Source organism: Rhopalosiphum padi, chromosome 1 (genome assembly GCF_020882245.1).
Source record: "Rhopalosiphum padi isolate XX-2018 chromosome 1, ASM2088224v1, whole genome shotgun sequence".
NCBI lineage: Eukaryota > Metazoa > Arthropoda > Insecta > Hemiptera > Aphididae > Rhopalosiphum > Rhopalosiphum padi.
In genome coordinates this window covers 55,359,019-55,795,768 of record NC_083597.1, presented here as the reverse complement: position 1 = coordinate 55,795,768, position 436,750 = coordinate 55,359,019, and the positions used below count along the sequence as shown (strand labels likewise).

The 436,750-nt window shown below is 26.7% G+C and overlaps 29 protein-coding genes and 1 long non-coding RNA gene across 37 annotated transcripts; 18 read left to right on the top strand and 12 right to left on the bottom strand.

Moving 5' to 3' along the window:
- Positions 1-8,733: 8,733 nt before the first annotated feature.
- On the top strand, positions 8,734-11,918 carry LOC132918274 (uncharacterized). The gene is made up of 4 exons (XM_060979426.1): positions 8,734-9,062; positions 9,163-9,295; positions 10,538-10,637; positions 11,717-11,918. Exons 1-4 carry the CDS (start codon positions 9,059-9,061, stop codon positions 11,780-11,782), a joined length of 303 nt encoding a protein of 100 aa, XP_060835409.1. The 5' UTR covers positions 8,734-9,058; the 3' UTR covers positions 11,783-11,918.
- A 2,436-nt stretch (positions 11,919-14,354) lies between these two features.
- On the top strand, positions 14,355-21,668 carry LOC132932114 (tyrosine-protein kinase Src64B). Its single transcript, XM_060998333.1, has 8 exons — positions 14,355-14,535; positions 14,611-14,705; positions 14,784-14,936; positions 15,002-15,212; positions 15,285-15,538; positions 15,608-16,079; positions 16,143-16,381; positions 16,472-21,668. Exons 2-8 carry the CDS (start codon positions 14,657-14,659, stop codon positions 16,681-16,683), a joined length of 1,590 nt encoding a protein of 529 aa, XP_060854316.1. The 5' UTR covers positions 14,355-14,535; positions 14,611-14,656; the 3' UTR covers positions 16,684-21,668.
- A 13,058-nt stretch (positions 21,669-34,726) lies between these two features.
- On the top strand, positions 34,727-36,686 carry LOC132931932 (GEL complex subunit OPTI). The gene is made up of 4 exons (XM_060998039.1): positions 34,727-35,091; positions 35,173-35,276; positions 35,354-35,483; positions 36,518-36,686. The coding sequence occupies exons 1-4, from the start codon at positions 34,996-34,998 to the stop codon at positions 36,557-36,559; spliced, it is 372 nt and encodes a 123-aa protein (XP_060854022.1). The 5' UTR covers positions 34,727-34,995; the 3' UTR covers positions 36,560-36,686.
- On the bottom strand, positions 36,580-38,400 carry LOC132931933 (large ribosomal subunit protein mL52). Its single transcript, XM_060998040.1, has 3 exons — positions 38,150-38,400; positions 36,896-37,028; positions 36,580-36,833 (listed from the first exon to the last, which is right to left on the bottom strand). Exons 1-3 carry the CDS (start codon positions 38,230-38,232, stop codon positions 36,699-36,701), a joined length of 351 nt encoding a protein of 116 aa, XP_060854023.1. The 5' UTR covers positions 38,233-38,400; the 3' UTR covers positions 36,580-36,698.
- Positions 38,401-38,534: 134 nt separating this feature from the next.
- On the top strand, positions 38,535-42,683 carry LOC132931931 (DNA replication factor Cdt1-like). Its single transcript, XM_060998036.1, has 9 exons — positions 38,535-39,078; positions 39,986-40,159; positions 40,453-41,000; positions 41,086-41,207; positions 41,273-41,373; positions 41,438-41,600; positions 41,681-41,844; positions 41,900-42,101; positions 42,184-42,683. Exons 1-9 carry the CDS (start codon positions 38,911-38,913, stop codon positions 42,324-42,326), a joined length of 1,785 nt encoding a protein of 594 aa, XP_060854019.1. The 5' UTR covers positions 38,535-38,910; the 3' UTR covers positions 42,327-42,683.
- Positions 42,684-45,141: 2,458 nt separating this feature from the next.
- Positions 45,142-48,929, top strand: LOC132930780 (uncharacterized). The gene is made up of 4 exons (XM_060996829.1): positions 45,142-45,496; positions 45,561-45,676; positions 48,268-48,359; positions 48,437-48,929. Exons 1-4 carry the CDS (start codon positions 45,404-45,406, stop codon positions 48,751-48,753), a joined length of 618 nt encoding a protein of 205 aa, XP_060852812.1. The 5' UTR covers positions 45,142-45,403; the 3' UTR covers positions 48,754-48,929.
- A 114-nt stretch (positions 48,930-49,043) lies between these two features.
- LOC132930763 (axotactin) lies at positions 49,044-60,578 on the top strand. 3 transcript variants are annotated; one of them, XM_060996812.1, is made up of 29 exons: positions 49,044-49,252; positions 49,317-49,478; positions 49,542-49,743; positions 49,814-49,998; positions 52,025-52,192; positions 52,821-52,989; positions 53,084-53,199; positions 53,278-53,700; positions 53,776-54,086; positions 54,152-54,407; positions 54,470-54,700; positions 54,762-54,934; positions 54,999-55,233; positions 55,289-55,489; positions 55,552-55,725; positions 55,805-56,030; positions 56,092-56,339; positions 56,471-56,749; positions 56,819-56,968; positions 57,080-57,298; positions 57,362-57,511; positions 57,575-57,725; positions 57,924-58,095; positions 58,178-58,337; positions 59,222-59,400; positions 59,464-59,560; positions 59,778-59,950; positions 60,036-60,198; positions 60,252-60,578. In XM_060996812.1, exons 1-29 carry the CDS (start codon positions 49,180-49,182, stop codon positions 60,335-60,337), a joined length of 5,532 nt encoding a protein of 1,843 aa, XP_060852795.1. In that variant the 5' UTR covers positions 49,044-49,179; the 3' UTR covers positions 60,338-60,578. The 3 variants fall into 3 exon arrangements, with proteins under 3 accessions (XP_060852795.1, XP_060852803.1, XP_060852786.1); XM_060996820.1 differs by having other exon boundaries at positions 49,317-49,484; positions 60,270-60,578; XM_060996803.1 differs by having other exon boundaries at positions 49,317-49,484.
- A 3,983-nt stretch (positions 60,579-64,561) lies between these two features.
- Positions 64,562-70,074, top strand: LOC132932310 (actin nucleation-promoting factor WASL-like). Its single transcript, XM_060998622.1, has 9 exons — positions 64,562-64,807; positions 64,881-65,108; positions 65,938-66,037; positions 67,659-67,748; positions 67,814-67,983; positions 68,163-68,412; positions 69,087-69,244; positions 69,323-69,424; positions 69,487-70,074. Exons 1-9 carry the CDS (start codon positions 64,712-64,714, stop codon positions 69,640-69,642), a joined length of 1,350 nt encoding a protein of 449 aa, XP_060854605.1. The 5' UTR covers positions 64,562-64,711; the 3' UTR covers positions 69,643-70,074.
- Positions 70,075-70,572: 498 nt separating this feature from the next.
- LOC132932311 (probable deoxyhypusine synthase) lies at positions 70,573-72,503 on the bottom strand. The gene is made up of 7 exons (XM_060998623.1): positions 72,214-72,503; positions 72,046-72,155; positions 71,627-71,992; positions 71,362-71,554; positions 71,188-71,291; positions 70,759-70,884; positions 70,573-70,692 (listed from the first exon to the last, which is right to left on the bottom strand). Exons 1-7 carry the CDS (start codon positions 72,287-72,289, stop codon positions 70,612-70,614), a joined length of 1,056 nt encoding a protein of 351 aa, XP_060854606.1. The 5' UTR covers positions 72,290-72,503; the 3' UTR covers positions 70,573-70,611.
- A 9,606-nt stretch (positions 72,504-82,109) lies between these two features.
- LOC132917851 (uncharacterized) lies at positions 82,110-83,261 on the top strand. Its single transcript, XR_009660347.1, has 3 exons — positions 82,110-82,356; positions 82,437-82,552; positions 82,633-83,261. It is a non-coding gene; the product is annotated as an uncharacterized LOC132917851 (long non-coding RNA).
- Positions 83,262-88,106: 4,845 nt separating this feature from the next.
- Positions 88,107-89,372, bottom strand: LOC132917828 (small nuclear ribonucleoprotein Sm D2-like). Its single transcript, XM_060978766.1, has 3 exons — positions 89,184-89,372; positions 88,461-88,719; positions 88,107-88,390 (listed from the first exon to the last, which is right to left on the bottom strand). Coding segments are annotated over exons 1-3 (378 nt in total). The 5' UTR covers positions 89,186-89,372; the 3' UTR covers positions 88,107-88,273.
- Positions 89,373-91,850: 2,478 nt separating this feature from the next.
- On the top strand, positions 91,851-94,872 carry LOC132918589 (bifunctional methylenetetrahydrofolate dehydrogenase/cyclohydrolase, mitochondrial). The gene is made up of 8 exons (XM_060979920.1): positions 91,851-92,115; positions 92,184-92,285; positions 92,648-92,832; positions 92,911-93,020; positions 93,568-93,733; positions 93,804-93,896; positions 94,314-94,421; positions 94,493-94,872. The coding sequence occupies exons 2-8, from the start codon at positions 92,221-92,223 to the stop codon at positions 94,786-94,788; spliced, it is 1,023 nt and encodes a 340-aa protein (XP_060835903.1). The 5' UTR covers positions 91,851-92,115; positions 92,184-92,220; the 3' UTR covers positions 94,789-94,872.
- Positions 94,873-95,010: 138 nt separating this feature from the next.
- Positions 95,011-100,816, top strand: LOC132918580 (zinc finger MYM-type protein 1-like). Its single transcript, XM_060979893.1, has 8 exons — positions 95,011-96,062; positions 96,163-96,312; positions 96,833-96,958; positions 97,023-97,148; positions 97,212-97,337; positions 97,401-97,488; positions 97,814-97,963; positions 98,038-100,816. The coding sequence occupies exons 2-8, from the start codon at positions 96,183-96,185 to the stop codon at positions 100,064-100,066; spliced, it is 2,775 nt and encodes a 924-aa protein (XP_060835876.1). The 5' UTR covers positions 95,011-96,062; positions 96,163-96,182; the 3' UTR covers positions 100,067-100,816.
- A 1,402-nt stretch (positions 100,817-102,218) lies between these two features.
- On the bottom strand, positions 102,219-111,817 carry LOC132918587 (tubulin beta chain-like). The gene is made up of 8 exons (XM_060979905.1): positions 111,631-111,817; positions 104,730-104,841; positions 104,545-104,670; positions 104,082-104,479; positions 103,808-103,993; positions 103,592-103,731; positions 103,223-103,484; positions 102,219-102,488 (listed from the first exon to the last, which is right to left on the bottom strand). Exons 1-8 carry the CDS (start codon positions 111,685-111,687, stop codon positions 102,414-102,416), a joined length of 1,356 nt encoding a protein of 451 aa, XP_060835888.1. The 5' UTR covers positions 111,688-111,817; the 3' UTR covers positions 102,219-102,413.
- A 5,145-nt stretch (positions 111,818-116,962) lies between these two features.
- LOC132916925 (dnaJ homolog subfamily C member 21) lies at positions 116,963-120,014 on the bottom strand. The gene is made up of 2 exons (XM_060977381.1): positions 119,790-120,014; positions 116,963-119,626 (listed from the first exon to the last, which is right to left on the bottom strand). Exon 2 carries the CDS (start codon positions 119,602-119,604, stop codon positions 117,859-117,861), a length of 1,746 nt encoding a protein of 581 aa, XP_060833364.1. The 5' UTR covers positions 119,605-119,626; positions 119,790-120,014; the 3' UTR covers positions 116,963-117,858.
- Positions 120,015-120,150: 136 nt separating this feature from the next.
- Positions 120,151-123,006, top strand: LOC132916931 (large ribosomal subunit protein mL63). Its single transcript, XM_060977388.1, has 3 exons — positions 120,151-120,412; positions 122,407-122,518; positions 122,726-123,006. Exons 1-3 carry the CDS (start codon positions 120,357-120,359, stop codon positions 122,876-122,878), a joined length of 321 nt encoding a protein of 106 aa, XP_060833371.1. The 5' UTR covers positions 120,151-120,356; the 3' UTR covers positions 122,879-123,006.
- On the bottom strand, positions 122,910-131,679 carry LOC132916926 (apoptosis-inducing factor 3-like). Of its 2 annotated transcripts, XM_060977382.1 has the most exons (11): positions 130,912-131,679; positions 126,453-126,560; positions 126,212-126,272; positions 125,963-126,141; positions 125,710-125,883; positions 125,466-125,632; positions 124,277-124,401; positions 124,087-124,217; positions 123,678-124,009; positions 123,391-123,604; positions 122,910-123,326 (listed from the first exon to the last, which is right to left on the bottom strand). In XM_060977382.1, the coding sequence occupies exons 2-11, from the start codon at positions 126,526-126,528 to the stop codon at positions 123,091-123,093; spliced, it is 1,695 nt and encodes a 564-aa protein (XP_060833365.1). In that variant the 5' UTR covers positions 126,529-126,560; positions 130,912-131,679; the 3' UTR covers positions 122,910-123,090. The 2 variants fall into 2 exon arrangements, with proteins under 2 accessions (XP_060833365.1, XP_060833366.1); XM_060977383.1 differs by lacking the exon at positions 126,453-126,560 and having other exon boundaries at positions 130,912-131,677.
- A 2,844-nt stretch (positions 131,680-134,523) lies between these two features.
- LOC132916928 (DNA repair protein XRCC3) lies at positions 134,524-138,353 on the top strand. Of its 2 annotated transcripts, none has more exons than XM_060977385.1 (6): positions 134,524-134,655; positions 134,841-135,042; positions 137,048-137,177; positions 137,257-137,447; positions 137,519-137,952; positions 138,027-138,353. In XM_060977385.1, exons 2-6 carry the CDS (start codon positions 134,967-134,969, stop codon positions 138,222-138,224), a joined length of 1,029 nt encoding a protein of 342 aa, XP_060833368.1. In that variant the 5' UTR covers positions 134,524-134,655; positions 134,841-134,966; the 3' UTR covers positions 138,225-138,353. The 2 variants fall into 2 exon arrangements, with proteins under 2 accessions (XP_060833368.1, XP_060833369.1); XM_060977386.1 differs by having other exon boundaries at positions 134,540-135,042; positions 137,519-137,682; positions 137,740-137,952.
- LOC132916930 (protein MEMO1) lies at positions 136,782-140,221 on the bottom strand. The gene is made up of 8 exons (XM_060977387.1): positions 139,969-140,221; positions 139,827-139,908; positions 139,666-139,734; positions 139,501-139,613; positions 139,333-139,444; positions 139,039-139,258; positions 138,783-138,887; positions 136,782-138,665 (listed from the first exon to the last, which is right to left on the bottom strand). Exons 1-8 carry the CDS (start codon positions 140,015-140,017, stop codon positions 138,540-138,542), a joined length of 876 nt encoding a protein of 291 aa, XP_060833370.1. The 5' UTR covers positions 140,018-140,221; the 3' UTR covers positions 136,782-138,539.
- A 263-nt stretch (positions 140,222-140,484) lies between these two features.
- On the top strand, positions 140,485-142,592 carry LOC132916927 (AP-1 complex subunit mu-1). The gene is made up of 2 exons (XM_060977384.1): positions 140,485-141,599; positions 141,666-142,592. The coding sequence occupies exons 1-2, from the start codon at positions 140,800-140,802 to the stop codon at positions 142,132-142,134; spliced, it is 1,269 nt and encodes a 422-aa protein (XP_060833367.1). The 5' UTR covers positions 140,485-140,799; the 3' UTR covers positions 142,135-142,592.
- Positions 142,593-147,163: 4,571 nt separating this feature from the next.
- Positions 147,164-148,954, top strand: LOC132926260 (piggyBac transposable element-derived protein 3-like). Its single transcript, XM_060990595.1, has 2 exons — positions 147,164-147,338; positions 147,765-148,954. The coding sequence occupies exons 1-2, from the start codon at positions 147,164-147,166 to the stop codon at positions 148,952-148,954; spliced, it is 1,365 nt and encodes a 454-aa protein (XP_060846578.1).
- Positions 148,955-151,244: 2,290 nt separating this feature from the next.
- Positions 151,245-155,907, bottom strand: LOC132918321 (zinc finger MYM-type protein 1-like). Of its 2 annotated transcripts, XM_060979500.1 has the most exons (8): positions 155,321-155,907; positions 155,071-155,220; positions 154,425-154,550; positions 154,235-154,360; positions 154,046-154,171; positions 153,895-153,982; positions 153,420-153,569; positions 151,245-153,345 (listed from the first exon to the last, which is right to left on the bottom strand). In XM_060979500.1, exons 2-8 carry the CDS (start codon positions 155,198-155,200, stop codon positions 151,317-151,319), a joined length of 2,775 nt encoding a protein of 924 aa, XP_060835483.1. In that variant the 5' UTR covers positions 155,201-155,220; positions 155,321-155,907; the 3' UTR covers positions 151,245-151,316. The 2 variants fall into 2 exon arrangements, with proteins under 2 accessions (XP_060835483.1, XP_060835482.1); XM_060979499.1 differs by having other exon boundaries at positions 155,071-155,907.
- An 18,371-nt stretch (positions 155,908-174,278) lies between these two features.
- Positions 174,279-399,950, top strand: LOC132917474 (neurobeachin). 3 transcript variants are annotated; one of them, XM_060978225.1, is made up of 55 exons: positions 191,589-193,004; positions 210,974-211,593; positions 263,031-263,135; positions 297,623-297,749; positions 304,339-304,439; positions 312,411-312,506; positions 312,602-312,723; positions 312,794-312,920; positions 313,018-313,137; positions 313,263-313,409; positions 314,067-314,123; positions 315,854-315,994; positions 316,082-316,215; positions 316,612-316,825; positions 316,895-317,117; positions 317,191-317,325; positions 317,396-317,594; positions 318,238-318,346; positions 320,926-321,007; positions 321,105-321,256; positions 321,321-321,485; positions 321,575-321,751; positions 321,811-323,275; positions 323,837-323,917; positions 324,011-324,221; positions 324,287-324,440; positions 324,504-324,818; positions 324,871-324,969; positions 325,037-325,202; positions 325,347-325,502; positions 326,382-326,464; positions 327,339-327,519; positions 328,176-328,472; positions 329,059-329,185; positions 329,254-329,362; positions 329,435-329,613; positions 329,694-329,841; positions 329,909-330,041; positions 330,295-330,431; positions 381,901-382,018; positions 391,005-391,107; positions 391,844-391,959; positions 393,233-393,345; positions 393,515-393,655; positions 393,726-393,845; positions 393,943-394,095; positions 394,205-394,277; positions 395,255-395,439; positions 395,651-395,828; positions 395,915-395,995; positions 396,159-396,326; positions 396,394-396,657; positions 396,731-396,927; positions 397,304-397,455; positions 397,516-399,950. In XM_060978225.1, exons 2-55 carry the CDS (start codon positions 211,324-211,326, stop codon positions 397,604-397,606), a joined length of 9,297 nt encoding a protein of 3,098 aa, XP_060834208.1. In that variant the 5' UTR covers positions 191,589-193,004; positions 210,974-211,323; the 3' UTR covers positions 397,607-399,950. The 3 variants fall into 3 exon arrangements, with proteins under 3 accessions (XP_060834209.1, XP_060834208.1, XP_060834207.1); XM_060978224.1 differs by having other exon boundaries at positions 314,067-314,201; XM_060978226.1 differs by lacking the exons at positions 191,589-193,004; positions 210,974-211,593 and adding an exon at positions 174,279-174,685 and having other exon boundaries at positions 314,067-314,201.
- LOC132917475 (troponin C, isoallergen Bla g 6.0101) lies at positions 178,932-186,855 on the bottom strand. The gene is made up of 6 exons (XM_060978227.1): positions 186,697-186,855; positions 186,571-186,598; positions 186,336-186,476; positions 182,788-182,916; positions 182,593-182,724; positions 178,932-179,260 (listed from the first exon to the last, which is right to left on the bottom strand). The coding sequence occupies exons 1-6, from the start codon at positions 186,706-186,708 to the stop codon at positions 179,226-179,228; spliced, it is 477 nt and encodes a 158-aa protein (XP_060834210.1). The 5' UTR covers positions 186,709-186,855; the 3' UTR covers positions 178,932-179,225.
- On the bottom strand, positions 362,661-366,288 carry LOC132931885 (protein mab-21-like). The gene has a single exon (XM_060997956.1). The coding sequence runs from the start codon at positions 365,827-365,829 to the stop codon at positions 364,693-364,695; it is 1,137 nt and encodes a 378-aa protein (XP_060853939.1). The 5' UTR covers positions 365,830-366,288; the 3' UTR covers positions 362,661-364,692.
- On the bottom strand, positions 370,382-372,681 carry LOC132917329 (protein mab-21-like). Its single transcript, XM_060978030.1, has one exon. It carries the CDS (start codon positions 372,400-372,402, stop codon positions 371,305-371,307), a length of 1,098 nt encoding a protein of 365 aa, XP_060834013.1. The 5' UTR covers positions 372,403-372,681; the 3' UTR covers positions 370,382-371,304.
- A 3,422-nt stretch (positions 399,951-403,372) lies between the features above and the next one.
- LOC132917976 (uncharacterized) lies at positions 403,373-407,121 on the bottom strand. Its single transcript, XM_060979001.1, has 4 exons — positions 406,959-407,121; positions 406,301-406,462; positions 404,666-404,713; positions 403,373-404,006 (listed from the first exon to the last, which is right to left on the bottom strand). The coding sequence occupies exons 1-4, from the start codon at positions 407,010-407,012 to the stop codon at positions 403,749-403,751; spliced, it is 522 nt and encodes a 173-aa protein (XP_060834984.1). The 5' UTR covers positions 407,013-407,121; the 3' UTR covers positions 403,373-403,748.
- Positions 407,122-412,937: 5,816 nt separating this feature from the next.
- On the top strand, positions 412,938-415,640 carry LOC132931606 (uncharacterized). The gene is made up of 3 exons (XM_060997484.1): positions 412,938-413,097; positions 414,319-414,444; positions 415,247-415,640. The coding sequence occupies exons 1-3, from the start codon at positions 413,044-413,046 to the stop codon at positions 415,463-415,465; spliced, it is 399 nt and encodes a 132-aa protein (XP_060853467.1). The 5' UTR covers positions 412,938-413,043; the 3' UTR covers positions 415,466-415,640.
- A 3,049-nt stretch (positions 415,641-418,689) lies between these two features.
- On the top strand, positions 418,690-425,079 carry LOC132926250 (uncharacterized). Its single transcript, XM_060990589.1, has 6 exons — positions 418,690-418,949; positions 419,560-419,652; positions 419,942-420,154; positions 423,803-423,898; positions 424,477-424,572; positions 424,843-425,079. Exons 1-6 carry the CDS (start codon positions 418,896-418,898, stop codon positions 425,032-425,034), a joined length of 744 nt encoding a protein of 247 aa, XP_060846572.1. The 5' UTR covers positions 418,690-418,895; the 3' UTR covers positions 425,035-425,079.
- A 1,165-nt stretch (positions 425,080-426,244) lies between these two features.
- LOC132918015 (uncharacterized) lies at positions 426,245-429,976 on the top strand. Its single transcript, XM_060979067.1, has 3 exons — positions 426,245-426,543; positions 427,457-427,576; positions 428,074-429,976. The coding sequence occupies exons 1-3, from the start codon at positions 426,481-426,483 to the stop codon at positions 428,287-428,289; spliced, it is 399 nt and encodes a 132-aa protein (XP_060835050.1). The 5' UTR covers positions 426,245-426,480; the 3' UTR covers positions 428,290-429,976.
- Positions 429,977-436,750: the final 6,774 nt, after the last annotated feature.

The following is a 436,750-nucleotide window of genomic DNA, read 5'->3' as shown; positions in this document are numbered from 1 at the left end:
TAGGAACAAATTCAATTTGGTTGCCACGCTTCAAAGGACCGTGTAAATCATTAATTTTTAAATGTTTTAATCAAATTCAGCTTTCTGAAACTTACGATTTTCCTTTTTTTTTTTTGTGTATGATTACTACTATAGCGTATTAAATTTATTTTTATTTTTACTATTATTATGTATGTTTCTTCAATTATTTTTATACTACAATAAAGATTTTTACATATTGAAATATATTGAAAATTGTGAACTCGGAAAGCCTCTGAAGGACGAACTTTGCCAACATAGTACCTAATTGTAAAGTGTATAAAAAAATTTTGTGATAAAAAATGTTTGATATATTTTATTAGTATAAATAAACAACTAGTGAAGAACCTTGAATACATGTCAAGCACTTTTTCTCAGTTATACATTTTTCATCGACATTTATATAGAAACTAAATAAATAAACTAAAATTGTTAGTTTTTGTTTAAACATCTATTTTTGAATTTACAATAACCGCAAAATAAAAATTGTGATATATTTTCTTAGATATATTTTGATTTCAGTATTAACTTACTTGTAAGAAGCATAATTTTATAACCAATTTTAACTCGTAAATATAAAAATTTTAAAAAGATTTTTATTGGCAAATAATGATTGAGAAAAAAATTGAAAATTTCAATTTTTATAAATATTCTAAAAGTACCAACTAGATTCAATTTCCTATACCAGAAACCACCTTCAAAAGTTGAAAATCGAAACATTTTTATTGCTTCAAAAGGTGATGAAAGACAGAAATAAACATCGATCGTTGGAAAATAAATAAACTCATTATCGCTCGGATCAGAATGTAAAATTAAGTTATCTTTAATATAAGTTAAGTTTTTTGATTAAACTATGCCACAATAATATTTTTGTAAATTTGAAATGTAAAATATGTCATATACATCACCGAATTTAATAGTTGGCAAGCCTAAACAGTGTCTTACTGCCTACCTATTCAATAAAATGTTAGCAGTAAATAATTAAGTTAAACCGTATCCCATATAGCCCCGTATGGCCGTATGATTCGTGTTCAGAACTTTTTTGAGAACAAATCTAGTTTAGCGGCCACGCGAATTTTTGAATTTTTTCAATCAACGTCTTAAGAATGATGGTGCAAAAAAAAATTGGCAGAAATTAATAGTTTTTAAGTTATACAGCTGATCAAAATTTTCGGTTTACATTATAATATACCCTGCAGTATGTTTATTATCGAGATATCTACTTCAAGTGTGGTGCAGTGTGCAGTTCATACTTTACGATTCTTGATGAGCAGGGTCATTTACTTCATACAAAAATTGGTTTATTTTGCACTTTTTTTTATAACTTAGCACTTCCGCGAATTTTTCATTTTTTTTGCGCTCGCTCGTACATTTAAAAACGAAAATATCCCTCGATTTGCTATGCAACACCACCCCAAGTAAGCCTAGTGAACTTAGGTAAATCAACTTTTTAAGAATGATGGTCCAAAAACAAGTTGGCGAAAATCATTTGTTTTTAAATTACTGCCTCATGAAGTTCGCGATTAATGATTATACGTGTTTTACGCATTCACACAATGCTTTATTTACCTATTATACACGGAATATAATATTTAAAAATTAAAAATAATAAATAATAAATATCAAGATAACAGTGCTCTATTGAGTTATTTAAAAAATTTACAACATCAAAGTGTTATAACTCAAAAACTAAATTTCACCACTCAATTCTGATTGCACCATCGTTCTCAGCGTAAAAAACCCCATCAATGTGGTAGAAAAAATTTAGAAAACTGCGTATGCGCTAAACTAGGTTTATACCAAAAATACATTTATACTAGTAATATTATACCTAATTAGTAATTTATAGAAGATGCTTTAAGACTTTAAGTCAAATATCAACAAGACTTAAATAAACTATTGTCAAAAGTCTTCTGTTTTTTTTTTAACATATCTGTTGTATAGTTTAACAGATAATTATCTTATATAGTCATATAGGTATTAGCCATTATAGGTACTCCACTACAGGTTTTGCCGTTTGGTATAAGGTCAGTATTCAGTAGATCTTGGTAGGTGAATTTGATTTTTCCATGAATTTAATAATAAAAGGTAGTGATCCTATTTAAATTTCTAATATTTGTCAGTACTCACTATACTCACTACTACACAGTGTATCTAAATTAAAATATCAAACAACAATTTATAAAAAATCAAATTTAAAACCTCGACTATATAATCTATAATTCATTATTATTATTACTAATTGTACCTATTGTTCATTCAAGATTTAACTATGTTGAATTTGAATAAATACAGGCATAATAAACAAAAACCCTATGGCAATAATGTTCGTCTACCATTACGTATGGTGATATATAAAACGGTTTCTCGTGCCGAATTAAGTCAGTATTCCAAACATGATACAAACAAAGTACACAACCAGTAAGTATTTTTTTTTTTACTGTAACATGTAGAACGTAGGTATTACTATCAAAATATATTATATTTGGAATTTAAATATCTATTTAGCTGAAAAGTGATGGTAAGTATTCAAAATATAAGTAATGTTTGTGGGGTAGAGTGGAGAGGAGAGAAAACCCCTCCCCACAGGTCTGTGTTAAGTAATTATACATTTGGAATGCAGTTTTTAAATCGTTTGATTGAGCTCCTCTACTAAATTTTTCCAAATTCGAACACTAGGTTAGGTATACCTAAGAGCCAAGAGGTAGATATATATGTCTATTTATAGACATTTTTATAGGTTTGTGTTTACTGTTTTCTAACAACTTATCATTTTATCAACTATACTCTATCCCATCGTTGTATCCGTGTATGATAAACAATTATTGTCGATTGTTGTTAAACAAAATATTAAACCTATATTATGTGGCCTCCAGTTGTTTATAATATATACCTGTACTATACAGTTATACATATAGAAAAATGAGCTTTTTAAAATATACAACCCGGCAAGTCTTAGATTAGTTATTAGATATTTTTAGGACACGCTACCTCTACTCATGCTCATGCAACTAGTATGTGTATTTATACGTAGGTTTTATATAATAGAATATACAAAACATATATAGATCTTAGGTTTATATTATTATTAAAATGGCGAGCCTAGGGCACACGTTTACTAAATTTAAATGACATATCGCATGCTAAAATATTTTTATTTCATTGTTTAATTACACAAAAAATAGAAGAAAAATAGTTATCATCACAAAAATTGGAAATTAAACGGTATTTCCAAACAATATTATGTACTTTGAAAAAAATAACTGAAGCTAATGCTAGTGTTTAATTAAAATATCTAAGACTAACAAAATACTGATATTAAAAAAATGTGGTGAATTTTTGTAAGAGCCCTGTCAATCATTATTAGGTAAGAAAAATCGTTTAAACTGGCATATGAATCTTTTAAAAAAAACTGCAGATTACAAAATGTTGGCACACAAACAGAAAAAGATTCGTCATCCCTGCTATACGTATATACAGGGTTATTCAAAATAATTCATCTGATTTCAAATGCTTATATCTTTTAAGTTAGAAAATTTTAGTTTTTTTTGGGTTTATAGTAACATACATGTGATGTGATACATTAATAAAAGTATCATATTTTTAATTTATGTATAATGGCACCAAAAATATGTTTTACGTGGTTTCTATTGGTCTCGTGGATAACATCTAATTTAAATTCTAATTTATTCCATACATATCTGTTTAAAATATTGTATAGGTTAGAGTCTAACCGTTAGACATATGTATCCCATGGTGTATTGGCGTAAGTCTTACGCCATACGATGAAGTGGCCCAGAAAACTAGGTGAAAAGCATAGGATGATACATTTTAAATAGGTAACTTTGTATAAAAATATATAGTATATTATATATTTATATCCAATAGTTACTTTATGACTAATATGTTGACTATACTAGAATTATAAGCTATACGCAATGGGTTATACTGATTATTAATGAAAATATTGAAAATAGTTCAATTTAATCTAATATGATAACATTATTATTGATAATTTATTTGTTTTTAAATTGTCAATGTTATAACTTAATATAAACTTTTAATATCGTTATACGCAATATAGATACATAAAATATTCAGATGTTTATAATGAAGTATATACAGTCAAGAATGTTCAAGATAATAATCATAGTGTGCAGACAAATATAAATGTCGAATCTTCAAAATTATCTGGAGTCCAATATATTGTGAAAAAGAAAGTTAAAAATATAGTAAATTTACAGTTTGAAAAAGTAATTTCCAAAAATCATTCATTAAAATTGGATGAAAATCAAAACATTCAAGATATTAATGTATACAACGCAGTAGAGCTTTTAAAAATCAACAATGACGATTTATATCACAAAACTAAATCTGAAATAAATTATTTTTTATTTAATTTAGATAAAATAAATTCAGAAAACGTAGGTATTCTATTTTAAATTATATATATTATAATTTATAAATGTAAAATGTATTTATTAATATACGCCCTTTAAAAGTTACAGGATAAAAATATAAATTATTTTAAGTACCTACTTAAAATGTTAGCTAATAAAATAAATAAAAATAAATAAATAAAATATCTATAAATCTAATATCCTCATCATGTTCCATGTTATGTCGTTATGATATCCATATTTGTATAGATATGTTGTAGCCTGTAGGTACATAATTTCTGACAACACTATTGCAATTTTGTTATTGAAAATAGTATCTTGAATTTCCTATATTATGATGCTTTTTTTTTTTTCATTTTTGGACAATGAAAGGTAGGAACACAGATTATATTTCAATTTCAATATGTATCAATTTTTAATTTGGTAAGCTATTTATTAACAAAATTATTTATTTATTTTTTTTATTATTGTAATATAAATGAAAAGTTGTTTGCTGGGTTGAAAATGTTTGAAAATCAAATACAAAACTCTTCATAAGTTGTTAATTTCACAATTAAAAATGATCAAAAATCTATAGTTGCAACATTCTTTTAAAAGTGTTTAAATTTGACAAAATTTTCATAAAAACTCTAAAATTAGCAAATTATTTTGGTGTTAGAAATTTAGTATTTTTTTTGTTTTTGTACCTAAGATTTGAAAATTAAACACATTTTCCCACCGGTTCAAATTTTGGAAAATCAAGATCATGGACTTCAAATTATCCCACGTAACTTTCTTCCTCCATGGTTAAGTTAGGTTAAGGCAAACAGTTACCTCATATTACGTACGCCTACACTCCATTACTCCAATATGAAACACTATTCAAACACCATCATCGCTCAACCTCATTTAAATACTCTTCCGGACAATTTAGACAGACGCCTGAAACAAGAATAACCCTGCAGAGATCTTCTCAATACCTACCATACATTAATACTTAACATGTATATTATTATTTCTCCTTAAAATTAACACTCATGCTTACAGGCATGTAATTTAGGGGTTGATTGGAGGGATCCCCCCCGCCCAAAAAAGCACCTTTTTACGTGTCTTCATTTTTAGGAGTGTCTATAATTGTTTCCAATTCAATGTCTTATTTTCCACCGCCTCACGTGGTATTATTACTAAATTTCTTATTGTACCTTGTATAGATTGTAAATTTTCTTTAAAAAAAAAGAATTTAAAATTTTAATAATTTTTCCAGCCTATAAAAAAAATATTCTAATAGAAAGTCAAATTAATTTTTTATTAGCATTTAAAATTCAAATATCTACGACTAGATATTCGCCGTTAAAATAATTATTTTTCTTCAAACAATTTTTGATATTTTGTAATATTTTAAACAAAAATAGTAGATACTACTTACTCATTTTCATTACATGATAAAATGTTCAACATTTTTTTTAACTTTATTTGACATTTTATGCTATTTATTTATTTTAATGATAAATTTTGATTTTAGTTTTTTTCCATAAATATCTATAATAAAATACCTATTGATTATTATATTCCATACGGGATCGAAAAACTTTTACGTATAATATTATATTATTATTAATTTTACTATACAGAGGCAATGAAATTGTTGATATATTTAAATAAATTGTTTACACTATGAATTTTTTTTTATTATTTTACGGTATTTACTATTTACAGAAAAATGTTATTAAACTTAGAGTTATTTAAGTTGATATATTACTACGAATAAGGTATAAATATACATTATTATAATGATATAATAAATGCAATATTTTTGGAAAAAATATATCAACCCAATTTTGACCAAATTTGTAAAAAAATGTTTTATATCTAAGATTTAAAAATATTATACAAGATTCTATACAATTTTTTTTATCTGTAGTAAAAGATGTCTTAAAAGGTGAGGGAACGTAGCTCATCTCAAATTAGTGACTACATGGTAAATTAATATTCCCCAAGAATATGATAAAAATCTGAATACGTCACTTTAGTACTGAACTATTGTATAATTTATTTTATTAATAGTGATTTTACGTTAAAATACATTTTAAAAATTTAACTTTTCAATTATGAATACATTTTATAGAATACATCAAAACAGAATAATGATTTCAATACATCGGAAGAAAATAATACTGGTATTACATATACATTACAACATGATAAATTGTTTAATGATAACAACTTAATGAATGGATTGCATTTACTTGGGATTTTTAATACAACTGATATCCAGGTAACAAAAATATAAATTAAAAAGATATAATAATTTATAAGTAGGTACATCTATGACAATTTGTAAAATAAAAAATGTATACCTAACAAGACTTTTAAACAAAAAAAATCAATTATCAAAATATTTTTAGAATTTATAAATTATATACATAGTTTGTCCTGAAAACCCCCACAAAAAAATATAACAATAAAAATAAAAAATAAAAAAAATAAATAATCTTTGTAGCAAATTAATAATATATTGTTTTTGGGTTATTTTTACAACAATTAGTCAGAAAATTCCAATTTAATGGCACAAATTAAAAACTTTTTTATAAATTCAAAAATGTTATAAAATTTACCTTTTAAATTTTCATTGTTATATACTTTGAAACCATAAATTACGTTACATTATAATACAAAATTTTAAGTCTCACTTCAACAATTTTTTTTTTTTTAGAAAATTAGCTTTATTTTTAAAATTATAATCTATACATTTTGTAATTTGTATAATAACTAATAATGTTTTAATGTTTATTTTATTTAAACATTAAAACATTCAATGAGCATATATACAAGCACATGAAGAGGAATTCACATATTTGTGACACCTCTTAATATTATTAAATACTTAAGCTTTAAGTTAGAAAGTCACGGCACCAGTTCCTTTTGAGGCGTCTGGTAAAAACGTAGTTAGCAGAAATTGTGAGTAATGGTTGGGAAATATTTTCCAGTTTGGCGTAGAAGCGTTTGTAATAGAGAGCAGTTGTTTCGTTGATAGAGGTAATTTGAGGTAGGAATTTAAAGACTCATTAGAAACGAATCTGGAGGGTACGCCAGTGATTACATGCAGATAGATGTTTTGAAAAACTTGTATAGTTCTTTTACTTGAATTCTTAGCAGAGCCTCGATTGCTATGTCATACGCCCATATAGTGGTTGTCGGTTGAAGAAGTGTCTTACAAAGAATGATTTTGATAGGTATAAGGTAAGGTAATAGGTTAGAACAAAGGAGAAGCCTTAACAAATGAAATCTGGAATTTAGCTTATTTCGCTTGTCTTTAAGATGAAAAGATCAGGTTAAGTGCCCGTCAAATGTGAACCCAAGGTATTAACATCAGTTAAATGAGGAATAAATAATGATGATGTTGTTGATTAATACGGGTGGTTAGTTATGACTTTATGAGTTATGACGTCTGAGTGAGGAAGTGACGAGGACTTGGATTTATTAAATTTTATTTTCCAGTTTATGAACCATTGTGAGAGGGTATTTAAAATGTTAATAAGTTTGTAATTATAGAGATGCTGATATAGGTAACAATCTAAATTTTGTATAAAAAACATCATATGCATAAATTCGTAATTTTATCACTCAAAAAATGTAGAGCCCTCAACCAGTAGGTTAAACATATATTTTATAGTATAAGAATTTATTTTAAAAATCTAAAATAAATGTATTATATTTGATATAATATTATTATTATATAATGTAGTATTCACACAATCACACAGACGCACAGTTAGGGCCTTATAAAGATCTCTACAGACTACAGTGCCTTAGTACAGTTTACTTGCATCCACAGCTATAGATAAGGATTAAAGTATTTACACAGAATAGATTAAATTTTAATCTATTCTGTGGTATTTATACTCTATAATTCTATTAAGCCTAATAAGCCTAATATGCCTATGTCCTAAGCCGTGCTCGCAGGCCCGTATTTATGGGGGTAATATTAAAATTAGGTTTAGGGGCCGAAAAATATTGAAATATTTTTTTCCTTTTATTGGGTGGCAAATTGTATGTTGCCCCTGGCGGCAATTTTTATTTATATGGGCCTGCGTGGCTCGCTAATCGCTATCTTCTAAAACTAGTTTATGGTCGAAGCTCACAACGCTATTTTCGCTATTACGCTAATTGATCGAGGCGCTACCAGTGGCAGTTTAATCGTTTGGAACGTGGCCGGTACGTTTTTCGAAAACGAAGTGTGGGATGGCGTACATTGATTAAAGAATACTGATATCATGGCTAAATATATATTATTACTGATATTATTGATGGGATCCTTATCTCAACAGTGTTTATAAAAAATATAAAACAAAAAATATTATTATATAGTTATTACAGAATTCTGTGTTATTATGCTCTATTTAAATTATTCAAAATTCAATTTCATAACCAGACTTTAACTAGTTTAACCATAAATTAGGAATTTAATTTATTGATTATTATTCGTAAAAAATTATATAATATGTGCTTTAACGTTAAAATTTAAAATAAGTGTCGAATTAATATATTTGATATCTGTAATACTCTATAGTGTTATTAATAGTTAATACCTACATTAATTGATATAATTAATTAATTGTTATTTTCCATTTCAAATTGTAATTAATTTCAAAATATTCAAAATGGGTCAGTATATAATATCCTTAAATATTTAATTTTTAGTTATGGTATCTACCTACCTTTATATTTATTTTATTTAGTTAATTCCGTTATTCAATATTTTCAGTTGAAAATGTAGGGGATTTACATAATTTTATACAATTCAAGTTACTTGCTTCAGACGGAATAAAGAAATGTCAAAATATTAATAATGAAGAAAAAAATGGACAAATTATTATTTTAGATAAATATAATTCAAGGTAATCATATTATATTAAATGTATTTATTGTAGGTTTTCTAACTCATTGATATAAATTTACTTATTCCATACAAAAATCTTAGAAATAGTAAAATAAAAATGAACATTTTAAATTTATATTACTTTATTATTTCATATATTCTTAAATCAATGCTAATATATAATTTTTTTTTTAAAATGTCCAAATTTTTATTTTTTTTAATTTTTTTAGTTTAAGATACAAATAAAAAAATATAAAAATATATCTTTCCTGTTATTGTAATTTTGAAATTTGTTGTGTAATTGTCTTTCCTATTTATATGTATGTATAAATGTGATTCTTTTTTTTTTTTTTTTTGGACATTAATATTTGATATAAATTAAAAACTATATTTAAAAATGATGAATATTTGTCTTCCAATCAAACTTACTTAGTATATACATTGTGATTCTTTTATCATTAAACACGCGTTTTAAAAAGTGTTAACTTTTTCAAAATTTTTAGTTTCATGCTTTTCTAAAACTGATATTTTTAATTTTTTTCACCCTTATATTTAATAGTGAAATCACTATCAACTTTTGATTTTCAAATGGCAACCAATATTTAAAATGTCATGAAATAGTTGGGTTATTTATTTTTATGAATTTTAACGTTAAAATTATTATTTTTAATTTAACCATTAGTGAGTTATAGCTCCTCAAAGTTGGATGTTTTGAGGTTTTTAGGTGTTATTACGGTTGTGAGGCGTTGGTAACTACAGGTACAAAGTTTATCACTGTGTCGATAGTCTTCAGTCGATAAAAATTTTATTACATATGATTAAATGAAACAAGCAGTATTATAAAAACAGAAAACCACCCAACTTTTTAATGCTATATCTCGCTAAAAAATTAACAAAAAATATTAATTTGAATCTTAAACTTCATAAAAAAAATAGCCATATTAATTTAGTACATTTTAAATATAAGCTGAAAATTAATATTGATAGTGGTTTCACTATTAAATAAAGGAGTGAAAAAAATGAAAATTTCACAGTTAAAAAAAGGCACAAAACAAAATATTTTGAAAAAAAAAAATGAAAATAAGTCAATATTTGACAAAATAATGAGTATTTAATGTTAATAAAATTACCCTGTATTTATCTATCTTACAAATCCACTATTATTTTTCAATAAGTTAATTATTATGGACATGATGGGTATATAAATTATCAATAGATTATATTTTGACTAAATATCAATTATTAACCTGTACAATTTCAGAGATGTTTCAATAATAATGAACAGTTTGAAGACATTCAACTATTTGAGAATGAACAACAAAGAAAATTTAAATAACCTTAATATTTTTTTCAAAAATATTGTAAGTTATTAATTTGATAATTGTATTTACTTTAATGGTAAATTATATATATTATATATTAATTAAGCAATATTTATAAAGAGCAGTTTTAGCATAGGTATTATCATCATTTTAATTTAGTTTATTGAAATAGCCAGGATGATGATTTTTAATAAATTTAGTTGCCTAATTAATATAATTACTTTTATGGTGAGAAAAATAAAAATAATTTTTTTTTTATATTTATATTTTGTGGCTTCTATAAAAATATGTTATATTTTGAAATATTTTTTTCAATTTTAATGACATACCTAGATTATACATTTTTTTTTGAGAATCATGTCACAATATCTTGACCAAATTCAAACTTCAGTTTTTTTTGTTATCCCATCAACTCTGTGTAATTAAATGAACATAAAGGAAATAACTTGTATACAAAAGGATATTTTTGCAGTTTTATATTGAAACTAAAGTTATAACTTATAATTAATAATTTTTGTTGTTGTGCTGACTGCTGACAGACTATATTGTTAGCAATAAACACGAGATAAACCATATTGCATAGTGTAATAATTATAAACCTACATAATTGTCATTCTTTCCAACAATACACTATATGTATTTACGTTGTTTTCCCATCCTATGCTTACCCCTCTTGAATGTGATCAAACACAGTAACGTCTAACGGTTGAATGCAATTAGTCGCTCCCACTATTAACAATAGAATAGCTTATCTGTATTATTTCCAACATATCTTTAAAACATAAGAATAATTAAACAATTTTACAGTTTTTTTTAGAACTAAGCAAAATTGTTTGTCCAGTTTTTAAGTTTAAATATGGTCATCCTAATTAATAGTTTGTAATATACATAGCATTTATTGTATTCATTTGTTTAAATATTTATATATATTTAGTAAGGAAAACTGTTCAAGATGAAATACATTAACAGTTGAGTGTCCTGGACTCCTGGGCTCTAATACATACTAAATTTTTCAAATATTTAATTCACTCATTTTTTATAAAATTATATAAAATCTAAAATTTTGAACTAAATATTTGTACATACTTATATAGTTATATATTGTATTTGTTTTATAGAAGAACAACAAAGAAGTCCACAATAAAGCACTTGCGATGTTTAATTCAAGATTAAATAATAAGTAATTTTAATGCTTAAAAATAATAATATATTCTTTCAATCTTTTTTTTTTTTTAAAAAAACTGTGAATAGTGAATATAATAATAACATTTATACCTATTATCTTATCACTGTATGTTAATATACGTTTTTAAAAATAAATTTGTTACTTTATTATAATTATTTCAAAATAAAATATGTAAAATCTAAAAACAATCAGTCTATTTTTTTATTGCCAATAATCGTGAATAATCACAATGGACAATGGACTGATCACTGATCTAAAATAATAATTGAATATTGAATATTGAAACGAGTAAGCATAATTCTCGCTATTCGCTAAAGTATTAAATAACGCTGTCAAAACCGGGAATGGAATAGTGATTTTTCTAATAGTTTTAAACTAAAATCGTATAATTCACAAAAAACTCAATTTTCAGTAAAACAACTAAAACAAGGATGGAGTTACCGGTGTTAAAAACACCGGTTGACCATCATATTTCAAAGCATTATGTATTAAACGAACTTCTTTTATATCATAATATGGGTTCTTCTAAGTTCTAGTAAGAAAAGTTTGTGAGATTTTACTTTTAATGTCTAAGAATGGATTATGATTTATGGATAAGAAAATTGAAAATATTACGCTTAATTTCGAGAATTGTCTAAATGTTAAACAAAGTTCAGCTAAATCTTTAATATATCTTTGGAAATTACCAGAAAATCCGTGGACTACAGTGCATTGCAATTTTGAATTTTCTTGGGTCATTTAAAAATAAATATTTTTTTATTATTGAAATGATCACAAAGTGGTTAGAAGTATTTCCAGACATTCCAGTAAATAATTTGACAGTAGAAATTGTTATAAACGAATTTTTGGAAATAATAGTACGATTTGGCTTTTCAAAAACAATTACATCAGATGGCGCAAAATGTTTCACAGGTTTTGAATTTCAATTATATTGCAAAAATCTAGGTATAAGTCACATGGCAGTATGATGGCACTATGGCAGTGCATTATTTCATTTGGAGTCGAACGGTTGTGCTGAATCAGAAGTCAAAATAATTAAAAATTTCTTTAAAAAATGTTCAACAGCACAATCTCAATTAAATTGAATTTTTTTAATGTATTGTAATACACCACGATCGACAATACGAGAAACATCAGTTCAGTTAATATTATGCCACTCATTTACAATTTGACACGCTACTACCAACTATAGGACAAGTGTAAAAATAATTATTGGACGACAATCTTAAATATACAATGGTGGTAATAGGATAATATCATTAAATGTAGGTGATAATGTTTTAGTTAAATACACGATTACCTAAAGTATATCTTACCTAAGTTGTGGCCATAGGCGTGCCGAGCGTGCCCAGACATAACCTGTGATTTTTTATGGGTCTTTGCCCTATGCCTCAATCTATTTATATAATTAAATTCATTCAATTTTTTAAAGCGAATTAAAAAAAATTTGAATAATTCATTATGATTAATTTTAGAAGGATAAATTTGTCTTGGTTGATGCTATATGGCATGCATGACGCATGTTAAATATGAATATAGGTAGTTAAAATTAAATATAGTACTTAGTACTATTCGAACGTAACTAACTAAACATTTTTTTAGTAGGCGGGTTTAACACCAGCATTTTTTTCCCCACAACATGAAATATAGATCAGGGGGCCACTGCCTGTAACTAGCTGTACATGTGAACGCGTTTTTTCAAAATTAACTATAATAAAAAACAAATTATACTTATACAGTACAATGATTGTTCATACAAGATACAACCGATGTTATATTATGTACATATACTGACTGTAGTACTACACTGTCTACACTCCATGACAAAATAGATCTATTTTGTCAATTGTCATGCTAGTACTAGTATGCTACACTCACTAAGGTCTAAGAGGATGCCGGCGTAGTATTTGTTATCTCTTTTTAACCCCCGCGCAACATAACAAATTTTACGTTCACAAAGATTACTATAACCAGTATAACTATATTAATTTCTCAAATTAGAGTGAAATGACCTATTATAGAATTTTAAGTTGAGAACATTATCTAGGGTATCTCTCAAGTGTTTTATTATATTTTTATTTTAAAGCGAGTTATGAGTTTTTAAGATGTATAAACAATTTACAATTTTAAAATACTCATAACTCGCTTATGAGGTGCCCTAGATAATGTTCTTTAAATTCTATAATAGGTTATTTCACTCTAATTTGAGATATTAATATGGTTATGTTATAGACTATAACTTATAGTCATTTTTGTGAACGTAAAATTTGTTATGTTGCGCGTGGGTTAGAAAGAGATAACAAATACTACGCTGGCATCCTCGCCATCCTCTTAATTAATGTATTAATTTAAGTTTATAAGACTATCTTAGTCCATGGCACGGATATAGATACTAGCACAGAATAGAATACTATAATATTAGTATCTTTAATCGTGGTCCATGGCAAGGTCCGTGGTGTATAATGATCTTATCTTATCATAAAGGCCATTGTTGTGTTGTTATCTTTAACCACGAGAGTGAGCTAAAGACTTTATTTTTATCAATAATCAACTTCATGAAAATAATATGAAATATGAATTGTATTTGTATTTACTATTTTGTATACAATATAATATATAGAGATACAGAAGAAGAAAATCTTTTAGAAAGTGTTATAATTAATGTGAGTTCAATGTATTAAAATTATTTAGTTTAAAAATAAATCAGAATATTGCGTTATACTGTTTATAATAAAAAAAAAGATAAGTTTAGTAAGTAATAATTTGTATCAAATTGAATGTACTTGTGTAATTTTAATAATTTATATAAATGTTTTATATATTAAGCTATAAATATTAACAAACATGATGAAGACTAATCATTGTACTTAAAATGGGTACTTGTTGCAGTCGTCATTCACCAGATCCCACCCATCATCTGGGTAAATATCTATTATTTGAGATTAATTTTCAAATAGGTAACCTATATCATTTTATGTTGCTTAATATTAACTTTCTAGTTTTACATCATGGTTTCAAAATACAAGATACGATAGATGTCTTGAATAAAGGATCCAGTGAAGTGCGTTATGTGGCTGATTTGAATCGTCAACATGGAACAGCAAGTATTAAACGCCATGGTGTTGACATTATACGAACTCCAACATCAACACGTATTAATTAAATTAATTAAATTAATTTTTTAATTTTCTCGTACTTATATAAAATAATATTTTAGTTCATTCATCTTTACATGGACGAATTGTGGTTGCTGTTTATAATTACCAGTCCAGGGAGATGTCTGATGTCTCATTTGTTAAAGGAGATCGCATGGAGCTATTAGATGATAGTGAACCAGATTGGTGGCGTGTTAGACATTTGAGAACAAATGAAGAAGGATTAATTCCTTGGAATTTTGTTGCTGAAGAAAAATCAGTTGAGAGTGAAGAGTAAGAAACATTATTGAATATTGATACATTTACATTAATAACATTTAAAACATATTTAATAATTATTTGCAGTTGGTTTTTTGGAAAAATATCTCGTAAAGAAGCGGAAAAACTATTATTATCTGAAGAAAATCAAAGAGGAACATACTTAGTACGCGACTCAGAACACAATCCAAATGGCTTCTCTCTAAGCGTTAAAGATTGGGAAGGAGGTCGAGGATACCATGTGAAACACTATAAAATAAAATCTCTAGATAATGGTGGTTATTACATTGCTACTAATCAGACTTTTTCTAGTCTTCCTGAACTCATATCTGCCTATTCAAGTAAGAAATTATTATTATAATTAGTATTTATTTATTGTATTGTAATTATCTCATTTGTATTATTTTAAGAAAATTCATTGGGATTATGCCATGTTTTGGCTCGTTCATGTTGTAAGCCACAACCACAGATTTGGGATCTAGGTCCTAATTTACGTGATCAGTGGGAAATAGATCGTAGTGAAATCCAATTAATTAGAAAACTTGGCCATGGTAATTTTGGTGAAGTTTGGTATGGTAAATGGCGAAATAATATTGAAGTAGCTGTAAAAACACTTAAACAAGGCTCAATGTCTACTCAAGCATTTTTACAAGAAGCTTCTATAATGAAAAAGTTTCGACATGATCGACTTGTTGCCCTTTATGCTGTTTGTTCAAAAGATGAACCTGTACTAATAATACAAGAATATATGTGTAATGGAAGTTTATTGGATTTTTTGCGAAATTGTGATAGTAAATATTTGCAATTTGGTGATTTAATCTATATTGCTGCTCAAGTTGCTAGTGGAATGGCATATTTGGAATTAAAGCAATTAATTCATCGGTAAAATGATTAAACATAAAATAATTAATGAACACAGTTATATTTATTAATAATTTTTTTTAGGGATTTGGCTGCAAGAAATGTATTGATCGGAGAAAATAATATGGCTAAAATTTGCGACTTTGGTTTAGCTAGAATTATAGAAGATGATGAATATTGTCCTAGACAAGGTACTCGATTTCCTGTAAAGTGGACTGCACCTGAAGCTATTGTCTATGGACGTTTTTCAATTAAATCAGATGTATGGTCTTTTGGAATATTACTTATGGAATTATTTACATATGGACAAGTCCCATACCCAGGTAATAAAATCATTTTTTTTTTCATATAAAAATTATTTTAAAATAGATTGAAAATAATTTATTAAATTGCTTTAATCTATTATGTTGCAGGTATGCATGGCCGCGAAGTCATTGAACAAGTGGAACATGGATATCGTATGCCAAAGCCAGTTTCTCATTTTATCCCTGATGATATTTACAGACTTATGTTACTGTGTTGGGATTCTGATCCAGACAAACGACCAACATTTGAGTTCCTGAATCATTATTTTGAAGACTTCACTATTACCTCAGAAATACCGTACAGGGAAGTAAGTGATTAAATGATCAATTCTAACACCAATACCCAAATGTGCCATACTGGGTTGCTGCAAGTTCTTAATATTGTCAAATTAGGAAAAATGTGTTTCATGTTTAAATGGCTCACTAAATTAAACAATATTAATTTTAAAGAAAATCATATATCTTTAACTATACTTACTACTTTGGTTTATCATTATTTAACTAACTAACAATTATTTTATTTTTCTTAATTTTTTAGATCTCATTTTGTTTTGTTTTGTTTTATTTTATTTATTGTACTTATTGATTGTTGTTATTATTTTTTCATTAAATTTTGAATCTTAAAAACTTCACATTTTGCCAAATTTAACAATTTAAGAAATTATTTTAATTTTGAACCTTGAGAATATTACCACTTATATAATATATTCATAAATAATTTAAATTGAATGAATTTATATAATATACAAGTATTAAAACATATTTTATCTGATGATTTCCAGTAAATAATTTTATTCTGATTTTTTGTTAGACAAAAAAATTTATAAAAAAGATGCATCAAACTTGTAATTTAATAAATTTATTCATTTTAAAATTCATCTTGTATATAATACTTACTATACTTAATTATAAATTAAAAATAGTTTATTTTATACTGTGTCATAAACAACTTATGTTTATAAATGTATTTAAGTAAAAAGGAAAGAGTAATATAATAATATAATATAATCCTAATGTATTGAAAAAAAAAATGTATTTACGTACACTGGCAAACAAAATTTTAAAGTAACATGTATAATATTAATAAATAATGCATTTAATTTTTTAATTTAATCATTGCATTTATAATTTAGATTGAAAAATTATCTTCTAAAACATAAAATTATAGGTTATTTTATATATCAATGGTGTTCATGTGCAATTATATGAAAGAATTTTTAACCACTGTGTAAAAATTCTAAAAAAAAAAATTTACCATTTTTTTATAAATATATTTAATATTCTTAATTGTACTATTTTATATCATCAGTATTATTAAATAAAATAACCATTAATTTATACCAGCTTATTATCACAAATTCACAGCATATATACAAGTTTTTAATAATTTATGAAGGTTTAGTTAAGTTAGGTTCAAGTCTCACTTATGTATTTTAAGTTCTTTATTTTTTATCTTTAAACATACAATGACAGTATTACTGTATTCAGTTAAATTTTACATAAGTAACATTCAATTTTAAAATTAAACATATATCATTTTTGTATACATTTTATTGTACAAATAATATAAAATTAAATATTGAATGTACCAATAAACTTTAGTTATGAAAAGTAACTTAAGTTTTGGAATTATTAGACTACAAATTCTTGAATATATCTATACACAAAAACTGTAATGCACAATTTGCAATTTAAATAATGAAATTATGCAACTAATTATATTTTTTCATTAATAATTATTAAATATAAATAAATAAATAAATAAGTAACCAACAATTATAACATTTTATATTTATTATTAAAAATGGCTTTTGTTGCTATAAAGAAAACTGTTGATTTTAAATTCTTATTAATAACTTTTTCTTCATTTTTGTATTTGAGTTACATTAAAAAAATAATTCTGTAGAATATTTTCTAACTACTAGTCTTCTACATGACACACAAAACCTTAATATACAGTTATAAATTTATAACAAGACAAAATTTTTATTAATTAAAGTTCTAGGGTATGTTTTAATCTGTGAATTATTTTTTTTAAATGTGGACATATGAATACATTAAATAAGCATAATTTAACTCTAAAAATAAATGTATCATAGTAACATAATTAAGGTTTTTTTAAATAACATTAAAATAAATAATTTGTTATTTTTCCTGGCTTCAAAAATTTTAACTTTGTTCAAATACGAATCCGTCCTATAATACATCTATAAAAAATAATTAACCTAACCTGCAGGCTTTAAGCACACTTATAATATGATATATTTTGTCCTATATGTAACAGAATCTTGTTTATGGCCTACCGGTATTAGCAAGTTTAATATGTGACCTACTAAGATGATTGATATGTATTACGTAGCAATAACTATATCCATTACATAATATATTAATATATTCTGGTATTTGTTATTTTAATGTAATATCAGATGAATAGAGCTTTGTTTAATAGATGATGATCATCATAAAACAATCAATTGTATGAAAAAAAGTTGTGTATCCAACAATAGGCTCATACAAAAGTTATTAAAAGTATGAATTGTATAGACTATAGGACACCAAATTTATATAAAAAAACATGAACTACTATGTTGCATGGGCATTTAATTGAGGGATGGTACAGAAAAAAGAGTACTTCTTAAACTATATCTTTTAATTTTATTAATAGTAATAATTGTAAACCCAGTTATATGATTTTTTTTAACTGTGACTTTTTACACTAATAGTAATTTTAAATAATATACAAAAATAATGTGGTACAAACATATTTGGTATACATTTTTATTTTGTTTTATGTCTAAAATTGTTTTTTTTTTTTTTTTATAAAAAATACATAATTAATATTGGTAAAATTTGTGTGGTGTTGTTAAATATATTATTTATAATTATTAAAAAGAATGTTTTGATAGGTCACTATTTCACATACAGATGAAAATAACACTGTCTGGTAGGTCACATATAAAATTAATATTTATATAATTTTTATATTTTTATTGTTAAGGTAATCTTTCTCTAAAAAATATTAATTATTAAAAAAAATATATTTCAGGTTGAAAATGATTATATGTATAAATAAATATTTTTTTTTTAAATTTTAAATTAACAGTTATCATTCTAATACAAAAAAAATATTATGTATAAGAAGTATATCCAGAAATTAAGTTCTGTCTCTACTACAACTTCTTGTGGATTTTGCATGGGACCAGTTTGATCCTATAGCCTAGACCTGGCACCTAGTTATTTTTATCTTTTTTATATATGAAATTATTTTCTTAGTGACCAAAACTTGCATGTGAAAGGTGTTATTCACACATGGTTGCAATCATAGGCATCATATTTATGTTGAAGGTATACAAAAACTAGTGCTCCGTTATAATAAGTGCTTAAAGAATGATGGCAATTATGATGAAAAAAAAAGCTTATAATAAGCTTATTTATACTCAACGTTCCAATAATTTATTTTTAAATATATATTTTATTTTTTTTTTCCCTACAAAACTTACTTTCTGGACATACATATTATACAATATGTTAGCATAAAAATTAACAAATCATATTTTTTATACTTGACCATCTGTCAATTAAGACATTTTAATAAGATAAATGATTATACTATTATATAAATATTTATATGAGGCTATATTAAGAATATTATATCTTTTAAAATCAATAACGAGACAATTAATAACAAAATAAATAATTTATTAAGTACATAAAAAATAATTATAATTATTTATTAATTTTTATTATTTTTTTTTTAATTTAATATTTTGCTATTTACCCAGTAAACAAATTATAATATTAATGTCAACATCATTGTTTTCTTAGAAAGCTTTAAATATTCACAACATTTTTACTTAAATTCTTCAGGAATGATATAATTATCTAATTTCTAAAATCTAATATTTTTTTTTTGTACACTAACGTAAATGAACAATTATGGAACAAATAATACAATTAACTTTCCTGTACAAATGTCTACTGATTATTCTTGTGTATCAATTTATAACAGTTTCACCTATTCCCTTGAATTTTGTGTTGAACAAATCAACTACTGTCTTTGTCATCAACTTTTATTAGCTAATAAATATTTGTTTGAAAGGTCTCTCACTAATTATTATAATGATATTTTAATATTTAAATAAACACAGTTTTATGTCAGTTCAATGAAATCATCATCGTATATATATATAAGTTATTAATTTCATTATTTGTTGTAAATTGAACATTTTTTTCATAAAGTTTAAATTAGTTTATTAATATGATAAAATATTAATTATCATATAATCATTAAAATGTTTTTACTTTATTTATAAAGTACTCTGTATGTGTGTAGATATATAAATATTGGAGTAAAGTTCTCTAAATAATATATTATGTATAATCTATTTAGTAAATTACCCATGACTGTATTGACATTGAATGTTTGTATAAAATATTGTACTGAACACTTTTTTTATTCTACAGAATACTGAGTTTTTATTATTTTATTACTCTACTAGTCATCTTACATTTAATTAAGGCAAATATTAAGAATTAAAATAATATTTATTTATTTTTATATAAAAACAGTTAATACAGTTAATGATCTTAAAATTAGAATCAACAATATCATAACAATCTTAGATCAGTATTTTTAATATCATAGAATTGTGTAAAAATTATTTTAAACTGGTACATTTTGTAAAATAAAATGTAAAAATATTCTGAATAAGTTGGTTTTTGGTTATTAACTTTTAGTGATGTACATGGTATAAGACTAAATATTTGTGCATGTGGAATAGTTTTATTATTAATTAATAATAATATTTTTAGTAAAATTTTATTTATTACCAAATTTTAATTATTATATTAGAAATTATGAAATATTTTTTTTAATCTAAATTAAAATGTATTAGTTGTTAAGTTTAAACTAATTAATTATTAATTTTTGGATGGTTAAAAAAATGATAACTATACTGAATACATCACTAAAGGTTAATAATTAAATTTATTCAATAATATTTCTTATGATTCTTATTTTATTCCTAAAATAATTATACTTAATGTCTGTATTTATATGATTATTTATGTATCACATTAATAATAATAGATGCATTTTTTATTTAATAAATTTTGTCAGTACTCATTTATAAACATGTTTATTTTTACCAAATATTTTACTTATACAATGTACCTACTACCTATATACTAATTAATTATTTTAATATAAACAATAATTTTGTGTGCATTTTTAAAATAACTTGTTTGAATATATTGTGAATTTTCACACACTATAAAGCAATATTTGTATTTTTATACATTTTAATATCTGTGTTAATATCTTTTTAATAAACTGTAAATGTTAATTAAACCTAAAGGATAATGACTAAAGTGAAATAGCTAAATCAAAAAAATAAGTTGATTATTCTTTTTTCTTATTTTTGTATTTTATTGGTTTATTTAAATTGTTTAAGTTTAGTTATTGAAAAAGAAGAAGAAAAGTTATAATAAATAAAAGACCAAAAAGTTGAGAACTAAGAAAAAATGCTGATACAAATATAAATTTATTTTCTTGTATATATATATATATATATATATATAATCTCCATTTTCCATATATAATCTATTTCACAACTTTTAATCAATGAGTTATGAATGTTGAAAACATGCTAATGTACACATTTCCTGATTAAGTACATGTTAGTTAAATCTATGTAAATTATGATTATTATTATTGTATTGCTATTTGCTTCTTTGATATATATATTGTGTTAATACAAAAGTATAGTGTTTTTTGCGGTACTATTAGGTATTATACTACTTATGATAATTACATTATTATTGTAATTATTTTGTTTATTATTTATAAATTAAACTATTAAGAATTTTTGTACCTTAAGAGGATTTTAGCGCACTATTTGTTTTCTCTCTCTAATCCACGCACAACATAACAAATTTTAGGTTCACAATAATAACTAATAGTATAACCATATTAATTTCTCAAATTAGAGTGAAATGACCTTTTATAAAATTTAAAGTTAAGAACATTATCTAGGGCATCTCATAAGCGTTTTATTATTGTATTTTAATTTTAAAGCGAGTCATGAGTATTTTAAAATTGTAAATTGTTTATACACCTTAAAAAACTTGCTTATGAGATGCTCTAAATAATGTTTTTAACTTAAAATTGTGTAAGAGGTCATTTCACTCTAATTTAAAAAGTGAATATGGTTATACTAATAGTTATTATTGTGAACCAAAATTTGTTATGTTGTGCGTGGGTCAGAGAAAGAAAACAAATATAGTGCGCTGACATCATCTTAAACACTGCGTTTTATATAATAGTACATAGTGCTTATATCTATGTAAAGGCAAACAGTTAAAAAATATTAATTTAGACCATTATTTTATAATTTAAGTATTTCAGACAATTGTTTATTTAATTAAAATATTTTTAAAAAATCCTTTAGTTAAGGACATGATACAATTTGTAACTTTTATGTATTTTAGACCATTCGATAAAATGTTAAAACACTGGAAGGTGCAGTTGATAGTAATGATACAACTATTACAAGTAGGCTGGGCAAGTTAACGAATTTTATTTTAAAATTAAATTAAATTAAGTTAAATTAAGTTATTAAATAATAAAGTTAAGTTAAGTTAAAAGTTACTCATATTTTTTCCGTTAACTCGCCTAGTTAAAATTTTGTAATTTGCAAAAATAAAAAATTCCACTCACATAATATTCTTTATTAGATAGTTTTTCTTTACGCTCAAAAAAATTACCAGGGAAATTTAAAATGATACATCAAAGTACCAGCTAACTAGGTATCAAAAAACGTACTTTTTTAAAATAAATCCTAAAATTCTGAATTATTCTTACATTATTCTTCGGAGGAAAATTAATTTAATTTAGATAATTTTGAATAAAATTAACTTGAAGTTTGGTGCTGCCAGCTACGTGAAGTTAGCGGAGAAAGGTAATCTCCCGTGTAACTTTAAATTGGGTATAGCACTAATTTCGAAAACGTTACGGTTGATCGGTTGAATAGCACTATAATTGAGCACTAAATAATGGTGTTATAGCAAAAATTAGTGCAACCTGCGGACAACGTAATAAACATACTGTGCAGTTGCACACACGGATGTATAAAAATAATTTGGTGTTCGACAGTAGGTATTTCGACGATTTTTGTGACGGACTTTTCGCATAAATGTATAGTACAGGTAATGCTACACCAGCAATCGGAGACGTACGCACACATTATATATAGCACCGGCCGGCATCATCCTAAGTGTAAATGATGGTATTTTGCGATAACACAAACAGCGTGAAATTATAAAATGATACAATGTTGCCGTCGACGATACAGTAGTTGACCGCGAACCGACGACGTACGTAAAATTGTGGTTCTTAGGTGAAGTCTGTGGTGCGAAAAAGAGAAGGCACCGAAGGCGATAAATCACCAACGCGTACATTCTCCGGCACCCATTCGTGTGACGAGTTCACGGGTGTCGCACGATCGGTTATATAGACGCGTTAGACCCCCCCCCCTTTGCATGGTGACAAGCCGAACAACACCCACCTTTTACAATCGTGCGGCCCGTCGGCGATGGCGACACGGTGGCTAGCGGTACCGGAGCAGACAACCATACTGCCGTAACGACACCAATAGCAGTTATGGCAATTGTTACTAATTTACGAGAGCTCGACAATTAATCGTTACGGAACAATGCGACTGCGACTGCTTGATGGACACGAAACGTCATGTATAACGGTATAGTTAGAGCGAGACTGCATGTACTGCATTGCACATACAAAGGTAACGACATACGGTAGAGAAGTTGGCGTGCGGCGATGGAATTAGTGTTTTCTTGAGCGATAACTGTTTCGGCATCCCGTCTTACGATTCGTGTAGTTTCAGAGTTGAAAAATAAATCCTTCACCTCGAAAACTTGCATAAGAATATTTTTCAAAAATGTGGTTTTTGCAGTACTTAGGTGGGCAATACTTGCATTTTCCCGATTTTTTAGATGTAGAAAGAAAGTCCGACGGTGCCTCATGCACGCTACAACGTTTTTAAACGTGTCGCATGTACGATTCCAACTTAAAAATACAAATATTTAGTTTTTTAGGTGAAAAACAGCAAAAAACTAACAGGTGCCGTGGCCGGCCGTAATGTAAATTAAAAAGCACAATTATTTAGTGTTTTTTTGCGCGCAAACTGTTTCGGCAACCCGTCTTACGATTCGTATAAAGTTTCAGAGTTGAAAAATAAATCCTTCACCGCGAAAACTTGCATACGAGTTTTTATCAAAAAAGTGGTTTATGCGTACTTATGTGCTTGATATTTTAATTTTCGAAATTTTTTTGATGTAGAAAGAAATTCCGACGGTCTGTTATGCGCGCTACAACTTTTACTCTCGAGTAAGCTTCCATCTTAATAATATACGCATATTTATTATTTTAGGTGAAAAACGGCGAAAAACGACCAGGGACCGCGCTCGGGCGTAAATTAACTTCATACGTTATTCGGCCACTCAAAGACTGTCGGCAATAGTACTATATATTATACTACGGTATTAGTGGCATATTAGTCGGCGGCGGTAATTTTTCTCAGGTCAGTGTTGCGGTGGTTAACGGGAATCCCAATTAATTTTCCGTCCAGTGAGACAAGCGCCTGGTGGTTGATTTGTATAATGTGTATTATACAGCATTCCGAGCGCATAACGATGCCGATGCAAATTAATGTGCCTCGTTTTTTCTGTGACACGATGTCAGTGATGTAATTTTATGTCACTACAATATTTTGATATATAATAAATAAATATATATCGTCATCACTGCCACAGTTATGATGTATATTTATAATATACATGGATTTCGTTTTGTACCGTCATGTCACTGCAATTATACGTCGTCACTGCGCAACACTCAAAAACATGCTGACCATTGGTAGGTACCCTGATATTTGATTTATTTTTATTTTTTTACTTAATACCATTTGAGATTTTGATCGGTTTCTTTATCGGTCGCCGTATTATATGCGTCCCCGATTGCGTTCGACCATTCGTCAGCGGTATACGTCGTATACCATCCCGTTTGTATATATTATTATGACGTGCGTTCGAGTGTGTCACCACTTCATGGCACCTACTTGGTGTTAAACGTATTTTTATCATTGTTGTTTGGCTTCTTCGCCGGTTTTCCATCACCGCATGCCAACTTCTCTACCGTTTGTCGTTAACAATGTACGCGCAATGCAGTCTCGCTCTTACTATACCGTTGTATATGACGTTTAGTGACCATCATAAGCAGTCGGTCGTATTATTGTTCCGTAACAGATTAATTTTCTAATTCTCGTAATTAATTAAAAATTGCCATAACTGGTATTGGTGTCGTTGCGGCAGTATCCTCGTCCGCTCCGGTACGGCTCGCTGCCGTGCCATGCGATTGTAGACGGCGGGTGTCGTTCTGCTGGCCGCCATGCAGTGGGAGGAGGGTGGAAGGCGTCCATAATCGAAGATTGTACGTTGATGTTTTATCTCCAAACTCCGTAGTGCCTCCTCTTTTTCGTCAACAGCGACTATTGCGTCTTTGTAAAAAAAAAAATACCATAATTTACACTTCGGATGATGCCGGCCGGTGCTATATCTCAGTCACCACATAAACTGACACTAACTGATTATACGTATATTGTGTGCGTACGTCTCCGATAGCTGGTGTAGCACAGGTTGTTGTTCCGTTGCCTCCCGCAAACGCAAACCGAATTTAGATATATAATATATATTATACTCGTCTACACCTTTGTATACATGCAATGTGTCTACGGTCTCGAATTCATTAAGCCATCATCTAGAGCCGTAGTGATGTTTTCTGTATTAGCAATTACCATTTGATTGAGATTGCTGTTGGCTGTCGTCCGCGTTAATACACGAAACATCGCCAATAAATGTGCGGAAATTATTTGTAATCATATTCCGTTCCTGCTGTTTCTCATATACAGTGTCAGTGTGGTGTCTCGAAAACTAATCATTTTATAGTCATGAGTCAATATATCGAGAATAATAATTTTTTTCTGTACATGAAACAATTTTTAATGTTCAACAACACAACTTACTAACTACACAATATTGGCTTATTTCAATATAATAACGTATAATTGTTGTTTAATAATAAATAATACTACTAAATTGACTTGTGGGTAAACAATTAATCATATATAATGGTCGTTAATATAATTACGTCGGGACCGTCGGGTGGTTGTTCTCTTTGCGGTAATGAAATGACCAACTAGTAGGTATGATTTTTTCATATTTTTTTTTTGATCGAGGACACGATTAAACGGAAATAACAAATTATAGTTCTGTAGCTGAATTTATTCCTTTTTGGCTAAATTAGTAGCTCATTCTATACGATTAAAAAAGGTATTTTAATTAAGGTTATTTACGGGCAAACCAAGAAGTGCACAATGCCCAATTTTCAAGGGCAAAGTTGGAATAATTTAACATTGTCCGGGTATTGTATATAGTGCCCAATTCGATTTGAGCACTGTAGGTTAAATATTGAATATATTAAAAATATGTAAAAAATCTTACAGGGTACTTAAAGAATCATAAAAAAATCTAAAATAGATGCTATATAAAATATTTTCATGACAGTTTAATTAAAACTATTACGATTATTATATTCTACGATTATTATGTACTATAACAAACGAAATTGCCGTTGTCTAGTCTAGGCACACGCTCCCCATATTGGACAGGAACGACGGGTGGTGAAGGTGATGGGCTCGAGCGTTAACTATCGCATCGTACACTGACGTGTGACTACTATGTCAATCGAGGACAGACGGCGGTGATCACGTGGATGGATGAAATATATACAATGTGAGCTTTAACGGAAACTGTCACAAATATTCACGAACAAACTCATCTCGAGCTCAACGAATTCGAGCACAGCGACAACTGCAGCCACGACCACTGCCGAGGAAGGATCTTCACTGATCTCATCGTAACGGCTGCGTCGCGTTCCGTAGTCGTCCACCCCGCTTCAGAGCGGAAACCACACATTTGCGCCGGAAATACCAGACAATCCGGAATACAGCCGGCGATTAGAACTGCAGCGATTACGATTGGGCTGTTCTACGCGCCGCTGAGCAGTTCGGACATATATTATTGACTATTGGCTCGATGACCTTTCTCGTCGATATATACCGATTGCCGTCTGGATCCTGTTTCTCCGGCGACAGCGTATGTACTATGTTTACATCCACCGTATAACTGAATTATATATATAGGTAACATCGTGGTTGAAATCAATGATGGTTCGTACAGTTTTTCTACTCAGTACACCGAGTTTGGTACCAGGTTTATGTTTTGATGTTTAATAATTTATAACTGTTTCTTTTTAAAAATACAAATTATTTTTCATGAATTTTTATATAATTATTTTTTTATTTTACCATTTAAAACTATTATTCCAACCTATTTCTAATACATTCTGTATAATGAATGTAATGTTTTGACAACTGAAAATATGTCGGCCTTTTAATCAGCTGGTTTTATAGTTTGCAATGGTTTACCTTATCTAGTATTATAATATAGAAGTCTGTGAAAATATTTTATAAAAATGCACAATTTTTATTTTGGTAAAATATAAAAAAAAAATATTGCTCATAATCATACAATAAAACTTCAATTTAACGAAATTTAATGTTTAACGATTTATTTTTGAGAACCACGACTTGCATTATTAATTATGAATAAAAAAAAAAGACCTCAAAAATAACATGATTACGTACGATTGCCAATTGGCAATGTTGCCATTTAATATTTATTGTCAATTCGATTAATTTTCCTAAATAATAACATTAAAAACAAATTGTAAAAACTAAAAATGTGAAAATAAAATAAAGTTATAATAAAGTATAAAAATAATTACAATTTATACCTTGGTATTTGTTACAAATGCTTGAAATACTTAACAAATATTTTATTATATTTTTATGAATAAAATATTCGTTATATTTCTAGATTGTGTGATCTAAACGATGTTTATCGGCTAAGGTAATTTTATTGAAACACCCTTTAGATGCTGATCTTATTTTTGTGAAGGTCTCAACACTTTTACAAAATGTGTAGGCATACCCAAATTATCGATGTGCGGTGGGTGTGTGTAAAACAAAGTTTAGTACACAACATACAAATTTGGAAGATAGACACCGCCAGTGCACTGTTGATACCTTAACAAATTTACGTAAATTACTTTTATTTGTAATACTGGTTTACTCATTGCTCCCCGACACGCGGTTTTGTTTTGTATTTACTAATTAATTCTAAATACCGCCGTTAAACATAATTTTTCGTTATTATTACTTTATTTTATTCAACGAATTGAAAGTTATTAATTTAGTTATTGATTTATATCATTTATATTAATTATCTACAACATGGTCAACTATACTATATTAGTTATTTGTTTTACGATTTATTATATCATATCTGTTATGAAAGTAAAATGTGAGTAAATTTTTTTTATTTCATAATATGCTAATACACAGATTAATATTTAAGAATAATCATTGCTAACAAGAACTATATAAAAAAATCATTTTTACAAATTTGAAACTACAATATAACTTTGTTATGATTATAATATTAATGACTTATACAAAAATATCATGAATATATATTTTTGATAAATTATAATTAGTATATGAATTATCTATGTGGTTTATTGTATTTCATATTTATGCTTTATGACCCGACGAAAATGTTTTTTGACACTCATAAAAAAGCATTAATCTAAAAAGAATTAAATTAGTTGTGTGTAAAATTTTACTGTATGTAGAAATTTTTAACTTAAGCATTTAGTTAAATATTTTTCGGGTTTGTAAAATAATATTTTTTTTATTGACTGTTAAATTATTTATATCCAGTTTTGGCAGCAAAACGTGAGTAATTATACACTATTTAAAATGTATATATTACCTGCGTGTAAATACATGCTTATTATGGTGACCTAATATAATACTACTATATAAATTTTAATATAGATAATAATATATTATATTAAATAGTTAAATCGAACGCAAATGCACGAATGCAAATCATATAAGTATAAATGTAATGACATTTAAACTGACTTCGCGGTACCGATTTGGCCGACTATATATATTAAATATATTTGATTTATCTCGGTGATGGTTGTCGTGGATCTGCATCCATACATTTATTGTTGTACGTCAATGAATAGCGCAACATTTTCTCACTCTCTTTTCACCGTCGGTAACATTTTTCTATACTGCAGTCGATTTTTCATCATACTTAAATTATATTTTAACCACTTATGTAAGATTTGACTATATTGTGTAATTATTTTCATAGTTCCACTTCGATATAGCCAATAAGTGTGTATGACAGATTATTATTAATTTAATTCGTTGTATGATTAATATTATTATAGTTTTGTTAGTTATGATTGGATTTAGTGTCGCAAATAGATACATATATATATGTACATAAATGTGACACAGCATTATTTTTATTTGAAAATTACTCTTATTAGTTATTATATTTATATGTAAATGTTATTTATTAGTTTGTTACCATATTGGTGTACAACATTTGTTCGGAAACAATTCAACACGTTTCTAAATTTTGGTTTATCTTACTGTTGATCTAGCTGTTTCGGTATATAGTCAGAAACTACCGTCCAACGAATATATTATCAAGTTCAAATAACATTGTATTGTGTTCCTAAAGATCAGGCTATAGTTGACAGAGTGTTTACAATTCTATATTCTTGCGAATAGAGAATTGCGTGGTTTCCAACCTAATTTTAAGAATTGTACTTCACTCCTTCCATTACAAAATTAAAATAACATGTAACCTGCAAGGCCGCAAATTATACTATTATCAAGATTGCAAGTTGTAAGTTCGTAATTTTCGGTACCTACATATTATAACGGATTTATCGAATGTATAATTAGAACACTATATAATGATATACCGTTAAAATCATAGACTTATATAATAGTCTATAGTTAACTTGGACCGTTATTATAGTCACGTGCAAAATATTTTAAATGCATTCCTGCAAGGTCTATGAAAAATGAACTTGTGATGTAAATACACGTATACTTTTTATACTTATTTTTTTTATATTGGGAGCAATAAGTTGTAATTTTTATTAAAATATTATATTATATTGTCACAGGAGAATCCAAAAATATTACATTATATTATTATAATGTATAATATTACAACGCCACGAACACCGATGAGATTTTGTTCAAATGGTTCCACTGGTCACATCGATATATATATATATATATTTATATATGTCTCATCCACTTAGTGTAATCGTATTTTTCATTAAATGGATATCCATTTCATGAACTAGCCACGAGCACGCTCAATTATACGTACGTTATTTTGACCTTAATGTATGGGTACGGCGAACGGCTGATGCATATAGTTTTCGACGACAGAGAATGTACGTGTAAATTACTGCGGACAGGACTCTGTAGTATGCGGACAGCCACCGCACAGGTCCTGATACTGAGTAATCATTGTCCTGTTGGCTGTCGGCAATACTGTCTGTATCCGGTACCCGTCGATCTCGCGCACCTGCACCGGCTCCACCGTACGCGGAAACAGCAGCTGAGTCGACACTGCTGACATTTTTATTCCAAGCAACTCAACCCGTACCGTCATGGCCATCAATACGTCGTCGCTATCGTAGTCATCACTATTGGGTCTGAGTCGTGATCCGCGTGTTTATCAATAGCCGCTGTATGGTCCGTCACGCTTCGATAGCGATAGCCACTGTGTAGCATCATGGTAATCCAAACGGCTTCAAGTGTACATCGCCAACGTTCTTCTAATGTCCTTAAGTGTTACCAATAAAATAATAATCATAACGATTATTACGACTGCATATCACACATGTGCGTTGTTACATTCCAAACGTCAATAACGATTGTTAACCGCGTGTCATACTTTATAGTAATCTTTAGTTTATCATATTGATTCATTTTTGTTGTATATTTGCAGATTTCACTATCGGCGGTGACAGATCTATTATGTACGCGAATTGTTGAAGTGCATCACGAGGTCATAAAACTATTTCGGGTCTGTTTTCTGTAGAATTTGGAACCGTTGTTAATTTAAAAATCTTAAAGTTAAAAAGAGTCATGGAAAACTTTTAGAATTTATAAATAAGAATAGTAATCAAAGCAAAATAAATATTATTTATGAAAATAAAAACTAAAAATGTTTGAGAAATATTATTGAACGAAATAAAAAAATATAATAATGAACGCTCGTTCATCCAACATCCACTGAGTCCCCCTTCTAGTTTTTTTCCAAATCGAGCACTGCGTTCAAAGACGCAGCACACATAGACTTAAACGATCTAATGCCATATAGAGTATCAGAACCACAGTAGGAGGCATTGGTCAGCAGCAATCACAATCAATTGTTAGTGTGTAATTAAAAAGTGTGTTATTGCTGGTGACGGCAGCCAGTTGATTTGTATATAGGTATTACACAACTATAAATAATTACAAAAAAAAAAAAAAATTGTAACCCACGCGACGTAACACTGTAGGATGGTGGTATCAAAACCGTACGTACATACACTACAAACAGTGGTTCTTAACAGGTTTTCCGTGGACTTGATATAAGTGTTCCGCGAAAATTTTAAAATCAGTCAGTAAAAATACTAGTATTTACGTATAATCAATGGTATTATTCATTCACCTTTATTTTGCAAATAAAAGTTTACCTATGTTAGTATATTACTTATAAGTACTAATATAAACAACATATTATATAATAAGTTTCATGTAGTTCATTTTTTACTTTTAAATTTAAATACATGTTATAATCAACATAGGTACACGACATATTTATTTTAACAATTAATATTATCATTATTATTATAAAATGTAATAATCATTATATATTTTTAAATTGTTATACTATCAATTATCTTCTATAATCATTCAACAACTATTTTGTATAATATGATCCATTATACGTATCAGTATACGTATATATGGCGACTGATATAGCAACAGCTGGCATCCGAAGTGTAAAACATTACCATCTTAGCAGCGTGGAATAACACAAAGATACAATTTCGCCGTTGACGAACCGACGACGTACGTAAAATTGTGGTACTCGAGTGAAACCATCGCATATGCCTACTGCAGCGATGCAGGATCGGGAGTACGAAAAAGAGGAGGCACTACGGAGTTTGGCGACAAATCATCAGCATACGTTCTCCGACACCCCGTCGTGTGACGAGTTCACGGGTGTCGCATGCTCGGATATAGACGCGGACCCCTTCTGCATGGCGGACAGCCGAACGACACCCGCCTTTTACATTCGCGCGGCCCGGCAGTGACGGCGACACGGTGGCCAGCGGTACCCGAGTGGACAGCGATGCTGCCTCGATGACATCAATACAGCAGTTATTGCAATCGTTACTGATTTACGACAGCTCGACAATTAATCATTACGGAACAATGTGGCCGACTGCTCGATGGAGACGAAACGTCGCATTGCGCGTTCAAAGGTAACGACAAGCGGTAGAGAATTTGGCGTGCGGCGATGGAACAACCGGAGAAAAAGCCGGACAATAACGATAAAAATATTAAAAACGTACTGAAGCGTTTAACACCGAGTAGGTTGCCGCGAAGTGGTGGCAAACTCAGACACACGTCAATAAAAAAATGGCCCGGTGGTGTACGACGTTTACGTGTCGCAACGCGAGCAGAGGCTGACGAACTGCCGAATGCAATCGGGGACGCATAAAAATAATACGACTAGTCGGCGACCGAAAAAGAAGCCGATCCAAATCAAAAAAAGATATTTTGCAATCGTACAAAAATACTATTTCGGTGTAGGAAACGTCTCATCAAGATATATTGTAAAAGTAAAAACAATAGAAATAAATCAAATATCGTGTAATATTACGGAAACTCACGACCAATGGTCGGCAGGTTTTTTTGCTACGATGCGTGCAAAGTATCAGAGTCGAAAAATAAATCCTTCACCGCGAAAACTTGCATTCGAGTTTTTTTTCAAAAAAGTGGTTTTAGCATACTTAGGTGTTTAATATTTGGATTTTCCAGATTTTTTTTGGTATAGAATGAAAGTCTGATGGTCCCTTATGCACGCTAAAACGTTTTTAAAGGCATTGGCAGTACGGTTCCGTACTACCGTCTTAAAAATACGTATATTTAGTTTTTTTGGTGAAAAACGTCAAAAACAACCAGGGGCCGTTGCCAGCCGTAATATAAAATAAAATTCTTGATTACATTATGTTTTTTTGCGCGCAAACGGTTTCTGCAACCTGTCCTACGATGCGTGCAAAGTATCATAGTCGAAAAATAAATCCTTCACCGCGAAAACTTGTATTCGAGTTTTTTTAAAAAAGTGGTTTTAGCGTACTTAGGTGCTTAATATTTGGATATTCGGGATTTTTTTGATATATAATGAAAGTCTGGTGGTCCCTTATGCACGCTAAAACGTTTTTAGAGGCATTGGCAGTACGGTTCTGTCTTAAAAATACGTATATTTAGTGTTTTTTGTGAAAAATGTCAAATTACGCCTGGGGTATGCATGATTATAAATTAAATATGTATTTTATAATAATTTTTTGGGTCCCTATTTTTGATAGAGTCGTACTACCCATTTTTTAAGGTTCAATTACATGATAGGGAGCCCTGGTGTGTAATTGCTCCCCGGCTCTTTTATAGTCTACACTCTACACCACTTCTTTATGATTATACTTTTTAGTATAATTTCAATCTTTTTTATTAATCGAATTGCACTTTATTATTATTTATTGGATAACTATCAATCTGTTATTATTTTATAAACTAAAAGTATACTTATCTATGGCTGGTTGAAATTTTGAATGTTGTGTTGGTTCTAGCTACTACCTATCTAGTTAGTGCCTATAAGTCTTATTTTTAGTATTTAGTAGGTTGACACTTCTTGAATCGGTAGTACACACTTACAATTTCGGACTACACAGTTTGTGTCGGGGTTTACTAAAAAATAGGAGGCTGACTTTTCCCATGACTTTTTTTATATTATTTAAAAATCATTGTCAACCTTATTTTTAAAGGACTAAAGTGGCTTTAGTCGAAACGGGTATCTTGCCGAAATGGGAAAAATTGATTTTGGATGAAACGGTCTGCGCCGTATATACTATCATGGCTGAAAAACATTATATATGTTCAACATGGAATAAATAAAAAATCATATTATCATTGCTAAATTAAATTTAAAAGATGATTTGTCTTGATTCGTCATCATTATTATCTAGAAGTTGATAAGTTGATTAGATAATGATAATGCTAAAATTTTATTTCTAAAATAATTTTGCAATTTGCTATCTGCACATTTTAAATATTTGATATTTTGATACCGGTTTTCTCTCTTCATTGACCATTGGGATTTGATGATTTCAATTGAGTTAGTGTATTTAATTAATTATAATTAATAATTACCGAAAATTAAATAATAAAATTCATTATTGAATATCGAGGTATTAAATTTTGATATTCAAACGAATAATTTTAAAAGAACGGTCTGATTACTGTTGACCATTTATGTACATCAAGTAAAACATGTCAAAAGTACTTGAAAAGAAAACTTCGTGTCAAAATTCTATTTGGGATATATTAAAAAAAGCTACCACAAAAAATTCAGAATGGCCTGATAAAGTAAATATAAACAGTTGAGATTATTATCTTTATTTGTCCTAAAACATAATATTTATTTTAATTATTAAATGGTTTATTAAGGATGAATTTTTGGATGTGATATATTGGGCTAGGCAAATTATTGGACTCATTGCTGGTCTATTATGGGGTCTATTACCACTAAAAGGTCTATTTGGATTAGGATTGTAAGAATTAAAACTATGAGCTTGTATACTTTTTTAATTGTATCATAGTAATTATAAGTTACTTGTTTATTGTTTAGATTTTTAGTGCTTAATGCTGTTATATTATATGCATATTTTACTAATTTTCAACAAATTGATGAAGAAGAATTTGGTGGAGCTTGGGAGTTAACAAAAGAAGGATTTGTTACTTCATTAGCAGGATTTTTGGTATGAATAATATTTAATCAATTGAACCTTATAAATGTAGTTATCTTGTCCATATCATAAAACCTAGTATCTACTTAGTCAGTTCCAGAAATAGTGCTGAACTTTAATATAGTTATATTGTTGATAGATTTTTTATTCTGATATATTTTGTTCTATATTATACAAGTTCTTTCTCATATAGTCATATTATAATAGGTTAATGTATGATATTTTTACAAATTATGGTGAAGTGTACAATGTATAAAAGAGAGGTAAATTTCTTAAATTTATATAATTTTCAATAGACTAATAGTATTCTGGTGTCATTTTAATAATTATAGACTGTTTATCCAATATATCTCACATGTTTTCCTAAGAGAATGCACACCGTTAAGTGCTATAATCTTGTCTCTGTTTTACAAATGGATAACAATTTGTGTTCAGCAGTTCAAATTTTGTGTTATAAGCTTTAATATTATAGTGGATTTACCTATTATTTAACTTGAAGGTAAATTTTTTTTCTGTGTTCTCTGGTTGGTTTTTTTCATTATTATCTTTTTAAATCAGTTAAAATTATTATTATATAATAATATTTTATGTACTCATTACTTTTCTTTAAAATTAAAATTTTAAGTCAAATCACACTATTTAAATCGACCACACAAAAGTGCTGAATACTAATTTTGAAATGTTATGTATTAATAAAATAGAGACAATACATTCAAGTTGCATCCTCTAATATCTTTATATTGTATGTATTATATGTTAACTTTTTATTAGTAAATATTGACCAACAACCATCATGATATTATCACCAATTGGTTTATTCAATTTTATAGTAAATTTGTATAAATCCATCAAAATAATACTAAAAATACAATCGATACACCTCACACTTCATTTAAATTATATTATCAAATTATATATTGTATACAAATAACTGATATTTCAATGTTTATGAAAAATTTATTTTAATATGTTTTGAAATATATTAAGTTAATACTTATTTTAAATGATTTATATTTCAATTAATTTAAATTATATTTTTATTTCAGGTAATGTGGATAATTGTGTATTCCGGAATGCACTTTGATTAAATACAAAAAAAGTTCTACAGTTAAAAATTTTATGTAATTTTTTTATTACAATTAATTAAATTATAATTTTTTGTACAAAATGAGTGTTCTACCTAAATTTTTATAAATTATAAGAAAAGTACAAAGATTTCTTTTTGTCCTAAATATTTTTATTTCCTTTTGGCTTAAGTTTTCTTTCCAATACATGTTTTATCTGTTCCTCTGTTTCTCCAACTTTCTTCGCATATCGTTCCTTTGCAATGTCTAAACTTTCACTAAGTTCAACAATTTTTTTCTAAAAATGAATAAATTAAATTAAATTATTATTTATATTTATAATACTGTTAATAAACTTACAGCATATTCTCTTTGAAGCAAAATTTTTCTTTTTTGTTTCATACCAAATGGGGTAGGACGTCCGTCCAAAAAAATGTAATCAGCACCATCCGTAAGAATACCTCTATCCATTGGGTTTAAAGGTAGCTTTTTTCTGTAAATTAAATTTTAACTTTTGTTTGAATAAAAATAATCTATACAATAATATACATTTTGTAAACGATAAGATGGAATAGTAAATCTATAATGCAAGAAAATTATGTTATAATAAATTTAAATTTCCAAGGGTATGATTAAAAAGAATACTTCTATTATTATTTATTTAAACTTTGTACAACAATAAACTGTCTGAAAATAAAAATAGCATTTTATATACAAGGTTAAAGCTTATAACTTTACAAGTTATAACATTAATTTGGACAATATAAATAATATACAAATGAAAGACAGGTACATAATATAATCTAAATAATATAGTCTACATGGTTGAAAAATATAAAACATTGAGCAGGAGAATTCATTACAGAAAAGTATAAAAAAAAATAAAAGAGGAAGAAGCTAATGGATTGGACATGTATTAATACATGATGGGTTGCTTTAATGAGTTTAATGTGTTTTTTTGTGTAAGGCAGGAGAGTGTTATAAGAAAATACCAAAACTTAGATATATAAGACAAAATCTATTGAATCTTTATATAATTCAATTATTAGATATTATATTTATTAATTGTTAAATGTAAAATTATTTTCTTTCTGTTTAACATCACCTTTTTCTTATGCTTATTTAAAACTGTTTTTGGGCTTTAACCTGTTTAAATAAATAGTGAAAGGTGAATAAAAGGTTGTAATTTGTACAACAAATTAAGAAGACAACCAATAAGGAAGTGTGCAGGGTGGAAAATTGTTATAAACCAATTGTAGAGTTGATTACAAGAAGAAAAATATATTTTAAAGGGATATTAAAATATCTAAAGAGACAAAAAAGGGTGCTTTGTGGTAACAATTTGAAACTGTTGAAAAGGAGTTGGGGAGTATCAGAATGTAACAGATTGCAAGATTGTAGAAGATTCTGTAAAGAAGGAAACATTCAATGAGTTAAAATTTTAATTATAAAAAAGATACTTAAAATACAGAAAATATAATCAATTATTTAACAATTTTCTTATTAATTCAAATTGTGTTATGGGATTAGTATATTGCATAAATGTTATTGTGAAACAGCCAGTATAAAATGAAAATATATAAATACATAAATATTTAGAATTTAGATACTTACGAAGACCTCCAAGACAGATCTAATCTTAAACCGTAACTGGTTGAAAAATATCTAATATTTTTAACTAAATTAATGCCCAACATTTTAAATATTTTAAAGTACCACAAATTCTTTAATATTCTTATATAATAAACTAAACAACAAAAGTTTTCTCGAGTAAAAAGTAAAGTTAACTAAGTGAACGAGTGAAGAACAATCATAGAATATAGAAATTAGTTATTGAAAAGATCTGATCTTTAATCATGGTTATCAGTATTGTTTTATCTACGGAATCAGCGGCATATATCGCTATTATCAAAATCGGGAACTCTTTACCAGTCGTCCAACTTGGCCAGTCGGTAGCACTGAATACAATACTATTTTGTTTTGAGTCCGGTACCCTCTATAAATTAATAATTTATCATTTATGCTAGAGAATAAAGATAATTCCGCGAAGATTTTTGATTATTTCCTTCACCAGCAACAAGCTATGTACTTTATAAACAGTAAACACTCCGCTGTAAATAAACTCTAGAATTCTTATACAATATACATGAATAAACTTGTTAAACGTTTACAGTTTACATGGGTTATCATCGTTAATATAATATGCTATTAGATAGGTAATAGGTAGTTATTGGAAATTCCATTATTGATGTTAAATCATTATTCATTAATCACCATACTGATTACTGATTAATGATTAGTGAGTTGTGACTATTAACATAGTTCAATTTTCATTCTGTGATTCAATCGAAAATCGAATTGTTATTGAACTAAACATGGATACTCAAAAAACATTGGATACTTTCATTAAAAGTAGAAAAAGGCCAACCAACGAAGATGGTTTGCATAAAAAGGAACTATTGAACAATACCATTGGAATAAATAAACCAACTAGAAAATTGTCATTTGATTGTACTGAGCAGCAAACGGTTAAAAAACAAAAGGTTAGTTAACTAATTAGTACTTAATTATATTAGAATTATACTGATATTATTATTATGTTTTTTTATTTTAATGGTGATCGTAATACAATGAATTCCGCTTAATGCAATCAATGGTTTATTGGAATAAAAAAAGAAAAACCTGAACCAAAAATTATGTTACAAATGTTAAATTTACCTTTATTAGAATCACCAAGTACCAGATAATTGAGTCACTTTTATGAACATTATTTTATCGATTTTGTGGCCTTTCAAACTGATTTAAGTTATAAAATCTAAAATATTTTTAATCTAATCAATGTATTATTGTACGTTGCATCTAGTGGCAGATTTAAAGGTTCAAATAAAATGTTTTATAGAATAATATTTTTTACTATTGTTTGTAATAATTTATTATTTTTATAAAAAAAATACCAAAACCTTTCTATGATAAATACTTTTGATAGTTCTGTGTCTGTTATAGATAGGCATCATTTTAATATAATATGATATGATCTATTTTAATCATTTAACAAGCAGTATATTTGTTACTAATTGATGTGATTTTATTAAGTCGAAAAAAAAAATTAATTTATAGAACATACTCATCATCTTTAACTTAATAAGTTTTGGTTAGTTTTTAGTTATTGAGATTTTGTAAGCATTTTGTGTATACAAAATTAAAATAACCTGTGTAATACAAACAACGGATCAACTTTGAAACTTGTATTCATTGCAAGATAAAACAATTGTAAATGTTAACTTGATTTAAAATAAAATAACAATATAAAACCCATGGATTTTTTATACTTAAATTTTATATAATATTGTACTTAACAGAATAATTTTATTCTGTAAAATGCATATGATGTATATTAATGCATAACTTTACCTATCAATTTTATTTTATTTATTTAATATTTATTTTTAGGTTGATTCTGGTATAATACAAATAATTGGTCAAGATAATCAAAATGCTTCTGTTAATAATTTGGTCGCTGAAAATATTTTGGAGAAAAAAGAGACTGAAAATAAGAATGAAGTTCATTCTGAAAGAGCTACAACTCCGGAACAATCACCATCAACTAAGGCTAAATTACGTAAAGTATGTTTATCAATAGTTGTATATCCATATGCCATTAATAACCAAATAAAAAATTTAATTCACATCAATTGTATTTGTTTTAAAAATATCAGTTATTTCTATAAGTTAAAGAAGTATTTCTTTCATTATTATGATACAATTATATATAATGAAGATTATAAAGTTAATCTTGGTAACCTTTACCAAAATTGTTCATACTTGATTAAAATAATTCTAACAAAACAATAAAAATAATAAATTTTGTTTTTTAACTAAAAAATTCATAAAAGCTAATATCTGTTTAATTAATTTAGGAATTGGATTTGGGTGAATTTCGTAAAATTGTTCGTCGTAAACACAACCTTAAGAAATTACAAGAAAAATTAAGCTCAGTAGAACAATCACAAGTTGAACTTAAGTCTGCTGAATCTAAAGTTGAAGCTGCTAAAAGTCATTACTTATCTTCATTTAAATCAGTTGATCTCTTGGTTGATACTAGCCCAGTAAAAGTTGGATCAAGTCCTATAAAACGATCTCAACTCAAACCTACAGCTTTATTTCTCACCCCAGCACAGTCTATGCTTAGTCCAAGGAAAGTTATGATGACCACTCAAATAACACAGCCCAAAGAATATGTTTCGCCTAGAAAGTTATTAGATGAAGTTGGATCTCTTTTAGCTATGTCACCATCAAAACGCTATTCTGCATTAGTTGATTCTAAGACATTGCCTTTGCCTTTGAAATACCGTGTTTTAGACGAATTATTCAAAGCTTTGGAAACTGTATCGTCTATGATGTTTACTAGAAAAGAAAAAATAACATTTAATAAACTCAAACGTGGTATTCAGCAAATGACTAGAAAGTAATTAGTTAAATTTAATAATATATCTTAATTAATTTTATTAAGTATGTAAATGTGAAACTTATAATTTAATTATTTTGTTTAGAAATTTTACTGAATTACACTTGGCACAAATCAAAACTGTAGTACCAGATTTTTTTAAGTATGCATTAGTAAAATCACCAAAAGAAAAATCTAGTTATGAATTAGTGATAACTCCAAATTATGGTAAATAATATTATAATAGTTATTAATTTTATTGTGTTAGATTATTCAATTTTTTTATCAATTAGGCTCAGTAAATGAAGATAACATTGACTTGATTGAACTAACTACTCAGAGAAAAAAAACATTTTCTAATGCATTACTTGACATTTTGAAGGAGCATCATAAAGTATAATTTAATAGTAATTTAAATAATTGAATTCAATTAAAATAACTATTTTTGTTATTTCTAGGAATATTTGAGTAAGCTTATTCCACCTATTGTGATTGACAAAGATAAAATAACCAGATGGCATCCTGAATTTGATGTAGAAACAGTAGAAGATATCATTCCTTCAACGTTACCCAAAATTGAAATTAACAAACCAAAAATAGTAACTGCAAAAGATTTATTGGGTATTTAACATTTAACTTTATAAAAGTATTTAAATTTAATTAATTAAGTAATGCACTAATTACTGCTTAATTTGTTCTAGATAAATCTCATGCATTGTTTGTTTACAATAATCGCTTAAACAGGACTCTTGCAACAATGAATAATGGAAATAAAAATTTAACTGAAAAAAAATTTCCAACAACAGACGCAAAAAATGCTTTAAAAGGAGCACTTAAAGGGATTCCTAATTCATTTTTACTAAGGGTATTATTTTTTTATTACTTTTAGTTTAAAATATATACTCAATATTTTTGTAAAGATTCAGGAAAAGCAAGCAGAAAAAGCTAAAGAATTGATGACACGGTCGGTTGGTCAATTAGATGAAGATAGAATGATGAATAGATTACCAGATATTGCAAGAAGGATTCGTACCTATTTTGTACAACTTCAAAGAAATGTTATGCCATTCAAAAAAGTCATTGGTCAGTTAAAGCAGAGTTATCCTGAAGCTATGACAGACCGTAATTAAATATTCCTTTCATTATTTTATAACTTTTCTACTAGTAATAGAAATAATAATATTAATAACTGTTATTATTTTAGAGGAATGGAAAGCGCATTTAAATCTTCTCCAAGAAAAAGTACCTCATTGGATTTTATTAAAAAGCTTGGATGGAATTGAACACATTCGAATTGATAAGAAAGTTGAATTTGAAGAAACTGTAATTAAAATATTAACAAAATAATATTGTTATAACAGACATTAATTTGTCTAAAATTTGCTTTAGTTTTATTTATTTACATTATATACTTTTATTTCCAGCCATTTATTTTGAAAAAAAATTTTTTTTTTATCATGTAACCACCTGTTTGCCAAATGTTTAAATACTTTTTTTCAAAATTATTAGTAGAAATAAGTAATATCAAAGTAATTATACTTTTTAAATAATCTTCTTATATTATTTTTTTAGTAACAGTTTTACTTTGCTCCAAAATGTTTTAATTTGTATATTATATTTATATTTGTAGTTATATATTTATATTATGTCATATAAAAACATAGTTACTATATTCACTTATCAAAATAATATGATTTGAATAATTTTATTGGTTATTTATTTAATAATCTCTTTATATTAAACATTACAATTCTTGCATATTTTTAATTAAATTCAATAAAAAATAAGCAAACAGCGAGGACGTGATTTAAAAAAAATTGAATAACATTTTAATTTAAGCAGAAAATATTTAAATTTCTTTACTATGTATCTAAAGATATTTATATTTTAACATGTCTTTAACTTACAATTATTATGTTATAGTTATTAAATTATTACTTATTTTATTGAATATCATATTTCAAATAATACAAAATTGAAAGTATTATTATTTTATTAATTTGCTTTTAAGAACTTTATGTTAGAATAATAATTTTTAATTTCAACTTTCATAATAAAAAAGTATAAGATAATAATATTATATTTTATTGTTGTAATAATTTATAACATTATTGTTTTGTTTGATATCTAGAAATTCTTATCATCAAATATTTGTTCAAAACTAGTAATTTAGTATGGATGAGTTTTTAATTATAATAATATAATTTACTATTTTAATGTATTTAATAGATATGCTAGTTATTATAACTTGTTATACAAAATGAATAATCTGCAATGTCTAATTTCTATGTACATTTCAAAATATTATTATAGCTAGATTTTATTTGAAAATTTCTGAAATGAACAATATTAAGTCAGGTATTTTCTCAAATGAGAAAATTGAATGATAATTATTAGTTATAACTTATAAGTCAACAGTACTCCTACTAGTCCTATTTTTATCTAATGCTGATAAATAATTACTAATGACACTGATCAGTTTTATAATGATAATTTTTTGAAATATAGTTAAATTTCTAGGTCGGATTATGAATCTGTTATTTGACCATATAAACTAAGTTATTTAGCCAATTAATTTTATTTGGATGGTTGAAGAATCTGTTCATCTGGACTAATTAACAAGCTAGGTTTATACTTCAGTAGTAAATATATTATATTATTTTCTAATATTAATTAGAACCATAAGCATGCACAGAGGTATTTGGCAGTTATAAAAATATTGCTAAATCATCAAAAGGGCACTAGTTCATTTTTTAAAGATATTTTTCTTATTATTATCAGGCCCGTCCCTAGGGGCACAGCATTAAGATTTCGGTCCGCAGGTCGTGCATAAGTATGATCCATTCGCACGCCTATGATTAGAACAGTTCAATTTGTTTAAATTTTTGATATACGCATAGAGAGTAATACTTGCATTTTTTTGAAATAATCAAATAAACATTAATAATCAAATAATTTGTTGTATTGTATGATAATATACTACAATATGATTATAGTTAATTTTACATGAAAAATATTTATGTTTAATCATTCATATTTTACTTTTGAATAATATTACAAACACAATAGTTATATCACTGAAATCAATATTACCAAAGATGAACCTAATATTAAATTTTCAAGCTTTTTACTCAAACACGAAAATAAGTGGTAAAAATAAAAACATTTTTAATGTCTCAATATAAGTAAAAAAGTCAAAATAGTTAAAAAATTATGAGAGTAAATGCTTAGTAAAATTTCAAGTGCTTATAGCTCTTAATTTTCGAATTAAACAGAAAACCAAATTCGATTTTGTCAGAAACTAAAAATTCCTGTTTTTTTATGGTATTGGGAATTTTTTACTGTTAAACCTCTGATCAACTACTACAGCTAAATCACTAAATTTCTCAGTACCCAGTGATTAAATTATTGGTATCTTGTCACTTAAGTTTTCCATTTAATTGAAAGCAATTTGATTTACTTTAAAAGTAAATAAGCATCTAATAGTTAATAGAATAATTTTAAATTTTAATACCTATTATCTAGCCACCTAGGCAGGGACGTACGCCCAAAAAAGTTTTGGGGGGTGTTTTTGAAAATCAGTTATTAATAAGTATAGAACTTTATTAAATATACAAAAAAAAATGACGAAAATATTAAAATTAGTTTTACTTAAAATACTTTTTGAAAATATAAACATTGATAAAACAAAATTAACATTAAAATTGAATAAGTAAATCACCATGCAAAAACCCAAGTATATTTCTGGGGATGTTTGAACACCCAAAATACCCCCCTGTGTACGTCTCTGCACCTAGGTATCAACTAACTAAATTCTAAATCAAACTAGTTATAGTCATAAACGCCGGGTTTTATAATTTTCATGGGGTGCCATAAATCCCAAAATTATTTAACTTATAAGCAAAATGAAAAAAAAAATTCATCAAAGCATTACATAAAAATTATCATTTATATTTCTATTTCTATATTCTTTACATGTATATAAAATTAACGTATTGAATATGTGTATGTTTTATTTATTTCATAGTCGGTGCCCACTGCCCATGGTTATCGTTGTATAAGTTACAACTAGTCTTTATATTCCCGCTCGTTTATTATCAATACGATATTACAATACCACAGAACAATGATTATTGTTAAATTTCTGATATCAAATTTTATAATTTTAAGAATAGTTGTTAAAAAATACAATGATAAGTGATAACTTCTAAAACTAACTAAAACTATGTAATAAATAAATATTAATGAGTCATGACAACTGACGAGTTAGATCTAATTTGTCGTGTAATAAGTAATTACTACCGAATTCCATAAATTATAATTAATTATACACTTACATAGTTAACTTCATATTTTTTGATCTTTTATAAACTTGATTCATTTATTATTATTTTAAATCGTTGATTGGATGACACAATAATATTATGTCCAGTATAGAATCAAAAATTAAAAATCGCTCTGCGAATTACAAACGTGGTAAAAATCGAGATGTAAATTTTCGAGATATCATGAGACATGTAAGTATAAGTGCTAATAATATGTTTTTATGATTTAATTAAATATATTTATTTTTATTTTTAGAGGTACAAAAATATTATTAAGAACAAACGAGAGTCTCTTTTAGAACAAGTGCGCAATGTTGCGTTTGAAATGCGAGAAAATGAGGTCACTTCATTTATTGACAAGACATGCATAAAGTAAAATTATTTCTTAAACTATATTTCTGATATGTCTTAATGTATATGATATGTGCAGTAATATTTTATAGTACATTTATGTTTAAAATTTTAAACAATGTAAAGATGAAAAATAAAATGTAAGTAGATTTAGTTAACATGTAATTAGGCACTGTTGATAGTTAGTCTTAACAACTTTATAGTCACATGTTATTATGGTAAATCTTTAATATTTAAAACTATTTTGGTAGATAGTGGATAGCTAAAAGAAAACGACTATTTGATAAATTAGTTATGGAAAAGGTTTTCTAACCATTTGACACCATAAAGTATTTCATAATTCATTATCATCTATTCGAGATTCACTAATATATATATATTGCTACAAACAAATGACGCACTTAGGATTAAGCCAGAGGGTACATGGATAGTAGGTCGGGGGACACAGACTATATAAGGGGGCCCTGGAGAAGACTCCTGCAGACGTGATTTACCAGAGTTAGCGCAAGCACCTTCACATCAGTCTACATCAGAAATCTATTATTTGGACTTAGAATATTTTCAATTAATTAAATAAACGACACTTAGAAATATTTCGACACAACCTGTAATTTCGACGACCAGTTGCTGGCCCACTGCAATATATTGATGTATGTTTGTATGTAGTTTATTGACTTGGAAACTACTAAATCAATTGACACTACATTTTTCACAAATATTTCTTCAGACCTGTAAAGTATTTTTGATTAATTTGTCTACCCATATAATTTGCTATAAAGTGGCTTTCACACAAATTTAATTTTGACATACAAAAAATGAATACTTTTTTATTTTTATTTAAGATTGGTTACAGAAATAATATAAAAAATATAAAAATTGGTTAATAATATAGACTAGTGAATCACTAAACAGTTTGTCCCAAAAGTCCCGTATCACCCTTAGTACCTCTGTGGAAAATCAATATAAATTAAATAGTGGTTTTTTTTTTTACAATATTAAGTATAGAAATTCTGATTGACTGACATAAAATCAATTTTTTTTTTCAAAAATAATTGATTATAAAATATCTATTTCAACCTGACAATATTTATACTTGTTTAATTAAAGTTTTTATTCCCATTTATTAATTTTAGGTTCACTTCACAATAAATGAAGTACTTAAAAATAGATAACCAGATTTGCTGTTCATTTAACAATAAAACACATCCACTGTTATTTCTATTTAAATAAAGACTTTAATTAGGTGCATAAGGGAATGTTAGGCTGAAATAGAAATTTTATTATTGAAATGTGAAACGATTAATTTTTTTTTGAATTGTTATGAATTGACATACAAAATACCAGTTATTAAAAATTGAAATTGTTTAATTTTAACTGTAAACTTTATTAATAATTCAATATTTACAGATTGTCATAAAAAAAAAATCAGCGTTTCAATCGAAATTGATCAAATCATAAATTCATGGTTTCTTAAGCAACATAATTGTTCTTAGAAATTCGAAAACATAATTGGCTCTAACTTGGTTGATTTTCATTCAATTTCAATTTTTTTTTTAACTGTTAAAAATCTGATCAAAAAAATGACTATCTTGAAAATTTAAAAAACTTAATTGCATAAACAAATTTTTTAACAATTTTTGAATTTTTGAAAAAAAATAATAACTAATTTTATGCCATTCATCAGAATTTTCATACTTATTAACGTTAAAAAACACATTTAAATATATTGATTTGCCATGGAGAATTAATTAAGGGTGATATGAGACTATTGAGACTTTTGGAATAGACTGTATATTGCTATAGGATTTAAAAAAAAAAAAAAAAAAAAAAAAAAAAATAGAATAATATTTAACTTACTAATTGTTTGTTATCTAAAAAAGAACAACAAAAAACTCAAAAACTGTTTGATTTATTTGACAAACGTTACACTCATTTCACAGATTAATCTTAGATATATTAGGAACATTTAGAGAGTATTTTAAATCTAAACCTAACTTGATGTTTAAAAATATATCAGTTCTGTATCATAATCAGGTGGATTGTCTATCTTGGTCAAATTAGCAACAAATCAAGATACACTGTTACTGATTTACTTGTGAACTAAGATACACCAATAAAACACTGTATTTTATGTTAGTTCATTTTTTTTCTGGGTCAGTTTATATTGATAGTACAGTTATGAGTAGAAGCCAGATTTTTTTATGGATCCAATATATATTTTTTGAGTATGTAATTTAAGTATTTTGTGGTGGTAAAAAACGTGGACAATTTTGGACGTCAAAAAATTATAACATATTTTAGGGTTTAAGTCTTAAGAACTATTTCAAGTAGCTACATATGTATTGAGAATATTTTTAGTATAATTTTAAAATACAGTAAAACTTCTATTCAACAGATTATAAGATTTTCTGTTTAACAACATTTTAGTGAAAGGCATTACTAAATAATAAATAAATGCATGTAATTCTATTTAACAAATTTCACTAAAACAATGTTTCACTTTACTTAAATAATTTTAAAATAAATCTTTTCTATAATTTTATAAAATCTAGTATTAAATAATATTAAAAATGATTAAAAGTGTAATAAAAAAACTTTTTTTTTTTAACAAGAATGGATGTAGAGGAAGATGATGGATTTCATTCTCTGGATGAAGAAGATAAAATTTTTGATGAAATTAAACAGGAAATCTTAGATGAAGAGAGTATGTATTAATAATTTTAAAATTATATTTTCTTTAAATTGTGTTTTATTTTATAAATGTATGTATTTATATTATAGTGAAATGGATATGTGAACAAGATATCGATTATAATATATATTTACAACATTTACAAAATAATTCTATTGAATGTCCTGTCTGCCACATTGGCAATCTCATAAAAACAACTGTCAATACAATTTCTTGTGATGTATGTCATACATCCATTCAGACATTTCTTGAAATTGATGCGTTAAAAAATAATATGGAAAATACTGCTGCTGAACATTCATGTGTTTGTCAGTCACCAATTGAATGCATTGTTTTTCCGACACCTTATGATAATTCTATGTTTATGTTATGTAACATCTGTCAGTTCCTTTTTCAGATATCATAAGTATAATAATATATAACAAGTTTAAGCTTATAAATTGTATAAAACTTATATTCAAAATTATTTTAATGTATGTATTTTTTTGTTTCTGTAGATTAAAATTAATAATATACAATTATTTTTGGTGAATTCTATTAATATATTGACATAATATATAAGATATATATCATGTAATAAAATTGTATTTTATTATTATTTATATAATTTATTGTTCCATTAAGAGTTGTGAGTCACTGAAAAATTGAATTCAATTGACCATTTAATTGAATGGGTTATTATTCTATTGTGAATGAACTATGTAGTCTACAGTTTCCTTTTTAAAACTACATGATGTAGTTCTAAGTTGGTTTAAAATAACTTTACTAATACTCATATAATATACATCTTACTTTTAATATCTTTGTGATAATGTTAATATTTGAGTGAAAAATGCACATTTTTTTTATAACTGTGTTTTTTATCGTAACTGTATTTGATGTAAAAGCACTGGAGAATTTCAAGGGTAAACTATTATTTTTTTTATAATATATAATTTATACACTTTAATGTTCATATTTTAAAAATAGAAAGATGTGAAATCCCAATTATGCGTGGTCCGTGTCAAAATTGGATACATAAATGGTACTATGATTCTATTTTACACCAGTGTAGGACTTACATAAGTGGTATTTGCAAAAGTGAAAATATATTTGATTCTGAGGCAGAATGCCTGTATTATTGTGTTGGTGGTAAAAGTAACTAAATATACTTTTTTAACTTATCAAAATATTCAACATTTTAATTTGCCCTAGATCGTAACAATACATACTTAGTCTCAGAACCTATTGAACAAAAATATGAATATGGTTCATCTACATTAGCGCCAATAGCACCAAGTGATAGAGGTGCAGAACTTACATTTTCTGAATCGGGTTATTATACTGTATTTATGATGGCTGAAAACAACGCATTTATACAGCTTGATGGAAATCGTATTCCTACTTTCCAATTAAGGTAAAATTTGGCAACACAATAATACACTAACTTTTTATTCGTACAATTTCCATTTATTGGAATTTAATAGGCTATGTCGAGAAATATCATTCCAATTTCGTACGCGTTTACCACATGGATTACTTGTTTATCATAGTGTTAAGGATAGACCAACTGGTCTTCCTCCCTATGCATTATATGTAATTGTAGAAAAAGGACAACTTAAAGTAGTTCATGTTTATGGTAAACATTCAACCTCTGTTATAGTCGGAGAAGGTGAGTTACAGATTTAAAATATACATATTTTATATTAAACATTTAAAATGGCATTGTAACTAAAATTGATAAAACAAATCTTTAAAGATATTTTAAGTCTAAAAATATACTTAAAAAATGTTGAAATCCTATAAGAAATTTAACATTTATATTTGAATTAGGTATAAATAATAAAAAATATTTATAGAAAAAGCCTTTGAAAATGCTTGTTATACAGGACAATACTTTTATTAGACAATACTTATTATTTAAAAGTCTATTAATGTTTATAAAAATATATTTTTACATAATTTCCAATCGAAATAAAATATTTTTAAAAAAGATATATTTTTTAATAATTTTTATCATTTTAAGTTTCTATTTTTTGAATAACAACATACATTTTTAATTTCATACTTTAAAATATTATTAGATATTTATTTTTTTTTCCGGTTAGTAATGCCAGGGTAGTCTCCGCGGCGTAGTCAATTTAAAACCAAAAAATAAATCTTTTTTTTGTATTTTTTGAAATATTTTGATACTTAAAAATTGATATTTGTGTGAGTAGTTTATGAGTTACAATAAGTATTCAAGGTTTGCTGAGATACTGGGATACCCAGCAAAATGTAAATCTACTACTTGACCCTGGGGCATCTTCAGGTCAATTCTACGGTGGGGGGGGTTTAACTCTTACATACTGCTTTGATAAACCAAAACTTAAACCTATAATATATTTTATGTAATTAAAACTTATATTAGCCTTAAAGATTTCTGATATATTGTACAGATGCAGTAAAGTAGTACTTACAATCTTAAAGTAAATAATAATAATAATAATAATAATAGTAAAAAAAATATATTTATTATATTTAAAATTGTATAATATGTTATATAACAAAGTCCAAAACTCTTTTATTAGAAGCAGCAAAGCGATTAATAATGTTGTCTGTATTAATTGTTTCATTTCTATGTATATTATAAAGAGCTAATTCAGTCAGCCTCTGCTCACTCATTCTGCTTCTTAACCAACTTTTTAACCTGATAAACAATAATACACCAAAGCAATAATAACTAAGAATCATATGCATAAGCAATAAGCAGTAAATAATTTATTTACTTAAATACTTTAAAATTTAAGTTTGTAAATAAAATAAATGCTTGTTAATGAATAATTGATTTTTTGTAATCAATATTAAAGTATAGTATCTAATACCTAATGAAAGGGAAGTAAGGCTGTAAGAAATTTTTAGAATAAGTAAAAATTTTAATGTACCTATTAGTAGTAAAATTTACAATATGCATAATTTTATACTTTTATATAAATATTTAAAATATTAAATACTTATAAAAAATTAAAATTGTGTTTTAAAAAAGTATATAGACAGTTTAGTAAAGATTTTAAATAAAAGTATAAAAATGTATTCAATATTTCAATGTCAATTTGATAACTGAAAAGTGAAAATGATACCTGCGAAGAGTTGAGAAGCTGCGTTCTACAGTTACTACGCTAACTGGAAGAGTGTATAATATAAAAAGAATTTGTCTAATACAAGGGAAAATAAAATCAGGACATTCTTCAATGGCGTTAAATACATTATTTGGAACTTGTAACCCTAACATAAAAAAAAATGGTAATTAAATTTACATAACATATCCAATTTTAATTATAAAAAAAAATATTAAAAATTTGTACTAAAGAATTATGGATATTTTGTAAAACATAGATAGAAAATTACACGATTTATGGGGGAGGCGATCGCCCCTATCACCTCCCCTCAGGGACGCACCTGACTTGACCAAAGCTGCTGGTCAAAACTTTCAATATTTATAAGTTATAACTCATAAATTATTGTCCGAAATTCAAACTTTATGTATCTGAAATTGAATATTTATGTTGTTATTCTAAAAAATAAAAACTTAGTAAAAAATATTTTAATGGTGAAAAATCTTGTATTATTTATTATTGTGTAATAAATTACTTAAATAATTTTTTATTTATCTAAGGTAATATCATTTTATAAGATTTTTTTTTTTATTATTATTTTAGGATTAAATCATGATATTTGGCATACTGTTACTGTACGCATAGATGTACATGGCGCTAGACTTATAGCAAAAGTAGATAATATAAGTGCCGAAAAAATAATACAAGGATTACATAAGTCTAGTAACTATGGCATATCTACAGACTTAACATCTGTAGTTTTAATTGGTGGTATGGACATAATGATTATATTGAAATTTAATTAATTAATTTTCCTTATTTAATTGATGTAATTTAAATATAAATTATATTTAATTAAGTAAATAAAAAAAAAATTATTAATTAGATGTATGCATTGTAAAACTGTATAGATTGTAAACAGGGGTGGATCCAGACCAAGATAACAGGGGGGGGGGCGATTTTTAAAGGGCACACATTAATTTTGATAAAGTATTTATTTAGGTACATACATATGTTACTTTCCACAGTCTTGTGCAGAACAAAAAAAAATATTTTTTATAGTAATAGTAATAAAAAAATGTATCACTATAATTTTGTTACCCTTCAATATAATTACGTCGAAAAACTAAAATCAGGGACTTCAAACTATTCTTTTTTTGAGAGAACAGGGGGAGGATTGCCCCGATCACCCCCCCCCCCCTCGGATCCGCCACTGATTGTAAATACATTTTTAAATTAATAAAAAAATTATAGTATTGAAATGAAATAATAAAAAAAAATATTTATATACATATATATATATTGTGCAACATTGATTTTGCTTTTTAAAATGCAGTCATACCGTTATTTAAAATTATTATTTAAAATCCAACTGTTCATTTCTATATGAATGATTTAGGTTTGAGTCCTGAGGAAAAATTACACGGTGTCAAGTATATTATTGAATCATTTGTTGGCTGCATAAAAGAAATGGTTTTGAGTGCTGGAAAAGCTGCTTCGGATTTATTACCCATCAAACCGTTAATTGCTACAAAGCATGACAATGTACAAGAGGGTTGTATAGATAAGTATGGTGTTTATTTTAAAACCATTTAAGAGTAAATTATTGAAATTTAAAATATATATTACATGCAAGCTAATCCCTTTAAACACAAATTCCAGATGTAAAACCGAAGACAATATTTGTTTTCAAGGTAGTCTGTGTATTAATCATTATAATCAATTGTCTTGTGATTGTTTTGGAACTCTTTATGAAGGCGAATACTGTGATATTTATGGTATTATACTCATACATTTTTTATAAAAAATGTACTGAATTTACATCATTAGTATTCAAACTGATTAACTATTTTCAGTTTCTACTGTATTAACTTTACGAGGTTCTTCCTATGTATCTTATCGTGTTTATGACTGGAAAGATAGAGTTCATTCAAGCATGAATCGTATAAGTTTTATGTTCAAGACTAGATTTGATGATTCTGCTTTGTTTTATGCAAGTGGAGAATCTCATAAACATCACCACATTGCAATATCAATTTATAATGGATCAGTTGTTGTTGAAGTTGAACTTGGTGATGGAGAGCCTATATTTGCAACTGTAGGTAATAACACAAACTCAAACCAATGGCATAACTTAACAATATTACATAGAGAAAATATGATCGATATTATGTTTAATGGAGAAACTAAAAATTATATTTTGGCTGGAACACGAAATTATTTATACATAGATCCTGAAATATATTTTGGTGGTGGACCTACACTTTCTAATAAACCTGGTATAATATAAATTATGATTATTATTTCAATTTAAAGTATAATTAATTCAATTAATTAATAATATACAATTTCAGGTTTGAAATCGCATAATAACTTTGTAGGTTCTTTAAAATATGTTTTCTTTAATGACATATCAATATTATATGAATTAAAAAGAGGAAATCCAAAAGTGCATTACATTGGATTTTTATCGCCAGAATTCACAGAAACTGAAGTTGACATGATTCCTATAACATTACCATTTCCATCTTCACATATTTTATGGCCAGTAGCATCAGTTAACCATATAAGTTTAATGTTTGATTTTAAAAGTCATAAGCATATGGCTATTTTAGTGTCATCGCCTGTGACAACATCCACTCAGAATTCTTCAGGATTCTGGGAAGTAAGTGGAAATTTGTGATTATATATGTTCCTACATAATTGATTAATTGAAAATATTGTTATAAGTTACGGATGGTAAACAATGAAATACGTTTCGAACTCACACCATCATCTAGTAAAAATGTCACACAATTAACAACTGTTAAATATGATTTAAACATTGAAGGATCTTGGCATAAAATTTGTTTAAATTATACTAAAGGATTACTCACATTAAATGTAGATGATAAAAATAAGACAACTTTTTTAAATGGTATTCAACATTTTTTGGCTGAACAGACTATAACTATTGGTAGTGGAATTGGAGGCAAAGGAAGTTTTGGTATAACATTATTATTTAATTTAATTTAAATTCTTTAAATTTAAAATAAATTATTATTATAGGCCTTGTTGGTTGCATACGAGAAATTTGGTTAGATGGTATATTTTTAGAATCTAGACATATGGTTAGAACTAATAGGACAACTGGCCAAGTTTCTATTGATAATTGTCAATTAGTAGATCCATGTAAGAGGCCAAATGCTTGTGAACATGATGGTAAATGTTCTGTCGTTGATGATAATGTAATATGTGACTGTAAAGGAACAGGATATATTGGAAAAAATTGCCATTTCGGTAAAAATACATATAATCACTTATAATTCAAACAGATATCAATATAATTGAATTGATTTAGCACAGTTTCGTAAGACATGCGAAGAACTTGCTCTTTTAGGTTATACTAAGCCTGATGTATATCTCATTGATATTGATGGAAATGGAAAATTTCCCCCAGCTCATGTTAAATGTGAATTTGGGGCTCAAGGAGATTCAAAAACCATTGTTGAACACAATTTACCCAGTCAGATTGTAAAATAATTTTAATACTGAATCTAATAAATATAAATACTAATCTAAATGTTTAAAAATTTAGGATGTTAGAAGTGCAGCAGAATCAGATTTTAGCTTTACTATAACCTATAGAGATTTTCCTCCAGAGATGTTGAAGGAGCTTATATCACATTCCTTACATTGTAGCCAGTATATAAAATATGATTGTTATAAAGCTCCATTAGATCTCCATTCTGCTACATGGTTTACTTCCGCTGCTCAAGAAGAACTCATTAATTTTATTGGCTATGCTAAAAGAGGATCTTGCCCATGTTCAAGTATTTTTATGTTCATTTTTAATATAGTATTTTTTCACATGATATTTGTTTTTAGTGAACAAGACATGTTCAAATCGTACTCATTCATGTAATTGTGATTTTCCTGATGCAAAATGGCATTCAGACGAAGGACATTATTTAACTTCTAAATATGGAGGATTAGGAATTACAAAAATGGTATTTTTACAACAAGAACATTTACAGCTTGATGCTTTAGGACGTATTACATTAGGGCCACTTGAATGTGTTGAAACAAGTTAGGTTTAATACAAATATATTTGAAAAGCTTTATTAAAAATAAATGCTTTATATTTTTAGACACTCAAAAGTATGTCGTAACATTTACAACTAGTCAATCTTATATAGAAGTTCCGGGTTGGAGAAAAGGAGACATAGCATTCAGTTTTAGGACTACTGGTGAAAAAGCAATTTTACTTTATCAACCACCGATTCGAAGACAACACCCTTCTTTTATGGTCGCTCTCACGAGTGGTATATTTTTTATGTTTTTAAAATTAAACTTTTCTTATTATTTTATTAATCTTTTTACTCATGACAATGTAACTTTTAGATTTTAAATTAACTTTTAATTTTACATTAAATTCTGGAAAATCAAGAGACATGGAAGTAAAATCTAGACGGCGTTTAAATAATGGCGAATGGCAAAAAATTTGGATTGATTATAACTCTCATCATGTACGCTTTATGATTAATACAGATTATGAAATGATCGATTTATTACCAAATGAAAAATTTGGTCCTTTTGAAGGAAGTATGTATATTGGAGGTGCTACAGAGTAAGTTTATTACTTATTTATTATTATTCTGTTCACCGTAAAAATATTAAATTTTCTTTAGAGACCTACTTCAAGTTACAACTGTAAGTCAAGGTTTGATAGGATGTTTTCGAGGACTGGTAGTGAATGGTGAAATTTTAGATATATATTCATATATGAGTGTTCATTTATCAGAAATTATAAAAGAATGTAAACCATCCTGTGCTCCAAATCCATGTAAAAATGGAGCGAAATGCAAAGAATTGTGGAGTACATTTCAATGTGTTTGTGAAAACCCTTGGGCCTATAGTGGGATATATTGTGAAAATAGTTAAGTACCAATTAAAAATAATAATGAAAATATATTATTCCAATATTCAGTTGTATATACTTATTAGTTATTAGTTTATTACTTATTAATTATTATATTAAATGGCTATTATTTACCATTAATTATTTAGATATCAATACACAAGGTTTAACATTTATTACAAGAGAGTCATATTTTAAACGGAATTATTTTATCAATAATATAACAGAATTAAGTCAAGAGTCTTATTATAAACTTTTGACTAAAGATATTTTAATGAATTTAAGAACATATGATGAAAACTCTTTAATATTACACGCAAATGATCATTTAAACAATTTTGTGCAACTTTTTATTATGAATGGAAATTCTGTGGTATTTGTGTTTAATCATTCTCATAAAATTTACAACATAACTGTAAAATATCCAGGTAGCTTATGAGTTATACCTAACCTATATCATATATGTATTAATCAAATAATTAAATTAAATAATTTAGGTTTAAATCGAGGAAAATCTATTCAACTAGCTTTGGTGAGAACAGAAAATGTTACTATGTTATATGTCAATGAAATAAATAGTTCTGTTCCAGTTGGATATAGTCTATTGATTAATTATACTAGCAAACCATGGATAAATCCTGAACTGGGTAGGTCCATTATTTTGATATGGTTTATAAATAGTGCTATACTATTGTAATAGGTACATAATTTACGATGTATTACATTTTTATTTGACTTTGTTTATTGATTGTTACTAGAGGTTTTATCACCTCAAAGACCACCTGCTCCTCCTACAGAATACTTTCAAGTAAATATTGGTGGATTTGATCCAGAAAATTTAATTAGTAGTAAAAAAGAATCTGTCCGATTGTCTGGATATGTTGGTTGTGTACGAGGATTAAAAATAGATGATTTTGTAGTCAGTTTCAGTAGTCTTGGCTTAGCAAATTCTTCATTTAATACTTCTAAAGAAAAAGGTATATATATAAATCATAAATATTATTAACTTATATCAGTTTTTAATTATTTTAATCTTATAGAACTTAGAGGCATAATATCTGGCTGTAACATGAAATGTGACGAGCAACAGCCTTGTAAAAATAAAGGAATTTGTATTGAAAATTTTGAAAAAGGAGGTAGTTCATGTGATTGTGAACATACATCTTATTATGGAGATTTTTGTGGTTTGGGTAAAGATACTTTTTTTTACTGGTTAACTTTCTTACTTAGTCACTAAAACTTCTGATATTTAGATAAAGGAGCAGATTTTAGTGGTGTCTCGGTTTTACGTAGAAAATTTCTTCTTGAAGGACCAGTTACGCAAGTAAAGTTAAATCTAGCTTTCTCAAGTAGTGACAAGAGACAACGAAGCACAGTTTTATTGCTTATCCAAACAGAGAACAAGTAAAATGTTGTTTGAATTTTAATAAATAATCTATATTCTACAAGGGAATTGTTTAAACAATTATTTTTATATATACATTTTGATATACTATTCTTTTTCTTTAAAAATGTTTAATTATATTATAATACAATAAAAGATATATTGTTTTAAATTGAGATTATTACCGTTAGTAATAATATAATAAAATTGTTATGTAGGAGAAGTTACTATCTTATAGTTGCATTAAACGAAAAAGGTGAAATGATATTTGAAGAGGATCGTGAGGGAACAGGAGGAGCATTTGGTGCACATATTAAAGATAGAAACTTTTTAAATGGAGCACGACATTCGGTTTACTATAAACGTACTGAATCTAGCTCAATACTTATGGTAAACTGTGTTTGCTTAGGTGTATGAACGCACTTAAAATTAAAAATTTATTTATTAATTATTATTATTATTATTTTCTTAGGTCGATAGAGATCCTATAGAACTAAAAAAGATTCCAGTTTTAAGTTTAACTGATACATTAACAGATATCACGGCTGGAGATAATGAAGTACAAATTGGTGGACTTAATACGACTGACCCACGATTTGCTTCTTATACAAGTTATAGTGGATGCATTTCAAGTAATTTGTATACTTAAATTAATATTGGTAAAATGTGGGATATTTGTTGCTAGCTATTTTATTGTTTTAAATCTTAATCTATATAATAAAATTAAGTGTTTGCTTTTTCAAGGAAATAAGTGTTCTCGTTAACTGTTTAAATAAACAATAATTCATTTTAAATTCGACATAGTCATTAATCTAGCTCTAGAACTTGCCTAAAATTATCAAATTTACACCACCATCAGTGATCTTAGATCACTAGGAGTTCTAAAAAATCATTGACATTTTTTCATTTTTTTCTACATTCGTTGTGGATAGAATTATTTTTCTAAACAGGGATATAGTGAAAATTATTTTGAAATGTTTGAAAGAAGCTATCCAATGATATTCTATCTGTTTTATTTTATTTCATTATTAGTAATGTTTTTGGTGTTGAACATTTTTTAAAATATTTTTTACAACTTTGTGGGAATTATTTGTATATAATTCATTTAAATGTGGATTTTACACAAGCTATTTTGAAGTGTGTGAAAGCACTTAACACGGCAAGCTTATGATAAAAGAATACAAGATTATTATTTTTTGAAATATTGATATTGAATCTAATTATTTAAATTTATTTAATAATAGTAAGACAATTCAAGTATTTTTCATAAAATTAGAGATTTTTTTATTGAAGTAAAATAAACAAAAATAATAATTAAATCGTAATTTAAGTAACACCTACTAGTTACAAACATAATATTTTTATCTCTTTTGTTATGTTTAAACTAATATATATATAGGTATATATATTAATTAACCAACACTTTTTGTTTTTATTTATAAATATATTTATGTGGATAAATATTTTATAAATAATATTATGGTATATCTTAGTGAAATATTTATTTTAATTTTAGATGTATTTTTGGAAGTAAATTATAATGCAATGAGACCTTTGGATGAATATATGCTATTTACAAAAACTGGTAGTGAAAAAGTAAATGTAACAAATTCTCAAGGAGTTCGCAGTGCTCAGTGTGCTTCTTTTGATGATATACACAAACCTAGACCTGGACCTTCACTTAACATAAGCTATGTATGAATTATTTTTTCTTTAAACTTGCTATTTTTTTTTTTTTAAATGCTTTATTATTTTTAGGGAGTTGATCAGACTTGGGTCTTGGATCCTCCAGCTCGAATGCCTTATGATTCTAAATATGCAAAAGTGTTTACACAACAAGATAATACATTTAATGGTAAGTTAAAATTTGAAGTTGACTTTTTGAAAAAGTAAACTCATATTATACATGTTATATGTTTAATGTTTATATGTATTATGTACCTACTACTAATAACTTGTAGTACAAAATATTAAAAATATTTAAGTTAAGATTAAATAAATTATAAATTATTAGTTCTAAGTGTTTATTTATACAATTTATTAATATGAGCATTTGTTTTGTATTTTTAAAGTTGTTGCAATGGTAATGGCCAGTATCCTATCGTTAGTCATAATATCTGTGTCATATCATGCATATCATACTAATGTTAAATGGAAGAAACGACGAGATGAAGAAATTAATGCTGAAATAGCACGAAATAAACGGCAGTCAATTCAAATGCAAGAGGGATACAAACTTGTTAAAGTATAGAACAGTTCAATATTTATTAAGTTATTCAATAATGTACTGAATAACTGACAGTAACAATTTATTCTCACTTCATATTCAGGAAGATAAGCTTCAACTTAATGGAATAAATATGGAAATGAAATCATTATGTAAACAGCCATCGCCTATTGTTCGATTCTATACTCCTTCAGATGAAGATAATGAAGGTTTAAAAGGAAAAGAATTACGAATTGAGCCTAGATTAAAACATTCAGCTATACGAGGTATATATTTTTTCAATAAAAAATTATAAAAACTATATGCATTAATTGTATAGGTTATTTAAACAAAATAGACAAAACTTGGGAGCCTATTGAAGAAACATCTGAAATATTAGAAGAAATTACTGAAGATAAACAATAATGTCAATTAATCTTCCTAATCACCATAAAAAAAATGAATTTATATCTTCAAATTTGTGTTGTACATTTTATGAAGATAGGTATGTATTTTGATGAAAAATAGTAATTTCATGTTTGTCAACCTTTAATCTTAGTACCTATTTTACATTTTTGTATTATGTGTAAGTACCTATGTACTAAAGTTAATGCCTCATTATTTGAATAAAATATATAGACTTAAGAGTTATCTGTTTATTATTTAATCATTGAATATTTATTTAATATACAAACAATAATAAATTGTACATATTCATTGCCTCCATAGGGGTTTTTCTCAGCATGGTCCAGTATTTCTCTCTTAGTAAATAAAATAAAATAATTAATATAATACATATAATTTATGCAATATTATGTATTCTTTATTTAGTAAACTAAGTAAGTAATAGCAAATATCATTTCTTTTTTTGAAAAATAAATTGCACATCTTACACTGTTTGTGATCTAAATTCTAAATCATTAATTTAATAATAGTTCATATTTATTTTACAATTTTCATTGTATGTGTTATAGTCCAGTTGGATAAATTGTCATTATAAACACTGACCAAAAAAAGTTTACAATGCTCGAGTTATTAAAGCAACATAGATAGGTAATTATCAACGTATACCAGACATAGTATATAATAACTATAGCTATTATAGTATTATAATACTGAAAGTTTTCAGTGAACAAAGTACATAGTCACATAGATTATTGACATTTATATTTTTATTTAATATATTATCAAGAGATTTGATTAGTAAAAAAAAAAAATGGAGAATATTTGACTTATATAAATTTTTATTGAATATTGAAATATATGATTATATACTTTTATACCAACTTTTGTTTTTTTTTCGATTTTAATTCTTTTAAATGTAACATGAGTTCATCATATTTAAGTTTACTTAAATATATACTGTTAGGATTTCTAACATCTAAAATAATAATAATAATAATAATAATAGATTTATTTTCCATTATAAAAACAGCACGTGTAGGTACTGCAAACAGCTGCATTAAGGCAATATGTCAGTATGTATACTGTTAGCTATGATAATATGATAAATTGGCAGCATAAAGTCTGAAGTTAATAATAATTGCAATATAAATTGTTCGTTATCAAGACAATGAATAACTATGTGGTTTTCGTTCTGAATACCCTCAAAATACCTGATTAACTACTATAATGACACTACTTATAAAAAATTCTTAACCTGTGAGGTAAAACATAGTGCCCTAAATTTCTGTATTTTGCTACTCTCACTTCAGACCATATAATTTAAAAGGAATTATAAAACATAACACACTAAATTACTCTAATATTCACATTAATTCCCACACTAGGTTTAGCATTTTATACGATGACTAGTTTGTACGGGTATTAAATATTTAATATTTACTTTGCCTAATATCTCAGCATTGTATTACAATGACTGATGTCTGATTTTGTCAACCTGGATCGTAACCTATATATATATATCTAAACTCTAAACTAGTAACTATTGCTGAATTTAATGAATAGGGCAGACTGGGCTAGTCTGGGCAGAAATCTTATATTACTTATAAAGTTATAATATTTGCATTTTTATTTGGCACAATCATAAAAATAGCAGGGTACGAAACAAATACGTTTTACGCAAACATAAAACTAGTTTAATACATAAACGTATTCTATATGTTAATAATTCTGCTAAAGTATAATCATTAATATATATTTGAAAAGTTGAAATAAAAAAATGTCTTAATATTACATAACTATTACCGGAATCTCCACGGTCCACGATGGCTATGCATCAGAATTGCCTATCCAAAACGCCGTAATAACCAAGTATTATTGAAATGCATTAATAGAAATATAAAGTTTATTTAAGTTTTTTAAAATGTTAACATATCAAATACATTTTAAACACACAACGATAAAAATCAGAGACAACGGCGCCAGAGGTAAGAAGCTACAAAGGTCCTCTGTGGGCAAAGTGGCCTAAATGGTTCGCGTTGTTCGGAGAAGGTTTATAGCCATTGTAATTCTTCAATAGCTTATTATAACTTAAAAAATGGTTTTTAGGTGTTAAATTAATTACAAACATAATTTTTGTTGTTAACATGGGTAACACAGATGAAAAAAAACAATTATTATTATTAAAAATTAGTATTTAAATATTAAGTATATTCTTCAATTTATCATTCTAATCTATCTATGGACGCCTTATTAGTTATTTCAACAGTACTGGAAATGTTGTTTATCCATTCGCACTACACTAAATGATAGCATTAGCGCCATTAGCTATTAGGCAACCATATATGAACACTGATGCATTTTTTTATGCAACTAATAAAGTATAATAATATCCATAAAAGTTTCAAGTCCCTAAAAAAATATACTTGTATATTGTTAATATAATAATATTTGAACTTCTAATTCATATAAAATTAAATGCACATACGACTTATGTGGAATCTTTCATAACATTTTTAAGCTTTTAGATCTATCAGGGAAATATTTTTATCAACAATAATTAAAAAAATACTGAAAGTTACCTATAGCTTTTATTTGAATAAAAAAGCGTAATAAATTAGTATAAAGTTCCTCATAAGTTTTTCTAGCCACAATTAAAAATGATCGTAAATAAATTCAGTAAACCTGGGTCCTGTGTCATGCAATGTGACCACTAACATATTATTTGCTAACTACTCATCGCTGTCTAGCGCCTGTTAAAAATTATTCCATTGCTTATATAGTAACAATATTATTTCAATGGACCATCAAGTTCCTCTTTTCTAGACGTGGTTTTATTAATGTACTAAAGTTTTTCAAATTTTTTGAATTCTTAATTCTTTTTTAATGTAATAACATTTTTATTTTTATTTTTTTATATACTATCGAGTATCGGTATCGGTATGTATGTATTATTTGTAACGACTGTTTTTTTTATTCATAAATATAGTTGTAATTATTGAGCTGTATTAATTTATTGGAAGCTATTAAAACAAAAATTGCCATCTCCCCATCGGCCCATCGTGGCATCATGCCATCATATTATGTTAAAAATAAAAAACACCGATACTAAGAGCTTTTTTATCATGGAACTTCTAATCTTGATGTAGTTGTCCGGTTTGTAATTAAGTAATTGTGAATTGTGTTTTTAACTTTTATAAATAATATTATGATTTATAAAAAATAATATTGTTACTAGTTCTGAGTTCATTACCTATATTCATTTGTTTATGTATTAATAAAATCTGTTTTGTTTACTTCTAACACATGTAGTGCGACGTACATTGCATTCTTAAAACAATAATAATTAAAATTTCGTAGGTACAAATGAATAATTACAAAATCAGGCACGTATACAAAAAAAAATTCGTGGGGAGGTTACAAAATTTAGCAATACAAATTGTGCCGCAACGTAATAAAACAATTTTTTTCTCGTTAATCGAAAATATTTCGGGATGGGGGGGGTTGAACCCCAATCACCCCTGTATACGTGCCTGATTACAATCTTTTCATTTGAGTAAAAAATATAATTTAGTATATTTTTACAATGAATCAATTAGGTAATAGTTAATTATATTAGTTAATTTTTTGTATTAAATCATAATTTGTACATATCGAGTTATACACAGATGTGTTGCTTTAATAAATAAATAAATAAATAAGAAAAAGAATAAACATATGTTTATTTTATTTAGTAGGATTTTTGTGAATCTTAACGCGGTGTTCGTGTTACTCATATGTAGTTTAATTTGCGATACTTGCCTAAGCGTCCTAAGCTGTTTAATATATTTATGAAAGATTGTAATAAAAATACCAATAATAAGCAATAAAGACTAGTATTATGTCATTTCTATTGGAAGATTAAAAAACGGATCGCCGATGCGATAAAAAACTACAAGTGTGATCTTCTGAGTGTCTGACCCCCACGTCAACGGACCGTGGACCACCCGGCTTGTATATTATGCCTCAGTAGAGTCACAGAACAATAGTAGGTACTGTAGGTTCAGAAAAAATTTGGTTTGTCAGTTTTGTCACAGAATAAACAGAAAGGAATCAATTTATTCTGTGGTTTTGTATTTACTATTTAGTTAATATAATAATATGACATATGTATTATGTATTATCATCTGTGCTAATATCATCAGTATATATTATGTACATTGATAATTTGTGTTTAACAGATGTTATCACTTATCAATTCCTACTATAATATATTAATATTATGCATTTGACGTTTGTGGCATTTTTGCACTGTATTTCTTGTAATAAATGTAAAATTATATCACCAAGCCTTCAATATTAACACTTTATTACTATTTGTTGTATTCAACTAGCACAAGACAAACAATATTAATAAAAATGAAACCAGGATTATATAATGAACAAAAGTGTTCACAGCTATTAAGCAAGGATGAAAATGAATCTGTTTTACAACTTCTGGGACCAAAATGTCAAGTAAATTATTTGTTATTATTCATAATTAATAGAATTTTTCACTATAATAATATAATTTTGACAATTTATTTAGAGCTTAGCTATGGCTGTAGTGCAGTTTTTTAGCACTGATGGCCCTGAAGGTACTGAATGGAGGCAAAACAATTTTGGAATTCTTTGCTTCGTTAGAGACCCAAATAGAAAATCATATTATTTTCGATTGTATTGCCCAATAAGACACCAGTTATTATGGGAACATGAAATGTATCATGGATTGCAATACCAAAGTCCTGCCAAATTTTTCCATTGTTTTGAAGCCGAGGTAAATCAAAATAACTACAATAGATATACATTTATAAATTATGTCCAGTAAACAGAACTTTACAAAAGTTATGATCATTTTTTTGATAAAATATTCCTTAAAACCAACCGTGGGTTTTCTTATGATGGCAAAATAACTCTTATGAACAAATTATGAAAAAAATTTAATATCAATGTCATAAATTTATAATAACAAAATTATTCAATTTTAATTTTTAATCAACCAAATAAAAATCTATTATTTTTTAATATGAACATTTTCTAAATATTATTCATTATTTAGAAAACTTAAAACTGGATATTTGACATAACAGATAACTTACTAAATTAATAAAAATATAAATTATTCATTATGTGTTCAATTAAAGAGGACGCCACACCCGCATGTGCTATCTCAGTTTTAAAAACTTAAAAAATATCAATATTATCATTTACTAGAATCTCATTTGTGTCGTTAGCTTTAATACTAGAGTTAATTAGTTTATTATTAAACTTAAAGGTAAGGATATAATGTCTATATTTTTCACATTTTATAATATAATTTTTTTAAATTATAAGCATTTTTAACTCATACTTTGAATACTTATAATTTAAAAATTGAAATATTCCAACATATAAACATAAATTATATTCTTACATTTAAGTTTGATATTAGATTAATTCAATCTAATATTAAAATCTACAACAAAATTGGTTCTGCTGAATGCAAATTTACCATATTGTAAGTTTTACAGAAATAATACATACAAGCGTGACGTCCTCTTAAATGTATATTAAAAAGTAAATATGTTATGTATACATATTAGTCATATTACAAATATATAATATAGGAATGTATAGTTGGATTCAATTTTGCAAGTGAGGATGAAGCTGCAGTGTTTGAAGAGACAGTAATTAATTTACAAAGAAGAAGACGGGAAAAACGTTTGGGTAACTTTATTTAGTTTAAAATGTTTTGAAATTTGTTAATATTATATCAACACAATATGTTTTTATATTTGAATCAATATTTATTATTGGTATAACCTACTGTACAATAAAGTTAAGATAATTTAATATTTTATTAATTTATTATTCGGTAACTTAGTATGTAATATGTATTTTAGTTTAAACCAATCTTAATATATAAGTATAGCTGGTAATATAAGAGAACACCACACCCATATTTATTGTCTCAATATTACAAATACATAACGTAACAAATTAGTGTTAAGGAGTTTACATTTAATTTCAATTTTACACATGGGTGACCATTGGGGGTTGGGAGGGAAGAGGGTGAAAAGTGGGGTACTTACCTCCGCCCCAGAAAAAATAATACAATTTAATAAATATTACCATGATATTATTATCTAATGACTGATACATTATAAAATAAATTGTTAATCTACATTAGGATAAAATGAATGAAACAAAGAAATATGCAAGTTTTATTACTTACACCAAATGATACATTTGATTATATTTTATTTTCAATTTTTTTCCTGTACTTATTAAAATGTATTTTAATTAATTTAATTAACAATAGAAATATCAATTATATAAATAATTGCTTATAATTTATTATAGCATATTTATATGTATGTGTTTAAATAACATATCTTTATTTAGCTTATATTTGAAATATTTTTGATTTTCCCTCTTAAAATGTTACTAATGGGTGCCCATGATCTTACATACCTTTAAGACAGAGACAATTAATGCAAATGAGGGTTTAACATGAATAATATTTTCAAGACATTACTGATCAAATACATTAGTGGCATACGCAAGGGTAAGGTTCTAATCCCGGGACCCCTTTAAATTTCTTATTACTACAAAAAGAATTTTATTTTTCATCATAATTAATATACAGAGTAGATTAGTAATTGTTAGTTGTTTTTAATAGATATAAATAAATTATAAAATTGCAATAAAATCAAGAATCTTAGTTTCAGTTTTTGTTCTGGCTAATAAAAGAATATTGTTAAATGTTATATAGCAATAATCAGTTTATTAGTTATTACTTTGTTTATTATGGTCTGAACTCTGGAAAGCCTCTAGATAAATAGTCTAACCGCGGATTAAATAAAATTATATTAACTTTATAATTTGTTCTTACCAATAATATAAAAATTGTTTGTTCAAAAAATAATATAAAGACAAGTACAGTAAACAGACAAGTAAAGAAAATTGTTTTTATTCAAATTTTTTAAAAACTTTAATCTGTTAAGTTATATTATCTACCAATATAAATTATTATTTTTCTATTTAATTTATTGTTAGTTGATTTTCTTATAATTATTACTTTTAAAATTTTATTTTTTTCTAGATTAAGTACAAGATATTAGAGGCATATAAAAATTGACATTTGGAATAATTTTAGAATTCTTAATGTAGATCCTATTTTTTTAATTTAGCTAGGGAAGTATATGGGGATAAAGCCTCTCACAGTAATTTTAGTAAAATCCCTAATCAGACCAAATCCTACGTACGCTACTGATGTACATGTTATAAACATGCGAGTTCAGCATTGTTGTATTTTAAATAATAATAATTTATTGATGTTTTTTAGAACAAAGGTCTAAGTCGCACAATCAAAATAATGTTTTGCAACCAGTATGTAATTCTAATAACACTTATGGACCACCAGTTCAAATGAATGGTATTTAAATGGTTAATGTATTGTTAACAAATTCATTCTATCATAATGTTTAATTCCTTATTCAGGTAAAGGTCACAAAAATAAGGGCAAAAATTCAAAAAATAAGAAATATACTAAAGATCAAATTGGTTTACCAGAAAATTTCATACATGTGCAACATATAGGTTGGGATCCAGATCGAGGATTTGATTTAGGGCAGATTAAAGATCCACAATTAAATACATTCTTTGCCAAGGTAAGGTGTATATTTTTGCATTGGTAATAAAAACAACAGTTAAATTTTTTAAGTATTATAAGTCAAATTTTGTGTTATTCAGGAACTTATTTCAAATAATTAATATTAAAAAATTTTTAGAATTGTTTTGATATTTGTTTAAAAAATATAACAATTTATAATGATAATTTTTGTAATAGGCTGGGGTTTCTGAAAGTCAATTGCGTAATCCTCAGACTCGAGATTTTATTTATGATTTTATTGATAAACATGGTGGCATGGATGCTATTAAGGAAGATGTTCAAGATTCACTTATTCCACCTCCTTTGCCAACAAGATTTCGTCAAGCTCCACCACCTCCGCCTATTTCAAATAATACACCAAATACAAGAAGCCCTGCACCACCACCCCCTCGGCCTAATAATATGACTATTCCAGTTAAAAAACAAGGTAGACTATACATTTTAAATACTATTTATAAAGTATAAAAAAAATGTATGATGTTATTAACTATACTCTATTCGGAATGAGATCGTACGTCGGCGGCTAGCTTGTGCGCATGGGCGTGGCTTTATTACACAGCAGGCCTGTAAGATAGTTGACTTGGTAAGGTGGACGGACAAACAGGTGTTGTCCGACTGGCACTCGCTAAAAATTGGTTGCCGCCGAGGTACGATCTCATTCCGATTAGAGTATAAATTACATTATACTGGGTTTTATGTATTCAAGCTTAACTACAAAAAACTAACTGTTTTATAAAAAAAGACAAACTGAACTTGTTAATCATGTAGCTAGTAATATCTTTTATGAGATACATCAAGAGTAGATATTTTATAAAAATGTATTGAAATAGGTATTGTAAAATTAATATATAGTATATATAAAGCCATACAACTCATTTTTAAATTTGAAATTATAATTTACAATCAGTTATACTCACTCTCATAGTTTTATATGAAGTGAATAAATAAGTTTCTTCATTGTTTGTTATTTGAATAATATATCTGTTTTCAACAATTTTTGTCCAATCATATCAATTATCATTTTTATAAAAATAAAATATTTCCTTTTAATTATAAATATTTTAAGTATTAAATATTGTTTTGTTTATGTTTATATATTAGAAGAATTCTTTATTCCTCCGCCTCCACCATTAATGAATGCAGCTCCACCACCACCACCACCACCACAAATGGAATCAATTAAAAGTAAGCCTGTTGAAGCCGTACCAGACACTAGATCTGCACTTTTAGAAGCCATCAGATCTGGTAAAACACTTAAGGTATATATACTACTTTATATGAAATAAATCACATAATACAAATATAAAATATTATAGTAATTTAATTATGTTCTTTAGCATGTTGATACATCAAATTCTGTAAAAACATCTAACACTACAGAACCAAATTCAAGAAATGACTTACTTGATCAAATAAGACAAGGCGTAGAATTGAAATCGGTATTACTTATAATTTGCATTTGTTTCAAAAGATATACCTTTAATATTTATTGAATTCTTAGGTGCAACCAATTGATAAGAAAAATGTAAACAATAATTTAGAAGCGGATGGTTTAGCTGGGGCGTTAGCTAGAGCTTTAGCTGAACGAGCTAGAGTTATTCACAGCGACAGTAGTACCAGTGAATCCAGCGAAGGTGAAGATGATTGGGACGATTGAGTTGTTATTACTACAATAATGTAATAACACATTTTTTATTTATATTATTTAATATATTTATATTTTTTGTTGAAAGTAGTTTTGATTTAAACTTTTTATTTTTCTTGATAATTTGGATTTAAATTATTTTTATTCGTACTTCATTAACTGCATTTATATTTTATTGTTATGATAATCACAGTCTTTGTATATTGTATATAGCCAATGATTTATGATGTGATATTAAATATTTTAATCATTTATTTTTTTAATTCCAGTTTCTTTATATATGTATACATGTGTCATTTACTATATAAATTTAAAAAACATACATGTACTAATCATCAATTATAAGATTTATTCTGTTGGTATTATTTTATTTTATATTTGAATATTATAAAATATTAGTTGCATTTTTAAATATTAAAATAAATCACAATTTTCTAATAGAAATGTATACTCGTATTATCTCAAAACATAATCTATTCTATTGCAACGTTTATCAACCTGTTATATATTATATGAAAAAATCTTACTTTATAAAGAAAGAATTATTGAGTCAGGTGATATGAGAAAATTTTCAAAATGCAGGTGGTAGTCCGATATAAGAAGGTTGAGAACTGCTGATTTATTGCACAAAAATATAGTCTAATTTTTAGGATAACAGTGTACCACTTTCACAAAACATGCATACTGAATGAAATCTGGCCGCTTTGCAATTGTTCACAATTTTCATATACAACTTTTATGTCATATCAAGCTTACAGTAATCTTTGCGATGAGAGCTATTAATATGAAGGACACAAATCAGTTTTTATCAGCCAAGGGATTAAATTCTATAGTAAATGCAGTATAGTTTATATACATTGATTTTTATAATGCTAACATTAAAATACCAATAAATAAAGCCAGATTAGCTAAACATTTGTAAATAAATAAATAAAAATAAAGTTTATAATAATATGTAAATATATTTCATGGTTTTATTTTTTATTTTTTATTTTTATGATATCGTTTTGCAAAGGTTTCTCCAACTAAAAGTGGAAATATAAGTGTTGCATCACCATAAATCTAAACAAATAAAATTTAAAATTAGTAAATTTAAAATTGAACTATTATCAATGTATAAATATTTACTTTCACTGGCGTTGCATCTGCTCTTATTTTACCCCATGAAACAGCTTCATCGGGACGAGCTCCAGAATCACTACCATCGTATTCTGATGCAGTATTCAAATAAACTGCATAATCAGCACCATTTCTCTAAATTAACCAATTATAGTTTATAAAAAATGTATGAGATAATTGCAAAATCATATTATTCAGTACTTAGTTTTTGTTTATATGACAGAAATTCTAACACCCAAGTGTTAAATGAGTTTTAAAAAAACCCTATTTTACATAGGAGATATTCGACAAGTGTTGACAGAATATTAGCTGCCATAACTACAGTATTTATAAGTATTGTTTTAATTTTTTAAAACCCAATAACAACATAAGAACATAAAATTAAAAATATACAGATATTACTTAATATACACCTATGAATATGCAGTATGCACTTACCATCAAATTAGCATTGCAAATATGATGTTTTATCACTCCACCTCCAATTATAATCATTCCACTGTTAGCTGCTTTTACTGCCATAGTGTTTAATCTTCTCAAATCTTTGAAAAAGAAACATAAAAATAATTTACTATTTATAACAATAAATTAATAAAATATTATTCAGTTTACCTTTTAATATATCAATAATAAGACCAGGGTTTCTAAAGGAATGAAAGTACATCATATCTCCTAAGCTACCATCAGTTAAAGCTGGACAAAATATGGGAATCTTATTCTTTGCTGCCCAATAGCATATTGATTGTTCGTCATTAATTTCTAAGCCCAATCTTTCAATTATTGCAGATGGAGTCCAAGCAATATTCTAAAATACATATAACATCAAATAAATAAAGTCTACTTCACAGTAATATCATAATTATAATTTTATACATACTTGTTCTTTGAGCATCTTGTCTAAGATAGGCATGACCCAATTTTCAAATTTACAGTAGTTGTTATTTGGTACTAATAAATTGCCAATTCTATTGAGGCCATCTTCACGGAGAGTGCTACCTTTTAATTGAAAATCTCCTATAAATGTTGGAGCTAAACATTTTATTAGGTCTTCCTCAACTCCTCCAGCAGTTGTTACAATACAGTCGACCATTTTGTGTTGGACAATAAAACGTATTGCATCACGATTACCACAAGAAACCATATTGGACGTATAACCAAGGAACATTGTACAATTTGAACGGCGTTTAATAAATTCGTCTTCTTCATGAATATCTTCTTCAAATGGTTTTTCTCTTTCATCTAACTAAGCAACAATTTTAAGTAAAATAAAATAATAATCTTTTCCCGCCTTCTAACCATTTTATTGATCTGTTCTACAGATAATCCAAAATTTGTTGCCTGGAATCCAGAATATCGATAGACTGACAGTAATTGTTCATAGTCAATTCCATTGTTCCAATCATAACCTAATAAATTTAAATAATTAAAAATAATTATTAAATTAGTTAATAATATTAGTTGAACCTTTTACAGTTGGATTTTCTGTTGAAATATCTAGACTTTTTTTTAAAACTGCTTCTGATGCTTTCTGTGGCTCCATATCACTGTTGATTAACTGTACAAACTACGATAGAAACGATAATAAAAATATTCAAATAACTATCAAATATTAACTCCTAACTCTTCCTATAATAATAAACAGTTTTATGGCTTATTGGCTTCTATCATTTATTTAATTCATTATTTCGTATTTGACATTTGTTATGGCAGTATAGCTCACACTCCCATAAGACCGGCACAGGTTAGGTTTTATTCTGTGACCGCGCACCACGAACTGATATACTGATATACTGTTATCGTTGTAAATTTGTGAACGGTCACATAGATCCCTCGACAGCTAGATCCCGGTGACTAACTGACGCAAGAGGATCCAGTTGACGCGAGATTAAAATGACGCATGAGAATCTAATTGACGGGGGATTAAAATAATTATAAGGATTTTACAAATTAATTAATTTTGTAATTAGTATTATTAATTTTTAATTATCAATGTATTTAAATGCTTTTAAGTTATTATATCGTAGTAACACTAGTATAAAAGTTGTTATCTAGCATAATCCATATAATTTTTGTTTAATAGACAATTAAAAAAATATTTTCTATTATAACCTAATGTTTTAATAATACACGCATAAATTATTTCATAAATAAAGCTTTCATAATGTTAGGTTTCGTTTATACATCTAATAAAAAATTAAAATGTAGTAACTGAAGTTACTGAACATTTCACTTCTCAGTTAAAATAGCCATACCTAACTCATGTCTGGTCACCGTCTTATGTTTTTTTAATATTAATCAGAATAGTTCCTATATAACTTAGTACAAGTAGTAAAAATATATAACTATAGCTACTATTATATTATTATTATTGCTTAAAAGTAACTTAATTCATATTCTCACTCCAGTCTCAGAGGTTAGTGGTAAGTCCAGTGGCGCCGATCTATATTTCATGTTATGGGAAAAAAATGCTGGTGTTAGACCCACCTACTAAAAAATATTTAGTTAGTTACGTTCGAATGGTACTATATTTATTTTTAACTATATACATACAAGATACTGCATAAAAACTATTTTTGATTATCACCCACCCACCCATAAATATTTCTGGGGAATTTTCCCCAGTTCATACCCGTGTTCGGCGCAACTGTTAGTACATATACCAAATTTGAATATTGACAAAACTGTATATTTTAACGAAAAATAACGATTATAGGTGTAGTTATCTATTTTGTTTTAAGTTATTACAAAAATATTATTTAAAGACACCAATTCGTGTATTATTATTTAACACTAACAGTGAAGAATTCAAAATATTATGTAAATTAGTTTTAAGCTGCTTATGCCATAAACTTATTAACACCTGCAGTGGCTGCTCGTCAGGGGTCATTGAGTCGGCGGACTCACCATAAAAAAAAGTAGTAAAGCAATAAAAAAGTTTGAAGAAAATTGTAGTAGGTACCTATAATTTAATATTTTTGTCTATTTGGAAAATAATTATGATGGTTTTCGATATCAATATTGATTATTGATAATATTATTATATTTTTACATTAATAATGAGAAGACGGGTCAACAACTAATTACTAATTTATGCGATGCCAATGGCAGAAACTTCAAACTTTGAATGAGTCTAGTCTCTGCAATGTACTGAACAACATCTATACAATCTACCCCGCCCCTCCACCTTGTCGTGCATATACAATTTGTATAAGTAGGTACACAATTGAGTCTCTCGAACGGCAGACTCCCGAATAAATTTAAATGTCTGGCTAATAATAATATAATAATATAATAGTACAGTATATATAATCTATGGATATGGATCTATCATATTAATCTATCATCTATGGCAATCATCAATCTTCGCTATTCGTCGGAGACGATTGACGGTTGTAATAATTTTAACGGAGACAAAAAAAATAGACGTACAAATCGTTAAACCGTACTTTAATATATATAATATTTTACACGCATATGCCGTTCTGTTCAGCTTATTTTTATGAAATATCTCAATATCTTCAATTCGAAACACAGTAAAGACGGACGAGGGAAGGTGTTCTTGCGTCGGCGATGTGGTTACTGAACGTATGGACATTAAATATGACACAAGTGTTTCACAAAAACATCGATGTTTACGTGAGTTTGATTTTCTATACTTTTGGAGCTTTAATTTACTTTTTTAGACATAAAATAAATACATACTTATTGCACCGGACAATCTGCTAAACGCCGGGTGACGTATACGTAACTATGCATATTTTATTCCCGAACGCGCGATGCATAAAATATGTGAGACCAAAAATACATAATCGTCATATTAGTATATTACCAGACCCATTTTATATAATAATTTATATTTATATTAATTGTATAAATAGCATTTTTCATTTTTAACTGACCGAGTACTTGACTAATATAAGTTTTTTTTATCCCTAACAAAAATAAAAAGTTTTCTGAAAAGACGCATTAATATTTTTTTATAATTGTCTGAATTTTGAATTTCTATGACATTATTAGATATTCATTTCATATTTCTGTAATAACTATTTCTGCTCAACCGATTTTTGTTTTTTTGTAGTAATTTAAAAACGAATAACTGTAGTTATTTGAAAATTTCACCAAATGTTAATGTTTGTATTTCTTATACATATTATAATTTTCAAAATATTTTGACTATACATTTATAGGATAAAATAACAAAAGCATAATACCATAAATAAATGCATTTATTATATATCGAAAATTATTTGAGCATATTAACATTAGAACCTATTGATTATTTTAAAATCACTAAAAAATAGTATCAGTAGGTATATGTATTATTCCTAAACAGGACGGTACCGAAACGGGAATGATATAGTCACATGTGTATACTTGTATAACGAGTCGAATGTGAATAACTGCTTGTATTTAGAAATTAATTTTATTGATTTTGTAAGTCCTTCTTTATTATACGTAGATCATAATCTATTAACTATAATACTATATAGTTTAAAAACAAATAATCTTATACACCGATAACTTAAAGTTTTAACTAATTTTTTATGAGAATATTTCTTATTTATGTTATTATTTAAAAAATATTTCAAGCTATGTATATATATATATATATATATACAATGTTCTTTATTTTTTTATTATTACAAATTTTTTAAATTTTTAAATTTTTTTTTTCATTAGTATTCATATAAATATTTTATTTTTATATCTACAATTTTAAAATGTTCTATAGGAATTCTCATGAGTTTTTTTAATACAAAAACAAAAATTAAAATGCTCACTGCAGAAAACTTATATTATGACTGTTTGAAGTTCATTATTATATAATTGATATATAAATTAATAAAATATGCGTCTACATTGATTACATCATCCGAGTAGCGGATTTTTCATAAAAATGAATATATTTTATTTTAAGTTTAAAAAGTAAATTGATTTCCCAAAGCATTGACTAGTGACTAGGTACTATTTGTTACAAGAAACCACAATAAACGAAATGTATGAATTTTTTTCTATTATGATAGGTGTCTTCAGACACAATATCTACAGACAAAGATAATTGCATCTAATGTAATAGGTGTATGTAAGATTAAGTTAAATCACAGCGCGCGTGATTAGAATCAAAATAATGCAGAAATAATAACTTAGAAACATAACGATATTAATCATAATTATTTTTTTTAATACTTAATAACATAATTATTTTTATTTTGTTCACTATTTTCATAGATTAAATTAAATAATTTGTAATCATCTTCATTAGAATAAAATATTAATACTTTGCAATATCTATAAAGATTTGGTCTAGTTTATATGTTTCAATTTTACGTATGTCAAACAGCTAAAATAGAAAAATAGATCGTATAATATCACAAAGAGTTCTATATAGATTTATCATATTATAATATTCGTCATCCGTGGCATACGACAATCGATGACATTCGTCGGAGACGATTAACAATTCTATAATGAATAGTCTTAATGAATAGTCGTTAAACAACAGTCTTCAGTAGGTACATGACATGAATTCTCATTTTCATTTCGCGCAGTTTATTTTCATAAAATATCTTTATACTCTCATTTAGAATCACGATGAAGATCGATATGAAGAAAATTTGCAGTTTCTTCGACAGCGGTGCACCACTAAGTATAGACAGAAGATTGACACAACTCGGTTTCACGGGAACAGTAGACGCTTAAGTAAGTTTTTTTCTTATTCTTATTTTTTTAGGATTAAATTTACATTTTAAACTTAAAATAAAATATATTCATTTATATGAACAATCGGCTACCCGGACGATGTAATCGACGAAACCACATATTTTATACTACTATTCACGCCGGGTGACGTATACGTATGCATATTTTATTAAAATATTTTATTCCCCAACGCGCAATGCATAAAATACGTGAGACCGAAAATACATAATCGTAATATTACCATATCCATTTTATAGAATAATAATTTATATTTATATTAATTGTATAAATAGCATTTTTCATTTTTAACCAGTCGAGTACACGACTAATATACGTTTTTTTTATCCCTAACAAAAATAAAATGTTTTTCGAAAAGACACATTTATATTTTATAATTGTCTGAATTTTGAATTTTTGATGACATTATTAGATATTCATTTCATATTTCTGTAATAACTATTTCTGCACAACCGATTTTTGTTTTTTTGTAGTAATTTAAAAACCAATAACTGTAGTTATTTGAACATTTTCTCAAATGTTAATGTTTGCATTTCTTATATATTATATTATAATTTTCAAAATATTTTGACTATAAGCTTATAGGATAAAATAAAAATAGCATAATACTATAAATAGATGCATTTATCGCATATTATATGAGCATATTAATTAAAACTTATCGATTAATTTTAAAATCAGTAAAAACAGTATGAGTAGCCGAGTAGGTATGTATTATTCCTAAACAGGACGGTACCGAAACGGGAATAATATAGTCACATGTATATAACGAGTCGAATGTGAATAACTGCTTGTATTTAGAAATTAATTTTATTAATTTTGTAAGTCCTTCTTTAGAATATGTAATAGATCATAATATATTAACTAATTTGTATGTAATATCATTTCAATGATTAAACTTTTAAATATTTTTAAAATTATCAATCATTTAGTTGAGCCAAACCGCCCAAACCGTATAAAACTGTTAATTACCGTTATAAAATTATAATTAAAAAAAAAATTGAGGATAATATACAATTATTATGATTTTACGTATGAAATTAATTAGATACCAAAAGTTTCGTATGCAAGACAGCTGAAATATAATAATAAATCCTATAAAATCACAAAGAGTTCTTAACAAAAACATCATTATAATATTTATCATCCATGGCAAACGACAATCGTTTTCATTTGTAGGAGACGATTAACAATTCTCATATTTTATTGAACAGTCGTCAAACAACAGCCTTCAGTACATGACAAGTACTCTTATTTTCATAAAATATTTCAATAATTCCATTCCACGAAGCTTAAAGAAGACAAAAGAAGAAATAAACTAGGACTAGCAGTTTCTTCGGTGACGGTGCACGTTTGAACTTTAATATGGCACAGCTTGATTTCGCCGAAAAGCGTCGAAGGATACTTACGTAGGTTAATTGTTCTATAATTTTGGGGTAGTAATAAATTTACTATTTATACATAACATAAATGTTTATTGACTTCTATAAGCTGTTACCCCGATGACAGCATATATTTTATTTTCGATCGTCCAGTCCAATGAAGTGGTCAGCAACCGGCGGGTTATTGTATATACGACCCGTTTTAATATTTTATTATTTTAAAGTTCTAGACAATATTTTTTTCCGTAGTAAATAATTTAAGAATATAAAATTTTCATTTTTATCTGGTCTCCAAACTGTTTTTAATTTGTGTATGTGGCCTGAGAGTTAAAAAGGTTACCGATCATGTATTTATGATGAAATTGCCAAGAATAAAATAAAGTCGTTATAAGTACACCTTAGAATTTAGATCCTGGATATGTATCGAAAAATGTATAATGATTTTACAATTATGTAGTTTATTTTCTGTCTGCCATGAATTCTTGTAGCAAATATGTTCTATTTGGTACTTTGGTTGGTAAATAGTAAAATAAAATAAAAAAAAATTCAGATCTCGCCATAATATATCGTAAAAACAAAAAAGCTGGAAATATTACCATATTTATATGGTTTTATTTTTTGGTGAAAAATGTTACCAAAAAACTATTGAAATAATAAAATTATAATTAAAAAAAAATTCAGGATATACAATTATTATGGTTTTACGTATGAAATTAATAAAATACCAAAAGTTTCGTATGCAAGACAGCTGAGATATAAAAATAAATCCTATAATATCACATAGAGTTCTATAAAAAAAAATATGATACATCACATTATTACAATATTTATCATCCGTGGCAATCGACAATCGTCGTCATTCGTAGAAGACTGTTAACAATTCTAATAGTTTTATTGAACAGTCTTTAAACAACAGCCTTTAGTGTATGACAAGTGCTTTCATTTTTATAGAGTATTTTAATAATTTCATTCTGAAGCGCAAAGAAGACGAATGAAGAAATAAGAGCTAGCTGTTTCTTCGGCGGTGATGATGCACGTTTGAACTATAAATGTGGTACAGCTCGATTTCGCCGAACAGCGTCGAAGAATACTTACGTAAGTTAATTTTCCCATAATTATAGAATATTAAATTTATCTTTTATACTTAAAATAAATATTTATTGACGTGTACAAGCTGCTATACTTGGATGACAGATTTTTATTTTATTTCCAATCGTCCAATGCAATTGCCGGCAACCAGTGAGCTATTGTCTACGGCCCGCTTTAAATTCTAAAACGACGATTTTTTTTTTAATTTAAAGTTCTAAACAATATTTTTTTGCATAGTAAATAATTTAAGTATATTAAATTTTTATTCTTTCATGCCCGCAAACAGTTTTTAGTTTGTGAATGTGGCCCGAGAGTCCAAAAAGGTTGACCACTGGTCCAATGTATAAAATAGCCAAGAATAAAATTAAGTCGTCAAGTATACCTTGGATATGATCTATTTAGTACTTTGGGTGGTTAATAGTAAAATAAAATAAAAAATTTCGAATCTTGTCATAATATTGGAAACACAAAAAAACAAATGTATTATTATACGCTATATACTTGTATAATATCGACAAAATTAATTTATTAATTTAATTTTAATTAAAAAATGCTAATTATAGAATTTTGAAAAATTTACCAATTATCTACAATTATTGATTTCTATAGGTAAATTGTATAATTTTAATAGCATTTTCATTATTTACAACAATTAATTTTTTTTTTTTTTATTAAGCCGAAAAAAATTATAAATATGCAAATATGATTTAAAATTTAATACAGTCTTCTTCATCAATCGTTCACTAATTTACTGTAATAAAAAATGTATAGTCACGGTATATTTTATAAACGTTTAAAATTAAAATTTTGATTGTATTCGGCTAAATCTATAAAATGTTCAAATTAATTTTTTCGTTAGATATTCAGATAAATATTTTCTTTTTATATCTACAATTTAAAAATATTATAATGGAATTCTCATTAGTTTTTTTTAACCTAAAACAAAAATAATATGTTTACTGGAAAATCACATTTTTTATGACTATTTGAAGTTCAGTATTATACCTATAACTTATTAAATGTTTATTAAACCTAAAAATAAATATTTTTTCTCAAACAATTTTTATATTTTTTTATGGTTCAAAAACAAATAATCTTAGATACTTAAAACTTTAATTAAATTCTTATGAGAGTATTTCTTACAAATAGTATTTTTTCAAAATATTTTGAAATTATGTATATTTACGATTACGATATTATATATTTTGTTATTATTTAAAACATTATTTGTAGGGACATAAAAGTTTTTTGTACATGTTATACTATTACTATACGTATATATATATATGTATACGTATCAATCAACATATAATATTATAAGTCATAATACATCAAAATTATACTTATTAATGAAAGTTGACTGACTGTCTCTTTCAAATTCAAATTTCACCCACTAATTACAGTAATAAACTTAATCACTAATGTATAAAGCAACACTGTAATAATTACTTCTTTATCTTTAATCTAATGTAATTTTTGATTATTTTGTAAAATGGTACTGAAAATTGAATTCCTCAAAGCATTGACTAGGTACTATTTGATACATGAAACCATAATAAAGGAAATGTATGAATTTGTTTCTATTATGATAGGCGTCTTCAGATATAATATGTATGTAAGTTTACATGTAAGAATATGTAAGATTAAGTTAAAGCACTGCGTGATTAAAACCGAAAGTATGCAGAAATAATAACTCAGAAACATAACGATATTAATCATAATTCTTTTTGTTTAGTTCACTATTTTTATAGATTAAATTAAATAATTTGTAATCATTTTCATTAGAATAAAATATTAATACTTTGCAATATCTATAAAGATTTGGTCTATAGTTTAAATGTTTCAATTTTACGTTAATATGTCAAACAGCTCAAATAGAAAAATAGATCGTATAATATCACAAAGAGTTCTATAAAAAAAAAACCATAGATTTATCATATTACCTATAATATTCGTCATCTGTGGTATACGACAAACGACGACATTCGTCGAAGACGATTAACAATTCTATAATAGTCTTAATGAACAGTACTGAAGTACATGACAAGTACTCTCATTTTCATTTCGTGCTGTTTATTTTCATAAAAATGAATTTTTATTCTCATTTAGAATCACGATGAAGATCGATATGAAGAAAATTTGCAGTTTCTTCGGCGGCGGTGCACTACTACGTATAGTCTGAAGATTGACACAACTCGGTTTCACGGGAACAGTAGACGCTTAAGTAAGTTTTTTTTTATTATTCTTTTTTTGGGATTAAAATTATTTTTTAAACTTAAAATAAAATATATTAATTTATATGAACAATCCGCGCTAGTCGGACGATGTAGTTGATGTAGACGCATATTTTATTCTCCGGGGTCCAATGAAAAAATAGTACACAATGCCTACTTATTTTACTCATTAGTTATAGTAGACAAAAATTGTGCGAAATAACAACCATGTATTATTTGTATTATTCGCGATTATATTATATTAGAATAGTAGTAGAATATAGTACACCTTAGATCCTGGACGTGGACGTAGCGAAAAATGTATAATGATCTTAAAATTATGTAGTTTATTTTTTGTTTGTCATAAATTCTTGTAGCAAATATGGATCAATTTGGTACTTTGGGTGGTAAATAGTAAAATAAAACAAAAAATTTCAGGTCTTGCCATAATATCGGAAAAACAAAAAAACTGAAATAATTACGCTATATCCTTGTATAATGTCAACCAGGAAGACGATTGGCAGATTCATTAAGAACCTCATCTGAATAACAATAATAAGTGTCGCAAGGCTGTGTTTGTTTAATACTATAATTTTTTGAAAGTAGTACAGTATATTATGAATATTTACTTAAATTATACTTAATTTTTATGTTTTTTTTCAGATAATATACTGTACTACGGTCTTAGGTGTTCTTTTTATTTTAATAATTCGTTGATAAATTATCAATTTTTTCAATTTTTTTTCTTATCACAAACCTAGTTCGTCTTTGTGAATGTTTAAATTTATATTTTTTATAGTTATTGTGCTGTTTAACTTTCTTATAAAAGAGAGTGAGGAATTAAAAAGGTGGCCACCGAACAGAAAGTTAAACTGCAATATACCATAATCTTTTTAGTTCTTGTTTACATTTTTAACTGATAAATTATGAATATAAAATTTCAAATTAATTTAAATTCAAAAATAAAAGAACACCAACATAGATTTCTTAAACATTAAAATTTTACTATAAATTTTAATTACATTTAATCAGCACATTAGTTGAAGTTTTATAGGAACCGAACATTTGGCTGGATCATGGACTACCCACCGACGGAGAATTTGTCATTGAGCTGAAGGAAAATGTGTCAGCACTCGGCTTCGTTTCAACCCGGAGGAAGATTGGCAGCATCAATAAGAAGCTCATCTTAATGTCAACTGTCCAAAGTATTTGTTTGTATTATATTATAATTTTTAGAATCGTAGTAGGTACAGTATACTATATATAAATATATAATATTTATTAGTGAAGAAGAATTCGTCACAAAGCTGATGGAAAATGTGTCAGCACTCGGCTGTATTTCAACACGGAGGACGTCTAGCAGCAGCAAAATGAAATTCAACTGATAATCAACTGTCCAAAGTATTTGTTTGTATTATATTATAATTTTTAGAATCGTAGTAGGTACAGTATACTATATATAAATATATAATATTTATTAGTGAAGAAGAATTTGTCACAAAGCTGATGGGAAATGTGTCGGCACTCGGCTTCGTTTCAACCCGGAGGAAGATTGGCAGCATCAATAAGAAGCTCATCTTAATTTAGTTGTCCCCCCTTTACGCATTAGCGCTCATCTCCCATCCACTCATCCAACACATTGACTATCGCCGGCCGGCAACACACATATATTATACACATTACCCGTTTTATATTATATAATATTATTAATACCTACATAGTTTAAGTTATTGTATATTTTTTTTTTATTATTTGAATGCATTCATATGATCAGTTGTGTATTTAGGAATTTTAGGATAAGGGCAACACATATTTTGCCGCCTTCCCCCCATTAAAAAAAAATTAAAAAACTTCTACGCCGCGCAATAGTGGTCAAACTGTTAATACCATAGAATACCATGTTATATAAATACTATAGTATTTTATACCTCTATGGCACACATGTGTTGTGAAAATTATTAATGATTGACGTTACTGCGCCAGTACTCATAAAATACGAAATAAAAATTTGCCGTTCTGGACAACTGGACCCAAAGCCCCTACCTAAATACGCCCCTGCATATGATGCGTTCTCGCTGTGGATTAGGCCTACTGGGGACACCACAATAAAAAAACGCGCCTCGTGTAATACCTCATAAAGTTATTAAACAATACGGACAATGTTATTGTACGTCGTTTAATAATAAAGGTGGTGTGGAAAATTACCTAACACTGTTATTCTTATCTTATAAGTATCTTATAGTTACCTTGCATACATCTTTTTTTATTAAATACCAATTAAATAATTATTTATATTAAGAAACGAGAAATATTAACGTTTTATAAAGTATTTCAATAAAATAATATTTAATATTTAAAAAATATTCTTTGACTTGTTATAAAAAGACTCCAAGTATAGTTATTATATTAGTTCTTATTTTACAAGTACACTAACAAAAGCGGGTCAAGTTTAATATTGCCAGAAATATTGTGTGTATCAGGTATCTATTACTTTACTTAAAACATCGAATTTACACATATTTTTATCTACTAATTATTGTGTATTTTACTAGGTAGCTGAATTACCCGGTGTTGCCCGGAAAAACTCCTTTTAAGTGTAAAACGCTGTGGAAACGTTGTCGAAAAGAAGAATGTTTTTTTAAGTGTAAATTATATAATATTTAAATTTGTAGTCACATGTGTAAAAAAAAGCTTAAATATTTTAGATGTTACGCGTGTTCGAACAGCTGGTAGTACGGAGTGCAAATGAAATGAACGTGTTTAGTGTATAGGCACCGTGGCAAGGCAATGGAGAGATAACTAATAATTAGAATTTGTATGTGTACTGATTTATGTTATCGATTGCTATGATTATTATTATATGAATATAGATATACAAATTACACGTAAACATTTATTTTCACTGATTTCAACCCTTTGAATTCAAAATTTTGAAAATCGGGCGACGTGGCGACACTCAGACAGGTATTTGGAACAACTCTGTGAAAAAAAATTGGAAAAAAGTTAAATAGCATCGTAACAAAATGGGTACATAAAAATGGCCTGTGCTTTTACATATATAAGGAAAGGATAAGGATTATGATTTTATTTTTATTTCATGTAAATTTGAAACTTCATATTTTACTAATTTACTGACGCATTGGTTACGTAGGTATTTGTGTCTTATAATAAAATACAAATGTTTGCAATGTTTGCATGTGAATATGTGATTGTACACATTTGGATTTTATTAACCATAGGCTATAATTCCTCTAAAATCATTGTTCTTAATCTTTTACGCTAACCAGTTTTCAACAAAAATTAATTTTTATTTTCTTAAAATTCAAAAACGAATAGCCGTAAAATTTAAAATGTTTACTAAGTATTTATATTATCATTTTTTCTATAAATGGTATAATTTTCAAATAATTGTAATTCATTTTGAGCTTTTTATAGATAATTATATTTGCGTGCTTTATTAGTGTTTTTTAGTAGCAAAAATTAATAAATGGGTCAAAATCCTTGAAAATTTAATTAATACTCTCACTACGCAACAGTTTACAATGACAACTAATAACCGTATTGTACTTTGTAAATTTAATTCACCGTATATTTTGCGTGAATTATTCAATAAATGTTAAGACTATTTTATCTATCTGTGATTATTATGTTTAGATGATACATAGGAAAAACTACCATTATAAATACATATAGATATAGTTCTTAACTAAAAATTTTGAATTTATACAATATTTATTTTATTCAGTATTCTTATATAGTTTGTATAGTTATGTTAAATACTATTGTATTCAAATTTTAAACATAACTAAATTAGCATCAGCCATATTTGAGCATTATAGCTTTGATTTAATTGTTAATAGGTATAACCATTGATTATAGAATAGACAATAATCAATGGTATAACTGAATAAATGTTGTCTGTTTATATTTGTTTGATTATTGTTATAATATGTTTATCATTAATTTGTTATTAATTTATTATTTTAAATTGTATCATAGATAAATTTTCACTTATCTATCATTTATGTGTATAAATTCATGGTGTAGGGGACAGATTCACTCTCCGTTTGCTTTTGAAAGCTATTGGGCTCAACGCTCAAGCATTGTATTTAAATAACATATTTATATCAATAGCGCTAGTGACAATATTGTCATCGATATTTGCGAACTGTGCGTCAGATATCAGTGTTTACTATCTTATATTCGATATTCGATAGTCAAATAGATGATTTTTTTGAAAATTCAAAGTTGTATCCAAACTAACATTTGAACGAGTAGTTTTTAAGTTATTTAACATTATGTATTTATGTAGTGTATTAAGAATAAGACCACCGTCCATCCATGATAATACAGTAGAACGTCGGTTATCCGCACCATAAAATTGTTGTACAAATTTATTTTTAGTTTAATTTAATTTAGTTATCGTTAGCTATGTTAGTTTTGACGTGTTTATATCATATGAAATGCGAGATTATTTTATTATCTACTATGGGCCTCTCTAATGTATCATATTATAGGTACGTTTTACACACAGTAAATTAGTTTTTAATTTTATTTTTAATGCTTATTTGATTATCCGCACCCACTTGATCACAATTTATGCGAATAATCGATGTTCTACTGTATATAGTTTTGGAAAATATGGGGGCTATGCTAATTTAAAAAGTATGTTAATTAGGTAGTATAAAATATAAATTCATCAATATTTTATACTTTGCAAAAACTGTTTTATTGTAATTACTAAATTAAATATTACTTGCATAGTTACCTCTATTTTTAAGTTTTTAAAACCATTTTTCAGGATTATTATGTGGATGTAGTTTAATAAATATTTTCAAAAAAATAATTTGCTTAATTATTCGCAATTATTTCTCATTAAAAATATGGCCTTTAGGTAAAGTTAACTCTAAAATTTGAAAGTCCAACATAAATTTAACATTAAATGAATAAGTGGCCATACAATGCTTGTAAATAAGTATAGTCACCCTGTTAGGTTAATGGTTAGGTTTTAATATACTTACCTATTATAATAAATAGGTATTTGAGCAAGTTCTTTTAAAAATTATGTATAAGTTCTACATTAATATAATCGATAATTCATATATCGTGTATATTAGAATATAATGAAACGTTACTACTTATTTAAAACATCGAATCTAATATCATGGAATTAGAGATTTTACTAACGCCATGTAACTTACTTATACTTCATACCACGGTCTTGGATTAATATTAGTACTCTGAATATATTGTTAGTAATCAGTTATATTTTGTGTTAGTATCATGAAAAATTTAAGACATAAGTCATAAATATTTATTTTGTATTTTGGCATTTTTCACAGAACACTGAAAAATATATTTGACATTTTGCTACGAATATTATAGATTAATAAACAAAAATTAGATTTTTAGATTTACACTGCGTTCTTTAAAGCGTATTTTTTCTTCTAAAATAACCGTTTTGTTACATTTGAATTGAGATTGAATAGAAAGATCATATTATGGATACTAGCAGTCTGTATTTTTTCAAAACTATAGTCTTTCCCTAAAATGTATGTTTAGTTATGCCTATGGACATCATTAATGCAATGCTAAATTAAAATGTCAATTGAACCAGAGGCCTGTCCTGGGTTATATTCAGTATTCAGTGTGCTTATATTATACAAAACAATTTTTGTTTTTAATCTTAAAATGCATATTTTGGGTATACTTAAGGGTTAAAAATCAAGGTAGGCCCAGGCCCACCCGCTAAATACGCCTCTAAATTGAATTCCTCCCATAATAAGTAGTTGATACCTAAATAAATAGATAACCAGTAGGTACTTAAAAGTACCTATTAGAAGTATCAATTAATGCATAATAATATAAATAATATAATAATAGTTAAAAAGTTTGATCAACAAGCAAAATGCACCAAAGTGAACTACCATAGATGACAATAAATTAAGATAATAATATTTATTTATTTTCTTTAGTCTTAAATCTATTTTAACAACACCCGCTTTGGTAAATGGTAATTTTTAAATTTGTTAGCATTTTTAGTCTGAAAAATACACAATATTGCCTCAAAAATTACCTAATATCAATATTGTTATGCAGTTATAAATATAATATTAAAACAAATCATTTTTCTATCATATTATAATATCTACAGAGTGATTCTTTTATCATTAAACACTCATTATTTTGTCAAGTATTAACTATTTATCATTTTTTTTTCACACTTATTTAATAGTGAAACCACTATTCACTTTTGATTTTAAAACAGCAACCTATATTTAAAATTTCATAAAATAGTAGGGCTGTTTTTTTATGAATTTTAACGTTCAAATTATTATTTTTTGTTAATTTTTTAGCAAGATATATAGCTTTTCAAAGTTAGCGGTTTTCAGTTTTTATAATACTGCTTGTTTCATATAAGATATAAATCATATATATAATAAATGTGTTATAAACTATTGATGCAGTGATGAACTTTGTATTTGTAGTTACCAACGCTTCACAGCCGTAATAACCTGTTAGGACGAACACCTAAAACCTCAAACCATCCAACTTTGAGCAGCTATACTCACTAACAGTTAATTGAAAATAAAATTCAAAAAAAAAAAAAAAATAGCCTTACTATTTTATGACATTTAAAATATAGGTTGTTATTTGAAAATCAAAAGTTGATAATGATTTCACATTTTCACTATTAAATATAAGGGTGAAAAAAATTAAAATGTTATATAGTTAAAACATGAAACTAAAAATTTAAAAAAGTCAACACTTTTTGAAACAATGAGTGTTTAATGATATAAGAATCACCTTGTATATGTATGTGCCGTATATTACATGATTTTTCATATTTTTGGATTGATTTTTACCATTTCTGTCAATCACCAAAAGTACTAAACAAAAAACTATTATTGTCATAATTTTTATATTATTAAATGTTTAGAATTTTGTAAACCAATGGAAAACAAAAAAATATTTTATTAAAAAATACTCAGTAGTATTTTGGAAAATATTAATTAAAGTAGTACAAAAGAAATAAAAATCAAGTCAAGTATTACCCAAATATACATTGAATGTATTAATTGCATTGTCTTAAATCTAATTTTTTAAAAGGGGAAGTACATTTCAAAGGGCTGGCGGTTGTTGTCGAACAGCTTCTTTAGGATTCTTGACAACTAAAATAACCGAATCACCACGTAGAAACATTTTAGAAATATATTTGTCTCGACTAACTGCTTTAGCCTAAAACAAATTAATAAAATTCAATTTTTATTCTATTAAAATGGTTAACATGCAAATGTGAAATATTTACTTTTTTTTTGCCTTTGCCAGTTTTGGGTAATTCAGTCCACATCTCCCTTACATTTTCTAATACCATATTACAATGCCGATCAAATGCTTTGATTCTTGCCAAAAGTTTTCTATTGTTACGACAATTTATCAATACTTGAGTATTATTACGTACAGATTGGGTTAGCACTGACATAGGGCCTGTGGTAAATTCTTCTTCTTCACGCTTTGCTAACTCTTCTGGAGTCATTTCAGATTTTGGTTTATTTGCTACAGCAGCCCTATACAAATATAAATTTATATAGTCATGAATGAATAAAAGATAAAAGAAAGTATACAATAATTTATCCAATGTACATCAAAATCATTTTTATTTGGATTTATTAAAAAAAAATTAATTCTACTTACAGAATTAAGATAACTAATGTAATATTAATTTTAAAAAAAGTATTGTTAAAACAATCATTATTTTATTTAAAAATGGATTTATGATTTTTGAAATAAAATAATTGTTTGTAAATTATTTAAGAAATACTATAAATTAGTATCATTTGAACATTTGACATTATACAATTGAATAGTCCATTTCAATTTTAGTACAACATTATAGTGTTATTTTGAAAATTGTATATATTTAATACCACTCAAAATTGGTTTTTATGAGTATTAATTACACAAACATTGAAATATGTAACATTGTTTATAAAAAGTAATATAAAATTTCAATCTGTCTGACAATACTTACATTGTTACGTATTTTACTAAAAAGGAACAATTAAAACGAATAGAATAAAATAATTTAAACGACTCAACGGTGCTTTGAACAGTCTCAAATCTCAATCAATTTGAATAAATAGTAAATACTAAATTGTATACGAATAATGAAAAATATTGGAAATAAGGTAAACAACATTTTTTTATCTAAACAATTAACATTTACGGTTCACTGATAATATTTGATAAGAGAATTTCAGAGGCTTACAAATAGTTACAAAGTATAACTGTGGTATAACGTATAACATTGCTAATTGTCTAGCTGTACGCTTAGTTGCCTATCGGAAGCCTAAAAATAACTAAAAAGATATCTAAACATTTTTGTAAAATTCATAAATAAAAATACATTAGTGCCTAGTGGCGCTATTGGTCCAATAAAATATAATTTTTTAAAAGTGTGCAAGTTAGTAACCCTTTGCTGCACATTAGATGTTGAGTAGCTGAATGAATCATTGTAATGGATATGTTAAATTTTAATTCAATGATTTAAATTTATATAACATACTTGATAATATGACATCTTTTGACGATAAATATCTTTCTAAAAAATGTCGATGTTTCAAAGGTACAACCGATTATAAACCATCGTAGAAACGATACCGCAGCTAAATATGATAGAATAACCGTAAAAATCTTAAAATGTATTTTTTAACTTATTGTTAAGCTATTTGTTTAAATACATTTTTTGAGTATTCAAAACAATATATTTCCGGATAAATTTGAAATTAGCTATTATAAAACTCTTATTTAAGGGTGTAGATCAAAAAATATGATAAACTATACTTAGTTTATCAAACTTTTATAAAATATTTGAAAAATAATTCAGATATCTTTACAATTAATTAGTTATATTTAATTTCATGAAAAATTTTATTTTGAACGTCAAAATAGGTAATTTATAGGTATTTTTTTATATTTTTATGTTGCTCTGAGAACAATTTGGATGAGCATTATATTACATTTTCAAGCTTTTTTTTTATTAATAAATAAAAATTGTACAATACCTAATACATATTATACATATTATATTAAAACAATTTCAAATGTTTAAAAAGAACCGAAATATTTTGAAAACCATATAATATTCAGTATAGATATATTGTGTAAAATTTAAGTCTCTAAATGGCTTTATATTAAAATTCCTGTTATTTAGTATTTTTTTTTCTATTATTTTGAGATAATTGGAATTTTTACTTTTAATAAAGAAGATATTATCTATTAATTGTATTTATCATCATAATGATTATCATTATCATAATTTTACTTGAAAATCTGGAATTTAACTCTTTATAATCGTAATAATAGGTAATGTACAATCGTAAATTGTAATGCTGTTATGGTACCTACTATATTTGTACTAAATTAATTTATTATTTTAACAAATTTTTTTTCAGTTTTTAATTTTAAAATCTTTTGATTCTCGTACAAAAATACATGAAGTATAGGATTAATATACCTAGAATGTTTTAGATACTGTGTAGTAAGTACACTTGTCTTATATATATTTTAATGTATATATATACCATAGACCATAGTCCATAATTTACAGGAGCGAACATGAACAGTAGAAGTACCTACCTATCGGCTATCATTGCTAAATATTTAGCCATGGTACCTGTGATATACTGGCAAGTGAAATTGTGGCAACGATTACATGAAGGAGGTTTGAGGAAATCCTGTGAGTTGTAAGTTGTTACAGAATAAAATAACGGATAATGTATAATTGTATATCACGTTAAAACTCGTCACAGCCATCTTCAAGCGCTACCTATTACCTAAATCAGAGAAAGGTATTCAAACTTTTTCATCCCATGGCTCCTTTGTGTCTTCACAATATTTTTACGGCTCCCAAATTAGTAATGACGAAAAAACAATGTTTATCATGGTAAGGTATATACCAGGGGTCTCCAATTAATATTTTTGAAGGGTCACATTTGGGACCTGAACATTTTTCACGGGCCATCAAAATTCTAAGTACATATTTACGTTATTTAAAAACCAATAATATTTAACAAAAATAATAATTTACAATAATAAGTAATAACACATATAATGTTGTCGTAATAATGTGTTATTTATTATTTGTCTACGGGCCGCCATTTGGTGACCCATGGTATATACTAATATACTATATTATGTATTTAAATTGTTATAATGTATTAATATTTATTTATTTACCCCTATTTACAAATAAATAGATAATATAGAAAAAATGAAATGAAATATTTTATGCTTCATGAATACAATTAATAAAAAAATAAACTAAAATTTAGTGAGATGGATGAGCTTGTGTATGTTTCATAATATGTTCAAATCTTGGTTCTATAGTTTAGAAATACCTAGTTGTTCTTAACTTCTCGTCCTCAACGTTAAATTTTTACCTATATTTTTTTTTTTTTTTTATTTTTATTCTTTTTTTAGTTTCCGATTCTTTAAAGCGAATCCCATTTCCAAACCCCTCGACGCCCTTAGGAACCGCGACGCACAGTTGTCAGTTTGAATACCTCTGAGTCCTATACAGTTGAAAAATGAAGAAGATTCTTATAATAACTGATAAGTGCTCGTGTATTTTGTATAATATTATGTGGATATTATGATAAGCGATATCATGATATTTTCTATAATAATTAGATTATCTTAGTTATAGGCTTATAGCTTTCGACTAGTTCGTGCCTCGTGGCGGACGGCGGTCGGTGCCATTTGGCATATTATTCAATTAATTATGGTTAATTTTGAAATAAATATTATTGATTAATTATCTTAATTCGTAATTCATGAATCGTTGAGAAAATGGGCATAAAATAATTATTATTCTCCGAACATGTATTTAAATACTTATGCAATCCTACTTGATAGTATAAACTTACTACCTATAAAGTGTTGACAGATCAAATGTTTAATAAGTAAGTAGAAATTAGTTAAGAGTATGATGGTTATTAATATGTGTGTTTTAAATATATTTTTCTTTCAGATAATTCTACTGATCTACTTTTAAATAATATTTAAAAATGCGTACCAAGTATTGGACTAGTGCAAAAATATTTGCAAAAACTTTTCATTCTTCCAGCATTAGGTAAATTATTCAGTAAAAAAATCTAACATAAATTATTTAGTTCATTAATTTTGAATAAGTACATAACAGTTATCTCGGTACTTTGGCTTTCTCTGACCAATACTCAATAGTTAATACAAATATTTTATTAATGATACATTTTAATTTTTTTAACCCTTAACTACACGCATTGGTGAACTCTGTACACCAATATTTCTTATTATCTTGTTCTATTCTGGTATTAATGACATTAATATCAACCACTTAAATTTATCCTCACAACTAAGAACTGTTATAAGCTAATATCGTTAATTTTTATATTTTTAAGATTAAAATTTAGAAAAAAAAATATGATTTAACATTTAAAATAATATTTCTTTTAGATTTAAAGCTACAGTAATTGATGGGAAAAGTATTGCTAATACTATATTAAATGAGCTACGCCAAGAGACTCAAGAATGGGTTTTGAAAGGGAATCGGGCTCCCTGTTTAGTAGCAGTATTAGTTGGACAAAATCCAGCTAGTAAAATTTATGTGTCAAACAAAATGAAAGCTGCTAAAGTTGTTGGTTGTTACATTATTTCAATGGCAATAAAGTAAACAAAATTAAATAACTATTATTTTTATAAATACATATTTTTATTAGGTATAGAAACAAAAACAATTAAGTTCAGTGCATCAACAAGTGAAAACGAGCTACTTGCATGTGTCAATAGTTTAAATCACGATGGAAATGTTGATGGAATTCTAGTCCAGGTAAGTTATTTCCTTATAACAGAAAATTTACTAACTACTTGTATTTTTACAATACGCCTACAGGACCGTACCCAGAATTTTTTTTGTGGGGTGGCTCCATCCCCCACAAAAAAAATTCTGTGGAGGGTAAACAAAAAAAAAACCCTAAGTACGATCTTGTACATTAATATATTGTGATGTATTTTAAATATTATACATATTATAATCTTTAATTATAGGCTAGAGATTCCCAACTAGGGTGCTGTAAAATTATTTGAAATATATTTTTAGTCTATAGGCCATAGGGTGCCTCCGGATTTTTAGAAAATGACTAAGGGTGCCGTGAGTCAAAAAAGGTTGGGAACCTCTGCAGTATACACCTATATACCTAAAAAGACAATTTTTTGGTTACATTGCTATAGTATATAATTTGAACTTCCCTAGAATACATGTATAATCATCCAAAAAAAAAAAAAACTATCTATAATATGTTGTGCTTTGACTATAGATTTTTAAATATTATAATATTCAATATTATTTGTACATTATAAATTTGTATGCAATGTAGTTACCACTTCCTGATCATATTACTGAACGAACTTTATGCAATGCTGTAGCACCACACAAGGATGTTGATGGTTTCAACATTGTTAATATTGGAAGATTTTGTTTAGATATGCAATGTTTGGGACCATGCACACCATTGGGTGTTCATGAGTTAATTAGACGAACTGGTAAACTAAATGCTACATTTAGAAATTTAATATTTTAATTTTAAATTAAAAAAAATATATATTATTTTAGGAATTCCTACTCTTGGTAAAAATGCTGTTGTTTGTGGAAGATCAAAAAATGTTGGTATGCCTATTTCTATGTTGCTTCATGCAGATAATGCAGGTATAGTTAAAATTTGACTTATAATCGGGTTTATTACTAATTATAACTTAAAAATAAAAATACTTATACTTAAGTCATTCCTCAATTTTTAAATTATTTATAAAATACAATATATGCTGTGCTATATCTTAATGATATTATTTTAATATAATAATTTTAAAAAAACATTACCTATTATTATATGTCTGACCTTTAAAAATATAAATATAAAAATACTATTATTTAGTAATCAATAATTATGCATTGACTAACTTATATTGGTATTTTTTTTTTTAATTTATGGAAATTTTAAATTAAAGAAAAGATAAGACCTATTGTGACAATACAGTGTATAGTGTATTTAATATCAGAATATCATTATTTTAAGTTAATTATATAAATTATGTGATTGTAATTTATTTTAAATCTTATACTAAGGCGAGACATCAGCAATGGATGCAACAACAACAATATGCCATCGATATACACCGCCAGATCAATTAGCTTTATTTACAAAAACCGCCGATATTATTGTATCAGCAGCAGGTAATATTGGTTATTATACTTACAACATGAATATTTCTTGAAATAAACTGAATGTATGTATTATAAATTAGGTGTTCCGAATTTAATTCGTGCTGATATGGTTAAACCAGGAGCAGCAATCATTGATGTAGGAATAACCAGGGTAGAGGACCCGAAAACGTCCAAATCGTATTTAGTAGGTGATGTTGACTTTGAAAATGTAAAAGAAGTTGCAGGATACATAACACCAGTACCTGGAGGAGTTGGTCCAATGACAGTGGCAATGTTAATGCGTAATACAATTGCTGCTGCTAAAAAAACTGTGATTTACAACATACTTGATCCTGGTGCAGTTATATACAAACAGGCATCACAGATAAAACCATGAATGCAAATCTAGATTGGATGAAAACATTTTTATTGAATGATATTTCTTATGTGATTGAAATAAATAAATGAAAGATACATTTAATTATTAATACAATTATATTATTAGGTACATATTTTACATTACATTTTTAGTATGACATAAATTATTGTTGTCATTATTGACAACAAAAACATCATAAAATTACATTAGACATGTGTGGAAATCATAAATCTAATTTCAAGTTTTTCCAAGGGCTAAACTGCCAGTCAAAAACTCATTAAAACCAACTTTTTTACAATCCATGACTAAATAAACATGATATTAAATTTAACATTTACAAAATAGATTTTTTGATTTTATTCCAAATCAAAAAAAAATACTCAAAAGCAATCTTGTGACACTTCTATTTTTAAAAATATTGTATATTATTGTTACTGTGATATTGTTGTTTATACATGATAAGATGAAGACATCATAACCCTTGTAATTTTAGGTTTTACTAAACAAGCACTTAAAAAATATTAATGGACCGTCAAAAAAATAATAAATACTTTTTTGGGGGGTTTTAGAGTTTTGCTATATCTGATATTGTAGCCAAATTCCTTATATACTTGGCTATTGTTGAAACCAAGATATTTTTTTTCGTGTAACTAGTTTTAAATACATTTTGAAATTTACCCACGCAACATGTATCCAGTGGCGCATTTAAGGGGGGGCAACTGGGGCAAGTGCCCCGGGCGCCAAATTCTAGGGGGCGGGAAAATTTTTATAGTTTACCACTACATATAATTAAAATCTTTCTATTTAATTTGATATAATATTATTATACAAAATACAAATAAAGATTATAAATTAAAAATAGACATTTTACTTATAACTCATAAGGTCTATGATTATAAACGGTTTTCATACAGGTCTATGAGCGGCACGGGATTGTGACAATCATAGATATAAATATCAATGATTTATTTATATATTATAATATATATCATCTGTGGCGGAAATAACATGTTATTAGCTAATACGAGTTAAAAATAACATAATATCCACATCAAAATATTATTTTCCTTATCGCCGACCGCCGAACGTTATTTTTGTCAATATTAGCTATAGTGACTCGCGTGTTTAATTGTCTTCTGACAGCGTCTTGTGTAATAAGTTAACCATACGGTCATTAGACGCTTAATGTTAATATTTGATTTAATCTTTATTGTTTATTGTTTATAATTCGTTCTACTTTCAAAATTAGTATTCAGTATTCCAGTATACCTTCTATAAATTACTGGAATTTGGTAAGTACAATGTTATAAATTTATAGTTTATATATGGTTCTATGCACTGTACTCGATTGAGTATTATAAATTATATTTATATTACTATATTCTGTAATAGATTATACGCGGATTTTCAATATGGAAGCTAAAAAAAAGCTTAGTGGTTCAGGATATAGAAAGCAAGCAAAAATTAAAAAATTAAAACACGATGCATTAATTAAGAATTGTAGAAAATTAGATAGTATGTTCAAGCCATCGAATAATTCAAGTAAGTTGTTTTTGTTTTTGTTTTTATTGAAGTATAAAAACAAATAACAATTCAGTGTTTCAATTTTCAAATTTCTTATTTTGTATTTAATTATTTAAAGTACCTACCTGTTTTAAAAAAATACCAAACTCGCTTTTTATATTAATATAGGACCATTATATTATACCTAGTATAGACTACCTATCTGATAATTGTCTCTTATAACTATTGACATTTTTAGTGATCAAATTTTTGTATTTATTAACTAGTTGAAGTTATAATTAGTTAATAAAAGCTGGTTTACTTTGAAACTTATATTTTGAATTTTATAATAAATTTGAATAATAATTGAAACTTGATGAATTAGATATGTTAAAGTTAAACCTACCTACAAAAATAAATATAAACCTGAATTATTCAAATGTAAGCAGTTCTGTACAGCATGGCTACAAAAAATGATGGAAATATTGAGACAGAAATTAAATTAAAATTATATTTATTTTATGTTTGAAATTAAATAATTCTTTTTTATGTTTAATAGATACAGATGATAAACTGGAGATGTTAAACCAAGGTACACAAATACAAATGAACCCAGATTATTCAAATGTAAACAGTTCTGAACAGTACAAACCTACAAAAAGTAGTGGTTATATTGAGACAGAAAGTAAAATTAAAAATGTAACTATCTTATATTTGCAATTAAATAATTGTATTTTATTATTTAATAGATACAGATGATGAACTAGATATGTTAAACCAAGATACACAAATACAAATGAACCCAGATTATTCAAATATAAACAGTTCTGAACAGCACAATCCTATGACAAGTAGTGGAAATATTGTGACAGAATGTAAATAAAAAATGTAATTATTTTATTATTGCAATTAAATAGTGGTATTTTATTATTTAATAGATACAGATGATAAACTAGAGATGTTAAATCAAGATACACAAATACAAATATACCCAGATTATTCAAATGTAAACAGTTCTGAACAACACAAACTTACAAAAAGTAGTGGTTATATTAAGACAGAAAGTAAATTAAAAATGTAACTATTTTATATTTGCAATTAAATAATTGTATTTTATTATTTAATAGATAGTATTTCTGAGATAAATACTGATATATTGTCATCTAAGAATAATGAAACTGCTGATGTTTTGTTTGAGCCTACTGATATTCCTCGGTAAATTATTTTATGTTAATATTTTAATAATTACTTGTAAGATACCTAAATTATTTACTAATATTTTAATATAAATAAACACTATTCAATACAAATACTATTCTAATATTTATGTGTTTTAATTTGGTAGGTGTATTAAAATAGTTAAAAAGGAATTAAGTGATTAAATGAAAATTACATAATTATTAGTTTTGTTTTAAAATAACCATGTTCAGTGTTTGTAGTGTTTTCATAATTTTTTACATACCAGTCACTTAATTTTAGTATTTATAGATTAAAATAAATCAATTACAATATAATATATAATAGTTGTTATTTTTCATAGATGTGATCCTGCTTTATGGAAAATAAACGAGTTCACTATAGAATATATTTGTATTAATGGATTTTCTCAAGATTTAAATGATTTAAATTTTACCAAGTCTAAACGAGCATATACAAAACTTCACAAAAAAACTACCAAAACCTACTATAGGTACAAATTTAAGTTTTAGTAACTAATGATAAGATAATTTTAATAACTTAACCTTATTTTAATTTAATTTTAAGATTTTGCAATAAAAACTATTGGAATACAAGACTACCTAATGGTGATTCAATTAAACGTAATTTCATTGCATACTCAGAAAGTAAGGGTGTAATTTACTGTATCCCATGCTTGTTGTTTGGCAACATAAATTCATCTTCATTTGCTTCAAAAGGATTTTCAAACTGGAAAAGAGCTGAAGAGCTCATATCACAACATGAAAATTCTTTAAAACATCGTTCAAATATTCTAGCAATGAAAAATCGAGGACAAACACATCAAAGAATTGATCAACAAATAATACAACAAATTGAAAATGAACGTATGTATTGGATCAATGTTTTAAAAAGAGTTGTGGCAATTGTTAAAACATTGGCATCAAGAGGTTTAGCATTCAGAGGACATACTTCAAAAATTGGATGTCCACGTAATGGAAATTTTATGATGGCACTTGAGTTATTAGCTGAATTTGACCCTTTTATATCAAACCATATTTCCAAAAATGGTAATCCCGGTAAAGGTCATACTTCATATTTATCATATTATATTTATGAGCAATTTATTTTATTAATGTCTAAAAAAGTAGAAAATACTATTATTCAAGATGTCAATACTTCACGATATTTTTCAATTAGTGTTGATTCAACGCCAGATATTACCCACACTGATCAACTTTCTTTAGTTGTACGATTTGTTGATGAGAGTGGTAATGTATTTGAGCGTTTTTTATGTTTTATGAATAATGTTGGACATAAATCAGAAGATATGGCTGAAGCAGTGATAACAATTCTGAATAAGTACAATTTGAATCTTAACTATTTAAGAGGGCAGTCATATGACAATGCGAGTAACATGTCTGGTAGTTACTCTGGATTACAAGCTAGAATAAAACTGATAAATCCATTGGCCAAGTTTGTTCCCTGCTCGGCTCATTCATTAAATTTAGTGGGACAAAATGCTGCCAGCTGTTGTAATGAAGCTATTCATTTTTTTAACTTTCTTCAAAACTTGTACACATTCTTTTCAGCATCAACTTACCGATGGCAGATTTTAAATTCTTCAATCAAGAGATTATCAGATACAAGGTGGTCTGCAAGAGATGATGCATGTTATTCATTAAATAAAAATTGGTCATCTATTGAAAATGCTTTAATTAAGATTGGAGAAAATGAAAAAGAAAAACCAGCTATTCGATGTGAAGCAAATGGTATACTCAAAATACTTAAATCATTAGAAACATTTTTCTTGTCAATTTTTTGGGGAGACATATTACATAGGTTTAATACAGTTAGCAAAAAACTTCAAAGTGTAAATATTGATTTAAGTGTTGTTGTTGAGCTTTATCAATCATTAATTAATTATGTTGGTGATATTCGTACAGATAAAGATTATGAAAATTTTAAAAGAAATGCTATTGAAAAATGTGGAATTATGAACTTTAGAAATACTGAAAAGCGACAAAAAAAAATTAAAAAATTTAGTGATGACAGTTCAATGGAAAGTATTGTAACTAATTTTAAAATCAATACCTATTTTGTTATTTTAGACCAATTGAAGTCAGAATTGTTGAGAAGAAAAATTGCATATAACAACCTTTTAAAAAATTATTATTTTTTTTTTAAAATTACTAAAATGACAGCTGCAGACATAAGGGTATCTGCTGAGCTGTTAAGAAATGAATATAATACAGATTTGGGAACTTCATTTCCTAATGAATGTATTCATTTTAGCAGCTATTTGAAAACTATTTCTAATCCTCCTCAAAGTATTCAAGATATGTTAGTGTTTATAAGAAAAAATAATTTGAAGGATATTTTCCCTTATATAGATATTGCTTTAAGAATGTTACTATGCACTCCAGTTAGTAACTGCTCAACTGAGAGGTCATTTTCAGCCTTAAAACGAATAAAATCATATTTAAGGTCAAACATAGGCGAAGAAAGGCTCACTGCATTAGCAATCATGAATATAGAATCTGATGTTACTACAGCAATAAGCTACGACGATATTATTCAAGAATTTGCTCAAGACCATGCACGACGAAAAGTATAAGTACATTTTTAAATATTGTTTGTTCTAGTATATTAATAATTATTTTAAATATATTTATATTTATTATCTACAAAAATATTAAATGTGTATTTCTTGAGGAGGGGGGGCGCTAGTAAAATGTTGCCCCAGGGCGCTAAATGTTTAAATGCGCCACTGCATGTATCAGTTTAATACTTTAATGTTTCATCACATGTTTAATATTTTTACAAATTATGTAATACACTAATACAGTGTTATAGAAAGGTATGAATTGTGATAAAAAAATTAGATACATCAAATTAAAAATCTCTCGGGTGATAAAAATTCCAATGCTGTAAAAGCATTCAAGATAAAGGTATAATTTCCAATAGGTAGTAGGTAGGCATAAGGTATATCGTAAATTTGTAATTTGTATTTTGTATATTTTAAAGAACTAGATCAGAAAACAGACTACCTAATATTTAAAAAACAGCTTATGGACATTTGTCAAAAATAGGACACATAATAATAATGATCGCGATTAGTGACAATAGTGCAGCGCAACATACATTATTCAAAAATAATAATTCCATTATTAAAGAGTCACGGAGGTGAGCGCGTCACAATCATGGTTATACCTGCATTTTATCTAAATTACCGAGGTCGCTATAGTCATAATTATATGATTATTAATTCCACTCTACAACGGACATTGCTATCACGGGCGCACGGATATAGTATGTATTAGACTATAAGTAAGTATGTACACGATAAAAAGAACATACAAATGATTGTTCATTGATTACATTGGTTAAATATATACGCGTCATTCCGACGATGGCGCGTATGAACTCAATCATTATAAATTAAAAACGCTCGCGTACGATATGTCGCGTCGTCGCGTATGATACGCGCCCATGTGAAACAGGCTACGGGCCTAAGAACAATCATCTCTACATCGGGATTCCACAATTAGTAGTATAATATTTTTTGTGTTTATTTTATGACATTATTTTGGTAAACACACTTGGAACTTCGTTGGATGTAGGCAAGGTTTATTGATATAAGATATATTATCTATAAACCTTGGGATGTAGGTACCTTTCACATTTTATCAGTAGTAAATGGTTACTATTACCACACGGCACACGTCCACAAGTTGTTGAATATTTATCAACTTACGATAACACGGTGTATTAAAAAGATAACTACAGAATTCCGGTGAACCCAAAAGCAAATAGTATAAGGTCTATGGGTGAACCCAAAAGCGCAAATTCGTCTTGCGCTTTTGTACTTTAGTAGTGAGATAAAAGAGCAAAAATAAATTGTACCTATTACCCGTTTAATTTTCATTTTAAAATTATTAATTTTTAATTAAATTCATAGTATTTTTATAATTAAAAAATACATCAACAGTGATTAAGTTCAGTTGAAGTTTAGTATTAAGGTATTTAAATTTAAATTTTTTAAATTAATTTTATAATCACTAGAATAATATTAATAACTATATATTAACACTCTCTATTATAATCTATATCATGCCTTATTATTTGTTATGCTATATTTTCTAATAAAAGCATTTTACAAAAAAAAAAAAAACTATATATATTATGGTTTTAATAAAATACATTTTATTTTTGTAAAACCAACTTGTGCTTATGGTTTGTTAAAAATGAATTTTTTAGCGTTTATGGAATATTTATTTTTGAGCTTTTGGGTTGCATTTGGGTCATATTTTGCTCTTATGGGCTACAGCCTAGAATTCAGCGAATTAAAAGTTGACGCGTTAATAATGAGCCTTTTTACACGTTAGAGTGTAAAAGTGTAAATATTATTCTATAATATACGTATATAATTATGTTTATTGTATGTTCATACCATACCAACAGTGTTCTTCATTATTGGCACTGGGTAGTGGTCAACACACCGTACCAAACGGTAACACGTGATGTAAAATATTAGGTAAATTGACTAAATCGTTAATTCAACATGTTGAAGACGATTTTAGTCATCTTTGGTGAAAAATAAAACGAAATTAATTTAGCACGACCGAAAATGACTTAAATACGTAAATTTAAAAATGTATAATTTTACATCGTATAAAAATTATACATTGCTCACAATATACCTACATTATATGTATTTATGTATAAGTAGGAATTTGGCCTTCGGCGTTACAGAATCAAGTCTATAATTATTATTCGAAAACAGCATTCGTTTAATAAAAGTTTTAAAATTTCTAACGACACAAATAAATCAACATTTAACAAATGCAATTAGAGTTCAAAAACTTTAAAACTCAATATAGTCAACGTACAACATAAATAATTCATAAGTTGAACAACTGCCATATAGTCATATAATGTACATAATATTCAGTTCACAATACTCAGTAATCTTTGTTGTCATCAACCTCTTCGACAACTTCTTCATCGTCAAATTCAACTTCTTCAGCTGTTGCTTCCTGTAAACAAACGTAAAGCATTATGGTAAATATTATAATCAAAACATTGACGTCTGTTTTGTAGAGAAAATCATGAATTTATGACAAAGCTATTATGATTTTCATTTTCATTTTCTAATATTTACCGATAATAATTAAGTATTATACAATACACATACATTACAATAATATAGGGAATTTTAAAACATTTAAAATGGGCATCATACTACTATTATGTCATAATTCATAATACGTTATAAATAGAAATTAAAATTAAAGTACATGTATTGTACTAATATAAGACGTTACAAATGTCTAACAAACGTACGACAGGCTAAATTTGCATTCAGAGAAATTCATATAAAGGTGAATTGACTTATAATCGAATTTAATAGTAAGGAGTATTATATCTAGGGTCTCTATATAGGTTTCTATTGATATTTAAATGTTGAAGAAAGTTATGAATTATGATCATTATCAATATTGTAATACTTTACATATAGGTAGTTATTATAGTACCTACCTTACTTTAAAATTAAATCATCAATAGACGTCTTCTAGATGGCATAGATTTCTAGATAATATACTCTCAAGTTTAAATTTGATAATAAGCTATTGATTCACTAATATTGAAACTAACAAATTAGATTCTTCTGTATTTTAATTTTCTATACGTTTTATATGACGGAGATAACACACGTAAGTATAGCGTTTTCATAATGATAATAACATAATACTTAGATGATTCATGGTACCTGGTACTGTTGGTATTCGGATACTAAATCATTCATATTGGATTCGGCTTCTGTGAATTCCATTTCATCCATACCCTCGCCTGTGTACCAATGCAAGAATGCCTTACGGCGGAACATGGCTGTGAATTGTTCGGAGATGCGTTTGAATATCTCTTGGATGGCGGTAGTATTACCGATAAATGTTGCCGACATTTTGAGACCACGGGGTGGTATATCGCACACGGCGACCTTAACATTACTGGGTATCCATTCCACGAAATATCTGAAGAAATTAATCATTCATGGTTATATTAATTGAGTATCATAATGTCATGTTATCGATAATATACGAGTAGTTATTGACAAACGTTAGTTTTCGACGATACGTACCCAGAGTTCTTATTCTGAATGTTCAACATTTGTTCATCGACTTCTTTCATGGACATTATTCCTCTGAATATGGCGGCCACTGTCAGGTAGCGCCCGTGTCTAGGATCGCAAGCTGTCATCATGTTCTTGGCGTCAAACATCTGTCACACAAATATAAACGGTAAAACATATACGTAAATATTTAGCATTAACACGTGACGATGTCAAATTACGCACTTGTTGGGTGAGTTCTGGGACTGAAAGTGCTCTGTAAGACTGACTACCCCTAGCTGTAAGTGGGGCGAATCCGGGCATGAAGAAATGTAACCTCGGGAATGGGACCATGTTGACGGCCAACTTTCTCAGGTCAGCGTTCAACTGACCAGGAAACCGAAGACATGTCGTCACTCCAGACATAGTTACCTAAAACACGATTATGTTATTGACTGTAACATTTTTATTCAGTTGATGGTATTTATCGAAATTAAAATATTAAGTAAAGACGACTTACAGAGACCAAGTGGTTGAGATCGCCGTACGTTGGTGACGTTAATTTTAGAGTTCTAAAACAAATATCGTACAATGCTTCGTTGTCGATACAAAACGTTTCGTCCGTGTTTTCCACCAACTGGTGCACAGACAATGTGGCGTTATAGGGCTCCACCACGGTGTCTGATACCTTCGGAGATGGAACAACACTGAACGTATTCATTATGCGGTCTGGATATTCCTCTCGAATTTTCGATATCAACAGAGTACCCATACCGGATCCTGTTCCACCGCCTAAAGAGTGAGCTAGTTGAAATCCTTGTAGACAATCGCAGTTTTCGGCCTCACGACGTACTACATCCATAACAGAGTCTACCAACTCAGCACCCTCTGTGTAATGACCTTTAGCCCAGTTGTTACCTGAAAATTAATTATTTTTGATCGTGAATAAAACTGTATTTTTTGGTACTTTCGAGATTTAGTACCGGCTCCGCTTTGTCCGAAAACATAGTTATCTGGCCTAAACAACTGTCCAAACGGTCCAGAACGGACAGAGTCCATGGTACCAGGTTCCAAATCAACCAGAATTGCTCTAGGCACATATTTCCCATCTGTAAATACAACGTTGGTTATTATTAAATCATATGATTAGATTTAATGATCTTCTTACTGGTGCCGGCTTCATTAAAGTAAACATTGATTCTCTCCAATTGTAAGTCGTTGTCACCGTGATAAGCACCACATGGATCGATACCATGTTCATCCGAAATGATCTCCCAAAACTATAAAATTAGGTTTTCATATTATATTTGAATTAAATATATTTAAAATATAGTGACAACAACAGTACCATAACTCATAAATATTTATGCGACTGATTACAATGTTTATATTAAAATTTGTGTATGGTATTGGTATTGTATCACATCAACATAAATTATAATAGTTATTAGTTTATTACCATAAAAATACAAATACTAGAAAATATATAAACCGATGTGATATAATCAGAATTATTTGTGGAATTATGTAACAACATAAGCGGATAAGGCTTACTTAGACTTAAATCGAAGTTCCAGTTGCAGTTATAGCAACTTCACAGTGTGATTTAAACATTTTAAACTGTATAACAGATTTACATAAATATAATATATGATGTACAATTATATGGTATAAAATATGATAATTAATTTAACCGGATGTTTACAAAACTATGTAAATCATTATAATCAATATACTATTTTTATTTTTTTTTGTTCAGAAATATACCTTTATACCCGAACAATTTTAATTAACGTAATAACCTACTAGTCTTTTTGTAGGTACCTAAATACCTAATGTTCTTTGCTCAATATATATTAAAAAATATATTTAAGTATCGAAAGTTGTGTAATCATCACACTTCAATGTTATATATTGAACGCATATTATCTATGCTGTATGGGTATTGAAAGAGTTGTATTAGTATTACTATTTTAATTTATAACTCTAAGAAATAATAATAGTATTCGAAAAACTATTTATATCTATAATATCTAATTTGTAATTTTTCATAATTTTCTGACATAACTATGAAATTATATAATATTTATTTCAAAAACATGTAAAATAAGTAAGTACTTGTATGAATGGCAATCATGACCATTTTAAACCAAGATGGTTATTAGAGCACATCTATACAATATACAAATGCAAGAGGACAGCATACACATATGTTGTCTCCGTTGTTCGTTGAACGTAAAACATGTCAAATCTGCGTCCAGCAGAATCAATTTTATGCTGTTACAAATTTAGCTATTATTAAACTTAAAGGTAATATTATTATCTAAGGCATCTCATAGGCTTTTATTGATATATTAATCTTTAAGTGAGCTAAGTTATGTAAAATATTAAAACTTTAAAATGCTCGTTACTCACTTTAAAATTAATTTATCAACAACATCCTAAGAGATGTTCAAATGTCCTAGATAATATTATTACTTTTAAGTTTAATAATAGGTAAATTGACTAATATTAAAGTTAGCAGCATAAAATTGATTCTGCTGAACGAAAATTTGCCATGTTTTTCGTTTGTAAGACGGAGACAACATACGCGAGTATGGACGTCCTATTAGGACTAAGAGGACGCTGCGGCATGTGTGTCTAATAAACATATAACATAAGAAATTTCCATTTAGTAGCATCGATGTTATGTTGTTAGCTTTAATATCAGATTGAATTAATCATAGGTCAAGTGGATGAGACATCAGCTTAACAGATATTGAAAAAAATACGCAAATAATGAAATAACTGAAAAATAATACGAGTAGGAACATACTCATAATAATTGGAAATGTTGTCATTACACTAAAATTTTTATTTTCAACTTCATTAAAAAATAACAATATTCTATTACTGTTGAATATTTCAACAGATAAAAATTAATTTTTTATGCAATAAGTTCTAAGTATAAAAACATTGCATTATATAAATTGCAAATTTAACAATTAAGTAAAACTATAGAATATTGAAATTATACATATTATACATAATATATAAAAACAATTACTTAACTAGGTATTCCTTTTCTAATATTTTTTTAATGAAAATTTGCTATAAGTAATAAGTACATTACTATTTTTTTACTTAATAGTTGTTATTAAGTAGGTACTTAATTATTCAAATATTCATACATAGTATACATAGTTAACCAATATTTTAATGACAGTAATTATTCCATTTAATCATATTATTAAAACGTAATTTGGTAAGCTGAATATGTTTTAATATGATTTATGACAATATTAATGACATTTCAAAAACTTTGAATAACTAATTAGGTAATAAATAATAATTGACATGAAGGTTATTTTTAATTCTGAATAAGGCTTTCATTACAGTTTACCTACAAATTCTAGTTGAGTAAATTAATAATTAACTAGTAGTATTATAGGTATACTTTGTCCAGCAAAAGAACACGAAGCAGTCGGACGAAAATCAGTTTTTCTGGGCATCCTCACGTGACACTCTGTTAGAATGTAAATGTAACTGGTCTCGATGGTAGGGTGTCGAATGGATATGCACAAAATTGGCTTATTCTCTCACTGGACAGAGTAAAGACAGTATAGGTTAGGTATATTAGAAGTTTTTTTGCACAGGCAACCTTAAAAAAGCCAAACCCGATCCGAAAAATAATCATGGTATATTGATAGGTATGTAATTTGAACCAACTAGATGCTTCTAGACTAATTATGTTGAGCCTGATTCAACCCGACCCATAATATATTATTAAGGAAGGCTATAAGAAGACCCGAACAAACACAAGAATATTTAAAAAAACTGTTACCTACTTGATTCATCTTAAGATATATTATAAACAGCTTAATTTAAAAATAGCCAGAAATGATAATATTATTTAAAAAATATATAATATGTATTTATTTTATGTCACCTATCGGATATGAATTGATCTAGCAAGGTTTGGTAAGTTCCCACACGAAACATAGCAGAAGTAAGTGGTTACATATGTAATTTCTTATACACGAACAGAAATACACCAATATGTATCTTCGGATCTTCCTATATAGTAATTAAACTAAATATTACTTTCTGTACAATGCAAGTGTACTACGAGTATAACTATCTACTTTCGAATACCCTTATACTATTTACACTAAGTCGATACTAAGTTGCAATTTTAATTTGAATAAAATGAGAAGCAAATTTGTATTCATTGTATTTTTTTTTTTCGTATAGTTACTTACCCGTGGGTATTTTTACCTGATATATTACGTGTGGAAACTTATTTTAGGTACCAGACCTAACACGGGGCCCGAATATCATGTAAAATATTATAGGTAGGTACGGCATAAACTTTGAGTCAATTATTTATTTTAAAAATTGATAATACAAATAGTTTATTGATTACTGAATATTGTGATTTGATTTATAATTTGTTTAGTTTCAATATAATATTCGAGATAATACTAATTAAATATAATAGATAAAATAAAAATTAATGTGAGGCCTAGCAGTATTTTTCTTTTTTGAAATATGTGATTTTATTCTAAAATCAATTGATTAATAATTCGTGTAAGTACTATAGGTATAAAATTACGCTATCCTGCATAAACTTATTTGTCTATTTTATGTAAACGTAGAATTTAATTTAACAATCATTAAACGTTCTATTTTCCAAATTAAAAATCATACTTATCAAATAACTTTGTAAAATTGGGTTTATCTGAATTTTTAACGTATTGTCGTTAAAAAAAATATATAAATGATTTTTTACACACAACCAAACTTGATGGATTTTTTAAAACATATTGATCCAACCCAACCTCCTGATTTGGTATAAAATTAAAACTCAACCTGATCCGAACTAATGAAAATGCCGTCCTGCAATCTGCATCTGATCCAAGTACCTGTAGTTTTAACGTACTGTTTTTTTGTTAACGTGTTTAATAAAATATATCTATATTGTTAAATTTGGCATTCTTAAAAAAATATATTATCTAATAATTACTTCATAATATTATTTAATAAATATTATTTGTTGCTTTTCTGAAGAACAAAAAATTTAGTTCCCACCCATTTCATTTATTTTTTGATCTGTGCTTACATGCTATATTGATTAGTTTATATATGAAAGCATCTACATTACAACAGTCAATATCAATGTTTCGAATAGTTGTATGTATTTTGATGAAGACATATTATTTCCTGATGTAGATAATAAATAATATGATGATATAACTATATCACACAATAACAGTTAATTCATATTGTATAATAATTATCAATTAATAAACTTGTGATTCATAATGTATATACTGCAAGTTATTTTCATATAATACATAATATATACTTAAATTTTTTTTAATTAGAAATCAATACTATTTGACACGTATTTATATTTTTAATAAATATTATAACAATCTATATACATTATGCATAGAAATAAAAGTTTTGAGATTTTAATTAAATCCGTGAATTTAACACTAGATCGTCTAGACTCTAGATCATTGATTAATAATGTATATGTAATATAGTACACATTCTTAACCTAGTTTATATGATAAAATGAAATCGATATAGTAAAAATCGTTATTTTATGGAGAATTTTATGGAATTTTTTTTTTCAAAAATATAAATGGGCTATACGGTCTAGTAGACGTGTATTCGATTCATCGTAATTGCGATTTTATGTATATATGTATAGAAAGAGAATACAATTAACTAAAAAAAAATGCACTCAATACAATAAAATCTCTAAGATTTGAGTAGTACCGCTCACATAATTAAATAATTTTACGAACTAAAACAATTGCGTCGATAAGATTATATAATATTAATATATAATAATATATATATATATATATATATAGGTATTTGAAATAACCTCCAATGACGCAGTCAATCGATAAACGTATAGTCGATTAAAATGTATGGGTATGGTTTGTGAGAAAATGAAGACCTACGAAAATTGGACTAGTTTGCCTATGTACACTATTTAGTGTTTAAAAAACTATCATTGCATGGTGTTGATACACTGCATGTTATTGACTACGATGCGTGCGCTTACGTTTTTATGTACACGTGTTAAAACAACCGATAAGTATAGATATTAAATATTGTGTGTAGACAAATATTAAAACAACAATTTTGTGACGACGGCTATTAAAAATGTACCTAATGTACCTATATAAGTATCATAATATACACATACTAATAGTTAATACTATATTATAGACACACGATGTGATCGTTATGCGACAACTGATTTAACATGATATTTTTATTGTCCAACAAAATATATGTATTATGTTTTCATTGAAGAGGTTTTACGATAGAAGGAAATGAAGAAATTTATAATCTCGGTCAGTATTGCAGAAGTGAATTTTCGAGTTTATCGATCTCATCCCCACTGTGGCTGGGCGCCAGAACTGCGTTTATGGTACACCGTGAAATGGCAAACGGCTAAGCCGGAAATAACGAATGATAATTATGTGTCGTCGGATATATATGACCAAATTCAGTATGTCGTGCAAGACGATATATGCGGTGGTGCCTGGACGTTTCTAAAAATATACTAGGGAGCTTTTGGAACGGTACCAACGGGCAATGAAGTATTAGAATAGTTATAATGTTAAGTTTATAGAAAAACACCTACATATTGGACAGAGGAAGCCAAGAGGGTCAAAGATGAAAAGAATTATAGTAGTCACTGGTCACATGTACTGGATAAGGTACTTATATTGTACAGTGGTTATTGAATGCTGATATTGTATTTGGGTTTTTTCGTATATAGTTTACGATCACATTGTTAAGTTTACCTACACAGAGGATAATGAACCTAAAAACAACACGATTGTTATTTTGTTAGCGCCTAATATAAGTTGTAACATTATATGTATTACATAATATGATTAAATTATGCTAGTTTTTTTTCTGACAGCTGCGGGTGCCGACTAAAGCCAAACTCAAAAGTACTATGAGCACGATAGCGACAAAGTATACATAAAACATATTATACGATCGAATTAGGTGTTCGTTATTAATTATTATCTATTGCATTTTTAATTAATAATATCCGAATATAGTCTTTTCAGTAATTAATTCGATTTCGGTTAAACCTTACATATTTCATTTTTTACGATAATACCTTAAATTAAGTAGATAGTGCTAATATCGTTATATGCATAATAAAATCCTAAAAAGGTGTGGACATTTTTAAAATTATAAGTCCCCCTTCCAATAAGCTGAATTTCCCGTTAAAAAGACCCCCTTTGAAGACAAAATGAACATCAACATGTTTATCGATTGAAACGACAAATGTGTGAGTGTGTGACTACGCTGTTACGCCGTATTCGTTTGTGCGCAATGGAATCCTTCTTTTCCCGGAAAACTCGCGAACCCCGGGAATCGGGATAACATTGAAATAATTGAATAATGGAAAAAAAACCTCGTGGTCTGTTCCGAGACACACGGCCGCCGTGCCGCCCTGCATCGTTTCGTCATATTATATAATATTATTATATCGTATTACTAGTTTTGAAAGACCGCCAAAACCATACGCGGCGACTAACAATAATAATAAATAATATAATAATACTATTGGTATGTCTCGAGCCTCGACTCGTTTTGAGTGCACATTTACACTGACACATCACACATGTGTGTTGCAAGAAAGCTGATAGGCGGAAAAAAACTCCCAAAATTTATAATAATTAACGGGAAACCAGCAACCGCGGCGGCGCACGAGCGAACAGTGTTATACGTGACGCGTATCTCAAAGTAGGTACAGCGGCGCGACACACGCAAAGCTGTAAAACATAATATTCTTATAATATATCAGTAATATCACAACGGGCGTTACCTATGGCGGAAAACTCAAAATACCAACACGGTTTTCTCACGAGGAATTCTACGTGTGATTTTCCTAAAAGACAACGACACATATAATAGTTGTTTCTTAACATCGACCAACGATTATTTAAATTATATGCATCTACTATTACTGTGATCGAAGACGTCGCTATAATAATAATAATAATAATAATAATAATACAGGTAGGTTTTATGTTTACTTTGGCTCCGATCTGATTTCCGCACTGACCGGCCTGCAAATGCAAAATCTCCCTCATGACGATTAGCGCGTTTCGAGCAGCGGCAACGGTTGTAATTGAAACGTGATTTGTCGCGGTCGATGTCGTTCGCCCACGTTGTTCACGTTGGTTTGTAGTTTGCACACTGCCGCAGTGACGCCGCCGCCACTGCAACCGCCCGCCAACCGCGCCGGGACGACGGTCCGGCCCGCGACCCCCCGCTTACCTATGGCGCCGCCACCATAGATTACGGACGAGATGTAACATTGGTACGGTTGGGGGGACAAACGTAGGGGAGGGGGAAAATCACCACACGTACGCATTGATGCGAACGGAGACGCATAGACTCTGGCGCACGAGGACCATCCCCTCCCCGTCACCCCATCATACAAACGGGAGCATTTTTTTTCACGCATTCCCAGGCGCCGTAACGTATTTTTCGTACTTACTTGTTCTTGTTCCGTATGATTTTTCAGGAGAGAGATAAAAAAAAACATCACGCGTTTTAGTCCTATTTATACTAAGATGCGCCTCTGCCTATACTTTATTTTATTTAACTTTCATCTCTTCATATTATATAATTGTAGCCGCTCATCGACGACAGGCCGTTAGAGTCATCTTATTTCGACGACGAGCTAGTATTAATATGATCATTGATCATTAAACCGTCTAAACCGTTTATTATAATTTATAATAATATAACAATTAACAATTATTATTATTTATATGCCTATGTAGTATGTACCCATATTGCATAGTACATAGCCTCATAGGTGTATGGTATTAATGAATTTGTGCGTGTGTGAATATCACAGTATTTTGTAGGTACTTATCGTATCTCAGTTTACGCCAGTCGTTAGGAAAGATTTTATGAGAAAAATACAGATGACGTTTCCCGGTTCCTCCTCTACTCGATTCAAACTAGTTTTATCCGTTAATCACTCCGTTATTCCGTCCTTACTTTTTTCTGTAGCCTGCAGGTTATTATGTTACTATAATACTGTACTTACTGTATAGAAGTATTTTTAATTTAAATTATGTAGTTTTTTATTGCAACATATCCGAAATATGACGCCGTCTGCCCGACTATTCAACTAGCTGTACCTATCTAATTATTGAAGTGATATATTATAACAGTGAGGTATTGATGTTAAAGTCAACTTTTTCTTATATGACAGCAATTAATAAAATAATAATTATTCACAATTCAACCGTAGACTTCTATCACTAATTTTTCTAAAATATTCCTCTTAACTCTTAAGCTCAGACCCTCATAGTTTTAAGGTTTTTAATTTTCAATCAAAGATAGATGATCAACTATGGTAATATGGTCTATGATTTAAATTTAATATAGATAATCGACTAGATAATATAGATACTATAGATAATCTACCCTATCTACCACTGTCCACTGACTGGATGAAATCTATTCTGTGATATGTAATATTTAGGTATCACACTATCACCACAGAATAGATTAAATATTATTATTACATAGTTTATGAAATAACTATTAGTACGTTTAAGAATTTTGATTACTGAGTCCTGAGTGGTACAAGTACAATAGGACTATACTCTGTAAAATGTTGATTTACTACTTGATACTTCACTATTAAAAATAATAAAGTATAATTATTTTATCGTTGTAACAATTTAAAACTATTATATAACAGAAATATTTTCACGTTGATTTTTTTTTTTAATAATAAGTGTTATTGTATATATAGATTACTATTCGGTGCACTCGGATCCATTCGCTTAGGGGCCTGAAGCCCACAATTTTACCTATGACATTATAGACACCTCTATAAAATATTGATACCCACCTAAGTTAGCTTAATGTAAATTTGTGCACACAGTGACAAAAGCGATCCCATACCTATTAAATTCACCTATGACAATATTTTTTAAATACTAAATATATATATATTAGCGCCACTGGCCCAAAGTATACAATATTTTTCATTTAATAATGTATAATAAACTATTTAACTATATATAAATATATATATTAATAATTATTATACAATTTTGAATGAATAAAAAATGCATTAATATATTTTAAAAATGTATAAAATAATTTTAGTGAGATTAATACTGTCTCTTCCCCTCAGACATCCGTGTATAATACTTAAATCGGGAGTGAATCTAGAACATATTTACGAGGGTGGGGGGATCTTGAATAAATTTCAGCCTATGTCTAATAAAAACGGTGTAAATAGGTAAGCTATGTAAGCTAATAGGTAAATATTATTTTAGATTTTCCAGTTTATCAGTACAATAAAATAAATTAAATAATAGGTGAATAATTCTTAGGTTAAATCAATTTTACATGAAATATAAAACATTTTGTATAAAAAAAATTAAATATTACAAAATCATTTCGTCTTTTTGATTTGGCAAATTCATCAATTACTTCTTCACAGTTAATATACTAACATTTCTATAACAACTAAGTAACGCAAGTCCATTTAAGCATTCTTCGGATATTTTTGATGGCATCCAAATTTTTAATCGGCGAAGAGAAGGAAAAGCTCGTTCCACAGTTTGATGTTGATTATCGAGATAAAGCGACTGTGTTCGTATCGTATCGTACCTATACATAATACATGTCAACTAAATTTATATTTTTACTAACAAATTATCATTACACAATAAATATGGCCAATGATAAAATAGATAGGTACTTCAAGCAGTTAAAGCAGCCAGACATTTTATTGCGTAAAACAAGTTTAAATGTTCGATTATAGATTAGACTAGCTTTTTGATGGTGACCGATAAAAATAATGGACACGGCCAAAACGCTATCAGCAAAACGATGCATTTTATTGGCTGCCGAAAATAGACATACTAGAAAATTCCGGGAGTGGTAAACTGAGTCCCAAATAATTGGGTGGATATTGGGCTAGGTAAATAGAGTCCGGAAACCTTTAACGTGCTAGGTAAACTAAGTCCCGAGTAATAATATTTTTTGAAAGGGTAATTTAGAAATAACGACGATGTACCTACGATGTACTTACTTAAAAATAAAAAGTCTCTACATTCAATGAGTACCTACTGTATAGTGACAGTCACCAATTAGTGATTATCGATTACCGATTTGCTTACTTAAATACATTCAAATCTATAGTCCCCTGGATCTGCGTCTGGCTTAGATTAGGCAATTAGGGGAACTGTTCAAAATTTTGCTCCCAAGCTCAAATGTTGTAGTTACACCATTCAACCACTGATATTATTAACTATTAGACTCTAGAACTTTAGAGTTTAAACCTTCAGCCACAGGTTTTGTAAACTTGTAGTAAATTTCTTATGATCTATAATTCAGTGTTTCTCAACCTTGCATTATGGCGACACACTATTAAAAATTTTCATACTTGTGACACATAATAAAAAAAAAATGAAATAATACCTATTAATTTTTGTAAATATATAGTATCAACAAGGTTCGTACATTTAATATTAGTACTTCCCGCGACACATTTGGACTTACCCGGCGATACACCGGTTGAGAAACACTGATCTATATGAATGCTATAGTTGAACACTTTAGAGCTTAGTTAATAACATAATATAATGATTTAGTGCTAGGTGCAATATTTTTATGAGCTATAATAACATAAATTACCCATAGCGCCACACCATATGTCCATATAGGTACATAATACGCACCTACAGGACTAGTATATTGTATATATAGGTATATTTACTGCTACCTACTGGCGCTATTGCAGTACCTACACAAAAAGGGATTGCTGGATTGGCGCTATAGAGTAATAGTAGTAATACTAGTAAAAGGCAATAGCAGTAATGCAGTATACTAATCTAGGGTTACCAGATTATATTTTCCTGAACCCGGGATATTTTGAATGGATATATAAATAAATAATATATTTTTTTAATTAATTATGTATGCATGCATTATTATACAAAAACTTATTATTCATATTATTTATAAACTATGGTTTACATGCGTTTTCAATTAAATTTTACGGCTCACTCGGCTCAGGTTTGTAAAAAAAAATCAAACAAATGTAATAATAATTCATTCAGAGTCCAGGGTTTCTTCTTCTATGGAGTTTACTAAATATTTAGCTGATCCATGAACTTGTTTAAATAAAGATTTGTTTTCTGAAATTTGGCTTTAGAATTCTTCACATGATGTATATTATTGAAGCACGTTTTTATAATAAGAAAAGCTTTTACCGTTCTTGAATTTGTCCATGTGCTGTTTATGAGTGAAAATACACATTTCACAGCTGTATTTGAACCCAACAAAAGAAAACTAAATTCAACAACTTGATATCAGTATTATGTACAGGAGGTAGGACGATAATGTTTTCTACTAATTGAAAATCGATATTTTATCGAGTAAAATTTTAAAACCGGGACAAATCACTGTCCCGAAACATTTTATTGGGAGTTGGGACACCAGGACACTTGGTTAAAAACCAGCAGTGTCTCGGCAAAACCAGGACTTTTGGTAAGGGTAATCATATGACATATACTAATCACTAATCAGTAATAAACTATCTTTATCATAGACAAAAACTTGACAATAAAATTACACCAACTCAATAATTCCCTACCCCATCGAAGATGTCTTAAGGTCTCCCACTCAACCTGATTGATACATCTGTTAAATCGTTCACATTACAGTCGTTACAGACATACTTTTATATATTTAAAGAAGCTAGTTTATGTTGAAAATAATTTAATTTAATAAATGAAAAACAAATTTATGTCATAAATTTTATGTTAATAATTTAATTTAATTTAAATAATTTATTCCATGTTTATTAATAATTTAATTTCTGTTTAAGAGAACCCCATTTTCTATAGATTATAGGCCCTAGGCAACAAAGTTAATTGTAAATTCTCCGGGGTCTACTTCAATTTAATTTTTAAAATGTCGTCATGGGCTATAATTATAGTTAAAATAAAAATCATAAAATAAATTGAATATATAATTAAATGTCTTTAAAAAAATTCAATCATATAATAATAATATAAATCAATTCCCTTATTAGTAATACCACACAAATACTATCTATACTATAGATTCTATAGTAAACTACATATTTCAAATAATCTTCAATTATATATAAATAAAAAAAAAAAAGATTAAATTTAATTCTAAGTATTTAGGTATATTCATCAAAAATTTGGGTGTTGCATTTTAAAAGCATTATTTGTTCAAAATTCTGATCTGTCGTGTTCATTATTTTTAGTAGAAGAAAACCAAAATCGACATCGAATTTTCCATAAATGAATAATAATAATAATAATTATTATTATTATTTTATAACTTTGAAGCATGACTATGATGACACGTTATTTTTATTTAACAAAGATTACAATAATTAGAAACAAATTAAGAATTAAAGGAATAAAAAAAAGTATTTGAATAGTTTACATATTTCTTTCAAGTCAACATAATGTTGACTTGACCACCCAGGAGAGTTTACTACCGCCTACTATACCAATAATTTTAAACATTATTCAAACTAAGTAGTAAAATGACTATAATTTAAAATAAAAACTTTCTTGACTTGAAAGTTGAAATTTTGGATCATTTTGTAAATCACTAATTTACACTTCTTAGTATATATAATTTACAAATTATTCAAATATGTATAGGTAGTTTACAAGTTATAGGGTTATTATGACAATAATACTTTTATATAGACAGTAAAATAAGCACAATCAATTGATTTACAAAATGTAAGCTTTATTTAATATATTAACAGGCTAATATAAAAAAACCTTACACCTTTTGAATGACAAAATTGATAACTGTTGATATGAGAAAATCAATACAAAATATAATATTATTATATTAAGTACATGATTTATTAACCTCTAAATTGCAATATACATTATACATTATATGAATAATAACTTATTATTAATAAGTATTTACTGATTGTAAATAAAAATTCTGATATTATATTTATAAAATCATTAAATATGTTCTATACTGTATTTTAATTTTTAATTATTTTTTTCTTAATTGAAATTAAGAACAAAACATAGGTTATAGTAAAACCTTTATCCTATAGTTATAAAAATAAAGATTTTATGAAACAAAATTTAAAAAATAAGTAATAATAATTGTACATACATAAACATATTAAACTAATCAACCACAATGACAAAAAGCAAAAAAAAGTAATTATAATAATTATAATAAAATAAGTGATTATATAATAATTATTTTCCCTTTTTTTTACACTTGCGATCATTTACAACTACTGTTTTTAAAACTGCATGGTTTGCATCTTTTAAATGTTGATGTAATTTATTTTTCGATGAAAATACTGATGAACATACACCGCAAGCATGATTAGACTTTTTAATTTTGGGGGTTTCAACTATTTTTGGTTTTTTTTTGTTTTTTGTTGACTTTTCTGTTGTTGGTTCAACTTGAGGTTGAATCTCTTCTGATAATACTTTAGTCTCCACATCTGGCACTGAATTATTATCAGCATTATCAGAAATAGGATTATGATCATCATCATTGGTTTTTTTAGCACTTAACAATATAACATTGTCTTTATGCTTTTTAGATGTCTGATGATTATGTAAAGCTTTTTCGGTTTTAAAAGATTGATCACACATCAAACAATATAATACATTAACTTCATTAACAGTCTGTGAATCTTTCTTTTTCTTTTTACTAGGTTTTCTTTTTACATTTGTTGTTTCTTCTTCACTACTTAAATCAGCTTCTAATATATCATCTGTATCAATATCTTTTTGAACATTTAATATATTGATATTCTTTATTTTATTTGTAGTAAATTCTAATGCTTCAGTTTCACTACTTAAACTATTGCAAGACTCCACATTGCTATTTGAGCTATCGTAATCTGCTTCGTCTATAACACTTTCTTCACCAGACTGGCTTTGGCTATCATCGTCAGAAGAACTATTATTACTAATAGGTTCTTCATTATTCAACATTTGTTCATCATTCAACATCTCAACTTTGATAAGTTCAATATTTTCTTTATGCTTTTTAGACTTTTCATGGTTTTGAAATGCTTTTTCTGTTTTAAATACTTTATTACAAGCCACACAGTATAAACAATTGGCCATTTCATCATCTGATTCAAATTCATCACTACTACCATATTCGGCAATAAGACTTTCTTCAATTACCTTTAACTCCTCTTCTACATTAGAAAACTTAGACCAATCAGATTCTTTATAATTGGCCATTTCTTTTTGTTTATCTTTTATTCTTTTTCTTCTAGCTTCTTCCATTCGCTTACTGTTTTCAGCTGATTTTAACTTAAGAGTCTCGGCATATGCTTTTAATCGTTTGTCACGTTTACGTACAAACTCTATTAATGCTTGAATTTTATCATTACGTTCTTTCTTAGCTTTATCACGAATCTTCTTATTTTCTTTTTCCATTAATTTGACCACACGTCTGTTAGGAGCTTGCCGTATGTCATATTCATCTAACCATCCAAATGGTTTATGTGTGTTAAAACCACACCAAAAGTTGTAGAATGGTCGCACAATATCAGCATAGTCACTGTCTGACCGACCAAATGTTGGAATTTCATCAGGATCCACTTCAAAATAAACACTTTCTTCGACCAATAAAGTATTAAATACCTCACGGTACACAGAATAGAATCCTTTATCGTCATCACCAAAGCCTTTATAACAAGAAGGTGAAAAATACTTAAAAAGATTAAGCTCATTAACAGGTGTATCACCACTATTAATAATATACTCGCGGTGGTTGTCATACCACTGACGTTCACGCGGATCACCTAGTACCTCATATGCTTGCTGAATTAATTGAAATTGTTCTTTAGCTTCCTCAACATTGTCTGGATTTTTATCGGGATGCCACCTTAATGCTAATTTCTTATAAGATCTTTTCAAATCGTCAGTAGATACATCGCGAGACACTTCTAACACTTCATAGAAACACTTCATTGTGCCTTCTTTCAAAATATGCCTAAAAATAAACTATTTATAAATATAGGTATAAAAATATATATAAATAGAGGTCATTTAAAAAATAATATCATAAGCTCTATAGATACAAATTAATCTTCACAAATAAATTAAAATTTAATTGTTTAAAGATCATTTTTAAAACATATAACATTAATATTTACCTGGTATTATATATTTAAAAAATGTAACGATTTTTTGATTGATCTGTTTTGAGTTTTTAATTAAACGTAAATATTAAACTATAAACTTAAAAACTAAAAATTTTAACTATTAAATTCGTATTCGTTGGAAAACAATCTGAGATAACTAGTACACTACACACTACACACCGACTACCGAGATTCGAAGCCCGAAGCCCCCAATATATAAAGATAATATTATTATCATAACCATAAACCTTAGAGAGATACCACAGAATTATTCTGTGGAGATAGTATATTGTTCTGTGATTTAATCTATATCCGTGATATACACCATAACAAATAAACTTATCAGGCAATCTATCAGAAAAAAAATAAGTAAAAGTTCTTATCAATTATCATTGCATATTTGCATCGGACCGTGTGGTTGAATTGAAATTGTTAAAAAGTTAAATAGTAAATTCTTGAGTCTTGAATTATCCTATGAATTTACTAATTTAGTCGCTACTCTCAAATTTGAAATTCATTAATAAAATATTTTCTCTAACATTTTCAATAAAAAATTTACAAAATATTAAATAATTCAAAATGAGATTAACGGATGCGCTTTTGTCCAAATTACCTAGGGGTCATATTTTTAAAGGGTATGTACAATTCTTCTATATAAATAAATTAAAAATTAAACTATAATTATTATGTCGAGATACAGATTTATAATGGATAGCTGAATTGTATAAAATATTTGAAAAATATAATATTATGTTATTAGTTTTGGCTATTAATTATTATTATAAATTTTAATTTAAGTAAATTAATCACTTACAAATTAATAATATGAAAGCTAGAATCAGTTAGTTTAAAACAATTTATCTATAATGTTAATTTTAGTATTTAATTTATATATTATAATTAGAATAACTAATGATTTATTTATTGATCTACCTGAAATATTCCTCAGAAACGCTGTAAGCTACTATTACTTTTACAATTCTTATTTGTTTTATTTTTTTTTAAAATAATTAAATGCTCATTGATACATATTAGTATGGAACTTTTATAAGTGGCTACAAATTTAAAGAGAACTTCAAAAGCAATTTAGTTTTTAATTTTTCGCTTAAAATCTTAAGGCACCATATTACAGTAGTATAGTTTTAAATTTGTATACTAGTCATGGCACAGTATTATCAAAACTTACTGTTTATCTATTCATTATTATTATTATACTGTATAACATTGAATGAAAATCACTGTATTATTGCTTTAGACCTTGGTGGCTTTTGAGAAACACTATACATTAATAATCTTTCAGTATCTACCTATTCTACCTATCTATATGCTTATATGTCGTTACATATTATATTTGTTGATTTTCTAATTTTTTTCATAATACAAATTTCATGAGACTTATTAAAGTTTGTTGTATCAAGTTTTATTCGTTATATTGTAAGTTGACTTGGTAAAGAAATATTTTAAAGGTATATGAGTATCTAAAAATAATATTTATACCTGCATTTTATAGACACTAGTATTCCTTTTATTAAAATTAAAAATTAATATTAACTGCTGTAGACATAGAATATAGCTTTTATAAATTCTAAAATATGAGTAAGTTACTCTTTATGTTTTTTATTATTCATCAAGGATTCCAAATAAAAAATTGTATGTTGAATATTTTTAGCATTTTATATTTTTTTTTTTGTCTGAAATCAGATTTACTTGTATTTTATGTTTTTTAGAAATCATAGTTAAATAAAATAATATACACCAAATTTAGGTATTTTATTTTTGTCTTGTATTGTTTGAAAAATCAATTTTATTTACCTATCTTATAAATAATAATTACTATATAATATTTCCAGGGGCGTATTTAGAAATGTCTTATATGGGAGAGGGCAAAACAAAAAGTTCAAATTTGCGTTCATGGGACGTAGAGTTGTAAAATATCTCATATAATAAAAATAAGTATAAAATACGGTGATGAGAGGAGGGGAGGCACGGACTCTTCCCTTAAATATGTCCCTGAATATTTAATATGTTTTATTTGGGTTTAAAATTCATACAAATATGTACAATAAGCTTAAATATTATCTTAATTAATTTTTGCTTTGTATTATGAAATAAAAAGTTGCCTACTGTCAACACTCCTGGGAATCTTTAGAATTGAAGTAAAATAAGTACACTCTTTGAATGAGCAATTTATTCATTTTTATGCGATCAAAATATTTAAAAATATTTGTAAATACCTATAATTAATGTGGTATACTGATATAAGTAATTTTGTTTATACATTTTACCTAGTACTTACTAATAAATAATAATCATATGGCAGGGTCTGTGTTGTCTTGCTACTTTTAGCTCCCTTAAAATAAAAATTCTAGTTGCGCCACTACCAATAATTTTACACATTTCAAATACTTTCAAAAATTTAAACTTTTGTATAATCAGCATTCACTACTACCATATTTATATGTTAAGATATACTAAAATTGATTTCAATAATTTTGATTTTTTTTTAAATTATGTCTAAAATAATTTACTTAAATGGTAAAAATTCTTAAAAATTATAATTATAAAATTTTCTATTAAAAAATTTAAATTATTTTAATGTGTTCTACTTAATTAACTTTATTTATTATAGGAAACATCGTTTAGTCAAACCAGTCACTGGGTTAGATATACATAATAAACTTAGAGATCTTCAAAGAGAAGAGCAAAATATGTTTTACCTTAGGCACTCATATTTGACTCAGGTAAATATACATTGAAATTTGAAATAGACATTATATACATTTTCTTTTCAAAGATTTGATTTCTATTTAGGTATCATTTTTATAGATATGTATGATATATTACTATATACACTATAATAAACATTATTGTTTATATTGTTTGAATTAACTGTTTATTTCAAACTTATACCAAGATAGTAAAGAATTTAAATTTGCTTGTAATTGTAGGAAGAGTCGTATGGACATTCAAAAGAACAGGGTCGTTTTGAAAAATGGATGAGGAAATGGAAAGTGTTACAAGCAGATAAATTTGCAAAACACAAGCCAATGGAAAGTCACTTAAGTCATCTTAGGTCAACGGATGGTTGGGAAAGTTATTAAGACCTTCAACAACAAATAATTAATTATTAGATTGTTTATAACATAGTTTGTATGTTTACTTTATCGTCTGTGAATGTATGAAGAAAAATACAACTTAAAATAAATTAATGTGATTATAAACATTTAAATATATATGTGACATATTTAAATTACTAGTTAACAAAATATTGAAACAAAATTAAGGTTATAATTTTGATTCAAAGCACAGTTAATCATAGTCTGGTGCACACAACTGTATCTTCTTCCTCGGTCAACCATTTATTGTCAATTGCTTGATCTTTGTTCAATGTTCTACCACTTCTTAATAATTCAGCAAATTGTGCAGCAATTGGATCACTTCCAACCGTTGCTACAGCTACAATCTCATTTCCTTTGCAATAATATAAAACAGCTTTGAAGTTTTCAAGATCCCCATTAATTAGAACATCAGTGTAACCTCGGTTGTATCCTATAAAAAGATAAAATTTTAATTTATAGATTAAAAAAAAATTAAAATTAAAATAAAAACATACCAGCAAATCTTATGCTAGTGCCAAATAATGCTGTCCAGAAAAAGGGTACAGATTTAATAGGGGTTTTTTTGCCAAGCATTTGTAAGGCAGCAATTTTTCCATGGTATGTTGCCAGCTGCCAATGACCTAAAGACGCTTTCATGTCTGTGGGGTAGACAGGAGCATTAGCAACATCTCCACCAGCAAATATTCCTTTTACATTAGTTTCCAAATTCTAAAAATTAAAAAAAATAATTTTTAAATGTTATCACTAATACATTAAGTCTGGTAAAGAAAAAATAACATACCTCATCAACTTCAATTGCCCCATTAGAAGAGTTAATTTCAATATTAGATCCGGCCAAAAATTCAACATTAGTCTTTGATCCAGTGGCAATGATGCAAACATCAGCTTTTAACTTTTGTCCATCAGACAACTCTATTTCAGAGAGTCGATTATTATAACCAATGTAATTTTTTACACTTGTTTTCATGTGAAATACTACGCCTTTAGATTCAAATAATTCCTGCACTCGTTCACCAATTTCTTTTCCTAAACTTTCTTTAAAAGGTACATCACTACGGCCAATTACATGCACTGATTTTACTTTAGAAAAAGTTGCAGCAGCCACTTCCATTCCTAAAATTGTTTTTGTTGTGTTCATTATTCACTTAATTTTAATAATTTTAGTTCACATTTAAAAATGTTAAACTTACCAATAAATGATGATCCAATAACAACTAAATGACAATCAGAAGACAAACTTTGAAAGATTTTATGTGCATCATCTATTGTGCGCAACGTTAATACATTGTCATACTTGGAAACTTCAGGTGTAGAACGAGGTCTAAATGTAAGCAATCATAAGAAAAACAAACTAATTGTTTAAATAAAATGGATATTTACGTCATTCCACTGGCGATAAACATAGCATCAAATGTTATTTGTTCATTGTTTGATAAATGTACAATTTTTGCACTAGTGTCAATGGATTCTACACTAGTCTTAGTTAGCATTTCAATATCTCCAGACTAAAATATAAAAATATTATAGATTATATAAATTATAAATAAATAAATAGTCAACATTTTATAAAGTAATAAAATAAATAGAAATAACAATTTTTTATTTTTGAAAAACTTGGTTGGTTTAAGTAAATTTCAAAACACATTGATAAATTTTAACATAACAAACAAGTTAAACTAATTAAAAAAAAAATTATTGATGATGTTATTACTATTTTTAAAATTTACTCATGTATCTAATATTATACTAGTTAACTAGCTGAATACCGGCTTCACCCGTGTGCAGTTTCTACTTTCTCTAAATTAAATTCTTAAATCAACACACAGTTGTGTTTTAAAAAAGAAAAAAATGTATAATCAACATTTATAATTAACCAAGAGTGCTAAATAGTAGTAGCAGCTGAATAAAAAATAAAAAATAATAATAATATTTACAAATGATTCTAATGTTTCTATAATAAATTATAATTATAATTTGTATAATTTAACTTTATTTATGAATATTTAATATGACCTAGGTTAAAACTTCTTGGTATACTACATTCAGTGTTTTATTTTGTGGTGCATTAATGTATAAATGGTCTGGTCTTCCAACTCTAGAAAATACTACATGTAATTGTCCATGTGAGACACACTAAAAAACCGTAACCTTTAAATATAACCCCCCTCTGACAAAAAAATGAAAAATTGAACGATATAGTGACACTTAGGAGAGTATTTGGAACATAGAAAAGACCTGTTATTTTATGTATATAAATGATGTCATGCGCATCCGTGCCTAACCGCGGCAAGGCAACGGAGAAATAAAAAGGATAAGTTACAGGTAGCTGGAAACCTGTGGGCTGCTGTGTCGTGCCGTACAATACGTATTAGCAGTGAATAATTATAAATTAATCCACTTAAATGCAACATATTTTAAAATCCTTTTAAGTATTAGAGGAACCACTATACCAAATTTCAAGTGTGTACGTTGAGTAGTTTTTGAGATACAGTGATCAGTGAGTTATTTGAAAAATATTTAGTTTTTAAACACAATTTTACACTAACTATATTTAATAAAATTATCTTACTTCATAAAACTGTTGAGAACGTAGTAAAATGCTAGTAGCTTCAGAGCTTAAAGCCTTGCTCAGTTTTGTTCGATCGTATGGTAAATAACTATCTTTTGTGATCAGTATCAATCGACCATCATATCCTTCTTGTCTTAATTTCTCTACACATTCTGTACCAGCGGGTCCTAGAGTAGATTAAAAGTTTAATATTACTTAGCAATTTCAATTTATAATAAAATAATTAAATTTAGTGATTAATTACCACTTCCAACGACAATGAATGTACGCTTATTTTCTGGATTGTATTTAGTTAATGGTTTAACAATTTTTGAATTTTCAAGTGCAAATTTCTTAGCGGATACTTTTACATTGCCATTAGCTACAGAAACCTTAAAACTTGGAATACTATCTAAACCAGGGAAATCCTCAATGTCACCTATTTATAAAAAAAAAAAGTTTTAAAACATATTTAAATAACTAATAAGCATCATGTTTATAATAAGTATTAGTTTTACCAGTTTTCAAGTTGAAACAAGCACCATGCCAAGGACATCTTACTGTACCATCTCCTAGAGCCCCTTTGACTAAAGGTGCACCATAATGGGAACATTTTGATCCAACAGCAAAAAATTCATTGTTTTGTTTTACAACTAAAATTTTATTCCCATTGTTTCCAATCTCAAATTCTTGCATTCTATTATTTTTTTATTATTAAAATTAGATGTAATGATTATAAGTAATTTTAAATTTTATGTAAAATTTACCCATTATCAGGAATGTCATTTTCTTTACACACAATTTGTTCAATGACATCATCATTGGGACCTGTAAATATATTAAATAATTATCAACACATAAAAATAATAATGAGTAAGTGAGTAAGATTATTATACATAAATATATTTTTAAAGCATTAGAGAAAAATATGTGCATTTTAATGAAATAATAAAAAAAAATACCAAAAAGCAAATGATAAAAATACAATAAATGTAAACAAACACACACCCGACATTGTTCTGCAAAACACACGCAATTGGGAATGTATACTACTTCTAAATACTAGTCTTCGAATAAATAACATTCAATCCCTGTATGATATACTGGATTAATAGCCTGAAAGCATGCACATAAAAAAAAAAAAAATGAATCAACTTATTTTTGTTAATAAATATGAAAGAATTGAGTTTGATAGGAATTCACTTTAAATAGTTTGATGATGATTACTGATAATTTGATAGCATTAAGCTAATCAATCATTAAATATTATTAAATATGGTGAATATTTTTAATATATATGTATACATAAGTATGTATATGTGTAGGTATGTATACACCTACATAATAGGTAGTTAATTATATTGAATGTTATTTATATGAATATGATTAACCATGGTGAAATGATTTTTATGATAACATATAAGTTTTTTTTATAATTTCAATGAATTATAAAAGTGGTAACAAACATATGAATAAGTAAACATAGATGTTGATGACATTCACACTATGAGGCACATATGAGGCATATGAGTTAGTTATTTTATCATGCAAACAGTTTTATCAGGTATATTATTATATAGCAAATTATATTTTAAACAAATATTTAAATCTTTTAACTGCTTAATTCAAAAATATACATTATAAAATATAGATAAAATTAACAACTCAAAAGACAAACAAATTTTTTTTAAATTTTGTGTTAAGGTATGTTTGCCGCACCATATAGCACAGTACATAAATGCTGACTGTACCGAACCAGTGTTAACACTAGACACCATAGTCTAGAAACTGGACAAAAGGAAAAGGTACCTTTCACAGCTTCACCTAATTTATTTTCAGGTAACCACAATAAATAAAAAGTGATAAATGCATTCCATTTCCACATTAGAAAAATTTCATTTCACTTAGCATTCTTTGCATACAAATCTTAATATTGTCTGGACCAAAAAAAAAACATCAGTTTTATTCAGATTTTTCTTTAAATTAAAATAAATAGGTAATAAATACAAATTATAATAATATTAAATAGGTAAAGAGGATTTCTTTCTAAGACTAACATTTTTGATGGATTTAATTATTTTGAAATTTAATTAGTAGATTCTAAACTGTATACTTAGTACCGATCTTCTATCAAAATGTATTGTTCAATGAGTTATATAAATTAAAAATTATAAAAACGTATAAAACCTCGTGTGCGTAAATAGAATAATTTACATAGAATTATTAAGAATAAATTGCTGCTTACGATAGTACTTATAGAATTGCTAACATAAATATATAATATTGGTACTTAAATGTATAGGTACTATTCAAAGTAGTCTCTAGATACTATCTAATATCTATTCATTTATTTAACACATTATGTCATTATATGATATTAATTATAATTTTATGAAATTATAAAATAAATATCAATTATAAACTTGTAAATAGTTTAAATTTTAACAAACTGAATGCTATGTTTTTTTAATGCTCCCTCAGATTCTCTGTCTTAATTGAATAATGATTAGTTTAAGATATTTGTTTATTTTTAGTATATGCTTTGTATTACATTCAATTAATTTTAATTTACTACTAACTGTTACATATAGGTATTCATTTTTATTTTGTTTACCTACACAACTACCATTTATATATTAATAATACAATAATAATAATATAATTAAATAAATATGATAAATTTACAAAATGCATGAATAAATATTTTTATTTTTTTGGAATTTTTGTAAAACAAATCAACTAGAGTACTAGACTATCTTATTTTGTTTTTAACGTAGAAATGAAATACATAAAAGTTAATCAATAACAATTATGTGTTAACTAATAAGTTGTTAGTAATAACTAGAGACCAGATTTCCGTGCAATTGCATCTTTTAATGTTGTGTTCTAAATCCTATAGAAACAACCTACAAAATCAAATCAAGAGATGTAGATTAATTAAAAAAAAATTTTTTTGTTCCATAATCTATTGTACATCTATCTACTTTACCATTGCTATATTATGTTATTATATGAAGTATAAGACTTTTATATCTAATAATATAATTATATATATATCGATATAAGATGTAATTAAGATAATGACAATACTACTACGATTATCAATTACATATACAGTACTACAGTCTATTTGCAAGCCATAGTTAACTTGTTTTTTTACAATTAAAACACATATTAGGTGACAGAAGACAACATTTTACAGAAAAAAAATTGGAAATGTACATGACAATACATTTTTTTTATTTAATTGTATATTTTAATATAATACTTAATAGTTAATGCCAACTAATAAATAATAATATTATAAAAAATAAATAGCAATAAAAATAAAATTTGAAGTACCTATAATGAGTATAATGAAAAATTTCATACCTATAATTTCTAATAAAAATTGATTTTTGCACGACTTTGCACATTTCATCATTTTAATTACATATTTGTTAGGTTTTAGCTGCACAAAAATCTGGTCTTTAGTAATAACACTAATAACTTTAATGGTACCTATATACCAAAACTTAAAAACAATATAGGTAATAGGTATAATGTATAGATAAATTATAGTTAGTCATATACTATCATACATATTTAACATTTTTTAAACTAACTAACTCTGTTTAACTTATTTTATAGTTTAAAAATATGTGCTTAGTTAAAGTTTACTTACATACCTACCTTAATTATATTATAAAATAAGGAACATTAGATACATGCTAATTAGTTTTGTTATAGGTAATCATTTTAAAATAGGTACCATGTTTAAAAGTAATAACTAATAAAAAATAATAATAGTTAATATATAAACTATTTAAAATTGAAGTTTAGATCAACATGGGTTTTTACCATGAATTAATATATTAAATAGGTTTTTGTAAGGTTATTGTATTATTTGTAGTTTTAACAAAAAAAGGATACATTTTAAGAATAAATAAACTTATTGATAATCATATTCATTTAGCCATCGTTAAAATCATCTAAATATCTAATTAGATACAGAAATATAAAGATACAACTATTTTGACATTTGCTATATGAAAATTTGTTTATTGCTATTTAATGTCATTACAGGCAAGTACATTTATGTGTTTAATGAATGCATAATTATAATAATATAGGTTAGAACTAATAAAAATGTTGGCCTCTCAAATGTTTGAAAAATAATTAAATACCTATTATATTCTAATAATTTTAATTTTATATAATACATGCTAAATGTAATGATTTATATTTCAGATATTTAAATGTAAATCAAAAGAGCAATGTTTATAGGTATGAATTCAATAACAGGGAAATACTAGGTACATACGTATATATATTTCAAATTTAAAAATAAACAATAATAAATAATTACTCTAGAGTCTAGGTACCCAAATAAGTAATAAGTATATTAAATTATTAGTAATTATGATTTTTATTGGACTACTAAAACAAGTAGGTAAGTATATCGTATATCATTAAATTATTGTAGTGAACTATTACATGCAGATATGATAAAAAGTCAAAGTTCATCATTATTTTTTATACAATTTTTATTGTATAATTAGGTAAGTAATTGATAATATTTGAAAATTTTATGATAAATCATTACATACATTTGTAAAAAAAAAAATGCAATACTCACATAACATAAAAGCATGTTGAATATATTAGGGAAATATAATTACATTTATAGACAATTGTAGTTTGACCTATGTTTTAACAACAAAAGGTGTTATTAATTTATTCCAAATATTCTAAATTAACATGCTCACAAGTCACAATTCCAAGGTTTAATTATATTTATTAAATATATATAATTGTATGAAATATATCAATAACATGATGTAATAATTAGGTATTCTTTAAATTTCATAAAAAAATATTTTAATTTTTTAGATAATTTGTTACCTATCTAACTTTTTAAAATGATATCTGAGGTCAGGTAGGTATCTCCAAAAAGTTCATTTTTTAACACATATTTATTAATATAACTTAACTTAATTCATAATTGGTATTTTAAATTTTATAATTTATAGATAGAACCTAACTCTTTGTTTTTATTTTAAACTATTTTATTTCAATATAGATGGCATGTTTAAACTTGTTTGGAAATAATAATTTTTTTTTTAATGTTTTGTATGCAGATATAAGCTGTAGGCAATGGTTTAGGTAGCAATATACCAATGTAGCACCAATATTAATATTGTTTGAAAAATAATTTGAGTCATCATTAGTTGGATTGGTCTGCATAATATGAATAGAGTATTAGAGTGTACGTACAAAGAGATAAAATGTCAATCAATTATGTACAGTAGGTACTCGATGTATAACCCTACTGGAAAGCTTTAGAAAGCCTAGTAAAGCTCAAGCACAACTGGAGAAATGACAAATAACAGATGGAGTATAAAAACAGTGGCCGCGAAGTTGTAATTTTAAATTTTTATTATCGACCAAAAATAATTAAAAGCGAATAAAAAAAACGAAAACTCACCTTCAGTGCTCTTGGACGCTATCGAGCCCATTTAACAGCTCGGTGTCGACTGTTGTGGCGGCGATGTGGAATACGTTCAGCGGCAGAGGGAAAGTATTATTACTACCCACAGCGATATCGTTTCGATCTGTATATTATTATGTATCGCCCGTTCACTCTGGCATAACTACTACATATGTATGCCTATATAGATCTATGACGTGAGAGGTACACGCAATTATAATACAGGTATTATAATATAGGTGGTAATACGCGGTCAGGTATAGGTAGAGAGATTTCGTCGTAGTCGTAGTCGCCACCGAGTGCCGACGGGTGAATGAGTGAGACTTTGAGAATATCGTCACCGTGTGCGCGCGTCAGCGGCCACGAGAAAATAATATATAATATTATGAAAAAAAAAACCGATAATGATAATGACGGTCAGGTGGGGCGCAATAGCGCATGCACACACACACAGACACAGAGAATTGACGGACTGTGTAAACTACAGAAATGAGAAATCACTATACAGTATAGTGTATACGACTACACCAGTAGTTCTGCAGTGGTGTGTGACGGGCAGCAGTGTCCACTGTCCGCTATCCACTGGATTTACTCGAATTATTATGAGATAATACGTGAAAACAACACGCCGAGACTAAGAGACCTTGGAACTCGGCCAGTAGGCGAACTGGCGAGCGAACGTTCAAAATATGTTGAGTACTGAACAGTGAATACTCCAATGTCGTAGATTATTATAATAGTTAGGTACCCATGTTAAATAATTTAATATTATATTTTATAATATAAAAAAAGACAAAAAGGTATATAATAATATTATTCACGCAATATCGTCAGCTGCTGTTGTATGGGGTTTACATCTTACACGTATATACGTCTTATTCGTTTTGTTATCGGTAGTTAACTCCCACGGAATGATAACAAAATAACAATCACTGATTTCGGATAACAATTACCTAATAGACAATGGTTACGATTCACATTCACTATAACCAGTAGCATTATAAAAACCGAGCACAATTACTCATTATTTATTAATGTACAAAATTTTTTAATCAGTTTAATCTCATGTTATATAACGGGCGATTGTAAACTCTCCCGGGTTTACTCCAGTACTACCTGACGGAAACATATAAACTCTTTCGGGTCTTCAGTACTACTTATTTAATTTAATAAAAATCATAAAATAAATCTAATATAAATTAGTGCCTTAGCTGCTATGAGTTATAATATTATGGTCAAAATACAATAAAAAATAAATCTAAAATACAAAATAAATACAAAATACATAATAAAATAAAATTGTTTAAATTTAATTTTTTTTTGAAAATAGAAATACAGATTTAAAAAAACTTATGGCATCTTTTTCTAATCTAATATTTTGTAAGATATAGTTTTTTCATTATTTTTTGTACTACAGCTTTTAGTTGTTTTGTTTAATTTATTTAAACTTTGAATTATTATGTATATTTCAGTTTGAAAAATGAAAATGTTGACTCGGGAGAGCTTACATATTTCCTACAGATTACCATAGTGTTGACCCGAGTGAGTACCACCGCCCTACGGGCTACGACTCAACTATCAACCACAGTTCACAGTTTAGATTATATACAACTATACAAGTATATGATTTAAGGCCCACAGGGACAGGGTTTAATACTTACCATGGAATAGGTGAAATTATAAAATTATTTCATTTATTCTGTAATTCTATGGTAATCATTTAAAAGGGTCAGTCACCTAAGTATGTACGCAAAATATGCACAACTAACAAAGTTGCAAATTTTTTATTAAAAATAAACGAAAAAAATTTATTTATTATTTTTAATAAATCAAAAAAAGTATTCGTATTTGTACAGTTGTTACTATTGAAATGAAAATCATCCAAAAGATCCTTCTAGTTTTTTGGGAAACATGAAAGTAAGTAAATTAAATTAGATATTTATTTGTGGGCCTGTAGCCCCCCTAATATTTTAGACCTAGTGTTGTGTTAAGGTTAAATGCCTACAGAGGCACACATATTTGGCCACCTCATATCCCCCTCTCCCCACTAACTTTTTTATAACGAATTTATGAATGATGTTTTCCAAAATATTATTTACAATCCGTTAAATGGATAATGTTGATAATTTTTTACTTTCTTCAATACAGAAAAAGAATAATGTAATTTGTAGTATGACAACAAGCTGTCTACTGTCCAGTGTCCACTGACCACTGAGCATTGACTATAATAATATATTAATATAGCAATAATTCTGTTATTTGTAAATGATTTTTAAAAATGCGTGGTTGCGTCGTAGACAGTAGTTATATCACTCGACACTCGTTCTTGTATTTTCACGAATTCAAAATAATGTAGGCACGCCAATACTTATCAAGAACTATTAAATTTAATAGTATAATAACATTACTACAATAACTGTACGTCAATCCTCGTCCATCAAATGTCGATTGCGTATCACGTATGTGTAGGTATTGAATTCATTTGAATTTAACTTATTATCTTTGGTATAATATATTTCATATATTATAATTTATAATATTTATATTTTTATAAACTGTTTAATTGATTGAGAAATTTATATATTCCGAAAAAAACATAACAAAATAATGTTTGAAAAATCTGTAGGTACATGAATGCCGCTTAAGAAATATTTCAAAAGTTCGTCACTTGGGGCAAATGCCCCCTTTGCTCCCCGTTAAATACGCTTCTAGACAGTCTAGATTTGATTAACATGGAATTAAAATATACTTACGAATCACGATTCACAACTATTTCTGTTTTTTCAGTTCCTGGACATGTTTTAATTTCTGTTCGAAGATTTTGAGGAAGTGTTGCCCCTTTCGATCCAGGAATAAAATTATATAATTTCTTTTTGATTTCATAAATTATCGAAAATCTTTGATGTCAAATTTTGAGTTTACAGTTTCTGTATTATTAGAACAATAAAATACCAAATGAAGGGATATAAATGTTAATTTACAGTACCATCTTCAATTTAATCCAGAACTTTTTACCACTGTGCATCATCCGTTGTTAGTCTTTCGAAAACGTATTTATTATGTTGGGAAAATAATCTGTGATCTATGTAATAAATAGGTAACGCAGCAAGGATCAATATCTCCCACCTTGTAACATCTAGAACGGCTGGAACAGATGGTATTGATTTAATAATTTATAAACTAGTAGGTAAATATCTATCAATGAGTATTCATTATATTATTGTAAGTACCTAGTTTTGTGAGAGGATTTGAGATAAAATATCTGTGTACTCACTTCTACTAAAGAAATTCAAAACATCCCAACATTTTCTTGGATTACGTTAACTTAGAAATTTATCATTTTTTTAAAAAATACTTTCAAATCCTTATTCTCCTTGTCAGGCTCGTCACCTAAACAAGAATTTTGTTCGAAATAATTTGAATAGGTACGACCTTGATACTTGATTGTATCCACTGACCACTGTCCATTGTAAATACAACTAAATTATAAATTATAGTAATTGATTATAATTTATAGGTACCTATTATGGGGGTGTCATAGAATAAAGTTATTTATTATGGATAGGACATTCTTAACCGAGGCCATTTTGAGATAATTTTAAATTTTAGTTCGTGTCATTGTCATAAAACTTGCAGTCATTTTCCGTTGCCTTATCACTCATCTGTGCACATTACACGACTGCACGTGCGTCCTTTATCAACGGTTGTGGACATGTGGCCCGTGGGTGCCGGGTAGTAAAGGTAAAGCACCAAACTCAATTACTCAAAGTTTAAAACTACTTTTAAAATAGATGAATAAAATAGATTTCATTTATTTTGTGGTAAAGCTGTAAAAAAGTTCCTTGAAGTTTGAATTTCTTCTATTTTATGTAAAAAGATATAGTTATTGTAGTACTTATCTAAAATACATATTTCTCTTCAACTAGGTATGTATATACTTAGTACATGCACGGAATTTCTATAGTAAATCATAATTGTTTCAAAACTATTTTCTATGAATGGATTATGATTTATTACATACATGAATCCACACTGTCACAACTGCTGATGAAATGAATTCGTCGTTAGTCGACGATGATTTGGATCTGAACGTTTTTGACCCATATACACAAGCCGCGTTGATCAAAGGTAAAATTATTTTTGTGTAAATAATGAATGATTATTGTCATAGGTACCTCATAAGCTTCCTAGAATATTAGGGGTTTATATCAAATATACCAAATTTAATTGTCTATACAATGCTTTATTTAATTTATGCTTCTATATTTTTAAACCAATAGTTTATTACTTTGCTTAGAATTCTTATTGTTTGTTGTTTGTGTATGATGTTGGGTAATTTGTTTATATTATTCAATAGTCTTAATAGACCACTCTTCTTTTGTCTGGGAGGTTTATAAGAATCACATTGTTAATAACTTTAACCCCATAAACTTGTAACTGTCACTGGTGATAATTGATAATGAAGTGTTTGTAATTGTTCACATACTTACCTGCTTACAAATTTCAAATAACAAATAGGTATACTAAAATTATGTATTAGTTTTAGTTATATAACGTTTTCCAATAAATATTATAATAATATTAAATAGATCATAAAGACTACCTATGATTATAATCTATATTATGTCAAATAAATATTTTATTGGTAATTAGTTTATTAATTATTACCTTGGATATCCAGATGTCCTGGTATACCATAAGTCTTAATCGGGATTTCAATTTGTCCAAGAATTAAATTAAGACAAAGTATTACATAAGTTACAAAAATAATAGATGAACCATGTAAAGGACAAATGTTTGCTATTCCAACTTATAATGAACAATTAGAAATAATTGAAGTAATTTTGCAAGTTCAAACAAATTGTAGTATGACTAGTATGTGTTCAGTTTTATAATTTATTCTCGAACCAAAAAAAATTGTTAAAACTAGGAAAGTCAAATTCTAAGTACAATTAATAACTTATTTAAAAATTGTAATTTCTTAAATTAATAATATGATATAATATATTTATATTTTATACATAAAAATAAAAGAAGATTTTTTTTTATAAAATAATTTTTTGTCCCAATTTTTTTTTTTATTGATCTGGTCACCTTATTATTACCTAATCTTAAATTATATAATTGATTTTTGTTTTAGCTTTATTCAAAATAAGAGTATACCAGTTTTCCATAGACTAAAGTTTTGTGTTTAGCCAGATCCATGTACTACCAAATTATAAATGGTGGTATCAATTTTGACTGTAAGGGAACTAATATTGGCTATACAAACTTGATCAGTTTTTAACCACTGCATGGTATACACTTATTTTGAATAAAGTATAGAAGTTATTTAATACAGAATAACAGAATAAATGCAATTTCATTTGACTCTATTATTTAAATTAAATAGTAGATACCTAAAAAGTAAATATTAGCAAAAGCTTTTTAATATAAAAAACATTTATAAACCTACGTAAAGATGTAAAAATATATATAATAATAAATAAATACATACATTTTAGTATATTCAGTATTCAAAGATTTTTATAGTATGTTTTATTTAATGTAGGATAACAATAATAATTTTTGTTTACTATGTTGGGGTAATGGGGTCATTAATTATTAATAATGACCGTGGATTATTGTTATATTTAAATTTTAAGAGATCACATGTTTTATCTTAGTCTTGCCATAATATAATGTGACAAATAAAATGTATACAATCTTTTTTAATGGATTGATAACATTTAAAGTAAAAAACATTCTATAAATACATAATATTGTCATTATATACAAAACCATGATGCTATAAGAATTAAGAATAATACTATTATACAAAAAATTCTTTTTTACTTATTATAATAATAAATAAAAATACATAATAGTTCAATGTAACAAGAGAAATATGTCCATCAAAACTGATAGTATATTATAATTTATATTGTATTTTAACAATAGTTTTAACAATACTTTCACATTACCACGTTACATATAATATAAATTATTGACATAAATGAATAATTAAATTGATTAGTTATAAAAATATTGACATAGAAATAACATTATAATTACAAGGGTACATCTCAAAAATAATATATGTGAGTATGAATGTATGATTGTTTACAAATGATAACTGTTTTTTATTGTTTAGGAGGTTTTCTATTATCCACAAATATTTTAAAGTATACTGAGGAAGAATTTAGAAAAAAAGTTAATTTGACTGTAGAAGCCACTCGTCGTGTGTATATTGCAGCAGCTAACATAAGTGCATCAAATGTCAAGTAAAATTAATTATAAACTAAGCTTTATAGCATGTGAGTAAATATAGATTTATTTTGTAACTTATTAATAATGTTATAGATGTCATCAAGAGCTAAATAATAAAGTTCTTACTACAGGCTGTATACAGATTGATAAACTTTTAGGGGGAGGATTATTCAAATGTGGTATCACAGAGATCTCTGGGGAAAGTGGTTGTGGGAAAACACAATTTTGTTTACAGATTGCACTTACTGTTCAATTACCATTACCACTCAAAGGAGCAAAGTCTGGTTGGTAATAACCATTAAAATAATTAATCATTTAAAAAAGGTTCTTTACTTGAATTTTTATTTAAATTAAGGAGCTGCATACATTTGTACTGAAGACCGATTTCCTTCTAGTCGAATACAACAGATGATTTCTAATATTCGTTTTAAGTATAAATGTGATAATAAAATTGATATGAATGAATTATGTCAAATAGATTATGGAGACAATATTCTAATTAGTCACGTAGCCACTGTGGTAAATGATTGTATTTTCATTAAAAGATTTTTTTCCAACTGTTCTTATGAATTTCAGGAAGATTTAAAAAAATGTATCCATGAAATGCTTCCAAAAGCATTGTTACATAGACCTATAAAACTCATTATTATTGATAGTATAACAGCTGTGTTTCGTGGAGAATATACATTAAGTGAGTTACCTCGTAGATCTAGAGATCTCAGAGATATAGCGTTTTTTCTACATAAGCTATCTGTTGAACATGGGCTATGGATCATATGTGTTAATCAGGTAATAAAAATATGATTATTATATAATACAAATTAAACATACTTTTAATTTCATCTTTATATTTTCATGTACAGGTAACATCATCAATGTCAGATAACAGTGGAAAGAAATTAGTTCCATCTTTGGGACTTTCATGGGCAAATTTAGTGACTACTAGACTTATGATGTCTAGAACACAGTCTTCTAGATATATAGAAGTAATGTTCAGCCCACATACGGCTTCAACAAGTATTCCTTTTAGAATTACTGAACAAGGGATTGAATCTAACTAAAATGCATTGTTTATCAACAACAGTAATTATATTTTGAATTATTTTCATATGATCAGTCATGAAGTATTTTTTTTTCATGATATATATATATATATATTGATTTTACAAAATATATTTATATAAAAATAATGCATTTTTTTTTAAAAAAAACTTACATTTTAATATTTATTTAATAATATAAACAATGTTTATAAAAACTTGATTATCATTATGGTTTACAATATTATGTAATTAAGTATATAGTTTTTAAATTTAGTATTAACTTATATTTAGAAAAATGTGAATGAAAAAAATTCACTATGAAGTACTATATTGCTATTCAATTATAAGGGATGCGGATGCATAGCTAACTGATGAATCGCCCAGATTGTAACATTTGCTGGACTGGGCATATTTTAGAAATTTGAGTGACAATTTTTGAGTCCGTAAATGATTAGCCGCCTATTAAAAAAAATAAAATAAAATAGTTATATAGGCACCAACTTTGTAAATAAACAAAAGATATTTCAATATTTTACTGGAAATTAAACTAATAAATTTTTTTTTTTCTAACTTTACCTGCAATAGAACACTGATTGGATGTCTACCACATATAGTGTTAGAGAAAGTTTTCAAATATTCAACAAAAGCAGCTGGTTTTAAAGTTTCTATAGTATCCATGCCCTTGAAAAAAATAACGATTTACATAATTATTAAATAGTTATAATATTATAATTGTAATTATGATTGTGAATTTTAATTTGAATTAATTTCTATTGTATAAAACAATTTAAGCTAATTAAATTATAATCTATAAATAACAGCTTAAACTAACCTTATGATCCAAAGTTGTAATTGATTGATGAATCTCACCCCAAGATTTTTCATAAAATGTATAACGAAATCTTTGTCCCCAATGACAAAAGTCTGAAGATATGATAAAAAGATTTTTTGGATCCGCTAAATATTTAGAAAATATATGTCCATAGAGAGATTCTTTTTCAGTACTCAACGAGCCAACCATTACTGGCACAATAGTGAATTTATCTTTGTAGCTAAAGTATAATAACAAATGTACATAAATTAGGTACAGTTACTAAGCATGTAAACTTTTTTTTATGGTTATTACTCTTGCATCACTTTGGCAATGTACGGTAATTGCATTTCAATACTATGTTCGTCTTCATCTACTTTCATACTCATTCGTTCAAAATGCCCAGTAGACTCGAGCTCTTCATACACTAAATATAAATTTAAAACAATGAACTAATTTTATTTCAGCATTATGAATTCTTACCTTCATCATCTATTTGTAAATCATAAAATGGTGTTCTATACTTAACAGCGCTTGACAAAGCACAACCGGATAGACGGACATTATGTGAGGGCCCAAGTATAAAAATACGTTGCCTAAAAATAACATGAGTTACTTATCAAAAGTTTTGTAATGATTGTAACTTACACAACGAATGGACTTATCTGGCGATAAGCAAATGCTGCACATGCACCACAATATTGATATCCAGCATGTCTGTAAAATACAAATTGATCAAATTTATTGAGGGTATTGAATATTGATAAATATAATACATCTGTTGAATGTACTATTCGGAAAATACATACGGGGCTATTATGGCTCTGGCAGGTCCATGAGTGAGTTCAGCAGCACCTAACCAGTTTTCTAATTGATTGCTGAGCTCTTTTGCTGAAAAATGAATCGTAACATTTTATTATGATCACAAACGTTGACAAAAAAATCACGTACCAGATTCGTTGTACCATGTCCCAGAGTGACTAGCTCTACGTACAGCCATTTTAGTAAGATTAGCGTAAGGATTTATTCAAAAGTAAGCAAAAAGAAATGTTTAAAAACCGTCAAATAGAAATGTAGACGATTTGTTGATGGACACAGTAAAAAATGACTGATTACTGAAGATTAGTGAAGACAATGGCGATTTATAATAGACTATTACTAATTAGTAATTATAGTATCACACTATTATAATTTATAGACTATGTTTTTTTTTCATAGTAATATTTTATCATTATTGTATTATACTACATCATAGAGTAAGCATATACATAATGAAATTGTAATAATCGCCCTGTAAATCGATGATAACAGTTTGATATCGAGTGCGGTCCGGTGTGGCCATATAGAAAAATACAATGGCCACGCGTCTAACTCGTTGGTCGTCTGATCATACTGACATTTCGTTTGGCTTAGTTCCACGCTTATCACATAGTTATCACGTCAACGTTGGTAAAGTGGTGATTGGTTTGAGTGGCTCGATGAAATAATACAGTCCAAGATAATATAATTATTATTATTATTATACTTTAGAAATAAATTATAATTATTATTAATTAATATTATATAATAATTCATTAATATTCTATACCGGTGCGTGAGTTGTGGCTGGTAAAAAGTGTCCATCGGGATCGGACAATTCTAAAGTTTACGACAGAAACGTCAAACAGGTCTTGTACATTGAGGGGCGTTGTAGTGTGTGGTGGAAACTGCGCTCGATACGGGGACCGTAGGTCTAATGAAGTGATTGACTGTGAGCTCTAAGTAAGTATTAGGTACTAGACAATGTCTGCGTCGGCTATTTACATATTGGACGTGAAGGGTAAGGTGTTGATATCCCGCAATTATCGGGGTGATATCGCACCCAATGTCATCGAGAAGTTCATGCCGTTGCTGATGGAAAAAGAAGAGGAGGGATCGTTGACTCCTCTGTTGCAGACTGAAGAGTGTACATTCACATACATAAAATGCAACAATCTGTATGTCGTGTCCACGACCAAGAAGAATGCTAACATCATGCTGGTTTTTGTGTTCCTACACAAGATTGTTCGAGTCATGAATGAATATTTCAAGGAAATTGAAGAGGAGAGTATACGTGACAACTTTGTAGTTATATATGAACTTTTGGATGAACTGCTTGACTTTGGGTATCCGCAGACTACTGACAGCAAAATCCTACAAGAGTACATCACACAAGATGGCCACAAATTAGAAATACAACCTAGAATCCCTATGGCGGTGACTAATGCTGTGTCTTGGCGCTCAGAAGGGCTCAAGTATAGAAAAAATGAAGTATTCTTAGATGTTATCGAATCAGTAAATTTGTTAGCTAGTGCCAATGGAAATGTACTTAGGAGTGAAATAGTGGGTTCAATCAAAATGAGAGTTTACTTGTCTGGAATGCCAGAATTACGTTTAGGGCTTAATGATAAAGTATTATTTGAAAGCACTGGACGTGGGAAATCAAAATCTGTAGAACTTGAAGATGTTAAATTCCATCAATGTGTTCGTCTATCACGATTTGAAAACGATAGAACTATATCGTTTATTCCTCCAGATGGAGAATTCGATTTGATGACTTACAGGTAATATTTTTATAGTTTAATTTATTAATGAAACCATTAGATAATAATAATTTCATCTTCTTACAGGTTAAGTACACATATCAAGCCTTTGATTTGGATTGAAAGTGTCATTGAAAGACATGCTCATAGTCGTGTTGAGTACATAGTTAAGGCAAAATCACAGTTCAAGCGTCGATCTACTGCCAATAATGTAGAAGTAGTTATCCAAGTCCCCATGGATGCTGATTCTCCTAAATTCAAAACTACTGTCGGTTCAGTCAAGTATATGCCAGAGCAAAATTCATTAGTGTGGTCAATAAAGTCTTTCCCAGGTGGCAAAGAATATTTGATGAGAGCTCATTTTGGTCTACCAAGTGTTGAAAATGAAGAAACTGAAGGCCGGCCTCCTATACAGGTGAGGTTTGAAATACCATATTTCACAACATCAGGTATTCAAGTCAGGTACTTGAAAATTATTGAGAAGAGTGGTTATCAAGCATTACCTTGGGTACGATACATTACCCAAAATGGAGACTACCAGTTAAGAACCAACTAAACAACTGAGTTTGTATTACTATTATAGTTGAGTATATGATATTTATTGCATTATTATCTATTACTTCAAAAACGAAGTAGCAAATAACATAACTTTTAATTACAAAAACTTTCCTTTTTTTTTAATTTGTTGATCCGTCCTGTGCATTGTATTTTTAATTTAACCTGTCATTACATTAATATTGCTAAACAAAAAATGACTGGTATAGGTGTTAACTGTTTGTTGATTTTATTGTAAAAACAATATCCTATATTTTAATAAATTGTAAATATTTCTTAAAACAAATCATAAAAATATGTTTAGTTATTATTGGTTTCGTATAAGTCATTATATTATGTACCTATGTACCAATATTTTATTCAATTTTCATTATTATTAATTATTATTATGAATATTATTAGTTATTGTTAATAACATTAATTATACATCTGAATAAAAAATTAAATGAGTATAATCTACCTTACTGGATTTTCTTTCTGAAAATAAGTTGAATTACCTTTTTGGAACTTGTTTTACTAGTGATTAAAATTAAGACTTCTGTTAGAAGTCTTATGATATTTTATAATTTTATAATGTAAGCATTAAACAGTGCTATCACTGCATTATTATACCAATGGCTTTATGCTAAGTATGTATATCTACAAAGAATATATAATATTATGTAACAATTTTAGTACTTATCTAAAAAGTTTTTTTTTGTCATATTTATTTTGTTTATAGATTCTGTGTAAACACTTTTTACAATAAATACAATAAATAAAGAGAAACATAAGAGGACTGGGTTGGCTTAATTGAAAAAACAATTCAACAATAGTATTTCATAGCGTGGGTAGTAGTGGTTAGTCGACTTGTAAGTCACGATATCAGCTTAGCTTTAGACGACGTCGGCCTGGGTCACCTGGGATTGTTTGGGAAGAGAGGTTTTGGATGAGGGGTTTTGATGATTTGGCAGTTTAAGGTGTAAGCGTTTGTATAGAATTTTAACAAATTTTATTGACTGTCAAAATGAGGAGGTCCCTGTGGAGAGAATCATTCGAAATATAAAAAAAGATCCTTAGTTATCTGCCGGAGGCATTTGGATTGAAATATTTGGATTCTGTTTATACCTTGAGTGTTTGGCTGGACCCCAGAGTTGAATTCCGCAGGACCAGATGGGTTTTTAGGAGTAACTTGTAGATAAGAATTGTATTATGTAGAGTGACATGTTTGGACGAAAGAAGAAGGCGAAGCTGTCTGACGATTGTTGAAAACTAGTCGTTTGTTGATCTAGGTAACAAATATTTTGGGTAGTTGGAGAGGTTGGTTGTTGAGTGTTATTGGGGTGCATCTTATTAGTGTGAATGTGCAATGGATGGATTTAGATTCGTTGAGATTGAATCCCAGAGAGAGCATATCAAGATGGGTTTGGATTCTATTGGATGTCTCGAGAGGGTCATGGCGGAGTATTTAAAAATTATTAATAAATATAAATATAAATTAAAACTGATCATAGAACACCAATGTAAAATCACCCTTTTGTAAAATATGTCGCTGACTAATACCATATAATACACATTTAATCTATTCTATAATAATATCATTGATTATTCTTGAATATGAATTTTGGTAATACTTAAATATAATAAAATATATAGGTACATTGTGCGTAAGAGTTCATTTTTATGTACTTCAGATTAGATTCATAATTTTTTTGGTAAATCAACTTACAAGGTACAATGCTATGTTAAAGTCATATCTATGACTTTACTCGTACCTATCTATGTTACATCATGTGTAAACAAAACATATATTATTTCATACCTAAATCAAGAATTTCTTTAATCTTTACTGTGAAATTTAGAATGTTTTGAATTCAAAAATTACAATGTTATACTAAATTTGTTATAGTACTGCTTATTGGGTAAAAGTTTCATAGATCTAAGCCACGTAAGTACTATATTATAAATTATAATATAATATACCGAGATTTTTAGTACTCATGTCTGGACAAGTCTACAAGTCTTGGTCTCCTGGAATTATTAATATTAAATTCATAACCCCACAAAATAAATTATTCTTAGAACTTGATTAACATATTAGCAATTCGAAATTAATAAATATAAAAATCGGGAAGCTCGGTATTAACAACTCTTACAACTCTGCAGTGTATTAGATTTCGAGTGTTCCTTATTATTGAGTAGGTAAGTCACTGTAATGAGTGTAATGTCTAATGGATACATAAAATTTTAATTGATTTATCAAAAAACGATTCTGAGTAGAAACTAAGCCTCTATAAGGCTAAGAAATAGATATAGAAACTATAGAACTTGATTTGTATTACTAATGGTATATTAATATATTATGGTGTACTATACGAAGCAGGGCTTAAAATGGCAAAGGGTACTATTTTATTTTGAGCATTCTATGCTGTGTTGTCTCGTACAAGATACAACACATAATTAATAAAAAAATAAGTAGGTTAATTTAGTAAATATTTTCATTAATTCAAATTTTTTTTTCTGGATTTACTTTAAACGAATTTGTTTTCTTTAATATTGATAATATATCAATACATAAATATCATTTAGATTTTTTTTACATCATTGTATACATTTGTTTTCTTAACACCTAAATATAAAACATTATTTATGGAGAGTTGCGCAAAGATAAAGTGCACTGGCTTAAAATTTTCATCATATTAAATAGAAAAAAACTAATAAATACCTACCTATTGATAAATTAAATATAAAATCATAAAATTTCAAAAATAAATAATAACCGATTTTAAAGTTTATACCTCAGCGTGCCGTAATAGTGATATAATTAGAGCAGAATTTAAATTTTTTAGAATATTAGTGTCACTGCCAGCCACGGATATGTACATATTTATATACCCAATATATATATACATAATATTATATATACATATATCTGTGTTATTTAAACATTCTACACAAATTTGGAATAAGATCGTATTTAGTTTTGATTACTATTCTAAGTAAGGTTATTTATTTTTAATTAATATTACGATTAGTATTTATGAAGAGCTAATTAGCTCTGTTAACAGTTTATGAACTTAGAGGATCATTGATTAAAGGAATTGCATTGAATTGGTTATGTTTTATGGAAAATAATTTATTTTAGTTATTATTTTAAAATAAAAAAAAAACAATCAAAGAAAACCCCATAGTTTTAGTAATTTGGTATAAATGTATAATGGTAAGGTATACCTATAGACTAGGTATATTCATGTTGACAATATTTGTTAAAATGTGTTGAAATATTTAATTATGCGATCACAACGTTATATTAAATAGTCCATATTACCGCTATACCTACTTGAGAATTATGTTATTATATTTCGTGAAAAATTTATATTTGTGTTAAGTCTGCGCGAATGACTGATGTAGTCACGTAGATAGTATTAGTAGGTATATAGGTAGGTGTTGGTACCTTAATAATATTCTTCTACAATACATATTATATTGTACAACAATGAAACACATAAATTATGATAAGATCTTTAACTATATTTACGTTCATTTGTGACTTAAAAATTATATTAAATAAAATATATTAGTTAGAAGCATGTTTATAAACGATAAACCTGTAGACTGTAATTCTTGAAAATATCGAGTTACAGCAAAGATAATAGGTATTAATAAAATGGCCAATGAGTAATAGATTAGTCAAGCAATAAGAATTTAAAATTTCACAAGTTATAAAATATAACTGAAATAATTTTGAATACTTAACAGATTATTTATGAATTAAGAAAACTCGAAATTATTCTTTTTGTGATCGTAATATATTTTAATACACATTTTCTAAAGATAAATAAGTAGCTAAACCGAGCTGATGAATGTATTAAAAGATTATACACCAGTATAGTTCAATATTAAATAATAAATATTATTAGGTGTCTATGTACGTGAAATAATTTTGAAAATGAGCTGTTAAAAAATTAATAAAATCATCGCATTATAGTATCATAGTTTTTTTTTAAATTAAAATTATTTAATGTTTTAAATAAAGCCTTGGTAATGAGTTCGTTAATATGTTAAAAGTAAATCATTAATATTGATTAAATCAAGAATTTTTAATAGTCTCGACGAAGAACCTATACTTTGGTTAAGCATAATAATATAATATTATTATAGTTATCCGTTAGCTATACATTATACGTGATAAAGTAAACAATAGATATAAAATATCATAACTTATATATAAAAAAAATAAAATAATTAACTCATGATAAAAGTTATTATGTTTACCAAGCATGCTCATTCCCTTTTTTATCCTTTAATTATACTTATATAGTTATATTATATTATTAATATTATTATGCATTTATTGAAATTGTAACTTTTTTAGTATTTTTACTTAAGGACCACATTTATTACACAATATACTCCAGATAAGTACTATTTACAGGTTTTTTATCATTTAAAGAACTTAATGTGCAGGACGTAGGTGAAACACGGTTATATTATTTTAAATAAGAACAACAATTTTTTTTTTAACCCTTTCAGACCCCATGTCCTTTTTAAGAGACATGGCAAAATATTATTTAATACAATTACTATGACGATGCATTTTAGTCAATTATATAATGAGTTTGTAGAAAAAATACCATAGAATCCGAAAATAATTTTATAAATGACGTGTTATACGTATTTCTATAAATATTCACATTATTATCTGATATTATTTTGTCGTAATCGATTCTATGTAATCGATATATTTAAATATTACTAGATTAATAACCGATAATGATAATGACTTGTTTTATTTTTTTTTCTATTTATAACAACCGTTGAATTGTTTTGGTTCAATCCCCACTTTATTCCGTTTTTTAAAACCCGGTTTATCGTATGCTTTTAACGTGTCTCTTAAAATGGACATTGGGTTACAATGTTCGTATTTCATAATCGTCACTTGACACTTCGTTATCTTGTCGTACTACCGTACGCCCGTATAACAATATTATTGTTATTACTCCCCGTATTTAGTATTAGGTATAAGTATTTTATTATTTATTCTATTTAAAATGGCTAAAGGGTTACGTGAACATGAAATTTTTGATTTATTGTGTGATGGTAATGTATCAGAATTAGATTTTTCGGACGAAGAAACGGAAGATCAGTTCGATAATGAAGAACTGCAACGATTATTAAATGATTTTGAACAATGGGATGACCAAGACGAGCTGAATGAAACAGAAAGTGAGATAATTGTTAACCAGACTAGTATTAATTTTAATGTAACTGAAAAAAAAAATATAAAATGGGATAGAGTTCCTTTTTGTCCACCAGAATTAAAATTGAAAGATTTAGAAGAAAGAAATTATCCACCAGAAATGCCTTCTATAACTGATTATTTTTATGAATATTTGAATGATGATATATTTGAAAAAATTGTGTATTATACAAATTTATATGCCATACAAAATTCTCAAACTAGATATAAGCCCACCAACTGTAATGAAATAAAAAAGTTCATTGGTATTCATTTGATAATGGGCTGTCTAAAGTATCCGCGTGTTCGTTTATATTGGGAGAATGCTACTGCTGTGAATATTATTATTGAAAATATGTCCAGAGATCGATTTTTCACATTACGTAGAAATTTTCATTTAATCGATAATACAGAAATTCCAAAAAACAATATAGATAAATTTATAAAAGTTCGTCCTTTATACGATGCAATTAATAAAAAATGTAATAGTTTGCCGGTTGAAAGAAGGTTAAGTGTTGATGAACAAATGGTTCCCTATAAAGGACATTTGCAAATGAAGCAATATGTAAAAGGTAAACCCTGTCCGTGGGGTATAAAAGCATTTTTGCTATGTGGTGAAAGTGGTATGGTTTACAATATACTGCTTTATCAAGGGGCTACCACCGAATTAGATACAAGTACACAAAAACAATTTGGTCTAGGCGCTAGTGTAGTATTACATTTAACAAAACACCTTGAAAAAAATAGGCATTTCCTTTTTTTTGATAATTTTTTTTCAACGTTTAATTTATTTGAACAGTTGCAAGCCAACCAAATATACTCTGTTGGTACTATTCGTACTAATAGATTCGCAAATCCACCCTTATTAACCGATAAACAATTAGCCAAAATGGGAAGAGGTACAGCCTTTGAAATTTCAACTAATATGGAAAATTGCAATTTATGTATGGTGAAATGGTATGATACAAGGTCTGTTACCTTAGTTTCCAATTATATAGGATCCGGACAGTTGGACACTGTAAGACGTTGGGATAAAAAATTAAAAATGTACGTCAATATTGAAAGGCCGGAAATAATAACAGCATACAATACATCAATGGGTGGTGTCGATAAGGTAGACCAACTCATCAGTTATTATCGAACATTTATACGTTCAAAAAAATGGACACTACGAATGATTGTACATGCTTTCGATCTAATAGTTGTTAACTGTTGGATACAATATAAAAAAGACGCTGACCATTATAACGTAAATAAAAATAAAAGAAAAGATCTGCTACATTTCCGAATGGCACTTGCGGAAAATCTCATAAAAGTAGGCCAAAATGTACCAATAAAACGTAGGGGAAGACCTCGTGCAGATACAGGAGATAATAATGAAGTTTCAACGATACCCAAAGTACGAAAAGTCGATTCCAGTCAGCCAACAGATGATGTGCGAAAAGATAAATTTGATCATTTTCCTGAGTTTGATACAAAAGGCCACACTTCGAGATGCAAAAATCCTGGATGTAAAAGAAAAACGCACATATTTTGCATAAAATGTAATATCCACTTATGTCTTGATGGTACAAGTAATTGTTTTTATAATTTTCATCAGTAAAATGTTAACGAAAGTTTTTTTTATTATTTTTTTTATATAATAATATGGGTAATATATAAAATAGTATTATTATTTTTTTTTTTTTTATCACAGGTAATACACACAAAGATTTGTTTTTATTTTGTTTTTATTTAAAGTTGTTTTTATAAGTATAAATATATTTCTTTTATTATATTATATTGCAAATTATACTTATTAATAATTGTTTATATTTTAATATTTTTTGTTACCATAGTGAACCAATGTCACTTATAGAGGACATACTCCTAAGTCCGTCAAAAATTAAAAAAAATTTTTTTTTTTTAACGTTTTATTTTTATTAGAGTCCATAGTAAAAGGAATATGCAAAAAAAAAAAATTTATTGTGGTAGAAGTTAACTTGGGTCTGAAAGGGTTAAAATTAATATTTACCAAGTACACTTTTCAAACATTTTTGACGCATTTATACTTTATTTTATATTTATAAATGACAATTGGCAAAAGAAAATATTACAAATTATTAATATAAACAATATAATATGTATACTTATGAATAATTACAACAAAAATAAAATACGAAGTAAACAATTAATATTATAAAACAAATTTATTAAGGTTAAATATAAAAATTATTTTAGTCTGAAGAACCCATATAGTTCTGACTCATCATTTAAATATTAAAACAAAATTAATAATCCATATAATAGATATATTTATAAAATAGTTCAACAGTTAATGATCATTTAAAATTTAAATATTAAAATAAAATTTAAAACCAATATATAATAAATACAAATATACAATACAATCATTATAATTTATCTTCAAAATAATATAAATTAAATTTAATAAAAATTTTTATCATGTATACATTATATACATTTACGATAATTGTCATTTTTTCAAATGTCAAATGCCAATGTTGTACAATATTGTTATTTCTTTGTATATATATTGTATGCAATATACTTTAAAGAGTGATACAACGCATGAGCATTAGGGTGCTTCTTATTTACGCCTTAATATACCTATACCTAGTAAGTATTTCCTACTTATATCTATTATAATAAATTTACAGTGTATATATACCTAGTTAAAAGTTGTACAATATTAATTTTTATAATGTGGTGATGTCAAACTAATGAAATGTGGACGATTAATTTTTTTAGCTTTATTTTTTAATAATCTTTTTTTGTAAACATAATTTGTGTTTTTACTAATTTTTTTTTTTAGATTTCATATAATATTATTTATATTATAGCTACGTAAACAAAATCAACTTTAATTTTTGAAGATTATTTTTTCTTCAGTGGAATCAATAGATTGTTAGACTACCTGTATATTGGTGGTATTGATGCCGGTGGAATCGATATACTCTATCCTCTACTAGACCCCTAGCATATAAAGTTCTAGCGGAATCGATGAAACCTCCTCTGATGTACGTCATATAAGTGTTAAACGGGTCACTATTATGGGTGCGTTAAATTTGAATTCAACGATATATAATTGTATACAAAATATGATTCTTAGTAGAGACAGTCTGTTAGCGTATATCACCAAGTATATTTTGTGATGTTTTTTTTTTGGTTTTAAAATCATAGTATAAATTGATAATATCTTAAAAGAATAATATCATTGCATATAGTAAAATTCATAATAATATTATTTATGTACAAGTTACAAGTTATTTTTTATGTTTAAGTTCCAGTAATGTTTCTAAATTGCAACAAGACTAGCTGACTGGCAAACGTTATTTTGAGAGTGATTCAGATAAATTGGCCTCACTCGTAATGCCCTACAGTCGGCCTACACTCAGCGTCTTAGCATATTAGCTGTGCTCTATCTATGGAACAATGTAGGTTGTCAATTAACGAAAATCGTTACAAGTAGTGCCGTGCTAACTATCAGTGGTGTCTTAGGGAAATTTTATTTGGCACCCTTAATCATAGGCGAACATCGGGGGGGGGAACTTTAGGGTTTTTTTTGCCGCTCTTTAAAATATTGCTATTTTTGCCACCCAGGACACTTGCCCTAATTGCCCCCTCCCACGGCTCTAGTTACAAAAGTAAAATAAGAGAATTCTGAATACGGTTTTTTTAAATATTTAGATTTAGAGCAATGTTTTAAGCAAAGCGGGCGATATTGTCCCTTTGGGGTCAATAGAACTATCCAGGGCAATTGAAGTTATAATCCCGATTGCAAGGGAATTGTATTATAAAAGTGGGCGCAGTGGCGCATTTAAACATTTAGCGCCCTGGGGCAACATTTTACTAGCGCCCCCCCTCCTCAAGAAATACACATTTAATATTTTTGTAGATAATAAATATAAATATATTTAAAATAATTATTAATATACTAGAACAAACAATATTTAAAAATGTACTTATACTTTTCGTCGTGCATGGTCTTGAGCAAATTCTTGAATAATATCGTCGTAGCTTATTGCTGTAGTAACATCAGATTCTATATTCATGATTGCTAATGCAGTGAGCCTTTCTTCGCCTATGTTTGACCTTAAATATGATTTTATTCGTTTTAAGGCTGAAAATGACCTCTCAGTTGAGCAGTTACTAACTGGAGTGCATAGTAACATTCTTAAAGCAATATCTATATAAGGGAAAATATCCTTCAAATTATTTTTTCTTATAAACACTAACATATCTTGAATACTTTGAGGAGGATTAGAAATAGTTTTCAAATAGCTGCTAAAATGAATACATTCATTAGGAAATGAAGTTCCCAAATCTGTATTATATTCATTTCTTAACAGCTCAGCAGATACCCTTATGTCTGCAGCTGTCATTTTAGTAATTTTAAAAAAAAAATAATAATTTTTTAAAAGGTTGTTATATGCAATTTTTCTTCTCAACAATTCTGACTTCAATTGGTCTAAAATAACAAAATAGGTATTGATTTTAAAATTAGTTACAATACTTTCCATTGAACTGTCATCACTAAATTTTTTAATTTTTTTTTGTCGCTTTTCAGTATTTCTAAAGTTCATAATTCCACATTTTTCAATAGCATTTCTTTTAAAATTTTCATAATCTTTATCTGTACGAATATCACCAACATAATTAATTAATGATTGATAAAGCTCAACAACAACACTTAAATCAATATTTACACTTTGAAGTTTTTTGCTAACTGTATTAAACCTATGTAATATGTCTCCCCAAAAAATTGACAAGAAAAATGTTTCTAATGATTTAAGTATTTTGAGTATACCATTTGCTTCACATCGAATAGCTGGTTTTTCTTTTTCATTTTCTCCAATCTTAATTAAAGCATTTTCAATAGATGACCAATTTTTATTTAATGAATAACATGCATCATCTCTTGCAGACCACCTTGTATCTGATAATCTCTTGATTGAAGAATTTAAAATCTGCCATCGGTAAGTTGATGCTGAAAAGAATGTGTACAAGTTTTGAAGAAAGTTAAAAAAATGAATAGCTTCATTACAACAGCTGGCAGCATTTTGTCCCACTAAATTTAATGAATGAGCCGAGCAGGGAACAAACTTGGCCAATGGATTTATCAGTTTTATTCTAGCTTGTAATCCAGAGTAACTACCAGACATGTTACTCGCATTGTCATATGACTGCCCTCTTAAATAGTTAAGATTCAAATTGTACTTATTCAGAATTGTTATCACTGCTTCAGCCATATCTTCTGATTTATGTCCAACATTATTCATAAAACATAAAAAACGCTCAAATACATTACCACTCTCATCAACAAATCGTACAACTAAAGAAAGTTGATCAGTGTGGGTAATATCTGGCGTTGAATCAACACTAATTGAAAAATATCGTGAAGTATTGACATCTTGAATAATAGTATTTTCTACTTTTTTAGACATTAATAAAATAAATTGCTCATAAATATAATATGATAAATATGAAGTATGACCTTTACCGGGATTACCATTTTTGGAAATATGGTTTGATATAAAAGGGTCAAATTCAGCTAATAACTCAAGTGCCATCATAAAATTTCCATTACGTGGACATCCAATTTTTGAAGTATGTCCTCTGAATGCTAAACCTCTTGATGCCAATGTTTTAACAATTGCCACAACTCTTTTTAAAACATTGATCCAATACATACGTTCATTTTCAATTTGTTGTATTATTTGTTGATCAATTCTTTGATGTGTTTGTCCTCGATTTTTCATTGCTAGAATATTTGAACGATGTTTTAAAGAATTTTCATGTTGTGATATGAGCTCTTCAGCTCTTTTCCAGTTTGAAAATCCTTTTGAAGCAAATGAAGATGAATTTATGTTGCCAAACAACAAGCATGGGATACAGTAAATTACACCCTTACTTTCTGAGTATGCAATGAAATTACGTTTAATTGAATCACCATTAGGTAGTCTTGTATTCCAATAGTTTTTATTGCAAAATCTTAAAATTAAATTAAAATAAGGTTAAGTTATTAAAATTATCTTATCATTAGTTACTAAAACTTAAATTTGTACCTATAGTAGGTTTTGGTAGTTTTTTTGTGAAGTTTTGTATATGCTCGTTTAGACTTGGTAAAATTTAAATCATTTAAATCTTGAGAAAATCCATTAATACAAATATATTCTATAGTGAACTCGTTTATTTTCCATAAAGCAGGATCACATCTATGAAAAATAACAACTATTATATATTATATTGTAATTGATTTATTTTAATCTATAAATACTAAAATTAAGTGACTGGTATGTAAAAAATTATGAAAACACTACAAACACTGAACATGGTTATTTTAAAACAAAACTAATAATTATGTAATTTTCATTTAATCACTTAATTCCTTTTTAACTATTTTAATACACCTACCAAATTAAAACACATAAATATTAGAATAGTATTTGTATTGAATAGTGTTTATTTATATTAAAATATTAGTAAATAATTTAGGTATCTTACAAGTAATTATTAAAATATTAACATAAAATAATTTACCGAGGAATATCAGTAGGCTCAAACAAAACATCAGCAGTTTCATTATTCTTAGATGACAATATATCAGTATTTATCTCAGAAATACTATCTATTAAATAATAAAATACAATTATTTAATTGCAAATATAAAATAGTTACATTTTTAATTTACTTTCTGTCTTAATATAACCACTACTTTTTGTAAGTTTGTGTTGTTCAGAACTGTTTACATTTGAATAATCTGGGTATATTTGTATTTGTGTATCTTGATTTAACATCTCTAGTTTATCATCTGTATCTATTAAATAATAAAATACCACTATTTAATTGCAATAATAAAATAATTACATTTTTTATTTACATTCTGTCACAATATTTCCACTACTTGTCATAGGATTGTGCTGTTCAGAACTGTTTATATTTGAATAATCTGGGTTCATTTGTATTTGTGTATCTTGGTTTAACATATCTAGTTCATCATCTGTATCTATTAAATAATAAAATACAATTATTTAATTGCAAATATAAGATAGTTACATTTTTAATTTTACTTTCTGTCTCAATATAACCACTACTTTTTGTAGGTTTGTACTGTTCAGAACTGTTTACATTTGAATAATCTGGGTTCATTTGTATTTGTGTACCTTGGTTTAACATCTCCAGTTTATCATCTGTATCTATTAAACATAAAAAAGAATTATTTAATTTCAAACATAAAATAAATATAATTTTAATTTAATTTCTGTCTCAATATTTCCATCATTTTTTGTAGCCATGCTGTACAGAACTGCTTACATTTGAATAATTCAGGTTTATATTTATTTTTGTAGGTAGGTTTAACTTTAACATATCTAATTCATCAAGTTTCAATTATTATTCAAATTTATTATAAAATTCAAAATATAAGTTTCAAAGTAAACCAGCTTTTATTAACTAATTATAACTTCAACTAGTTAATAAATACAAAAATTTGATCACTAAAAATGTCAATAGTTATAAGAGACAATTATCAGATAGGTAGTCTATACTAGGTATAATATAATGGTCCTATATTAATATAAAAAGCGAGTTTGGTATTTTTTTAAAACAGGTAGGTACTTTAAATAATTAAATACAAAATAAGAAATTTGAAAATTGAAACACTGAATTGTTATTTGTTTTTATACTTCAATAAAAACAAAAACAAAAACAACTTACTTGAATTATTCGATGGCTTGAACATACTATCTAATTTTCTACAATTCTTAATTAATGCATCGTGTTTTAATTTTTTAATTTTTGCTTGCTTTCTATATCCTGAACCACTAAGCTTTTTTTTAGCTTCCATATTGAAAATCCGCGTATAATCTATTACAGAATATAGTAATATAAATATAATTTATAATACTCAATCGAGTACAGTGCATAGAACCATATATAAACTATAAATTTATAACATTGTACTTACCAAATTCCAGTAATTTATAGAAGGTATACTGGAATACTGAATACTAATTTTGAAAGTAGAACGAATTATAAACAATAAACAATAAAGATTAAATCAAATATTAACATTAAGCGTCTAATGACCGTATGGTTAACTTATTACACAAGACGCTGTCAGAAGACAATTAAACACGCGAGTCACTATAGCTAATATTGACAAAAATAACGTTCGGCGGTCGGCGATAAGGAAAATAATATTTTGATGTGGATATTATGTTATTTTTAACTCGTATTAGCTAATAACATGTTATTTCCGCCACAGATGATATATATTATAATATATAAATAAATCATTGATATTTATATCTATGATTGTCACAATCCCGTGCCGCTCATAGACCTGTATGAAAACCGTTTATAATCATAGACCTTATGAGTTATAAGTAAAATGTCTATTTTTAATTTATAATCTTTATTTGTATTTTGTATAATAATATTATATCAAATTAAATAGAAAGATTTTAATTATATGTAGTGGTAAACTATAAAAATTTTCCCGCCCCCTAGAATTTGGCGCCCGGGGCACTTGCCCCAGTTGCCCCCCCTTAAATGCGCCACTGAGTGGGCGGTGGCTGTTTCAATATGAATTTTCTATCAGCAATCGCATTATCGTAACGTTGTACCTACGTAGTTATATTATATTTTTAGAATAATGCAGATTACTATCAACGCACATCAGGTGCATTAATATCATTAGGATAATATAGAATAACATTTTTATTTATTATTTATATACTAGTTTATTAATAATATTACACATACCTATACAATAAATTAATTTGAAATTTGTTTTTTTTTTTTTGGACAAATGTTTAGAAACCAAATAAGTATAGTAATAAGCGATAATTTTCACTTATAAATACGGTAATAATTTCTCTTAAAAACGTCTTCCATTCCAACGCGTGAATCAAAATATTCAAAAAATCTTACGTTTGTATGGAGTTATGTTTTTATTTAGAAAACTAATATCTGTTATTAAAAGTTATAGAAAGTACGGAAAGTCTTAAGACTTAAATAAATTAAAGTCAAATGTGATTTTCAGAAAAGGGGAAACATTAGTACTTATATAGGTACCTACCTACTATATTATTTATTAATATGAAAAACTACATGCTACATCAACTTTCATGATGTTATTATTCACAATAATATGTTATGGAATGTATATGTGCTTATACTTTGAACATAATACGATCAGCCAGAAAAATATACTTGAAGTTTAGTCCTAATTATTATATGTTATTATTATTACAGGTAATAGTAACCACTTTTATGCAATACGTATTATGTTTATTAATGTTAATATGTCATTATACTTACATAATATATATGTCTAATATGTTATAGTAGGTATACAAATTATATACGCAGCACAATGGCGAACATAATAGAGAGGTTCTATATACTGTTCCAGATGTTGGTGAATCACTTTATATATACAGTGTGTCAGTATACGATGCACATACCGCCGGTATCTACATTTTACAGCATACTTGTATTTTGTATACACGCAGTACATGCACAGTATATACAAATATAATATAATATTTTATAAAACCGTCTTTGTGCCATGGATTATTTCTGCTAAAGTCTCACGTGCTCGAGTATATAAATATATATTATAATATATATATTATTACACGCACACGCACATAAATATAGCAAAAACGCGTCGGCAGTTTCGTCATTAAGAAAAGCCGATGAAGGTAGGTATATATATGGTTTATGCAGGTATTTTACCGCACCGCAGTCTGAAAAGAAATGCGCAGTGTATGTACATACGTATTATAATAATAACCATGTATATGTATCATTTATGTTCGGATTCGTTCTCTGCAAACGAGACCCCATTATATTCGGTTATGCTAAAAGTAAGTATGTAAGTCGTATACATACATTCACGCACGGGCGCGTTCTATATACACACATGGTATTATTATATTATATACAAAAAAATAACTGAAGAAAACAATTTCTCTCTTATTTCAAGAGAAACAACACGGAAATAATACCCAAAAGATTGGCATGAACCTTGCGACAAATTGGAAAATACGCACCCGAAACTGTATACGGTGTATACATACATATACATACGTTATTCATACATACCAACTTACTGACTTGCGAGTATAAATGTAAGTATATATAAAAATGTTCGATATTTTGGATGACGAAGAAAAAGAGGGGTGACGAGAGGACGTATAAAAATCTAGCTGATCATAACGATTCGTGTATGAAAATAATATAATATTATTTAGAAAACTGCAAAAATTCATTCTGATTTTAATATTATTGTAATATTTTTATAGTACTTGGTAAACCTTTGGAGTTTTATGTTTAATATGTAGGTGTTTAATAAATTATTAATACATAACATAGTAAAGTCATAGGCGTATATACTCTTTTGGGTTGCGTCTGAAATGCATTTTGAATGTTTGCGCTGAAATATTTTTAAATTCAGATCACGAACAACTATGGATTTTTGTTGTACTAAAATCTTTTTTGAAGGCAGTTTGAAGATTTATATTGTATATAAATTATACACAATAAATATATATATTCATAGTATATAATATAACATATTCAACAAAGTCATAAAACAAACTTAATGTTGTAAAAATAAATATTCTGTAGTCATATAAAAGTTTGGTATAATATGTGCATCTATATATACTTGTATAAAATATGTAATAAAACGCATAATATTGTGATATCGACCGATACGTTTATATAATGAAGATGAATACGAATGTCATCTGTTTTAATAAAAGAAATATCTTTAAGAAATATATTATATAATAATATCCTGTGAAAATAGCTTACTCAGAATTATTACGTAAGTCATCAGTCATCAGAAATATAATGTATAGGCATATTATACAAACCATATATATTTTGTTACATAATACATAATATGTCACAGGGTTTTGTTATTTATGATTGTTATAAGTAAAATTACGATTTTGAAATGAATGATTAGGTGCACAGTACTATAAAATCTTAAAAAAAGTTTCTCCTATCTGTATACCTTTACATATTATGTAACTTGTTAAGGCTAAGTAGGATGATTTACCAGGCATGCTCACCCTATTTTTCATTTAATTATTATTTTATTTAAATTCAAATATGTAAATCCTCAGAATTATAATACTGTTCATCTGTGTTCTGTTTTCTGCTGCAAATAATTTCAACATCGTAGTAGTAAAATAATAAAATTAAACATTTTATTAGTATTACACTGTTTGAGATTCTTAAGTTTTGAAATAATTTTTAATATAAAATATAAATTATACACAGAGAGGGGACAGAGAGATTTTCTAGAATAATTAAAAAACAATTAAATGTTGATCTCTTGTACAGAAATAACACAAAAAAAAATGTATAAAATAAATTTATTCATATTTCTCTCATTGTAACAGTATGGAACTCTAAATAATGATGCATAGTAAGTATATTCGTTTTGATATCAAAAGTGTATTTAGAAAAACTTTCAAGAAGGGGGGGGGGGTAATTTTTCTTTTGCAGGGCCGTTAAAACAACCCTTCTAGTATCCCATTCTATTATAATATTATAAATATGAAGACTAATGACTCATTTGTAATGAGTATGATCCCATGTCTTTACAATTAGAGCATTACAGAATATATTCAATAAACTCATTGATAGTAATAGTCCTATAAGTCCTTTAAACAATTTTACTAATGAGATTGAAATATATAAATATATGTATCTATAAACAATTTTTTTTTACAGAATTCCTCTTTTCCAAAAAGTATTTAGAGTAGGTAATATACAAAAAAATAGATGTGTCTATTTCAATACAATCTTAGCTGTGCTCAGAATTAAAAATAAGGATGTATGGGTTGATTAAAAAAAAAACTATGAGTTATTCGAGAAGTGTCTACACACTGTACGATTTGTATCCTGTAATTGTAATAATTAAATTTGAGTTTTAAATTTCATTAACTTATCTTTGTAAAAAACTTATATCATGCAATATATTAACTGATTTGTATTAGTTTTATTTCCTTTATTTTACTTTGAAATACCACCACTAGGAGGCCTTTCTATTTTTTTTCTTGTCATTTTTATTAGTACCTAATATTATTTATCAATTAAGATTTATGATTATTGTTTAACTCATGTAACACATAGATTAAATAGCAAATTTAATAAAAAAAAGGTACAAATTGAATTTAAAAACAAGTTTTAATTCCTTAGTTTTATTTAATTACATTTAATGTTTCTGTCGATATTGTTTGATTATATTTTATTATTTATTATTTCAATACTATTATTAATTATTGCTTTTATTACTAAATAAAGCCGAATAGTAATTTGGGATTAAATGAAAAAAAATAAAGATGTACTTTATAAATGCAAACAATTAACAAAGTGGGTTTAACATATTACATTTCATTCGGATTTATATGACTTGTCGAGTTTTTGAAATTTCGCAACCTAACTTGGAGTTAAATAATGCCATGTATACATAAAGGCATATATTCAACTATAAATAATAATATTATGACATATGACAATAGAGAGTAATATAATTATATAATTTATGTTTTATATAATAGGTAGTAACCCATTATACTGAGCCAACATATAACTATTTACAATTTAAATTGGCCGTAAAGGTTTGTAAGTTAAATTGGTTAGCAGTTGCCAGTTACCACCAATCAGTACTTATAAGTTGTACCAAGGAATTAATTTATTATAGATAAAACATAAGTAAAAATATATGTGTTTTTGAAATAAAAAACAAATCGAGGATGCATAGGTACGAATAATAAACGTTTATCTTAGCTTAGACCAATATTTACAATTATTACAACATTATAAATGGAAACATTTTTTAAACAAATTTACATTAATATAATAATATATAAATATGTTAACAAAGAAATGATTAATAATTCTATGAAAAATAATTAATTACACATTATCAATTACAGTGATGTAATATCTAGCGAATACAAATTAGTTGTTATAATCAGATAATCAATAGAATATACCTACTGTTAATTAATTATTTAGGGATGAGTCACTAGAGCTTGTTGCCTGACTATAATACAATTAGTCAATTATCAACAGTAATTTTCAACACAATAAACGTTTTAAACATATTGTAGGTGTCTTAAATTTATTAAAGCATTTACTAAATGTCATATCATATATTAAGCATAATATAAGATATATTGTAATATATATATATATATATTAAACCTTTTAGTATTTGGTATGTTTTTAACCACCGCCGTCCATCGGTATTTAGAAATATGAAATATGTATAAGATAGAAATGAAAAATCAACTTTTATTATATAGGAATGTAATGATAATTTATTATAATATATAAACTATAATATCTAAGAGCATGTCATGTGATTTTAAAATTAAAACCGGAGAAGTTGCTTTGTTGTAAGATTGTGATACCTATAAATAGTATAAACATTTGTGTAAATATTTAAAAAAAAAAAAGGAAAGTAGATGATTACCATTCTGCTGTATATTAAGCTAAGAAATTTTATATTGTTGTTTACGTACATTTGGAAAATCAAAAGATCTCAAACTTAATTTCAATAATAAATAAATTACTCATTGTATACGAAGAGAAACGATTCTGAAGGTCTAACTTTTTAGTAAACAGGGTTATCCAATTATTATTTTAATAACAATGTTAATTTATTAATAAATAAAATGTTAACAAATTTTTTAAATTATTTTTTGTTTTTCACATGTCAAAATAAGTACTGAGAATTTTTAATTTTTACTTGCAATTTTGACGAAATTTATTAAAATTCTAATTAAAATGCATATAAAAAAGGTAGGTTGATATTTTTTTTCCGAAAATGTTGTATTTATTATTTTATTAGTATTTAATTAAGAAATAATATATATTTATTCATATTATATATTAACTTATACAATTCAAACTTAAGTAACATATTTATTTGTAAATACCATAAAACAGTCAGTAAAAATAGATTCACATTATCTATAAATAGATAATGCTTTAAAATAAATTTAAAAAAAATAGAAAAATTTAATAATTTTTATGAATTTCTATCTAAAAAATAACTTACTAATTTTTGCGAATTATATGAATTTTGTCTAAATTCTAATTTATATAAATAAAAAAAAAATACTGTAGCTATATATTTTTGGTATTTTTTAATTGAGAAATTAACAAGTTATGAGCAACTTTAAATACAATTTAAAAAAACTTTTAATTTACTTTTATCTATAAATAACTCGAAAATGAATAAATTATTTTTAAAATTTTATTTTAAATATAAAACATAATATTTTAAATATTTGGTCAAAATTTCAAGTATTTTTGGTTATTTTTTTTTGATTATAATAAAAACAAAATCGATTTTGTCTAAAATTAGATTTTTATAAATTTTTTCTTAATTTTTGTTTGTTTTTCCTGACTATAAAAATAAATACTAAGATTGTTTAAATTTTACCTGTTTAAAGTAAAAACTAGATTCAATTTGATCCAAGATCACTCCCTTTTTTAAAATCGAATTATCTTATTGGCAAATTATTATGTACTCATCCACAAAAACACACATCATTATAAAATCAATAAATTTCGGGAGAGAATCTAATATAAACGTTATGCGGTAACTGACGCCATATTTAAATTATATTTTTAAGTATAATAAATTAATATATATATAAATAAAATAGTTAAAAAGATGGAAAAATCAAAAACATGATGAATATGAATTGCGAAGGAATAAAAAAATGCATTAATAATTCGATGAGTGATAGTCGATAAAGATAAAATCAATTATCCTTCTATGTAATCATTTTTAATTTTATATAGAATAAAAAAAATAAAAATTTTAGTCATTAAGTATGATTATAATTAAAAAAAAAATAAATATAATTTAATTAAATGGTACGTCAAAAAAATAATATTTGAAAAAAGAAATTAAAATGTTAACAATTTCAAAACAAATTTTTATATTAATCTATTATATTTCTTGGTATTTTATTAAATATTTCAATGCTAGTTTTCTATTTGTAGTTACTACTATACTGTTTATCTGCTATGCAATTCAAATATATAATTGCCAATGTTTATTACCCACTTAATTTATTTTGAAAAAGTTTATACTTTTACGTGAAACGGAACACCTGAAAATTATATATACGAATATATAAAAAAAAAATCATACTATGTACATATTAAAATCACCCACTTGTTATTTTAGTATAAATATTTATCCTATATATCAATATTATGATATAAAAAGAATATATTACATGATAAATATTATTTAATTGATTAAAAAATGTATATTGCAGACTCATTTAAAATAATTACTCTGAATATTATTACATATTATATATTGCATGTTTTTTTATTTTGCAATCGTTTGTTGGATTTATAAAGTTTTAAATTATAGTAACTCTACGCAAAACATTGCGTGTTGCGTGAGGATGCACAGAAGAATAGATTTTTTCGCGGCGTTTTATTCGCTGGACAGAATATACTTTACTGTCCTCATTCTTCGAGATACTGGAAAAATGAACTAACGACAGTGATGTAGCTAAATAGTCTATTTAAAACGCCGTGTAATTGTAATTATCTTAATATTTAAGTAATTCATTTAAAAGTATTACAAAATAAATTCATATATATAGTTGATATTCGGGGGAAATAGACTCAATGATGTTGGTAATGTCAGAACGAAAAACGAGAAAATTCTTGTTGAAAAGTGCCGGTTTAATAAGTGGGTCTTCAGAGAATCGGAAGAAACCAAATATATAAAAATCTAATGTAAATAGTTTAATGTGAGCTAATACATTTTGTAGAAGTGATGTTCAAAAAATAAAATAATGCTATTGATTAATTAAAAATGTAGTATACTTACTGAATGTATTATATTATACTCTATATGAATATAAGTGAATTTAATTGAAAAAAATAAAGTAATACTATTACTTTCAATAAAATCACGTTGTTATCAAGGATAAACTTTCAAAAGATGACAAAATAAAAAAATAGAATGCATTTTTAAATAATTATTAAGTATAAAGGTATGTGCTTTAGATATTGAAAGTCAAGGAAAGTAAACAAAATACGTAATATAAACAGAATAATAGGTGTAAGATGTGATTGATAAGGACTAATATAAGGAATGAAGATTTGATTGGATGAAAGATATCAATACGATAAAAGAAAGCTTAAGATTTGTGTTTACACGGTTTGTTTGAACTCTTGAGATTAATAAAGTTAATTAAATGAAACTAAGATTATCAGAAACATGTATTAGTTACGTGTATAAACATTTTTCAATTAACCTTTTATGTACTTGTGTAACAAATAGAGAAGAATCTTTATGGAATTAGAGTATTTTGTAACATACTTATAGGTAGGCCGCGAAAGTATAAATAATGGACTAATGTTGTTTTGAAGTCTTACATTTCCTATTTAATTATTACTCGTAGTATTCCATTTATTTTAAAATCAAAACAATTTTTAAATAAGTTTTGAAAATTAATTAGTAATTTTTGTTTGAGTTTTATGTTATTTTTTATTGGTTTCGTAATCACGTGGTTTATAAATTAAGTGCATTAATAGTTTATATTTAATAGAATAGAGCTAATATACTTTAAACGTTGCATGTATAGCTAGGTCTAATAATATGGATTTGTAATTGCTATTTATTATTTATAATATACAATTATACAAATATGAATAGTATTTGTATATACATGATAAAATTATTAGTTTTATTATATTTGCTGTTACCGCATTTATCTTATAAAATTTTTCTAATAAATTCTAAGAGCTGATTTTGTAATAAAAACTCAATTTTTATATATTTATTCTCCGTTTAATATTAAAATAAAAAAATATATTAGCTTGGATTATATCTTTTAATAATTTTTGTTTGATTTATATTGCTTTTTAAATATGAGCAAATGAAATAATTTTAAGAAAATCTTTTTTATTTTCAAAAATTATACTCTCATACTCCGAACGTTAGTATTTTTACTATTTTATTTTTATTTATTGTTTCATTGTTAATATATTAAGATATATTATGTATTTAGGAAATTTTTTAATATTTATTATATTATACCATTATTATGTTGTTTTTAATCAATAATAAATATTTTAATATGATTTGAAAAATATGCAAGGAATATATTAAATAAAATATATAATGATAGCATGTTGATAAAGTCTTAAATTATATAATAATCTAAATATAATTTTAAAATTTGTATACGTCGGGTACTAAAAATTTGTTACTAAATGGAATGCATTGATGATTGAAGTAAATTGTATACATCTGAAATTCTAAACATATTGGAATAAAAATATATCACATGAACGTGATTTAAAATTTTTTATTTATTTTGTAAAAACGACATTTGCCTCGTTATACCTTATATGTTTAGAATATAAAATAGTGACGTGAAAATTGTAATTTGATGCAATGAAATATTTACATAAAAACATTTTTGAATTGAAACAATGTATCACGTTTGTTGATAATTTAATCTCAATTCTTTTATTTATACGAATCGCTTATGCAAGTTTATAGTATATTTTTATAATCTTAACCGAGTGCTTTCAAAATAATATTTATATTAATGGTAAAACAATATAAAATTATTAAAAATATTTAAATCACAGTGACTCAACAATATTTGTCTTAAGAAAATAATTATTGTTGAAGAGAAGAATATAAATAATCATTTTTATTATATATTTTTTCATTGATTATACAATGATGTATGTTTATCGTCTGGAATAATAAAAGAAAAAAAATAAGGAAAAACTGGAATTTTCACGTAAATTAAATTTTTAACAAAATCGCTCTGTTCATATTCTAATATGATATAACATATAAATATACCGTATATCCACGGAAGCAGGGTACACTTTATCTTTAATTACCCTGTAAATATTATTCAATTCTGTTTGTGGGATGTTAAACTAGACTAGAGGTTAGCAACATTTTGAGACAGCAGAGCCAAAAGTTACAATTTACATAATTTCCCAGTTTTTAAAGAACTTACCTGCACAGGCCATCGTAATCAACTAAATTTAATATTTTTAAAAACAACAAAAATATAATGTAAAATAATACATACATTTTTTTTATTTACTAAAATATTTTTATTTAATTTTTTTGAAAATAAAATAATTATTTTTGCGTATGGACTTATGAGAGCCGCAACTGAAGTCGCGAACCGCGAATTGTCGACTCCTGAACTAGACTAATGGATCATAACTTTTTATGACTTACAATTTGTTTAACTTTAGTATTTTGTATCACATTTTCAAGAATTTTGATCAAGTGAATAATTATTTTTGACATTTATAGAATAATAGCTCAAAAAGAGTCAAAATATTTTGAAAATTATACCATGTATAAAAAGTGATAAGATGATATTATTAAGTTTCTAAAAAACAAAAAATTGTTTGAGATAAAATAGTTATTATACAAGTGATATCCAATCTTAAAAATTTTAATTTCTAACGTTCATAAAAAATAATTTGATTTTCTTGTAGGATTTTATTAATATAGGTTAAACAATTTATAAAAAATCTTTTACTGACATTTCAAATTTTAGTTATAAATAAGAGTTTTTTTGAATTTTTAACTACAAAATGATTTGTAATTTTTGAAATGTTGACGAATTTTATCAAAATACTAAATTTAAATGAAATATTGTGACTATAAATTTTCGATATTTTTTTAATTATTTACAACTTATAAGAAATCTTGTATTGAATTTTTATTGGTATTTATAAAAAACATTAAAAACACACACAAAAATAAAATAATAAAGTTTTTAATTATTTACAAATAACACAAATATAAATTGAAAATTTTAAGTTTTTAAACGGTTATTTGTTTTTGAATTTTAAACAGAAAATCAGATATAGGTACCGCAAAAACCTGGGTTAGAGCTGGATATAACGTACAAAAACTCGCAATATCTGTCTTTTTTGTAGTTATTTTTAGATTATTATGCAGCTAATAATTATGGTATAATAAGAATAATTATCATCCTAATGATGGCATAATATGGTACAATCACATATTATATGCTCGTGTTGAATTAATTACGTTTTAATAACATCTTTATATTATTTATAAAATTAGGTAAGTACCTAAGTAAAATGTTTTGTTTATTTAAACACATAAATTATAAGAACTTGGGAAAATGTGGAAAATTGCAAAAATTGTAATATAACATTAAATGTGTAACTTTAGTATAATTTTACCATATAGATTTAATTTATCATGCTGCAGAAAAAAAATGAAATATCAATAAAATATAGTTTCATTTGTGAGTTATGACTGTTATGAGTAAACGTGAAGTTTAATTGAGAGCAAATAAAATAAATTATTAAAAGTTGTTACTGTTGCTATCAAATGAATGACCTGTGCATATAATGCGTGATGGCAGTATACGAATATGTATACATTATTTAACAAAAGTATCGTATGATGGTTACCCCATCCCGGCTTAGTGTATACAGCTGGTGGCTGACCTTATAGCTATTACTTATTCCATTAAACTATAATTGAAATTACATAGGTAGGTAGTCTCGCCACTCAATAACTTTTGTGGTAGTGTTTTGTATTTACTTCTCGTCTTCTATCTTATTTATTTATTATTAAGCCTCCATTAATGTACTCGGTACAATTATACCGTATACATGATATACTATGTATGATTATGATAGAGCACAGCAGTGAATCAGTTGGCTCTGTAATTCGTTACGTCATGACGAAATGGATATTGAGCGCGCTGACTATATATTAGTACCTTCGGACTAATATTTGACAAAAAATAATGAATATTACGATTTTTTATTTTATTAACCTTATAATATTGTATATCATATGCATATATAAATAATTATCGTATAAAAAGGGGGTGGGGTGATCGAGTCTTTGAGCTTGAAACATTTTTAATATACAAGCTATAGTTCACAATAATCTTGAGTATATTTTCGTGGCTAATTGAAACGATTTCATTAGCCATTGCCGACTAACTTCATTAAAATATACTGAGAAATTTATGTTTAAAATACTGCTTATTTATTAAAATAATATTTGTTTTGTAATAAAATACGATAATACAAATGTAATAGTACTTAGTACTCGTATTTTAATATCGGTACCTACTATTGAATATCAATATAATATTGCATAGAAAGAGTGGTAACCCTTTTAGTTGGTACCCTTCATTGGTTACTGAAATACACTACGTCCTGGATAGAAGTAGCCGGAGAAGCTTTTGGTGGTAAAAAGTCCTTAGTCCAAAGTCTAGGTTGGCATCTATTATAAAAAAAAAATTAATAAAATAACTCTCAATATAATATATTTAAGTAAAATATATTAAGTACCTACCTACCTACTACAGTAAATTCCCGTTAAAACGAATACCAATACAACGAAAAATCCCGTTATAACGAAAGTCATAGAAGTCCCCTGCCGAAAAACAGGGCTTATAAAGAGCTTATTCAAATTTTCGTTATAACGAAGAAAAATTCGGTCCCCAGGAGTTCGTTGTAACGGGATTTTACTGTATATTGAGAGCTTATTTGAATATTTCAGGAAACTTATATAAAAAAAATAGAAAACTATATAATTTTATAAAACAACTTCTTCAATGTAGAAAACATAAACATTTAGAGCTAATTTTATTTTGAGTGGAGCAAAGTAAAAAAAAAATTACATCACTTTCAGTATTGTACGTACATGTTTATTATTTGTCGGATATCATTATATAGAATTATAAATATCTCAATAGTCTGGTGTTAGAATATAAAGCCGCAGTAATTCCTATTTAATACTTGTAGTAAGAGGCAATTAAAAGGAGATAGCGGCGAGCAACAGTAATAACCGCTATTACTAATATTAGAGAATTTTGCAGCAGTTCTAACGACGATACGAATATATCATCTTGATGTAGTAGCTTGAGGATAGTTTATAAGTACTGACTTTTTATTGTGTTCGAGAGGAAAATTTCATGATGGGATACTGGAGGTCCATCAGTCACTGAACCAATTTAAGAGTTGTAAAAAATAAAACCTATATAATATACAGACCAGGGTCTAGGAGTCATCAAATAGCAGTTAGTGGACGACTTTAAGAGAAAAAAAATTAATTTTTAAAATAACTATTATTGATAGTAAAGTACGTAAATGAGTTTTTATAAGTTTAATTAAATTTTTTCTCTTTATTTTCTTAAGATAAACAAATGCATTAAATTTTAATAGCCCGAAAACTTCTTAAATTCATAGTGACTCTTTAAAAATATTAATTGGTAATCAATAATTATTGCTATAATAATAGACAGGAACTGTTTATAAGAAAAACCATAAATGAAGATTTTATTTAAGTAGTATTACTTTCTGACAAGATTCACGGAATTATGACGCAGTAATTTGCGCATCTTGACGGTGAAGCGTGCATATTATTTAGTAGGGTTGTACCTATTGTTGTTATTTATTTATATAAGTGTCACAATTGCTCAATCCTTAGGAATTCCGTACCGATATTAACGAGCCTAGATGACTTGAGGTGTATAGTAAAATACCTATCTAATAGTGTTATAGTATAGAACAACCTCTACCATAATATAATAACGCAGGTCTATTAGGAGCGCTATCCGTAACGCGTCCTCGCGTGTACAATTTATAATACATTATATTATTATTCATTGTATAGGTAAATGTCCGATTGCCTGGCTATAGTTATCTTAAGAATGTTTCACTCATTAAATATACGCACGCGTAAGCCATAAAGTTGCCTATAAGTTATAGTAAACGATGTATATTTATGTTCTAATAGGAACGCAAATGTTTTAATATGTCAGTTAATGTAATCAGAGTTCCCCTTGTATTTTTTTCTAAGTCAAGCATTGTAGTGTAATAAGCTCATAATTAGTAATAACAATGAACTTAATGATTGAAAATGTATAAAAATGTTTGTCTCTCGAATAATTTTGAATGGCATATAATAAATATGTAAATCTATACACAGAATACCTTCAATTTGTGCACGATTATGGAATAATTATTACATTTACAACTAATATTCGAGAACGTATTAATATTATGTAAATCGATGAGTAATGCCTAAACTATGTAAATATATATATAACATTATATATACATATATTATATGTATATTACTACAGCGTACAAAATATATACCTATTACCTACGCATAAATATGATATAAATCATGCGATACAAGACCATTATCTATATGATATTATGTCATATATGTATAATACACATATACACACATATATATATATATATATATATATTATACACACATGAATATGTTTCACTTAAAATATCTGTGTGGTAAACGTTATTCAATGATTTATAACTTATACACGTTTTGTACCTATGTACAATATGATCATTTTTTAAGTAGGTAAATATTAATTTCCTTGAAAATTATTTAATTTCATTGTTTGAAGTTATAAAATACATATTATAAAAAAACAAGCATTTAATTATATTATATATTATAAATCACTAATCAGAATATATTTTTGAGAACTTCGAAACGGGTGGAAATAAATAGATCTGTCAAACTATATTACTAAGTAACTACATTTTATGGTATATTTATACTTATTGGCTATTGCTATTATAGTAATTTATTTTACAAGCCATTAGGTATTACTGTATTACTAATACGGTAAGTTGAATTAATTTTAGCCGAAAATGTTGTATTTGTTAAATTAGTAATATTTACTTATTATAATATGTAGTAGGTTTATGTATATTAATATTATATTTTATCATTTTTTATTAACACTTAAGTCGATATCATCTTATCGTAGGATATGAAGTGATAGGTTCATGGTAGAAAATGATAATAAGTATAAATTTATCTAAATGTTTTGTAAATGCCATTATGTATATAAAATATAATAATAAAACTGCGAAAGTTACTAATATAAGGAATGAAGATTTGAAAATCGCTCTTCTCCGTTTAAATATCTAATTTCGTCATAATTTGAGCTTAAAATGTTTCTACCTACCAAAACAATTGTGTTTAAATATTTTTTAAAGTTTTTAATTTCAGTATGAATTACTTAGAATAAATTTATAATTTTTTTTTTTATATTTAAAGTATGCTTTCATTAAAAAAAGGAAACTTAAAAGTCATATTATAAATTTTGTGTTAAAAAAATAAAGTTTTTTAAAATTATTGTTTTGTTATGATTTTAATTATTTATGTAAAAAATTTCAAAACAAATATTCTCTTATTTAGAAAATTAGTGTTTTCTGTTGATTTAATCATTCAGTATACTTGCCGTAATGTAATTTATACTTTCTGTCCGTTCGTAATGTTCGTATAGCTATTAGCTACCTATAATTTGTACATATTTTATATCACATTATTAAAACGAACGCGTGGATAATACGTATTATTGTGCGTACATTAAATAAATTAATATTATACTTCTCGGCTATTTATAATATTTATATCATTATGTTATACGAAGGCTCATTTTGTCATACGGAGGCAATCGACAGTTCCCGCGCGTGCACGATGGTATGCAGTACAGAAAATATGATACCTAATAGGTAATTTATAATATCGTCTCCACGTGCACATTTATATGATTTCACTAAATTCGATTTTACAGCACATTTTCCGAATGTATGTGTGTGTATGTATAATGTACGTAAGTATGAACAGTGTGTTGTTACTTGTTTACATAGGTCATGCGAAGAGATCCCACGGTGTATCTATACCTATATGATATTAACGATTTTCTCGTATCGTTGCCTGACGTATGCTGTATATTATAATATATTATTATTATAAATCTACCGAAAACTGCAGAAACTGGAGATAATATATGATCCCACGAAACGTGTCGAAAAGTATTATGTGTAGGTAGGTACATTATATTATTTATTTATTATTCCAATAATCTATGATATTGTATGACAGCTTAAATCGATGCGATGTTCGAAAATTTGCAACATTATATAATTATAACATTCGTATATAAAATATATAGACCCATTAGACCCGTTTTTTGCTGATGTGGGGAATGGGGATAAATATATAATCGTTTTTAAAAATATTTAAAATGTTGCTTAAATACCTATATTTACCTATACAGTATATTGTGATGGGCAATTTTTCTATCGTGGTTATTTTTTTTATTATTGTAAAGAGATTATGTGTCAAGGGCGTATTTGAGTTGAGACCGTGGGGTGGACGAAATTAATTTTTCTTCTATACAAACTAAAAATAATTTACAGTTGATTATTTAAATAGGCATACAATTCTTATTATGTTTAGTATGATATCATTACGATTTACGATATTTATAAAACGGAAATTTTTGTTAAATTATTAATTAATGTATTATATAGCAAAAATATACAAGCTATAGGGGCAGGTCCGTAGCTAAATCAAATTTTCAGGTGGGGCAAAGCAAATTTTTGAGGGGCATTATATATAAAGATTAAAGACAATATCAAAAAAAATATTTTTAGAAGGGACAACGATTGAGTTTAGGGGAGCAACGCCTTCTTGCCCCTCGTGGCTACGGACCTGGTTGGGTGGCCTCTTCGTCCCCCTCAAATAAACCCTTGTTATGTGTCATAGATCGTGTATAAAACAAAAACGAAGAAACTACAATTATCATTTAGGAATTTGATATCAACTGTTATATTGACAAAGCTGGGCAAGTTTGTCATTTTTTTTTAACTAGTTGATGTAATAATGTTAAATTACGTTCATATAAAAATTAACTAGGTAAGTCAGATTATAAGTTAATTACTGAAGTTTTACAAATTTCTGACTTAGTTAGTGGTGAAAATAATAACTTATGTTAAAATATAAATTAAAATTTGGTTATATTTTAATAAGATAAAAACATCAATTTAAAAACCAATTTGCTGTTTAATTGTAAAGTATTTCATTAAATGAATAATTAGGTTCTATTGGTTCTAACTAAATTTATATATTATAATTATAATAATATATAGCCGTGGTTAAAAGCGTGCATTACAAGAAATATAAGAGTTTGTTAGGAAATAATATTAAAAGAAATAGACCAATTTATTATTAAATAAATACTAAATACTAATTATTAATTAGTAGTTTTATATTTTACTGACCAATGAGATTTTTATTGAAAAAACTCTTTAAAAATAACTAGTTTTTTTAATGCATTAAATTAGATATTTTACACATAGAATTTAATTTATTAAAGTTATTATGAATTAAAATCAACTAATTAAGTGTGAAAGTTAATTTAAAAATAACTTAACGAAGTTTAAATTTTGTTTTCTAGTAAGTAATTTTTTAACTAGTTAGTATTCACTGTATCCAGTTTTAAGTGTTGATAAACATAACGAACAATAAAATATTATTTAATACAATGATTCAGAGACAGTATCTATTGAGGAATGTTTCTAAATAATACAATTTAATATAAAAAACATATTGTATAATCATATAAGTACACTTGGACTAAGAAATTTAAAATGAAACTATTCGAAATTAAATCAAGATCAACTTAAGTTTACTTCACTCAAAATAAAAAAAAATGTCTTTCACTAATTTTAAATAATAACCTCTAGCTAGACACTCAAAAAGTAGCCCATCAATATTATAATAGGTTTTACAACAAGTTTACTGATCGCAAAAATCTTCATATCTTTCAAACGTTTGTTCTAATAACTATTATAATATATTCAAGGAAATTTTGTTAGAAGGCTAAAAAGAAATTGGCAAAGTTACGCCTTAACAAATATAATATAATTAATAATTATGAAAAAAAAATATATTATATAGATATACCTCAGTGGTGTTATTAATGGGTGTGCTCCTTCTCTTATGTATTCATGATTTATTTATATTTGTTTATGTTATATAATTTTCCCAATCATGCATTATTCGTATATTTTGTAAATATTTTTTTAAATAATTTAATAAAGTATTTATAATGTGATAAGAATATAAATAAGGGATGGAGGACGAAAAAGTTTAAACAATTTTTCATTTTCCGATTTTCAGTAGGTATATAATATGTCTATAATATTGTAAATTATAATTCATCGAATGGCTGCATGCAGTGGCGCCGATCCTTTTTTTAAATGACTGGGGTAAACCCTGTTTGAGGGTACGACCTATCTGCTTACTGCATTAAATGCATTTTGCTTATCTGTTGTCTACTTTTTTGTATTTACTATTTAGTATTTATAAACTACAACTATATCAAAAAAAATTACTCACGACCCATTAAAAAGTTCTGGGGTACTTACCCCACTTGCCATACGTGATCGGCGCCGCTGGCTGCATGCTTGCATTTAAACCTCATTTTATTATTTTAGAATAAATGTTGTGTAAATATAAATCTACCTACTGTAAAATCAACACTATATATTTAATCGGGATAAATGGTGACACACAGGGGACTTACATATTTTAGTAATATCTAGTATTTATTAATTGTATTTCATTTTTTAAATCTTAATTGACTTGAAATTAGTAAATGCAAACAGAATGTACATTGTACAATAATTGTATAAAGAAATTATAACAAGAATAATCGCTAATTATGATTATGTTTCGAAAATAACATTCTTTATGTATTATTAAGTCTAGAAGTTATATCATGTTCGGTCAATTATAATTTTAATTATAAAATGCTATTCATATTAATAGCTAATTAATAATAAGTAATAACTACAGCAAGTAATCTAATACGAATTAATACCATTAATTTGTTGCATATTTTAATTTATATTAAAAATAATAATATACTATACTGAATTGGCAACCGGGCAACACTGTTATTTGTTATCATGTCATTTCGTTATTATCACAAGCATTTGCTGCCCAATCGACTGCCGACTTGTCAATATACTTATCTTCGGTGTAAACAATATTCAATTGATATATTATGTTTTATGATTTTTTTAATATTTTACATTATAATTTATAATACCGATGAATTAAAATTGTTTTAAATTACATTACTATTATGTGAATTTACCGACGGGAGTCGGGAAATCGATTATTACCGGTTGTATTAGTGCGTAGTGTCGGTTGTAGATGAGGTAGGTGGGTTGTCTGTGTATACCAGGCTCATACACTGCCTTACCGATGGAGGATCCGATAGATCCAACCGCATTCAGCGACATCAAGAGACCTGATCAAGTTGTGACTATGGCTACCACGGACAATTTGAAGTTTGGAGTGCTTATTGGGCTTGTTGAGGTGGGCCAGGTCACCAACAAGGAGGTGGTGAACACCGTACTTCACCTGGTAAGCCAATTAGTCTCTATTGTCTTTTGGTACTAATGATAATTATTTGTCTTGTCTTGACTCTATTTACTGTCAATAAATGTACATATTGTTGTACATACCTGTTTGGAATTTTTTCTAACTCCCAAGTCTTATGTTTTAATATATTTGACTATATAAGAAGTGTTTTTTATGGCTCATAATAGACTGTAACTATATTACAAAAATGGTTTTTAATGTTTTCATAAAAATATGAATGATGTTTACAACAATGTTTAGAATTTAGTGAATTTATATAACATTTTTCATGTTGGTAAATTAATTTTAGACATCTAGAAGTATGTATATTATATTATATGTATTATCAGAAGAGATATTTTATATTTATAATATACAATAGTATGTAGAATTTAAATGTTTTAAAAACATTTACCCTATCAATAGTTTAGATTATCTTGTGAGTTGTATTGTTTTTTTGTCAAAATTAATGAACTTTTTGTACTCAACTATTTTCTTCCTATTAAATGTCTATTAATTTTGTACATTTATTGATTGATTAATTTTATATTAGTATAAACATTTAAAGTAATTTTATTTTATTATCAAATCATTCTATCATTTTCTTTAAATATATTTTCATTTTTAGTTATAACTAGGGTCCGGATTTCATTGCAAAGTGCATCCTTTTTTGGTTGATCTTAGTCAATGCTTTCCAAGTAAATAACTCGCTTCATTTAACGGGTGCTTCAAAGCTAAAACTTTTATTTTGTATTTTATTATCATTATTGTGTCATTTTGTCGGTTTTAATACACTTTTGTTCAATATACTATACAAATTTAGCTTATTTAAAATATTATCTAAACATAAATTGTTTTCTTGATATTTAAGCTGTTTTTTTTTAATAGGTTTATCAGGTAAATGTATATGTTTAGATGTTTAGAATGAATAATATTGACCAAAGAGATATATGTATCAACATTACTGCCGCAATAAGTCAATTTTTCCAATTTCAGTTTTTTTAATGAAATACTAGTTATACCTTATTTACAATTACCAATTTGTATCAAAAAACTATAAGTCAATTTTGCGATAAATTCATTTTTTAAAGGAAATTTTTTCCAATTTTTCAAAGGTTTAGAGATTTTTTATGTTTTAAGGGTATTTAAATTTGGGCCCTAGTTATAACTTATGGTGTTAGATGTTAAATTAATGTAATTTTTAACTGATATATGTCTATTTCTATTCATTGGATAAACCATATTCATAAATATGTATATAGGTTTGATTACATAATTTATATTTTAATTTTTTTATTAAACATTTAGATTTTTTCTTATTAATATTTGAAATTAAATCATGATTTTGTGTTGAATATTTATTAGGTATAAATTATTATAAAAATGTAATACCTAATTCATTAGGATGGTAGGTTAAGTAGGCATGTATTTAATTCATTAGATCTCAATAGTAATTTACTTTGATATTTAGAACAACATTTTTATTATTTATTTATGCATAAACTAATGAACAAAAAAAATGTAAAAAGATTTCTTACAAAGAACAACTGAGAAAATAGAAAATTATCAAAATAATTTAGCCTTAACTAGTCAATGACTTAATGTTTAGATTACTTTGTTACACTTTGTAAGTCTTTATTAAATGCAAGAATAATAGTTAACTAAAACAAATCTATGGTTATTAATATTTTATCATCATATTTTTATTTTTGTTTCTATCAATGCTATACATTTTATAACCTGAGAGTAAAAGTGTTAAATTATAGTGAAATTATAGTATATTTTTTTATAGAATGTATACAATATTTACCTTAAATTAAAATAGAAGTCATCATTATGTCCCTTGCAATTATAAAAAAAGTTAATTTTATTTAATAAATTAGTACTTAAATTTATAAACATAAAGTTTGTATAAAATGAAATATTGTGTTACAAATTAAAGTAATATTATTTATATAACTTAATTATTTTCTAATGAGAATCTATTGAATTATGGTTATTCAAATGGTAAAAACATTCTCATTTTTGTATTATTTGCTACATTTACATTAAACATAATATTTGACTGAGTTAACTATATTATTCTTAATCTGTAATAAAATTGATTGTATATTCTATTAATTAGCAACAATTTATTAATTTTTTAATTTTGACTATAACTTTTTTTTAACTTAATGAAATATATTATTATTATTATATATATATATATTATATATTACATTTATTAGTTAGTGACATGAGTTAATTATTTAGTGATATATTATGTAGTTACACTATACTATACAATATACTATATATTTAAATTATATTGTTAATGTTTTAGTATAATAATCTTGGATTTATTTACGTACCTATTTTGTTTGACAGATGGCGTTAAGTTATTCAAAAGTTCAACAAAAATAATAATAATAATAACACAATTATATGTCATCTATGATAATATTCTATAGAATAGTACACTGTAATATTTTACATACACATATTCGAACTTTAAACCTAATTTTAATTTAAATAGTCCAAAAAAACTTACTAAAAATTACAATTAAAATTATAAAAGATCTATTTGGTATCTTTTTTAGAGAGTAATAATTAGTATGAAAATTAGATAAAGAATAACTTTGTCAAATTATTTGATTCATATTAGAATTTTCTGATGATTGAAATTAAATATACAAGTGATTTTGTGTTTATTGACACAATATTAGTAACGACTATGTCGTTTAAATGTTAAGCCGTAAATTTGTATCAAGACTATATTATAGTAATATCACGCAAAAATAATTGTCAACCTATTAGCGCCTATTAAATTATACATATTTTATAATATTATTTAATTTATTTTTGTTGACATAGTACGTACCTAAAATACAAAACGCTATAAATAAACAATACTAAATACATTTAGATATCAATGGAATATTTAAAAGTATTCGTTATAATAAAATACAATATAAATTAAAATTAGGTAGTCTATTTTAATATTTAGGTAATTTATTTAGGAAGATACTCTCACGTTCATCTACAGATTTAGTGATTTTATTCGAATATTAAAATTGTTTTTTTTTGAAACTATCAATATGTAGCTAATAATTATAAATAATAACCATCATTTTCTACTCAATAATTTCAATCAAAATAATTATTTCAAATTGTTAATAGTCGGTAGATAAAAATCGTAAAAAGTTTATTTCTAGTGGTTCCATGACATAACGACAACATTGCGTTTATAAAATTAAATTATCTGTATTGAAATATGAAATGAATATATGTTATATTACTCAGATATTTTGAATAATTGTTATTTAAATATAAATTCTAGACAAGAATTGGGTTTGATACTTTGGTTGTACAAATTCACGATATAATAAATTACACGCTAATTTTTGGCAAAAGAAAAATTATAGATATTTGAATTTTGACTGTAAAGGAGACTAATGATTATTACTAACGAAATGGCCATGTGCAAAAATTGGTATTTAAGAGTTTCGCAGTAATGACTCAATTCTGAGTTAGCGCTTTTAAATTTAAGCTAATTGTACACTATTTTTCTGTAAAAGAAATGTTAAACGTATATTTGAATTTTTATTGAAAAACGGTGCGGGGTAGGTTAGGTCGCTAGGGTGAACATTCCTTTAATCGAAATTAATTCTCATCATTTTAACTAAATAACAGCTTTATGCCTTTATACTAATATATGACCATTGACTAATAAAAATATTTGAAGGACTTACCGGTTAACTGTATTTGAATTAGAACTTAAAACTTTTATGTATAAGACAATTTTGTCTACGTATTTCGGGTGTTATACTTAAATTCCTATAAAATCATCTTATGAGAAACCATTAAATTATACTATCAATATTTTTAACTTAAAAATAAATAATAAACATTTTTTAAATTAAGTGTAGTTTAAATATTTCTCATCATATTTAATGTTGTATAAATATGATAATACAACTAACAGTAAAATGTTCCAAGTTTATACAATTAAAAAGTTCCCGGTATATGTTAAGGCGTAGATATCACTCCACTGTTATTACATTTATATTAATTTCTGATATTCTTCCTATATTCATCTAAACTGGAATCAAACCTATATGGTGACTGCTGATGGCAAAGCTATTTTAATCTGGTGCAGATAACTAATTCTAACCTTTGCTGTAAAAAAACTTTTGTTTGAATTACCATGTCCAAAAATTGTTAAATAGAAAACTTTTTAGGTTTTAATAGTAAATTTAGTAGATATTAATTATGTTTAAGTCTTTTTTATTTTCAAACTTAATATTTACTAGTTACTTATTATTTATCATGAAATTAATCAGCAAGAAATTATACTTTTATAATAACTATTAAGTAGGTATACAATAGTAAGTTAAACATTAACTATATAAATTATGTATTTATATAGGTAAATAAGTAAGTACTTTATAAAGCCAGTAGGTCTTTACATTTTAATTTAAATTAATGATATAGGTTGTAAAACAAAACTGGGTTTTGAATAATCGTATATAAATCTAAAATGAAAATATATAATGCACTTTGATCAATCATCGCCGCCAGTCATGACTTCCATGAATTCTATAAAGAAATAAAATAAAATATACTTAATATTGTTGACTTGTTTATTTTTGTGTCTTGTTAAATATGATTGCACTATAAAAAACAATTTATAAATAATTCATTCTTTTTTAATATTTATATACATACCGCTTGTATTACTTAATTATTTATAAAATAAATTGGTTTTGAGATTTCGTAATTTTTTTTATTTTGTTTTATATTAGAAAATAGACAACAGCTTATATCTAAAATTGGCCTTAAGATTGCATTAAAATATAATTGTTATCAGATTTAAAGAGGAAATATCTGTTTCAGTCGTAAATAGTATTAGTATTTTATAAATATGTATGTGACGAATGTTCAGTGTTTTCTATCATTACAGTATTCATACTTAAATTAAAAAGTGTACGTGTTGGTCAATATATAAATATAATTTTGAATTTTTATATTGGTTTTAAAATTATCGGCTAAGCACTTACAAATAAATGGAAGAAAATATAAGTATTATAATCATAATGTCGAGGCACATAGCTTTTTCAGTTTCTATTTTAAAATTTAAACTTATACTTATGCTTGTATTATACTATTGTCTGTCTGAAAATTCCATACCTACAGTAATTAGTAAACGTATCTTGTGTTTGCCAGAATCTTGTACGTAGCCAAATAGCTTAAGATGTTTAAGCCAACGTAGTGATTAACTATTAGGAAGCCATAATAATATATAAGCTGTATATACTTCTATAGTTTTTGGTAAAAATAAAAATATATTAATCATCTTATTTCGGTTGTAGATAAGGTGAGCTTGATGACGTTTATGAATACTTAGTTAGGCGGAGATAAGACTGAATGTAAAGTGATAATTACTATTTTTTTTATAAAAAATATAATGTGTGCAATTTTAAAAAATATCGTTAATTAAATAAACTAAAAACATATTTTTTGTTTAATATTACATTGTTTGATATAATTATAGAATGAATTTAATGTAAGATAAAAATAAAAAAAACATTAATTTTTTTAATAGTCATTGATTTACTTACATTATGCATAATTAATCTACGTATCTAAAGTATAAATAATAAACGTTTTTTAAATATTTTAAATTAATAAAATTTATTTAAGTTGCATTTTTAGGTGCTCAATAAACAAATAATTTTATAATATTTTATAAATAACGTTTACATTTTAATTAAAAATATCTATGTATATTGTTGGGCTACAAGATATATTATACCATTATTATTCAATGTATTTTATATATATTTTTTTACCTGTGTTGTATTTATTTTTGAAGTATTTTTTTAACAAACAATTATTTGTGACATTATTGACGAAATGGAACTAAACGCCAAGAAAATATTGTTGGCATTTTTCCAGTTAAACATATCGTTGTTTCACTCAATATATTTTTAATGCTTCTCTTATCTTGAGTTAAAATACGAATTCGTATTAAAAAAGCTAGAATATTTTCGAATTTGTTCGATAGATTTATTACTTTCTTTTACGATTTTCATAAAGTTATTCAAAGGATTTTTTGTTTTATATTATTTATAGAATAACGAAAAATATCAGAGACAAAATAATTATAAAAATTTAAAAATTGATTCTATATCATATCATATAATATTATATTGTTATTTTTCTATTTTTTTCTATTTAAAATAATTTTTATTTTTATGATGTTTTATTAGCTTAAATTAAATATTAAAAAAACAAATAGTTATAGTGCGTTTTAAATAATTATACTTCAATTTATTAACTTTTTATACTCGATGTTATATTATTTGTATATTATGTAATTAGTATTAATTACACTGGAGTTGAAAAATACAGAACATTTTTGATTTTATTCAATTAACATTATAACTTGTATATACTTTTTTTTTTTATTTTTTTTTTTTTGATATAATATTTTTACTTATCTTATACATATAATTTAGATTATGATTTTAATTTTTATTATTTATTTTTTCCAAAACGTATTTTTAATAATAAATAATATTATATTGGGTATCGGGAATTATAAGGCTAAAGGAGTATTTTTAAATTTCTGTTTTTTCATACTTAACTACCATGTGTATCAATACTTTTCTAGTATATATCTGCTTGTATTTTCAAGTCACGTAAAATATTATCAGTTAATCAATTTTTCTTTTGGTTATTTAAATAGCTCAGTACGTGTGAAATATATTTGTTAGTATTCGAGTAGACTATAGAAACATTACAATAGTAAAGTATATAAATAGGTAGTATGTTATTTCTCTTTATTCAGTTTGATTATTGATTAATTAAAGTAACATACAACCTATAATGGTTATAATTTATTTTATTTTGTTTTTAATTTCCCGTCACCAACCACTATATTATGTTAGGTAGGTACTTACCTACATTATGTTTTTACGTGCACAATACTATTTTTTACGCCAAGTTTTTAAAAATAATTATTTATTTAGGTTATATATTTATTTTTAGATTCTGAGCGGAGCAATGAATGTATTGGTTTTACAATGATGTGTTATTTTATATTTACTTTTTTTGGGAGTCTGTCATTATGAATTGAAATCTAGGAATGCTTCAACATTTTAACCTAAAAAGAGCGATTTCCAGTTAGTGTTTAAGTTGGTATACCTAATACTCTTCATTTTTCAAAATAATCAGGAAAATAAATTAAAAATTACGAAAAAAAGGATATGTTATACGAAACTAGTTTTTGACTAATTTTATTGTAATTATTTTGTAAGATATTTTGTTGACATTTTCTTTGTTTTATTAAATTTGTTATTGATAGATTTTTTTTAGTAAAATAGTTTAATAATTTAGTTCTAGATTACTTTTTAGATGTACTTAGAATAATTAAAAATATCGAAAATAGATATTCACAATTCAAAATCACAAAAATATGCAAATTCTTTTGTTGTTAAAAATGCATGTTTAATTTGAATATCTAAAATTTAATAATTCCTTAAAAGTTATCCTTACTGGAATTAAAAAAAATAGTTTAAACTAAATCCACTTTAATTTTTTATAAGTTTTTAATAATCAAATTTTAATGTTATTTCATTATTATACAAAAAAATCAGTATAACTTACAATTGGTATTCCTAATAGGTAGTGATAAAAGTAAATTATAAGATTTTCTCAGAAATAATAATGAGCTTTCTCTGCTCAGAATCGTTTTTCGTAGGTATGGATTGATTTATCATAGAGTTAAAATTCAATATTTTATCTATTACAGTGATCTCAACAATTTTCCAGTTTTTATATTATAAATACATTTTCAGAAAAGTTAGCCTTTAACGTTAATACTAGTAGTTAGTAGGTAGCTTAAAAAAAGATAATTTTTTACAAACCGTCAAAGTCGACAGTTCCAGAACCATCTGAATCGATTTCTTCTATCATCATATCTAGATCTTCATTTGTTATTTTGTCGTCTAATTCTTTGAGTATTTCTCTTAAAACATCCGTGGTAATGTAACCATTTCCTATTATGACATATAACTTTTATAGTAACTAAAAATAAAAAAATATTATTTTTTTCATTTAACCTTCTTTATCATATAATCTGAACGCTTCTTTTAGTTCTGCTTGCATAGCCTCCACGTCTTCGGGTTCATCTTCAGTTAGGAATCCAGCTGCTAGTGTAACAAATTCTTCGAATTCTAACTGTCCTGATCCTAAAATCAATACAACGTGTTATCAGAGCTTAAAATGAGTTAGCTATTTGATTCTTAACTTAATATAGTATAATTTGAGTATAATTTTTTTGCATTCATATTAAATTTATTTTATAAAAGTAATTTTATATGAGATAAAATAAAATAATATTTGAACATATGTTTCAGATATCTTTAACGACTAAATATAGGAATAACAAATGCAATTAACCATTTAATAATAGCAATGATAAATTAAGTTTGATCTTTCAAGCAATTAAAAACAACTATAAATTATAAAAATATGTAAATAGATATAAATGATAACAAATTATAACTATTATTTTGTTGAAAATATTCTTCACTATTCACTGAGATCTCTTCCCCCTAACTTGTTTTTACTTAAATTTCTTTATTAAAATTTTGATTATGATAGAAACGATCTTAATTATTGTAGTAAATTCTTTTAGAAGATTATTTTATTGGAAATGTATAAAAATCGAAATTTGAACAAATATTTTTTGAGTTTTTAAATTGTAAGTATTCAGTAACAATAATAGTCGCAAGACATAAGGATTTAGTATAAATGGTGGCAACAATATAATATTTTGACAAATTGTCAGCGGACAAAAGGTAGACTAAATATGTTAACATATATTTTAGTAATTGTATTGTAAATTGTGTGTAAAATTCTTATTAAGGATTATTATTATCCTTTGTACATTAAGTTAAATAATTCGAAAATTACTCGTTTTAAATTCGATTTAGATGCTTTAAAATTTTTATAAATATTATTCGATTAATCATTTAGGTAAAAGAGGATGATTGTTATTAAAAAAAGTTTATATTGCCATAGGATAATGAAGTTTATGAATTTATGGTTTTTAATTTTACCTATATAAATATTCTAAAAATCTTAATTTGAATAAGTGCGTTATTTAATGATAAAATGAGGTTGACTATGCTTAGTGAATCAGTCAGTGTAACATATAAAATAGTAAGCATACATAAAAGTACTAGTTAAATACGAGTTAAATTATTCCTAAAATTACTTCATTTTATATACATCAAATACAAAATGCTTACAGTTTATGTATTTAAAATACAAAACATACATTTTAAAAATTGGCAAAATACTTTAATGTTGCAGGCCTTTTAAAAATCATGTTATAAATTTCATTATGTAGGTTATAATAATAAAAAAAAATTTACTATTGCAGTCTTTTAATGAACTTAACACATCATTAATAAAAAATAAAAATAAAAAAAACTAAACATAAAATAAAACAAAATATTTACGTCACCATAGACTTTAACAATAATGGTTCATATATTTTTTGTGCAATGTACATAATGGAAATTGTGACTAAACAAAAGTAAATATAAATATGAGTTGAATAAAAGTTTATATATTTGATATGGAAAATGTATTTTAGGTACTTATTTTTAAAATACGTATTTAAAATTTTAAAATATTTTATATGAAACATTATTTTTCCCTTCCAATAGTCATAACCAATAATCATAATATACTAAGTTGATAGACGACACACACGCATCTGTTGTCTCTGTAGTAATATAAACAATTTTACATTCAGAAGTATGCATTTTACTTTGTTATTTTTAATGTTAGAGTGAATAGTGAATATCTATTAGACAATTTAAAGTTATGAATAATATCCAGCGTTACACTTCGACTTTTTTTTTATTATTTTAATATTTTAGTGATAAAGTGTGTAAAATATTATAATTTAAAAATCGTCTAAGTTACTTTAAAAATAATATAGATATAAACTATTATATAGTTGCTACTACTGCTACCTTAAATTATTTGTAATATTTTATAGTATAGTTACTTTCTACTTCTTTATTTTTCAAAAATGGTATTTTTAAATATTAATTGTAAATTTTACTCACTTATTTTATTTTTTGAAATATAAACATTTATTATAATGTTATTAGTAGGGCTGGGATTTTAATGTCCTTAAAAAACTCAAAAAATGCATTAAAAAAATGTCTTCAAAATTTATTTAAAATAGCATAAAATTTAAAAAAATTACGTTACATGTACATAAATATTTTATTTTACTTCATATATTAATAATATAATAATAAATAAATGATTATTCTTTATTGTTACACTGAATCACGAGAGCGTGCTTCAGGTTTTCAAATAGAAATGCCCTCCTGTTGTCCGCCAATAAGTTTTTGTAAGTTTTTTTAGATTAAAAAGCTTTTTTTCATTTATTGTTAGCATATAAATATTTTATATTATAAATCTATAATCTATAATCTTTAATTTTAAATTCAAAAACACCAAAAATGACTTAAAAACTCCTAAAATTGTAAAGAAATGTAAAAAAAATGCAAAATAAAATTTCTTATTCCAATTTAAAAATACCTAAAACATATTTGTAACAAAAAAAGCATCGTACAGAAAGCTTCAGAAAAAAATGTAAAGTGCATCGAAATCCCAGCCCTAGTTATTAGTTATTTATATCTATACTAATAAATAATGATAATGATTTTTGTTATTTAAATCTATAGTTAATTTTTTGTGTATTTAGTATTCACATTGGTAAATTTGTAGCTATTTGTAGTCCTTACTCCTTAATATCAGACAAGGGAATGTAAAAAAAAAAAATTATCTTGGTATTATTGAAACATAGCCAAAAATAATTCATATGTCTATCAATATTTCTGTGTCTGATTAAGTTTCATACCTCTAGGGTCCAATATTATTTGTGTTTGCTACAATATTAGATTCTAAACATGTATATGAGTAATTTTTAACTAAATATTTATCTGATGTAAATATAACACTAAAAATGACATTTAATAGCGAACTGTTAACTTGTAAGTTAGTTCGCATAAGTATAGGTATATAATGCTGTTATATAATAATTCATGGACAAGTTGTAAGCAATTTGTTTAAAAAATAATTTTATTTTGTGATTGGGATATTTGGTTTCAAGTATATAAAATTTTAAGTTATAACTTTTAGTTAAATTTTAAACCAAATAAGATTAACAATTTTAAATGTGATTCGTCAATTCACTTTAAGGGATATATTGCGAGACATAATTTATATATTTTTGTAATAATAATAATAATACATTTTTTGTAATTAAAATATTAATTTAAAATATTTGTTTTTTTTTATTTACAGGTAAGTGTTTTAAGTTAGAAAATCAACTTAAAGAGAAATCAACAGTCGTACCTTAGGTAATAAAATCAAAATTAATCGTTATGGATATAATAGACATTTAAATGTGTATACCATAATAGTTAAACAAAAAAATTTCTGTTATACAAATCTAATAACAGATAATTTAGATACACTTTTAAAAAGTATTTTTTAGTGTTAGTTATTTGCACTTTAACTCATATTAGTTAAGTTTTCGATTAGCTATAGAAAGTATGATAATTAAATATTTTACCATCTGCATCGACCTCAGCAATAATTTCTTGTAATCGGTCCTCGGAAACGTCGTGTCCCAACATTTGAAGAATTGTGCCAACCATGTTGGCTTCAATGTATCCTTTGTCTTGAGCGAAAGCATCAAAAGCTCGTTTTAGTACTAGGATAAATTTATTCATTATTAAACTGTTCAATGCAATTTTTTTTAGATATATACTTATTACGTTTATATATAGTAAATAAAAAATACTTACGAGCTATTTGATCTTTATCTAGATCGTCCTAAAAACCAAAAAAATAATTTTGATAATTAATTATAATCTATTTTATAAGAAATCGTGTCAATAAAAATTATTTAACTATAGTTTGAAAGTACTTACTTTAGTTACCATTTTTTGTCGATAAAAAAATAATTGTATTAAATAGAATGAACTGTGCTGCTGTTCTTTTGAGTGAACTAAGTTTTAAAGAGCAGCCAAATATTGAGGTGACTAGCAGAACTCCGAGGACTGATGCATAGACGTCATAAAATGAAGTGGTCCCAAGCCAAGTACTAACAGTCTCCCTCCTGATTGTTCAAGTTAAAATTACGCCTATGTGTATTGTCTCTTCCCTTAAAAGTTAATTTTACTCATTCTTTTAAATGCCATTGTAGAATCGCTTAATATTTTTTACGCAGATTTATAAGTTGTGTAATTTATTACTCTTGCATTATAATGGGCTTTTGTGTTATGAATTAAATAATGACTATGTAAGTATAGTACTTATTATAATATAAATATATCATATATGAAATATTATATAATATGATTTTTATATATTACATTGGTCATGACTCGTGATATATATATATGCATTTATTAATTTAATATCTATCGACTATAAGTTATTGTATGAATTTATTTTTTCTGTTATAAAAAAAACTAGCGTATGTTTTATATTATTAAATTAAAGTAAATTTTATAAATAAGTCGCATATTGGACACTATTTTGGCACTCGATTATGGATCGACCGCGTTTAAATTTAAATGTCATTTGGCGTACACACAATGGGGACATATTGTATCGATTGTTATTCACCAAAAACTATGTATGTGGTTTGTACGCATTTATAATAATTATTTATTTGCTCACCCCTTAACATTCTACTTACTATTGTCAACGAGATATATTGTATTGCAATTTTCATTACCACCTTAAACATGATGCATTTTACATTACTATTAATTATAAATATATTATTTAAATATATATATAACTACATAATTTATATTATTATGTGTAGGGTATGAATATATATTTCTTAAATATTCTAAGTGATATTGTTTTGTAGTTTTTGATTGTTTTCCAATTTATGAATGGTTATTTTTTTTTTAAACACTTAATATTAATTTTTAAACTTAAGAAACTTGGTCATTCAACTGTCCTAGACGTTAAGGTAGTGTGGATATATGTATTATATATTTGTGTATCGTTATTTTAAACAGTAAAATACTTATAAAATATACTTTAAAAAACATTAAGATCACTGATCTGTTTACGGTTTTGTTATAAAATAACTGGACACTAAATATTGCTTAGTTTTATTTAACTTTAAAACTATCGATATTTTTAAAAATATAATTTCATAGCTTGAGGGTTATATTTTTCATTAAAAAAACTTTTATTCAATAATATACACTTAAGGATTAAATGTGCGAAACTATCAAAGGTATAACTAAAATATAAGTTAAAACTAGGATAAAATAAAATAATGTTGTTTAAATCAGTTAGTTTTTAAAATAACTATAGAAATTGTCTTGGTAAAAATTGTTGTTAGGTAGGTAACTAAACTTTTTTTTTAAATTAATATTATTGTTAAATTTGACTTTCTTAAAATAATTGTATCATAAGAAAAGACGTAATTTTTATATCACTATTATATTATGAAAGTTTTGAAAATAATTTAAATAAGTATTGTTATGGTCATATTATATTTAATATTGTGGACAGTATATTTGCACAGTAATGGTCCTGTTGCCTTGTAACTATAAGATAAATGATGAGCTGTTTTATTCATTGGTTCATTCTGTATTTCTGTGTACATGATATTTGTAGAACTTTCCATTTAATGTTATGTTCTATAATTCTGGTCGACTTCTAGTAGGTAATAATAATATGATCCATCTGATGGTGGTTTACGATGTATTTTATCACATGAAATTTACAGTCGCTCCTTTAATAAAACCCTTTTGCACACTACTGTTGACTTTCTTTATCGCAAGCTTTAACTTGGACTAATTATTTATCATGTTCTTAACGAATAATACAAAATGTAATGATATTACAATATTGTATTCAAAATTATTCAATCGTAGTAACAATTATTTTATACAAGCGATAGTAGAAGATAGTTATAATATCAATGTAAACAGTTATAATTATTTTAGCAAATTAACGAAACCAAATTATGTGATGCGTTGCTTGAGTGATGTAAATTAGTTCTCAATTTAATTAAATTTAATGCATTTTATAAAAACAATTAAAGGTTATCTTTAGATAGTATTTTAAAATTTGTGTTATTAATTTTAAAATAAGACAACTAAACGATTTATCTCATTATTAATGTTTTTTAAGCATCTGTGATATTATATTTTAGTTTTCTTTTAATTACTTAAATTATATTTCTTGGAATTCAATAATTAATTATAGTGTATAAATAAATAATCCAAAGCTGTTGCAAAGATTAAAATACCTGACAATATAATGATTATAACTCGCATTACAAATTGTATATAGGTGATTTCCTTTTTATTATTCAAGTATTATCTGAATTATATATATATTTACCTAAATTTATGTTAATAGAACTTAATATCAATAAAATAGGTTTATTAAAGGTAAAATATCGATCGTGAGAGCCACTATAAAAACGATTTCGAACTCTTAACTGAAATGGATTACCAAAGTTTCTCAATTTGTGATAGTGAACCTATTTAAAAGAAGAAAAACAATTAGGCCACTTTTGTGTGTTCCCGTTCGTATTGTCTTCATTCGACTCGGCTTGGCTATTACCGTCTAGTCTATGGTACTATTATCCTTCTCCTTTTGTTCTTACTATTGATTCAAAAACACAATATCATGGCCAAGGAAAAAATCCCTGTGCCTAACATACAACTAATAGAAAATTCTTGATTGCCCTTTTTGTATTATTAGTATGGTTTTAAATTATACGGTTATAATATTTATACGTACTTAATATGAAAACTTAAAATTATCAAATTTTTATATACTTAAAATATTAATTTAAGTTTCAATAAATAAATAGAAGAAATTATGGCAAAATAATTATTTTTAAGTTATTTAAAGTATTGTAAGAAGTATTTAGGTTTGATATTTTTTATTATAATTAAATTTGTTTGACATCATGAAACCGTATTTAGTATGAATTATATATATATATAAATATAAATAGGAATCGAAGAATAATCAGTTTATTTATATTTAATTGTAATGCATTGTAATGATTTGTTAATACTCCTTAGATATAGTTAGTTCATTATTACCTTTTAAGAATAAGAATATATTTTTATAAGGTACATTTTATAGAAATTAAATTAAATTTATTAGATTGTATTGCATTTTTTTCATTTTACATATTACACATTTTTTAAATTTAAATAATATATAGTAGTTGAAATATTTAAGATTTAAGATGCTAAGAGTACCCATACTTAATTAACTGCTGGTTAATTTGCATTGAGTGTTTTTTGTTTTGCATTTTCTTGAGTGATGTATGCTTTGATATTTCGATTGGAAAGTTTCTGAAGCAATGTAATTAAGTAATCAAATTGGAAATGTATTGTACTTTACATTTTACATTTATATTTGTATTACACTTAGTGTTAATCAATATTGTTATTTATATTTGTGAAGTTTCTTTAGTTTTGATTCATATGTATATTATGTTTATTATTCTGTTTTTAAGGAAAATATAATTATACCTATTTCTTTTTATGGTTTATATCCCTAATAAATGTTTTTCTTAGAAAATAATTAATTCAAACTAAAATGTATTTTAGACGTATAATATTTGAGTTTTTTTTTGTTTTATATTGTACTGAAATCGAAAGTTTACCCGACTAAATAGATTATGAAATGTATATATAAGGAATAGTTTATATTTTTGGGAGATAGATTGAGTAAATTTAAAATAATGCTTAAATTAATATTTAAGCCTTAAACTATCAGTAACCACCTCTAAATATAAATATATTTGTAACTGATAAGTGGTATTAATGAAATATGACGGTACTATAACCCCCTATCGCCACAACTTAAGTGTTCGTGAATTTTACAATACAATCATTTTAGCCGCGAGTTGTATTATTTTATGTGAACTTTGTTAAAATAACGTAATAGTTAACTTGTCATTACTGAAGTTTTAGATTCATATTATAATACCTAACAGATATTTTTTAATAACTTTATGCTTTTATGTTATTATTACTTTCTAACTGTTAAATATTTATAAAATTTGTTGAATTAATTACATAATGTATTGCTTAAATTGTAGGTGATTAAGTAATAATAATAATAATAACTATGAACACTTTAAATTATACCACTAACGTACATTACACGTGCTTGTTTTTTATTTAACAAATTGTCTGAAAGTGGTTTACGATAATATTCTTTATTTTTTGTTGAAATAACTTGATAAAATAATGTAATTTGTTTTAAATGTATGAGATTAAGATTAATTTAACGTTTTAAATTGTGTCATTCATCGATGTGTTTATAATGCTTATATTTAATTTTACATGATATATATATATATATAATTTGTATTGTGGTTATTATATATTTTACGGGACGAAGTAGTTAAACAAAATAGATACTTAGTTTTTATATTTTTTTATTAATCTAATATCCAGGTGTATATATGCATTTAGTTTGTAGGTACATTGATACACTGGTATGAATGCTTCTTTTTTTAAAGAAAATATATTTATATAAATAATTTTCTTAACTTATCTTTCACTTTACTCCTCTAATAAACTACTTACTCATAAAGTATTTATCCCGAATATTTAGGGACACTTTTGAACTCATTTGAAATGTCTATCTCTTCATTATAGAATACCATTGAATGTCCATTAGTAGTGAATAATTTATTAGCAAACATTTTTATAGCATACGTTCGTTGCCCCAAAAACTGTAATATATATTATACTATTATATTGTTTAAAAAAAAAAAAAAAAAAAAAAAAAAATGTATACGCGTGTGTGCAATGAATATCTCACATTGTATTTGCTTGAGCTATTGTATTTTAACACTTTTTCCCGACACATTTTTCATTAAATTTCGATAGTGTAGTATAAATAAGAGACAGATTTAAGACAGAACGATATAAACATAAAATTGAGCAAAGAAAACATAAGGACCTTGGTAGTGGAATTTGATTAATTTGATTTAGGTATTATATCTCAAATGACGAAGAAGTTAATAATGTATATAGTTTCTATGTATAGGTTACGCGTGGTTAAAGTAGAGAACTGGGTATTTTGTAAATTATGTTGTATAAAATGATATTTGTGTACTATTATCGTACATATAATGCACGTCAACGAAATTATAGTATTAAGTGCTTAATAAGTTTACTTTTATAAATTTGTCACTTTATTTTTAACGAGTATTTGGTTTCGTTACAAGAAAATAAAAAAGACGCACCCGTATAGAGTCGGTGGTGGTAATATTTGGAAAATATAAAATACGTTGGCGTGAAAAGTATGAATAGTCGGCAGAGGTAGTTTGCTGTATAGGCAGGGGAGGGGGATGTCGATGAGAGAGAGCTGACATATTCGGGTAAACGACTGGGATGGGGAAACCGACAGTGGTGGTATACAGATCGCCGGGCTCGTGGATGACGGCGATCGCGCTGTAGGGTGGCGGTAGAACGAGGAAAAGAACCAGCTATCATTTAAAGATGGCAGCACTGTTTACAGTATTGCGGGGGACAATTTTACCCTCTTTCCGCCGGGGAGGCTGGTCGCAGCCATCGCTGCCGGAGCGTGCTTCTATATTTTTCACAACCGTCGGCAGTCGACGTTTAAACGCGCTACTAGATCGGTCTAGGTTGGTCGTACGTATTGCCGTCGTCGTGATCGTGTTTTGTCGTGGTCGTAATTTGTTCGTTATATCTGGTGATTTCTCGTCCGTTGCGTTTATATAAAGTGTATATATCGGTACAACGTTTGTAACCACCGCTGCGTTTTCGATTATTTTTCTCATTTATTTATTTACATCGACATAGATGTAATTTTTTTTATTAAAAGTCCTCCACACTTCATCCTTTTTTAACTTATCACTCTGATATTCTGATAACCAACATGTTTGAGTGTTTTTCTTTTACTGTCTGTAAATATGTATAATACAAATATATTTATATACGCACGACATATAAACATAATATGTATATTCCCGTGTTTTTTAACTATTATTATTTCCATCGTGCCGCTGCCACCGTAACTGCCGTCATGTTTTCTTCTCTTTCTTTGCTTCTCACTTAATAGCCTTTTATCTCGAGTACTTAGTTTTCGTCGTTTCAATCGTCATATACACTATACGTTTTCTCGCGCCGATCAGCAGTGTACTCAAGTATCGAAATTTATTTGTGCGATGGAGTCCGACACGATGTCTACTTAGGTGCTGTTTAACTTTAATATACATTTTTAATATTTGAATGTTTCGAAATTGCTTTTTCTATACATGGCAGGTGGTAGTTTTTTTTTTTGAGAGAGATAAGTGATAATCAGTTAGTCGTCCAAACCGTCTCTTTTAGATCAGTTATAAGTTGTCAAATTCATCATAGTTAGAAAAGTTATAATAATAAAAAAAAATAATAGTATAATTATATATTAGTATTTGAATGTGAATGGCATTAATAATATTTTCACACGGCGTTTTGAATAGGCAATGTTGCTACATACGTGAACGTGAATACTTCGCATGAAACAAGTAAAATGGTTGACTTGTTTCTGGTATTTTCGGTTCATATTTAACTGCGGAATGTCATCAAATGTATAGTCACATACAATTCCCCGAAGGAAGTTAAACGTGAGAATTCCACTAAATTATGGTCCTCACTTCCGAATAGTTGTATTTTAAATGAAAGATAATTTTTGTTCTAGACAATTGAATTGTAGATATGAATCATGACCGAACATTGTGCATGTTATACTCGTGATAGGGTCTATACGTATTCTTCGGATTAAATAGTTTAAACATAAATATGATAAAAATTTATTTTTGTTCAATATTATTTTGAAACCTATAATGTTATAGGAATAATGAAAAACTTCTTGTATTTAATATTTGAAAGTAAATTAGTGTAATGCAAATACATGTATTACCCCATCAATTAAGAATAATACATTCCTAATAATATTTATATTTTACTAGTCCAATATTTTATTTTTTTTCCAGTTTATAATTTATTCTGAACAAATTAATTTTTTGTATTTTAATGATAAGTGTATTCGTTATTCATCATAAAAAAAATAATAAAATTTATTTTAATTTATACTGATATAAATCATTTGATATTTCAATTGTATAATGATTTTTAACTATTATGAGTCATGCATGTAGCCCAAATAACTGTATTTTGTTTAATAATTAGGTTTTATGGATTGGTTATTTGTTTGCTCTATTATTTTGAACAAATGTGTTAGAAATTAAAATTAATCATTTTATTATGAATATTTAAAACTTTAAATATAAAGTATATTTAGATGACACTGTAGATTACGAAACTCCTTATGATAACTAGTGTTTTTAATATGATGGAAAACTGGAAAGGGAATGAATTCTATTCTAAATGATCCTATATTGTTCGCACGAATTACTATCAAATATTGTCATACACTCGACGGACAATTCCAATTGTCAATCGAGAGCAAAAGATTTCCCGCATTGGAAAATGTTTGCATTTTAAGTCTACATTCCATTGTGTTGTTGTTGTGTAAAGATTTAAATACATTCCTAACGAATTTCTGAATGTTAATAAGAAAAATTTGTCATTGTTGATATTTTTTAAACTTAAGTTTTTCTAAAATATTTTTTAAATATTGGTGAAATACACGTGTGTTCAAGCTTATCATATATTTGAAATTAATATAACTTTAAAATTTGAGTTAGATAGTTATCAGAATTGTTTGAGAGCTATATTTGTATGAGAAATTATTGAAGGATTTTGAACTATGCGTCTAGTTGAGGACTATTTTTAAGGACATTTTTAATATATATGTTTTTAATTGTTTGGAAATATGACTATTTGGTATTTGCATCCATCAAATCGATAATGGGATAACTTATTTAATTTTAAACTCTAAGTAGAGAATGAATGTATTAATTATGTAAACAATGATGTAGTATATCTTTTTTTCTGTATTTTGTCATCTTTTAGGGCTAAAAAAGTGCTTAGATTTTCAACTTTGTGAAGGGTTTTTGGTAGGAAATTGGATCTAACGTATACTTTGTGTATGTGTGGTATAGAGGGAGGGGGCTTAAAAGTTTCATGTTATTTTTCAATTATTGAGAAAAACAATTTGAAAACGAATAAACTTACTTAGACAATTAACATTTTTACTAGGTATTTATATTAACATTTTTTTAAAAAATATTTTGACTCATTTTGAGCTTTTTATAAACATATAGATATTTAAAATTTATAAGTGTTTTTAATTTGTTTTTTTACAAATTATAAATATTGATAAAAAGAAAAAACAAATCGCTTAATTAATTGCTATTATTTTGTTGTAATTCAAGAATTCTATTCTTGGGTACTTGAAACGTTTAACGTTTAACGTTTATTATTATATTTTATATACATTATGTTATTTTCAAATGCAATGTTTTTGGCAAAAATTAATTCAACTTATTGTGTTAACCTTTCTATAATAATAAAATAAATTACGTTACCAATATAAATATATCAAATAATAATGTAATATATTTAGTAATATTGGCTTGAGAGACGGTCTTTGCTCAGAATCGTCTTTTGTATGCAATGAATTATTATTGAATTAAAATTGAACACACTCATTACAATTCTTCAATGATGAGTTACACTCGTCGCCTAATGTACAATAGAGCGGTTATCTATTTTCCGATTTTTTTTTAAAGCTACTTTTTATAGTTAAAATAACAGATTAAATTATTCAATCTTTAGGTTATTTTCTTAATTGATAATTTTATAGTGATACATTATATGATGCAGATGAGTAGCATTAAAATATTAAGAGTATTAGAGATTATGTTTCGCATATTGTTTAGCATATATGATTATAGTTACGGAAAAGAATTGTAGATTGTGTATTCTAAATAGCGAGTAAAGAGTTTTTCCCTCTCTGGCTGTACGTACGAAAAAGCTATTGACGTTCTTGGAATTAATGTTACTCTGAGATAAGTATTGTCCATAAACATAAATAACTGTGTAAAGTCATAATAATTTATTTTGGGAATCTTTTTCGAAGAGACATTTGTCGATGGAAACATGCTGGAGGAAAATTATTTAACTTAATTAACTGTTGATTGAGGAAAAAACATTGTTGCATTTATTTCGTTTTTATGTTGACAGAAATGTTTTTTGGCAAATCTGGATTAGATTATTATGTACATCTTACATCATTTTTTTGTTTGTTTTGAAATAAATATATGACTGAATTTGTCGTTAAAATATATAATTTGCTAAATTGTATAAACATTTGGTAGATAAAAAAATAATTGTACTAATACATAAATAAATACATTAGTGAATCGTTTAGTTCAATTTTAATTGAACAGTAAAAACTTACAGTTTTGTAAGTTATTAGTTATTACAACTGAGAAACATTATTATTATTAATTAATCAATTTCTATAATAAGTTGATTAAATTAACACTATTAATATTAGGCAGTGTTGGTTATTAATTAAAACTTCATATGGTTAAACATATTTATCGATTTTTTATATTTTATGCTTAAAAAACCTTTTGCGATAGGTATATAGAGACCAATATTTTGCCACTTGTCTCATTTCGATTAATTTGACACAACATAATGGTGTAGCTGTGGTACTATTATAATTTAAAGTATTTATAATATTTTATAAATCATCGCTTTTAAAAATCGAACGAATCTTGAAAAAAACAGTATTTGCATAAATTACTTTTAAATTTATTGTTCGAGGGTTGCAGGTAGTTTTTATATAGTCTTGAATACTTAATTTCTTCAATATTCTCGAAAATAATATCTAGTTTATGCCTTGCTGAGTACCTACCATAATAGATTTGTTAATTAGGTACTTTTTCCGTTTATACGAAAGAGTTAAGTATTAAATAATTAAATTATTATATCCTTGAAAAATATTCTTATAATCATAACCATCATTATTATTTCTCTTATTAAAAATGCTAGTATCAGTTTAGTAAATGTCCCTTATTAGTTATTTTAAAGAGATTTGAGTTATTGTTTTTTCAAACTTATTATTTAAAGAATACATAACAGCTATACATGATAAAGCTTTACATTTTAGGAAGTTTGTAATCTAACGTATATTAAAATATAGTTCGTATTTGATTATCTCGGTCTGTGCTGGAATATGATTTTATTATTTGGTCAATGCAACCAAGCTGACCTAATAAATAGATTTGAAAGTGTTCAAAGACGTTTTTTTTATGTTTATTTACATTTAAATCATTTAATATTGATACTGATATTAATCAAATAGCATCTGGAGTTATAATTGATAGCCTTGCACATCGCTATTATGTAATTTACGTTTGTAGGATCAATGGTTTATTTAGTTATACAATTGATAGAATATTAAAGATAATACTATTTATAGTCATATCTGTTCACTCGCATTTCAATCTCCTAGTTTACGGTCCATCCTAACGTCAAGATACAGTTACTATATGTTCAGATCAACCTTATGTTAATGACTTAATACTATTTATATTGTCGATTCCTTTTAACATTCTTTAATCAAATTAAAAAAAAAAATCTATAAAAATATTTTGATATATAATTTATGATTAAGTTAAAGCCTTCTTTAATAATATTTGTTTTAATTTAATTTTTTTAATTAAAATTTATATCGTAATCAATATTATTAATATATTAAATTGTATAATGTGTCCTCCAGAGTGTAAATAAATAAATATAATATATTAACTCAATCATTTTTTTATGACACAAACATTAAAATGGTCGGAATGTTCATAAAGCCATTATATTCATAAAATATATTTTTATTTTTATTTAGATTTATTATTTATTTAATTAAAACTGTTTAGACATCAAACAAATTTGAAGAATATATATTTTTTAATACAATAATGTTATTTTTTTGTTACTGGGAAGTAAAAACACTTTTTATAGTATTAAAAATCAGATTAAAAATGGTCTAAAAGTTTTATTTAATGCTTTTATTGATTGAACAGTGGAGACAGATGGGTTTGAGTGTAGACAGATAATTTAAGTTATTCGTATTTTCAAAATTCCCATTTAACTTTGAGAAAATTTCAAAACTATGATAAACAATTGTAATTGTTAGTAAATTTGCCATGTCAAGTTTGATAATATAAAATCAATAAGGGAATAAAATTGTTCTAAAAAGTTCACGATGTGCATTATCATATTAAACTATCGAATAATAATATTATTTGTTAGGTATTATAAATAAGCATTATATTGAAAACTTTGACATTTTATTAAAATTATTAGGAATTTATTTGCATGTATTTTTTTAAATCATATTATTCCTAGTATAGGTCTATTAATCATATAAGTATTTGGAATTATATAATTCGTTTACACTTTAATATAAATAAAACTAAATTATTCAATGTTTGCAATATTGCTTTTAAGATTAAAAAACTGCTAACAACTAGCTTAAAATTGTTTTCAGATGGTGATTGGTCATTGTTTTCAAATTGTGTGTAATACCTAATATATTATTTTAGATAGATTTGTTTCTATGTATACCGTGAAATACAGTGAAGGAACTTAACGTGCAACTAATGTGTGTATTATAAGACTTAATATTTTTAATGCGTACATATAATAGCACTTTAAAAAATCGAAGTAAATATTTGTTTAATACTGATTGCACTCGTTTATCTATTTGATTTTCAATGGAATATATTTTTTTTCATAAGTTCCGTTAAAAAATTCTTAGAATTACGAGGCCATTAATTCAATTACTTTTATATTTTTTTGCTTGTTTTGGAAATTTATGAAAAAAAAAAAAAAATTTCTTTTGTTATGTAATTGTTCATCATAGTTGTTGTATTGTAATTGTGTGCAATGTTACGGCAGATTGGCTAGTAGTAAGTTTCCTTAAACTTGTGTTCATCTCGATCACTAAAACTTATTTCACCATCATAGTTTAAACATGTAAACTTTTTTGTTTGCTGATTTGTAATCTTCGTATTTTATGCGTCAGTACTTGGTGAAATATATATCTATCTAGAGATCATTATTATTTTACTCTGTTGGTCTATTTTAGAAGCAATATATAATAAGTCTAGATATTATTTTTTTAGTTTAATTGTTTTTAGTATTTTCGTTGTATTTTATTTAGCTTCTTCAGCAAGTTAATGTAATTTTTCTTAACAATTCTACTCTTTATAATAATGTAGTATATATATAAAAGTTTATTGAAATTTATTTATGAGTCATGTTTTATTTTCAAGAACAAAACAATTTTCATATTACTATACTAATAGTTTTGTGGTGTTCAAATTATTTTTTTGTATAAGTTTGTTTACTGATAAAATAATATGCATATTGCACAAATTATAATAATATTCGTTTATTTTAATTATATTACTAGATTATTTTTGAATCATAATTAAGATAATTGTATTCATTATGCAAACAATATTATTTTCAAATTGCTATTTATTTTTTTATTCAGAAACTTATTTTTATATTAAATTAATTGCTATACTTAAAACTACATTCAAATGTATCATATGATTATAAAAAAATAACCATTTACCTTTAAGTTGGGCTTTTATTTATATATCTGTATGTATCTATATACAATTATAAGTATATTCAAAGTATCCCATTAACGAGGAAAAATGTATTTACTTAGTTATTTTGTAAAAACTAAAGATATTTTATAATGTATATTTCAGTAACTAATTTTTACTTTTTGCTATAGAATTATAATATTAAATATATTAATTTTAAGTATAAAATTTTAAAGATGCCTTTAGCTTACTTAATTGTACATTAAATTATTTAATTGATTACTGTTGTCATTTTAATAAAGTGTTTGAATAAATCATTACAATGGAATAATTTCTATTCTCTTAAATATTTTAAAATTTGACATGACTAAAAGTGTTCTAATAAAAAAATAAAATATTTTTTTGACTAATATTGTTTTTCTGTTGGTTGATGTAATTTAAGTTTTTTTTTGTTTGGAATATGGCCCAAAAACTTAGAGAAAGATTTCTTTTATAAATAATAGTTTTTTTTTTATCTAGAGAATTAAAAAAGAGCAGTTTTCCAAATAAAATTAATTAAATGGCCATAGTATGTTTTAATTACCAAAGACTGCCGGTGTCAGTCGTTTTAATGTCCTAAATAAGAAAAAGTCGTCTGAAAAATGCAACGGATTACGGTTAATTAAATGAAATGTGTCTTTAAAAAAGGATGTCAGGCGTAGCTCATCTTTTATAATACAATTATTGAAATAGGTACTCAATGATTCTTTAGAATAATGTGTAATTATTTATATATAATATATTTAATAATTACACATATATTTATTTACTAGAGAACTTGGATTCATTTGGAATTTACGTATTGTTTCACAGGTGTAATTAATGCTGAGTGAGAAGTATTAAATTGTGCTTTGAAAAACATTATATATGTAGACTTCTCTAACATTCGTTGATACATGTCTAAAAATTATAATTATAAATGTTATTACGTATACTTGAGTAGTTTAAACATTCAGTAAATTAAGTATGTTTCTCGTGTACCTTTCTAGAGTATTGTATCATAATATACTAAATTATACGCTGAATGTAAACAAAAATAAAAATCATGTAAATTGTAATACTCAAATCATTTTTAGGAGCTAAAGATAAATACTGATATTCAACTGTTTTTGTACGTATTTTTTTCTCTACAGTGAATTGAAACTAATATATTTGGTATCATTTCGTTTGGTTTAGAAATTATATATTTTACTATTGTTCTGCGTTGATGAGGTTTAAACTGTTTAAAATTATTTATTGGATTTTTCTTTGTCATTGCTGTTTATATTTATTATCTTGTATATTTAGTTTATTGTCGTATATTTTTCTAAGTGATCACGTAAAATCTATTGTTCCGGATATACCTACGTATAAGAATATTTAATAAACACTAACTATACATTTTATATTGAACATTTTAAGTTTCATATAGACTTTGAATATTAATTGATATTTGATATTAAGAGGTATTACTAAATCATGGGTCGTTGTTAAGTTAAATGACATACAATATACGATTTATAAATGGCACGATTGAAAAACATCGTACTTAGATAATAAATAAATTGAAATAATTTAATAAATTATAGTTAAAATAAAGTTTCAGAAAACGTCAATATGTTTAAATGGTTTGACATTTCTAAAACTTTTTAAAGATTAATGGATTTTGTTCTTTAACACCTTTTGAAATTATTTGTAGATAACATTATTATTTTAATGATAAATATAGAATGATTCACTAAGAATGCTTACTCCTATTTTTTTTTATTTGATAATACATTTAGTATATTTGATTCTTGATTTTTTTTTAAATATATTTAAATATTATATTTTTAAGCTTCTAAATTTTTTTGTAATACTATTTGTAATGGTACAACTGTGATGAATTATGTTTTTTTAAATTAAAATTTCTCTTATTTATTGTAAATTCCTTAGTTGACAATTTTTTTTTAACACGTTGATGTATTTAATTAAAAATTTGAATGACTAGTTAATAGTTATTATTTATTACAATGTTTATATTAAGGATAATATTATCCCTTAAAATTGGTTTTATTTTAATATAAAATATATGTAATATCGTATGTAATATTATTATACTTGAACAATTTTTATAAATCATAATTGTTGATAGATAATAACAATTATTATAGTCAATCTCCATGTTTTTCAAATTCATTATCATGTACTTTTATGTCCTAGTATACAAAGTTAAATAACTCAAAAACTGCACATTTGAATTTTTGATTTTATTACGTCAAAACGTTCATAAAAATTATCCACTAAATAATTAATTGTATACAAGGTATATTCGTATATGTATATCAAAGTATAATTAAAAATTCTAAAAATCGGACTCTGAATGTATTATTGAAAATAAAGGGGTTAAGCATGCTTGGTGAATAATCTAGTATAGTAAAAGCGACGTCGTTGAAATGCTTTTAATAATTGCAAGGAAAGTTTATTTTAGAAAAAAAAAATGACTTACTTTATAAAATATAAATTCGCTTTGTTTTAAGTCTGAATATAAGTGAAGTTTTTTTCACAGAATGATACATATACCTTAACATTTTTGGAATTATCCATGTGATTGTTTTATCCATTACACAACAAAAAATATCTTTATACGATTTTAAAGTTCTTTATTTTTTAGTAAAATTAATTTTAAACAAATAATTATATAAATTGTAAAACATAAATCATTTGTTGTTTTCTTTCAATTAGCCCTATTGGGTAGTTTCAAGCTAATTGAAAATGTTTGGAGTGAAGTATTGCAAATTATCTTCGTAGTTCTCTCTATCTTTCTTTAAGTTCTCTTTTTAAAACTTTCTATTATAACTTAATTTTTATTCTTGTTTTAAACATTTTCATAAATATGTCGAATATTTCGGTTGGTCTTTAGGCTTCTATAATCATACCCTTTACTGTTCTGTATATTAATACAACTACAGAGATGTTTATTGTGATACGAATTGCATATTATGTACATTGTAAACATTTCTAATTACTTAAATTTTAATGATTTTTTAAAAAACATATTGAACATAAATAATTTAATAGTTTCTTTTTTGTACATAATATAGTTATATGAACCACGCAATTTTATTATTAAATTTAAAGATCTTGAGTTAATTTACACATAGATTGGATTGGAAAGGGGTCTTGTAAAGTTTGCCAGAAGGCATGTATGGTTTATCAGTTTAAATGCAAAGATCTTTTAGGGAAGGAAATACAAAGTTTTGTGACAAACTTTCTAAAAGTTTCCGACAATAATAATTTCCTATGATAAAAATACATTTCTTGTGAAGGGAATTTTTTTTTTTGAAACAATCTGTACCGTTTGCTGCTAAAGGAAATATTTTTCTCTATAGCTGCTGATTTCTTGTAACTCAATTTATTTCGATTTTTTTATTTTATTTTGTACGATCCCAAAAAGTGACCTTTATAATGTTCAATATATTTTTTATTTTCAATTGATTGCTATTTTTGATCGCCTTCAATATACTTGTATTATCGGATTAAGTATGTTGAATCGCTTTAAGTACTAGAAATTCTATTGGTTAAGCATAATTATTATTGTAATCAAAATATAAGATGTTTCAAGTACCACAAACAATCCCTAGATGTATATTTAGATATGGATTCTATAATTCTATAATTAAATATTAGATAATGGATTATAAACAATTGGTTAAGGTTAAGAAAGTATAAAATCTTTTAATAGTAATTCTCTTCTTTAGTAATTATACAATATCCTTCAATTAGAAACAAATTTGTTTTTAAATTAATATCATGTATTTGATAGAATTGATTATAGTATATTATCCATCAAATACATATTTCAATATAATATAATATATAAATAGATAAATCTTATATAATACAACAATTAATAACTGTATTTTCAACTTCACCAGGGAAAAAGTTAGTACAATATAAAATAAAACTCTGTATGTATTTCTATTTGATTGTACTAAAGTTCATGATTAAATCGGTTTAAGTTCACCTCCATCTGGAAAATAAAAGTAGATTAAAGAACACACATTTGTAATGTGGTCAAGTGAGTGATTATAAAATCTGTTTGAAAATTTATGTTCATTTGAAAATGTTAGACGAGTGTATTTCTATTTTATAGCTTAATTTTACAAGGAAAAAATTGGGTTCTTAAAACTATGCTTAATTCCTGCCTTCAAACTTAAAAATAAAAATATAAAACACATTATTGTAAAACTTCAATATAATTTATCTACTCAATCTACAAAAAAACTACACATAAACTTATATTTAAACTTAATTTTTAATTAATACAAGTAATTTAATAGTTAAAGATAATTTAAATAACTATTCCTTCAACGTTAATAGTTATGAGTTATAACTATTTATCAAATATACAATAATATAATTTTATTGTATTTACATATTATATATGTATATATAAAGTACATATTTAGATTAATACGATAATTTATACAGTTAAAAGTTTGATAAAAATGAATATTTTAAAAATAAGTTTAACATTTGATATTGTTAAAAAATATATATTTTTAAATTTTTTTTATAATTTTTTCTTCTAAAAAAATAGATGTCAGTCATATTTTAAATTACTGATATTAAAGTTAATTTAAGATTCGAATTTTTCCTGGATTAACGAAGATTTAAATTAGCATTTTATTTTAAGTTGTTATCTTATTATATATTCTGTAGCAATTTGTATGTTATATTATGAATGTTAATGTATCAAACAGGTTCATCTTACTTGGTAATAAAATGTCTTGTCCACTGGGAAATAACAATACATTGTATCTTCTATTTTGTATTCATGAACCAACACAAATACCAATAATTTCATAGTTTCTTCAATAGAGGAGACTAATCTAATTTATGAATATAGTTTTATTCATAAATATACTTTAAATTAATATATTTTGTATGTGTATAGGTTAGGTATAATATTATATATAGTTAAGTTGTTTTTACCCATTCAGTAATATTATTTAGTTTTTTGGATTAAAAATTGGTAGTTTTGAAATAGTTCTTCAAGTTTTATTATAATCTTAATTCTTAAGTTTGCTTTAGTTTTTACAGTAGAAATTTTAAATATTTGTATTTTTGTTTTTATATTATTTAAGATGAAAATGTGTTAAAAATTGTCTAATTACGTTATTTATTGTTATAAATAACTAAATTAAATATTGAAGTATTGAAGATAATGATTTTTTGCATTCAGTTGTTGAAATAATTGTCTATAACTATTTTGTGACAGTACTTGTTAATTGTATGTATTACTATTTACTACAAAAAAATAATTCCAGTCTAAAACGCTGTCCATTATATTGTATTTGTAAGGATAAAGTTTAAATGCAAATATTTTGGTAATATTTAATGCGCATTATAAAGCGTGTAGGTTTTTGTGATTTAAAATCTTTAAAGTTAGAAATTACTGTATGATAAGTGAAAAAAAATGGTAGTGCACAAACGATTACACAACTTAATTATATTTTCTGTAAAAACTTAATAACTAGAGAAAATGAGTTTTATAATGTTTTTTCCTATTTTTGTTTTCTTTAGCAATATACATGTTCATTACTGATGGTCCTGTTATTGTTGTTCTTTTTATGAATTTTGATCTTTATGTCTGTGTTATCATATATGTATATAATAGCAATACCTAAACATATATTTTTTTAGTTTAATTATTAATAAAAGATGCTAAAATATTAGGTTACATTGAATAAATTATATCAATATTTAATACATGCAATTTTTGACTCGTATAATAATATCTAATCTATAATGTAACAAATACACAAGAGACTTGTGTTAGTTTATTGGAATGTCTATTTTATGTTAAAAATTATATATTATTTATATGAAAAATACGAAACAAAGAGATCACAAATACTGAAGAAAAAATTAAATAATAACGAATGTTCTAAATTATGATTCATTTTTTCTTTTATCATCTTAAATTAATGGAGCTAATAGGTAAAAAATAAAAATGTATCAGCCCCCCTTACATGTGTCAACGAGAGTTTTGTGATAAGTATGGTGTTGGTATTATAAGAAATTTCTTATCTTTTTATATTTGGTAGCTATACGATGTTGGTTAAGATTTTAAATAAATAATATTGTATTGCATTTTTCGGAATTTTTAGTTTTTAAGTGCAGTTTTATAATTTTTTTTAATGTATCTAGTTTCTAGTACTATCAATAAGTTCATAATTTTGATAATACATTAGAAGAATATTTAAGATAAAGTATTTTTAGACGTACTTACTTAAATAAAAATTTAGATATTTCTGTGAGATTCGTGTTCTACTTCTATGTGATATATGATAAGTACAAAAAGACTCTTAATTACAAAGTGGAAAATAATGAATAATATTTTTAGTGTATTTGTTTCTAAAAGTATTAGTATAAATTTAAATCTTTGGTTTTATAACTTTTTATTTATTTATGACCAGTTGTTACAATCGATTTATTTTAGTACCTATGTATTATTATTATTTTTAAAATTAAATTTATAATGTGGCTAATTTTAACGATTGTTTTGGAATTTTTACTATAATTTATTAATAATTGAAATATTGAAAGTAAAATATCTAACTATTCTAGTATTCTGAACATAACCTAAGTTTTTTTGTAAATAATTCATTGTAATTTTAAATACCTTTTATATAAACAAGTAATTTAAATATTCATTAAAAAAAAATATATAAAGTATTTGTGACATTTATAGTACGAGTAGTTGCATCAGTGGATAATAAAATATCATTTTTGTTATGAATATTTTAAATTCAAATATTTTATACATAATACTTTTTATGTCCCTGGAATTTTACCAGTTTATGTAATATGAGTTTATTACAAACAGGGCTTATGAAACCCAAATAGTTTGTTAAAAAAAATAAGTGTCCTAAATATTTACAGTATCAGTGTTAGAAATATAAACATTGTTTACACATTATAAAATAGATATTATTAATGGTTCTATAAATTAATACGTATATTAGTGAATTATGTTTTTTTAGTAACACATTTAGCAATAAATTACAATAAATGAATACAAACCATACTTTGATATAGTCCATAATGATAATTTTAATAGTGTTTTTATTTATTTTAAGTTCATTATTATACTTTATATAGAATTTGATACTGTGAACAAATTAATTTTATTTATATAATTGTTTTTTTTTTTGGAAATTTAAATTTAGAATTATTCTACCACAATATTATCAGAAGTTTTTTTTTTATTAATTTTATAATTTTTTGAAATTATGATTTACAATTTTAATAGCGTAAGATTTGAGGATTACATTCTAAGAGACATTTTATAGAGTGGCTGGCAAACGGTAGTTGGTCAGGGTAAGATGACTTAATCATAACAAAATTCTGTACTTCCAAGAACAATATAATGTGATTAAAATTAATAGTATATTCTTTTTTGTCTATACAAATGGTATTCTGACTGGCTTTTGTTTTTTCGACTCTTTTATAATAATGATTAATGAGCTTCATTCCTCACACTATACTTGTTTTAATAACTTGACGGTTGCGCCACTCATATTTCATGAGTTAGGAATTCTTTAGAAACTCGCCACCTCTTTTGCCTTTAGTAAATTGTGTTTTATTTTCGTCGAAAATAATGAGCAAGCAAATTCAATTTTTTCCCGCTTATCTTTAACATTTTTTTGCTCTCGAATGACATTATTTAAAAACGCCGTCGGTTACGTTGGAATTTTTTATGTAATAAAAAAGTAAAGATGAGTTGATGGAATTAATCAATTAATTTTGATATAATTGATCGTTTTTAATTTATGTATCATACTTAAATTCAATTTTGTTATTGATTTGGGTAGTTCTCTTTAATTAATTAATTAATGTTTTTAGTGTCTTATTAATTAAATAGTGTTAGTTGCACTGAAATTATATGTAAGTACTAAGTGGTTTGAAACCATTGATTTTATGAAGTGATAATTTGTTTTAGGGATTAACACTTTTCGGATGTTCGATAATTAGAGATATATTATTTTTCTATTTAGTTAACATATTATTTTTTTTGTGGTAGCTTTTATTATATCTAAATAGGTATATACACATTTTTGTAATTACTCATTTTTAAATTTATCTTATGGTATGATGGTTAGTGAACTAATTAATATACAGAATAGAAAAAAATTATGTTCTCAAATTATTATTATTTGGCGGAGACTATTTTTTGATCAAAACTTATTTTATTTATTCACCTCATCTCATCAAAAATGTGACAAAGATTAAAGTTTTAAAAAAGTTCTTCTATTGAAGGAGCATGCTGTGTAAAATTTTAATATTTTATCCTACCCCGTCGCCATTAGAAGCCATAGACATCCGTTCGACACGTTTTGAACCATTGTTATAATATTTCAAATGCGATTTTCTACGTTCAACTCATAACTTCTATCGTTTTCTTCGCGCTGCATAGTAAAGCTATACGCATAATATTTTCCAATTCACTTTGTCGTACTGGTCATGTCCTATAAAAATAAACGTTTTTGGATTTCATGATAGAAAAATTCCATTAAAATAAGTCGTGTGCATAACATGAGAATATAGGTTTTTATTTTTTAAATAATGTAAAAAAGAAACATACATCTTTAGACCGAATCTTGAAAATTGTATCTTATATTTATGAAAAGAAGAGACACTTGTTGAAGGTAAATCGTTTTACACACCATTGAGTTGTAAATAATAATGATATATATTGTTGTTCATTTTAGTATTATGTTGTCTTCCTAGTCAATTTATAACTAAGATTTTAATAAAGATTTACTGATTGTGAATTTGGAAACTAAAGTATCAATAAAAGTATTGATATAAGTTTTTTTTTTTAAATATTTGAATCTTTAGGAAATATTGTGTTTTTTATAAAGTTTATAAATTGAATACAAGACATACACAAATGCAATACGAGGTTAACCTAGATTCATACCTATTATGTTCTAAATTTAAATGTTTCAAGCTATTTAAATTCCGTTTTAGTCAAATCATTGAGAATTCGAGGAAATAATTTCTTAAAATTGTATGCATTTTTTGTTTTAATTTTTTATTGAAACTTATTTTCATTCAATTTGCTATATGTTTCGCATTGATTTATCCCTTATTTTATTATTCTTTCATTGATAGGAAATTGTATTAATTAGTTAATTCTGATCCATGCTGTAGTGTTCTTATGGCTTATTTTATTTTTTTCATCATCTACTTAGATACATATAATTCAAAATTAATTTTTATTTATTTTGTTTAATATAGTTTGAACTACAAATATATTAAAAAATACTAGATCATTTATATTGCCATTATAATTTTATATCTATTCAATAAATATTTATTTTTAGATTTAATTTGGAAATCTTGATTAACCTATATTATATAATAGGTCTACTTATATTATAAAAATTAAGTTTAAATATAATTTTTAATTTCGCATTAATTTAATCATTTCAAAATTGCGAATTTAATTTAACATATATTTTTATAGGGTGTTAAATGAAGTTAATATCAAGATGATTATTGAAATTATATTTATAAAGGTAACAACTTCTAGATGAATAAATATATCCATTTGAATATTTAATTTAGATAAAAGCTATTGGCATGTTATAAACACAACGTAATATATATTGTATACCTATAGTGTACGGTCCTACACTTAATATGTATATATGACAATCCTTTGAATGAATTTCTGTATTTGGTAATTTGCAAATGTTTTGGATGTGAACGAACAACTGTAGACATATTGATTCGGTGATTACTTATACATATCGTAGATTCTAAGTAATTGGTTCGAGTAGTTGATCCAAAGTTTTTTGGAAGTCAATGAACCGTGTACACAAACTTACAATGACCCTGCTGAAATCGAAGTTATGGATGAAATTACTTCAATTCGTGAACGTGCGGTAAATTGTTTCAAATAAAATGTAATTGTGTTTGGAACTCAGATTAATAGATGGTGGACTTTGTTATAAATTTTAGATAATAATTAATAACAAGTTGAATTTGAAAACAAATACCTATAGATTATAAGTAAATATTATTTTTATTTTCACTATATCGTATAGTTTTAATATTCATTTTTGATTTATAACGAAATAGCCAAATAATATTATATATAATAGTATATTAACACTAAATAATGTAATGTTAAGTAAAATAAAAATTGATTAACCAAGGAATTAACTAGGAATAAAACGAAATAGGATTTTTTTTTTTAAAACAAGAAGTTACCGAAAAATTTAATATGAATTATTAAATTTTTAAATTTTTGGGTCACGTTCCGATCTGGACACTCTTGAGTTTAGAATCTTTATATCCTTGTTTTTTGTGCTAGTTTTTAGAGTTTTACTAGCAAACTTGCAAATTTATATAATAAATGATGAGTTTTATTTAATTTATGTCATATAAATATTTTGTCAACGTCCTTTTATAGTGTTACGATAACTATGAATAATCAAAAAAAATGTGTGTGACTTTTTATTCGATATTTTTTTTTGTTTTTTTTTTCTAGTGTAAATCTAAGAATTACGTACAAACATTTAATTGTGTAGTATAGATATGTGTCTATAAATATAGTCAATAGTGATATGTACTTATTTTGATCAAAAATAATTTTTTTTTCTGTAAAAATATTTTATAATATATTTGAAATTATCTTCATGCGTTTATATATTTACAATATACAATTATACATATATAGTTTTTCTGTACATGTGTATATCACTGAACTCCTCTTGGTGAAATTGGCTGGACTAATTTTGATGACATTTGGATGGTTTAGATTTATAATTACACACGGTAGGTGGAATTGCAATCGGGTTCTAGAAAATGTTGATATGAATATATATGAATCTTAGATGCCACTCCTTTTTATTTAAAAAATCTTGTTCTATGATTCAAATGGATTCTTAAAATTTTTTAAAAATTTTAACTTTTTACTATTCTTTATCATAGTGTGTCTCAACTACTGGTTTATTTAGTCCTTTTTTATCGATATATCATTGCTTTAACTGTTTTATTACATATATTGATGCGTGCTTACGTTTTAAAGACTGTTATGTATAACAAATAGTTTGTTTGAATACTGTGTTTTGAAAAGAATCGTATATAATAATAATAATAATAATAATAATGTCGGTTTAGTTACTTTTCCTTCCTTCTATCTAGACTGTAACAATTATTAGACACGTGGGCGACTCTTTATGTAGTACTGGAAATTCACGCTTTATCTCATCAAACTAAAACCTTACCCAACCCAGACTGTATCGGTCACCTGGATGCGATGATGATATCCGAAATCGAACGAAAGAAAAAGCCAGTTACCGCGGTGCTAGGGGTAGTTGTCTCGCGTGGGTACTGGGACATACTAGTTGGCGTGTGCGACGGTTTGGGCGGTAGGTAGTGACTAGAGAAGAAAGCAATTTCGATTCAAATTTAATCGTGTGTACGATCGCGCGCGCTGTACCTAGCGTAGCTGCAGGTGTCGCGCGAGTGTTACACATCACGTGCAGCCGACACGTCGAAAACACATGCGTTTTCAATTTTTCTTACTACAGCTACAATAATCGGAGCGTCATTATATTTTTTCACAGGTGTTGAGTCGATTATTGATAATAATAATATATACTATAACGATTGTCCCGATTGTAACATCGCGTAACGTCGCGGGTGTACGAAGGACCTCTACCGAAATCGTGTTCAAACGGAAACGAACGAACATACTGTGGAATTCTGTCAAACATCTTAATATAATATTGTATAATATTATATATATTTTATATAATATGTGCCGATCGATTTTTTACGGTTGAACACGGGTGGACGACGGTAGTGTCGCGTCGACGTCGCCGCCAACGACGACCGTCGTTCGAATGATATTGCAGCTACCGTTGTTGTCGTCGTCATCGCCGACGCCGTCGCCGCCACTGACGACGGTGTGCTGATGGAGTCGTTGGAGCGGTGGATGCGGGTGGGCGGCAGCAGGACGCCGAGTAACGTGGTCGGCGAGGTGGTGGCCGGCGTGGGAGGGGCTGCGGCGGCCGCCGTAAGCCAGGCGCCAACACTGGTCTCCGCCGCCGCCGCCACACAGCCGACGCCCGGTGTTGCGGCGCTCGTCCGAAAGGGTCGGCGCCATCTGAGCGCCACTTTCTGCCTGGCCGGCGACACCATGGAGGGAATCATACAGTGCCTGGTCTTCCTCAAGGCGTTTTCGGTATGTTTTTTTCTCCAAATCGTTGTTAACCTGCATCACAGGAGGTTGATAAAAAATCACGTTTTTTCGGTATAAATAACCGATTACCTTCATAATAAAATTAGTATAGGGATATCATGTTTTCAGTGGCGTGTTTCACTATATTTTAATGATCTTATTCTTCTTCGATCATACTAGACATAGTGGTGTATTGGGTAGTAAGAGTGTAGTGGGGTTTTGGTATATACAGATTCACATTTTTTATGATATGAAAACATTTGAAGTTTTATAGAATAACAATTGTAAATATCTTAATGATTACTTAATGAAAGTTAAAATAAATCATAGATTGGGTCTGAAGTTGTTGGGAAAATAATTTATGGAAATGTAATATGTAGTAATGCTATGTAATCAAAGAGATTTTTTAACTCGATTAAGTACTTAAAAATACGTCTAAAATATATGTTTGATGTTTTGTGGTGTATCATATATTATACAGAAACATTTGAATTACATTTTTTGTTTTAAAAAAAAATTGTCAATACAAATATTGTTGAAATTTTCTTACACGGCGTTTTAGGTAGGCTATTTAGCTACACTACTGGTGTAAGTAATTTCTCTAGTATCTCAATGAATGTGGAAAATAAATATGTATGAAGGTCGTTTTGAATAAAAAAATGTAGGTATGTGGACTTTGCATTAACTTATTTAGAATTTTTGGGTGGGGATGTAAATAAATTACATAAATTATATTGATTATTTATTGTTTCTTAGTATAACTATAAATATATCAACATTTTTCATTACCATTGTTTTCTTTCTAAGGTTTTATTCATTATTATACTCATTTAATTGTTGTAACCCTAAGCTTTTATTAAATAATACTATGTTGTTATTAGTATATATGTTAACATCTATTTTTATGCCATAAAAATTGTGAAATTAAATAGTATATTTTGAAACTTCGAAAATTTTAACTGTAAATAGTACTGAGATTATTACTTTTTACGTCTTTATGAAGTTTAAGTACAAAAAGGGTCTAAACAATTAATGTGTTGTATCGTATCCAAACGGATTAAAGGGTTAAGGTCCTAAAAATGTCCGCAATCAAAACGGTTACATAATGACCTTTTTGCACGTGACTAAACTGAATGTCAAATACAACTTAAAGTTCATATTTAATTGAATATTTATTATATCTGTGTCTAATTTGTGCTGGGATTGGGCAAAAATATTTTTATTTTTACATTGTCTTAATTAAAATCTGAAAAACCAAAAACATCATTGTGATTATTTATAAATGATACAAGCTTTTTTCAAGTTTTAATGGGTTCTACTTAATTTAGTAAAAATAAACTGCATCGAATGCATAAAGTGATAATGCCGTTGTCGAGACCACATCACTTGCATTTATCATAGAATTTGCTTACTCAATATATTTTATAATTGCGTTGAAACTGAAATTGATCTATATAAATCTTTTGTGACGTTTAGATGCATTCGATTTATTTTGCTACTTCATTCGATATCTATTTAGGAATAAAACATTTATTGTAATCAATCAATAATAAATAAATCTTTTTTTTTTTTTTTTGGTGCAATAGGCAAAAGCATTAGATAAAATGTCACTTTTGCTGTTATTAGATTATTGATTTCAATCTATTATTCTCCTCCCCTAATATATTGTATACAAATTAACCAATATTATAATATAATTTGACCATAAAATAATAGTGAAGTTGTAAAATCTATCTGATAAAATTCTTTTATTTCGGCTAATAATGGGAGTTAGAATACATAATGTGTTTAATGTTTAATCTAAATATAAGATGCATTAGCTCAGTAATATATTAGAAAATATAACGGTAATTTTGTAATACTTTAACGTGATTTCCTACAAATTTACAATTTGCTGTTGTAAACCTATAATTTAATAATTATTTTCTACACTTTTAATGTATGAAAGAACTATGTTACTGTGAGATAAATGAAAATAACAAATATAAATAGGTAATACAATTATTATTAAAAATAAAAAATAAATTAGGTTATTATTATTTTTATAAAGAATTTAATAATAATAATATTTGTTAATAATAAATTATATTATGAAAAAATTACCTTTATTAAAGAATTTTTAGTATCTTGAGACTATTTAAAATAAATAAATATATAATTTATTACTTATTATTTATATTATATTTATAGTAAATACTATCATATTTTCCTGTTAATAGTTTAGTTTTATGTAGTTATGTATATTTGGTATGCATTGTTACATCATTTTATTCGAATAACTATATATTTTATAATTTAATTTTTATATTCTATTAATGTTAAACAAATACAAATTTAAAAAGATTAAATAATTTTAATTACTTTAGTATTCTAAAGTTACATTTAAATTTAAATTCCTGATTACGGTGCTTTGACATTCGAAATTTTAGACATGATTAATTAAATTCATTATGCTAATTGAAAAATGTGAAAAATGCCAGTTGGTTGGAAATTATACAACGAGATATAAACGTGACAGCGAAATATTCCTATTGGTTACTTACTGGGTAGGTAATTTCTGATTTTTTTTTTATATTAAACATTTATTAATTGTTATGATAATTCAATTACCGTTGCTGTTTTATCTTGTCGCGTACATAATGGTTATAAGTGAAATGAGTTTAGAAAATTAGTTTTTTCATTTGTGTAGTTTTATATTATTGTCATTTATTCCTGATTGAATTTCCATGTAAATGAATAAATTTGTATATGTACAATGGTAATTTAAAAATATGTATAATATTATTAAATTGATGTTTGTTATTATTTAAAATATTTAAAAATAATTTAATTTTTGTGGTAGTTTAAGTATTAAACTTAGAATACCTCGATTGTTTTTAATAAATAAATATATTCAATGATATTCATGAGTCGTGTGTGTCATACTGTAATATTTTATTAAGTTCATTTAAGATAACAAAAACAAATCAATATAAAGCTTACTCAATGTATTAAATTTGATATAATACAATACTAAAAAGTTTATAATTAAAGTCAGAGGTGTATATTTGCTTAATATAGTGTATAGTTAAACGACATAAATGTTTAAAAGTAAGTTATGAACTTCAAAATTGACTCCCGTTAATTAGTCTATCTTACCGATGAGTTTTTTCTTAATTTAAGGGTATATTTCATGCTGCTCTTTAACCTCTATAGTAAAACTTTGAAATTATAATGTTTAAAAACCTCAAACACAGATAGTAGTTTTCATCAAAAGTTTTAATTTATTTTAAAGAAGTGTGTTAATGTTCAAGTTTTTAAGTGTATATGCTTTTAATAATTATGAAATTAATTAATTTTTCTTTCCTTGATGGTTCAACAACATGAACATTAAACATTTAACACTCAACTCTCTTATAGTTTTGTTTTCATTGATTTCAAAATGTTTTCTCTTTTTTTCGAATCTGATTGCATATTGTACGGTTTATTTAACTTAATAATTGTTAACAATAATGTAATACGATATTTTGAAGACTTTTCCTAACTTATCTGTATCTTTATAAAATAAGAGGAATAGGGTACCTATATTTAAATGATACCATTTCCGTTCTATCACTTGTATAATACAAATGTGTATATTGTGTTGTATGTATTCGTGTATATTTAATATTTATATATACACTACGTATTTATATACAAACATATTATATATACAATATGTACATGGAAAAGCGATGACTCTGTGTGGAAATGGCAACTACGTTGACCGGAAAAGCTACGAAACTTTGTGATTCCACCTCCGTTGTCCTCTCTTTGCCTCGACCAATCCGCACCTTACTCAACCGACACCGATTTACTGGTCATTCAGCTATTTCCCCTTTTCCTTTCTTTCAACAAGACAATGGGTCGCTATAATAATTTATGACTTGTGTGTTTTTGTGACAGCGTCAAAATTTCCATGTGGTTTTTCACGATCCAATAGTATTTAGTTCTTGCACACAAATTGTCACTATTATATTTTGTTGAAATATAATTTGCTTAAATTCTACTAAAAAACAAATGTATAATTTTAAAACTGAAAGTTACTGCTGCATAATTACTCTTTAGAAATAATACTTATTAAATATTATTCTTGTTTATAAAAAAAAGCATCAAATATGCTTTTGTTATGCTGATGGTTGAATACAATTTAAAAAGACGATTTTTTTATTGTAAATACAGCTTATAAATTTGCTCAGGATTAAGTAATTAACCATTTAAAATTAACCATTTAACCAATTAAAATTTTAAAATTTAGTATGTTTTTAAATGTGCACGATTTGTAATTTAATTTGCGAGTGCATCATAAACTGGGAGTTAGTGATTAACGGTAGCTCATGCATACAAACTTGTTCGTTATACTATAGCTTTTATTTTTTATAATATGTAATTTATAGTTGGTTATACGTCATGATGGACGATGTTACTTATAAATTATAAACATTTCAAATTAAAATATTAAGTGTTTAATATGATTTTAAAGTTCCGAGATTATAATTTTTTTTACCCCTTTTACTTGGTTATTTTTGTTTTTATTTCTAATTCTAATTGTATATTTTTTAAATTTGTTAAATTAATTTAAATATTTGGATTACTTATTATAAGGTTGTGAAATAGTGTATGAATATTATCTAAATCATTGCTGTTTTTCATACGAAGAGTAAGTCATTAACTTCTCGATCGGTATAATTTTCTATTATATCAGTGAGAATGTCTAGTTATCGGCCAAAGGGCCACATGCAGGTTGTGTGTAAAATATTACGTAGTGTAAGGTTAATGAATATCCCTTTTTAACCCTTAAAACTGTTGTTAAATTTCCCGTAAACGCGCATTTTGATAATGGCCGTGCGATGTTACTTAAGATTGATGAAGCTATACTTGTGCCGATATTTCACTTGAATCATTGTTAACTTCTTAAAATAATATTTTTTCATTTACAATATTTCTAGTTTATATCTTCGTACCATATCATATATTGTTTTACTCATCTTATTTCTTAATAATTTATACAAAGAATATATGTATTTGTACATGTGTTATAATCAATAATTTATCAAACACTCAAATTATAAACGTATTGCTTGTTATCATAATATACAATAGACAATAGATAATATTTTGTAAACAGTGATTTGAATACAAGAAATATATTTTTATTTAAACAGATTTTTTTCGTACACTAAAGTTTGTTTTATGGTAGGTATTTTATATTTAATGTTCTCAGAAGTGTAATAACGCTGCATAGGCGGCATATTTCAAGAAAATAATATATGCCTAGTTTCATTGTATATTTTATTTAATACTGTAAAAATACTATTCTTGGATACAAAATATTTGAAGTTATATTCACAGTATATGCAATGAATTTAGAAATAATAGTAATATCAGTTCTAGAACAAGTTATTATTATTTAATTTTGTATAAAAAAATTGATACATATTATGGACATATGTTACAGTTATGGCTATATAAATATGTTTGAATATAAATATATATATACATGCCATTATTTAACACATTCCTACTTTAACTTTATACTCTCTTCGTATACAATATAAGTGTGGACCCAAATATCTGCCATAAAATATGTCAATATTTCAATAAACAAAATTAAGTAGTATAAGTTTTATTTCTTGATAAAACAAATATAGATAAATAAATATTCAATTAAATAGCCTTTTTTCCAGTGCAAAAACGTCTATAATTATTTACTATACTTGTATAAGCTTATGAAATGGTTAAAATAATTTTTGTAGTTTATGTTGTATAGTTTTTGTCAAAATTATACGTAGTTCATAAAAAAGTATTTGTATACCTACTCATCATACATTCAAATTCCATAAAATATTTAGAACTTCTATACTTAAATTTTAAATATTATTTAGAGTAACAAATTACTTTTATAACATAATGAAATTATAAAAAAAATCTTTTTTAAAACACCACTTTATCGTTAGAAATTAATTATTCGTAAATAATAATTATAGATTATATTGTATGGGAATCATCCTTCTCATAACTACTGGACTTGTTAATTAAACTAATATTAAATCAAACAAGTAAGAACTGGTTTATCTTTCTTTAAAAATAAACAACTATAAATGTAATTAAACGTATACTAACGACTATACAACTAATAACATTTGTCAAACAAAAATTAGTTTTTGATTGACTAATATGTTAAAACATTTTATTACAAATTATTTTATTTTATTATTTTTTTACAGATAAATTTGTCAAACAAATAAGATATAATTGAAAAAAATAAAACTTAATTTTAATTTTTAACGTATTCACTAAGACTTATTTTATAATCATAATAATTTTATTATTATACATTTTATAAGTATTATATTACTGTAATAATTTTTATTCTACCAATGAGATTTAAAATTTGTATGTAATAATTTTTATAATTAAAAATCACATTTATGAATATTATTATATTCATTTAAATATAATTAATATTGTCAAGTTCAGTTGTTATTTTTATAAATTTTAAAGAATACTGTATTGACCGAAAAGGGAAGGGAACATTTTGGCTGAAATTGGGACTGCCCTGTTATATATTATATATAACCTATAATATAAGACACAGATGAATAACACATGGGTGTTAGATACTTATTGTTGATTCGCTGCTCATACTGTATTACAGTATTGGACATTTATTTTAAATATAAAAACAACGATAATAATCAACACATTTGAAAACTTAAACAGAGCGTAATTCAATTTATTGTTTCTGAAATTTGTATATAAATAAATAAGTAGCCAATATATATATTTTTTAATGTATCAAGAATATTGTTTTATGTCGTAAAAATATCTTAATTAAAATTATTAAACAGTTCAATATAAATAATTACATTTGACGTAGTTTCACAACTTTGTTATATTTTAATTATATTTTATATTCTATCCGTAGAGAATATTGTTGATAAGTTTTACGGTCGGAATTGTGATAGTTAAAACTATATAAACATTTTAGTGGGATTTAGGAGTTGTTAGTTAGTTTAGAAATGTATAAGTTGTTATCTATATTATATTACAACTAAAAAGCAAATTACACCATTTTAAATTACTTAACTTCTAACAAAATTACAAACCAAGAGTTAATAATTTGATCATTTCAAACCACATACAGCTTATGTGTATTTATACATTTGAAAATGAGCATAACAAGCTGTTTTGGAATATCACACATTAAATAGAAGAGATAAAGTGATTCATTAAAATTAACTGGTTGTCGAAATGTAAGAACTTTGTTTAATATCGTTCGAAAAATATTGTTTTAATTTACGATTTATTTTTGTTTTGAAATTAATTATTATAAATATAAAAATAAAGAGGGAAGTGAGAAAATTGTTATGTTCTTTATTTTTTTTAAAGTAAAAACGCAATTAGAAATATCATGAATAATGTTTGAATTTCTTAGTGTACATACTCTTAATAGAAATGAAGTATTATTATATGTATTTAAGTGTTCTTGTGGTCAATGTTTTGATTTTGAAAATATGATTTATATATAGACAATTTATGAGTAATTTGATTTAACTTTAAAGAATAATCATAATCCATGCAAGTTTCTGATATTAGTGTTTCCTCAATATTGTATATGACGTATGTATATTATTTTAGTTAAAATTAGTAAATACCTATAAGTTGTAACTTGCAATTTCGAATAAAATCAAAATTTTTTGTTAGTATAAATATACTAAAGTCAAAAATAATAAAGTTATTCAAATTTTTTGTTAACACATACACAAATTGGACAAAGACTGTTGATGGATCGTTACATTTTGTTTCTTTACACACGATCCTAATCATTTACCTCTAATGAAGTTTACCATTAGCATACAATTGTTCTGTACAAATGATTTTCCTCTGATCTTGTCACGTACGACTTGGTAGTGTGTTTTTCTGACAAATCAATACAAATAGATGGTCAATATTTACTAGTTGATTCGTTTTTCATGCTTGAAATTTTTATCAAATATATTATTTGTGAAATATAGTTAAAAAAAATAAATAAGTATAATTTAAAATTCAAACTTGTATATTAATACAATGTGTATGTTAAACAACAAACATACTGTAATTAATGGCACTCGTGTTTAATATTGATGATAATTATTAAGTGGCTTTGCATTGATATTTAATCTTTTAAGTCATATTTTTGTTCTGTTTTAAAACGTTGTCAATATTTTCATTATATGTATCTACTTTTATATCAACTATGTGATATATTACTCTAATAAAACGTTTCTGTAAAATCTTATGCAAGAAGCATTAGTAGTTGTGGACTAAAATTGTTTTATATTGTAAATTCTCACAACTATGTGTACCTGCCAATCTACACATATAGGTAAAACACTTTTATGTATATTTTTTGGTAAAAAAAAAAATCTCTAACTTTTAATCACTTTTATACTTACGATATTCCTGTGTCATCCTCAATACTTCCCAATAGCAATTAATTCCCACAAATGCGGGGTTTATTTATTTAGAGTTACTGTTTGCGAATGAGTACAACGTGACGGTAAACTTTATTCAAGTATAGTGGAGTATTTCCATTTCCACAGAATAAATATTTAGCCAAAAGACTAGTATAATATTTCGTTTCATTCACTCAACTTATTCCAATATAGGACCTTGGACATCATTCATTATTATATACTAATAGTTGTTGGTCAGATTAAATGTATATATTTTTATAAGTTTTGTTAGGTTATAAAATGATATCATGTTGTGTAGATTGCTTTTTAATTTAATTTTAAAACATTATTTATATATTTATATATGTCCTAAAATATAAAATATAAAGTGCTCTATTGAAATATATTGTAAGTAATCACGAAGTCTTGAATAATAACTAATAAGTTTTTTTACTCTTCATGGTTGTACTTGATACAATTGGTTTTATCAATCGGTAAATTTTTGTAAGTTATTTATACATTATAAAGTATTAATTATATAGGTAAGGTTGTATTTCAAGTAACTATAAAAACGCTAAAAATTTACAAATAAAAATATTATTAAAAATTAATATTACATTTCTTTGTACTGAATAAGTTTTTGTCGTTTTTGATAATTGTTTCTTATTATTGAACCCGATGTGAAAAAGAATAATAGGTGTTTAAATTTATACTTGGAAAAACTAACAACAATTTAATAATTATAATAAATATTTTATTACTGATGTGAATTGAATTGTTGAACTGCATATCATTTATATAACTTAATTTCTGTTTTTTTTTTAATTTGTATATACATATATTCATTCATTTTTATATGCTGTTCATATATATCTGTTAACAATACCATTAGGCGTTAAACGTTTCTAAATGATTTTCAAAAATGTTCTTTTTATGATATAATTTTTTTCCTGAGAGCTCTTCATAAACCCATTATAATTATTTTTTGTTTTATGACAGTGGGTTTCTTTTCCAAGTTTCTACTCATACATGAATTGTGTGCATGTTAGATATTTAGTAGTAGTTATAACTATGTTCGGTTTAATATTCTTCTCTCTTCTTATACTCGCAAACAATATTTACAATATAAAAGCAAATACAATTTCAATGTGGGAAGAATACAACATAAAAGTAAAACCTGTCTACAATTGAAACGTTAGTATCTAGACGAGAACTCCTTACTAAGTGGTTTATTGAATAATTTGATTAACAAGAAAAATTTAAATTTAGCAGTAAACGGTTCATTAAAAATTTAAAAATTTCCATTTTCATATTTCGTAAAAATAAATAATAATTTATTCTATACTTTTATCAAATGTATATAAGATTTTTAATTCTTGACAGAATAACTTTTCGATATATTATGGTTTAATTTAGTGAATTATATAACATTTTTATTTTTAGTATTTTTTTTTTAATATCATTGAAATACAAATTATATACAATTCACCTTGTGTAATATTATTGTGATCAAACTAAGTAGGTATCAAGAATATCCTCAAGTTTGTGTTTATCGCTACGGAAGATCATACTTAGGCGATATTCCATTTTTCAACTTTAAGTAGTTCTCAATGCATCAAAATTATATGTATATTATCTGTACAGTTTTATAATATAAAAAATATGTTTCATTTCAGTTTAGTCAAATTTTCAACATAGCAGTTATAACATTGATTTATTGAAAACGAGTTAAATAATTTTAAGCATTATAAAGCCATTCAATTCTACTATAATCTATATATGTTTTTAATAAATAATATTCAAAATAATATTGGTAAAATATCACGAAAAAAAAGAAATTAAAATCTCTCGTTTTATAATTTAAAACATTTAAAAAAGGAACGATATGCTTACAAATATATTATTATTTATATATATATATTAATATATTTAAAATAATATAAAAATATATTTTATAATATAATGTAAAAAAACTAAAATTATACAATATATAAATTATAAATATATTGTTTATCTTTAAGTACACTGATTTTTTGTGCCAATGACAATGGATTATTTCGCGATTTTTGTTTTAGTGGTAAACTGTTGGTTTTCATATATTTTGTGGGTTTTACGATGTTTTCATGTCGTTGGACCTAAATATACATTATTTTATAGTGTTGGCGAAATTATATTTTCTCCGGATTTTACTTATGTATTACATTTTAGAAATACGCCGTCACTAATGAAAAATCCTTAATGTTATATAAATTGATTATGTAAATTTGGTTTGAAATAATTAAAATCAAATAGCTTATTATTATGTGTAACGTAAAGTGATAATATTATAATAATTTTGTAAATCTAGTTTCTGTTAATTTCATTGAAGCACTGGTGCAGAAAATAGATTTAAGGTAATATAGTAATTCGATGTTCGAAGGTTGATGCTGTGTACGTTGAGAAGCGTAAAGCGAGGGATGGCATGTGGTTATGATAGATTGATATTGTTCAGGTATTGTATTCGGAAGTTTTACGTTATTTTGAAAAATTAATTGTATGTCTTTTGTTATTAATGGTAAATGACAATATTGATTATCGATGGAATTGTATCGATAGAATTCATGTTATTACAGTGTTTTAACTGCTATCACTATGTCACCCACTATCTCACCCTAGCTTAAGAACATATCTGTTTTCTGTTACATTATATATATATCTTGACTCTTCATATATTGAAAACTAACATATTATAAGATAATTATTATCTTAATAAATTATTTAATATGACCTAATCGTCTGTAGCCTATAGACGGACAGTAGATATAAAATATGCATGTGAGTATGATAAATACCGTCAGCTCATATTAAAAAGCTTAGGTATTTTAAACATTGGCTTACTCAGCTTCATTGTTATTTAATTAAGATTTAATGCGTAGTCGGGTTTGTTATATTATAATTGATGCGTAGGTACTTTTAATACGCGCTGCTAATTTTAATATCGCTGTATTGAATAAATATAAATTATTTATGAAGAGTACATGGCTTGTTAATTAATTAACATGATATTTTATTTAACTATAGTACGGACTATATATATATATTTTAAATGTTTTGATGTATTGCACGTTATATATTGTGATAATGATTACATATAGGTAATCAAATTTATGTTTAGGTCGCATTAAATATATTTAATTAATTTATATATACATTTATTTACGGGCATTATTATTTTAATATTTTTTTTTGTAAATAATTTGTATTTATTTTTTATTTTCTTTCATGTCGATGTTTATATGAATCTAATTTACTGATAATCGATTCGACGGAAGAAGTAAACAAAACTTTTGAAAACCTTTTGCTTACCTCACTGTATAATATTATTACACATAGGTAATGCACTGTAATACTGTTGAAATAATTTGTATGTTGGATTTGTAACAGATGTCAATGCGGTGGTACAATAGTAATCGTGACTTGGAAATGGATGAGATGTTGTTTTCGAGTCGAAGTTTTGCTTCTGTGAGTGATAAATAGTGTTAAATAAAAGTCAACTGCCGGATTCGGCCAAAACATTAGGACGGGTTACAAATGAAGACAAAATGCTGAAAGGCTTAACGTAGCAGACCCAATATGAAAACAGTCTAATCCGTGATTTACACTCCACCTTTTCCTTCTGTCTTTAAAATGTTATTTCGCCTTCTTGTAGACAGACACTATCTTTTTAATTCTGGAATGGACTCTGAATTACTTTGGGGTTTCTTTTCCAATATCGAAATGAGTCAAACGTATTTTCTGATTGAAAAAAAGGAACCAAAAGGGTTGAAGAAAACGTTTTTCGATAATGATTGATGAGAATCGTTTGAAATAGCAGGTAAATCCAAATTTGTTCACCAATGTATTACATTTATTCAAAAATGTGTTTTTCTGTTTTCCAATTATGGAATTATATCAAATATATCAGGTAACTTAAATTATAGACGTATAACTTACAACTTAGATCAATAGATAATCTATTATAAACCTATTTCTTAAAAATGTTATTTTATATTTTAGACTATCGAAACTCGAGTGAATGTTAGTAGGTGTGTCTTGTAACATACATTGTGTATGTCTTTAGAGCCCATTTATTGCTTTTGGTCCTCGTATTAAAAGGCCGAACGAATCGTTTTATCAGTACTCGTTGTCTGGAAGTCTTGGCACCTCTTTCACTTAGACAATTTATCATGAACATTTTCTACCTAATACACGTAGTAGTCGAATTGTAATCAACCATATGTCGTCATTACTGCCGATAACTACTGTTAAAAAAAAAAAAAAAACAAAATCATATTATTCTATAATTAAATTGCTTTTACTGTGGAGGAAAAAAAATCAATTCAATGAGTAAATCTTATTGAATTGAAATCGTTAAAATTTAAAATAGCATTCAAGTGAAAGGCTTATTTTGTATATAATATACATAGATTATTAATTACTATTATATTTGAATAAATTATAATTTTAATACGTTTATTATTATACTCAAACATGTGTGTATATGGATTTTAACAATAATTGAACATAATGTGACTACATATTATATATTCTGTTAAAATAAATAGTAAATAATTATTTTTAAAATATTGAGTGATTTAAGTAATTTTTAAGTATATAAAAATCTTTAAATAATACATAGTGTAAGCTTTCAACTATATTTTATTTTATACAATCTCAACTTGTGTATATTATACTGTTTTATAATTGTATTGTGCTGTATTATATAAGTTTAAATAACTTTAAATAACTGTTGGTTTATGCGTAATAATCATAGTATTAAAATGTATAGAGTTAAAACCATAAATATTAGTACATTTTAATTAATATTTATTTTATATATATTTATAATCAATTAAAAAGATAAATTTTGTTTAACAGACGATGTATAACCTGCTAACAATATTTTCGTATTCATTTTTTTTTTTATTATTTTTTTTTTTTTTTTTTGGGGAGGGGATTTTAATATTTAATAAAAAAAATTAATTGTTTTTGATTTCAGATTAATTTTTGAAAATGTTTTAATTTTTTTTAACATTTATTAGAATATATACAATCTGTAATTAAAAGTTACAATAACCACATTAGCGTAAATATAAATTAATTAATATACATATCCTGAAATTTTGAGGGGAGTAGCTGCTCAATGCTCAGCAGTAATTTATCTATGCGATGAATAATTAGTTAAGTTATATTTTTATGTATAAGTTCCTATATGGGTTTATTTTTTTTGTATCAATTTTTAAGATTAAATTCTAAAAGTAATATATTGTAAAATATGTATTTATTTTATTATTATTTTTATTTGAATGTCAATCGCAACATTAATGGATTTAATTTTGGGATAATATAATGTTTACGCATCCGGAACAAACTTTCACATATCCTATTCATGAAATCTAATTCTGCTTTAATTGCCACTAAAGAGGAAGATAAGTTTCCTCCGGTAGTTCTAATTACTTATTAAATCCAGAGTAAATTGCGTTAATGAATTTCGAGACTAAAATTTTTTAATAATATTTAATTGCATCCAACATAGTTTTTGTTGACTTAATTGTGATACATTAACTATACTTGTATCCTGTACACAATGTATGCGGTTTACCTTAGTATTCGTTATTCAAATAATTAAGTCGTTGAATTAATGGAGTTTATGCAAATTTGCATACTCTGAGTTTCTTTATAATGTTTAATTTAAAAAAGTTTTCGGAAAATGTTGTTACTGTCAGATTTAGACTGAGATACTTTTAATAAGTTAAGATAATTTTAATTCTCGTAAGTATTTTTACCTATATTTATCTATACAGTATATATATTATGATCTAATGTTTGATATAAAATTGAAACAGTTGTGTGTGATTGCTATACCTATTAAAAATGATCGATTTTCTATTAGAATTAAGTAAGTACTGATAGGGTCGGTATACGATTGTATGTAATATTAAGTTGATTATTATACTTAAATGATGTAATGTTGATATTTTTAAACAAAAAGTTAATGGTATATTTAGTTTTTTGGTTAACATCGTTTAAGTATAAAATGATAAAATATATTATATTACTGCATACAATCTGTATTTTAATGTTGGAAAATCATCGACAAGGAAGTTTCTTACAGTTTAAATTAAATTTCTATTAATTTAGGTATTTTATTACAAGTTCTAGATAAACATCTAGAAGTTTATTAACACATGCATATCATGATTAATTGATCGTTTAATAAATGTTTAATATTATTTCCATTATAATTTTAGATTTTTGTATATGAATTCATTATTTTATAATTGATAGGGATTTATTTAATAATTTTAATAATTTGGTTTAATAAATTTAGGTTTTTATTCTTTTATTGCATTTCACATTGTATTCTATTTATAAAATATTCAGATTTCATTAAATACATATTATTACCATTAATATAAAATTTTAATGAATGTTTATTATTGAGTTCATTATAACTTATCGGCTGTTAAAATACAATCTATTTTTTTTTTTTTATTAATAGCGTTACGACAATTCAATTATCATTTAATAATTTCAATAATTCTCCCTCTTTTTAACGTTTTATATATTTGTACAATATACACACACACATATATATATATATATATATATATATATATCCTATATAAAAAATAAATAAATACGCTACCTATAATAATATATAACATTGTTTTATTTTATTTTTTATACATTTTCAAATGGTTTAATAATTCATCAATTGTTTTTTAATTTACTTCCAAAGATCGATATTTTAATGCAGAATTACATAACCAAATATATATTAAGCTATTTTCGTAATATATTATATATTTCTCTGTCACACGTTCACCCTCTATTTTACTCTATTTTTGCATCCCCATACCGCGAACGGGTTGAAATTACATGGTTACATCACATCGCTTTAAATGAGTGGCAAGAGGTGATCGTCGTCGGGGTAGTGGTAGGCCATCTGGTACCGATATATATATCCGGCGATAGAGGGGATAACTAGAGTTTATATGGATCCACGATATATATGTATATAATGTATATATGTGCTATGTTTATGTACAGTGCATTAAATATATGTTTATATATATATATATATTATATATATATTCTACGCATAAATCGATTTGTGGGATTTCGAGTCTACCGTTGCCGACGCTGCCGTTGAGAATAACACCGCTGGAGGCGAAACATAATCCTGTGCAGTTTACAGATAATCTGACGGCCCGTAATAAATCACATTATACGTTGTGGAAGGCGTAAGAGGTAGAGGTTGATAGTTCCACCGTGTCCGTATCGGAGGTTTAGGTGGGCAGAGACTGGTGAAGGTGCAGGTTCTGTGTATTGGTCCGTGTGCATTTGACGCTCAGGGCGAATGACAATTTCGCTAACACGCGATTGGCGTCGCTGCACTGTGAGATTTACGCGAATTGACGACTTAACGAGAAAATACGTTTAAAAAATAACTCATACCCATATATAATATACATGCATTTAAAGTTACATTTTGATGGTAGAAAATTCTAAATTACCTCGTCGAAGAGGCAGACGACTCTCGTTTGGATGTGACGTAAGTACCTGTCGCCGTATGTCAGAAATGGTGCATAACATTTTGGTAGACTACACACACACACACACACATCTCGTATCTTGACGTACATACTTATATAATATCTAAAAATAATAATAAATAAACAAAACATATTTCACCGGTAATAATAACGTTTGTAAAATTATTAAAGCATTTCTATCTGTGCTGCAGTTTTTCAATATTGAATTATAATTATTTTTCGTTTTGATCATCGTGAGCATGATGAATTCGTACCGCAACTAATTATCAATTATATTATTTATTCTTCATGTATTGGTGAAAAAAATCGTTTAATTTTATTTACCCTAGGTTACTTAATAATATTTAAAGTAATGCTATGCACTAGATGCTAGAACTAAGTAGTATCGAATGAAAATATCTATTTAAAATAATGTACACGAATAAATTGACATGTATAAGTTAATAACTTTATTTATCTATTATGGTTAGACAGTCCAAAAAAACGATTGAGATTAAAATATTAATTTGTTATTAGTTATTTATTATTATAATATAATATATAATTATATTTTATTATTTATAAACTTTATAATATAATGATTAGTAACAAATTTCATCAATAAAATTGAAAATGTATTGTTTGAATAGGCACATGTCATATGCATTTATATCATTTATATTTTTTTGAGCACTGTTCGTTGGAATTCATGGTTCAACCTTTGTCGTTTTAAATCAACCTTTAATGTTTTGTTTACAATGAATTGGCGAATAAATAGAATTGACAATGATATATGTTGTTTAATTGAATTACACCTAATTTTTTTTTCATTAGTGATAATTATTTTACCACTAAAATTGTAGTGTATTTCAAACAAAATGTAGTGTGTACTACAGTGTTTGTATTAAAACTATACAAATAATTTATATAGTTAAAATAAGTGTCTACTTTAATTAAATTGTTATCTTTTTAAATATATGTTCGAATTTATTATAAATCTTTTCTTTAGAGGACGCTTGTAAATGGAGAAAATATATCTTAAAACATTGTTTTCTTTATAAATTATTTGTGTTGCTATTTTTAAGTTTTTATAAGTTTAATTTTTAAATTTGTGTTTATTTATGATTGTTCTATTTTTTTTTATTTGGTCAATTTGTGTGCGTCGACCATGATATAAGTATTTATCACATCGTTACTTATCTTACCTATATATTATTATGTTAGGTATGTATTTCTTAGAACATAAGCTCGAAATGATTTATGTTCAGTGGCATCTTTAGACGAATTACTTTGGTAGTGGCGAGGCCGAGGTGGGGTAGAAAACTCAATATAACATGCTTACATTATGCCCACCACTTCCCACCTCTGAAGACGCCTTTAGATTTTCAGCTGTATTATATTATTGTTGTTGATAACGATATAATTCGTTAGGATGTGAATCGATTTTCATATTATACGTACGCGTAATTCGATGCACATGATATTATGTTAGACGTATATATTATTAATAACTAAAATTGAGACTTTTGCTTATTAAAATCTATACCTTAATAATATACCATTTTTCTCTGTGCACACAAAATATTTTGTTTAAAATAGTATTTTTCAATTGTTAAGTCTTTGCTGTAAGTTAGCAGTTAGCTGTAGGGTGTTTTATGATACATTGTAATCGCGTGTACACGATAAACTGAAATACGCACTCGTCAAACATTATTTGTCATGAATAATATTCAATTATTCTCCCATAATAATGGAGTTTGTTTGAATATTTTGTTCAGTGTATAGGTATTTGAAAGAGAATACCGAAGAGAATACTTTTAAGTATAACTGCAAAAACAAAATATGACTTTTTGTTTGGGAGTGGGACCTTAATGGGTGCCAACGTCGTGTATTATTTTACGTAAATATTTTATTTATTTCATAAGTTTCAAATAAAACTGTTCTTTCGAGCTTTGAAATACTTTTGAATACGAAATTTATGGTTAGAAATTCGTCGTACTTTTATCAAAAACGTAATAAATATATTAAATACTAAATTAAAATAAAATGCATTATCCAAATTATATTACATAATGTGTTTAATATTTTCTGTCAAAAATTTAAATTGTAAAAATAATATTGTTAATCAACTTAGTTGCAGTGTTTAATTCTTTATAATTGAATATGATGGAAACTAAAATCCTTTCATCATAAATTATTCAAGTTATTTAATGCTTTTTAAGTAGAATGTGTTGTTCAATGATTAGTGCAAAAAGTAACATTTTGTTTAAAGTTTAATTTTAAAGGAATAATTGTATTAAATCATGATTTTAATTTACATGTATATTATTATAGAATAATATAATATTGATTGCATCTAAGTTGTTATTTACAGTGAAATTCACTAAGCATGCTTAATCCTTTTTTTTTTCAGTAATATAATTATTAAAAACCTGATTTTTAAAATTTTAAAATATATTATTTATAATTATATTCAATTTGTAATGATGGTCCAAGTATAATAAAATCTAGATCTCATATATAAATAGGTGAATTATTTTAATTTTTTAAAACCAATTTTTAAGGATTATTATATCCTTTGTATAAACATATTTATAACCTAGAAACTACTCTTTTGTATTTTTAATTAGGTACGTACATCAAAATTAAAAAAAACCACATAAATAGTTTACAGTAAAAATCAGGGTTCTAATTTTGAAAACAGATGTTTGTGTTAATACAAAATATTTCTTAAGTAATACAAAAAAATCTCAAGAATTTAAGTGTAATTTAACTAAAATCAGAATTGAAATACATTTTTTACTAAAAGAAAAGATTGGGTAAATAATATGCTTGTTCAATCACTTTGTATAACTAAGGTTTTGTATTCCCAAAACAATTAGTAATTGGCTTTTTTTTATGGTAATGATGTTTTATTTTGTTTATTATAATTTGTTTATTTAGATTTGATTTGTAGTTTTAGGTTTTATGACTTGACATTTAAACACTAGATTACTGAATAATATATTCATTAGCATGTTAAAAGTTATTATTTATAATTAGTTATTTATTTTATGAGTTATTTAAAATGATTTACTTCTCCTTAAACACGATAGTAAGACACAATACGTGCGGATTTGTATTTATGAATGCAAATGTTTTTCATTGTTTTCAAATTTAATATGATAATTTGCTATTATCCTGTGCACTTAAAGATGAGGGTACATTTCTGTATTCTTTTAGACCTTTTTTTGTAACCTTTTCTGTAATTATTGGAATGTTAGTTTATATTGTGGTGAAAAAAATATTAGGGAAAAATAACATTTAGTCGTGAACAAATCTTTACGTATTTGATTTATTATAAAATGAAGAGTTATATTCATTTTGTTATACATTAAAAATAATATTATAAGTGTATATTATGTGTTTATTTTAGCTTTGTAATTTTCTAATAATATCTAAGGAATCTGGAATTTAACTATTTATTTTCGGGGCGTCTGTGTACATAAAATACTTAAATACTGTTATTGGTGTACGCATTTAATTCAGTTATTCGTGTTAAAAGTTATTCTGAATAATGTTTTGATAATGCTAATTCCCAACTACAAAATACCCAAATTACATACATATTCTGTATTGCGTTGTATTTATTATAAATTGTATGTTTTGTTGGATCATGTTGTCTGGTATAAATAATAATAATTGAAAGAATACCGTACACTTCTCGTTTTTTTTTTTGTTACCTTAATGTACATTACAGTAATTCCTATGGTGTTTGGCGTTCGTATAGATCGTTAAGTTATAGACCTTGATGATTTTTTTTTCGTCCAGAAACAGTCGCCAAAAATACAGTGTAAACTAGTCGGATGCGGTACATTTTTATTGTACCTAAATATTTTATTTCTCTTGTATTTTTTTTTCTTAAATAAAGCTTAAATATTACTGACAATACTGTCATAATAATAACATTTCCCTGATAAAATCACCTATATTTGGAGTATAAAATAAGGAATATCTCAATTAATAGATTATTAGCTATCTGTACGCGCGTATACTTACTGGCTATTAAGTTAATTTCTATCGACGTTTTTTCTCCTCCAGTTTACCAATTACCGAAATATCGTGTAGAAGCTGGTATAGCAATATCATCTCGGAAATTCCGCCGGAAACCGCGACGATACAGCGAACCAGTGAACTTCTAGGTATTTATTTTTTTCTATCCATCCCAATAAAAAACTCGCTTACCGCCCTCGGGCTGCAGTAAGTACATATATATGACGACTACGTTAACCCATTTATGTATAGTATTATATGTGCGTGTGTTATATTACGGTGGTAAACCTCCATATAACCACTACAGTAAATGTACATACATTACATATATATTATACATTATACATTAAGTATAGCGTTGAAACTCAACACACGCGCCGTTGGCTGCGGTGACTTACCGCTGCTTCCTCCACCGCCGGCAAAGCGTTCATCTTCACCAACCCGACTACCACCCGCCCGACGTTATGCCGTCACAGCACGTCGTGTTATATGCAAAATAACGTTGTAATGCTTGTCTGACGCGCGGTGAGAAGACGCTGCGACGTGACGGTGGCGTGTGCCGCGCGCGCGCGGGGCGGCCATTGGATAAGAGGTAGTGGCAATGATGAATTATATTCTACTCTTACCCCCTACTCGCACATTTCCTCACCCGCCTGCCACCTGTCCGTCTTAGGTTGTTCCGTCTTCCTCTCCCCGTTCGTACTGTGTACAACGACCGAGCGATAATGAGAACAGTTATATATAAATACACACACACACACAAACACATACCCCTAACCCACACGTGCAGGCGGTAGGTGTATGCGCAGAATAAACGCGACAAGCCTGTTGAAACAGTCCGGCTGGAGGGACGGAGAAAAAGTAATAATAAATAACTTATCATATCGAACTTTCGAGTAGATAATTTACCACGTTTTGTGCCAACGCAGACTTCAAGAGCGAAGAAAATTACGTACCTATATACGTCCACAGACACCCACACGCGCACACGGTGTAGGTATATGTGGTGGCATTAAGAAGCTTCGCACGACGGTGTCGCGTATTTTCTGCGCCGAGAGACGAAAAGTTTAAAAAGGATTTTCTCCCGCCGCCTCCCGCTGTTTCCCGCTCCTTCTCCTTTTGTCGAGTTGCGAGTGTTTTTTTCCTTTTATGACTTTATATATATATATATATATATATATAATATAATACGATATTAGATCGCCTTTAACGCGGTGGTCGCATCGATCACACCGTCCGCGATGTCTGCCACCACCACTGCATCCGTCAACCTAAGTTTGTGCGTGACTGTTTCTGCGATAAATATTTTCGTCGGGTTGTAACCCAATATGCCAACGTCGTTCGCGGTATGTACACATACCGCGGTTGCGGTGCCATTACATTCACTGAGAAGTGATGAGGAGGTGGGTGAGTGGGTTGGGAGCTTTGCAGTCGTATACGGTAGCAGAGATCAGACGCACACACATACATATATGTTGGTCTCGGTGATCGATCGTTTTGAGATCATTTCCGATCGATCGGCGACGATGACGACTATAATGTATTCGGGCGACGACACTGGATTTAAGTGGTTGAAAATTATTACACCTTTGTTCGTTTTTATTACAGATGAATACACGTCCACCCGTGACAGTGCTTTTCCTATAGTCTTGGGTCGTCATAATAATATAACATCTTGTAGATGTGAATACGGATTGATTCGGGATGATAATCGCGGCGGGTATGGGCTGCTGCGGCGATGCGCAGAGGAAATACATAGGTAGTTTCCTATTATTGAGATTGACTGTAGGTAACGCTAACACATCCGATATCCGCTCCGTAAACAACATTGTTTTGGCAAAATATCCTGCCGTTATTAATTCACATAATCGAATGTATCTTACCAGTTACCGACAACAACTATAGAAATCCCCGCATTTTTGCATAATAAGTATTACATTTTTAATAACAATTTAATTTAATATTGTATTTTTTACTTGTGCAATAAATGTCAATTGTAAAAAGAAAATCTATATTCTAAAGTATAATGTAAACACATTCAAAGTTGTACTTTTTTACATTCATGCGATTGTGTTTAGTATTAATTTAACGATATGCATTCATACAACTTGAGTGCAATGCTTGGTAGGTAATAATTTCAATTTTATGGTAAAATATGATAAAAATGGATAAACATTATTATTTATTCCAACGATACTAAGATTATATAACAATAATAATATTATAAACTATTTTATTTTATTTTATTGATCAATATAAGATACGTTGAAAACCATTCATGGGAATTTGATGGTACCTCATTTTCAGACAAATGACCACTTATAATTTATTTTTAGGGGAACTAAACATGTATATAACTGTTGTTTTTTATTTTCGCTCATGGCACTCTTCCCGTACGGTTCAACAAACAACTAATACAAAAAAATAATCTATTATACGAGGGGCTGGTTTTGAAGAGGAACATTCCATTGAATGGGATTAATAGTGATGAAAAAACGCAACATGGTTACTGAATTATATTTTATTTAATTGAAACAACAGCAAAATAATAATAATAATAAAACCTCTAGAATTGTTATAAAAAGCGAATTATTTTTCTCTAACATTAAAATTTTTGCTGAAAGACCAAATAGCTTTAGACATTTTTTTTTGTTTTTGACCTCATAATGTTAGTATAACGTTTTTTCTTTAATTTATTATTGATTTATGAATTCATAAATGTATTTAATATTAAAAAACTTAAATAAATTATCATTTATTTTTTATAGTTTGTGATACTTACAAAGTTTTGTTAATTCACCATATGATCAAATTTAATTCATTTTTTTAATATATTTTTTATTGAAATCTTAGTATTGATATAATGACATCTAGTTCATTTGTAAAAACCGTATAATATTTCTATTTTATTTTATTTGATGTTTTCAACGAAATCCATTGGTAAGATATACTATTATTTTACGTTTAAAGTATGATAATTATTAATAAAAAAACATACTTTATGAATATTTTTATTAGAATAGTGGAACTTGAATAATAATGTTACATTCATAATGTCCATACAATATATTATAATCCAAACCTGATATACTTATGAAATGTTCATAATACATTGTGTAGTTCATATTCTTTTGTTACCGGAATAAAAAAATTAAATTAATTTTATTTATGTCTTTGTAATGTTCTTCGTAAATCAAAAGAATGTTAATAGTATTACAATAGTGTTCTTCAATATTCTTCGAACCTAATCTTCCTTGGCCACCAATCCCTTCAGGGGATATAGATTTTACCTTACATTTTATACTATGAAAGCTCAGAATTCTCCACGGGATCTCCCGTTTATGAATTTTCAAACCTTTTACGGGCATTAACTTCCTTTTATATTGTCATTATTTTTTCACTGTTATCATATTGGGGATGGCATGAAGTAGGTATTTAGTATTTAGACCATCGTAGATGTGTCATCTATAATAATTCTATACTCCAGTAAAGTATTATGATGCTATATTGAGATTTTATTACTTTTTTTTTGCAACTTAATATTATACCTTATTTATGTAATAAAGTTTATTTTCCGTAGAATTTGATAAATTCTTATTATTATTATTACATAGTTTTATGTATCATTGCTTTAATATTTACACGTTTTGTATTTGATGTTCATTCTGTCCTCGGCTTGAAACTATGGTGTGCAGTAATAATATAATGTCTGTATAAATTCCTTGAAATCACTGCATTTTTAATAAAAATACATAGTTCTGAAGTATCAATAAAATAAAATAGGTTTATGTTGTATTATGAAAAACCTTTTAGATTCTGTGTAGAGCAATGAATGTATTGAATTACAATAATGTGTTTTTTTTTTATTTATATTTTTTTGTATCTTTTATCACTTTAAGCAATAAAAATGTTTTGTTTTTTAAATTTGAAGGTGGTTTTTATTAATTATTTGGATCTAGTTGGTACTCGATTGATTAAAAAATACTCTCTGTATTTTGCCAAACAACCTAGAGTAAAAAAAAGAAAAATAAGAATAAATAAATAATAATTTAAATGAAAAAAAATATTGGCCTTTATTAGACATAAAATAATTTTCATATTATGTTTGTTCTTTTTATGCTATATATAGATATTTAAAATTTTTATTTTTTAGTAAAAGAACATGAAAATGTAATGTTATACAAGTTTCCGTATAATTTGTTCTTTAAAAATATCAAAACTACATACTAATGTCACAACTTTTTTAAATCTTTTAAAGTTAATTTTTTTATAATATTCCCCAAAACCGCTAAAATATCAATGTTCGAAATACATACAGATTTAAATATTCACGACCAAAGTATAAAAAGATTAATGAAAGGTTCCATTTAAGATTTTTACAATGATTGTAAAAAAGTTGAGTACGATTCCACAAATATTTTTATGACGGCCATAAGTTTAAATTTTAATGAGATCGGATATTTACGCATAAATTAACGACTTGTGATTTGATAATCTTAATTTTTTGTTGTCACTTATAAAATATTAATAATCATAGAAACTCAAAACATTCAAATTGTTATTTTCGATATTCAATAACATTTTTAGATAATTTACACTTGTTATTTATAGGATTCTTAAATTGTTACTAAATTGTGCATGTATAGTGTTTAAAACAATGTTTTGGCTCGGTCAAAAGTTTATAAATTTAATACAAGATTTCTTATAGTTCATAAGTGATAAATTATACTGAAATCCAATGGTTAGGTAAAGTAATAATATTTGAAGTTAAAATTAGTTAAAATTTTATGTTTAAACGAATAGTAATGATTTTAGTTATGTTGTTGTTATTTTAAAGTATTATTTGCGGGGACTTTATTTTATTATATTTTTATACACAATAAAATTTTAAAATTCATTATTTCCGGCTTGTAATTGATCTCTTGATTACTAATATTGTAAAATAAATTACTAACATAATAATATTTATAGATGATAAATTATAAATGGTAATATAAGCTGATAAACTGTCTTGCTCAGGATTGTTTTTATTTATTTATAATTTACAGTGACTTACTCGGTGACGAGGTACACTCGGCAAAACACATAGGTTGCTTACCTAGGTCCCTCTTTTTTTAATTACGTTGATTGTTTTAGAGTTAAAATCTATATTACTATCATATAAATGATGTATGTATTAGTTATTGTTGATTTGTTAGCAGTTATAGAAATAGGCTTTATTTATTGGTTTAAAGTACTAGCATTGACCAAACATGTTTTTTTAAAATCTTAACTCTCAGTGTTTGTTGAAAGAATTTTTTATGATATTAGACAAAATAGAATTTTATTTATGGTGTCTTTTTGGTATTTTCGTTGTATGCCCTGCTTAAACGTTTTAACTTTTCTATAATATATAATATATTTATTTTTACAATTAAGCTTCAAACCTAATCTAACCTCACGACTATATAGTAGAGGGGAAAATATATTTTATTAGTAAAATTGTTTAGTATAATTATTGCATTTTATATTTTCGTTTTATTTTTGCACATAAATTGAAGTTTGCTCTTATAATTAGGTAAAATTTTGCCACTGAACCATTTTAACTAATCAATTAATATTATAATAAAGGTAAGCTCACGAACTGACTTTTAAGTGGCGGTAAAATCCTATTATTGTTCTTGGTGGTAAATTGTGTCCTGCTGCATTTTAACGGTGCAGTAATTTGTGCCGGTCTTAAACGATATTAATTTACCATGAAAGTCGTTACATGAATCTCTTTTGAGTACGTTTCTAGAGTATTGAAATGAAACACTTGAATGAGCTGTGAATAACTTCCAGTTCTCTTTATCCTCTCACTTGAGTCACGCGTGTAAATGTATAGTATCATTCTCGACACAATCTACTTCACTGCTAATGATATCGAAGACTCTATTACCGATGTACAAGGCAATAATAGAGTGTAATATCTGCTTTGAAAGTAAATCGTATTCGATTGATTTATCGTTTAAAAAAAGACACGTCTCTTGACATTTTATTTGCAATACATTTTAACTGTAATCACAGTGTGTGTAGTGTAGGTACATTCAGCAAACGATCATACCGTAAATGTAAAAACTTGTTTTCTTCAAATGTAATAATTTACGTACATGGGTGCCTAATAAAGTATAGCGATCTGTGTTTTATATTAGTAATACTATTTATAATTGTATAGATAAGCGTTAAAAAAAAAATATATCACTAACATACAATAATGGAAAAATCTCCTAGGTCTCGAGTGTGAACTACTAAGTTTTTTGATGGCGATAAGGTGTCAAACTTTGATAACTATTATTTCAGATGTTCGTATTCTGTTCCCTACCATGTTCTACTGTAATTCTGTAGATGTATATAGCCACGTCTACATCTTCTCATTTTTGTATTATACAATGATGGATGGTATTTCATGTCACGGAGGAGGTCTGTTGGCAAGGTGAATTTCTGACACAGTGTTTCATTAGCATACCTTCACCCTCATTGTCGGTTATGAGGAGATAAAACAAATGAGCGTATACAAATGGGACGGTATTATGTTTGCTCTAAAAAAAAAAATAAAAAAAAAAAGTAGAAAATATATTCATAATGTTTCTAACAAGATGTTGGGTGACGTCGTGGAAATATTAATATATTCTGAGATCATATAGTTGCGTCATGAACGGCATTTGATTATAAATAGTTATTTTTTTTCTAGAAATCTGTTATTGTAAATTATCGTTAATAATAATCCATGGATTTGTGTTAAAATGATAAAAGAATATTTCAAGTATTGCAGTGGATATTTAGTTAAACATATTAGTTCACGTTATTCATTTTTAATACTGACAGTTGTCATGTCTGTTACGATATTACATTGTTTCCGCCACTAAAGTGTTTGGATTATATTTAAAGAGACGGTTTAGAGATTTTGGAGGTAACTTCGCTTGATGGGCAAAAAACTTTGACTTCCTCAAGTACGGTTCAGTGCTATCGAGATTCTCTCGACTATCGGTTAGAATGACAAGGGCTGACATATTCTGCAGGATTCCACGTTAAACTGGAATCTAATTAAAATTGCAATTCGAAAGAACTGATGTGGTTATCGATCAGAATCAGACTGGTTTGTTGTCAAAGTTAACTCTGTTAATTATATTATTTTTATTTATATTTATTTTTTTAAGGACACGTCGTGAGCTAAGTCATACCGTAATTTTAAAATGCAGAATATTACAAAATAATACTTATACATTGCAATTTAAATTTCATAATTTTGTGCTTGGGTTTGAAATTTTAATTTTGTAATTTATTTTTCATCGGTAACACATTTATTGGTGCTAAAAAAGTTATTGAAATTATATAAAAATAGATTTAAATAGTTTAATATATAAATAATATTTGATTATAAATAGCTTATTATTTTTACATAATTACTCATATTATATTATTATATACATATTTTTGTAGGATGGCATGGAATTATAATGTTTTAGAGACGTGAATATTTTACTTTTTTACGAACAGTTTTAGAATTTAAAACATCATAAAAACATAAAACTGTTGGTTTTAATATTACGTATGCTGTCAGAATCTTAAAAGGTATGCAAAATATTTCAGAATTTTCGAACGCCTAAAAACCCATTGCTTTGTTTTTAAGTGTTTTATGCTTTAGATTACTTTTATACACCAGTAATAAAGTTTTTTTATGCTGTCTTGAAATTAACTGCTAAAATAATGTTTTGAGTTTTTAACATATACATAATTAATTTCAAATCAATAAAAAATAGATTATATTTTTTTACACCTATAATATGATATATGATGGGCATATATAATTATTAAATATTAATACAAAGTAGATAATGTAACAATATTATTAACAGCGTTTTATCAGTTTGATGCCCTTAAATCTGGGTAGATATTGTTATAACCATTAGCATATCCAAAAATATGAGAGTTGAATCAATATTTTGTCGTGTATCTGTACGCTTTATGTTTTAATCTAGTGCCTGTCTATGATATTATTACAATTTACGTCAACCAGCTTTCAATAGTGTCCGTTTTAATTACAATTTGTTCAACCTAACCTAACCTAGGTAGATATTGTTAAATCCATGCACTCTATATAGTATAAAGCTATTCTACATTTATTATAACTAAATAAATTATTGGTAGGTAACGTAGAATTTAAATGATTATGTGTATTACACATGCACAGCGCGTATAAGTATTATTCTTTGTTCGAGTATGAAAATAATATTGGTTTATATTTATATTGTTAACTAATTTTAAGAAATACAAAATTTATAATGATTAATGATTACTTATGTATCATAATAATATATGATTTTATTATCTACGTGTTCCTTGTAGATGAAAGTATTAAAATCTGTATGATTTGCTACATTAATCATTAATTTTCTATTAATTGTAATCAAATTTAATTGAATTAAATATTTACAAAACACGCCTAAATTGAATATCGCATAACAGTGGCAACATGGCTTGTAAACTATTTATAATATATTTTAGAAATTTATTCTAACTATATTTTAAATTATTTTTGTATTTGGCATGGACAATTATTTGCATGAAAAAAAAATGTAATTATTGTATTATTATTTTTTCAACGCATTTTAATTATGGTAAATTTTTTTTATTTAAAACGGATTGTTACTATACTTGCTCTTATGAAACGAGTTTTCTGTATTGTTGAAAGTTTTACCGAGGTTAATATAAGTATAGTTTCTGTCTACGTTTTCTCTGCTGCGTTGACAAAGTTTTTGTATATTAGTTGAAAGTTTAAAAATGTCGTACGCAAGTATTTTGTAACTTTATTTCCTTCATTTAATTTAATTTTGGAAAGCTAGAATTCTTGCTGCCAATTCAAAATTACTATTTTACGAAGTATTTTTGTGTAGAAAACTACGTTTTCCGAACACCTTATTGCTATCTTTAATCGTGTATTTAATATACACATTATACACACCTATCTAATGATTAAATGAAATATTGAATTCTCGTGATTAATCTTATTTGTAAGACAATTATATTATATAATATTATTAATAATCATATAATTACTTATTTACATTTAAATTATAACAATATATTGTATCGTATAGGTTTTCCGTTAACTGTCTGTTGGTAGTTCGGTTGAGTTTTCCTGGCTTTGATAATGGTTGTCGTTTTGGTTTTTGTATCACGTTCCGCGCTGATAAAACTAGGTGCCTTATCTGTACGTCGTGTCACGTATATCTGCACAATTTGTGGTCGCGGAAATTGCGTACGCGAACGCAATGTTCACGACCTAGTGAACACGGTGGTCTTTTTTTTTTACTGTTGCTGTCGTGCATATTATAGTGTTCCAATAAATCAATATGAAGACAAATTAAACTTGAGCTTTAGCATACCATGTAGGGCCCTATATATACAGAATAATTCACCAAGCATATTCATCCCTATGACCCACGTGTTCAATGAATTTATTAAAATTCTGATTTTTTGAATTTTTAAATAAACATTATTGCTATATTTTCAATTTCTTGAGATTTTTTTTAATACTTACTACTGCAGTGATACACAACTTTTATTTTTTCAAACGAGAAACCCTTTTTTTTTTACTGAAATTATTTAGTTGATAATTTGAAAATTTTGATATCCCTATTTTAAAATATGGACGAGGATAATAGTTCTTAAAAATGGTTTTACAAAAATATAAAGTGGATATAATATTTTATCTATTATGTATTTGTTACATGCCTACAATCTTTCATTTTTATTTTGAAATTAAATTGAATTACCTATATTATTTTTTCATATCTCTTACTAATTAACTAAGTTATTGCATAATTTTTATAATTTATTGAGTAGTACGATTAATGCTAAACATTTAGAACTAAATATAATTATCTCTGCGATTGATATAAGTTTTCATTATAAATCACTAAATTAAAAACGTTTTTAGATTTCGATAGTTGTAGATAAAATAATAATTTTTTGATTAGTGACAAACATTAGAATTTGTCGACCAGGTGTTACACTAATGTGTTGTAGTCTACCTTATGGATTACGGGTAATTACCACGTTTAAATCTGCCGGAGAAAATAGACAAATGACATCGTTCCACTATCGTAAAGTCGTTAACGCGCTCGTAAGCCCAATACTACGAAACAGATTTGCTTGTAGTCTTAAAACTTACCCTTTGTATTGTTAAAACGATTTTACTCATTTTGTATTAGGTAGGTATATAAAAAGTATTCAGTCGTTTTTGTGGGTGTTTTCAATCTCAATTGATTACAAATTTAATTTGTATTTTAGAAAACCTATATTAATTTCAAACTAATTAAACTTAAACTAGATTAAATTGTGTTTGCGATAAATATTAATTAAATTTAAAAGAAAAAATTAATTTTATCAAATATACATAAATAGTAAAAGGTATTTAATTAACGTAGAAAGTTTTTTTTAAATTAAAAATAGAAATTAAAATATCACTAATTAAAATAGTTGGACAATATTAAAATGCCTATATTACGTTTTAAATATATTACATTAATTATATTTATTATTAACGATCTTTAATATATCTATTAGCTTGGTATTTTGTCTTAGTTTGGAAATTTGAATTTTATTTAAAGTAAAACAGTCGTTCAGTAACAGTTATTGGCTGATGTCCAGAAGTATTTTGTCGTAACATACAAATACAATCAGTTCCATACTGCCTCTTTGAGGAGGGTACAATTGGCTTTCAAAAAAACATCCAACGACCATATTAATATAAGCCAGAATTTCGTGTACATATATCTAATAGAACTTTGTGTAGAATAAATTGATAGTGAAGAAAATGTTGGTTTCATATACTGTTGTTTACTTTTACGCTGTTAAACGTTAACCCTTTAAGTTACCCATTAGTTTTTATTTTTCAAAACTAGTTTTCATTTTTAAATTATTACAATATAAGGGTTGAATATTTAAAAAAATAAAAATAAAAAAAATATTTTCTCTAAATATTATTCAGAATAATTAAAAAAATATTTTACATAATACTATATATTTTATTATATCATATAGGTACAATTATTGTGTATTGTACATTTTAAAACAATTTTTGTATGTGGTCAAACGTAAACCGACATTATCGAATACATATCGAAATTGATAAAATAATCCAAGCAACAATTATTAAACTTAGCGAGTACCTGCTTAGAAAAAAATTATGATTGCTATGTTTATTTAATAATAAATAAATTCATATCTTAGATTCTAAGATAAGCAATTTGTGTAAAGAAAAAATATCAAAATTACGGCTGCTTAAAAAGTGAAAATGTGAACAGCAGCGAAGAACTTTATTAATAAAATATTCACGTATTCATAAATAAAGTCGTGTATTACACGATTAAAATATATTTTTAGCCACAAAACAATCGAAATAAATATTGATTTTGTGTTCGTTTAAATTTATTTTATGAGTGGTTTTGACATTTGCTCATAACGTCCACCGGTATCTGTATCCCGTCGTATCTTATGTTAAGTTTGTATTAATAAAAAAAAAATTTAAAAATGCTGAAACTATTGTTTTTAGTACCATTTGTATTTTAAAACAAAATAAATAATTTTCGATTAATCATTTATTTGATACAATATAGTACAATATTGTGTGATTAGTTGATACCAACAAAGGCAATAATCATATCCATACACCCTTTGATAATATGTACATTAGCGTCATTAGCATATTGAAAACGACTGTATTGGTTCTGCTGTGGACCATTTAAAGTTATGTTCACCTCCTTGGACATCACAAAGAAATTCCATGATAATAATGTACATTGGTACCGTTAAAAATAACCGATGATTTTGGTCAATTATACTTGATTAAATATTATTTATGTATGATATGTAGTTTATTTTATGACAGTATTACACTAAAAGTCGTCATGCATTATGCACATGTTTTAAATATTTGTATCCACATCGATATTATTTTTTTAGGTGTACCTATATATATATATATACATATATATATATATATATATATATACGTATTATGTGAGTATTTTGTGTTGTTGTTTCTGAAATTCATATAGTGTAAAAATTATAAGCCGAGAATCGTTTCGTTTGCGCTTCTCAGACGTTTGAATCCTTCGAATCAGAAAAATTACGTAGTCACTTACCCAAAATATATTACTTTATGTTCATCTATATAATATAAGAATATAAACATGATTTGTGGGTATAGTGATTTTATTGTATTACTTTAAATGTGCCGTGCGTATAATACGATTTTCCAGGTCATAAAAACACCGTGAAATCAAATAACATGTTGACAATAGTCTGCAGTAGTGCTATCCAAATGTGTTAGAGAGTATTGTTTTGATTATGCCCTTTTTATACTCCGACACGTTTCCTGTGAATTCAATCACTATTATACCGTGTAATAGAATGCAAGAACGTATGCAAGAGTTATTTCAAGAATCTGTACGAAGCATTTCCGTCTCCCCATTTTCAAATGACAAATAATATCTTACACATTTGATTCACACACTAATTCGTCGCAATGAACACATGGTATTTTCTATTTAATTTCTACTAAACACCTATACGACTTTTGTATGCACCAATAAGAATGTAAAGCTCTTTGAAAATGATCGAGTTTGTCCTTGTATAATATTACTGAAGCAAAAATAATAATAATATAGTAGACTAATAAAAATATGTTAACATATTATTATATTCCAATCATAATATTATGATATTGCAAGTTACACACACGCATACTTGTCTCTAGATATTAATATTTTCGTCAAGTATAATGTTTTAATAATATTTTTTTTTCATTTTGTTTGAACAGTATTTCAAAATATATGATGTCGAAAAATAATAGCAAATATTTCTAAATATTACGATATTTAGTCGATGATTTATAATAATGATGTTAGTATAGTTAGGTAGTTATTTTTAATGATGTACAATTTTATATCAAATAATATTTTCGATACCTCTAGTTATTTTTTTTGTGTTTCTTGTAATTCTGTACTATATTTTGTTTTTTTTTTTTTTTATGGTGTTCCATTGTACTTCTTCATATAAACATCTTAAGTATTTTATGTTATTTTGTACTTGAGTAATATAGGTGTATTATTATTTTAAGTATCCGTAAAAAAACTTCAAACAATATCGTCATAAAATGACAAAATGTACTTATTTTATACTGTTGAATTTGATTGAAGTACTTAACACACATAACTTTATTATAAAAAAACTAAAAAGCAGTTTAACGGAACAATGTGCGTAAATTTTCTGTGAAAACTTATCTAAAAGCCATTGTTGTTTGAACTTAATTTTGTTTCTTGCCACTTTGATTGTTTGAAAAATATTTAATAACTGATTGCTTTTAAAGGAACAAATACAACTTTCAAGTTCTGTAAACTTCGAAGTTTTATTTATACAAATCAGTTTAATCTTTGACTAGATAAATTCAAACTTTTAAAATCTATGGTATTTTTATATTTGTATATTTGTAATTAAAAAAAAAAAAAATTGTGTATCTTTAGTGATATTTTTATTAGATACATTTACTTATTTTGTTAGTTAGTGTTAATTAAAATGTGTACATTTTTTATTTAAGAAAATGTTATTTACTGTAGTATAGTATGCCGACGTAAATTTACCCAGTCAAGAGCACCTGATACATTAAAAAAAAAAAAAAATATATATATATAACAACGTTTTTCTTTTTTTTTAAGAAAATGTTAATAATAATCATCACACGATTAGATATGTAACTGATTTTAATTAAAAAAATTCTCGATTAAAAATACTTGGCACATGCATCGTTCTTTAGATGTAGTTCTTAATTAATAGCATTTAAATTTAAGAAAAAAAAACAAGTTTGGCAACGGTTCTCCCTGTTACTTCAGTTGAATTATTCTAAGTTATGTTATTTTGAATTTTTTATTTAATAATTAATTTAACTATGTGACATTAGTTTTATATTGTAAATTCTCATTCTTTTTTAAATTTTCGTATACAAGTACTTAATTTTTTAAGTTTAAAAAAAGGTAGCAATATCAGTAATTTTTTTTTAAATATATCTACTATGGACTATAATTTATAATGAAAACTGTTGAGATTTTACCGATAGTGTGTTAAAAATACTTAGCTATTTTCTAAGTGTTTAAATTTTTGTATGTGCATTAAAGTTAATTTTCATTATATATCAGGGGTAGAACCAAATATATCGTGCTCAATCATATTCAATAAAAATGAATAAACATGTCAACGTCGATTAAAAAAAAAAAATAATAAATCTTTATTCGTTCTCAATTGTATTACTAAATATACTATTTTCAATCCTATTCTATCGGTCTATGTGTACCGTTTAAAATGGGATTATCCCTTATTTAAGCAGTTGTCCTGAAAATTTTTTAACAGAACTCTTTTTGTCAGGTTATATGAGTATAGTTCTTTCTTTACCCTATTTTTATTTAATAAAATAGATAATTTGGTGGTCTGGATATATTTTCATTGTATAGTGCACATAAACAATTTTCAATTGACAATAATAGACTATTTTTTATCTAATATTTGTATTTTTTTATGGCATATTTAAGTGATAACCAAAGGATAATGGTTTTTCATGTTTGTTGTAGCATTAAATATAACTTATATAATGTACCTGGAACATATTTTCAGATATTTTATTTTATTAATTATTTGTACTTTATATTTATTTAAACTTTCGTGTATCAAACGTGTTTAAAAAACAAGTTCTTTGATTTAAAAACCAAGTTTAATCGGTATTTGTTTAGAAAGAATAATTAATGATTTAATTTAAATAATTACTATAATATTTTTAAAAGCTATATTGAAATTTTTGATATTTAAAAAAATATTATACAACATTTATTATTATGATTTATATTTTGTTAATAATTTTAATTTATTTCCATTCTACTACTCATCTTTATGCATCTAGTGTTCATACCATTTTCATTTAGTTTATACATGAAATATACTTAACTTTTAACGGTTCTTGAAAAAAAAAAAAATAAATAACTTGGTTCAACTGGTGTCTGATGGAAACAAATACCTGGCAATACGAGATAGATAATTTAGTAGATTGTTTTGTTTCTAATCGTGTGAAATATGCGTACATATTTTGTCTTTTATTAAAAATTACAAATATACGAGATAAATACAAGTGTACTATATAAAAAATACCCCCATTGAGTGATATTGATATTATTTTATTATGGCACTCGACATTGTACGAATCATACGGAATCTAAAGAGTGTGATATAATATATTTATTTTTATTACACATATATATGTATTATAAGAATGATATATATATATATATATATATATATATAAAGCTACGTAGACCTTGTGATATCACAGTGGTAGGCAACTTGTTATTATATTTGTATCGTTCCCGCAGCGATTCGGACACGCCCGTTAACTGCGATATATACTTACGGGATGGGTTAATGTGTCTGGGTGGTTGACCCGCGCAACTTGGTTGTTCGTAGGATTCGCAGGATATAGGTTAGAGCGGTCGAGTTGATCATTATTAGGTTTAAAAAATATATCTAGGGGTGGTTCTCGAAAATATAAAGAAATATATTGATGTTTAGACATGAATTATATCTATACGAATTATTGTATAATATCACATGTAGTTATGTTATTATTTGTTTGTTTATTGCGTTACAATGAAAATTTGAAGACCGTAAATAACAAGGCGATTACTATTCTCCAAAATACCGAGTTAGAAATGTATTATAATATATATTGTGATTGGTATTTGAATTCCTAAACAGAATTATTTCAATAGATTTAGATTTAAAAAATGTTAATCGACAGAATTTAAATGGTAATCCATCGTAATTGTCCTCAATCTAGTGACACGATGATGCAATCGACAAACTGAATGTTAAGATACGAAAAAAATACCATTCAATCTTACCATTGGTACTGCAATTTGTGGGTAAAATAAAATCAAGACAATCTATCTAATTATAGTTGAATAATAATTATTAAAATATTTAGAGGATCCTATACATGCATTGTCTTGGTCTCATAAATGTAAATTATATCAAAATCGAGTTTAGCAGAACACCATTTTTGTTTGTTTGTTTTTTTTTTTAGCTTAAACATTAGAGTGAATTGACAAATTACCAAACAAAAAGTTAGAAAATTTTATGCGGATAGATTTATTTAAATTTTTAAGTGAGATTATGACCATTTTTAATTTTAATTTTGCTTGGAAATTAATAAATCGAAAAAAGTTGACGCCTTAGCTCAGAAAATGTTTTTACTTTTAAGTTTGATAATAGGTTGAATCATTCTAATGTTTTACTAAAAACACACAATTGGTTCTTCTGAATTCAATTTGATATGTTTTGCGTTTGTAAATTCAAGACATTGCGTGAATAGATAGCGTTTTCTTAAAGTATACCTAGTCAACATTTTCCTTTTTCCAATACCTATACTATATTATACGCGTAGAATCGTTGGTTTTCATAAAGTTTCTGCAGTTGCGATATCACCGAGCACGTCTGTCGACTGTCGCCGACCAGATACGTACCACCGAGACGGATCCGAGACATATTTATGTCTGGGCAGGTGTGATTGTGGGTGACAATTTCACGGGGGTGTGGTTACCGGCGCGTTATTTGTGGTGGTTTGAAAGGGGTGGGGAACGGAGGAGTAGAGAAACTCCGCGAGCGAACCGTCCGGGTTAATTTATTTCCCGGGTTTGCTGCGAGGCTAAAATTATGTGTCGTTCGTGAATCACGGCGGTCAACCGACCCTTAAAACTGGATCGTTTAAGTCTGCGCTTAATTACGGCAGCAAAACGAATGCCGCGTCACCCGCGTGGAGGGTGTCGTCGGAAACGCGTGGTGCGGTAAACGTCCGCTGACCGAGCGCCTTTCTCGGACGATTTTATCCCGTTATATTATTAGTTACGGGACCGGCGCTCGCTTCTCGACCTTTGTGTACGAATACGGAACGAAAAGACCTTCATAATAATATGTATAATGTACACATAGGTACGCACGATGACGGACGGTCGGGCGGCTAAGGTATAATGTAGCCGTAAAGGGGCAGTAAAGTCGGCCTCTCATCTGCACCCCCGAAAGTGTATACATCCCTCTATACAAGTGCATAGACCGCCGATGATTTTGTAGTTTTAAGCGAATTGAATAGGTCGGTACATATATGTATGTATTTATGTATACATACACCGTGCCCGAGAGAGGATAATACGATTTATTGGGTCTCGTTCGAAAATAATAGAATTAACTCCGTACCCACCACCGCGGTATTTCCGCAACCCACCCAAACCTTCTCATTCCAATCAAAAGCCCGTTTGTACGGTACTATTTTTGGGGAGCGGTGGCGGCAGTCACGGCGCACCGCTGTCGTCGACTGACAATTTTCCGGCGCTGGCGGACAGAACGGTTTAGTCCGTTTTGATCAAAGACTTCGACGGCGTTTCCCTCCTACCCGCATATTCTGACCTTTCCATACTCGCACGCGTGCGTGTCGAATTTTCAATTATTTTCCCTTATGCCGCCGTGCAGCCATTACCATCACAAACAACTTTTTGCGAACATTTCAATATACTACGATAGAAAATGTGCACATGTTATTTTTGCCCACTGATTTTTCGCCCTCACTGAATCCCAACCATATAATATTGTCGTAGGTATTAGTTTTGTTTATGCGAGATTTATAAATGTCTATGTCTGAAATGTGCGCATGTTACATGCGTTAAAAATTTGTGTTACCAGCTAAAACTCTGTGTAATATAATGTTTAATGCATTTGTTTTTATTATTGTTTAATATTTAATAACAAAAATATTTATCTGAATTTACGGGAATGTCATCTGCGATAAATACGCTTTTTTCTTTTTATTTCAAATTGACAATTGTATATATATTTTATGTAGGTGTCTATATGTAAGTAGATATCTGTATAAAATAATAACTATCTAATTGTGCGATAATTGAGAATTTTGCTATTTCAACTTTCAAGGTATTTAAATGTTATATTGTTTAAATTAATATTATTATTCCGATAAATTTGAATATTATAGTAACTGAATTGTAACCGGAATATATATATTGACTTTAAAGTTAAGTCTCGTTATTATTCAATCAAATCATGTGTTCTTTAATGTTGAGCGTAGCTAATTTCGAATAAATTATTCATAAGTTCAAAATGTTTCAAGCTGATACATCTTGAATGTATTTAAAATAAATTTGTAAACTCAACGTTTGCTAGCCTGTATTTCACAAATCGTGATATATTCTTAATTTACCTGTATAAATTCATTTTAAAGAATGGATTAAATTTTGTTAATTCAATTTTTTTTGTTAACCAGTGTTTTCCCTGATCTTTTAAACTTCTATGTAAAATATGGATAAATTATAATATTAAAATCATATTTAAAGTGCCTTCGTATTATAATATTAACGTGAATAATATAATAAAGAAAATGTAGAATATTGATTTACTTATATATATCTATGTAGTACTTATATTTAGCATATTATGTTCACTTTAATTTGATAGTTTTTAATTAAATTATTTGAGTTACCTATCGTAAATTAACATTTTTTATAAAAATAATTAAGAGTATTAAAAATGTTACTTTTAAAATTTGGAAGAGAATACATTTTATCGTATATTTTAATTTTTTTTATCGTCTAAGGAGTGGTTTATCACATAAAAATTAATTATTAATACTTTCATATTTTATGTAATTAACGCCAATTGGCTATAAAAAAAAACCTGCAATGTGATAAAAAAAAATATGTTGTTTAGAAGGGGAAATAATTAATGTTTATAGCTTTTTAGTGATGGATACCTAATTGAAGTCTTATAAAAAACAGTTTGGTCGATGGCTCCGTAGTCCGTATTAAAAATTAAAGAACTAGGATATACATATAATTCGTAGGTATAGGTACAATGGATTTAATTTTTCTTAAAACACCATCGGTCATAATTTTGATGGCAAACGTGTCATATTATGCTTTGGAACGTGGTGATCCATTTCAATAGAAACAATAAGTTTTGTATGTTCCTTAAACTTTTTTTTGTCTAATTTTATCATCAATCACATAATTATGCTTTTTGATTGTGTATGGGCATAATTTGTGTGTCGAAAAATTATTAATTTTTATAGTTTTGCATTCATCATTTTTGTTTAGAATTGTTATATCAATCGTTATCGGAAGATATAATAAAATATAGCTTATAGAAAATATACACGGTACTCGATGTTTGAACTTGGATTTGAAAGGATTGAACGAATTATGATGTAACTGTACCAATTTAGTATATATTTTTACTTTTATAGATTAAAGCTTCTACCTAATACTCGTATTTTAAAATTAAACTAGTCGTAGTTAAATAATTGAGATATGTGACATATTAATATCTACACAGGGTTTTAAGCGATTATTTTTTGAAATAACCATTGAAAAAATGCTAAAATATTCAAAAGTTTTTGGTTCAGAATATATATCGTCTAAATTTAGTTAGAGTAAGTATATATAAGGTGAAAGAATAGTCTCAACAAAATTATAAGCATTGTGTTTTATTGATCCTTGAATTATTCTTTTCTTCATGATTTATTGTTTCATGCATATGTTATTGGAATATTAATCAATAGCTTTGCATTGTATATTTTATCGTTTACTCGTACAAGAGAAATATCTTACTAGAGAATACTTCCACGAGACAGTTAAAACATATAATATTAAAGGAATTCAACAATTTAACGAAACAAAATTATATCTTGTATGAATTATTAAACTAATTTTTGTCATTATTTTCTTATAGTTAACACTTTTAAATCACGTTTTTTTTACGTTGTTATTGCTTTTATCTAATGCTGAAAATTATCTTTGTGTACTAGATAAACATAATTACCATTTTATTCACCCAGTCAACCGTTCAAGTATGAACCGTCGCGACGCGTTGTGTCGTATATGTACTTAAATATTATCAATAAAGGTGCGTGTGTGTGACGTTTTATATACATTCTCCTCACTCGTGTATAGCATTTTATGCTTAAAGGTAAACTAATTTCATCTATCGTTCATTTACAGTTTTACACAATCACTTGGTTTTTTTTGTGTGTGTTAAATTTCCATGTTTTATGTCCGCCGAATTCTTATGTACCACCATAATACTATTGTAATATAATAGTAAATAAAAAAAACAACTGTGTGGGTACGTTTGTGTGATATTATTATTTATACATTCCAACACGAGTAATAACTTATAAATTTCCAAGTAAGCACATGTGTTTACGTGCTGCAAACTAAATTATTTGTGATATTTAATTTAAGTTAATCACTTTCGATGTTTTCTTTGTAAATAAAAATAAAATTATCCTGTAATACATTTTACATCATAATATCCATGATACAATAATAATAATTTAATTTCAAGTTGCTTTGAAAAGTGTTAAATTATTTTTAATCTTTAATGTTACTTTAAAGAAAATGTTTGTTATATTTTTTATCTACAAAAAAAAAAAAATATTAATTACTTATGCAGCTATTTAACATCATAAAACAACAGTTATCTGTTATGAGTCATTATTTATAATTAGTTATTCAGTTTCATTATTAACCTATTTAGGTAAAATTACATTAATAAATTTAAATGATTTAACACCTTATTTCTTTAAATAGGATACTGCAGTCACAAAGTAAATTGGTTTTATTTAATAACAATGTTTCCAAATTACTCTTAGTATGCATAAAGTTAAATAAATATAACATTTTTCAAATATTTATTTTTTTATTATTTATATAAAATATTGTACATGAAATTCATTGTCCTGAGAAAGATTTTCTGAGAAGTGTTTGCGTGTTTTATTTTTATTTTATTTTAAGATTCAGACGGCAGTTTTTTTTTTATTCATTTGATATTGTCTGGTTTGTTATGTGACGTCAATCGTTCCAGGTCATTCGATACGTTAGTGTATACGGTTTCTTGGAATAATGTATTTTTACAGATTTATTTATTGTCACCTGATACATTTTTAATTTTAAAACTGTTACATTTTAAAATATGATTGCTTCTTATTATATTTAAGAATATTTTAATGTCACTTACATAAAACAATTAGTTTATCGCTATACCTTAATGCTAACAACATTTGTATTTGTGTAACTTTTTATAAAAGTCAATAAAATTGTAGAATTTCTTTTATAAAATATGTTGCTAGCTTATAAAAACAACTAATACCATGCTTGTTTATATAATTAATAACATCAAACCAAATATTTATTATTGGAAACTAGTAGTTGCGCGGTATTTAGAAAACTTTTTTTTTTTTAATATGATAATATGTGTTTAGTATATTATGGTATAGGGCCAGCGATCGGAAACTCAAAGTTACTAGAACACTAATTTTTAGAACTTTAAATCTAGTGGACTAGAAAGCATAGAAAGTAACAAAAAAAGGTCAATACAATTAAAAATTTACAAATACCTAATATTTATTTTTATATTTATTCATACATGTAGTATTTATTTATTTATTTAAAGTAATTTAAAAATTTATATAATACATGTTTACGGGTCGCCAATTACTATCCCTGGTGTAGTCGGTATAGGTAATACTAATTGATGAAAAATTAACATTTTATTATCCTACAATAATTTAGCAATTTAGGACTATCATTTCATTTTTTTTTTTTGTTTCTTTGCAATGTGATTTGTTATATTTGATAGTATGGTAAGGTTACCAGTGATTTTTACTATGTGGTTTCAGTAAAAATATAAATTAATCATTGACGCTTAAGTTTTTTATTTTTAAAATTCGTAGTTACCCACATTAAATTTGTGTACCCAATGTTGATATTTAACAAGGACAGTAGGGTATAACTAACACATACATAGGTATTAAAATGGGTTTTATTATGTGGTTAATTACATTTAACGGTCTTGCTAATAATAGTAATGAGTAGGACTCAACACGTAGGTGTAAACTAGTGTAAAATAAATCGTTACCTGGTTTATCTTATACCATTGCTTTTCGTCCATGAATAAATTATTTGTAAATATTGTGTTTCTATGTTGCCAACCTACGCATACATTTGAAAATGAAAGCATGTTATTTCTGGGTGTAGGAGACACAAACCATATGTGTTTTAATTTTCCAAAAATACATTTTGTCTATGTACTATATTTAGGTAGTTTCATGCATCTGTATCTGAATACAATATTAAATCGATTTCTGGATTTGTACGGTTGACCTGGAAAAATTATGATATAATACTTGAGTCATTTAGATTTTTTTTTATTAGTGTTTTTTTGAGTTAACTCGTACATACATAATCAATATTTTATTCTTCACAATCTTAAACTTAAATTTTTTATAGCTTTTTTAATTGGACTTCAGTGCCTATATATTGTATAATATAATATTGAATTTATTGTATCTCGTATATTATAAAATGTTTGATTTACCTTTTCTATTTAAAGAAAATTAAATACTCATATTTGTGTATCGTTAAAGATTCTATATTTTTACTATATTTATGTGTTTTATACATTTTATAAGTTAAATTTGGATGTATTTCAGTATTTTCTATGACATGCGGTGTAATAGATAAAATAAATCATCAAGTATGTAAAAAACAAAAACAAAAACAATAAATAATAATAATAATAATAATAAAATATAATATTCAATTATTCTCATTACCCAATGCGTACGCTATTCTGGGATCAACATCGATGCCTTTATTTGTTACCCTGCATAAAAAATAGAGCGATGTCACTCAATAAATGAGTCCTTCGTTCGATCTTAAATTAAAAAAACACAAAACTTCCTACTATGCTATTACTGTATAGGCTACTGCTATGACCTACTTGGTCTTAAGTCACACTACTACGAAGCTCAGCCAAAATTTTCATTATCAACTGTGCTTGAAGATTCCAATCCAATGTCCCTCGCATCAACTCAAAAGGTCCATTCAATGTTTCCAATAATACTCTTAATTCAGATTTCAAAATACTCGCTGCTACTGAATTGGCAAAGCTCCATTATACATATAAACATTTTACTTACAAACTTACTCACCATCTCAACCATAGTATCACCCAACTATTATCCGAAACTATATCAGGGAACATAAAAAGAAGTCTATAAACACAGTAGTGTGGTGATCTGCCTATTTAAATAAAAGTACATGTTAATGGCACTATTAAAGCATCTAATATGATAATCTATTATTATTATTATTATTATTACATCAAATATTTCATAATGAAGTATATATTGTTTAATTCGTATGCCATTATTTTATCATTTATTATATTGTTCAGTTCTGCGACAAGAAGCCTAATAAAAAATGTTGTTAAAATAAAATAATATTTAACTATTGTTACTTTAGCTATCGGATTTACTAAATGATGTAAATAAGCCATACATATCTAACGATTTATAATTATTTTTCTGACAAATATATCTATAATTTTGGTGATGAATTGTTTATAAGATAAACTTATTTGCCCTTTTTTTTTTAAATTTAATAGTTGGTATTCATGTATTGCGTTATAAAACTATACTCGTATACCTGGGGAAAATAAATGGGAGAAAAAAATCATTGCACTTCGCATTACATATTTCTGACATTGATTTTTGGTTTTTATTTTTATTTTCTCTTCACCCCATCTTAATCAAGGCATCCACCGGAAAACAATAGGTAAAAAAACTAGTCCATACTAATTAAAATTGGAATGTTGAGAGTCGTAAAAAACATTCAGTTAGTATTCTGCCATTCTCGCTGCCACTCTTGGTTGAGTAGAGCTTGATAAAAGGGCACTGGGCTGTAAAAAATACCCTTCCAAATTGCGTCAGAGCTTTATTTTTATTTATATTTTTCATTATAATGCCACCACTTGTGACTGTGATGCTGTTGGTGTAATGTATAAAAAAAAAATGTTTAAAAAAGTTTCAATTACCTCTTCATATATATGTACCTATATTTATAAGAAAGAATACTATCTAGTGTAATCTAGTGTATCTTAAAATTAAACAAATATCTATGTTGGTATCCACTGAAAAATGTCTCTATATTAGTCATTTTGTCATATACTACTTATAATAAATAACATTTAATTGAATTATTTTTTTTTATTCAAAATTTCATTTTCTCGTAAAGAATTTAAATATAAAATGTCGTCATGGTTTGTAAATTTTATTCTATTTTTCATTAAAAGCCAATCATCTTCATCAGGCATATCAACTCTAAATACTGACTGACGATATAATTAACTGTTCAATGAATAATGTTTCATTTGAAACTTAAGTTGCTCTTATCTTGGGTACTTATACCGAGACCGTTAATTGTAGGTTCTGTAGGGCTTTTATTACAATAGGACGCGTTTACGCGAAGTTTAACATGGGTACAAAATGTTGTAATTTAAGATATTTGGCTCCGTTTTCAGAGTTTATACTATAATTATGGTCGTTTTATTGAAAAATATAATAATAATAAGATAATAAATAATTACTGGACAAAATTATTTTTAAATGACTTTGAGATAATATTTTAACATTTTCTATCATTTGAGATATTTTGTTAAAATCATATTATCGTTTAATAAATCAGTTCTTGGTGATTTTATTTTTATTTTATTCGATCTCGCGAGACGACCAATATATTTTTATAATAAGCAAGCTCGTTGAGCAAAATATTACATATTTTACTCTTCATTATAATGCAATATTTCTGCATGCTATACCCATGCACGCTCAACATTGGTTTGTGGCATATCCGTCCATCTATATACATGAGTCGATAAAAGAGAGAGTGCGCTCGCATTAACCAACGTGCCACTTCACACGAATTACTACCAATACCTTAATGAACGTTCATTGTGCGCATCGTATACACGCTCGACGGTATCTGATGACAAAGCCAATCAACGTGCGATTCATTCGCACTAGTTGTTTTCTATACGATCGTCGTGTACATATTGCACCCTTCCCTCCACCGTGTAGGTCAAATATTACGTGGCCTCTAGCGTCCTTTGAACATTTCGCCGTGTTAACTGCTGCAGGCCGAAAGTTTATATAATATATATATATAAGAGCATTATATAATATGTAAATAATATTGAGCTGTGCATTTTAACGTATTGCAGAAGATTGAAAGTATCGATCCGCCGCCGTACTATAAATATGTTTTTGCATAGGACAGTCGGCCGCATACGGTTATTATTTAGTTGAAATAGTTGAGACCCTATTTATAACGTATGATGTGAGTACCTTATTGAAATTGAACGTAAACTTGAGTCAACATTTTTGAATATAAAACGTAGTGTTTGGTTGGTTTCGTACGCTACACGATACCTATTTCATAATATGTAATAAGTACCTGTATAATGCCGAAAAGAAAAAAGGTTTAAAAATAAACTATTTAATAATATTTAAAAATAATAATCATAAGCATAACCTTTAAGTCTATACATTTAAGAATTGTAAAAAATACGTCAACCATAATATAATATTGACCCTTTTAACTTTTATAGAACAGATTAAATATTCGAATGTATTCAGTACATTATACATATATAGGAATACAATTGACTTACGATTGCCTGTATTATTTGTGTATTTTTACTTTTTTTTTTTTTACTTTAATAAACCTATAGATATGTTTGTCTTTAATTAATAAATCTGATTGTTATATTAATAATAATTCAAAAATGCTTACATTTTGGATAATAATTTTTAAAATATTTTTATAAATATATATAATATTGGATTTAGTATTTATTAAACTTGGACTAATTTTGTAAAATATAAATATTGATTATTAAAATTTTCAAATCACTATAGTTCCCATATCTTCTAAACTTCTAAAATTGTTGTGGACCTATATTTTTAGTACACTAAATCAAAAACTATTCATCTGAATTTTGATTTTGATACGTACACATTTTTTGCTAAATTACTTCGATACATCCGAATTGCATGCCAAAAAAATAAACATAAATTGGAATGTCCAAATTGCATGCCAACTCTTGGAGGGATCTGTCCGAATGCATGCCACCTCTTAGAAAGGATTGTCCGAATTGCATGCCGTATACCCACAAGTTTAACTTTATTTATCATTGCATGCACTCAACTTAAACTTTAATTTTTAATTTTTTTTTTTTTAATGAATGAATAGAAACTGATAGGTTTCTAGACTGAAATATTTGTATATTCGACTAAACATTTTACGGAATTGGAGATGACACTGTGAATATTAAATAAAATGATTGTAGTTTAAGGTAATCAAGTGAATGTAAATATTTTACAGTTTTACAGGTCATTTTAAATAAATAATAATATTAAAAAATTTGGTGGAACTTTTTTGACAATAAACAATATAGTATAAGTAAATATATAATAATAAAGATGATAGTTTATAGTAATAATATATGTTATAACATCTCAATATGGAAAATATATAGTAATAATAGTAATAGTACTTTGTAAAACAGTTAATATAAAAGGCGGAATAGTTTAAGATTATTTAAGGGCATAAATTACACTGAACAGTTACGTTACAATTTAATAATAATAATAATAAATAATCACAAAACAGTAATAATAATAATAAAATACTTATAATAATATTGTCTATTTTGAAATATTCAACGCCAAATAATAGAAATTTAGAAAAGTATTATTTTATTTATTTTACTATCGACAACACCATGTATGCTAACTTTTTTACAGATTTAATTCTATTTATTTTATTTTATTTTTAAATTCTGTCATCACTGAACTTTTAAATTTTTCTTTATCTAACATTTCCCGACGTCTATTATTTTAATTTGAACTACGTATTTTTACATACCTATATATCCATTGTACTTGTTCCTTGTTACAATACACTACATCAGGTACAGTTTGATAAAATGTTTATTCGGATATAAACATATTTAAATTTAGAAACTAATCAGTTGTAATAATTGTAAGGCGTTATTATTCATGATTTTTTTTTTTTAAAACTAGAAAAGTTAAAAATATAATTTATGTTGTGCACATAAGTGTATCGTGCATGATAAATAAACTTGTGGGTACATTGTATACAATTTTTTGCATACACCTCTAAGAGGTGGCATGCAATTCATCCTTTATATTACAACTAAAGTGCAATCAATATTATATAGAACTTAAAACATTATGCATATAAATTATTCTGTAATTATGCTATTTATGTATAATGTGATTTTAAAAAAATCAAAAAAAAACCTCTTTTTATAAATAATATAAAATAAAAATGTAATTAAACGAATTCCTTAATGTATAATTGTATGTAAGTATTTAAAATATAATAAGCTATTTTTTTCGGATAAAAACAAATTCAAAACCTATCATAGTTTGAAATGATCATTTTATGTAACATTTCAAATTTATTAATAATCTTCGTAATTATAAATACACGCATAAGGGAATTGATTTCAGAAGTAATTTAGTTATGAAAATATTAACGATAAATATATTTATATATGTATATAAATATACGTTGGTTGCGTAGGTAGTATACCTTACGATATCTTAATATTACTATAGCTACTTACGGAATAGTTTATTTTTCAAAAATAAAGTAATTGCGTGAGTTATATAACGAAACGGTTCGTCCGTAAAACCATTATATTATTTTCTTATATATATATATATACATGTTTATATACAATATTGTATTCATATTTAAGATTATTAGCTTATAACAAAAAAAAAAAAAATCGATAATTTTAGTACTTTTTTTTTAGTATATGTTAATAATTTGATTGGGTCATAATTATACATTTATTTTTGGTTAAGGCCTTTTAAATGGCGAGAATCTCATAATCAAAACGTCTGTATAATTTTCGACTACAATTTTTTTTATCGATTTTACAAGGGTGTATGTTATTTATTTATGTATTTTTTTATGTCTGTCATCATCAAACACAAATAACCGTAGATACTTGAAATTCTCATCAAATATTTATAACAGCATATTATTCTAGACGTGGTATATATTTTATAACACACTGTATGTTTTCAGCATGTGGAAGCGTTTTTTTTTTAATTATTATTATTATTAACGTTGACAACAATTTTTATGCTTGATCAACCAGCTTGAACATTTAAAACTGATTTTACATAAGTTTTTTTTTATAGAAATAATTATGTTCGTCGAGACTTGGAACTTTGTGCTATTACGTATGTTATTATATTATGAAGTATATAAAGTAATATATTTTTTTAAATATTAGTGCAACTTGACATATTTCTAATGAAAAAAAATAAAATAAAAAATATCTCTAGAAATATTATAGGCTGACAGAATGTCTCCGCTTAGATAGTTTTATGTGTACAATAATAATGATAATATACCAATTGATTCATGTTTAACTTATCCGAATAATTTTTTTTTTTAATTATTTCTAGAGCGTGCTTTTCTCTAGGTATACAAATTGCTATATTTGTTGACCCTTTAAGCAATTTGCTCCTTTAAAACTCGTTAAATAGGTTAACCATTCATATTTAAGTCTTATACTGATTATCTGTTGTCTTTAGGTTAAAATAAAATATATATATAAATCTTAAAATATCCTTGGAAAAAAAAAATTATAAAATTACCAGTAATATGTATTATTTAATGTCGACTGATTTATTTCATATAGGTATATTTATATATCTATTTATATTATTTAATTTTATACTTAATGAATTAATAATATTATATTTAATCTTTAAAACTGGCGGTCATCGAGAGTAACGAAAAAGAAAATAACTATTGTGTAATATATATCGTACTATTACAACAAAGAAATGTCATATAATATTATCTTAAGATTGTTGAAGTTGCATTACAGTTTGCATATTAATTTTAAGTCCTTGCTCGCTTCGTTTAATTAAAATGCCGTATCTTATCTAAATAATCCAAACAAAACATTGCATGGTTGCGTACCATAATATGTTAGTTTTTAACGAATTAATTCAATATGCGTATGCCTAATGAATATTGAGTTTGATAATCCATTATTCTTATATATTCTCACTGTGATGCAATGACGTATGTTGAATTGAGTATCTTAAAGATGAAATTGATTAATCGATCACATAAATGAACAATGTTCACTGAACATATTTATAACCTAATCGTCTAGTGATGCGATACAATTATTTCATCACAATAAACAATATAATAACTTTAATTTTTTTTTTTAAATTATTGGTGCAGTACCACATATTAGCTTGTTGTTGATTTTTTTAAAAACCCTTTTTAGCCCTATTAACGATCTGTAGGATGTAGGGATTTTTAGCAAATAATTTTTTCTTCACTGTATTTCATCAGGATAAATAAATTTTTTTTTAACTAACGTGAATATTTTATACAGAATAATAGTTTAATCATTTTCGAACAGTTGCAGGTTGAAATTTAAAATACGTACATAAATAATCACAATTGATGATAATATGACAAATTTGAATACGGCATGAAGCGACGCGTTATAATTATGATTCTGTAATCATTCAAAATCCAAAAACAGATAGGATATTGAAAATATAACCATTGCGTATTCGTTTATTAGATAAGAATTTTTTTCAGTTAAAAAAATAATAATTTTTGTTAGACGAGTACGTGGTTTTTTTTATTTAACGTTTAACTTTTAACGGTAGAAATCTTCACTGACTGTTTAGATAAGTTTCAAACTTCTTAATGATTCTTTGAACTCTAGAATGTATGTAATGAATTCAGTCATGGTTACATCAGTCGCTGTTGAATAAAAATTAGTCCAAAATCAATAAATACAATTTCCAGTTGAATCGTAAAATGTTTAAGTTTATTAGAATTGAAAATAGGTTTTTGTAATGCGTATATATTTCTATTGCATGCATACTTCTTCGGTATCTGTTAAATTAACTACTACCAACTTTTTGAAACTATAAAGATATACACACTATATTGCTCTAGTGAATTTAATTAAATAGTATTTGTTGAGATAACTTTCAAACTCTTCGAATTACGAATTTCCATCGTTATGTCAATAATGCTTTGATTGTAAACACCGTTTATATAATAATAATATTGAAAATGTTTTATTCATATAATTTATAAATTCCAATTTTATATTTTATTACATTTGTATTTTTTTCATAACTTTTTTGTTGGTGTTATACCTATACTTTATGTTCCACTTGCTGACTACCATGGGCGTTTATCTGAATAAATATATGTATAACTGTTTAAGTACAATCCCTTTGAAAAATCTTTGGTGTCAAATACAGAAAACAACGTAGAACATTATAGCTTTTAATATACTAATTACTCTTATTATGATGTCGCTGTATATCCATTTATTAATAATTAATACCTTTGTTAAATACTGTACACATTTTTGAAATATTTAAAAAGAAATAAAGATGTTTAATTAATGTAATCATGATTTATTAATTCATGATACCTTGTTGTATTTATGTTTGAATATTGAGTCAATATATTATTTAGTTGCACACGACACATGCTATCGAAGTTAATTAAGAATTATTATTCCGATAAGATATGTAATATGTTTGGTCATTAATCAAAATTAGAATTTATGCATTGTGAAGATCAAATTATTATTAAACTGTTATAGATAAATTGTAATTATATTAATATTAATATTATTATTATTATTGTTATGATTATGTATTGTAATAATAATATTATTTGACTTTTAGTGGTTAATATAGTTTGTGGTTATTGAGTTATATCGTACGTCATTATAATTATTAGTTACTTCCAATAAATAATTTATGTAAAATCCATATTATAGTTCCTTAAAAAAAAAAAAAATATATTCTTTAAAACTTTATTACTATACCTATATAACTCTACGCATTGTTAAATTTATCAGTTTAATTATGTTAATCTGCTAAAAATGTTTCACGTAAAAGTATATTATGTCAAGTTAAAAAAAGTATAACAATTGTTAATATACTTTTAATCTCAAAAGTTTCAGAACCTACGCTTGGTAAAACTACGCTGTTTTAAATTTGAAATTTTCGTGTTGAACAATTGTTCATCGTAATAAACTATGTTCATTTGTAATTTTTATATATATATATATATATATACATACATATACATAATAACACCACTGAATATTAAAAAAAAAAATGACATAACTTGTATTAATTCTATCGATTTTTCAGTACACTTCACTCACTGTAAATATTTAATTATTTTTTTTTTTTTACGCTGATGATGCTATTTCCAAAAGGCTGGAAAATTACCTCAACGTCACACCTCTATCTTGTCTTATTTCTATCTGTGCAAATGTATTCAAAACTAACCGAGAGTATGATTTAATTTTGTTACAGTTGGTTGGCGGCGAATTCGACATGGAATTAAACTTTATCATACAAGATGCGCAAAACATCCGACATATGTTAGAACTTTTAGACCATTGTCCTCCGAACTTACAGGTAAGTCAAGAGATTTACTTTATTCCTCAAGGTTTTGTAAGTTTTCTGTTCATAATGTGTGATTGTGTACCTATAGTTTATTTATTGTAAACATGTAAAAAAAAAAAAAATCATTTTTATATATCTGTTAGTATCCCTGAATCGGGAATTTTTATAGATACATTTTAAGAGGTTTATGAAATTATGTCATAGAAATTGTTGACCTATATTGTAAACAAAATATAATTTACTTAAGTTGTTATGATCAACTATCGGCCATCATGATACTGAAAATATTTTAGTAACGCTTATTTAATATTTCAATTTGTTTCGGACGTTTAAAGATTGTACTATTGACAATCTCTATTGTCACGAATACGAATTGATTTTATGCTTAACATTAAGTACAGAAGAAAATTTATCATAGTGTCTTATTTATTATTAAATTTTATTGTACAATACATTTCGTGTTATTATATACCTAATTTAAATATAGTTTTATTACTACGTAGTTCAATAAAAATGGCGTATTATTAAGTTTATTCCTTTTCAAATTAAAAATTCTTGTAAATAAAAAAATAAGTTACTTTTTTACTGTCCTATTTTTATAAATAGTTGTAAATGATTTGATAACCATAACTTATTATACTAAAATGTAGAACTTCAAGATCTTAAACCTATTAAACCTGGTATTACAATTTTTATGAATTTTTAATATATAAATAAGTCTTTTTAATGTTAATTTAAGTAGGATAGGATACAAATACCATATTATACTGTTCCTGTTACGTTTTTTGTCTCAGTGCAGAATAGTTTGGTGATAACATTTTTAATTTTAAACCATTAAAAAAAACGCATTCGTTTTATTATCCTTACAGAACATGCTACTATAACATGACAAAATTATTAAGATTTTGATGTATGAGTCTATAGTGATAAATCCATATTACATATTATACGTATATTAGTCTAAAATATTGCACGGATTTTAAATTCGGTATTTTTATTTGTTTTAATCAATATGATTAATATAAATGTAATTTATGTATTTAATATTATTTATGTTCATCGTAATTTGCTACATCTAATATTTCCATTGCATCAGAATTGTGTTTAACCACATTATGGTTGTTTGTAGTTTATTAATATATAATAAGTATTTTATTCATCCAAAAGGAAACTAACATTTTCGTTTACTTCCCTCAAATAATATAAAAACACAATATACTGTATACGAATTACAATGATAAGTTGTTTAAATCTATAGAACCCTTTTGGTCCACAGTTTGCACTCCATTGTTGTAAATATTTATTTTGTCTCAGGATGTGTAATTTTCGATGTATTTGCACTTGTTATAGTCGCCGGTCGCCGATTTTATGAACTACGACATTTTAGTTGATACAGTAGCATCTTTGTTCATAAACTTTTTTAATGTACATTTTAAGTTGTTATATTATGAAAACAGTATTCTAGTTAAATATTTTAACCTTCAGAATGTTTTTAATGCCAGTTTTACAACCTTTCCTTGTTGTTTATGAAATCTAATTCCAATTAAACTTTTGACACTTTTAGTGACATAAATGTTTTTTTTCACTTTAAAAGGAAATTGATATATTACTCTATGTTTTTTTTAAATGAAACGGTTTTATTTTTATCGTTTAATCATTTATTTTTAACTAGCAATTTAAAAATATATTTGTTTCATTTTAGTTAGCATTTTTATTAATATAAATAAAGGGAATTAAAAGATAACTCGTATAATATACCTATAGTATAGTTATAATAAAAATGTTTTTATTAATTGTCCTGTGACTTTTAATTAGTTTCTGATATAAGAACTTTATCGAAATAGACATTTGACACAATCTAATCATAGAATCTATAGCAAAAAATTATAAATACTATAATTTTTTGATATAATCTGCTTCATTAGTGTATTATATTAGAACTTTGTAGTTTAAATAAAATGAATGTAAAGTGTTAAACTTAAATTGAATTAGACCTTTGAAGTTTGAATTTCAATAAAATAAAAGGTTAGTTTTGAACGTATGTAAATGCTTTCTTGTGTATAATTAAAATAAAAAATAAAATCTAAGATTAATTTCTGTGTTTCATGTGGTTTTATACTCGTTACAGTCGTAACAGCATATGTTTACAACCGTATTTATCAAATCATTTTAAAACTTATTATTGTTTATTTTTATGAGTTATTAAAAAAAAATATTATTTATTTATTTTAAATTTGACTTAAATATTGTTTTTGTGTTAAATATTACATAAGAAAAATCAAGTTTTACTATACATTTTAATTGGAAACAATATATTCAAATAAAATAAATGGTTTTAATTATAAAATTATGTAAACATTTTATATTTGTTTATTTTATATTAATTATTCAATTTAATTTGAAGTTTTTGATATATCAAGTTATTATTAATTATTATTACCTTATAAATTATTCCTGTGATTCAAATATAAAAGAGCCTTTACCTTAAAAAGTTATACATTGTAATTTAGAAAATATATATGACCTATTTGTGTCAAAACAACGTCTAGTTTTATTATACTTGAATTTGCACTTGTTTTGGATTGCAGTGCGTTTTGAAATAACAATTTCCTTGGTCATTATTCTTGCGTTACATTTAGATTGTAGTGTGTATTTCATCTTTGTTCGTATTATATACTTATATAATATAATAGTAATAAATACGTGTTAAGAGTTTTCCGTACAAAACGAAATTTTTCTCTGTATGTTTAGAATGCACGGGCAATATATTGGGTGGTATAATATATTTCTAGTCTTTTCTGGATTTTCTTTCTATTTCCCACTCCCATTCCCGCTTATTCCCAACTCACCTGCACTCTAGTAGGTTTTCATGGGCTAAAATATCTGTTATTTTGTCGGCAGAAATTTATCGTCTCACATCTTTTACGTGTAATTTATTTCACTTATCACTGGCACAAATTTCACACACACAGGAAAGTGTTATTGGAAGAATTGATCAAGAAGTCCTTTTTCAAATAAAATTAGTTCATATCTCTATTGGTTTTGAGTGTCACTTGTATTCATTTTAAATGTGTTATTTAAAAACATTTAAATTTTATCTAATTACACCTAATTATCTATTCTAGAATATTAAATTGTGCAATGTAGAAATGATTTTATCACTTATAAATATTTTTTTTTATTTTATAAGTATATAATATTACACTAGATATATTAACATTCTATTCTAAATATCCAAATTATATTAGTATCAACAATTGTTGTTAATATAATTGAATATACCTTCATTATATTATATTCAACTGTATGAGTTACTTTTGTATTTTATCAAAATAAATTTATCACAATTATATGTATATATATATATAATCAAAGATAAAATTAATTTGCGTTCGGATTTTGTAAATATTTATTAACTGATAATGTTATAATTTTTATCATAGGTAATATCATAGTCAAATGATTTAATCATATTATTATGATATTAAAAATGTTCACGGTAGTTGAACTTAATTTTAACGAATAGATTGGTTTGTAGAAATCAAACTGTTTTAATAGTGGAATTTAATTAGTACCATATTTTTTTTTTACTCCTTTATCATCCTCTGTTTGAAGTTGTGACATTTTCTAGAAGACACTTCGTGACTATTCTGCAAAACTACTGTTTCAAAGACGAGTGACAATCAAAAGTTTTTTGTTCTCACTTCTCTTGCTCTTAATTTAACGTTCGGACTGCTGATTTAAAAGTTGTTTTCACACAATCTGCAGAGAAAACATACGCACTGTAATTGTTGTACAATTTCTAGTATAACTTTACATTGGTATTTTTATTTTATATTAAGTGTATCTTGTAATGATTTTGGCGTGTAAAAAAATAATTGTTATTTAATTGTTGTTCACAGTTAACTCACTAATTATATAGTAATGTTTTCATAATGTATTACACAAATTAGATTAATTTATTTGTTCAGTGTTTATTATAACACTCAAAAATGAATATACATTAAAGTATTCAAATGTTAATACGCCATAATTTTAATATTTTAATATTTTATTTATTAGAGTTTTATTCCGTTTATTAGTTTGTCATTAATATTATTATGATTCACTAATTCGTTGCGCTTCAACGATATTTTTTCATTAGGTAACTATAATGACATAAATTAATTTTATGTTTGAATGATTATTTTCAATCCTTTGACTATCAGTTCTCATATAAATTATTAATGTACATTTTTAAAAATAAATAATTCATGTGAAACAGCGTTCGTATCTTGATTAAAATACATTAAAATTTGAATATATTAACATTATCCATTAATTCGTATATACAATTTAACATAACTGTTATTTAAAGACAACATATTATGACACTTGTCTTCTAATTAAGTATGTACGGTGAATTAATATAAAATAAATTATTTAATTCTGTTATGATAATGATAAGTATGAACTGTTATGGTATCCCAAATGATTAATTTTAATTAAATATTTTTATCATTTTTTATTATCAATAGAATCCATAAAACTATAATTTAATATTTAGGGAGTATTATTCGAATAAGTTTATGCTATCGAAAATAGTTACGGATAACAGCTTAATATATAAAACATTATTTTATTCTGGAAAATTGATCCGGTCTCCATGGACTTCGTAGGTGTAACTACGGAGTATTGAATTGTTCAAAAGTCTGTGAACTATAGAGTTGTTGGTCAAAATAAGGTTTATGGCTGCAGGCAATAATACTCACTAGCGCAACGGCCAACGATAATAAATAACGATTGTTGAATCTGTAGTTTAAAAGCAGACGTGAATTACCTACAGCCCACACAAGCGTTCGTTCCCAGGGTATCTCAAATGTTCAGGTCATTTGGTGTATTTACCGTCCCTCAGGACTTTATATCCTAGCCCTACGCGTATTTATGTAGCCCTACTTGTGTCTCTTTGTTTTTCATATAGCATTTAAAGTATGTGTTGCTGATTTGTTTATACGTGTTAAATTCAAATTATTCTTTTTGTACACGTTTGTGTATAAACGAGTATAATATAATACATAAAATAAAATATAGCTGTTCAACTCTGTCTATGTTATTATTCTATTATGTGGATTAAGTTAATGAATTAAAGAAGATTTTCGTTTGTGACATTATATCCTATACATTATCCACATTTGGTCAATTATAACCGTTATTTGTCAAAATTGGTATAAATAATTCATAAAGACTTCATTTGATTATACAAATATTATACAATAATTATATTATTGTATATATATATATTTTTTTTTAGTTGAATTTTTAAGTGTTGTATTTTGAATTTTACTTTATACTTAGGAAGTAAAATAGAAACAAGCTTTTACTTTTCGACGCAAATATTAATACAAATGCATTTGATTATATATTTTATAAAATAACGATTTCGGGTATAGATTTTTCCATACAAATGCATATTTGTTTACATTTATCTTTTAGGTAGGTAGCAAAGTTATTTTGTTTTATACTTACTCTTAATTTTTAGATCGTATGATATTCGTATCGAGTGTAAACAATTTTTTTTTAAGTTAAATTGTTTAATATTTTAAATTATATTCATTTACAACTTACTTATAAAGTTCTGTAACTTTAGAATCTATCCACAGCAAAAATTAATACAATTCAATTAGTTTCAAAATATTATATTTTCTCTGAAATTGTTCATTCTTTCTATTAATTATTGTATAATCGTTAGAAAAAAATTATTGACCACTGTTTTCAGAAAATCTTTTACACGAAGTGGTTGGATAAAAATGTTTGTGTAGTGCTTGAAGTGGTCCAAGCTAAGTGGGCTTTTGAATGATTGAGGGAGGACTTCGACCGAAAACCAGTAGACTGGAATGGCCGGATGCTTTTGTGACTGAAAGTTTATCGTTTCCTATTTCTATCGTACATTAACAACACCTTTCAGTGTTCACTTTTTCCACATTTATCCTCGGTATCGATTTTTTTTGTTGCTACTAATACCTCTCACCGTAGTTGTTTATGGAATGAAAAAGTATGTATTGTTCCATTCAAAATGTACTCCTCCATTACAGAATTTATTTAATTTCCATGATTTCGTAGGCTGAAAACTTTTTATTTCGCATTTTGTTTTTAAATCTAAAAAAAAATGATTAGTCGTAGAATAAGTTTAGTTTTTATATAGTCGTAAAACTTAAACGTGCGTACACCTGCAAGAAACAATATATCACAAAAAAATGTCGTTTTGCTGCAGTACTAGTGGTTGTTCGTATATATTAAGGTTCTAGACACCCTTCTCGCTTTAGCAAGTCATAAAGCAATATTTTTCGCTGTTTGGCGACAGGTGTAACTTATCTAGACCACGTGTGCATCTCTTGTGATTTATTAATTTAATGAAATTAACTGACCCTGCAGCGGATTTGGTTTTTTAGTGTGCCCTGGTGTTTTTCATTACTGCAATCAGTGTCGTAATTGAGATTTACTATGAACGACAGTTGCTGGTTCCCAACATAAATACTATCTATTTATGGTAGTAAATATTTATTTGATAATTCAAATTAAAAATTTATTCAATCCATAAATATAAATCTATATTGATGATTTTGATTGTTATTTTTAAAGTACCCAAGAATAAATACTTTTTTAATATATCATATAGTTCATAAAATGTTGTTTTGTAAAGTTTAAGATAGATATATGATAAACGTTGCAGCCTGCAGGTAAATATATTATTATACATTTTCAAATTGCTTTTCTTTCTTGTGGTTAACCTTTTTTTTATCAATTACACTGTAATAGTCGTTTTTAATATAACAGTTTTATTATAAAATAATTAGCTCCACCTAGTAAAGTTAATAAAAAAATAATAGTTTTGTTTGTCTATTTACAATTTGAGTCTATTAAGTATGATATATTTAATGCATTTATCAATCGAGCTCGAAGTTCCTTGTAAACGAATAATTGTGTTGTGATACATTTTATTTGTGAAACTATAATATACAAAGTATTAAAATTTTTAAAAATTTTTTTGATTACTTAGTGTTATTTTGAATTATGTTCATATATTTATTAAATTAACTATTAGAGTAATTTTAATTAGAAAATAGTTTTCTTGATTGTTATAAACTAAAATTAAAAGTTTATTTTTGTCTTGTTTTTGTTTTTTTTTTATAATAGGTAATAGTTTTACGTAATATATAATCGTGGAAATAAAACCAATACATTTATAGTAGTGATATTAAAACGAGATATACAAATATGCTCGGAATATTAATATAAAATACATACCTACTTAATAAATATTAAACATACAAATCCAATAATATAAAATATAAATTAATATATAATACCAAAATTAATTTAAGACGAGATAAATAAATAGGTGAAAATAAAAATAATATTAACTAAATAAAATAATATTTAATTAATAAAATATACTGTTATTATACATAAAAAAAATTGTAATATATTTTTATATTTTATGAAGCAAACGTTTTATCGACATAAAGATGATCTTTACATTCAAAAATAATTAAAATCGTCAATTCATTTAAAATTGATTCTCTCTAATTGTACTTCAAAAACAGATTTTATTTGTTAAATTTCAATATACATATTTATATTATATGATGTACACAAAGAAATGTACAATAAAATAAGAAACATAGGTACACTGGAATTCAGGAAATATATTTTAGTTTGAACGCATTATATGACGAAGTAGATAAATAATCAGATTCGATTTTTTAATATCTGTATCACATTATTTTTTTAAATAGTTGTTTTGACTAATTATTAATGTTTTTTGTTTTATAACTAACTTAATAATAAGGATATTATTAAATAATATTATAAAATATTATTTAACTGTTTAATTATTCATATGTGTTAAACTTAAATTTATGTTTAATCAAAAATATACGTTTTTATTTTAAAAGAAAATTAAATAAACTCTCGATAATAACATACCATCCTTATTAAACCATTGGTAGAAATTATTCTATTTTTCCTGTAATTTGATCGCAAGTTAATAATGTTTGAAAATGATACTATAATAAAGTAATAATATAAACGCTGGAGGTATGTTTATCTTTAAAATATGACATAGATGCTTTTAACTGCCTTGATGGTATTTGTAGTTATAAAAGTTTTAAAATAAATTTAGGTTCGATTTTTGTTGAACTTTGAATATTTTTAATATATATTTTATAGCTACGACATCTAATATTTTTACATTTAGTTCAAATATTGCATAAATGTAAGTATGATTCGTGAGATTTTAAAGTTTTGATTATAAAATATTAATTTTATTTTTGTTTGATAAATACTTTTAATTCTTCGTTAAACCAAAATATAGGTATGTCATGATCATTTATGTCTTATTATTTTTTTAGAATTCCATTCACTGTAAAATTGATGTTAACATAAACAATCCATGTATCAGTTAAATTTACATAGTGTACTATACTTACCGAATCATTTTAGATAATTGACGTTTCTTTGTGGAGTATACCCATCAGAATTTGTTTATTGCAAAGAATTCTGCTAAAATATGAACTTTATATAGCATAATGAACAAGTTGTGTGTATACAATTATACGAAATATGATATTATGCCATGTATAACCTATATACGTAGTTTTAGAGAAGATTCAGTTCATTTAATTGTATTTACCTTTCCTGTAATACACACATAATTTTTGAGACTTTTTCAAAGCTGCTACAAGTTTTTCTGAGTGCATTTGTCTTGCACGGACTACAGAATCGCGTCAGAAATTGATTTTATTAGTCGTCTTATTTCTGTAATTCCCATATGTTATACATATTTTACATGTTTATAACTTAATATTACTATTACGTACGAGTAATTTATTGTATTTGTGCAAAATTGTACATACATTCATAATACAGCATATAGTATATGATAGAAAGGAAATTTTGGACAGATGTGGCACTGTTGATGCTGGTGTGGTGTATGGTAGTGAGGTAGAGAGGGTGACCTAGTAATGTATTCTTACCTTATCCTTTCCATTACTGTGCTATCTGTCAGGATCTTGTGTCGACACCATCTCGTTGAGGTGAACGCGTTTTGTTTTGCTGAACAGCGTCGTCACCATGGAGCATATATCAACTTCATCGGTTTATCCCTATTTGATATCTGTAGGTCCAACTATAGCAACAGCTCCTTGATCACCCGTCTTATGTTGTTAAACACTTCTGGTTCGCTTAATAATATTTCGTCGTGTAATACCGCCGAAAAAACTTTCGTGTGGCATCAAATGAATAACGAACCGTTATGTAAGAATAAATATATATTGTCATAAATGTTTTTTATTTACTCAACCAATTGAACATTGTAAAGTTAGTACAATGCTTTAAGTTTTGAGCGAAGAGATGAATAGATAGGTTTTACAATGATGTGTGTGTGTGTGTGTGTGTGTGTGTGTGTGTGTGTGTGTGTGTGTGTGTGTCTTTATTTGTATAGTTTATATTACAGTAGCAAAAAATATTTTGATCTTTTATATTGATTCATTAGTTTCTAGTAGAAAATTGGATCTATTTAGTAATTTTTGAAGACTTAAATGAAAACATTTTGTGAAAAAATAGTTGTGATTTAGCATACATAGTTTTAAAATAATTGGGTAAAACGAAGATTGTTCACAAAATTGAGTTTTGAAAAAATCAAAATAGTTTATTTTTTTAAAGACGAAAATCTCACAAATATATAAACACAATTTGTTAATAGACTATTTAAGTTCAAAATTCAATAAAACTGAATGTTTGTGTAAATTCTATATTTTGTTTAAATTAAAAAGAAATGCATTATTCGCAGGGGTTTGAAACTTTTTACTATCACGTAACTATTATTTACTATATTATAAAGTGAAGCTTTCAAAGTATTTTTATTTACTTTAATTCATTCATACATTATTCTGTTTGCCATCGTCATTGACTTATAAGTTAATTACAGCTATAGTAACATTATAATAATTACTAAATAATATAAGCGATCTGTTTTGGCAACAATTAGTTTAACCTATCATATTGCCAATGATGTACTGTTAGAGTAAAATACATAATCCCCGCACCGTCATGCAAAGATATTTAGATAATGTATGCAGTAGAATAATTTTATTAAATAATAATTTTAAATTAATTTATTATTACTTAAATATTCATTATTTTTGTTGTTGTTTGTCCTTCTAAAAATGCATAATTTTTTTTATGAAATTCAAGTCTTGTGTTCAAATTTGAAGAATTAAGATAATTTCAAAATAAGAAGTTGATTACAAAAAAAAAAAAAATAATAATTTTAATAAATTAATAAATAATAATAAACGATAGATGTTATGTTGTATAAAATCTAGTAAAATTTAGAATTATGATCACACTAAAAGGAAAAATATTTTGAAATACGATTAAACATCCGGTATAATATCTTTTGACTTTTAAATATGAATACCTAATCGTTACCTGTTTCATGTATATTATGGATAAATATTTCTCCTTTGTTATCTGTATCTACATTTTTTTTTAACGAAGTATATATTATAAAATATTTGATTTAAAGTTTTATTATAATAGTATATTTCTTGTGATATTCTTTGATCTAATCCCTTTATATTATGTTGTTTTCATATAACCAATTCTCAGTTGCAGTGTATTATTTTTCTTCTGTCAATTTTTTTTTTTTTTTGAATAACGGATCAAAGTTTTTGACGTGGAGACTCACACATCGCAAATTTCTCATATTATATTTTGAAAGTTCAAATAAAAGTATCGATATGAACTCGGATAATACGAATTTCACATAGCACAAAAAAACACATCCGATTCAAAATCGACATTATTCGTGATATTAATTAGTATTAATTTACATTAATTTAGAAAAAAAAACGAAATTTCGCACATCATCCGTAGGACGTGGAACGTGATATTGCAGTGGTTGTAGTGTTGCTGATTCTGATGGAGAGGGTAGAGGGGGTGGCTGTGAGGACGACGGCGTCCGCGGTAGAGGTTGAGGTTGAGGCGGCGGTGATCCTATTTATAGTGAAAGTGGTGGTGGTGGATGAGGTGCAGTTGCGCAAGTGGTTATTTATTGCACGTATAATATATATATAGGTAGACCATGTAGGTAGCGGCTCAACAATAGTCTCCTTTTCGGCCTGGGACGAAAGTAGAATGCTGCCATAGAGCACTTCCTGTGAGGGATCGTGAGCCCAAATTCCCGGTTACGTGTGCGTAAAACACGTGCGGACTTCCATCATTTACAGTTCATTTGGTGACGGATGTAAGGCTACTTATTCTTCTCTGAAAACGTTCACTTTCGGTCCGCGATGTATGTGCGTATTATCCGCGGAAGCATAGTCGATTAGTGGTTTTTTTTTTTTTTTTAAATCTTACATCATCCACGCGTAGGTAAAAGGTTAATTCTGATCTTAATAAAATCTGTCTTTCTATACGATGATAAAATCAAAAGATCAAATCTATAAAAATAAACGTTTAGTCAAAAAATCGTATTTAGAAAGTCGAATAAAGACGAATAACGTTTAGTCTTTCACAATCCTTGTGGTGTCAGTTTTTTGAAAAATATACTTGCAATACTTGGACATTAAAAATGTACGATACATTTGTTTTTAAAGCTCAAAATAAAAGTTAGATCCATATTTATATACATTATACATGTGTATGTAGCATATTATAATATGTGCGATTATATATTATAATTGTATAATAAATAGACAATTGTGCAACGTTAAATTAGTCAAATATATAAATGCTTTGGATAATATTTATTCATAACGTGGATTATTTTTAGTTGATTGTAAATTAATTAAGTAGGTGCAATAATTATATTGATTATGTTGTACACTCAACATCAAACAAATAACTCAGAAATAACATAATTTTTTTTTTTAAACTAAATATTTATTTTTATAATAAACGCTGCTGTAACTTTAAATATTAGGTTATATAATATTACGAATTCCTAACGAACTTCGTACCTAATGAAAAGTTAAGAATTATTTATAAATTTAAAAAAAAAACTTATAGCAGCAAGTTGTGTATAGAATACTATTGGATTATAAAGTTTCCAATCTAAAATGTATTTTCTCATAAATTAAAATTAGATATATAAATAGTGTTTTGATATTCGCTTTCACAAATTTCAATATATGATAATTTAGGTTAGCATTAATAAGCAGTCAAATAAGAAATAATAATTTTAGATAATGTTTTTATATTTTGTAGGAAATTACCTATATATAATATTTTTTTTCTTTTGAACAAAATGAAATATTTTCATTATTTTGTTGCAAATGTTATAACTAAAAACAAATTATGTATTTTAATGGTTTTTCCGGTGTATAATAGCGGAAATATACATTTCTGATTAATGTTTTTTTTCCGTATACGTAGCTTTCAAAAATCAACAAACACATCTTTCATAGAAAAAGTAAAACCTTCTCCTTTTTTAACAAGAACCATTAGTTAATTTTAAATGTTAATTACGAAGTGTCTTCAATGGGTGGCTTCTTCATTAAAATTGTTCAAGTTTCTTTCTTTTTTCACATAGCTCATAATTTTATTGTGCCTATAGGTACAGACTGTGTATCTTATAACAAAAAAACAAAAAAATTTTAATTTATATTTTATACATACATTTTATTAATTTATATACGTTTGTTATGTTATATTTAATTTATATTATACATGACTACATGAGCATTTAAAAAAAAACAATTTTATTGTATACATATTGTTTTTCATTTTATTATTAAAAAAAATTAGTATTAAATTAATTATTAAATACTCAATCTAAAAATAAATAGTTACAATATTTCTCACTATGTATTTATATCTATAATATCGTTTAATACGTTTTTAGTTAAATTAATTTAAGGACTTTTTAAATAATTGACTGTAATTGTTTCAAATTTAAACAATTTTCAACATAATTTACTTTATATTGAAAGTTAGCATAAGGAATTTATTTATTTATAATATCCTAAATCCTTTATACTTAAACAATTATATATTCTTTCCAGTTATAATTATTTGCTATACGTATCTATACTATTAAGATATTAATCACGCATTTTATTCCTCGAAAATGTGATAAGTATTATTTCGAGAATTTTTTTATTGTATTATACTTTTTTTTTTAAATCTTGTTTTAAAAATGATTATTTATAAGTTTTTATGATATCATTGTTTATATAATGGATGCCTTATTTTTTTTTATTCAATAAACTCAGTTATTTTATCTATTAAAATATGTTATCCACTAGTTTCCGACAATTTTTTGGATGGTGCATTTTATATTAGACTAAATGGAATTTATGTAACGAGCATAATATCACAAAGGTATTTTTGTTAATGCACATATTATTTTGATTACGGTGTCAACTTACAAAAGCTGTAAGTCTCTAATTGTTTATAAGTATAAAATTCCATTTTATTGTTTATTGCATTTGTTACATACTTTATAGCGTCTACCTTAGACCTAAACCTTAAGAAAATCATGGATTTATGTATAAGGCCGTTCTACTGCATTTCTGTTTTTTAATCCTTAGTGTAATCAGTCCCGTAGCATGGGAATCTACTGTTCATACCATCTGCGGCGTCTGTTGCTCAGTCATCTGAAAAAAAAAAAACGGTTAACTCTGCTTAAAACTTACCTTGAGCGATTCTAAATCTCCGTTATTCAGATTTTTCATTGTCTAAGTTAAAATTTCTTAGTCTTTTGTTGGTTCTTTAATAAAGTTCTTTAAACCATTTCAGTTGCCATAACAACCAAATGTTAACCAGTCATTTAAGTTAGTTCTAGTAGTTAATCTGATGTAATTGATATTTTAATACCATTTTTATATATAAATCAGAATAACACTGTTGAGACTTAACATTTTTATATTTTATAAATTGTATACATAATATAATTTTCATAACACATACACACACACACACACACACACACACACACACACACACACACACACATATTCGTATATCGGTTTTGATTAAGTTGTATACGATAATGTAAGTAAAAGTTTGTTATGCCACCTACTAAATGTACTTATTATACTAAACAGAAATTATCCTTAGAAATAGAGGCTGACCACAGTCTCCGCTTTATAATCGTTCTTCGTGTACAATATTTATTACTAAATTTAAATTTAAAACATTTATCAACAATATACGGAGTAAGATAAATAAAGTATATAAATGACGAGTTACACTGGACACATAATGTACAGATAGTTCCTTGAATATTATTATTATTTAAATATAATAAATGATAATCAATATAGTGAAGAACCCATTATTATTCTGAAGGGTATTAATTATGAATGTTGGATTCATTTTGCATTGCATTAATTTAACTTACAGTTTGTTAAAAATATTACTTTACAACCTAATTATTTAGAATTCAATATAACTTTGAAGTGACTTCAAACGTTAATTATTAACGATAAAAAAAAATGTATACATTGTAGATATTAAACGTAATTATAACTTTAATATTATTATCATTAAAATGAATTAATAAAGTATCTAAAACAAATTTGTGTTGAAACGTTAAATAGAAAGCTTGAAATTCTTTTTAAATTATGTTTTAACAAATACTTTAATTTGAAGTAATTTTGTTGGTGACTGCATTGTATGCTTTTGAGGTACGTTCAAATCGTATTAAGTACATTATTAGTTTTAAGGGCATTAGCTAATTTTCTAACACGCAATAAGAGAGACCAATATAGTATTATTATTATTATTATTTGGTAATTTTAATTTACAAAGAATATAAAAACGTCTTTTATTCGTTTGAAAAAGACTTTTTGTAAACATCAATCACGAAATGTGTGCAAATGTTTTTTTTTATATTACTTTATATACAGTGGAATCTGCTGCGGGCACATGAAAAATGTAGATTTCTTTATTTTGTTACAACTTGCTACGGTTTCTCTGTTCGTTCGATTCCCTAGAAGATATTCATCTCTTGTCGAATATCACATGAACTAGGGGAAGTGTAGGGTGAACTCGAGGCCCCCGAGCAGATGTGACAAGTGCAATCCATCAAGGCTGCACGGTAGTAATAGCCAGGAGTGGTTAGCAGCAATGTTGCGATAGATGAGTGAGGGAAAGGTTTGTCAGGCAGAGCAAGATCCTCCTATCCTGTAGTGTCACTTACGTTGGGGAAAAAATAGTCACTGGGGATGTCTCCGACTAGTTTTATCCATCTCGTAGGTATAAATAAAATTGATTTTACTTTTTTTCGTTTCTCGTCGAGAAAAAACTTTTCTGTAATTTCATTACAGAGAGATTATGTTCAATATTTATTTTTATTAAACTATACAGTAGTTAATAATGTATTATATTATATTCGTATTTTATTTGTCTATTTTGAAATAAGTTTTTTCTTTCATCTTTTTTTTTTTTTTTAATAATTTTTCTCGTTTAAAACTATTTATACTAGTCTGCATTTAAATTATTGATCAAAACAACGTATCGTATTCAATAGAATTTTGTATTATATGTTGTATTCTATACGTTTTAAAATTATATTAATGAGTGTATGAGTGTTCTGTAAGTATCACATTTTTCTTATTATGCCATAATTAACTAGTTGACATACTGAGAAAATTCGCAATTAGTTCAAGGTGATTGCTATTTTTTGTATGCTTATCACCTCTTGAAATTAAGTTTCAATTAAATATTGCGAACTATTAGTAGTTAAGATTTTTTTCTTTCATTCTGTTGAAATTGTATATAATTGTACTAAACGTTTTCAGGTACCTAATTAATATATACAACAATTTTAAACAGTCATTTAACATTTTCTTATTTAATTTAATAAAAATATAATATATAATTTTTATTGGTGGTTTCAAATTAGTATATATGTATTTAAAATAATTATTTATATTGATTAGGTACTTTTAAGGTTGCTAAGACTGTTGTTGAATATTGTTTGTTTGCTTATGGTCAATAATATGTAAAATAATAAGAAACAATTGCTTGAAAAAAATAAAATTTATTTTATGGTTACATGATTTGAATCATGATAACATTTCCTTTGTTTTTTGTCATTCAATTATGCGTTTAACTATCAATTTTTGACGATATAATACGAAAATATGTTTTAGTTTTAATCAACTGATTATTTTACTTTCAACATATATTATTTAACGAAAATTAACAGAGTATTAAATATATAATGGATAAAATTTAATTAACTTGAACTTTATGTGAAAAGGAAAAGCTCTCAATTTCTAAGTTTAAATAGTAGATTATTATGTTTTTAATATACGGTATGCAAGCCGAATGATTGGATGAAAAGTTTTATCCAAAGTTATAATAGTAAGATCCCAAGACTGTATGTATGTAAATTTATCTTATCAACTAACATGTTTGAGATACAGGACATGCTTTCCAGCCTTATATATTATGAAGTTTATTTATATACTATGTGTATTTTTGTTCTTAAGTCATTATATATAAAAATTCTTTAATAAATAACATTAACAAACAATCGATGGCTTTTACTTAAATTTATATTCCTTCTCATAAATTTGGTATCAATTAAAAATATAGTATCATTATTGGTAATAAACACTCATATAAATATTGATACTATATTCGATCATCTTATTTTATATTGGAACGCAATAATAATATTATTGATATAATATATAAACAGTTAATAATGGTTTATTTTCATTATATCCTTGAAAGATTTTTTTCTTGGGTTTTTATTCTATTTTTATTCATTTATTTTTTCATTTTATGATGTTTTTTTAAATATTCTTATATCACTTCTATTTAAATTAAAAAATTGTGGAATATTAATAAAAAATAAGGTGATTAAATTAATTTGTTTCAGAATTAGTTTTTACATTTTTATGTATTACTTATATAATTTAATATTTTTAACTAAAGAAAAAAATTATTTTTAATTTAAGTAAGTTTGGATGTAAATGGAATCTAATTTCGATCGTAAAAATCTGTCTGTATATTGGTTAAAATCAAGTACGTAGTATGAAGGGTTTCCAAATCGTTTTCAGAGATATTCAGTTGAATATTATCCTTACACCATTGGTAGATTGGAACTGTCCGTTTAACGATTAGTCTTCTATCGTCGTTTGTCGTAAGTGTTGAATTATAATTTTTTCTTCACTACTAAGATTCTTCGACGTTTACGTCAACACCCTCTAGCTATCTCGACTATCTTCTCTGTGTGTGACAGCTAATCCCCAATCCTACTTAAGATGATTAAAACTCAACATCTCAGTCGCTCATTCTTCGCCTGGGGTGGCGACCAAACCAAACATATTCTTACTAAAAATAATATAATTATGTGAAAACTCCGTCGGGTTTAATTTTTGTTTTAATAATAATATTTTTTTTTATTTGTGTAATTTATTGTAAATTTTGAATTTTAACTGTCAATTTATGTCATATATTTTGGCTAACAAAATATAATATTTATTATATTAGATATAATATTTATCATACTAACTATCCATACTAGCCTATAGGTATTAATATGAAACTTAATTACTTATAGCTATATAAACGTATTATTATAAAATATTAAGGCTGACAGACAGTTTCTGCCCAGAATCGTAGTTCACCTGTAATAATGTTTAATTCAAAATTAATCCACCCATTACCTACTTAAAGAGGGAGTTACACTATAGGCACCAACTATAAAGGGGAATGAATATCCTATTTTTTATATTTATATTTAAAAAGATTGGTAGAAAAACTTGACACGAAAAAGTACATAGTTACAATGTTCACAATACATAAATTAATTTTAAATCAATACAGTTTTGAAATTAGTTAATTTAATATCAAATAATAACTTAATAGTTAATTAAATTACTTAACAAAGTCATTTAATTTTGATGATAATTACAACTTTTTAGATATTATAGGATAATATAATAATATATTTTCATTTCAATATCGTCCATGGTATGCCTGAAATATAATCCAATTACATGCAAAAAAAAAAACCATGGACTATGTGTGTTAATATACAGTGTATGATTTAAATTCTAGTTAATTGATAAATTATTGCATACCCAAAATACTCCTGAACATCAACCTACATTACTTTATTGTATATTTTATAATAAATTAATTTTACTACAGTAGGTTAAATTATTTTTAATGAAATAATTGTATTTAAAAATGTCATCGTATGTATAATACATAATAATATACGTTTAATGTATCAGGTACCAATAAATAATATTTTTAAATTATTACAGATAAAATCATTATTCTACGTTTAAATATCTAATTTTGTCTAAATCTGAATTTATAATGCCTATTAAAAAAAATAATTTAATGCTAGTGCATTTTTATTCAGATTTTTAGATTATAGTTTAAACTAATCACTTCAAAATGGTATTAAAACTTAAATTGCTTGCTTTAAAAAGTATGAACATTTTATACATTTTTAATTACAAAATTATTGAACATTTTGGTGATTTTGATGAATTTTGGTAAAATTTTAACTATAAATTTTGTTTGAAAAAGATCGTACCTATGTATATTTAATGTATTTAAATAGCTGTAATAATCTCACAAAAGAAAAATTGTGTTAGATTTTCGAGATGTTTAACTCAGCGTTATTTTTCTGTTGTTATAATTGGAGTGTTAATAATTTCAATTACAAATATTAAAGCCTTAATTATTCAACTGTATTTTATATATTACAATATTTTATTCGTAATATACTTTTATTAAGTAATATTGTGAAAACGTATAATAGATTTGAATAAAAGTATATTATGTATTATATATTTATTAGTTACAGTTGAGTCACTGTATAATCTAATAAAATGGTCAATGAAAACGACTTAAAACCAGTTAATATTCATTAAATAAAAAAAATATTCTATTAATAATAATTATTATATTATGTAGTATATATATATAAAACTGAAATGTACATAATATTTGCCACTTAAAATTAAAGAGTATATATTTTATATTATTTATTAAATGTAAATGTATTGTATAATAAAATATGGGGAGGGGCAAAAATTATTGAAGCACCTATTACAAAAAATTTCATTAAGATTTTCCAAAAATGTGAATGCTACAAAAGTGTTACATACCATTTGTAGGGTCATACTCATTATAAAAACAAATCTTTCTTGAATTTCTTTACGTACGTTTACATTTTTTTTTTTACTTTTTTTTTTATTTATAAATTTCTATCTCAATTTACTTCCTGTAAGAAATGTTAAGTTATTACTTACGAGCTTATAAGTTAACTGATTTTTTCAAAAATTTTCTTTTATCAATTTTAAATTAGTGTAAAAATGAATTAAAATTAAAATTATTTAAACCACAAAGACCCATAAATATTTCATTATTTTATAATCAATTTTTCAACTTCAAGTTGTATTTTTCCTCTTATAGAATATATGCAACTTTTAAAGTTTATATGCACTTATAAATTATGATTGCTATAATATTGTTTTAAACCAATATAGTAATATTATGTACACTTTTTAATATAGCTTTTCCTTTATTTAATTTAATGCATTAATAGTTTAATATAGTTTAATAAAAATTATTTTGAAAAATTGTCATTATTCATAACTCAGAGTAAAATATGTATGTATAAGACATTAATAATGTTTAATAACAATACTATAAGACTCAAATGTTGATGGCCGATATTCATTCATTTAATACGTTTATTTTTATTAGTTTGTTATTCATTAATTTCGATTATTCAGTTTTAGTTTATTGCAACACGATTCGCGTGCAGTGAGCGGTGATATATTTCTGATTGAATTCAATAATATTATATGATTGTTAGCTCTTAGTTAAAATAATGTGATTAAACCATCTATAAAATAAGTGTTTGTCTGTGATATCGAATTGTAAACAAACTACAGCATTGACCAAGCTTTTGTAGTGTTGACTAAATGTGGGTAATGCGTTGAGCTTTTAATGCTGAACGGGGCCACATAAACCAGTAAACCTTTCTAAATTCGTGTCATTTACACGTGTCTTACTTCTTTTACCCCGTTATAAACAAATATTTGTAAAAATGCTGTAAAAAAAAATATATATATATTTATATTTTTCCCCTGTCCAACGCATAACATCTGCTGCGGAAAGTCGCGTTATAGTAACGACGGGGGCGATTTCGACGCTTTTATAGTCCAATTGTTATTATTATTATTATTATTATATTTGTTCAATAAACCTGTAGTCGCGTAACATATTTTAAAATCATCGTAAAGGTGAAACTAGGACATAATATTTCTCATCGCTTGAAAACCATCAACGGAGAATGATCTATCTATTGTATTATACCTGTAGGTTAGGGTTATGTTCGTATAATGTATATATATATATTTTTTTTGTGTAATGTTGCCATTGTTCTATATACACTGTATTATATATGGGTATTAATCATCTTTCTCGATTTTTTTTCACTTTCAAAACACTATATGGTATTTCTTTTTTTTTTATAAAGAATAAGTACGAGTACTTAAACATGGATACTTTTGTCTATCTTTTCAAGCTATATTGACGTGCATTAAATTTCCAGTTGCACCGATTTATATAATATTTTAACATGTTATTTGTTTGTGTATTTTTTATCGAGTAATTTATTAGTGACAAGACAATTCTAGTTTTATTAAAATAAATGTTCCGGACTTTTTTCTTTTCAATTTAAAGACGTTTTCAATTTAAAATAGTACGGCACTTAACAGACAATTGCGTACGTCATTCAATTATAACGACTATCTACGAACATAAGTACGAAAATAAAACTATTTTCAACATTTGAACACGATTCTTTTCTTTTCTTTTTTTTTATTATTATTTTATTATATTGTATATTATTATAACTATTATTTCTATAATAGTTCAGCCAAACTTTTAGTCACGTGCCGTTAAAAAGAAATAAAATCGAGAACACTCGAGATAGATGTATTTTTTTTTATACCCACGCTGTGCTGTGCGTTTGTCGACACACATGTAGCTAAATTGCCTACGCGAAACGCCGTTCTTGGTCAAAACTGTCCGACTTGAGTTTTACGTATACTATGGGTTCGAAATTACGTGTCCGTATTGTAAATAATTTTCTAAACCAGACATTTTTAAAGGTGTATGTTAATATGTGTATGTTTTTTATTTTTACTCCACCTTTTATCGGATTTACTGTCAAGTTATGCTACAGGGTGTAACAGTCGAATGTCGTTGAATATTATTACGGTCGCGACTCGCGATAAGCCCGTAATGAATAAAATACTGCGGTGCCATTATTTTATGGTGCCTCAACTTCGATCGGGATAGTTTATTAATTGGATTTTATTGCGGTTTACTTCTATGTTCCGCATTATGTGTATACAGCGTGTGGTTCTACAATAGAATATCCTTGAAACAGTCCTTAATTATATATCCCAAATAAAAACTCGTAATTAAATGTATTTTAGTAACATCCTTATTTCTTAACATTCCCCTCAAGACTAATGATTTTTAACGTATGAAACCTTTTAAACTATAAAGTGTTAATAATTGTATTGTATTTATTATTTCTTTACTTGAAATTGTAATATATAATGGATCCTAATTGATTATAGATAGGTACATTATTATTTAGGACAATTGTTTTTTAAATTATCATATTTTAAATTTAATATTTATAAAAAGTAATGTGTGTTTGGTTATATTTTTAATATTTAAAAACTATTAATCGATTTTATAAACAATTAAAAAATTGTTTTTATAAATACCAGAAAAGTTTATAGAGTAAATTAAACCACGCCTGACACACGATACTATCATGCCATATTATAAACTATTTACTACTACAAATTATTACTTTGTAAAATAGTGTTGCCGCTGTTATTGGTTTTTTTTTCACGAAATAAGCCGAGTAGCCGAGTAATTTAACTAATAATACACATTAATATACACAATAGTTTATTAAAAATAACAGTGTAACCATAATTAACCATAATTGCTGATGTTTTTGTTTAGTATTACTTATGAATAGTGCCTTTATTTTGGCAGACGTTTTTGGTCCTAAAATCATACCGCGAGTTCGATCGTCAGCGCATATAAGAACGACAACGAGGGAGTGTCGTCGGTTCGGGCGTAATCAAAAACAAATTAAAACCCGTGAATAATACAATGACAGCGGTACAGACAAAACGAGACTACGCGTTGACACGTGAATGTGACTACACGAACATCGTGTATGACGGAGAACCCTCGATAACAATCGACGTCGTCGGCTGTGTAGAGGCGTTGAGGGTTAGCATTGTTGTTGTGGTCGTCGTCATCGTGACAATTGGCGGTTTTGACGGGACATGCCGACTCCTCAGCTGACAATCGTGATTTTCCGGTGTTTAGCCCGGTGGCGACCGATTTTTTTTATTTTATTTTAGGTGTGTTGTGTTTTTGGCTCATGCACACGTTGGTCGCTTACCTATTCATAAGGTTCTGATATCAATGGATATTTATGGATCGACAGATATTGAATATCATCGACGGCGCCATCGCCACTACTGTGTGTTTACGAGTAGAGTAATAACCGTCATTTGTTTGTTTCACACATTTGAACAACTGGTTTATTGATGAACAGATCACTTATATATGTTTAGGTAGATATAGAAATGGATTAATGTTTAGTTCAAAACATTGGGCTTATGCTTTTGAATATATATGTATATAATATATCATCTCCGGAAAAACAGTGATATTCTACTATCGTCATAAAACCATGCAATTTATTCTCTTTCTTTTTTTTTGATAATTTTAATTGTTCAAAAATATATATTTTTTTATTTTGATAACTGCATGTTTATGTATGGTGAAAGTTTGCGTTAATTTAACTATAATCATACTTGAGAAATCCCTTTCAAAGAAGGTTTTAATAGCATCGCAACATCATTATATTATATTAATAATATAATAATTATCATCCCCAGGAAATAGTAATATTTTACCATTCATCATAGAACCTTGACATTTTTTTTAATATTTTTTTATTCACGAATATTTTTTTATCGTGGTTATAACAGTCATGTATGCGTGCAATGAAAGTTTGGGTCAACTTCACTAATAATAGATGAGGTATTCCTTTTTAAATTAGGTTTAATAATAATAATACAATAAGTGTGCTGTTAGATGAAGTGTTTAATGAACTAATTATTCATTCGTAAATAGTAAGGTTCTCAGTTTTTATTATACGTTGACATGATAAGCGCAACTAATATTTGTAGTTGTATTTTTTTATTGAAATATCTGAAAACAAAACGGCCAAAAGAATTAGGTACTACTTTTCCTAAAAAAAGTTCTTATTGTTATTATTATTATTTATTTTTCGTATAAATTAATAACATTAAAAGTATTAAGTATTTTTTCAACTTGCAAATTTTTAAATTCAAAATAAACTGTATGAAAGTATTATAATATACACAAAATAATCGAACGAAATCCAGAAATAATAACCGGACTTCGAACCATCCAATCGGAAGGAACGATGGTGTTTCCGGTAGGCAGCTGATTTACTATCTCGTCCTGACCCGTTATAGTGATGATGCGGAAGTTCTATTACGCCGGAAGCCGGATGTGGCATGGGTCGGAGGGAAAAATATTGGCTCAGCGTCGGTATGGTCGTTTGGACAACACTCTTGGGAATAGTCGTATAACGTTTATTTATACGTAAACTGGACACGGTTCTTAACTGCGATAAATTTTTTTCTGCCTTTAAAGGTCTTAGGAACTTATGAGTTTACTCGATGAAAATCTGGAAACCCTTTGGCCATATCGTTCAAGAAGTATTGAAGGAAAATAAATGAAAAACGTGTCTTTGCCGCAAGGAAACTTACACTGATGAAATCAATAGTGGCTCGGCCACAAACCAATTTCCTTGACTTCAAAGCCCTCTGGGAATGTTTACACACGATGGTGAAATTAAAACTTAACGGTCGTATACAGGAACAACAATTATATCTTGGCAATGCTATTGTGGCGGATACTATAATATACTCAAACCACTTCCGTTTCCAGTCCGTCCCACGTCAGACATTAAGCATATTTGTAATCCAATATTAAATTTAAATCGATATATTTTAATTACAGTTTTGGACGTTTTTTGTTTGTTCTATTACAAAATATTAATTATCATCGTCAAACTTTCAAATTATTACACTTCTGTAATTTTTTTTTTTTTTTGTAAACATCAAAGTTTAAATATTCTTTTGTTCCCGGGAAAAAAAATTATATTTAAACATCGATTCGTTCTGTGTATCGACTCGAAATTCATGAATTTTATTAGTATAATTTTAACTGTATCTACTTAGTGTTCTGCATTTAACTTGTTACTTCCAATGATATGGTTTCTGTTTGTTCCTAAACCAACATAATTCGAGTTTGCCATCTCTAAAATAACGGTCCAACAAACAATGAATAAGACATTGACTGATTAAAACAATCACGTTAATGGTAATTATACTAAATTGAATGCATTATTGTGTTTGAAAATAATACGCACCAACGAGCAATTATAATTTTAAATTTACCATGTGGCAATCGAAGCATAACAAAATCCATTCTATGACAATGATTTAGCATAATATTATCGGACTTGGTACAATTATTAGTGTTTGAATTTTTAAATATCCTTTAATTAGAACTTGTTTTTGAAATGTGTTTCATTAATTATAACATTAACATATTGTTACCTAACGGTTATGTTGCTAGTATTATAACAGAGTTTTTATTTTCCTTTTTTATCTCTTTTTTTTTTTATAATACATTTTCTTATTTTCGTCACGTTGAAAGAAAATGCTTGATTTGTTTTTATGATGTTATTACAATTTATAACAGGCTCTGGCATTTGTACATTATATGTACACACCTAACCTTATTTTTCTAAGGTGTATAAATTTGCTATATAAAAATGTACATAACCACATGTTAAATATTTTGAAATACGTAAAAATATTATTTTTTTACCCTCATACGCTTTTTGTAATATTTATACATTTACATTTTATAGTAGATTATTCAAAATGATTTGCTGACATTCTTTTTTTTTTGCAACATTATTTTGGTATAAATATATTGTGTTCACTATAAGAAAATTTTATTCTTGGAAAAAGTCTGTTATCTATAATATTACATATTATTAAGTATACAATTTCACGATACATTGTGATAAAATAGATAAAATAAAATTTTATAAATAAAATAAATAAGAATACGTGATACAGTGGTAATTATGAAATACGTTATTGTTTACTATGAAAATCTAATGATTTTTTTTTATTCAGTTGTGGTTCCGTACATATTTAAATCATTGTTCATGCTTTTATGTGAGATTTTAAATTTGGAATTAATATAAATGTTCATATGAAAACTATCAATAAATAATGATTATCAAGTATGCGTTTAATAATGAACCAAACAACCGAAGATGGACACTAATTGGACGTCTAAAGCTTAAACTTTATAGTGGCTGAATTAACAAACGGGAATTATCTTGGAAATAATAATGCATTCATTAATAATACATACCACTGACTGAGCCTTATCGATGTTTGGATAAAAATCATTATTTTTCATCCCCTAACTGTGAATCAACTGTTCGATATTTTATTCATGCGACTAAACCTACATGGCAGTTACCAAAATTTTACGAATACTGATTACCGATATTTGTGAATTTTTATATACCTTATTTTACTGTAAATAAATAAATCACTGCGTGGTATCTATTTTGTTGTTTTAATAATAGTTTTAAAATTGAACAAGACAACTTACTCATTAAATACTCCACAACATATTTGAACATTTGCGTGTGAATTATATTTTCTACGTTGTAGTAAAATTTATCCTTTGTTTAATGAATAATCTTCGCATCACACAAGTTTAATTTGATTAGTAAAAATTAACACCACTACTTTTGCAGGTTATAGAAATAAATGTTTATTGTCTGTCTTCCAAAAATTCAACTAAAAGTTAATTATTAAGTTTAGCGCATTTGTTTACTTATGGGTAACATAAATTTTAACAAAGCAAGAAAAAAAACTCTTAATATTTTTAATTCTTCTTAATTCTGTTTATTGAATTTTATTTTCTAAACCTTTTTTATTATATTTTTTAAACAATTTTTGATTTTAAAAATATTGTAGTTATTTGTTGTGCCTTTATAGAAAATAAATTAATGTTTATTAGATTTTAATAATATTAATTTCATATTTTATACTAATACTACTACTAATACATTATATTAAATTAATTTTTTTATGGTTTCGATGATTCGATTAACTAATACAATATTTGTCAACACCAAAGAATTTGTCGGTTCTGGCTGTTAACGTACAATTGTTCTAAGTTTATTTCAATTTTCATGAAAGCCTTAGAGGAACAATACGATCAGAAAATTATTAATTGGTTTTTATCATAAAACAGGCGTTCTGTAGAAACTTTATTCGAAGTGGAACAAAGTTTTGCCCTCTTCAACAGGAAAATCGTGAGAAAAAAAGAGCCCTTTAAGTTATTTACGTAAACGCGCCAAATTTACTATTAAATTGTCACTCGTAAACGACTCCTAAAGATTAATTAAAGAAATAAAATAAAGAAAATACTTAAAAAAATAAAAGACAAAACTCATGGGAAAATGCTATCATATAATAATAATAAAAAAAAATGTATTAAGCTTTTAGTTGAACTATAGGATTCGTGCTTTAATTATTTAATTCGTTCTTCTTGGAAATTGAAGAATGATCAATTGGTGACATACCATGTGAAGAATGCGTTAATTATTTATCGGATGATAATTAGGTATATTATGTTCTTTATGTATGTCGGTCGTGTTTAATACTTAATTTACTTTGAGTAAGTTGTTATATAATACATTATTGAGTTGTGCAACACCTATCTTTTAAATCGATTAATTATCGATATTTTCATACCTTAACCTATACAGTCGAGTAGTAGTTTGTTGGTTATTCCCACTATACGATCGATTTTGTGAACCGGGTTGTTGGACTTATATACATTTTACGAGTCCTATTAACTTATGGCTTGCGTTCAAACTACCACAATTGAACACGATATAACAATGTTAACATAGATTTTTACAATGTTGAAACAATAATAACAATATATTATTACCTGACTAACCCTGCAATTTTTGAGGTCGATTTTATGGATCATATAAGAGGGAGTGTAATAATTCAATTATGATGTTGAATTTTATTATGATTACCTACTGATTAGTATATAATTTAAGATGTAGGTTTTATACCTGTAGTAAATCGCTTTACAAGGATATGTTAAAAAATATAGAGTTAACTGCTGTTAGTCTATAATTTGTGATCTAAACTCGACTATTGTCTATACAAATAATAATACGCTCGTAATCAAAGTTTCTATGTTTTATTAATCTAATCAAATTTGTTGAATGTGACATAATTTACGTGTCAGTAATTTGTAAGTCGTTACAGCAGTGAATGACTGCTGACTTAAATTATAAAAAATATATTGCGTTTTTACGTTTTCGAGTATTTAAATGTTGTACCATTTTAATATTTAATGTTATTTTACATTCAAACGTTTTTTAATTTTTTGATTTAAGTTTTACAAGTTATAAAAAAAAAAAAAATAAATAAACATCTATGACATTGAACATAAAATAATTACATATTAATAAGTATATTTAGTATAAAATGAATAAACAATAATAAAATATTCCGAAAAATATAAATTATGGTTAACATGTTAATCAACTTTGAATTGTTCTTGTATATAAGGTTAAAAAAAATAAAGCTGAAATTTTCATTTGAATGATGATATATTATGGCAGAGCGTATAAAAAAAAGGCACAAACATTATTTTTAATAAAGTCATCTGTAACTAGTTATTTTTTCCTTTACCTTTATTACATTTATTTATTATTAATTTTAAATTACATAATATATTTAATAATATATTTTGTAAAACGGTAATCGGTTTTTTTATTAATTTATTGATTTGATTTGATTTATTTTGGTTTCGACATCATAAAAAAACGTTTTGATGCTCTGTTTGTTGATACATAATAAGAGTATGATGTATGTTAATTTTAAAAGTTACTTGCATTGAACGTTAGCTTGAATGTTTTTAAAATCAGTAGTTATCCTGTGTGCGTGATAATGATTGATATGACTTTGTATTATGAGTGCATTATAAATATCATGCTTCAATCGCTGTCAATATTCACCAAATGGAAAATATGGTTTATGAATATCAACCATTCACCGGTATATGACTGTCTATAGACAATTTTATTAGCATTCATTAAATGTTTGTTTTATCGTTTAGGCATATACGCTGGTGAGTGTCAGCATTCACATTATAATTGTACAGATATAGTATATATTATATAGTACATATATCACTAAATTCGTTTTGAATGTAACCGTTGTGATTCATTACTTAAGAAATACGTACATTTTTGTATGCAAAAACATATTTTTTTTTACGAATTGTACTGTTATATGGTCGGGGGAACCTTGTTACGATATTAGCTATCCAGATGTTTTCCATAGCCGGGGGTTAGAGCACTGTGTATTAGTTTTCTATCAATAATAAGACACGTTCGGTTTATAAATCTTCGATAATTATTATGTTTAAAATAATACTTTACTGTTTTGGAAGACAGCTGTTAATAAATTTATTGCCAAGTTCGCTCGTGTTGATGGTTAATGACGAATTGCCCGCCGTATGTCATTTAAATATATTGATTCGGATGTGTAAAAAGTTGTTAGTGTGTATATTTTTTATTAGTCAATCATATAGTGTGTTTATTGTTTAATAGATATATTATATTTATAGTGTGTAACGAATGTTACAGTATTTATTTTTTTTTTAGATTTTATCTTAGAGTATATCTGATGTTTTCTTCGGGTATTGACGTTATAGTTATATGCTCTATTATTGAAATGGAAATGAAAAAAATAAAATAACTATTTTAAGATTCAAGTGGTTTTGTTCCGTCCACTCAAGGATGGTTAATAATAATATATAAAATAGAGAAATACAATTTGTAACAATAAACCTTGATAGCTATTCTCGTTGACATCTCTTAACATTTATCATTTTTCCATTTTGTATATTATCCCTATAAACGAAATGGGCAGGAGGGATACGTGGATTTAAAAATAAATTACATACTGTTGTTGTCTTCACATGATAAAAAATAATAATACAGTATGTACACAATTCGTAATACAAAATAACAATATTGTTATATTGCATTGTATACGTAATATATTTATGTAGGTACATATTAAACATATTAAAAACTTATTTATATTTTAATATGTTGACTCTCTGTGTGCCACCGACGCATTTCAAATTGTATTACATACAATTTAAACCGTTTGGTATATGTGACACCATTTATATAAAATATTTTCTATTTCAATAATTATTATTGTTAATGTCAGTGTAAAATTAATTGAAATTGAATAACTATATGTACCAACCGTAGTTTTAAATGTTATTTATGACAATAAATTAGATCTACTTCAACCCTTTAAATTATTATTTAAATTACAAGTGCAACACATTAAGCACACCGTAGATAACTTGTTTACAAACTGTAACGCATGTAGGAAAAAGCTCTCATATAGTTCTTGGATTATGTACACGAAACTTTAAAATATACAATACAAATAGTTGGATAGTAAAGTAATATTTGTTATAGACCCATATAACGCATTTTGTGAATGTAATAATGTTGTAAGTTTATAACCAGCTTTTTATAGGTTGCTGTACTGTATAATATAACATTGAATTTAAAAAAAAATTAAGAAACGTAAAATATTTTTGAGTACGACTAATCTAGTATTAAACCGATATTTTATTCGGGCTGAGGTTAATCAGGGTTATGCGTCACTCAAGACCGTTTGGACGATTAATTAATTTACGTTCAGTGTTTTATGAGTATTTCTGGTGCTAAGCCTGGTATGGAATTGTGAAATACGCATTCGGTACATTTTTTTAGCATGCACATCGTGCTTACGTTGTAATAATAATTATTATTTTGTAATAAATTATATTACATTATTGCATTTTACATGACTAATGCGTACCTAGTAAATACATTGGCAATCATAAAAGTTTAATACTTGTACCGTCTATCACGACATTAGGGTTTCGATAACGTTTAGGTACATTCAATTAATGGAGAAATCAAATATCTTATAAGCCTTATTTCAATACTATTTTATTATTATTATTATTATAATATGAATAATATGATGTAAAAAATCAATCACTCCCTTCTGATTTGATTTATGTTACGCCAGCGTTTTTTATCGGGACTTATTCGCTGGATGACATCATACTGAATTTTTATTTTCATTTACGAAAACTATTTTAATTTATTCGAAATTCGTAAGCGAATACCGTACTCGTATGTCTCCAATAATGGAGCTGTAGTGTATACAAGAAAAAAAAATACAATTGTGTTTTCATTTCATATTTTTTTTTCGTAAATGATTCCGTATTCATAAAAAAAAAAACAAAGTGCAAACAAAGAGCCTTTTATCTTTATTCAAAATACGGCTTTGTATCACTACCTCGTCTCATCAACGTGTTCGTCACTATTGAAAATAATTTGTATTTTAAGTTCACGTTGCATATTATGCACACCAAACTCACTACATAAAAACGACCCCATTTAAAATCTGTTAAACTTGAAAACACTATACTGCCTACAAAATGTTCACATTACTCTATACACAGATGAATTAAAGTTATTGTTTTTTATTTTTTTTTTTTATAAAAACGAAGCTTGCGAGTTTCTGATAATAATTAAAATTCTTATATTGTTATGGTGATACAAGTCATTTTTAAATATTTATTGTAACATTATTAAATAGATAGGTTTTGTCGATACAATTTTCATTAATTTGTAATATATGTTGCTAAATAAATTTAAAACATTTGTTCTTTGTATTGTCCATTCAATATTTAATTTCATCATAAACCTTTTTTATATTTTCCTAGTATTCCACGTTGTTATGGTTTTGAAGGAGATCAAAGTTCACCGAGATGGATATATTCTCAAATAATGATATTTTTTTTTTGAAATGATTTTCTTACAGTATTGTTTCATATTTTTTGTCTTTTTCTCTTTTAACTCTGTCTGTTGGACTAACGGAATTTACTTAAACAAAATTCCATGTTTTAAATTACATAAATTGTAAACAAACATTTCACGAATAAAAAATACTAATAATATTATAAATGAATGTTTAAAAATATTTTTTCTATCTTTGCATATTATAATATTTCAATATTTTCAGAAACTTTCATGTATTATTTTTCATAATTTATCATATTATACTTTATGATTTGTACAACCCGAATAGAATTTAACATCACTATAATACACCTATTTTAACACTTACTGCAATCCAAAAAATACCGAATGATGCGTAGCGTTATTACATACCTACTAATTGTTTGATCTTCGAAAGAACACAACGTTCGTCTTACACATTATATTCATATTAAACTATATTAATACACGGTGTTTAATTCGCAGAAACACTCAATATGCTGCACGGGATTTTTATAAAGATGTTTTTTTTTCAACAAAATGTACATTTATTTGTTCAATAGTGAATAAATATTGAATGTACTATGTACATATATCATGTGACGTAATACAACGCAATGTATAATATTTTCAGGGATCCCGCGGTGCTTAAACCATTTTTTATGTTACTTTTTTTTTTTTGTTCAAGGGCAGAGTCATGTAAAGTTTCCATGTCTGTTTACAATGCTGACAAAAATTCCAAACTATATGGGGGTATACGCAACGCGAGTGCACGTATTATGTACATAATATATATATAGTATATTATATATGTACCTATATATATCCTATAAAATTAAATAATTACATTTTTACATTTTGTTTTATCGCGCAGACAAAACATGATTGATTTAAATTACTCTTTCGGTAGTGAATTCGATTAAAGTTAAAAAAAAAAAAAATGTTTATTCGAGGTTACACATTTTATATGCGTGGGTATAAACCGTTCAAATTGTTCATGTTGTATAAATAGGTCCATATATTTAATATTTGATTGTATTTATAGTATAACACCAAGAGTAAAATTGTACACCTTTAAGTAAATAAGACGTTATATTATTCTGGGAAGTAAATTTAAAAAAAGAAATTGCGACAATATAGTTATGCATAAAGAAAACAATCGATACGATCACAATTTATTTATACAATATGTGGCTTAACTATATAGGTAATGAGGAAAAAACTCCCATCAGATTTACGTGAAACTATTATAGAAGGATACAAATTTACATTTAAAAATGTAAATATTATACTTTATTAGTTTACGTTCATTGTGTACTTACCAACGTTATAATTGAAAATTATCTACCCTACCGTTCGTGTATACGTATATAATACGTTACCTATGTTGCAACAACAGTTTTGGACTTTGTTGAACGTTATGGGATAATGGACGTACGTACTTTTATTTGCTTAGTTATTTCCAGTTATCCTACAACAATAAAAATAACCAACCGCATACAATAATATAGGTGTAGGTAGGTATATAGACAAAACACGCACACATGTATAATATAATAATATGAGTGTTAAAATGTGTACACTCGCGTACAAACACTACTGCACAATATATGTACATTATTCACAACAGTATGTATAGTATGTAACTACTTCGTATATATATGCACCTAAATTATCATTAGGTAAATAAAAAAAAAAACAGGATAATTATTCATTCTGGTCCGCAATTTAGGTATTATATCTATACCTTACATATACGAAACTAACGGTTGACAATTATTCAAACACACATTCTCATTTTTCTAAAAATGCGGGGGGGGGGGGTTGAAAAAATACCGTTTTTGTGCGTATTTTATTAAAAACGCCTACAATCCATACAACCACTGCCGCTGTTAAATTAAATTTTACTATAAAAGTAACTAAATCCTATACTTCTCGCACATATGCCTACTTACCAAGTAGCTACAAATGTCGTGTGATTTCGTATTACTACTTCCTAAAGATATAAAGAAACCGCGGATGAATATAATTATATACTATACAAATTAAACGCTCTAAGTGAAAAGTTTTAATCGGTATGATGCATACGCGTTATCTGTGGGTGTACACGTATGTATACCTATATAAAGTATACATATAAATATATGTATTATATATATATACATCTCCGCTGCCAAAATGCTCTCAAAAACAATTATTCAAAATCACGCCCGTTAAACAGGGACAGGTGTTGTTTTAATCGGATGTGCGGATTTCTGAACAAGTCGCGTTGCTCCGGAAAGGACCGCCACCGGATGCAGATCATATTATTTAAATGAGAAAAGGTTGCTGTGCAAAAGTTCACACATTTCCATACGAGTTCTAGCGTGCGCGTTTGTATGTGTGTGTTTGTATGAGTGTGTTTGTATGTGTGTTTGTGTGTGTGCTCGCGCGCGGGCGTGTACGTCTGTATGAGTGTGTGTACTTTTAAGCCTTGGCCAGTATTTTGTATTTTTTTTTTTGCTTATACGAGCACAAAGCTCGAAATTAATATTTTTTCACCCTAACTTCCACCGCTCACTTTTTTCTTTCCCTTTCTATCACCCTTTTTATACATATATATGTATTTATATTGAACTATAAAAAAAACCCGTGCGTATATATATTGTTATTTACATATTGAGCAAAACGACCGTAGAATGGCGGGGAAAATATTGAAAACAGTAATCGACCGAAACCCTCACATGAATTTGTATGAATAAAAACGTAAAGATAAAAATGAATAGATATTTCTTCAAATATGTATATCCTCCAGTCTCCTTAAAAAAATCCCACATTACATTTGTATAACGTCTTCGTCGTGTATTATTCGTATATGTATGCATGCATGTATGTATGTATGTATGTATGTATGTATGTATGTATGTATGTATGTATATATGTATGTATGTATGTATATATGTATGTATGTATGTATGTAGTTATGTATGAATGTATGTATGTATGTATGTATGTATGTATGTATGTATGTATGTATGTATGTATGTATGTATGTATGTATGTATGTATGTATGTATGTATGTATGTATGTATGTATATGTGCTCATATGTATGTTTGTTTGTATGTATATGTGCTCATATGTATGTTTTTTTGTATGTATGCGAGCGCGTTCCACTCGTATAAAAGCCACTGTATACGACGACGTTCCCATTTCGCTGATTAAACCTTTCTAGAAAAATGTCTTACTATATTATTATTTACGGCACGCGTGTTCCTAAGTAGCATCCGTCGCAGTACAATTATTTCTTTTTAGAAAAAAATAATATAACCTATAAAAACTGTATATACCTAATAATGCTGTTATAGAATATATTAATTAGATTAATTTGGTTGTTAAATTACGTTTTTCAGGCCGAAATATGGAGCGTTTTCATTGCCATCCTGAGAAAATCCGTTCGAAATCTGCAAGCGTGCACCGACGTCGGACTAATTGAGTTGGTCGTAAACAGACTAGCGCGTGCCGACACCGTCGTAGCAGGTAATAATGTTCAACGATATATAACGCGAATACTAAATAGCTTTATATATATAAATATATATATTTATTTATATCATCTAGGTATAAGTGTCGTCGTTTAGTTTGCAATATAAACACTATATTTTATTGTATGGCTCGATCGTGCCATTATTGCTCGTCAAGCTTTAAAAATATATAGTATCGTTTAATACACGCCTATTTTTTTTCCATAGTGTTGTTTCAATATTTTCGATTTATTAATATAACTTTTCGAATGTTTTTATTTTTATTTTTATAAACATTTAATTATATTTTGTCGTATAATGTATCATAGTACAAAATGATTTGTTTTCAAAAAAATATTTATTTTAAATAATAATAGTTAAACATTCAGACGGAAATGGTTTCAAATTCTAGTTTAAACAATCCTCGAATTCGATTTAAAAAAACAGCTAATAATTATGAAGTATAGACATTTTTACTTTTTAGATACTATAAGCGAAATATAAATGTATTGATTTTATTATGATGTATTTTTTTTTTTTTTGTTTTGGTACAAGTACACGGATAAGTTGTCAATAAAATGCATCGATTTTCAAAATAAGAAAATTCCTTGCACTTAATTTTATAATTGGGGAAAAAACAAAAAATTAAAGATAAGCCTAAATTTTTACGCAAATCCAATTTTTGATAAAATCAATTTTGATTGTTTGATATAACTAGAAAACAAACACCATAAAAACTTGAAATTTTCACCAAATATTTATATTATCATTTTCTATTTAAAAATTGTATATGCCTGACATTTCAATACAAAGCTCCTCATACATTTTTTATTTTTCAATTAAAAAATATCAAAAATCTGCAGTCACAATATTTTTTTATAAAGTTCAAAGTTAGAATGTTAACAGTATTCATAAAAATTTCGAAAATAAATTCATTCTTTTGTTAGAATGCATAAAAAAATGTATTTCTATACCTAAGATTTAAAAATTTAATATAATTCTTTAAAATGTGTTCAATCTATGTGTGAAAAAAATTCTACCGAAAAACCAAATTACTTTTTTATGAGAATTTCAAGTTAAAATGTTTATGACATTCAATATTCACCCATAAAATAAACATTTTTTAAAATTTTATCGTATTAAAAAAAAAAAAATTACAATAAATACTTGACATTTTTCCAAAATGGTTATATAATGATTTCTGTGATATAAAATGTTCAAAGGCATGAGAAAAAAATTTTAAATTTACATTTTTTTAATAATGAAACCATGAAGTTTTAAAAATATTTAAAGGTTTTAATTTGGACGAAATTACGTATTTAAGCAATAAATAACAGTGTTAATCATGTTGTTATAATTTAAAGCAATTATACGTGGAAATTAAAACTGTTACGTATATGAATTTTATTATACACAATAAAATTGTTGATTTATTTTAAGATAGGTATATTAATAGATATATTAGTCTATTTTTACTGGTTTACAGCAATAACAGATATATATTATTGCATTTTGAGTTTTATATATTTTTATAATATGGAATAAATGCATATTATTATAATACTTAAATACTATTACTATATTATCATTATTGTCTTAACCAAGAAAAAAATGTATCAACTTACCGTAATACAAAAAGTAAAATTAATAACTTTAATATCCATATCAAAAAATATATGATGAAATGTACTTAGTGATGTAGAATTTCCGCTCATCATCGTTTTTCGTGTACAATGGTATATCATTGAATTCAAATTTAACACACTCATAATTGTAACCCATCCCACACCTAATATACAGTTTAAAAATAACCACTTACACTTTTTTTCTAATATGTAAATTGTACTCTTCCCTCTGTGTTCGCAACCAATAATAACAAATCATTACAATTATGTTTTCAGTAAGTATTGATTTTTAAATAATGTATTCTCGTTCGCTGCAGGACCTCAAATTGACGAAAAACCATTCGTATCATTACTTAAGATAACAATTTATTGTCCCTAGCATTCCGTTTGTTCGTACATTATAATATTTGTGAATAACATTAAAAACACCAAATTCTACAAAGGGCTTTCGAAAGTAAACTTAACGAATGATTCGCCAGAAGCATAATACACTCGTTACGTATGCCGCCTTCCGAATGACAATACATTTTGAATAATATTATTTTACTCATTACGCTAAACCCGTATTTTCGTGTACACGTACAGTAAATTTATATTTTTTACACGGGAAACAATTTAATTTAGTTTAAACGACATTCAGCGTTATTAAACATTTTTGTTTTTCAATTTGGTTCTCATTTATCCAAACATTATTGGTAGGAGGTAGGTGCCTAAACTGTTTTTCGAATGTGCTTTTATGTAACGATTATGATAACATTTTGATGTGCAAATTTAATAAACAAATATAATAGTCAGCATGCGTGTGTCTATATTATTGTGTATTGGTATATGCATATGTGTATTTATTTTATTTACACGAATTATCAAATTACGTTCAAATTAGAAAAATAACATCAATTTATTCCACGCCGTACTCTAAATATAATATTTATTTCTTTGGCCCCCATAAATAGTATTTATTTAACGTTTGAGTTTATCTATCGATTTTCCACGTTTCACAGCATTATTAATTCAAACTAGTGACGAAGTTTAAACACTGTATGTATCATCGGTACGTTCGTACGAATACCGTTTTTTGTTGTATATTATTAAGATGTCTACCTATCTATTTTTTGAAACGTTGAGCAAACATTTTGTTCCGCGTATAGTTATGCATAATATTATTTGAACATCCGTAAATCAACCACGATGTCTCTGTCGTGTATATTCTGTCATATTATATCCATATTATATAGTTAGTCAATCAATGGTCTTATTATATTATTATATAGGTGCGCCGTGTTCCTCGTCAAAGCCGTTTCTCTTACGGGGATTCCGGTTTAATGCTCGCTGCGTGTTGGTACACACGAAGCGCTGTGCAGCTTTCGCGCGCGCACAGACTACATTATAATAATATATATTGTGTACAATAATAATCCACTCGGTCGAATTTGTATAATATGGTATCCAACGCCGTGAACGATATCATTTGTTCTCGATCGTCTGATTTGAAATAGTATATACTATGTAGGTAAGTACACGCTTTTACGTGTATGCAGGACGTATATGCATAATAACGTGTACACAACAATTGTTCTTAAAATGTTTAAGTACGTGGACCCCCAATAAAATACTTAGTCAGACCGCATCCTCTTCGCGATTTCCTTTCGAATAACCGTTCCATAAATTTCATGTTAATGAGGATAAGAGAAAACATCAACACGAGAAAAAAAAGTTGCAATAACTCGAGTATAATAAATAATATACTATATAATAATACAATTTACTTTTAAATTTATATCCAACAATTTCATTACTGTGCTTTAATGTGCTTCTAAAATTTAATGTTATGTTTTGATACATTTTAATATAAATAAATAATAATAGTAATAATAAATGTATAAATAGTTATAACTTATAAGTTAACGAAAATAGTAAAAAAATACAAACATGTAACAATGGTTTCAGATGTCTCCGCAATACCGCGGTCCGTATTAATTCATAATATCATTATTTTATCATCCTTACGACGATGATTTCATTAAATGTGTAATAGCAAACACAAGAATTATGCGTATTGCGTATTACAATGTACTTACATATATTTACAATAATATAATATATATATTATAATATGTATATAAATTATAGTTTATTTATTAAATTATGTGGATATATTTTATTGTAATAATTTAATATCATATCATAATATACCTATATACATTAAATTATCTATACTATTTTAATAATAAAAGAAAATTATTCGTATATCGGCCATACACGACGCTGTATTGGACACGGTTTGCACTAATACACTGCTTACTAAAACTTTGTTAAATAAAACAATAATTCGCACTATTATATATTGATGAATAAGAATGACCATTCGTGTTCACAAATCCGCTCAAAAACGGCTTACGAAACGTGTACGCGAGTACGCGACACGGAATCTGATATCTGTTAAAAACCATTGTGCAAATATAAAATCGGCCACGCTGCAATCACGTTATCGGTCGTAGTTGTTGATCTGCTTTAATTGGGTTGGATAATTTTATTATGATGATTTTTATTCCGTGTATTTACACACTTAAATAATTTCTGAAAATAGTTCCACCGGTCATAGTTAAATAATAATATGTTTTGACTTTCAAATAGAAATGTGTAATCTGTATTAGAATTTGCCTAGAATGAGGACCCAAGTTTTCGATTAGTATGACTTTGTGCACCACTTAATTAAATTTACCAGAAATGGCTTTTATAATAATAAAATACCTCTCAAGTTTAAATGTAATAAATTAAATTAAAAAAAAAAAACTGTATAATCGCGTTGCAGTTAGCTGTACACTAAGTTACGAGGATACCTCATCACTGAGTAAGTCATATGCAATGTATGTATTAAATTTGAATCCATCATTACTTATTAACCATTGAATATGAAAAACGATTCTGAGCCGAACTGACGATGTGTGTCTCGTAAAACACGTATAACGGATACTATTTTGAAAAAAAATTTATTTAAATCACTTTAAGTATTACGGTATTTTGAACTAATTTTTCCTAAAAACATATTATATAGATATTATTAATATGGAAAAATGGTCTTAGATTTTAGTAGCCTATGAAAACATTAAAATTAATGTAAATGTTTTTAAATTGTATAATTATGGATAAAATATGTTAATTTAAATAATAGTGGTTATTTTTCATATTTTACTATTTATAATTTTTGAATTATTACAAAATTGAAAATTCCAAAAATAAATGCGTAATATCCATTGTTTAATGAAAAACAATATGCCGTGATACTGCCGGAGTTGACTTATTTGACCACTGTATCGCATTAGATGCATAATATGAATACTTGTGATAATATCTAAGGTATACTTACCTATAACTTGATATTTTATGTCTAATTCATCTCTACACAATTACCCTTATTGTGTCTATTAGTGTAAATATCCTAAGTAAATGATCGAAACATTTTTTTATTGCATTTAATATTATACAAACAAACAAACAATACAACAAACTTAAGTTTGGTTATTTAAACCCTTCCAAATATATTATATAGCATACTCCCTATAGAATCTAGGGCCTAGGCGATCAGTCTTATACATTTTCCATTAATATTTTACATAAATAACTAAAAATGAAAAGTATTAAAAAATTATACGTTAATACGTTATATAATTATGTGTTATTTGAATCAATGTATATTATATACGACAATATATACAGTTATATAATATACATTTTACCCTCCTTCAAATTAATACGGTTCGTTAAGAGTCTTTCAATAATAGTTCTACAAATCTACAAAGAATACAATAAGTCTTTATAGAACAACCAAAGAAATTCTATATGTGTTATTAATATTTTCAATATATTTATGTCTGTGTTTCTAATGATTTGTCTCTGTTACACAAATAGATTTTTAAATTATTAACGGAGGTAGAATTGGTTTAACAATTGTGTACGAATTTTTTTTTTTATGCCTTTCATCACATTTAGAAGTATAAAATGTACTTTAATATTCAACTTTGAGAGTGATTTCTATTTACAGATTTTACCTAGTTCATGAATTTACAGAATTCAAAAATAAAAATTTCGAGTAATTTTTTTGAAAGAAATTTGTAATAGTTTTACAATAAACATTTGAGAGACATTTACATGTATTTACTTAGGACTTTCTATATTTTAGTGTTGACTAGAATATATTTATTTTATGATAATTATAACAATAATGTTTTATTATAAGTAGTTTATATTTGATATCCAGTGAATTTTGAACGTAATTTGTATTTTATAATGCACTATTCTTACAGTTATATATACTTAATAGGCATATTTTAGAATATTATATATATTTTATTATAAAGTATCACTCATATACTGATTAACTATTAACTGAATATGTAAAATATAGTTTGGAAACTTATTAATCTTGTCAAACTATCGATAATCATTTAATAACAAGATAAACATGATTGTGTTCATTATTTTAATGGATATTGTAAATTAGCCGCTTACAATGCTGAATGTAAACCTATCTGTTCTATATTTTGGATTGACAAAATATGCTAAATGAATAATGATACTTTACGTTTGTGTCGCAGAACATTAATTATATATATAAATTACAGTTTTATTGCTGGGTCAATGAAGTTTGTGATTTTAAATATGTAGCAATAACATGCTTTTAAATATAAAACGTTCTGGATACATACATTTTACTTTAATAACTACCTAAATTAAAAATGTATATACATTAATTATTATGTTTTACTTACAGCAATTGTTTTAATGCCAATAAATTAATAAGTTAATTAATGAAATGATAATAATAAAAATAATAAAAACCCATCTCTTAAAGTTGACACTTCCTAATAATTATTATATATTTTATAATATATCCATTGTATTTATATTATACAATTTTAATACGTTATATATTATTATAATTTTATATTTTCTAATCATTTGTTTAATAATATTTTTCAGATCTGTTAATTGACATGCTTGGGGTACTTGCTAGTTTCAGTATAACTGTGAAGGAGTTAAAACTGCTATTGGGTTCAATGAAAGCTGTAAACGGAAAATGGGTAAATACAAATGTATTAATTTAATTTATGCAATAACTATAATGATTAAGATATTTAGATACAATATAATATTTATTTATATTATATATTTTTATTATCGTGTTTTATTAATAGGTATAATATTTTATTTATTCCTAAGTAGTTGATTTAATATGAATTAAATAGGTATTATAAGTATTATAATATGGGAGTGACATTTTAAAAGTTTGAAAATATTTAAAATTCTCACAGTTTAATCATAGTTGCATAATACATTTTTCGTCATTGATTTATATCACAAATATTTTAAAGTATATTATTTCGAAATTAACGCTTTTGAAGTAAAGTCTAATTTCCAAAGGAGGATATTAATAGTATTAAACTTTAATTTAAGATTGTATTACAAACGCTTTGACTTTTTGTATAGATATTTTGCCATCCTTTCAGTCTTGCCATTTATTTAAAATATCACTCTAATCGGCTTAGTTGTTTCCCATATATTTGCAATATTGTATGCTTGGGAATTGGGATACTGTCCCTTTTTGAACTACCAAAGGATTTCCCTAACTAAATTTTAAGTATGTTTATAATTTAGGATTTGGGTCAATTTTTAATCGTGTCGTTTTTCCCTTCTTGCTTTATATTTCATATATTCTTTGAATTATTGAACCATTATGTAATATAAAACCAATTTTTAGTTTCATACATATTATATGTCTCGCATAAATATGGAAATATTTGCATATTTTAACATTTTTATACTTAGTTAGGTATGTTTTAGAAATAAAATTTATTATACTGCTATTACAGGAAAAAAATTAATAATAATACATATTACATATTTTATTTTTTATTAAAAATTTTAATTTCAAATGATTTTATCGAAACAAATTTAAAAAGTATAGGTACACATTTTTATAAATAAATAAATAATTGAATATTCAATTGCTATGATAAAAACCTCTGCACAGTCACTAAAGCTGTTTCTAAGATATATCCTTTTTTTTATATTTTCTTTTTTGCTGACATGTGTAGCAGTAGAATCTATCATAATTCATAACGCACCAATATAATTTTATCGTTTAGTCTGCGCGTATAGTCGTAAGTAAACAACCGTGACCGATATCTGCCAAATGCCAGTTTTTCTTATGTACTAAACAGCGAACAAGTTTTTCAAAAAAAAAAAAATAAATAAATAAAATAAAAAATATAAATATACATAATGCATTATATTTCATTGTACCTATATATAGCCAGATAGGTGCTTTACTATATATTAAATTATTCTGAGAAATTCTTGTTTTAATAAATCTACCCAGATAAATATATAGTTTATTATTATTTTTATCAATTATAATACACACAGGAAATATTAATTTTTATTACTTTATCACTAAATATTTTTTTAATTTTAATAATTCATTTTATCCCATTCTCTCATATTTATTATTATTATTATTAAAAAAAAAACCGTATTAAATGTTTTGTTCATACCTACTATCCTATCCTAAAGTGTTTTAGTTAGTATAACATAATTATAATTCTACAACATGACACCTGATGAATATTTATACACTATTTGTTAGTATCATACACGTTATGATATATATTTGCCATTTACGTTATGACTAGAAATAACAAGTTAATTAAAAAATATTATTTTATTTATTATGATGTTAAACAATTTCTTTATTCAGATTTAAGGCTAATTTTATCTTAAATTTATTTTAGAGTATTCGCGAATATCACTAAACCTATGAATGGGTACACACTTCGATTATATTAGTCTACAATGTTTGAGTGTCGATTTTAATTATTTAGTCTCTTATTTCATACACCATTTATGGCTTGCCATTTTTTTTATCGCTCATATAATAACACTGAATCATTAAATTATATAGCAACCTTAGTTCTTTTATAATCATATAAAAGCTCATAAATTGTAACTACCATTTTCTTTACTATCTTGGTGATCATGATTCATGACTCACTCTCTTAAAATATCTTCGGGATTTTATACATTTTTACGGTAGATACTTGTATAAGTGGTTGTTTGTTCACATTCCTAACTTTAATTAATATTTAAAATTCTCTCTTCATTCTACATGTGTACGGTTTTCATATTTGCGCGTAGGTAATCACTATTTCTGCTGTGATACATTTTTTTCTATCCTCTTTACAAATAATCGTTGAAATATAGTTAATTAATTTATGTTGAATTAAGTACAATTTTTAACAGAAATGTATGTATTATTTAAATAATAATAATAATTGATTTATTATCTATTTTTTGGTAAATAAAAATTTTACTTACGTTGCATTTTTTTTTATAAGGTAACGACTGTTACTGTAGCTATTACAACTTACGAGTGGTATTGTCCATCTTAATTTTATTTATTTATTTTTATTGAAACCTTTTTTTATTTTACTACTCAATGATGTTTAATATAATTAAGTATATCTATAATTATTAATACGATATCATAGGTAGTTATAAAAATAATTTCATAAATGATTGTGCCGGCACCCGTGTAGGTAAACCACGCGTTTGTTCTTCGACAATTTTAATCCGATTATTTCCATTTGTATATTATTAATTCGCGCTAATAAACGTAAATTAAACGTTTGGAGTAAGTACAGAAAGACTTAGTTTTGAACGCAACTAGTGTGCACCCGGTTGAGTCCACCCCGTATGATTCTCCCAGATTACCTGTACAATAATATAATATGATATGTGTATACGTAATATACATGCACAATATAGCATGACAGACGAAATGAAATGAAAACTCCATTAACTCACGGTATAACGGGTGAACTCGGGGGAATCGGAGAGTAGAAAACGAGTGAAAACCATATAGATGCTTGTCTATGTATGTACACATATTATATATATATATATATATATATATATATAATATAAGTAATTCACTCTCTACTTTCTTCAAAGTTTCAGTTATTTAAAATCCGATTTTTGGGATTTTTAAGACAATTTTTTAAGTTCTCAAGATTTTTATGTAGGTACTACTTAAAAATAGTTTCATGTGAAGACGTTAATTTTTGTTTTTTGAACGATAATCCTATTTTATACTGCAAATTATTTACAGTAGAAAATCTTGACGTATCAAAATAAAAAATTTGAACGATTATGTTTTGAGATATTTAATTTTGTTTACTAAATATCAGGTCCGTGATAGTAGGTTTGAAGATATATAAGGGCTATGGTTATTTGAAAATATTCGTGATTAATATTAATATATATTAAGTGTACAATCAAACATATTAATAGTACGATTTTTGTACCTAAATTAGTATAATATTAATTTATACACATTTATAATCTTTAAAAATCGTCTAAATATAATAAATAGTAGATTTAATATAAAATTTATTAAATCGCTTTTAAGGAATAATATCTTAAGTATAAATATTTTAATAACCGAGAAATTATACGAGTATGTTCGATTTTGAATTAGATACATCGCAAAATTAAAAAAAAAAAATACCCACTAAATAATTTACAATAAAACCAAGAGAAGTTCTCATTTAAAAAACAGAAGTTTGTATTACCCTGGGGCAATGCTTAAGTCGTATGAAAAACTTACAAGAAATTGAAAAAATGATCATAAAGTATACTTACAAATTCCAAAAAAATTAATTTGAATGAATTCTATACTAAAAGAAAAATTGAGGTAGAGGGGTGAGCATATATTTATTTAACCACCCTGTATATATACTACATATATTTAACGGTGTGAGTGTAGGTATTCATCGTATATACAGCATCAGTCATTGAGTTTTATTGAGATTCCTGTGGCAACAGACTATTGAACGTATACCTCGCGTAACCTTTAATATACACTTGGTTCAAGTATATATATACTCATTCTAGTGTGTGTAAATGTTTAAAGTGTTTGTATTCGATCGACCCAAATGACTGTTGCAATTTTTCATTTGGGGCGTTACATGTACTTATATACATATATACTTAATACTTAAATCCGTCGTTTGGAATAGCTCGTTTTCACGTCCGATTCGACGTTCCGAATAAACGTATATTACATAATAGAGCTAGAGTTATCAATACTATTCAATATTAGCGTAGCCCGTTCTGGTGTCGGTTTGTTTTGTATCAGAAATGATGCTATTCCAGTAGGTAGGTACAATTTAAGTTGTACTCTAAATTTATTGAACGTCCGATATGCTAAGAGTACGCCTAATTTTGCATTTAATCATGTTGAATGTTATGTAGGTAGATTATCATATTATTTGAATATACCTATATTATTAGTTTACAGTTTTAAGTGATATGGAGACATAGTGTTGTAAACAATACATTATTGTAAACAATGCACTGCTGATATAAACGTATTTTGGTTTTTTAGTAACAATCACATAAAATATATTATACCATGATATACATTGCACTTCTAATAATTAGAATTCATATTCTGTATTGTCTTTATTTTTTATTTTTTCATTAGAAATAGAAATATTGTTAACTGTTTAATTTATTAATAGTTAACAATGTAGCTATAGATTTTTCCTTTCAAAGTTATGTATTTTTAAAATGAATTTTACTATTTTTGATAAACTAAATATGTAAATGTAGGTAAGTATATAATATATGTATTGGTTATACATGAAATTCATATTTATTTAGAGGACGTCTCACCCGCGTGTGTTGTCTCCATCTTACACACGTACGACATAGTACATTTTCGTTTGCCAGTTTCAATAGTGTACTTTTAGTTTTAATATTAGAGTGAATTGACTTATTATCAACATTTTAGGCAAGAACATTATCTGTGTTCTTTCGTTGGTTTTTTACGATATTTTAATTTTTAGGTGAGTTGTGAGTATGACAATTTTAAATATTTTAAAATGCTCATAATTCACTTAAAAATTAAAATATCGTAAAAAATTAACGAAAGAACAGATAATGTTCTTGCCTAAAAGTTTGATAATAGGTCACTCTAATATTAAAACTAAAAGCACACTATTGAAACTGGTGAACGAAAATTTATTATATCGTATACGTGTGTAAGACAGTGGGTGAGACGTCCTCTTAAATATAAACATTAGATAGTAACGTTAATTATTCTTAATTTTTTAACTGTTCATCTTCAAAAATTAATATTTGACATAATACATTTACTACGTTATTTTCATCATAAGTTTTAGTTATTAGCTAATAGCTATATCTTCTATATTCCTCTTATATATATATATTAAACTATTTTTGTTGTTATTTAACGGATCACTATTTTTCGAACTTTTATTGGCCGTTTCACCTATATGCACAATCATTTGTCGTGGTATTTAATGCATTATATACCATTCACCGTCACAATATCGCTATATACGCCTACCTATACATAATAAATATTATTTATTATACTTATAATTAATTATAATTAAAAATGAAAACTCAGAACAATTATAATTATGGTAGAATATAATAATGCTCAAAAAGTTGCAAGTTTCATTAAAAGTAGAATCTTTTAGAATCCGTGTATTGGGAATTTGATTGTTTTTAAATTTGTTCTTTAGTATTCTAAAACACAATAAAGATGTATTCAAATGTTTTACTTAGATATTTTTAATATAATATTTAGGTATAAATGTTTTAAATTAAATTCAACATTAGGTAAAATGTAAAAAAATTAAAAATATATTGGTATAAATAATATTATAATATATATATATTGTGTGCGTAAACAATTCTTATTAAACTATTAAAAATATTTTTATTTATAATTTAGAAAAAAAAAGTATCCGAGTAGTACATTTATTTTGTACTTTACTTATCTTTATTACTTTTGGTATAATATAGACTTAAGAGAACAATATAATGTTGCATTAAAATATTAATAAAAGTTCATTAGAATTCAGTTCAATAAAATAGGTATCGTTCGTTTCGTGTAATGTTCAATGGTTATTCATTGTAAATCACTCCTAATAAGTTTCACTAGTGGTAAATTGTTTTGCACAAATACAATGAAATATATGCTCCAATAGGTAGCGGGCTTACGTAATTCTTATTAACTGATATTATTTGATTGCATTGCCAATGTAATCTCACTTTAATATTGTAAAAACGAGGAATTCATTAATCGAATAATATGTACCTATCTAGTTATAATTTTTTCTCAGAAATATCATTATTCCACTGTATTCAACTCTCATTATTTTTCTTATTATTTATTTTTAAATGCAGCTCAACTAACGAAACAACGTTTGAAATAAATAATAATTTTTATTTATTACCTACTTAGTACTATTTTAATTTGTGTTTACAAACCTTATTAACCTGCCATCAACCATGTTTATAAAAACTATTTGTTTTATCAATTCGCAATGCGGCAGGTATAATGTATACAATGTATTAGTATATATAAGTTTTATTCAATTATTTAAAGTATACGAATGAATACATTTTATGTCTATAACGGCTATAACCTAATTGTGGTATATTTTCGAAACGTATCGAAAGAATTTACGGTGTTCAATTAACATTTCAGTTCGTGTATTTTGTTATAAAACTACAATTTCACACAGTATTATAATCTATACTAACTGTTTAACTACTTTTACAACTCGAAATAATTAGTTTATATACCATTATGTATAATTTTAAAAAAGTACGCGTTAAGTATATAAATTATATTTCGTGGATCTATTGTGCTTCATGTTATAAATCAAACGTGTCTCAGCGATTGTTTTAAAGGACTTTACACCACAATTTATTGTTTCTGTATATCCCACTTGCTATAGCGTAATATATACGTTTTATATTTTCAAAACTATATAAGTTTTTGGTTTCAAACGTTAGAACGTATAACGTACAAAACATTAAGAAAAAAATTTGATTTATGTAAGTACCTAATTTTCAGTCTTATACACAATATAATACGTATACGTATGTTTGTATAATATATATAATATACCTAAAAGTACATGCCTACGTTTTGTTAAAAATTGTATTCGTAAGTTTAATAAGTTTGATGAAATAATAGCTTTTGTCAGTGTAAAGGTATGAATACATTAATGTATTGATGTGTTATGCTTCAACAAATATTTTAATCAAATAAAATGTTTATGTGCAATTATAAAATTGTAAAGTTGGCGCTTTTCGGTGGTTATTAATTTTACTTATAATTTTTTGTTAGTATTTACAATTAAAATACCTAAGTCAATTGTTTATCAACAATTACTGTTATAGTTTGCCCGTTTAAAAACTTAAAAACTTCTTAATGGTAATACTTTCTCATACATTTAAATACATTATATTTGTTTCTGGTATTCGTCTTTGTATAGTATTTTTTTACCGGTAAACTTTAAAAATATTCAAATCAATAATTATTAAATTTGTGCTCGGAAAAACTTGTAAACACTAAACTTATAGTATATTTATGAGTTATACATTTATATTTTTATAATGTGTTTATTAACACAATAATTTGTACATGTACCTATATATATTGTATACAATATATAATATAGATAATTATAAAAAAAGGTCTTTTTATTTGTTCCCTATACTTAATTTAATTTTTTTTCCAGTAAATTAATAATTTATTGCTATTATTTGTTTTTTTTTTTTTTTTTAATATAGTCTATATTACTACTAAAATCCCAAATAGGTATCGTATTCGGTTATTTTATAGACGTGTAAAATATAATATGATGTCTGCTAGGTACCCGTTAATTGCTAAAATTAGTAATGTTTTATTATTGTTATATTGTTACCAACCATTCTATAAACTTATAATATTTATTATCGCATTACAGTAAAATTTTTCATCTGTGTTTGTGAAGTCATTAATAAAATAATAAAATATAAACAAGGTGTCGTGGAAATAAATTCGAATTTTCCACGACTCGCATATCACCTTATAACCACCTAGATTTTACAAATGTATAAGGTGGATGTACGATATATCTACGGAGAAAACGTCGAAATTGATGATTTCCCTTGTGTGTTTACAGCCAAAACACTCCACCAAGCTTTTGAACGTTTTGCGACAGATGCCGCAAAGGAATGGTCCGGATGTCTTCTTCAGTTTTCCTGGAAAAAAAGGATCGGTAAGCGGCAACTAACCACAGCGTGACTATCGACGTCGACGTCGTCTCGATTATTATTATTTTTTTTTTTTTAACTTATTTGTTTTATTTCTCAGGCCATTGTTCTGCCACCGTTAGCGAAATGGCCATATGAAAACGGTTTTACGTTTTGTACGTGGTTTCGACTGGATCCCATCAATTCGGTGAACATTGAACGTGAAAAGCCGTATCTATACTGGTAATGATTGAACTATAGCTATGTGGTTTGGTATCTGTTTTACGAAAGTCTATACTTACTATATTTTCAGTTTCAAAACTAGTAAAGGTGTCGGCTACTCAGCCCATTTCGTGGGAAATTGTTTAGTGTTGACTTCCATGAAGATTAAAGGCAAAGGTTTCCAACATTGCGTAAAATATGAATTTCAACCCCGGAAGGTATAATCGCATTCCTCTTTTGCACCCGGACAATTCGTAGTCCGACGGGAAAATATATATAATTAATATACATCCGTCTATATGTGTTTTATTTCAGTGGTACATGATAGCCATTGTATACATTTACAACCGATGGACAAAAAGCGAAATCAAATGTGTGGTGAACGGTCAACTGGCGTCGAGTACAGAAATGGCTTGGTTCGTGTCTGCCAACGAGGTACGTTTATTATACACCGGAATACGTAGGGAAAATGACGTGCGAGTCGCATCGGCATCGTCATTTGTTTATTAAATTTGATATGTCTATGAACCAATGACTGTATTGTAATTATTGCGAAACAGCCGTTCGATAAATGTTACATTGGAGCAACGCCGGAACTGGACGAAGACCGTGTGTTTTGCGGTCAAATGTCAGCCATCTATTTGTTTAGCGAAGCGTTGACAACCCACCAAATATGTGCCATACATAGATTAGGTCCAGGATATAAAGTTAGTATCTAAAGTTTTACAATTAGCTTGTATTTTAAATGTTAATAATGAATTAAGAACTTATTTTTCTGGAAATACTTTATTAATAATAAAAAAGCTTAGGATTTACTTTTTGTTTCAAATTATTTAATTATTTAGAAATAGTTTTTTTCAAAATAAATGAGGCTACTAACAAATATAAAACTTTCTTTTTTAATTGTTGATCAATAATTGGGATTTGGATACAAGTAATCATAAGAGTTAATCTTTTGATTTTGATTTGTAATGAGATTTATTTATTAATAATAAGAAGAATTATAAATTATTCTTGGCTTATAGTCTTATTATTTTTAATTAAGCATTTATTTATCTACTCTTAAAACTATTTATCCTTTACTTTATATTCTTTTGCAAAACTTAAACACTGCACCAATATCCATTTAATTTGTAATAAGGTTTGTATTTTAATACATATAATAATAATTGTGGTATATCTACTACTAATATTTAATAAAGTTACCTAGTTTGCTTTATTATCAATTAATGTTACTCTTTTATTTAACTAAAACAGTAATGATCAGTTCATTAGTTATTTTAATTTAACTCTAAGCTTTCAATTGTATTATATTTGTTCAAATATTTATTTAATGTTATTGATACAAACTTATTTATTTTCAGTGCCAATTTCGTTTTGATAATGAATGCCATTTAAGTCTACCAGAGAATCACAAAAGGGTGAGTGAATTTAAGAATTTGAGCCAAACCCAGAATTCAGATATTTCTCGCATGCCCCAACACGCTGTCGATAGTTCTGTAAGATTTTGTTTTGTTTGTTTTTTTTTTTTTATTATGCACTTTGTATTAATTAATGTTGTTTGTTTTTAGCTTCAAGTGATATATGGTTGTAAAATTAGGATTGGTATTCCTGTTATATTATTTTGTAGGAATTTTTTTTAGTATTTTGTGAAACATCACTTATTATTTTTTCAAACATAACCTTACATTTCTGTAATTTATAATCACATCTTTCTCCTATTCAAAGGCTTATTTAACTATTTTCCCAATTTATTTTATTTTATAATTTATACATACAATATTTATAAATTTTATTATTTAAATTATCATGGTTTATAATTCTAAAACTTTTATTACCAAGTTATTTGAAAGTGATATTGTCATTATGCTTGATCATACTTTTGGGATGGTATTTTGTTGCTTTTTTCTTTGATATTAGGTACCTATAGTATACTATTGTATCATTTTTTTTTTTAAGTTTGGACCCATCTAACTTATTTATTAGAAAAAAGACCTACATAGATAGATGAACTCTGAACATTATGCAAAGATTGATTTCTAATACTCCTCATGAGACTTCAAAGCACAACTTTTATGTAGACTTTATATTCATATATTTTAAGTAAATTTGAAAATTTAATATTATAAACTATGAGAATTTCAAAAACTTGGATTTAATGTAACTAAAATTTTCAAAGGTACTATAAAATATTCATGATTTATAATAAAGTGTTATAAAAATATATTTCAAAATTAAACCACAAGCCAAATAAAATAATTTTTAGTCAATGTTATAGGATTTTTTTATTAGCAAGCGAGATATTATATTATTGTTTGTCCCATTTAACAATAACAATAAATTACTCCATACCAGTGATTCCATAACTAAGTCTATTAATATATATATTTTTTTATATTTAAATCTAGATATATTTTGTTTAACATAATATTTTTAAATAAATTTAGAATTTATTTAGAACACATTATTTTAAAATATAGACTAAACATAGGTAATATATATATATATATGATGTCAACATAATGTGTAAGCTTTTAGAGTTTTATTAAAAGCGTGTTTGCGTAATGCGTATTTATTTCAGTATTGTTGTCATTGTTTTATTATTATTATTTTTGGGGACTTTTATGTGCTTGTTTGTGTATTTTTTCATTTACAGTTTCACTTATGCAACTATAATAAAATATATATTATAGTTCACTGCATTATAATAATGAACTTATTCAATTAGATTTTGTCTTAATTTATGTATTTCTTTTGCATTATACTTACCCACATTAATTTGATTATACCTTAAAGTTGATAAAAAAAAAAAAATACTGATGCTTTGGAGATTAAATAATGTATAATAAACATTTTTATTGGTAACTTTAAGCTGTTTTATTTTATAATCTTTTATAGTTGGTATCTTTGAGTTTATTATTATAAGTAGATAAAATTAATTAGTTTTTATTCTAACAATAAAAAAATCAGAAAAGTTTTTTTTTTTATTGATACTTACATAAAATTAAGTAAATGGGATACAATAGTGAGTATGGGACTTCAGTTTAAGACTGATTAACTGATTAATTTAAAAAAAAACACACACACACACACACATATTATATATATTAAATTATATTGTTACATTAAAATTAAATTTTATTATTTATAGGTCTTGTATGATGGTAAATTGTCAAATGCAATAGTGTTTATGTATAATCCTGTAGCAACTGATGGCCAACTATGTTTGCAATCAACTCCAAAAGGAAATGCATCATATTTTGTGCATACGCCACATGCACTCATGTTACAGGTACTAAATATGCAATATACTGTTATGTGTAATAAAGCAGATGGCAGATTATTTATTTTTAACAAAATTATTAATATATGTTATCAGGATGTAAAAGCTGTTATTACCCATTCCATACACAGTACTCTAAATTCTGTTGGAGGCATACAGGTTCTGTTTCCATTATTTGCTCAACTTGATTTGTCTGCTGAACCTATGGATAAAAAAGATGCTTCTATATGGTATGCTTACATATTTAAACCTTTATTTTAAATGGTATATAATTAATTTCACTTTTAAATGAACACAATAAATTTAATATTAAATTAGCTTTATGAAGAAAATGAAAAATGAAAAAGTAATCATCATTTTTTTTTTTATTCTAATTAAAAATTGGTTTTAACTTTATGACAATTCAATTTAAATATAATTTTGAATAATTTTTATCTTTGTTTTAAAATTATGTTTGGTTTTAATTAGTTTCTGATTCGGTTTTAATCAAAAATATATTTTGTTTACATCCTAAAAAAATGATATAAAATAAATTAGGTGCCACACAATACAATTCAATTCTGCTAGAGATTTAGCTTAAAAATGTAATTTGTCAACTTAAGTTTTTAATTTTTTTTTTTTTCCAGTTGGAAGTTATTAGGTTTCATTTGTGATATGGTTGAAACTTCACAGACGGTACAGCAGCACATGATTCAAAACCGTGGATTTCTAGTCATTAGTTATATGTTACAAAGGTCATCTAGGGACCATCTAACGCTCGAAGTGTTGGGTTCATTCCTTCGGCTCACCAAACACCTAGTTACCTGTCTTACACCCAACAACGAGTTACTACTGAAACAGGTGACTTAAAAAAAATAAAAATGTCATGAAACCATGTTTATATGTGAATTTATACTTATTTTTGATTAGCTCCTCGATCATATACTTTTCAATCCCGGTCTGTGGATATACACACCAACTCATGTACAAACTAGGCTTTATACATATCTGGCAACAGAATTCCTTTCAGACACCCAAATTTATTCAAATGTACGACGCGTATCTACTGTACTTCAAACTGTCCATACACTTAAATACTACTACTGGGTTGTGAATCCAAGGAATAAGAGCGGTATCATACCAAAAGGACTTGGTAAATAAATAAATATCCTAAATGGTCCAGTTTTTTTTTTAAATGTTTATTAACATTCATTTTTTTTTTCTAGACGGTCCTCGGCCTGCTCAAAAAGACATATTGATTATTAGAGGTTACATATTGTTGTTTCTTAAGCAACTAATGATGTTAGGCGTAGGTTTAAAAGAAGACGAGCTTCAAAGTATTATTAATTACTTGACAACTGGTAAGAATACATTTTAAATAAATAAATAACTCATATTATAAATTACTTCATTTTTTACATTTGTTTATAGTTTGTGAGGATGAAAATCTACATGACGTTCTTCAAACCCTTATGTCACTTATGTCTGAACAGCCAGCATCGATGATACCAGCCTTTGACGTAAAACATGGTGTACGCTGTGTATTTAAACTAGTGGCATCTGAAAGCCAACTAATTCGACTTCAAGCACTAAAACTCTTAGGATTCTTCTTGAGCCGCAGTACACATAAGTAAGTTATATTTACTATACATTTTATACTGAGTTGAAAATATTATCATTTCTATAGGGAATCAAAGAATAGACATTTTAGTTTTTAAAACCTATATCTATATCTCTTTCAATCAATCAAGTTGTAGTTTTTAGTTTCATAAAAATACAATTTTCTTGATTAAAACATTAAATTTACATTTTATAAATATGATCATTATTCAATATTATTTATTATCAGTTTAAAGTGCACATAGTTTGTGAAAAAAAATATTAGCTGAAAGTTGATAAATGTCTAACATAACCTATACATTGAAAAATAGAAAAATTTACTAATATATAGATATACCTTTTCTATAAGTAATTCAAAATATGTTGGTAAAAAGCCAAGTAATATGAAAATCCATAGTGAATGAATTACAATAAAAATGAGATGAGCCATTTTTAAAAAAATTATATCTTATTTCATATTTGATATATTATGAAGATTTTAAATACTTTGTACTTGAATTCAATGGTTTTTTTTTTTTTTTATACAACAATTTTACAGTATTATTTTATTATTTTTCTTTGAAAATATAAAAGAATTCAGCAAAGACTTATTTATTTAAAAATAAACTTATTTTTTGATTAATAATAATAATAATATTGTTTTATTATTTTAGAAGGAAATATGATGTGATGAGTCCTTATAATTTATATACTCTTCTGTCAGAACGTTTAATGTTAAATGAAGAAACTATTACACTACCCACTTATAATGTTCTTTATGAGGTTAGTATGAGCTAAATTTTTATTTATTTTACATGATTGTACTATTTATTTATAAAACTATTATAAAATTTGTCTGGTTTATGAATTATGGACATGTTTACTTATGTGATCATTTTGATTCCAAACTAGTAAGGTTTAAATAAATGTTGATAATTTATGATAATGAAGTAGATGTAAAATTACATAAATACTTTTTTTTACCTACTCAATTGCCATAGTTGTAAAGTTTTTATTGCTTAGAATAAATTTCTCTACTATATTCCCTAGTGAATTATATTTGTCATCTCACTTTATAAGTTTTATATGATTTTGAAAATTATATAATAAAAATACTGCTCTGGTCTACTGTTCGAGTATCAGACCCTAGGGAATATTTCCATAAGTTTAGTAATGGATCAATATTTTTTACCATTTTTTTTTTTAACTGATTTTATAATATATACAATTGATTTAATTATTAAAATACAAATATACACCAAAAATTTGAATACTTCATATAGGTGGTTAAATTAAGATAAATATTAGTAATACAGTGAAACTAGTAGTGAATATAGTAGATAGCCATGGGGAATTAAGAAATGCCCACTTTAGGGAGTTTTCAACTATTGAGAAAACCTTTGCATAATAGTGGACAATTTTTCGAGGAATTACAAAATGTCTATTATAGGAAAGTGCAAATACAAAAAAAATACAAAGTACATACACATTCAAATTGGTATTATTTATTATTGTTTACTGTATAGTAATATATTAATTGTTTATTATAATATGATTTATATTAATTTTAATTTTAGATTCTGAACGGAGTGATGAATGTATTGATTATACAATGATGTGTGTTTTTTTTTTTATTTACTTTTTTTTTTTGTGTCTGTCATCACTTTTTAGAGTAGTAATAATGCTTCGATTTTTGACTTAAGCCCCTCTTTGAAAAGGAAAATTCATCTAGTTGGTATTTTGAGGGGTCAAAAGTAAAAACGGGAATTTTTACGCATAACCACTTTTCGACAAAATCAATTTTTGATTTTACTATAACTCAAAAATGAATCGTTGTAAATACTTGAAATTTTCACCAAATATTTATATTATAGATATCTATTTACAATTAAATTTTCAAAATATTTTGACCTTTTTTTAAGCTACTTATAGACAATTCAAATTTTCGACTTTTTTAAGTTTTTTTCTTCTTAAAATGCCGATAAAAAAAAATTTACTATCCAAAAAATCTTTAAAATTTAATACAAGGTTTATTATAAGTTGTACTTATCGTAGTAAAAAAAATCAAAAATCGTTAGTCACAATTTTTATTCATAAGCATTTAAAGTTTAAATGTTTACGAAATATATCAAAACCGCAAAAATCATTGACTGACAAAATGATCTCCGTTCAGAATCGTTTTTCGTATACAATGATACTTGTCATTGCATTCAAATTTAACACATCCATTATAGTGATCACTGACCAGTGACTTACTCTCCATCTCTACTATACAGCAGAGCGATACCCACTTGCCCACTTTTTTATTTATTATATATGTGTATGTATTAAAAAGTGGGTATAAAAATGTTAAATGTTTAAATTGTAAAATTAAAAAAATCTGCTATATTTTTTAGTATAATTTTTCTCTGCTCTTCATAGTTCACAGTGGATTTACAAATTGAGTACCATTAATCTTATTATTTATTTTTTGATTTTTATTTATCATATAGACAAATAGTAAAACCATTAGGATAAGATGAAATGTAAAGTGAAATTTACTTATAAAAGATAAATATAGTAATTTTATTACTTAAACATTGTCGATATATACATATATTGTGTCCATTTATGAGAGGTAATGTTTAATTATGATACTGGTTTTTAGTATCTACTTCCACTATTAAGTGGTTATGTACATGCATTTTTACCAAGGAATTAAAAAATATCCACTATTAAGAGATGTCCATTAATAGAGGTTTCACTATAATATTGATATGGATAAAACTACACTTTATAGAATTATTTAAGAATTATTTAATTTTTATTTTCATACAATTTAGGTATCAACTTTAACCGAGCAATAGTTAATCCGTTTTAAATGTCTATATATGTATATATAGTATTTGTAACATTAATTTATCTATAAAAATTAAAACATTTAATTAACATTTTAAAAATTGTATTTATTAAATACAACTTTGATACTATACAAATAAAGTTGTGTAATTTATTTTGTTTATGATCTAGCTTCATGTTCTTTAATAAAGTGCAATGTTATGTGTACCTATGTTATTATTATCATATTTTTATTGTAAAAGTACAGTATAAATAAGATAAAAATAAATAGTATGTAATATAAATACATTTAATATTGTATTTAACTGAAATACAATATAGTTAATTTCTTTTAATAAATTGATTAATGACTTAATATAGAGCAAGGGTTTATAATTTGACATTAAACCTAATTACTGTTTTAAATTAGTAAATAAAAATATATTCATTAACAAAACAGTTCAGTCATTCAAAACATTATGATATTATAATGTATTATAAGTCAACTTTATATATTATGTTATTTATTTATTTTATTCATTTAGATATTAACAGAACGGATTAGTCAACAAATACTTTATACCAGGCATCCAGAACCTGATAGTAATTGCAGATTAGAAAATCCTAGTAAGTTTTTTTTTTAAACACATGGACTTAATAATGAATTATTCTCTTTACATTCTTCATTAATGAAATAATACAATGTTTATAATGTTTATTTTAGTGATTCTCAAGGTAGTAGCTACTCTAATTCGTCAAGCAAAACCATCCGAGCAATTATTGGAAGTAAAAAAACTGTTTTTATCTGACATGACAATACTTTGTAGTAATAATCGTGAGAATAGACGTACAGTATTGCAAATGTCTGTTTGGCAAGTAAGTTACTGAAATCAGAATATTTCAATTGAATGTAATTAAATCAATGTCATGTTTATATAAGGAATGGCTGATAGCAATGGCATATATTCATCCAAGAACGTGTGAAGAGCAAAAAGTGTCCGATATGGTCTATAATTTATTCACTATGTTACTTCATCATGCTATCAAACATGAATATGGTGGTTGGCGAGTGTGGGTCGACACTTTGGCAATAGTACATTCAAAGGTAGTTTTGATATTTGATGTTTTTTTATAATTGTATCAAAACTAAAAAAATTCAAAACCATTAACTAAAATATAATATTATAATTACAGGTATCCTTTGAAGAGTTTAAACTTCAGTTTGCTTTAATGTATGAACACTATGAGCGCCAACGTAGTGACAACATTACAGACCCACGTCTACGTCAGCAGCGTCCAATTAGTACTATATCTGGTTGGGAAAACCAACCTCCTGCACCTCCCATAAATCATTCTCCATCTGAAACTCCAGTATGCTTAATTATTTATTTTAATTATTTTAATTTTAATTTTTCAATTTTTTATTCCAGGAATCTACTATTAGTACACCTGTGAAAGATGCTTCAGCACTTACAGAATGCAAAGAAAAAGATGAACAAGAATTTCCAACAAATTCTGAAAATGCATCAAGAGAAAGTGAAATTGAAGATCAAGAATCGTTGATTTTAAGTGACACCACAAAAAAAGAAACTTTTATAAATAGCGAGAAAGAGAGTAATGCATTAAGAACCCAAACTCAGAGTAATGAATTAAGCTCCTCAATAGAAATTGTAAAAACAAGTGAAGAAATATTAAAAGAAATTGAAAATAAATTTGATGATGTGTCCAAAGAAAATGAAAATAAAGATTTAGAATCACTTAAAGAAACAACAATTGATGAATCAGTACCTACTATAGAGAGCAAACAAGATGTTTTAGATTTGAATAAAAATAATGAAATCAATATTATTGAACAAGTTAATGATGTAATTACATCAAAAGTAGTTGAAAATGAAAACATAAAATTAATTATTCCAGACGAAATTAAAATAGTTGATGCTGCTGCCAAAAATACTGTTCAACTAGATAATTCTTCAACAGAAAAATATTTACAAGTGAATGGTGAAGTTTTACAAGTTGATCATGATAGCCTTGAACATAATTTTGAGGACATAATTGAAAACCACGTAGTATCTAATGGTGATGACATAGTATCAAAAGATATTAAATTACAAAATAGGTTAAATGCTCTCCTAAGTGAAGATCTCAAAGATAATATTACCAAAAAAGAAAATATTGATACTCCAATAATGATTGATTCAGGATCCAATGAAAGTGTTAAAGAAAAAATGAATGGCAATGTTCTAAATCAAGACAGTATTAGTAATAGCAGTGATAGTGAAACAATTGTAAATTCAGAATGTTTACAGCATGAAGTTAATGTAAATGGTATAGAAAATAATAGTGAACAAAATGTTGTTGCTCAACCAATATCTGTGATAACAGTTCAGACATGCGACACTGTTGATAGTGATTGCTCAGAGGCATATTTAACACCAAATGAACTTAATGATACACCAAAAAAAAAATTGGAAAAAATCAATTTGAATGTAAATGATCATATCAGCATTATTAATGATGATGTTATGTCTCAATTAAATCCGTCCATAGAATCCAATAATGAAATGGAAATTATAAAACAACAAATAGAAGAGGGAAATGTTGAAAAATTAGAAGAAAATATTAGTACTACAGCAGATAATGTTAACAAAGTAGAAGAAAATGTTAATAAATTAGAAGAAAAAATAAATAATATTGAAGAAATTATTGATAAAATAGAAGAAAATGTTGTTAACACAAATGAAACTAACCATACCATAGATGAAAATATAAATAAAGTAATGGAACATGTTAATATAATAGAAGAAGACAAAATTAATTTAGAAAATGATAAAACTATTGAAAACTCTAATAAAACCGAGAATGAGTATACAGAAGACGAGAGCAACAAATCAGGTATAATTATGATAGTTGTTCATCAATAGTATTTATAAGGTATTGAAAAACTAGTACTAAAAAAAATTATGTTTATTATCCAAATATCTTGGCTTCTTAGCTTTCATCTGATAGGTTGCTAACTAAATGTTTAAAAATTAAATACCTAATCTAACATGTTATTTATCCCAGTCTTTCAATTATTATTTATATATTTATTAATTAATTATGTTTACAAATACAGTCTAGGTAATTAGATGATTTATATATACATTTTTTTTCAAAAGAATCTTGTTATTAACTTCCAAGTTGTTGTTGTACTATGTATTTGTATTTAGAAAACTAATTTGATTTTTACAATTTAAAAACAAATATATATATATATTGTAACACTATAATTAATAATTAAAAAAAAGAAAGTTTTTTACTGGGTCTTATTGAAAAATAATATGGCGGCGGTCAAATTAGTATCCACAACAGATATTTATATAATATCTATAGTTTACTGTAGAATTATTGAATTAAATAATATTATACACTAATACATTAAAATTATAATAGTTATGTATTTTTAAATTTTAGAAAATGTAGAAACTGAATCTATACCAATGACTGATAATGTTACGGAAATTATTATGGAAAATAAGTGTCTAGAAACATCAGGTAATAATATAATTTAATTGTAATAGCATTAATAATAATTTAAAACACTTGTGGTCTGGTATAAGCATAATTTTAACATTATTTTAATTTTAGAATCTACTTCGGAAAATGGAGTTGAAGACAAAAAAAATATAAAGACTGAGAAAAAACCAGTAGCTCCAAATATAGATACAAGACCAATGTTTAATCCAGGCCCATCCAGACCTCCTTTTAGAATTCCAGAATTCAAATGGTCTTATATTCATCAAAGATTACTATCTGATGTACTGTATTCACTTGAATCTAACATTCAAGTTTGGAGAGGGTAACAAATTATTTTATTGAAACCATTTTAACCTATAATTCCTTAAATGTATTTATTATTTATAGCCATTCAACCAAATCTGTTTTGGACTTTGTTAATGGAGCTGAGAATGCAATTTTTGTTGTCAATACTGTACATTTGATCTCACAGTTGTCGGATAACTTGATCATAGCTTGCGGTGGACTATTACCATTACTTGCATCCGCCACATCGCCTAATGTAAAGGAAAATATTTAATCTTATGTTTGAGATGACATTTTATTAATTCTATAACAATTTCAGAGTGAGTTAGATATTATGGAACCTACTCAAGGAATGACAGTCGAAGTTGCCGCGTCTTTACTACAAAGATTAGTCAACATGGCTGATGTTTTAGTATTTGCTAGTTCTCTGAATTTCTCTGAACTAGAAACGGAAAAGAATATGTCAAGTGGTGGAATACTACGACAATGTCTGCGATTAGTTTGCACAAATGCTGTGCGTAACTGTTTAGAATGCAAAGAACGTAGTCGCCTGTTGGTCTTACCTTCACAACCGAGTAATCCTAAACAGTTACATTTGCAGTCACTTATCCGAGCTGGTCAATCATCACCTAAGGTAATTATTATTATAGTGCAATTACTGAGATTTTAATATGTTAATGTTTTAGAGTTTAATTGATGGCTCCACAAATCCTATACGTGATCCAGAAAAACTATTACAAGAAATGGATATTAATCGTTTGCGTGCAGTTATCTATAGAGATGTGGTAAACGTTTCTATTATATTTAATGATACAGTTTATGGAACATTTTTTGTTTTATCCTTGAAATTAGGAAGAAACTAAGCAAGCGCAGTTTCTATCATTGGCTATTGTTTATTTTGTGTCTGTGCTGATGGTATCCAAGTATAGAGACATATTGGAACCACCAACATCATTATTACAAATACATGGGAACGCTCAACCAAACAATAATCCAACCCGATCAGAAAGTCCGCCAAGTAATATATTTACCCAATAATAATTCATAATATTAATTTTACTTCGTTACCTTTCACACACCATTAAGAATAGTTTAGTGGCACTTAAATGTTGTGTCCCATTGATTTGAATTGGAATTTTAATTGAATTCTTATTGTGCCCAGATTGTCATGGTACAAGACCGTTGTTTCCTCAATGGTCCCATCATGTATATCCTCAATTCCTACCTCCGTCTCACTCAATAGATCCACAAATGCCCCATAACTTCGGCCACCGCAACATTATGTCACATTACGCTGCGCCCTCGTTAGGACAACAAGGTCAGATTATGTTCTACCAAATGTTTTTTTTTTTTTTTATATATCCTTGTCCAATTTTTGATTTGGCCTTAGATAGCACTGTGTTATGCTTGTAAATGAAAAAAAAAATTAAATAGAAAGCTCCACGCTCAACTTTTTTATTTATTTTTAGTGTAGCTAGTATTTATCTTCATTCATTAATATTTGGCTCACTGCCCCGCAGTTAAATTTTTATTGGTGCCTAAAATATTGTTATTTATTTAAAATGTTCCCAATATGTATAGAATTGTATATATTTATTAATATTAATTACAGAATTTGATAAGACTGATTCAACCTTTATAATATATAAATTTAGTATGTGTCCGTTGTATACCTAATCTCTATATGCATTGTACTATTGAAAATGTACTGACAAAAAAATAATGTGTTTATATTTTATTTTATACTTAACATTGTTCAAACATGTTAATAAAAATAAATAATAGTTAATATTTAATAATAAAAAACTGCATATTAACTACTCTTTTATTATCTATAAGCATATCAAATATATTCATATTAATTTCTATGCTCAGTTCATTGACTTTATTTTTTATATCATAATGGGTTTTAATAAACTAATATTTTCAATTTTATTGATTATTCAATACAATTCATAATACAATATTTATGTTACATATTTATTTAACTACTAGTTGTGTTTGACATGCATGGAATCAATTTACATTTTTACAGTAGGGTAGTATGCGTGTTTAATTTCCAAAATGTCCAATTAATTAAAAAAATTCAGTTCGTTTGGTTTGTTTAACTGGCATTAGAAATAGATGGCATGTCAATTAAAATGTCTATGAAAATTTACATTATTATTATGAATAGCATACAAATTTGTTTCAGCAGACGAGGAAGACTATAATATGATGATGACATCAATGGACAATTTAAATCATACTTCACAAGTGCCAACTATACCGTGCAACAAGGTAAATTAGTTTTTATTACAATTTTTCATTGGCATTCATTAACAATATTACATTTATATGGTATTAATTATAAGAGAATACCCTCTTACATTTATAGTACCTATTTAATAAGTTTTATTTGAAAAATGTAGTACAATATACGAGTCATTGAATTTGAAACATTACATCTATTATGAATGTTATTTATATTTCAAAAAATGTATAATAGGTACTTATTTTTGTTGATTTTGCTTACTGTAATTTATTAATTCTCAACGCCAATACATTTGTGGTTGATAAGATGTTATTTTCCATGAAATTAAATGCTATAATTATTTACAATATTTAAAAAAGTACGTACATGTTTACTTAGGGGCTGTATTTTGTGTTAGTACTTATTGGTTATAAATTATAAAGTTTATCAATTGCGTCTAAATTGTCGTCAAGAATGTGGAATATTGTTCTATTGTGTTGTTTTATGTTCATTTGTGTAGCAACTGCTCAGAGTACCACCAGTATCATCGTTCAACAATTATAATTTACGCTATCGCCGTAAAGTCTTAAATAACAAATCTATATTGGCTCCAAAAAAGGTACTGGCTTAGAGTGCCAATCCATAAAACACCGTTTTTTGTAACACAAAAATTAGGTTTTAATATGCACAAAAGCAATGATTGAAAAATTATGCATTATACATATTATTATAGGTACTTAACACTGTTGATTAAAACGTGTTGTTTATATTTTAGTTTGTTTAGCGCACAAATGCTTATGTTTATTTTGTTTAACTGGTCATCCAGGTCTTCGGTATAATACAATTGTACTGTTTGAAAATTTAAAAAAAAATGTATAAACATATAATAACTAAGAATCATACTTTTTAATGCTTATTTAGAGTACATGCTCTGAAGAATTAGCATCTACAAGCTCAGCAGCATGTAGTGATGCTGAAAGCAATGATACTGATGTCAAAGCAAGCACCATAGCATCTGCTCATAATGAAGAAGCTTGGACCGATGTAAATCTTAATGAGGACTCTCAGTCTAACAATGAAGATGATGGAAGAATACATAGAGGTTAGATAGAATATTATTAATTTATAATTTATAAACTATTATATTATATTTATTAAATTTACAAATACATTAAAATAATAGTGAGAACTACTGAACTAATCAAAATATAATTTAATTTAGATTTTTTTTTCAAAGATATTGCAGACAGCTAAGAACAGTTAGGTTTTTTATAAACTACTTATTATTTATCATACTACAATTATAAATATTTAATTTCATGAAAACTAACAGAATTGTATTTAAAAGTCAACATGTATAAGCTTCTTTTTAAATTGTCAATAAATAAAGGTTGGTACTTCACTAAATAAATGTAATACAGTTTACATATAATTATTTTGTTTTTAACTTTATTGTTCCAAAAAAAATATATTACCTACCGAATTTTAATAAAAAATTGTATTGCTTACAATTAATAATGAAATACAAAAAAAAAAAAATACTATATAATAATTCAAAATAACATTTTATAATTATTGTACTGTTATAAATAATAAGTAGTTTCTAAAAGGCTTAATTTCTATGTATATGTACGTTTTAAGTTACCCACACACTAAAAATATTATCACAGATAATATTAAGTGACTAACATGGGTACCTATAGCTATATCATCTAATACTTACACGGTTAACAGTTTTGTTTCTGTATTTGTTCGCAGATATACGTGGTGATAAACCTCTCAGTGAAATATCTGTAGTAAATGTCCCGACATCAGTCACACAAAACGTGAACATGCAAAATCCTGGACATAGCGTTGAGGACTTTGGATTAAAAAATGTCAACCTGCCTCATCAAACGCATTTGCCCAACAGAGAGGCGTCTCTTACACACAAATTGGAAGCAGCACTGGGTTCCGTTTGCCCACTTTTACGAGAAATAATGGTTGATTTTGCTCCGTTTTTGTCGAAGACCCTTGTTGGTTCCCATGGTCAAGAGTTGCTCATGGAAGGCAAAGGTAATTACATTGAAGTTCGATATTTATTCGAATAATTATCTAAAATCTAGAATCTAGATAATATTTTGCCCAACCATGCGTTGAACTCGGTTTACTTCTATTTATAATAATATAATAAAATAAATACATCGATAAAGTAGATTTGTATAGGTAGTTATAAGCAGAACCAAAATCTATCGCTTTAATATATAATAAATACAATATGTAGAATGTAGATACTAGATATATTAAATTATGTTTAGGTTTATATCATAATATATTAATATATACATTTATAATTTGTGTATAATTTATCAAGAGCGTAAAGAATATTTAAATAATTCCATTATAATTTTCATAGTAAAATATACTACACGCATGTACTTTAAAAATATAACATTTTCAATATATCAATAATATAAATCGTGTTTATTAATTATTTTAAAACTGAATAATATTGATTGTTAGAAATATTATAATGTAATTACGTAATGATTCAATTTTAATAAATCAGCCATTAACTGAATAAAACCAATAAAAATTTGTATTTCAAAAATAATAATATGCAATAAATACAATTAATATATTAATATATACTTAATTATAGGATTGACGACATTTAAAAACAGTCAGTCTGTCGTTGAACTAGTAATGTTGTTGTGCTCTCAAGAATGGCAAAATTCGTTGCAAAAACACGCGGGTCTTGCTTTTATCGAACTCATTAACGAAGGACGGTAAGTTAATTATTAGGGTTTATTTATTTTGCGAGTCTCAGTAATTTAATATAGCTTATAATTATTAGATTATTGTCACATGCCATGAAAGATCATATCGTCCGCGTAGCCAATGAAGCCGAATTCATATTGAATAGAATGAGAGCTGATGACGTGTTGAAACACGCTGATTTTGAAGTTCGTATCTATAATATTTATTTATATGTTGCTCGTGGAGTAAATAATTTATTTTATTTTCTGTATTTTTAGGCTCACTGTGCTCAAACAACGCTGGAACGCCGCGAAGAAGAAAAAATGTGTGATCATCTGATAACGGCTGCGAGACGTCGCGACAGCGTAGTGGCAAGTCGCATTCTGGACAAAATCTGTAACATATTGTCCAACAAGCATGGTGCTTGGGGTTATCTTCATGAGAACATTCCCATAAGGTACCTATTTTATAGTAGTTATTCGTCAAAGTTAAATTATTGTTATTCATACCGGTCTGCATTCTGCATTGATCATTTAGAATGTCTCAGTTTTGGAAATTGGACGTATGGGAGGACGACGCAAGACGACGCAAACGATTTGTGCCCAATCCACGAGGAACAACTCATCCAGAAGCAACGTTAAAGGCTGCATTAGAACACGGTGCACCGCAAGACGCTATACTACAGGTTTGCAAATATATTATTTAGATTTTTTTCGGTTCAATTAACGTCCTCGTATTCGTTATTATTTCAGGCCAGAGAAGAAGTTTTTCACGCTCAACTGGTGGCTATGAGCACTCAAAGCGGTCCGGGTAGTCAGTCCTCAGACTTACTCGATGATTCAGAACTAATGACTGACGACAGAGAACTAGACGCCGACCTTGTTGGTAAGTGGACATCATCATTTAGCAAATTTACGGTGAAATTTGATTAATATTACACACAAACCTATAATAAATACCTAACCTATAAGACATATAACTCGTGTTTTATTGTTACTGCTATCTATATTCCCTATATATGTACCTATATTTATTTTTTTAATTAAAGAATATATGTATACAATTATAATATATGTATTGGAATATTTATTTTTTTTTGTATTGCTGTTGAGAAAGCGTCATTTTTTGTTTCGTGTAGGCCCAGTAAATATCAGCACAAGAGCGTCGTTAATATCGGCTGGTGTTGTTGCACCTGGTATTGTATCCATAACATCTGCAGAGTTGTACTTTGAAGTCGACGAAGATGATCCTGAATTCAAAAAATTAGATCCCGAGGTAAGTGTTTGATTCTAAACGTATTGGCTTATTTACTCATGTTTACTGTATAGGTAAATTTATTTGCATTCAAACAGTTCGTATACAGAGTTTAGATATACTGTATAACGAAATATATGAAAATATATATGTATCATTACGATGTATTTAGGTCCATAAACATATGCAGTTAAATGCTTTGTTGCATTATCCCTTAAAAATCATGCACTGTAATTGAAATTATAAAACACTTGACAGAACTGTTTATGTTACACAAGTTAAAATCTAGTGGATTAATATGGTTATGATAATTTAAACAATCGTTTAGGCAAATTTATATGATATCGGTTATTTCGCCCGCATTACGATGACGAATAATAATATACACATTATACATACACACAGTATGTTAATTTCATAAGTATTGATATGTCTATAAAGTACTGTATAAAATATATTCAAAGAATGAAAAGTACATTGAATATAAATCAAGTCTTATTGTCCTTGGCTTTGATACAAATAAATGCTTTACCTACACCAATTTCTGATGTAAATTGATCTTTGCAAAACTATAATAAATCAATGGCATGCACGTAGAAGAATTTTTTTCAGTGATCATTGTTGTATGAATCGTATTGAATGTCCCATCATTCATTATGCTTGCTAATATATTATGTCATAGAGGACTTAATGAAAATAAAAATGTATTCTTATATTTAAAACATTTTATTACACACCTGTTCAGCAACTATGTTATACAAATTACTTATCTAATTGTACAGTTTTACAGTTTCTATTTGTACAACTTCCAGTGGTATTTAATGATGGTTGCATAAAATGTTTTAAAATTTATATCATCAACACCAGTATAATATGCGAGTAACTCGGTCCCCATAAAAAAAATGCATCCATGTTAAATTTAGTTGCCCAATGCGCGTGAATAAATATTATTTTTGGTTTTCTGATTTTGTATTTAAATTATATTTTCGACTTTAAATAGTTATCCCGTATGGCGTTGCCCGTGCAATTTTTTTGACCTATTAAAAACAGCATTTTTTTAAAACAATTATCTTTCATTCAAGTGCCAAGCTAAACATTTTAAGTATTTTTTAAAGTTTCTATCAATTTTCTAATAATTCTTTGTAAATCATATTATTCGTTTTGTGATCAGAGACAGATTGATGTATAAATTGTTTTCTGAGCTTACACGGGAGCAAGCAACATAGTAGCTATCCTCATGCACTTCGTTTCCCATTGAAATTACGCCTCTTATGTGGATTGTATGTACCAATCTCGTATGCAGGGGGAGTTTAGGTGTTCAATCTCCCTCCCAGAATTGTTTAAAGTGGAATCATTTTGTATCATTAAAATAATAATAAAATAATGTATTTTTAATTCATGTATTATAAATATTTCCCCCCCCCCCTCGAAAATTGATCCTGAATATGTGTAGGTACTATATGTGCGTAATCGCATATTATTTAAAAATTGTATAACTTAATTGTTAATTATTTTATAGAACCAGAAATTGGCTTAAAACCTCCACCCGAATAGACACACGTGTTTCATCGTTGTATCTTGATTTTAGTGCACCTATTAGTTTATTGAAAAATTGATAATTTTTTTAAAATTAACTGAACAAATTTAAGTTAATACAATATTGACAATTCTTCTATATTAAGCTTGACTAACAAAAAGATTAGCGTAGTGGTTATATACTATATATACCTACTTGATTACTTGAATTTAATCAATTCGTGGCTATAGATTAGAAATAGATTATGGTATTTTTTACATCTTTACTTCCTGCGTTAAACTATAAAAAAATAATTGATATTACTTGAATGTGATTTCTAACTAAAAAACTAAAACACTAAAGCCATTTTGAAAAAAATACGATACAACACAATTTACTTACAAAAATGTACATGTACCTATTTATGTATAAAAGTTACCCATAAATTATATTATAATACGCGTGGAATTTTAGAAATCCAAGTTCAGCTACTGTTAAACTATTGCCATGACGAAACCGATTGATCCTACGAATGCTTGTATATATCAGCAGGTACCTATAGTTATAAACGTGAATCACACAGTGGTACCCATAAAACAGCGCGTACGTCAGCCGTATTTAAACGTAATGTTAAACATAAATAATTGACTGACGTAAAATATTGATAGGTTATTGCATATCCGATAGCCATAACTCATCATTGTATTTAATATCGGTGGTCGATCGTCCGATCAGACCGTATAGTCCATACGCAGGAAACATGTATACTTTAGTTCGATGATAAATAGTGAAATTATTGTAATTCGATAGTATATATATGTATATATATATATACTATATAAACGTCTATACCTATAGTAGTATAATAGCGGGGCACTGATGATCAAGAAAAAGGGTCTATACGTCGTCTCGTCGTTATTATCCATATTATGACTTGAGGCCGCCGTCATGTGTCTGTCAAACACTACTGTTTGGACACACGCACGGATTATCATTGAAAAAAATATATTATATTTCGGTAGAATCAATTACGAGACAACCAACAGGCTGAATTATAATAATATGCGTGTCGCTCCTGTGGAGGCTGTCAGACTCGGCAGCCGCGACTTTTCGTGTAAACGAAGAGCATCTATATACTGAAGGCCGTGTCGAAGTTTGTGTAAAATACAGCTGACCGATGAAATCGAGTAGCAGCGAGCGAGAGACGAAAAACATTAAACAGATTACCTAATTAGTTTTACGCCTAGCCTCATTATAGTTTGATGATAGGACGACAACCGTAAACTAAAAGATACCTATTTATGTACAAAAATTAACTTTCGCCGTCGGCTAGCTCTTTAAAGATATATTATATGATATAATTTTATATCTATACATAGCAAGATCGGGATTTTTTTTAAATAGTTTTTTCGATTTTGTTTGATGTATGATATTATGATTTTATTGATTTTTGAAGGAATTTTTTATGAAAACTATTTGATAAATTGCTTATTTATTCAAAATCAAAACAAGTAAAACATATCATATAGCTATAGCTATTTGCATTTTTATAACCGCTCATCGCACTTTTACTATGATTAATAAAGTTTCGGAGATTTTGTAAAAGTATTTTTTCTATTATTATACCGTTGAAATACCATCAATCACAGGTGTGTTTGCAATAATAGTGCAAACTGAGATAAGTTAAGCTGTGACGAATAACGAGTCGGTTTTGTTAAAGATTTATTAAATTCGAAAACGCTATTATATAACAATTAATAATCACGGATAATAAATTTTATTACTTAATCAGATGTCTTTATAATTAGCATCATAAAAAAAATTAATGGTTTTACAAGATTATATTTAATAAAGATTTTCCTCTTAATTAAAGCTCAACAATCCGAAATTTCCACCGTTAAGTTGAAAAATTGCAGATTCGTAGTGTGGTGACTATCGCGGTATATTTAATATTTATTGAAAGATAAAAATATATATTATTTATAAACGAATGTTCGACAAATTATATATAATTGTCATGAAAACAATTCGTGCAATACCAATTATAGCCAAATTAATTGCTTACAATTCTAAGAGAGCATGGATTGTCCCCGTTTGCACGTTTAACCGAAATCAATGTAAAAAACAAAATAGATGATGGATATATGTTTGCATAGTTAATTATTGTAAAGACGTGTGTTTTATTTCTCCCTGAGGTCGTCCAATGCATAATAATATTATCTCTAACATAATATGACAATAAATGTAATAGTGCAGGAAATCCATTGTGAGTAATCGAATTCGTTCACTGTCAGACTATTTATACGCTGACCGTACACATACGAGTGCTATAATGCTATTCTTACTATATAATACAAATCGTTCTTAAATGTATTTACACTAGTCGGGTAAAATTGTTAAATTGCAAGCTATAGGTAATAGGTTTTTTTTAAAATTTGCGATTCACAAATAAATCATTATAATAATAATAATATAGATACATGTAACATGCTTGTATAATAATATAATATGTACCTAAGGGGTGACGGCATGTTATTAATTAACGTGATAATATTTATGATGAAATATTATATGTAGGTTTATAACTACATATTGTATATTCTTTTTTAAATACTAAAGTAGAATAAGCGATACGCTTATAAAATCGGAGAAAGAGTGATATGATAGAGAATAATCAAATATTCGAAGCTGAACGCTGCTGGAGTGTATGACTAAATGGCGCCTCTCGACGGGATACGTGGCGTTTAGTGCTTTGGGGGGGGGCATAGGATTTATTTCCAACAACCTGTTCTCGATTCGGCGACGCTTCTTGATCATCGCTTGTAAAAGTACTTGTATCTATATGATATCGTTAGTTAATTTTTATTTTGTTTTGACAATTAATATTTTTTTATTCAGACATTCGATGATGAGGTAAATCTTGATTGGTTGGTTAGTTGGTTAAGTATATTATTTGTTTTTATACGACTGATCTATTATACTACCAAAAATAATATTTTTTTCAATAAAACATTTTAACTAAAAATATGAATATTTATTTACATGAATAATTATTTTACACATATATAAAAACATATTTCTTTAAACAACAAATGAAGAGTTATTGCTTATAAATTATAAAAAAAAATCTTGCATTGTAGGGTTAATATAAATAATTAGTTGTGTAAATCCTTTAGAATACAAGAATATATTTTATTAATTATCTATAAAATATATAGATATTTAAAAAAAACTAAAACAAAATTAAATAATTCATTTTTACTTAGATATTCACATAAATTATAAGTATGATATATAATCGATATTTTAATTACATTAGGGTGGTCTTTAAATATTACTAACCTACACTATATAGAATTCTATGTAACCTTTATCTGAGTATATTTTATTTATTTTACTATACAAAATAATGTTTATATCATATTTCGGAATTAAAAATCATGTAAATAGTTAGGTTAACTATTTCACCTTGTTTAAATTTAAATAAAATCATAATTTAATTTTAATATTTTATTATAAACCGGGACTAAACGTAACTAACATTTTTATCGCTACAAATGACAGATAATTTCATGAAATAATATTTTGTATAATTTTTGAACACAATAATAATAATAAAAAACGATAATCTGAAAAAAAAATCGTAAGGTTTCATGTTTAGTGTTTACACAACAGATGTATAAATAGTGGCAACAATGTTTGATTTATGACTTACCGGACTACACGCTGTGCAGGGGCATTTTAACTAAATTTTCGGTCATTATTTATTATATTCCAATAAGAAATGGTGGACAAATGAGATGCGTCTGACAGTTGCGCGTTATTGCTCCATTGTAGGACAACTCATTAAAATAATATATACGTACTTTATTTCAATTTGATTATGTATCTACGCATAGTGTGCATATTCTAAATAAATAACAAAACTATAGGTAATCACTATTTTCTACTTTACCTATTGACCATTTTTAAGCTTAAAATTGTTCTAGTGGTCCACACTAATTCACAGTAACATTCAAAGAATAATAAATTAAATAGGAATATAGCTTTTACGAAAAAAAAGTCGAGTCACATTGATTTTATTTTTTGTTCATTACATTTGTTTTACAAACCTGTGTATTTTTATGTGAATTAAACATATTTTTTTGAGTATAAATTATAAATGTTTATAAAGGTATATTTTTATGTATATCTATTTATACGCTTAAATAGCATGTAGTTCATAATAATCTATATACTTACTACTTATCTATAAACTAATATTATGATGCTATTAAGCACGAGTTTGTGTGTTTAAGCACGTTAATTTCAAAATCTACTGGACAAATTTCAATAAAATGTATATCAATATAGATTCTTGGTATTGTTTACAGTAAAAAACTTTTAAAAAAAAGGAAGTGTATAGGTATATTAGTTGAACCATCTATCGTTGTTTGGGATTCTTTTTTTAAATAAAATTAATAATATTTAGTTTATTTTTTGTTATTTAAATGTACAATAAAAAACAATACAATTATATTTATATAGCGTATAGACCCAAAAACTCTGAACCATTTTTCGAAAATATACTATAGTGCTATATTTAATCCACCACATAAACCTATTTCGGTCGAATTATAGTTTTCAAAGGAGGTGTATTCATGCTGATTTTCCAATGAACTATAAGATACTGAAAACCAAGATACACTGATATACCTAATGTTTTATTTTATTTTTAGTCCATTTTTTTCACAGACAAAGTTGTGGTTACAACTGGCGTAATAAAAACGGATATTGATGTATTATTATTATACTTAAGAACTAATGAACTGCCTGGGGTATGGTTGTTTAATATAAATTGTTAATAATATTCATATAAAATAATGATGAAACATATTTATGGGAATATTATGATTTCTTAAATATAATAGGTACTTGAATATATGCATACATAATAACTATATAATATATAAATTAAATGATAATTATTTTAAGTCTATGAATATATTTATCGGTTGATGCTTGTATATTTAATAATGCTTTAATTATACAATGTAATAATAGACTAACATATTCACTGCAGTCTGTGGGCTAAATTTTGTATACGGACAATTAAAAACAAATATTAATAATGAGATTGAAATAAAATCTTATCGAAATTTGTAAATAGTCCGGATTCTAATAATATATGATGGCGTCTTGAGCATCATACCTAAATCAATGTGGTGAACGAATAAATTTAAATTATAATATACCGAAAGAACATGTAACATACCAGAGAGAACCTATATAATATATAAAAAAAAAATACACACACACATACACAGACACGTATACATATAGGAACTCGGTCTGGTTGCGACCGAATCGAATGATGAATGGTTGTGTGTGGCGTCATTAGGAGCCCCGTGTCCAGCGCCCAGGGGCCAGACGTTCAAAAACCATTTATTATTATATTACTGTTATTTTTATTATAATAATAATCAACATTGCGCACACAGTCTTGTGCCATTAAATTATTAACCGGTCAAATAAAAACAAACAAGGCGAGGGCGTAAAACTATCCATTCAGCGGCCCACCATATCATCGTCAGTATACGATCGTAAAAAATACTTACACATAACCTATAGGTAAAAACGTGTGTGTCTGTTCATTTGTTTATAATTTTATGTTGCCTGCTTGCACACCGTCATGCCTATATTATTCGCGAGCTGGCGTCTAATCAACATTCAGCATTTCAGAAACAATTTACAACTCGTGGTCACTGGTCGATGCATCTATGTGTATATAGTTCGGTATATAAACCAATTTAAAGTTACCGTGGGGGGTAAAGTTTTCAAATTAATTTTAAAACCGTAAAAGAAAACTTCAAATTATATGACGTATATGTTTTAATTTTATGAAAAATCTTGTATTTAATTTGAGTTGTTATGAGTTTCAAGATTTACATTCCCTAAATTATGTTTTTCCTCTACAGCTAGGCGTTGATACGATTAAACGACTTCCAAGTAACTTTTTATACCTAATATAAAATTATATATAAATATTTCAATTTTAGACTAATTTTCATAATTGTCCGTAGTAATAACGGTTTGTTTTTGAAATCAACCAACAGTTTTGTTAATTATTATAGTTATCACTTATAATATATTCGATTAGTTTTGATTGTTAATTATGGAAATGCTCATTAGAACTAAGAAAATGCCTCTCTTGTACATTGAATATAAAATGATGATAATAGTGTCGATATCTCATAATAATTGTTATTGTTATGTTCAGTATAACCATTTAAAATGTGGTCTGTAAAGTGTCGTGTATCTATTATCTATAAAATGTAATGTTGTCTTATATAAACGAAATACTGCACCTGTGCGTTGTTTTCATAATATAATGGCATTTATGGTTTAGTTAACTCTTAAACATAGTTTGAATTGCTTTAATAATTTAATCAAATAACCTAACTGAATGAGTGAATACATTTCGTTAACGTTTTTTTCGATGGAATTTGTCTTAAGTATGATTTTTCATTCAACACATTACTGTATCGGATCATCACTCATCAGTAGAATTGAGCTATGTATAATATTATATAAAATTATATAATAATGTTTAAATTGTTGACCAGAAACATAGTGAAAATCCTTAATTATATTTTACGGAGAAGATTAGTAGTAAAAAAACCAAATAAAATGTATAAATTTAAAATTAAAAAAAAAAAGAAAGAAAAACACGTCCACATCGTATCTAATTTAATACCGTACGCATAACGGCCAAATATTTTGAGAGGATCTTGTATCTTAGAATGTCCCTTAGCTCTACAGGAGTTCGTCGATGACCCGACGCGATAATATAGTAGATAAATCTCTGACCTTGTGCCGTATGACTGCCGCCGTGGCTCGTTCTAGCCATTCGCCTGTGAAATTAAACAAACAATCGGACAAGTCCGAAGACTGTTTTTCTAAATCCAAAACCGTATAACGATGGGCGTATATGTTAATATTTCAAATTAATTACGGCATATGTGGTCAAAAACTTAGCGCTGCGGGTAGTTTTATTAAAATACAAAAACACACACACACACATACACACACATATATATGCCTATACGTGTATAGGTATAAATGTTCCGTCAACACAAGCGCCCAGCTATCCATTATTACGTATATGCATATTACGAGACTTCGCCCACCTATCGAGATCCGGAATGATACCTGCGGCCCATACGATTGTTGTCGTTACGTTTTAAAGAAACGATATCGTCTCGTTTCAACAGCTGATACGATTTAATTTATTCATATTATATGATATATGTTTAGTATACTATGTGGCCATGTAATTAAACAACGAGTATTATACCTACACTACTGTATATATTTATATATATTATAACTTGCATAATAACTAGTAATAGATGACATTTATATTGTATATTTAGTAGTTCTTATAAGTTTTACTAATAAAATGTATTAATAACATCTATACAATTTTTAATTTTTGAGCAAGAAAATAATTTAACAAACAACAATAATATTAATAAAAAGATCATTCTGGAATATTGTCTAATAAACTATTATAATCATTCATAAATATAACAATGGTATTATTTGAAAAAAAAAAATGGGATCTGATATTAGATAGTATTTAAGCGATTATAATCTCGATCTTTTTCTAGATCATTATTTATTAACGATAAATAAGCTGACAATAACCGTTTTAATTAAAAATTATAATTATATTATATTATAGGTGTATAATATAGTATATTATATATTTATTTATTCACATTTTGTCTATAAAAAAACTATTTCAATTAACCACTATTTTATGGTCACTGATCATTAAATAAAATAGTATTTAGCTTGAATAATCATGATGATAATAAATAAATATATTTAATAACTTTTTAACAATTTTTATTTAGTATTTGTTGTATACCTATTTTTTTTCACTAAACAACGTATTTTTATTTACTTATAGTAATTATATAGTTTATTCTATCAACTGAACTCTAAAATTTAAAAATTTTAGATTATAGATTTTAGTTTTAATACTACTGTCTTTTTTTTTTTTTTTTTTTTTTTTTATTTTTTTTTTAATTTAGAACTTTCAGCTACAGCTATTATAGTTCGACAATTACAGTATACAATTAAATTAATAATATTAAACATGATAATAATAAATCTGATTAATACAAATAATGATAGACGGTAGAAAATGGTTTCGTATCCAATTAAGATTAAGTAACATAATCACAGAATATTTAATAACAACAGTTTAGATATTTATGATTTCGCGAAGTTTGCAATTAAGGAGATAAGGTATTCTTAGAAAGTAATGTGTTTAATAGAGAGGATAAAAGAGAAATCAATGGAGTAAAGAGGGAATTAAGTTGCGTAATAAATTGGGATATAATATTGGAAATAGGTTCAGAGTTTAAATTATTTGAATTGCCCACAGTTGCTTCTGCATAAGTCCTAGGTACTCCTTTGCGTCGGGTGTGAATGGACGGGGGCTTATCTGAGACTGGCAAGACTCTTGTGAGCACTTTAGTGCGTTTTTTGATAACGGATTGATAAACACGGCATCCTTTGTAGTTGGCCGTGTGAACCTCAGAACAGAGCGCGCATTTGGCTGGACTAGCTCGATCCTTGATACAGTCCTCGGAGCGATGGTCTCCACCGCATTTGACGCATCTAGATTCATGTTGACAGTAGTTATCGGTATGGCCATAGGCTTGACAATTGTGGCACTGTGGTGGACCACGACGGGACAAATGAGGTTTCTCGATTATAACTTTGGTATTAAGTAGCGAAGTAATATTAAAGATATCATTGTTGTTATTCTGACGATTTAAATCAACAAAAAATAATGGGAGACCGCATTTATTTTTATTTTTGACATTAATGACTTGTTTCACCGAATGTCCTTCCTCCGACAAAGCCAGAGAAATTTCCGAACACAGTGTGGAATGGTGGAGATTTCGTATTGCGACTCTGAATGAGCGATTAACGTGAGCTTGAAAGGTATGGAAACTAGAATCAGTATCCTTGAGATGAGTCAAAATAGTATTGTAGTTATATACACCCCTGGGATAAACGATTAGGTATGATTTAGTGGACTTACAGGTAAATGCGTTAGGACCAGTTATCTTTGTTAGTACATTTGTGAAAGCGGAGAAATTTGAGATGTTGGAGATGTAAAACGGTGGAGCCCGTGGCGTGACGTCTTGTACATCGAGCGTTGGCTGCTCGATACTTTGATTTGCAGGACCCGGTTTTTCGTTACAAGCTGATGCACTGTTGGTGGATGTGATAAATACGGTGTCACTAGAATCCTCGGAGTACAGAGCAGCAAACCGATTAGGTGTAACGAATATTTTTGGTTTTTTATCGGCAACTTTTGGAGAAATTGACGAATTAGAAAGATTACGTTTGTTAGGCATAGACGTTTGGAGTGGACCGCCACCGGTGTCGTGGACTTTGTCTGCCATATTATCGGACGGCAAACGCGATAACGGAACTCATAAGCAACTACGTGCGTGCACATTGAGCGTTATAGCCGGACTGACTACTGTCTTATATATCTTTATTCTAATTTTCCTTAATATTCTTGGACAAAAAAAGTGCTATTATAAAAAAAAATAATTTTATTTATTTTTTTTTTTTATTTAAAGATTTAATTTTATTATTTTGGTTATATTATAATATGTAATGTAAATTGAGTAAAATCCCAATATAAATTACTATAAGCTTTTGATCGAATACAACCCCACGCGTTCGTTTAACACGTCACGTAATAATTTATACTATCAATTTTTTTCTCCAATTGATGTATGTAAAAATAAAAGCTGTTTGAATTAAGATTTACCAGTACACGCACGTATTATGTAAAATAAAATTTAAAAAAACACACTCACACACGCGCGCGCGTATATTATAATATTATGTATGGGCGTATTTTAACCGGTAGAGTAAAATATATTAGGATTTATGAGTTTTGACGTTGTCCAGTTATCGGGTACGTCTGAAAACCGGTGCCGATGGTGATAATTGAAAAGTTATTACCTACAAGAAAACTAACGTGGCACGCTCTTTATGCGTAACTGATGATTTGTTGAACATACAGTTCTTAGTGTTCTTACGAATTTTTCTCCGAATATACTTGACGAGTACCTATAAATTATGATTCAAATTGTGTACATACATTTTTTTATTAACATTGTCGTTGATACGATTGGATATTTATATCGTTTGTGATTTAAATCATCACTGGACTGCGCCATGACGGTCTGTTTAAGAATAATTGTTTGTTTAAGTAGATGTGAACGTGATTATAGTGGTCGAGTGCTATAAATCAACATTAGGTCGTGTGTGTGCACCATATGCCTTCGGGCGGTACCTTGGGTTGCACCAGAGCACTGTAATTAACGAATTATTTCAATAACGATTCGATGACCACCCATAGATGATTTGATAATTAAAACATGCTCGGAGAACAATACATTGTGTTCATTATTTATAAATAAATATTTAAACGAACGCAATTATTATTGAAGTTATTTTTAGTTATCTGTTTGAAATCGTAAAAGCTTACTATACTTCATTGAATATTATAGTGTGTTGAAACCAATTTTTCACATTTTGATGATTTTCATTTGATTTTCTATTAATACGCAAGACCTAGAATTTATTAATTTATTATATTTATTATATGATATATTTAAAGTTATTTTTGGAAGTCCAAATGCCTTGATGGTTACATTCTTATAACAACTTTTTTTTAAAGAGATAATAAATTGTTGTGGTTTAAAAAATGTATATATGATATTTTTATAGTTTTAAATATTTTTATATTTATTTGACTATTCATGATTCAATGCTTTATGGAAATCCAAGGATAATTTATACTTTTATCTTGATTAGTTGTTGGGCATAGCTTGTTCACCGGTACTATATGCTATGTTGTGTGTGTTTCATTAAAATAATTACCATTAGTCTTCGTGGGAATATTTTATTTGTATTTTTGACTGAGAATATTCTTTTAATATATCGAAGTTATATCTACCCACCTTATAGTACAAAAAAAAAATATATTTATTTATAACTTTATAGATACTTAAAGCCTTAAAGGATAGTTATACATTTTCTATGAGAGTTTATTTCAAATTTTTCAGTAGAAATAAGGACTGCAAAAGTGTTAATATCAACTAGAATATTATTTTAGAACTAGATGAGATTTTATTATTATTTATATCGGATGTGAAAATTGAATGGAAAATAAAATATATATTTATGAAATCGTTAGTTTGCTTTACTTGTAAATCAAATGAAAAAATATCAGAAACAATTTTTTTTTTATAAAATAATAAATAAAAAAATATTTTCTTATATTGTCCGGTCGGGAATTCCATCATACCTGGAACATATTTCGTTTATATACTTAAGACGTCAATGGACCGAGGAAAGTGTCTCTGTGTAATATACATCAATATATCAAACATGGGCCAGCGGCGGGGGGTCCAGACCACTGCGGGGAGTCGACATTAAGACAAAAAAAAAATAAAACAAACACAAAAAGTGGGGGAAAGAAGCACACTCTTCATGACTGTCGTCTCTCGGAATTACATATACAGACGGTATTTCCCTTCTTGGTCGCCTTGTGCACTCTCAACCGGTCTACAAGTATCCTGATGCCATCGCGAGAGGAGTGAATGAGAATAATTGGCTCGGTGGTGGATAAACATAAAACATACACACGCACACGCGCGCGCACATACACACACACACACACACACACACACACACACACACACACACACACACACACTTACACACACACACACACACACATAGTCGGCAAACACGTCGTTAAAGGATTAATAAAAAAATGTATTAAAAAAAAAAAAATAGTCTCCGAGCCATTCATGTGTGCTATTTTATACCACTTCATCCCAATACTTAATGGATTGTAGATGTGCATTTCTATTTATAATGTAATATTTAATCGTAAATTAATCACATTTTATAAGTTATCCAATATAATTTTATTTTCTTAGTTAACGATTATAATTTAATAATTAAAAATCATATAACAGTAATTTTGGATTACATTGAAAATATTGTATTAAATATGTCATATATTCAATATTTAATTAATTTTAAATAAGAATAATACCACGTGTATAATAGAGAATTAAGATAGTTGTGTATTAGATATTGTATGATTTTATGATTTAGTCTACTAGCAACCCTTTTTCTTATTTTAATATACTTTTTTCTAGCATTTTTCACGAATAAAAACACCGAATTCACATGATAAAAAATTAGATATAAGATTTTTTTTTTTTTATAATTTCGTAAAAATTTAAAGATGAATTTTAACTGCTGTGGAAGATGGTGTATCTGGAATAGGTAAGATGCTTTTTTCTGTTACACTTGTTATCAGTTACTTACTATAAATGGTGATTATACCATTTGTTATTTTAGCGAACGCGCAAACATAATATACCATATAACGCTAAAAAAAAAATATTTTTTGAATTTTTCTTCCACATTAAGTAATTTTTTTAAATATTATCTAAGGATTTTTTACACATATTTAAAAAAAAATGTCTATTTGAATATATATTATAGTAGTAGGTCTATTTAAAAGATGGTATATGTATTAAATATGTACTGACGTACTGCGTCATTATTATTGTTATTAATTATAATTTATAGTTGATGATTTGATAGTTTGTATATATATTCACATACATAATAATAATATAATAGGTACACGTCTTGTATTATTATTATTATTTTTTTTTTTTTTTGTAATAGCTATAAGCAAAAGCAAGACACTGGAGGATTTCAATCCGTTTATATTTATGTGTGTGTGTGTGTGTGTGTGTGTGTGTGTTTCAGCTCACACATCACACACGTTTCCTTGATCCTCTGTCTTATGATGTTTGTGTGTATGAACACATATGTATTATTCACAGTAATTAAAAAAAATTGCTATAGCACGATAAAACGGACGGGTAATTACACGATCTGACAGCTGAGCCTGCAAGTTTCATGCATATATGACCTGTCAACATGTTATTTTTCCACCCATAAAAAAAGACAAAGAAGGAGCGAGGGAGAAGCCACAATACGACGGTATTCCAAATAAGATAAACATCGTTTACATATACACCACACATACATATACAGACCCGGTTTTTAGAAACTTGTTTGTTTTGACCATCTGTTTCAAAAAATATATAACTACAATTATTTTAATTCTCAAAGGAACATTTTGCATAAACCCATTGGATTTTCGTATAATATTTTTACATAAAATTATAGATTTTTATCTGATATATCCTGGGTCCACAGCAAAATAGATTATCCGTTATTATTTATCATATATTATTATAATTTAAAATTATACGTTTTCATGGGTACAGTTATATATTGGTGTTGTTAATTGTTTTATTTTTTCTTTAAAAGTTGATATGTTACTAGTTTACTACTTATTATATTTACCAACATTATTTTGCATTTAATATGCGTTTGTTAATTTAGTTTTACTTTTATTAACCCTTATAATGCACAATATTTTTATACATCGCCTCTTGCGTGTTTAAAATGATAAATTGACTGGGTGACTGAATTTAAAAACTGATTTAATAACTAGATTAATTTCAGACCTTTCAGCAACCCTTTTTCCGAATAGAAGTAGAATAATATGCACTAGGGTGCGTATTAACTATTTATTAAGTCTTAAATGTATAGTGTATAATGTATACTTAAATAAATACAAATTTCTGTTATAATTACTGTAATTTAAATGCACCATCGTTAAAACAAACGTATATACTATATATTATTATATTTAGTTAACTTTTAATAGTTATAAAAATAGTCAATTTATATTTATATCATCGACAAAAGAAAAAAACCAAAATAATAAATTATAAAAATTAGTGTGTTTTTTACGGTTTTAAAAAATAAGTTACTAAGGTAAAAATTTAATTCTGTGCGAAATTCTAAAACTATTTTTAACACATAAATACATAGTTTATTATGACGTATAATCATAAAAGAATTTAAGAACTTATTTGCCAAATATTTTAAGTTGAGCGTTTCTATAAAAAAACTTCATAGGTATATTCATATAAAAATTACACCAGCAACCTTTTTAAATTAACTAAACTTGCAATATAGTAGTTTATTATACATAACATTTTAATTAAGTATATATTTATTTTTTGTTTAAGTTATCCAAGTTGGTGAATGATTTTTTTTTTTGCAACACAATTTCTCAAACGTAGAACTTGTAGTGTTTGTATATTGTTAGTTAGGTAATTGTAAATGTTATAATGTTTAAGTGTGTGTGTGTGTAAATTAAAGGCATTTAATCGAAACCGGGTCGTTAATTTTGGCATGTATAGCGTGTGGCTGTCAAGACCTGTCGGCTGATGACGGGTCCGTCCCACTTTGATAAACAAACTGCATTTTAATAACTATTATTAAGTTAACCTATAAAACCCAAACATTTGCATACATCATTAGCGCGTCGACTGTTTTTTTTTATTTATAAAGTTTACATTTTGTACTATTCATCCTTTACACTAATCAGTAAGATAATACACAATTATAGTTATCACATTGTCGAAAATAGAACAAATAATTAACACTGGCGTCCACACGGCAATATAAGTAATAGATATATTATATGTTATAATTTATAATATAATATATTACAGAGGATTTTAAATTTTGCTGTCACATTCTTTTATAGTAATGTATATATATATATATATTAAATCATTGTGTTAACTTAATAATGTTGCTTTTTTGATTTATATAGTTTTATCATACTTTATGTAATAAATGCTTAATACTATTTAGTATTATTGTATTTTTACTATGAATTTGTTTATAATAGCTTTAGTTTTTTCTTATTTAATTTGTTATAGTTATTGTGATAACACCTATTGGATACTATTTTATCATAGTAATATATAATATTTTTCTTCTATAATTATATTAGTATAATGGTACTTATTTTACGATCATCTTGATTTTGAATTTGTATACCCTATGAATTAGGATGTATAGAATCTATAATCTACATTATTAACTAGTTTTATTATTTTCTGAATTAATATAGTTCTTATATGAAACTTGTATATTATTTTAAATTTTATTTTATGTTTAAATATAGTTTACTCAACTATATTTTGTCTGAAAATACTGAAATACGCCTAAAGAAACCTAAAAATTAAAAATAATAGTTTGGGAGTTTAGTATAAGAAAAAAAAAATATTATTTAACAGTTTTCATGGTAATGGTGAGACATTTTCAACTTTGAAATAATATTTCTCTGTATATAACATTTTTATTGTGTGTGCATTTATTCTATGGAGTGTCATATAAGTATTTCCTTTGTGCAGATATTATAACGATTTTGAAAATTATACATATATGTCAAATGAGGAGCGAGGATAGTCAATCTTCCAATTTTATTAACCACATAACCGTACGTGAGACATGTTATACTTAAACATTCATTGCCATAATATTCAGAAACATATATTATAGTATATATATTGTATAACGTATAATATTATATATATAGTAATAAAACACGATGTAATTTATATTTGTTTGAAATATTCGTATATCATAGTAAAAGTTGGTCGAGTTCCTTGTGTCGGACTGCAACAATGTTTACGACAGTTGCAACACTAGTGTATATATAGGTTTGCCTATATATCGTATGTATATATTACTTTTTATACCTATACCTATGTTATAGTAATAATAAAATGTATAAAAAGCAAAAAGATCCTGCACGCTGCGCAGACGTGTAACTTGTATAAATCAAAAACGACATTGCGAATCGCGTCTATAGTTTTATGTATCTTTTTCTTTGCTCATCTGATGTGTAGGTATATTATATTATATATACACACATAACATATATATATATATATATAGGCACTCTGCACTGCAGACGTATTCCCTCGGGTTTTATCGACCTATGTTGTTTTTTATAACAACCGAATTTCATTAGGTAAAAGTAAAACATTATAATCGTCATAGCACGGTTAGATAATATATTATATACCTCTATTTGAACGGTCAGAGAGATTAAATCTCTATCGGTAACACTGCAACACGAGATTATATATACATAATATACGCGCTTTACACATAAACGGCGATCTGCATCCTTCACCTCAGAACAGTAGAGAGAACAGATAAAACAACATCTTGATGTTTATACAGGCGTATAATAATAATAATGATTACTATAATATATTATACTGCTGCAGATTTATCCTCACGTACAGCGTCTCCGATGAGTCTGAGAGGTATTATTGTTGTATAATTGTTTTTCAACTCATTCATAATTATACTCAGCAACACCTAACTATGACGAATACAGTCTGTCTTGCTATATTTTTTCTTGTTAATGTTTTTATCAATGTACATTTTCGTACTGTGATTTCGTATAATTATAACTGTGCTGAGATATCTCTATTATAATTTATAATAACTTTTTTTTTTGGTACTTAAACTTTAAATAAAACGTACTGAAATGTTTACTTTTGTCTTAAAATTCCAATGTATCAATATGTTTCCATTCTATACCTATCTAATATTTCATAAAGATAATTAATTTATATGAAACTATAAAATTCATGTTATTAATTAACCCATTAAGTCTAAAGTTTTTTGTTGTTGTATTTTTGATATTTTTTTTTTTATACATACGTTAAAAATAATATTAGTAATTTTTTTGGTATTATGACCTAATGATGAGATATTTTAACTACAGAAGGGTATAAAAGAAACATATTATTATTAGTGTTATGCGGGCGGGCGGATGTTGTACGGGGACAAACACGGTAAATCGGCGAGACGCTTTCTGTAGGTTATAATAATAATATATATTATTCATTCATAGTATTAAATATTAATTAAATTCGATTTCAGTTTGTTTTTTCTATCCACACTGAAAAATGAATGATTCAAATCCAGTTGTTGTTGTTTTATGTAAACTTACTAAAAAAAATGTATAGGTATTGTTTAATGATTTGCAATTATAAAGTTTATTGAACGTATCACGTGTCATAATATTGTTTTTATCGTAGACTTTATACTTTATTATTATGTGCTATCTGTTAAAATAAAACAGGTAATAATGAATTTATTAATTATTATCATAAAATACTTGTATAATATATTTTTAATTCTAGACGCTAAAAAAAAAACAATAAATTAAAATAAAAAATAAAACCTTAAATATCGTTGGGATTGTAATAAAAAAAAATGTACACATATCAGGTGTAAAATTTACGTCTCTCGATGGTTATGCGTAGACGTCTACGACTGGTATATGATGTTGGTTCTATACTACCTTTTTTATCTGGGCCCGACATCTTTTAAGAATATTTCTGTATTTCGGTTGACATTTCGCCTTTGTCCGGCGCCCCAACTTTATACGCGTAGGTATAACTAGGTATCTTTCCCTATATCAATTTACCTTTATTTTTTAACCGGTTTATTAATTATTATTGCTTACGAATATCTTCAAGTCGTATCATACAATTGTATTTATTTATATACTGCTTGTATATATATAATAATATTATACATATTATAAACTGTAGTGTGTCTTGGTTAAGGCGAAATAAGCGTAATTATATTTTTTCACTTTATTATATCTTGACATATTTATTAGATATAATGGCATTGTAAATAATATGGTCGTTTAACATTTTATCCATATGTTCTATTATATGATGTTTATATAAATAAACGAATTATAAAGAATTTTTTGATTTTATATAATAATAAAATATGCTATTACATTTATAAATTATACAAATATAAGTTCTTATATATCTATTTAATATACATTGAATACATATAACTCAATTACTTTCTTTCGAAGTATAACAAATAATAAATATTATGTAGGTATATATGTAATTAAAAACTTGTATATAAAATTAATCATTATGACTACAACTACTATAAAGATGAGTGGATAACTAATTGCTTATTATTTTATAGTGGTGTAAATTACACTTAGAAAAAACTCGTTTTGTATATAAATATATATATATGTCTATAAAAAAATTGTCTTTTTGTGTATGACTATATCCGTACGCATTCTGTTCACACTCCGTAATGTGTTTTGAAGGTCTTCTTATGTGATGCCTTATAATATAATACTTTTAAACTAGAGACGCTATTATTATTTTTCATTGTTTTTTTTAAAACCATGTACAACAAATACAATTTAAAAAAAAAAATGCAATAAATTTATTGGTTATCTACCTAACCAGTCCACGATTGCATTAAATTTGGAGTTCCTCTGTAAAATTCATGATTCTCAACGTATTTAAATTAATATTGTTAGCCAAGAAACTATTAATGACGGTTAATGTCGTTTTGGCATCCGTCCGACTTGTTTTGGCGTGATAATTTTATTTATTGCGTATACTTCCCCCAATTTTTGTTTACAAATACAATGTATAAAAACCTAGTAAATTATAAGTATATGGTACTGTCAATTGACTTTGGTAAATGTTTTTATAAAAAATATTTGCTATTTGTCAATTCATTTAAAAAATATAAATCCCACTAATATTATGAGGTGTTCACCGAAGAACCATATCCTATATTATAGTTATTAAAATATAGTTAATTAAAACACGTGCAAAATGATTTTTTTAAGATTACGATGTCTATTATTAGTTATATTATCCACGGATATTTTATGATTTTTAATTATCTAAAAATCATATATAACAAATTATTTTTGGTTTTACACTTTTGATTTGTTAATCAAATATTATATAATATAACTAATAAAGTAAATCACCTGCGAATTTATTAAGGCTTTAATTCGTACAACAATAATAATGAGGTATCATATACTATAACTATATATATATATACTATGAACTTTATTTTTGTATTTTAATGCCATTATATTTATAATATATATTATTAGATGCTGTGCAAATCGTATATGCGCGTTTATATATATAACTGATTACCGTGATAATGTAGAATTCCGACTATTTGCAAAAATCGAACCTATATATATATATATAAATATACTTATAGATTATAACCACATAAATAAATGACCCTCTGAAACACATCATTGTGCCCTTTCTTCGGTCGGTCGACCGGCCAACTAGACACGCACTGTATAATACACACACACACACACACACACATATATATTTATATATATTAAAATACGCATGTACACATAATAATAATATGTACCAGATAACGCGAACAAACTCCGTACGCAGTGGCGGCTGTCAATCAACGAGTTGGGAAAAAAAATAAAAATAAAGAGCTCAACTGTATACAGCGGCGGCACTCTTATACACTGCACACGACACAAAGACGCGGGACCCGATATAACATCATATTATAATGTACACATACGTATTTATCGAGTGTCGTCTTACACAAAACGGGACCGACTGGGGCACAATGCCACCATGTAACCAAGCCCTTTTCATGTCTGACACCGCCGCGTGCGACCCTGTGCAGGCGGAAAAATAGCCCCCCACACTTAAGCCCTGAAAATATACTACCGAGTATATTATAATGTTATTATATTACACGGAGTGATTAGAAATCTGTACTATAAGAACGGTGTTAAAGGTTTATAACTGCGCAAAATTATATGATCGTTTATTATATGATGAGGTTATTAATTAACATATTAAAACACTTTGTTTTTTTCAAATTCTATTAAACTATATAAAACCATATATTTGTTGTATACTTTTAAATTTTTACAATACACTACCTATTTTTGAAAAAAAAAGTATAATTTATTAAGTTTTTTCAATTTTTTGAATGACAACACGTGTTTAATTTCATATTCTAAAGTAAAATATTATTAGAACATTTGTATTTAAATACAAATCAAATTTTGGGAGGGTATTTATAAAGATATTTTTGATGTTGCGGATTACCCATGTGTCACTCCATTTTGTTCATCTAAACTTTAAATAATTATAATTCATTAACTACTTGTCCAAATTCTATTTTTATATATCTGTTCAAAAAAATAATCTGCTTTGAAATATCGAATAAGGAATTAAAAATTTATATAATCATTAAAAATTAAGAGTGCACAACTTAAAACATTATAACCATAATATAAAATATAATATTTTTTTTTCGAATGTAACGTTAAAAGTTTTTTAATTACGTTGTATGAGTTGTTTTCTTCAGTAAAATAATTAGCTGAGGTGTATATAGTTCTATTAAAATACATCTGATGGTTTATACTTTGGGTAAAATATGAACGAGTGACATTACTATATTTTAGTTGCTTTTGCATTATTATTATTATTATTATTATTATATAAATACATTGTGTAGTAAAATCTTGTCATTACGATGGCAATCCATTTGTATGTAGTATGTGCCCAGTAAACCTATTTTTTTCGTAGCATAATTTATTATTTATTGTTATATTTAATGGCGTATATAGAAATTAATTTCAGGGGGGTTAAAAAAAATTTCCATTCTTAAATTCCAATTAATTATACAAACAAGATCAATGCCTGTACCAACCATACATTCCAGGGGGGTGTGAATCCCTACCCCCCTATATACGCCACTGGTTATATTTATGAGTGTATTTACATTTGGTACATTTATTTCGTATTTCTTAATATTTCTTAATTTTTTTTAATTTTGAGTTCGTGGTAAAAAATAAAGAATGACAGTCTTATATAAAATGGTATATTCTTTATAGACAATTATAGTATATATTATATATTAATATTTCATGTACCTATATATTTATAATACTGCAACGAGTGTGTCAACTTGTAATAATAATATTTACGCGTATAAGTATAATATATATACATATATATACACACACATACACACATTATAAAATATATTGTGTATTATTATATATATAATAATATTATTCATTCCGTGTGCGCTATTCGCCCTCGCGACCAGTGCGATTTGCTCTGGCGAACTGGAAAATGACATTTCAGCGGCCGACCTCGTGAGGATGCTATGGGTTGTTAGAGGGTTGACCTAAGTATAAAAATAAAAGGCACATAGATGGAAGCGCAGACCCGAACGGACGTCAAACGCCGTTCGCCGGCCGATATTATTATTGTCTCCCGCTAACACATTAATTCGGATTTTACGCGACGTTGTTGCATCGGGGGTTCGATACGATTTGCGTGGTTTAAATATATTTTGTATAATAATGTACTTTATATGTTATATAGGGTTCACACCCGTGACAGTAGACTTTAATTAAGTTATTACTATTATTTTCGTTTGGTTCATTGTTGTTGAGTTTTACGACTTTTTTTAAAAAATTTCTTTTTTTACTCCATTTAATAATAATCGTAATCGAATTTACATACACTATAATATACCAACGAGAACGAATATAATGTCGTACCGACCAAACACCGCCCAAACACATGTATGCTTACTAATAATAATTTATAAGTTTAATAGAACTTCGGTTCATATATATTATTTATGTATTTCTTGTGTTGTTGGATTATTAAACAATTTTATACATTTTAAATTGTTTGGTTTTGGATCGCTTTTCATTAATTTTCACCTACTTTAGCTGTATATTATTTATAGTTGCTTATTATGGATATATAGTTATGATTTTGGTGTGTTAAAATTTGTGCACGCTTATAACATGATTGTGATGTATTTAAGCGGATATCACATATAGAAGATAAAAATATATATTTTGATAATATTTTTAACTAAATATTCGTTGATAACTTGTTAAATCATGTGTGGTTAACGTTTAAATATATTTATATATATTTTTTAACGGCAGACTACAATGACGTAAATATGCGAATGGCTATATTATATAATATATGATTCTTAAATACTAACTTCGGATCATTCCGCTATTACGGTAATCGGTTATAAATTAATACAAAAATATCTTATTATCGGAACTCTTTTTCTATTAACGAATAATACATTTACGTACACTCAAGAAGAGTGTAAAACGAAATAATTATCATCTCGTAAATGAATTAAAATTTATGTGGAATTTTGCACGTTGTATATTCTGTATACCTATATAGTATAGTTGCAGTTTCGTGATATTTATAGTATAGGTATAATCACTATATAATACTTCGATTGTATTTTAAGTCAGCCTGTCATAGGAAACCCGTTTATATCCGTGTTTTTATACTAATTTTTATGAGACTTTTGTTCATTTTTTTTCTTTGAAAAAATAACATAAACTATTTTATGCACAAAGAAAAACCATCAATCTAAACCATAAATGATTGCGTAAAACGTTTTTGCTACGTGTCTACATAGTTTTAAAAACTGACATTCCTTTTCTTTCTTTTTTTTCGTATTGTCATATTTTATAGAAACACGGATTATTTAATTTTTAAAACAACACCACCAATTACGGTATTACACCGTTCTACTGCAGTTTAAGGGGGGTATATATATATATATATATATATATATAGGTTTATTAATATATTATATTGTTCGAGTGTTTACTCATATATTATATACTCGTCGTTGTGTGTGTATAAAGTATAAGATAGAAATGCGCGCGCGCATTCACACACACACACACACACACACACACACAATTGCTGATGGGTGTAATGGTGTATAGTTTATATATAATATATAGTATCAGATCCCCATGTAAATATCAATAAAACAAAAAAACGTTAATAAATATGTCTTATAAGTACAACTATTATTGCTTTCCGAATACATACATACATACATATATATATATAGTAGGAATCTATATACGTTTACCTATGTATATGCTATAGATACTTATATATAATATATATATGTATTTGGTACTCATTAATATTTATTCCATTTCTCGGTTTACGTTTATACCTACGTATATCGTGGCAACGGCGGTAGAGTGCCATCATCATCATCGTTATTATTAGTTATCGTGAGTTTTTCCGATTGTCGACATTATAATACATACTGTAATAACCAGCATAAATCAAACTGGGTGTATATATATAACGTGTATATGTACAAGTAGATATATAAGTTCATTAATTTATTGTACCAATTATGGTGGTGGTATTACCTATAATATTGAATTGGCCGTGTGTGTGTATATATATGTGTGTGTCCGCACGCGGTGTGTACATAAGACTTGGGTTTTTATTTATTTATTTTTTATTGTTTGTTATGCGTCGCGTGATGTGCGTTTTGCGCGCCACGCGGCGGTACCCTTTGACCGGCGCCATTCTTTATTGATATAAAAATCGTGTTAAACTGGTTACTGCTGTTGCGGCGGTAGTATAATGGTGACGGCGGCGGTGAAAAATATCGATTTAATTTTATAATAATTATTACATTGGCCGGTTTTTTTAAAATTATTTTTTTAAGTTGTGATCCTTACTATATACAGGCCTTTATTACTGCGCGATCAGTACGGCGACAGAATTTTTGCAAGCAGCTCACTTGTACCAAGTTATTTTTATTTTACACCCTGTATATACTATATAGTTCTTAATAGAACCTTTTATTTCGCTAAAACACAATATTATAATACTATACATAGCGTATAAAAGATTATTAAAACTCAGAATCTATAAAAATTAGCTTCGTTAGGCGTACATACCTCTATATATAATGTGGATTTGAACTTATCGTTGTACGGGTATATATGTTTTTAAAATGTCGTTAAGCGTTGCTCACATTTGAGCATTAAATTAGGTGCGATATGTCGGACATTAATTTCGACCAATAGGTTAAATATTAAATCGTTAATAGTGTATAAAAAAAAGTGAAAACATATCATTACAAGGGTTAAAACAATTGAAAACAATTAATATTACTTATTTGTCTTACATGTTTTTGAACTATCGCAATTCTGAAAAACTATACAGATTTTTTTTATTTAAACATTTCTGCAATACTTATACATTATAACACATAACAGCCAACTGTTTACTATATTTTGGTGATATAAATATATTAAATAATATTGAAATAATAACATATTAATAAAATTGTTATTTATTTAATATTTATGTTTTCTTGAAAGATGAAATAACAATTTTAGGGTTCATATTATATTATAATGCTTTGGCATTTCATAAATAACGGTTGTTTTTTTGAATATTTTTACCTTAAGAACATACATATTTTAATAAGCTGTAGAATTGCTTATTCATTTCCATTCGACATATCCTTTTGTTGTTTGGTACCCATTGTTTTATCTCGCGATATTATCTCGAATGTACGTCAACGCACAAAACACAGAAGAATGCAATCCTTTTCATCATTTTTGTTTCCCCAGTTTTATTTTATTTTGTATACTGAATGAAAAACAACCAACAGGAAGGCCATTCAGCCGGTTTCTAATATGTAAAACGACTTATTGTGTGTATGTTGCGCCTGTTGTCAACGGACCAGAGTTTACCTTATGTTGTTTATTGTGAAATTTTAGTTTGTCCAGACAAATAAATCTTTTACTTCATGGAAAATTAAAAAATAAAGCTATAAACATATACGTCAGATTATTCGTTTTTAGATTTCGACGAGATATATTCTTTTAGATAACGTGGATTTTCTCATAATTTAATAACCTCATAATAATTAATATGATTAATAAAAAAACGTATAATAATATAGCTTATATAATTATAGGTATCATATAGGTTATGTTAATATATTAAAAATGTTGGCGCATTTATTCTACATGGCGAGGCAGTGGTGTGTAGGTTTTGCTAAAGCAGATCTGTATCAGTCTATTTAACACAATTCGTTTATTCAATTGGAATCGAGACTCTAAAAACGAACATTATTCAAATTTAATGATACAATCATTATTAAATTAGTTCTTTGGGAAATAGACTAGAGTAACGACTCGAAAGCAAGTAGGTATATAAAGTTACTTATTTTGTAGAAAAATAACTTGATGAAAACACATGGTTAGAATTTTATTTTTATTGAATCATTTAATTACTTTGGGAACATAATACGTTAGAAATACATATTATGTCTAAAACGTTTTTTTTAAACTTATTTCCATTGATAATATTTATATATATCGACTATTATCGAGTAATTATATACTATCCCGAACAAAAAACTTATTCGACAAAAAACGTTTCTGAACTAATACGTTTCAATTAAATACAATTCCAAATTAATATTTTCTAATGGTTTAATTTTCAGACGTGTATACCTTTTTTAGTATATAAATACTTTTCAAACGAGATACGTTTCGGTTCCGTCAAAATATATTTCCAAATTAATATAGTTACAACTCACAAATGAATACGATTCAGAAAAAATATTTTCTACTAAAATATAGTAAGCTTCATAAAATACATATTAACAATATAACATACATACTTGAGCAAACATACCATAAATATCATATTATGAGTATTATTTAATTAATCAAATTATTGAAATATAATCAAGTACCATAAAAACCGCAACATATCGAATTCGTTCAACTTTTGACCGCAGTCCACGAATATAATATTTTGAATGTTTTTTTAAATTTTATGTATCCGTGTTTTAACTTAAATATGTTATGTTTGACTTATTTTATCTACTTTAGGCAACGACACTAACAATAAGTATAAGTATAAAATGTACACCTACGTCCTACATATACCTACTCGTTGCAGGTATCTATATCGATTTTCGTTTAGTCACATAATTTTAAATACATTATTTAATATATAATAATAATATACATTTTATAGTGTAACCCATTTATTTTTTGTACGATTTTGAAAACGTGAAGATCTATAATAGAATAATATAGCGATGATGATGGACCATTGAAGGTATTCTGCAGTATAAAATCGTTGGATAGAAGATACACAATATCTATATCTATATATATATATACTTATTATAGTATTGTTATCATAACTGGCATCACGGCATATAATATTTTAACGCACTCGTTGTATATACCTTGTAAATAAACCATTCAAACAAATAATAATAATAATATAGATTAACGATACGATAACGTAGCAGGACGCATTTGCCCCCTGCATCTCGTATCACCATGATCTTTTATTGTGTCGTCTCTTCTAAAACACGCGTTGTGGCAGTAGATATAAAGGTACTATTGCTATAATATACGTGTTGCAGTAGTCCAACGTGTTTCTGTCATTAATAATCGGTTGTGCGCAAGGGGTAAAAATAAATAATATAAATTGGTTAACGCAATATTTTATTGAAATTAATTTAGTACACGTTGGTCGACGGCAGTGGCGTTGATGGTGGATCTGTCCGATAAGTTTTTCGCCTGAATAGACCGAGAGAAAAAATACGATAGAATCGTTCGCCTGATTGATCTCGAATAACATCGCATGGTGAACACGTTTGTATTATTTCTTTCGACAAGAAAATTATTATTTTTTTCTCTTTTTTCTACCAAATATAATATGGTGTAGTATATTTCGGTATCTTTTACAACGCGTTGGTAAATATATATACATGCATATAATATCAGAATTCTGTACTCTTACGCATGGCCAGTCCGCATACCCGACCCATCATAAAAAATCAACCAAAAAAAATCCATTTACACTAGAAATTTCATTACGCGTCTCCGCAGCGACTCGTTTTAAATATTAATAATAATAATAATAATAAAATTAATACTAAATATATGTATATATATACTCTACACTGTAATGTTGCTAGTGGCTGCGACAATTGAATATCGAACCACCTCCCCTCACCACAGTTCGTCCGCTGTGCGTTAATCCGTCTGTATTAAAAGCCGACCAAACCTGATTAAAAACATCCATTAGACGTATTATAAATACATTATATTATATATTATCTTTCCCGTCCGACAACGATGCGACTGCCTCATCACCACGGTGCTTGACGCAACAGCAACCCCATTCGTCTGGTGCGCGCATTTCGCATAAAACTCGGATCCAAATTAGATTATCGGCCTCCCGAACGGCAGGAGCTATATTTTCGCGGCCTAACCAGGATTTATGGTTTACTGTAACGCGCAGGGTTTTTCGTCGTGTTTCGTATCCCGCGTTCGTGATGCCGCCAGCCCCCTACTTCTACCCGCCCTAATGTTCAATTTTGGTTCTTTCGACGTATCCGATTATAATATGTTGCACGCGCGGGGTGCACGAAAGCTCTGGTGTTGTTTTTCAATATTGCAGTCTCAACTATATATGTATATAAAACGGTTCCAAATTATTACTGAATTTTATATAATCCAAATAGCTAATATAGGTCTATCCTAAATACCTATGTCTCAAAAAGCAAAAACATCTAAATACACGAAATTATGAACAGAAAATTACGTATAAATGGATTTTGGTAACATAGAATATAGTTGAATCTAGATAGGCTTTTCTTACGTTCTGGCAAAACAAAAACTGTTATTTATACATATATCTATTATCGTTGTCATTGTAATACACACGTGCAATTATATAGTATTTGAAAATAATTAAATCGTTATCTATGATGCTGCCATTGATTACATGACGCGTCTATTGGTGGTTAATTTATAATTCTTCGTATGTATGTGGTGTAATTCCTGCAAACGATGCTATTTCGATTTTAGTAAAACTGCAACAGTTACAATAACACGAGTGATCTTTAGCCTTGATCGAAACATTGTGTTTGGATGATACACGCTTTTACACAGATAAAATAACAAAATGCCGTCGTGTTTCGGTTGAAACATATATATATATACACATTTGCAGTTCATGGAATAATATAAAATGTACCTATACAATTATATAACATACGTATATCCCCGCGGATTGGGTGCCCCAAAACAGCATCAGATTAGATATAAGATGGCTATTGTAGCATGTTGTGCATTGTCAATATATTTTAGTAGTACCTAAGGGGGACTATATAACTGTATAAATGGTACCTTAACATTATTATATAATGTGTATATAACGTAGTTATATATATTCTCTGCGTCGTCTTCGGTGTAGTCTGCGGCGGCCGTTATACCTTTACGCGAACAATGCGTTGTGTGATATATATATGCTTGTGTGTATGTGTGTGTGTAATACGGACCACCCGGTATATATTATTTTGTATGTATATAGGTACTTGCGTACACGCGTAATTCGTGTTCCGGCGGGGTGCGCGCGCGGTGGCGGCGGCGACGGCAATGGAGTTGCTCGGCGGCGCGTGAACGAAATGTTTTCGAGGGGATGATTAAGACACGGTGTGGTGATTTATAAAAATGTAATCACTTTGTCCGAGCGAATAAGACGGTGTAGCGTTTCCCCAGGGACGACGCGCCACGCAGTAAATGGATGTTTGCTATACAACAGTGTACCTATATATAATATAATATATATGCGTGATTCGCATCACACTAGCTTCCTATTATGTACAACTACCCAATGACGCCGCCTTCGATCGAGCCTTTCGGTAAATATTTCTGCGCCGCATTTTAGGTTTGCGAATTTTTCAAAATATTTACCCACCAGTCGCCACAATCAAACTGGGACTTTGCCATTCGCAAAAAAAAAAATAAATGAGACAAATGAAAAAAATAATAACGAAACAACCCTCATATTATGTTGCAGTGGGTTATACATATCATATTATGATATACGATGATGTGTGTTACACATGTATATTGAACACGGGGTAGGATTCGCGACAATGGAAATGGCCTCCGGTCATAATCCTGTGCATATATGTAATATTTTGTGTAGTGTAAAACATCTGTGTTATACACACATACTATTATAAAATTATATACACTGCGTCTATTACGCACTCTCTGAGCTGCACCGAGGTCGATTGTCGTCCGCTTAAAGGGTACTTAATAATATAATATATATGATATAAATACGTGTTATTTATTTCACATATAATGATAATACATGTGTTACGATGATGGTTGTCACTCCCTCTCCCCTGAAATCATACCCCCAAACAGTTTTTAATGTATATGATTATAATATTGCATATGCACATGCACATTTTTTACGTAGGTATTGTCTTTATATAAATATATACACGAGTTACGAGTTTTACGAGTACCAATTGTAATATAAATAGTATAAAATAATATTATATAACATGTTGGTTTTATATAATACAATAGGCACCAACAATAATAATATGATGGTGATTACTTTACTGTTTAATTATTAATGCTTTGAAAATTGTTTCTATTTAAGTACATAATTATAAGACCCTCGCTATGAGGTAACATTTTTGAAAAACAATACTATTTTTAATATTTTTTTATCCTTATATTTTTTATTTAATTTTGAGTATTTTGATGTATAAAAATCAAATTTTGGACGTTTATTTAATATTTTTTAAAGTATAGTAATTCAAAATTATAATGATAAATTATAAGCAAAATTTCAATGATCTGGTTTGTGGACCAAAATTTGTTGCTACTTCAGTTCGTTCATCATAATTTTATATTCGCATGTACCTACAACTCATACATTATACAGCATATACGATTTTGTTTGTATTGAAGGATTGTGAAAAATATTCTACTTTGAAATAATAAATTAAAAATGTGTGTTGCTATTCAAAGATAAAAATAGTAAAAATAATATTTTCTAAAATGTTAATGGTTAATAATTAAAGTTTTTATTATATTCATCACAAATATAATTTTGTGTTTGATTTGATTATATTATCAATACATTTGAGATGCTAAACACCCTGCTTATATATTCGTATTTTCATAAATTATAATATACCTATTTGTTTTGTTAAATTGGCGTATTAGTATAATTTTCATCTATAATTTAAAATGTATTTTTTTAAACGAAATTCCGGGTACGGACAAGCTGTTTTTTTATTATTATTAAAAAATAATTCTTTTGATTAATTTCTCACAGTAATTTAACAATTAGACCATGCAGAAACATGAATTATTATATATATATATATATTATATTAAAACTCGTTTGAGATATTTTCCTTACCTACTTGCTAATAATATTTCTCATGTACGCTTGTATAATATATTATCATCGTTTATATTAAATACTTACTTTATACAAACTCACTTAAGTGTGCACAACGCTGGTTAAAAATAGCATGTACGCGCCTTGTAAAGTCATGTTAACAAATGGTGCTCGAATGATATTATTATTCGTATTATATATGTATTATATGCTAACAAAACTGCGGCAGGGTTAACCGGGGCAGTATAATATTTAAGGACAAGATGAGTTCTCATTAATGATTTTTATTATTAAAAGAAATTACGGGAGGGGATGAGAAATACCATTAGCTCATCATAATTCGTTGTCCCTTGCTATGTATTTACTCCACGTGAACGTTTATAAGTGATACCAGACCACTTCCGCGAGAGAGCACTTAACTCAATTACCACCCTAAGCGCTTATGGTGACCGCGTGTGTCTTCTTCCGTTTTTACAACACTCCTGGGGACCACTGATGCTTTCATCTTTAATGCACTTCTCTTCATTTATCATACCGGAAACTGTTCAACTGCATGATGCGTATATATAGGTACGTTTACACGAGGTACGCGAAACGGGACCGTGCACCACTTACTGTAATCCACAAGAACGGACGTTATTTTTTTCTTCCCGCACGAACTCGATCATTTTTCAAAAGTCGCATGCAAAAAAACGATTTAGAAAATTATTTTCCCCCAATGTATTTTTTTGGTTTTTTTTCATGCGACAAGGAGTAATTTAAAAATAATTTACAAACTTTGTTTTTGATATGTTTATATTTTTATCATAAAAGTATATCAATAATATAGTACATATAATATTAATTCATTATCATTATTTCGTACATAAACAATTCTTAACGTTAGCTCTATTTTCCAACGATACCTACTTATCATTATTATTTGAATAATAATAAATAATATATTATATTATTTTCTATTTAGGTACTTAATTTAACTTTTTTATTCATTTATTTGACTAGAGGACATATTATTTTCGTTAAGTTTTTATTAGTCTTTATTATATTATCGTAATTATAATTATGTAAATCGTGTATACTCAAAATAAAAACTTATAAAGTGTTAATGTTATATTAGGATATTTTTAGGATTACATATGATGGTTTTATTTGTAATATTATTCATATTATATTGTATCGTAAAACAGTATAATAAAAAAAGCGGATTCTTGGTTTTATGTAGACGGTGAATATCACACAATTTATATGTGGTACAATATGTATATTATATTATATTTAGTCATAAAAAGAAAACTAATATCTAACAGCAGTGTTAATCTACTGTATTTAGTATATTCAGTAATAATAGCTTGCCGTGGGTTTTAAAAATCAAATATGCTTAATGGTAAGTATATATTATGTCGAATTGTATAATTAGTCGATTACTGTCATTAAAATATGTTTGCATTTACGATCGTTTATATCCTAATAGTTTTTGGAAAAAGAATTATAGTATAAGATTAGTGGTAATTACGTATAATGAGTAAAAGATACACATTTTATTGGTAAAAAATTATGTTTTAATAATAAATGTTTAAAAAAATAAAACTCTTGTTAAATCAAAAAATATACAGAGTGTTCAATAAGTTTGATTAGGTCATTTAACTGATTAGGATTGATGAACCATTATATATGTGTATGATATAATAAACGAGGTTATTAAATATTTTACATTGTAAGTTTACATCAGTGTTATCTATTATTGCTTCATGAATGTATTAAAGTATGCATACAATAATTAATAGTTTCTAAATTTATTAAACACCTGGTATATTTATAAATATAAGCACGTTATTTTCACTGACTATTTAAACGTTAATTATGTCACAAAAAAATATATAAAATTATGAACACATGGTTATAGGTATTCATGAAATGTTCTTAAATTATAAAAATTAAACCTCAAAAAAGTACAGATTTTGATCGTTGAGACCACTTTATATAGCTACTCGTATACATGCATTATAATATAATTATTATGCGATTTACTTAATACTTACAATTAATAATTTCGGTATAAAATATAATTGAACACATATTGTACCTATATATTATATAATATAAGTATATTATTGAGAATAAGTAAACAAACATGCATACCTGTGTATACCAACTATCGATAAACTTGTGTACGAACTACTGTAAACTCAATGAAACGCCATTCATGTATACATATATACCTATATACGATCGGCGATAATCATGACGCGTCGAGTAATAAAAAATGATATAAATGATTCCGTTTGCCGAGCCGGACAATAGTGTTGTTGTATACAATATAATATTTAAAAACAATTTAAAAATAAAAAAATAAACAAAACATAAAAAAACGAAATCATATCGAATATCTTTAGTGATAAATTATATGGCGTTTGCGTAAACGCATACTAAATTAACAAGTATATGGGGATATTATATAGTTGTTATATATTATCGTGATGTATGCGTTACGCGCAGTATAATAATAATAATAACAAAACAGTAATATAATAATATATACCAAACACTGTTCGGTTGGCGGTTGTCTCTCCGCGGCGGAGGAACGCGAGGCGTAAGGACAGAGCAAAAAATTTAATAAATAATATCAAAAATATAATATAGAAAGATGTATATATAACAAAACGTAATAAAAACCTCGACCGCGATGGCGATGACGGCGGAGTTATTATATAACGAAGACGACGACGCGGTTACGGTGCATGTGTCGTATATAATAAGAGCAGAGTTGCGCCGTTTGTACCTATTTTAATAATATATCATTTACGCGGGATCACAGTTTGTCGAAAGCCCTGGAATTAGTGAGCAACTCTCTAGTCAGCCTCCACGTCTGCTTGGCCGCATTCTCCAAGCTTCCCGGTGCCTTGCCTTTGAACAGGTCGACGTGCGGCAGGAAGTAGTGCGGGCACCGCCGGCACTGAAGGCACGAAATGAGCTGCAGCAATATGCCGTTGATGCGGTCACCCAGACACAGTTCATCCCATTCCATTTCCATCGGATGTTTCTCGCACTCGTACAGCAGCAAAGTCTTGATGTGGTAATTGGTGACCGGGTTGCCGGGCAGGTCCAGGTGCCGGTCCCTGAGCGTCTTGAGCACGCTTAAGCACCGCTTCCGACAGCCGCCGTACATGAGCCGGTTCTCGACGTCCACGAACGACATGACCCACGCGTCGCCCTCTAGCGCCGACTGCTTGCCGTGCAGCGTCACGCACTCCTTAGACAACAGGTCGAACCCTTCGGTCTTGACTTCGGCTACCAGGTTGGGATGCGGCCACGGGATTTGCGGAAGTGGCCAGTGTGCGGATGATCTGGGCCATATGCCCGCGCACTTGAACGACGGCGTGATCTGTACCACGTACCGCTCGCGGATCCGCAGCTTCACTTCGCTGGTGTCGGCGATCATCTTAACCGAGTCCCGATACGCGCACTTGTCGCACGCCTGCGCCACCAGCGTCTGGAACCGGGACCGGATCTTGCGGGCCGACAGGTATCCGGACGCCGTAATAAACTCGACCCACAGGCTCATGCTCCGCTTGCGGCCGTCGCTTAGTTTGAGCACCGCGCACCCGGGCAGCGACCCGTCGTCGACGAAGTTAAGCACGCCCATTTGGTTCAGGTAGAGCACGATCTCGAATTCGGTGGGTGATACCACGTCCAGGCCTTCGTACCGGCCGTTGCACTCGACTAGCGATGATATGAACCGCGGCTCTTGGGCCTCCACCTCCCGGAGCACGTCCTGGACCACCTTGCACACCTCCCGGATTGTCTTCGCCGCTGCCGTCTTCCGGGTCATCACCCGTTCCGCCCAAAACTTGCCCAGCTGGTAGGACATCTTAGTTTGGGTCGACAGCATGTCCTGTGGCACGAGCATCGCGGCTTCTGTGACTGCTGCACCGGCACCGTGTCTCATGTCACCTGATGCAGATCGGCAACGGTGGACCGTGATCTCGTCACGACATGATGACCATTGTGTTGGTGTTAATATTATATATACCGATGACGAGTGCACGCGAATAGACGAGAAAACTAAAATATGTGTATACTTTGATTATAATAAATAGCTATCGGCGGATTCGCGTCGAGAATTATCGTCGTTTAAGTGAGTGCATAAAAGCGGCGGGTCCGGTACGATATATTATGATGATTTATATGAATTACTTATTGTAACGTGAGGGGACAGTGACGTTGTGTAATGATGTGCAGTGCGAGCGACGTTAGACGTGATACTGCGGTGGTGCGACGGCGGTGTCGACGGCCGCTCGGTGGAACCACGACGGCGACGGTACCGGCGGTGGTATCGGATGGTGGCCCGCGTCGGGCGTTCCCGCTCGTCGCCGCGGTGGGGCGCGGTCCCGTGAGGCGTCGACTCCGGGGTAACGCCCATTTCGCGCGCGCGCGCTCGCACTCTCTCTCCCGCGAGACTATTGATCCGGGGCGGGTTCCGGGCCGCGGACAACGATACACATTGATAATAATATAATATTCTTCGCCGCGGAGTACGACGGATTTTGCGTCTCGACAGTACGGGCTGCCTTTTTTTCACTTCTTTTCCCCCTATTTTGTTTTTTTTCCGTTTTGTTTTCGTTGCCGCGTTGCGCTTTTCCCTGCATTTCATAGATTGCCAGTTCACGGATGTGTATGTGTATGCGTGTGTGTGTGTGAGTGTGAGTATACTGTGTGTCCGTATGTGTCTGCATGCGCGTATAAGTCTTTTTCTTAGGATTTTTTTACCATCTCGATGTGTTTTTTTCTTCGTTTTATATTTATACGCTACTCTTTGACTACACTCGGTTTTCGTATTTATATATATATGTTTATTATACATGTCGAAGCTCACGTGTAAAGTATGTTATATACAGAGTGATTCACGCCGAGTACACTCACCCTAATTTTTCCCTTTATAACTATACTACCTATATAATACATTTATATTCAAACTTAGGAATTTTAGGAATTTAATTACTTATTTTCAAATTATTGATATTTTTTGTAATGCTTATAAGGAGATGTTGTCTGTTGATACAAACTTTTGTGTTTAAAAAGAGTACACTCCTTTATAATTATATAATAAGTTAACTAGTGAATAATATCTTTAAGAATTTTGGTGTTCCCAATTTTTGTATTAAAAAAATTGAACAAGTTTATAGTTTCTCAGTTATTAAAATATTTGTACTAAAGATAATAAATCCTAAAATGAATGGTTTTATAAAAATATAGGTAGTTATAGTATATAATAGACTTAATATTGAATCTACTATTTATAATACTAACTTGGGCAATTTTTACAAATTGGGAATATTGATTGATTAATATTATTATAATTACTACAAAGTCGTAGTCAAAAAATTAAACAATATTATTATAAAATCACTTTAGCTCCCGTATGTGTTCATTAAAATCTATTATCATATATTATCACATTATCCATAGTACACAAAAGTTAATCTACTTTATGATACTATATGATACGCAAAATATATAAAAAAAATTATCCGTTACTGCCGTAGAACTTGTCAGACTAACTCAGATTAGAAACATATAGGAATTTGAATACATTTATTATTAATGAAAAAATAGGTATAAGCATACTCGTGAATCTCTCTGTATATAACATCGCTGACTCTGTAACCGTTTTTCTCTCACTCTCTCTCTCTCTCTATATATATATATATATATGCTGTCTCTTTGTCTCTTTCTGCGTGTATATATGTCTTATACGCATAAACGCACGCATGCTCGGGCAGGAAATTCGATACGTTTTTTTTACCCTCGAAACGACGCGTTTTCATAATTTATTATATGAGCCAAATAGATATAGTACTGGCGTGTGTGTGTGTGTATACGATGTTTGGTGTTTTTTTTTTCATTCCAACTGTCTTCATAGTGTTTATTGCTACAGGAGAATGTATTTGTTACATATTTATGTATATATATATATATATATATACTATTATTAGTGCGTGTGACTAAATATCCCCAAAGTATAAACGATTATATACTAGTATATATTGTGTTAAAATACGATATATATGTATACGATGCCTATTTTTACTCATATATAGTTCGTTCGGTCGATAAATGTTACAAGCAATTAATGTTTTACATTTTACATAAATTATACTTTATTATTTGTTTATTGATACTATGTCTATACTGTATAGATAACAATATAATGTACGCTATGTGATGTCATTTTTATCGGTATATGTATTTACTTCCGGAAACATTATTTATGCATTAAATACGCCAAATACAAGTTGATCAATAAATATATATGTGTATCTTAAGATTACCTAGCTATCACATTTATATTTAAAAAATACAAGTTTGTTTAAATAATTTGATAATATAATGTTTATGCTTAAATAATGGTTATTAACTGTAGATACCTACATTAATATACACCTTAACATTCGATTATTATGCCATAAAATAAGATTTTATGTTTATGTAGATTACCTATTTTTCAATTAATCGGTCGTACAATGTTTCTTTTTATTATTATTATGTAGATATGTTCACATAGTTATTACTATAATCTTGTATATTAATTTGTAACACTTTGTTTTTAAAAGCCATAATTAACCCGTTTGATGAAAATGTATTTGGTGTAGTGCACAATATACTAATAAGTATATTGTATAGCGCGTTGCGCACAATATATTGTATTCATTTAATTAATTTATACATAGATAGGTAACTTAAGAAAAATTAAACATTTCCAATTTCATGTATATATATTATATAGTTTTCAGTACTCGAAACAGTCGAAACGATCTAAATAGAAATCTGATTGTTTACTCGTTAGTCGCTAATTCGCTATGTTGTATAGTATACCTTCATTTTTAATTTTTCCTCATAATAATAATATACATTTTGTTACGATTTTAAGCATAATATTTCAACGGGCTAACCTTATATTATATTGAGTAATCATTTATACCAATAATAGAACATCTACTACCTATAGCTATATTCTGTTTAGTTATTATATATAATTACGCGAGTTTTATGATATATGGTTAGGTACCTATATACTATTTTCGTGTTTCTTGATTTAAATTTAATTATATCTATACACGGGTACATTAATATAAGTTATCATCACAGATGAAATTGATTTTTGATTGAAATTTGCTGCAGTTTTCACAATATTATTAGTAAAATATATTACATTTTGGAATATAGTTAGATCCTATTATTAGTATCTCAAATTTAACAGTGAATTATAAAGAAATAATAGGATGGGGTTGAAGTATGTTTGATAAGAAATATAATATATATAATTGTATATGCCTAAGATGGTATATCCTAATAAAAATGCTTCAAAGAAACAAAAATTACTAACTAATATTATAAAATTAATTTCTTAAAAAGTATTTTACTTTAACTTTGATGGTACAAATTCATATTTTGTTAATCGTAGGTACCTTTTTATGAAAAAATAATTTATTTGAATTATCAGTATTATCAAAGGAGTTATTAGTAAAAGATGTAGGTGACTGTAGGCAGATCCATTTGTTTTATATTTTTTTATCCAGTATAAATTGATATGTTTTTCTATCTAAATTAATTATATAATATGCAGAAAAATACCTATATTGCTCATTCAACAATATTATAATAAATAATATTATTTTCTAACCTACTTTATATATATATAGGTATATATGTTCCTATACAATATAAGTATAAGTACATAGTTTTTATATAGTTTAAAATGTAAATAATATTTATAGATTCAAAAAATATTTAAATAAAATCGCCGCTCTGTGACTTATTGATGTCAAGATATCTTGATAAGTAAAACATTTTAAACTCTTAAATTGTATTTTTTATTTAGATTTTATTATCTTTTATGAAAACAAAATAATAATAATAATAATAATGCATCCATCTATTGCTTTGTGCAGAATCTAAAAAAAAAGTAGGTACTGCTTATATTAGAACATTGTCAGTTAAATCCGAATAATTCATAGGCATATTTATATTTATGTACATACGATGTATATTTCTAATAATACTATTATAATATAGTTCATATTATGCACATTATAAAGTAGTAAATTATGTGTATGTTTGTTAAAAGTAATGTATATTAATATATTATGAAATTAGCATAATACGTATATGTATATTATATAGTCACTAATACACTCACTCTCCATTTCTGTAATTCACTTTTGAAACCATATGTCTTATGGTAATAAAATACATGATTTTATAATTCAATTATTCTTAACTTTCTGATAAGTATACCAGAAATATACATAAAAAAATGATTTCATTCTTTAAATCATTATTATTAGTATATATTATAAGTAGGTATATATAATATATATTTAATATTTAAAGAGGTAAAATTTTACTAAGATAATAAATTCTTGCCTATTTTGTAATAGAACCTGCAAAAAATGTAGATACTTATGTATTATATACATAATATTCAAAAATAAAGAGCATTTATATATTTGTAATAATTTTATTTTTCAGTTTAATTTTGCATGTATAAGTATAATATATTATTATATTGCTTATAAACAATTATGCATTTATAAAATATTTACATTAAAAATTATTATGAGCTTAATGCCTTAATACATTTAAAAGGAAAAAGCCATTAATGAAGATACATAACACATTTTGACAATGAATCGTATAATAATCTGTCTTATCAGTTTTAATAATATATAATAAGTAATCGTATGTAATAAACAACTAAATACCTACCTACAAACAAAACGGTTTAGCATAATACATAATCGACATAATACAGCTAATATTGCATACATACAACAAAAACGAAAAAAAAAAACAATATTATTCTAACTTAAAGATTAAAAATGTCTTATCAAAAAATAAAAAAAATAATTAAAAAAGTATAGGTATAAACATATTAATAACGATATAGTATAATAATATATAGTAAACGTATCCTATTAAATCATTCAAGTGATCATAAGATTTATGATGCATATAATAGGATACCTATACTTTTTTATTTATAGCATATAAAGTGCGTAAACTACAGAGGATAATCGTTATCGATTAGAGAGATCTTTTCGGGTGGCTGCAATACGTTTTTAGCTAATAATTAAACAATATATAAAATATTATAATAATTATCGATTTCAGCGTCTAACGAAAACGCGTTGACTAGCTTAGGTGAAGTATATATAATATTACATAATACTTGTTTATAATATGCGACGATTGTTTGTATGTGACGATGGAATATACAGTGAAACCTCTTCTGGCCATACACTTCCGATTATCGTATCAGCTTTTAGCGAAACCGAGAGTTTGCTGTATTTAAAGAGGTTTCACTGTACTGCACAGATGTTGTAATAGAATATAAAATTACTACGTCGCGCCACGTAGCCCCTCAGAGCTTGTCGAAGGCTCTGGAGTTGGTGAGTATCTCCCGGCTGAGCCGCCACACGTGCTTGGACGCGCTCTCCAGAGACGCCGGGGTCTTACCCTTGAACAGGTCCAGATGTGGGATGAAATAGTGCGGGCACCGGCGGCACTGCAGACACGAGATGAGCTGCAGCAGTATGCCGTTGATGCGGTCCGCGATACCAGTCTCCTCCCACTCGGCGTCCCGCGGGTGTTTCTCGCACTCGTACAGCAACAGCGTTTTTATGTGATAATTGGTTATCGGGTTGCCGGGCAGGTCGAGGTGTCTGTCCCTGAGCGTCTTGAGGATGCTCAGACATCGCTTTCGGCAGCCGCCGTACAGCAGCTGATTCTCGACGTCCGTGAACGACATGACCCACGCGTCGCCCTCCATCGAGTTCTGCTTGCCGTGCATGATGACGCTGTCCTTGGACAGCAAGTCGAACCCTTCCGTCTTGACCTGCACGATGAGGTTGGGGTGCGGCCACGTGAGCTGCGGCACCGGCCAGTGGGCGGCAGACCGCGGCCACACGCCCGCGCACTTGAACGACGGCGTGATCTGCACCACGTACCGGTCCCGGATCCGCAGCTTCACCTCGCCCGTGTCCGACATCATCTTGACCGAGTCCCGGTACGCGCACTTGTCGCACGCCTGCGCCACCAGCGTCTGGAACCGGGACCGGATCTTGCGGGCCGACAGGTATCCGGACGCCGTGATGAACTCGACCCACAGGCTCATGCTCCGCTTGCGGCCGTCGCTCAGTTTGAGCACCGCGCACCCGGGCAGCGACCCGTCGTCGACGAAATTGAACACGCCCATCTGGTTCAGGTAGAGCACGATCTCGAACTCGGTGGCCGACACCACCTCCAAGCCCTCGTACCGGCCGTTGCACTCGGCCAGCGACGATATGAACCGCGGCTCTTGGGCCTCCACCTCGTGCAGTACCGTCTGCACCACCTTGCACACCTCCCGCACCGCCTTGGCCGTGGCCGTTTTCCTGGTCTCCACCCGTTCCACGCAGTACTTGTTCAGCTGGTACAGCATCTTGGATTGCGTGGCCAACATGTCCGACGGCAACAGCATGCCCACGGTCACACGTAACGCGCGTACGTCGTCGCACACGCAATGACAACACAATGTGTGTCGTTTATTATAGTAATATTACGCGCACAATCTCAGTGCGCGGTCGTCGTCTGCCGGCGTTCACTGTTGCAGTGTACTGATGTGCTGGCGGTGCTGCTGCAGCTGCGGCGGTCGTCGCGTGCGGCCCGCGAGATCCGTTCGGTCCGTGTGCGCGCGTGCGGCGGCTGCGTCGTGCGATCGAACTGCCCGGCCGCCGTCGGGATCTCGGCCCACCGGTTAAAGCGACCGCCTAGGTCACGCCCACACGACCAATGGAGTGCGACCCGCCCGTCGCACGCCGCCGCGGATCGATATCGGCGGCGGCTTCGTCCGCGGCGGTCGAGTCGCAGCTTAAGTGTAATCGCGCCTTTTTTTTTACCCGCTTCGTCCAAAAAGGTCGTATCTTATGCCCGTCATCTTTGCGTTTCTTCATACTGACTTACTCTATACCACGCCATGCAATAAAACTATATATCTATTTGAGTTGACTTAACCCGAGAAATATACAGCAAACATATAAAGTACGGTGCTATAAATATTGGTCTATATATATATATATATATATGTGTGTGTGTTGGCGCTATACGTCAGTTAACGGTTTCTTATATTGTCGAACGTATAGGTATACTCTCCAAAACTTTTCTGCAGATATATATTCTATAAGAACAATATAATATTATGAAATTTTCATCAAAATCGGGCAAATACTTTTTGAGTTTATACTACGTATACCTATGTACTACAAATATAACACGGACATCGAGTTTTCTTATTCGAAAAAAATAAATACGATTAGTAATATTATTTTTTTTATAACTAAAAAACAAAAACAAACCATATAGAAACGCAAAATCTATACCATTATTTTCAATGTTATTTCTTTAACCAATAACGACCTATTTATAAGTAAAAAAAAATATAGATAACATAGATATTAGATACAAATAGATACTCACTATACTGGTTCGCTTTCGTATTCTGTTTTTTTTTTTCATTCTGTGAACAGGTGCGAATAAGACTGCGTTCGCGTAGTTACGACACTTTTGTAAAAGGTACTCGCACGTATAATAATGTGTTCGTATAAGTCTATAATATATGGACTTATACGCGAGTGCGGTGAGTGTAGATCGTTATACGAGTTTCGTACCATGTACAATGGGCAATGGCTCGTTTCGAACCTAAATATTTATATTATTTATATATAATACGTATAAGTATATGTACCTATATTATATTATATATTCGACACATAGGTATATACGTATTTGGTATAGCAGGTAGTGTATATTATAGGTACCTTTGCGGCTTTGCATATTATATAGAATACAAAACAAGTATATATAATATATATGAATGTGTTTCTGCTCGAGTGCGGTAGGTTTTTAAATATCTGGATCCACCGCTGCAATATACTCGTATATAAACTGTTTGATATATTGTCTAGATGTGTATATAATAAGGCATGCAAGTATATATAACGTGGCTGTATGTAAATCTTCACTCACTGCTATAGCCTTATTCCGTCGTATTTGTCTTGCGAAACTCTTCTAATTGACTGGAATTTCTATACGCATTCCGCATTTGACCGCGACCAAATGGAAATCCATAAATGTCTCGTTTAATGCGAACTATACAGCTGCATTGTATTCGTATATAGTTATACTTATATAATATATATACATATATAATACTGCACTTATACCACATTTTATTCCAATTATCATTTGTATCATAGTTGCTAAAGATTGTAAAAATCGTTTTATACTAATATGGTCGTTTAAACTCTATACACTTTATAAATTACTCACTAATAGCTATATGAAGTTAAATTGTATCTATATTATATAAATAATAAGTATATACGAGTATTTACTTGGAGTAACTCTACATAATGACCGTCGTTTTGCATAATTCATCATGTATACATACACATATGTATATATTATATTATTTACATTTATATAATGGGCCTTTAATAAACAACTATAGTTATTAGTACCACTCGTGATCCTTAGGGCTAACATCACTATATAGTTCTATTAGAACTAAAACTATATTGTGCTATTATTATATGATATTATGTATATTGTATAATATATGTTATTATGAGTAAATTGTATATGATACACAATTAATTTAAAATATATAAATATACCTTATTTAATAAGAACAAATGTTCAAAAATGAACTTATTACTATTTTCAATTTGCTTTTAATTCACCATAAACCTATATCATTTTTTATATAGGTACATTTTAAAGACGAATACTAAACTTTAACTATTTACGTATTGTATTAAGTTTTTACCTCATCATGTATAGCTCTATATATTATATAAAGACTTCTATATGTATCTATTATGTTAAATATAAATAGTATCTTATGTATTTTATATATATATATATATATATATATCCCCATACCTTAAATCGTTTTTGTAGGTTTCCTAACCTAGGAATAGGTATAACACAATATAAATATAATTTAATAAAACACATAAATAGATATATGTACAGTATACAAACATGATATATTAATATTAAATATATTTTATATATTATATATATATATTTGTATATACTTTTGTTGTATTAGTATACTTGCTCATAAATTCAGTATTATTGCCGCTTAAAAATTAAATCGTTATCATCGGATTATTAGGATTTAATTTATAATGCTTTCTAAATGCGGAATGAATAGAATATAATATTATTGACAGCAAATAACTATGCAATAATCACAAAAAATAAAATAAAAATAAACTGTTTCTAATTCGACCACATAATCATATGAATACTATTATCACAAAAGATTTCTGACAAGATGTCACAATACACAACGAATTCCACCATCATAATAACCAATCAACACTAAGGCAATACCCAATCATAACAATCGTAATATATTGCTCTTAACTGAATTTCTCACGACTCACAGTAAACTATATACGAGCTCATTATATTTTCATCGCGCTATGTCTATAATCGACGGTCTACAAATGGTGAACCATAAACGAAACTTTTTTGGCCTGTAGACAAGATATTATTTTTTTTCTACATCGAATTAACAAGGTTTTTGCTAACTTTCGATTTTTGATTTTTCCTTTACTTGCTTTAGATAAATGCTTACATCATTAAATATTTAAGACCTCCAAAAAATTCCTAAATTCCTAAAGTGGCCCTTTACAAATGTTGCATAAATGGTGATTCTTGATATACATACAATACATACCGTCCGATCGAGCAGACCGAAAATAGCGATTATTGACGACCTTTCACCACGCAAGCTTCTATGACGTCGATTTCTGATCACTTACACGCGCACAGGCACATAAATATACACATATGTTATTTACTATTATTACATCTAATTCTGTTCTTTCTATGCAATGGCCGCCGCTTTATATATATACTATCTCTCGTAATCCTTATTGGCACCGGAGTTACGGTAGTGCTCTTATACATGTATAGATATTATTATATGTGTGCGCGTCCTCGTGGGGGATGAACGTCACTTCGGATTACTGTGGCAATTTGTCGTCGTCTCTGGTGGCGTAGAGCATATCTCTGGGGGGCGCTCGCAAAACTCAATACAATGGAAAATATTACTTTTCGTGCGCAAGCAGTTTGATTTGTGGGTATACCGTATATTATGTATATATATAGTTCCGGTGCGTGAGATCGTAAAAAAGACGACTACAAAAATAAAACAAACGGGTTCTGAGGAAGGAGAGTGTATATCTACGTCGTAGAACGTGTCTAATCATAATAGTAATAGGTATTATTAAAATAATATATTATTGGTTTCTAGACAAAAAAGTGACTACCTATGTATATATTAACCTACAAAAAAAAACAATTTGTAAAAAGTTCATTGGTCCAATCCATATTAAATTTAGTATGTTCGCATTCAATAGATATAATAATACTTATAACTATTCCTTTATTATACAATAATTAAATATACAAGTATATACGTCGTCATGGTCGTGTTATATATAATATACATGACATATATTGTGTATATATTTTAATTTAACGACCTACTGTTTTTATAGTATTATATTGAAAAACATTTTAATATTTTATTATGAATAATAATTTTTGATTGAGTGTTTGACATATAGGTATACGATTTTATAAAAAAGAAATTTTTTATTTGGGTGATTCAAAAATTATGCAAACATTTTAAGCTCTCTGCCCTAATACAATTATAACTATTAATAAACTACTTGTCCAAAATTTGAATTTTATAGATCGTATATTATAACATTCTTAAAAATGTTCTGCTCCGAATTATAAAATTAAAAATGTATGCTGTCGTTCGAAAAATTAAAAAACTAAAATAGTAAATATATATATATAAATGTATTTTAGAAAAATATGGTTTATGAACTTGAAATTAGGTATGTAAAAAGAATATTTTAAAAACTAGGGTTTTCTTAAATAATGAGTGTCTTAAATTCGTTAAATAGATCACACCCCCCGTATTCATATGTATATTTACCGTGAATATTAACGAGAAAAGCAATTTATATTTGTGTGTATATATATATATATATATACAGCCTATAATAATACGTTTTATGTGTGGTGCGCGTAGGTTGCCGGGCCACCTCGTCGAAACAACAACGCTGCGGAGGCGCATAAATCACCAAAGGATGCGGCGTCGGAGCACCCATTAGACCCGTCGGTGGCGCGATTATTTTTGGAACCAGCGTGTGTGCTATCCGTGTGATTTTAGCGATCGTGTGTGTGTGTGTGTGTGGCGCCTATATGACGTGCTCGGTTCACGCCACAATAATAATAATATATATACCGTTGAGCGTATATTTTGTCGTGTTTCGTGTGTGTACACGCGGAACTGCGGTTAATATTCACACGACCGCTGCTGCGACCCTCCTCCGGCAGCAAATATTAATTGTACATCATCAACACTGCACGCGCGTAAAAGTGTAATCGCCTATAGTATAACATAATATAATATGTACGTGTCGTCAGATGACGACGGGAGGAAATGAGAATATCAATTAAAGGTAACACCAACCCCACCGCTCCCCAGCAGGGTTACTATACCACGTAATCGTATAATATTATCCCCATTTATAATTTCCTATTGTAAACCGACGATTGTACACAGGGCAAAGTGATTATTGTAGGTACTGCATAACGATATAAGTAATTGCAGATAAGTAATTACTATATATATATATGATGTTTATTGTCTTATTGTTCGTGTTTGTGCAATGTAGTAATCCGTGTATAAGAAATTTATTTTCGTAAATATATATTTTTATGCGCAGTTTCTCACTGTGCATCAGTGATGATGATAATCTTCGATATATTATTTATTCATACGTATATATTGCTCGACAAAACATATATTATTATTCATTGGACTAAAATATAATTATTCCGACAATATAATCGTATTATACTCGGTAACACGCCACCGGAGTCGAACGTGCGTAAAATATATATCGTCGAAAAAAATTCCATTTCACAACTGAACGGTTTTCGGCACGTGTATACGCCTATTTATATGTGATGTATAACGACTGGAATTCGACTCGGAGATTTAGCGTGTCCCTGGGTGTATATAATATAATGATGATACACATAATAAGCGTACCGTCACTGGATTTTCGAAAAATTGTTTCACGTTGGTCGCGTGCAATTTATTACCATAATATTATTCGTACAATGGCCGTACAGTCCCAAATACATCATAATATTATAATGTATAAGGTCGTCGCGTGATAATAATAATTATCGCAGGACAGAAGTGGTCCTGCAGGCTGCGTTTTGTGTGTGGCCGGCGACCATCACGATTCTCGACGGGTAGGCCACCGGGGAATTGTCATCGCCTAGACACAACATCCCTAATAAATTACTGGGGAGGTTCGTCCTATTAAAAACACGTGCTGTGCAGCAGATATAATATTTCACATCGAAAACGGCTAAGGACTTGTTTATTTTACTCACATAGTCTGCACTCTAATTATGTACGATTTGTATACAGATGATATTATATATATATATATACAACTATACATATATATATATATAGTATATATAGCGTTTTCGTCGCTTTAATTTTAAACATACCTATTAAATTCAAAAGTAGCCAAATAAAAAATGTGTCCAGACGCTTTTATAAGTTATACTTACACACCAACAAAAAATAAACATATTAAGACTTAATTATTATAAGTGAACTGCTTTACCTTTGATCCCTATGTATAATAGTATCTCTAATCTACAGGTATGAACTTCATAAGTAATCACGCCTGGAAACTTGATATAGTTATAATAATTAGTTTTCACCATTATTTGTTAAAAACCTAAAATGTGATAATTGATGTAATATTTAACTAATTGTATACACTTTATATTATAAATATCCATTCTATTATTAGTTATTTAATTTCATGAAAAAATTATACACAAATGTATGATTTATTTTTGGAAATCGTACAACCAATTTAATTTTTGTTTATTAATCGAAATTAAACGTGCGCGTATATTCCTTAACTTATTCGTATGTACCTTTTATAATTTATTTGATCTTTAAACGAAGTTAATGAGTCCAAAACGGCAGGATGAGTTTATTTTAGTAATTTCCCTTGTTTTATACGCGTCTGCCCAAAAAATAATTAACCATTGAAATTTAATTTCGCGTTTCATTTACCTCATCATTATCTAAACACACATAAATTAGTCGTACACAAACATATTATACGCTTTTATTTAAATGTACCTACGTACATAATATATAACGCTGTGTGTGTTATATACATGGACATGCTGCAGACCAACAACTGTTTAATAAGACGCGCACATTATATCATAGCCATAAATTCCGATTTTAACGACTCCGTGTTTCTGGATCGGCTTGAAATCCGAATACTCGCGACCTGTAAACGATAGTGTGTTTTGTATATTATTCTCTTTTAATTTTATAATAATATCATCGGTTGGTATAGGTATATGATATGCCTATATATATATATATATATTATAAGTATAACCACATTATATCTCTGTGAGTTCGTTATTCTGACTCACGATCTATGCACATATATACAGAACGGTCAGGACGTTATCTGGTTGGCAGGACGTCGTAATTATTTTTATTTTATCGTTATAATGACAATTAAAATATAATATTATACAAATAATGACTTTTAGTGGACATAAGAATCAAAATAACATGGTACATCTAGCTATAACATATGAATAATAAATACGCAGTATCATAATCGCATTCGTCACGAACATTTGACAGTTTTGCGTTTAATAGCCAATACTAAATCTCCCAAGTATTATATATAACAAATATAAATTATAAAAATATATATAACCTACGTCTTAGTATGGTTATATTTAAAAGTAATGATGAAATGTGGTTTTTCTTCACCACTGCGTACGCGTTAAACAATTTTATTTAAATTAATTAATTTATCGTTATCCCGTTATCCGAATAAATGGTAATAGTTATTTGTGTGTTCAGCTCATATAATACGTAGATCGTCACACCCTTTTCCGCGTCGTGTACAATAATATAGTATTTTATTTTATTACCCATATTATATGCATATAAGTTACGTATATATATATATATATATATTCAGAGCATTTTTCTTTTAGAAAAAGTGTCTTCAGACAAAAAAAATAAATTAAAAAACACGCGTTGTAAAATCAATACGTTCATCGTTCCGCTCGAAATCTATAAAATATATTAAATCTAAATATCAACACCTTTATATAGCTACTGTATATTTTAATTATTATAATTCTCGCATCGTAGTCCGCGGCATGGTCCTCGTCACTTATCTCGTCACCTCACACTCGAAACTATAATATGTCCGATGGATGCAAATCACGTGCTGCAGTTTGTATATGTACATATATAGCAATAGGGGATGTTGACGAAAAATTGCAATGAAATAAACGCGCGTGCAAGGGGTACGACCCCAAAATATATTATACGAGACTTAATTTAATAACGTTCACTGGCTGTTTATGTAGGTGCAGTGCGCATTCGTATATATTACGCGTTTGTGTACATGTATGTGTGTGTTATATTTTAATATTATATTATATTATGTACAAACAATGAACGCAAACATTGCTGTGTCGCGCCCCTATCAGCGGCTATGCCATAATCGTATAAAAAAGCCGAGAGGCCGACGAAACGTGCCCGTTAAATGGATTTTTGGCCGTATGATAATAGTATGGTATACGATGATTATACAATAGTACGTTTGGATTAATCGCGTTTTGAGCTAAAATCCGCACAAAAATTTTAGGTACGGTGAAAATCTAAAATCACATCTTATTATAGTTTGCACAGTTTACATATTTTGTAAAATGACTACGTGTATAAATTCTTATACAATTATCGTCTTATTCAATTTACGAAACTTTGTTTTTCCACAGCGATTTGTATGATATATAATTCGGTCTTTCCTTTTAAAATTATTTACAATTAGAATAACATACCTTCTTTCCCCTTAAAAAAAACATTGCTTACGTGACATTACGCCACTGAATTACGGCAATCTTCGACCTATACCTCATGCAATATCATATATTTTCGAGCGTAAGCTTTATATACCTTCAAAACAATATGATTTACACAATTTCATCGTTGTTCTATGATTAGCTGAATGTATAATTATTACGGCCATCGAGTATTTTCGAAAAGTACTATATTTATGTTTACTACTGCTTATTACTTACACAACCATCGTCAAATTCAGTGCGTATATTTCTGTAATGCTAATAGAAAAACATTATCCTAGCGCTGGGATTTCGTTTAAACGGCTGGACACAATAATATAACATAATAATAACACTACAATAATATATTTATATAGATAAAAATCTTAATGACACGTAATGCACTAACATTAACGAAAAACGATTGTTTACCCGATTATTATACAGTATTAATTTGCGTTAATCACGAAATGTATATGGTTGCGTGAGCTTAAACAGTGCAACATTCATCACTCGTCGTCACCAAGTCTAAATTATAATATAATATTTTAAATAGATAATATCAAAAATATATAGATACAATTCTTTAGGTTATATTAGGTATAAAGCTATATCGTTGTTGTAAGTATTGAAAACTTATAATAATAATATAAACCGAATAATAAAACAATATTAAATTATATAATATAATGCTCTATAAATTCGTATTTTATTGACTATATTCATTGATATAATATGTATTATATATAGTATATAAATCTTTGTACAATGATTAGTCGATTTATATTATACTGCAGTACCTATTATTATAAATAGTATACATAATTATTTTAGTTTTCAATAATAATCCCAAAAAATATAAATTCTTGTTTTCAGCAGTAATATTGACTACATATCGTTAAGTTTTACTGGAGTAATATTACAGTAATATTTATAATATCGTTTTTGTTCACAGGTGCTGAAATACTGCGATCATTTACATGGAAAATGGTACTTTTCGGAAATCAGAGCAATATTCTCGCGCCGGTACTTATTGCAGAACATCGCCATTGAAATATTTATGGCCAGTCGAAGTAAGTACCCATAAAATATATTACACATTTACACTGTATTATCAGTACGTATGTATATGCTTATCATATTATGATTTTTAAAAGTTTCAAATATAGATAAAACAATGGTACTTAATAACCATATTTTAAAATTCATAAATTATTTTTTATCACTTTATAGGACTCTGTGATAATACAATTAATACGTTTGTTTATGAAATGAGAATTATTTTATTTTACTATAAATTATTTAACTGAAAAGTGTTTTGAAAATTGTATGTACCTAATTCAAAATTTTAACAAGGAGTTTCTTAATTATTAAAATCTTTATACTAAAGATAATAAACCTTAAAAATGATTAAAAAGTCTAACAAAAATATAAAATAGATGTAATATAATTGGATCTATGGCTTATTATTATACTTTGTCCATTTTTACAAATTGCAATTTTTGATAAATTATTAATATTAACTATTAACACTGCCAAGTCACTATAGCCCCCAAATGATTCAAACCCATTATTATTGTTATAAATCTATTATCTACTAAATTATTTACACTAAAAAATAGAAGTTTTCATTCAAAAAACAAAGTTTGTATCTTCACATGATACTCTTTAAATGATAGGTACATAAGAAATCTCAGAAATTTGATAATATATTCTTCAATTATACTTAAAAATTCCAAAACAGATTTTGAATAATTGCATTCTTGAAGAAAAATGGGGTTAATACATACGTACATGTGTGTTAAAGTAAATTACGTGGTACCTATTTAATAATTTCACTCCGCGGTGGGCATTATAATTCTGTATAGAGACTTTAACGTCTCCTATCGATTAACCTAGTGTTTCGGCTATCGTTGTATGATAAAACGCAAGTATCCGCACACTGTTGTTTGTTTCGATGCATTAGTCCCGCGTATTAGAAAATCTCCGAGCATAAGCATATTTATCTTATACTATTATAAATATATTTTTTTAACATAATATGGTCTCGTTAGCAACAGATGGTAGAGATAACACGCGTAGTGTTACGTTAATTCTAAAAGTACCTAAATAGTAGATATACGCAAAAATGAAATATAATAGTCACGTATCTATATAATATTATCAAACGCACATGACGCATTATATACTTATATAAACGCGTGTTCCATATGCCGTCGGGATTATATTATATTTTTATTAAGTCGCACCGGATGAAATTTTATTCCCATACGATTTGTATATTACGTTTATTCTGCTATGACAGTCGCGACGCAGGTTCGATGCAATTTTTATTATAATAATATTATTATTTATTTATTTATTTATATTTTTATTATTCTGGAAAAAAAAAAGTTCATGGATATTATGTCAAGTTTTATGGTTAATTTTTTATATCAGGGTGGTCATGATAATAATATTTATAAAACGATATGATTATTAATATAATTTATTGAAGTATACAAGGTAGATATAACTATGCAGTTAATATTAATTATGATAACTAATACAGATAATAATAATATAAGAAAATGAGCTAATTAGATCGCAAGTATAGTAGATAACCATACGAGTGAAGTGAACCAATTTATTTCAGAGTTTAATGAATTATGAACATTTTCAGCCAGAATATTTAGCCATAAGTACCTTGTGTGTTTAATTTGGAGATTTATCTGTAAATTATAATTTCTTATGAACCATAGTTTATTTTCTCTGATTATTAATAAATGATTTTAATTTTGTAATTATAATTATTATTATATAATATATATATATATATATAAAGTATATACCTATAATCGCGTAACAATGCATATACATTAAATTTCTATCTTATCCTATAAGTATTTAGAAATGTATTGATCAATTCATAAAAGAAGAGTATTAAATCAAGTATACGAATTAAACAGTACTTATATCAAAGTAAAGGAATTAAATAAACTATAACGATTTTGCATAGTGGTTGTGATTGAAAGAAGTATATGGTTATATTATACATTATTAAATATATAGGATAACCAAAGATTATTAAGAACACACAATTTATTATTTAAGGTTTATCGTTTATTTTAAAAAAGCTATTTATTTAATTAATGATTCTTTTAAATATAATTTTTTATAATACTTATATACTATTCTAAATACGTTAAAAAAATGTGCTTGCAGTGCAAATTGGTCTGCATGGTGAATTGTATGTAGTTACCTCGCGTAGGTATCTTGTGCCTCGCCGTCCGTTGAAAAATAACGTTTGATTTATAACCGTATGTTTTATGTATGATACAGAAATAAAAAGCGTTGAAACGACATTCGCAGCTATATACCTTTCTGGTTAACTACCTCGATATAATAAACTCGTAAATATGTATAATATCGTCTCTGGAAAAAACTACTGTGACTGTCATCACTCATCGCACGCGCCGACTAACGCGCTATAATCGTATCGCTGCTATATAATGTGTACGCCTAAATAAAACTTGTTTCGATACGAATCTCCTCATAGGTAAAAGAATACTTATATATATATTCGTATCGGTGTGTGTGTTGTCTATATATATATTATGTAATCATCGTCGGACCTCGTGTCTCGTCATAGGAAATAACATATTAGTGTACGCATCTACAGTATTTTAATCGGAACGCATAAAAAATATAAATTCTATAACCGAGTACAATAATAATAATTGAAATTTCAAGAGGTCTGCACACAGTGTTTCAGTTGAATAGGAGGAATAGTCCTTAGGTTTTTTTAATTCCACTGCTGTTTGTGAACACAAAACATAATTGATTACATAGGTATATACCATATATATATTAGGTAAATATATACGTTTTAGGAACGTGTTCAACGAACGAATCCTGAGCGAGTTTGTTATATTATTAGTAATTTATCTCCCCCAAATACAAAACCACTTACAATCCATTTTATATTTAATATTTAAATACTAGTAAAATATACCTAATATGGTATAAAATTGCAAAAAATGTTCGTGTTTCTGTTTATAATATTATAAATTATTATAATGCATAGGAATTGATTAAAGTTTAACCGTGAAACGCCAGCCTTTTTATACTTAATCTTCCCGTCTCGAAATGAAAGCTATATAGCTTTTACAAAATTATAATAATATAATTAAAATTAAAATAATTTATTATTAAATTAAATTAAAGGACTTTTCAAACAAGTAATACAAATTAAATATACAATAATTGTTACAAAAAAATAATAAATATAATAACATGTATATTCTGTTATTAGTATAATATCATTAGTCATTACTCATTACACTTGATATTATATAGATAGAATACCATTAGATATTTTTCATAATTTTCTTCCCATATTAATTAAATATTAAATCAATTTAATTTATATATCTTAGTCTCGTATACTTTGTCTAGGTTGATCCACAAATATTCTAATATCAATTAAATTATAGATATGTACATTTAACATTTGTTTTCGTTTTATAAAATCAATCCTATACGTCATCCTATACATAAATGATCATAAATATTAAAATTAGAAGTTATGTAAAACTAGAAATTCGATATGCAAAAATACTCGAAATTATCATAGTTATAATAATATTTGAATTTCAAAAATTATACTAACCTGCTGCAGTCTTGATCTAACCACAGATAAACGCACGAATTATTAATTATGTTCGTCGTTAGTATTTTCGAGTCGTGCTCAACAAACAAGTCTAACAGTTTTTTATTATATACTATATATATCCCCTCTCTTACTATTAGACGTGATAAATTGTTTATGTATGTTTTAAAATATTTGTCTCCATTTTTTTTTCTAAATTCTCTTGATAATAATTTATTTTTTGATTTAGTAGATTATTTTAAAATGTAAAACTTAAAATTAGGTAAAAAAATATAAATGTTAAATTATTAATTTATACCAATCATAAGAAAAATTTATGAATTCGAATAATTTTAACAATAATTTATCATGTTAAAAACAATATAAGACTACCTATAGATATTTTATAAAAATTATGTATAATTTAGTTCTAGTTTTCGTATTTCTAAAAATATCTTCAAAGTTATTATCTCAAACCAATAGATCGCATATTAGTTATAAATATTTACACAAATTATTATAATACTCCTACATGTTTTTCGGAACCATATACGTAGATGGGTTGTTGATAAATGTATATTATATTTTAACACCTATTCAATTATATACTTTTATTGTACATTAATATTTTTATTTTATTATATATATAAACAACGTTATTCGATAAATAGCATTTATGATACTATAGTTATATAGGTATAATAAACGATTATATATAATATTATGTATATAATAACGATTTGATTTGCCGGATTCCATTCCCGCCCTAAGTGTGTGCTTCAGTGTGTACAACGGACATCACTTCAGCAGCCAAACACATTATATGTATACGCGACGAGACAATTTTTTTTTCTCTCATATTATTATTACCATCAGCTCTCGCCACCAGTTCTCTACGGCGTTTCTGTATACGCCCGACGACATTCCAATTGAGGTTTTTGTTTTTTTTTTTTTTTACACAATAAAATATATATAAATGTAATATTTTTTTTTCTACTTGCCGTCGCGTCGTAGTAACTGTTTTTTCAACTACTCTTGCACTGTCGTCATCGTCGGCGTGGCTTTTGTCTGTCGTCCAAAGCCGGCCCGCAACGGATTCCAAACCGGACACAATCGGCTCTCGAAATCTCACGGCCGGTCCAAATTTCATACCAACACTATATTGTATCGCTTTTTTGGTTCTTATTATATATTATTACATGGACGTATATATACACTGGCAACTGCGACCACGATCACGTCATTAAATATTATATTAAGCGAGCGCGCGCCGCGCGCTTTTTTTTATTTCAATTTTTTTTTTTTTTATCATTACCAGCTACGCGTGTTATTAAATACCGCGTGTAATGACGTTTTTCGGCCTGTCCCTATAAACCACAGTTCCAGATCACGTCACGACCCGTGTATATTATATTTTATGACGTCGGTCCAAATGGGCCTGAGCAATAAATCCGGTCGGCAGATAATTAAGACACTTTGCAGGTCTGATCACCATCGCAAAAATACAAACGTCTCGCGCGTGTATACATATATATTATATATGTAGGACGTAGGTACATATATTGTATAATATTATATGTATAATTGGTTCAACCGTGCTCTGTACCGAACGACGACACTGACGCGGTACATTTTTTTTCACTATCTGTCATATTTCATTTGGTCCATAACTCAGTCGAAATATGTGGTTTTCAAAACTATCGAATCAAATAACTATGGTGATTTTGTATAATATATATGAGCACTACAAACTATTTATTATGTATAGTGTATGTTTCGAGCTTTGATATTTACGTTCCAAATACATTTCCAGTTGAATTATTTTTAACACTACGGCGTAAATTTAAATATAGATACACAAAACGATTAGAAATGTAAAATGTGACACACATTTATTATGTAAGGAATAAAAGAGGAAAATATAATTTATACAACATTCGATTCGTTTTAAAAGTCGTTATTACTTCTTATATTGATTATTAACTATAAATATCTGTGTCAGTATACACTATATAAAATCTTATCTCTATTATACACTATACTATAATATATATACAAGCAATTAATTATTAAAAGTTAAAACAAATATTTAGTAAGTACCTGGGTTTAAATTATAATGAAATGTATTAACTATCCATTCTATTCACATCCGGTATTTTTTTGTTCAAATAATAAAAACAATTCGATTTGAGCTATAAACGTATCGTCTTACATTGGTTTTTCTCTATGATATTTTTCATAGCCAATCAGAGTATAGCTATGACACGTATTCAATTTGTTATATTTTTGTGTAATGATTATGTTATCTGTTTTCCGGTTCACTTGCATAGAAAAACAATCAGTCGTTTGCCATCGATCGCTGTGAATGTTTTATGTGAATGGTAAATAATCCGTCTTGAAGCCTATATTATTATAATGTGTGTGTTGACAGCAGAAACACGAATTAGCACTTATGATTCGATGACGTATCAATTACTTATAATACAACGCATATTATTTAATATAATTTGTATGGTTATTTAAACGTGTATAAAAAAATGGATAATTATTCATTGAAAACCATATTTATTCTGATGTTGAAATGGTATTTTTATCGAATCTTATATTACTTTGGAATCGTAACCCGTTTGGAATTTATTATCTCAGAAACGAATTGTCTCGAGTACCGAGTACGTATAATTGTTTTATAACAGTTTTGGTAATAAAAATATTTGTTTTTGAACTGTAATACACTGAATATTTTCGCTAGAAATATGAAATAAACTTTATTAGGTTCCGGTATACGGTTCCAAACAAATACTTTTCCAATAAGTTTTAAATAAATAAAAATTCAAAATAGTGTTTGCTAACTGTTAAATTTCAAACGGATACATTTTTAAGTGGATACTTTTCTGTTAAAATATATTTAAAAAGCAATAAAGTTCCAACTAATTAATTTCCAATAAAGTATATTATACCTACATTTTTTATAAGGATAATGTATCAATGAAGTATAAAATAGTTATTAGTGACTACAGGATTTCAGTGCTTGTTACTATAATATATTGATGAACTATTCGTTTACCAGGTTTCAATTTCCTTATAAATTTCCTTTAATAACCTACCATAATAGATCTCCAACACATTATTGTGTAACTTACACAGTGTAAGTACACAATTGTACAACTTTTTATACCTGTTGTATCTCTGATGATACTATATCTGACTGATTTCAGGCTCGTAAACTATAGTTATTTTTATCTGGTAACTACGTCCGTACGGTGTTATAAAATGTATCTATACGTACTGTGTATTATTATTATAATCGGTTGTGTGCTGTATTATAAACGATGCGGTAAACGTGGATGATTTTTAAAATTACCAAAAAATTCGTTTTTTACTGCGTGCGTGTTTTACTCGTCTGTAGGTATACATTTCTACCATAATATACCTACTTATTACCTCTATACTACCTATATATGTATACAAATATATGTGCTGTCTGATTTATTGTTACGAGTGTGTGGCGTTTCGGGGTTCGTTTTTAAACAGGAAACGTTCGTTTTGAATAGGCCGGAAGTGCTTAGGGGTCGTACGGATTGGAGAAATTATCTTCGACCCTTCTCGTCGGTTGCAGGGGCGGCGGCTACACTATACGAGCGGTGTGTTTTGTTAAGGGCGCCGCTGGTACTACCGGATCAATGTTAATTCGATTTTAAAGGACGGCCGGCAAACTCATTTGCCACCACCCTCTACTCGTGAGTCTCGCGAAACTCTTGCAGTGCGTATAAACAAATATATATACAAACACTGGATTTTACCACCATGCCGCCGCCGTCGGTACAACACTTCAGTCCGCTTAGAAAGGGTCGCGCTGCAGAAAACGAATTATATGTACACGTCACCCTCGCTTGTGTTAAAACAACTCTATATTACCGCCAAATGGACGAGGACTATCTATCTCTCTATACTTGTATATACTTTATATATATACATATGTAATATGTGTGTATTTATATATACATAGATCGCCTATATATATATATACACACGAACTTTAATCTAGTACACTGCAGGAGTGTCTTATACTCTCCATCACTCTTTTTCTTTTTTCCTTCTTCTTTTTCTTCTTCTTTTATACGGCATATAAATCGCAGAGTGCGTGTTCTTTTCAATCGGCTAAAAGGATTTGGTCCACTACATAATATAATATATTTAACAAAATTGTATTATTTGTGTATATATGTGTATAGAGGTACATACATGTGTTTTTGATAAACATTATACAGAGTATTCACCCACCCACCCCTGCGGTCTTGTGTTGCCCATATGGTAAAATTTGAATCACTGTTACCTACCCTATTTAAACGTACATTATTTCTATGTGTATTATTTTTAATTTATATTATAATAATTATAGGTATAGATGACGTGTGATATGTTTGTGTAACTATTGTATTTTGCATAATTTGTCTTTGTGGTTTTTTCTTATCCTCTTTTAAACATATTGAATTTTGAATGTGATAGGTTTATATTATCACCATGTCAACAAGCAATTATGGTTTTTACTTTTTTATTCTATTGCATCTATGTTTTTTTTAATCGTTTGAAATAAAAAAAAATATATACATCTACACGGCTATAAATTGCATTACAGTCGCCACTATATTAAACTAATATTATTTTTATATTCCAACGGTAATCACCGAACCGAATAAATCTATGTTTAAAAGTAATTTATTCGTCCAACTATGTGCACTCAATGGCCGTGTTATTTTTGATATGCCTATTAATAAAATAAACTATATACACGCATGTCGCATATGCAACTCGTAGTCTCGCTATAATAATATATATGTATCTTAAATTAGTACTTTTAATGGGACGTGGTTAATTTTTCTTAATGTGTTATAATTTATTATATTATGTTTTATACGTTTTTAATTAATTGCACTTTAAAATGTGTTTTGTATGCAGTTCATACAAATTATACTGTAACGCATTTAGTTATTATATACATATACAAAACTCTATAAAAAAGCTATTCAAAATATGAATAGAACATAAAATTTAAAATAGTTTACTGGAAAACTTTGTAAATTTGCTAATATATGTAAAAAAAACTTTATTAATTTTATTAAACTTAGTATTTTATAACTTTAAAAATATTTCCATCAAATATTGATCAAGTTTAGGTTAAAAAGCTTTTCATTTAAGTTTGAAGTTTTGAACTTCAAAGTTTATTTATTTAAATACATATAGGCTTTATTATAGATAACTGGATAAATATTAACTATACGATTTATATGTAGGTTTATTATATAATGAGTAGGTACCTAGTTAAATATCTAGAGGATTTTAATATTATACTCACCTGTTCTAAGCCATTCAACTTAACATGTTTTATTCAATAATTTATTTTTAAATTTGTTTGTTTTTTATAATTTTAGCATCCGTGATGTTTTCATTCCCTGACCAGAATACAGTTAAACGAGTCATCAAGGCATTGCCCAGGGTTGGAGTAGGTATCAAGTATGGCTTACCACAAACCAGGTAAGTGATTGAAATTCTATTTTAGTTTATATTAGTTGGCTTTAAAAATAATTAAAGTAATAATTTATTTCAAAGCATTAATTCAACCTTGAATACGGCTTATAACTTATAGTGTATATGAACATTATTTTCATTTGATGTTTTAAACCACATCTGAGGAGTATATTCGTGTAGATAAGATTCGCCTCCTACCCTCCCTACCTCCATAGAAAATAAAGTATCCGGTTTAAATATGAAAAAATGTGTGTAGGGACCTATACTGTTAATTAAAACTATTTTAAATATTTAATATACTAGAAGCGGAAATTTTATTTTTATTTCCAAAGAAACGACGTAAAATGTATATTGTGAGAAAAAAATATTATAAAAACTGAAAATGTCAAACAAATGATATATTCCTGAGTTATAACATATAGTTTCCTTTATAAACAAGAAAATCAAAAACCATATTCCCCACATTTCACATAAAATCAATATTTTATCGTTGTTTACTCTGTCTTTATATAACCAGTGTGTTACCAAAATAATGTATATCATATCTATATTATCTCACCGCGTATATTATTAATTTTTAATAAGCTACAAAAGTATAGGTACTTTATTGTCACATTAGTATTCTTGATATTGTATAGTAATATATTGCAACAATATTATAATACGTATTTTACTATTTACGCTACTATTGTCGTGATATAAACTAATAATCCATCGTCATTTGACGACCGCAATTTTTCAGACGCGCGTCCATGATGTCTCCCAGGCAATTGATGAGAAACTCGAACATGACTCAAAAGTGGCAGCGCCGCGAGATATCCAACTTTGAGTATCTAATGTTCCTCAACACCATAGCCGGTTAGTATAAACACGTATATGACTGTAGGCATTATAATATTATGCGACACGCACACGCCCTTACACTATAGGTATTATACCATGTACCTACGACCCACGCGCATATAACATAATAATATTTTACGGTGTAGGTAACGCGACACCGGACACAGTGTATTTTTTTACAAAAAAAAAAACATTATTATTGTTACGCTTACGGACGCGGTTTGTGCACAGTGTGTGTATGTGTGTGTGTGTGTGTGTGTTATATACATTTTATTTTAATAATTTGTTTTTTTTCGTGTATACGGATATAAAATTATAAACGTGGCGTATATCTATGCGTAGTCGCACTGAGCCGACGTCCGTCGCTCGAGTATATAGGATATTGACGGTGACGGTTAAATTGTGTCGCCGCGTCGGTGCGGTTTCCCCGCCCCACGGTGCAATCGTTCAACGTCCCGTCTCCGTTTAGGCTCTCCAAATCACTGACAGCGCCAATTAGTGTAAACGTCACGTGTTTGTCGCCGCATTCGAAATATACCCTCTCCGGACACCGCCACCGGCATCTCCATCACTGTTCATTTCCTGAACAAACACTATTATAATATACGTCATCGTGTGTGTTATTTACATGTTATTTGCCTACAATGCAACACCCACGCCCACAGTTTTCTATAATAGCTTAAAACACAAAAGTCGTCATAATAATACGAGCTACCTATATGCATTTGGTATTTTATTCCGCGACAACTGAAATTATTTTTATAGCATTATAATAATATGTTGTATCTCACAATTCGTGTGAATGTGACATGATTGAAAATTTAAAACAAATAACAAGTATTATAGGTTAACACCTCGTGGTCTTATTGATTGAAGGTGTATATATGTATAAATCAGATAGTTACCATGATATACCGAATTTTTAAAAATATTCAACTACTTGGCCGTTTTCGATTAATGTTTATAATTACTAGTGAAATCATTTTATCTAAACAAGTTCGTTTGATTTAATGAACAACGAGATAATTCTGAACTCGAGATACACCAAACATGCACGGTGATAATATATAATAGTACTGGTGCCTAGTAGTATTTATCAGTGGTTATATATACCTATATGTATGTTTGAAAATACATTTTTGTTCACGAAGATATAAAGTATAAATAAATCGTTTTGTTTTTATAAGAACCTATGTGCGTAAAATACACGAAAAATAATATAATATTATTGTAGGTATCTGCCTGCAGCTTATAAAAACGGCCTAGTGATTATTTATTTGAATTTCAGGACGAACTTACAACGATTTGAATCAATATCCAGTTTTTCCATGGGTTCTTACCAATTATGAATCGACTGAAATGGACCTAGGTCTTCCATCCAACTACCGCGATTTATCAAAAGTACGTGCTTATATTATATAATATATTTAATGCATAACAGTTGTATGTTTACGTTTACCGTTGTGTATATTATATATATTTTATTCTGGATTACCCTGGATAATTTGACTGGAATGAAAATAATTCTGAATAATATTACCTAATTATACATTGTAACATTCTTCTTTAGCCCATCGGAGCGTTGAATCCCAGTCGCAAAGCCTACTTTGAAGAGCGATACGGCTCTTGGGAAAACGAAAGCATTCCGCCATTCCATTACGGTACCCATTATTCGACTGCAGCTTTTGTACTAAATTGGCTGATCAGAATTGTGAGTTCATTTTTTTTCTCATAATATGAAGAATTTATCATTTAAACCCGTTGTTTCTCTATTTGTGTAGGAACCGTTCACCACAATGTTTTTAGCTCTACAAGGTGGCAAATTTGACCATCCCAACCGATTGTTTTCTTCGATTGCGCTGTCTTGGAAGAACTGTCAACGAGACACTTCCGACGTTAAGGTATATAATATATATATACAATATGAAAACTGTCTTGACATGTCATATTTCAAGTACTACCTACCTATATATATACTTGAATACGTTTTTTCTGTAGGAATTAATACCCGAACTGTTTTTCCTACCTGAAATGTTGTCCAACGACAACGAGTACAAATTGGGACACCAAGAAGACGGTACATCGGTAGATAATGTCGAGTTGCCGCCGTGGGCTACTTCGCCCGAAGAGTTCATCAGGATCAACAGAATGGTATGTATCTCAACTGTTGCCATAATATAGACGTGAACACACGATTACAATATACTTATATGGGCTGAAATATATAATATTATGATGGTTTAACGCTATTGTTTCACAGGCTTTGGAATCCGAATTCGTATCGTGTCAACTACATCAATGGATCGACTTGATATTCGGATACAAACAGAGAGGTACGGTTTCTAGATTTCATAAATATATTGCTTATACGCGTTGCGTTTCAGTTTACACTGGAAACTACTTATTATATTTAAATGCTTAACATTAAGATGCATAACATACAGTGCCGCAATAACCGGGTGTGTTGCGTGTGTCAAACACACGGGCCCAGGGCCCCAACCTATAATGGGGGGCCCAATGATAAAAATTGAAAAGTATGTAGAAAGAAAAAAATAAAAAGATTTTGTTATAATAATATAATAATAATTAATAATTATTGAACAATAGATCGATTTTGTCTTGTACAACACAACGTTATCGTATATTAACGTTTCTTTTGCGGCCCGTATAACCGAAATTAAAAATAGTTTGGTTGCAATTGATTAAAGCGCGTCATGCGAAGGAACGCGTATTTTGACCGGCCTATATAGTATGAGTTGAGAGATCCTTTTCAAAGCTTAAACTTATCAAAAATTACGTACGAAACTCCATCGGTCAAGAGAGACTTTCAAGTATAGCTTTGCTTAATATTGAAAGACAACAAACAAATGATATTAACATAGAAAATATAATTGACAATTTTGCCAACAAAAAGGCAAGAAAAAAGAATTTTTTAAAGTGAGTAATGTATTTTTTTTTTCAATTTTTTAATTGGCTGTTAATGCTTATGTATAGTGTGTTCAATTAAATTGTTACTTGATAATTATTTATATTTAAAATTAATAAAAAAAGGTTACAAATTATTACATTTATTTATTTGTAAATACATACCTGTATGTGTTTTCATTATGTTAACTTTATTTTTGTTTATATTTGTATGAGTAAAAATTCAAAATTCCAAAGTATGTTTTCAAATTTGGAAAAATTAATTTTCAAGACAGGGGGGGGCATTAATTTTATTTGCACACGGGCCCAAATTGGTGTAGTTGCGGCACTGATAACATATTATTTTAACCGATTTATGTAAACGTCGTTTTTGCGTTCTCCACAGGACCGGAAGCCATAAGAGCGTCCAACGTATTCTACTACTTGACGTACGAAGGAAGCGTCGATATGGACACTATAACCGATCCGATAATGAAAGAAGCCATTGAAAATCAGATACGCTGTTTCGGTCAGACGCCTTCTCAACTGTTGATGGAACCGCATTTGCCTCGAAGTTCGGCTATGCACATCGTAAGCATATTATCACATTTATATGTATTGCAGTCGCTTAATCGTGCAAATATTATAATTGTGATTTGAGATATATGTGCCAAGCTCAGTTGCATAATATGCCCATTATAATATGTGCGCGACTAAACGATATTATAATATACATTATATAATTATTTTTGTGAGTCTAAAACATATTATCTTACCGAACCCTTTTTCTTTGGAATATTAGTCGCCGATGATGTTCACTAGCATTCCTGACGACGTATGTATGACCATGAAGTTCCCGTCCAATTCGCCGATTTGCCATATATCGGCGAACACGTTCCCTCAGCTACCGATGCCGGCCGTCGTCACCGTGACTACTAACATGCAATTCGCAATAAACCGATGGAACACCAACTATTCTGGTTCGTATAATAATACGTTAAACGTTCGATTCATTACTGACACCTAGTTTCGTAAATCTATCTGTATATAATTTGTGTTATTTCAGTGACAATTCAATCGCCCAGTTATGCTGAAAGCCCCCAACAGCCTAACGTAAATTTACCTCTCGTCATGGACCAAATTTTGAGTAAGATTAATGTATTTTAATAAATGTAATATAATTAATATTGATAAAATCGCAACCAAACGTAATTTTTGTAAATTATTGTGTTTTGTATAAACAACAAACATTGGTGGTTTCACTATGTTTTATTTAAAAATTAAAAAATGTAATTTTGTGTTTATTTTAGCTCAATCAAATAGCAATGTAAACGTGACATTGAAACGCCATCTAGGGGATAACTTCAGTCAGAAATTGAAAATCAAGTGGAATTGTTTTGTAACGACTGTTGACAGTCGTTTCTTAATAGTTTGTGGTTTTTGGGACAACAGTTTTAGAGTCTTTTCCACAGAAACTGGTATGACTTGTTTGCATTAAAATTAAAATTACTGTTTGTTCACTGATTGTTTATTTACTATTATTAGCAAAAATTGTTCAAATTGTATTTGGCCACTATGGAGTGGTGACGTGCTTAAGTCGCAGTGAGTGCAACATTACTTCAGACTGTTACATTGCCAGTGGATCATCTGACTGTACTATTCTATTGTGGCATTGGAATGCGAGAAGTCAGACAATAGTTGGGGAAGGTGATCATCCAACTCCTAGAGCAACATTAACAGGCCATGAACAACCGGTTACTTCAGTGGCAATTTCTGCTGAACTTGGATTGGTCGTATCTGCATCCTCAGGTTTGTATGAGAAGCATTAATTTTGCTGTACCACATATTTTAGTATAAATGATTGATGACCTTTTCATTTTAGGTGGTCCAGTTCTTGTTCACACCACGTTTGGTGATCTCCTGAGGTCGTTGGATCCCCCTAATGGATTTGAAAACCCTGAGTGTGCTGTCATGTCTCGAGAAGGCATAATTGTTGTTAACTATGAACATGGTAGCATTGCAGCATTTACAATTAATGGCAAAAGACTGAGACATACTACACACAATGATAATATCCAAGTAATGATTTACTTAAAAACATTATGATAACATAAATTATGTGTTATTTGTATTAATTATCTTGCATTGAAATTTAATTGAGATTGAAAATTAGTATTTTTTTTTATTCAGTTATAATGTTATTCCTAAATTTTATCCTGACATATTCCAATATTCCATATTTCATTCAGTATTTACCATTGAAATATATTTAAAATAGAATAAAAATTAATCGGATTAAAAAAAAAAAAATTGTATGTCTTTGTATCAAACTTCTAAAATAATTATAAATTGTACATTATTGTCAAATGCATAAATACAATTTCTACTGTTATTTTATGTTATTGTTAAAAAAAAGAAAAATTTTCCCTGTTTAATGTCACATTGTGTCTTGCAGTGTATGTTGTTAAGCAGAGATGGCGAGTACTTGATGACTGGAGGTGATAAAGGAATCGTTGAAGTATGGAGAACATTTAATTTATCATTACTCTATGCTTTCCCGGCATGTGATAGCAGCGTACGGTCATTGGGGCTTACACATGACCAAAAGTAACTATAATATTGCATACTTTCTTAATCATTTAAAATAAAAAAAAAATTTTTTTTAAGATTTTTATTGGCTGGACTGTCTACTGGATCGATTGTCATATTCCATATTGATTACAACAGATGGCACCATGAATTCCAACAGAGATATTAATCACCTCTACACTTGTATTTCATATATATATCTATATGCAACTATAATTGAATTCATTAATAATATTATATAAAGCTGGAGCTCAATGTAAATGTTTACTTACCAGTTATATGTATGCAATAATTCGATCATTTGATATGTATAAATGTGATGTATTATTGTGGAATGGTTTGTTGTATGTCTTGCAATAAACAATGTTTAAGGCAGACAATTTATATTTATGTTCAAAAGGAAAGAGTGTTACCATATATTTACAATTGTCTATTCAAATTTTATTTGTTTTCATAGTGATTATGTTGGTATTTATTAATCAACGTAGTGATTACTGTCTGTTAATATTACAACTTCACTTGGTTAAACATTATGGTTGTAATCATAAATGTGTATTTCATATTGTTTCTTCTCTAAATCACTTTTTTTTTAATGTGTTTGGGAATTTTTTTTATTTATTTGAGATATGTAGTTTATTATTTTTAATCAAAAATCGCTTTTTTATTATAAAAACGATATTTTCTTAACACTTCAAAAAAAAATCTTATTTTCACCAAATGTGAATATACGTTTAAAATAATCGTTTATTACTAGTAGGCCTAGTCAATAACTTACAAATATGATATAAATATATTAATGAATTTTAATATTACTATGTATCAAAACTATGGTTGTAATAAAATACATTCCATTTAATTAACAATACATTCCAAAACAAAAAAAAATTATATTTTTGAGGTATAATTTTTTACTCTGCATTATTGTGATAATTTTATTCAATTTCTGTTGATTTCAAAAAAGTATTAAAATTCGAATAACATGTAAAACGCGTGACGTGTTTATGTTAGTGTTATTACTTACAGTATTTTTTTTTTTATCTGTATTTACGAATTGCCAGTATTTACAATTAATAGTTATTAGAACTATTTCATTAATGCTAATATTATGATGTAACAACAAAACTGTGCGCATAAAGGTTTTGTCAATATTGCCATTTATTATTACATATAGGTATATATTTGTGTATAATATTGCTATTAATCCAGTAAAATTAATTGAATAATTACTGTGATATACTCCATTTTCAATATGTGTACATTTTTTTTTCGGTGCCTAAAAATATTAAAACTTAACAATTTATTGAATTTCAAACTTAATATTATTATAATACTAATAAAATGTATATATTACATTATGTTGGTTGCACGTAACTTGTATGATACTATAGACTAGTAGTTTTGTATAATGAAGTTAAATAATGAATGTATGTACGCGTTATTAACATCTATAATGTGTTATATTTCTATAGTGCCTAAAGAACAGAGCATTTAAGTTGTGTGCCAACCACATTAGTGATGCATTAAAAAAGCTCATTTAAAAATTAATGTTTGTTGTATGTGTAATAATAAGAAACCAAGGTTGTGGCAGGTTCATTTCTTTTATTTGTATTATTTTTTTTCCTATACTTGAAACATTTTGTCTTCAGCCGTTTTAATAATAATATAATCATAATTTTTATTTACATAGTATTATATTAGGTCATTGTCAATTTCTTTATAAAACATTATTTAGTACTTAATTTCATTAGGTGTATCGTATATATACATAATATGTTTATATAGAATGTTAATATCAATCAAAACCCTAAATGTAGCAAAGTTATTATTATTGACAGTATTGTGTAGGAAAAATATTGTTGGTTTGAAACGTTATTATGAATATTACTTATTGTATTATTCTGAATTTATTATTCCCTCCATACTGTAATGGTTACACTTATTCTTATTATTATTTTTTTTTTTTAGAAAATATTTGTTTGTTTAATACACTTCTTAAAATGTTTATTTAAAATATAATGTAATAATTATATTAATTTATCTTGAAGTTTTGCCACTATAGATGATACAATTAGTCTTTTAATTTGTGCAATACTAGAATTTTCAAATTTTAAACACTGATACCCTATTTTAATAAAACCATATTTATTAGGTAGGTATTATACATAAATATATTATACTTTTTTTTGTTATTTTATTTTACTTAAAAATATTATTGGGTCTTATTAAGTAATACACAAACAGAATTTACCACGTAGTAATAATAATTATTATTTATTTATTAATATTGTAGGTATTTTATTATTATTATTATTTTTTTTTTTTTAGTTTGTTAACATATTATTTTTTTTTAGTGTCTTATTGCTCTGTTGTAATAGACATATTATTATTTTACTTATCAAATTAATTTTATTCAATTTTTAATATTTAATACAACCGCCAGTATTGAATGTGATGTGCCTAATAAGTATTTACTTATTTATTGTATGAGTTAAATAAAACTTACTGTACTTAATTAAATATGTTTGTATTATGTGTTTATATTACATAATAATTGCTATATCCTCTATAACAAATTTCCTAAACCTGGGAGTTGTCAACTGATTATTTAGGATCACTAACTTATAATTTAAAACAAAAATAAAAAAGTTAAGCAAATGGATATTGTTCTGCTGTTGGTGTTGAGTGGGCCAAATGGCGCAAGTTAGTTTTTGTAAAACAATTGTCTCACGGCTAAAATGAGATGGTGGGTGATTAGCTAGTGGTGGACAATGCCGCAATGGATAGTGGCTGATGAGTACACACAAAATATTAAGTATGTACTTTGTATTTATATATACCACTAACGTTATTATATTTTAGACTTGGGAACGAGTTTATACAAATAAAATATGACGTGATTCATGGATAGTGCACTGAAACTAATATTTTCTTGTTTTATTGACAATAAAGTTCATAACCATAGGCAGCTATGGAGGGAAGCACTTGCTCTCCACCCATGGGAAAATAATATTAACTTATTATTTAATATATTAATAAATATATTTTATTTTCTATTTTTTCCATGTAAGTACTTATCAAAACTTATTTTATTTAACTATAATATTATATATAATAAATATTAATTATATAAATAATAGCTTATTTATATTTATATATATATATAGAGAGAGAGAGAGAGATGTATATAATATTATATTAAAATAACCCCCCTTTAAAATGTTATCTATAGGTGGTATAAATAACTAAAAAGATGAGTTGACATTTGTAGCAAATTTATTTATCACATTTGTAGCTATACAATTTTTATTTAGCAATTGGAACTTAGAACACATAGTTTTTTACGACCATACCTACTTAAGATCAAATATTTTATTCACCCTGGACCCAACTCAGATGCAGCCTTTAAAAGGTATAGTATTACTGGTATTTATTTTTAGTGGGAATCTAATCAAATATATGCTTGTTTAACGTACTAGTAGGTGACAATGAGGCATAGTGGGATACCGGGCAAAGTGAAGACATTATAATATCTATTTATTTAATGTATAAAATCGATAATATTATTAGATTTATAGTTTTCTTGGTCGTCTATGAGATTGTGTAATAAAAGTTTTGAAACAAACTCAATATTTTTGCAATTAATCGATAAAAACTGAACAAGTGCCTGTCATTATTTACTTGATAATTAAATGTTATTATAATTTATTATTGATATATTCAATTATTTTATGCTTTGCTTTTAATAATTTTTTATTAAAAAGTGTATGTTGTTTGGTCTACGATTAAAGTTCTTTATTTGAGTTCAGCTATTTGAATAAAATTAAATCAAAGGCTCTAGGTAAACTAATTAAGAGAATGTTCCGGTATGAATTCCATCTACAAGACAACTGCATTCTAGTTTTTTGTTATCTTTTTTTTCTATTTTATATGATTTTTTTAAAATTTCAAATGCAAATATTTCAGGTTTGAAAAAAAAATTCAAAAATCTGGAACGAGGTCGCCTAATGAAATTCTCAAGTTTATTTTGATATATAAATCATGTTTCTACGACTAACAAGAACTGAGTAAAATGGGAAGTACGAAAGCATATTTTTACAGTCAAATTTTGCTACCTACCATAACGGCCTCTTAATTGGGGCAAAATGGTTTATATCTGTTTGGGGCAATGTGAGGACGTAAAAAATAATAGTATAAAAACTAAAACTAATAAAAATGATGATAAGTGCTTATATTGTGATGTGTGATACTCAACTTCAGTCGATGAATGTATTCAGAGTCTATAGGTATTATGTAAAAAATGGGCTCATTGGCTTTGTTGGAATGAAAGAAAAAGGTTATGAATTATTAAAAAAAAAAAAAAAATTTTTATTTTATTACGTTTATAAAGTTACAATTTATATTTTTATTTCTTCAAAGTTATAAGTTATACAAATATAAAGATATACATTTTTTTATAAATAATTTGCTGTGTTATTCAAATAAATTAAAATATATGAAGTCTAAATAATATTTGTATATAGATAGGTATTATCCTCACTTTACGCCATGTTCCCCTAGTTAAATATTTAAAACAGGTATTTCAGTATTTGCATTGTATTATTATATAAGATATACTTCAAACGTTTCCACGAATTTGTATCGGCTATTAAAATGGTTTGATCAAAAAATATATAGTTGCATTAATATAACCATATAAAATATAGCCGATATAGAGACAGAAAAAGCTACTAAAATACATCTTATAGGTACCTTGTTAAACTATTAATAATGTTATCGATAAATTCAATAAATATATGTACTCATAGACATATTTATAGTCATTGAGTTTTAATTTTAATTAATACTATTGCTGTGTCAATTGTAGCTTTTTTATAACCACTTCTCTCGATTCATAGTGGCTATTTTCTCAAAGAATGTAAACCGTGAAAAATTTAGGTAATTATAGTACTAGATAAACAAAATAAGGATATACCGTTAGATCATTAGTACTTATTATTTAGTATTTACAATAACTACATACCTATAATGAAAATATGAAGACACGGAAATTCAGCTACACCACCATCTTGGTTTCATTTTTCTTTAATATTATCATAATTTATTAAAATATATTTTTTAAATTAAAAGAATAAATATATTTCTTCAATATCAAAGATAACTATTCCGGAAACTATCGAACGATTTTTAAAATATATCAAAAAATAATCATAGTATTAAGTTTAACGTTGATAAAATAAGGTAAATACTAATACAGAACATCGCCCAAAGGCCAAAATATAAACATACATCAAGAATTGAAATAACTTATTAAATTAAATTAATTTATATTATAAAAATAAATATGATTTTTTTTACACTTTACAGGCACATTATGCAATATAATATTTCCATAACAGTATATTATTATGCAACCTAATTTCAATCACTGTTCAAAAGAACTAAAAATAAAATTTCTCCAAAAACATTTACCTTTATTGTCTGCTTTATGCAATAACTAAATATCTAATTAAAAAAAAAAAAAAAAAAAAAAAAAAAAAAAAAAAAAAAAAAAAAAAAATACTCGATAGTGTAACTTATTTCAAAATACAGTAAAACGTCTAATAATGGACACTTCTCAATAGTGGACATTTCTAAATTCTCCACCAAAAATGTATGCACATAATAGGAGTTATAACCTCTTAATAGTGGACGTGGACACAATAACCTGGTATCAAATTAAAAATTACCTCTCATAAATGGACACAATATATGTACTTATCGAAAACGTTTAAGTAAGAAGAAGTAAAAGAATACGAGTCAATATACAATCCAACGTTTGAAGAAGTTTGGAAAACAGTACATAATTTAAAAACATATTTTAAAAATAAAGAAAATGAAATCCAATAGTAGCCAATTTACAAATTCATTGTGAAAAGCAGAAAAAATGTACACAAAAAAAAATTACAGATTTTTTTAATTGTACATAATCATTAAATATTCTTATAATAATTTTTAATACATACATTATACATACAATATACATACACATACTTATATTATAGTATAATAAATAATAAATTAATATTCCAATGTATATGTTCATATACAGTGTATAACCAATTCCCTATCGTGTCTCCCTATAGTGGACATTTTTCAATTCCCCGTGGCTGTCCACTATATAGAGGTTTCACTGTATGTCACATTAAAAATGAACTTAATCAATACACTTTTTATACACGATATATTATTAACTATATTTTTATTTAATAACTGTCATACAATATTATAGGTGTGTTCAGTAAAACTGTTATGACTGTTTCTTGTATATCATTTTAATTAGGGTCTGAGTTATCTTCATTATCATTTCTCGATGATTTTACTCCGATTGCTTTCATCATCCTAGATTTAAGTCTTTTGCCCTTTCCATATATTTTGCTAGCAATTCTAAATGGACATGCGTATTTTCTTATACCATTTAATTTTCTGAACAATTTTCTAAAACCACTAACAGGTTGTTCATCGGATCCTTCGTTTTCAGCAATGTAATCATTATTTGCATTTGGACTAACAGCTTCAGGTTTCTTGAGTCCCTTTTTAATTTATTTTTATAAACGGAAACATATCAATAATAAATCAATTAGTAGATAGTAATAATCATCATATTAAATTAAATAAAATGGCCGTAGACAACTGATTTCGTTTTTTTTTTTTCATAATATGTATAACCAAACATTCTAGTCGATCTATATTCTATATTATAGTTAATGACCATTTGTGATTTATTATTATCACACATACTTGCTATACTTATAGTCCAAATAAAATTATTAAAGGAAATCAAATAATTTAAGTACTTAAGTACACATTGACTATAAAAAACATTTAAAATATGAACATAAAAATTATAATATATTAATATATGATAGATAAAAAGGATATCAGTACTTACATCAAATACGAAAAAAAACTTTTCAATAAAAGATTATTATTGAAACTACGATAACATTAATTGTTTCTTCAATATAATATTATTACGCTGATATCTAAGTAATATTATGTACTACAGAACTAATATCCAAATTTAAGCTTTTTTTTCATCGATTCATTTCACTATAAAATCATGAAAGTTTGGTATGTGGCAGTACAACGCCTAGAACTCTAAGACGTTTATTCTTTGTGGCGTTCGAATGATTATTGAAAAAACGAAATCAGTGTTGTTAACGTGGCACTCTTAGAAAATAGAAATTACGGTCGGTTTCTTTGACAAATCCCTGGTTGGAGTCTTGTCTGTAGGTCCCTAAAATAATACGAACGTCATTCGTGAAAATGTAATTATATTTTATTAATTCAAGTATAAGTAATAGAAGATATAGACTGTTTTGGAATCCTAGGGTAAAGATATAAGGACATAATTTTCCAAATAAATTAACTGTACCTATAATTTACTTAATAAGTTAAAATTATAGCAAGATATAATTTATTTTCAATGGAATTGTCATATTGTAAGCAAAATTGTATTGCTGGTATAAATTAAAAACACTATTGACTGTTGTTATAATACCACTATGTATATAATGATATATATAATGCTGTATGTAAGCTGCGACAAAATTACACCTTTTCTAAAAGTCGATGAGTAAACTGCGACAATTTAATTTATATAATATATTTATATATATATACATAGATAACAATTATATAGGTATAAAAATACATCATATATACCTATGTGTTATTATGTACATATGTAATTAAATTTATATGTTATGTTGGAAACAAATTTATAAGGAAAATCCAAATTTATTTTTAAGGTTTAACGCAATATACTAAATATCATCGGCTCCTAAGCTCCTTCACAAGTACAAGATTATCACAAGTTAGGTTAGTAGTTAGTACGTGCTGTGTTGTGTAATATTGTAGGTATTTAAAATGGAACTTACACAAATATTTAGCCAAAACAACGAACAATTATTGGTGCTAAACAATTTTAAATTTAAATTTAAATATATTTCCAAAATAAGCAGTTATTCGATATAGATGTGTTCAAAAAAAAAAAAAAACATGTACCTAGAGCTTAAATTGGTCTTAAACAACGAAAATATTACTCTACAAGAAAAATTATTTTTGGTACACAATCTATAGGCCTATAGCTATACCAATACCATAACATAAATATTTAATGAAATGATTAACGTATAATATGTGTTATCGTATCGGTTATATACCTACATTGTAAATTGTACATTGTATCTACATACGAGTATATTATTATACAAATGTATAAAATAAATTGTCGCAGTTTGTATAATTTTAATGTTTTTTTTTTTTGGCACAGTTTACATATCGACTTTTAGAAAAAGGTATAATTTTGTCGCAGTTTACCAACATATATAATACCATATTAAGTATTAAGTATAAATAATACATTATAATTATTTATTTTATGCGAGTATAAATGTATAATAGTAATCAATAATTCTATGATAATAATACAAATGTAATTTTATCAATTTACTGTTCAAAAGATTAAACAATAAAATAAGGTTTTTATAAATCACATTATTTTCAGTCTGGAAGTATAAACTTCATACCACTTGATTACCACCATATTTTATAATTCACTGGTTAAAATGTCCATAAAATCCCAATTGTAAATAATTATGTCATGTCTATTGTGACTTTCAGTCCCATGAACACCAATAAATTGTAGTATTGTGTCTATAGATGATGGTGTTATTATAGATGATGTAATCGTTTCCCTCCCATGTTTTCTCAATATTAATACATTGTATTATTGTAAAATGTTCAACTACTTATCATAAATATTTTATGTATATAATAATATATTAATATGTATTGTTATTATTGTTTATGTAGAAATTACCGCATTCTTTGGTGTTGGTACTGCACGTGGTTTTGATAAACCAGTTGGACGACCCGCACTGGGTTTCGTTGTGCTTGGTGCGGGCGGTTTACTTCCCGGAAGTCTTCTTGATGGGCTATTGGGTGCTTGGATTTGTCTTTTTTCCGGTGCACAAGTCATGAACTATGTTTTCACAATAAAAATGATGGTTTAGTCCAAAAACTATTATAGGTATATTAACTGTACTGACAATTTTGCTACCAAACTATATCATTTATAAGATTTATTGCTTTATTGATTTAATAATCTTTCCTTTTTTTTTTATATATAATCAAGTGACGCTAATATATAAGATATGTTAAAACTAATTATTAACTCAGGCAATAATAATAGATACTTTTGCAGTTACGCGGCCTATACGTTATAAATAATGCGATAATACATTATTTTTGTTCTTCAAATTTAAATATTAAATTGTAAAATTGAAGGCAATCGTATATTAATGGTAACGTATATTATCTACTTTAATTCAAAACCGCATACAATTCTACCAACATTTTTGTCTTTAAAAAAAATTGATTAACTACATTTTGAAATAATGTCTTATTATTTTCTCGAACAAAAATCAGTCACGAACATGTTACCAGCTATAAATATTATAAAACGAGACAAAACTCACTTGAACCAAGCAACCAATTACTATCATTGATATAACCATACGTTTAGAAAACATTTCGAGACCTTTTTTTTCAAAAAATTCAACAAAAAGCAAGTATGATAACTGTATATTTTTTTTTTATTTAAAGAAAAATAAACTATAACTACTGAAGTAGATCATAACGATTTAAAGTGTTTTATATTGTTTTAGTTTGTATTGGAATTATCCATTAACACGATAATTATTATACTCATACATCAAAAAAACAAGTGTCGCAGAAAGTGGTAAATAATAGCTATATAATATAATGACGTAAACAATATCCTAATTATCATTTAGAAAAACAATTTTTTAAAGAGGTACGTATTTTGTTTTCGCTTACGGGCGCCTCTAAAATGTAAGTCCTTGTATATAATATCGTTTACTGATAGAAATTACAATAACAGTATACTATATTTTTATTCGTACACTGAAACGACAACAAAACGTAAATTTGTGCATAAATATGGCTATTACATATGTGTTGTCTATGTATAAAGATTATTCAGTAATATAATTATAGATAAGTGCCTATCCATACGTTTTGAATTTTCCCGGTCTACCTATAGTGTCATTATAGGAATCGCACATATAAAACCACCTTTCTGGTAGGGTGTGATCGATCAAATAACGTAGGTACTACATTTTCACGAATTATTTTAATACTATTTTTATTTCATAAGCTATATTATTTATGTAACATTAAATATTTGAAATATTATGAAATTACATTATAACAATGCTCATGATTTTTTCATTATATATATATATTTTTTTTTTGTAACAGAAAATGCACGATTTTTTTTTTTTTTTTTGAACTGATGCGTAATTTTTAATTTAAATATAAAGATTTATAAAGGAGAACGAAATAATATAATAATATATAATAGTGAAGTTTTATTTGAGGAACTACCTGTGTCACGGAGAATAAAGGTTCGCAAATTACCACAGTGGTGAGAAAGACGAATATGACTTATCGATTTTACATTCGAGTTTGATCTTTATTTATAAATCGTATAAAAGTAAAATAATACTCTCGTATTATACAAAATGTATTAGGTATTAACCCCAATACGGTTTCTAATACAAACTCTAAACTCTTACAATGTAAATATAAAATAATATACTTAGTGATTGCTGGTTATTATTATTTTTGTTTGTTTTTTTTTATAAGTTATAACTTAAAATACATTTTACTAAATTATTTATTCACGAAAATATGTAAATTATTTTATAATTAAATTATTGAATACCTATTTAGATTGTAAATGTAAAACAACACTCCTTTTAAGTTGTTTTTCTTAGAACTTTAAAAAAAATAGTTTACCGAGGTAAAGTTACAATAATTTTTAATAAATTATTAAAATTCAATTGGATTTTTAAACGTAATACCTTATCTCATTAAATAATTGTTGTTATTTTGTAGTAATTAAAAATACATAAATCGTAAAATCATAAAACGATCTTAACAATAACATAATTTTCTATACAAAGAAAAATTTTTAAATTATTTATTCGATTATTTATATGCTATTATTATTTATTGCTATTATTATACATGATGATTCTTTTATAATTATACACTCATTATTTCACAATTTCATTTGTTTTATTTTTTTTTTCAAAATATTTTGTATCATGCTTTTCTCAAACTATGAAATTTTTATTTTTTCACCCTTTTGTTTAATAGTGAAACCACTATCAACTTTTGATTTTCAAATGACAGCATACATTTAAGATGTACTAAATAAATAGGGCTGTTTTTTAATGAATTTTAACATTTAAATTATTAATTGTCGTTAATTTTTTAGTGAGATATAGCTTTACAAAAATGGACAGTTTTCGGTTTTTATAATACTTCTTAGTTCTTGTTTCTAAAAACCAGTAGTCACACAGCTAATAGCTAATAAAAAGTACATATTTTCATATATAATAAACTCGATATCAACTATCGTCTATCGACGCGGCCATGAACTTTGTACCTGTTTTTTAACTCCTCACAGCTGTAATAACTTGTAGGATGAACACCTAAAAACCTCAAGCCACCAAACTTTGAGCAGCTATAACTCGATCACTAACGGTTAAATGAAAAATAATTATTTTAACGTTAAATTCATAAAAAAAGCCCTACTATTTTATGTAATTTTAAATATAGATAACTATTTTAAAATCAAAAGTTGATAGTGGTTTTACTATTAAATAAAAGAGTGAAAAAATAAAAATTTCATACATAAAATCATGATACAAAATATTTTGAAAAAAAAATGAAAAAAAGTTAATACTTATTGACGAAATAATGAGTGTATAATGATATAAAAGAATCACTCTGTATATATCATTTTCAATTTTCAATTTATTAAATATTTTTAGTATTTATTCTATAATTAAACATGTTTATAAGCGTTTAAAAATATTTCTTAAAAGTTGTACTTTTTTCAGTTTATAACATACAGCACCGCGGGAATACTTTCGCAGTACCTACTTATTATAACACTCTAAGCAAGTCAAGTATAATTACATACTTACATATTTTTTTGAATATTTTAAATTAAAATTTGATAAAAGGTCTGTATTATCTTATAGAAATTCAAAAAATGTTAGAGACACTTTTCATCATTATGTTTTATGTATATTATTTTTAATATGAAATGAAATGTTCAATATTTTTAGATTTATAATTTAAGTCTTTTATATTTTTATATCACGACCATAATCATAACATTATGTATTAACTTATAAATGAATAATATAAATACGAGTAGGTATAGTATTGTACAATTTGGTATAATATTATATTATTTTGCATAATACGTATGAACTATTACTAACAAACAATAGTTATAGAAGAATATAATTAGTATAATAGTTTTTGAAATTATTAAAGTAATTCGATTATATAAAATCAAAATTTAATAATGATATAGGTAATAGGTACAATACAATTCTCCTATGAATTGTAAAGTTATTACGATGAGATTGGGATGCTTCAACGAACGGATGAGAAAGACACTCTTTGGACTTTGAGACACGACGGACTCTTAATTTGAGAGTTGTATGGAAATACACCTATATATATTTTGTTATTAGTTCTATATAGTATTTTCATTACAATTTTATTTCATCTTATATTATTCATTGAGCCATAAAAATAATTTAATAATAATAATTTAAAATTATGAATTTTATTTCAGTTTTAATCTTATATTATACTTATAGAAGTCGTTGAATAATTTTTTTTTATTGTTATGGCATAAAACAAACAAGTTTGTGAACCACTGATCTATAAAAAAAATAATTTTAATTTTTTAACGGATTTATTATATTGAAGTGCACCTGTGTGTTATTTTTTTGTCTGACCTAACCTTTTCAATCTATACATTGAAAAAGATTTCGAGTAAGAAATTGGATCTAATTGGTGCTTTTGGGATCTAAAATAGAAATGATTTTACATTTTTTTTTAAATTATTGAGAACAATTAAAAAAACAAAAATAGAGTAGAAAAACAGCAATACTTACACAATAATAGTAAAAAATGTTACAAACTGTAAGGACTCAAAATTGTCGACAATAATTTATTTTACGTCCATTGCATATATGTTATCATTTTACTTTTTTTATGTACCTATTTACAGTCGTATGAAGCTATTTAAAAATAATGAAAATGTATTGAAACGTTTTTTTTTTTTCAATAGAAGTTTCAAGAATCAAAATCAAATTTTGACAAAATTGGATTAGGTATATATTTAAACAAAAAATGATTTTTCTTCTAAAGCTTTTAGTTGCTGTTGTATTGAACCTATTAAACGGTATAACGGTATTGAAATTCATTTAATTATAATTTATAAGTCACTATAAAAATATAATAATAATTATGATATAGCGAAAAAAATAATTTTATAAAATTATAATGCATACATTATTATGTTATATTTTATTTTAAAAATAATTTTTTCGCTATATCATAATATTATTATATTGTTATAGTGACTTATAATTAAATTAATTTCAAACTCTTCTTTTCTATGTCTTGTATACACATTTTTTTCCTCTCTATTGTAACTATAACTACAGATTGTACATTTCAATATTACAAATTGTATTAGAAAAACAAACTACTATAATAGCTGTTTAATATTAAATTATAAAATAACATTGGAAAATAAATGAGTCTGTAATACTCTAATACTTTCTTTCCGCTCAGAAATATTTTACGTATGCAATAATTCATCATTGAATTCGTATTTGAAATATCCATTGCAAAATCGATGATTTGTAGGTAAAATTTGAAATCTATAAATAACTGGGTTCCTACATCTAGCAGAGTGACTTTCCAGATTAATAGTTATTTATCAGATTATAATGTTCAAATGTTTATTTTTACGTGGAAACGCTTGAAAATATAATTCAAAGTTCACCATAAACAATTAATGGTATTTATGGTATTTTTAAAATATCTAATTAAACTAACGGAAATATTTCTGCTCATGTTACAGTTAGTATAAGATACTCTACACGAGGGTTTTTATAAATAATTTTTTCTGACTGCACAAACAATATTTTCCCCATTCTTCTGTATTTTAGTAAACTAAATACAAACATCACCCATGATACAATAAAGTAACAATTTTCACTACACAAAATGTGTCTTACAGCACACTAAAAATAAGCCTGCCCTACACATAATAAACTACCACTTACACAAGATACTATTATTATTATTGTAAGCTACGCCCGGTATTTATTACTATCAGTTTAAATATTATTTTAAGTACTGCGTTTTACTTTTAATTTTTTTATAGTTTTAAATGAAACTGTTCTTTTTAAATAAATATGTACTACATAGTGGTAAACTGTGTCGTAAGGCAACTCACAAAGTGAGGCAGTCTACTTGGTTTAATTTAATTAATAAACATGTTTAAATGTTAAGTATATAATATATATGTATAGGTATAAGAGTTTGAAATTTTTCAAATGTTTTAGTTTTTTTTTCATGTTAAACAAATTTCTTCGAAATATAATACTAGGTATTATACCATATAAATTCTTATAAAATTTAAAAATATCAAAAAAATCATATTCTTTCTTAATTAAGTTTACAGATATGAAATGTATATGATGATAATATATAATGTAACTATGTATGTGATTACGTATAATTTAATAATATGTAAACAAATTAAAAATAATAAAATTTTAATTTATAATTTTTTTTTTTTTTTACATCTTATGATACGTATATATTATATTTTATATAATATTATATTATAACTAATAAATATTTAAATATTTTAAAACGTATCTATTATGTGTATGTGTTTAATAGTTCTCGTACAAAGTACTATTTAGAAAAAAAACAAGTTTCACTGGTGTGTCATCGTTTAAGTACTCTCGTATGTTATTACTACCACACATACATAATCTAATATTTAGAAATTTCTGTTTAATTTGTTATTACCAACTAAACCAACTTATTAATAAATGATCGATTTTAAATAAATCCAATTGCATATAATAATCTATAGTAAATCGCGCATTTTGCTGATTTTTCGTTGCAAAAATCAACTTTGAATAAATGTGCCATATTTTAAATATGATCAAAGTTTTGGATTTGGTAGCTGCTAATGTTTTCATAGTTTTTCAAATATTGAAATATGTATGCATACAAATCAGATTCCAATTCCAGCATACTAATATTTGGAGATGCTGTTTTCTAGTTATAGATAACCACTATAGACATACCTAATAATTGTTTGTTGATAATATGATATTTTAGGAGGTTAATGAAAAAAAAAAAATACTACACATTAAGAGTTTTAAATTTTGTTTCCAACTGAATAATTATTTTAACGTTACTATTATTATCTACGGGAAATGTGTGTTACTGTGACACTTGCGCATAAAATTTTAATCATATTATGGGTATAATTATCACCTATACTGATAAAACACTAGCGAAAAAACATAAAACCGTATGACCCACAGTAAACTGTACCAGTCGGTAATATTATTAATTTATCTCTCAAATGTTGAACATAATTTATGAACAGTAATTTTAAAACTCAACAAGATGATTTCCAAGCGAATTTTAATATCAATGATTGTCATAATTTCTTTGGCCGAAGTGAGTTTCACCTACATCGATTTCTGATGTTAAGATTTTTGTTTACGTGGCGATTTTTTTGTCTTTTAAAAAAAAGTGAATTTACAAAAATATAAATTACAATATAATCTATTGCCTTAAAAATTAAAAAAAAATCAGTATTATTATTTTTCGATTATCTATTTTTGTATTTCATTGAATAGCGATGAAGCTCTAACTTTCTAGACAGGCCAAGTTAACTAATTTGTTTAATATATTTTAAATCTAAGTTAATATAGACAGAGTTTTGTTAAGTCTAAAATTAATAAAAATTAAAAGTTAATGAGAAAAAGTAATTATTTGGTTAAAAATAAATAAGACTTTTTTTTAATCAACCGAATATTCACAGTCTATAAAAAAATGCAATAAGCAAATTTGATAAAAGTATATTTCTATGCAAGAACAAAAAATATTATAAAACAAATTTGCTGAAAAACAAGTAACAACATAAAGTGAGGCCGTATTATGATTAAACTTCAAATGAAGTTAATTTTGTTGATTTTTAGTTAAAATAATTTTTTAGATATCATAATTAAAATACTTAATTAAATACTTAAAAAGTCTAGGATTAAATATTTTCAATAGCATATAATATAGGTAACATTATACAATTAATGATGCTGATTCCCAGCTATTATTTTTTTTTCTATAGAAACAACAATTTGTACAAAACATATTTTAAAATGGGTTTATATTAGGGAAAAAGAATAATTTAACGTGACTTAAAAATTAATTAACTTTTTAGTAACTTCGTAATATTATGAAAAATAATTTAACTCGTAGTAACTTATCAAAATTAACTTAACTTTAATATTTTAAAACTCCTTGCTTATTCCATTTACGGAGTTGATAAATTCAAAATCAAAAACCTAGCTACATTATACAGTTCAAAAACCAGTATATTAAAATACGCTTAGCGATTAGATTTTTATAGGCTCGTATTCATATATACTAAATAATACTTTAATATGGAATTTCGAGAATAGTGTTTGTCAGTATAATAGTAACTATATTTTGCATCATACTACATATTTTATGATGAACTTCCAATAAAAGTCAAAACACGGCAATTATTTTCATTTATATTACACGAAATTATTGTAATTATCTAATAGTTACATTAGTATAAAATGTTCTCTATACAGTGTACAATACTATAGTTTATAGTTGATTTACTTATAAATTTTTAATGAAAATGTTTAGTTTATAACTTGTCCGTCGGCCACTCAACCAGATCCAGCTGCATCTAAAAAAACTGGAGTTAAGCCAAGAGCTACGCCTAAAGCTGGAATTACGCCTAAAACTGGACCTTCAGCCATTGAACCAACGGTAATATTATTAAATTATTATAAAATAAATAACATATAATTTTGTAAAAAAAGTAATAATTCATCAACAATAATTATGAAATATTTCATGTTACATCTGTGTTTCTTATAATTTATTCTTGCGGCAGTAAAATATCAAAAATAATTGTTGACAATTTTTTTTTTTAAGTGTTTGGGTTTTAGATATTGAAAATTATTATTAACAAATTAATTTGTGTTGTTATAACATGTATGGTAGTAAATATATGAAACTTTCAATCTTAATACTCTTATATTTTAGGTTTAAACATTTAGTACATTTCTCGTATTATAAGATATTTCTATTACCAATTTAAGTTCTGTATTTGGTTACTGTTAAAAAATATTAACTGTAGAGGCTTGAAATAGTCACAAAGCATATAGAATAAAGTTACTAAAATATTTGAAATATTTTTAATCTATTTATATCAAGAAATCTTTAAATACCATTTTTTGTTTCGTGGGTATTGACTTTTAAGTTAATAAATTGGGTAGATAATACTATAAAAATATAAAATATACGTTGTTTTTGGAGAAAAAAACTAGTTTTAGTGTAGTACTAAGTACAAAAATAAATTATATTTATAATAATATAAATATACAATAAAATATCTTTCGTAATGATGGAGTCTTTGTTCACTCTTAAACGTTCTGTTTACATCGATTTATTATTAAATTTAAATAAATTCAACACATTTATAACTAACTCGTAACTATAAACCATAATAATATAACAAAGCGATTTCTCTGGTTTACAAATTGTAAAGTTGTTTTGTTATCAACAGGACCCAGGAATGGACCCGGATGATGAAACTGCAACGGAATCAGAAAAATCAAACGGCCTACGTAAAAAACTCCTTAGGCCTATAAAGTTCATATTTCTTCCCCTGCGATTGTTATGGGGAAAATTTAAAGACTTAAAGAATAGAGTACAACAAAAAAATAATAAGGAATCAAAATCTGACGGAGAGAAACCTATAGATAAAAATAAAAAAAAAGTATAATCATAATAATTGTATATTAAATAATAATACTTTCTATTATAATACTTTTTTTTATATATATTATGTAACAATAAAATCCCCACAAATGCACGATTACTATAAAAATTCATAAAAAAAAAAAAATACGATAACAATGTAACGTATAGTAGGAAAATAAAATTAATCGCAATGAGAATGATAGCGTATTTATTTTTTAGTTTTTGCTCCGTCAACCAGTAAACCTACATGTTACACATCAATATTCCAACTTTAGGACTTTAAAATAATATTATACCGAGTTGTTACATAATAATACCTATGTACCATCATAGTATAGTATTTTATTGTGATTTAAAATCACTTTATCATCGATTTTAGTTGTTATTTATATTATTGATGATTATTAGTTTATGCACCTCTATATTAGAGCAGTCGATTGTTGACGAATGTTTTGTCAAACTGTAACATAATATGAGTAGTAATAATTTACTAAAATATATTATAACTTATAGAATATACGTCATACAATGAATGAATCATTATATTATATACCGCGTATATACCTACTCCATAATTTGCCATTTGATTGTATATTTAATCCGTGAAAAATATTGTGGATTAACGTTATGATTGTATTATTATGTATATCAAGGTATAATACATTTCAATTAGTAAGCTACTTATACAAATGAAAATGCAACCAAATACAAATGAATGATTGAATATTTTTTCTTTTGAAATTGTACCTACCTATATGACGACTTCCAATAATATATTTACATATTATTTTATTATTTTAAACAAAATTATAGTTTTAATTTAAAAGTTAATTCAAGTTAAAAATATGAATACACGCAACCCTGCAGTTTAATTATTTCTAAACATTTGTTTAGACAAAAAATGTACCTATCATTTTATGACACGCGTGAAGTTAGCCCTGTATATTGTATACGGAATACTTTGTAAAAACTAAATCTTACATTATAATGAAGTGTCAATAAAAACTTGAAAATATTAATTTTTTCAAATCATAATTAAAATTAAAAACGGAAAGTGGTTTTGTACGATCTACATACATTTTTCTGTTGAATTTAAATATTTTTACAGAATCAAGATCAGACAACGTTAACTAACTTTAATCTTGTCAAATCAATAAGTAAGTTGTGGTCAAATTCGTATAGTGAATTTGTATTGTTGTAGAATTATTGACATGTGCATCCGAGAATGGCATCCGTCTGCGGTTCCAGCAAGTACCTGCATTGAGTTTTACTCACGCTAATTATCATTTGCAACTACCACATAGATCCCAGGCGGCTAAGACGATATTATAAATTGCCTAAATATTGCCCCTTAAATAATAACCGTAGTGAGGCCCCTTACATAATTACATAATTATTTTAGTAATTTTTCAACATTATCAAAATTTTATTTCTGTAGCCAAAAACGTTTAAAAATTATTTTATTAACATTTAATAATTAGATATTTTTAACTAATTGGAAACATAGTAATTTCAATGTTAATTAATCTATATTCTATTGTTATTTTGATAATGTTCTTTTAGTGTCTTGCCCGACGTCTCCAGCTGTTTGTTAATACATGTAACGGTTTTATTAACTTTTAACAGTATTCCCAATTCACTGATAGGCAAAAATATAGTATTAACGAAACTGATAACCAACTAGAGATGGTAAATCCATTAATTTCCAGTATACATTATTGTATTATACAAAAAAACCGTGTAATATGGGCGCACTCAATTCATCGGTTTATGCATGAATCACACGTGGGCAATTTTACATAGAAAATATACACATATATATTTAAAAATGACTAATTTAATTGGATTTCGACGTATTTATGAGATATAGTGTTTATCGAAATTAATAAAAAGCATTACTCCCCCTTTCTACGTACTGTACCAAAATTGGCAGAGATTAGTTGTTCGTAGTTTCTATTGTTGAAAATAAAGTTAAAACGTTACCACATAATAAGCGGCCAGATTCAGCACAAAAAGGCGAACAATTTTGATGTAAGGTACATCTATCTAGCGGTGAAATTGTGAACTCCAGATGAAACATAAACGACTGAAAATATTATTGTTGTGCAAAGTTAAAAACTATCCACTTTATGTTATTATAATAATAACAATTTAGTAGTTTCACTCGAATATTTTTTTTTTAAATATTTTCCCCATTATTCTGGTGTTTTTTTCACAATGAGTATATTTTTTTCGGAAACAAATAAAAATTCACGCAGAAAGAGATTTTGTTGATTTAGTTGATATTATAATTTTTTATTTTTTTGAACTAATTTCGTTTTTATGGGCAACTACTTAATTTGGACAAACAGAGTTGGTCCCAACATGCGGAATCCACTGTATTTCGTTTTTATTTTAATATATTTCCCTACTAGTCATTATTTGATATCATGTTATTTAAGTGTCATTGAAAGTTATTTTCAATATATACGTTTATAAATACATTAATGCAATTTTAAATAAACAATTAAAAAAATATCAATTGTTAAAGTATTTTTTTTTTTAATTTTAAATTAATATTTGTGTTATTTATATTATTATAAATAATCATATGTTTTGATTAATGCTTCTTGTTTATAGAACTTTTAAGTCTACATCGTTATCATAATACTATTTAATTTAAACAAATTATAAATGTATAAATAATATGTTCATTAATACTACCATTACTACCTATATAGTATTATACTCACAACACAAAATATTTTATTTAAGTTTTTTGGTTTATTTTTAACACGAAATTTTACCGTATAATGTCGTGTCCAAGTAAATATTTATATTCCCGTTTGGACCAAATATCAGGTCAGTAAGGGTAGAGTAATATATTCTGAGTTCAAATCATCGTCTTAATGAGATTTTTATTTTTTACCATCATTAATAAATTGTACATACATTTTGTTGTCATTATATATATATATATATATATATTATATATGTATATATATGTGTGTGTGTGTGTGTGTGTGTGTGTGATGTTTTAGCGCCCTGAAAATATTGTTAATATAAACTAATTATTTAACAAAACGATGAAAATAATATATTATCATGCCTAATATTATCCAACTCGATAACTCACGTCAAAACGATTATATAGTATATAAATGCGTTTTACGCAAAAAAAAAAAAACTGGCATCGTTTAAAAATTATATAGTTTTTAACTACAAGTAAGTATTTATATTATTATGGAAAATTTGTAATATTGGCGCACATGTGAATTGAATGTAATTACGCACAGGTTTGAATATGTTTGTGTATAGAGAATATACACACTGTAATAAGAATATAAAACAGCATAACTACGTTACATTTTGATACGTCATAGTCACTAATCAGTGAGTTAATATTTTCACCTTCTTCCCTCTATTTCTCCGCGTATCTTAAGTTCCAATACTGAATTTTAAAAGACGTCAAAATGATTGCCACACAGATCTTTATATCTATGGTTGTTTTAATTTCTTCTGTCCATGTAAGTTTCACCAATTTTTATTATTTTATAGAACTATACGGTAATGTACTGTGATAATTTACTTATTATTTGTCGATGATAAAAAGTTTATTTTCCGTATTTACAGAGTACAACATTATTGTAATTATTATAGTATTATTATATGATTAAATAATTTTTCTTTGATCATATCGCCGATTTACTCTCTTTCAGGGCTTTAGTATTTAAAATATTAAATAAACTAGAACTTGTATAGCCATAAAAACCTTTAAAAACCTTAACTTTCAAAACCAACGTAACCAAGAAGAATAAACTTTCAGGGTAACTGGAAAACTTAAAAAAATTTATTACCTATACAAATTTTATTTTAAGCGACCTTTTTATTTATTTTTTTTTGTTAATTAAATTTTGTTATTAGATTCTTAATAATAGTGATTTTAGTCATATAATATTTGTTAACGTTGAAGTTAAGCAAACGGTTTTTTGTTTTGGCTACCATATATAAATGGATATTTTTTAATAATTGTTATCATAGCTGTTGTTTTACTCCATAATAATATTCTACGAATAATACCATTATGTATACTGTATTGTATCATTATTCTATGTTAATATATTTATTATGTTATAGTTTATAACCTGTCTAGCTGTTACTAGTGGTGGTGCAACGAAACCAAATATGAGTAAATTTGCAGTTGTAAGTGATAAACCAGACACTACCTCGGTAAGTAATTTGTTTGAATTACCTAAGTATTAGCTATAATATTTTTCTTATTATAGACTACATTATATTTCCAGCTATCTTAGTTAAATAAACTCGAATAAATATATATAAATTAAATTTTATCTATCTCTAAGATTCTGAATTTAGTAAAGAACGTATAATGCAATTGTTTAGGATAATATACTTATTGCACATCAGGACATTACTTATAGTCTGTAGTCTTTTGCATCAAAACGAATTAATGTTTAATAGAAATGAACTGTAGTGTTCGGTTATCTATGCTCTATAGGATATGCAGCTCGGAGAAGAAACGAATCAATCAAATACTGGGCTGTCATTAGTTCCAACAAAAGTTCGTAATGTGGTGTCTAAATCTGTTGGTTTGATGTTCTGGCCCGTAAAGAAATCGTGGCAAATGCTCAAGGGCTTTATGCCGTTACGCCGAAATATACATAATAATAACATGGCAAAATATGTGGAAAATGGAGCAGTAGTAAATTATTAATATGGAATAAATAAGATTGTAATTGTACCTTGTTATTTTACAACTATATTAAAATCAGTATTGTTTTAATAAACACGCACACACAAAATTTTTTTTCTTTATAATTATTAATTTGTCACTTCGTTACAAGATATTATATAAACAATAAGACAAGTACATGATGATGTTTCATTTAGCGTGTTGTGCACATATAATTCAGTTGAATTTTATTTATTTAGTAATTTTATTTTTATACTGTTTATATTGTGTATAGCGTACATAATATTTATATGTGTAGTATGAATTATATATGTACACATGTATACAATATTTAAGTTGAAATTCAGACATTATTTTCCTACTATTTTATATATTTAATAAATTTACATTTGGATTCTTTTAAAAACCAACATATTTGATATAGATCATGCTATTTAGTGAATGTATAAAAGTTGGATCTTAAGGGCATTCAAATAACCTCACGAGGACGATGACCCAAGCATAGCAAAAAAAAATACCATGATTGGCCATATAAAATGTTTTCTTGAAGTCAGTAATAATTAGGTTAAGCTAATCATATTAGTAAATAGTATATAAATTTATTTTCACACAAATAATCATGTATACATCATAATATATTCATAACGAATTTTATTTTATTTTCACTACAATATTTAAAAATGTCAAGTGACAGGTAAGGTACCCACTATATTATTTACATGTTACTATGAATAAATTGTTTAAATGTTATTATAGAAATATTGCTTACCATAGTTAATAATCTTTCAAAATATCTGTAATAGATAGGGTATAGCAACTGGACCGCCTGGTGACTGCGAACCGACACCAGATGAGCGGACGGGTGTCGGCAGTGCCGCCTGCACTTTTACGACAACCCGAACCCGAGTATAACTATATGTGAAGTAACTAATTAGAAATAGTATGTATAGGTAATTTAATTATATTAATAAATAAATATATAAGCAATAAGCTACAGGCCACAAGTAATAATAAATAAAAAAAGTCAGTACTTACCTATAAGATGAGAGCTCACAATATAATATAGTTTTGTGATATTTTAGATTTATTAACAATGATAAATCATTGATTTAGAAAAATGATTCCAAGCAAAGATTGGTTAATAATTTTACTTTTAAGTTTATGCATGGAATTTTGCTTATAAAAAAAATTAAAGCTTACATTCATAATAATATTTTATTAATAATGTATCGGATTGAGATTTGTTATTTTACATGAAAATAATCAGTGTATAGGTACTGTATACTTTCTAACTTTAAGTTTTTGAATAAAAAATTGATTTTTTTGATTTTTTAATGCTGTTATTAATGTTATGGCTTATGACTTATGAGTAATGTAATGATTTACAGATTACTGACTCATAATTTATGTTTCACTCTCAGCAAATTTGCTTAGGTTAACAAATCACAAAAACGTTGAGTACAAGGATATATATATATTATTCGTGTAGCCAGCTGTGGGGTTTTGAATCGCGAAGTAGAGACCATCCGATAGTAGTCATCTTTCTACATATTTTTAAACTAATATTAATAATTTGATTTACTATAAGAACAATAACCTAATTTACAGATAAATCATAATAATTCGATTGTTTCAACTCGTATTCCGCTATTCCCGTAGACTTCAATATACTACTCTTAACTCTAAAGGACAGAGTTACTCAGGCGATAGTGCACTATTATATTTATCATAAGTATATATAGTATAGCATGTTATATATAGTGCACTATTACATTTTACGAGGTACCTATCGCCCGATCTCCGCACGTATTAATCCACTCTACTCATCAAAACTTAAAATATTTATAACTCGTAAATTACTTGTACGAATTTCTATTTTTATGTACAAAAATACTTTAAAAAAATTCTTCATATTATAATTACAATTAAAGTATATTGGTTTACATTTGAATTTTTAAAGTTGATCCCAATACCCACCCTAAAATATTGTAAAAATGTATATAAATTACTAGGCTTTAATCTTTTGTATTAAATATAGATATTTTTTTCTATTATGAATATTTATATGATAAAATGGCTGTGACATAAATCTAGAACCACACTATATATATGTTTACTTAAAATATGTGCATACTGTACATTCGGCTGTAAAGACTATCTTTCATCAGGCTTTTCTGTTGAAAAAAAAAATATTAGTTTCGAGTATTGACTAATATCTAAAATATAAAACAACACCAATGAAACCTATACAAACCATATTATTATAACATAATAACCATACACGAACAATATAACGTTTATATACTTTTTTTTTTAAGTGCTATCACGAGTAGAATACTAAAACTAACAAAAATACCATCTAATGAATGAGAATGCAATTGAGTGCCATTTTCTGTATCTGGTGAGTTTATATACACGATATGTCCGATATGGGGTATTTTTAATGGTATTTCATTATATAAACATAATAATATAAGGTAATTTAATTTGAATCTATGGCCAGACTATTCTCACACACGTTCATTATATTTGAATATAATTTAAAATGATTTATTATATTATATAAATATAATATACTATAATACAATATGTGGGCTGTGACTCAAGATATCTATGTTTATATTATATTATTTTTATTTATAATCAATTTTCTGATAAGCAATTCTATATTTCTAATATACTCCTTAAATCAATAAAATAAACAATCTAAATGAACTATTACGTCAATATCAAACCAAAAGATAGTAAATACAAAAAATATACTTTATTTAACAGTTTTTATAAACTATGTTTCAAAAATTTAACAATATTATCAAGTATAAAATAGATTGATTACAAAAATTGCATTTATATTTGCAATCATGATTTTTAATAAATGTATTTATACTTATTTACAAATTGTGATATATTTGAATAAAATTAAAGTTAAAAATGTTCTTTGGGTCATAATGATTAATGATTCTTCTCAAAAATAAAAATAATATACGTAAGTACTTATATCTAATTTTGAAAAATCACGGCTCAACTTACTTATCAAATTTGTTGTACCTGAAAAATCGAAGCCGAATTTACTATTGACGTTTTTATTACCTACCTGTCATTACCGAGCTTAGTTTATGCGATTACCCACGCGCGTAAGACTTCCTACCTAATAATGTAATATATGGTTGGTGTCATTTTTTCTATTGATGCCGGAAATGTGTTTTTATTTAAGCTATATTACGCACTATTATTCAATAGATCAATGTTTAATATACAATTATTCTTATTGATGACAAAGAGAAAAAAATAGTTGAATACACGTAATTCGTATAATTATATCGATATATAATGTACAAAACAAATAATGAACGATTTTGAAATGTTTTTAAAACGTTGACTTACCGTTTATCATAACGTATTAAATATGAAAGTATTATATTAATATTAACAATATATTGAATAAAATAATATTATACAAATAAATTGTATACATTTGGTATAGCTTTTAAAGTTTAAATTTTTTTTAACGATAATAATTATAATTGTTATTATTAACTTACCTAACATGAATTCTTAACTACACGACATTTTTATATAATCTAATAAATTGTCATCACTCATCGTAATACCAAACAGTTTTATAAAAACGTAAGCATACAACACCGCTTTTTGAGTCAAGTGTAGATTTATAATACATTTGTAAACTACTTATTAAACGAAATTAAAATGATTTCAACGAGGTTTTTTATGTCAGCAATTACGTTACTAATTGTGGTCCAAGTAAGTTTGGCTGATTTAAATTATATGATATAATTAACAACAAATTAACACAACATATTGTTTTAAACTAACGATGAATGACGCATGAAACTTCAAACTAATATTTGAATATTACTTACTTATTACAATATTTAGAATGTACCTAATAATCGAAACAATTATTTTTTGTTAAATTATACGTAAGTAATAACCAAATATTATTCTAAATTATTTTAATTAATGTTTAGAACATTATTTTTATTAATCTATGTGATCACAAATATTTCTTTTACAAACAATATTATTGTCTAGAATAAGTTGTTATTTTCAAATTTAATGTTTAGGAAGCTTCGCTCTTCATATCCTATACAAAGACTATGCTATTTAGTATTTAGGCTTTGTTGAATCAGTGAAGGCAGCAAGGCGTAAAATATTAAACATCGCTGTTGAAATTAAACATTTTGAGCACAGTGAATATTTGACCTTATAGTTGCTTCTGGCCCACAATTATTCAAATATTCATATTTTAATTGAAATATTATAAAATATATATCATGTCACTGTAAACGTCTACGTTAATTTATTTTTTCATTTTTTAGTGCATTACTTGTTTAGTAAAAACAGGCACAAATGTTGGTGCTACCAAACCCGATAAGAACTCGTTCATTTCCATCAATAAATCAGAATCTCCACCGGTAATATTTTTATCAATAGTGTCTTATTAGTATAAATGTTACTAAGCTATACATATAATACAAATAAAATTAATGTATATTTGTTATTGTAATAATTATTATACTAACTATATTGATGAATAACACGTCATATTACAGTATCATGAAACGATTGTTTTAGAATAATTTTTTATTGGAAATTTACTAAACATTCACTTTAGCAGATAAATACATATATATTTTTAAATATAATTTTATAAATATCCTTTGATATCTTATCATCTGTTATAGGAAGAAGAGGTAACGACCGAAGATAATTCATTGATAAAATCAACGACAAATTGCATTCGTAATATAATCCCAAAGTCCGTTGATTTAGTTTTGTGGCCCTTAAAAGGGGTAATGAGTTCATTGAAAACTGCCACAAACATATTTAATCCTCAAACAACAACAAATAAAAAACTTTTGAAAAATTCAACATGATGAATAGTAGTTACACAGTTACACATAAATGTTTATCAATATTCAAAATAATAATAATAAATATATACATTTATATATATATATATATATATATAATGTTGCAGTGATATGTTGGAATTAATAAAATATTTCTTGTTAAATATAAACAAACGAAAATATGTTATCTTGTTTCTTAAGCCTATCAATAAGTAAATACGTTTCCAAAAATATCGTAAACGATATGATTTTTATATTTTTATTATATTATTCTATAAATTGGAGGATTCATGAATTCATTGCAATTTCAAAATACTACGTGGCATAAAATTTTGTTAGTTTTCACTATTTTCAATTAAAAACAATGGGAAAGTTGGTAACCACCTCGCTGTACAATAGGCGTTGACTATCGAGTTAACCTTGTCTAATCTAACGGATCAAGATTATAAAGACTATAGAACTAATTAGATTAGTTTTAATCGACACGGTTAAGTCGCTGTAAGGTATGTGTTATTAAAAGTCAATGATAAATAATATTGTATAATAATATGCAAAACGATTATGAAAAAAAATCGCTAAGAAAAGATCAGTCACAGGTGTTTCATTGCTCGATATGACGAAGTAATTATTTTATTCCACAATTGTATCACCAATACTACGACAAAAATCAAGTAGCAAATATCTGTTTATGAAATGCAGGTGATAATAATATTGTACACTATCGAATAAAAACAATTTTTTTCCTGTATACCTGTTTGTACAGAAATACGTGTGAATAATTTCAATTCGTTCAAACAAAGGTCATGTTTCAATTAAACCACTCATAACTTATATACCTAATAATTTTTTTTTACATTTAAGATTTCTGAGATATTTTTTTTATTGAAACTTATCACAACTATAAATTCACAACCCGTGTTTATTATTGTTATTATATTTTAAGATAATAAATAGAATAAAAATAGAACCAACCAGAAAAGTCAGCCTATATTATTACATGCGTTTTATTTTTTTTCTTCAACACAAGCGTGTTATTTATAATATGCTAAACCAAACGACAACTGCTCTAGGTATTTAACTAATATTTTTTATGAATATCAAAACAATATATAATTACAAATTTTCTAGTTTTCAAACTATGAATTATATACCTATACAAGTATTATCAGTCATTTTTTAAGCAGCAATTTTAATTTGTATTATTGCAACACTTGTAACATCATTATTGTAACAAATTATTTAAAAACTTGTTATTTATTAAATGTGTATGTTAGTAGTTTATACGTAAAAACGAGGAAAGCACGCTTGATATAAAAAACAACGAAATTGTACAAAATACCGATCATATGGTTGGTATAAATGTTACTTGGAAATTTTTCGATTATTTTAAATTAAAAATAACAAAAAATAAAATATACATTTTGTAAATTGTTATTAAACTCTAGTGAAGAACAACGGCGGCTAGTTAAAATGATGTTTTACAAACAAAATACCATTATTTTATCATTTATTGTAATATTTTCATTGGTGCAAGTAAGTCTCACTCATCTAAATTACATTATTAAACTATTCGGTATTATTCAATATTTCACTTTTTTTTTTATATACAATCGAGACGATTTGATAGACAAACTTTTATAATAGATTCTCGTTAGGTCGAATCTCAAGGGGAATAGGAAAAAGTTCTAGATATCGAGTTTTATTAAAATTCTTAAAAAACTTGAAAAATAATTTGAATGTTTAAAATGCATAATTTGAGTTCTGAAAGTACTAATAGTTAATTCTACATACATATCAGTAAACTACAATAATGAATAAATAATTCTTTTTTTTTTTAATCTGTCATTGGAGTTTTTTTAATAATACTTTTGTTTTTGTAAGATTGTAAAAATTAACTGTAAGGGCATTTAATTTACGCTATATTGTACATTTCACTATATTGTATACGAATGACTACAAATATTGACTAACAACGCGTGAAATCACAATCACTATACTGAATGTACTGTTTAATTTTTTGTTCTTACCGTAATAAAAATATTATATGTGTTACTCAAGATAACAAAAAAAGTTAATTTTATTTCGAGTTATCGACAGCAAAACGCTATTAAGACGTGTAACGTGTAATGTTAGTTTAAATCGGGTTTCAATATAATTAGAGATAGTGACGTTCGACATAATAAAAGTCTACTGAATTAATATATTATACGTCTCATGCCCTATACATTGCATAGAATTTCAAATAAGTTGAAAAATCATATAATGTTTTACACAGATTCTAAAAAACTTAACAGTTTAATATTATGTTTAATTTACATTTTTACGTTGTAAATATTCACATAAGTGTTTGTGTACCATTTTTATTTAAAAATATTGAACTAATCGATCCATTAATTTTCTAAGTAAAATGACAGTAGTTTTTCATAGTGATTTATTTTATGATTAGCTTATAAATTCTGCAGACCCTGACGCTGCAGTACCGGCAGATTCTACTAAACCAGACTCTGTAAGCAATGACGGCGCAAACAAAAGTGCAGAGCCTGCTAAAATAGGCCAACCTACGCCGGTAATGTTAATAATTTAATATTTATATACTATAATAATTGCAGATTGATAGCTATATAAGCCTACAACTAACAAATAGTTTTACGATAATTTTGTCACATACTTGCAATGATGTATCTACTAGTAACAGTATTATGTTCTAACTCAATATGAAACTGTAGATTATTATTTTAATATAGTAAAATTTTAATTATTATTATTATTATTGAACTGAATTAAAACAGTACCTATATATGTGATAAGACACGTTTAAATTTAAATACATTATAAATAATAGACCCGAGGTTTTAATTTGTATTTAAAATATTATTATAAATATATAAGTATGTGTAATTTTTATAGGTAGAAATAATATTTGGTCTTATTTCAATATTAAGCTAACGACTAACGACTGTATTCTACAACAATATAAACTAAATTGTGGCTATACCTATCTTATCCTATTTAATTGTATATTTGTATATTATATATACTATGTATATTTCATTTTTTCTATAGGTAAATATTGCGACGACATCAACTTCAACCCAACAACCTTCAGCAACACAAAATCAAAAAAACACATTTTGTAAAATGATTTGTATGCCCTTTCATGCCTGCAAGACGTTTTTTGGAGAAACATTCAAAATAATTTGGACAAGTATATTAAAAGCCAAGGACAAAATTATTTCCATTTATAAACCATCGACCACAACTGTCAATAACGTTGGCTAGTTGATTCATTTGCAATTATCCATGTTATCATATGATTTGTTATCATTAAAATGTGTAATAACAAAAAAAAAAAAAATAGTTCGTTTTCATGATGTGATCTTATCCAACCCCCCCCCCCGATTTCAAACGTTTTCAACTATTAAATATTCATAATATTTTGTAAATACCGTCTGTATTCTACGACCATTGTGTGGTTTGTTGAAGGTATTGAGCCGATTGATTTCCGAAAGTGAATGGTTCCGTGAACGATTGGTCGGGTAAGCGTCCGAAATCCATTCCGCTGAGGATTACAATACGGCCACTTGAATTTTCATTTCAAGATAAACCCAAGTGACATGCAAAAAGCCAATACACCCAGAAGATAACCAAATTCATTACCAAAAGTTAGGATACAAATGTCGAGAATTACTACATCCAATGAATTTATCGGCGCCAAGAGGACAAGGGCACCGATGTTTGTAATAATTAATATCTATACGACTAAAACCAATGTGATACAATACTGCAAAAGCGACATCTAACTCCAGTGAGATTAGATTAAAATCAAAATGTTACTATAATAATTATTAATAATAAAGAGGTGTACCTACATTTAACCTAATATATTATGACTTGTAGTACTTGTACAACTTTACAGCTAGCTCTCAACGTCGTAAGTTCGTATATTTTTTTGACTCTACCGAGTGATGTTGGAATTTTTATTAGAATAAATCCATAAGTTATGATTTGCATATTCATCTTCTATCATACAATCAAAGTACCAATGTCCGCTAACTGAAAATTCCAATTTATAGTAAGGACTAAGGGACCGCTGATAGCTTAAAATAATTATCTTTTGAATGATTTTTTTTTTTTTTAATGTATTATGCTTATTTTTAGAAAGAGATATTCATTGTCATTAAATTTACATACAATTTTTCTTAAGTCATGTACCTAATTATAATGTTCTTATACAAAATGTAGAAAATATGATGATTTTATATAAAAAGCATACTGTGACCTTTGTTATTTGGGTTTTTCGATTTGTATGTAATAATATAAATAATATTATATCTATGGTTAATAATACTTAATACACAATTATATTAATTTTCACCTGCAATTATATGATATGAATCACATACAAATGTAAATCACATGTCCTAATTTTGAACTCAGTTTGAAAACCACTGACCTATATAATAAACTTTAACTAAGCAATCAATTTGTTATAGTTTTAAATGTTCTTATACGTCTGATAAATGTAAAATAGAGCATCAAAAGTACTGATGTAATGCGATGGACAAGAAGCACCTAGAAAACACTGCAAAATCGCGGTGACGCGGAATTAATTTTTGTGTGTTAAATTTGAATTTAATTATATAGGTAGTACTATTAAGTCCATAGATCATGTTCTTTTTATTTTTTGCGAACCTCTTTTCTTTTTTAAATACCCAGTAGATGAAACATTTTATTTGTGTAAAGTAGATGAGTAATGTTGATTTTTTGATGAACAATTTATGTTTCTTTTATTTTGTAATTCTTAGATTTGTTAGATATTATATTAAAACTTTGTGTATATAGCATTAAAAAGGTGGGTTGTTTTCAGGACATTTAACAATTTTTTTACCATTTTGTCATTTTCATTAGACATTTTTATGTTTTTGTCAAAAACTAAAATCAATAATAAATAATAATTAAAGCTATAGCTTATATTTTTATTATTTAATAAACATAATAACGTTAACTGTAATAGTCGTTTGAGGGGTACCCAATTCGTCACAAATCCAAAATTCAATAATTTATATAGTTTTAGACATTTGCTGCAAGTGATATGGATTTTTTATTCAATACTGTAGTAGCAGTAAGGGTGACCATACTATCGTCAACTGAGTCAGAATTTTCTGTTATGGTGATTACTGTATTTGCGTTATATTTAATTAAAACTATTTAATTTCGTTTCATTACTTCGATAAGCTGCCGATGCTTTGAATTAAAACCTTCTCGGATTTGTTATTTTTACCCATAATAATATTATAATATTTTAACTTGCACTACTTGATGAAAAATGTTAAAACTATTAAATAATTTTATCATGAGCTCCATAAACACGGTAACATTACATAGATGCTATTCAAATGAAAATATACGCGTTCAATAACATTTAATTTGAAAAAAACGATAATAATTATTTTAATTTACTGTACTAGTTATTTCGCTCATCTTTAATCGTGGACCATGGTGATAATGAGTACTGCGAAAATTGTTCTTGAAATATTGTGTATACTATTATTATACCATTTACTACTGTGAATACTGACTGTGATTGTATTTAACAAGTATAATTTGGATAATACAATATTAAATACATCAGCATTTTAAATTATAATGAATATAGTATTATGTATTTGATTTTGGAGTTATTTAATACTTAAGAGTATACCTAATAATGAAAAAAGTATTCATTTAATTTTTACAAACAAAAAAGTGATAAATAAAACTTTGTATATTAATTTTCACTGAATTTGTGACGAATGTAGTATGTTTCTGTCCAACCCCAATGCATTTATGGGATTTAATATAGTTAAGAACTTGTATTATTTTCTCGGACATTTCCACTTGCAAATTAACAATTTGATACATTAAAAAACATTTAACAAATATCCAAATATTATCACGTTTAAACACCAATATTATTAACAGAAAATAAATTTCATACTTACAACGTACCTAATAATTTATTTCAATTATGAATATTTGATTATCGATCATAATCAATATAATATACTCGATCGGAAAGTTCAAATTACTTAGCTTCGTGATCTAGATAAGTGGTGAACATTTAAATTAAAGGCATCGGTTTAAATTGATGATTATTGAATTGTCTCGATTAAACGGTTGTTATATTCGGTATCTCTTTTAAGCGAAGTTTATTGATCCAAGTTGCTTCGATAAATGCGTGCTTCGCACCAACTACACGGCTTCACGGTATATCGCAAAAGATAAATCATTGTGACTGAAGAAAGTATATCTGCAGTAAAATGATCCTTTCTTTTTTTTTATGATGAATCGTCCATCCCCCTGCGCTGCTTTACATATTTCTTTATGTATTTCCTATTAAGAATACCCTAAATAACGTCCATTCGAGAATTTCCTTGTTCTACAATAATCTAAATCTTTAGCTTCACATTTATGTTACATTAAATATAATGAATATAGTTATGACACAAAACTTTTTTTCTAGTTATGAACAATTATAACAGACCATCTGTTGATTGTATGATTATATTAATGTTTATTTACCAAATTGAAATTGTTCACACACCTGTTCTTCATATAATATTTAAACAATAATTTTCCAATAACAAACAATACACAATTTTAGGTAATTATTGCATAAAACATAAAATAGTATGCTACTTTAGTACTCAAACCGTATTTTAGAACTCTTGAATTTAACTCAAAAAGTTAAAATATACTTAATGTATATTGATGACGAAGTGTAGTATAAGTCATAAGAAAATCTAAAATGATAATTACGTGGCTATGTTTATTTATGATAACATTCAATGTAAGTATTCATAAAAAAATCTTATTAGGTTATCTTGTTGAATTATGGAAATTATTGTAATTTAATTTCATTCCAGATTATATGCAATTGTCTGATATGTAATACCAATAATACATTATTGTACAAAACCTGTTTCTTGTGAATTACAATTTTAAATGTGATTTACTATTTTAAACGATTTGTACTTGACACTATTATTTTATGTAGGACGTAGGTACAATGCAAAATGGATACTATGGAATCTAAATTTTATTATGTTATAAATATTGGGCATTGCTTTGTTTTTTTTTTTATTTTGCTCCTATATTAGTGTGATAGTGTGATGTGTTAATATTGTTATAATATACGTAAACAAAATTATAATACTTTGGATATTTTTCTTTTTTTAATGTACTTTAATGTTTAATTTATTTTTGTATCATGCGTCATTTCTTCATGTTTTCTATTTACTTAATAGTTAATTATTTTTAAACAAAGTACCTATGTAATCTATGTTTATTAAATAATTACTTTTTGCTTTTACACTAAACATTTTTCTTTTCAACAAATTTTCAATTCATAAATATTTTTGTACTTAAACTTTTGTAAGCTGTTGTATATATACATATATAATCAATATTATATTTTCTTTTAAAATATATCGTTTTCAAAATATTAAGTATGACCATATTATTATTTAAATTGTTGTGGTTTAACCGAGAATTAAATTAATATATTTCATTCTAAATAATATTTATATAATAGCAGAAAAATTGTTTTCCACAATATTTGATTTTTCAGATTTATAGTCAAGGCAAAACAAGTGGACCGGGAAAATCTCAAAGATCAAGATCAGTAAAATCTTCAAGAGTAAATTATAACAGGAACAGCTTCAGCTATTTCAAAAAATACCCAAGACAATTGAAAATATTGTTGGATTTGATTATAAAATACATAGATTTAGGTATAAAATGTTTCCCTTATCAACGAAATAAAGCTATTTGTATAACAAACATAAAAGTTATACAATTCTAAAAAAAAGTTTAATAGTAATACTTAATATAATATAATATTAGATTAGATTATCATACGTCTTTATGTTATACATATAGAAAATTATTAAAAATAAAAGCTGTACAAAATGTATTTAATGTATAAATAAATAAATATATATTATTTTTATCAATAATTATTAAATTAAATACAGACAATTATTTAAAATATAATAATAGGTTCCTATAACCTTAACATTATTTATATGTTTATATGTTATTATGATTATTTTCATTGTGTGATTTTTGTTAGCATTGAAGTTGTTCACTTGAACAAGTGACGTATTTATATAAAACTAATTTTACAAAATCATACCTAAAGATGTGATTTTAATATTTTAGTCATATATTTACTATTAGGTAATAATAAAGTCTTGATATTTCAATAAATTATATGATTTAAATTGTACTTGTCAAGTTTTCTGTTATGATAATCTGCGAAACAATTTTTATTTTTCTCTCTCAAATTGATCGATCTTGAGTAACACTTCTAAGTTTTATATAAATTTTAGTTTGCACCTCATCGATTAAAACCACAATCAGATTAAAGATTGGTGGTTATTATTATTTATAAAAGCTTTAGTACAAGTAAACAAGTATATGCCACATGAAAATGGACTGTAATTATTGTTCAGTTATCGATTAAAAAAAATAAAATATGAAACGACACACTTTAATCAGTTATTGATATATTATCTTGGTTATAAAAGATAGTGACTTTCTACAATACCTAAAACGATTACACTAAGTGGATGCGACATATATATATACAGGGTGTCCCGCCAGGATTTACCCATTGCGATATCTCCTGAAATAATAGAGATATCATAATTCTGTTTTTTTAATAAGATTCACAGGGACAAGAACTACAAATTTTTCATGTTTTAATTTATTTTTATGTTTTGGTAAAAAAGTTAAAAAATTTATTTTTTTATTTAATTATTTAAAAAAAAATTGAAGATAGCCATTTTGTAGAGTTTTTTTTTCTTAAAATATTGACGTTTTAAAATTTTAATTTCATCAATTTCCTGATTTTTAATATTTTTTCTAGTTTCGAAAAAAACTGCGAATTATTTAATACGATAGTGCCATAGTGGTATCATTGTATCAAACATGTGGCCCGCCGCCCGCGTGCTCGTACGGCTGGCGAACGGGTTTCAGTGTGGCTCGCAATAAACGTCATATTTTATTTCTTCAACATTGTTAAATTGTTAAATAAAGTTAATAACTACCTATTGTACAAAATATCAATATATACATTTTTGTTATACCTAGTATTAAATATTATAATTATAATAAATAGATAAAACAAATGTATTTTGTTTACTTTGAGTTTGAATTTAGTAAAAAAAGGTGTTTTGTCCGCCAACGTATAAATACGTAATAGTTAATATTTTATGGCTTGTTGGTAATTTGAGTATGACATAGCCCACAATTTAAATACCTAATTTAATGTTTTGATATTATTGTCTTGTCCCATTTTTTGGCAAGACATAAACATAATATTATTAATTTATTGTTGGTCTACAAAATTATGTAATATTTTGATAAAAATGATCATCACTACATAAATTTGTATTTTTCTCAGGGAGAGAAACAAGGCTCATTGAATGCATTAAAACTAATTCAATATAATATATAATGTGGGCAGATAAAGTCATTTTTTTTTTAAAAAACAATAAATAATAACATCATTATATTATATTATAAAACATTATTAACTTAGTAAACGCTTATAGTCTGGAAATGTTATGATTAAATAGATAAATGTAGAAAATAAAACCAAACATACCAATAATACGTTAGAATAAATAGGTATAATTTAACTAACAACTAATTTCAAAAAACTGCGTTCTATTTTTACAAATAAACTAAGAAGAAATTACTATTTTCAGATTTGTAATATAATTAATCTAGCACACAATTGCATTAAATAAACATAATTGTATTACACGCTTATAGTTAATTGTCTAGTTTAAGGAAACATATAATCAGTTACCCTTAATAGTTCTACCTAACCACAACAAGTCATACACTTTTGTACACGTGCGCGTACGCGTACGCATACATTGTTGACAGTTGTACTGGTTGTCTTAGTGTTTGGTTACCAAATAAATGTTCACAGACATGCCCTCGAGTATATATTGAAACCTCAAATAAATCGACGCAGTAACTCTTCGTTTTGGGATATAGTCACTAAACACACAAGTACGATCTGTTTATTGTTAATACGAGTATAATGTATTTCGATACACATGTAGTAATTCGTATTATCATAATATGCATCACACGTGTAAATATATCATAATTTATATAGAAGCATAAAATTATACATTAATTAATAATTTAAGCTACCTACTGAACTATAATTGTATAAAACACGATTGAGTATCGTATAACATATCATAATCATTGTACATTTATTGTACAATATATATATAATATTATGAAATCTGTAGCTAATAAATTTAGTACTTTATATCCAATTTAATTAGTTTATTGCAGTATTTGTTGTTATAATACTACCATATATTACTATACAGATCCTTAAATATATATAAATACACCTATTTTTTTTATGATAAATTCGTGTTTCACTATGATGATTATAGTTGCAAAATAATTATTGAAAAATCACATTCATAATAAAATAGCTTTTAATTTTTATTATTTTTTGTATTTAATAATTATAGTAATATGGAAGGTATGATTATAGTAACATTATTGCAAATTAAGTAAAAAAAAAAATATCGATTTATGGCAGTATATTAAAACAAGTAGACAAGTGGGTACCGCTCTACTGTTTTACGAGTTTATAAGCTGTCGAGTGGGCCACTGTTATGAGTGTGTTAAATTTTAATTAAATGATATACCTATCATTTATATACGAAAAATGATTTTTTAAAAGGTGGTCTGTTAGTCTGTATTAATTATTATTAATTAAAAAATACGGTATTACTAATTGTATTTTATGATATTTTTTTATATATGTGCATAGTTATTATAAAGTAATTTATTTATTTATTATTATTATTAACTGTTTGAAGTGGATATAATTTCTTTTCTAAAATATTTCATTTATTATACTATTATTAATTAATTAATATAATAAAATGTATTTATATCATATTATACTATAATTATAAAATTCAACATTTAATAAAATTGTTCTATAAATACCACCACAAAAGAGCCATATTAGATTGATAATATTATTTTAAAATTAATCCGAAATATTAATGTGTATAATAAAATTCATAATTATATAAAATACATAAAAGTTTAAGTTCCCACGAACAATGTTTTTTAAATTATAACAAGATATTGTATAAATAAGTAATTTTGTAGAAATTTGATCTTAAAATGTTTATAAAAAATAACCGTCTTTATAATTTTTTTAGTTTTTAAAGTTCGAGAATGAACTACTAATGAGAAATCTTGTATTACATTTTCAAAACTGAGATATAAAAAAAAAAAACGTTTTGTGAATTTATAATTACAAACAAATTTACAACTTTTTGCAAATTTGACGAATTTCGTCAAATTTTAATTTTATAATATGCATAAAAAATGTGCCTATATTTTTAATATTTTTTTGAAGATATAAGAACAACTTATGTGAAATTTTGTATTTAAGTTTCAAGAATTTTAATCCAGAAAACTTTTATTTATAAACGTTTATAGGAAAAATACTAAACGAAATTTAAAATTTATCGTGCCTATAAATAATTTTAAAAAAGGTCAAAATATTTAAACAATTATAGGATGTATAGAAAATAATAATATAAATATTTTGTGAAAATGTCAAGTATTTACAATTCATTATTTTTGAATTATAACAAAAAATAAAAATTTTTGGGAGGAATTATTAATTAATTCA

Coding starts and splice junctions, on each gene's coding strand:
- LOC132918274 (XM_060979426.1), top strand. Junction 9,296..10,537: donor TTAGATAAATATAATTCAAG/GTAATCATATTA, acceptor GTACAATTTCAG/AGATGTTTCAATAATAATGA. Junction 10,638..11,716: donor ATATTTTTTTCAAAAATATT/GTAAGTTATTAA, acceptor TTTGTTTTATAG/AAGAACAACAAAGAAGTCCA.
- LOC132932114 (XM_060998333.1), top strand. CDS start 14,657: ATGGGTACTTGTTGCAGTCGTCATTCACCAGATCCCACCCATCATCTG. Junction 14,706..14,783: donor AGATCCCACCCATCATCTGG/GTAAATATCTAT, acceptor TTAACTTTCTAG/TTTTACATCATGGTTTCAAA. Junction 16,382..16,471: donor TGGACAAGTCCCATACCCAG/GTAATAAAATCA, acceptor ATTATGTTGCAG/GTATGCATGGCCGCGAAGTC.
- LOC132931932 (XM_060998039.1), top strand. CDS start 34,996: ATGTCAAAAGTACTTGAAAAGAAAACTTCGTGTCAAAATTCTATTTGG. Junction 35,277..35,353: donor GGTCTATTTGGATTAGGATT/GTAAGAATTAAA, acceptor TTTATTGTTTAG/ATTTTTAGTGCTTAATGCTG. Junction 35,484..36,517: donor CTTCATTAGCAGGATTTTTG/GTATGAATAATA, acceptor TTTTTATTTCAG/GTAATGTGGATAATTGTGTA.
- LOC132931933 (XM_060998040.1), bottom strand. CDS start 38,232: ATGTTGGGCATTAATTTAGTTAAAAATATTAGATATTTTTCAACCAGT. Junction 37,029..38,149: donor GATCTGTCTTGGAGGTCTTC/GTAAGTATCTAA, acceptor TTTAATTTACAG/AAAAAAGCTACCTTTAAACC. Junction 36,834..36,895: donor TGCTTCAAAGAGAATATGCT/GTAAGTTTATTA, acceptor ATTCATTTTTAG/AAAAAAATTGTTGAACTTAG.
- LOC132931931 (XM_060998036.1), top strand. CDS start 38,911: ATGGATACTCAAAAAACATTGGATACTTTCATTAAAAGTAGAAAAAGG. Junction 39,079..39,985: donor AAACGGTTAAAAAACAAAAG/GTTAGTTAACTA, acceptor ATTTATTTTTAG/GTTGATTCTGGTATAATACA. Junction 41,001..41,085: donor ATTCAGCAAATGACTAGAAA/GTAATTAGTTAA, acceptor TATTTTGTTTAG/AAATTTTACTGAATTACACT.
- LOC132930780 (XM_060996829.1), top strand. CDS start 45,404: ATGTCCAGTATAGAATCAAAAATTAAAAATCGCTCTGCGAATTACAAA. Junction 45,497..45,560: donor TTCGAGATATCATGAGACAT/GTAAGTATAAGT, acceptor TTTTATTTTTAG/AGGTACAAAAATATTATTAA. Junction 48,360..48,436: donor GGAAATCTTAGATGAAGAGA/GTATGTATTAAT, acceptor TTTATATTATAG/TGAAATGGATATGTGAACAA.
- LOC132930763 (XM_060996803.1), top strand. CDS start 49,180: ATGCACATTTTTTTTATAACTGTGTTTTTTATCGTAACTGTATTTGAT. Junction 52,990..53,083: donor CAAGAGGGTTGTATAGATAA/GTATGGTGTTTA, acceptor CACAAATTCCAG/ATGTAAAACCGAAGACAATA. Junction 55,234..55,288: donor AGGATCTTGCCCATGTTCAA/GTATTTTTATGT, acceptor ATTTGTTTTTAG/TGAACAAGACATGTTCAAAT.
- LOC132932310 (XM_060998622.1), top strand. CDS start 64,712: ATGAAACCAGGATTATATAATGAACAAAAGTGTTCACAGCTATTAAGC. Junction 64,808..64,880: donor TTCTGGGACCAAAATGTCAA/GTAAATTATTTG, acceptor CAATTTATTTAG/AGCTTAGCTATGGCTGTAGT. Junction 65,109..65,937: donor TCCATTGTTTTGAAGCCGAG/GTAAATCAAAAT, acceptor TATATAATATAG/GAATGTATAGTTGGATTCAA.
- LOC132932311 (XM_060998623.1), bottom strand. CDS start 72,289: ATGGAGCCACAGAAAGCATCAGAAGCAGTTTTAAAAAAAAGTCTAGAT. Junction 72,156..72,213: donor AGAAAATCCAACTGTAAAAG/GTTCAACTAATA, acceptor TAAATTTATTAG/GTTATGATTGGAACAATGGA. Junction 71,292..71,361: donor TATTATTGATATATTAAAAG/GTAAACTGAATA, acceptor TCTTTTTCAAAG/ATTTGAGAAGATTAAACACT.
- LOC132917828 (XM_060978766.1), bottom strand. Junction 88,391..88,460: donor CTGGCAAAGGCAAAAAAAAA/GTAAATATTTCA, acceptor AATTTGTTTTAG/GCTAAAGCAGTTAGTCGAGA.
- LOC132918589 (XM_060979920.1), top strand. CDS start 92,221: ATGCGTACCAAGTATTGGACTAGTGCAAAAATATTTGCAAAAACTTTT. Junction 92,833..92,910: donor GAAAGCTGCTAAAGTTGTTG/GTTGTTACATTA, acceptor TATTTTTATTAG/GTATAGAAACAAAAACAATT. Junction 93,897..94,313: donor GCTTCATGCAGATAATGCAG/GTATAGTTAAAA, acceptor TCTTATACTAAG/GCGAGACATCAGCAATGGAT.
- LOC132918580 (XM_060979893.1), top strand. CDS start 96,183: ATGGAAGCTAAAAAAAAGCTTAGTGGTTCAGGATATAGAAAGCAAGCA. Junction 97,489..97,813: donor GAGCCTACTGATATTCCTCG/GTAAATTATTTT, acceptor TATTTTTCATAG/ATGTGATCCTGCTTTATGGA. Junction 97,964..98,037: donor ACTACCAAAACCTACTATAG/GTACAAATTTAA, acceptor TTTAATTTTAAG/ATTTTGCAATAAAAACTATT.
- LOC132918587 (XM_060979905.1), bottom strand. CDS start 111,687: ATGAGGGAGATTTTGCATTTGCAGGCCGGTCAGTGCGGAAATCAGATC. Junction 104,842..111,630: donor GAAATCAGATCGGAGCCAAA/GTAAACATAAAA, acceptor CTAATTTTATAG/TTTTGGGAGATCATTTCGGA. Junction 102,489..103,222: donor CCGAATACCAACAGTACCAG/GTACCATGAATC, acceptor GTTTGTTTACAG/GAAGCAACAGCTGAAGAAGT.
- LOC132916925 (XM_060977381.1), bottom strand. CDS start 119,604: ATGAAGTGTTTCTATGAAGTGTTAGAAGTGTCTCGCGATGTATCTACT.
- LOC132916931 (XM_060977388.1), top strand. CDS start 120,357: ATGAGATTAACGGATGCGCTTTTGTCCAAATTACCTAGGGGTCATATT. Junction 120,413..122,406: donor AGGGGTCATATTTTTAAAGG/GTATGTACAATT, acceptor TATTTATTATAG/GAAACATCGTTTAGTCAAAC. Junction 122,519..122,725: donor GGCACTCATATTTGACTCAG/GTAAATATACAT, acceptor TTGTAATTGTAG/GAAGAGTCGTATGGACATTC.
- LOC132916926 (XM_060977382.1), bottom strand. CDS start 126,528: ATGTTATTTATTCGAAGACTAGTATTTAGAAGTAGTATACATTCCCAA. Junction 126,142..126,211: donor AATGACATTCCTGATAATGG/GTAAATTTTACA, acceptor AAAAAATAATAG/AATGCAAGAATTTGAGATTG. Junction 124,218..124,276: donor TTTATCGCCAGTGGAATGAC/GTAAATATCCAT, acceptor GCTTACATTTAG/ACCTCGTTCTACACCTGAAG.
- LOC132916928 (XM_060977385.1), top strand. CDS start 134,967: ATGAATTCGTCGTTAGTCGACGATGATTTGGATCTGAACGTTTTTGAC. Junction 135,043..137,047: donor ACAAGCCGCGTTGATCAAAG/GTAAAATTATTT, acceptor TTTATTGTTTAG/GAGGTTTTCTATTATCCACA. Junction 137,953..138,026: donor GGATCATATGTGTTAATCAG/GTAATAAAAATA, acceptor TTTCATGTACAG/GTAACATCATCAATGTCAGA.
- LOC132916930 (XM_060977387.1), bottom strand. CDS start 140,017: ATGGCTGTACGTAGAGCTAGTCACTCTGGGACATGGTACAACGAATCT. Junction 139,909..139,968: donor GACATGGTACAACGAATCTG/GTACGTGATTTT, acceptor TTCATTTTTCAG/CAAAAGAGCTCAGCAATCAA. Junction 139,445..139,500: donor TTTACAAATAGATGATGAAG/GTAAGAATTCAT, acceptor ATTTATATTTAG/TGTATGAAGAGCTCGAGTCT.
- LOC132916927 (XM_060977384.1), top strand. CDS start 140,800: ATGTCTGCGTCGGCTATTTACATATTGGACGTGAAGGGTAAGGTGTTG. Junction 141,600..141,665: donor TTCGATTTGATGACTTACAG/GTAATATTTTTA, acceptor ATCTTCTTACAG/GTTAAGTACACATATCAAGC.
- LOC132926260 (XM_060990595.1), top strand. CDS start 147,164: ATGGCTAAAGGGTTACGTGAACATGAAATTTTTGATTTATTGTGTGAT. Junction 147,339..147,764: donor CGAGCTGAATGAAACAGAAA/GTGAGATAATTG, acceptor TCGATAATACAG/AAATTCCAAAAAACAATATA.
- LOC132918321 (XM_060979499.1), bottom strand. CDS start 155,200: ATGGAAGCTAAAAAAAAGCTTAGTGGTTCAGGATATAGAAAGCAAGCA. Junction 154,551..155,070: donor CAAGCCATCGAATAATTCAA/GTAAGTTGTTTT, acceptor TATGTTTAATAG/ATACAGATGATAAACTGGAG. Junction 154,361..154,424: donor TGGTTATATTGAGACAGAAA/GTAAAATTAAAA, acceptor ATTATTTAATAG/ATACAGATGATGAACTAGAT.
- LOC132917475 (XM_060978227.1), bottom strand. Junction 182,725..182,787: donor CAGATTATATGATAAAGAAG/GTTAAATGAAAA, acceptor ATGTCATAATAG/GAAATGGTTACATTACCACG. Junction 179,261..182,592: donor TGGAACTGTCGACTTTGACG/GTTTGTAAAAAA, acceptor ATTTCTTTATAG/AATTCATGGAAGTCATGACT.
- LOC132917474 (XM_060978224.1), top strand. CDS start 211,324: ATGGAGTCGTTGGAGCGGTGGATGCGGGTGGGCGGCAGCAGGACGCCG. Junction 304,440..312,410: donor AAGCTGTAAACGGAAAATGG/GTAAATACAAAT, acceptor GTGTGTTTACAG/CCAAAACACTCCACCAAGCT. Junction 317,326..317,395: donor TATTAATTACTTGACAACTG/GTAAGAATACAT, acceptor ATTTGTTTATAG/TTTGTGAGGATGAAAATCTA.
- LOC132931885 (XM_060997956.1), bottom strand. CDS start 365,829: ATGAGACACGGTGCCGGTGCAGCAGTCACAGAAGCCGCGATGCTCGTG.
- LOC132917329 (XM_060978030.1), bottom strand. CDS start 372,402: ATGCTGTTGCCGTCGGACATGTTGGCCACGCAATCCAAGATGCTGTAC.
- LOC132917976 (XM_060979001.1), bottom strand. CDS start 407,012: ATGTTTTCTAAACGTATGGTTATATCAATGATAGTAATTGGTTGCTTG. Junction 404,714..406,300: donor TACCAACACCAAAGAATGCG/GTAATTTCTACA, acceptor GTATTATTTTAG/GGACCTACAGACAAGACTCC. Junction 404,007..404,665: donor ATTTGTCAAAGAAACCGACC/GTAATTTCTATT, acceptor TAAATTAAAAAG/GGACTCAAGAAACCTGAAGC.
- LOC132931606 (XM_060997484.1), top strand. CDS start 413,044: ATGATTTCCAAGCGAATTTTAATATCAATGATTGTCATAATTTCTTTG. Junction 413,098..414,318: donor TCATAATTTCTTTGGCCGAA/GTGAGTTTCACC, acceptor GAAAATGTTTAG/TTTATAACTTGTCCGTCGGC. Junction 414,445..415,246: donor CTTCAGCCATTGAACCAACG/GTAATATTATTA, acceptor TGTTATCAACAG/GACCCAGGAATGGACCCGGA.
- LOC132926250 (XM_060990589.1), top strand. CDS start 418,896: ATGATTGCCACACAGATCTTTATATCTATGGTTGTTTTAATTTCTTCT. Junction 418,950..419,559: donor TTTTAATTTCTTCTGTCCAT/GTAAGTTTCACC, acceptor ATTATGTTATAG/TTTATAACCTGTCTAGCTGT. Junction 419,653..419,941: donor ATAAACCAGACACTACCTCG/GTAAGTAATTTG, acceptor TATGCTCTATAG/GATATGCAGCTCGGAGAAGA.
- LOC132918015 (XM_060979067.1), top strand. CDS start 426,481: ATGATGTTTTACAAACAAAATACCATTATTTTATCATTTATTGTAATA. Junction 426,544..427,456: donor TAATATTTTCATTGGTGCAA/GTAAGTCTCACT, acceptor TTTTATGATTAG/CTTATAAATTCTGCAGACCC. Junction 427,577..428,073: donor AAATAGGCCAACCTACGCCG/GTAATGTTAATA, acceptor TTTTTTCTATAG/GTAAATATTGCGACGACATC.